The sequence below is a fragment of the Pagrus major genome, chromosome 9 (genome assembly GCF_040436345.1).
Source record: "Pagrus major chromosome 9, Pma_NU_1.0".
Classification (NCBI taxonomy): domain Eukaryota; kingdom Metazoa; phylum Chordata; class Actinopteri; order Spariformes; family Sparidae; genus Pagrus; species Pagrus major.
This window is the reverse complement of record NC_133223.1, coordinates 6,323,141-6,839,341: the sequence shown is the minus strand read 5'-3', so window position 1 is coordinate 6,839,341 and position 516,201 is coordinate 6,323,141. Positions and strand designations below refer to the sequence as shown.

Below are 516,201 nucleotides of genomic sequence, written 5' to 3'. Positions count from 1 at the left end.
CCTCGCTCACCCCTCCTTTACTGAGGACGTTGGAGAAGCTCCAGAAGCTACGGTGGCCCTCACGGACAAGAAACTAATTTTCTGGATATAGACTTGTCATTACTTTGACTGTGTTTGGCTCACTCCCAGCCCTAAATATCTTGGTTAGTTATCACTCCATGTGTTGTCTTAGTGCAACAGATAAGGAATAAATCTAAATAAATCTTGCAAATGCTACATTACCTCCAGCTCTATATATTATGGTTGATTGTAATCAGGGGTGTAGTGCTAATCGTTTCAGTACCGGAGCACACCTAGACACGCTCATGCATGCGTACAAAAGCATGACTAACCATGGGAATATTTTTTCATCAAGCATATTTTATCATAGTGATAGTTAGATGAAATGATCAATGCCACTCTTTGGTGTCTTCATACTAAGCTAAAACATCTTCCCCTGGCTGTAGCTTCAGATTCATTATACAGAAATGAGAGTGGTATTGATTATCTCATTTAACTCTACACATGAAAGCAAATATGTGTATTTTCCACAAATTACAAACACATATGTCGTCACAGTATTATTTTGTTTAAATTAGTGTGCTGATCAGCCTCACTGTTCTTACACAGACACAAGCTCATTCATCAAGTTTCTGCTTGAAGAGACACCAGTTGCCAAGATAAAATGTTGGCAGCAAACCACTCTTATGCGCACATTTGTATGTATCATAGGTTACATACCATATTAACATTTCTACAATATGAGTTCATGTTCAAATTATATGTTAATGAACTGACTTTCATATCTGGAGATGGGAGGAATGGTGTGAAGTTACAAGCCAGAAGTCTGCCAAGCCAAGTGTGAAACTACTTGATATTTGAAAGGACAACTTCTAGCCTTGTCTGTGGGAACAAAACAGGTATATTTATTTATTTTATTAACTCCAGCCAGTTTTGCTTCCTTTTCAATGGTTAAGGTTCTTCTTGAAACAGACAATGGGGCATGGTAACCCATTTCCATGGCAACCAGATTGCCATTCTAGCAAGATCAACAACATAGCATGAATATTAGCATGGATTGCAATAGCATGGATATTAGCATGGATTGCAATATCATGGTTATTAGCATGGATGGCAATAGCATGAATTTCAGCATGGATAGCAATAGCATGGATATTAGCATGGATAGCAATACCATTGCATTAGCATGAATAGCAATGGCATGAATAATAGCATGGATTGCATGACTGTGGATATTAGAATGGATAACAATTGCATAAATATTATCATGAATAGCAATACCATGGATAATAGCATGGATAGCAATATGACGGTCATTAGCATGGATAGCAATACCATGGTTATTGGAATGGTGCACCAAGCTTGGAGGATGACGCTTGACGGGCAGATTCCACTATAGGCATACGTCATTGTTCCATTTTAGCAGCAGCTTACATTTTTTAAAGTTTGAGCACAAAATTAAGTTATTTGAAAATATTCAGCGAACAATGTGGCTCATCAACGTTGTCAGGAAGGTGACATTTTCCTGACCCTCACCAAGTGGTTTTTGTGCCTAAACCAAACCAGACCGTAAGCACAACATGAAATAGAAAATTTAACCTAATGAAAAATAATGTTGCAATATAAAGAAATGTGAAGTTTCAACATAACCGTGGTTTGCCAGCCACTGCCAACACTTACTCAGGCGATCGGGTTGCAGAAGACCTCTACTTTTCACCTCAATCTGCCTCATGAAGCAATCATCCCCTCCTTAACCCAACTGTGTTGTCGCATTTTGGTTTAAATCTAGATTGAATGAAATTGTAAGTAAAATTCAGCCTAACATTGTTATTTAGACGGATGAGATTTCACCTAAAATTCCTCCCCTGTGCATCTTAAACGTGATGAAGCACGTCCTTGCGCCGTCTAATTCCCAAACTTGACTTCTTATTCTTAGTGAAAGGGCAGTAGGTCCAGCAAGATAATTCCAGCTCTCACAGGGGAAGATTAACAACCCCACAGAAGGCTTGGCTGTAGCCTGTCAATCAGGAGACTCACTGCTCCTTTTCACTGCTTTGTTCTTTGAGCTGATTCAAAGGGCACCTACTCATTTCCATCGCTTGCAACTCCCTTAGAATATCCTCGCTGAAGTGATCCAGGAGAAAGAATTGAGAATGAAAAAAAACACGATGGCAATTGTCAGACGAAACAAAGGAATAGTTGTCATTCATCTCATGATCTTATTGCTCCACAAGTATGAGAAGCAATGCTTTAATAAGAGAAAGCAAGGCAAAGATAAGGAAATGGCGTGGAAATTACATTTGCAATACGACCATTTGTACCAGTCACAAGATAACGAAGGAAATTTCTATTCACATTTGCCGTCCTCTGCAGACTTATCAAGAAGCAATTGCAAATTTATCCTGCAAGCTTATATCACGCACATTAATTAGCAGGAGATTCCAAGACATGAAGTATGTGTATCGGACCATTTGTTAGATATACGCTGTGCAACTAATGCGATCACATTTTCTCTACTTCAGCTGTTACACGCTGAAAGATTGTGTGGAAACATCGAAGAACAAAGAAAAGGAAGTCTTCGCTTGAGCAGAATATCCTTTGAAAATGCCGAGATGGCATATTGTTGTGTTATGGGAAGACACAGTGCCAAACGCGAGTCTGTTTGCAAAGGGCTGCAAATCAATCAGTGTGCTCCAATGTCTTTTTTTCCTCTTGGAAGTTTGCTGTCCTCGAGCTGAAAAGCACCTGATTCAGCTGCATATTGCCTGAGGATGCACGGAGAACCCTGTTTCATGTGTCAAAAGAAGTGTCACGAAGCAGTGACTGAAGCAGCTCAGTGACAGACAGCACAGAAGACCGGGGGACAATTACAGCTTGGAAATGGCACACAGGGTGCTGTTTTGCACAAAGAACTAGCTGCATTTAGCCCACTCTTCGAGTGTGCTGTGCATCCAGCAGAGCCACTTGGGCACCCTGTTCCTTTTATGCTGCCACGCTTCTACTGTCACACAGCAGGCAGGAAGTCAACAGCAGTGATGGATACAGAAAGAATATATCTGTGGAAATTACGTATTTGTGGTAGTAATGTGACATATTTGAAATGTCTTTGAAATAACCACAATATTTGCCTCACAATGCATTGAAAATACCCTCAACATGATTGAATAATAATAATATCCTGCTATATTCCAATTAATAGATTAGTGAACAGTTAATAAATAGCTGGTCATTTCTTGAATACATTTCAGGACACTTCCAGCTGGGTTCTACTTAACTTCTGCTGATCATGCTGTTTTCATTTCCAACCACTTTCTGTCTAACTTCTGCAGGTCAGTGGTGCATTCAAGTACATTTTTAACATTCACATTTTCACCAATTCAATAATAAACAATCAGGCTCTCTCTCTCTCTGTCACACTCACTCACTCAAACACACACACAATTATTATATGCAGGTACTCAAATGACTATAAATATCATTGTTCTTTTCTGTTATTAATTATTCGTTAATGTGTTGTGTCTCAAAATATTGTTTGCTTTTTCATTAGCCTAATTAGGCAGTTAAGGGAAATGAGTCACTTGATTTCTGATTATGAAGTTGTATTTGGCTAAATATAAAAAATTGATATGTAGGAAAATTGTTCAAAGTTGGACCGATCTGCTGTAGTGATCGTAATTGGTAAAAATGTAAATGGTTAAAAAAATATATATTTTACGAGCCCGACCTGCTCCTGACCTTCTGTCCTGAAGTTGGACAGAAACTAGTTGGAAAGTAAACTGGCACGATCAACAGAAGTTAAGCAGAAACCAGTTTCCTGGAAATATATTAAAGAAAGCTAAACCTAGCAGCTATTTATTAACTGCTTATTGGAAAACACATTTTGGGGTAATTATTGTGGTAATTTAGTAATTTACAAAGACATTTCAAATATGTTGCTTGGTAACTGCCACTTACCACGTACTTACCAGTTTGCAGGCCAGTACAATGAAATGTTCTTATTCAGGAACTGGCAGCAGGTGCCTACAGGAGAAAACATTGATTTTAAGAAAATAGGCTTCAGGAAACTGACATGGAGAGACTGAAGCCAGAATATAGAACACAGAAACTTTTCCATTGAACAGCAAATAAAGTTGCTTGAAACTAAAGGCTGCTGGTTGTGCGTCTTCGGCTCATCTTCCATAATCAATATCTGGTTATGGTTTAGGTTACAGTTTGCTCTTATTTGAAATTTTGCTGATGTTGCCTGACCTAGTGGCTGGCCCTGTTTTTAGATATCAGTAGTAAGCCCACGCAGCTCTTCAGGCTCATATATTCTGCAGAAAAATATTGGTAACACTTTTGAGAATCAGACAGAATGAAAATAACAGGTCAGATCAATGGTGCACGGCATCAATAACGTGTACAGTGGAATGCCGCTGGAAACATCCATCAGTACTGGAGGCACTTTCACTCAAATATCATATTTGAACCACAGGAACACATAAAGTACCAGAGGTGACAGATTATCAATAATCCTTTTATATGACTTGTCAGGCGATATGACAGAGAACTCTGTCAAAACAGATGGCTCATGTTTTTCTTTTCACTCCATGATGTTAGCTGCCTGTGTGAACATTCAAAATTAACTACATCGAGGTGAAGTGTGTAGGTCTCCACCAGGTGCACGCCCCGACACTACATTTATATTTGTCACAAATAGATACACATGTAAAATCGTGGGTGTTGTTCTGGTGCATTGGGGTTTTGGAAGTAAAAGTTTCAGTCTTCTGCAGAGAAAATGGTAGTAGTAGAGCTTTAGGGCTTGAATGAACATCAAACTGAGTACAAAAGATAGAGACAGAAGTCAAATGCACGGGCCTGTGGACATCAAAATTGTACAGGGAAGGCTTGCAAGTGATAATGATGTAGCTTATTTCTCAGTGCCACAGAAACAAGTGTTGTAAAAAATAAATTTAAAAAAAAAAGATTAAAAACACATCCTGAAGTCACACTGTTACACTGTGACATGTTCTTTCATAACCATGAACATGGGCAAGGTAGTTTATATTTGAGTCAATCCCACATAAACCATCCTGGTGCTCACCAGTGCAATAAATAAGTTCTTGTTCTATTATACAGCTAAAAAGGATTCCCCAACAAGTACGCTGTTCATTCCTGTTCAAGTATCATTTGCTGATTCAGGAAACTGCCTTGTCATTCTTTAATTATGTCACTTTATCTTTGAAAGCCATTTTTAAAAAGATTGATGCCCTCAGTAGGGAAGAATGGGTTGAGTAGCACAGAGTATGGGCAGCTGGAGAGCACTAATGGACGGTTGTTGGTTTTAGTCTTTTCCTGGGATTAATTGACAATAGGAAAAAAGGCAAATGTAATATGTAACATTTCTGCATTCAAAAATCTAAAAACAAGAGCAAAGTAAAGAATGGTGGTTGGTGATGGTTCTGCTGCTTCCCTTATTCAAAGGGACTGAGAGAGTCACTCCTAACCCGAGGGGTGGCAATATCATATATCAGTTACTGAATAGAAGCATATTGGGTATATAGTCTTCACTCTGCGGAGCCACATGGACTTCTATTTTTTCTCCTTTTCTTCTACAAAGAGATGATATTTTTATCATGAGTATATTTATGCACTTTGTGTCTGAGATTTCTTTTGGATTCATATGCATTCTGACTTTTGTAATGTCGTTATGTATTACCCTTTTCTAATATATATTTTTTCTACTTGTTTCTACCAGTTTGATGTTTATCATACAAAGAAAGTGGTGTACTTTGTACTCTGATTTATATCTATGATGAATTGTATGCATTATGTATCTTGTTTTCCTCTGTAGTATTGTAGATGGATCAGCCAGATTTTTTACTCAGATATATATTTTTTTGTATCCCATTATCTTATAGTTATTAAACTGTATGATGTAGTTTTGTTCAGTGAAGTTGTGGTTTCTATTTCCTGTTGTTGTTGACTTCTTTGTATTGGTAAATGTGCTGTATTCTCTGCATATCAGCACCTGATTATTTGAAGTAACACCTGTTGGCAATCAAGCACAGAGAGCGAATCTGACAAATCCGATGTTGTTTTTAATATCATTTGTTAATAAGATAGTGCCAATGGTACCTTGGTGTGCGTTGGAATATAAATGTTTTTTCGCTGCACTAGCTGGCACTAAGGAGAGAAGCACTGCTGTGCAAAAGGTATCTTTACTTTTTAGTCTAAAAACAACTTGTTCAAGGTAAAAGTGTGCTTCATTTGGTCACCTTACCTCATCCATAAACGTTTCTGCATGAATCACATAGATACCAGCTACTTACAGGGTTTGTTTTGTTATTGATTGAAAGACTCCTATTAGCAGAAATAACATTCTATTTTAAGGAGAGAAGTCATTATGACTATTACTGAGCATTTGTGTAAGAAAGAGAAAAAAAGAAAATCACCAAGTAACAGCAGAAGAAGCTAAAACGCACTCTTGGTAGAAACTAAATACAACATTTAGTGGTTTAAATCAATTCATTTTCAGACATCAGATCAGTTGTGGAGCAAGTCGTCAACTATGGTTCACACACCACTGTCTACATCAGTGGGGCTGAGGTGGAGCAGGTGAACAGTTAGTGGTTTCTGGGAATTGCCATCACAGAGAACCTATCTTGGTCATCACACATCACCACCCTGCAGAAAAACAACCTAGGAAGATTCAATTCCAGAGCAACAATCTGGTAAACATTTAGAGGAGCATAGAAAGCATCCTGACTGGAAACATCACAAACTGGCCTGGTTCTTCACGGCCCAGGACAGGCAGGCTCTACAGCGGCTGGTTAAAACCACCAGAATATCACTGGTACCATCTACAGAGTATCAGTGACATCAGTGAAGTGAGATGTCTGCACAGAGCCCAAAGATACTAAAAGACAACCGACACCCACCCAGCCAAAGTCTGTTCACCCTGCTGCCATCTGACAACAGATACAGAAGTATCTGCTGCCGTACCACCAGACTACAGAGCAGCTTCATTCTCCAGGCTGTGAGACTCCTGAACTCATCCTCAACACTCCTTTTTCCAAAATAAATGTAGCAGGACTCAAACTTTTCCTTTTTTTAAACCCTTGTGATTTAGAAAAAATAACAATAAATTTACCTTGTAACCTTTACCTTGTGTTTTGTCACTGATTCAAACAATGAAGCATATTGAATTTGCTGCTCTTGATTTCAACAATGAGTAGATGCTTCTCTATAACATAAGCTGCTAAGGTTAATGGGTATTGCAGTATTTAGAGCCATCTGTCATCCATGTTTCTATCAATTTTCTCTACCTGCTAAACTAGGCTTCCATGTTAATGAAAAACAGAAAGAAAAAGAAAACTTTAAACTGGTGATGTGTGTGGTGGGGAACAAATTTCACAACCACATCTTCTCACTTCGCAACTCTACGCGCCTATCTTCAGCCAAAGTGAGGAAAGGAGGTGTTGGCCCAAATTTCACACCCATATATCTGAAGCAGATATGCCCAGAGCTACCTCCATACTGTCAAAACAATGCCTTCTTCTCACCACTGCCCTCTGACTGCATGGATCCAGATAGCAACACTGCCATCTGCTGCCTCCACACTGAAGCCTGATGAGTAATCATTACACCAGCTTCCTTTGCAAAGCCTTTCACGTGCACCCTTAAAATGACATGAAGAAAGGATTTTAATGAGCAGTTACGTCGAGGTGCTTAATGAATGGTGATAAACCTTGTTGATTTCAGTGACTTTCCCTTCCTTTACGCTCCTGATCTGGTTTTCTGTTCCAGGCTCGGGGGCTCCCATGATACCGAGCAGCAGCCACAGCTCGCTGCAGCCGAGAAATCAACCCCAGCACCAATAATCTTCCCCCAGCTTCATCACAGAGTCATGGCAGGGCTTCCCAAGGCATTTTCTATGGTACGAAATTTCCTTTTTGGTGCAACATGTTCAATATCAGTCTGCTGGATAGCGTTAAATTAGTTTTAATCCTGGAAGCTGTGACTTACAGATGAAAGTTTAAAGTCGGCTTTTAGCGAAGTGCTCTGCGGGGATGTCAATTTACCAAATCCCTAACACATGACAAAGTTCCTGTATCATCATTTGCCTCTAAAACCCAGAGAACCATTCAGTTTCTTGGTACAAGCTCAGGCCACTGATTAATGACAGGATTTTTTTTTTAATCTCCAAAATTCTAGTCTTCGTTTATATTTAACTGCATATTGCTGAATCTCTTGCGCCAAGGCGAGGCAAGGAGGGATTAGATGAAGTAGCTCCTACTATATATTCAGTATGTGTCAGAAAATGTGGTAAATGAATGCTGACAGTTTGGTATTATTGGTTCAAAGTGAAACAGCTTACATGTACAAAGCATGTGATTTGACTGCCATTAGAGTTTTGACCTATACATTCTCCTTCTCCCCCCCATAGTCCCACCATGACTAATACATTACATTACTATAATAAAGTTTAAATTAATTAAAAACAATATACTGTAAGCCATTTAAATTAAAGCACGATTAATTGATTTGTTTAGCCACAGCGGGCAGGGAAACTTATTCATCTAATGAAGTTAGTTGTGTTGGCAAAAACTTGCTGACTAACACATCTTGCAGATACAGGGCAACGTTAACATTTACCTGTAGCTGAATGATACAAGACCAACAGTCACTGCTTGTACTCTTGGTCTCCACCAGACACAAGACTGAGTCTCAAGGGAGTCCTAAGACATTTGTTTCATGGGCAAGTTAAGTCAAGTCAAGTCAAGTCCTTAGGTAAGGGCAAGTCCCCCCCAATATTCCTCAGCTGAACCTGCAGTATCCAGTCTTTATAAACACAAAAGGGAGGGCATTCATTTAATTTGTTTTTTATTGATATTCAATGAAAAAAGTGTAATCAAACAAAAAACAAGTAACTTCCCTCCCCATCACTTTTAAACAGTGAAATACTAAAAAAACTAAACTGAAACATAAAACTAGCAGAGGTAGGTCATTCCAGTCTTCATGTCTCAAGTCACAAGTCGTAACTTCCAAGTCCAAGTTGAGTCTCAAGTCGCTTATTTTCTGCCAAGTCAGGCTGCAAGTCATTATCAGTGACTCACATCAACTGGACCTCAAGTCACATTGACTCCAGTCTCCACCTGTATGTGATTCTTTAGTTGCTAAATGCTCAACTTTGTTCACCAGCTAGTTGCTAACTTTGTTTTCTCTGTTCAGAGCGGTTAGCATACAGTGGACTGAAAAAGTTTAAGCTAAATAATTAGCCAAAAGATGCTAAAATGCTTTGTGGAGCATAGGGAAAGTAATTATATAATTCTGTGACATATTTCACGTTACACAGTCGTTTGTCCACTGTTAATAAAAATATTGATTCTGAATATTGTGCGGCTTAAAACAGAGGATTCTTTTTTACAGACATTCTTATCTTGTGAGGTTAGCAGTGTAGCTAACATGTGCACTTGGATGTCTAGCTGGCTTGTGTGGATAGTTTAAAGGGTGACGTTACCAGTTCAGAACTGGCCTTTGTCATTTTAAAATGAGTTTTAACTGTTTTAAACAGTCTCAGTTTATTTCTGATACCTCTTTATGAACTACATGAGCAAACGAGACCATCAGAAAGAAGATTTCTCCATAGTTATTATAGCTATTCCTAATGCCTGACCCTGGGTCGGATTCTGACTTATCCTGGTTGGATAAGATAAGAAATTAAAAGTATTTTTGAGGGTGAGGTGCTGAGGATGGACTGAGGAGTCTCACAGCCTGAGGAAAGAAGCTGCTCTGTAGTCTGCTGGTCTGGTCTGGTGAAGTCTTTCTTCGACAACCTCCGTAGGGGTCGCCAGAATTAACAAAAAATTAAAAACCCTTCAGCACACCACCATGAGGTGAACTTCACTCCCAATGATAATCAGTGTTCCAGTATGTAAATTTGGTATTAAAGACATGGACTGTGGCTGTATCTCACCCTATTATAGGCTGCTGGTTGCCTGTCCCACTTAAGCAACATGACATGCTTATTTTCTCTTCAGTCTTCGGGTTTCACTACCACTAAGTAGCAGTAAGTTGGTTCTGCTTCCAGACCAGTTCCACCTATGAAATGTCTATACAGTAACAACTCAATTCTTCCAAAAACAGGCACCTTTCGCCTGCCTTAGAGGACCTCTGTGTTACATTACACCAGACAGGACTCTGTGCCAACTCCTCTTCTCCAGAGTGCATGTTTTCCATCCTCCATTAGCTCAATGTGACTACACCGGGCTGCTGCACTGTCAATTATTCACACTCTTTTTGTCTGAGTAGCCCTGATGCCCTGGCACTGGCAGTTCAACGAGACAACCTCTTTTCAGCTCCTGGCAGGCATCTGGCCTCCGCTGTCTGCTGACTGTCCAGGCCAAGTAAGGCTGGATTTCTCACTTTGTTACACTTTGAGTGACCTGCAAAGGACTTTTTTTGTTTGGTTCACACTTAACTCACAACTTTTTATTGATACAGTCATCATTTTGCATTGGATGTACAGTAATGTAGATCATTGGATACATGAAGTATTGGATATTCTGTATGTTGGGAAACCTTTGGGAAACTGTATTTCTTTGTTTCTCCTGCCTATCGGTTACTTTCCCTTCACTATCATCTCTTGCCTCTTCAGTTCCTGGGGCAGTTTGAGCTTGTTATGAGGGATGTAAAAGTCTCCCAGACCTGAACTATAGCATCTGCTCAGCCAGAAATTTCCCCACTGCTCTAAGCAACTTCCCATTCAACACAAAGTATTTGGATCTGTCCAGGGACCTTCTGACAGAGCTCTCCTGGGGCTCCTTTGTGGCGTTTTTGGGTCTGTTGTAGAGTGTTGGAGAGAGAATAACATCATTTCTGTGGAAGGCAGAGCTTTCATCAACCTCCAAGGTTTACAGAGGCTGAAGCAGCTCTCTATCCGGAGGGACACTTCCTCAAACAACTTGTTCTGGCTCAAAACTACTCTGCCTCGCTGCCCTGGAAAGGAGAACTTTTGAGAACCTGGAACCTCTTGTGACGCTGCGTCATCCAGCATGTCAAGTCCAAGCATACTGTGATAATTAGGAGGCAGTCACTTATATGACAGTATAATCAAGGGGTTGTTAATTACCACTTCTTCTTTTCAAAGTCCATGACTGCTCTTTGATATTTTTAGGCCTATTATTACAAATTGCAGATCCCTTTTTCTTTTTGTTGAAGACTCATTTACGGTGCAATAATAGATATCATTTTTAATTAAATACAGGTGGCAGAGTTCTTTTTATACTGCAATCAGCAAAGCAGTCTGGTTAGGGGGTTCAGTCACTATACATCATGCAGTAATCCGGAGGAAAGGGTTAGCTTTATCGCCTTTTCTTGTCCTCCCAGGCAGCCATGTAGGAGAAAACCAAGAGCAGCTTGTGTTGCAGCATCAGGGCCGCTGACACATGGTGACGGTGGGTGAATTAGTCTAATGTGGGACACTTAAGCTCTAGTGGGTGTGGGTCCAATCCTGCTCGTATCATAAGGATGTATTAATGATATATCTGTTAATCAAATTTATATATATACTCTGTATTTGTTATTTGAATCAAATTTTCATTTGTCCCACTTCAGGAAACATGTTTGAAAAGTCGGACAGTATGATCTGTCTAATGTGGGACAGTACTATAGGGTGTGTGGAGCGGCTGATATCAATAACAATAGTTACTTCCAAGGTTTTGGTCTTCTAATTCATTATTTTAGATATTTAAGGTGAAGAGCAAATTATAGTCAATAATTGCAGTGCCTTCATCTCTGGTAAAATGGAATTAGGGTTATGTATTTTTGTGGTTGTATGTATGCATGAAGGGAGTGTGGCCCAATCCCATTTCCAAGTTTTACCCCTAACCCTCAGAACAGAGTCAACATGGCGTCTTCAGCCATTTGTCACAAGGCCATTTGCAGTTTATCTGGTGGGGGTAGAAAAGCATGGACGCTCACAATTCGTTCACAACCTTAATGCAGTCAATCAAGTCATCAAATAACAGGCCGCTATAGTTAGCGGTGCTTTATAGACTAACATCCTACCCTGCCAGCCTGCACTGACATTAGAGGAGCAGTATCAAGTGCAGCAACTTCACTGCTGAACTTCAAAGGGTGAACACTTAAATATATCAAAATGTGGGACTGTCACACACAAATGTATTGAGACTTTCTTATTATATGAACTGACGTGATTTAGGCCTTTTAACACAGACTCTTTCAGTATGCTGAGTGTGGATTCAATGTGTTGGCTTCAAATTGCAATGTATTCCAGAAGTCTGAAAAGAATGTCCCACATTAGGCTAATTCATCCTACATGAATTATCATGAATTCATACCATTCAAATAGTGGTCCATCTGTTACACTGACAAATAATGTATTACTTATCAGGCTCCAGAGTTCATTGGTTGCACTGGTGCGCCTGAAATTGAGCAGGTCTGATCAAATAAAAACAAGCCTTTAAAAATGTTTGAACATACACCAGCTGGTTGTGCAGACAGTTGCCTTTGAACAAATACACCCTACCAGTCAAAAGTTTGGACACACCTTCTCATTCAATGTTTTTTCTTTATTTTTATTATTTTCTACATTGTGGATCAATACTGAAGACATCCAAACTATGAAGGAACACATATGGAATTATGTAGTAAACAAAAAAGTGTTAAACAACCCAGAATATGATTTATATTTTATATTCTTCAAAGTAGCCACCTTTTTCTTTGATGACAGCTTTGCACACTTCTGGCATTCCTTCAATCAGCTCCATGAGGTAGACACCTGGAATGGTTTTCCATCAGTGCTGGTTGTTTAATGGTGTATACATCAACAGTCCAGCGAGTTTGACGGCGGGAACATTTATGTTTATTTGCGTTACTCGTGCAGTGTTTATCTGCCCCTCAAACAGCCAGATTACTTTACTGTACACTAGCCGTAAGCTAATGTTAGCTAATGTCGTTGTTAGCGAGCATCAGCACACACAGATAGTGTGTTTGTCTGTGTGGTTAAATAAAGAACAGCCATGTTGTGCAAATAACCAATGCACTTGGGCCCACCTGTGCGCCCCTGGGGGTGTTGGTTTTAATTTAATTTAGTCTTAAATTAAGACTAACACGGCACGTAAAATAGAGCCCAAAGGCACAGTGTGTTTCCTGCTATTTAAAGGATGCATTATTCAGAGTTGAAGATGCACCTTCACAGGAGGGTTCACAGTACATGTACACACTGTTTGAGTGATAACAGAAGCTGCTTTCAGGTATTTCACAGTAAACATTTAAGGAGCAAAAACTAAAAGCTGAAAAGGAAACCTTCGGGAAAAACAGAACTAAACTTATAGCTTCTGAAATAAATATGTTTAGTCAGAATCTCAGGATTTATCCGAAAGACGACTGCTTCACTCCAACTGTTTGATTGTATCGATCTGAACCGTGTTTGTTTTTAATGTGTAGAAGAACACTGAAGTTTATCAGCTGTTCCTCGTACACAACTGTGCATGTTAATGTAGAGATACCCATGTTGTTTCTGCTGCTGGAGGATCGCTGCAGGTAATGTCATTAATATTTTCCTCATTAAGGACGTATCTCACTCCTCTCATCACTCCTCTCATTATTGATCAGAATGATACTTTTTATCAGCAGCGTTCCTTCTCCTCCTCAGTTGAATATCAGTGTTTTCTTTCATGCAGTCTGTTTACATGCTCCATGTCGTGGCGCACCTGACTCTTAAAGGGAAAGGGATACCACACTCTAATTGGTTTAATTTATGTTACGCCCAAAACACACCCATGACTAATGAAGAGTCTAAATACAACCCCTTTGCGCCATGCCCCTCATTTTGTGCCCAGATTATCTGCGTTTAACTAGCAAAATGGACTTGGGCACGCCCTAAACACATTTTGCCATGGCCATGCGTTTTAGACCATCTCCAGAGGGTCTGGCTTTAATTCAGAGTAGCCGTCTCTAAGCAGCTGAGTAGCAGCAATTGTCCCCCACTCCACTCAATGTTTCACAAACATCTTTTGTTTTGCTATGATAGAGAGCCCCCTAGCAGCAGCTATATATTGTACATTTAAGAAATTAAATTGAAATGTATTATTATGGGCACCTAAATGATGTGCTAAATGGAAAAAGTAAAGCGCACCAATGCAAAATTCTGGGGGTCTGTAGTTCATGAACTTAACATTTTCATAACTTTGAGGTGTCTGTACACGATTAGCTGTCAATAGTAAACATAATCATATTTTATTTATCAGTGTAATGAAAAAGTGATGCTTAGTTAACATGATTACATAATTTGGAATACAACAGAATACATGTGCACTGCTGTGACTGGTCAGTATTTTAGCTGCAGACTTACCTGTGAAGAAGAGATGAACATGATTATTAAATAACTAAGATGTTGCATCATTATTGTTCTTACATCCAGTCATCATTGTACTTCCTGGTAGTTAATGAAGTACCACATGAATTAATTAAAGTGTTTTCATGCATGAAGGTAAGATAATTCACGTCTCCGTAACATAAATTGTTTCCATAACTCCTATAAAAGCTCTGGTCACATGGCCCAGCAGAGGATGTACTTCATGCCTCAGCTCAGGAAGTTCAACCTGCAGCAGGAGCTGCTGATCCTGTTCTACACTGCATCATGCTGTCTGTTTTCATTTCATCCATGAGCGTCTGGTTCGGATTAGCCACCAAATACGACATGATCGAACACAGAGGACTACAGAGAATATCATCGGTGCCAACTCCATTCAGGTCTTATATACACCCAGAGTGAGGACACAGGCAGGAAACATCACATCAGACCCATCACACCCTGGATAAATCACTTCTCTCCTCTGGTAGGCGCTCAGAACACTGTGCACCAAAACAACCAAACACAACAACAGTTTGTTTCCAGAGGGCACAACTGTGATAAAGAGTTAATCAGTCACATGATGTAACAACCCTGTAACACTAAAACATCCACTTACCTACAAATGATATATTTACTGTTTAAAATAGGCAGTACTGTGCTTCAACATGTACTTATAACTCATCACTGTCACATGTGAACCCTGCATGTTGTGTACAGTGTGTACTCTTCACAGCCACCCACTTTATTTATATTTATTAAGTAATCTATTACAATAGTCACTCAGGTTATGCACTATGCACCTCGCTCTATTGACTACCTCTTAATTTGAAAGGGTGTGCATATCACTGACATGACACCTGTCATGATCATTAGGAAGTCTTTATGAAGATTTATGACTGTTGTCAGTAGGTGTCATTATGTCATTTTTAATGGGGGTTAGGGTAAATTGACCAAATGACACTAATGACAACAGCCATTAAACACTAACATTTATGCTGATGCCAGGTTCATGTCAGTATAACCCCTGCTGTTTACAGAAATAGTGATAGTAATAGCTTCTTGGATATAGACATTGTGTGTTGTTCATTTTTGCCTTTGTATGTTTTTGTATATTTTTCTACGTCATCTACCTGCATGTACATAATAGTTCTATGCTTATGTTTATTTATTTTATTATTTTAGAGTTCAACTCCCTTTATGCTACAAAAGAGAAAACCAACAAAATGTTATAGAGTGGCATGTGGAGGATGAGTTCAGGAGTCTCACAGCCTGGAGAATGAAGCTGCTCTGTAGTCTGGTGGTACAGCAGCAGATACTTCTGTATCTGTTGTCAGATGGCAGCAGGGTGAACAGACTGTGGCTGGGTGGGTGTTGGTTGTCTTTTAGTATCTTTGGGCTCTGTGCAGACATCTCACTTCACTGATGTCACTGATGCGCCCTCCAACAATGCTCATAAAACATGTATTAAAAAAACTATTAAAGAGGTGATGGAAATGAAAATGTAAGATGAAAAAAGAGGTTAAAACCAGAGTCAAGTTACTTGCATGTGTCCACATGCATGGCCAATAAGCTCACTGTAGCTTCCCTGCTGATGGAGAGACATGCCAGACCAGTCTCTGGTCAGGATTCAGCCCATCATTCAGACTATGTGGTTTTGATCATTATCTAACCAGGCTCATGGTAACATAGTGAGCCACATTTAAAACTCATTAATAATAGCTGTATGCTAATTGCTTCCACAGCAGCACAAGAAAAACTAAACTCAAAGTCTCATTATTCTCTTTATGTGTCTCTGCATGTGCTCAGGGCCTTTTAAGCCCTGAGAACTAGCCTCCAGGTTAAACTACTCAACCACCATGTGGCCATTCAACCAGAGCCAGGCATAGCATCATAATTCAGCCCCTACTTACAGGTCACCTCCACCTGGAGAGTTAAACCTCCAGTTAGACCTCCATGCTTAACATTTCTCATATTTTGCTTCTCCTTCATCCTCAGAGGTTGTCTTGTGTCTCCAGCTCCCCAAGGCCCTTGATATGCAGGGTGTTGAACCTGTTCACCATGTATTGGTGAGATATCTATCATAGCTAGATTAGATTATACAGCCTGGGCACTCTACTCGACTGTTGTGGTGAAGAGGGAATAAAATGGAAATAAATGTGTCACTAATATCAGCTAATATCAGCCTAACAGTTTGAGTGAAAGGTTGAATTTTTCAAATCAAATCAATTTTATTTATGTAGCCCAAAATCTGTAGAGTGTGACAGTACAGTGAACGACAGTGAACGACATCCTCTGTTCTTAGACCCTCGATGAGAGTGAGGAAAAACTGGCCATATTGAGAAAAAAAAAACAACCTTTTTTTAACATGAAAAAAGATGGAAGAAACCTCAGGAAGAGCCACAGAGGAGGATCCCACTCCCAGGACGGACAGACATGCAGTAGATGTCGCGTGAAATCTTTGAAGATGTCCATGAATTTCAGAATATCTCAGTATTTGATGTGTCCCCCTTCTGCTTTAATAACAGCATGCACTTAATCTGACATGGATACGGTGTGGTCAATGGTCCCACTGATCGTGCTTTGAATACAACTGATCCAGTTTCTGTCAAGCATTTCAAAGGTCCATGCACTCATGGTCTGAAACTTTTGGACCCCACTGTATATACAGTATGTATACTTCATAACTAGTAACTAACGTGCACTAGGGCTGCAGAAATTGTGAAATTCTGGACCGACACCGATGTTTAAAGCTGCCAACAAGGTGTATTTCTGCCAATACCAATGTTCAGTCGACATGCAGTATTGGTGCATCCCTAGTTACATGTGTTTCACTCAGTTCATTTAATATTGGTCATTGTGGACCTCTACACTATTGGCTGAACCATACAGGCATTACATTTTTGTTATTTACTCACAAATGTTCAGAGGAATTGTTGCATGCTGTTCTTTTGCTATAGATTATTTTATCATTACTTTTTAAGAAATCTGGCTAACAGAGTAATCCTGCTCGGTGCAACAGTCCCAACTGGACTCCAGTTTCTGGACTGAAGGACCTTGTAAAAAGGTGATGTTCCTTGACTGAATAATGCAGTATCTTATTTTATTTTTGGGCTCATGTATGACTTGTGAACAAGTGTGTACTTTTTGTAATAAACTCAACTGAGTAACTTTTTTGCATTATATTTTGATATCATTTTGTATCACATGTACATTGTCAATTCCATACTTTTATCTCAGTAGCTTCAGTTAAAAGGTCCTATTTGTTAGAAAAGTTGATTTTTGAGTCTCAGTCCAAACTTGCTTTGGGACGGTGACTGACCCAACCTACAATCCTAAAGCATCAGTATTTGACGAGTCGGGAATGAGACTCAAAAATCAACTTTTCTTACAAACAGGACCTTTAACCAAACTAGATTTCTCCCTGTGGTAGCTTTCCACGTAGCTTCCTCAACACTGTAAGAAAATAGAAATTATATCTTCCATTATGTCAGGACAAAAGACAAAGACATTTATTGATTCAAAATTTATTCTTTTAACACATACATATTATTTAAGATGTACAACAGAGGTCAACTGGATCAATTATGGACGAGTCATTCAGGGAGCTGATCAGCCAATGACACGGGTTGATTTATAGACAGGCCTGTGGACTCATTCACTTTAGCCAGATGTATTTGTCTCCCACATCTGCGTTATAACCACGGGCGTACTTCTTCCCAGGGAGCTACAAGGACAAAAACAGAAAACAAGACTGAACATTCAAAACAACAGAATAGCACACAAACATCTTTGGCTTGCTGAGAAAAGTTTAATTAAGTCGAGAAGGAGGAAGCACCCGAAATATAATTTTGTTTAAAAGTGAACTGATTCTAATTGAAATAGCTGGAAGCATCTAATCAAGATAATTGGGTTGCCTGCAGGGTTCAATTTGATGCTTTTAACACTAAATATAAAGACATTTACATAATTTTTGTTGTTGATTAATCTGTTTGAATTAAATCATGCGAATAAAAATAACAAATCAACTATTTACTGGTTACAACCTGGAATGTTCACTGTTACACAATATGCACAATGGAAGCTGCAATACATCAATGTTGCAAATGTCCTTCCATGACTTTACTTTGACAACTCGAATGTGCTGAGGGAGATTACGCCACCACGTGTCACACTTCTCATTCTCTCCACTGAGAGCCAGGCTCAGAACTAAATGTCAGGTCACAGCCTCCTGTAGCATTACACAGCCTCATTTTTGCAGCAGGGGAAGACAAAAAAAGTCTCCAGTCAATAAACAGAAAGGTCAGACCCAAATGTTTCACTGAAAGACTGATGATACCAAAAGCCTTGCAGAATATTCCACATCTGGCATTTGCCTTCTTGTAACTACGAGGCGTTCAATATTTCAGCAGGAGAAAATTAGTTCCATCGCACTGACAGTACAGCACAGGCGTCACATGGCAAAGGGTAGAGAAATAAAATGATCCAATATAAAGACAACAGCGAGGGGTTTAGGCAGAGGCAGGGTTCCTCAGAAGGATTTTATAGGTTTCAATAAATAAAGACAATCTTACTTATCCTCTGATAATAACAAAGCATCAAACTAAAGGCCAACTCACACTCTGCCTCTTCTGCCTGACTGACTGACTGACTGAAGGATGGGTTCAAAAATGATGTCTTACGTAACAAACTGGCCTCAAAGGACTCGGCTACATTTTTTCATTTTGAAAAACATCAGTATTTAGATGCAGGTACCGGGTTTGTTACCGAGACACTGTTTGAGTCTCTGAAACATAGTGAACTACTGCTAGCAACATTAGCAGAGTTTGCTAAAGGTGGTGCGGTTCCGACCAACTCAGAACCTGCAGCAAGAGCCATGTTTTTCTGCTGTAATGGGAATTCAATTCAATTTTCCATTTTATTTTTTTTTTCGCACTGGCGACTATGCCATGGTTAGACTATCAAGTCTTGATTTTTAAAGCTCAATAAATCATTGGTTTGATGACATGGCAACTGTCATTTATATTTTAAAATGATTTTATAACAAGATACAGGCTACATGAGATCAAGTGTGATAAAACCATCATATTTCTTTATTTTAAATACAGCCCGTATGTTCAAAGTTAGCCAATTGTAATTGTAATGTCATTTAGATTGTAATAACAGTAACTGATTTAACAAGTCAATTTGGAACCAACACAGAAATAAGAAGCGTTAGGAGGCAGAGGGATTCTGTAACAGTGCATAATACTGGCCCAGGGCTAAGAGTTGACCCTTCGATTACCCTTTCCACACACAGACCTCAGGGTTAACCTCAGCCTGGGGGGAAACGATCCACACTTTTGCACTTCTACTTGCCCTGGACAAAATGTCTGGTGCAACATACAGCTAATGATAAAAAAATCCAACTGTTGACTGTCAAGCTACTACTGTTTACTTTAGCACCTCTTAGCCCCTCCTGTTAATTTTGATGGTCAGAATTGAAAGCTAATTTTGAATCAATATTCTATTTAAAATCAAAATTGTGACACCTCTGGTACTGGGAATACACCTTTGGGAACGAGTGACGCCATTAGATAGTTCAGCAAATGTAAAACTTCCATCTGTATACATCTGGATGGCATTTTTTTGATGAGTGAATTAATTAATATCACTATAAGTGGTAAACATCCAGGGGACATTTAAGGCATCCGTATAAATGATGACTACTGGTTAATTCATTAGCAGATTGACTTTAGACCTTTAGACCTTGACTTTAGTTATTTATGGAGGATTCACTGAGATCAGTGCTGTTTTTCAGGAACACCCTGTTCACACCCACAGTTGGAAGCTCCTCAGTGAATCCAAACTCTGACATGTCGGCCACTGAGAAGCTCCACGGGAGCAGTTGGGGTTAAAGGCTCTGCCCAAGGGCACTTCAGTGGTGGTGATTACAGCGCAGCAAGCACTGCCTTTCAATTTCATCCGGATTTCTCTAGGGAATTAACCCGACATCCCTCCAGTGACAGGCTCGCTTCTGTAACCTTTAGGCCACCACTGCTTCTGTTGCAACTCCCCAACTGTCTCACCACACTCACTTGAAGAACAATACTCAAAATAAACAAAAACTGAATAAATACCAGTGTTCACTTCACACCGTCTCAATTTCAGCATTTCTCAGATAACCGTGCTCTGTTGTGCTGCTGTTTTTGGAAAACTCTTTGAACTATTTTATTATGCGGAGGATGAAGAAGGACCTTCCTGCCACAACAGAGCCACATTTAACATTCCTCTCCACAGATATTATACAAAGTACTGCAGAGCACCACACTTTGAAGATACACACTGCCACTAACTACGGGACACCACACACAACCCAGAGGAAAACCATTCTAATAAAGCTACGTGCTCACCCTGTTAGACATACATACCTAAATTAGACTGGCCTCAATAATTATAATGCAAGTCAATCATTCAGGATTTACACTCTGTCCATTGCCAACCACTGCTTCATACAACAGCTACCCAGCATGCCATGTGTACAACCTGCAGTGCAAGGTATATACGGCGAGAATGACCTCGCTGTATAAATTTTACATCACAGTTCTCAGTTATTACATTATGTTGTTATACTGCCACAAATAAATGCTAGTAGTAGGGTCCAGGGGTGACATGCAGCAATATGAACCAGGCACAGTGAGAATGAACATCTTGTCTCTACGTACTGATCTATAGGCGTAGTATTTTTCATCGTAGTCGTGGGCTCCGATGGTTATCTCTGGGAGAAACCTAGGTATGTGGGTCAAGGTTGCCACCCTCTGTTTGTCCTCCACGCTGTAAAACAGAGAAAAGGACAGAAAAAGATTCAGCTTATAGCAAACTGTTGGAAACATGCATGTAGAAGCTGGAAAGGCGGAGCATACAAAAGGCAATCAGAACCAATCTGCATGTTCACTCCTCTGCACAATTCGAAACGGATCATACTAATTGAAAACTCACAACATCCTCATGTGGTGGTAGGAGACATCATCCTGCTCCAGCCACGGCCCTTTGTTGAACTTCAAATACTCGATGTCTTCTGCCACCTGAGGACAGACACAATCAATAAGCTGTCCGTCTACAAAAAATAGTCAGAGGTTTAAGCGTTGAAAATAAAATCCAAAAGATGATATCACCCAGCTGACCCAATGTCCACTATAGTCTTACCCTTTCAACATCTTGGGCTTGGGTTGCATCGTAAGCAAGCAGTTCTGTTGTTTCACTAAAAGGAAAACGCACAGACACACACAGTTTCAGCAAACACTCAAAGCCTGGTAAGAAAAACAACTACTACCTAAACTACTAGATTTAAATATCAAATTAAACAAGAATCTTGTTCAACTACTCACCTGATTTGGGGCAGGAAAGACTTCTTGTAGGAGTCCTCGATGCTCTTCAGATAACTCAGGGGCACGTTCTGAAGGTAGGCCTGACAATAAAGAGATTCCATTTTTTAGGTTCATACTTTTACTTTGGGTGTCTACTAGAAATGTTTTAATGAGAGATGCACCAATCGATCAGCCAGGGACCGGATCTGGACGGTTTTCAGCATGAACGGCCATGGCTGGTGATCAGTGAACTAACCCTGACCCAGTGTTAGATATATCCAGTTCTGAACCAGTTAAATGTACACATATGCAACGTGACTATCTGCCCGAACTGAAAGAAAGAGGCTAAATATTTTATGTGATTTACCTCATTTATGTGCACTTGTCTCATTTTCACCTCAGTGCGAGTCTTCACTGCGTTGTGCTGTCATTTATAGTCGCACACTCTGAGAGCTTTCTTGTGTGTTTCACTGCGGGAGTCCACACTGACACAGCCGAGCAGAGACAGGAACGACACTCCACTTTACCACATGATAAGTTGTTATATAGATGGGCTGCCCTGTTTTCTTGTCAGCTGCAGCACATTACAGACAGACTCCTTATGTTTTTACCTTTCACAATAAGAGTCCTGGATACAACAGTATACACTGTGTAAACACTTATAAGTTGGAGCAAATACTGTTAGACCATTTCAGTAACAGGCCACTCGATCAAATGACTTAGATTTATTGGTGCAGCAATTCATTTTCAGTTGGATGATATCTGTGCAAAAAAGCTCTGTTCAATAACAGAGCACTCTATTTTGAAATTTGTCTTGTTTTGGAGAAAATATGAGAGGTATTTAATAATAATCAATAGGTCACAGAGATGTTTGTGTATGATATTAATTGTAGTTCTTAGAAAGAAATTTTGCAATCGGCAGGTGAAACTTGGAAATCTGAATTGACGGAGAAATTGCAAATTGGTGCATCTCCAGCTTTAATATTAAAAAAAGAAAGAAGAAAAGAAAAAACACACTTTTTCTCATATTGTCCGTTGCTGCAGCACCTCTATTCACCCTCTGTCTGAACACTCTAGTTTAGCTCCCCGGCCAGCTCTCACAGGCCTGGGCAGAAACTCGCCCACCATGCTTCTGTTCCAGCTCTGCCGGTGTTTTTGCAACTATGGTAGCGCTGGGGGTGCAGCTGAGGATGGTGACTGCATAGTTGTGACATCACAACTTCACACAAGTACTGACACAGCTTGTTGGGAGGCACAGTTGCTGAATCAGCTGTGCAATTCTCTGTGGACTGAGCGTCTTCTTATTTCCCAGTATTTATATAGCACCTAGAGCTTAAACTAGACAAAATCTCACTTTCTACAATATGGGACCTTTATTAAATTATTAACAAGAAGCTTGCAGGCTGATTAAGTCAAACTTTAGACTACTCTTTTAATATTAACATTTATATTTGGAATCAACATATCCAACCCTCTCAGGGGTTTTTCTGTTCAGTTGTTCCATCTGAGAATGTGCCCTCTATTGAGAGTTAATGAATGAGACTGAAATGTTTTGACAGGATTATAGTATCCTACAGAGATCCTGTGGTTTCTGTGTGTCACATTACCTTTCCGCTCTGTTTCAGCTTCTTCTGCACCTCCTCGGCTGGCAGGTCTACGTAGATGGTGAGGTGTGGAGGCAGGAACTCGCAGATGCTAATGCCTTTCACCTCAGTGTAGTGCTGCACACCTGCAAGCCAAAAGACGTGTGTTAAAGAAATGTGTCTTGTGTGTTTGCGATACACATCATAAGCAAATTCAACATGTTTATATAATGTTATCTAAATGAAACCAAATGAGATGAAAACAGAGCTGAATAGTCAATACTTTTTATTTTTCAGATAAAGGGAATCATTTTTCATTTGCCATTATGTTTCAGTGTTTTACTGTTGAATACTCACACTCCTTCCTGATGTATCCATGTTTGAACATGGCCTCCAGGAAGACCATGTCACTGAAGGGAGAACGCTCCAGGATCACTCCTTGGCCTTAAACACAGATGATCATGATACAGATGAGTAATTATGTTAATATCCTGTCATACGTCATCCATTTCTAAATATGTTTACTAAAATCAATCAACTCCTGATATCACAAGTGCTTAAACATATGTGCAAATCCGCTGCTTGCCACACACATGACCCGTGGTATCTGAGCACAGGGAGCTACAGTGCCTCTCTGAGTGAGTGATACCTGTGGTGAGCAGGTGTTCGATGGCGTCAGAGTACTGAAGAAGCCTCATGGCATACATCCACAGCTGTAGTCTGTAGCTGTTTCCATCAGCAGCTTTGGGGTCTGTATAGAACTTCTCCAGGCTGCACATCCCGTTGAAGTCAACAGGAAGTGGCTCCTTCTCCCCGGTCATCTTGTCCAAGTAGAAAGTGTCAGCTTCAGGCATGTAGAGCATCCCTGTACATACAGAGTTAGAAATTATGGCTTTTGACACAAACACTATCCAGTATTTATTTTTCTGGTCCTCGTGAGAGGGGTACCTTCATTTACATTTGCTGTTGTTGGGTTTTTTTGCCGTCCGGATTATCTTCTCATACAACTATCCAAATAGCTCAGTTGATGGCTGTGTTTACCAATAACACCGATCAATAATCTAATTGTATAACTGCCACTAAGATAACACTCAAGAAAATTTTTCCAAAATGTCAACAGTAGGCCTTTCAGTTATTACATAATTGCCTAATCGCAATTACTTAAGCAGACAGCCATCATTCAGCACAATCATTAGAACCAGTGCCATATTTCCATCTCAATTCCCATATAATGTTCCACTGTTTTAAGTGTGACTGGCACTCTTTTAATGTCGTCATCTTATTGCGCCTCTTCACTTGCTGTGGTTTAACGGCACCTGAGTGGAAAATTAATGGTATACCACACGGTTTGCCTTGAGGCACCAAACTTCTAATATTTGCATAATTTTAGCGGATGGAAACACACTTAACTTTTAACTTTTACATTTTCTATTGCATCTGCATACGCATTATTACATGGCCTCATTTTTAGCCATCTGTATGACTATAAACCTGGAGGACTCAGTGGTAGAGTGTGTGTTGGTGCAAACACTAACAAAGACTCCCCACAGTGAGATAATTACCCAGCTTGTCAGCCAGCTTCTGGGCCAGTGCTCCTTTCCCTGAGGCCAAGTTGCCATCCACAGAGATGATTTTGCTGTACTGAGATAACCGTGGCGTCGTCCTCTCACCCAGAGCGTAGGCCCACCAGCCATACCGCAGGCTTCTCACCGAGCTTGTGTGAACACCTGCCTGTATGACAAGAAAACACCACCTTTAATTAATAACATGGGGTTAACACAGTCCAGAGCCAATTTAACCGACCAATGGGCCCAGGGGCAAAAACGAGGCCAATACTGTTTTTGTAAACAAACATTAAATTCAAACTTTATATGTCTTTTCATCATTTTATAGAGCAAAACTTCTGTGGATCTACAGGTGCTTAGGAGAAGACAAGGGTTGACAGAATCTGAACATAGACCTCCTGCACACTGTCCTCACTTGCAATCAGGAAAAGTTGAACATTGTTTCTGCTCACGGACCTTCATCAGGTTATTGTACAAGACAAAAGGAGAGCGTCTTAAAAAGGTTAGTCGACCCACTTGGACCAATCAAACCTGGACTAATGAAGTCGCACTTCTGACTGAAAACACTCATGAACTGGACAATACAAAATATATATTTGCATATATTAGGAACAATCAGTGTGACCTGATTGACCCACATTGGTCAACCAACCTATTTGAGATGGTCTCTCCTATTGTCTGTGTTACCGAGACCCTGTTATTACAGTTACCCTATTTGCAGGTGAAGAGGACAGTGTGTGGCAATTTTTCGTTGTGACAAAGCTTCTTTGTCAACACAAAATTGTTGTTAACTATGTTTAATCTTTTCAACCAAAGTATTACTGGTATTAAAACTAGATATGACACAATAAGGCCCCTCTACAAGACAAGAATGGGTAAAATGTACAAACAACCATAGGGCCCTTACCATTTCAGCTTTCAGTGCGTTCTAGTGACACACACAAATGACCTAATCAATAAAGATTAGCACAAAGTAAATGCTGCACCAACAACAGCTTTGTTCAGTTGGTAATCCATCCTCAACGATGAGAGAATATAAAAATGCACAGCTTAATTATTTCACTATTCTCCCTGTGAAGACTGACAGTGATAACAGCAAACCATACGCAACAGAACTCCCTGATAATGTGAAGAGGGATTACAACAAGCAGTGTTAACAAATGACTCTGCTGCCGACTTACTGACTATTGATCTATGATGAGAGCTGTTGCAAATATGTTGTCTGTCATGCTTCAGTGACAGTAGACTGGTCTTTAGGTGAAGCTCATTAACAGATTACTGAGTGTACATCTGTCTGTGATGATGATTTCTTCTTCACAGTTGTGACCTCAGCACTCAGGACGAGACTCGCTTGAATTGTGTAGAGAAACTGGATTTAAAAGATGGTTTCGTCCAGTGTAAACGTTTGATCACTAGGACAGACAGCTGAAGACATAATTTGAACAACACGTAGACAACTAACGGAGTGTTGAGGTAAACCACGGTGCTACCGACAGGACATTTAAAACAAGATGGGGCTAATGAGCACTTTACACAAGCTTAGCACATTATTTGGAGGAAACTCTGCATTAGGCGACACCGGCGCTTGCTAGCTTAGCCAAATTTCATATTTACAAGGTGGAGTCGTGACAAGCTTGACTCGGAAATACGATACAATTCATTTAAAATGTACTTAGATGAACTGACAGCTCGTTCTGGCTCTCGGCTGTCAACACCATCGTAAATAAACCAGCAGGTAGCATGTTGGTGACCGACTGTGATGCTAGCGGCTAGGAAGCTAGCAAAGTTAGCTTGTCCTTGATAATTCGAGCCGTTTTGCAGGACAGGTACAGACCCGTCCCTCTGTGTTGTCTGCCCTCACCTTCTGTGTTATGTTCACCGATTTGAAAGCAGTTGTTCCCGATGGGATGACCAGTCGGATCACCCTCAGGGCCATGATTAACCGTCCTCCAAAGACCCTCCGACCTGACCCGAAAATCACCGCAGCCCGGCCACGGAATAATACGTCAGAGGTAAGGGCCTACGCTTAGTGTTGTCTCAGACATTATACGTGGAGTTATGTCTAGTCGGTGCCTTTTTTTTATTAACTAAATGTTTACTTAGAAAAATCAAAATATACACTAATTATAACATATAGCAGATAAAAGAACACTAATAGATGAACTTGGATAAATTATGTTTTACAAAACAATTTTATTAGGCCACAAAAGAACATTCTGCAGCATTTTAATAAACTGATAATCAATCATTTGGTTTGTCCATAAAATGTCACAAAATAGTGAAAAGGCAATAGTTGGCTAAATTAAAATATGATCACATTATTTAATGGATAAAAGTAATGGCATTTTTTACTTAAAAAATTTTTTTTCTATCAACGTATTGATCAGCTGGCTAACTGGACATCTCAAATTAAATACTGAGCTAAAATGCATTTCCCCCCATAAGATGTAAGAATATGACCAATTGTGATCTCCACCCTAGTATTCATATATCCTTTCAAGGGGCCACTGGGAATACAGTGTAGTAGCTGACATCCATGTCTGGTGTGTGTCCCTGTCTTTTCACCAGCAGGTGGCAGTATTGATTTCTTTTTTTTTTAAAGCACCCTGCCTCACAACAGATCTCAGTAAATCCTAAAGCTGTCTATTCTTGAAAAAGGTGTGTACAACGGCAATGTGACCATCTGCACTGAAAAAGTAGATGAGAACACAAACTGACCCCTCTGACCCAACCTGAAGCAGCATGAGCTCAGTTCTGTCTCTTGTCACTGCGGCCCTGGATGCAGCATCACATCAGAGGGAAAATCCTGTCCAGCAGTTATTTTCCACATATCTCTGATTCAGCATGTAAATATGTTTACAGTGTTAGGAATCTCCAGGATATGAACTGGAATGTAAATAATGGGTAGAAACAATGCTTGACATCAAATACATCATCATGTATTTGTAGTACGGTAATGAGTCAGCAGAGGTGCAGGTGTAGATTAGGTGCTCTACAAACAATGATGCACAAACAAACTAGGGTTAACCATTCTATTCTCTTCTCACTGGTTTCACACTGATAGAATGATGATTAGTAAATGTGATAGTAACATAGTTTGGTTAAATTTGTCTTTTCCTGCAGCCGTACTTCCCCCTACAGTCACACACCTGAATTCTCAAGATTTACATAACACCTCCAGTCTGTCAGCATACAAGTGTGACTCACCGGCTGTTTCCTCTGTCGTCTAGGAAACCACCAATGTAAACAGGGCCGACAGTCGGCTACACCACTTCATATTTCATAGACTGTTCAGTATGAGCGCCAGTGTTTCAGCTTTGAGTAGCCAAGTCTGCTTATACACCCCTACTGTCAGAATTCAATTCAACTGAAATTCAATACAGAAAAATCAATTAAACTAGTGTGGACACTGCCCCCAACACCAACAACAGTCGTCTCCTTTTAGCATCTGTTTCCCATCTTCTCGTCAAAGTATTTCTCTCCCTACAATTTGTCAAACACACACCTTGGATGTTGCATCATGTAAATTTGCCAGCTTTTTTGTAATCTATGAGACGTCACATGTTGAACAAAAGCCTCAGTACTGGCCCCTAGAGGCTACAATGTTTATCACAAGTGTTGGACATAACACACAACACATTAAATATGATAGATTATAGCTACACTAGAGTGTTTTTGAAGGAAATGTCATGAAGCAAACATGTCTCAAATTATCTTTTAATCCGCATAAAAAGAAAATGTTTTTAATGATCTGCAAAGTTCTGTTCATTCAGGCTTTATCTGCAAACAATCCCTGAATATTTTATATGCTACTCCTACAATATCCCCTTGTGGTAATGAAAGCATGATTAACTCTGTGAAGTGTATGCTTAGGAAACTCAAAGTGCTTGGTTACGGTTTTGGAAAACTTCGTCTCGTTTGGAATCAAGACAGGAAGTGTTTGTTTTTTTCATATTTTCCCAAACCACATATTTCCCTAACCCTAACCAAAGTGACTCCATTGTCAAAGCTCTGCAATTTGTATCATCCACCCCAACCACCTCAATGACTTCTGTGTGGGACGGGAACATAGAAGTCTGCGGACTGGAAAAACCTTGCCACTGAACGTTATCCAGGCAGGAATTCTCCAAAACATTGTTAGATAAATAGGCTATAATGTTCAGTAGTATTTAAGAACATGGGCGTCATTATAATCAAAAAGGATTTATCCTGTGGAAAGTACAACATGCTCAGCAAATTTAACAGATTAATGGATTTTGTGGAACCGTCATTTTGGACCAACCAACAGACTAATTTCTTGATTTTCTAAACAAAGTTTGAATGTTGAATAGATTTTTTCTTTTCAATTTCACTGATGCAAAAAGAGCTGGCAAAAAAAGTTTCTTTTTAAGGAAAAGTTCATTCAAAAATGAAAATTGAGTCATTATCTCCTCCCCCATGCTGATGGAAAGTCAGGTCAAATTTCATGGTCAACTAAACATTTCTGGAGCTTCACAGCCAAACAGTGATGCAGCATTCTCCTAAACAACTGAAGTAGACATAAAATGACTCCATAAAGCTTGTCTGGCATAATCCAAGTCTCCAGGATAGTCATTATTCACGCCCTTCTTAAAGCCGAAATCTTCACTGGAGCTGTCAAGTTAAAAGCATTAGCATGCACCCAGTCTGAAGTGGGTGCACAAGCTTGACTGAGGCGTCAAGGGTGTAAATAACGTTGTTCTAAGCAATATAGGATCTCAGGGCTTACAGATATTGGGATTACCATGAACCATTTTATTTATTATTTATTATTTTAGTTTAGTTTTTCCTTAGCTATTTTTTTGACGACTACTTCAGCTACTTCAGTTTTTTAGGAGAATAATGCAACGCAGTTTTACTATGAAGCTCCAGAAATGTTTTGTGGGCTATGAAAAATTCACCTGACTTTCCATCCGCACAGAGATGAGTAGATAATGACTGCATTTTCAGTTTTGGTTGAACCTATCCCTTAATAGACGACGTAGCAGACTGTAAACAGGCACTGAAAGGAGGGGGGTTGCTGTAAAGGAAATGTTTGCAAGCAATAGATCTTTGCAGCCAATGCTGAGAGATGAATTCATTCAACACACACTCATACACACAGTTACAGTACAGAACCAACATTTTCCTGTGTACACATCCTGACACACAAACACACACACACACACACCCACAGGAACCGGAGTAATTAGTCAACAGTAAAACAACAATACTCCACATTCAGGTCTCACGGCTGAAGCCCTGTGAGGCCAGCTGAGGGGTTTGGCAAACTATCTGTGCCAAATTTCCCCTGGTTTTACAGCACGTTTTATTTCACTCCTCTGCAGTATGGACTGGCTTTAACAGCGCCAGCAGGGAGGAGGTTCACCGGCATTGTTTATCATTAAAACAACTCAATAGCATGGCAACCAAAGTAGGTAGATTTTCTGCTCTATTCACACCTGCCTAACACCAGACAAAGAAAGCTCCTGCAGCTTCACCTTGACTTTACAAAAGCCATGAAACATGATTTATTGTTAATATTTATACTTACCTTTGTGACATAAGACGTGTTCCAGTATTTCTCATTGTTTTATGCACCTGCATCTCACAAGTGAAACACAAAAATGACTGCACATAAAAATGTCAGCATGGTGTCTAAACTCCCTGGTTTTAAAGTGTGTGACTGACACTGTTGTTCCACAATGTGGTGAGTGGCTTAGAAAACTATATAACATGAGAATTATTTCAAATACATTTTCCTGAATATTTGTGTGTTCAAATCTGAAATTGGCAGCAGTGTTTTAAAGTAACTGCTTGACTGACATCTACTGGCTCACGCCTAGGACCATTTCCTGTTGTCGTCATTTCTTTTATAATAGCTGCCAAAATGGTGCTATGTCAGTGTTAGAACATGTAGTGTTACATAAAGTCTATTGTCTGGAAGTGAACAACCACAGGACACTCAATGTGAAATCATTTAACAGAGTTGTGCACTTTACCTGGTCTAACGATATGTTGCTGTTGTAGTTTTTCACATAGTGCACCAGTCTTACTGGTAACATTGGAAACATCACAAACTGGCATGGCTCATCACGGCCCAGGACAGGAAGGCTCTACAGCAGCTGATTAAAACCACCAGAACATCACTGGTACCATCTACAGAGCATCAGTGAAGTGAGATGTCTGCACAGAGCCCAAAGATACTAAAAGACAGCACTCCTGCTGCCATCTGACAACAGATACAGAAGTATCTGCTGCTGTACCACCAGACTACAGAGCAGCTTCATTCTCCAGGCTGTGAGACTCCTGAACTCATCCTCAGCACTCCATTGTCTAAAATAGATGTAGCAGGACTCAAAAAGACTCAAACTTTATTTCTTTTTTTAAAACTCTTATTTAAAAATGGCAATAAATGTACCTTGTACCTTGAATCTTTATACGGGCTGGAGCTGAATGATTAGCTGATTAATCCATTAGTCCACTGACAGAAAATAATTTACAAAAACTTAAAGTGATTTAAGTTACAATTTATCAAGCAGAAACATTCTCGAGTTACAGCTTCTCAGTTTCACAGGGTTGCTGTTTGTGATTATCTTTACGGCAAAAATCTTTTAAGGTTTGAAGTGCAATTTGATGACATCACCCTGGGCGTTATAGTTGTGATCTCATTTTATGGACTAAAAATTTATTTGAGTCCTTTAAATATTTAAGATTAATTAATAACGAAAATATGTTAGTTGCTGCTGCAGTACTGACCCCTCCACAATGTATAAAAACTATTGCATGTCTTCAGGTCTGCAACCCTGAAGCCGAGTTTCTATGATGATTAACACGGACTCTAAGGGGCAGTGTGAATCAGTGTGTGATGCTCCTTGGTGCCACTTGAAAAGAAGCTGCCAGCGACTGTGAGACTGTTTACACCTGGCATTAACATGCATCTTAGGTGAGCCAGTCACAAGTGGACGGCTCTAAGTACAGGTGTGAATGCACACAAGACGCATTGAGGTCTGATCTCTTACACCACATTCAGAGGTGGTCTGGGCCACGTATGGCCACATGCTTTTAGCAGTTTGTATAAATGTGTCCTGGGCCACAGTGAAGAACCAGATACTCAGCTGATGTCCTCTGCCTGAGTACACACAATAATGTACTGACTCCATCTGGTTCACTGAAATGCAGATGACATGTTTGGGCTGTCTTAGCTGCCAAGATAAACAGCAGATGTTTGTGAACACTGTTTCAACTAATTTAACATTCAACTAGAGACCAAGTTTGTGATGGGATCAGTAGTATGGGATCACAATATCTCCAGCCTCCCTTTAAAAATTGTCATTTTCTCATATGCTAATGTAACATGTGTATATATTACAGAATTCCCATATATGAAATATATATGCAACTCATATGTGAACCCTGTAAGTAATGGGAACAATTTCATATACTAAAATTTATGTCCAGCCCATACAAATATGTTTATGTATGTGAATGACATATTTTTGCATATATGTCACATATGATTATTTATACATAACAATTTTGGCAAACAATTTCTAAAATGCCTTGTCTTGCTAAAGTCCTGGAATCATTCTGAGTCATCACCAGTCTGGTTTCAGAGCTAAGCATAGTACTGTTACTGCTATCACCTCAGTTACTAATGATATTATATCTGCTGTTGATAAAGGGAAATACTGTGCTGCCCTCTTTGTGGCTCTAACAAAAGCTTTTGATACTGGTGACCATGCTTTGCTCATACAGAGGTTAAGTGATGTTGGTTTTGATTGTAATTCCTGTAATTATTTCAAGGACTGCCTGTCTTGTAGACAACAATGTGTAGGAAATGATCGTTCCATGTTTTTACCATTGTCTAAAGTGGTTCCGCAAGGCTCAGTACTGGGTCCTGTCTTATTCACAATCTATATTAACAATATTACATCCTCTATAACAAATTGTAACGCCCATCTTTATGCTGATGATAGAGTCCTGTACTGCTGCAGCCATTACAATTCTCCTGCAAGCTTTTGACCTGAAATTAGTCCTCAATGCAAACAAAACCAAATTCATGATATTCTCAAGAGCCAGAGATATTGCACATTGGTCTGCATGTTACCACTCTAACAGGACACAGTATTGAAAGGGTTTCTGAATACAAATATTTGGGTATCTGGTTGGATCAGAAACTCACATTTAAATTTCATATTAACACACTTGTTAGCAAGCTAAGACAAAAATGGGTTATTTATACAGAAACAGAACTACTTTCCCTGTGTTCTGTAGGAAACAGATCATTGAAGCTGTCTTTTTATCCATCCTGGATTATGGTGATGTTATCTATAGTAAGGCCTCTGTCTCCACTCTTACTCCACTAGACTCGGTTTATCAGTCCACCCTCAGATTCATTAGTGGTGACTGTTATTCCACTCATCATTGTATTCAATATGAAAAAGTTGGGTGGGCACCTTTCACAGTAAGACGTGACAGCCATTGGTTTGTGTTTCTTTTTAAAGCCTTGAAGGGCAACATGCTACCATATATCAGCTCTTTATTAAACTGGTCACAGAGTCACTATTCAACACGCTCTAGTGATATTATAATGCTGCAAGTTCCCCAGGTAAACATTACATTTGGGAAAAATGCTTTCAGTTTCAGTGCTCCACACACTTGGAACATTTTACAACGTACATTTAAACTTGATACAGTTATACCTACAGGTCAGTTTAAGACTTTGATTTCAAACTACTGAGCATTTGAATGTAACTGTTTGTAACTACGCGCTGTCCTGTATGGTTGGCTTCCATTTATCTTTTATGCACCTCTGTTTTATTTGCGTTTGTCATGTTTGTGTGCTGCAGTTTCTTATCATTTTCAAGCACTTTTTTCCGTTTTATTTGTATTCTGTCATATTGCTTCTTATCTGCTATCATTTATATGTACCCATTCTGTTTATTCGTCTGTGATTATGTTCGTTGTTTCTGTTTGTTATCACATTTTCGCACATATTCTGTTTTTTTATTTGTGCACTCGACATCATTAAAAATGAGGGCTTGCCCTCAATGATTTTTTGAGATTTAAATAAAGGTTGAATGAACGACTTGATGAATATAGCCTATGTATTTGTATAAATGTGTAATATAAAAACTATACATATATGAATAGAATAGTATGCACAATTATATGAAAAATCCATCCTATTTATTCACTTAATACAAATCTTAAGATGCAACATTTCATATGTTATAAACTTATATATTTACATATATGAATTATATATTATAACATATATATTGTTAACATACAGTATATCGGCGCAGCGTATATGGCAGCATCACATTTGGTATACGAGTATACACCAATCAGCCACAACATTAAAACCACCTAGTTAATATTGTGCAGCTTCCCCTTGTGCAGCCAGAACAGCTCCGACCCATCAAGGCACGGTCATAAGACCTCTGGGGGTGTCCTGTGGTATACTTGGTCCACAGCAGTGTTTGGATGGGTGGTGCATGTCATGTGGCTTCCACATGAATGCCAGGACCAAATGTTGTCGGTTTGTTCCAGTGTGTTGTTTACTACTATTGGCCACTGGCTAAAAACACCATCTTATTTGGTCTTTAAAAACAGAACCGATGCACATGTGTGTTTGCATAAAGAGCAGGGCAGTGACAAACACAAGTGGTCACTTGAGATGAATGTAGAGACACGTGTCAGTGCCAGGTGTGAACAGGCTCTCAGTCAGCAGAAACACGTGGTTGTCTCCATAGCTAAAAATGTTATGTTGCCCAGATTTTTTAATCACAATGAAGCATTTCTGTCAGTGTTCACTACCAATGCAAAATAATTATATTGAAGATATATGTCACTGTGAACTTTATTTCATTTGTTGTCCTTACAAGATCCACTTCTGGGTTATAGAGCACAATGATTTTATGCAGCTGGCAGTACAGCAGTTGGTTAAAATTAGGGGATGATTGATTTCCTAGTCTATAAAGGACACAGGATGAAACCCCATGACTACTGCATGTGTACTTACATACTTCCTGTAAAGAGCATTGCCCTGGTGACAGGAAAAGTGTGCACCAAAAAGTACAATTCTGCTGTCTGTTGTTCTAACAGTGGGGTCTCTCCCTCTGGCTGCTCTAGCAGAAACACAGTAGTCACTTCCATTCCTATCTAATCACATCACACTTAAAACTGTCTGACCACACAAGTGCAAATGAACAGAAACCATGACACTCACAGGGAGCTTTTAATGACCTGATGTTCATTTAAATGGAGCTGTGGTTGAGGGTATAATGGATCTCAGTTACATCTCACTGTGTTAAAAACTGCCCTCCTGTGCTTCACACGCGATGCTTCCCTTCCCAGAGGGCAGGAGTCCTGCTTCTCGTCAAGCCTCTGCCTGTTTGAAAAGGACTCTGCAGAGAGCTGTTGGCCAGCAAAATGTGATGGTCCACGCAGGGTTTTCTACTTTCACACCAGCTGCTGCAGTTGCAGCATCAAATCTTCCAGAGACTCATTCCCTAGAACAAAACACTCACACTGATAAAGCTTAAATGGCAAAAATGAACACTCTCATTTATATGTATATTGTAGTACACCAGAACTAAGACTTTAATGACAAAAGTGCCTAATTATTTTCATGCAAATGTACTACAAAGTACTTTTAACGAATCCATCTGTCCGGAAGGTAACATTAAAGTAGGAAATCATTTTCATGTTGATACCTAATTTTGTCAAATGAGAATTTGTAAGTATGGGTGGTGGTAATCGAAAACCCCACATACCTGAAAGTGTCCATGGCTCAGTGCCTCAGCTTCAAATACTCTATGTCCAAACTGTTCAAATGATGAAATCGAAACAGTAAAAAACAGTGCTGTAATGAGCTTGAGGGAAGTTATGCAGTGGGCGGAAGACAAAAAAAGGCAGTGAGGTAGCTGGCCGTCCTAAATGAAAACCACTGCTGGGCTGAATAAAACATTACTCTAAAGTTAGTGTGAAATAAAGACATTGCGTCTGGTGTTGATGGCCTGTTACACAGGAATGCACTGGGGCCAAATAAACAAGCACACAAAGTGGGATAAATGCATGGGAACTGTTGCACAGCGCTCACCAGCAACCACACACCAGATTCTGTGGTCTGTCAGCTGCCATTTTCACATCTCCCATGTCCCTCAGTGCTTCACTGCTTTGTTGTTCTGTTCAACGTGGGGGTCTCTGTCACTACACAAAGCCAGGTTAGATTCAACCAGTCTAATTTCATCTGTCGCACAAAGCCATCTAGTTCTTACATATTCAAGCTCAAAAACTACTGTAAGAAGGTTAAAATACATGCGCCACATTAATAGAGCAACAGAAAGCATCCTGACTGGAAACATCACAAACTGGCGTGGTTCATCACGGCCCAGGACAGGAAGGCTCTACAGCAGCTGATTAAAACCACCAGAACATCACTGGTACCATCTACAGAGTATCAGCGACATCAGTGAAGTGAGATGTCTGCACAGAGCCCACAGATACTAAAAGACAACACCCACCCAGCCACAGTCTGTTCACCCTGCTGCCATCTGACAACAGATACAGAAGTATCTGCTGCTGTACCACCAGACTACAGAGCAGCTTCATTCTCCAGGCTGTGAGACTCCTCAGTTCATCATCAACACTCAAATGTAATAAAATTTTGTATTTTCTCTATTAACCATTAAATATTTATCCATCAATATAATTGCTATAAACTATAAAGGGACTACAAACTACATGTTGCTGTTCAACCTTGTGTTGTAAATTGATACTAAATGAATCTTGTATGTTCTGTTTTAAATCGCTTCACATAAATTCTAACATTACTCCACAAAGTCAGAACAGTAATGACTGACCATGTCCTTGCTGCTGTACATTTAAAACAGGTTACAGTAGCCTGTTTTAAAGTCTTTCCCTCTCTTATTACTGGCTTCACAACATGGTAAACAAACAACAAATTGAAAGTCATGTTTTGTCATTTGGTGCCACTGATTGCTGCCATGGATACATGGATCTTGTTCTGGGTGTTTAGGCTCATGTCTAACTGCCTTAAGACTAATCTACTTTCTAATCAAGAGTAGCCTAACACTACAGAGCAGTCTGAGATCTCTATTTAACTGACCAGAGAAGTGTTGAAGTATACTCTTTAGTGAGAATTTACTGTACAGTAGATTCAAAAATAATGAGTGTATTTTCCATTCCCGATGTTTTGTACTACATAAACCTTAAAGTTAGCTTCCCTCTGGGCTGGCGCATGGGATTTTTCTTTTGTATCGCCACAGGTCATTTTCTTTGTTCACCAGGCAGTAAATGACTGTAATTACTGGAAATCAAACACCACTACCTCATTGCGAAAAGTCATATGATAACAGAATGACTACCACAACACTGGTGATAAATGCCCACAACAACATAAGTGTGAATGATTAGTGGCATACAAAGTGTGATAATAAAGATATGTATCAGAATAAATAATGTACGTATCATATCAATCATCAAGCTGGTAACTAAACTGCTCCAGTCTTTTTGAGATGGTTTGCACTTTAGTCAGTTGCTATGTGTTTGTTTCACAGTCGTGCTGTTAATTCAGATGTAAATGTGGAGGACAGTAGTGCATGTTTTGACAATAGTGACAGAAACAATCAAGCTGTGTCTGTAAAAATACTGAGAACTCGCTCACTAAGGGCAGCAAAACAAACAACAGCCCTCTTTTGTCAAAGCAGCGAATCAAATCATGTATTTAACCCTGAAATGTGACACACAGTAAGTAAAGTAAAAGTACATGTTGTAGAAATAATGTGCGTGCAGCATATAGTCATGATTTTCAGCCTGTCATGATAAAAAGAAAAAGTGCTTTCTTTGTTGACATCAAGGAAACATACTTTAGAGTTTGAACCGGTGACAAACCTCAAGCAGAGTGTGTGAACATGACAGACAGCTTTTATGAGGAAGTATAGTGTGTCAAAATAAAACAAAAACGCTGCTGTTTACAGAGGACCGGCGGGGAAAGCTTTGTGTGTGAGCCGTCTCCATGGGAACTGTCGGCAACATGTCTCTAGCTGTCACTGATGTGTGGTGAGGCGAGGCATCAACCAAAAGCTGCTTTTAAAGAGATCGATTCATCAAACGGTTATACAGATTCTGTCATTTAGCCTTGTCTATATATAAATGAGGTGGACAAAATAATGGAAACACCTGCAGCTTGACATGACACACATTCAACAGCTTCTCAACCTGCAGCCTCCAAACTGATCATACGGTTGAATCAGCAGCTCTCTGGAACAGTTTCAACAAAAACTGAACATTATAACATTCATGAAGACAGAATCTATTGCATGACTGCATTAGCTTTAGCTAAGTGTACCTATTAAACTGGCAACTGAGTGTGTGTCTTAACTGCAGCTGTTAGCTCCATCCAGCTCCATTTCATTTTTGCATAAGCAGTATGTAAACAGTACACATGGTGTATAACACGCTAATGTATGAGTGGTGAAAGTAATGAAAGTGCAAGTGAATTGAAACAAAGAGGGGTGAAAGTTTATGTAAAATGAAAAATGAAATAAAATGTAATGTCAAAAAAAGGGAAAGAGTGATAAATTATCACGTGATTTGAGAAATATAAAGGCTAAAAGCATGAGCGCTATACCTGTCTGAAGTGGTTGCACAAGCTCGAGGGTATAAATAATGTCTTTTCAAATCAGTTTGGGATCTCAGGGTTTCCAGACATTAATTGGTTGTTTCTTTGTGTTTTAAAACTGTCCCCATCTACTTTAGGAGAATGCTACAACGCTGTTTTGCTGTGAAGCCCCCGAAAAGTTTTGTGGATGACAAAACTTCACCTGACTTTCCACTGTCATGACGGTGACTAGATAATGACTGAATTTTCATATTTTAGGTGAACTTTTCCTTTAAAGCCAATTTGTTTAAAAACAGTTGGGATGAAAACAGAGTCATTATTGTCATTTTCCCCAATCGTACATTAATCACTCATCAATCACAACACCAAAATGCAATCTATCATTTTAGGAAAGTGGCCTCAAGGGTGGACAAAAAATAGCTTCAATCATTTTCAATCGTTTACATTACATTTATCATTATCGTTTACAGCAAGCAATTTTTATTACTTCCGTCCAAAACGTCAATCAGAAACCACACCCAAGAACTGACTGTTTCTGGCTAGCAGCAGCAAAACAAGAGCAGGTCACGCTTGCAACTTAATCGTTCAGTCAGTGGATGTGGTTTGTGATTGACGTTTTGGGCGGAAGTAATAAAAATTGCTTGCTGTAAACGATAATGATAAATGTAATGTAAATGATAAATGTCATTTGGTTGTTGAGAATGATGAATGGTAGACCACAGACAGCAACAGATGGTTATCAGAGCAGCACTGCTCAATATAACAAGTAATTCGGCACTATCAAATCAATTAGCAGTGTATCACTCTATTTGTCAATTAACATACAGTACATTCTCTCACTTTCACTTATTAATCAAGCACTTTCATCACTTCCATTTTGGCCAGTTATTTTTTGGTACTTTCACCCTTGAGGCCAATTTCTTCAAATGATATATGGCATTTAAGTGTTTTGAATGACAAAATGATAAAAAATGACTCTCATGACTTTAATTAAATTAACTTTAATTTAGTTAAATCACCTGATATTCATCACTCCACTTTTCATTTCACATCCCTCTTACCCCTCTATTTTCCAATTACTACTCTTGTGGACACCAAGAGAGGCTACGGTATAAACAGATAATAAAGTAAAGTACAGATGTATACCACTGCTCAGGAGTTTGGGGTTGACAAGGGTCTAGACAAGGTTAGAAATAGTGATTTTTACTTGAAATAATAATTCATCATAGCAATAACAGCCTTGCAGATGATTGACATTCATTCATGAGACCTTCAGTGACTTGTCATTTTTTCACATGGACAAACTTTCATTTCCCCAAAACAAGAACAGCCTGAGAGCTATTTTGAGACTATCATCAAACCTGCAAATGCTGATGTTCCAGATACTCAGTTAGCCTCAGGAAGACCAATTTTACTGTTTCTTTATCAGCACAACAGGTTTGACTTAATTGCACAAGAGTTTACTAATGATTGATTCGTCTTTTAACACAAAAAACTCGGATTAGCTAACATAATGTGTCATTGGACAACAGCAGTGATGGTTGCTGAAAATGGTCCTCTGTACATGTAGACAGGCCATTCAAATTAGCCTAAATCATAAATCATAATGCCGCAACTGTATTTCTTAAAAGAAAGAAAAAAATAGGGCTTTTCTGTGACCCCAAACTTTTGAATGGTAGTGTAACAATATAAAATATGTTTGAGTTAGGCTCCTTAGTTCTAATAGATTTAAAGGGAGGTCTTACTGCTGCAGCATACAGTGAAAGTTTAGACAATAGTGGTCTAACAATGTTGTGGAAGCAGTTTGGGGAAGGCCCTTTCCTGTGCAACATAATGATGATGCCCCTATGCACAAAGCCATGTGTGTATAGAAATAGTTTTCCAGTTTGGTGTGAAAGAGATTCAAGCCCACTGGACATCTCTGAGAGGAAACATCAGCCGGCAGCAGTGGCTGATAGCACTGACGCTCTCGAAGCTGAATGGGAGCAAATAATGCAGCCAGGGTCCAAAATCTGGTGTCTGACAGCTGCGTATTAATGCCAACTGTTGTGGAATCAGCTGCTAAATCACTCATGGAGGTTTGAGTGACAGATCTGGCCATGGAAAAAAGTATGTAGCATGAACTAGGGGCATAGTTTGTGAGTTAAAAGCCCCAACTGCTATGTAGCTTATTGACTTACAGTACCCCATACACACCCCTGCATAAAATCTGTAGCAGTGTTCATAATCAGCAGGCGATTTGAGGGGGGATGCCAGCCTCCTCTTTAGCTAATGATTGAAAATGGCTCGGATCAAAACAACCCGACCAGACTTTGACTTACTGGACAAGGTCTTGCTTGAAGCTCTGTGCCAGCTAGTGCTGATGTGTACTCATGCTGAGTAAGGCTTTTATATCTATTAAGAGTTCCTTGAATATTGTTTGAAGTTTTTTTTATTATCCCCTCTTTTATTAGTTTACATAGATCAATTGTCATGGTTGTGTAAGCATTATACATTCTCAACAGATAAAAAAAAAAAAAAGTACCTTGGCACTGTACAGTATGATGTATGATTACAAGACATACTTTAATATAGTGGAAAAATAGTTATATATAGTTATATCAGAGAGACTTTCATATCTAATTTGCTCCTGTGGTCAGACATTCTCAGCCAAACAACATATTTTCCCAACCAAGTAAAAAAAAATCCCACTGTGGATGTGACAGAAGCAGAAGTGCTCATGCTCAGTGAACCAGTCCACCTTAAAACACAGCTCTGACACACTGTACATACACATTTCCTGTAAACGCCCCGTGCGAGACACAGCAGAAAACTCCAGTGACTCTGACTGACAGCATTAAGGCTGCGGTGCGGATCCAGAGGTGGGGGGGGTTTGGACGCTGGCTGAATTCTGGGCCAAACTTGTGTGAGTTTCCCTCCTTCCTCCTCCCTCACAGAGCAACTCAGCAGTCAGTGCTCAGTCGGCCGCCGCAGTCTCACCCTCAAGGTCAGTGACAGTGACCGCCCACGGGAGTTGTCAACGCGGCACCGGACCTGCGCGGAGCTCGTTAACATGGAAGTTTGACTCAGCGAGTCAACACACGACGGAACACCGGCTGATGGAGGAAGCCTCTGTGGCGGAGGAGTGAACGAGCCACACGTACTTTAGCCTAACGTCAAGTTTGTAAGCTTTACTCGAAGTGACACCATGTTGGGACACCCTGGGTCTTACGCTAACAAGAAGAGGAAGAAGCCCGTCGTCAAACAGTAAGTCACAAACTCTTCTGTTTAAGGAGTCCGTGCTGCTGTTTTATTGTAGTTATTCTGAACGTATGTGTGATTTCAACCTGTAGACGTTACGTGTTAAAGTTGGAGATAAAGTTAGCAGCAGCTTACGTTTCTTATTGTGCCGTGAACGCACCAACAGGCTGTCCTTTTATGTGTTCATCTAAGTTACAGAGAAGTGCGCAGTAAAAAATGAATTCGTGAGTCATAACATCAGGTTAGAGAATCAAAATGTCAACTTTATTAATGTCTGAAAGCAGAAGTTTGAAGGGCCAGTACCCGGTAGTGCCCGTGCTTTGTGTTGCTGCTGGTCTCCTCCGGGTTTGTGTTTTTCGGACTACCTTAAGAAAGTGTGCTGCCTGGATCTGGCATGGATCTCTTGCCCTCTCGCATTAATCACAATCAAGTTGGAGAGTCGGCTGCTGCTCTCACGCGATGCTCCGAGGAGGGCGGGGGGGTGGGGGTGGGGGCTCCGGGTATGTTATTGTAATCTGATACGGCCTGTGGGATCACTGCTGCCTCTGTGTGTGTGTGTGTGTGTGTGTGTGTGTGTGTGTGTGTGCGCGCGCGCGCGCGCGTGCTGTAGTGCCTGTTCCTCTCCTTACCCCTCTCTTGTTTTGTCTTCTTATGTTTTTAAAAGTTTATTTCACCAATAAAAACCCTGACAGTACATTCAGTCTGAAGTACATACATGCTGCTGTGAGTAAGTAAAAGTATGAATACAACAACAGAGAAGAGTTTCTTACTTCATCATCAGAATCAGATGAAGAAGCAGTGTGTTAATGTTGCAGCCCTGCTGGAAATCTTTGGCATGAGCTTCACGATTCGATCAAGAATCGATTTTCGATTCCTTCATCGATTCTCGATTCAAAATTGATTATTGATTGAGTGAATGGAAAAGGGGGGCACTATTTAAAATTAAATGGGGACCTTAACCAGCTAAAACACTATATGAACCATAACTGGAATTAAGATAAACAATCACTCAAACAATTTTTATTTTAAAAAGCAATCATTGACTCAATAATTAATTTGAAGACATACGTGTGTGTACATGGATAACAAAAGGAACATTTTGTGGACTCCATCTCCATGAGGGACAATGAGTACATTATCATTTTTTGAGTGAACTGCTCTTTTAAGTACGAAGCTTGTCTTCAAAATGTAACAATAGTGTATAGTTAAACTAGGCACCTTTTCTTCCATATATAAACCAAAGGCCTTGCCCTCAATCACAACCCAAAACACAGCCATGCTGTTATTTTTAAATTGATTGACATCTCGTTTAATACAGGGATTAACAATAGACGATAACACAAATCCAATTGTTGTTTACTTAAGGTACTGTAAACTTGTAGCAACTGTAAGACGTTTAAAAATGAATACCCGTACCATGGTACAATGATTTTTAATCACAATGATAAACGGAGATGCACGTTGAGTCAACAGAGTGTACTACAGATTTGCATGCTTATAGTGATCTTGAAAATTGCGTTAAGGCCCTTCCCAGTGTAAATCCCAAAATAAAAAGGTGGTCTGTGTGCAAACGTCTGTGTTTCTGAAGATGTGGGACTGCACTGAGGACTGAGGTTTCCCTGGATGGCCAGCTGGGCTCAGCTGCACAAAGGCACCATTGAGCCTGACTGTAAAAAGCTGTGGTCACTACACAGGAGCATTCCATGGCAGATCTGGCCATCCAAATTCTCTGTTTTATTACCCACATGCCTTCTGTGTTATTATTGTGTTAGTAGTGTTATTATCTATTCTGCGTACAACTTTTCAAAAGACTCTCACAGCAACTTATTTTAGTCTGTGACTAGTTTAACACTAAGTTATGTACTTAACTTGCCTCGTCACGAGCTCACATTTGTACGCCAACTGTAGTTTTCCAAATTGACAACTAAACAACTGGGACTGATTGCCTTGGTTTTGTCACATCAGCTTTGTGACAACACAGAAAATGATTTTGAACCTGCATTGTCCTTCCTTAGCCCTTTTAAAGTACTGTTATTTCAACAGTAGCAGCATTCGTACAGATTGCTGTAAGGTATGGGTTAATTATAGTGTGTAGGGCTCATTAAACCATCCCCATTCCCCACTCAGAGACCACAGTGGTAGGCCAATGTGTGTGTATGTGTACTTAAGTAGCACTAAGGGCATTAGTGAGGTATACACTTTGTAGTATGACTATGCATTTATTTTAGCAAGCAATGGTATCCATAATAAGTTGAGATAAAATCTTCATACCAAGTGCTTCTTGCCCAGTAATCTAAAGGGATTGTGAGACACTCTCACAGGCAGACGTGCTGATAAGAGGTTTGGCAGAACACCAGAACACTCCCGCTGAACAACAAAGTTGCCCTTTGTTCTTTGCCCTTTGTTTCATTTCAAAGAGGAGTGCTCACACACACCAGTTACACACTTTTATCACTGTCTAACACTCTTGTAGGAAAAGCGTCATTTACCATGACATACTTCATATGAAAATTGAAATAAAACCTAAAAAATAACAAACAGTGAACAATAGAATAACTAATGCTTTAGTTTGTTGTTTGTGTTAAAGTTGTGTTAAAATATGTAGTAGCTTTAAGCAAAACTCATTTTATTATTAATATATCATCATCATTATCATTTAAAAGCCGTAATGTTTCTCAGTCTAATATATCAACATGTTATGGGGGGCACGCTGTACTTTCTTCAAACTTGTGGTCATTAATTAACTTATACACTTTACTATTTGTGTGATAATGAGTCCAATGAGGGAAAGGACAGGAGGGGAGACTTCAGCCTCTGTCTATTACATCCACGCCTCCCAAGTGTTAGAGGTCAAATTTACAGGGAGCCAATGTTGAGCTGTTTCCCTTACGGAGTACAAATGTTCCCTCACGTATCACCTTCACACGCCTGATTTTTAATGTGTGCAGGTTTTAGGCTATTTAAATGCCATTGAAGAGCATTATTTTTTATGCTTCACCAGTCTTTTGCCCCTTATTCTGTGAGGCCAACACACAAAAAAACCAAAACCAAAAAAAAGTATTAAAATACAGACTTAGACGTTGATTAGCACTGTAACAGTAGAAGCTTGGAAGTCGTGAAGCTTCACTTGTGTCAGCCCTACTGGGTACTCATCTTTTTTTACTCCTTGTAGGCTAACCGATGTAATGTTTTCAAGACACGCGTACTGTGCATTCACTGTGGATCACTATCTCTGGAAATGAAAAAAACACTTTGCATGCATGGCAGTAAGATAGAGGCATCCAGCGTGCCATGAAACATGAAGGGGCTGCTTCCCAGATCATCAGAAATCTCAGTCCAAACCACTCTCAGAGCTTTAAAAAACTTTGGCGCAATACTGACCTGAAGCCAGTGTTTGAGAGTTGGCTCTAAAGAGTTTGTGGCTCGCTCCTTCCCAGAGGATGGCACTTTCAATGGACTTCTCACTTCTCATAGAGACTTCTGCATCCAATTCTCCACTGTGTATCCAAGTTTCAAACATTGTTTCACATATAGTTTCTTCAGAGCACAATGCTTGAATGTCACGCTGTCGCCTCTATAGCTCTGAAGTTCCTCTGGACACAGCGAAGTGACCAATTTATTGGCAAAGTGAGGCCTCAGACTGTATCTGTTTTTTGGTTTGTGTTCATGTAGCCTCTTCATTTTCTTTGGTGCTGTATGATGCAACTGGAAAACAGCATTCACCCTCTTTTCTGCGGAGTGAACTGAAGTGGTTTTTCTGTCAGCATGGGCATGAAGTAACAGAAAATCTTGATTCTGGTGAAGTGTTTGGCGAAAATTGCTCTTCTCTGTAGGATATGTTAAGTTGAACTATTTATGTTGTAACCCATTCATCATATTTGTTCTCTTACAAAATATGTTATTCACTGTGAGTTCTCTGTTCTGTTTTTTCCCCTCTGTCTGGAAAGCTCTTTGTAGGGTAGTCCACTTTTGTAAACTATCCTACATCCAAATTTGCAGTCTGAGTATTTCAGCAGCCAAACATGTGTATGGAGAGCATACTTTTGAGCCACTGAGTCAGGCTTGTGGTTCAAATGATTCATCTACTTTGAGCAGACAAATGTGTGTCAGTGTCATGACAGCAGAGTTAACAAGGGCTGCCTGGACTCTGAGACGGGTGTTTGGGTTCAGATCTCTTCTCTTTTGCTCTTTAGATAAGTAATCCAACTAGAAATCGCGAGATGAGGTCAAACATCCCCCATTCCAACAATGAAAGTCCTGATGTCTGCTGCTCAACCCCGTGATCCATAGCAAATCAAGGTGGAAAAAAACGTTCTGAATGCTGACTTTTGTCTTCATGAGGCATTTCTTGAGAGTGAGATCAGTCCTGCCTCTCTGAGAGGTAAAGCTTCAGATCTGAAGCAATCAAGTTTAGGTTGCATTCCCTGCAGACTATTCAGGGGCAGAGTAGGACATTTTATGGTCTATCATTAAATAATTTAAGGAAAAGATCTGATTAGGATACTCTGATGTCTGATGTTTTTGTATGGAATCAGATGTGTCTCAATATTAACAAAGGCTCACAGAAGGATTCACAGATATAACTTGTGATTTATAGTTGGGTTGGGCCAATGAGTGATGCCTTCATTCATCGCCGATAACTGACAGCCATAGATTATTGAGTCCTGACCATCGTAACATTGTGATTTAAAGGCCTTCCCACCAGAGAGCTCGGATACTGTAGCTAGTGTCCTCTGAGTTGCTTTAAGGCAGAAGTGTGGGAGAGAAAATGAAGTGTTTTGGTGCGTTACCTCGCTGTGTCCTGTTTATTATTTTATTTTATTATTATTTATTATTTTTAATAAAACAGCTCATCACCCAACCATAATTTACAGTGGGGTCCAAAAGTCTGAGACCACATTGAAAATTTCTAATATGTCATGCAAACCTGAAGATTTTTGGAAAATTTAAGGATTCAGAGATTAAGTGTCAGAAGTCAAACTGTTATCTAAGCAAGTGTATTCTCGGCGTCAAATCTTGGCTCGACTAAAGGAGTCTAGATCATTTATATCCAAAGCACGATCAGGTAGACCCAAAGTGATCCCACCATCAGAAGATCAATCCCTGAGAGTTAGAAAAGAAACTTCATCACAGATACAGAATTGACTAAATAAACAATGCAAGACTCCAATCAGCAAAAGTGCAAGATGATTGTCCATACAAAGTTAATAAATAAATAATCATTTTGATCTAGTAAGTCATAAACTTGAGATACTACATGCTGTCATAAGTTTGATTTACTATGTCATAAATGTTAGATACCTGTCATACTCTTGAGACTTCTTATTCTCATTCTTTACCGACCTTTTACCGGGCAGGAATAAGCTTCCACATATTTTGAGCCGAGTGGTTTCTTAAAACTCCAAATAGATTGTTTATATCGAATTAATATAAAGGGTTTTTTAGGTCCTGGAAGCTTTAAGACAGTCCGTCTTTCTTAGCAGGTGTGTAGTGCAGGAATGTCAACATTGGAGTTTTGGTCCTCCCCCTTGCTCCCTTCCACTGACACTTGGTTAAACCCCCGGTGTAGCATGTGTGTCTGATTTGTGAGTAATGACATGTATTTCCAGCAAGCCTCATGAGTTATTTTACACTTGAGCATGGGTGGTCTTAAACCCTGTTGCCCCTAAAGTGAAAGTCAAGCAGAGCAAATAAAGCTGCTGTCATGGTAAAAACTGGTTTCCAATTTGACAAACTACATAAGTAGCCAATGGAATGACTTGTGGTAACGCTGTATGTTTTGCATGCTGGTGTCTGTCTGTACTATTTTTTCTTGACTGAAGATTGCTTCCTTCAGAAAAAAACAACCCACTCTGTTGTTTTCCTGTTTGAAAATAAAGAGGTGGACAAGGGCTATGAACAATTGTAATGATGGCAGAACTTTATTTTCAAACAGAAAGTTAGAAGCTAGCTACTGTAGCTACGTGGTTGTCAAATGCAAGCAATAGAGTATGCAGCAGGTGAAAATTTAAACAGCAGCTTTCCTTGTTTTATTCCTATCAACTCAATTTTACTTCCAGATCGGTAGTGCATTCAGAAGGCCCCAGGCAAAAACCAAAGCTTCAGCTACCAAAATATTTGATCCTATCAGAGTGGCTACAATTAATTGATGAGTTGTCAACTGTGAAATTAATCGCCAACTGTTTTTAAAGAACAAAAAGTCAGAATTCTTGGCAGCCTGCAGCTACATTTCCAGATTCTTATCCTTTGTGCACAAAGATGAACAACTGACTGGTTCGAAGTGAACTCTGACATGTTTCAAAGTTCACTCATAGGGCAAGAACTGAACTGACCTAAACTGATAACATTGCCAAAGATCCTTTATTGATTTGTTTTGGAAGAGGGTTCCTTCAGGACCGATTTGATAAACTGTCTGTCTTTTGTTATTTGTTGTTTAATCACTGATGGGTGGTATTTTTTGCAGAACTCTGGAATCTTTGGGGTTTTTTTGGTGAATATTTGAACTACTACTGTTTGAATCCAAACCTAACGTGCAAAAAGCCACCAGGATAAGGTCAAGCTGTTATTGTAAAATACCCCTATCTTTTCAAAGAATTTGAAAAAGTTGTCAGGATATAAAACCAATGATCTGTTGATCTTTAAAAAAAAAAAAAATCATATGCTATAGTCTTGGTCAGTGCTTAAATTTCTTATTTTAAAGAATCAAATCGATCCAAAATCTGGATTTGGGGAATCATGACACCTCTACTATCAACTCACCTGAACTAAAGTGTTTATAAGTCTCATTTATGGCTGCTTCTTTTCTCCCTGAGAGGGTTTGAAGCTGTTTGGAACATTGCTCAAAGTATAGCTTACATTTAATAGGCATGTATCATACTGCACCCAACAACAGATGGCATGCTGTGGCAGGGCCAGTTAGCCAGGCCTGAACTGAATCAGTTGTGGTGTACAGTCTGAATCACAGGCTTTCACAATCAGCACAATTAACACTTGAGTAACCAGCTATGTTTTTATTTCTTTTTACTCTACAGAAAGAAGCTCTCTGATGGTAATGAAGTTGTTAAATCAAACCCTTCAAAACGCCACCGGGATCGGCTGAATGGGGAGCTGGACCGGCTCACGGAGCTCTTGCCCTTTTCTGAGGACATCCGCTCTCGTCTGGACAAACTGTCTGTCCTTCGCCTCAGCGTGGGATACCTGAGAGTGAAGAGCCACTTCAAAGGTGAGCACCAGCCTGGGTCAAATACCAGTTTACTGTGTAATTGTGTCTCTTAAAATTTCCTTCATGTAACCATTTCAAAAAGATTCTAACACTGACTGCAAATGTGAACCTGGGACACCAGTTTTTAATGCACATCCATGGCATCCAGCCTAGCCATTGCCATGCCCTCACCTTATGTTGTGCTTCATGAACTTCACAGTAGTGACATGAAATAACTGCTAATTCGGAAGAATTATATATAATGTAAATATAATTCATAGGAAACATGGTTGCCTTTGAGTTTAGTTTTAAGGCTTGTGCATCGTTTCAGTCTTTTTAAATCCAGTCCTCTTGAGAACCTAAGAATTAGGACTATATTGATTAAGACATTCATGTATATTGAGTCAAGCTTGGGTAGACTGAGTTACAAAGAACTGAAGCTTGATAAATAGGAAAGCAAAATTTGGGAAACTGGGCCAACACTTAGAATCATTAAGTCTTAAACTGATTTGTGATGAACAATGTGAACGTGCCGCCATACACATGACAGACAAGACAGGAATGAGAAGCATGCAGGAATCTTGTTTTAGGAAAGAACACATCCTCAATACTTGTAACCGTACTCCACCCTCTCTGTAAGCAGACAGACAACAGTCACTTTGAAAAAACATTATGTTTTTTTAAGCCCTTGTAAATTGATTAAACTTGCAGGCACGCTGGCCTTGAAAATCTGATGAGTCGTGTGTGAGTCAATTATATGTGAATCACGCATATAACTTCTCCGCCACCTGCTGATGATAGTTAAAATGTCTGTTCAACTCAAAGAAAACTGAGGTGTTAGCAGATGGGCTGCTGAGTAAGTTGCCTGGTTGCCTGTGGCTTCACTGAGGTTGTTAGAATGTGTTCCTCTCTTGTTTCTGTTGCTTTTTAAAAATATTTTCTCTGCATTGTTTTGCGTATGTGACTCATAATTATACTGGATATGTTGCACTAAATCTGGGCTCTCTCCATCAATAAAAACCCTCATGAATCACCGATGGAGTAGTGACTAACTGCTATCCACTAAAATACAAATGAAATGGCTTAAAATATAGTAACTGGTGCATCAGTTAAGATTTGCACTAAAGAAGTGGTCTAGTTGCACAAAATGTATTCCAACATGAAGATATTATCAGGATCTTTATAGTCCTATGCATTTTCTGTTTTTATTACTTGATGAATACAAAGAATGAAAGAGCTTTTAAAAGGCTGCAGACTGTAATTATCTTCTTAGCCAAGTCGTTTGCAGTGTGAACATCCAGTATGAAGGAACGTGTTACATGCAGTCACAGGAGTTGTGACATTCCAGTGCAGCTTGTTCTCACACCCTTTTGCCTACTTTTTTTGCTATACAGGTGAGATAGACTGGAGTACCATAGTTACTCTGTCATTGTATAATAAACTTCCCCCCAGCTTTGGGCAAATGTAAATGCACCCACATGTGTGCCCACGGTCATGTAGGTCTGAAAATGGCCGGCACATTGTTGGCGCCTTGCTATCTTGAGGCAGCAGAAAGCGACTGCTATAGACTGACAAATACCTGGTCTAAAGTCAGTGGTGCAGTATTATCCAGCTAATTAAAGGCACATTATTCAGATGGTAAGATGTGCACACATTCTACTAAATGATAAGAGGCTGCTGTCAGTAATTTAAAATGTTTCCATGCATGCAGAATGCCATTGCAGCAAATATCATGGCACATTTGAGCAGGCCTTTTGACAGCTCTGATCAGCAGGACAGCTGCTTTACTCCAAACAAATTTACCATACGAACCAGAACCATGTGTGTGATCTTTTGATGTGTAGAAGAACGCAGAACATTTGTTAACATTGGATTCTGACCAACCGTTTTGGGAGAATTCAATAAGCTGTTGTGCCTCATATATAAATGAAAACATGGATCTCTCTTAATGGAGAAGCACTTTTCATTTCTGTTGCTGGGGAATAACTGCAGGTGATGTCATTAATATTTTCCTCATTAAAGATGTATTATTTCACTCACCCCGCTATTAATCAGAATGATTCTTTTTGTATGGCCCGACCCACCCAATCCACTAAGATGAACATATTACTTACACATATTACTTCCTCCTTAGTTAAACATCGGGAGGGTTGGGAGACAGTGGTTGCAGAGGTTCCACAGGCCCAGGACCACATACCTGTCCCTGAGTGCCGCTGTTTAAATAGCAATGCATCAGGTCCTGGCGCACCCGGCTCTGAAAGGGAATGGACGATGACCCTCTGATTGTTTTAATTCATGTTATGCCCTAAACACACATATAACTAATCAAGAGTCTAAATACAACCCCATTGCGCCTTACTTTGCAACCATTATAACGTTACACACACCCTAAATGCACTTGTGTCACACACTTAACGACCGTGTGCCATAGATTGTTTTAATAGGGCCCTATGTGTTTTATCAGGAGGAACAAAAGTTTGTCAGCTTATGTCTGTCTATGCCTTTGAAAGGTACAATACCTTCGCAGGTCCAGACTGTTATCATTCTGATAAATAGTTTTGAAATATGAAACACTAGTTTACAATGCAAGGTAGGTTTACATGGTTTGCTTTGACTGGATTATATATGGACAGACAGCACAAATTTCAGTGGCGTCATGTCATATTCCTGTCAAACACCTGGGGCCAGATGTAAAATGATACTTAAACACTTGCATAAGAACATGACAGCTCGCTAATTTTACTGATTTAAAATGCCCTTTTTTTCACTACCACTTATGGCCACGCTGAGTCAAACTGTGCCGCGTTGATTTGCTTTCCCACTAGCAGTTTTACTGCGCTGAGTAGGGCCAAGCTGCAGTTGCCCCACCTCCAAGCACGTTTCCTGTAATGTTGATTCATAATAAAAGCTTTTAAATGACTAAATAACAGGGGGGCTTTTATTGTGAAGAATTTATAGGAAATTAAACGTGTTTGTAACTGAATTAGCGGAGCCACTTTGTTAGCAGTGATTCTTCAATAGTACTGCGGGGATCGGGACAAGCTCGTCATTGGTTTAAGACACACCCTCAAGCAGGTAGCCCAGTTGTGGTGGAAATGATGTGTTGGAAAAACGGCAAAAGTCTGCTTGTGTGTCGGACTTTGGAGGTTTGAGCACAAATAAACTTTAAAACTGCAGAGTGTTCTTTGTGGAGCGCTGATCTCATTTGTAATGTTTGCAATTTTGAATTTTGAACTTCAGTCAGTTTTTGGTGTGATACCATTTTTATTTTTCCCCTTTGTGCAGCTTCATACATTGCGGATATCTTCCTCCAGGTTCTCAGTATTTATGCCTCTGCTCGTCTCACTGACACTGCCTTACTCTCTCTTACTACGCCTCTCCCTTCAGTTCCTTTGACATCAGCAGTGATCAGGCACACTGAAAAGACAGTCTGTGCCCTGTAGCAGTGGAGGGAAGGATCAAAATCACATGTCACATCACACTGCCAATGTGCAACCTATCACTTTGTGCTGCTCTGTAACTATCTGCACTCACTATAGACCAGTTTACAAGTTTATTTCATTCTTTTGTCTCAGTGGGTAATAAGAAAGTTATCTTCTACAGAAACACAGGCATGATTAAATGGTCTGCTTCTCATTGATTTGTTCATACACATAAAATTATCCAGTTATGGCTACAAGTCAGACAGCATTACTAAAATGAGTCGCTTCCAGGATTGTTCCATTTATATTTCAGTTCTGGGGAAGTACTTCTGCATATGTGAAAAAAGTAGCATGGAGCCTTTTGTGGCTCCAGTTTCCTTTTGGCGCAGAGTTGCATTGTGGGTATTGTAGGCATTAGTTTTTAGAAGAAGAATATGTGAATTAAACACCAAAATGGTATCTCTGGGTCTGCTGTATCAGTTTTGATGATTTGTTTTTTAAACTGGCCATAATGAGTCCGACAGTCTTATAGGAGTACAATGCTAAACTAGTGGACCACTTTTCAAAACCTGGTGGCTACATTACCCACAACACAACGAGACACTGAATGACATCACTGGAGGTCATTTATCAGATGACATGCATTGCAGAACTCCCCAAGACCTGTAGAGACACTGTAATGTGTAAAATTGCTGGAATTAGAAATCTTTCATCCCAGGAGTAAAACGTGGAAGGACAATGAGATGAGTGGGGCATGTGGTGTGGAAAATGATTGTCTTTTAATGTCTAATGTTACCTTTGGGGGGTACAGCTGGTACAGGTGACCAGATACAGATATGTGCCATGATATTGGTTTGGATCTGTTCCATAATAAAGTGAAAATTGCTATTAATCAGAAAGTGCACTGTAAAGATCAATGCAGTAAATAACTATATGACGAAAGTAAGGGTCTACAGAGGCAGGATCAAATGATGAGGAAAGCTCAGAGGAGAATGACTGACTGGTATCAAAAAATATATAGTTTCAAAGTCATGACAGCCGGAGTCATCGTCCAGAAAGCAAACACACACATTTACAGATGCACAGCTGAGCAGCATGATAAGCTCTTAACTTCCTCAGCCCTAGTGTCAGTCATATCAGGTTGGATGTGGTGATGAATTTGCTAAATGAGATGAGGGCCGTATACTTCAATGGATTTCCAAACATGGCCTTTGCTATATGTCTACTCTTAGTGGTTGTCTCAGTCAAAACATAAGCCTGGGATGGGTATTCAAGTGGGGACATGTCTAGAGTTAAGATAAGGATCCCGTAAATCGTTAGGTAGAAGAAAAAGCTTCAGAGAAATGAGCAAACATAAGCAATTTGAGGGGGGAAGCAAGGGAGATTTAAAGACCTGATAATGAAACAAGCTATTTATGGAAGCCTTGAAATGGCAGATCTCTCTGAGTAAGCTGCACTGTTCGCCTCATTGCGTGACTTTATGAGGCAGTGCTGGATATTTTGAAAGGCTTGTGGCTCACTGCTGCTGACATATTTGTGTGACGCTGTTAGAAATTTGAGAAAAATGTGGACTGGCTTTCCAAGCTCATTGAAAACATCCAGGGCCTGTTAGCAATCATAGTTGATGTGGTAACACCGTATCACGTGTTATAATTTGATATAATTTGGTATTTGGGATGTCTGAACCATGTATGTATAAACCCATACACATGACACAAGAGTGACGGAGGGAATGAAAAGTTTAAGAAAATCATTTAAACATTTTGTCCTGGCAAGAATTTTCAACTTGGATAAGAGGGTATCTGTATGGGGAAGCCCAGTCTTGTTTGATGCTGATCCTAGTGGGCTCGTTATGAGGGTATTTTTTGGAAGGTGTGTGTTTTACTATTACGCACCCTTATTAAAACCTCAGCATAATTCAGCTGTCAACCTAGCACCATAATATGCGAGAGGGGAACATCTAACAGGGGTGACAGAAGTTGCCTGTTGGATCTTGATTCCTGACTCGCCTTTCAGTATATCGTGAGAATGCAAGCAACCGCTGGTAGACAGATTTAATCATGTTTTCATTTTTTCCAATTTCCATTCTCTGGAAGATTTGTTCTCTCCAGCTTTAACCACAGTGCTACATCTCTCCTTCATATCCAACCTTTTTTTTTTCTGGATCCTTCGTTAGCCGGAGCCGAGCTCGCCCACCAAGGCATTCTGTGACATTTAGAGTCTTCCAAAAAATGCTGTTGTTTGTTTATGTGTCGAACCAAAATCAGCTGTCGTCCCACTGAAAGTTTGGTTGGGGGTTCAGAAACACAGCTGATGTATTATTACATTTATTCAAGGACTATGATTCAAATCTGTTAGAGTTCGGAAGGAATTTGAATATATAAACAGTGATTGTCCAGGAAAGTAAATTAGCTTTTAGTGTTCATTGTAATTTGCATGTATTTCCAGACGTCAAACATTTAAATTAATCTCCATCTACAAACAGCTTCAACGTCCAAGTACTTAATCCAATTTCCAGTTTTTACCCTTACCCTAGGGGTGAGCGATATGGCAAAAATATCATATCACGATTTTTTAAAAATAAAATCACGATTTCGACTTTATCACGATCTTAAATCAAAAAAAAGAAAAACAGACAATTTAGAAAGAACCTTTCTGAACAGATTTTAATTTAAATAGTTGCAGTTTTGCCAACATGTGCAAACAACGTAAACATACTAAAAGGTAAACAACAACACTGATAAAGTGCACTCTTGCAACATAAAAGGTAGCTTTCAATAAACATGAAAGTAAAATATCAATGAAGACATTACTGTTTGTTTTATTCAACACAGTCATTTTAACAGGATTTAAGTATATCAGAACACTAAATAGCTTATTGAAAAGGTTCAAATAAGTCTGTCAGTTGATGGGGGAGTGGGGGGGTCGCGGGAATTTGAACACTGTACAATTAGCGCATTTACCATTTGTTAGCGGCCAAGCGTGACCTATCCATGCGCCCGTGTGTGTGTGTGTGTGTGTGTGTGCGTGTGTGTGTGTGTGTGTGTGTGTGTGCGTGCGCACCCGAGAGAGGCGGCAGGTGGAGGGGCTAACTGGCAGAGATGAGAGATGGTGAAACGCTGTTTTTTTTTAAAAAGCGACCAACTACTCCGTTTGGCTTTCAGCCATGGCTCTCCATGCGCTACCGCTACACACATAAACAAGGAGGCAGGTAAGAAAGCGCGTCACTGCCCGTAATTCGCTATGATTGGTCGGTCAGGTTGACGACGTAATACGTTTGGTGCTTCGGTGCATCAGCATAGACCTGCAATTTATAGAATGCGCCCTAGATGATCCCTACGATCTCTGCACTTTGGCAGATCGTCTACACATTCTAATCCTTCGCGATCTAATATCGTCATATCGCACACCCCTACCTTACCCCTTGTTTTTGACTGCCGCTCAGAACAGAGGTACAAGGGCTAGTTGTTGAAATCTCTCCCTGTGAAATGGCAATCCTCCAAGACCCTCATACATCATCAGTTGTCTTTGATGGTGTATGTAAACAGACTCGACTGAACATGTCCAGTATGGCGTCTTCAGCTGTGGTGGTTGCTTTTTCGTTACTGTGGCAACCCTGATGTTATCACAATTCATTTGACATATATCTGATGGAGACGCAATTTGTAATGAATTCATACATTCACTCTATCAACCAAGTCATCAAATAAAGGATTACACTGCATCATTCAACACATCATCATGCCTAAACTGATTAGTGTCACTGTTTGTGCAGCCCATGCTCCTACCCTGCCAGTCTGCACTGATATTAGAGAAGCCGTCTCAACTGCAGCAACTTCACTGCTGGACTTAAAAACTTAAAATTTCGGGTGTCACAAGCCATCAAAGGGGGGGAACACGACACTGAAAGACTTGTTACGCTTTTCAGTGTTGGGTTCTTCCCCTTTGATGGCATGTGGGACTGTCATGAACAAATTAGCAGTAACAGTGTAACATTAGCCAGGTAGCTTGTTAACTACCAAGATATCAGCAAACTAGTATTGATAGTTTTGTACTTTCATGAAGAAAATTACTATAATACATTGAAGCAACAGAGAGCTCTCATATCCCTCATTTTGTAGTGTGCCACTGAAAAACGTCCGTTTGGAGGGCACTAACACTTCACCCTACCCTTCTATCCCAACAAGAATCAGGACACCCTACACCTATGAGTGAGCGCGCAAAACAGATGGGTAGGACTCAGTTGGAGAGGCAAGGGGTGTACTGGGGTTGGGCCTTTAGTATCTGATGTGCCAGCACTAACTTTAGACATCTTGTTGGAGGCAAAGTTGTTTTTTCTACCTAAAACTCGAGCCATGATTACACTGCTTTGACTGACTGAATGATAAGAATCATTTTTGCGATATGATATACAAGTCATGCCTAACACCGCAACCAGTGCCCGTCCAAAACTGTTGACGTTACTTTTCAGGCAGATAAAAAGAGTCCAGACAGCCAAAAATAGCTCAGTGTTGATTAGACAAACAGATGCCCCCAGACTCCACCACCACCACCACCACCACCACCACATTGTACCACAATGTATCTTGAATAGCATATAATCACTGTTTATTTTGATAATCAAGGTCTGCTCGTGGGTTTTGTTCTGCAGCACACAAACCTTTTCAAACCTACAGGGCTTGCTGAAGGTGTTTTGGGACCCTAAACAAGGTGCGATAACAAACACAGCAACAATGAACTACAATTGATGCCAATTCAGTCAGTTCACAATCCCCATATTTTGTAATAACACTTCCAGCCAACCATTCAGCCACTTCCTATGTAAATTTGCTATTGCGAAATAGCGCCTCTGTATGCATAATAAGCCTTGGGCTGGCTGTGCAAACCTCTGTTTTCCGTTTTCCATCCAAAGCTGCTCATTCTTTCTTTTCCTTGACATGCCTAGATGACACTTTTGTCTTATTGTGAAAAAAAATTGAGGCTGTTTCCTTCCCCTGCAGTCATGGAAGTAAACGGTGACATTAATCAAAGGCCTAATGGGATGTTGAACCTATGGACTGTGTGACCCAGCTCATTGGCTGCTATTTGTTGCAAGCACTGCCCTTTCCTGCACATCTGCGTGAGAACAGAGATCTCTGTACAGGATCTACTGGAACTAAATGTTTTCAAATCAAGATAATATTCCCCTATGCATTGCTGGCATGCTTTATACTCTCGCTGAATCTGGCAGACCTCCAGCCCGTGACAGCATTTCCTTTTCTCTCTCCTCAGTTTCAGCGTGTCTCAACTCTCCCACAAGCTAATGCTTTCAAGTAGACACTGTGTGTATAGGTTATTTTAGTTCAACTTCAGCTATTCAAAGCTTCAAGCACGACTGCCCCAACTTTTTATACTCATGTTGTTTTTCTTAACTTTAACTTGTTTCCATGAATAACCAGAATGGATTGCATGTAGAAAAACTCCAGCCCCTCCTGAGGATTTCACTTAATTACACTATGATGAAAAGACGTCAAATCCTTTAAATGCTACCTCATTCCCTGAGTGACAGGGATGTTTGCCTGGAGTGAATCTTGCATCAAAGCATGCCCTGCATTTCACCAATCCTATAATGGCCTCTTTTCTGAAACAGGAAGCTACAGTTTGATGCTGAAAAGTGGCCTCTCGTGGTGTCAGATTACATATGGGTTTGAAAAAGAATTGAAGGTATTGGAAGAAGCTTTTAGGGCAGCTGGAAAATGTTTTGTATGGGAGTGTGTCTGTACTCTTGAATATGTTACATGGGGTGTTTTAGCCAACAGTAAAGAGCCATGAATTGTAAATTACCCAGTGGTACATTCTTTGTCTTGCTCTTTGTTTTATAGTAATCAGATCCCTAAGCAATACTTAGTGCTGTCAGCGGGTTCATGGATGCTGCAGGATTAAATCCATGTTAACCACCACAGAGACCTGGGGTTTTGATTCTTGATCGCAGTACCTCTGGCTTACGCATTTAAAGAAACACAAGCAGAAAGCTGCAGTGGTGACTCCTACTGGTTTGGTCATGTCACCTTCAGTTCTACTTCAGCATAGATCATGAATCTCATTTCCTCTACAGCTGGTGTGAAGCCGGCAGACAGAAAGGAGCAGATTAGAGGTTATCAATACATGATCAAACTAATTATTAACACAGACTATGCAAACTGAACTAACTCTACTGAATCACCGGTGTTGTCACTGGCTGAATCAGTAGCTTCTGGCAGTGGAGCGCCCCTCACTGGTGACGGAGAACATTATTTTCATCTTATCTGTGAATCACAGTACATTACTTCCTATTGAAAAGCTTGTTAAAACACCACTGAAGACAAAAAAACAATAATAATGTTATTGCTGTTGATGTTTGTGCTGAAGTGAACAGGTTGAACCAGCCAGAGACAGAACATACTGTAGTACTGAAGGGAAGACAGTCTCACACAGCACAGGTGATGCATTCACTCTCTGATCTACTTCCTGAAGTACGGATGAATTAAATCTATTGACCGACAATCTTTGACCTAAATTGAGTGAAACAAAGGCAATGTCCACCTCTAGAGCAGGCAGATGCTTCTCTCTCAAGCTACCCACATGTATGTTCAGAGGTAGGCCTGTCACGATAACAAATTTTGCTGGACGATAAATTGTCCTAGAAATTATTGCGATAAACGATAATATTGTCGCTTTGAGACCATTTTTCAACTAATATAATGATAATGGCAAAATAACGCAAGTACACCCTTTCAAAGATCAATAAACCTTTATTTCTAAAGAATATTTAATATTGGAATGTGAAGAAGACATTTTAAATATCCAAAATAAATAAAGATGGAGGTTGTGGCCAAAGCAATTGAGCCATGGCCAGCCACGGTTCCTTACTGCAGCAACAATGTTAGCACCATTGTCTGTAGTGAATTGGAGGCGTGACGGTACACGTGATGATGATGACGTATGTTTTTTTCAAGGTGTTTCCCCGGTGTCCTCCTGTTAATCTAAACATGTACCAGCTGTCTGTTTATAATCATATGGATGCTGTTATAATGTGTTGTGATTGAGATCCTGACACACCAAACATCCTGGAAAGTGACAAAGTTACGTTTTTCTATAATTTACATAATTACATAATCGCCATCAGTAAACTGGACGCTGTCTGACTATTTCACTCGCGGGGTTCATGAAGTTCACTGAGTCTTGGTCGGGAGGGCTGACCGTCACCATGACAACAGTAACTGACCGTCGCGCGACAGACACTTGGTGAGTTAAAAATTTTTGCCGGGGACAGACGCTGTTTTTCGGCCAGAAATGTGACGAAGAGTCGGTCGGACCGGCAGGCTGACAGACACTTCTCCACGAATAACTGCGGTATTTTTTTCCTCATATAAGTTGCCAAAGACACGACCAGTTACTACGTTACTGTTGTTTGGTCCTGTAACGTTGCTTTGTGGGACATTTATCTTTATTTTGTTGAGTGAAGGATCTGTAGAGTTATCAGACACCAACACCATCAGATCGACACACCCTCGCTCTGCGCCGCCAGCTCAGTTCGCCAATACTGCGCCTCTGATGCCTCCGGAGGCGCAGCGAAATTTCACCCCTCGCCACATCTGAAACTTTCACACAAAGGCGGATGCGGAGAATTGGCGCAGGAACCCCGCATGCAAACGGCTGCGTGAATGGGGATGGTGACTGACACGAGGAAAACAAACAAGCATGCAAATGGAAATTATCGAGGCCGGCAAAATTATCGAGCTCATTTTAATTTATCGTACGATTAATTGATTTATTGATTATTGTGACAGGCCTATTCAGAGGTAATCATTTTTGAATGATAAATGACATAAAACGATTAATAAAATAAAATTAAAATTAAATTAATAAAATTAAAAATTAAAATTACTAATTGTTAATTAGTTGGCTTTATTGTCTTTTTCAGAAATCCTTTTTGATTTGTTTAGGAAGAGAGTTTACTCGGGACAGATTTGATAAACTGAACTTTACAACAACCTGAATTTCTATCTCTGGTTGTTTATTGTAAAATCCCCAAAGGTAGGTATTAAAGCCCAGCCAATATATCGTTTGGCCAATATTATCAGCTGCAATTGGCCTATCACAGAAAACGTATTGTTTTTAAAGAACAGTGCAGAAAACAATGCTCGGGGTGACTTGGTGGTACATTTCGAGCATAGTTTACTGATGTCATTTTAGACAATAAAGTTTATTGTTAAACTGCAAGAACATTGTGTATATCGGCCTATATATCGATATTGGAAGTTTCACTCCCTCATGTCAGTACCAGCATCGGCCCAAAAACTGAAGCGGGCTCGATCGGGCTCTAGTAGGTATTTCTTGTCAAATTCTGGACATTACGTCTCCATGTCCCGTTTATTATTTTTTTATTAAACCAGCCCAGTTGGGGGAACCCAAGACACTCTGTTAAATTTCTGGCAGCAACACTTTTCCCACAGACCAATGTTATTTTATGCATATGAGGCTGAACAAAGCTAAGTTACGGACATGTGGTGCGGAGACGAGGACGCTTATAAACCTGACACAGGGATGTATGTTGGTGTTAACGGGAGATAGTTTCCTCTGCAGGGTGAGACAGTTGGAGATTCATGTCAGAGCAACGGTGGGAAACAGCGGCGGCTACAGTGGTGAGCTAATACACAACTGCTGCCTTACAACAACACTGAGGGGACACGCCTAAAATTTATAAACAACAATGTGATCGTCCATCACAATGTTTCACTGTAGACATCAATTCGACAGACATCGCCCAACCCTAAATTGCAGAGTTGTCAAGGCTGGAAAATTTTGTTTTAAATCGAAGCATTAAATTATAAACAAAAGTCAAAACAAATTGCGGATTCGCAGGAACGTGAAACCTCTATCAAACGATATAGAACAAATTTTGTGCTGTTGTTGTTGTTTTGGTCACATGTGAGCACCCCTCTCCTGCCCAGTGGAGGCGGTGTGTATGTTTTGATGTTGGTTGGGATCTTTTTCTGCACTCACTGCCTCCCACACACTTACAGGAATGTCTTTCCAACCTCTGGTCAAGCTCTGGCCAAGTATCATCAAACATATTTCTCCTCAGCATTGACAACTGTAAGTGCTCATGAATAACTCTGCTGTGGTGTAAACTGTTATGCTGGAAGCAGCCGAGAAGGATCGGGAGGGAGAACAAGATTCCACCACTGGGGAAGAGAGCTAGCATGAAAACAAACAGACGGCCACAAAGAGGCCCTGTTACTCACGCAAACACTGAAGAGAGAAAAACAATACAACTTTAGGGATGTGGTGGATTAGCCAGATTTGGAATTGAAGCAGCATGGTCTTTGTTTAACTGTCTGTTTTGCTGAAGCATTAAAAATTCATCTTGTGTGTGAATATATGCATTTATTTCTAATATGATTTTAATTTCCGTCTGATGGTTTGTCTTTGATGACTGCTACTGATTAATTTCCTTGCATGTGTGGCTGCACATGTAACTCGTGTTTATGCTACCAGTGGCTCTTTGCGTGGATTGCATTGTTTTTCAGGCCTGCAGCTTTGTGTGGTGTAGACGTTTGATTGTCAGGCTGTGCAGGTCTGAGTGTTTGCAAAAACACTGCCTCAATTCTGGTTGAGGGGTGGGGAGTATCTGTGTCTGGGTTTAAAGGGGGAGTGTTCAGGGGCCCCCTCCCTCCTTAAAGAAGTTGCGTGACAGGACTGGACGGACGGGTTGGGAGAGGCCATATCCTGGGATTTTCCTGTAGTGGCCTTCCAGATAAGGGAAGCGCTCTTGTCAGCTATTGCTTACAAAAAGCCCCCAGGGGCAGATGCACGAGGACTGAGTGTGTTATTTCTGTGTATGTGTTCTGTGTGTGCAGATATGCAGGCTGCCAGATCAGTTCTCCAGCAATGAGAAAACCTGTCTTCTGGCGGGGGACCAACAAATGAAGCTCGACTCGTGCCAGATAGCTAACTGTGCTTTTTTCTGCACAATCCCATTCAATCCCATTTCCAATTTCTACCCCTTGTTTTTGACTACTGCTTTGCCCCTTCAGAACAGAGTTACAAGAGGTAGTGGTTGAAATCTCCCTCTATAAAATGGAACAATCCTTTATATCTCATATGTCATCAGTAGTTGTTGATGGCGTTTATGTAAACAAACGCGACTGAACATTTCCAACATAGCGTCTTCAGCTGTGGTGATTTCTCTTGTGTCACCATGGCAACCCTGCTATTATCACAATGCAATTTGGCATTTTTTCTGATGGAGATAAAAAGGTTTGGACACTCACAGTTCATTAACAACTTCTGCTCTAACATTACCTGGCAGCTAGCGCTGCTTTATAGGCTAACATTAGCAACCTGTGCTCCTACCCTGTCAGTCTGCACTGATATTAGAGGAGCAGTACCAGCTGCAACACCATCACTGCTGGACTTAACATAAATTTCAGGTGTCTTGCGTCATCAAGGGGGGGAAACAACATTGAAAATATGTATGCACAAATCAACAATAACAATATAACGTTAGCTGGCTAGCTAGTTAGCTACCGAGACATTAGCAAACTAGTAGTGATTATTTTAAATGACCATAATACATTGACAGAGAGTCCTCATAACCCTCGGTTTGAAGTGTGCCTCTGAAAAACTTGACAGAATCAGGACACCACACTTCGAGACGTGAACATGCAAAATGGGGTTGTGGGGCTAAGTGGTAGGGGTAAGGGGGTTTTCATTAAATAGTCAGGTCTTGTATATGAGTTTCATAATGTAACTAATTACATGAATTTGAATCTTGTAATTAGTTAGTTGCTGCTACAGTGATGTAAAAATGCTGTTTTCGGCTTGTTGTGTGTTTGCCACAGCTAACCTTCACTTTATTTGCAAACCGTTGCATCATTTTCAGGCTTAAACCTTGCAGCACAAGCATGTTTAACCATAAACATGCATGATTATTAGCAGTGGGGTGTTTCATACAAAGCACTTGCAGAAGATACGACGCTAAAGCCAAAACAAACAGTGGAAGTGAATAGCTGTATGTAATGTAGGCTGTTATTCGATTGGGAAATGCCAAGCACTTATGCAACTGTGATGCCAGCTGATGCAACCTCTACCTACACTGGCAGTTTAGTTATCTGTTTGCAACAAAGGACCTCACACATCTCCCTAATACAAAAACACAACAGAGGCATTGCCAAGTTTTGTTCTCTCAGCAGCTTGAATGAATGCTGTCAGTGTCCTATGGCTTCAGGTTCTTTAAGTCACAGGACCTTTTAAATGGTACAGATGAAGGCACTCACTTGACAAGTCTGAGTACAGTCACACATGTGGTTGGTGGATATAAGTGGCCTTATTACATTAACAGAATCCACTGAGTTTATATCACCTGGACTTTGGAGAGTAATCTGCTGTGTTTATCTCAGACTTCAACATGTCGAGGCATATGAAACAAGTCAAGTCCTCAGCCATCACATAGTTTTTACTTCTTAATGAATAATACAACAAGCCACATACTCTACTGTACATATTGGATGTGTAACAGAGAGGCATAATGCAAGATTTGATGCCCCTGTCAAGTGACAAGTAAACTTCTGCAAAAGACCCATTATCTGTTCCCCTCATCTTTTACACATCTGAACCCAGAGGCCACTCATTCACTACAACCAACACCTATCCTTTCATCACTTTGCTGCAGTTATTTGTGACTTAAATAATACAATTGCATGATCAATTTCAGTGTAATTGCAATACAGGCACATTTCAGACATGGCTGTATATCTTACTGGATCCCTTCTGAGTGATTATTGCTCTCTACTTTCTTGTAGTGTGATGACAGTGAGAGGTCAAAGACTAGACTAAGATTGAGAGAATGTTTTTTTACATTAACTGTTGAAATTACAGGGAGTCCCTTTGGACCATGATACCATGATATTTTAATAGAGTTGTTGAAATTAACTGTAGTAACCTGCTCACCAGCTGATTTATCATGACTGCAATAATAAACAATAGCATTTTTGATTACAGTATCAAGATAATTGTATTGCTATGATAAAGAATGCTTGACTATACTGTTGGCCTTTATCAAAATCTCTAGAAAGACAGCTGACCTTGGAAAAAAAGAAAATACTCACGCTATGATGTTAAACAGCACAGGACTCATCCAATCCATGTTCAGATATCTTCTTTTCCTCCTAGATAATTTAGGGAAGAACTGTTAAGTGTTTTTGTTGTAGCTGCGGCCATCATTCCTATTGGTTGGAAGTGTATTGTCAGTAGTCCATAATACTTATAGATAAGTAGTCTAGTAGTGCCGTGAGGTAAGAAGACAAATCAGTTTAGCTGTATTTTCTGAAACAAGATAATTCAAACCAAGTGAAAGGTAATCTTCATGTTTTACCCAAACTGTCTCTGTCAAGTGTCAATTAGATTTTACTCAGCTAATGCATGGTTCAACTTTGACCGAGCCTACTTATGACAGTGGTTTGTGCATGCAGACTTTTAGATGATGTGGATTTGTGTATGATGATGATGGAGCGTACCTCAGAGATTCCTGTATCTTGGTCAAACTGATATACAGAATAATCGCTGACACCTCCTCTGTTTTGTCCCCTCTGTGCAGCGACCATGAAGAACAGTAACAACAGTCTGTTGTTTCCTGGAGTGAACGGGCACAACGGGAACAACATGGACACCGGAGGCTTCTCTGAAGGGGACCTACTGCTCCAGGTATGAGTGCGTCTATTCAGACACTTGTAAATGTACCTTAAAGGCTCATATTTGTTATAGCTAACATTTGTAATACATTTATTATTTATTTGTATTATTAACATTTTTTATTTGTATTTTTACAGCAAGCAGCAAAAACTTTAATTTTAAGATGCAAATAAAATGGCTCAAAATAATTATCATGTATTTTTCATTGAAAATATGTAAAACTGTCAAACCTGTGGGTAAACAGCAGCACAGCTGTCACAGTACTGATGCTTTTAGTTGTTTATTTGTCATTATTGAGGTCACCTGAGTTCAACTTGAAAACTGGCCCACAAATGAGACCACACCATGTTCAGTGTTCCACCCTTATAACAATATGCAAGTGCCAACAAAAACCACATAGTGCCAATCCCATGAGTCCAACTGAACCTGCCTTTAATCCTTCATATGACTGGTTGTTGTCGAAGCATATTTACCCTAAGGCAGCAGTCATAGAAACTCCTCCCTGCAACTTTACTTCCATACACTTCCAAACTACAACATAACACACAATTGCATTTGATTAAATTGTGCTAAGTAAGGTTCATTAAGATGAAGTACTGGGGAAGTTTCTAATAAAATTAAGTTTTTCTCTTATCTCTAAAATGTTTTTTGGAAGTCATTTAGTGTGTAGCAGTTACGAGGGCTTAAAATGTGGATGTGTTCAGGCAAAAATTTTGAAATGATGTCAGGGTTTGGGTTAGTTTCAGTCACATCAGTTGACACGGAGCTCTTCATTTCTTTTGGTGAAAATGTCATGTAAAAATAAGCGGTAAGGGTATACTGTTTGTGTCGGTGCTATGTGCCCTGTAAAGTGAGGCAACACAGAGGCTATTTGTTAGCCTACACTCCAGGCAGCAAACAATCATTCAGCTTACTGTATACTAACTGCGTCGGGCTAGAGTCAAGTTGGGACAAAAAAAACGGAACGTCTGCCCAGTTAGGCTCAGGCTCGGGTACTGCCGTCTCAGATTCAGTTGGGTTCAGGCAGAAAAATGCAGCCTGACACTTTGCTACCCTCGCTAGTCAGCACCTGGTTGATTAAACTTATCATGATTATTTTATTAATGTGCATATTTAGGTTACATATTGACATCATCTACACTGAAATGTCAAGTCTTTCTAGTCAAATAATGCTTCATAAAAATGATAAAAATGATATAAAAGATACAGATATAAAAGTATCTGTAACTAATGTTTGCAGTGTCAATTAAGGGTTGCTTCTAAGATGTCATGTAGTGTAGCCACCTGCTACTTCGCATGTTGTTGTCATTTTTTGCGAAGTTCAAAATGCATGGCACAAAGTGCATTTAAAGTACCATTTGGTTATTGTTAATATAATTTTGGTTTCAAATCACTATTATAATATATGCAAAATTTTTGGACAATATTGGACCTTACAGATTAAATTGTGCTCAATTGTGAGTCACGACGTCAGGAAAACAGACATTAAGAACAGTAGTTACACACACTAAATATAATTTCAATGTAAATAGCCTTGAAAGAATCCCCTATCCTTCAAAGCTAAGCATGCATTTACCCATTCAGATAGAGCTGTGTAACTATGTGACAGGCAGCTCACACAAACATTGCAATAAGCAAAGAGCACAATCTTACAGCAGAAGCAGAAAACCAGAATACTAGTTCAAAGCCAGTAGTGTAAATACACCTTTTAACAGTTTCAGTGAGAGTTGTTGAATACAATGTCCCACGGCGTGATTGATAAGTAAACAGCCTGAGGCTAGCAGGTGCTATTAGACTTAGTTTATGTTTGTGCTAGTGGTGTTTTGTAGAGCAAATCCAGATCTACATACTCAGGAGGAAGTTTTGACAGGTGAGGCTGCTTGTTCGCCGCTTCTTGCAAAAGCTTGGCCACGCTTTGTGGTTCTTAACAAAACCTGTGCCTGTCAAATGCCCTGCACTTTGTTTATTATACATGGGTACATTCCACACTGTGTTCTGCATTATGATCACAACTAGCAGTGATTATATAATTCAAATGTAATACAAAGGGCCATTGAGAAGCAGCAGCTGTTGAAATGGTTTTTGGATCATAAATAGATAGCAGGATTAACAAGTCAGTGTTCTCTGGTGAAAGTTGAATTATAAAATAGTACTTGCAAGTCAAGCCTGTAGTTTCAGCATATTCTGAGCTGTCCTGCTCTGCTTACCTGCCCTCTGGGTGCAGCAAACACTACAACTTCTGGATACATGTTAAAATAAACTGCAAAATATGTTGACCTCACACTCTTCCATGTGACCCTAGCAGCCTCACAGACTGAAAAAAAGTTCTGTGAATATGAACAATGTACAATAACATTATTAGTAGAGTAAACTTTCAACATCTTAATCATTGCAGTCCTTTTCAAAAAGAACAACCTGTTACACCAAACTATGCTATAAAGAAGGCCATTTCAACGAAACATAGGTCAAAGCAAAAATGAGGTGCTTCCTTCCTTGCTTACATAACGAATTATTTCACAATGTGTCTGTGCCCTTTAGCATGTGTATATTGTTGTGCCATCATGTGATTGTGTCTTTTCTGTTTGTGCATGCCTCCTCGGTCTGAATGTATCAGGAACATTCCTGTCATGTATACATTTACTGTAAAGGTACTTTAGGAAACCCTGTGTGAGTGCTGACTGACTGTGTGTTCCCTGTGCAGGCGTTGAACGGGTTTGTGATCGTGGTCACCTCAGAGGGACTGGTGTTTTATGTCTCTCCTACAATCAAGGACTACCTGGGCTTCCATCAGGTGAGATTCTGGCCCTCAGGCCATCTTAAAGTTATATTAGATACAATATGTATTTAGTGTCAAAAACACATTCTTTGACCACTTAGTATTTGGTATTTTCCTCCTTTAATTTGTATCAGTTACTGTCAACAGCATGTTGTTTATCATAGATGTTCAGCTGGTTTGGAGCAATGGCTGTAGTTTATGATTCAAACCATTCTGATACTCATCAAATGATTCAGTGACCCCCTTGTGGCCAGTTTGGAAGCATGTGCTTTAAAACCTTGCTAGAATTTTGTTATACCACTCCTGCAGTATAAACCACACGCAATATTGGTGGGTAACACCATTAAATAAATAAATAAATAAATAAAGTATTATATCTGCCGGTGCGCCATCAGTGGCGAAATTCCATTGGCTGCCTTTCCGTTTTTGGAAAATTAAATAGTTTATCAGAGAAAAGGACCGAAAAGGCAATATTCAATTGCAATCTATGGATTTGAAAGCAGAGGGAACTTTTCTACAGCAGGGGTGCCCAAACTGAAATTCAGTGGTTAGGCAACGTTCCCTCCAGTGTCACTGTGCTCAGATTTTTTAAATAAATTACTAATCAGGAATCCTACATATTTAAAGATCATTTATGCCTATAAAAAATAAAACAATATGAACATTATTAATGGGTTTTTTTTTGCAAGAGACATCTGGCGGGCTGTGGGTCACACTTTGGCCAGCCCCAAGTTCTCAAGTATTCATCGTTTATCAGACTTTTGATTTGTCTGCCTGTGTCCAATTTTAGCTTTATTTGTTTCTTTAAAAAGGTCAATGGTATTTAATTGTTCTATATTATCATCACAATATTGTAATATAAGTGGGCGACTATAATACAGAGTGGTACCCACTGCATGTGACTGCATGAATGGGCCGGACCAGTACATCCAGAGAGGAGTCTTCATTAGATTATACACTATTGCCCTCCACTGGATTTGTAATGAACTGCATTAAACATGAGCTTCTGTGCTTCCAGTACCTGCTATGAAACAATCTCACCCTCTTCCATTTTTTAATGCCGAGTCATACTTCTGCAGTTATTTTGGTGAATGTAATGTAAAAGTAGTGTAATCAGTAATGTATCCCCCTACTCAGACAGTGATATTGTAAAGATACTAATCACTTTCAAATGAAAGTAAATATTAGTATGTAATAGATTACATTTTTGAAGTCACTTGCCCAACACTGCTCTTGAGTTGTCATTTCATGTGGTAGTAAGTTCTCAATACACTTAATGGTTTACCTAATAAATATAATGCAATGGCTGAATACCCTGAATTAGTTCACACCATCTTTCTGAAAGTGTTGTCTTCTCTCTTCTGCCAACAGTCAGATGTGGTTCATCAGAGCGTGTTTGAGCTCATCCATACTGATGACAGGGCATTGTTCAGACAGCAGCTTCACTTTGCTCTAAACCCACCAACTGCTGGTGCAGGTGGAGATGGTAAGAACTGTGAATGAAAAATGCTTCTGTTTTTCTTAGTCAGTCTCCACACCTCTGTTTGAATAAGATCAGTGGTTCATGGTTCAGTTAAATGGTTCTGATATGAAATATGGTATCTCTTCCTGTGTTCTTAGTCGTGCAGGGTTGTGGTAATCCAGTGATGTACCCTCCTGAGCAGCTACCCCCAGAGAACTCTTCCTTTCTGGAGAGGAGCTTTGTGTGTCGTTTCCGCTGCCTCCTGGACAACTCCTCTGGCTTTCTGGTCAGTACAATGTTTTAAATGTTGTGTCAAAAAATGGCTTACCTTCGCTTGAATTGAAAAGCTTATCTGATAAACATCTTTTAAACTGTTTTGCATTGTTGAGCTGTTTCCATGCAAAGCCCTTTAAAATCTCCCAGAGTTACTCATCTCATATGTTTATACCAAACCAGGCCCTGAAGTTCCAGGGGAGACTGAAGTTCGTCCATGGCCATAGGGTCAATGGGACCTGTAACAAACCTCAGCTGGCCCTATTCTCCATTGCTATGCCTGTCCAGCCTCCAACCATTGTGGAGATCAGAGCAAAAATGCTCCTCTTTCAGTCCAAGCACAAGCTGGACTTCACACCCATGGGCATCGATAGCAGGTGCTACAAATTCTTCAATTATTCTTTTTTATGTATTCTTTTGGCAAGAGGATTCTTTTAACAGGTGATCAAAAAATGTAATTTTGAAAAAAACTGTTCAGCAGAAAATTCCAGATGCTCCATCTCAAAACACCATGTTCCAATTCCAAGGTCTTATCACAAAACACTTAACTGTGTCTCCTTTCTTTAACTGTTGCTGGTTAACTGAAGTTTGTTTTTTCTTTTGTCTCTCCGCAGGGGAAAGGTTGTACTCGGCTATTCAGAGGTTGAATTGTGTATGAAAGGCTCCGGGTACCAATTCATCCATGCAGCTGATATGATGTACTGCGCTGACAGCCACCTGCACAGTATGTTGGCAATTTATTATTATTTTGTATTTGATGGAAATGCACATTCACATTGCTTATCCCACCTAGGGTTTTTTCTCACAACAAAGGTAGTCCAATGAAAAATATTTGTAGCTTTTTCACCTCATGTATGAGATATTATTAAGCACTCGTTAGAAGGGCCACCACCTCCATTGATTAATTAATCAATTGATGAATTATTTAGGAGCAAAATTAATCAAAACAAATGAATCACTCTTATATCTGAAAACTGTAAATTCTGATTACATTGACCTCCATCTGTGTCAGAAAGGAAAACACAAATACAAGGACATAATTCAAGATTTCTATTGAACTACTAACGGACATGGATGATGAATAAGGACTAAACCTATATACATATATACACATATACAACTAGAGTGAATGAATGATAAGGCATGAATGAATTGTAAATGTAGTTTTATTTTTATTAAACTATTGGTGACACAATGAAAGAATGTTATCAAAAGCTATTCAAAGATGGAAAAAAGTCAATGAAAGCAAGAATCAGCTCTGTATCGACTCTCAGACAGAATGCATTAACTTGGTTATTTCCTACTTTCCTAACTTCCTGTTAAACGCCGAGCATGGCGAGCAGACTCAGTGATCTTTGGTGCAGCTAGGTGATAACCACTGTACAGTAGGTTCATTGAAGCAGCTGGTCTCACTTCTTCAGGATGAAGAGTCCAGGCTCAGACAACTGATTTCATTTTGGCACTTTGCTTAGCTCACAGTAAAAAAGTGAAAAACAGAAGCCCACATGCCCATAATGCCTGTTGGCCGTGTGGCCAAACAGAGGGGCTTCACCACGGAGAGCCTAAAAAGGGTGATGAGTAAAAGCCAAGAGTCAGGACAAGAGGATGAGGCGAAAAGAGACATAGGTGTAAGAGAGAGAGCCAGGACGTATTTTATAGTTTTATAGTCTAGGGGTGTGAGAGAGAGGATCCTGGGCCCACTTTTACTGATTACTAATTAATGCCTTTGTGTAGAAAGTACTGTACTGAAATGGGAGTACTTTGATTTTTAAATAATATTTAAATCATGCACGCTTGCAAATTGGAAACTCGCTCGTTCTGTCGTCATTATGTACAACATATGATGATAACCAATGGCAGCACTAAGAGCTTGTAAGATGAATTAATCAACAAGTAGCGTGACAAATATACATGTTCTTGTCTGTACTTTAGGATTATATAACAGTGAAGCACGTCTAAAATAATAAATGATAATAGAACTCAAATCATTAGTCAATCACACAGATTAACATCAAATACACTCATGTGGTACTGACATTTCCTTATATCTTTTTGTTAAAAGTTATTACCAGAGCTGATCCCAGAGTCCAGATAGCAGAGTGGAATTTTGAAGCAGAGTTAGAGTTTCATGTTGAATGTTGCATGTTCTGAAACATGTTCAAGAGAACAAACCAAAACAAAATGTTTATGAAACAATTTAGTTTCTTCGTATATTCCAGTGAAATATGTCATCAACTACTGCCCAGTTCGACACGGAACGTAATTGTGGTAATTGGGGGCCGTCCTCAGATTAATCTTTATATTGCTCAATGTTAATCCAGGGGCCCTGACACAACAAACCAATATCAAAGCACTAGTAGTGACAAAACCACACACAGACCACACTTACTGACGGCTGACATTGGCCGACTGCAGACTGTCACCCTGGTGTGTCAGGGCTATATCCCCTTGTACTTTTCACATAGTGACATTTCTGCCTGTAATTATGAAACATCTGACAGGACAGTTGTGAAGAAATTTGCTCTTTCATGTCACTTAGGGGATGAACAAGTTTTATTTTAATTATTTTCTAACGGTATTATATCATATCAAGGTTACCTGTAAGAATAGTTACAACAGATATTTGCTGCCTGCCTCTACACTGATAACATCTTTTTGTGTGTTGCTTTCTGTCACAGTGATTAAAACAGGAGAGACCGGTCTGATTGTGTTCAGGCTCCTGAGTAAGTCAAATCGCTGGGTGTGGGTGAAGTCCAATGCCAAGCTCATCTACAAAGGAGGAAGACCTGAATTCATCATTGCATATCAGAGAGCTTTGGTGTGAGTGTTTGATCCTTTTAAACGTTATTGTCAGACAAACTGTCAACTGGGTCAGGACAAAATGATCACTACTTGTTTATTAATAAGCTTAGTTCAACTCTGATCTTGGTGTTAGTGATGTAACGTATGCTATTTGGCCTGTTTCAGCAACGCTGAGGGGGAGGAATATCTGCGACAGAGGAGGATGCAGCTTCCCTTCAGCTTCACCACAGGAGAGGCCGTCCTCTACGACAACGGTCCCACAGTGGACCTGTCACAGTTTCAGTTCAATAATTTGTTCAGTAGTGATGACGTGCACAAAGATGAGCCTCCAAGCTCTTTGCTGGACTGCTTCCTGAAACAGGATAAAACAGCCTACACCCAGACAGTGGACTCCCCTTTACCTATGGATCAGGTGTTCATGGAAAGCAGGGCCCTGGTCAGCATTGCCAGTGACGCATGGCAGGAAAACGGGCCCATAGCCACAACAGGTGACCCTGTTATAGTGAAGGAGGAGGCCAAACAGTCAGTGATGAATATGATCGACAACCTGGAGACAATAGCTCAAAATGGTGACCTGTGCTCAGTGTTGGAGAACCTTGACATGGCTGATACGGAGCTGATGGAGTGGGAGAATGCCCTGAAGAGATTAAGTCAGGATGAGGAACGGCAGAACGTCAGTTCTGAGCTGGACAGCATTGTCACTAACGACATATTTGACTACATTGATACTGTTTTGTTCAAGGAGAAGAGAGAAGATTGTATGAACAGCAGCCCTCCCAGCTGCCTCACAGGAGTCAGCAATAATCAGCAGGATCTGTTCACTCAGACTGCCCGGCTCTCAGACACTGGACTCTGTGAGCCACAATTGTTTCCGACACCGAGCCCTGATCATACATACTCTCCAACAAATGGTATCTACCCACTCCAGCAGAATACAATGAATGGAGCAGTGATTACAGGGCCAAGCTTAACAGAGTCTGCTCAGACATTGAGCAGCACTCAGAAACTCTCCCATCATGCTCCCCTGATTACTCAGGTTGCGGCAAACGTGCCCCCTCTTCAGCATCTTCAGCTGCAGGACATTTTCAGCTCATCTATCGAGCTCCCACAGCTCACTGTCCCCACTGCCTCTGCTCATGCTGCCTCAGCCCTGTTTCAGTCCTGTGGGCAGGCACACATGGGCTGCCCTCAGGGGACTTACAGAGAGACACAGTCCAGCCAAATTCCGCTGTGTCCTCAAAACAATTTGCAAGCTCCTGCAATGGCAGCCAATGGACAGCTGCTGCAGAGCTCTGTGAAACATCCAAACAATGTAGTCCCCGGCGCAATGGACATTTTGCCACCCCTGATTCCTTGCAATGACTTTGCTTCCTCCAGCACACCTAATATTCCCATTCCCTTTGCCCCAGGATGTCTGCAAGGAAGCCCCCCTTTGGAAACACACAACCACCAGGTTCAGCAGTGGCCGCAGAGCCAGCAGCACAAGCTGCCTCATGCTGGCATCATGCAAAATGGACATGAGCTGGTGCCAGCATGCCGCAGCCAAACTTCAGACAGCCAAACATTCCCACATGCTGGCCATTGGCCAAGGACTGTCACTGGACTGAACCACACTCAGCAGGGAGGGCTGGCATGTGGCCAGGCAGTTTCTCGTAGCAGCTGCATGTTCGACCAGCACTTTTCTTCCAGTCCAGCAGGAGGGGATGTCCTGGCTCTCTCAGGGTCTTCAGGCCCGAGGGGGACTGACCCATCTCTGGATCAGAGTCCTCCTCAAGGTTCCTGCTACTTCCAGTGGAGCCACAGCGAGCCTGTGGTGGGCACATCAGCCATCAACCAGGAGAACGCAAACATCAGTCCACTGACTGCTCCGCCCAGCACGTCCTCCTCAGAGCACACATTCAGCATGCAGCACTACCTGGAGACCCATAGACAGACACAAGTGAACATGTCCCACTGTGGGCTGAATAACTTCTCCCAACAGCTAAATTACAAGAGAACATGAAAAATTAGGGGGGCAAATGAATGAAAAATAATTACTTTCAGGCCATAAATAAATATATGATCATTTAAAGTAATCAATTGGTTTAATCGATACAGTGTCAGCATATAGGAACAAATGCCAGTTTCCAGGAGGCTAAAATCAAAAGTCAAATCTTTTGTCAAACCCAAAGATAAACTGTCTACTGTGATATAAAACGAAGAAATGTGGCATTTAAGAAGCTGGAATCACTAAAATAAATTTTCCATCATCAGTTCTGTAATACATTACTTGACTAATATGTTTCAGTACTAATTCAATGTAATAAAGAAAATAAAAAATGAAAAACAGAAACAGAATTTAAAGTGGAATTATAAACCAGACATTAATATCAATTATTAATATCAACTGCTTTTATCAATCTGCATTTTCTTTATAATTTTTGCGCATTTTCTTTATATCATTTAATTTCATGGCTTCAGGATTACTACTCTTCAGCAACCATCTGTTTTTAAATATTAAAAAACCAACAAAAAACTCTTAACTCGCAATTTGCTTTATATAAGCCGTGTATGTTCATGTACATGTATCCTCTCTGCTCTGTTCAGCATGATCCAAGTGTCTGAACACAACAGAATATTTGCCACTCCTGCTTGTGATGCAGCGTAGAGCCAAGCCACGTTGTTACCTCTGTTGCAACAAATCCAGGAGAAGAGCAAAGCACAGTATAGTTTGCCTGTATCAGTGCTTATCTTCAGAATATCATGTTTTATATCACTCTTTCAATACATACTCTTTTCAGTCTGTAATGTTTAACAGCTGTTGGTTGTCAGTTTTGAGTGAAGATACACTATGATAATAATAATGAAGTATAAAGCCACAAGTGCGTTTACCAGGATGGGGCTTGAGCCAGTGAGGAGGATTGGTCAAGTAAATGCAAATAGCCAAAGAAATATATTTTCATAAGGAAAAGCAGGCGCTGTCACCTCCTTGTTTGTTCAGCCAGAGACATTCATTATTCCCAAGTATAAATATGTAAAAAGAAAAAATAATGAACAGGATGTTTGTAATCATTTTAAACTTTGATGCTGACAAAGTGGAGACTTTTTCGAAAAGAAATTGTGTCAAGAATCACTGAAAGTGAAAACACAGCTGTACCTTCAATGTTATATTATTACTGACAAAATAACCAGTATATTTTAAATGTAATCCATAAATGTGGTCGATGTATGTGTTTGCTGTACTTGTACTATTTGTTTCACCAGCATATCAGCTTCGGCTCACTGATATCTCGTATGTACAGATTGCATCAGCATGTGACACGTGTTTATCTGTGTGCAGTATAAATGTGATTTAATGGAGAACCACTTGCGGATGCAGAGGCATCTCACATCTCATCCTGCAGTGGTAAATGCAGTGTGTAATCAAATGATGGACTCCTTCAACCCTTTGAAATGGTTCATCCCTGTCAACCTGCATGTTGTGTTGTTCTTGATATATAGACTTCAAAGGATGTGGTCTCTAAATCTGAACACAGCTGATGAATAAAAACAGCCTCTGTGCCTACAACTCTGCTGTAATACTGGTAACACTTTATAAAAACCATCAGTAATAAATAACTAAAGTTAAATGAACTATAAATGTACCATTTATTAACAATGGTTATTAAGTGTTAAAATTGTACACTTGCCGTCCATACACGTTCAATCACAGATGCAGGTTGACCAACAGCAGCCCTCACCCAATACATTCCTCCTATATTTTGTGATCCTACATAGGAACATAAAATACATATTGCCTCATACATTTTCTTGCCTTCATGTTGAATAGGCAGCTGGAATCTTTACATCATTTTATTTGTGCCTTCTTATATAAGCATCTTAATATAACATTTTCTTCAGTAGCTCTTGTTTTTCCAAGGCAATCATTTAAAGCTGCACTGCTGTAAGGAAAGCCATGTTGTATCCTCGCTTTAAGGTTTTATCCTTAATTGCATTTCAAGGCTTTGTGGATATGTTTGCCTTGACTCAAACGTCCTGAACAATGGAAACAAGGGAAAACACTCAAGCTGTGACCTACAGTAGGGACTCAGACCATTAGTAGAACTTCTATTGTGCATTTGTTTCAAATATAATACGTTTTTTTTCATAACAAATCACAACATCAGGTTTAACAATAAGTCTGAAAAGTTACATTTTTGAAAAATGTCAATGAATTTCAGAATCTTTGAGTATTTGGTTTGTCCCCTCCATTTGAGTTGGCATGGACTCCACAAGTTTGTGCAAAACCTGCTGACTCATGTTATTACAGCATGATTTCAGTGTACCAAAGAGGTTTAACCACCACTCAAAGCTTTGACACAACTACTCGAAGACCAAAGAAGACCAAGGAGTCCTGACTGTCATGGACTTTCCTCCAAAGTCACCTGACCTCAACCACACTGAACATTTATGGGGGCACTTGAAGACTGTGAGAAAGCCAACAATCTGTGACATCACAAGAGGTTTTGTGGAACACTGTCGCATCATGCTGGGATAACCTGAGTCAGCAGGTTTTGCACTAACTTGTGGAGTCCATGCAGCACGAGTGCATGCTGCCATTAAAGCTAAAGGAGGACAAAGATATTCTGAAATTCAAGGACATGTTTCAAAGTTTTTGTAGTGGGAAAATAGTATAACATTGGAAACAAATGCAAAATAGAGGTATTTTGACTAGTGGCCTCAGACTTTTGGGCTCCACTGTGTCTCTAAAGAGAGGGTGAGGTTTCTTTCATTAGTGAACAGAATGAAAATGTAACCAAGCAGATGATTTACAATCAACAATGTGCAGATTTGACCTGGTGTAACAATGCATTCAGATCATATTTACCTTCATGTGTCTGTTTCCCATCTGTGCTCTCTTTCTTATCTAACTGTATAATATCCACACTAAAAACACAGCATTAATGGTTTGGATTAACACGAGCAAGTACAGCATTAACATGGCAGCTCTACCATATTCCTGCTGCACTGTGGGAAATCACTCAGTATTTAACCTCTCCGTAAGAATCCACTGTGCATGTTTTTGGAAATTCAGCACCATGCTAAACAGTGTAATATGGCCATCTTAAGTGAGATCTTAAAGAAAAAAAACGTTTAAGGCTTTGTGCACAGATTAATATGGCGTCCTTTCGTGAGTCCTGGTTGCTCATTGTTCTTTGTTGTAGAAGATCTCAGTGTGAAGCAGACTGTGGAGCCTATAAATGGCCTTTGATGTTGGACTTTGATACAGACATGTACTGACTGTAGCCACCACTAAAAAAAAAAAAGATTCTGGAGCCAAATGTTGTATTCACATTGATGTTTTGGAGGTCACATGTGCCTAAACAGTTGCCATATTTCTGTGTTTTGTAAAATAAAAAAAATTAAAAAAAACAAAACATTTTAAAAAAAGGAGCTATTAAACTATTCAGTTTAATGTAATCCACTTATATTTTGCCAAGTAATTATCATATCTATATCAGCCTATATGTTAAACAAATAACCACCTTTTGTCTATTGTTTAATGCTTTTTCATAAATACATGTGTGCAACAATTAAAATTGTGTTTTGCTGATTTCTTTTTTAAAATCGCTCAGGGATCAAGGGTTGCTTTTATTACTCCAAAAACTACCTGTGGGGACTCACATCATCAGTGGCACCTATAGCATTGTCACTCTTTTATTCATTAAGTGAAAACATTAGATAACCTGCTGTATGTAAGGTTCATCATAACACCACCTGTGAGTCATTAATAATTGTCTTCAAAACGGCTCATTGAGTGAGGATGTAAATGTGATTCTGACTAGCATTTAAGCAAGACGTGCAAATGTAAGGTTAGCTAAGTGGAAAGCCCCCAGGTATGTAGGAAGTAGAAAGGTGGAGAAGGGCGAACAACACAGTCATGTGACAAAAAGGGGAAAAAGATTCCACGCTGGAAATGGTGGTTTGTCCACCAGAGGGCTCACTGTCTCTGTCCTCAGCCTCCAGTGTCCCGTGTACACAGCTCCACATAGGCTGTAGCTTACCTGGCCCTCGGCCCAGCCCTGAGAATCCTAGAATGAGTCTGTGGTCACATATCATTAATATTGCAATACAATAAAGTTATGTGAATGAATAAACAAATGCTATTGTTGCTTCAAACATTCAGTTTAAAGGTAGAGTAAGCAATTCTGCAGAAAGTTGATAATTGAGTCTCTTTCCCCAGGTTGTCAGGTACTGATGCTCTGGTTTGTGGCTCGGTCAGAGCCAGCGCTAGTACAGGAATGAGACTATCTTTCTCCAGAATGACGGGAGAAAGATAGATAATTCTGTGATCTGACTGTTGTCATGTTATTTCAGTTTAGTTAAAGTGCCTAAAGGAACAGTTCATGCGAAAAGAAAAAACAGCATAGTTTAGGCTAAAAGGGCCACAGAAAGACACATTAAAATAGTGAAGTAAGATTAGCATCAAACAAATAAGCACAACCTAAGGTTTCGCAAAATGAATCCTGTGAGAACGTCCCCTAAAAATTCTCCAAAGGATTTGTGAAACCTTAAAGAACTATTTGTGTGAAATGTGCAGTGTAGTGGTTCGGACGTAAGATGTGTAATTTGCGTGGCTTAAAAGTAATATACACTTTAAAAATATTAATATGAAATAGTTAAAGAAATAAAAAGAATATAAACATCATTATAGAGAACACAATAGTCTGTATCTTTATGAATCTGCCTCCCTCACTGCCTTAAAAACATGTTTTCTCCAATTCCTTTTATAAAGACAAAGGTAGGCGGTCTTTTGGACTCACTCCCACGTGTGATACACAGAGGACAACAAGTTGCCAGGTCTTAGGAGGGCATTGTGTTGCAGATGCATGTCTACTGATGTAATGATGTGAGCCTCAGCCTGTCCTGTCTCATAAAACCACTTTGCACCCCAAGGGATGGTCTGATAGTATAACTCCTGTAGTTTCACTTAGGAGATGTGTGTGAGTGCTACTGTTTTACATGCTCTCTTGGCTTTTAGTGTTTTAAATGAACAAAATAAACAAGGAATCACAAGAAAGGACACATTTTTCTCTCTTAATAGAATAATACCATACTACAGCATCTGAATTAAAGTTTCTCTGTTTTTTCCAAACCAAGAAGAGCTTAACTGTCTCATCAACTCATTGTAAAACACAATCGCCTCTGGTTTGGTAGAAATAAATCCTCAATTGACAGAGTAGATGTGGAAATAGTCCTGCTCTTCTCGCCGTTTTTTCGCCCCCTGCTGCTGACCAACTGTCTCTTGCTCCCTGCCACTTCACCTCTAATCTGTCTCTGCCTACCGTGTCATCTTGTCCCTGGAGTCAGTCCTGGTCACAGCCACTGTAAATCACCTCTGTCAGTCTCGGAGAATGTGGCTGTCCCAGTGTGGAGTCCAGCTAGTCCCAGGTCACGGTCCTGGCAGATCTAGTCAGTTAACAGAGCGACTGCCACAATGGCTATCTGAGCTAATTAGCAAACGCTAGGATAGCTAGCAAAGAGCAGCAGTGTTGGGTCATGGGTGGAACGTGGTGGCTGCGTTGCTGAGCAGTATCTGTAGTTCTAGTATCTATAAATATGATGACGTGATTTTCCTTTATCCCCTTGTGAAATGCTGGTATGACGTCCATATGACTGTCTACAGGTCAGTGTGAGACTCCAAATGTCCAGATGAAGCACCACTGCAGCCTCACTTGACACACACGTTACAACCAATTACAACACGTTAGTTGTAATTGGTCTTTAATGGAGCTCCTCCACCTGCTGAATATTTGTTTGTCTCCAGCTTTTTTTTCCCAACTGTGCTGCACCAGGACCGAGTCTTTGGTCACCGAAGTTGAAGAATTGAATTGCTCACACCCACCTGTCCACATGTACCTACTAGAATGTAAGGTAGGTATTGTGCTTGCGCCAGGTTTTAAAGAGTTGAATTACTAAAAGTCTAAAGCCTGTATTGGCACCATAGTGGATTTAATGTACAGTATGTTCCACTGAAACAAACAACATACTGAAGATACTGTTCCTAAGTGACACAAGTCTTTCCTCCAGAAAACATCGTGCTCAGAAACTTTCATGACAAGCTGCCCATCATATTAGAGATATGTGCATAGTTAATATTTTGTCGAGAGGATGAAATGAAAGTGTCAAAGTGTTTGTCCTCTGAGATCATGATAAAGGGCAGTCATTGACAATTAAGAGTTCTTTCTCTGGACCAGGCCAAAATACAGAAACATCACCATCCTTCATCAAAGATTTGTGAGTTTAAGCTTCAATTATACTTAAAAATATACAGTATGTCATTCTGAAAAGGAGAAAAGGTCTGCTTTACACACAAAACAGCAAATATATGGACTCAACTACAATAGAACGTTTCAGCATGTTGGCCTACTTTTCTTTCTACATGTGCTGTGGGGGTCTTCGGTGCCCTAAGGGTCTGATCGGGTCATGTGACTCAATGTATGCATTGCCTTTGCTGAACATCTAGACATCTGTCTTTGTCTGCTTTCAAAACACAATCTTGTTTAACCTCCGCAGCTCTGTTTTCACACAATCTGACAAGATACTGTTCATGATGCTCATGCTGTCCAGCTGTCAGCTGCAGCACTGTGCTCAGAACTGTCCTGCATCCAAGTCACTCCTAAGCCCTCGAGACTTTCTTTTATTTGTGTTTACTTGAAGCATTTATTATAGATTTATTCTGCGAACCCTTCAGTTACATTTTCTGTGAATATTATTTCCAACATTTAGATGTAAATGCTGTTTCAGTTCATACTTCACCCTGCCAGGAATTTTCTTAAACTGACAGTGTTGGCTACTGAACACTCAATGACGATACACTCAATATATATATATACAAAGTGAACAATCTTGAACTGTAGCCTACATGTTATGAGCAGACGGCTGTTAGTGGCATTGAAGAGTAAGGAGCACATGCCAGCATCTAACTAGGCCCCAGTGACATCAGCAGGTATGCTAACATGCTGTTTAATGTGCTGCAGCTTAGCAGCTAATTAGATATCTAGCCTGTAAACTGATGTTAGCAGTGCTCTCTTCCCCAGCGAATGTTGGGGAAGTTTGTTTGGTGGCTATTTAACCAGCTAAGGTGCAATACAAGATGTGTGTTCATGTTTGTAAGTTAGATAAGAAGGAGACTTCAGCAGGAAAGCTAATTTGGCTTTCTGTTCAGATTGTGTAGCTCTGTTGTGTAGCAGGCTGCTGTGTGTGTCTGTCTGCTCTGCCTATGACAGAACAGTGGTGTAATTTCTTTATGTAAAGACCTGATTGATTGTTCTTCATCTATATAGACGGATAGCTAACGTATTCTTGCAAATTCACGCAAAGGAGAACATAGGATGTGATATACGTACAAGATTTGTAGAGGCCCTGGGCCCTTTTCTTGATTTGTGTGAATGCTGTTTGCCTCTGTGCTCTAGCTGTGTGTGTGTGTGTGTGTGTGTGTGTGTGTGTGTGTGTGTGTGTGTGTGTGTGTGTAGCCCCGCTCCGCCCTCGGTCAAACAGACACGCGCACCTGCAGCTCATGACACAGACAAAGCAGAGGAGAGAGACAGAGACAGCAATGTCACCTGGTTGCTGCTTTTCTTAAAGAGTCCTGACACTGCGCTGTTATTGGCTGGGGATACACCTCTGTGACGTTCACATCCAGACACAGCAAAAGACTAAGACAATTAGAAAATAGGCAGAGGGAAGGGTCTCTGCGAATACAGACACCGTCACACACCTCTAGTGGGTCATGAGTGATGACTGAGAGGGATGTTTTTTCAGTCTACATGTTTCTTTTAAAATAAATAAATAAATAAAAATCCTGCATTGTATAATCTGCAACTACATATTGGACTTCCTCACAAGCAGACCCCAGAGAGTTTGGATTGGCAGTCACACCTCCTCGTTAGTGCGCAACACTGGAGCCCCCCAGAGCCGTGTGCTCGGCCCCCTCCTGTTCACACTGTACACCATGACTGCACTCCCAGAGCTCATATCTGGAGGAAATCAACAGTGTAGCAGAGTGGTGCACTGAGAACAATCTACTGCACAACGTCAGCAAAACCAAGGAGCTGATTGTTGATTTTAGAATAAAGGAGGCAAAGACACACGCCGCTGTCTGCATCAGTGGAGCTGAGGTGGAGCAGGTGAACAGTTTGATGTTCCTGGGAATTACCATCACAGAGAACCTATCTTGGTCGTCACACATCACCACCCTGGTTAAAAAGCACAGAAAAGGCTCTACTTCCTACAGGAACTTAGGAAGGCCAAATTCTGGAGCAAGATTCTGGTCAACTTTTACAGAGGAGCATAGAAAGCATCCTGACTGGAAACATCCCAAACTGACATGGTTCATCACGGCCCAGGACAGGAAGGCTCTACAGCGGCTGGTTAAAACCACCAGAACATCAGTAGCCGTTTTTATACTGGACAGCAAGCCGCCAATTTGGCTGTCCTTCTTGCGGCTAGGTCCGCGAATTTAGACAGAGCGCGGCATATTGGGGGTCTGTTTTGGTCCGCCAATATGACGCCTCGGAGGGTACACTTTTTGCCGCCTCCATTGCCATGTAAATCCAAGACGTCGATGTGCCGGCAATTGCGTGACATGGGCGGAGGTGTCGATGACGTGTGCACTGTTGTGCAACCCACAGCCGGGAGTTTTAAAAGCAGGAAAAAGCTGATCACAGCTGTCAGTTCATCACTTCATCTGCGGACGTCAAGATGAGCAACTGGAAAGCCGCTGAGATCCGGGAGATGCTAACCATCACAGCCGAGAGAATCATTAACAACCAGATCACAGGGACTATGAAAGATGGTATTTTGTACGATAAGGTCACAGAGGAGCTTAGCCGACGTGGCTTTCGCGGGAGAAAAAGCAGTTGTTTTACGTCACTGTTCACGCCTAACTTCGTGCTTCATGTCACGTCACATGTTTACGCCTACCCCAGTGGCGGCTTTTTTGCAAAGGAGGAATATTACACCTCCGTTTCACATAGACAAGGCGGCAGATTGCAGCCTTAACCTGGCTGCAAATGTGGCGCATTTTCTATCTAAAAGGGGCTAGTGGTACCATCTACAGAGCATCAGTGACATCAGTGAAGTGAGATGTCTGCACAGAACCCAAAGATACTAAAAGACAACCAACACTCACCCAGCCACAGTCTGTTCACCCTGCTGCCATCTGACAACAGATACAGAAGTATCTGCTGCTGTACCACCAGACGACAGGCTGTGAGGTGTGTATGTAGCTTGGGGAATTACACTAACAGATACTTAGTTATACAATATTCTCTTGCATGAATATTAAATGAATCTTGAAGTATTTAAAATCCTGCATTGTTTACGTCCATGTTTAATAACTCTGGACAGCAGGTTTTGGAGCTTTTTCACTAGAAACACCTGCCGGCTGCAGCTGAGAGCGCTGAACAAATAAGCTGAAACTCACCATGAAGTGCTGTAAAGCTGAGGGGAGCTGCACATTCATAATTGATAACTCTCCGATTCATTACCACGAGCGGCCCGTTTCACATGATCAAATCAAATCAATTTTATTTATAGAGCCCAAAATCACAATCACATTCCTCAGTGGGCCTTTTAACAGGGAAAAAAAACAGATGGAAGAAACCTCAGGAAGAGCCACGGAGGAGGATCCCTCTCTCAGGATGGACAGACATGCAGTAGATGTCGCATGTACAGAACAAAACAACAAGATCACAGTTTACAGATTGCATTCACACAAGTAAATTATATAAAATATACGTGAAGAGTGTGGATCAAGGAGGACAACTGAGCAGGCCGAGGCATCGCCAAGTGGTGCCTGAGCCGCACTGCCTCCACGCCGCTGTGGTGACCTGGAAGAGGGCAGGCCGCGGGAGAGAATCAGCAAAAAAAAAAATCAAAATGTATAAAGACTTCAATTTTAGTTAAGAGAGCAATGATCCACGAGGGTGTGGCGGTCCAGATCCATCAATATGTGAGGCCATTATCACCACACCACCAGAGATAAACAGCCAGCTGTCCCGTCACTGCAGGTACAGACCCACACAGCTCCCCTGAATGTACAACTGAATTCAGTTACATTATTTAAAGTCTAACCCCTGACCCACATTCAGCACGGGCCACTGCAGGCTCAACATAAACCTCCATCTCTCATCTGAGCGCTGATTGGACGCCCGGACTCGCACGGGAGCGCGCCGTCGTAGACGCGCCAGGCCCGTGTTTCCAGGAGACTCTCCCCCGTGCCCGCGCCCCACCCCATGCCCCGTGAAGCTTTCCTGAGCGCGCGGCCGTTTTTTTAAAAAAAAAATCTGTGTCAGGCGTGCCCGCCAGAGGAATGCGCGCGCCCGCTGTCCCCCCTCGCAGCTCGTGTCCGGCACTAATTGGAGTGAAGCGCTGATGTAGATTATAAAATGTAAATAGCCTCCATGAAGCTTTTCCTGCGTTTGTCTCAAGTTGTCCCGCTGTGTGAGTGAAGCGCAGCGGCGATGAGGACCTGAGCGCACACCGCCTCCCTGCCACCACCTCATCCTTCAGGATGAAAACTCAACACCGCCTTTTTACTTGGAACAAGTTGATCTTTCTCCGGAGAGGCTGATGGGACAACTGTGTGCTTATTTTTCGCAGTTCTCTTCCAGCGGGTCGGATTCTGCTGCGTCACTTGATTTTTTTGCAGATTTTTGATTTGAACTCTTGAGTGGAGCGGCCCATTGAAAAAAAAACAAAAAAAAAAACGAGGCGAAGACGTCCTGCTCGACCAAACTTGTTCCATTTTGTGTCCGCCTGGTTTTTATTCGTTTTTATATTTTTTTATAATTCTTGAGATGTGTCCGCGGTCCTGATCTGGAAGCTTAGAGCAGAATATTGCTGGTGGCGTACATGTAGCGGAGACAGAGGCTCTGTGTGTTTGTGAGGGATCCATCAGAGGCTTATATAAGAAGAGCCGTCATGTATGCAGGACGCAAGAGGAGAAAACCAGTCCAGAGGGCGTAAGTTGATTTTAATTGTATTTTTCACCATGTTATTCTCTTCCAGTGGGCTCATGTTAAAGGTCAGATGGACTTGTGGAGCCCGTGTCTGCTTCTGAAGCCCGAGCAGCTCTGTGGAGCATTTGTAGAAACCAGTTTCTCCATCGATTCAGACAAAAATAAAGATTCAGCTCCAAGATTTCGCTCGTGCGTCTTTACGCAAATGTACCCAGTGCACCTGCGAGGTGTGAGGCCTGTGTATCCATGTTGGTGTGAGGATATTTCGTGGGCTGTGTGGTGGGGTTGTAAACGGAGCGCAGGGCTGTTTAATGCCTGCGGATTACTGCAGGCCTGCAGCCGCGGCCTCGCTTTAACCTTCAGCGCTCTCTTGACTTTTATTTGCAGAGCCGTGTTTTTCCACAAATACATGAAAAGAAACACAATTCTTTTTTTTTTCATTTTCATTATTATTTAAAAAAAGATATAAATAAATCCCTGACTCACCCTCACGCAGGGTGTAGCGCCATTTTCTGTCAAAACGCCCTTCAGAGGATCAGAAGCGGGTGTTTTTTCTTTTCTTGTCAGGTTGTGTTGATTGGTTTAAGATAGCTTTTTAATGTTTATTCTTTTCTTAATAAAATCACACATTTGTTAGGCTAAAATCCTCACATGGAGAAATGTTTTGACAACCGGCCCCGACTCCTTTTTGTTAGCCGCAAACGTCTCATTCTCATCTCACGTTCATTTCAAGCACAGTGATGCCATGGTGAGAGCATCCACATTAAAGATGGAGATGTTCATGTTAGTCTGAGCAGGTACAGTGACTGCTCACAGTCAGGCGAACTGATGCCATCGTCCTGCCAGAATTAAAAAAATAACCTTTTCAACCATATTTTTTAAATAATTCATTCATTCATGTGATCATGTAAGTGAGTTTGGAAAAGCTGTGAAGTGTGCAGTGAGACATCAGTGAGACAATAAGGAGACACATCAGTGAGACACATCAGTGAGACATCAGTGAGACACCAGGCCTGCTGCTGCCTGATGAGAACAGTACTGACCTGCTGCATGCAGCTGCACTGTAAGTGTCAGTAAATGATGTCTCTGCTGCAGGTTTGACTGATGAATATGACCTGTGAGTGAAACATGAGTGAGACTGTCGGTTTTAATTTTAAGGCCCAGATTGATCTGTAGTGCTCGATAACTCCTAAACAGGTGAATCATAAAAAATCCCCATAAGCCTTTGCTGTGATGGGACAGATTCAGGATAGAATACAACTGCAGGTGAGACACTTTTGACAGAGACGCTCAAATCTGATTTTTGCTTTTCATGTTCACACACACACACACACACACACACACACACACACACACACACACACACACACACACACATTAATGTTTTGATGATTGATTTATTTTTTGTAAATGTTTTCCCAAGTGGAAGGTCTACTGCTTTTCTGAGTTTTCATTTTGAATCAGGGTTATTTATCAATAGAACATGGAAGTAACAATGATCACATCCAAATCAACAACACTGACTCCATTATCAGTGTGGTGAAAAGTGGCTCTGCGCAATATGGTAAAATAAAATAAAAAAAATAAAAAATAGATATATTTATATCTCAATTTATATAATTATATATGTGTATATATATACACATATATATACACATATATATATACATATATAATATGATCATTTGTGTCATATATATATATATCTTTATTTCAGACTCAGGGTCCATAGCAAGACAAACACAAAACACGACAACATACAACACAAACAATTTCCGAATAATAATTTCATAATTTAGATTTCACTGAAGAAAGCATTAAAACCCTGACCATATGATATTTGTTGTAACAAACATGTTTTCTTACAGACATCTCTGCACCTCTGCACTTAACTACCCCATCATAAAGCTGTCTGTTACATTTCACCTTCCTCAAAAAATGACAGCTTCTGTTTTTTGGATATTGCTCTTCACCATATTGTGATTTCAATAAGATTTATATTAATTGTGCAGCCCTGGTGAAAAAAAATGTGCTCTGCCAGTTTGGAGATCTCCAGACTGATTTTTGCTGCTTGATTATTGATTAAATAAGCAGTTTGAATACTTTTTATTAATCTACATACAATTAATGACATCTGAGACCAGACAGTTAATAGAAAAAATATATCAAACCAGTGGATTAATTATGTTAAAAAATAATTTTAATTAATAACTTATGTAAAGTATAAATCAGAGGCATCCACACTGTTTCCTCTGGAGGGCCAAGACTACCTTCTGTGTTGTTAAAATGCAAAATGGTCGTTGCCACCCTCAAGTTGTAATTAAATGACTTCATGTGCAAAGTGTTACCCATCCCACAGTGCTCAGGTTATGAACAATAATAATTAGTGATTGCACATATTTAAAGATTATTTTTACATCACAAATAATAAAACAGTGATTTATTTTAAAATGTATTTTTTCACCCAACACAACTGGTGGGAAAATTGAGCCTTATGGTGGAGCGACTCTGGGCCGCCCTGGTACAAACAGACCTACACCCAAACTCACGTCCAGTGATAACATGTACTGAACTGCTGTCAGCTCATATTGTTGATGTTCTCTGTTTGAGAATAAACATCAAGTAAATGTAGATTATTAATGTTTTCCAATTCTGTTAAAGGCTTTTATGAAATTTCTGTAAAAAAGCAAAACAGAGAAATGAGCTTACTTTTAATTCATATATGACATTTAATGTATGTGAATTTATCTCCTAACATGGTCAAATTGTGAATGATTGATTATTTTTGTTTTTAAATCAAGCCGTCCACACGAGCTGACTGTGTAGTCGTTTAAACACAATCACGTGATGATATGTCTACTGCTGTGTGTTGCCATGAAAATGACCGTTGCATAACACACTGTATGAGTGTAGCCTGTATGGACCAGAGGAGCCTTTTCCCTCACAGTGTATGAGTGTGTGAGGTCTGAGCACTTCCACCAGAGGGATTTCTTTTTCTTTCTTATTTGAATACTTCTTAAAGGTAAAACAGTTTAACAGAAAAAAATTAAACCTGAATTTGTGCTGCAGAAATCTTTTATTTCTCCTGTTTTTTCTTGTCTTGTTAATCTCTAAACGTATGCTGAGATCTCTGCACAGACTGCTCTGCTAATAGAAATCTCATTGTTGTAGATGAAGACTTGATGGTCAGTAACTTGATCAAGGGTGAAGGATCTTAGAAAACAACCCGTGTAAATATTGAAGGACACTGAATATGTAAATATACATTCAAGGTGTGTCTTAAAATTCAGGAGAATAAACAACAGTGATGATAATAGGTTTGCTAAGAAGATATAAATAAAGCTAAGTAAGAAAGAAGATGCCCCAATCTCTACAGATATACCTGTTTTTTAATTTTCATTCACTCCATTGAATGCATCAGCTCTCCAACAGTTCTCATCATATGAACATGTGAATATGTTTGGCTCTTCAGATTTCTCTCCAGGGTTATTTTAATTCATGCTGAAATACAGTCCGTGGTTCACCTGAGCTGAAACACATTTTGTTTTATGATGAAAACCACACCCACAAATATATCAGCTGTTTTGATCTACTTTTATATTTACATTATTTGTGTGTGTGGTATAAATGCAGTGTGTTCATCGTGAGTCCTTATTTGTTAAGAGATTACTTTCTTCAAAAAGTCGTCTTTTTGCTGTACCGTTGTGCCTTTAGTTTGGCCTTTTGCATTTTGAACAAATTAAACAGTTAGCGGTGTGTGTAGCTTCAGAGAAAACATACATTTGGTGATTTTGGCAATATTGACAACAAAAAGGCTGAAAGAATTTTTTCCAGAATATCAACTAGAATGGCACACAGTAGAGCACACACCTCCGCCAAGGCCCAACAGTCCCCTTGTGTACTCACTCATATCAGCCAGCTAAATATGCCTGATTTGTTCATCAAGATCCCAACAAAAAAAAAACCTCTCGCAAGGTTGAAGAAAGTGATAAAAAAAATCCTGAATCCGTCCCTTTATCAGGATCCACAACAAAAGCTAGTGGGGTCTATTCTGGGTGGAGACCCATCCTCCATTCAAGTTTGTGGAAATCAGTTTTTGTGTTTTTTGTGTAATTCCTGTTGACAAACCAATAAACATACAAACATACAAAAGGACATGGATGAAAACATGACCTCCCTGAGAGAGGCAATAAAACCTTATTTCAGCATTGATCTGGGAAGAAGATGTGATCTTTATCATTTGGAAATGATTTGTTATCTACAGTAAGATCATAGGAAATATAATGTTTCTAAGTGATTCCACCCAGCGATGTACAATGTGTAGAATTAAACATAATTTTAGATAACTATTACATGACTTAAACTAACTTCTTTGTTGTTGAAGAAATATTGTATGTCCTTATTAAACATGAGCACAATAGATCAACAATAACACTAACAAAGGAAATCAGAGGTTGTCCGCAGGAAAAATCACTATATATCAATGAAGTAAAGTAAAGCCAAGTATGGGCCAATACTAACAGTGTTGTACTTTGGGAAATATCTGCAAGCATCTCTGGGCCTCTACAGGAGGCTCAGGATAAAAAATATGGTTTTGAAGAAATTTTAATTCCCCTTTTCCACAATGTCGACGGGACAGAATCTGCTTATTCCAACACTTTGTTGGAGCCTTATTACTGTTACACATTACCTCAAACTTAAGTTCCTCACATGTGGTGTCTGTAGAGACTCTGGGCCTTTTTACATAAATGTGCTGTAATAATGTCACACAGAGATAAAGGCCAAATGACTGTAGAACACTCATTGTCACTCCCTGTTAGCTAAAGCTGATGTTGGATGGCTAAAAATAACACACACACAATAGTTAACTGTAGTACTGGGTCAAAGTACAGAGGTTGGGAAATGCTTTTTTTAAATACTTTAAGATGCCCTTCCTAACGTTATACAGCACTCAAATCCTCAACATTTGGAATAGTGGACTCAAAAATGTATGTCATATAATCCCAAAATGTAATTTTGTAATCCCAAATCTAGAATAATCTGTTACTACTGTCCCCAAATGTCCTCAGCTCAAAAATAAAAACAAATTGAACATTTTAACTTTTTAAACTGGTTCTGGTTCCCCTGGTGGTTGAGGGGCCCTGCAGTGAGTGGGCTCTGAATGACAGCTGATGATGTAGTTGTGACCTCCTGCTTCATTTATAATCCGTCAGGGTGAAGCAGCCACCGTCTGAAGGGGCCAAGTCCAACCCGTCCAAACGGCATCGAGACAGGTTGAACGGGGAGCTGGAGCGCTTGGCCAGCCTGCTGCCTTTCCCCGAGGAGGTCACCGCCACTCTGGACAAACTCTCCATCCTCCGCCTGAGTGTCAGCTACCTGAGAGCCAAGAACTTCTTCTCTGGTAAATCCACTACCATTCACTATCATTATGGCTTGGTATAACAGGAAGGGCTCTCAAAAGGTCGCACACTCTGCTTGGATGGTCCCGTTTCCTGAGTCCGGAGGTCGTTTTAAAATTTTCACCAGCTTTCTGAGTTGTTATTCCAGACTGAAGGAGGCTTTCTCGTGAATTTTCCAGATTATTCTGACACCACACGATTGCACTGTAATATCATGCATATTGTATTAATTTGATGGGTTATTAGGTCGACTCTTTTGCATAAGAACAGTTACATGGACACTTTGATCACGTCTGTCACATAAACCTGTTTACTATTAGTGGGACAGTCATGTGATATCATCGTGTTTGCTATGAAACTCAGAGAAGATCAATATCAAATTAATGAGCCACTGTTTGTGTCCAGCTCAGCGGGCAGTCTGCAACAACAGCCGAGCTTTGCACAGAGACTGAAAAAAATACATGTTCTAGTTCTTCCTCGGCCACAACGACTGCATGCAGCAGGACCGGAGTTTTAAAAAGCACTGGTCAGACTGAGAGAGCTGAAGTTAAAACAGAACCTACAGGTCCAGTCCAACAAGTAAGAAAAGGTCATTCAAAACCATACTGACATCTGTAATAATGCACTGCCTGAAAATGCAGCCTTGGTGGACTTCAACACAAAACATTTCCCACAAGCCCAAGATTACTATTAATGGTTAGGCATTGCCACTTTCGGGGCGACCCGGTAGTGTCCCATGTGCAGAGACTTTGTCCTCCAGGGGTCCAGTCCGACCTGTGGCCCTTTGCTACATGTCATTCCCCCTCTCTCTCATCCCGTGTCCTGTCATCTCTCTGAACTGTCCCGTCAATAAAGCCATAAAGACAAAGGCCAAAAAACAAAACTAAGACATTGCTACTTTCACCAGAGTTAGGACAGTCAGGTGGCCAGGTAGGACAGGAGGTGCTGGATTCCTGGACGGGTCAGAGCTGATTTGGCTGCACAATATTAAGCAGTTGGTTTTAACGTTGTGGTTAATCGATGTATTGTGTTTCTAGACACGGAAATAATGACATGGATGCTGTGGACGAAAGAGAAAAAGTTATATATGATATATGAACTGAATCAATGTGACTAACGCTAACAATAACAGTCACTTCCAGGTAGACACCTGACAGCTGATTTGCATTGTGGGAAATATGTGAACTCAGCAAATTAGTTTTTATCTGTTGTCCTTTTCAGTTGTTACTGTGACATGTAGCCTAAAGATAAACTGTATAGTGTGGTCGACCTAGCTGATGCTTCTGCTGTGCTTATTGTATGTACAGTGTTGCATCTTTGAAAAATCTACCTAACAGCAACATCTCACTGCTAGTTTTGGTAGTTTTGTTAAGCTGTAATTTTCTTTAGTCTGAGGCCTAACAGGTGAAATGCATTTTGTTTGGATGGATTAGTGGCTAGCTTACCTGAAAACATGTGAATAAGACTGATTTAAGTCAAGGTTGTTGTTCTTTTTGTGCTTTCAGTCTTTAAAGCGACAACTTACCCCAAACTCAAAAATACATATTTGTCCTCCTACCTGTAGTGTTATTTATCCACTTATTGTTTCTGTGTGATCTGCTGAGTTTTGGAGATGTTGGCTGTAGAGATGAGAGGCTTACTCAAGATAAACCATAGAGCTTGTTGTGAGCAGTTTCAACTCATTTCTTTATGCTGACCTGCACCGTATCACTGCGCAGGAGGAGGCGTGCATCTACTCATGGACGTGAGGCTCACGCTCATGAAAGCATACGATGTCAACATCGATGGCGTCCTCATCTGCTCAGCTGTAACATTAGCTAGCTCAGTACTTCAGTACTACTGTCCCTTTAAGTTAGCCTCAGCCTGGACCAGTCTCTCAACTGAACACACAGGCATGAAACTGACATTGATTGATCTTCACTGAGGTTAACTTTTCCCAAAATTGTTCTTTTCAGCAATAATGATGCTCAAAATCCGAGCAAAGGAGAAGCCTGTGATGGATTTAAACAGTTAAAAGTGGGCGGCTGCTTCTAAATGCCCTCAGTTCTTGCTTCAGCGCCATTATGACAGTGTCACAACAGTGGAGCTGCTCGCTCTGTATTTGTGCTGGATGTGTTTCCCAACATCTCAAGGCTCATCTCATCAACCAGAGACCACCACACCAAGAGGAGAGCAACCAGCCACCGCCTTATTCAGATGATTTCATCCAAGGGAAAGGTCCTCAATATTTCATTGAGACCCATGTTATGTGTGTGTGTGTGTGTGAGAGAGAGAGAGAGAGACATCACTTATTCTAGGATTAGGAGATGGAGCTTTGCTTGGTGTCCATTAAAACTGTACACCAAAGCATCGGGAAGAGTGGCATGCCAATGGGTGGATGTGTACGGCCGTCTCTACTATGCCGAGCGGACACATTGTTATTTTAGGCGCTGATCTTTCAAAGAGAATGCTGCAATGCGGCCGTCAGATGCTCTTGAAGCATGAATAATTGAGAGAAACCCTGGAGTTTAAAGAATTTATGAAATGGAGGCAGAGCAATGTTTGTTTAAGGCAGCGGCTTTTTGAGATGGCTGTTTGGGGTGAGACGGACAGGATACAGCAGCGGTGATATGACTGGTTCGGGCGGATGTAGCAAATGCATTTCACATTTTTATGACGTGTGTGTGCGCTTGTGTGTGTTGTATGGCTGCTCAGTTCATATATTTTCTAAAGGTAGAGACTTTCATGCCCTGAAGAAACAAAAGGAAGCTGATATATCCTCTGACAGTCGTCTATTATGATCATTTCAGCCATCAATAGAAGTCGTGTTTATTGTTCCCATTCACTAACATATGGAAGTATTCATCGGCTATTCAGCCTGTCACAGTGAATTATTGATATTGGATTTTAGTACCAATAGGTCAAAGTGTAGCCTATGGACAAACCCTCTTGTCTAACTGCATTAGCCTACTTCCTGGACAGTCTCTAAGTAATTAACGAGCTCAGGGCTCTTACATTAGGAAAGCAGCTCCTCAGAGAGAAGCCCTGAGGACCCTGAGGACCCTGAGGGCCCGTCGCTGCCGGCGGCCTCGGTGGTCAGCTATAAATTGTTGTTTGTAAACAGATCAAATCCTGCTCGTCAGAGTCATCTCAGGGTGTGTGGTCAGTGGAGAGACGACTCTGCTCTGTTTGGGCCTGTTTGGATGTCACCTGCATGAAATATTAAAATACATTACAACTGCACTGTGCTTGAGTTTTTCTACCTGGATTTGTTGTTTATACGCTTTATTGTTTGAATACATTGTACTCCAACACCCTGTGTGTAGCTGAATGTGTCGTAGGAGTTGAACAAAGCCCGGGCAGAGCGACGTTAATCTGCCTGACAGTATTATCCAGCCCAGCTGCCTTCATTGTTATTGTCAGGAGCTACAATGGGCTCGTCCCTCTCAGCCAGTCTGAGGAGAGGGGCGTTAACTCGACTAAAACCGATAACGCCCGGGATCACCCCACTCTGGGTGTGAGGCAGCTCTCAGCCATAAGAGCCATCTTCACAGCTGCTGTCTGCCTTTTGGATCATTATGCTCCATGTGTGACAACAGGGCTGAGGCAGTTGATGAGTCAAATATGGAAATATTGGTGTCCCCGGAGGAGCTGTAGCGCCACAATATAGTGTAAGGCGACAGTTGTGTTACCAACATATTCTCAAAGATTTACACTGGTGGCTTTGTAACTTCTGTAAGAGTTGTTCAGTGAGGGGCCACCTGCAGCGTGTCCAGCAGTGTTAGTGCTGTCACAGATAATTCAGCACGGAGAATCAGTGATACGCTTATTAGTATTAGTCTGCTCTCTCCTCTTTATCCATGTGTCGGGTGAGTTTTTCCAGTTTGCTGAGTGCATTCATGCTCTACAGGGGATGAACATTTTATGTCCTATAGCGCCACCCTTTAGACAAACTAAAGCCACATGATACGTTTTTTACCAGCATGTAAACGCATAGAGGCAGCTGTGATGCAGAAGCATTGTTTAAATACTCAACGCTCTCGAGGTGCTCACTTGTCCACTCATACACTGATGCAAAACGAACATTTCCCTCTGAGTTTGACTGACCTCTCATTCACATGTACACTGAATTTTAGGTCACTAACTGAGACTTTTTAAAATGCGCAGATTTTTCAAAACTTGTGTGGAGATGTACGTCATCACTAGACCCAAACAGATTTAGATTTTTATTTTTTTTTTCCCAGTTTTCAGAGGTGATCCAGAATGAAAATCCTCGGAATGCAGCGCTGTTTCTTTACTATTAAAGTGGTAGACAATATCCATTTAAGATATCAAAGACCGTTTTTTGAACAAAAATAAGCCGACACGATACATGAAAACAACCTACAATTATTTCAAGCAGGTTGAAATAATATTTCATATATACCCCGCCCATATACATAGATATTTAGTACTTAGTTCCTCAGCAGTAAATCCAATTTCTGACTCATTGTCACACTGCACCACAAACTTTGATCCTAAAGCTAACTGAAAACGACGCACAACTATTCCACACATGCACAACGGGGTGGAGATGTGTTAATGTTCTGAGTTTTACAAGCAGCAACTCGTTTAAAATAAGCAGAAAATCTGCTGAGTTGTCAGTCGAAATTGTGCGGCCGCAGATTCCATGCAGGCCTGGACATCACCTCAGTCCACACATGTCCGCATGTTCACATGTGAGTATTGAGTTAAAGTAGTCGCATCAATATATTATTTTGGAAAAAGTAAAAGTCACCCATATGAATAGTAGCTACTTAGGTAAAAGCTGTAAAGTATCTGATAGTAATGTACTCAAGTATCAAAAGTTAAAGTAATATCTGAATCTATATTAAAAAATTGTCTTACTTTAGCTCTGATACAGCCTCCGGTCAGCAAAGTAACTAGTAAATATGTTATCAAATAAATGTAGTGTACAATATTTTCCTCCAAAATGTGGTGGAAGGAAAGAATACAGTAGCAGAAAATAAAAATTAGTGCTGTCAAACGATTAAAATATTTAATCACGATTAATCGCACATTTGTATCTATTCTAAATGTGCCTTGATTTCTTTTTGACGCTATGACGAGGGGGCGGAGAATTCGCATCGGCTGTGTGCTTTGCCATCAAGTGGTATTTCAGACTGGACGTGCTACGATGATAGCTCAGTTCGCAACAACAAAAGACACAGGTCACTTTGGTCTTGTCAATGGAACCATTTGGCAACTGTTTAAAAGTAAACTTTCCATTCAGAATCTTATTGGCATCAATTTCGGCGTCTCGCGCTCGCCATCCACTTAAAACGTAACGTGCCTTAAAATGGGTTTGTGTTAATGCCGTTAATATCGCGCTTAACTGACAGCACTAATAAAAATACTTAAGTAAAGTTCAACTACCTCAAAATTGTACTGCAGCACAGTACCTGAGTACATGTACTTAGTTACATTCTGTCACTGTGAGCATGTGCCGTACTGTGAGTACTGGTTTGTTAATGTTTGGTTAGCGCTGCTAGGTCACATTACAAGTTTACAACATAATGAAGTAGTTTTCTACAGCTTTGGATTTTAATTAAATTAATTAAATAGATCACGACAACACTCAGAATCAAAAAATCAAGACCAAAGATGTCTTCCTTCATGACTCCTTGAATGTAGGTTACTGTGTTCAGTGCTGTCTGTCTTGTTTGTTCACTTTATAGATGTTTCCTCCTCTCCCTCTCCTGCTGAAAGCTGCTCCACCGTGACATTCCTCCTGAGTGTTTCCTGTAAGACGTTTCATCCACCTACTGTGTGACTTCTCTTTTTAGGTTAAGAGGGGAAGTTTAAAATAATTGAGCATGTATGACAGCATAGTGATTATGTTTTCTTCCAGTTCTTAGCTCCGTTAGATGAGCAGGGGTCATCCTCCGTGGTGAGGATTGGTCCTGTGGGGACATTTTTAAGTGTTTACAGTGGAGAAAACCCTGACAAGATCCTGGATGACACAACTAAGCCAATAAGGTCTCCCTTGGGTTTCTTGGAAGAGTCAGCGTTTCCAAAAGCCAATTGGCTTGATTGTCCTTTTTCCTTTTCCTTTCCCTCTCATTCACACCTGACCCCCCTCTGGTTCTTCTCTGTTTCTCTGGAAAGGTTCCCTGAATTTCAGCAGCAGGCTGCGAGAACCAAACCTGCCGTCACATGACCGCTGTTGCATAACCAGTACTCTCACAGATGCACGTCAGATGGTCACTACTGTGCTTCAGATAACACTGCAGTCCACAGTTTAAACCTGTAGTGGACAGGATTGGAAATTATGATTAATCTTGTGATTTTATCGTACAGCAGCAACAAGCCTGTTGTTAAAGTGAACTGCAGCTCTTTCAGAAACACTCTATTGTAAATATAGATGGAGATTAGGGGACATAATCCCTGTGACTGCAGAGGGATTCACTTCACTGTGGGTCGGTGCTGGCTGAGCGTCACTGGCGGTAGCGCTCCCTCTCAGACATGTTCAGTGTAATCCTTGAAAACTGTTTCAGGCTTTATGGGGTGAAATGTGGAACTTATTTCCACTAGTGTCTGATTTAGCACAGTTTTAATCAAAGCTGCACTGATCAATACTTTCAAGTGAACAATGTGTAAGAAATGTGTAAGTTGAAGTGATGAACCCACAGAAAAGCTCACGTAATGCTGCAGCTCCCCTGAACTCTTGGATTGTTTTAGTTTGATGACACACAATTCCACCTTTTGGCTCATGTCTAACTGCAAATGGCAGATAGAAAGATGAGCTGGCGAACAAAGTTGAGCATCTCACAAGCTAGAGAGTCAGATATTTCCCTCTGGAGTTGGCGAAGACTGAAACTTTGCTAAAAGATAAGAGTCTGGATTTCTGGATTTACAGTCATAAAACATGACTGAGTAATTAGCTGTCAGTCATATGATCTTAAAAAGTGATAATATACTGTGTAACTGTTGTGTTTACAGTAGGGGTGTCACGATTTAGATTTTGAATAAAAAATAAATCAAATTAAAGGTGCAATACGTAAGAATTTTCCAGCATGAATTCATACTCCATATCAACAGAGTAACTTCTACCTATGGTCAACTGTATTCTGTTTATAAATCCATCACTGTATCTACTGTTAGCACAGTTTACCAAGCAGCTACCTGGAGAGTGTTGGTGTTTACACTGCTAGTGCAGGGGCTTAGGACCGCTGGGAGAAAGAAGTTTTCAGGCCCGAGGCTAGCTAATTAGCATGTATCTCTTCAACACATTACATAGACGTCTTTGACAAACTGTTGTTTCTTCACACTCTGCTGATGATGTTGTTCTAAATTAAGTTTCTTTATAGTGCACCTTTAAATGTTGATCATTGAAATCAAAAGCAGGAGTCTTCTTTTTGTTTGTGTGTTGATCAGTTTGTGGAATAAGTCACTGTTATCACATTCTAAATCATTTATTTCATTTCACACTTGACCCCATGTAGCCTATCTTTTTAAAGAAGAATATGAAAATGTAAGTTGTCAGGCATAAAACCAGGGTTCTGTTGATCTATAAATCAAGAATGGATGGTGTAACAATGGTATAGCCATCAGGGCTGTGTTTGTTTTTTATTTTATTATTTTTTAATAGAATATTAAACTGAATTGTGACCCAAAATCAAATCATGGATTTGGAGAATCTTGACACCCCTGGTTGCAATGTGGCTAACAAGTCAGTTATTGCATCTTTGAGTAAAGGGTTCTGATACGCCTCCTATCACTGAACAAAGGAGTGTATTGTTTGAACTTGTTTGAGGTTTTAACAGCACAGAGCACTGGTACTGAGACAGAGAACTTAGTTTAGCATCTAACCAGAAAGCTGTCAGTTGTACAGTAATATAATCCAATGATTACTTAAACTCCTGAACTTTTTCACCATGTGGCCTCTCGACTTGTGTTAGGCTCCTTGAGCTTCAAATCACAAGGAACAAAAGAACAACGTGGCAGCAGAGGAGAAATTAATCTTTCACAAGTTTCCATATGATAGACCATTATATCTATTATAAAAGCTCCGGCTTGAAATGTCTTCCATTAATAGAGAGACAGCAAACATGGACCTGCACAGCACACACATTATGCAACTCCCACTGGATCAGGACATGGATATAGAAAATGAATTATGTAAAACACTATTCTGACTGTAGTACAATGTGGCTTTGTTGTACACATGAAGCTAGTGTGTACACTGATGCTAGACTAATGTAATAGAGATTACACTGTAGAGGAATCCTGCATCTCTTCTGATCTTTCTGTTTTGTAAAAACATTATTGTCAAATAATGCAGCTGTCACATCAGTTAATTCAAATGATTTCAGTGTTGCAGAACATGTTGCTACGCCTGAAAGAAAATAACTCAGTTTGAATGAAATTAATGTCCATACATGGCTGCCATGACACGGCACGCATACAACTGGCACACAGCTGGACATATGTGTCAGAGCTGCAGGCTGCTGAGAAAGTCTTGTGACATATCATGATAACCATTACGGTATAGCTCTGAATGGGGGCGATGATTTGTTATTTGAAGTACCGCCTCCCCTCCCCCTCCTTCCTGTAGGTCATCTATCTGCAAACAAATGAGCGGCAGAGCGGTGTGGGCTACACAATGAGCAGTGGGTCATCCCTTCATGACGACCCTGCCTCCCTCCCTCTGCCCGTCCTTCCCTCCGTCCTTCCCCTACAGGGCTTAACCCCATCCCCCAGCCCCGCTGATCACGACACGGCACAGCCAGGAATGCAGGCCACCAAAGGGAGAACCTGGTAATCAGCGGTGACCCCTCCCCATCATACCCCGCCCAAATCCTATCACTCCTCACCTCCTCCTCCTCCTCCTCCTCCCACCTCTGTGGATCGCCTCTCATAAGCAAATATGCAACCATGTGATCTTGAAAACCTCGGGAGACACGAAAGCAGCACAGGGTGCGTGCTTTCCCCCTGCATTAGTGGCCGCGTGTTCATGTTCAGCCTCTATATGTGTGGCTGCATGTGTGTGTTGCGTGCATCCATGTGTATGTTAGTAGATGTGGGGGCGGTATGTGTGCATCGCGTGTTCATTTACCGCAGTGTTTGGGGGGGTGAAGGAGTTGAAACGTTCTATATTTACTCGCTGCCATTCACACTCTGCTGGAATAATTAACACACAAACACACTCACACACATACTGTATGCATGCACTGTGCTGTGTGTGGCTGCATGTGTGCATGCTGACACACACTCAGTTTCCTGCACATTGAGAAAACAAAAAAATGACCACTGCTGTGCAGAAGTGAGTTGTAGCTTGGTAGATTTGCAGGGTTGAATGATGGGTATTATTCTGTGTTTGTGGTGTCACGTGACGGCATGTAGGTCTTTGACAGGCTTAAAGATCTCCTCCACTCATGTATTCAGGCATACAAAAAAAACGAACCAGGATTGGCTTCCAACCTATTTGTGATGTCACAAACTAGTCACACCGGTTCGCCTCTTAAAATCAGATTTTCAATGAGCAGCGAGAAAATTTACACTGTGAGCAGTGAATGTGGAAACAGCCTTCTAGTGTCAAACTCAAGAAGAAAAACACAGTTTGGACTGGAGGGGGGCTTTAATGCAGAGTAATGCTGTCATGTTTTTCATTAGTTTTTAGTTTGAATCGATACAAGACACCAGAACACACAAAAGAATGATTTAAATTTGACTTACTAACACTAAATCGTAACGATTGTAAATAGCACTACTGGAAAAGCTAACATAGCTGCAGTAGATCTTCTCCCATGCAAACATTGAGTCAAAACATAATTTAACCCAAAAACTAGTTGAACTGAGGCTGAACTGTGTTGGAAAAAAATACAAAGAAAATGGGTTGCAGTTCTATTTTTAGTGGTTTACAAAAACAGAACACACACACATGCACACACAATTGTCACTACTGATCTGAATCCAGAGTACTTTCTCTCCAGCTACAGTGTCAGGAGCCTGAGCTGCACTTCCTGATTAGCTGCGAACATGTTCGTGAACAGATTAACACCTGAGCTGTGCAGAAAGTTTTAAAGAGCGCTGCAGTGACTTCAGACCTCCTGAGCACAGCGTGATGCTCAAAGAAGCTTATTTAAACACTGATGCAGGTGACACTGTCAGCTTTCTTTCTCTACTGTTTTTTTTATTATCACTTTTTATCAGTTGACTCATTGCAAAAGGTTATGATGAAATGCATTTTGTTTTCACTGACGAGGGAAGAAGGCAGTGGTCGTTTTTGTTGTTTGTCACTAAACAACAGTGTTGTCAGTAAGTTAAACCACCAGAGAGGTATACTACCACAAAGCAAGTTCAACGTAGTCTGCCTCAGTGAGAGATGATGAGACCTCGACAGTGGTTTGGTGCATAATGACTCCTCTTCCATGTTATTATGGAGAACTATGACGAAGATATAAAAAAAAATATTAAGTGGAAAACAATGATTATTATACAGTATGAATATGAATATAATGTGAAATAATATATTTATTAAAACCTGTTGTGTTTATTTGATTTTCAGCACATGACAATGCTGCTTGACTGCCAGGCTTATCCTGTACTTTACTTCCCACAGTGACTCAGATACCAAGGTGTCAGATAAATCATTTTTTCTAAGCAATTTAGTGTTCTAATTAATTGTGTCAAATGCAGAAGTGACTCTTTACTTATGCTATTTACAAATTTAAAAACACGGCACAACTGCAAAGCCTTTTTCTCATCTCAAATGTATTCAGAAGCAGACATTTATGGAGACATTTCATGTTTTCCTAAGCAAAGACTAATGACGGCCAAGCAAGTGTCATTTTCATCCAGTCAGTAAAGAATTTCTTTTTTTTTTAGTAAAGAATAGTCTGTGGCAATGGTTTATGCTACATACTTGACCCCATACAAATAAACACTGAATTGATAAACATATTCATTTCCTACTGTACAGCCTAATTGAAATAACTCATATGTCAAATATGCAGGTATAAGTATCAAACCTTTCTCTGTAAAGAAAGCAACCAGGATCCAGTGGCACAGCTGATCCAGCTGTTCAGTCACTGTCGACTGCACTTTTAGCTCACATAGTTTTCGGAGATAACAACCAAACTAAGAGAAAAAATGTAGAATGATCTGCACTAATGAGGCTATGGATCACAAAAGGAATTGAACCCAGCAGACGGTGTTAACCTGCCACAGTGTTCAGGCAACCAGGAACCAAAATGGCTTCACCCTGACCTGTTTATGTTAAAGATACTCATGGTGACCAGAGCAGAACTCAGAATGTTAGAGTCATGCAAACAGAAAGATGAATCACCAGGTTACTTTGTTGAAACATGGATTACAAGCAGGATAAGACACTTAACCAGGATACAAGACTGCATGTAACTACACTCAACAATACACAAGAGAAGTGAAGTGTGACGTGTTTGGTGGCTGATGACTGATGGCCTTCTCAGCTGTGAAAGTAAAAGTAATTCTTTGTTTTGCTCTCGTCCTCGCTGCCTGCGTTCTGAATCAGTCCTGGCGTGGATCCAAAATAAACTGCGCTGCCTCCTCCCTCCTCTGTAGATCCAGTATGGGCCATGTGTGTGAGGCGTGTCCTCTGATCGTCAGCATTAACACAGTGGCTGAGGATGTCCAACACCACTGGGCTCTGTCACTGTGGCCCAGAACCCCCCCCACCCCCACCCCCTCACCCCTGGCTTAATACGCTGGGTTAATGCTGTCCAAATATAGCACTGTTTCATGATACGGACTGCTGCTTTTGTTATCCCATGTGACCTGAGCAGAGACACGTACTATGGGGTGTAAACAAACAAGTTCATTGTGATACACTGCTCAGTCACTGAAATGCAAACAGTGGGTCATTATGAATTGTTTTTTATGAATGTTTTTAAGTTGATTGGTTAGTTAATCTGTAACTACAGATATACTGACACTACTACTACTACTAACACTATATATCACTATGGCTTGTCAATGATGTCAAAGTCTGCACAGCTCTGTTCTTCTAAAAACAACTGAGTAATGATGATCAGGAGATGGTGTTGGTTTTAACTGCAGCTCTTCGGTGTTAAGTAACATTTCAAATCCCAAATCTGTCCTGTGATTGGTTGCAAAAACTTCACGTCTCCACTGGCAGCATCATGAGTGGGTTGTTTTGTGCTCAAGGGAACACGGCGGCCTGTAACAAGGCTCTGGAAACATGCCAGGATGGCATGTAGGGTTTGGGTTGGAAATTTAAGTGGTACAAGCACAGAACATCCCAGCTAATCCTGTTGTAAATAGCACGATGGGACAAATTGTCAGTGGTCAAATATTTGATAAATATTTTCAGTGTGCTAAATGTTTTTGGGCTTCAGCCTCCAGTGAATTAAAGCCCTCTGTGAGATAAACCCCAGCAAACCCAGGCCAAGTCTTGCTCTCTGTGGAGCAGTGTCAGTAAGCTTTATGCTGGAGGCTCCGTGATGAAGGCCGGGACCAGAGCCAAGATGGCCTCTGGGTCACAGTCCCAGGACTGAAGATTTGTCCTCTGAAAGTGTTGTGACAACTGGACTTCATTTGGTTGGGCGGGTCTATGTGGTGCTAAGACCTTGTTAACAGAAAACTACATTTATACTCCGAGAGGAAACTACATTGCTGCCTTTTTCTGGTTTTGTAAAACAGTCCACTGACGCTGTTGGACACATTGTGGAGAGTTTAAAAACAAATGAACAAGAATTGATACAGCAGAACCAGAGATATCACCTTTTTTATTCCTGTCATTCTTCATCCTTTTCATCTGGTGCCTACATTACCCACAATGCAACTTTGCCAATGAGTGAGAGGCAATTTATCAGATTAAATGCAGCTTCCTCTGGAGCCACAAAAGACTTTAAACTATTTTTGTCATATATGCAGTAGCACTCGAGTTAACCAAGACCACAGTTTTCCTAATTTGAGATCCAAAGGATCAGGGAGGTTTTTATCAAACTGTGGCTTCTCAGTGTTTGTCACATTGATAATGCTAGCTATATGGGCTGGACTAATGTAAGCAAGTTTAAGGTTTTGTTGCTAATTTGACATAGTGGTCAAACCGTGTAATCACAACGTCACATGATGCACACTGGCCCCAAAAACACTTTTTACTAAAAGCTGACATCATGAAAGAAGCCGTATTAAAACAGTTAATAGTGAACGTCTGTGCACGTGCTCTTTGGGCTGTACAATGCAAAAGATTCAGGAAATTTTATACCGTGAAGTTAAACTTTTTTGCCTTAATGCACGATAGAACAACATCCATGAGAACAAATGACATACTGACAAAGCTTTCTAGGTGGAACAAGAAGACTCGTAGACGCAGCAAGCAATACAACTGCAAATCATCAGTCCAGCCATTTAGTGGTAAAGGGCTGAAACGTGGTGTTTCTATGTGCCCTCTCATCATGTTAAAGCTTACCTACCATTTCCTGATCGTTTTTTAGTCACAACAACAGGTATTTAATGAGTTAAGTATTCATGTATTCACCCTCTGAAAATATTAGTCTCACAGTTTAGTTTAAATGATTTGAGATGAGACTCTTCTGCAGAGGATGGTGCATGACTGGAGGAGGCTAATCAATGAATGCCATATGACATGTGCAACGCCAGTTATAGGTGCTCTTTAATTATGTAATCAAGTTATGCACTCTTGATAATATCCTCATTGCTCTGTTGCCAACTTCTACAGGAAAACATTACATTTTTTAATTTGTCCCCAAAAAGAAAAACAATATACCATAAATAAAGTAATAAAGTACCTAAAAAAACAGAACTGAGGAGGTCATGTGACTTGAACTTGATTTAGTCAAAGTCAAAGTTTTGTTACCTAAGCCTTGGCTTGAGAGATTAATGATAGATGATGATGAATGGATTCAGCTGCATCACTACCTACTAGAGAAAACACCGTGCAATAAGAAAATGCCTCCAAAGGCAGCTGAAGTATGACAAACAGTCTGATTTTCAGGGTCACTGCTTGTTTGTCAGGTTTGATCTATCACCTCCAGTGCTGGGTTGACTGCTCATGCCTGTTAAGTCCTGCTTTCCATCACTGTACTGCAGCTCCAGATCGTAAAGCATGATTCAAATTTCCCCGAAAGTTTGCAGAAATAGATTTAGGTGATGGTAACAAGTCAAATTTCTGTTAGAACAAGAGAAATTTCAGCCAGTGGATTATTCTGTTACTTTCCCTTTTTTAGTTTGTTTCCTAGAATTGAAAAAAGACATCTACAATCTACTGTTGTCTTTGTCAATTCTAAAAAAAAACTGCAAATTCTATTTTTTTCCCAAATGAACAAATGCAGACTTGATGGCTTTGACTTGAGAAGATTCAGAGTTCTGGTGGTTTCAGAACATTTCATTGTTACAGTCAGAGCAAAACAGGGTATAAAAGTTGTTAACTGAAACTGCATTATTTACTTAACAACATCCACATCATGTTTGTTATCGATGTGTGGTGATGGTTTCTAACTTAAATGTCTTGAAAGCTGAACATACACCGTAAAAAATCGCTGTGAAATCCACAGTAATTTACTGTGTCTGGGCATAATAAATTACTGTATACTATTTCACAGCAGAATACTGTGTATTCAGTCAATAATGAAAGCCAAGAAAAACTTGAACTACTGCTGTAGAAGAATCACAGTAGTGAAATATGTCCTGTAAAAATGACAATAACGCACTGTTTTTAATTACAGGAACAAGGAATGTACTGTAGAAAATCATGGTAATCAGCAAAATACCGTATTAAATCACAGTAAGAAACAATATACTGTATTAAACTACAGTGACAAACAATATACTGTAAATTCCCATGTGAAAGTATGACCTCACCAGCTGTATTTGAAGGCAGCTTATGAAGTTTACCAATGCTAGAAAAAGACAAATGATCTTTAAAGGAATTGAATGGTATTTGAAACAGATGAGATTGTGTGTGTGTTGCTGGAAGATGCACGTTGTTTTGTATGCATATGTTTTTTTAAGTTTGATGAATAGTGGTGTCGTGTATTCCCACATGAGATGGGCCACATGACTACTTGTTAAGATTGAGATTTTACGGTTTAGTTTACGAATGTTCAGTTGTAACTGGATTTTAAAGTGGAAATAATGTATATTTTTATGATAACAAATGTATTCAATGATAATGTGTAATGTGAAAGGTGTCGCTAATAATGATGTACGTACAGAGAACATACATGGACATAATGATAAACAATTAGCAGCTGAACCTGCAGCTCCTTCAGGCTTTAACTCTTTTAACTTTACTGTTTTGTTTAGCGCTCGCTGCTCTCATGGTGTCGTTTTCAGACACAAGTCCAAACCCCCTCTGCACACTACATGCTCATCACCAAACAGCAGATAGACAGTTAGAGACTAGCTAACTGCATCATATTGACATCATATTGTTTCATAAATGCTGGATGTGTAAGTAAGCAAGTAAGTTAAGTTTAGTTATTAAAGAGTTGCAGAAAAAATATTTTTGTTCCCAAAAACCAAAAGGTGCAATTTGACCTGTACATTCAGATTTTTTAAAATCCATTTTAAAGTGTCAGCAGAAAAATAGAAGTTATTGTGCAGAATGAAGTTGATGAAAAAGAAGAATGGTCTCATCTGGACTCATTTCATATGAGGCCAATCAGTGTTTTGCTGTTTGTTGTCCAGTAGCTGTGGAGCTCCATTATGCAGAGATGTATGCATGGGAAAGTCAAGCTGTTCCATTCAGCTCACTGGAAATGCCTCTGGGTGGTTGCTGGAGCGCTATTATGCCACATATATATGATGGCAGCGAGAATGTAAATTTTTCATTATGTACACTTGTGCCCGCTGAAGCTTGATAACAAGATCTGCTCTTTGTCCTCCTCTGGCCATTCAAGAGGCTTTGTGTTGGCCCACTTTCTCTGGCTGGATTATGCCACTGACGCTGCTGCATACCTGTGGTTTCTGAGGTGTAAACTAGCAGAGTACAACAAACACAGCGCTGCCACAACACACACACACACACACACACACACACACACACACACAAAGATGGTGACAAAGGGTAGTACTTATTTTTCGGCTGAAATGTTTTCACAGAAGAAAATCCAATGTTACAACCTTTGTGTCCTCATGACCAGAAAATAATAATCACATGGATGTTCGATATGATTAACCTTTGTTTTCTAGAGATGGCAAAACACTTTGATGTAGACATGAACCAAAACTATGTTTTGGTGATCATTGGTTAGAGGTATGGATGCTTCTATGGTGGTTATCATCTCAAATCAGCTGACATGACTACAAAAGACAATAAGATCACAGTAATCTGTAGTGTAGTGACCAAACTAAGTAAAGGCACTGTAATAATATTGAAACTCATAATGTAATTATCAACACGGTCCCACTCACAACTCGTTAAATACAGCAGCTTGGTCATGACTCTATGATGCTCTATTTATACCTCTAGTGTCAGTTTTGCACATGAAGAGCTCTACAGTCAAGTTAGCAATAAGACGTAATATGCAACATCTGGTTAGACTTTCAAAATAATTAGTGCTGACGACGGGTTCAAGACCTCATTCAATCAAGAATGACTGACGACTTTTGGACTGTTAATAACGTTGTCAAAGACTTACAGTTCTGTTACTACTTGGTTAAGTTTAGGAAAAGATCATACATTGGGTTAAAATAACTGTATGTCATGTAACTGATGTAGCTCACACCACTTTCGTAAAGTATGTGACATCAGCTGCATCATTTTATGTGCGTTAACTTACTTGCATTACATTAATTAAAGATAAAACTATTCGTGGTCACAAACGCAACGACTGCAGGGGAGGTCCTGCGAATGGGCCACCAAACCACCCCTGACGGGGCATTTGAGAGATCACAGCTATGTAATCTTCAAGCTACATGCTTGTAGCCAGTCAAAAAATGATCTGACCAATCAGCGTCCTTTGAGGAAATAGAGGCAGCAGCTACGGCCTTGTTTTCGATGTGACGTCAGTGAGAAGCGACTGCTAGCTTGTGAACAATTGCGGTCACCGAAGAGGTTAGCTTGGGTGTTGCCATAGCAGCAGTTTCATCTGAACTGGACAACATTTCTTCATTAAGAGAAGAGCAAAGAACGGCGCTGAAGGCTTGTCTTGATGGAAAAGATCTTTTGGCTCTTCTCCCGACGGGCCTTTGTGAGTGTTTGATTTAGCAGCTGGCACAGCCGGTAGAGCTCTACTGTTGACCTGATTGGTTGAAGTTAGCCTGTGATAGACGGTTAAAGACGGATGGTTCATCCAATCACCTTACAAGTATATTTTGAAAGCACCTGGCCTTTTCCAAACAGTTTCTATCAGCTCCTTCTCAGATGGATTTGTGAAACAAACACGTTGTGTGTGGGATCACAAGTGAGCAAAGCACATTTAATTGAGATAAAATATTTAAAAAATTTAAATACTTGGCTTTTTTTGTGACCACTCCATATAGAGTATCAACCTGGTTGTCTTTGTTTTTATTTTTTATGTTTTGGCATTATAGATGTCCTCTGAAGTCTGTGAACCCTTTCATTCTTCATGCTGCTACCACAAAATACACAGATGGCACATGCTGACCATGCGCTTTTGGCAGTTGATATTCAAAGAAAATGAGTATATAATATTGTGCCAACATATGGATGCACAGATATATATGTTAATTCAACTGCTACTGTGGAAAAAAATATTTCAAATAGGAAAACATAAACAAACAAAGAGTAACTACAATGATTTTCCAATCAGTTGTTACTGGTAGATTATTAATGTGTCTTTTTGTTTCTTTAAGAAGGGTCTCTTACTGTGAGCATTCAGGGCTGTGAAGCTGTGAAAATGCCTGATGTTGCCCTTAGATTACTGTGTATTCTCAGTATTCTCTGACCAAGTGTGCAAAACTCTAAAATATTATATATATAACATTATAATTACACAGAGAAACAATGAATCCTTACATTTAAGAGGCTGAAACCAGCTGATAACTGGTGCTTTTTGCTTGATACATGATTTAAATGATTTTTGTAGTGGGATCATTTTCTCTTGTTTGATCAATACAATAATTGACTTGAGTGTCAGCACTAGATGGCATTTATATATTTTATATGTGATAACTGATCATGGAGACAGACAGAGAGACCAGAGGGATGACAGCATCAGTATACAAGCTGTCCTGGAGCCAGTGCACCACCAATTGTTTTTCTTCCAGCTGTGAGTCGCTCCTGCATTTCTTTATGGGGCCACTCTCCAGCATATCTAACATGTGATGCATTGCCAACTCCATTGACTCACCAGTATGTTAGATTATGTCACACATTGTTCTCAGCAGCCCTCTAGAAGTTGATCCAAAATGTCTGTATGGGAATAAGGTCAGGGGTGTCCAACCAAAGCTGTGTCTCGTGTGAAGGTACAAGCCACGTCAGACTCCCCACACAAAGCCCATATGCTATCCAGTGTCTGCTCCGACACTCCTAACACCGCCCCTCAGATGGACTCCTTGTTAACCCCGTTTGCAGACAACAAAAGATCTGACCCAGAACCCAGTCACCCAATCATGTCATACATCACCTTCAGGGCCAAAGGTCATCGCGGGTCACAGCACGGTGCTCCCGCAGGGGTCAGAGATTAATGTGCTTGACCACTGCTCTCTTTCTCATGACATCACTGCAGCTCATCGTCTCACGTAATAGAAAAAGCAAATGGTTAGGATGATATTAGCCGGGCCTAACAGTTTATCTTATTATCATTTATCAGCTGATAATCTATTGTCAGCTATCGATGTTCTCAGACAGTCAATAATGTCTCAAAGTGATGTCTTCAAGCTGCTTTTTGTATGACCAACAAAGTCATCAACTCAGAGAAAAGCTACACGCCTGTGATGCACCACATGTATTGGTCTGTATAAATAAGATTGATTCAATTTCATTTTTTTCTTTTTTTGCAATAATCAAACTCATTCAGATTGACACATGGTGGTAAACTCAGTGCACATAGTGTACAGCAGGGCTGCCCAAACTGACCATAAGGTTCAGTTTGGCCTGCAAGGTGTTTCTAGTAAAAATTCATATTTGAATATAATGATCTTAATCTCTATGCTGTTATGATATTTATCAGGAAAAATACCCATTTAATATGTAGGATACCTAATTAATAACCATTTTTCATAATAAAACATGACGTTAGACTATGTGTGTGCTTTCGGCATGTGTTCCACCATTAGAAGTGTTATTTCTAGTCTTCTGATGTGGGGTTGTATGAGGTATCTTTCTCTAGTCAGTGTATTACCTGCAGTAGATGACCGTCAGCTCTCCGTCCATGCAGCAGCATATGGCACCGGCAGGGAAGCAGAGCATTGTACTGCTAAACAGCACCGACAGCAAGACGTATTTTAGCCACCTAGAAAAAAATATATATCTGTTTAAGTGTACATTGTATTTTATCATTTTTGGTGCTTTATGTTGCCTCAGACAGCTCCTGAAAATCCAACCCAAATAGCTGATCAAACAGCTGTGCTGTGCGTAGGAATACGGACATTGTGTGGTTGAGGGAATGTAGTCCCAAAGGAAAGGGCTGTCTGAGGCACTGTAAAGCGCCAAAAATGTTCAAAATAGCATACACTTAAACAGATGTTTATTTTTTAAAATGGGTCCTCTTCAGGTGGCTAAAGTACATCTTGCTGTTGGTGCCGTTTAGCAGAATAATGCTCTGCTTCCCTCCCCACACCAAAATACCCCAACTATCACATTAAGTTACAGTTTTAGTCCTCCAAGGGAAAAAGTTTGGGCGCCCCTGATGTTTAGTAACGCTGCCATGTTAAATTCTGTGCAACGTTCATGAGTTTTGCTTTAATTCAACTTGTTCTGAACCCTGTGAAGGCACAGAGATGACATTAATATCCTTTTTTGTAAACAAGAGGATTTCCTGTAACTCCAAAAGTTAAGCATTTAAGCTCAAATCTCTTTGAACTGTGATGTCACACTTGTTTAGGATGCACGTTCTGTTTTTCAAGGTTTGATCTTCAAGTGCACATAATTGTCTTGTGATCCTTGAAATGGAATTACACTTTGAAAAACATACATAACTTTTTCTACACGAGCAGTGACCCCTCCACTTATTCAAGCCACCAGCCAGCTAACCTCTCACATGCCCTGAGCACCAGAGCTGAGTGGAAGGAGGAAAAAAAGTTGTGATGTCAGCTGGGAGAAGGGAGAGTCCCATTAGGATGAGAACAGCTGGGCCACCAGCCAATGAGGGACTGGGAGGGGAGGCAGAGGGGACCGGGGGAGGAGCTGGGGGAGTGGTGACACTGGCTGGGAGAGTGGAGGGGGGTTGGGCTGAGCTGAGCTGAGCAGGCAGTAAAGTGCAAACATGTAGTGACGACTGAAGGAAGTGTCGCCTCATCTCACTTGAATGTGGCAAAAAAAGCATCTCTGGGAAGAAGGAAAGCTTTTCTCCAGCAGCTCCATCACTGTGTTTAGTCCACGTGTGAAAGCTGAACACACAAACACACTTGAATACATGTTTGGGCTTAATTTGATTTGTTAACCCTTGTCTTGTGTTGGCTGTTGGAGGACAGCAACCGTACTGCCGTAGTTTTCCGTTAAATATAGTTTTTCTATTTTTCTTCCCATCGGTATGAAATGATTTAAACAATAACCCAGCCATATGCCACAAACAGGCCTTGCACATTTGATGAATATTGCAAGATACAGAAATAAGTTTAAAGCGTTGCTAAACACCATATAAGAAAATATTGAATGTTTTATATGTATCAACCACACATGAAAATACATGTTTGTTTCTTTGTTTGTTTGCCAAAAAGTCAGAAATGTAAGTTATTCTTAGAACAGGGAGAAGTACTCAAAACACAATTACAGATATTTCAGAGTATAATATTATTAATATTGTTAATTGTTGGTGCATTAATGTGTTCATCACTTTAATGTTGAAGGGGGTAGAGGTAGTTTAACTACTTTACCGTTCATCTGCTGGGTAGCTTGTGAGTTTCCCCTGTGGATCAACAGAGCTTTATCTTAATCTAAATTTTTACATCATAGTTTATTTGTTTATTATATTCTGTGTTATTAAACTAAATCTGAAAAGAAACGAGTCACTAAAGTTGCCAAATAAATGTAGTGGAGTAACAATTACAATAATCAAGTCTGAAATGAACTTTTTTTAAAGTAGTAATTAAAATGAAACAGTGGTGTTAAACATGTCAAAGACTAATATCACAGAGTGCTCAGTGTTGCAGCTTTAGGGCTACAGTGTTTTTCTGTTGTAGTCTGTATCACTGATGTGCTGATTTCATAGAAACATGATGTGCACAAGTTAGACAGAATTAAAGGTCTGGATTTGGTTGAATTAGACTTTCAGATTGCATGTGATGAATGTTTAATGAGCTGGGAGCGGGCTGCATGCAGCGTCTTTAGCGTGCTAAACATAAGACAATCTGACAGTCACAGCAGTGCTTTGCAAACATTATCACAGGACTAAAAATCTGTCTGCCTCTCCCCACCTCCACCACCACCCTCCCTCCCTGTCTGTCCCTTTGTACAGTCACCCTGAACAGTCGGAACGGAGCCACTCCGGCCGGCACCAATGATGGCGACAGTAAAACAGCAGGATCGGTGGAGACCAAGATTCCTGAAGGCGATCTTCTGCTGCAGGTAAGAATTAAAGCTGTATTTGTTGTTATTTTAACTCAGACTGTCATATTATTCAAGGATGGTGACTGTTGATGGGCAGCTACACTGATTTAATTTGTCTGTCTGCTCTAGTGTTTTTCTTTCTTCCTGACAAGTGCCCAAAGTCTATTTAGGCCAATGACAGAAGCTGAGATGCTCAGAGAAGCTTACTACTCAATATGTCTGTCACAGTCTGCTGTGGCCTCATCTAACATTAGTCTGCTTTTTAGTTAAGCATGTCTACTGCTCAGCTGGTGGGTAGGGTTAAAGAGTTATACGTTTGGGGGAACATTTTAAAGAATTCCTGCTGAAAAATGTATTCTTTTGAACAGAAATGTGATAGTTCAAGGTTTCAAGATTTGTGATTTAAAGAGCAAATTTCCATTTATTAGTCCCAAAATCACATCTAGATATAATTTCAATATAATATTATATCATTATTATTATATTTTAGACAGTAGTGTGTGACAAACAGGCGTTTTCCTGTGCCCATGACAGTGCCCCCATGCAGAAAACAAAAATGACACACAGACACAGGTTTTGTGATCTGACAGGATGACAACATTTATCTGTATCTGCCAAACTGTCACAAATTACTGTTGAGAAATGAATAGGATTTATGGCGCGACAATAATGTTAATGTTAATGTAATGTTTGGTTAGGTTTAGGCACAAAAAGGTTAAATCGGAAGGGAAATGTGGTTTGGGGTTAAATAGACTACATATGAATATGAACATATACATATGAACCACTTGGTTAAATGGAAAGTTCACTGAAATCAATTATATATTTTTCTTTTTAGTGCTATTCCTCCATCTAGATGTTTTTTTGCGAGTTGCAGAGTTTTGGAGAGCACTCAGGTTGTGCTGCTCGAGCGCCAAAACAGTACATTTGACTCAATAACTCAACAGCAATGTCTCTTTACAGAGATCAGGACCCGGTTACTCAAGATAGACACAAAGAAGACCTTGTTGTGAGCTTCCTGTAGGAACTTCTTCTTTCTTATCTTACCACAAGCATGCATCTAGTCATGGATGAGAGGCTAGCTAACTAAGCTAACTAAGATAGCTAATGTGACAGCTCAGACCTCATCACCTAATGTCAGTGTTGGACCCCATGCTCTTGTGTCTGAATGGGAGCAAAGCCCTGCAGCAGGTTGTGCAAAAGCTGGAACCAGAGGAGTAGAAGCTGACACATGGATGTAAGGTTCAGGTGTCTGCATACATCTGGTCATAGAATTATAAGCAATAAAGCCAAGAGGAATAAAAGACAAGATTATGTTTAAAAAATGTAACACTGAATACTGAGTGTGGTTTTCTAAACATGTTTGTAAAGAGCTGCTCCAGAGGGCTATTAGCTGTAATGTGACAGGCAACATTTGGATCAAATAAAATCCAATTAATCATCATGAATGAATCATCCCTCCGTAAAACCTGTGTCCGTCTGAAAATCTTGTATTTTTGGAATTTCAGGTCACGGTTCAGCTTTTTAAGAAAAGGCAACCATCAGACCTGTTTTCCATTCCAGTTGAACCGGGGTAAAATCTCTCCTGGTTCACGGCGGTTTCGTGCCCTCTGTACTGTATGTGTGATTGAGTGGAGCGCGAGCTCACTGGCTGCCAGATCTTTTTGGGATCTGCTGGAGTCATTGATTTTCCAGTCCAGTTCCTCCCAATGTGCATTACACTGGCATTCCAGCAGAGGAGAGGAAACAGCCTGGCCGCCATACACCGACCCTACCAGGGAGGTTTAATTATTATGATAAGCCTACATTTCCCCAGCTTGTTAGTAATGAGAAATGAAAGCTCATTTGGAGAAAAAGAGGGTGAGTGTTCCACAGGGGATCTTCCTCCTCCTCCTAATCGTCGAGATGAGAGGGGAGATGGACTGCGAGCAGTTCACAGGCTGAGGAATGTCAGGTTTATTTCTGAAGTCTGAGCTGGTTTCTTTGCTGTTCTTCACATCAGACGGTGGTGAATTATAGAGGAGCTGTGAGCCTATCAATTATTCACGCTCAGAAAATGGAGGAATCATGGCAGAATGTCTTAATTGTGCTTTGACTTTTCAGTCATTATTTCAGAAATAAACACAAGCTGAGTCGAGTCATTTTTGACCATAACTGATAACAACCTGCTCTAACCATGTAGAATGACCTCTTTGTGTTTTCTTTTTTTTCTTCTATTTTAGAGCTAAATTTGCGAGCCATTGCTCTTCTTTTGCTCACACTCATGACTGAATCGAATCATTCGCAGCCGGGAGGTTAATGAGTACACATGAGTAGACTATCTGGTATTAAAAGACATGGCCTCATTCTGACGGTTGCACATCACATCGGGGTCCAGCAGCAACACAGCATTTCACAATTTCCCTCACTTTGAACAAACTTTGTGTGAAATTAGTGGGCGCATCAAGAGTGATTAACTCAATGAAACCTTCATATCACAAGACAGAATGTATTATCTGTTACTGTGGAAAACTCAACCTCGACATTTGTGTGTTTGTGTTTACTGTGGATGAAGCGTGGCAGATAATTGTGGTGAATCACTGGTCCCCCCCTGTGGGCTGATTTGGGAAAGAGATGACTGTGCTTCTGTGTGTGGCTGTGTGGGGACAGTTGTGTGTACATGTGTGTGTAGTGTGTGTTGGTACATGTCTGTTTGTTTACGAAAACGTCTCCGTACCGGGGGAAGGGCGTGTGTGTGTTAAGTGAGGTGGAAATGTTGGACCAGCTGTTCCCCTTTGTAGAGAAACAATGATTGTGCTCTATTTCACTGAACATGCTTCCTCGTTTTTCACTCCTTTCCTTTCCTTTCCTTCCCTTTATTTTACTGTAGAGCTTTCATCTAGCTCGATCCATCACAAACCTAACTATCCACGCCGAACAACAACTGCAGCTGTAGAAAACAAATGGAGGAAGCTTTTTCTATTTTTTTATTTCATAGAAATAGAAGACGCTTAAAAATAGATCTCAATAATGTGTGTATGCCCATATGCTTCATACATATTTGTTGACTTACACCCACATTTATAATATAAATATGTAGAAAACAAATCGTTATATTAGAAATCTTTAACTAACAGTGTTACATTATTAAAGTCTGTGTTATTCTGTTGGTTGTAATTAATGATGGTGCCACCTGATTTGCACTGGACTGTTGTGACTATAAGTTGGGACTATAAGCAGCAATGTTTGAGGGGATGGCTATGGCATTTTGAGGAAAAAAAGCTCAGCACTGCGCATGCGTGGTTCTACGTGGTGGCACAACAGTCTACCACAGGAGAACGCCTGGTTTGCTGTACACAGGAGTACGTCAAACATTACTTGAAGGCAGTTATAGAAGTAGCTGTTGTAAGAGTTAAATGTTATTTAGTGATATTTGTTTTCCAAGACCACGGCAACCTGTTGGAACGTCCCTAATGTAAGCTACAACCACCCCTGCAGAATTGCATTAAACAGAGAGGTGTGTCTGTTATTTAGCCTAGCTTCAGTGAAATGAACAGGGTGAACAAAATATTAGAAACATTGTTTAAACCATCAATCTGTCATTGTTTCCAAACCAAATCCTACAAAATGATCATAAAATGTGATCATAAAACAGTATGGTTTCAATGATTACATTTTCATGACGGCAGAATTTAGAGCATGACTGTTTTTAGACTGCATTAGTTTGAGCTCGGTGTATCTAATGAACTGGAAACTGATGTATTTATATTAGTCATCATTGTTTTTCCATGCCTCGGTGCTGACAACAGCTGTGGCCAGAGGCATCATGTTTTCAGGCTTTTCATACATCCACCCATCCCATTCTCATGAAGCTGATGTCTGAGGAACGCCTTGAAGGAATTTCTTCAGATTTGGACTTCACACTCAAAGATGAACTGATACGCTGAATCGGTGACACTAATCTTGTGTGTCCACCTGTTCTTGAATTGAGGTTGAAGTGAAGACAGCATGTTTGTCACTGGAAATTATTCGCTGGGATCTCACATGTAAAGCTAGCAAATACACTTTATGTCTTTTATTAAAGTCCTTCAAAGACTTCACTGCAGATATTATGAGTCTAGACAGACATGGATGTAAACTGCAACTTGCCCGGTTGGTGGAGACAACCCCACGAGGAGGGATTTTCTAAATCTTTCATGAAAAAAAACTTGTTGCAGCCTATTTATGCTGGAAATATGAGAGCAAAGCTGGTGCAAAATGTTACCTGCTGAATGTGAGACTGTAGTAATCTGATGTTTGCTGTGTTGCAACACACATTATGTAGAAATCTGCAGTACAAATATAGGATCAACTTCATGTCACAGCCTGAAATGCCTGAAATGACACCAACATAATAAAGACAACTTTTGACAATTCAGTTCTGGTTCTCCATTCTCTTATCTGAAAGCTCTCACACAAAGAGAGATAATTGTGCGAAATCATTTGCAAGACACAATGTCTCTGCTAACTGTGTTTGTACTTGCTTTGTTTGACCCGCAGGCTCTCAATGGTTTTGTCATGGTTATCACTGCCGGTGGGATCATCTTCTACTCCTCACACACCATCCAGGACTACCTGGGCTTCCACCAGGTACTGTAGCACTACCAGTCTTTCTATACCTCTGACTTCTAATCACCTCAAATCACTGATAACATAATTGGAAATAGAAATGGAAACAGTACCCCAAGGTACGGGGACTTCTATCTTTCTAATTTGTTTGAGAAAATGTGACCGTGAAATCCCCACTGTGGTCTCTCCAGAGCTCGTACACCGCGGACACCTGCGGCTTTACCTACAGTCTGTGTTTAATAGCTCAGCCTCTAAGGAAAGGCTGAGGTGTTGCTAACTTCAGAAGACTCTGGATGATGGATGACTATGATGAGCATGCAGAGGGAGAGATGACTGACAGATACAGCAAAGAACAATGCTTACTTTTATTACTGTATAACCACACTGAGTGGAATCAGTGGTGACACAGACTTCAAAATAAAAGTCACTCAGTAACAGTGTCTCCTTTTGTTATAACTTTCCTGATGATTGATCATTTCTACTTTTGGTAATGAGCTGAGCTGCAGACAAGCTGCCATAGCAGGCTGAATTTACAGGGAGGGGTCCCTTCTCTGCTCGCTCTGCTTTCTTTCTTAGCCTCCAACATGTTGAGGCCATGGACCTGAGCTCAAGTAAACCTCTATATTGAAGGTACAGTAGGTGATTCTGGAAAAAATGTTTTTTTTTTTTTTTGATCTGGTGTCCAATCTTAACACCAACAGCCAATCCCAAAAACCAACCCAAAGTGTCAGAGGGAATGAGAATGTATTAAATTTGAAGTCATTATATTTTAAAGAGGTACAAATCTATAGATACACACATGTTATGACATTAAACATCTCGAGGCTCTGTTTTAGGAGCTGATAGATGGGTCTGGATGGATGGCTTGCGTGCAGCATCAGCTGGGAGCGGCTCAGGGGTCTTGTTTGATCCATTGGTCTCCTCCCTGCATGGTGCAGAGTCAGAGGCTCGTACAACTGCAGGAACACCCGACCTATTTATAGCTTGGCCTTTTTACAAACCAGCAGGCACAGCAGTGGGCTGCAGTGAGCAGCACACACTGAGACTCTGAACAGATGAGTGCACCTGTGCTATGACTTTTAGGAACAATACAGAAGTGAATTTTGCTTTTGAACACAGTGTTTTCAAGAAGTAAGCCTACAGGGAGAGTTTTCTCATACATACTGCTGGAGCCGACACACCGATGTGACTAGAGCTGCTAACACTGTGGCTGCTGCCACAACTACTACCTCTGATAGCACTACCTCTGTGACTGCAAACACAGTGGAGTGGCACCCCCAGGTAACTAGTTACTATTCCAAGATGTCTAGATATTCCAGAAGCATTTTTTGTTATACTTGTAGAAAATCTCTTAAAATCCTGACGGCAATCAAATGCTCTGACAAGTAAAAAATAAAAAACTACTACAATAAGGCTATAATAAGCCCATGTATGCCCCTGTAAGAAAACATTGGAAAGGCTTCCTGTCTGTCTACCTACATACCTGCCTGCCTACTACTGTGCGCTTTTGCACTTTGCATTCATTGCATATGACCGGGGTCTTCCACAGGGCTAGGTGGATATATTACTAATGCTAACAGAGAGGTAGGGGCACACACCCCCCAAGCCTAATAAAGGAGCCGCTTCATGTTAGTATGAAGCACACAGCCCCTAACAACAGAGCTGCAGCAGTGGCAACATCCTGTATGTCTCCACTTGCATGTAACTTTTCAAAACTTTCTTGTTGTTGTCTTTCCTCAGACGGATGTTATGCACCAGAGTGTGTATGAGCTGGTCCATACAGAGGACCAGCAGGAGCTCAGGAGAAACTTGCACTGGGCTTTGAATCCTCCTCCTGCTGCTGCATCTGCCATCACCCAGGACTCCCCCGAAGGTAATCACTTTCTCCTCCTACATGAGTCTACTATTAGGACCATAGCAAGACTGAGGGATCATGTCTGGACTGAATACAGGTTTATTAACTGAAACACACTCTCACAGAAAAAAATATACAACATACCAGAGATGATTGTATATTTACAAGGAAGTTGTTTTTTTCGAGCTGAAGGATCAATTTTATCTGTCAGTTAGCCCCCAGCAGTGTTTCCAAAATGTATTATTTTATGCAGAGTGTGCTGTTAAATCTGTACACTTTGTAAGGATTTATTGATTTGATCATCCTCTGCAGAATGTTTGCGGTAATTGGGCATAACTGCAAACATTTACAGGTTATGCAGGCACTGGGTGAATGCATTGACCTGGAAGTTATACATCCCAGTGGTGGCCGTACGTTAAACATTGCTGTGACCTGGTACAGTGTTCACTAAAGCACTAACTGAGCTGCCCCGCACAGTCTGTGTGAACATACATTTGGGCATCAATATCAGACGATTAAGTAGACACAGTTTAGGCATTAAGCTTTAAGACCATCCCGGGTCAGGTCACATGACCCTGTAATCTTCACTGTGGCTTATGAGGTGAAGTGGTCCCAGATCTGTATTTGGGTTTTAAGATGCTTATGTTTATGTGCTTTGGTTCTGAGCAATGCGTTTAGGGTAAGACCCACAGCCTTGACACAACTAACCCACTGCTGCACTGACCCCTGTTGACAGTCTCCTGTTTCACTGCCACAAATGCTGTCAGCTGGTGTGTTGAGGTACAGTTAGTTTAAGGCCTCATTACATAAGTACATTATACAATTGAGGGCAGCTGATGGCGTGAAACAACGTTAAAGTCCAGCTCAAGAATAAATACTTTTCAAACTCTTTTTTTATACTTACATTTTTATTAGCAGCTGTGTGTGTGGTTTGAGGCACTGCACAGCAGATTTTGCTGTACGATGATAATAAAAAGTCGAACATTCACTTCTTCCAGCTTCTTAAACGTGAAGATTTCATAATTTTCTTTGTCATATATGATATTAAATGAAGAGTCTGTAAAGTCTGTAGCTTTTGTAATGTGACATGTGTCACAAGGAATCTGATCAATCTTGTGGACACAGTGTTGCAGATACAGAGAGACTGGAAGCTGTGCAGGATTGTTATTTCACTGGGCTTTTCACACAGAACCCTCAGATTAAACTGACGTAACTTTATACTCACTACTTATAGTCATAGTCACTGACATCAACTCATATTTTTTGTAAATACAGAGATGGAACCGGACAGCAGCTCAGCTGTGGTCAGCTACAACCCTGAGCAGCTTCCCCCTGAGAACTCATCCTTCCTGGAGAGGAGCTTTGTGTGTCGCTTTCGCTGCCTTCTGGACAACTCCTCAGGATTTCTGGTAGGTTAAACACGTGAATGTACTTGTACTTACTACGAGTGTGGTTAAGGTGTGTCAACCAGCGAGAAAATGACTGTTGTTGTCCTCAAGAGGTTAGCTTCGCTGCTAAAGCGTCAGAGATATCAGGACAGGTGAATTATTTCATTGAGAGAGGAGCAAAGAACGGCACTGGAGGCTTTTCTGGATGGAAACAATGTTTTCATTCTCTCGACTGACTTTGGTAAGAGTTTGATTACCAACCAAATCCGCTGATGGTAGCGGTCTCCGGCTGTTAACCTGATTGGTTAAAGTTAGCCCGTGATAGACGGATAGCATGTGATAGCATTTTTTCAAATTGTGTGCCCTTTGTAAAATAGTTTCTAAGGGCGGCTTCCCAGATTGTTCTGTGTAAAAAAAAACATCACATTCACTTCAGATTCCACCCCCACATCATTTCCCACCTGAGATTTCCACCTGCTTCCACAGATGTACTTTCCCACTCATGTCTGATAACTTCGTCTGACAACAAGGTTCTGTAGAAATTCGTCTTCACTTATGTAAACGGTAAATGACACACATGTGGTTCCTATAGATAATAGAAAAATGTAACAGAGGGGAGAGAGAGGTTAGAAAAGGTTAAAAGTGAATTCCTGGATATTTAATGTTCATCGACAATTTGTTGTGGTTGTGAAAGTCTACACATAATACAAGTGTTTAAATGATAGAATTGGTGTGTCACAATATATACATACATTGCTGGGTGATTAATAATGATGCAGGTTAGCAACGGTGATAAAGAACATGTATTGTTTTGCATTTCGACCCCGTGCGTCATTGGACACTCATGGTGTTCATTCCTACTTTAGCAGGTTTCAGTGTAGCCTGTAGGAAAAACTCTCACGTCCTGTCAGTGGGGTTCCTCTGGGCAGACCTGCGTCACACAGGGTTCATAGATGCATTTCTATGAGGGTGGGGAGGAACATGCTTATTGCAGGTTGCTGGTGGCGCCCATGTCTCTGCACATAAAAGTGCTGGAAGTGCCCACGGTATGGAAGGTGATTCAACATTTTGCCCTGCTGCTGTGGAATTATCACATTTTGATTCGTACAGACAACAAAACAGCAGCAGGTCACATAAATTGCCAAGAGGAGTGAGCTCAGCTCAGCTTCTCTGCATAGCCAGACAGCTATTGTTCTAACTCTCCATCAGAGTGGTGTACACGCCTAGTAAATTGAACACAGCAGCCTCTCGGCACATGGAGAGCTTTTCAGTTTTCTACTCTGCTCTTTACTTGACTGTTACAGTGTGTAACCATTGTTTCTGCTTCTCAGTAGGCTTTATTTTTCCCCCAGTGTCATTACCTCAACAGGTGTTGTAGTGCTTCTGTGCCACGTGTCAGCAGTGATGGATTGTGATGTGATGCGCTGTTGCTTTGTGACACATTGACAGAGTCTGGACTGGTTATTGTTGTATGTGAAGTCAGTGTGTGTTTGTGCTTGTGAGTGCCAGACGGACCCTTTGGGTCATGGACATCCTGCTATGCCCTTATCCAAGTAGACATAGCCATAAAGGGCGAAGCCTTTACATAAACGTATGTTAGTTACATAACTCCAAATTCTAAGATAAGAATAATAATAATAATAATAACATTCAGTTTATTTGTATAGCACTTCAAAATCAGTGTGACAAAGTGCTTCACAATAAACACAAAAACACAATTATAAAATACAAAGTAATAAAAGAGAAATAGAACTAATAACAATGGATGATTAAAATCATCCAAATAAAAAGTTTAAAAAAGCAATGGGTGTATTCAGAGAGAGCTGTGCAAGACTTAAGTGCAATGTCAAGAATAAAATACAGTGTAACTGAAAAGAAAAAAAGAAACCTAAAATTTTAAACACCTTTATACTGTAGGAAGGCCTTACAATAAAAATAACGCACGCAGTATTTAAAAGTGATTTAAAAGAGGACACTGATGTAGCCAGCTGTAGTTCCTCAGGCAGGTTGTTCCACAGCCGAGGAGCCTGAACAGCAAACGCTCAGTCCCCTCACTCAGTATATCACAGACTTTGGCGTTTAAAGGGCTCCCTGCTTTGCTTTAGTCCTTCAAGGTTTAAAAGATAGTTGACAGTATGTTATGTATGAAGACTGATATGGAGACATTGTTCTCAAGCTACAATTTAGCAAATGATGTGAGCTTTATGAATATAGTACTACTATATAGTAATATAGTACGTGGCTGAACACCAGGGAACCAGATCACACTGAAGGACTTGGGTATCATATAAATTCAGTTCATTAGTGGGGTTGTATGGGGGTGTATTTTCCTAAAAGTAACATTTATTGTGATAGCATGGAAATACGTCAAACTAATGCCTTGAAATGATAACTGCCAATATTGGATTGTTAAGTAAAAGTAAATGAAGCTACTGTGTGGCTGAGTGAGGTGCTCTCAGATACTCAAACGTTTAACGGACTTACATGAAAGACAACCTTTTCAAGCTTCATTTTTTTCTTTTCTTTACAGGCTTTGAACATCCAGGGCAGACTGAAGTTTCTGCATGGACAGAACCAGCGTCAAGAAAACGGAGGGAAGGTCCTGTCACAGCTTGCACTTTTTGCCATTGCGACTCCTCTGCAGCCTCCATCCATCCTGGAGATCAGGACCAAGAACATGATCTTCAGAACTAAACACAAGCTGGACTTCACACCTCTGGCCTGTGATGCAAAGTAATCATACACATACACACTCCATACACAGCTGTATACACAGCTCCTTTGTATCCTCGATTACATTATTGATTTTTTGTGAAGATAAAGCAATAGCACCAGGACTTCATGTCACATTCATGTAGTAGAAGCTTCATACTTGATTGAATTAGCATGTAATCATTTGGAGATCATTCACTAGATATGGATGTAAGCTGTTCTGTGTACCATCAACAATGTTATTTTTTCATGTACAGGGGGAAGATAGTGCTGGGGTACACGGAGGCTGAACTGCGGGTACGAGGATCTGGCTATCAGTTCATCCACGCAGCAGACATGTTGTACTGCGCAGAGAACCATGTCAGAAGTAAGTTGCATTGATGCACCCCGAATCTCTGTTGCATCGCTCTCCCTTCTTTCCTGTCATCACTCCAATGGCTCTTTCTAATAAATTCTAATAGAATGTCAAAAGAAAAAAACTGTAAGGTCTATTTCCATGTTATCTTAAAGAAGTAAGCCTTACAAACAAGTTATTCTGAAGACCATGCTATTCTCCATTCAGTACACTTGCTCTGATCACACTACTTTTGGTCATTTCGAACCCACATACAATTTTTGGCAGCGGCCTTAAAATAAAGTTGACTTCATCCAAACACACTTTGACCTTAAAAGACGCTTGTTATGCAGTGTGAAGCTGTTTTATAATGAAGAGAGTGTGTCATATTAATTCATCCATCTTTGATGCTTATCTGACTGAAACATTTCAGATTTAGTCCTGTCATAAAAGTTGAGAAGGCCTGGTCCAACCTGGTCAGAGAGTTCAGACAGCTTTTGCAAGTAATCCTGCTGGATTACGGAGCAGATTGAGTAAAGCTGTAGAGCTGCCAGAGGAGAGGATAGGGCCCACAAATCCACCGCATGAGCAAAGCATCAGAGATGATCCATATAGCAGCACCAAACACACAAACACTTCAGAGGTCAGATATTTAACTGGCCGCTCTCTGCAAGAGTCAGTGTAGTTAAATCAAGATGTCAAAGCAAGTAGAACGTCTGCGAAAAAGAGCCGACTGATCTGCTGCGCTGAACCTCACATCGTATTATGCTAAAGAAGGTATTTTGTGGCTTATTCAATTTACTTTTCATGCTTCTCAAAAGTGTACAAAAGGAAGAGGGAACACCAGATTTATGAGCTCTGACATGTTCCTGAAGGGATTTAAGGCATTTTTCTTCAAGATCAAGAGTGTTGCTGTTGATCCAAGGAGAACTCTCACCCTCAGTAATCTGTCATACAAAGGAGTGTAAGCACAGACCTCAATATGTGTAATAACTAATCCGTAGAGGATGTCAGTTAGTTGGTCCACTGTCATCCATCAGTTTCTCAGCATCTACTGGCCAGATTTCATGAAAGTTTCTGTTGATATTCATGCAAAGAATGATTGGTTTCCTCGTGCTATAAGCACTAATAACTGATGCCATATGGAGCCACCAATATGCGTAAACGCTAATTGTATCTTTGGACTCTTTGCTAAAATAAAGTGCTTTCAGTATGTTTATATTAATTCATACAGTTCAGTTTTTAAAACTGTGTTTGTATTCCATATTTGCAGTGATGAAGACTGGAGAGAGCGGTCTGACGGTGTTCAGGCTCCTGACGAAGGAGAATCGCTGGAAATGGGTCCAGGCCAATGCCAGGCTGGTGTACAAGAACGGCAAACCAGATTACATCATCGCCACCCAGAGGCCTCTTTTGTATGTTTTTATCTGTTTATGTTGTGTTGTAAATCAACAAAATGTGACAGTTGTGCAAAATGCAAAATTATATGGGGAATTATAATAATTTCCTGTGTGTTTTAGGCCGAATCCCAATACTCTTACGCTTTGCATGACCAAAACTAGGGGGAGGGTGTCACGATTCTTGTTGGAATAGTGTAGGTGAACTGTGAGGGCTACATTGAGCCTCCAGACTGAGGTTTGTCACTTGCACACTTTTATCTGAGTGTTATGAGAACTCTCGCTACTGCACTCCTCATGTCTTGGTCACTTGTTATCTAGCTAACATTACATTGTTATTGCTGATTTGTGCATGACAGTCTCACAGTTTGACATATTTAAATGCTGCATTACCCCTCTTTGATGGCATAAGATGCCCGAAATTTGACTAAAGTCCAGAGGTGAAGTTGCTGCACTTCGCTCCTCTATTATTAGTGCAAGCAGGCAGTGTAGGAGCACAGGTTGTTAATGTTAGACTATAAAGCACTGCTAGTGGCCAGGTGATGAAGTAGTGTTGTCTTTATAGAAATCACCATAGCTGAAGACGCCATATTGGAAATGTCACGTCTGTAAATGTAAACACTGTTAACGACTATTAATGATGAGGGTATGAGGGTCCTGAACGGTTGTCCCATTTCATAGGGGGGCATTTCAACCACTACCCCTTGTAACTCTGTTCTGAGGGGCAGTCAAAAACCGGGGGTAAGGGTCAAAATTGGAAATCGGATTGAGCCTTAGTCTGATTTATTTAAAATCAGCCTAAGGCTAAAGGTTGAGTAGGCGATTCTGGATAAAGTTGTTTGTGGATTGATTATCGGTGTTCAGACCAAACAGCGACAACCAGTCGTACTCCAATTGTATTTGATGACTGAAGAATGAGACTGTACAATCAACAACTATCTTTCTTACGAACCTGCACCTTTAAAGGTCCTATATAAAACATTCAGCCTCACTTGATGACAGGAAACTATTTGCTATGTAAAGATTTACAGTAGTGGAGTAAAGACATCCTGAGCGAGAGTGAGGTGACACTCCTACTCTGTGCGTTGTTATGAACTGCGACCACTTGTTGGCTTTTGGGACCTTTAAGAGTTTATCCAAGGAGAGTAGTATGTGTAGTTCTCTGTTATGATGTGACTCAGACTCTCAGACAGTTAGTTCAGTCATGTAAAAGTGGATAAGAACAAAACCAGCAACCAAGCAACAAACTTTGATCCTTTGCACGTGAATTGCCATGATGATGTCTCCTGACATTAATCATGTTTTCTGTCTTTATAGGGATGAGGAGGGAGGAGAACATTTGCGTAAGCGCTCTATGCATCTACCCTTTACCTATGCTACAGGAGAGGCCCTGCTCTACCAGTCCAACCATCCCATAGCAGGCTTTAGAGATGGAAGCCATGAGAAAAATGGCAGTAAGTCAAAGAAGAGCCGGACTGAAAGGCTGGTGAGGGATGGTGTGGACCCTGGTTCTCTTCTCGGGGCTCTCATGAGTCAGGATGAGTCGGTGTATGTTTGCCAGCCCGCCATGGAGCCCAAGATGTCATTCAGCAGCTTCTTTGGAGACCAAATGGGCTTCTCTGATTCTGAATCCTCCAGCTTGCACAGGAGCTGGGACGAGCCGAGCAATGGTGTGCTGGGTCCTGGTATCACACAGACAGGACCCAGCTTTGACCCACTGCTGGCTACTCTGGACTCCCTCTCCCTGGACGGCCAAGGGGTTGTGGATTCAGAAGAGGTGGGTTGTTCAAACGGCGAGCTGTTTGGGGCTCTGGAAGGGCTGGGGCTGAGTGCAGAGGACCTAGAGCTGCTGCTACTGGATGAGCGGATGATTAGAGTTGAGATGGACCCTGAGCGAGTGCCCACCTTGGATGACCTGCTGACAAATGAGGAGATCCTTTCTTATATCTACGACTCCTTAGAGGGAAAGATGAATTCCTCAGAGCACGGAGGACAGGTGCCTCCCAGTACTTCCTCAGCGACAGCCACAACAGTGTCACTACCTGAAAATAATCCCACCTCTGACAATAATGTGCAAATGCAGTTTCCTCACCATAAGCCTCCCCTGGTGGAGCAGGCTCCCATTGTCCAGCTGTCGCAGCAGATGCAACAGCACCTCAACATGCAACCCGATAAAGTGGCGCATGAGTGGGGCCAGCAGAGTAACCATTTGCCGAACACAACAGTTAACGGAGACCTGCAAAATCAATCTATCCCCAATGGACAATGGACAGCCCAAGACATTCTAGTCAGTGCAGGGATACACTACAACACACAACAGACTATTTTCAATGGCAAGGCCTCAGAGCTGGATGGAAAGCTCCATGAGCAGCAAACGCATCACCGGTACCTTCAGCAGCAGCAGCAACCCAGGATGCAGAGCCAGCGCTCACAGCAGTGCCATGCCAAACAAAAGGCAGACAACCTCAACGGACTGTGTGGTATCTCCAGCACAGAGCATTCAGCAGGGAAATCCCAGTGGCAGGCCTTTGGATTCAGTGAAAATCTGGGCAGCAACGCCTGCCTTGATAACAGCCAAAAACCTCTAACAAACACCTCACTAGATTCTTGCATGGATTACAGCATGCCTGATATTGACAATGTGGATTACACTATTAGTGAAAGCTTGTTTGGAAGGGGTGGACAACAGCACGGGGCTGAGTCCACAGTTTCATCATTCCCAGGGATGAACCATAATCAGCAGCAGGAGCAGATCCCAGTTCCTTTGGCCCAGGTCATCTCCAGCCTGTCGCAGTGCCCTCCCCCCAACACCTCCCTGGAGCAGATTTTAGGAGTGGGCAAGCCGTGCCGGCAGTTGGACCATTATGGCATGGTGACCTCTGAGATCCCTCATGACCCCAGTCCCAAGGTGAGGCTGCTGAAACACTGACAGGATGCTGTGGTGATGAGATCATAACTAGCTAAAACAGTTTGATCTGGGAAAGTAATTAATAGGAACAATGTTTGTAACAAAGTAATGTAAGGTTTACTTCCTGGCTTATTAGAGCTTTCAACTGCAACTCAAACACTTGGCTGAAAAGTGTTTTCTATAGTATCATGCGGCAAAATATTCAATACTGTTGGGGGAACCGATCTTAAAACTTTTCAAAATCACACATTATTACCAGCGTCCCTTTGGAGTGTAACTAACACAGAACTGGTTTTGGCGTTTTGCTGGGTCCTTCTGTCTGTGGACAGATTTTTCACTGCACAGGCATCACAAACATGCAGGATGCAGTCACTTAACTTCACAGGGGTATCGTTGAGATCAAAATGAAGACTGAGTTTGACAATGGGTGTTGTTCAACCCATGAGCACTGAGAGCTCATGTAATAATGTAGTAATGACTACTGTGGTCGTGGGTCAGAACATGAACATGTTGAGGTTCTCAAATGTGAGAACTGTGGCTTTTAATGATCTTACATTATAGTAAAATGAATATCTGTGGGTTTTGGACTGTTGGTCGGAGAAAACAAGACATGTAACCCAAAACCATCTTGCGATGGGATCAAACCAGACGTGATGCTGATCAACATGTTCATGTTCCCACCCATGAGTACACACCCAAGTTCGAACTCGGTCTTCATTTTGATCTCAACACACCTGTAAAGTTTTGTGTTTGCAACTTACGCTATCACGCTGACAAAATCTGTCCACATCAGATGAATAAACACCTGGCAAAATACTCAAAACCACTACAGTGGTAGTTCCCAATATAATAGATGTCTCTAGGAGCACACTTTGCCATGATGACTCACCTCACACACACACACACACACACACACACACACTCATGAGGTGAAAACAATGCCATTCATGCCACGCAGAGGATGACTGTAAATGAGTTTGTTCACACTCTGATCTTCCTTTCAGTCTAAGATTTACACCTGTGCCACCTGCAGGGTAATACGTCTACATTTTATACACGATACCTCACCTTCTAATAGGCAGACAGACGGGAGATTTCAATGTTCCCCTTTGCAATACTCTCTGTATTGCATTACCAATCCACTCAAACCAACACAGGATTCAACAAGTGTTGAATCCTTGATTTACCTGGTATTGTGCTTTCAAATGACAGCATACATTATGTACAATATATTGTATTATTGTGCAGCTGTACACCTTAATTTAACATTTGTAAAACATAGACTAAAATACTTGAATTGAATAGGCATTTGACAAATTGCTAAAAATACTCTGACATTTGTAAATGTGGTCACACAGATTTGTAGATGTGTGCTACCTTTGTCTAAGAAAGTACGAGGTATTATATCATCTTTATTCAGTGTCATCATGGAGCAGATATACTCAGAGTATATTGTGACTCTATGATTCCTACTCACCAGGGCAGGTACTGGGGTAAAATTGTTTAGTGCTTGTGCACTCAAAGTACCTACGTTTGTTCTCTCAAATCAAAAACTTACATCTTTTTATGTGATAAAATATGTGCAATGTATTTCATATGTACAGTACTGCATACCACATTATATTACATAAACTTTAAATTCTTGCTAAATGGACCAAAATTGAACAGGTCTAACTTGTCCACTCTCCCAGAATATCAGAACAGCTGACAATCTGATGCAGAAACCTAAAAAGAGGCACAGCGCTGTCTTTTTTCAACATCTGTGTCGTGTTTGTTTTGTTCTTTCAGAGTGAAAGAAATGATGTGCTGATGCAATTTGTTTTCCCTCTCTCTCTGGCTCTGATGTGACCTCCAAAAAATGAAAAGACTGCAGTGTTTGTTTTTTTATTATTTGCTGCAGGGGCTCAGTGTTTGCACAATTTGAGAAGAGACGTTTAAGGTTGGGTTAATGTAGTTCAGCGCTTTCAACCTCGGGGTCAGAATCCTTGATATGCAAACAATGGTGAGAGAGATTTCCCACTATTTCAGACTGCCAAAAAAAAAAATCCAACAAAAAACAGTTTATTAAAGAGAAAGTATGAAATGTAGTAGTATTTTCTCTGTTAGAGAATACAACATAACATACTCCAATGTAGTGCTGAATCACTGGTGTTTTAGATATATCTGTCAATGGTCACAAAACAATAACAGTTCTGACACTGAATTGGTGATTTCTCAAACTTATCCAATCAAAAGTACAAAGTATTTGTTGTTTAATATAACTCACATTAGTTTTTCCAGTCATCATAATTTAAATGCAGTTCAGTGTTTGAAACCTCATCCGCAAAACCTCAACCGCAAAACATCTCGATGGCAAAATGAGCAAAATGAGCAAAATTCATCCTGCTCGCTAACCTGGATTTCAGGCAGACACAGATAATTGATATCTGAGAGCTAAAAGTCAGATGATGATCGTCAACCAAGATGCATTTAATGCACGTACGCACACATAGAGCATAGACAGAGTGGAAAGGGTCATCACATGACAATATGACATCTGTAGGCTTGTAAAGTTTCCTTCAAACAGGAACAACTCCCTCATTCTTACAGTTTTCAGTCTTCATACACAAAACATTTGGCTACATGTAATTTCAAAATAAAAGTTAAACAACTTCTTCGATGCCACTGTCTGAAGGAATTCTCACTGTGCAGCCAAACCAACATTTTTAAAATCCACCTGACATCATTTTAAATCCTAGTAGCGATAGCAAAGTTTTCAGTGAAGCCAATTCTGGGGAAATACTATGTGTGTAAAATGATGCACATTCACATTTGATGGAATGTAACAGCCCTAAAAAAATGGAGACTTTGGTTGAAATGTCATTTATGGAGCTTCAATGAACAGTTGCAAGCTATGAAACTTAATGTTGAGTGATTAAAATTGACACAACACTTCACATATTTCTATATTTGTAATATTTCTCCCACCTGTCTTTATTGATGGTGTCCTCTTGTCATGTGCAGATGGAGAATGGCTGCATCCTGAACAGTACTTACCCAGGAGGCTGTGCCCTGCCCAATAGGAACGGGGCAGCGCCCCCTACTGTCCAGATGCCCGGCCCTGAGACTTTGTCCAGCCTCCCCGACCCACCAGCCACCGGCTTCTACCTCTGACCAGCTGACCAGACACAGTCGTGCAGCAGGACACTGTTAATGGCCAGAAACACACAATGACTGGACCAGCCTTATACATCTAGATACACAACAAACAAAGCTGAATAATGTAGGCCTATATGTTCTTCTTTCGTTACTTTTGAATTTGTAAGATTTCTTTTTTTTTGTGGGGGGGGAAGGGATCATTGTGTTGTATTTCAAGTCATATTATCATACGAGTCCTTTGTTTACAATAATGCAGTGAAGAGTGCTCAGTTGAGTTTATTTTAAGTAATAAAGAGAGGTAAATATGAGTTTTTAAGGATGAATTCTACAAATCTGCGTTCAGATACAACACGACGCACTATTTAGAGTCATAGGCAACAAAAGTTATGGAGAGTTCTGTATGTTTTCGGGGGTCAATACCAATTATTTAATATTAATGTTAAAAAAACACAATACATCTGTAAGTTATAACAAAAGGAGGAGATGTCTTAAAGATTTTGGATTTACTGAGTTAATATTTGGTGTTATTGGAGGATAAATGATGAATACGTTCCCAGTGGAGGCTATCGTTTGTATTGGATTAAAGGAACAGTTCACCCAAAAATGACAAAGCAGTCATTTTCTCCTCACCCCTTTGCTGATGGAAAGTCAGGTGAAGTGTCATAGTCCACAAAACACTTCTTGAGCTTCACAGCAAAGCAGTGTTGCAGCATTTTCCTGAACAACTGAAATAGCTGGAGACTTGTTTTAAAACGTAGAATAACAGCCAGAAAAAATAAGACGAAAGAAATGACTCCATTCAGCTCATTGGGCGCAGTCCTGAGATCCCAAATTGATTTTAAACCGAAATCTTAACTGTAGCTGCTAAGCTAAAAGCGAATTATAATTTTTGGGTGAACTTTTCCTTGACCGGGATTAAATCAACAGAAAGCTGATTAATGATATTACTAATTTATCAAACAAAAGAAAACATTTGTTGGTTCCAGCTTGTTGAATGTGAGGATTTACTGCTTCTCTCGGTCGAATAAGGAGCTTAATTTAATGTCTTTGACTTTTTGACTTCTGAAGATGTCACGATCGTCTTTTGGAGATTGTGACCAGCATCTTTCATCATTTTTTTTTTTACATTTTATTCAAGAAACAATTAATTAACAAAATAACCAGCAGATTATTTAATGACGAAAATGATCATTAATCCTAAATTGTTGGATCCAAACACATGCAGACGTACTGAGCTGAAAAGAGGTCGTTGTGTGTCTCCACTTCGTGAATGTACAGAAACGGGAGCAGAAATCAGGACAGGAGCATCCGATCAAGCATCAGATGCACTTCTTTATTGTTATTTTGTTAAATATAAATTTGGTTTTGAGGTTATTTGATTCGCTTTGTATCTGAACGCACCATAAAACACACTCCAATGTGATGACAGTTTTTTTGTTACTGGCAGTCGACAGGACATCAGCATCGCTCAGTTTTCCATCATGCTACAAGAATGTAATCTTTCAGTGTTCAGTGATTTCTTTGTTGAACGGGTTCACTTGTCAACAGTGAGATTAATTCATATATGTTTGAAAAAAGTATAGAATTTATGGTTAGATATATCCTGCACTTTATTTCAACCACCCAGTTAATGCAGATCTGTAGTCAGGGACACTGGAGTTAGAAAACCAACAGACCCTGTTTTGTTTTCTCGTCCATGTTTGAAGCTACTGATGGACCAGGTTGCATTTTCTTCTTATTTTGAGGTACATTTCAGGTGACGGGTTAATGTCCTCACGAGCACAAAACACTTCTGTACAATTGTTACTGACATCATTTTTTTTGTTTTGTTATCTTTCGCCACTTGAATTATTATTTTGTCGTTGTTCTTTTTTATTTTGGTCATTGTTACAACGTTTAACTGACTTGATTAGAAGAATTTCTAATTTCCTGTATTTATTCATGTCCTACAGCAAGTAAGCATTCTTGATTGTTTTGAAGTTGATGTGTAAGACATTCTCTTGTACAAAAAAAAAGAAAATGGAATGGTTTGTCATCCTCTTGCAGAGCAGTGGTTGCACTCGCTCTACCGAGGGAATTAATATAATCATTCTACAACGAATCCAGGCACAACTTCATCATAGTACAATCAAAACCGGGTTTTTAAAGGAACAGTCTGACATCTTGGGAAATCCTTTTGTTTGCTGTCTTACTCAGAGCTGAAAGAAGTGAAGATTGATATAAACATGCTGGACACACAGAGATGAATTATATTGATCTTCTCCCCTGACTTCTCATCTGAGTTTGAAAAGGAAACATACAGTGGGGTCGAAAAGGCTGAGAAACTTTTTTGAATGTAAATCCAGTTTTTTATTACAAGTGACAACATCAGCTTAACAATTTGAGTGAAAAGTTTCCTCTCTGAAAAATGTACATGAATTTCAGAATATCTCAGTGTTTGGTTTGTCCCCATTTTACTTAAGTGACAGCATGGACTGGAGCTGCATGGACTCCAAAAGTTTGTGCACAACCTGCTGACGCATGTTATCCCAGCATGATTGTGTCCATGACAGTCAGAACTCCTTGGTGTTCTAGTAGTTGGTGCAAAGCTTTGAGGCACGGCACAGCATTCTGTGACATCACAAGAAGCTGTGTGGGACACTCAGATCACAGTGGGATAACATGAGTCAGCAGGTTTTATGCAAACTTGTGGAGTCCATGTCAGCTCGGTTGCATGTTGTCAGTAAAGGAAAAGGGGAACATCACCGATTCTGAGATATTCTGAAAAATCAGAATAAGACTCAAAGTGTTAAGCTGATTTTATCATTTGTAATAAAAAAAATAGTATTACATTCAACACAGATGCAAAATAGTATTTTGACTAGTGGACTCAGACTTTTTGACCCTACTCTACCGCACGTCCCCAAAATGTGAGACCTTTCCTTCTACATGGTAAAAGCTTGGTGATATATCAGGTCAGTAATTTCAGGCCTACGCAGCATCTTAGAGCAGTTACAGAATGGCAAACAGTGAAAAACCAAATGTGAGTATTAAAAAGAGATCTCTACTGGAAGGATACAGTTCTGAATGTTTCTTGTACATAGCAAAATGACTGGAACATGATGCAGAGTAGAATTATTTCATCATGAAGAGATGCTGAAAAGAGATTTCCATTTAATTGTTCAAATAATGTCATTACTATTGGTATTAATATTATTGTTAAATGTTTTATGTTGAAATGTGAGACACATGTGGTTACATGTCATTCGAATTTCTTTCCCTTTCTTTTTACTGCAGCAGACATATTTGCTATATTTAATATGATCGATGTGACTTATTAACAATGTGAAAAACCATGTGTATATAAAGGCAAACAAATACAGGTATGTACATAGTTTTACGTCGAGTCACTCGTTTCAAGCACTATTTTTAAAACACATGCTTATCAAACTCCTTTGTTGATTCATTTTCTGTTTGTTTTATAAATTGTAAATAGTTCTCTCATCACAGAACACTGGACTCTATGACAGCCTGGAAATGGTGCCATACTACTGAGACTTGTTTAATAGGCTCTAATGTTGGAGAGTTTCATTTTGTCTTCTGTTTAGCCACAGTAACTTTAACATGCTAACAGGACAAGGTGTAGATGTCGCAGATTTGATCCGTGTCCTTTGACTGCTTGTTTCAACTGTTTGATTTTCTTCCTTTAATAAATAAACGATTTCTTCAATCACAGAAAAAAAACACAAACATCTTGAAGCTTATAACTCTGACCACTCATACAGTACGTTTCTCTCTCTGAGCCCTCCAGTTTTGTATTCACTTGGACAGCGAACAGCAGGGGTGTCCAACCTTTGTCAGTGACTCCTTACTGTGGACCCCTGACATGTAAAGGTGCTATGTGTAGCATTTTAACATCAATAAATCATTACCACATTAACTCTGAGAAGTTTGCATACTGCTTTGCTTACTTTGTCAACAAAACCACTTAAACATATTGTAGAGCAGTGGTTCACAGCCTTTTTCCTTAAAGCAGAAATAGACGACCCCTCTTAACATGTCCCCGGGGCTAGCAGCCTGGCTACTGTCCAAAACAAAAAACAACCTTAAGAATCCCACTCTCAGCCCGGATAAGTTGAAAATACTGGTTGAAACTGGTTGCCTTAAAGGACCTATTTGTAGAAAAACTTGTCAAATAATGACCCTCTTGGTTTCCCAACTCGTCAAAAACGGATGCTTTGGGATGACGGCCGACCTGTCCTACAATCACAAAGCGTCGCTATTTGACAAGTCGGGAATGAGACTAAGAAATCAACCTGTTTTCATACAAATAGGACCTTTAAAAAGATTTAAGTAATTTGTAATGAAAACTTGAGTGATTTTAACTTAAATGCTTGATGGGGCTGGAATTCCCATTTTAAGTACAACACACTAAATACCAGGTTGATTTAACTTAAAATCCTTTGTATTATTCATTTTAATAAACAAGAAACACAAACAACTAAATGACATTTTTCTGTTTTATTTCGCTTTAGATGTTTTAACTTCAAACTACCACATGAAAGTCAAGTTTTCTGCAAGTTTTTATTTCTAATTTTTTAAACAGAGGTTTCCAACCTTTCTCTCTATGAGAGCTATCAGCATTCTGCTGTCTAGTGAATGATTGCCCAGTCCTACTCAAGAACAATGACAGTGCTGCTGCTGCTAGCTCCTGAGTTACAGGCTGCTTTAACGGATCCAACAACCTTGACTTATCAACTCCTGAGAACATGTTTCACAGAAAACATGAAAAAGTCTTGCACCATAACTTTTTCAGCTGTTTAACAAACAGCACTTCGGATGCTTAAACAAGTGTTTTAATTACACTTACACATTAATATATCACTCTACAAGTTTGTAAAAAAGTTTGAAACCATCAGCATCAAACTGTAGCAGAAACATCTTAACAACCATATCCTGAGTTAACAGCACTGACAGTATGAGGTTTACTTTTCTTAATGCCAGGACAGGGTAAATAAACAATCTTCTTTACATGAACGAGCAGAGATATTTTCTTACAATCCATAGAACAAGTTACATATCACTGACTCTTTTTAAAAAAAATATTTTTGCTAAATATTGCTTTTTGCACCTCTCACCTGCTGATGTGATCTGCTGATCCATCGGTGTGCAGAAACATGGTTGACAAAATAACATGTTTGGAACAAATGAAATAACAGTACCTGGAGCTCCCCCTCTGATGCTACCACCAACTAGAGGTGTGAATCTTCACCAGCCTCGTGATGCGATCAGATTATGATTCAGCTGTCAACTATTCCAATGCAAAACGATTCTCCTTGTCTCTCGGTGTATGACATCCTCACTGATCTACATTACTGCACATGGCTACTGTCATCATTTAAATTCTCCTTTCATTCAGAAAGTCCTGCCAATAATCAGACAGAATACATAAACATTAGAAAAACAAAACATTTATCCATCTGCAGTGCCTTACAGGTTAGTTGTAATCTACAATAACACTGTTTTCACATGGCAGCTTTAAGATGAGGCATCTATTGACTCTGCTGCACACACCTCTCTCAGAGTTGGATGGCAAAGTTGACAGAGCCTCCTCAGATCTTGGCTGATTAGCTGGGCTGGCTGCTACAGTTATTATCTATGGCTGCAGATGTTAGCTTCAGGTGAACATGGCTAACATGCAGCATGGACCGTCTGCCTTCTCTCTCCTCTGCTGGAGGCACGCTGGTCCACAGCACCCTCAACGTGAGGTGGTGTCCACCACAAGACATCAATATGTATAAATATCAGTACAACTGATATTTTGTACAATTAACCCAAACAGTGAAGCTTTGGCGACCCCTGGTGGGGATTGGAGCTCCAAGGTTGGTGACCAGTGTTCACAAACAGAGCATGTGCTTACTTACAAACATACATAAAGGTAAATGATCCTACACCTTTTTCAGTGTGCGACACTGAGAACTGCGAGGCAGACTGGAGAACTCAAGGTCTACAGTGTAACACTGACTGTCAGAAAAAGAAACGATGATGATATGATGATTCTACAGTACAGAGCAGCTTTACTGTAACAAAAGGAAAACAAGTACATGTACACAAATCACAGAAAAATAAAAATGCAGGTGTAAATAAAATGAAAAGAAAAAAAAGAAAATGTGAATATCTTTCTCTGTCTTGATCACATGCCTTTGTGTCAGTAAGTGTCAGGGAAACAGAATGAATTGGGTCATATAGAGGCAGCTGATCATTCTGATTTCTCACTTTTCACTTGGACTGTGAGTCGAGTTGACCCGCTGCAACCCAAAACTGTAGAAAGCTTACTATCTGGGTGAACTCAAGTGCTGGATGGAATCTACTGGAAAATGGATCATGTTGAAATTCAAAAATTGAATGGATCACTGGATTATTGTGGAAAACTGAGGAGCTTTAAAATGACCCTCAGTAGACCTGCTAATAGGAGTCGCCCAGGAGCTGGACAATAACCGTGCAAGTAAAACAACTTTTAATTTAATTTAATTTAATTTTTCATTTTAATTTTGACTGATTCATTGATTCATCCATTTAAAGCCATTAAAAGCTTTATCAGTACAGTGATCAGGGTAACCTTTTGAATTTAAGAGTGGACAGTTCACACCATGGTGTCAGGCCTGTTGGAAAATACAGATTTAGCTTAAACACACTTTCATTTGATGATTTTCCTGTGTTAACTGATGAAATGAGGAACAGGATGTTCTAATTATCCCAGCACAGCTGTGGAATACATCTACAGTTAGTGCAGTAATGTGAGAACGCTGTTATGTTGGTTTGAAGGCCTCACACTGTCAACATTTTGCATCCGAATTATAGGAAATAGACGACTACATTACACCTCGCTCCCCTCTCATCCAGCGGGAACAGAGACGAGCGTATCCTCCTGCTGCTCCTCGCCCTCCTGTTGCTGTCCACCCTCAGTTTCCCAAAGTTGGGAAGAGTCTGCTCTCTCGAACTCTGGTGTCAGCTCCTCCACTGTTTTGTGTCATTCTGTGTCCTGCCATTGTGTTGCTTGTTTGCACGTGTGTCTGTTCTATGTCTATGTCTGCATCTGCAAGAATCTCGTTTTTTGATTTTTCTAATGCTGTTAACACAATTCAGCCACACATTTTAGCCACAAAGCGTATTTATTTTAACATAAGCAACATCAGTGTTGCTAAGGATTTGGACTGCCTCACATCTAGACCACAATATGTGAGCCTTGGTGGTGATGTCCAATACCACTGTGACCAAAGGTGTGCCTGATTTTTCCCCATTTTATTCACTTTTTATACCTCAGACTGTAGGTTAAGTGCAGCATATTTCATCAAAAGAGTATTTTATGTTGTGGTATGAGTATTTTGAACTTTTTTTGGTATGAGTATTTTTGAATTTTTTGTAGGAGTATTGCTTGAACAGAACGCTGTTTATGGGGCAGTCCAGGAATCACTGGAGTCATCCCAGCTGAAAACTGTCATGTGTCATGTTGTGAACATTTGCATCATTCCTGCTTCTTGAAGAGCCGCTTACTTTTCTTCCAAACGGAGACAAGCAGAGACTCTTGTAACCTTGTAGCTGTTGTTGATGGAGTCAGGTCGACACTGCAGACACTGCCTACAGACCTCACTGTAATTCTTTGTGATCAGCAGGCTGCCAGAGGGGAGCAGCGGCAACATGAAGAGGCGAGAGAGGACGAGCAGTCACAATATGGTCTTCACACAGCAGCAGGCATCTTACACTCCAGTAACCCACTTTGTCACGCACAAACACTGTTCTTCATATCATTGGTGGTGCAATAGAAGATGAGCAACAGGATCAAAGCTGACACTGGCTGACTGCAGTACAGAGGTGGTGTGAAGTGTGAAGATATCACTGCTGGACGAGATTCATGTCAGACTGTTTTTGAAAAGTCACCATCATCCCTGTGAGACTCTACAGGAACTTAGCCATGTGGTCCACATTAGCTGAGTATGACCCATATTTAAGTTTCTTGTTAGACAGCAACCTCTAGTGGCTATAGTAGTTGTTACGGCAGCAAAGGAGGAAGTCAGGTGAAGTAATATAAGAAGACACAAAATCCATGTAGGGAGGACATAGGGGACAGATGGTTGGGTTAAACAAGCACAGGACTTTCATCCAGGAGACCACTATTCATGTCCAGTGTGAAAGCAAAAGTCAGCATTGACTTCTTTTAACAAAGTAACACAGTTAAGTTACATCACATACATTACATAAGTGCACATAGGTACATTTGTAACTAAAGTTATAGTAGTAACATAGTTATTTTAAGCCAAACCACAATGTACCTCTCTACCTACCCAAGTAGTTTCAGTGCCACAGATGGTAAATGGACTGTACTTATATAGTGACCACTCAAAGCACTTTACAGCATAAGTCAGCATTTACCCATTCATACACTGGTGACAGAGGCTACCAATGCAAGGTGCCACCTGCTCATCAGGAGCAATAACCATTCATGGAACACACTGATGGAAGAGCCACCAGGAGCAATGTCATTGGGCTTTAGCATCTTGCCCAAAGATGCTTTAAAATGTAGACTGCAGGGGCCTTCAGGGGATTGTTTTAGGAAATCACTGACAATCAACCTATTCAGTGGATTAGGTACGAGGATGTGTTGCAGCATAACTTTCACAAAAGAGGAAACAGTGCTGTTTTAAGGATTACAAGCAGTTTGTTGTAGTAGTTTATAAAAAAAAGACCAATGTCTCATGAAGTATTGCCCTAATTTAAAGGTGCAAACAGTGAATCTGGAGAAAGACAGTTGATTGTTGAGTCTCATTCTCAGGCTGTCGAACACATACTGTGGGTAGTTCAGCCAGCCTCTGACCCAACAATCAACCACCTTACATGTTGCACTTTTAAATAAGAAAAAGTACATTTCTGCCATCCTGTTAGTGTTTATCTCTACAATATGTATTTTGATTCAGATCTGGATGAGAGAAAAAAGAGAAAATGTTTGTTTTTTAAAAAAAGAACATAGAAAACATTCAGAAAATGAACTTCCACCGGGGCTGCACAATCCACTGAATTTGTTTTCTTAATGACCACAACCCTTTTGACATTTATAGTCGGGATTTACAGTCCTGCAGCAAAATACACAATTACAGATCATCATAGAATATATTTGTCAGATTATTTCCATGTAAGTAAATTCTGCAGATTTGGGGAAATTGTCAAAATAATCACTTATTATTTTTTCGCTTTCTCGCAATGTTTACAGATGTTTTTATGATCTCTGGAGATGCACCAGAAACTAGTCATGTGTCCCTCAGCACGCGTCCTAACTTTCCACCAAATTCAATTAAAACAAGTCATGCTAACTGACAAACAGGAGCAGAATCACAATACCCACAAATATCATATTGTAAGGAACTGGATTTCATTGAGTTTAATTCAGTCGTCTCTACCACACATGACTTTACAACATATCCAACCAAATTAGAAGATGATGGGTTTTCATATGAAACCTTTCCCAGTGAGATACATTAAGAACCCACACACAGAGGGTTTGAGGCTGAACTAAATCCAATTTGTCCATGACAAGTAAAGTTGCTTACAGAATCCCTGATTTACCCCCGTACCGCTCAGTTAACTAAAATCTCTCCCAACTGCAACAGAAAAGCTGAATGCTGCTGCTGCAATCGTCTGTCTTAAATTAGAGCATCAGATCAGACATGCTCAGTGTTTTGTTTTCCTTGAATGCAGTCCTATTTTAATCCACAGAGGAAATAACTATGGGTAATCGCAGATCAGCCTGAGGCCCACTGACATCACTGGTATTGAAAAATCAAACCACAAATTAAATGGTGATATCACTCAGTGTTGATGGCAGGAGGGGAGGACCGAGGGATGCAGAGGAAGACTCAATGTGGACGTGTAATTCTATTTTTAGCGCTCCTAGGTTTACATTTGACATACAGCCATGGGACACTTGATCTTGTGTCATTAATGTAGATAAAGCCAGTAGTAGCAGAAAGTAATGCAAAGATTTGGAGACAAATGTCACAAAGAGGGAGTGGAAATGCCACTTTAAGTCTCCTGAGGGCATAGCAGCATATTTCCAGAGTGATGTTGGGTGGTGGTGGTGGAGGGGTGGTGGGGGTGAGAGGCACTAAAGCTCTCCCTGATTCATGCAAAGACACATCTCGTCTTCTCTGAGTCTAACAAGGCAAAAGAAAGAACAATGGGGCCGAGTGTGCCTGAGGGACATTGTTACAGATAACATGTTCAGTGTGGAGACGTGAGCTTTGTCAGGCTGAGTCGGCCACACAGACGGCAGACTTATTTAGACAATAACTAGCCAATTAGAGTCCCTCTGAAGTGGAGGGAGAGGGATCGCTGCCTGGGACAAGTGAATCATCACCCCACTACATCTGCTCACCTCCTCTGAGTCTGACATGGCCACGCTGTGGTTTTCATGGACGTCAGATACAGAAAAGGAGCTGCCAGAGAGGAACATCCTGCGTGTAGAGACATATCTTCAAACACACTTTATCTAAATGAAAAACCGTCAGTGTGATGGTGATTCTACCTTTGATCTAGTGAGCAACAGGCCGTCTTTACAGCAGACGTGTGGATTAGTCGTAGTAGTAGGAGCGCTGTGTGGGTGGAAGGTAGTTTCACCAGGTGAGACGTCCCAACTAAACATTTCAGATGGTTTTATTTAAAACCTCCTTTGTCCTTATTATAAAGGTCTCTCTCTCTCTCGTTCTTTCTCGCCCATTAATCATCTCACAACCCCCCAGATATCATGTGACCCTTTGGAGAGGTCTTTGGTACACATGGGAAGTAAACCTCCATATCAGGTCAAGGACACACTGGTATAAACAATATACCACTGTAGTGGAGTGGAGTGCTTCTTCTTACTTTTTGTACTCTCTACATTATGTTACTAACTACTTCTATACTTTTACTAAACAGAGATTTTAAGTGCAGGACTCTACTTGTAATTCTGTAGAATAGAGGTTGTCCTGTCTGCTCGGGCTACACTCAGAGAGCAGGATAGTCCTGTTATGGTACCTTCACCGGGAATGGCACATAGCACAACAATGGCACAACACAGGGTTGCACAAGCATGCACAGTGTAGTCACTTTATATTACAGAAAAACTAGTTTTTATGGTAAAGTGCAGAGAATGAGTTCAGGAGTCTCACAGCCTGAGGAAAGAAGCTGCTCTGTAGTCTTTCTGGTACTGCAGCAGCAGGGTGGACAGGCTTCAGCTGGGACTGGAGTTGTATTTTAATAGAATCATTAATAAACCATGGTTTGGTGTGGGCTTTAAAATATTTGGCTATCGAAACCAGCTCAGGGAGGGGATCACAGCAGAAGCCTTATACCTTACTGTATGTTTCTTCTCTGTCAACATCTAATGGCAAAAATAAGTGGATTGACTTTTAAGTTTATGTACAATAGGTCACACACAACCTTTTGTCATGAATGACTGTATGTTTTTTTTTTTAAAATTCCTCGATGATCTACACATTGAACACATTGTCTATGGACATAATTAATCTCTGATACAGTGTTTTAATTGAATAGTTTTGCGTGTGTGCACACAAAAAAACGACATGTATTATATCACGTTACAATCATCTTGTCACTCTTGTTGATCACTAGTGTGCAACAACAGTAATAAGATGACATTGTCCTGGAAGCCTGAAAACAGTTTAATACAAGCAAATTGAAATAAACTGAATCAGTGAACTGAGTCTCCCTCTGTTGTTAACTTTGAGTACTACACCGGGGTTACTACAAGGGTTTTTTGCCTTTTGTCTTCCCTGTAAGTCTCCTGAAGTGTGATACTGTGGAGCTTCTTCCCGTCTAGAAATCCTTCAGAGACTTTAGGTAGTTCATCAGGAAACATTCTGATTATACAGTTAGATACCTCATTTTCCAGATGGGTGTAAATTTAAAGGAAAAACCAGCACAACCCTCCGGTCTCTGGAACCCTCTCCACTTTCCCATATTGTTCAAATGATTCACTTCATTTTCATTCTCATGGACCCATTCAATGACCCCTCATGTCCTGTATAAAACATCTGCATTTGTCATATTTTTCCACTAAATTATTCCAAGTTTTTCCTTCACGCTGTTACCCGTTTGTATAATCCAATGAAGAAATGGCTTTCCCCAAAATTGGCAATATTTCAAAGTTTTGCCTGCTTGCATTGTAGCCCTTGCAGGAGATGGTTTGTAAAGCACACATGAGCCCAGAACGGCAACCAAAACACTGGCCTCTCACCTTTATTCACATTTTTGTAGAGGAGGGTGAAGCGAGGGGTGTTCAGTTGGTTGTAATCTGCAACGACACTGCCAGATGCCAATAAATCTCACATACTGGACCTGTAAGTGTTAAGTGGTGTCACAGACATCTTCTAGTGTGATAAGGCCTGACTTAAGTCCAGTTGCTCATAGTGCTACAGCACGCTTTGTACATTTGTACCCATTCAGCTCCATTGGCTCACAATATGCATGAACAAAGGACTTTAAAACTGACCTGAGCAGGGCTTTGATGAGGACCTCTGGCACTGTCAAGCATAACAAAAAACCATATGACAGTAATGTTACACAACAGTAAACTGTTATGTACAGTCTTGTCCACTAGGTGGCGGTAGCACACAATAAGAGGATAGAGACAGTGGAGCAGCTTGCACAGTGCTTCCATGCTGATAAGGTGATGTGTTCAGTGAGAGGAGGAGAGGCTCACACTGGCAGGAGAACAAGAGGAGAGAGGTCACAGGCAGTGACAGGGACATGTTCAACATGGCTACCTCTGGACAGAGGCCAACACACAGGCAGGAGAAGAACAAAGATGGCTGCACGTCAAAAATGACTGTAGCTCATCCATTAACTTGAAACACAGGTTGAATTAAACAGATGGGTGAAAAGATGATGATAAACTAAGGAAACAAATGCTTTAAGAATAACTGTGTGATCACAAGGTCCGCTTTCCTAAAGCTGACATTTATGCCTGACTGTTGTAAGAATTCACCCTGTTCTCCATTTGTGGCTGTTTTGGGGCAGGTTTACATATTCTAGCCTTACACCTTTAATTGGACTAATGTGTCCAAATAAATAAAGTTCCAGCAAAGACAGCAGATTGTGTATATTCTTTGGAATTTTCTTTAAACTAAAAATGAATGAATAACTGTTGACCAATTTGTTTCGGTAAGATATTTCACATTTCCACACATTTGATTCATTGATAACAGTATATTGATCAGCTTCAGCTTCAGCTTTAAGGAACATTTGTAGTGTGCAGGGGTGAAGTGGATACTGCTCTTCATAATGGTCCTGCATTGTTCTTATTCACCTTCATTCATCTCCATTCAAAACTACAAAGAAAAAAGAGTGAATTAAGACATCTGGATAACAGCTGGTGTACTGTCATGGTGTTTTGCTTTGAATGAATTAGAAAAAAAAAAGCTTTCTCTCTATTTTCAAGCAGGTTAACTGGACCTGGATGGAGCGCACATACATTCCAGCATGTCTCAGCCAAAACATGTCCAGATCATTCTATCAGCATGGTTACAGTTCAGGAAGAACGGTGGATGACTCACCTTTAAAGCCTCTCAACTCCAGGACCAAACAACTACCATCCTCAAAGTGTCTTGTTGTTTGACTGAAGTACTTGATATTTACACAAAAGCACCTGTTTGACATAGGAAAGTAATGTTTTTGTGTAACAGATGCCAAAAACACTGGCACAACAGTTTCAGATTTGCTTGTTTTATTTTACCCTCTAGTGTCAGGTCAGCCTCATGTACTGCCAATCCTAAGATTCACATTTATACAACTGCATGTGAGTCTTCAAATGTCAAGACATGATTGCTTGTCTTTCACTAGTTTACCAAGTTATTTGAAATATTCACATGTGTTCTGCTGCTTACTCCACAGCACAGCAGCTCTGCTCAGCAGAGAAATATTTTAGTGGCTATTCATGGTCCCTGGACGATGATTCATATTTTTGTGACACTTCCTCGAGCACCACAAAGGGCTTCACAGTCTGTACAACATTCTATAACCCTCTATAATTAGAGCCTTTATAGAGTGGTGTGGCGATGACGTTTTGTAGGTTAACCCTGAAGTAAGCATCACCCTGGTTCCCTCCACAAAAGCCTGTGAGATTTTTGAATTGGATTTTGGAACATCGTCGAAAATAATCTCTGTGTCAAACACAGGTTCATGATACTTACACGATTTGATTATCAAAATAATCTTTCCAGATGAACACCACTTTGTGATTTTCAAAGCATAAATTAAATCACTAGCAGTAAAAAGCAAATGTTAGGCTATAAACAGACGACATCACAGTCACATGACTTAAACGTCACCACCACTAAGCGTCTTCCTACACAATTACTATACATGTTTTCTATCTTCTTTCTAACTGATCAAGTTGTAGAGTTAGAGTTAGAATAGTCTGTAACTAAAGTCGCCTGTAAAGACGGACTAGTGAGTAGATGAGTCTCTGTGTTCGCTGTGATGACGTTTGTCGTTGTCCCCGACAACCTCTGTAGTCTCATTTCGACACTTGTTAGCAACCGCCATTTTTAACACACGGAAGAGCTTTATAATTAAACTGTGGGACATTTAATGATGTATTTTACATTGTAGAGCAAAACATGTAAATATATTCAGCCTGTGGTAACCACACACCTTATTTCAGGCATTTAACTGGAAAACCATTAAAAAACCCTCATCCACTTTGAAATGAGGGAACCGAATGTGCAAAAATGTTAACTGATTGCTGGGTTTTAGGACTCATTACTAGACTACTCTATTCAGATAAGAAAAAACTCCACAGAAAACTTAAATGAGGGTGACTGGAGGGGCAACAGAGGAAGGATTCCTCTGCTAAGAAGGACAGATGGACTGTACGGTAAGCATCTAATGTACAGGGTAGACAGAAGAAGCAGTAATACAATTACAATATGGCTGTCAAGCATCATTCAGGTGTGAACCTGGACCAAAAAACCTCGCCTGTACCACTGAGGCTGAGAAAGATCACATATCTTATCTGCTTCTTATTCAGTACTGTGTTGTGCTGCCACAGCACTCATTGGCCAAGTGAGCCTCCAGGCTGCCACAGGCCTGATGCACATAGACAACCCTTCAGACATACTGCCATTTTACAGTCTCCTCACCTAACATGCAAGTCTTTAGACTGTGTAAGGAAACCAGTGCAGGTACAGCAGAACATGTTAACCCCTGCACAGTGTTGTACATCCATGTGAGAGACACATCTTAAGGATAGTATTCACACAGAGGTAGCTAGAAGCAGCCCAGTCACCTGAATAACACGACGGCATTGTACATTTTATGCAAACCACTGATACATTTCATACGAATCATATCAACATTTCTACAACACGTGTCACATCACGTTCACATTACATGTAAATGAGCTGAGTATCATGTCCGGACAAGGGGGGTTGGTGGTGGTGCAACAGCAAGGAGAGACGGCTGTCACTGTAGAAATATGATATTTTTAACCAGACATCAGGACATTATGATGAGGCCATCCCCATCAGAAAAACGACCATATAGGTCGACAGTGAAATTAGCTTATCGTACCATATTTAAAAGTGCTTGTTAGGCGGCGATCTCTGGTGGCAGTAGTGATAATAACAACAGTAAATGAAGTCAGGCGAGGTGGTAAAAAGAGCACTGTTCATGTCCGGTGTGAAACCAAAAGTCAGCAGTGAGTTATTGTAATGTGATGTCGTGTGTCGTGTCACATCCATTACATTACTGAAGTTACAAATTGTAGCGTTGCAGAAGAGCTAGTTAGAACGACGAGGAGGCGATGTGCTCAACTGAGTCCAGATTTGTTCCATTTGTTGAAAAACAGCGAAGCCGAGGTTGAGCTGTCATCAGTGAAATAACATAACAGGGTGGCCAGCCCACTGGATGTATAGCTTGGACTTCTCTTTCGTTAATTGTCCAGAAACATACCTACAGTCTGGATCGAACTAATGTAGAAACGTATACACTTTTTTCTACTACTGCTACTTCTCAGTACCGACTAAAGTGGAAACCTCCCTCTAATAAACTAAGACAACATAACACACACATTACAGGAACTTATACCCAGTGTTACCATCTGTAACATAGGCATGTTTGTAACTGAAGTGACAGAAGTAACGTCGTTATTTTAAGCCAAACCATGATGTTTTCCTAAACCTCACCAAGTGTTTTTTTGTGCTTAAACCTAACTAGATTGCGACCCTACAACAAACTGCGACTGTTGCTGCTGGGCGGCAACAGTAATATTGTTTTGAGAGTCACGGGCAATAACCCTATTCAACCATTTAGATGAGGATGAGATTATCCAGCCATGTTTGTGCTGACAGAAGCAGGTTAGCCAAAAGATGATCTCTTCCTAACCCTAACCAACTGGTTTTTGTACCTAAACCTAACCAGAGCATAAGCACAGTGTTGCCACAATATGTAATTGAAAACTAAAAGAAATGTATAGTTTCAACATATCTGTTGAAACAGAGGCTACAGTGCCGACATATTTGTAGGATTGTATGAACAAAGACAGCAGCCTCACGAGGACGGTTTTATATGCACAGAGGAGTTCATGCACTGAGCATGTTCATGCTCCTCAGAGGATGAACTCTCATCATTTAGACAGTCAAAAGTATTTCCCTCAGTGCATGCTAATGGAAAATCAGCTGAAGTTTCATAGTCCATAAAACATTTGTGGAGCTCCCTGTAACTCGACTTTTTAAAAATAAAATAGGTCATAAAATGAAACTTGTTCTGTGTAATCCAAGTCTCGGGAAGCCCCAAGATCCCAAATTGATTTGATGAGATGTTATTTACAGACTTTAAAAGCTTCACTGGCTAGCAGCGAAGCTAAACGCTTTAGTGCCCTGTCTGAGGTGGATGAATGAGCTCGACCGCACGTTGAGGGTGAAAATAACTTCTTTTGAAATCAATTTGCGATCTCTGGGCTCCCAGAGCCTTGGATTAAACAGCATGGAGCCATTTTATGTTTTTTTTTCATGTTGACTTTTTACATTTTAAAACAACAACATTTTATAAAGCTCACCTGACTTTACATCAGGGAGCAGATAATGACTACAGTTTCATTTTTGGATGAGCTGTTGCTTTAATCAAACAATCACAGTCTGACACTGACAGCACACACAATAATAATGATAATAGAAATAATGATAACAATACATTTTCCTGCCAGACAATCATTTCTTAACACTTACATTTCATCTTATCTCTCTAATAAAGGTCAATGAAGAGAGAGAGAGAGAGAGAGAGAGAGAGAGAGACAGAAGGAGGGGAGGTACGGGGGAGAGAGAGGGAGGGAGGTAGAGAGACCCTGGCGGACAGCAGCAGAGAGGGAGGTTGGACCGGGAACAATAGAGAGAAACGAAGCCAGCCCAGAGACACCAAACAAACCGAGAGGGCGACAGAAAGAAAGAAAGAAAGCCAGAGGGGGATGGAGGGAGAAGAGAGGCGGCCGGAGAACATGTGAGGAATAAAGAGGAGAGGATTTTCCCGAGCGGAGGCTTGATTCCTGTCTTTCTTTGTCGGTGGATTGTATTGAACCGGATTCCGGTATGAACCCTGCAGAAGCGGCCGAGGAGGCGCCCAGCGACCCCGACACTGATGCCTTCTACAAAACAGGTAGGACGCGCCGAGCCGCCGCTCAGCACACCGGCCTGACACAAAGCATCAGGGGCGAGCTGGACGTGACAGAGGCGTCTGGAGAGGCTCGTGAAGCACTGAACACCAGCACTAATGTGCTCCGTGCGCGCTCTCTCTCACACACACACACACAAACACACGCACACGAGCAGCTGAGGTTACACGATCCTCCAAATTCAACATGAAATGATGATAAACGCTCCTCTCCCTGCTCGTGTTACAGCTTTAACATGCGTTTGCTGCGTGATTGTGTATGTGCGCGCGCGCTTGTGTCTCTGTGTGTGTGTTTGCAGTTCTGTGAGCTCGCGCGCGTGTGTGTGTGTGTGTGATGCTGCTGGTCCCTACAAAAGAAAGAAGAATCACATCAGCTCATGGGAACATCAGGGAATCACTGAGATATGCGACCAAACGACGATTTATGTTCAACTGTCACAGCTGTAATAAGCTGTGTGTGTGTGTGTGTGTGTGTGTGTGTGTGTGACTGTGTGCACACTGATGCATTTAGAGAAGAAATACACTTATTGTGATTAAAATGATCTGAAATGTGTTTTAGAGTTGATATGGTGGTGTGCAGGATGTACTGATGGAGACTGTGTGTGTGTGTGTGTGTGTGTGTGTGTCTGTCTGACACTTCTACCAGAGCATAATGGCTGAACACAAGACTGCCACTGGCAGGTCTTTTCATTGGTCATCATTTGTTAGCCTCCTGGTCAATCACGTCTTCAGACTGCTCCTTCTGTCCAACCAACAGGCCAAAAATCAACCCTACAGTCATAGAACCTGAACCAATCACTGAAAGGGTTACCAGATTAATCAGGGTATTCATCGGCAACAGCTGTGATAATCCATTTAATTGCTTCAGTCATTAATCAGTCAAAACCAGCAAATATTCACTGCTCCTAACCCCCTGACATGGGAGGCTTTTGTTAGTTGTATACGATCATTGATTTCATATCTTTGGGTTCTGGACAGCTGATAAAACATGCCACCATGCACTCTGGGAACTTGTGACAGGCCTTTATCCACAGTCTTCTGCCATTTCAAAGACTGAAGGAATAATTGAGAAATCCTAGAAAAAATTGAGACATGAATGGAGATGACATTTTTAAACTAGAAGAGTTAAACTGAGTAGACTGCATACCTCCACCAGACACCAATACACCTGATTTTTTTTTTTGAAGATCCATGCTTTATTCCCTGAGAAAACAAAAATGACAAAAAACACCCTGTCCCACAGTGTTAATGAAAGTGAGAAAAGATTCCTGGATCCGTCCCTTTATCAGGATCACAACCAAAAGTTAATAAGGTCTATTCTGGCCCGAGACCCATCCTGCATCCAAGTGAGGTGGAAATCCATTCAGTAGTTTTTGTGTGATCCTGCTGACAAACCACCAAATGGGCTCAGATGAAAACATAACCTCCTTGGCGGAGGTCATAGTTTATTTAATCGTTGAAGACATTTTTTAATCAAAAACACTCATTGTTCTCTGGTTCCACCCACTGAAATGCGAGACCTTGCTGCACGCCACCTTACACTCTGGGAACTTGTTATGGACCTTTTTTCCAGAGTTTTCTGCTATTTTTTATATTAAGACCAAAGTAATAATTGATGAATCATTGAAGAAAGAGATTAAATTGTTCCTTTATAAAAAACTGAAATAGTCACTGATTTATTCAAACCATTTTCAGATGGATTCAGTGTCTGATCACATCAGCCGTGTTTACACCTACAAGATGTCTGATGAAAGAGTGTTTTTATGAGGCATTTAGTTATGTTTTACTTATTGGAAGCTTTATCATGTCTGCGTGTGTGTTGGATACTGACTCAATAATGGACATTAGTGTAAACACAGATTATCTCAGGGTGATATGAGTTCAAGTGTGTGTGCAGTAAGTGTATGTGTGTTTGTGTGTGTTTGACAAAGAGCAGGGTTTAGACAGGGTTTTTATCAGTTTAGGAAACGGGTGACATATTGATGACGGTGATGATGGTAAATGCACACACACACACACACACACACACACACACACACACACACACACACACACACACAGTATGCAGTGGTGCTGGAGGGGGACACACCCTGTCTCTCTCTCTCTCTGTCAGTGTAATTCAGTTCAATAACTTTATCATGAACAATCCTGCCAAGATACAGAAGTTTATTAAATCACACACACACACTGTGTGTATCGTATGGAGTAACAGGGCTCAATGTGTGATCTCCTCTTCATTTTTCCCATAATATTAGATGACTGTCAGTTGGAGCGTTTCCAGGAGAAGGACATAGAAACCTGCTGGTTGACTCATCAGTACAGACAATGAGACAGTGTGCAGAAAAACGTCTGATTCACTGAAATCTGGTCAAAGGTACAACAACTGTAGGAGAGAAGTCGAGTACGAGTCCCAGAGAGCACTGATGGAGGAAATGAGCAGTTATCAAGCTGGACGCTGTGGTTGTGCTGCTCAGGTCCTGCTGGTTAAGGTGTAGTGTTTTGACTTTGAGTGCATCAGTGGTCCCTGAGGCTCATGGGTACTGTAGTGTTCATATAGTGTCATGCTGCAATCAAACAGGAATTATTTGTAAGATCATGATTTTATAAGAAAGACAAATCATAAATACTACATCCAGCAGACTCTTGTGTCTTTGTGTTGACCATACGGAGGTATATTTTATGGTTGCACCTCACGATTATTATATCGATTAATGTCTGTGGATGTGGATGTGTGTTTTAGAAGCACATGTTTGGAATTTTTCTTGAAAGATGACTGAAACGATTAATTTAATAACAAAAGAGTTGCTGATTAATTTTCCAACAGCACCGGCTCATCACTAAAAGTAAACCTTAAAATGCAACCTTCCCACTCCTTCATTTTATAATATGTGTATGAAATGTTGTCCAGTGACATGATATGGTATAAACGCTGAGAATTTAAACAACAGTGGCTGACTTTTAATTCAGGGAGTCATCATCAAAGTGCTTTTATGGAAGTCTTGCGACTCGGCAGCCATATCCACTGGTCCCGGTATGTAAAAACTGTATGTATAGAATCGCTGGTCAAACCTGAGGTTAACTGCTTTAAAAGTTTGATGACTGTGCCCCCAAAAAACATCCATGACTTTCTCACAGCTTAAACGTCTGCTAAGCATGTGCATGTTTTCACTGCACCATCTTGTTTTCCGGCTCAGTTCAGAGTGCCTCGACATGACGCCGTCAGCTCATCCCTCCAGAGCACTTGAACAAATGAGGGTTTAATGTTAATCTTTGAGTAACCTCACCTTTCCTGGTCATCCCGTGCATTAGTGTGATATTCTCCTCGTATTAGAAGTCTGTCTGCACCAATTTGCTTGAAACTGTCGTGAATCTCGACTCTGTGCTTGCGTCAGTCGAACAGCGTGATTGGCTGATGCATATGACTCCCTGCTGATAAAGCACACAATTGACTCTGCTGTCTGGTGCTACATACGTTTCTATTCCAAATGTTTTATGTAAAGAAATAACAGCAGCACTTGAAGCTCAGGTTTCCACAAGCTTGCCCCTCTCTACCTCACAGTGTAAAAGAAAAGGAAACATTTCAATCAGGTCTTTTTATTCCCTGTCAAAATCATTCCGTCTGCAGACATGCAGCAGTGTCTTTAATCAGTGTTGTTTGCTTTGTAGTCTTCCTTGAGGTGGAGGACTCTCTTTTTGAGAGAGTGATCCACATACAAGAGCAAGATGGAATGATTTCTTTTCAACAACACAACACAAAAGCTGCCTGCACACATTAAAATGCACCGCTGTGTCTGAGCAGCTGTGAGAGCGAGGCAGGGAGGGATCTCTATCAGCTGAATGTCTCCGACTTTCAAATTACAGATTTCTCTATACCGCTTCTCCATCTCTAAAACCAATTCCACATTATCGAGTGTATGACAATACTCCTACCAATCTGATGGCAGGACACCATACATGGTGTTCGAGTGTTCCTGACATTGTTAAATCAACTGAACTCTCTTAAATATGCCATCATTTGACATTTCCTCCACTGCTGCCATAATGAATTCCTCCTTGTGCAGCTCAGTCTATCCAGAGTGCCGTCAGACTTAGTAATGACATAAGACACACATGTGAGCCTCATGCTGTCTTCTCTTCCTCGTGCCTCTCGCTGGTACTGAACAACTTTCTCATATTCCTTTGCATGATGCTTCTGCGAGGATTTAATCAAATTTGTGATATTGACACTGGCCAGCACTGACTCAGCCCCTCCAAGAAACAGATTACAGACTTTGCACTCTGCTGTTTTGCTCTTTACTTCCTTTGTGACACAATGCAACATAATGTCCATGGTGTAATATGACACATTTTCGTCTGACAATAACCTCCATTAGGAAACAACTGAAACTTATCTGAATGTTGACTTTCAATAATAATGTCTGTCTTGCTCTCTGTATTGGGTATGATTAACACAATATTAACCTAATCTGGGAACCTGCAAAGAGACAGCGACAGATATTTTCCATCAGTTCTATTTCAATTTTGACAGACAAACATTAAATGAGTAAACACAGAAATCTGCACAATGGATGACAGGTAATCTACGATTACTGCATTAATCTATACACGTGCAAGCCGTTTAGTATTAGAGGCATGTTGAGTCTGCAAAACAAACGTCCTTCAAAAACACTTAACCTGCTAGTTTATGCTGCAGTTTGTAGAAAGGTAATGGTGGGAAAACACTCATTTGGATGAAACGGTGAATGGAGACTCAGGAACCAAGTGTGAGCACATCCAGCAAAAATATTCAGGTGCAACACAAAACACAAGATATCTCTGCAGGACACGAAGGAGAAAGGTCTGCACCTTGCTCGGCTCCAAATAAATACTGTAATTCTAGCCCATCCTGATCAGAAAAAGGACCATAGAGGTCGATTGTGAAAGAAGCTTATTGCAACCCATATTTACCTTTATTGTTAGGCGGTGACCTCTAGTTGCAAGTCAGGCAAAGCAGTGCAAAGAGAGACAAAGCCCACATAGGTAGAAGATCTGGTGGTGATGGTTGGTTAAACAAGAGCAGGACTTCACCCAGGTGACTGCTGTTTGTGTCCCGTGTCAATCCAAAGTCAGTCACTTACTAAGTGTAACTGCAGTTGCATGCATAATGTGAGTTACATAAGTAACATTGAGATTTTAATCCAAACCAGTCTTTTCTTAAACCTAACCAAGTTTCCTTGCCTAAACTGTGACGGTACGATGAAGGTCTGGTTTGCCTGTCACTGGTACGAACAGTGATATACAGCATGTCGTTTTGGGACTCACTGGCAAACGAACTATGTAGTTGTTAATGTATGAAGGTATTTTGTTCAGTTCTCTTATAAAGGCAACATTTCGATCTACAAGATCTTCCTCAGGCAAGTGTCAGCGAGAAAGATCTGAGGAAGAGTTTGTCGATTGAAATGTTGCCTTTCTCCTTTGTGTCCTGAATGGAGAAACAGGGATAAAAAGGACTGTAAACAACAAGGACGAGGAGGAGGAGGAGGAGGAGAGAGAACTTCAGGAGAGTGAGGTCAGTTCAGCTGAGAGGGGCTCTGCACTGAAACCTGATCAACTGGATTATTACAGTAAAGCTTTCTTGCTCACAGCACGCCATTTGCTCTGTTTTACTGTTAGTTCCTTTGCTCACACATGCAGGATCAACAGTGCCAATTTCAATCTTAAAAACCAAACGTGTAGAATAATGTAACGATGGGCGGCAGCTACATCAGAGGATAAAACGTTAGAATCCTTCATAATCAAAAACCGTATGATTTTATCTATTGACTGTCAACACCAGCTGAGCTAGAGCAAAACCCTGAGTCCAACTTGGCTTTTGTCAGAGCTACAGTGTAATCGGCTCAATGATTTCAATGTGTTAAAAGACTGCTGATAGAATTTCCACGATTTAAATATAAGCTTGATGAGCTCCAATGAAATTGATTTTACTCTTACGTTAATATAGATTTGCCCAGCATGGTGGCCGAGCCACTGAGTGTATTATTGAAAACTGAAGTGTATCTGCTATGGTTTTGAATGTGTAGGAAATGGCTGTAGTGCTGAGAGACACTCAGAATCCTCACATTTTAAAAAAGCGGCAGCAGAGGATGTAAAAACAGAGCAGAGAACGAGTCAGAATAAATTGTATACATGTATGCGACATCTGCCAGAAACACACACTCACAAATACACACACACTCACAGGAAAGTGCAGGCGGCACGGCAGCTCAATGTTATGCCAATCAGCGGTTTATAAATAGGACCCTAAATTATCAGACGGAAACAGGAAGTGACACGCACGCATTCATACCTACACACACGCAATCAGAGTGTAGTGTCAGACAGCTGACGCCAGCTGTCTGTCAATAGCTGCTGCTGTTGCTATGCCACCAGAATAATCACAAATCACTATTTTCTCATGTCATTAGAGTAACAGACATAACAAGCAGAAGTTGATGATGTCATTCTGGTCTTGTCGTGTTAGAAACAGGTGAAGCACAGCAGCTCCTCACACAGGCATGCTGGCAGATTAAGACTTCCTTCACACCGAGTGGCATCATGGCTGAAAGCAGAGGACAGTGTCCAAGAGCTAAAAACAGAACCAGATTCCTGCTAAATGCTGCTTCTCTGTAGAATTCAATTAGAAAGGCCCAACCTCTCTGTTCAAATACAAAGTTAGGACTTCTTTTATACCTTACACGCTCCTCTTCTTGGCACTAATAGCGGCATCTCGTGAGACTGAATCCCAGTGTGTGTTCTTCAGATTCCAGCAGTGAGGACTGAAGCGAGCACCCACTGTGTGCATGAACAGGTAATTAGAGTTAATTTTCTCAGCTAATCGGCTGAAGCCATGAGTAATGTCTGTAGCCATGGAGATGTTTAGAAAAGACAAAAGATGGAGGATTTATCAGCTGTTTCAAGTCAAGTTTGTACTCCTGGAAATTTAGTTAGGTTTCAAGAAAATGACAAACATCAACCTATTGACTGTATGAAATACACATTCTGAATGCATTCTTTAGATTGGCCAGCAGGGTGCAAGAACACTGGTTTCAAAAAGGAGTCTGCATGTAAGTCTATGAGATAATGACCCTATTTCTCACTTGATCTGTTAGTCAGTTTTCAGTCACTCTTCAATCAGGTCTCTTCAATACATCATGATGTTATTTTAGTAAATTATGATCCCATTTAGAGTAAGATAGACAACAAGCAGGGTATGCTTCAGGGCGTGGCTACGATGTGACAAATCGCTAACACGGTGTGTCCTCAGGTTCTCAGTCAGATCCAATCAGGATATCCTCCCCAGCGCCACCATCTCATCTGAATATGGTCATCCTTTGGTTCCAAAAAACTAAGGTGGCAAACGCCGTAATGCCAAACTTGAGTCTTCAAAAGATTAGTCCACAAACCAAAGGGTGATGTCAGGATGGGTTTACACTTACATCAACCCTCATCTTGAAGTTTTAGGATGAGCAAGGATTTCTGAGGCTGCATCCAACAACTTTTGTAACGTTCTAGATTCTTTAATCAGACAATCATGCCCACTTCACGCAGTGATTAGCAAGGGTGAAGTGTTATTCAACGATTCTGTCACAGTCTGTATATGCCACCGGTAGTGTTGGGTGTAACTCGTTACAAAGTAATCCGTTAAAGGGTACTCAGATTACTTTTTTGTTTCAACGAGTAACGTAAGCATTAGTTCTGCAATTCAAGTAATCCGTTATTTAGTTACCTTTTCTTGAAAGTAATCTGTTACTGGATTTTGTTGGCAAAAAAAATCAGTTTCTCTCCTGCTGCTCAGCAGGTGGCTGATGTGTCAGTGTGCATGCATAGCTACCTAAATCAATGTAGCGAGAGGGCAGAGACGACAGCATTAACTTGATGAAATCAAGTGCTTTTTGTATTGTTTTCATGTAAACAGCTGTGCCTATTACTGTATGCCTCTGCCCAGCTCACTGTCAGATTGTTAGCAGAATAAAGAGCTGTAAATGTTATATTGCGTCTGTTATTCCTGCTATTAGGCTGCAGAGTTAGTGATTGTGGGTTGTAAAGAAGGCTACAAAATGACAGTAGAGTCAATACATTCAAAGGTACAGTTGGCTACATGCCCTCTGGACAATATAACCCACATGCGCAACGAATTGCAAAGAGGTTTTATTGTAATTTTTGGTAACTCTAAAGTACTCTGACGTATCACTGCATTATCTACTAAGAAAAGTAACATAACAAGTTACTTTTTAAAAGTAATGTTACCCAACACTGGTACACTATGAATACTTTGAAGAGAGACAGTCCAAAAGTGTATACAGTCATCCACAATTCATTGCATCAAGACGTAAGAGTTCTTGGAAACATCGGGAACCAGTGGGATGCAACATAGAGGAGGCTGTGGTGGCAGGCTGGTTTATGTTTATGACAGTTGCATACACATAAACCCTTTTGCCTTTAGTCAGGGATCAGTAGCAAGCAGCATGGAGGCCAGTGTAAATGTTACGGTAACTTTTTCTTATCTTTTACCTGAGACTCAATGCAGACTGAACAATGTTCGAGTGCTCTTTAAACAGAGATGGATCGGTGGGAATGTCAACGCACGTCATGGCATCGTACCAGAAAAATGGACGAAAATTAGCATGTCCACCCTGGTGTCAAGTTTTGCATCATTGCCAATCAGAGCTGCAGCCAATAAATGATGATAAATGTCCACCACTACTGCAGGGTCATTTGACCTGGGAATTAATGCCGACTGTACCGTTTCCCATTTGAGATAAAAGCCAGATGTTCATGGGTGTGACTGTTTTTTTTGTCCAGTGTTAGAGCAGTTTAAGAGTGACTTTGTTGGCATACGGATGGAAGTGAAGAAGTGTTAGTGTGTTCCTGTGTGCATCCGAGTGCTTTGTGAACAGAGACATTACATGGATGAATGACCAGTAATCCATTCATTCACAATGCTTCCTCCAGGCTTGGAGCTGGATTAACCTGCAATATAAGCATTGAAACTCAGAGAGACTGTGAGGTGGAGAACATTAGGATGAACTGGAATTATGATGTGGAATTTTGTTTAGTAGGGTTTAGTTTTGCAAACAGAATCCCACTCTCACCAAGATGTAGTTTGGACAGCTTCATCGGAGGTGTCTTTGAAATCAGTGAGTTTATGCAGAGGGATTAAAACTGACGATAAGGCTGTTGTTTACACACAGCTCAATGAGATCACAGTCAGTAATACTTCGGCTAATACTAATCCACTAGTATTGCCAGCACTTATGCTGATACCTCCAATCGTGTGTTGCCATGAATACATATCAACGAACGTAGCTCGTTAAAGTCAATTCACTGAACATCTGCTCTCACTGTGCATGTAGCTGCACAGAAGGAATGACGGCAGGAGCTGATTTTTAGGCTTTGTGTGGAACGATGGAAAAAAAGCATTGGAGTAAAACATAATAAATTCAATGATAGTGATTACAATAAGAAAAAGAAATTAGATACCATCGACAAGAGATTGATGCGAGTAGAAATGAATTAGTACAGAAACAGGAGAACTGGTGAAACTTTAATTAATTACATTGTTCCTAATGCCAGAAAGAAACAACATTAAACAGAAACATTAAATGGAAAGTGCAGGTTATTATCAGTGTGGGTCTTGTTTTCTTTGTGTATATTTGCCACTTTTGCTGTTACTGGATAGTTGACAGAATAGATACAGGCAGGAAATGTGGAAAGTCATGAGATGAAACAAAGGACCCTCTCTGGAATCGAACCACATAAACTCCAGTTATAATATTGGTTTGTATCGTAACCTCGTTTGTGGCCATTCTGACTATTTGCAGTAATAACTGCTGTGGCAGAGATTTATGAAATGTAACTGAATTAATGAAATAAAAGAAAAACAATATATATTAGGGCAAACAGGGTGAGCCTTGTAAAGCCTGTCTTTGAGTCCGACCACTAATTCATACAGTTATGTCTGCATGTATTCATGTATTTATTTTTACTGTAACAACGCACACTCATCAACATCACTGTAAATGTAGTTGTAGTTCGCAGTTGTGTCTGAAAGTACTCACTACTCACTATATACCGAGTTACCATTTTGTAGTGCTGTCTAAATGTATAGTGAGATTTATGATACCCTATATAGTTGACTCAAAGTATCCCACAAAGTATGCAATTTTTTGCATAGCAGCACTTTTGGCTGCACTGGGTCGAACTGTGTTGCGCCGGTTTGCTTTCCCATCACCAGTTATACTGCGCCGAGTTGAGCCGAGCTGCACCTGCGATGCTCCTGCTGAGGAGTAGGGCCAAGCCTGGCCCGACCCGCCTCTTGTCTGTGCAAGAAACCTGAGAGAAAGACTTTTTTAAAAGTCAGTGTGTTCAGCTCTCATCCTGCTTGTACCCTCAAACATCTGCTGTGTTTTACTGATTCATCGCGTTCACTTTCAGCTGTTTTAGTAGTCATGTTTAGTTACTGCTGTTGAAAACACGTTTCCTGTAATGCTGCTCCATAATAAAAGCTTTTAAATGACTAAATATGGGGGGCTTTTATTGTGAAGAAGTTATAGGAAATGAAACGTGTTTGTAATTGAATAAGCGGAGACGCTTTGTTAGATTCTTCAATAGTACTGTGGGGATCTGGACAAGCGCGTCATTGGTTTAAGACACACCTTCAAGCAGGTAGCCCAGTTGTGGTGGAAATGCAAAATCCCAGCCACGCCGAGTCAAACCGAGTAGAGCCAGGCCGGCAGTTGTATGTGGAAAAATGTCATTAGTGTACAACTGATGGTCACAACCAAGCATTATTTTGCTTGCACTTTCAATGCACTCTTTTCCAGGAACACCCTGATCACATTCACACTTGGAAGCTGCTCAGTTGAACCACAGTGTGATCTACTGGCCAGCTGAGGTTAAGGGCGTTGCTCAAGGGCACCTCAGTGGTGGTAATGAGGGAGGGGAAAGTGCTGCCTTTCACTTTCCCCACCTAGATTTGTCCTGCTGGTCCGGGGATTTGAACAAGTGACTGGTCCCAAGCTCGCTTCTCTAACCTCTAGGCTGCCACTGCACCAGGCTTGGTTCACCATCATGCAAGACATATAGTCTTCTATATAGAACTCCCTGGGTAGTGAGGGGAGAGCTGTGAAGGAGTGGGTGATTTCAGACACAGCCCATGTTTCTCTAAAATGTGGCCCTTTTCACAGACACCATTTTGAACAAAAAGCACAGGTGTTACTGATTAAATGAATGATGGCTGAACTCCATTAAGCTGCTTTAGTTTCAGGGTCGCAGTGTAATTTCCTAAGAAGGCGTTGGAATCATCTAGTCATAGCAAAGCCTTTAATGACCACCCCATGCCCCTAACTGTAACCAGAACCTTTGTTTGTTTGCTATGATTGGATGAACAACTTAATTTTTTTGTCGCCATACTTCGAAAAACAACATGCACAAGGGTCCTTGTATCGTGCATGAGGGCTAACTATCAAGAGTGGAACACTTGAACCGAACAGAGCCATGTGTTTTTACAGCCACCCTTGCTGTCTGCTGTGAGAAAAAGCTTATGGAGGTTGTTAATGCTAAGTAAAGTTAGTGTGTAACAGTGAAAGGAGTAAAATACATATTGGTTTTAACAACAGTATGTCATTTAACAGCAACATACTGTAGTTTACATACATACTTTTGTATTCAAGTTGGATTTTTTTTTCTTCTTAAAATCAGACAACATGAAATGTGCTGTTAAGTACTCCACTGGTTTTTTTTTATTCCACAAAATTGTCCTCATCAACTCAAGAGGTCATTTGGAGATTTGGGTGTGTTATGCGTGTCAGCTTATTCTAGCCTCAAGCAGAGATGAGGGGAGGGCTACAGTCTGGTAAGCTCACCTCTTTTAACCCCACGTCCTCAGATTTTTTTCATCATTCACTATAGTCTTCAGACCAACCAAGTGACCAAGTTGACTCAAGTGACATCACTTCAGGAGAGTAATCAACCATTTCCTCTGGAGGGAAAGGCTTCATACAACTTTTCTTCACATATTCTTCAGATATGCACATATCACACAGCACTCCCCAAGACCTGTTAACAGAATCAATTGAATTCCACTTTAATTGTTCAGTAAAACTGAACTGTAACAGCCTACTTGAGCTAATGCTTCAACTCCCATCTCTAAATAATGAGCAAAAATCCAGAATCTATCATAAGAAGACAGTAAAAGCTTTTTAAAATTGCGTCTTTTTAAAGACGAGCCTCTTTTCTTCGAATACATCATCTATAGTTTCAACAAGTAAAGTATACTGCTGGAGTGTGTACAGTATGTAATGTTGAAATGTTTCCAGGGAACACTTGTGCCAAAAAAAACGTTTCTTTGACTTCACTTCACTGACTGTCTGACCAGACCAGACCAGACCAGCACACGCTTTATTTCCTTTAAGGAGAAAATCATCATGTCATTTAAGGAAAATCATCATGTCATGCTTGCAGTTCACAGCAGGGACATACCAGCACCATATGGGAATATCATGTTATTAAAATGTAATTTCTTAAAGCAGCTTTGGTATGGAGCTAATCCCCCGACTCTGTCAGTTAACAGTTAATGCAGCTGTTGTATCCACAGAATCCAAATAGGCTTTGTCTAGTCTGTCGTTACAGTTTTGAGCTTGATGAAAGTATTATTAGCAGTGTCCTGTGATAATACTGATCTTGTTTGTGGAGTGTTATGTATGTTTTCACATTAAACCTGATATTTGACTTCAGGGAACCTCTCCTTCGGGTTTTGAGAAACCCAGATATGTCAGCTGGAATACTTTGATAGTCACTGTAATATTGTGGCAATACCTTATCCAGTTCTGTTAGTCAGTAAAACAATAAATAGGATAACACTACAAGGATGAGGATCTACACACTGAATTAAAGTAAAGCCTGACAATGTAGGATCAACAGAAAAACAACCATATAGATCGACTATGAAAGCAGCTTATTACAACCCGTATATACAGGACGAGATAGGCAGCGATCTCTAGTTAATTATAACAGTAGGAAAGGAGGAAGTCAGGCGAAGTGATATAAAGAGAGACAAGTCAGCATAGAGACACACATTATGTGATGTAACTTAAGTTGCTTACACAACATTGGTACTTTTTTAACTTAAGCTACAGCAGTAACAGTTATTTTAAGCCAAGCCACGATATTTCCTCAACCCAACCAAACAGCAAGCGTACAACCAAGGTCTGACATGCGTGTCACTGGTGCACTGCGAGGGTCATATTGTTTGGTAACAGTGATTTATGTCATTCTGGGAGTGACTGGTAATCAACCTGTTCAGTCAGTTTGTCATGAGGACGTGTTGTAGAGAAGTCACTTTTTCTAAAAATCAAGTTTGAACATATTTGCAGTGACACGCAGTTGAAACGAAATAACCGTCTAACATCACAGTTTTCCAATTCTTCTAGCAATCAAATGTTAATTTAAGATGGATTACCTTATTTTCACTTCTACCATGCCTCACCTTCTATGTTATCACTGTTGGCCTTTCAACAAGCTTCTGGCAGGGGCCCTGCTGAAGCTGAGTGTGCTGAATAATATGCAGTGACACGAGGTTGTACACTTGGTGCTGTTGTGCTTGTTTGTGGTGCCTTCACTGCCTCAGTTGGGTGGTAAGATAGTGGATGAGTCCGCAGATTTGGGACTTTGACATCTACAGTGTGAAACCCAAAATACTTCCACCCACTCCTTCTCAGATGTGTGGTTGTCATTACTGTCCGTCAGGACAGCTCTGCTTGTTATTGTCCTCCATTTATGTAGCAAAACAACATAACATTAAAGTTAGCTTAGTTTACTGATAGGTCAATAGGGCCATAGATCGAGCTGATAGTTAAGTTTTAGAGCCCCGTCTGCTGGATCACAAGGCAAACTACAACAAACGGCCTAATGTGCTTACAGACTGTATATTTTTAAGTTGTTAAAGCTCGAATATGAACTTTTCACCCAAGGTTCGAACGTATGTTTGGATTTCACGGCCCTAACGTGTTGTGTATGATACACTACGTCATTGCTCTGAGTCATCTGGAAAATGTTAGAATCATGTATGTTGGCAAATGAATAACAGGGTTTCTTTATTCTCCAGATAAACATATCCAGAATATGAAAGCTTGTATAGGACCCATGAACGCCATGCTAGTGTACAGACTGCTTAGTCCATTCTTAAAGCAGAGTCTCTTACTTCTTTTTTGAAGTACATTACAGTGACACTGAGAAGAGTGGAACAGATGAAAACTGTGTGCCTTTTGAAGCTGAAACATGCTAAAACCATTTGCTCTACACAGCTAGTTAAAGGATCAGACTGGTGATTTTGGTTATTTTCAACAAATCTCAAAAACCAACAGTGTGATAGTCCATCTCTCGGTACTTTTCTTCCCTACCCCATCTGTAGCACTCAGCCCCAAGCCTATTTCTGTATTCTCTATTTCTGCACTGTAGTTTTTACAGATTTACTCAAACAGAAGTAAAAAGTACATTAGCTTTGGGCTATTTACAGCCACGGATTTGGCGAGCTGTTCAATATTTATGGTATCAAGATCTGATATCACTGTGTTGGCGTTGCTTTAGGGCTATCATAATTAAATTTGCTCCAGGACCGTCATTGCAACTGACCATTAATCATGTTTTTCTAATGTCATAGCTTTGCGACTCAGACAGAAAACTGTCACTTGTAGTACACTTGGTGTAAAAATGAGTGAACAGTAAAACAAAATGTTCCAAACAGGATACAGAACTCGGTCTCCAAAAATGAAAGTCCCATACAAAACCCAATCAGCCACAATGACTTGCTCCTGATGTTGACTTTGTCATTATTTTGTAAGTTTCAATGATGGTGCTGGAACAAAATGAATTATGATGTACTAGGAACAACACCAACACGGCCATATCAGATGCACCATTTATAGTAGCAGGACAGTGTGGGAATCAATCAGAATAATCAACAGTGCCTATATTCATATTGATAAAGCAACACGACACCCAGTGTGGGGTGTGGCACAGTGATGTGTTTCAGTACTTGTTAGTGTAATCGAACAGTAATGTTAGCTAGGAAGTGGTTGAATCCTAACGTAAGCTGTTGTCTAATGGTAGCTAATGGGTTATCAAATTAGTTTTCCCTTAAAATACAGCCCGACGTCCCTCCAGAATGTCACTATCCATCATCTTTTCAGTTGCTGGTCAATCAGGAAACAGTGAAATGATAATGATTTGTCAGATTTCCTGTGCTTATACCACTCACAATGTAGATTACAGTAGTTTGACACAATCCCAGCATTTGAGCTTCCCACGCTGAGCATGACGTCAAAGGAAAATGGCCGGCGCCTGAATATGGTCTATTGAGTTTTCTCATCCAGTCACTTTATATTTGCGAACATTCAGGTTGGAGTCTCTTAAATAACAATGGAGTGATGCAGACATTGACACAGTGGTACCTACAGCAGGCGGACAGTTTCAACAGGAAGAATGAGCAGTGGAGTGTCCTGTTCCTTTAAATGAGGCCTCAGTCCTGAGTCATGGTGAGGAAACTTGGAGGGAGGAGCTACACATCTATTATTGAAGTGTGTGTGTGTGTGTGTGTGTGGAGAACAATAAAATGCTGCTGCTGAGGAGAGGCAGGGATTCCCTCCTTCCCTCCCTCCTCTCTTTGTCTCCACTCACACACCCAGTGTCAAGAACAGTGGCAGATGGGTGGGAAGAATGAAGTGTGAGTTTTTCTTGTGTGTGTGTGTGTGTGTGTGTGTGTGTGTGTGTGTGTACTGTATGTGGGATGTTGGGGGGACAGACCCAGCACACAGAGAGGGAGAAAGAGGCAGCTTAAGTGGATTAGCCCTTATTACCCACCAGGGGACAAACGATAGAGAGAGCCACAGGGACAAAGAGAGAGAGAGAGAGAGAGAGTGTTAAATAGATAAATGCAGAGAAAGGATTTCCTCTCCTCCTCCTCCTCCTTTAGTCTCCTCCCTCCTTAAAAGCTTTCTAGTCTTTTGACAGCTGCAGCCATATGGTGTGTGCGTGCGTCCATGTATGTGTGTGTGTTAGTGTAACGAGCATCCGTTTTGACTATAATCCATCACAAAGACATTTAACAGACATGTATGTGAGTGTGTGTGTTACCAGCTGATTAGCGGTGCTAGCTAATAGACCTTGATGTTATTAACTGCTGTGGGCAGGTGTTTGCTTTTGTCTTTGTGTGTGTGTGAGACAGAGACAGGAAGCTTTTATCCTGATTGACAGAGCAGCACAGAGCCGTTAAAAGCCTCAGACAGTCAGACTGTTCAGCAAAATGGAAACAAAGAATTTGATTCTACAATTCAAAATTTGTTTTCACATCATACGACATCCTCAGACCTCAGACCATCGATTCGGATGAGGAGGTTTTTATTGTTTTTTGAAATCTTTTTTAGATAAACTATTCAGACATTGAATTTGATGTCACCCTGGAAGACCACACATATTACTGAACTGCACTGCTGGCTTCAGGAAAGGTCCAGCTACATGGAAATCAATGGGAAACCTCAACTTCCTCTCTTGGAATAACTAAGTCATTTTTTTCCCCACATCAAGCTCGCTCTTTATTGAATTTCTTTAATGTGTGCTGGTGAAGATTTAAAAGAAAATATACATAAAAAAGCTTTGTTCCGTCTACTGAGGTGTTTTTGTTCACTTTGGCTCATATGACCTTTTCCAGGTTGACTTTGGGCAGAGCTAGGCAACAATGTGCTGAGTTCACTAAACTTCATGAAACCAAAAGAATCCTAACAGTGGAAGTTGTTCTGTCCTCGCAGATGCAATGAAAGGATCCTGAAAACAGGCCGAGTGGCTCCATCCTCTTTATTTATTTTTTTTTTTTATAAACTCAGAAACCTACAGCATCTTTATCTGCTGCCTATTGGCATTTTTGGACCAAACAGTTGTTGGTACTCCCTGAGAGGAACTGGCCGAGGGCTTTTTTCTGCTTACACAGAAAAATTCCTACTGGTACCACCAGTAGGAATGCTAAAGTGACAAATGCTTGACTGGTTGGGTTTTTAGAAATGGGCGTTACAACGCCTGTCAACATTAGCATCCTTTCTGTGAAGATGACCACCCTGATGAATCGCACAGTAAGGAGATCAGACTGTTTTTGTTTGAATCACTGGCTAAAGGACTTTATAGATCTAATGATGATGGATCATACAGCCTCAGTCCTGCAGGATCCTCATGTTCTAGTAGAAATTACCCTCACAGAAAAATAAAGAGTGTAAAACTGAATGTTTCACCTGGAGTGGCTCCACTCTAACAGTCCAATCACACACACACACACACACACACACACGCATACTTAAAAAGACATGCTGTACTCGGAGATCACCAGTATGCTTGACCCTGAGTAATTACTCACCACCCTTCGTTTACATTGTTTACTTTAAGTGTGTGTGTGTGTGTGTGTGTGTGTGTGTGTGTGTGTGAAGCAGAGGGAGATGGCTCCCCTGTGGCAGCTGAGCTGTCAGAGAGCAGATAAGAATCCTGGGGGAGTCAGTCAGACCTGTACACAGTGTTATTGAGCTTTGTTCATCTCCTATTGATTCCTTTGTCTCGCTCTCTTTAAAGCAGAACAGTAACACACTGACTGATTCTGTGTTCGCTGGGTTTTACTGCTGAAGCAGTTTTCAATTAATTGATTAGTTGATGGAAAGAAAATGACAAATGATAGGTTCATCCTTTCGTTTACAGGTTTCAGATTCTCCAAGGGGAGCCGACTCTGCTTTTCTCTGGTTCTGGTTTTGTAATGAGATTGTTGTAGTGTTTGTCAAACTGAATAGGCATCTGAAGACATCCTCTCAGGCTCTGTTAAAAAATGATTTTTGAGTTTAATTTGAAAGAACGGCTTGTACATTAATCGATAATAACAACAATGGACCTTTGCAAGTTGAGATGCGGACATCTCGACCAGAAAACATCACATAGACACAGTCAGAGATCCAGCTGTTTGATGGACACGTGCATCTCTGAAACAGTCTTTGTGTGCGAGTGTCTGTGAAATAACAGGAAATCAGCAAATTTTTGTCTTGGTTCTAGTGTGACATCATCTTTGCCATTGATTTTTTTCAACTCTGATAAATAGAGTGATGTTGTGTCTAGTCTGATGTTCCTGCTCACTTGAAGGTCAGTTAAGAAACGTTCATTCACATTTGATTTATGATCACAACATGGAAACTTCTCAAAAGGCATTTTGATCAATCACAGCTAATGGGTAAGCACTAATGCAGTAAAACAGTTTTTCTTCAAGTTTAAATAGAAAAAAAAAAAACAACCCGCTGACTTAATTTGACACACTGGCTTCCTGTTTGCATTACAACACTACACAAAAGAACTGTGTGATTATTGTGTGTAATCACAACCTGTGCAGTGCTGCTTTCAGTTTTGGTTCATTTTATTAGAGCTGCAACTAATTATTTTCATTATTAATTAATCTGCTAATCTAATTGTTTTCTTGTTTAAATCAATGAATTGTCTGGTCTGTGGAACGTCTGACACTTCTGAGTTGATTATTCTGACTATGTTTTGTACTATCAACAGCCCAAAACACAAAAATGATCAATTTATGTTCACATAAGACGAAGAAAAGCAGCAAATCCTCAGCTTGAATAACAAAATGTTTTTGAATGGACAATATTTTTGCCTGAAAAAGTACTTAAAAGATGAATCATCATCAATATGATACCTCTTTTCTGACTAACAGCGGACTAACAGATAAATTCAGCTCTACTTATTAATATAGTAATTTGGCCATTTTGTATAGTTTTGGTCATTTCCTGCTCTTGTCTGATTTTGGTCCACTTGTTTTGCACTATTTGTATTTGTTTACAATTGACTGATAGACACTCCATAGCTACGGGTGTGCCGGTATGAATTTTTAGTTATAGCCTTTATAGAACATTTTGTTTGAAACCTAGGCTATAATGCTCATTATTTGTTAATTTAAATACAGTTAGAGCTTATCAAAGTCCAGATTCTGGTCTACATCTGTACTGAACTGCAAGTCAGCAGGGACCCAGGCCACACCTCGTGTTGTGAAGGCTACAAGTTATGATGTGTGCGGTTTTCTACTTTGACATACATTTTCTATTCATGTAGCTGGAGATCATTTACAGCGATCCTGTCCACAGATGAATGTGTTTTAATAAGACTCAATTATTTATTTAAAGACGTCAGCTGCTGGAGAGAGTCAGATACAGTGTTGTACGTTGCTGCTGTCGAGTTCATGCACGTTAAACTGGAGAATTTGCTGTCAGCTGCTCAGTAGCAGGTAGGATACATAATGTGCCTCATTTCCTCTTGTAGGCTTCTGTGAGAATATGTCTGAGTCAGAAACAGAGTCTGCCAAGCACCAAATGTGGGTATATTTTCCGTTGGCAAGTAGATCTCCCAAGACTCTCTGCCACACTGACAAATTGTGCTGAAAGTAATTTTATTAAAAAAAATCTCTGCTGAGCGTCTCTGATGTGTTTTGGTGTCATTTATCTCTGTAGATTTATCTCTGCTTCCCTCCTCTGCTGTCTGACTGTGTCAGAGTTTGACACACTCAGAGGGACTTCATGGTGCATTCAGGTGCACATCTTAAACTCTGAAATCTACATGAATTTGTATGGCAATAGTGCACCGCATAAACTCAGAAATCTATATTCGAATTGCATCAAAGGTTGTTAAAAATAGTTTCTATCTGTGATAACTCTTGCTGAATGCTAAAATATTGACAATATTCATTTCTACACAGGCAGATTTTTAAACTTTTATTAAAATCTTGTTATTGTTATTAGCAAACTCAGCCATATTCTCGATCAACAGGTCCCCAAGTAGCCTTTCATTTTCAAGTTGTTTTACCATAATGAATTACTAAAGACATGACAAGTGAAAGATGTGATGTGGGATTAAATGTATTTTGGTATGGCCAGTTGTTCCGGACCCCTGACCTTAAATAAAAACCAGATGTGGACCTTTTAGTATTAAGTTTGAGAACCTCTGTCCTGTGCTGTTTTATTTGATAAGCCTATGTAAAGGATAATTTCACTGTGGCGTTTAAAACAATCAAAGAATGGACTGCACAATGACTAGTGCACTTTTCATACTGTGTTATGGCTATAGGCAGGCCTCTATGTAGGGTAATGTATGGTTATGATTTTATAAAGGTGCACATAAGTCCAGCCTATTCTGTGCTGTAAAGTAAATACATGTGGCACACCCAGATTTTCTGATGCACAACCAGTCTTTTTTTCTGGCTACGCTTGTGTACTGTATGATGTTGTTAACTGTTGCTTTTCATATATTTTTATACACACACTTGTGTTTGACCTTCTTCTATGTGAATAATAGTTCTATGTATTTTTTTACCTGTCTTTGTTCAGCTTTGTTGTCCTTGTCCTGTGAGTTGTTCCACATTATGCATTTCGGGTGACTATTAGAACAGGTTTATCTGTGTTAATGTTAAAAAACCACGGATGTGCTTGAGGCATCGCTGAGCTTGGTGACAGTATAGTTGTGCCATCACACCTTTTCAGAAGACCTGGCAGCTTGTTGAAAGGCTGTTTGCACTTCTATGTGTCACTTCTGAGTGGTTTGATACTTTCACAGTATTTATAAAGCACCCAGTCCTGCTTTAAAATAAAATGAAATCTTGATTTCTACAATATGGGACCTTTAAAACCAGTCAGATTCCTTGCATGTGTACATACTATACATGCTGTATACTGATTCTGATTCTGATAGACCATATCTAAGAGCATATCCAAAAGTGATGCTTCTGTGTATGTGATGTGATTTACACCAGTGCCTGCTACACCTGCATTACTTTCACATGAACCTGAATACATGCGGTAGATAAAGTGGCATTTATCATCAAGGGGTAGCAGCAAGGTCATGTTATTGTATTTGACTGTGGTGTATTTTTGTCTGATTTACTGCCCTCTTCATGCCTTCACATCAGTGCCGTTCATTAGTTCACTGCAGTCAGTAATTAGGCTCTTATACATTACTACACAGCAGTAAAACACTTTATTGGCTGCTCTTTAGTAAACAAGGAAACTACTGTGTGTTTACGTGTGTGTGTGTGTGTGTGTGTGTGTGTGTGTGTGTGTGTTGGGGGGTCTAGTAAATAAGGTCTAGTAAAAGCATGTGTTCTTGGTAAAATGTGATCACAGTGGATATAAGTATGAAGGAATTTCTTGTCTGACTAGTTCTGTGTAGTTTGCTAGTTTACTGTTGTAACTCAGCACCAGCACTGGACTTCAGCTCGGGAAGACTGGAGGAAAAAAATTGTTACTGTAATGATACATGAGAATAGCTTTTGGTGCTCTTTATGAGACACTTTACTGCAGCCATATGAGAGATGGATGGATTGTCTAGCTCAACTTCAAGCTGCTCTTAAACGATCATCATTTGGATTATGAACACAACCATGGACAGTAAACCTGCAGTTTGTGATTGCAGAAACATTATTTCAGGTGCAGGCGATGTATAGGAGCACCAACATATGAGTGGCTCATTTATTTTCTCACTTAGATGGAAAATACATTCCCTAAATGTCAGAGCAGTCGTACAATGTCGAGCACAACAACTTTATAATTTACTGTGAAATTTCCACTTGCGTGTGTTACAAATCCAGGGGATTTGGGGTGGGTCCTGGTATGTCTGTTTCCAGTTCATCAGTAATGCTAGTTTTATTAAGCATGGCATCGGGTCCTGAGCTGACAGGTTCAGGAAACCCTTCTTGTCCCCCTGAGATGAGGAGGCAGCAGAAACAATTATTAAGATCAAAAAGTTAGATTTGACTTTGCATTACCCCTGTGTTGACAACAACACAGCAGGGCCGTTGAATAGAAATTTGTGCTATTTTCAAAATTGCAAAACCTGAGCTTCTACATCAAGTGAAAAATTGTCAAACAGAAACTATAATAAGCTGCCAAACCCACTAACAGCACAGCACAGAGATGGTACTCCCCCTGAAGAGAGCAAGGGTCAAGTTATGCTTGAAAATAACTAGTTCACACCGTGTGGCATGGGCGTAGGTTTCTATATAGATGGTCGTGACATGTCACAACCAATGTTCGAGGATTGCAAAATAGTCACTACCAATATTTGTCTGCTGCTGAGCCAGTAGTAACGTTAGTGAGTGGTAGTAGTGAGCATCTTCCAAACTGTGTCCGCTACTTGAAATGGATAAGAGGAAGAAACAGCTGAGAAACAGCGATTAAAAAGTTGAAGTCTCTGGAGGTGGAGGCTGCTAAATGTGCGAAGTTGACGGAGCTTTTTGGTGCCGGGACCAGTGACACCGACCCGCCAGCAGCCACAGGTGCTGCTGCGCCGGGAGACGAGGGAGGAGGACCTGACGATGATGAGCGAGTGGAGGCAGACAGGGTCAGTAACGTCAGCCTGGGGCTGGCTCGGCTAAATGTTTGAGACATGTCCAAAACAAAGTAAAAAACCGTTTTTACATTGAATGTGATGCGACCTCACTAACTGCATACTGATGAACGCAGCTGCCGCTAATGCTAACGTAGCTGCCGCTAATGCTAACGTAGCTCCTCAGGGACTGAAGCCGTTATTTTCTAACTTTGACAATCTAACATGTGGCAGCACATCAGCCCAGAGTTAAAGGGCTGTGACTGTTGGTAGTTGTGGTTGATTTTGTTCACATACGCCGAATTGTGATATTATGGGTTATTATTGTTCAGATGATTTAGCTAAGCTAGCTAACAGATGCTAACGTCAGTGGTCTCTTGTTGCCATAGCAACAGTAAACATTCACGTGGCCTGATGAGCTGTAAACAGATACAAAACACAAGTAAACCTATAGCAAATAATAAATTTAATTTGCAATATTTACCATTGAATTTATTGTAATCTTTCAATTCATTTATTGTTTACTGAGGTGATAACTATCTAATAGGTATAATTTGTGTGTAAATGTGTTACTTTTACTGTAGTTTTCAAATGGCTGTGTATAGTGTTAGTGTATAGTCTTGAGCATTTTCAGGTCACAAAGATCTGGCTTTTTTGCATTGGGAAACACTAGTAAAGTGTCCTAATGAAAACACGACAAAGCCATTTGACTACCTTGTTCATAAATGATGGTGTCAGGACTTTTTTTTATGACACACACACTTTCATTGATAGGAATACTTGGTTTTGAGGAATGACCTCTATTTTGAGCATGTGACATGCTTTTGCAGGTTATCAACAAGGTTTTGCAGTTTGTACTAATTGTTTTGAGAAATGCACCAACTGTTGTGCAAATGTAAGTAATGATGTGAGAAAAACTCCACCCCGTCTCTGGTTTTGGGTTCTTCCCGTTAGTCTCGTCCCACCCCTGGTCATAACATAACTTCTGTTGTGATTTGACACTATAATGAACAAAGATTGATTGGTTGATTGCTATAGCTGTCAGTTTTAGTCCTTGAGTTCATAGCTACGTGCTTTATTTGTTAACTGCTATCAAGGAATATGACTCTCCTTTGTAGTATGTGTGAGAAAGGACGCCACGAGATTTGTGGACTTCTTCGTGGTGTCCGCTGATAATATAGTGGGCTGGTCTGGACAGAAAATGCCAGAGCTGAATTTTTGTCCCAGTCCACCCCTGGTAATGTCACTACCAAAGCTGAGACCAAACCTACGCCCTTGCCGTGTGGTGTCTGACCTCGTCAGGAGGTAAAAGTGTTTATAGATTTTCCAAATGACCACGCTCAAAGGTGGAGTGAAAAGCCAGTTGTCATAGAAAGGGCAAGGCGTGCAATCATTTAAATACAGGGATAAAGACACGTTTTTTCTCTCCTGGAAGGCATTCAAAATGTTGTACAAGTTAAAGTGATGGAGATATGTATATAATGACAACAGAGAGCTTTAAAAACTTAAAACTATTGCTCCTTTCTTAGACAGCTGTCCGGTATAAAGTGGTTTTAAATGTCGGATTGTTCCCAGTTCTGACGTTTGAAAGGCGAGGTGTTACAGGATCCACCGAGCTATTTGACCATCTGACAAACAGTTCTGATGAACCATACTGGCCACTGAATGGTTTAGAGCGATGTGTGTGTGTGTGTGAGCCCTATGTTGATCACCCATCCTACCTTCTACCAGGACAGGGCAACCTTTAATAGGGTTGTTTCGTTACCAGTATTGGAAATGCCTCTGATACTGCCTAAAATGCTGGAATTGGTATCAACAAGTCTCTAAACAAGTCTATGCACCTATCCAACTACATCATTTTATAAATAATGGGACCCTGTGATAGTTTAACTTTTTTTCCTGTGCAAGTAACCAATATTATTAAACTGCAAGTGACTTCTGTAACGGGCCATCCACACAGGGTTAGGAGTACAGCTTTTAATGGCCACTTGAGGCTGGCTCCAAAACTGATACAATCCCCACAAGACCCAGTGTTAAAATGTCCAACTAAAGCAGAAATAAACATGCTTACAGTCTGGTACAAAAAACGGTTTTGGCCTCTGTAGCTTATTTCCCCGTCATGACAACTGTAGGAGGGGTGAGTTATGGATTAATAAGTGACCCTGTTAGCGGTCCCAGAGTCCCAGAGCCCAGAGCAACACCCGTTGAGGAGAGCAGCAGAGTTTGTTTTTTGCTTTACTTTTGGGATGAAAAACCTGTCTGCAGCAATGAGCTGTAGAGGTTCTAAAATCCACTGTAATGTAGTGTAATTCTTTCTTATTTGACTGCTGAATTGATGGGAAATGTACTTTGTGAACATACAGAGAGGAGATGGGAAATAGACTTTATGAACATACAGAGAGGAGATGGGGAAAAGAAAACACACAGGAGGATAACTGAAAAGAAACAGAGTATCTGGTGAGTGCTAACTTTGGTCAGAGGCAGAATTGACACACACCGTTGGTGTCAGCTGTTGCTCGCTATCCTGTGGCTAATGTACTGTAAGGTATTTTGGCTGTTTGGAGAACATAAACCCACAGTCAAGCTCACATGAGTAATATGAAATGAACTCATAGATAGCTTGTTAGCCATAGCTAGCTTGGTAGCTTCCAGCTAGTTGGGCTAGTTTAACTACCTAGGTTCGCTTCAGTTCCACCCACGCTCCACATCTCTGCCCATTTTTGATTAGTTGGGACTTCGGCGTCATGGACTGCCAAGATGGCGACTGCCAGTACCACCCACTATGGGCTTCAGTCTGGTTTCTCAGGAAGCTGTGAGTGACGTCACAGTGGCTCTGTCCACTATTTTTACAGTCAATGATCGGAAAGGAAAATGCTATTACAAGACTATGTTAACCAAAATCCCAGATGGTATAACATCATAGTGGCCATATCTTAGAGCTTGAGCTGTGAGGATCAGCTCTTTGCTCTGCTTGGTTGTACTCGCTGCTTTAGATAAGCCGAAAGTTGTCTTTTAGTATTCAAACTTCACTTTTGTGTACAAATACAACATGTTCCCAATTAAAGGCATAGGTGTCATTATCACTGGTGATGCAGGTGACTTGTTCCCCCCACTTTTTGAAATGGATGACTTTGTCTCCATCACTGTTTAAAAAGAAAAGAATGTTCTGGAAAATAACTCGAAAAGTTGACTCCTCTCTCATATCAATATTCAAAGCTCATTGTTAAACTGAGTCATGATTGGTTGAACTTGGTTGAAGTCTTTGTTTCTCTAACATTAAAGAAGTTGTCATGATGTCTGTTTCTTGTGTATTCAACATTGTGCGTTTTATACTGAGTATTTTCAGTATTCTCACTGAGTCTGTAGAAGCCTCGGCTCTGCCCTTTGGATGTGCTGGTGTGCAAGTTTTTCCCGCTGTAATTATGTACTCTGACATCATACGATCCCCCATTCCATCGTCTGAAATCACATATGTTCAAGAACATTTTAAAAACGTCTTGTCATCTGAGCCCTTATGTCCTCACCACTTTTCAACACAAAGTGACGCCCTTGATTAAAGGACTGACAGGAGAATGAAGCAACAACAAGGTTTTGCACTGTGTTGTTCAGTCAGAGTTATTTTTATCTTTTGGCTGTAAATGTTTTTGTCATGTCGTGGTCTGCTGTGACTCATTTGGTTCTGACCAGTCACTTGATTGCAAGTCTCTGAACATAAAAGTCCCACCCAAAAAGAGTGATATCCACACATTGATATCAATACTGGCAATACAACCTACTCTCATTCCATCTGCTGCCATAAAATCTGAACTATACCTTTAAATTACTGACGGCTCGTCCTCAGTTTAACTTCAGTTGAGCCTAAAACTTTGAACCTCTCAGGCATATGAAGATTTAGTATGCTGTGGTTTGGCATGAGTTACTGGTGTGTGTGTGTGTGTGTGTGTGTGTCACAGACAGTTGGAGAACACTCCAGTGTAACCACAAGTAGCTCTTTGCAGGAGAGTCCCACTGCAGTTGTGTGTTTGAATCCTGAATTTCATTCATTTTCAGAGTTCTGTTCATAGTTTCCATGCAGACAATGAATGAAGCAGCTGGGAGTGATTTCCCAACACTCGTCCTTTTATTCTTTCTTTCTTTGTGTTACTTTCTCAGAGCTGTTCCTTTGTGTGGTCATTTGTTTTATTCATTTTTTACATTTCTGTCCTTAAATCCTTTTTGGTAGTGTTTCTACTTTCTCCTGGCATTCCTTTTATCTTTCTTTCTTTGAACCACGCATTAATTAAAGCTCATTCATCCTCAGAGATGCTGCACACACACACACACACACACACACACACGTAAGCACAGGAACATTTGTGTCAGACTGTAATTGAGCGAACAGAACCTGGCTTACTGAAGAGTATTAATAGCACAGAGAGAACAAGAGTGGAAACATTAATCCTAATATTCCTCAGTTAAGGGTACAATTATCATCTGATCTTTTGTGCTTTACATCCACGATCTGAGACTTTAGTCTCACTGTCTCCTGCATGATGCTCATCCAGTGTTCGCTAGAGAATTAAAGCACTTTATTACTGAGCCAGGACTTGGACAGAAAAGGGAAGCCTGTTCATCTTGACTGCTGACAGTCTGCCAAACTCGGCCTCACCATCTCTTTAACGGCTAATGCTGATGCATTGGGGTTGGGTCTGTTGTTTTTAATGTACATCACTGCCCTGAAGGCACAGCTAACATGCATGGTTAGGATCATTCAAGTTCCAACTGCCGCTGCACATCCCTAAAACTACTAAGATCAAGTGTGTTGTTGACTTTCATTAAATTCACTCACACAGGTTCGACCATGTATTGAAGAATTGAGATGTCAACGCATCCCTTTAACAGAGTCCTGAACTTCACTTACACCTGTTAGGCTGACAATATTCACTTTAAAAACACGATATAGTGTGCTGATAGCCAGCTGTAGGAGTGAAACATAGTTTAGACAGGATCACACTGCAAAATCCATGGGCTGCATGTATTTACACTAGCACAGATTCACAATAATACTGTCAAATGTTCCAACGGAAGATTGTGTAAAATATGGTCGTAGACTCAGCGAGCACGTTTACATGCACACTAATAAACCGATCATTATCTGATTTATCAGTTATTCAAGAGGTCATGTAAACAGCATAATGTGATATGCTTTATTGGATAAAAGCAGTTAACATAAACACACGTAGTTTTGTGCCCAATATTTAGTTTTATTCGGCGCATGTACACTGTTAATCCGGTTTCTTTCTTTCTTTTACATCTGCGCATATGTAAAAACATAAAAGAAACTGAATGTTGTTAAAACGTGATGCAGATGTGTTTTCTGCTCACTAATAGACTTAATCATGTAAACCTGTTTTTTCCATTATCACATTACTAAAGTGCATGTAAACAGGTCAAATCAGATCATAACCTGATTTTTCCCAGTTATTGGATTATTGTGGTCGTAACGTGCTCATTGACGTCATCCATAGTGTGGTGGCTCCGAACGTCCCTATCTTGGCTGTGCGTGACTCTGTGTAACTCCCAGCTAGCGAGCAGCTAGCTGTCAGTGAAGTGACCCATGCCCTTAATTATGCCTTATTTTAAGGAATAATAGAAGCGAGTGAGTTATACAAAAAAGTAACTCCCTATACAGTTACAGCTATAAACATGCTTATTTATGCTGTCATGTTAGGCATTTTAACATGGGGCTGTCTCATGGATGTATAATGAGAACTGTATACAGCAGCAGAGACCTGCTCATTCCTATGAAAGCTGCTCAGTGGTGCCTGAAACCAAAAAAAGTTTGACTTTCTGGGTATACACACAGGATTTTACACATAGTGCAGTGGACGCAATGGAGATTTCTGCCAGTCAAGCAACAAACTTCCAGTTTAGCACCTGACTTTCTTGAATAGGGATAAAATGATTTCATCGTGTCGCACTCCCTGACTTTCCAAATACTATTGGACCAACTGGACCAGACTATGACAGTGAAAGTCAGTTCACTGGGGTTGTGAGTCAGTTCACTGGGGTTGTGATGCTCACAAAAAATTATGCTGTTTTAAAGCCGCTTCTTTCACAATTTAAGCTTACAGGAACAAGTTTTGTTAGGCCCCAGTGCATCATCTGACGTTGTAATTACACAGTTTGGCCACTATTTAAAATTGTCTTCAAAGCCTGGTGCTCTTCCTGGGGGCTTGGGCTTGTGGAGCTTCATGTGTGGCATCATTTTTCAGTGCTGGAGGTTGCCACTTGATTCATACAAGGACATACACATTACATTACCACAGTACCCACGATCCTCAGTGGTCATAAGGAAAAAGAGATCAAGTGCAGAACACAACCATCAGGAACGAAACGCAAGTGTAGTTGCTGAATAGATTTAATCCAAAATTGGTTGAGATAGTAAAGATTCCCATGTTTAAATTGTGAATGGCGATGTCACGACTCAAAAACAGTTGTATAATTGCAGAGTTGATCGTTTAAAAATACTGTTCATTGACAAGTCTGTTAAATTTAGGTGTAATTATGTTGAACCTCTGTCCTAGTCGTAATCATGATGTGACATTTACAAGTAGAAGCTTGGTAATTACAGTAACATACATGACATGAACCCAGGATTAGTAGCTGAGAGACAGAATTTGAAGCTCTGTGTGTTTGTCAGTCTCTTACCACTGTCCTCTCTGGGACTTGTAGTTGACCACCTTTTTAAAGTTGTAGCCTACAAAGTCTTGTTTCATTTCTTTAATGTGGCAGATTTATTTCAACAAATTGTCCTACTGATGATTCAACCAGAAGAGTTTCATGTCCATCCAAGAGTTGGAAATACTACTACAGTGGCCTCATATTGTACATATGCAAAAGATTAATAGGACGTTCACTTGGAGAACCATAGCTGCCTGTATATCCATCCATTCATAACAATTAATGATTCTGTATAGTCGAAGATGCTTATAATTCATGTTGTAATACTGTTTGTGATGTAAGTCACAGATTAGAAATGTGTTTGTTGTTGCAGTGAATGCGGCGCCTCTAAGTACCTAACTGTCACCAGGCTCTTCACACACATGCACTCACACACACTCACACATTCCATGTCTGACCACTCGGTCTAACTTTTTCCTCTCTACAGACAGCTGCTGTCTGGAGACTGAAAACTGATCCAGAGACAGAGAGAGAGAGAGAGAGAGAGAGACTCAGAGAGAGAGAGAGAGAGAGAGAGAGAGAGAGAGAGACAGAGATTCAGAGAGAGAGAGAGAGAGAGAGACAGACTCAGAAAGAGAGAGAGAGACAGACTCAGAAAGAGAGAGAGAGACAGACTCAGAAAGAGAGAGAGAGACAGACTCAGAGAGAGAGACAGACTCAGAGAGAGAGAGAGAGAGAGACTCAGAGAGAGAGAGAGACAGACTCAGAGAGAGAGAGAGAGAGAGAGAGACAGACTCAGAGAGAGAGAGAGACTCAGAGAGAGAGAGAGAGAGACTCAGAGAGAGAGAGAGACAGACTCAGAGAGAGAGAGAGAGAGAGAGAGAGAGAGAGAGAGAGAGACTGATCTGATAGCTGAAACACGTGTTCCATGTTTTAACATTTGTCCCTCTCTGTCTCTTGCTCTGTCTTTCCTTGAGGAAGGCACCTTGGGCTTCCTCTCGACCTCTGACCCCTCTGGTTAATCATGTTCATGTGTGTGAAAGTGTCTCAGCAGGAAAGTGTGTGTGTGTGTGCGTGTGTGTGTGTGTGTGTGTGTGTGTGTGTGTGTGTGTGTGTGTGTGTGTGTGTGTGTGTGTGTGTGTGTGTGTGTGTGTGTGTGTGTGTGTGTGTGTGATGGATACTTCAGGATAGTATGCAATGAATGGGTGATTCTCTGTATCAGCCTGAAGACCACACAGTCCAGCAGGTTATGTCTACGAGTGAAACAAGACTTTGACTTGTTTTTTGTCTTCTCCCTCTGCATGCTTGTGTTTAATTTTACAGCTGCTGTGTATCCTGATGATTATCTGGTTTGGAACTTAAATGACTGTTACATGACTTGATATTTACTTCATGAAGTCTTGAACCACTGGCTAGACTTACAGCTAGCAGATGATACTTCCCTCAAATTAAAATGTAATAAACAAGCTAAATTTATGATGAATTGTGTGCAAATATTCCCACTTTATACCTGCAACAGAATAAAGGACCTGTTTTGGAAATAGACATGTTATTAACCCTTACCCTTACCACTCACTCCTCATGCCTAAACCTAACCAACCCAACCAACAGAGGCAAACAATCAGAGGCAGAGAAGGCCGGGTCTCTGCGTGAAGAGCAGTGTGATCCATAGTAACACCCAGTAGTGTAGACCAGATGTTCAAGCCTCTGTTCCACTGGCAGTTGTTCCGCAATGTATGTCTTTGTTTTGTGCATTTTTCTGACAGCTAAATTCAAAACTAATTGTGTATCTTCTACAGCACTTGTTTATAAAACCTTATCGACAACATTAATGTTGTTAACTTTTAGCTGCCATGACTTTAAGGCACACTGTACCTTAGACAGAGCCATAGTGATGCTCTATGTGAAGGTCATCTTTTGGATTTGTTCGGATTGGATTTACCTCACACATGCATGTAATTTAGTGCCAATAGTACATGTGGCCAGGGGAGTGGGACAGCCAGCCAGTGGAAATGCATTATGTCATGTTTGGTTTGAAATGACTCATCTCCTAGATATCACGTCATGCTCGGTGATTGTAACTGTAGTTCCACTTTATTGCCTGTTTTGAAGTACTGATTTCCACTGACAAAGTGAACAGTCTGTTAAGGTAAACGTGCTTCCAAACTGATGATTGAGACACAGTAAATGTTAAGGGTCGTCTGATATGGCTTTTTCATGGGCCGGCACTGATACTGATTATTAGAAAACAAGGCAAGTGAAAACTGATATGTGGGACAGATAGTCAATTGCAGTAAAAATTCAAATTTATGTCAAAATTTCGAACATCCAGTGATGAAATAAACCTATGTACTATTTTGAGGTACTTTACTTGAGTGTTTCCATTTTCTGCTACTTAATACTTCCTCTCCACTACATTTATTTGATACATTAATAATCGGATCAGTCTAGCTCCTGCAAATATGTCATGTCCACTCTCCGCTGTAAAACACACTGACTGCAGCTAGCTAACTAGGAGCAGCCTGCTAGCTCCACTGCAGTGTGATAATCAGATGTGTAATGATAAGACTTTCTTTTTGCTCTGTATTGTGAATGTGCTCTTATTAAGAATGACGTAATTGGTCTTCACGCTGAGTAACGGTTACAGCCCAATAGTCTCAGCCCAAAAGTGTGATTTGTCATTTATCACCCCTAGTGGTATTTAGCCATGCCAGCAGTTCAGGTTTTGTTAAAGGTGGGTTAGGTTCCTGCCTTCACCCCAATGAACTGCATGTGAGTAAAATTTCATGTGTGGTGGTCACAGCAGTTAGATAATTCAAGATCATATATTTCCAGAGACAATATCTGTTATTGTTGTCTGTTGTTATTGGTCAGGATAATCCACAGATCCCCCTGTGAAAACTGCTCACATGTCTGTGCATTATCCAGAGTAAATGTAATGCTGTTTCTGGAAATAGATGTTCTCTTTATTTTTTTATGTAATGACACATGCTATAAGCATCCGGAACGAAATGTTGTTTGTCTCATCCTGAAATCTCTGAACTCCACCAATCTACAAGGTACCATTAGACTCTAATGGTACCTTGTGGTAGAGGAAAGTAGGAAAAATATATTTTTCTGTAATTTGGGCAAAACTCACCCTTCAGAGTCAGAATCACTGTTCTACATCCCTCAGTCAGCTTTCACTGAGACCACTGCTGTTTGATCCCAGGCTACAATACTAAAAGATTCTGCTGTACTTGTGAGTGTGTGTTGTGCTGAGTCAGCACCCTCCAGATGGCATCTCTCCATGTGGTTGGAACGCAGCACGAATGATGTCATCACCCCCAAACCGAAGCTTTGATTTGATTGGCTCGTGCTGAATGAGTCAGATGGTGGCGATGGACAAGAGAAAGGCAGAGAGAGAGAGACGCACACACCCATATATATAGATACATGTTTACATGTGAGCATACACACACAGTTAGTCAGTTCCTTAGTAGGTGTGAGTATTTTGTATTCAAGGCCTTCAGCATAACTGTGTACACGTGTGTGTGTTTGTGTGTGTGTGTGCAGTAGCCTTGAGTCTATAATAGAAGGAAAAGCTCATTGTTATCGTGGTGGAAACAGCAGGGAGAGTCTCATAGTGAGTCAATTATCCAGAAATGAGGAGTAAGTAGTTAAACTGACTTTACAGAGAAAGAGAGAGAGAGAGAGAGAGAGAGAGAGAGTGTTGTCTGTCTAATAATTGCATTGTATATTTTGTTTCCAGCCATTGTCCCTTTATGAGAAGAAGCTCCCCTATAGAGTATACATCATCTGCTGTGAGTGTGACCTGAGTGTGATGCCTGGCAAGCACTTAACTATTACATGCGCTCTCTTTCCGTGTGTGTGTGTGTGCGCGCGCGTGCATGTGCGTGCGTGTGTGCGCCAGTTTGGGAGTGTGGTTGTGAGAGACAGCGAGTGAGAGAGCAGTGTGTGGTTTGTGTTGGAAGAGTGATGGATGTGGTTTTCCTCTGCAGGGGAAACTGGAGCCGAGGCCATTAAAGCGTGTGTGTGTGTGTGTGTGTGTGTCAGTGTGAGGGATCCAGATAGGAAACATATTCACCCTGCAGTGTTAAGGAATATATGCAGGTAGTATGTTAAAGTAATGAGACAGAAATGAATTATTCATGCTCAGTATGATACAGTCGGTACTTGACATTATACGACTGCTTACTGCTGATAGAAGCTGGACTGAGAGTGTCGGGTCAGTCACTCGACAGTCAGGAGATCAAGTCATTGAAAGCGGACTGTGTGATGTTGCCACTTCTCTTCTGAAGATGAGTTACATCGCTGGCCTCTAGTTTGATGCTACAGCAGTATAGGCTGGCAAAAAGACCAGAAACAGGGTGTTAACAACCAGTGAAGGGTCTGAACAGGTGAGGCTGATTAGAAGTAATGAGCTGCATCAGTGTAAGCTACTGATATCATCAGTTTAGACATTATTTTCTGTGCATGTACAGAAATCTGAGGAGTAAACCCCAACGACTTTATTACACTTGCTTACATGACCAGATCTTTGTCATAAATGTAGCAGGAGATATTATTCTCAAGTCTGCATGTGAAATGTAGGAAGTATGTGGGAGACACTACCAACAAGTACCAATCTTTAAATGAAAATTCAAAGCAGTTTGGACTGGCACAAGTGGGAGTTTTTGTACGACCGGAGTGGGCAGGTGTGTGTGCCCACATGTACCAAATCTTCCACTTGTACTGCGTGGTTTTCCACTGTTTCACTAGTTTTCCACCATTAAACTACAGTATGCCTATTTGCTGATACTGACATAATTTGATATCAATGTTTTCCTCATAAAGAAAATGTAGAATTTAGTCTATTCAGATATATATGGTAACAACAGCAGTCATGTCTAAGGTACTGGTAAAACCTGAAGAAGTTCAGTAACTTACTTACAGACATTTCACTGCACTTTGGGCTCCCTTGTGTCAGTGGGTTTTCTGACTGAGTTTTTGGTTAGATGTCTGAAGTGGTTAACATCAACTTCAGATATTTTCAGGCTTTTTTCTACGACATAAAATACATCAGTTAATGCCCCACAGAGAATTATAAAGTGATTCAACATGTCTTAAAAAGCTGTTGCTCACAAGTGTCTAAATGAGACTACAGAGGTTGTCGGGACATTAAACCTCATCACAGGGAACACGGAGACTCATCTACTCCCTAGTCCGTCTTTACAGGCCCGCTTTAGTTACAAACTATTCTAACTCTACTTTACAACTTTTGGATTGATCATTTTATTTTCAAGTGTGTTACTATAGTGTAGTAAGACATTGAAGTCATGCAATGTGTTTATAGCCTAACTTTAGCATTATGATCAAATAACCTGTTGACCCTCTTAAACGAGAAAACAACCAGTGGAAAACAGCAGGCCGACAGAGAAGCAGCGCACTATGCTGTGAGTGAGTGCCATAACTTATATTCCAGGTTTAATGGCATCACCGTGGAGTTTTTGACAGCTAGTTGAAGGATAGAGCCTGTTTTGAGACTCACACATAAGAATTAATATGATGCAATACACTGTCATGTCAGCAGTTGCAAGATATTCTGCTGATCAACACACAAACAGCAATGTGCCAGAAAAAGGGATGCTGGCTGTAAACATGGAGGCAATGCAGGTTTCAAAAATATTCAAATAATTGTCTCTGCAAATGTTTTCTATGAGGAAGGAAATGTGGTCGACATGTTGGTTAGACCTCAAGACGACAAACTCCTGTGAGAAAAAACTGTAAGTAAACATAAGTGTTTGTTTCCAGGAAGACTGCGGGGTACCTGCGGAGTGTTCATCGCCCCATTTCTTTGACTTGTCTGTGCAATTTGAAGCATAAATGAAGAAACAAACCAAATGTATTAACAATGGATATCCATTTCTGTTTCTGTGGAAAAACTGTGGGATGTGAAAGCTTGCCTAGCAACAGAACTCAATTGGTTGACCATGTGTGTCGTCTGTTGCTTCTACTTAGTTGTTCAGTATGCACTCCCCTCTGTCTGCGAGACTAAAACATCTGTGGATGACAGTGAAGGTCAGTCTGCTGGTCTGTCCCCAGCTTGAAAATGCAAAGTGTAGAGTTAAATAAAGCGTGTCTGATGTATGTGATCTGTAGATGACATATTATCTGATCACTGTTATTAGTAGATGCGGATTTCAACATGCAGATGAACCAGAGGAGGCTGACAGACTTGTCCAGGGTTAGAGTAAAGCTGGCTTTAAACTCCTGCTTCAGGGGGCATGTGTAGGTTTACGCTACAGGCTACAGTGTCGCTGAAACACACCTCCTCACAAATGTAATGTGTGCCTCGTGGAGCCTGCAGCAACTGTGACTGGCTGCTCGTGTTGTGTTGGCTGCTTCTCCCTACATGTTTGTGATGCCAGTGGAGTCCGTTGAGAGAAGGAACACATTAAGGAAGTTAAAGAATGACTCTCAGTAGTTTTCTCCTTTTCACTTACCAAACAATTACACTGCAGACCTCTGCAGACTTCTGCTGCTGCCACCAGCTCTGTATGAATGAGTGAATGATCACATTGTGATTGTACAGCAGTCTATTCTATTCAGTCATGAGATACAGGGAAATAATCTCATAAATGACATGCTATAAGTCATATCTCTACTGGTTTTTTACTGTCTTACAACCAAGTTCTCATTCTGTGTAGCATTAAAGTAGATTTTTGAGTCTTACTTCCAACCCGTCATAAACTGACACTTCGGGATGGCGGCCGACCCGTCCTACAATCCCAGAATGTCAGTTTTTGACGAGTTGGGGATGAGACTTACAAATCAACTTTTCTTACAAATAGAACCTTTAATGTAGTTCTGTCACATCTAGAAGTTATTTGGTCTGATGCTTTAATTATGAATCCAAACCTACAACATAGATATCAATGGCAGGACTCCTGTACATCAACTATAAATCCAGCTCAATGCTGCTGCTGCTGTGTGAAGTCAACTTACTGCATTGTTCCTTTGCTAAAGGGCTTGTCTGTAGCTTTTGTTTGTGATAGTGGGATCAAGTGGAGCTGACCTTTTTTTCAGAATGTGACCAAACTGTTTGGACTGAATTTGGCCAAAATCTAATTTGAGCAAAAGCTTTCTAATTGAGCTGCTAGCATATATCTATATCCAGATATAGACTGCATGTTAGTAACAGGCAAAAATGGGGCAAACCTTGTCCACAGTGAAGCATGACCCCAACATATTTAACATTTGCTCCTTTAAAGATGATTTTCATGGTAGTTTTGCAGCTCTGGCTTCCATATTTACATTGAGTGCTCTCTACAGATGTTTCTTGGTAAAGACTTTGCACATTACTAATGGCTCTTTTGAAATTCAAAGCTATACTGTTAGAGCCTAATAAGGACTCAAGCACAAATGTAGTAATAGATACAAGCAGCTGATGCAACCCAATCCTGACAGTTAACACATGCTGACGTGACTGGGCGACAAGTGTCGCTTTGATCGGACTCTTGTAGCCCACGCCAACGTCATTGATTGATGAACAGATAATAACAGCCCGGCTGAAGCTTGGTGGATTTAAGCCTCCGCAGCCATTAATCCAAGAATACTTCACAGCGTCACTTTGAATACTTCGAGCATGTAAGATACGAAACATTAGATCTGATGGACCCCCACCACTGTCTCCGTGGTAACACATGACAGCCGGTTGTCGGGGCAGCTGTTGCTAGGGTGCAGACGGCCTCACCTGTTGCCTTCTGAAGACATTCAGGCCCACACATGACCTGAGTGGGTGTGTGTGAACTAATGTGACACATGTTATGGTCCCTTACACACTCACGGCAGTTTAGTTTTGCATAAAGCTGTTAAAGTGAGCGTTATTCAAAACTACCCTCTCACATTCAGTTGGGAAAGTGAAAGTGATGACGAGTTAGTCATGTTTGGCTGAGGTTCTGCATTGTTCTCTGCGTGGGCTGGTATTAGATCCCCCCACCCCAATGATGATCATTGGGGTGGGGGGATCATTTATCAATTATGGTGATATTTGGGCAGGAGAATATCCTGATATCAAATTAAGCCCACTGTTCACTAAACATATAACTCTTAATGATACGTTGAAGTAGAAAACTTATAATGTATAAAGTTGGGTTCCCTGCTTTAAGACAAATCTGACTGTAAATAAAGTGTCAGAACCTCCAATGGCAGTGACAAACATCAGACTGTATTCTACGAGTCATTTTTAAGAAAGTAAAAGTTGGTAAATCACACAATAAGAGTCATTTATTCATTCAGCACTACAGCTGTGCATAATATTGTCTTCCTTATCAGCCTCTCCCAGCAGTCACTCATGCAGCTTTGTAAAAGCAGGTGCTCCAGGATGATTACATGCATTAACACAGCACTTCCTAAATGTGCTTTATAAGTAAGTTTTAGGGTAAAGGCTGCAGAGAGCCCTTATTGTGAAAAATTTGCAACATTGCTAATGTTAGCAAAAGTTGACTCAATTAAGTTAACATAAACACTGTTTCTGCACATTTTGGTGGCATGTCAGTTTAAAACACAGCAAGAAGAAAATGTATTTCATCACTGAGAAACACATGATGACGATGAACTTTAAGCCTCCTGGAATAAAACAGAATCACTTCACAGGAGGTCTGCAGTTAGGTATTTGGGTTTTGGTTTGTTAGAAGAAAAATGATGGGAGACACACTGGTGGTCCAATCAAGCGGTGCAAAAGACTTGAACATTTTAGGCAAAAATTCAAAATTAAAGCAGTTCACCAAAAAATGAAAATTCAGTCATTATCCATTCATCCCCACACCAAGGGTTTCTGGAGCTTCACAGCAACAAAGAGACAGAGTCGCAGCATTCTCCTAAACAACTAGAAGGAGCTGGGGACCTGTCTTAAAATATAAAAGAAGAGCTGAACAAAAACACAAAATGGCTCCATACTGGTGTAATCCAAGTCTCCAGAAGCCCCAAGATCCCAAACTGATTTGAAAAGACTTAGCTTACACCCTTGACGTGTGGTCGAGCTTGTGCACCCACTTCAGACGGGGTGTGTGCTAACGCTACTTGCTTAGCAGCTACATTGAAAATTTCAGCTTAAAATTGGTGTAATTAAAAAAAGTTAAAATAGTGTAATTAACATCTTTTCAAATCAATGTGGGGTCTTGAGACTTCTGAAGACTTGGATTATGCCTGATGAGCTGTATGGGGCCATTTCTATTCACTTGTTTTTTACATTTTAAAACAAGTCCCCAGCTACTGCAGCTGTTTAGGAGAATGCTGCATCGCTGTGAAGCTAAAGCTAAATGTTTTGTGGACGACAAAACTTCACCTGACTTTCCGTAGGCATTGGGTGGGGTGAGTAGCCAATAACTGAATTTTGTATTTATTATTTTTTTCACCCTAACTAACCAATAGTGAGTGGAAAATCTGACCCGTCCACATCATTTTCAGTTGACAGAGGAGCCTAGTTAGCAGCTGGTGGTCACAGTTAAATTAAGTTTTTCACCTGGAACAAAGAATTATGATGGTTGAAGAGTTGGCACAACCTGTATAACTGTTTCAATTTTTTTCACACCATTTTTGGGGCATTCTTGATGTTGTTGTTTTCTGTGTTCGGCACATAAAAATGACATTCCTGTCCTACCTCAGGTGTTATTCTAACTGAGAAAACAGTGTCTGATGAGCTCAAAGCCGACTTATTTGAAAATCTGACACATCTGAGATGAAGACGGTGCTTCAGAGTTCATGAACCAGAGTATAATCATCCGTCTTGACGTGTTGAGTTTGTTAGATGTATTCGACGAGAAAACGTAGCCAAAGTTGAAGTGGCAGGTGTTTACAAGTGGCTCTGTTTATACAGCGCAAATTAGCCTTCTTTCTATTGTGATCAGATTAGCATCACAGATGCCTGCTCCACTCTGATAACAACAGTATCCTGACCGACACGACTTGATTTGTTTCATTTCTTGTTCTTGTGATTGCAAGAAAGCCGAGGCTGTCACATCAAGATTAAATACAAAGTATAAGACACACACCGCCTCTGCGGGCTCCCACAGGAGAAGAGAAAGGACAAACAGAGAGAACATGTTGACTATCCTTTCATCTCTCTCTCTCGGTCTCTGCCTCCCTCTCTCTCAGACACACTTTTGATCCAGCATGTGTTTTCCCCATCAGAGATGTTCACCACATATACACATATCCAGCGTATGTTTGTACAGTAGCGACACAGCAGTGATTACAGCAGCATATGGCTGTTAAACACAGCAGTCTGAATAACTTGGGGCTGTTGAATTGACTCTACACACACATTCACACACAGACTGGATAGACTTTATAGACTTGCAACCAAAAAAGTCAAATCCTCAGACAGAGGAGAACATGAATGGTTTCACAGTCTTCATCTGTGCTGCCATGCTGACCTGGAATAAGGCAGTGCACCTTCTGTGTGTGTGTGTGTGTGTGTGTGTGTGTGTGTGTGTGTGTGTGTGTGTGTGTGTGTGTGTGTGTGTGTGTGTGTGTGTGTGTGTGTGTGTGTGTGTGTGTGTGTGTGTGTGTGTGTGCGTGTGCATGTGTGTGTGTGTGTATGTGAGGCTGACATCATCCAGAAACCGACTGGAACATCTGCTAACTATTGGTACACTGATGGAAGAAGACTTGTGTGCGTGTGTGTCTAGTGAACTCTATCATCCATTCAAGACTCCCACCAGAATGAGTCTGGTAGCTGAAATAGTAGCTTCAAACGTAGCATTAAAGCTAGATGTATGAGTGGTGACAGTGGCATCACTGGCAGCAGGAATTAAATCAGTATTAGTAGCAGGATGAGGTAAGTCAGCAGTTAAAGAGCTCTGTGACCAGACCTCACATGATCACGTGATCAGTAATTGAACAAATCTGCATTGTATTAGGACCTACTGGGAGATGTGGGTGTGGTTTCTCTCCCCCAGCCAGTCATCATTAAAAAACAACAATGGCCTCTCTTTAAGGGGTTAGCATATGCTGCTATGGCATCAGTTATATCTGAACTGGAGTGTATTTCATTGAAAGAAGAGTAAAGAACAGCAGTGAAAGCTTTCCTCAATGGAAAAGATGTTGTTACTCTTCTTCCGACTGGTTTCGGCAAAAGTTTGATCTATCAACTGGCTCCACTGGTGGTAGTGCTCTCCTCTCCTTCTGTTGATGTGATTGGTTGAAGTTAGCCCATGATAGACAGCTGTAAACGGATGGTTCATCCAATTACCTGCCAAGTGCTTTTTGAAAGTGCCTGCCCTTTTCTAAACAGTTTCCATGGATGGCTTCCCAGATGGGTCAGTGTAACAGTGTTAGTCTTTAGGATCTGCACTTAACAAACACTTCAGATGATTACATTTCAGAATTGTTGACATATGTTTTGAGACTGAAACAATAGGTTTTGTTCTAAATTCTAAACCAGTGGGATGAAGCATTTTGTCTAACGTCTTTATTTGTAGGTGGACAGTTTGTGTGTGCTCAAGACACTTTTTGAAGCTATTTTGTACAAATTTGATTTATAAAAACGGTGCATTAGTTTATAGTGGTTCAAAATCACCCAAAAGTTGTAATATAATGCAAAAATGATCTAGGCAAAGGGGTGCCCCGGTAGCTCAGTTGGCAGAGCATGCGACCCATCTACAGAGGCTTTGTCCTGTCTGCAGCAGCTGAAGGGCTCGAGTCCGACCTGCGGCCCTCTGCTGTGTGTCATCCCACCTCTCTCGTCCCATTTCATCTCTCAATCTGTCCTGTCAGTAGAGCCCTGAAAGCCCCCCAAATACTTATTATTTAGACAAAGCATACTGGAACAATATCAGCAGCAATTCAATTAATTTGTATTTTTATAGCACCAAATCAGATATCAGAAATTCTCCCAGGCACTCGGAGCAGGTCCAGACCGGACTCTTTTTAATGCTGAAAAGAAACCTGGACCCTTGATAGCTGTAATGACTGGAGGGACTACAGATAACGGTCCAGCAGGGACATTTGGAGAGCAGATTAAAGGTACCTGTGATTGGTCACAGATCCGTCAGTTGAATTGCTCTGATAGTGTGCCAGTAGCTGTTGCTAATGGCAACAGCTCATTCAACTGCACCCTGCTTGTTTGGTTTGATATGAAGGGCAGGTAAAGGCAGAGGCAGCCTGATAATCGGACTGAAGCAGTGTTTTGTTTCACCTCATTCACGTAACCTTTATTAGCCAGTGTCTCATTGGGAGGAGGGGTTTGAATAAACAAATCAGTGGTGAGAAATGTGCCCACATCATTTGCAGGTGGAGGTTGGTGTAGCAGCTGCTTGGAGCAGTTAACGGTTTTTAAATTAATCAAAGAAATGCATCTTTGAGGGAGTTGTCATTTCTGTGGGTCAACTTTCACCTGGAAGAACTGCATCATCCACACCTGTTTTCCAATTCTGTTGCCATTGTTAATGAACGCAGCTACTGATGACCCTTTGATTCCACTGGACACATCGTTGTGTCCTGCCGCGTGAGAAGCTATTTTGTTCCGTCCTCAGTGGCGGAGCGTCACGCCCATCTGATGTGGTTGACTTACTTAAATCGATTCGTCATTAGTCTGTTTTAAGTGTCTTTATTGTTAATTTTTCTGACTTCATTGTGCTGTAGGTGACGAGTCCGCACAGGGTGTTTTATATTGAATATTGACTGGATGCACTCTGTCGTCCTGCTGTCTGACTTCCTGTCTGGAACAATCTGCTCTGTGCTGACCGACACGGTCCACTTCAGTCAAAAATAGACTCGCATTCTTTGCGACGACTGTTGTGTGAGACAGGCCCGGTGCAATCTGGGGGGAAGATGGTTGTATACTAAGCTCTGATTGGTTGATTGCTCCTGACTGGGGGAAACAGCTGTCATTGGGCAAAACCCAGACTGTAGTATTTGAAGGCAAAACTGAGATGTAGGTGGTAGTTCAGGAATCTGGGACTACAGAAGGTCATTCTTCTGACAATTATCAGACAGAGTTGAGTTATGACCTCCTTTTCAGCAGCTGTCTGTATTAGAATAGACTATAGACAGTTTGGGTTACAAGATGGAACATGGCTACATTTTTCTCCTCTTGTGGGTGCAAGCACAGAAAAGCTGTGGACATGGAAAAGACCTAATAATCAGAAAGACATTTAACTAATGTATTCTCTCATTTTTAACTCAGACTCGGCAAGTGTTGCTAGGAGACCAGTGGGAAAAAGCCGGCTCGGCGTTCTGCAGCAGCTTGTTAGCATAAAAACACTCAGTGAATAAACTTCTAATAACCGTGAAGGACTGACTGTGTCTCTGGCCTCATTTACATGCTAGCAACGATGAAAGTAATGAATTCGCATTAAGCCGGGGCAGGTCACTGTCCGGAAACTCTGCTTTGTTACACTGCCACAAAGTGTTTGGAGCGAGCAACGCATGGTAATCAACATCTGCTTGAACATGGAGTCTGTTAAGAAACTAATTACAAAGTGTAAGACCCCAAAAAATGAATTAATGTCTTCAATTTACACTAGTCTGGAACAACATGAGACAATTTTATGATCAGTGTGCAGATGATCTGGACTGCTGATCATGTCTGACCTCAGTGTGAACAATTTATAGTTAACATAAAGAAGTAACAGGGGCAGTATGATCTGAAACTTACCCCATCTTGTTAACACGGACACTACCACACCCAGAGCAATACTAGGCCTACAGGTGCTGCCTTGCTAGCTGCTGTGGATGTTTACTCACAGAGAATGTATAGACCAGAACATAAGAGGGAAGGTTGCAGTCGTCAAGCTTTGGAGCTTGTGTCCTTTGAAAGTTGTTGTCTGCTTACACTAACTAAAATATTATCAAATGACTACAGATAATGGTTATTTATAGATAAAGTCTTACAATTAAATAAAGCTCTGGTTCTCTCTTCAGCTCAAATAAAGCTTACACTGTGGCTACATTGTCACATGTGACGACCGTTCGCTGAGTGCAGCCAAAGGTATTTTTTAACTGGCTACATCTGAAGCACAGCATCAGGTCAAAGAAACACAGTGAGCTTTCATTCTCGGGATTGTGTCTTCAGTTTTTGGATCCGGTGCAGAGCTGTGAAACCTTAGACTGAGTTTGTCAGTTGCAGCAGCCACTCCACAAACAATCCACATACATTACATGTTCAATGTAGCCAGCCTGTTAGAGAAATTGGCATTAATGTTACCTTGAAAAAATACAAACTTCTACATATTTTGATGACAAACAAAGCTTTTACTCTTCTATATAAGGTGATTGATGGAAACTTTTAAATGTATTGACATCAGCACCATTTCAAAGTATGGCTATAGATAGATAGATAGATAGACAACATGCTGCATCTTGTATCTTCTAGGGATCATTAAATTCCATTTAGTGTTGTCAAAAATATTGATTTTTATTGACATAGATTTCGATTAATTGAAACATTTTCAATACTCATTTTCCGCAGTATCGACCTGAAGAACCAACATGCCGACCTCTATAAAGAATGTTGAGGCTGGTGACAGCTCCAGTATCAACATTACTGAAGTATAAAACAAGTTGGCCCAGTAAACTTTGACAACATGTATGTTGTTCTGTTGTTGGCCCGACTGCCATTTGCGACTCTCAAAGCTCATCCCCCTCAGAGAAACAAAGTCTCAGTTCATAGGCAAAGTAAATGAACCTATGCTGTGGCGCTTAACACACAGTAAGCCTCGTCATATTTTTGTTTTTTAAAAATCTTAAATTTTTTTCTCTCAATGTTATGTCAAGTTTACCCCGTGGTATCAAAAATGTTTCAAGGTATTGTATTGAAGTTAGAAATTCCAGTATGTTGACAACACAATGTCAGCCTTTGTCTGGATCAGGTCAGGAGCTGATGAGCTGTAGAGCTATACAGGTCAGCTGAGTCGATACAGATATTGAGGAGGTTTTATGCTCTAAATATTACTATACAAGAGTTTATTTTATCACATCACATTCTTATTTAGCGTCAGGCTTTCTGATGCTACTTTTGATAGAGAGAAGTAATCTCTTTCTACAGCTTTCTACAGATCATGTAAAACAATTGTGAAACTAGAATGCACTAAGTAGAGTGCATACAGAAGTCCCCTTTAATTCATCAAGTCTTTTTTCATCAAGATCGAGACATTGCTCTCTGACAAATTAATGAAAATGTCAAAATATCTCGCAATGTTGAATAAAGTGAGAAAAAACATCCAGACACCAAAACTTAAAGGCGTCTGTTCTGGGCCGATACACATCCTCCATCCAAGTGTCATGGAAAGATGTTCAGTGACAAACAAATCAACCAGCAAACGGCAAAAACATAACCTCTTTGGCAGAGATAAGATATGATGAGATACACTTTAAGACACAGAGCTCCAAAAGCAACAACAAAATACCCTGAAAAATGACATCACAAAGTTAATGTAAAGAGAATTACTGTGGTAACTCTTTAAGTGATCACACAGATACACACACAGACACACAGATACACAAAGACACTGTGTATATGTATGTGATATATGTATATATCACTGATTTAGTGACTTACAGTGTTTCAAAGAAATAAAGCTACACAAAAACCACTGTGACCACACCACTATCTCTCTCTCTCTCTCTCTCTCTCTCACACACTCACACACACACACACACACACACACTGGCTGTCATTTCCAAATACATTAGGCTTCTGCGGCCTTTTTAATTTTGGCCACAGTAGTGCTGATGTGGGAAATGAGCCTCTCTCCTCAGATGAACGTTCAACACATTCACAGTGATTTATACAGCATTAATAAGAGAAACAGACATCTGTTGGCTGTCTGAGCGTCCTCAGTGTCACCTTCACTGTCTGCTGAAAAGCTTGTATCTCTCACTGGCTGAGGTGTTTTACTACGTGAACAGAACTTCAAACTTGAGGCATCTGACTGCTTATCTCACTGCGACTGCATTATGACGATAGCAGTCCTTCCTGTAAGGTTGGGTCATCATTTGTTTCCTGTGCGCTGCGTCCAGAGCTCATGTGTGTATGGGGGGTTATCAGTGTTAATGGTTCCAGCAGGACTGCACGCTGACCTCTGACATCTACATGTCTGGAAACGTTGAACACCAGCTATGTCTCCCTGCGTGTGTGCAAGTGTGTGTGCAGCCGTGCATATTGTGACCTTACCCCTGTTGTCAGACATAAGAATAGACATAGATAAAATGGATCGCATACACACACACACACACACACACACACACACACACACACACACACAGACACACTGCTAGGAGTTACACTTCCTGACGGTGACCTTGCTCAGACAAAAGACGCACACACTGCACATAGCATTCATGGCTGAACGTTTATTAGTTTCCTTTGTTAGTGTGGGAATAAATGTTTCTCTAATATTTGGTTCCTGAGAAGTGTGTGTGTGTGTGTGTGTGTGTGTGCATCAGGGTTGTTGTGATATGAAGGTTGTGTGTTCAGATCTTACGACGTCCAGGTTACCTGCTTGTGTATTGTGTATCCTGAAGTTCAGGGGTAACCATAGCAACCAGTAAGCTACATCAGTAGAATACATGGGATACACTGGCACCGCACAGACACACAGACACACACACACACACAGACACACAGACACACACATACATACACACTCTCTCCTCAGGAACAAAACAGTAGAGCAACATTTATCCTACTGACCAAAATGAAAAAAACAAGAATGCTCACAAGACAAGTGTGTGTGTGTGTGTGCGCGCACGCGCATGTGTGTGTGTGTGCGCGTGTGTGTGGATGGGGCGGTGACTGAGTGAGACTCATTAGTCCATTACTGTTGAGAGGAAACAGCTTTTGTCATTCTAACACACAGGAAGCTGTCAGTCTTGTCTCTGGACAAACACACACGCACGCATGCGCACATGCACACACACGCACACACGCACACACTCACACACACTCACAGTTCCTCGACTGTATAAATTATGCTGTTGTAGAAAAAGCTGCTGATGTTGGCAACACCCACTCTGTTCTCTCCTTTATTTCCCGGAACACAAAGTGTGCTTCGACTGTATGCAAATCATTTCAATTCTAATATAAAGCCTGACAGATACAGACTCATGTGTTGTGGGCTGACCTCAGCTCCGGTCTTCAACCATCCAGCTGTGTCTCCCAGGGAGGAACATTGGGAAATTGTCTGTTAGATGAAACCGCGAGCTAGCCGAGACAGCTTGTTGTGTTTCTTCAGATCCATTCATTAACATTGCCAGTCAAAGGGAACAGCTGAGGTTGATTTTGATTCAAGGCCTGCTATTAAAAATTCATATTGTTTGGCAGATTAGGTCATAGATAAAGTTTAGAAAGGCTGTTTTATCCAATTAATGTGTCCACATTAGTCTTCCTGGGTCATTCTTGTAGAGCTGTCTGTCCACAGTTAAAACACTATTTGTCCTCTCTCCAGCTACAACAAAACTAAATCACAGCCAACGTCAACAGCCAGCTTTAAAAAATCATTATTTGGTGGTCATGATGACATCTAACAATATGATCATAAATTCGGGTTAATGACAGCAGTTGTGCTGTGAATTTGACTACACTGACATTTAAAATGATGAGAAAGCTCTGAAACACCAAACCGACATTTGAACACTCTAGCGCAGGGGTGCTCACACTTTTTCAGCATGCGAGCTACTTATAAAATGACCAAGGCAAAATGATCTACCTACTACAAAAATGCAAATTTATTTATAAATATATTGAGGATTTTTTGTACAATGTATGTTGATGTACCTTGCATAACCGCATGAGCCAATATTGCACAACACAATTAACTATGCACATTTTTTGTCATTACCTGAGTTTACTCTGATGACTTGCACTGAATTGAATCAGCCAGGGATGCGTAGTCCGGACAGTAGCTGCTGACAGCCAGCCTCAAGCACACTTCCAAATGATCGTCAGTCATGGTGGAGCGGTACTTGGACTTAATGATCTTCATGTGAGAAAAGGCTGACTCACATAAATAAGCTCGCTTTTCGGCGGGAAGTCGGTATCATATTTTCCATGAACAGTCCGAAAATGCCGCTCCACATTTCCCTTCTTTGGTATTGCGATGGTAGACTGGCAGATGAGGCAAACGCACTTCGAAAATGTCATCGTGAAAAAAAACTCCTCCTCCCATTCCGTATGAAAGTGATACGTTTTTGTCTTCTTACTTGGTCCAGCTCCCCCACTCATATTTATACCCTTTCTTGAGTTCAAGAGAATAAAACGAGGGCTTAAAATTGGAGGTAACCAACTCGCTAGCTTGTTAGCTGTGCTGCACTTAGCACCGTTGTTTGCGCATGCATGCGTGGTGACCTATGTGTCACAAAAAATCAGGTGTCATCTGACTGGCTGCCCTGTATATCAATCAAGTGACGGGATGGATGATAGGCTGACGTCTATTTTTTAATGTCATGCGATCTACCCATACTACCTTTGCGATCGACTGGTAGATCGCGATCGACGTAATGAGCACCCCTGCTCTAGCGGCTGTTCTGGTGAGGCTCTGTCGGTGGAGAGAAAAGCACAGTTTAGTCTGATCTGAGTGCTGAAACAGAGAGAAAGAGAGGCGTCAGGTGAATTTGGGTAATCTGGGACATTGAGTAAGACACCTAAGCTCAAGTGTTATTTTCTGTTCTAACAAAATGTAGTCAACAGGACTTTTAGTATAAGTTAAGCTTGGATGGCATGTGCATGAAATCACATGACTTCATGGGGGTGATGTCACAGAAAGGGGCTGGGCACTTCAATCACGAAGCATCCCTGGGAACTGCATGACAAGATCAGTGACATAGGATTCTGATCAGATTAATGTTAAGGGTATAAATGTTTCATAAATAAGAAAATGTTTCTAATTTTTAGCAAATTATGTTTGTGATCTGCTCAAGCAGCAACATTAAACATTAAAATGTTGAAAATGTGTTTTAGTCTTTTTTATTTTTAAACATTTTTAGTTGTCCCACTTTATCAAATGTAATAGAGATTGTGGGACAGCATGGTTCAGGTACATACAGCATACATACATACATACATACATACATACAAGGACTACCTGGGGGCCCAAAGAATGAACTTCTGTAAGAAAGTTGAACTTCTTTCCTCTCAAAACATTATTAGTAGTGTAATTATTATCATCAAATTAAACAGATAACTTTTATTTTAGGACGGTTACGGTTGAATTTTAATAGATCTTTTAAAAATGTTATGACATTTTAAATAAATGTTATAAATGAATTGAAATAGATTAACTTGATGATACATTCACTTTAGAAATATTACGTATTTTTCTTGATATTTACTCTATGTAGTTCTTCAGGAAAAAACACAGTGTTTAAATGTATATGTTTATTTGAATTCATTAAGTTTCTATGAATTATACATTCTTTTATCCAGCTTTCTATCCTTGTCATTTTTTCATTTTGCTTTTAAACAAATGCTGACGTTGATCTTGGCATGCATACAGTAAGGTGATTTAGGCTTTTTTAAGACTTATACAAGTGTGCCAGATTACAAAGTGACCTTTTCAGAGATGATGGCAGAATTTTATATTTTGCACAAAGAACACTAAGAGGTGTGGCGTTTCTCCTCTGGGTATGTTATCGACATTCTTTCTTCTGGTGCGGCTTCAGAATCATGTTGAACAGGGTGAATGGTGTCTCTGTCACTTGTCTGTGCTCTATGTAACTTCAGTGAGAGGGTAGGATCACAGCGTTACATACATGTTGACTTCATCATATAGGTTTTCAACACATAACGTTGTTATGAAGTAATGAGTTTTGTTTGTAGTTAGCAGCTACATTACGTCTGACAAACCGTTACACACCTGGGATTTGTATTTACCACAGTGGTGCTGCACTGAGGAACTGTGTCACACAAAATGCTGATTTCTACATAATGTAGCTTTAAAGTTTATAGGAGTGCTTTGGTGTTTGTTTGGTACCTTACCTCATCTAGGCTGTTGGGCATGGTAACATCTGCATTAGTGGTTGTCATGTTAGAACAAAGTGTGTGACTAGATCATCCTACTCACACTACATATGTAGTAGTGTCATGATACTGGAATTTTAACTTTGATACAATACTATAATAATAGTATTCGATACAGTATTTGATACCACAGGGAAAAACTGACACAACGTTGAGTCATAAATGTATACTTTATTAAAAGAAATGGGAGCTGTCACCAACCTATCCAAATTCTCTACAGACTTCAGCATGTCGGCTCTTCAGTTGCTTTGCTAAATTTGTTGTGTTAGCACCTTTTGTGAGCACTGGTCTGTAGCATCACTTGCATATGAATGTTTTCCTTCATCCTTTGCCTTTCCTTGTTCTTTTGCCTCAAATGTGTATTTGTAGTGTTTCCAAACAGCACTCCTGTGGAGACTCGTCACTTGGGCATCTTTAAAGAGCTAACACCATAAAATAATGGAATGATTGCAATGAGTGTAGAGAAGACAGCACTCTGAGTATGATAACTGTCTCAGAAAAACATTTCCCGGTATCAGGATATACTGTATGGCATTATACCAGGGTTTACTTCAATCAAACAATCTGCACCGCAATAGATTCTGCTGAATATTAGTACTGACGCAGTTTTAAATAGTCAAAATTAATTTTCTTTTTTCTTTCAATTATTTGAGTTTTTTATTTCAAAGACTTTAGGAGAATTGTTTTCAGACAAATATTAAATACGTAAGACCAGAAAATCTGTCACAACATGAACACACAGAGCTTTAGTTATTAAGTTGGCTTTTAAATGTTGACATATTGTGCTTGGAAAACAGCACAGCTCTTAGTCTCTGTGTGCATGTAGTAAAACATGACATTTTGATGTAGTTTGAAACTTTATTGTGCCGTCACTAATGCGGCTTGAAGCACTGCAAATGGAACAGTAGAAGCCTGAACATAAAATCCATGCACAGTAGGCCCAGTGGAGAAAGATGAGGCCTGAGGAAACATTCAGAGCAGCTACACAGCAGTATTTACACTGGACCTTTTTAAACTACTACACCAGTGGTTTAAGCCTTTTCATCCTATGTTGTACAACTGACATATTCTTAACTTCACAACTGAGAACAAAAGGAATGTTTCTGATATTCCCCTAAGGCCTAGGAAAGACGGTGGCATGGTCCTTTAATACGGTGGAGTCACCTGCAGCAGGATGCGATCCACCTCCACCTCTGTAGGTTAAACAGCTCCTTCAGCTTTGCATTAAAACAATTTCTGCAAACCATTTGCACACTGTTACATGAGGCAACATGAAACTGATCAATTAGATCATCAACCTTGAAGGACATTAATGCTCGTGACTAATTGCTCAGCTGCTGGATTGTGGACACCTCTGATTGGTCACGTGTCATGAACGCCCTCTGAATGTGGCTGAGCGATCTGATTTCAGTGCATTGCTTATACACTTGTAACAGAACATGTTTTTTCTGTATTATGTTCTGTAAAAAAAACCAAAACGTTTTCATATGGGCGCATATCAGACAACATATAGGCTGATGCCAGTATATGAAATATCAGCTGATACTATCAGCTAACCAATATCGGTCGAGCTCTTCTGGAAATGGTGGATTTGAATATTACAATGGGCTCCTCGGCCTGGCTTCTTCCTCTCCATATTTCATGAATATAAAAGGGGTTTGTGTTGATGTCAGCATTTTAAAACATGGAACTGACCAGTCAGGTCTGGCGTCTCTCTCTCGCTCTCTTTCTATGTCCTGAGATAGATTTTGCCGACTTAGCGCTCTCACTGTGGAATGCTCTTGGAATGTGTGTGTGTGTGTGTGTGTGTTTGTGCATGTGTGTGTGTGTTTGTGCCTCTGTGTGTGTGTGTGTTTGTGCATGTGTATGTGTGTGTGTGCGTGTGTGTGTGTTTCACAGCCAGGACAGTGTATCACATGCACATACACACAGCAGGACGTGGACATTGGGGCTTGTTTTCTGCTGAGAGAGAGGGAGGGCTGAGCCGGTAGAGAGAGCTTTAATAAAAATGAGAGGGAGAGAGAGAGAGATTTCATAACATGACAGACGGATGACCAGATGAACTGAGAGGGAAAGAAACGGAGCAAGATGAGGGGAATGAAATCGTAGAGATGTAAAGCGGTTACAAAGGATGGAAGAATGACAATGAAGTGAACTTGTTTCACCATATATTTACATTACACATATGATTCTGAAGAGTGACTGGAAAAATTCATCTACCACTGCTGTTTCTACTGACACTTCCACTGAACTGGTGTAAACACTATACAAATGTGTAAAAAAACTTACAATTGCATTGTTTCCATATGTGAAATAGAAAAGTACCAAAGCCCTGTGATGTGTAAAAGTGTACAGTAGAAGCTGGATGTGTGCGTGTGTGGGTGTGTCCCTCCTCACAGGAATGTTGATCTGATAATGGGATTAATGCTAAAAGCTCCACTGACTGACTGTCTCTCTCTCTGTCTCTCTGCAGGGTCACTGAGGACTGAAGGCATCAAGGCGTCTGACGTTCTTCCTGTATTAAAGGAGAAAGTTGCCTTCGTATCAGGTGAGTGTCAGTCAGTGTTGGAGTTAAATCACCAAACCTTCAATCCAAGACAGTCCAAGCTCATATCTGCTACAGTTTGAGATCACATCCCCGTCAGTGAAGTCACATCTGAAGGACTGGGGTTGTGAATCACTGAAAATCTGACAGAGGAAAGGATCATTTCTTAGCTCCTACTAGCTGTGACTACAGTGATTAGTTGATCTGTGTCAGAGAAGATGGATGGATGGATGGATGGAAGGAAAACCTTTATTACATTTCTCTATTGTTTTTTGTTTTTTTCTGGAAGTGTGAGGTTGATCATGGGGACAGCAACAGGTTGCAGGAGACCTGGCATTAAGTTGTGTACCATTTATAATTATCAAGAACAATACAATACAAATATCACATTACAATATTCATTCTATCATCAACATATATTAAATCACATAATAGTCTGTTAATTATCTGCACAATATTCATCTCTTTGGGAATGACACCGTAGGCTACACCTTGTAAATTGATGAAATGACATTTCATTAATGAAGCAGGTTTTGTAAAAATATCAGTTTTTGTTTCAATATATATTCAATATTTTATTTCAGTAGTGTAAAATTTCAGCAGTAGCAGCAACATGTATTGGAGGTGTTCATGCTACCGGGTTAACACACAGAGGAAGTGATGTCTGTGTTGGTGATGTTGCAGGGTGTTCTGAATTAATGACATTCATTGAATATGTAGCAGGGAGTAGTGAGTACTGTTAATGTTCACCGTGAAACAGAACTCAGCTAGTGGCTGAGGAGCCCTCTGGTAACATCTGCATTAGTGGTTACTTACTACTGGGCTGCTTCTAAACTCTCTCAGACTTATACTATCTACTTATAGAGCCAAAGTAAAATGTCAATTAGTCTTAGATCAAAGATGTAGAAGTCTTAAAGTTAGGACTGACTCACCCCCTTTTTTTTTAAGAAATTCTCTTAACTCAGCCAGTGAGAAGCTACTTTTAGCCTTGGCATGTTTCTCTGAACCTCCAGTGACCCCTCTGTCAAACGCCTCAGGGTTCACAGCCTGATCCAAGACTGTGACAAATACATACAGACGGGAGGTTGAACAGCTGGGCCTATAGTCACAACAGCTGGCAGCTGAACACGATCAAAACTGTGGATATGACAGTGGACTTTAGGAGGAGCCCCCAGCAGTGATCCCATTCAGCATAGTCAATATCACTGTGTCAGCCATATAAACCTTCAGGACTGCAGAAAAGATCATTGGTGTGGACCAACACTTGTGCACCTCCTGAGACAGGAAGCGGGCAGGGAAAACCATCACAGGCCCTTCACACCCTGAACATGACTTATGTGAACTTCTCCCCTCTGGCAGGCGCTGCACATCGCTGTGTGCCAAAACAAGCAGAGAAAGCTGACACATGAACTGTTTCACTCTGCAGGCCGTCGCACTCACACACACCCGGCCATGTGATATATTTTGACTCTGAACAAACAAGATATAACATCACATGACCTGGTAAAATGACCAACCAAAACTGTTATGCCCCTAAAATATTGAAAATCTAGATTTTCTTCCACTACAACAGCTGCTGTGAATTTAAAAGAACACAAGCACAGATTGCGAGAAAAACTTTAAAAAAGTGTTTTTACACTTTAATTTTAAAATATGCATCACTCTACTTGTATCCACAGCTCTGCAGTTGAGGCCAAATGAGGCCAAAAGTTTGGACTAGATCTGAACAGACCCCTCAATCAACTCGGGTATTACACATATACTCAAGGCTGATTAGACTGAATGTAAAGAGGCTGTACTCAGGGTCTGGCCAGGGTCTGCTCTCGCCTGGTCACTAGGAACCTGGTACACCCATAAAGACCCATATATGGTACTAAATATGCACTGTAAGGTGTTTAACAGTAAATATGTTCATGTGTTACCCTTCATGGGCAAGCTGTTTGAGCAGGTGCTAAGACGAGGTATGCTTGTGGTGCACACAACAACTTGAGAGCCAGGGGTTGGCAGTTCGATTCCAGACAGGGGCGGCTCGATTTCGGACAAACTGCACAGTGACTGCTGTAACTACAGCAAGAGCCCGCAGCTTCTCCAGTTGAGCTGTATTGTAGGTTGTGTCAGATTTCTATATGGCTGGTTGGGGCCCTTGTGGAAATGTGAAAAAAAAAGAAAATATGTGTTTTAATCTGCTGGTTGAGTTTGACATATCAAACCATGCTCTTATTGTCTGAACATAAAGTATAGCCAATAAGGTTCTGGAAGTGTTGGCAAACACATACGTTTGTATATTATACCTCAGGCTCATACTGCAGTATTGGAATGGATTATTTTCTTATATACAAAGTATATATACAAAAGTTCTCTCTTTCCTTATTGTAATGATAATAATTCATTATTAATAATGATTCCAGTGAGTACAGTCAGTACAAGTAATTATGAATTAGAAAGAGAGAATGGGAAAGAGACCTAGAGAAAGAAAGGAAGACAAAGAGAGAGAGCATGTAAAACACGCAGTGCCAACAACAATCTGTCATCAAGATTCCTCCTTAGATTACAGCCGCGTACTCTCTCCCAAATCACACATGCACACACGTGCACGTGTGTGTGTGTGTGGGTACGTGCGAGACACACACATACACACACACCGATTTTCCATGTCTGAGTAGCAGTTTCATAAACAGTGTGGTTTGTGTTTCTTACATTAATCTAACCAAAACATCTCTACACACATAATTTATCACAGGGAGGGAGGGAGAGAGTTTGTATTTCGGAGCCTTTGGAAAGTGTGTTTACTGGATGATGTAGCTGTGATGGGAGTTATGTTACTGATACAGAGATATTAAAGCTATTAGTGTAAAGTAATGTGCAGATTAACACTGATGTGGTCTCCTTGGTGATAATGGAGTGACAGTGGTTGCAGTATAGAGTAACGTGTGCTCTGAAATTACAGTGTTTTAATGGTTATACGTCATGGATTTTGTGATCTGTATTTAGTTTTTATTTTATGTACATGTCATGTCATGTAGTTCATAACCACACTTATTATTATTACTGTTATTGTTTAGGCTGATACTTGAATTGCATCATTAACATTTAAAAACATTATAAACTGCTATTACTAACAGTAGGCAACTACTACTACAAGTACTACAAGTACTACAAGCACTGCAACTACTACTGTAGTTGTACAACTGCTGCAACAAGCTCTTCCTATGTTACCGCTACTGCTGCTATTACCACTGCTACCCCTAGCAACTACTACTACAATCAATACCAATACTACTACTACTACTTCTGCTACTACTACTTCTGCTACTACTACTTCTGCTACTACCACTACCACTACTTCTGCTACTACCACTACCACTACTACTTCTGCTACTACTACTACTACTACTACTACTACTACTACCATTGCTACAACTAGTATTTCTAGTGCTATTACTACCACTACTACTACTTCCACTACTACTTCTGCTACTACCACTACCACTACTACTACTTCTACTACCACTCCTACTTCTGCTACTACTACTTCTGCTGCTACTACCACTACCACTACTACTACTTCTACTACCACTACTACTTCTGCTACTACTACTTCTGCTGCTACTACTACTACTGCTGCTGTTCCTAGTGCTTCTACTACTGGTACTACTACTACTGGTACTACTACTAGTACTGCTGTTAAAACTACTTCTTCTACTGCTAGTACAGCTTCTACTACTGCTACAATACTACCACAGCTACCTCGGCAGCTGCTGTTTTACCAACAGTACTGCTAGGCCTGCTGAAGGCATTGTAATGAAGGATTCACCAAATATTCCTTCCTCATGCAGCTCTGTGGCTCAGAGGCAGAAGCTGCATCAGGCTTTGGCTACAGGGTCACTAATTGTTCACAGGATCAATGTCATGCTTTAGGTGTTTATATGATATTTGTTGATAAAATGGATATTTTTTTTAAACACTACATATGTGGCAACATTAAACACTTGTCTTATTATATGTATGCCCAGGTGGGCGAGATAAAAGAGGAGGACCGATCCTGACATTTCCTGCCAGGAGTAACCACGACCGAATAAAACAGGAAGACCTGAGAAGGCTGGTAACCTACCTGTCTACTGTTCCCAGGTACGTACACACACGAACACACATACAGGAAGCAGTCAGAACTGTGCCTATAGGAACACTAACGTTTAGTGAATGGGACTTAATACTGGCAAAGAGAAGTGTATGGTGAAGTGCATGTGGAGTGCTTCGATGCAGTCTGCCCTGTGGAATCAAACGCTCCTTTCTTCTCCATCACCCAGCAGACTGAGAGCAGCGTTTGATTTGCATCAGCATGAAAGCTGCAGTGTCTGCAGCAGGCAGCGGCGGGTCGGTCTCACTTAACTTCAGGTCCATTTTTTCCTACTGCCCCTCATTACATACTGAGGATGGTACAAGGGATAAGCTGGTCTGGAGAAAATTGATCAATGATCAGGAACAAACCAGTCCCTGTAACCCTTCAAATAATGTCCCAGTGAAGAATTTAGGCCATTTTGGGGTCAATTCTAAAACTATTTTGAGTGATTTAATGTGAAGTGGCCTGAAAGCAGATCCTTTACTGATGATGATGTTGATGATGTTGGTGATGATGATGATGATGATGATGATAATATTCAAGCAGCAGAAATACCGGCTGCAGCAAGAAGTCTGGTCAAACAACAGAACAATATGGTTTTACTAATAATACCGTTTCAGCTGAAATGACTCAAAACAAGCATATGATCAGTTTTTGGATGGACTCTACCTTCTTGTGTGGCATTGGTTTCTTTAAATTAGGGGGTGCTAAGATTATAGAAACCACCAGGAGTAAACTAAAATGCGGAAATGTCCAACTACAAGCAGGAACCTTTTTAAAAAACTCCTTGGTGGTGCACTGAAACATGCTTTTATGTCAAGGATTTATAGTCATCTGCTAAAAGGCATTAAGCCTGCAGTGATGAGCTGTGTTATAAGAAAATCAAAACAAATAGCTAAATAAATCTTTTCTATAATAAAAGGAGATGACTGAGTGCCCTTGAATGAAACAACGGGGAGTTTTCAATCTAGTCTGTGCTTGCGACTCCAATCTACCTGACTGACTAGGACACTAAACTAGCCCAAATCTGTTCTATCATTTGATCCCTATCAGCCCCGCTCTGATTCCTCCTGCTAATAGAGCTGCTGTTTCCATGGTGACGAGTGGAGTTTGTGCTTCCCCGAGGCAGATATAATGGATGTGCCTTTGTTGAATTTATATTAATAGAGGCTGCGTGTTAGTGGAGGTGAGGGGATTTCAGTATATTTTCACTCTTTTAAGGCCCATTAGACTCCAGCAAACACAACTGGTGTCAGAACAGCTTCTGGCCAACAGGAAATATCTGTTTTCAAGTGTTTATTACACATTTGGTGAACGTCAATGAAACTTAAACTTAAACTTCAACTTCAGCTTCAACTTTAATTAGAATTGTCCCTCCTATAGCATTTTTTGTTTGCATATTTACAGATACGCATGTAGGCTTATGCTGTATACACTATAGGTACCACATAACATGCAGCAAGCGCAGATAAATTACCATCTGGAGGGGCACTCTGGTGTCTGCGTATCGTATTTATTTACACATGTGAATGTGTCTCAAAACAGATCTGAAAATATGCACTTCAATGCTTTTTCTTGCTCTCGGGGCACAAACACATATCTGATCTGTACCCCATGTGAACAGAATTATTACTGAATAATTTGATGAGGGGATGTGAATAATGTATGAAATATGTGAACCATCTTCGTCTGTTAATTAACTGCTAGTCAAACACAGCATTACCGCGATACCACGTTTCCTTTAGTGCCTCACGGTTTGATCTCATGCAGGCTGTTTTTGAAATGTGCTGTAGGTTTTCTTTCTGACATACAAAATCTCAGGCACCACTGATGTGATTAATTACAAAATGGGGAAATTATGCATCTCACCACCACACACCTGCGCCTGGTTGGTGAGGATACAGCTGAGACTCGGGGAGGAATTGTTCTTGATTAAGTGTTGATTTTGTTTTGCATCTAATAGTCATATATGTAGAAAGACATTTTGCTCATCAAAAACAAAAGATAATTATTTTCCAGTAAGTATCAAGCTCACTCCCGCTAGGCCACTACTTTCTTGTAGATCAGTACTACTGACTGGTTCACCGCCAGTTTCTTTCAATAGTTAGTCTCATGTAACAGTCTGAGAGGGACCAGTTTTCAGCATCCTAACATTTCTTTTGAACCTCTCCATTGTCTTTTTCTGTGGTCTCTTTCTTCTCTTCTATCATCTACATCTCTGCTGTCTTGTGTCTCTCCTGTCAGTGAGGATGTCTGTAAACGTGGTTTTACTGTCATCATCGACATGCGCGGCTCTAAGTGGGAGCTGATCAAGCCCCTTCTGAAGACGCTGCAGGAGTTTTTCCCAGCTGAGATCTGCGTGGCGCTCATCATCAAACCGGACAACTTCTGGCAGAAACAGAAGACAAACTTCGGCAGTGCAAAGTTCTCATTTGAGGTCAGTCAGTGGGCTTCCTTGTTTTTTAAAAAATATTGATCTGTTTTTATACACAATAAATTGCTAGTGTCTTTCTGTCTGTAGAAAACAACCAAGGAGTTATTTTTAAAAGTGTTTGTTTTTGGTGAGCTAACCGTTCAGTTTTGTTCAGAGGGAGGCCTGAACAGTTGGAACAGTTTGAGTGCTTCATTTCAGAAGCTCAAACATGACATTTTTCAACCAACATCAAATACCAAATATCCATTCATTTTCAGGATTTTAACCCTTTAAGTACCAATTTGTTTACATGGTGCCACTGTTTTTTTATTTTTTTAAATAATAATAAATAAGTAATTTTCCATATTCTTAATATATAGTATTTTATGGTACCATTTACCATACTGGTATACAGATAGTATTTGTCTGTAATTATTTTCTTCTGTGTATGTCAGAGCTGCATGTGTCAGTGGAACATATGGCACAAATGTGGTTGATCCATCACTGCTACAAACATGATTTTTAATATTTCTCCTGTATTTCTGCTTGTGTACCAGACCAGCATGGTATCAGTCGAGGGTCTGGCCAAACTGGTGGATCCTTCCCAACTGACAGACGACTTTGAAGGCTCACTGGACTACAACCACGAGGAGTGGATGGAGCTGAGAGTCTCTCTGGAGGAGTTTATGTCCAACGCTGTTCACCTGTTGTCCAGACTGGAGGACCTGCAGGTGGGGCATGGGCGGATGGGCAGATGAAAGAATGGTGGATTGAGGGGAAGATGAATTGAGATATGGGGAGTTTAAAATGATTAAAGGAACTGCATAATGAAACAGTTCTACTGTGTGTTGCAGGAGCTTCTGTCCAAGAAGGAGTTTCCTGCAGATGTGGAAGGATCTCGTCGGTTGATAGAGGAGCACACACAGCTGAAGAAAAAGGTGGGAGCGCTGCTGTCTGGACAGTCTGATACAAACTTGAGAAACAACTAAAAAAATTATGTTAAGCCATTTAAGTAATTTCTCATGATGTCCTCCTCTCCTGTAGGTGCTGAAGGCTCCAGTGGAGGAGTTGGACAGGGAGGGCCAGAGGTTGCTGCAGTGTATCCGATCTAGTGATGGTTTTTCAGGGAGAAACTGCATCTCAGGCTCTGCTGACTTCCAGAGCTTGGTGCCCAAGGTAAGTTACACTCCAGCTGGCAATAAACATGGAAATGGTTCTTGAACTAAACTAAAATGATTTATTATTGCATTCAGATGCACATAAATGGTAAATGGACTTGCATTTCTATAGCGCTCTTCCAGTCTACTGACCGCTCAATGCGCTTTACAACACTTGTCATATTCAGCCATTCACACACACATTCACACACAACCTTCTGATTCTGATTACTCCTGAGCTACAGCCGCCCCTTACACATATACAAAAGCATGCTCATAACTGATGACACACATCAGAGTAGCTGTGCCAAAACAGGCAGAAAGGTCCGCAGCATGTTCAGCTCTCTCCCTCAAACAGCACCGAGGGGCAACAAAAAAGGGTGTGAAGTGATATGAGCTCACCAGACTCAGCCATGATGCAAACAAATTGGAAAATACTTGTTAAATAGGATACATATTAAACTTTGTTATCTGCAGATGCTATCAGGCCTGTTGTCAGATATACTGAGGGAGTTCATTTGACTCCTGGAATATTAACCACAAACACTGAGATTTACTCTCACGAGGAAATTTGGCAGTAAATAGTAAACAAATCTACAGTATACACACCAGTATGAAAAGAGAGAACACGGTATAGGGTCAATCAGTTATTTTTTTTCTTTTTACCAATTATTGTAATGAATCTTGATGATTTCACCAATTGATGGTCTTAACAAATACACAGGTACACTGTACCATAATGTTGTGAAAGAACACAATACGTTTTATGGTGCAGATTGTTTGCATAAAGCTAATATACTGTTCATTACACACATTTGCATTTATTTTGATATTTGACATGAGGCGTAGAAGAAGCATCTTAAATATTTCAATTTTTTTTTTTTAGTTTATCAGTCTCAAAGTGCTTTGCAATTGAAATAAAGATAAATAAAGAAAGATTAAAGCAATTCAGCCATAGATTTTTAAATAGTGCAAATGGGGTAGAACAAGCTAAAAAAGTATGCAAAAAAGCTTGAGCTGCCTGTTTATACACATCCCACCTGTGTGACCTGCCAATAACGGCACTGAGGGGAATATAAAATAAATAAATAATATATAGATAAAATAAATAATAAATTAAATGATAGACAAAATGTAAAACGTACCTGAGAGGTTTAAAAACAGCAACACACATATATCATTGATTTTTAAATACAATAAAAACTGTTAAGCTACATTCAACTGTCCAACCATGAAACAGACATTGACATAATCAAACTAGTAGAACACAGCTCCAAGTTGATGAGACATCAGAAGAAACATCGTCTAACATTTCTTCATTCTTGCTCTCTGCCAGGTGGCCAGTCTGCTGGACAAGCTGCACTCCACGAGGCAACACCTCCATCAGATGTGGCACGTCAGGAAGCTGAAGCTGGACCAGTGCTTCCAGCTCCGTCTCTTCGAACAGGACGCTGAGAAGGTGAGTCGTACCTGACCCTGATGTCATTATACGAGTGGAGGTTGTCTGCATGTTTCAGAGAAAAGTCAAACTTTATTGTGATGGCTGCATGAGGAGTGATACGGAGGTGATCAAGGATAATAAGGAGTCTGAACAAATGTTTCTTCCTGTAGCTGCTTCACAGTAAACGGCCCTCAGTGATGCTTTCTTGTTGTATGTCTCACTGCATTATTCAGACATCCAGTGGGCTTTTACTGTGAAGGGGATGTGATGCACTGAGAAAGAGTTAAGTCAGCCGTCACGAGCAAACATGTTGATCATTACAAACTGTATTTGGTGCTTTGTTATTTATGCCGTTCTGTTTACTGAGACATAACATTGAAAATACGTCCAGAGGCCAAAACATAGTATTTGCTAACAGTTCGTCTTTTTCACATCTTGGTCACCGTAAATTTGTCCGGAAACCCGTTTGCGGTCTAAATTAATTAGCCCGCTCTGTTTGTCTAAACAGAAGATCACATTTAGCAGCTGATCCAGTGGAAAATCAGCCAGCATTGCTTCACTTAGCGGGGCTAAGTGATTAGCTGTGGTTGTGAGTGAATGTTTGGATTCCATTCATCATTAACATACCAGCTGTGTAAGACCACTTGCAAAACTATTTTAGCTTCATTCCAAATTGCTATATATAGAAAGATCACGCTCTCTGATGTGAAGGAGTCAGTAGTTAAAGGAATACAGGTACAAACCCTGACTCCACTAAAGTTTGTAAAACACAAAACGCTGTGTAAAACTAAAGTAAAAACAGAGTGCAATCATTAGCAAACGGTCTGTGTTTATGACAACAGCTTGTCAAAGTGTGTCCCAGATAATCCAAGCAGATGTTTCTGCTTGAAACACAACTTCCCCAGTCTTTTGTTGCCCCTGTCCCGACTTGTTTGAAACATGTTCAGAATAAGCATATGTAGCCCGGTGGAAAATACGGGGTTAAATTAATAAAATGTGTTACAAAAACAAGAATAAACAAAACATAAGAAATGAAAGTGAAAATGAGTTTGCTATATAATACTTAATAAGAGCCAAAAGTGTTTAAATGAGGGATACTTAAGATATTTTAGTTGTAATACAAATAATAAAAGTGTAATGTAAAAACATATAGTGATGAAGGGGTTAATGAAAGTGACTAGTAACGTGTCCCAGAGTAGACACACAAGATTGCTGTTGTTCTGTTTTGGGTATTGGGTTGGTCAGCAGAGGTGGTCAGATCAGTCTACCTGTGATGACTGGGAGGCGGGTGGAGACGAAGAGAAGTGGAGGGAAGACAGCAGCAGAGACACATGTTGACCTTGTGTAGGTCTATTTTATGTTTGAGTAACCGGAAGAAATTGTAGTTATTGAGCTACCAGAAGCTTCCTTATTAATGTGAAGTTTAGTGGGGCAGGTGCTCGTGTTGTGTGTTTCATTCATATTAACGTGTAGATAAAATAAATGTGTGCCCAGGCGCAAAGGGGTTGTATTAGACTCTTCATTAGTCATGGGTGTGTTTTTAGTGGAACGTAAATTAAACCAATCAGGGAGTCGTCTCCCATTCCCTTTAAGAGGCAGGTGCACCAGGACCTGGAGCATATCTAACAGTGACACTTGCTGAGGGACAGGTGTGTGGTCCTCTGCTGCTGGACCCTCTGCCCCACCGTTTCACAATCATCTGTCCCATCAACAACTCTGTTTGACTGTTTGAGAAAACACACTGGACTGCTCAGTCCATGGATCAGGCAGGACGGGTCATAAAAAGTATCATCCTGATCAATAACAATAATAAGGGTTATTTACTGTTTGGTAATTTATTTGCCAATTGGTGGAGTGTGTAGCTATTTTAGGAGTGTTTAGCACTTCAAAGGACACTTGAGGCAAACATTTTGGAATAGTTTTTTCGTTTAATATTCATTTAAAGGGTCAACTATTTGTTTTGCACAACTTTCAGTCAGACAAAATGTTGTCTGGGGTCAGTTAATTATAATATAGTAAGTTAGTGCATGCAGTTTGGTCGAACAGTTTATTTCTTGTGGTTAGTAGAGTAATTTAAGTTCATCCTACACAGTTGACCTTTGGGTAGCTGAACCCTATCGCTCCATCAGTCTAGTCAAAGTAATTTTCCACACCTTAGACGGTGGGAGTGGTGGCGTGCTACACATACATTTACAAAAATCAGTGGAGTTCATGTCTCTGTGCTGTTTTGAATTGAGTGTATGTCTAAAGGGATTAGGAACTGATCACATTTTAATAATGAGCCTAAATGAACTTGAAGACCAAGGAGTCCTGACTGTCATGGACTTTCCTCCACAGTCACCTGACCTCAACCACACTGAACATTTATGTGACATCACAAAAAACGTTGTGGAACACTGTCAAATCATGCTGCAGTAACATGAGTCAGCAGGTTTTGGACAAACTTGTGGAGTCCATGCAGTTCGAGTGCATGCTGTCATTAAAGCAAAAGGGGGACAAACCAAAAACAAAGATATTCTGAAAATCATGGACTTTTCACTCCAATTATTAGGCTTGTATTAGCATTTGTAATGAAAAAAATACTATGACTTAGAAGTGTTTTATAAGTATTTTGACTAGTGGTCTCAGACTTTTTGACACAGCCTCCCAACTGTCTTGGCATTGTAGTTGTAATTGCAACCTCTGAATTGCTTTTATTTTGTAAACCACTAGATATTTAAAAGAAATTCTGCAAAAATGTAGCATTTGAAAACAGAAAATAGCTTCATACAATCTATACCGATGACAAAACTTGAACTTCTAAAAATCAGCAAATGCAAAATATCAGTTATTATGGTAATGGAACTGTTCAACTGCCAGGTTGGCTGAACGATTTCAACCTGTAGCCCTGCGTCATGCTTACAGAGTTGCGTGCGTTTGGTTGTCTCCAAGTGTTGTTGATTGGATATACACACACACAAACATAAATGGGCGTCAGTCGACTCAGTGTGTCATTCCACACAGAAATCCACATGCGGGAGCAGTAAATATTTACTGTAAAGCAAACAGAGAGACAAAATAAAACAGTTTTGTCCACATCAGTGTTTTCATGCTGAGGAACTGCGGGGGTGGGTCGACGAGTGTACACTGTGGGAAACACTCAGCACTCGCAGCAGAGCCAGGGAAACAGTCAGACCTGACGAGGTGATCGTTGTGTTGAAATCACAGCTAGAGAAATGACTGTGTAGATGATGTGGTAACCATGGTAGCCACTCAGCACTACAAGTGGCCTCCATCTGTCTGCAAAGATTGATTCAGAAGGAAAAGCAACCTTGAAGGTTGTCCTGGCGTCTTAGGCTTTACACTAATCAGCTGGGAGAGATGAAGCCAAGAAAGGAGAATGACGACATGTTTTCAAAGGAATATTCCTTTGTTTTGTTACAGCCTGGGTCCCGTTTATATAATTTTGGCCGCAGGCTCTCTCGGTTATGGCAACGTTGAACTCACCAACTTTATTGTGGACTAGACACAAAAGATAAGTCACGGCAGCTGCTTGAAAATGCTTCACACATGTTTCATTACATGTGTGAAAGTTCATCCTTGATCTTGGAAACAGTAGTTTGACAAAAAAGTCTCAACTCAAGGTCCACTTACTAGCTTTTCTAGAGCTCTCAAGAGCAATAATCTTAACTCAAGTGAATCTTGAGTTAAGATTTGTGAAAATGTCAGTGTTTTGAGTGTGCTCACAGTAGCACACAAATTAAATGTGTAGTCCCTTTCACAGAGCCTGTTCAAGGCAGAAATTATCACTCTGTATAAAAGGTATGAACATGGAGTGGGGGGGGGGACCTTGATGTCAGCTTATTTGCCATTATAAATGTTGGCATGTTGGCAACAATGTTCAAGTTTGTACGTTTCATAGTACTTGTCTAGTAGTACTAGACTAGTACTAGTACTATAGTACTGTAACTAGTATGTTACAGTACTATTATGACATTTTTACAATATGTGTCATATCACTTTCATGTTACATGTACAGTGCCTATAAAAAGTATTCACCATTCGTTTGCTAATTTCTTGACAAAAAGAACACTTTAATGTCAAAGTGAAAACAGATTTCTACAAAGTAATGTCAATTAATTAAAAATATATAATGTAAAATAAGTGACTGCATAAGTATTCACCCCCTTTAAAGTGACTGACCTAATTCCACAGAGGTCCAGCCAATTGGTGCTAGTAGTCTCACAATTAGTGAAATGGAAATCATCTGAGTACAGTGAATGTCTCAAATGATTGTAGTATAAAGACACCTGTGTCTGAAGGTCCAATCACTGGTTAATCAGTATTCCTGGCTACAATTACACCATGAAGACAAAGGTTATTGAAAAGTATAAGTCAGGGGATGGATACAAAAACATTTCCAAGTCACTGGACATCACCCAGAGTTCAGTTAAATTCATTACTAAGAAATGGAAGGAATATGGCACAAACTGAGAGACCGTGCATGAAGGAGACTAGTGAGGGAGGCCACCAAGACACCTATGACTACTCTGAACAAGTTAAAAGCTTCAGCAGCTGAGATGGGAGAGACTCTGCATACAACAACTGTTGCCCAGGTTCTTCACCAGTCAAAGCTTTATAGGAGAGTGGCAAAGAGAAAGCCACTGTTGAAGAAAGCTCATTAAATCTCAACTAAAGGTCACGCAAAGGCATGTGGGAGACTCCAAGGTCAACTGGAAGAAGGTTCTTTGGTCTGATGAGACCAAAATTGAGCTTTTTGGCCATCAGACTAAACGCTATGTTTGAACACCTAATACTGCACATCACCACAAACACACCATCCCCACCGTGAAGCCTGGTGGTGGCAGCATCATGCTGTGGGGATGCTTCTCAGCAGCAGGCCCTGGAAGGCTTGTAAAGCAAAATATAGTGAACTCCTGGAGGACAACCTGATTCAGTCTGCAAGAGAACTAAAACTCAGAAGAAGATTTATTTTCCAGCAAGACAATGATCCGAAGCATACAGCGAAAGCTACACAGAAAGGGTTTAAAGACCGTGGCCGAGTCAAAGCCCAGACCTCAATCCAACAGAGAATTTGCGGCTGGACTTGAAAATGGCTGTTCACGCTTGATCACTGTGCAGCCTGACAGAGCTTGAGCAGTTTTGCAAAGAAGAATGGAGTACTTATGCCATCACTTATTTTACATTATATATTTTTAATTAATTGACATTATAATAAAAACAGGTATTATAAGCAAAAACATGATCATTTTCCTCACCCTAACAAGTGGTTTATTGTGTCTTAACCTAACTAAAGCATAAGCACATTGTTTTCACAACATAACATTGAAAATTTAACATAAACATAAACATAAAGAAATGTAAAGTTTCAACATTTTCATGGTTTGCAGAAACGTACATTGCCAACATTAATTCTGATGGTGGGTTGTTGCAGCGGAGTTAGTAACAGAGGTGACTTGACATCATGAGTGAGACATGCAGTGGGGCAGTATTGCAGGATCCTTGCGTAAAAGGAGCTTAGTTAGCAATGTTATTAATGTTGCTGTGTGGTGTGTATGCAGATGTTTGACTGGATCAGCCACAACAAGGAGGTGTTCCTGCAGAGTCACACAGAGATCGGCCGGAGTTACCAACATGCTGTGGAGCTACAGACTCAACACAACCACTTCGCCATGAACTCCATGGTAGCTAATGTTTCAGTCTTAATTCTTATATTGGGTCACTGTAGATCAATGTGCATGACAGCAGATACACCATCATGTTAAAAAGACAGTCTTTATGACAATTAATCTGTTTATCTGCCTAGAAGTGTGAACTATACTCTGAATATAGTCATGTATTGAGGCCATGTTAGCTTAGCTTACCCTTGTTTATCAAAAGTTAATGAGATAAAATCATTCAAGTGTATCCAAAACACCACTGGAGCAGAGAAAACCCACAATCCATGGCATTAAATGAAAAATACACTTCTACATCTCTTAAAGTGGAATTCACCTCGATCTCAGCAGAGTTGAGTTTTGCACAGAACAGTAATATGTGATTTCCTTCCTAAGTCTTTTTTAAATGAGCCGCTATGAGAGTGTGGAAACTGTATTTTATGCAAAATGGAATGTAACAATAATAAGCGCAGTTGTATAAATGACAGGTTGTTGGTTACCAAAAGTGTTTTGTTAATATTTTTTCTTCCCAGAATGCCTATGTAAATATCAACAGAATCATGTCAGTGGCGAGCCGCCTGGCGGAGGCTGGTCACTACGCCTCCACACAGATAAAACAGATCTCCAGTCAGCTGGATCAGGACTGGAAAAGTTTTGCCGCTGCACTTGATGAGCGCTCCACCATCCTCGCCATGTCATCTGTCTTTCACCAGAAGGCTGAACAGGTGAGATCATAAGAAAACCTCGAAATTTTAATTCACAGAGACATCAGTGAGCAGAGCTTGGCTTCTGAACTGACAGCAGTGAGAACAAATCGGCCGTGTTTGTTGGAAAAAAGTCAATCCCCCCTCCTCCTCTGATGTAAGGACTTCTCTGTCATTAGAGGAAAAGCTGTTCCACTTACTGTTAGACTGCTGCTGCTTGGTTACCGACTATCTAATCCAGGAATCTCTCTGCAGCAGACACAGGTCCAGAATGTAAAATGTAAATGGGACATTATTTTTATTGTATTATTGATTATATTTAATAGATCAAACTGCTCTACTGCTGATTCTTGGATGGTTGACATGGCAACAGATGGGACTTGTTTGATTCCTGCTGGGCCCTTGACATTAGCTACAAGTGTACGTTTGAGAGAGCAGGAGATGAAAGACAGGAGGAGAGGGAGAGAGACTGTAGCAGGCGAGGCAGGATTGGCTGAGACTGAAAACGAGTCTAATGAAAAGCAGAAACAAAAAAAGATGAGAGATGAAACACATGATGAGGAAAAAGACACAAGCGAAGGGAAAATGGCGAGACTACAGACAGAATAAATAAAAGTGTGAAAATGAGAGAGATTAGAGAGAGGGAAGTAAAGGCTGTATTCACTCTGCAGCCACATTAACCCTGTTTGTAAATTATCAGATTTTTGATATTTTGTGGCCTAAAACTCATATTTGGTGTTCTACCAAGGTCCCAAGGTAATTTATAATGGACCATAGCACCTCATGGCAGCCATTTTACCTTCTTCCACAACCATATGAAGACACAACTTACAAGACTTTCTGTGTGTGCTGTGTTGCTTCCTCAGTTCCTGTCGGAGGTGGAGGCCTGGTGTAAAGTCTGCAGTGAGGGAGGGTTACCGTCTGAGATGCAGGAGCTGGAGCTCGCCATCCACCGCCACCAGAGCCTTTACGAGCAGGTGACCCAGGCTTACACTGAGGTAAACCAACATGGCCTTATGACTGAAATCTACTACACTGATACTAGAGCCTCTATGGTGAGGTCACAAAGGCTTAAGCCAGCATTGTACTCCAACCAAAATTCTCACTATAGTGGAGGCTGCAGCATCAGTGTTGTAGATTGTGACATTTTGTTGGTTAGATTGCCCACCCTAGTTTAATTGAAATGGTAGGATTTTGTAAAATTGCATGTTGGAAAACGTTCAAAAAATAGTCCTTGTCTACCCCTCAGGGAGGGATGTGGTCTCTCCTTTAGGTGCTGCTCGTGCTGCTCTTTGGCAGCTCAGTGAAGCTGGCTGTGAGTGGCTGTGATGACAGTGAGGTGTTGGTCAGCTGCCGCACCACCGCCGTCCAGATCTGCTGTCTGAAAACCTTCCTTGTTCCACTGCATTAAGTCTGGGAACACTCCCGCTCTTCGTTGCTCTTTGCTGCAGTCTGGCATTTTATCTTTAGACGGGCTGTTGCAGTGTTAGCTCAATTCATACTTATCTGTGAAAAGATAAGTCCATATATACACACACGTAAAGCTCTGGGCAGAGCGGCTGAGGCGTTTTGGCTTGGCAGACTATGACTGCATTGTTTCCTGTGAGAGCGCTGCAAAAAGTGACACGCTCCGAGACTGGCTAGGGTTTTTAATCTTGTGCTCTTGACTTGATGCATGCCTTTAATGAGGTGAAAGTGTGTTTCAGTGCGTGAGGTTCTTTCAGGTTTCCAATAACGAGGTGACACAGAATAAAAGCTGTAAGCAGAGGCTCCTCTTGTTTAATGTAAACGGGGAAAATGAGTTACAGCATCATGTTCTCTGTTCTGTGCAATAATGTGACTACAGACATGTTTAAAAGCAGATAGGACGACGATGTGGATGTTTGTGGCAGGTGTGTGTGTGTGTGTGTGTGTGTGTGTGTGTGTGTGTGTGTGTGTGTGTGTGTGTTTGTCAGTGTAAAGGCAAGCTGCTCAGTGCCTAGCTGCTATAAGCGAGAGAGTCACGGTATCTGTAATCTCTGCAGAGCGTTTGTTTCATCACTGATTAAAAAAAAACTTCCTCATGCAGTTTGGTTTTCTACTTCCTTATCAAGGCAGTTGGCTACTTGGTTTTTGAATCCATGTACTTTGTATCCAGTTTCCTTTTGTACATCTCATTATGTAAATCTTAACGTTTTTCATGTTAGTGCCAGTCTTGCAGTGTACTGGCTCAGGAGCCAGGAAAATTTCTGGAACGGTTTCTTTCCAAATAAAAGCAGGAGCGCTTGAACAATTTGTTAATTAGTCATCAGACACACAGCAGGGCCCAAAGGTCCCACGAGACCACAAGAGAAGATACATCTATTGAGCTTTTTTGTTTCAAACGTAGTGCTATTTTCATGATCTCAGCTTCACATTTTTAGTGAAAAGCTGAATGTTTAAAAAATGAAATGAATTTCAGAAGATCTTCGTACTTGGCATTTCCCCCATTTATTTTGGTACAGCATGCACTTGAGCTGCATGGACTCCTGGAAAACCTGCTGACTCATGTTATCTCAGCATGATCTGACAGTGTTCCACAAAGCTTCTTCTGATGTCACAGAATATTGTGGTGTGCCCCCATAAATGTTGAATGGGGTTGAAGTCAGGTGACTGGTTTGACCTGTAATGTGTTTGTCCTTGTTTCTCTCCTGAGAAGTGGTTTAGAAACTGCTCCTCATCCTCTGAGACACTACAGGACAGCCTTCTTTTGACAGGAAGACTTTTGCTGATTGGAGTCTTGTGTTGTGTATTTGGCAAACTCTGTATGTGTTGAAGTTACTTTTCTGTCTCTCAGGCAGCTAAGCTCAGTGTATTGTTCTTCTGGTGGTGTGCTCACTTTTGATCTGCCTGATCGTCTTTTGGATATAACTGATCCAGTTTCTGCAAAGTATTTTAGAGTTCCATGCACTGCCCCCTTAGAAACTTTAAATCTAGCCATGATTTGACACTCAGACTATTAGAGCCCACGATATAGCGAATAAAATACTCACAAAACAGCAGAATGTTTGAAACAGCCCACGACATAACTATCACTCCAGCAGTATGTTGAAAGATCATTACACTTTTATTTGATAAAAACACTTACCACAGGCAAGGCAAGACAAATGTATTTGTATACACCTTAGAACAACAAGGCAATTCAGAGTGCTTTACATGAGTCATCAAGGCATTAAGACGACATTAAAGAAACATAAGGCAGTATAAAAAGACAGGGACCATTTCTTGCAGAGGAAACAGTCACTGCTTGTGTGTGACGCAGAGGTTTCAGTGGTGTGTTTCCATGTATAATTTAGCAATTAGCAGTAAGAAGTGGAATGCTTTTTTAGAAAGTATATATTTGTTTTGGAGAGGAGAGAGAGACAAGGAGAGGAGAGAAGAGGGAATGCTTAAAAATTCATTTCTTTCCTTTTTCCTTTGTCTGCCTGTCTTCTTGTCTCTTTCCTTCAGTCTCTCTTCATCTGTGTAGCCTTTCTAATCTCTGCATTTACGCACCTGTCTTTTTCCAGGTGAGTCAGGATGGCAAAGCCCTACTGGACGTCCTCCAGAGGCCTCTGAGTCCCGGCAACTCTGATTCTCTGACAGCCACCGCCAATTACTCCAAAGCGGTCAGTGGGATTGCATTCCTCTATGGGATCTGGGTTTCTTCTGCAAGCAAATTACAAAAAATATTTTAAAAATGAAGCCAAAATGTCACTATCTAGTTAACATTTGAGTTATGTCACAGGTCCACTGCATCCTGGACGTGGTTCACGAGGTTCTTCACCATCAGCGGCGTCTCGAGAATATTTGGCAGCACCGAAAGGTCCGACTGCACCAGAGACTGCAGCTGTGTGTGTTCCAGCAGGATGTCCAGCAGGTACACACACACACACACGTACAAAGAATACAGAAAGCAAGTGACATGAAAACGGTAGGAGTGTCTAAGCAAGAGACAAGTCCATAATTTGGAAGAGTGAAAATGCATATTTTTGAGATTGGATGTAAACTGTTTTTTTTCTGCAAAAGGCCTCAGTTTTAGGAACTGAGAAAAACAACATTCTAAGCTTTTATTGCAGTTTTGAGTTTACTGAAACGGGTTCATAAGAGCTTTAAACACCCACAAGGTCAGAAAAGTTTGTCAAACCACAGCAGAGCATGTAATCTTGTATATAAGCATGTAATCAAGTCAACAGACAGCAGTCAAGTGTGTGTGTGACGAACTTTGCTTAGCAGAACAGATGAGGCATGTTCATTCATCTCCGCTGTCTTCTGGTCGCAGCTAAACACTGTAAATTCCTGAGATAAAATGCTCCGAGCGGATCTCTGCTCCGCTGGTACCACCGCTCATATTTCACATTCGAGCAGACTATGTGGTTTTGGAAAGGTGTCAGCATAGATTCCAGGGGGTTTGGGAGATATTCAGGGGCTCAAAATTTAATATCACAGCTATATTTTATGAAGGTTATTTTTAACCAGCAGGGTAAATGTCATCGGTGGGGGAGGAGGAAGTCTGTATTATTTTATTCTCTTTAATGTGATTGTGGGTGGACAGTAATGCACTAGGAATGATGTACGACCAAATACTGCTGGCATTACTGAAGGCCACATGTGCACAGTCTGAGGAGGTTTTTTAACCAAAATGATGAACATAAAGTACATTAACAAGGACACAGAGTGTTGTGATTTCCAAAACAGCTAAGCCCAGGAAATATCATCTAACCACAGAGATGCAGCTCCACGCTTGCAGTTCAGTCCACTCTGTAGGCAAATGAAGTGATGGATACATGAGACTAGGGCTGGAACTAACCACTATTTTCATTGTCAATTAATCCATTGATTATTTTCTCGATTTGTAGGTTGTTAGATAAAATGTCAGAAAAAGGTTGAAAATGTCAGTCACTGTTTCCCGAAGCTCAAGATGATGTCATCAGATGTCTTGTTTTATCCAAAACACAAAGATGTTCAGTTTTCTGTTATAGAGGAGTAAAAGGAAGAATTCTGATGATTTTGTCTTAAAAAATACTCAATCTAATCAAGGTAACTCTTCATTGTACAGGTTCAAATTTCACGGTAAGTATGTGATTTGACCAAGCAATTAGCAATTGCTAATTGCAATTAGCAATTACCAAGCAACATTTTTGAAACTTGTTTGAAATTACACTCAAATTACCACAATAATGACCTTAAAATGTATTGAAAATAACCCCAACATGATTTTAAAATGATATTCTGCTATTTTCCAATTATCAGTTAATGAATAGCTGATAATTTCTTGAATACATTTCCAGGAAACTACTAACTAGTTCCTGCTTAACTCCTGTTGATCAACAGCTTACTTCAGTGTCATGGCCTGCTGAGAGGAAGTAAAATGTCATGATCAGCAGAAGTTAAGCAGAAACTGGTTGGAAGTTTCCTGGAAATGAATTAAAGAAATTACCAGCTGTTTAGTTATTGCTTATTGGACAATAGCAGGATATGACCTGATATGACCTGATATGACCTGATGTGACCTGATAAACACAAAAGCATTAACGGCAAAATGAGCTTAAAGTATTTGAAAATAAAAGCACTCATAGTGGAGCAGAATGTTCAGTCTTTGTGGAAGTGGAATCTGCACAGTGTAGTGAAAAGTGCAATCAGACATTACCGAAATGCTCTCCTGAAATGTAGTGAAGTATAAGTATAAAGTAAAGCACAATTCACCTAAAACTGCCTGGAGTAAGAAAGTTGAGTTTTGAGTTTCATTCCCACTGCTGCTAGTAGTAGCAGCAGTTCAGTAGGAAAATACAGAATCTTAATCCTGCTATCACCATGGTAACCTAAATATTAATATTGTGGTTGCGTAGAGTTGTGAAGTTGGAGGGGCTCTGGAAGTGTTTTCACCCTCTCTGTGTTCCCATTTCAAGATTTCTTCAAAGTGAGTCCTCTCCTGGAGAATGGAACAGTCCTTAGACTTTAGACTTAGACTAGAGTCCCAACTATTACTGAGAGATCAAATTTTGTCTCTTATTTTGGCACAGTGGACAGCTCTAAATATTAAAATACCCATGAGCCTTTACTGCTGTCGCTATGATGAAGGAGCCAGTCAGGCCCTGTTTACACCTGACATTAATATGCATCTTAAGGTATCTGATCACAAGGGGACAGCTGTAAGTACAGGTGTAAATGCACCCGAGACACATTGAGATCCGTTCACTCAGATGACCACAGTCATCATATTAAAGCGTGAAACAACAAGAAGAAGCCATGACATCGGGCAAAACGGACTGTCGTGTATGAAGTACACATTTGATTTCCATTTGTGCTGATTGATCGCCCGCGCACCAAGGTTTATGCAGACTTCTTCTTCGTCCTGTAATCTCTAGCGGACTAGTCACAGGAAGTGTATTGCTGCCTCCCGCTGGTTAAAACAACAACACACTAGGTCTGTGCGAACAGAAATGACGTATATGTTTGTTTGCATATGCAGCAGGGAAGTGAGATCCGATCATACATAGTCATTTGAGACACGTGTGGAAGGTCCAGACACACTGAACTGACGTCAACGAACTAGCGACGGTGAAGGCTGATTGTTGCATCGCCTCCCGTTGCCTTACTCAGCCAAAAAGCTGAGCTTGAACACACCATAATGGCTACAGCCGACGGTTGTCATTTTGACACCACTTTCACTAACAGAGCCACTTCCAATCAGGAACAACAACTAGCGGAAAGGCGGAGGCCACAGAATGGAGAAGCTGTTGTAAATGCGTGAAGTCGTGGATACTACAGCGACAGGCTCAAGGGGCTTTCCCTTTCTTTTTCATTTCTCCGCAGCTGGTTCCTCTCGCTCAGTTGGCCGAAAAGCCGCCAAGAAGGGCCGACTAGTGCCCAAACTAAAGCTACAGATGCTCACTGACGACGCATGTTAATGTCTTAAAAGGGCTCAGAGGTGTGAAATGTTGCAGAAAAAAAGTATGCGCCATAGTTGTTGAATACACCCAAAATTGACCCAGATATAAAATCTGATTCACTTATGCTGTGGATTTTGAAACCAGTTTTCTCAGCAGCATAATCCTCAGCTCCCGTCTGCTGTTAGTAGCACACGTAACAGTATTTTAAGCTCGATCATTTGGTGTTTCTTGCCTAAATACATTTTCCCAACTTTCTATCAAAGACTCAGATTTTTTGTAGCGCCATTATTAATCTTTTGTACTAATGATTCATCTGGATAAGCTTATTTATTCTCATGCAAGCCTCTCTGTTTTCTCCAGTATTTTCTGGATTCTGGACCCACACAAACGGATCACACAAACAGAATTAATTTGAAACAGGTCCGCTGTAACTGAAGTCATCATGTATGTACTGTATGTATAAATAAATGGCTCTTGGGAGAGAGAAATAGGGCTTCAGGCAAACTACAAATTCAACGATGAATGCTCTGACTGCGGGCGCCATGCAAACATTTATATGTGACCCAGGAGAGAGTGTGAGAGAGTGTTTAAGAGAGGCAAGAAGACAAAGAGAGACAGAGGTGGGGGGGGGGCAGAGAGTGAAGAAGAGATTGTATCAGTAGGTTATAAATTCATTGAAAACAAAGCTTTGCCAACCGTACTCGTCATGCATCAGCTTCTATGAGACCCCGGAGAGAGACACACACAGTCACACAGAGGATGAGAGACATACATAGCAAGTGAGAAAGGAGCAAGTGAGAGAGTAAGCTCATACCAGTAGTCAATAAATCAGTGAGAACAGGGCTATTCCAACCAGAGCTGTTATGCTGCAGGATATATGTGACCCCAGAGAGGAAGAGAGAGGGATGCAGAAGTAAAGGCTGTAAGAGAACATATTAGGTGTGTAGTTTTATTTGGCAGTTTAAGCTGCAAGATAGTCCAGCTGCAGTCAGCAGGCCTCAGTCTGCGTATGTTGTGACCTCCCGCTGACCTCTCTGTGGCTCCAGCTGGACTGATTACACTACACTGATGTCATGAGTTACAACACTCTCCGTCCACACACACTTTTCCTTCAGGGCCCCAAAAACCGCCTTGAGATGATCTGTTAATGCATTAGTTTGTTGTTAATCGGATGTTGGAGCAGTAGTTATTGTCAAGAAGGACTATTTGAACTCAGTAGAGGATTGGAGGGTAATACCACATTTTATAATGCAGGTGTTTTTCGGCAGAAAAGAGAAAAGTAACAATGTTAGGTTTAGGTTATAATGAATACAGTGAATGATAACGTGACAAAGGAGTGTGACAGGGGTTGTTCATGGTGATGAATTTATAGAGAATAATCACCAGAATCTGCAGTTTCCTTTGTCTTTATGTAGCTTTATAATGAGTTTTAACTCACTGTTTAGATAGGTAACTCTACTGTTTTGGTTCTCTCTCATCGCATCAGGCCACTGTTTTCAGTGACAAAGCTCCAAAAACCTGCTCAGCATTGAACAGCAGACAGATATGGTTAACGACTAGCTGGTCAACATAGTGGAGCATTTAGCAGCTGAAGAAATACATCCTTCAGGAGTTGGTAGACATCAAAAACAGCTAAAAGAGAATAAATAATTTACTGACATTCACCAGGTTGACTGCTGGATGTGTTAACAAGCAGCTATTTGCAAACAAATTCACCATATCAACTGATTAAACAGTATGTCAGTGTCATGTTCACAACTTGTCATTGGTGCCCCTGAGCTATAACACTGCTTTTAATGTCATAACTAGTGTTGAGCAGAAATACATTTCTTATTAACACTTTATTCTTGTAATACTCCATTACTTTGGTACTTTGCAGGTCAGCACATGTTAAATTGGCAGAAGAGCTAAAGGTGTGGGGAGGCCGTTAGCTTCTGCCAAAAGATGACAAATAACTCCCAAGAACTCCTCCAAAGACGTCTTATCTATGTTGTTGCATCTTCTTGGCTGGCTTGCTAACATTAGCCAGTGGTAAGCCTGGGTTCAGAAATCAACTGGTTGGAGTATGAGTAGTAGGAGTGGATAAGTTAATAAAAAAATAGGATTATTGTTCAATGTGTTATTTGTAAAGAGTAATTGATTACATTCAAGTAACGTGCCTGATTCTGGTCACAACCTAAACCCTTCTACTGGCAGAAGCTCTGAAGTTACTGTATGTAAAACAGTTTAACATTATGATATATCAATGTATCCTTTTCTCCAAGCTAAGCTAAGCTATTAACCTGCTTTATATGTTAGCTTAGCCTATAAATAATGTTTGACACCATGCAGATTTCTAAGCCCTTTTCCACTTGGTAGAATGTCAGCTAGTATTTAGCATCTACTTATATCAAGAACTGACCGAATATTTACATTTTCCTACATAGTCAGTCTTAAGTTGGCCCACAGTGACTAAGTCAAATCCAGTTTAAACACACTGATAAACAGTTTTGTATTGTGAAAATACTCAGTACAGTGTGCATCACCTGTGTCCTTGAAAGGTTTTCAACTACAAGTCCACATTGGCAGAAAACACTATTAAAAAAAGAATTGCCATCCACAGTCACAGAACTAAGAGCTGCTAATTTGATGAAGCTAATGATTATAATGGTGGAAAAAGTACCAACAGTGTATCATATACAGTAAACAACAAAGCAATCGATGGTGCCTGGCAGTCGTCTGCCAAGAACATCAATACACATCAAGACTGCCCTCCAGTCGTCTAATGGTACAGAATATTCACCATCCTATTCTCCTCAGCTGCACTGACCTAAATTTCCCACGCAGATCATGAAGGTTTCATCTGTTCCATTCTTAATTCATGAGCTTTGAGACCATTTTGTAGTGCTGATCTGTGCGTGCACTGTCAGAACAAAGGGTGCAGCGCCAGGAACAGAAGGTTCTGCAGGTGACCTATAATCCTGAGTGAGTGTTAGGAGATGCTGTGAAGCTGATCGTTGTGTTCTCTCTCATCCAGGTGATGGACTGGATAGAAAACCATGGCGAGGCTTTCCTCAGCAAACACACCGGTGTTGGGAAATCCCTTCACAGAGCCCGAGCCCTGCAGAAAAGACACGACGACTTTGAAGATGTAGCTCAGGTGAGTCTTTCCACAGAGGTTCCATCCAAGTATTGTCACTACAAGTGTCATTGCCCCAATGACGGACTCAGTGTAATGCCACAATTATCAGTACTTTACAATAGAAATCAACACTGTCAATACTACATTACATTGTTTATGTCTTCACACTGCAAGAAAGATCCATGTCTGAATTCTGAAGGTCTACTCCCACCATGAAAATTATGAAGTTAGTAGTTTGTTTTTATCAAACGTTTATTCTCTTGCCCTGCAAACATCTGTGAGCAATCTGCCCTGATTAATACCAAATTTTCAAAACCACAATGCCTGCTGGTGGCAGGAAGCATGAAGACATGCCTCTACATAACCATATACGGTCACAAGCCTTTCCTGAAAGATCTGCAGAAGCTCTTATTCATTCCTGAATTTCAGTCCTTCAAAAACACTGGAACTGAAGTTTGGCTCGTAAAGATGAAAACAAAACAACGAAACATGTTGAACTGAAACATGTCCAGTTCAACATGTTTCATGACCTGGATGACTGAGAACCTTCATCAGCATCTTCATATTCAGTTGAAGCTCTGAAGGGCTTTGAAGTGGATGGGCTGTAACAGGAGTGTTTGATGTTCTTCTCTATTGAAGATGTCAGTTGTCTGATTTGATTAGTTTTATAGTCAAGTAAGTACATGTTGAGTGTGTTTCAGAGCATTGCTTTGGACACTAAACAAATAGAAAGAAGTTCAAACAATGTCATATGTGTTCAGATCCTTACTGTACTGCTGCTTTTAAAAAGTCTGAACACACACACACACACACACACACACACACACACACACACACACAGCCTGCCTGTCTGCATAGTGTCAAGACATATTAGCATCCACTGTATAGGCGTTCATTTTCTTCTTTTGTCCTCCTTTGGGCTTTCTTTCTTTCTTTCTTTCTTTCTTTCTTTCTTTCTTTCTTTCTGTCATTTTCTCTCCTACTTAACAAGCTCACCTGAGCCAAACAATCTATATTCCTAGAGAGGCTTTCGCAGCAATGTACCTTATTTACTTGTCATTAGGTGAATAATATTTATTATTAACTTCTTTCTAGTTCCTGACAAATATCATAATGTTGTCTTTGACAGCCACTGGCGTCTTAAATCATATAACAGTAAGACCGGTGCTAATCAGTCCATGGCCATTGATGAATTATTTACTGCTTTGGTTCGAGGAGTTTCAATAAAGAGGTAATCCTATAAAGAACCAGTGTTAATCCTATAAAGATTGTGTAGTAGTGTAATCTGCTGTTTACACTTTGGATTAGGATTAACCTTCATAACCTGCTGTGGATCAGTATTATTAGGGTCACTCTCTCTCTCTTTCTTTCTCTTCTATTTATCTGCATTTCTATGAAGTTTTTTGTGTTTTGCTGGTGAAACCCTCCACTTAACAATATAACATGAAGTAATTTAGTGCACATTCAAGATGCACACCTGAAATGATTATGTAAATGTATTCACATTACACTTTTACAGCCTCCGGCATACAAACAGTGAAGCGTAGAAAAGCTCAGCTGGGGTCAGGCTGTTAGATTGTGGTCATTGTAAGCTGATGAGATTTCCACAGAATGGAAAACAGGCGTGTTTGGAAATGTAATGTAATCAAAAGTGAAAAGTCTAGGTTGTTCTTGTGTTGTTAAAGTGTTTGTAGGGCACAGCTTGAGCTGCTGCAGGTTACTGCTTAGGCATTTACACAGTGTTATTAGGTGGTGATTGCTGCTGTTATAATATAGTGATAGTGATAGGCAGTTACTGGATTTTTCGTATTGCTTTTTGCTCGGGTGTTTAAGTCTGTTGTTATGGCATCATCAGGTGGTTGCTATGGTATTGTATGATGTTAAGGAGGATGTTTTGGTTGTTTGCCATGGTGGCGAGGGAGTACAGCAAGGTTAGTGACATGTGCTGTTTGTCTGTAGTATTCACTGAGCTAGCACAAGCTGTGCGAGTGGTAGCAAAGACCTTTTAGGCAGGTGTTGCCACTCAGCAGCCATCTTAGCAAAGTCCCCCGGCAGCTGTTTTGACCTAACAAGACCAGGCCCCAGGACATAAAAACTTCAAGTACAGAATCATCTGTTAAAAAAACATGTATTAATTTGGTGACTTAGTCCACAATTAAGGTTTAAAGTGGTTTTTCCCCCCGATTCACAACACCAACATCTTTTACGTCTCAACCCAGAGTGCCGTGACGCGATGCTGTCAGTTCATCCCACCAGAACACTTTGACAAATGCAAGTTGAATGTCTAATCTTTGAATTACCTGACCTTTCTTGGTAATCCTGCTCATTCAAGCCACCAAATTGGTTGAAACTGTCATGAATCTCAACTGTGCACTTGCACAAGCGCAATAACACGATTGGCTGATATGTTTCTTAGTTCAGCTGTCATAAAGCAGACGATTGGCTTTAGGCTGGGCGGGGCGGGATATGTGTCATAATCGTCATCTCTGGAGTTAGACGTAGCGTGCACAGCTAGTAGAGTCTGATTTGGGAGAAAGGAACATTTACAGGTTAGAACTGCTCTGGGTCTGCAGTTTATACCTTTAAATTGACTGTAGTTTAAAGGTAAAGCTGACACTGTATCTGAAGAGGTAAGTGAGAAATGCAGATCATTTGGGTTTTATTTAATTCAGTTTTGAGATATCTATTTCTTCCCTCACACTGATACTGTTTGGTAAATGGAGTTTCAACAGGATGTATTTTTTTATCATGAGCTGATCAGCTGAAGATTTTTCAGATAGTTTAATCGTATATTTTATCTATTTATTTCTCAGTTTGTGTGTGAAGTTTATTTAAGAAGTTGTCTTTTACTGATTTACTTATCATTTTTTTATTTACCATTTCATTCATTCATTCGTTCATTCATTCATTTTGCTCCTGAAACGTCAGGTTTGGGCTTCCATATTCAGGTGACAGGGATGATTCTGCTTTCCTGTCATCTCCCTTCTTTAATCCTCACCCTGAACCAAACCAGTCGTTCAGTGAAGCGTAATAATCTCATGTAAATTATAATCTTTATCTTCTGACTAATCCCTCTAACATGTGAAATATCCAGACTGTAAGCTTTCACCCTAATTCATATTCTTGAATAATTGGGATCATAATGTAATACTTACTCCTCACTGTAGTACCACACCCCCAACCTCCAACCCCAAAATATCTCAGATGTAATAAATTTCCTGAAGTAAAGTATTCCAGTCATAATCTCTCATACTTACCAGAATAGACCGACACTAATCCATTTTGTCCTCCTGATGAATGCAGAGAGCTTTAACATTCAGACAGGATTTAGTCCTTTCTTTGTGGGAGATAGAGGTGGAAACAGGAAACCTAACACTGTTGATTTACAGAAACTGGAATTAATATTTTAATATAACAAGATCCGACTGACTGTGTGAGTGTTTGTGTGTGACTGGTGTTATCCCTGTTTAGCAGTGGAGTTTAGGTGTAACTCTGATTAAACTAGGTCAGCAGCACCGTCTCAGAGGTCAAGACATCAGACATGGCCACAACTGAAAAAGTGTCATTGTTGGTGATAATGTAGAAGCTGATATGATGATGATGATGATGATGATGATGCAGAATTTAAGAAAAGTTTATAATGAATGATGGGACATTGTGGCTTTCATTAGGGTCTTCATGAAACACATTAAAAACAACATTGAAATAGGGCAGGTATGAAGATAAAAACAATTCACAAAGGTTAAGAACAGTCATATACATCCACACATATATCAGCCAGTGGAGCAGCTACAAAGGGGTCATGTGGTCATGAACTTTAATGAAGTTCTGTTCTCTACAACCTTCTTCTACTCTTCTCCAGTTTATGGACCAAATATGGTGTTAACCACCACTTAACCCTTAACCCAACCACAACTGGCCTGAAGCCACATGAACACATACCTAACCCGCCTTTGTAGGTGCTCCATCAGCTGATTTACAGTATGTGCACATTATGTTTTCGGGTTGTCCGTCCCATTCTTGTTAACACGATATATCAAGAACACCTGGAGGGAATTCCTTCGCATTTTGTACAAATGTCCACTTGGACTTAAGGATGAACTGATTTGAATTTGGTGGCCAAAGGTCAGAGGTCAATGTAGCGGTGACCTCACGAAACACATTTTTGGCCATAACTCAAGAATTCATATAATAACTGTGATGGAATTTTACACAAATCTCTAATAGGATAAATAGGATTGCTGTTTATTGGTTGGTTTCTCAGCAGGATTACACAAAAATTACTGAACAGAGTTCGATGAAACTTGAATGGAAAGTGAGTCTTATCCCTGAATAGACCCCATTTATTTTTGGTGTGGATCTGGATAAAGGGACAGTTCCAGAGCTTTTTTCTTTCTTTTTTTTAACATTGTGAGATACTGTAGGGCGTTTTTCAACATTTTCGTTGATTTCATAGAGAATAATGGATATTGATGAAAAAATTCAGGCGTTTAGGTGACAATGATTTTTGAGTGAGTACAATTTGATGCAGATCCAAATAATTATCCGGATCTAGCAGATTCAAAGATGATTTATTTGCTATTGGATTAGGGTTGATTGAAAGTAAGGGGGCTGCTGGGCCTTGGCGGAGGTATGTTTTCCACTGTGTGCCATTGTAGTTTGTAATGTGTTTTGTGACGACCCTGATGAAGTCCACAAGCTGAAACATGTTGGTCTAATAATAAAGTTGATCATTATACTACAAGTGTTGCTGGAGTTTTTACCTCTTTAGACCTTGTCCTCTCCATGCACCCTGGAAGCAGGTGAAGTTGTGCCAAAAAGCCTCTACTCTGCTAATGCATGACAAACAGCCGTGTAGCAAGAGGTAGAGTCAAGGGTCAGTGTTCAGCAATAATGATTAATAAGTAAAGAGTCTTAAAGTGCGTGGCGGGGCCGACTGGTGGCAGACCAGTCTGTGTGGAGGGTGATCTCAGGCAGGAGAGGAGATGAGGGCTGAGGGCAAACTGGAGTTTAGTGGGTGAACAGCCTCATGCAAAAAGGTTGCTTTCCACCAGTTAGTCCTAACTGCAGGGCAGTGCAGACGCCTGCCATAGGGCAGCCATTGGACCGCCTTATGTAGGACAGTGTTGAGGTGTTGCTGATCATGCAGTGGTCTCAGAGAATGAAGGGGATGGTCTGTTATTTTGCAGCAGGTGTTCACAATGCTCTGGACAAGCTTCTTGTTTTGGATTCCCTTCCATTGGTTCCTCCATTTATTATAGCTGGAGTCCACAAACATCTCCTTGGTCTTGGTGACATTAAGCTCCAAGCAGGAGCTGTAACACAAATCCACAAATTAACAGGTGTGATTTTGATGGAGATGTAAATAAATTTAATGTAATGACATGGTTTCTTTACAGTTTTTAAGAGACATAATCCTCCCAGGCAGAGGTGAAGAAGATTCTTGGCATTACCTCTATCAAGACCAGTATTTTCTATTTTAACACCCCTTGGAGTGTATTATCACACTTATACCACTTATACGCACTACTGAAAGGACCAGGCTGTGCTGAAATGTTCCTACATTTTTTAAAGTTTGTTTGTTGTCACTTTGCCATAGTTACCATCTGTTTCCCTTTTGAAAGATGGCTGGTAATGATGTGTGAAACAGAAGAAACTGTTGCCAATCACAAATATGTATTTTGAATGGCCATGATATGAGCTTAAACTAGTACAAATATTATATAAATATACTGTATATATATATTATTTATATATGTGATGTCCTCCTGATCCTTTCAGAACACATACACAAATGCAGACAAGCTGCTGGAGGCAGCTGAGCAGCTGGCTCAGACTGGAGAGTGCGACCCTGAGGAGATCTACAAGGCAGCCAGACACCTTGAGGTCCGAATCCAGGACTTTGTCCGACGAGTCGAACACAGGAAGCTGCTGCTGGACATGTCTGTCTCCTTCCACACACACACCAAAGAGGTGGGACTCACAAACACAAAGAGAACACATTCTCAGATATCCTGCTGCTGCCTGCGTTTTTACCCAAATGAATTATAGGTTTAATCATGAACCACACAGATGTTAATGTGAGAAGTGTGTAATTGCAGGTTTTGTCCCAATAGGACCACTACAGCAATTAGCAGTCTGTCATGTTGTTGTCAGTGGTATTTTCTGTATCTAGTGTTTTCAGATGGAGCAGTGCTAAGGTGGTCCAGTAAAAGGAACATTTTGTGCTCATGGATTGATCACACATCTACTAACCTGCCTGTGTGTCTGTCTGTGTGTCCAGCTGTGGTCGTGGATGGAGGAGCTGCAGAAGCAGCTGTTGGACGACGTGTGCTGTGATTCGGTGGATTCGGTTCAGACCCTGATCCAGCAGTTTCAACAGCAGCAGACGGCCACACTGGAGGCAACGCTAAATGTGATTAAAGAGGGAGAGGAATTAATTCAGCAGCTCAGGTAATAATAACATTTGTGTTATTATTCATGATGGTGTTTGAGAGGGAGAGAAATTAATACAGAGGCTCCAGTAATGATATAAATATTCATAATGTTATTAAAGAGAGAGAAGGATTCATACAGAAGCTCAGGTATTTTCATACCTGAGAGTTTTTTAGAAAGTCAAATTCACACAGCCACTCAGATAAGAAAACAAATTACCATATTGGCACCGTACAGGAAAATAATATCCTGCTTCTTGTGAGGGACCAGTATGGTGTAATGTCTGCCTCCGTCTCTCTTTCCACAGGGACGCAGCAATGTCGACCAATAAGACGCCCCATTGCAGTTCCATCGCACACATTCAGGGGGTGCTGCAGCAGCTGGACGAGGCTCAGGGCCAGATGGAGGAACTGTTCCATGAACGCAAAATCAAGCTGGACATCTTTCTCCAGCTGCGCATATTTGAGCAGTATACTATCGAGGTAAGAGAGCAAGTTTGTTCCGGGGACGTGACAGGTACTGGGTTTTGTCCTGACAGATACACTTGCTGCTTTTGGAGGGCAGCTCATTGGGAGCTGCTGTGGAGTACAGCAGAGTGCTGGTCTAGGTCCCCTGTTGCTCTCTGAGGGCCTTAACACTTAACAAGAAATACCACTGACAGGGGCAGACTGATCAGAAGTTTCATTGCCTCACATTGCTTCACATCTTCTGTTACACACAAAGTGCTGCAACACTTATGCAGGGTTCAGACGACATGATTTCAACCTGACAGACGTAGGCCATCTGGAAAAAAAATGGGCTTCAGGATTGACAATTGATTGTTTTATCCCATGTAATGTTTTATAGTGGACGACAACCAATGCTGCATCTGGGAAACTTCACAATGTCCTGATAAGAAGATGGGCCTGTTTTTTTTTTTGCCCATAAAGAGCTTTCTTCTGCACAGGACTGTAAACATGGAAAGAGGTGAAAGTGAAAGAGGACTGGTGTTGCTGCAAGAGAAAAAAACAACTTTTTTTATAGACCAAAAAAGACAAGAGAAAGACAAACAAAATGCAGCAGCCACTGACTTTTGGAGTGCTGTGTTGTCAGTATGGCTGCAACTAATAATTACTTCCATTATCAATTAACCTGTTGATGATTTTTATGATTAATTGATTAGTCATTTCATGTAGAAATGCCACACATTTTTGGAAAATGCTAATGTAATTTCCCAGAGACCAAAGTGACATCTTCAGATTGCTTCTTTTTTTTTCCAGTCAACAGTCTTAAACCCAACAACTCTTCATTTGGTGTAATAAATGACAAAGAGTACCTGTAAATCCAGACATTCAAGAAGCCGGGACAGCGAATGTTTGAAATGCTAATTGTGTTTCAGTCAACTAGTGAATTTATCAACTAATTTTTGCAGCTCTAGTTATTAACTGTGTCTCCATGTGACATCTTCTGATCCCATGTTTCTTCTGTTCCTGCAGGTCACGGCGGAGTTGGACGCCTGGAACGAGGATCTGTCTCGTCAGCTGAGCGATGCCAGCCGCTCGGGAGGCAGCAGTGGCAGCAGCAGCGGGGGAGGCGGCGCCTCCTCTGGCAGCGCAGAGGACATTGGCCTGGCAGAGCAGCGCCTGAAAAGACACGCAGAGAGGAAGGTGGCCATGAACAACATGACGTACGAAGTGATGCAGCAGGGTCAGGACCTGCACCAGTACATCATGGAGGTCCAGGCTTCAGGTAAATTCACACATCCTTCATTCTGTGAGACAGAAAATAAAAAAAACAGGTTGACAAGACGGAAAGAGATAGAGGGAGGAATACAAAAGACAGAAACAAAGGACAGAGAATTCCTGTTTTGTGCTGTATATTGAGTTTCTGTGTTGTACGCTGCAGGCTTCAATGGGCATTCACATTCTTCATTGCTTTCCAGGATGCATTAGCATTCCCCTATAGTCCCACACTTCACATGTGATGATGTGTGTCCCTGCTGCCCTCTGAATGTGGCTGAGCAGGCTCACATGTGGATTTGCAGCTGGCTGCTCTTCAGTGGAGGAAAGATGCTTAGGCAGTCATGGTACTGTGATCCCAAAGAAAAGCATGTTGTGTGGAACAGGCAGAGAATTAGGTTAAAAAATCGTCACAGCACAATCCTCTTACTGTGTGTGTGTATGTTTGTGTATATGTGGAGGTCATGGCCGCTGTCACTGTGCCCCCCGCAGTGATAAATCTCTCTCACCCACCACACACACACACACACAACCTCTTTCTCAAGCACTGGTATAGTAGGGCATTCATTGTTAACTGATGCTGCATACTTTTTTGAGTTGAATTGTAAAATTAAAGGAATAGTTCAGTATTTTGGGGATACGATTAGTTTATTTCTTTGACCAGATTTATCACTGGTATCCTACACAGCTGGAGTTGCAACATGTTCAGCCTAGCTTGGCATTAAGACTGGAGATACGGTGGAATCAGCTGTATGGCTCTGTCCACAGCTAAAAAATTCACCCACATATAAAGAGTAACGTGAAAGTGACTTAAAAGTTTGTTATTGTATGGGGCTCCAAATGAAACTGATTAAAGGGGACAACGTTTTGTCAGAGATAAAGTATGTACACAGTGCCAAGTGTATGTGTGTGTGTGTGCGTGCGTGTGTGTGTGTGTGTGTGTTTACTACTCAAGTTGTGGTAACATAAATCTGTTCACACACTCACAATGTGGGGACTCACCTTTCTTAACAGGACAAAACACCCCATAAACCCCAAAAGTCCCCATAACGTATCATTGTATTTTAGGGTGAAGGTAAAAAAAATAAGGTTATGGTTCAGAAAAGTCTCCAGGAAATAAATATAAATCTATGATGTGTCCCCAAAAGTGATGGAAACATGCCTGTGTGTGTGTATGTATGTGTGTGTGTGTGTGTGTGTGTGCAGGGATTGAGCTGACAGGGGAGAAGGACATGGACTTGGCCTCTCAGGTTCAGGAGCTGTTGGAGTTCCTCCATGAGAAGCAGCAGGAGGTGGAGCTCAATGCCCAACACACGCACACTCGGCTGGAGCAAACACTGCAGCTACGCCACCTACAGGCAGAGGTTAAACAGGTAAGCGCTGCAACACCAGGCGTTTTTAAAGCAACGTTTTTAAAACATTTTTTTAAATGTTTCTGTGTTTGCATCATGTTTTTTAAATGCTTTTTTAAAAGGTGTTTTCTTAATTTGCTTGTGTCCATTTGCACGCACTTTTATTAAGCTGCAGTGCACTGAGCACCATGCAAAATACAGGTGTGGAAATGTCACGATTATAAGATGCATCGTGATGCGGACGTGGAAGATTCTGCATCGATGCAGAGACAGAGCAAAGTAGATAGTCTGCCGCTTATGTTGATTGTTGATTGTCCGGCCTCAGCTGGACAATAAAGTTACGTCACAACATTGCTCCCATGCTTTGAATTGAAGGTGGACATTAGGCTAACGTTACTTATGCAGGAGGTATGTCGGAGGGAGGCAGAGAGTCTCAGAGTATTTTTTAACAGACATCTCGGGGCACATGTGGGATTTTATTTAGTTGCTGAGAAGCACGAACTGGACGAGACCCACGCTGAGCGTGACTTCTGCCTCACAACGACTACTAATCATGTTAGTCATTTTCACCTGAAGCTAGCATCTGCAGCCATAGATAATAACTGTAGCAGCAAGCCCAGCTAATCAGCCAAGATCTGAGGAGGCTCTGTCAACTTTGCAACTCCAAGAGAGGTGTGTGCTGCAGAGTCAATAAACACCTTATCTTAAAGTTGCCATGTAAAAACAGTATTATTGTACTGTAGATTACAACAAACATGTAAGGCACTGCAGATAGATACATGTTTTGTTTTATAATGTTTATGTATTGAAAAAATGCAGTTTTTTCTTTGTAGACATCTGTAGTCTGATTATTGGAAGGACTTTCTCAGTAAAAAAAGGGGAATTTAAATGATGAAAGTAGCCACGTGCAGTAATATAGATCAGTGAGGATGCCATACAATCGTTTTGCATTCGAATCGTTGACAGCTGAATCGTAATCGAATCTTAAGGCCAGTGAAGATGCACACCTCTATTGCAAAATGCTTCATGCAACTTCTTTCATATGCAGTAGTACTTTCCATCATCTGTAACCATACTTTGATGTGTGAAATTGTTTGAATTCCACTTTAAGCAAACTCAATTTATCTATAAAATATCAGAAGCATTGTTCTGATCCAGAGCCAGCGAAGACTAGAAGACCAAATCCTAAAAAGGAAATGATATGGTGCTTCGATGGAGTAAGGTGGACGGGCTTTTATTATTAGAAACAAAGGAAATAAACTGAAAATCTCATTTTGGAGACTGATGTTGGAGAAATGACAAGAATAACACCCCTCGCTTCCTCCTGGTCAAAGCAAAGATGTTTTATGTGAAGAAGCTCCTGCAGATGTGAATATGAACATACTGTGTGTTGAGACAGGAAGTGCGCTGCTGCTGCAGATGGATACAGCTGAATAATTTATGAGGTTTATGGCAATGTGCTAATAACACACACAAACACACACACACACATGCACACCCCCCCTACTGATTCACCCTCACCCTTGTTCTCTGGTCATGGATCTACTACGAACAAATACAGTTCAGTGAAGTGCACAACTTACGTACAATAACTGTGAAATGTATGACAAAGGTGCAAATAAAACTGTGCAGACACAGTTATGACTCGTATGTAAGTCAGGGTGAACTCACTATGAGGAGGTATAGCCACTACAATTCAGAGGTATTCGTACCTTCTTTCCACTTTCTACTCTCTACTTTGACCTCACTACATTTTGAGGCAAATATTGCTCTGTTTACTACATTTATTTGATAGTTTGAGTCACTAATTACTTTGTAAATTGCTTTCTGCATCACAGCCAAAGTGGTACATTTGTGAATTAATTTATTTTAAATAAAAACACTGATGCAGATAATTGACCAGGCCAATAATTAGTTGACCCATAGTATACAGTTTATACTGTACATACATTTAAATATGTGTAGCCTATAAATTAGTTTTACTTGTCCTTTTATTATTACTGTCCATACTTAAGTACATTAAATATCAGATACTTCAAGACTTTTACCCAAATACTTTTCAATGCTTGACTCTACCAAAATGTTTATGAATATTTTAGCATGATATCTTAACTTTTTTTTAATGCAGCTTCGACTGGTTACTGCTACGGGAGAACATTACATTACACTTAACAGATTAAAATCTAAAACCGTTCTTAACTGGTTCTGTTTTGTTATTGACCATTAAAAGTAAACCATGCCGTTTTAATAGAAGCTGTAGATAGTTTGCCGTCAGGGACTGTATTTGCCATGAAACAGTAGACGAGTGATCTGCACTGTCACTGAAGGTATCAACATTCTACACAAGTTTGTCTGCTCTTCTTCCTCTGCGTCTTTATTTCTGGCAGTCTATGCTGCCATCTACTGCACATTAATTAAACAACCATTCTAGATAAAGTTTTCTAGAGAAAGTCCAAAACCATATTGTTTTCATACTGCTTATAGCAACTGTTGTTCATGTGCATTTCATCAGCACCAGTCAGTCAGTATGGAACATTCATCCTCCTCGGCTGCACCACATTTATGGTCTTCAAAAAGGAAGCTATTTTTTGAAGACCAAGATAGAGACTGAAGACCTTGGCCACTTATGCTGTTCTCCCTAAATCTACAATTCTAATCTAAACATGTAAAACACATTTATCATCATCTACATTTGTACTACTAAAACCTGCACAATGATTAGCTCTGCAGCCATGTCATTCATGTCTTTTAAAACAGTGTATTTTTCCTCTTCTTTACACTATACTTACATATTTAATCCATGCATACATGCACATAAGTATCTTCTAACTTTCAAGGTCCCCTCCACACATGTATTGGGGCAATTCTCTAATCTGTGTCTGACAGAATAGGTATAATTAGTGAGGTATAATTATTGAAATGTTTAAAGTGGCACCTATTCCTTGGCCCTAATGAGAAAGTCCAGAATATATGAATATGCTAATTATTTTCAGATCCAAAATGTAACTGCCGGACACAAGAGGTCTCCTACCTCACAGTGGAGTCCATTCTCAGTGTATGTGCACTGGAAGCTTCAAGTTTCTACATCACACTTGTGTCTGCTGAGTATTGGACCAGGATTGGCTTCCAAACTATTTGTGATGTCACAAATCAGAAACTTTCCACTTTCAACACTGAATGTGAAAACAGCCTTCTTGTGTTAAACTCTGTACACACATCATTCTACACAGTGAAGCTCAGACATTCAACTGTGGGAACAAGAAGAAAAACACATCAGTGAATGGAGGAGGACTTTCAGATTTTGTTGAGTCTTGATTCTCTCTGTCTGTCTTTCTAGGTGTTGGGTTGGATCCGTAATGGTGAGTCCATGTTGAATGCCAGCATGGTGAACGCCAGCTCTCTGTCTGAGGCTGAGCAGCTGCAGAGGGAGCATGAACAGTTCCAGATGGCTATAGAGGTACACGCTCACTCGCACACACATCCTAATTATTGCTGCTCGAACCAGGCTCACTGTACTTGAGTAATAATTATTTCAGTATGCATTGGTTTGAATAGAAGCAGATGAGTGCGCACACTGATACACACACTCATTCATCATTCATCATCTGTTTGTGAACCAGGCTAGCCTCAATGATTATTTCAGGCTGCATTGATTTTGAAGAGTACAGACGTACACACACATTTAATTGTGTTTAAGTGCTATCTCTGCATGTGTAATTTTGAAAATATGCGTGTGTATGTGTTAGTCTGTGCAGGGCTTTAAATAGCTGACTCCAGAAGTGTATTAGCACTCACAGGGGTAAAAGCCCCTTGGTCAGCAGTACTACACACACACACAAACGCACACACACACACACACACACACACACACACACACACACACACACAAACACACAAAAACACAAAAACACATCGCTCTGGCCCAGACCCAACATGTGTGTTCTGGCCTGGTTTCTGCTCCTGTGGAACTTTGATTAGTGTGAGTGTGAGTGTGTGTGTGTGTGTGTGTGTGTGTGTGTGTGTGTGTGTGCGCGTTTTCTCATCTTGAGGTAAGTCCTATATCCTCCATCAGACCGTTTGCCAGAATCAGAATTCTTGATTGTGGCAAACAGCACACACAGAGACACTTACACTTTTACAAATAATGAAATTCCTACATTGGACGACCTTTATGTTTGAGTCTGCCTCTCAACAGAGAGCAGAATGTTGACTATATACAAACATGGATGCAGACTGTGATGTAACCTTTAAAGTATGAGTTAGCTCACTGCCATTTTTGGCTGTTCCATCCGGGCAAAGGAGAAGCCTGTTTGGAGCTGGGATGGAACGAGCAACTGCAACACATCTGACCGTGATAGTCTGAGACAGTTGTCAGCAGGGCTTGAAGCGGGCCTGTACTGATGGGTACGCAGTAACTGCACTTTGGCATATTACTCTTTGGCGTATTGTGACTTTCTCTTGTGTACTGGCACGTCTCACAAGCTGCAGGCACTCTTTTCTGCCTTCTCCATATCACGCTGGGGTCACACAGTGCAGCAGAGCGCTGCTCGCTTCCCGCTGCCTTGCGATCCCCATGTTAAATCAGTTGGGCTGCTCAGGAGGGGTCGACCGATATGGTTCTTTCAGGGCGGATACGGATTATTAGTCATAAAGGAGACTGAAAACTGATAATTGGAAGCAATATACATTTAGAGGAAAAATAAAAACCTTAGTCTCAAAGTCGAGAATAATCAGTAATGGAATGTAAGCAACTACAGTTTACTCAAGTACTGTACTTAGTTACAATTTGGAGTTACTTTGCTTCAGTATTTCTATCTTCTGCTATTTAATACTTTCACTCCACTTTTATGTCAAAATCAGATTGTTCAGTCTTGGTTGGCTATTACTCATGACATCAGATAGTGTTGTGGAGACCACAGATTCAGCCTGATAAACTATTAGAAATAGTTTTGTTGCTGTTTGTGATTGTGTTTTTATGTAGGCCTACTTATTCCTCAAATGTGTACGTTGTGTCTAAACAGACCAAGAGACACAAACAGACACTGCAGGCAGGAGTGAAACCTTTCCCCACAGATAATCACTCAAGTCTGTGGTCCTTTTAACTTCATTGTTGCAGAAGAAGCAACATCCCACATATGCAGGCACACGTACAAGTCAAGCACAATGAAAAAACAAACCTCAAAAACCTCAAGCCTTAATATAGTCATTAAGTGATAGTCTGCTCCTCCTCTGTTGTCTTAGATATGAAAATAAAACTTTACATTTTAGATATTAAGACCATAGTTTCTTTGAAAAGGTATTGCTTTTGTATTTTAAGAAAATTGAGAATAAACTGGATGTTAGCTAGTTGGTACAGACTTGACATCATTTTGAGGGATTGAGACATCGTGCAAAATGGACACACAAGGTGCCCCGTGGAGTTTCTGTTTACCAAGACACATTGTGTGCATCCTTGAGGTCTAAGAACCGTGGTGGATGCATTTCCTTCCTCTTTCCAAATTTGTTAGTTAAAACCTGCAGTGTTAATATCCATGTTTACTAGCTCTTAGTCTTCTTCATCACTGTCTTTGTTGCCACATTAGTGTGTTTCTGACATGATACTGTGAGCTGTAGATGAGTGGAATAATGTGAAACCATTGGCCAACCTGTGTGTGAGTCCTTAAGCACGAATGCAGTCAAAACAGGGAGCGACACATGAAAACGTTGCTTGGTAGTGTTAATAGTGGTCACACACTCCACAGGGAGCCTTTATAATTGAGCTGAACTAATAAGTCAGTGATTTTAATTGATAGTAACTATCTCTCCTCCTCCTCCTCCAGTCTCTCTTCCATGCTAACTCTCTCCAGAAGACTCATCAGAGTGCTCTGCAGGTCCAGCAGAAAGCAGAGGTACATCCATCCTTTTACTTCATTGTTGACTCTAGTAGATTGTAGCACACTTGTAGGACTTATTGTAAACCAGTAAAAGTCATTTATCTATATATCTTGTCTTATCCTGCATGCTGTATTTCAGTATATTGCAGGCTGTTTATCATGACCCTGTCTTACCCTCCACCTCTGTCTAATTCTGTCCATCCACCTTCTCCTCTCTTCCAGATGGTGCTGCAGGCAGGTCACTATGATCCAGAGGCAATCCGGAGCTGTGCTGAGAAAGTGGCTGTTCACTGGCAGCAGCTGATGCTGAAGATGGAGGACCGCCTGAAGCTGGTCAACGCGTCTGTGGCCTTCTACAAGACGTCTGAACAGGTACGACTCAAACACGCTTTGTGTTTTATCTAAGCTTGGAGCAGAGACCTTGTTAAGGTGTCACCAACTCTTTGTGCCTGTCCAGGTGTGCAGTGTGTTAGAGAGCCTGGAGCAGGAGTACCGTCGGGATGAAGACTGGTGTGGCAGTCACGATAAACTGGGAATGTCGGCCGAAAGCGACCACCTTCTACCTCTGATCAGTAAACACCTGGAGCAGAAAGAAGCCTTCCTCAAGGTGATTCACCTCTCAGCGTCTCACATGAGACAACACACACACAAAATCACAAGACAACGAGTGAAACATCAAATTCAAAAAGGACTTGATTTGGCTTGAAAAGAAGCAAACAGAGCAGAATGAGGCAGAATAAAGTGTAGAGGAGAATAGAAAAATAGAAAATCTATTCATGGCATCTATACAAGAATCCGTGGAAGTGCCGAAGTAAACTATTCGCCATTACTGTTTGATTTTTACTAATGTAGCTGGTCTGTAAGGATGAAAAGCAGCTCTTGACTGATTATGCTATCTAGCTAGTACATGTCCGTTGCTATATTACACAGAACTTCATCACTGGAAATGTGGCAGATGGTCAAGGTTTTTTTTCCATTTCTCCATTCTTGTAACCAATTTCTAATATGTAAAACATGAATAATGCAAACATAACCATCAATATTAAACATCTTCAGCAGTAACTAGGGTCCACTGCCTGATATTGTCAATTCACCTACCCATGCTGCTGACACTGCACAGAAGGCAGCAGCAGAATCAGAGTCACAGTGACACAACTTTGTTCCAAATACCTAACGTGATGAAGGTTTTCACACCATTTTAGATGAGATGCCACAAGATGAGATGGTGACATAATGATCAGATGAGATGAGAGATAACAATCATCAGAGCCATCATTCAGACAGCTGTGCTCTGGAGATATGACAAAATTAAGAAGTTAAATTCATTTGAAGGTGATTGGCTCTCTGTCGCTTTTTATAAAATCTTCAAATGATTGAGTGATAGATACTGTGCATATTAAATGAATTTAGACAATGTTGGATGATGTTTCACATAAGCTTATAAACAAACAAAACCAAACAGGCTAATAGTAAACAGTAAAATGTTAATTTAGCTGATTTAGTCGAGGATAGTGACGTTCTTGGGTGTTGGAAGAGTATGTCTGAATTGTGTAAGTATGTTAGTCAAAGGACCGTGTCCCTGTTCTCCAGGCGTGCACTCTGGCTCGGAGGAACGCTGAGGTGTTTCTGAAGTACATCCACAGGAACAATGTGAGCATGCCTGGAGCCGCCAGTCACGCCAGAGGGCCCGAACAACAAGTTAAAGGTCAGTGCTGCGGAGAGAACTACTCCTGATTGTACAGACATATATACAGTATATCTATGTAAATCTGATTATGATTGACCTGAAAAACATATATTTATGAAGCTCAAATATTGATGTAAATGCTCATTGTCTTAGTTTTGTCTTTATTTTAACTTAAAAGGGTTGCGTGGTCCAACAACACAACACAAACTTACACACATAGTAAAGATGTCCAATTGATTTGGCCTTATTTGCCTGAACTGTCATAGATGATGTATGTATTACATTATAATGTACTTAACGTAAGAATGCAGTGGAGTTTGAGCCTCATCAGTGAGCAGGGAGCACATTGGAGTGTCTATTTAATGTACTTATTGTGTGTTTCTGTGTGCAGCCATTCTGAATGAGCTGCTGCAGAGAGAGAACAGAGTCCTTCACTTCTGGACGTTAAAGAAACGAAGGCTGGACCAATGTCAGCAGTATGTGGTGTTTGAACGCAGTGCCAAACAGGTCGGTGTGTGTGTGTGTGTGTGTGCACTGTACGTGTGTGTGCGCACTGTACGTGTGTGTGTGCATTAGTGAAACAAAAAGAAAAAGTTTTGGCTGGAGTTTTGCTTTGGGGAAATGTGCAGCACTAAAGGGACATCTGGTTTATTTTATCACGGAGAGTGATGTACAGAGGCTGAGGATTAACTTTATCTGTGTGTGTGCGTGTGTGTGTGTGTGTGTGTGTGTGTGTGTGTGTGTGTGTGTGTCTGTGTCTGTGTCTGTGTCTGTGTCTGTGTGCGTGTGCGTGTGTGTTTGTGCAGGCCCTGGACTGGATCCAAGAGACAGGTGAAGTTTACCTGGCCACACACACATCACCTGGTGACAGCAGCGAGGAAACACAGGAGCTCCTGACCGACTACCATCATTTCAGACTTAGTGCCAAGGTACACTGTGTGTGTGTGTGTGTGTGTGTGTGTTTGTAAAGATCAGCTATTGGCAGCTTTATTGAGCCTCAAATGATCTGTTGGGAACATCAAGCCGGTAGAGTAGCAACATGTAAAAACTGTATCTCCTGGAACAAACTTGTACATATTTACACTCACTGTGAACTTTGAGTTATACTTGTGGATCTTTGCACTCTAAATGAGATGTGAGCGTTCCATCAGCACACTTGTATTAAATGAGTATCAGTCATTAGGAAACATTTTTAGATTTAAAACAGGTGATAATATTCAAAACTTGAGGAGCCAATAAAGTGTTCACAGTCATGTTGTCATGTTGAAGACAGAGCATCAGTGACTCCTCCAGCTGAACAGTATATAATCTGTGTGTGTGGCCTCCACACAGCAAACCAAGGAGAAGGTGAAGCTGCTGATCCAGTTGGCGGACAACCTGGTGGAGAAAGGCCACGCCCACGTGTCGGAGCTGAAGCGTTGGGTCAGCACGGTGGACCGCAGATACCGAGACTTCTCACTGCGCATGGCCAAATACCAGGAGAGCCTGGAGAGGAGCCTGGGGGTCAGCTCTGAGGTGAGTTCACACACATACTCAGTTTTCACATAGTAGATTTGCATCACTCTCGATATGGAAATCATGTACGAGCCTCCTCTTTGTCTTCCTAACTACACATATAATTCACTAGAGGTGAACTTTTGTGAATTTAGTTTCACATAACTGACTACACTGACATTTATGCTCCTCTATGCAGGACAATAAAGACCTGGAGCTGGACATTATCCCCGCTAGCCTGACGGACGATCCCGAGGTCAAACTGCGTGACCCCAACCACGAGGTCAACGAGGAGAAGAGGAAGTCTGCCAGGAAGAAAGAGTGAGTACAGGACGTGTCTGAACACATAGCTGCTTCCTCAACAGAAATGATAACTGTCTGACATGTGAAGCATTTAAAATGACACAGTTATAAATATGAAACATCAGAGACACTTTATGTTGGTAACTTGGTAAAGACACTGAATTGGTTTTGTCTTGTCATGAATTGTTTGTTAGGAATAAAAGTGATGGAGGAACATCAATAGGCTCATCTGGCCTGACACAAAATAGAACTAGTCATATCATTCATACCATCTGGTCCATGTTTGTGGTCTTTTTTCTCTTCTCTTCTTGTCTCAGGTTCATCATGGCAGAGCTACTGCAGACAGAGAAGACCTACGTCAGAGATCTCCAAGAGTGTCTGGAGGTAAAAACAAAATACTCTGCGTGTCCAATTTTGTTTCAACGCAACTATATTTTCCTGTTCGCCTTGCTTACGTGCCTGTCTGCCCACCTGTCAGAACTACCTGTGGGAGATGACCAACGGTGTGGAGGAGATTCCTGCAGGCATCGCCAACAAGGAGCATATCATCTTCGGCAACATGCAGGACATCTACGACTTCCACAACAAGTGAGAGACACTGATACGCCATGAACATCCTTTAACATCTGGCTTTTGTCTTTAATGTCAATGTGTGCGTTCAGTTGACTCTAGTAGCAGCAGTCGCAGGTGTTTATCAGCTGCAGCTCTGATCAGCTGTGAAGGAAACACAACACCCGGGTGGACATGCTAATTTTCACCCCATCAGATATGATGATATGATGTCTCTGTCAATACTTTTCCATCTGTCTCTGGTCAAGCAGACCTCAAACATCAATCAGTTGGTGCTGAAAAAAGAGAGACTGAAGTAAAAGAATGAAAAAGAAATCAATCATTATTAGTGGCTTCTGTGTCGTCAGCTGCACATGAGCATCTGAACAGAGCTGAGAACAAAGCAAGATGTCATCTTCAACTTATCAGCTCTGGAATAGCGATGTGTCTACTTCACAACTTTATTGATTGAGACTTTCAAAACAAGTCTTAATGTCTTCTGGATGTCTGATGAGGTGTTTGATCAGCTGCTTTCTGCTGTTCCCTGTTTTTGCGGTGGGTTCCTGATGACGAACGTTACCCACAAGGAAAAACCAAACAAACAGAAAGGCATACTCATATCCTGGTAATGCTTTTAAAAAAGCCGCTAATTTTAGTATAAAGTGGTAATAAATAGTTTTTAACAAAGCCCAGCGTCTGACTGTGCTGGGGCGGGGAACCAGACAGTCTGTGTTCAAACTGTTCTCAGATGGATTTTGATCAATTCAACATTTTTCTGAAACCAGAGATGAGAATTCTGTAGCAACCAACACACAGAATAACAACAACCACAGCCTATTACATGCTGGCTTTTAAGATCTAACAGCATGTAAGAAATAATATTAAGTTAAAGATCTTGCCACGATCATTGCAAGCATCTTTCACATTTGTCAGCACTGAGCCAGCTTTCCCGTGGAAATGCCAAGAGCTGAGGGGAACTTTCTGTTTTTTTATCTAATATTGTAGCTACAGGGGAACTACGTTTCATGAGCTGCAGAAGTTTCCCAGAGGAACTCCTTTGTTTCTGATCTCCTTGCAGTACCTCAGGAAATCTCTGTGTTTGTTCCTCAAGGAAGCATTTTCTTTTACTCACTGACGTTTTGATCTTAAGGAACTTCTAACCAGCAGGATGGTACAATAAACTTTTTAGGGGTTTCAGACATTTTGTTGTGCCCTTTTTCTGCTGAGTTTCGAGGAAAGCCTGTTTGTACTGTTATGATAAAAAGAAGAAAGATATCTGGTGCATAAAAAAAGAATATTAGACACGTTCTGATCTTTCACGTGTGTGTGTGTGTGTGTGTGTGTATTTGCAGTATTTTCCTGAAGGAGCTGGTGAACTATGAGCAACTACCAGAGGATGTTGGTCACTGCTTCGTCACATGGGTGAGAGTCATTCCTTTATTCCAGATGGTGACAGAACAAAATGGCAGCTACTTCTGATCCCTGATGTCTGTCCTCAAAAGACATCATCATAACATGACCCTATACATTTTCTCCCCCCCTTTTCTGTTCTTCAGGCTGATAAGTTCCACATTTATGTGGATTACTGTAAGAACAAACCAGACTCCAGTCAGCTCATACTGGAGCATGCCGGCACCTTCTTTGATGTAAGTTAAAAGTCCTCATAATCTGCCACAGATCCATTCACATCATGTCATCACATAAACAATGCTGAACAAAGACTGTGCATTCCAGCTGACTGCTCATTCCAAATAAACCTGCCTTATTTAACCAACTCTATCTGAGTAAACCGCCCTACTCTGGGCTACTTTAGACCACCTCGACAAAAACATGCTCTTTCAGAGTACTGTGCATTTTCAGATTATCTAACACAGTTTTCAGGGAAATAAAAAGACATAATCTTTAATAACAAAGCAGTAATATGTGGAGAGCAAAGTGTTTGCCTCAGTCCTAAACACAGTGGGGCTTGATGCAGGGCTTTTGTGGAGCATGATTAAGACAACAGGACTTCAAATGAAGCTCCACAGGAAACACTTTGTCGAGCAGATTGCTTGGATTTAGAAGCGACAATTGTTTGTGCACAGCTGCAGATATCTCATTTCCCTCCTGCAGCTGCAGATGGTGATTGATTGATGATTGATAATGTTTGTGCAGTTCACTTGTTTTATCAGCAGATGGTGCTGTTTGATCACTGGAAACGTTTAGATTCCCAGCAGCATACTGAATTGCAAAACACACTTTTTTGGGGTTATACACAGGACATTCAGCAGAGACGTGGACTGGCCAACTCCATCTCCTCCTACCTCATCAAACCAGTCCAGAGGATCACTAAGTACCAACTACTGCTTAAGGTGGGCACGCACACACAGACACACACACACACACACACACACACACACACACACACACACACACACACACACACACAAAGTGGTATATATAAAAGGTGAAACATGGAGCACATTACCACAGTCAGGGAACTTAAAAAATAAGTTAAGGTCATTACTTCACTGAATCTTGCTTTGGTGCCAGACAGTGGTGTCAGCTGTATTGAATTCAACAGCAGATGCAGAGAAACACACTAAAACCCAACATACTGTATGTCCATGTTATGACTTCTGATGAAGAAATGCCTCCAGAAAATGAAAGAACGCACTTCAGAGATAGGTTAATGACAGGTCTGATAATATTGTGATCAACCGGGGCTGGTCCGACCTAATATCGCTGATGAGACTGCAATCGCACTGCGAACTGTAGTCTAAATTTGGAGATATCATACAGCACAGAATATTTGTTAATGAAGTTATATTTTTTTACTTTCACTCTGTTATGCCGCCTCTCCACACTTAACAGCCTGTCTCCTTTTCCTGCAGGAGCTACTGTCTTGTTGTGAGGAGGGTAAGGGAGAGATTAAAGACGGTCTGGAGGTGATGCTCGGTGTTCCCAAGAGAGCTAATGATGCCATGCATCTGGCCATGTTGGAGGGTAAGATACTGTCCATAATGCTCTACCAAAATGTATAATAATGCCTTCTTAAATATATATATATGTCTGGAAAATGACCCATAAAAAAGTGTACCGTTTTTCAAAAATATCTAATTAATTGAAATATTTAATACATTAATTAGGTTACTGCTGAACATTTTAAGGCATACCATACATTTGCTTTATATCCCACCTAATGTCAGACTGTATGTTCAGACTTTGAGCTGCCTGCTTGATTTTTAGTCTCGTCCTTCCCCTCCTTCTCCTCAGGGTTTGAGGAGAACCTGGAGGTGCAGGGTGAGCTCATCCTGCAGGACAGTTTCCAGGTTTGGGATCCACGCTCACTGATCAGGAAGGGGCGGGATCGACACCTCTTCCTGTTTGAGTTCTCCCTGGTCTTCAGCAAGGAGATCAAAGACTCAGCTGGCAGAACCAAGTACCAATACAAGAACAAACTACTGGTGTGTGTGTGTGTGTGTGTGTGTGTGTGTGTGTGTGTGTGTGTGTGCTTCCATGCATGGTTTTAACCGTGCTTTTGGTCACACGAGTGCAGCAGCATGAACTCACACATTTTTAATTATTTTTCTTCCTTGCTGTCCTGTAGACGTCAGAGTTGGGCGTGACTGAGCACATTGAGGGCGATCCATGTAAATTTGCGCTGTGGGCAGGAAGAACCCCCTCCTCTGACAATAAAACTGTGCTCAAAGTAAGTGAAAAAGTTTTATATAGATGATTTTCTGTGCTCCGAATATATGTGTACATACTGGTTTAGTACCAGTTTACAATGTTATGTTAATAATAGTTTGTTTCTCCTTAAGGCGTCCAGTATGGAAGCTAAGCAGGAGTGGATTAAAAATATCAGGGAGGTGATCCAGGAGAGGATGACTCACCTGAAGGGGGCGCTCAAAGAACCTGTTCATCTGCCTAAAACACCAGCACTGACCAAACCCAGGAATAACGCCAAGAGGTAAACAAGTACACACACACACACACACACACACACACACACACACACACACACATTCACATTATTTAAAAGAAAATGTAATTTTGAAGAAAGAATAATCAGCTGAATACCAGTAGAAAGGTGTATTTGAACTAGTAGTGAGAAAATATCCACACATGGTGAAGAAATGTCTCTGAAGGTTAAATCGTCATGAACAGAAACTATTTTTCTACCAGTAGAAAGGACAGATGAGTTCTCATCACAGGTACAAAAGTATTTACTACAGGAAATACAGACTGTGGAGAGAAGCATCAGTAATGAGAAATCATGCAAGAGGAGAAAGACATTTCCTGGGAATAGAAACGCCTTTACTTTGGGCAGTAACTCTGCTGAGGGCAGATCAACAATACTGTCTGTTCATGATTCACTGAAGTGCAGACAGCAGCTGGTGGTGAAGGTGAGCTATGTTCAGTTCAGTGATCAGATCTGGATGTGATTACAAGCTCAGAAAAGACAAAATGCAGTGACGTTGATTCAGAAACCTTCAGTATGGCCGCAGTTCAACTCCCCCTGAGAAATGAAGTCATTACTCATTAAATATTATCAGAGCATCATCTATATCACCTGTGTGTGATCTGCTTATATTATTAATGCAACAGGAGTCGTTAAAAAGGAAATGTAGAAGACGTGTTGTCCCGAGGTTTGTAGAAGGCTTAGGTGCACACATTTGCGGAGGGTTTAGGAATCCTCCCCCAAAAGGATTTTACAATTTCTATAAAAAAAATGTTTTTACATCATTTCATCAGCAGATAATACATAATCAACACCCAGAAAGCATAATGATAAAACTGTGCACCAACTTTCATTCAGTTAAGTTAGTTTTGATGCCGTCCACATTGATTTACATTCATTTGGCTTAACTGGTGACCAACAGCTTGGTACTGTCTGCGTCTAAGCCTTGACATGATCAGGACAACCCATGAAGAGATGGCATGTGCAGAAAAGAATATATGATATTTCTGTGTATTCTTGTAACATTCAGTGCTGATCACAGAAATCTAAACTCACTCCTTGTCTGCTGGTTAATATGTTTCTCTTCCCAAACACAAAATACGCCGCTGTTATTCGCAGAACGTTCCACATGCTACTAAGCCTCAGTGGCTGAGTGAATCCTGTGTGAATTCAGTGAAATATACAGCCTGTATCAGGCCTGTTGTTTGAGCTAACTCCTGTTATGCAACAAGAAGAGTTGGCACGTTTTCCCACCTCCACTGTTGCCACAACTAGAAACGTCAGCATTGTAAACAGTGGCGCTGCGGGCAGAAACCTTATCACTGTGGTAAAAAGTGTCACAGCAGATCGCAACCTTTCTAACATTGAAAACAAAATGAGCAGAGGTGTTAATTTTGTCTTATCTACAAAATCAGTGCTGTATATTCTCACACTGAAACTGTTTGCTTGTGATTTAAACAAAGATATTCATTCTGATTGTGTGTGTGTGTGTGTTCAGGGAGGGAGGTGAAGATGGAGACAGTCAGGGAGACGGCAGCAGCCAACCAGATACCATCTCCATCGCCTCCAGAACATCCCAGAACACTGTAGACAGTGACAAGGTAGGAAATACACGCTATGGAAGGAAAGAGAAGGCGGTGAAGGCGGCTGATTGAGACTCGATCTGTGGCCCTTGACGAGCTGATGACCCACAGCTGCGTCAGAGCTACAGGGTCTCCCATGCAGCTACAACTGGCAGGAGCAGGGGCTGTGTGTGTGTTCCACTGGCAGAGGGACTGTGTGCGTGCCTATTTGCAGGTCCATGTGTGTTTTTATGCTTATCATTAAGTTTCTGTGTAGGTTAAGGTTGTGTGTGTCTTGAGGGTGTGTGTAGTGGATGTGTGTGTGTGTGTATGAGAAGTATCAAGCAATGTCACCATGTGAGCAGAGAAGCTGTCGACAATGAAAAACCTCTTCAGGTTGTGTGCAGGCGTCTGTGCTAATGACTCGTACCAACCAGCCTCTCACATCCAAGTAAGCCCATCTTTGAGCTCTTATTTTGAAAGTCAACCAGAATTTTTGTGCACAAACAATACAGAACTCCTATTCTCTTTATTCTGTTGAATTGGAGGCCATTTTCTTTTATTTGATCCAAATGTAAGTGCATGCACATTAGCACTTTTTGATTCTGCACCTTGATTACATAAGTGGATTTAATAGTAACTACTGTTGCTTCAGTATGTTCTGATTCAGTGCCTGTTTTAAGGCAAAAGAACAACAGGGTGTGAATAGTGTATGACTGACAGAATGTGATTGAATTGGGTGATTACACGTGTGCTGAAATATAGAGTCACTCATGGTGCTTTGTGTAAAGGTCTTCAGATAAGTTTTGTAGACCAGCTTCATTTGCAAATCAGCAACAAAACATCAATTTGGCATATTTTGAATGGAGTTTGGTGTAGATGTTGTTTTGCTTGCTCTGATTCTACAATTGTTTTAGAAGTTTGTTTTTGATTTGAACTGAATGTTATCCACTTTTACTACAGTGCCTCCCATTTCACTGCTATGCACACACACACACCACCACCCACACACTACCCCAACAGATGTCAGTCATGGCCTCCCACTGTAGTGTTACACAGAGTGGCCTTTTCACTGTGCAACCCTACGCCTACACTCTACTCTGCCTCTAAATGTCAGCACCATGCGCGCGCGAACACACACACACACACACACACACACACACACACACACACACACACACACACACACACACAGACACAGACACAGACACAGACACACACACTCTGTATCACTCTTTCACTCACAATGTTCTGTCTGTTCGTCTATATCGGTACATAATATATATGTGTGTACATTACATGCATACAAATGCAAAATGAATACCATGAACTGCATTAGCACTGCATATCTGTGTCCCCACCTCCTCCTGTCCAATGAAAACATTTTTTCCAGCCTTTTTCAGTGTGGGTGTGTTGTTGACCTGGTCCAGTTTATTGTTTCTAGGATTTACAAAACTCTAGCTGGCTATTTCTGGATCCTCCTCTTCTGTTTTCCTGAGACGTCAAAGAACAAAAACACAGTTTGTTGTTTTGATATGTCTCTTGTTTCATATGCTGACACAGCAGAGCACAGCAGAGCGCAGCTTTCACTGTGAGCTGCACTGTGTGTGAGTGTGTTGTAATTTCTTATGTTTTTTGTTATTAGTTTTTCCATTTATTACTGTTTTTAATTGGGCTGTACACTGACTTCGAGAACTCTTGGTAGCATACAGAACTGTGCTGTGAATTGTAAAAAGCAGTCAGAAACAGGGCTCTATGGAGGGATTCCATCCTCTTTTGGGAAATCATGACAAATAAAACCCCTTTTTTAAAATTCCTACTCTCCCTTTCCATCCCCTTAGTGCCGGGTGCTAATTTACTACACCGGAATCTGTTTATCTTTCGTTGAAGTACAAATTAGTTGTGGACAACTGTGCTGGCATTGGAGACGTGTCTGGCTTGAGACTGTATTTTTCTCCCAGCATGGAGCTGAAGCATGGCAGGGCTTGTTATCTTGTATGTGGAGGGCGGTGGTGCTCTCTTTTGTTGTGCTCATGCAGCTCTGCCAGCCCTCCAGGGATTTATTATCAAGAAGTATGGCCATTTCTTGTGTATTCTGGCTAAAACAAGTCAAGATATGAGGGTTATTGAGTCAGCGATCTGATCAGGCATGTTTTCTCAACACTGAGCCAGTCTTAAGTGCACTCTGGGTTGCGGTAAAGTTGAAGGAGTTGAAGCTTCTGTTATTTACCAATCCCCAGATTATTGATTTAAACAAGACACAGTAGCAAGACTGAACATGAAACTTTCCCTCTCCCTTTGAGGGAGAAGAGACACACCATTTCATACATCAGAGGCCATTTTCAACCACCATGATGATTAAATGTATCAGAAAAGATTCTGATTGTCACAATGTGACAGTGATTCTACATTTGCTACTCAGTAATCAGAGCAGCTAATGTCTGGGGAGAAAAGAGTTTTTCCATTGTGACATGTTCAGTGAGTCAGTCAGCATCAGCTGAAGCTGTGTGAGGAATAATTCACTGCACAGGTGAGAGAGGACATGTGTGTACTGGTAAAAAGCAAAACAATTAAATGGTAAAACAGGCAATATATCTTCTATAATGTGATGATTAAAAATCATTGTTGGTACTCAAGATTGTACTCTAGATCCACCTCTTAACAAGGACCTTATTGTATTAAGGTTTAGTGTATTGATCAGCTAATAAGGGCACAGATCGACTGCGTCAGCTCTTTTCTTCCAGTAGAAACAAACATGCTTTTGGGCTGTGATTAGGTTCAAGTGTTGGTTCTATAGAGACTGGCCACTGTTGGTACAGGTTCTGGTCTTCCTCACCTTTTCCTTTTCCCATACATGTCTTTATATCTTTCTCTGCCTCGCCCTGTTTTGTTGTCTCTTTCCTCCTCTGTTTATTTTTTACCTCTTGCTCCATTTTCTCTCTGTTCACCCTCTGTAATCCCACAGTGAATTACCCTCACTAGATGCACACCCACACCTGCAATTAGTTCCTCCTTTTGCAATCCATCTCTCTTTTCTCTCTCACTCTGTTTTCACTCATCTCTCTCTGTCTCACTGTTTTTTCTCTGCCTACGTATATAACTCTCTCTCCCATATACTATAATAACAACCCGGCTTTGGTCTAGTCAGATGTTCCACTGGCTGTCTGGGTCTGGAGGATGTGTTTGTGTGTGTGTAGACGGGGTGGGAAGCTACTGTTTCTGGTGGTTTTTGGAGGAGTTTTATGTGACGAATGGATCCTTTTTTTCCCCTCCTGTTTTTCTCTCTGTCTTCGCTGGGTTTTTCTGTTTGCCTCTCCTTCTCCTTTTTCTGTGCTTTCTCTAGGTCTCTCTTCACCACTCAACACACACCGCAGACATTGCATTTTGTGGCAGTTACTGGGTTAGTTTAGCAGAAATGCAAGCAGCCCATTTGGACAGTGCACATTTTTTATTAGATATTCTGTGCTCCAACACATTAGATCGGACATGACACAAGGAGTTCAATGTGCTGATGTTAACTCTGACAGTAATCAGGCTTCATCTTTACATCTATACTGTTTACATTTATTGTAGGAATTAAAACCCTTAAAGGAAAAGTTCACCTAAAAATGATAATTCAGTCGTTATCTACTCACCCACATGCTGGTGGATCTGGTGACATTTCTGGAGCTTCAAAGCAAAACAGCAAAAATGTAAAAAAAAAAAAAAAAAAAAACGACAACAAAAAACAACCAATAACAACACAAGATGGCTCCAAATATCTTGTATGGCATAATCTGAGTCACCAGAAGCCCAGAGATCCCAAATTGATTTAAAAGATGTTATTTACATCCAAAATCTTCAGTGTAGCTCCTCAGCTAAAGGCATTAATGCGCACCATGTCTGACGTGGGGTGTATGTTAAGCCTCGGAGTTAACCCGGAGGAGTTCAGACTCTTACTGAGGCACTTGTTGCTGCAGAGGACGCTCTGTTGTGTGTTACACAAGCTTCGGGGTAGCAGGTAAACACTGAGGTATGCAGAGATCGCAAGGTCTCATTCTCTTGTCTTAGCGCTCTTTCCATTGGCGTCGGGGTGTTTAGGTAATGACTGAATTTAAATTTTTAGGTAAACTGTTCATTCAGTATACACGGTCCTCCCATTTTGACACTGCAGAAGGACAATGAGGGGATTCACATTCACACAACACTCATGTAAAGACCCTCAATTTCAGTCTGCATGTCAGAACCTGTTATAGTGGTGGTTTTAACCCAGTCCATTGTCCTGGTTTACAGAGCTAAACAACAAACCTGATAAGTTCTCACTGGAAAAACAACAGCACAAACTTTCTTCACGTTTTCCTGTCAAGTGACCTCTTGCAGTCATGCGAGTAATGACTTTCTCCTGTAATTAGCAAAAGGTCATGTTGGGGTTGGACATGCATGACTTTGACATTGGAGATCATGGTTTGACCTTTTTTTGCCAAAAGTTCATGTTGTTTTAGCCATGAAGGCAACCTTTCTCTGAGATAGCAACCAAACCCTAAACCCTTCTCAAACAGTCATATGCTCATTTTAAAGGCACCCACAAACGACCTTTTTTGTCTTTTAGCTAGAAAGTAAATACTTAAGGACTGCTTGTTGCCAGTGAAATCTCCAGACTTGTCAGCTGTGTGATGTTTTGTTAACATGCTGAGGTTCAAGCCACTTCTATAACATGTTGTGCAATAAGTCAGTTCTGTGACGTTGTGCGGAATAAGTCTTTTCTGTGACGTTTTTTGGTGCGATGAGTCAACTGTGGTTCAGTCTGTGGTCTTGATGTTATTTAAAGCGTCATGCCAGTGGTTGACAGCTTGGCAGCCTTCATGGCTCAACCAAATCCCTGGTGGTCAAAGGACAAACACTTATTTTAGTCTCCGCCTTCAGTTGGAGTAAAAATTGTGTTTTTCTGTGAGCTGGGGCCAATAAAACTTAGTAGCTCTTTACTCCCGTGGGACTGAATATGCACCACTGGCTGGAAAGGGGCCATTTTTATCCCTGTGCCTTAAATGAATGAAAGCAATCTATAAAGCTAGGCTTGAGTCTATGGAGAGGGATTTCTTTTTGGTTTTACTATGAAGGCTAGTTGACACAAATGACACCCCCCACATTACTTGCCTCTTGTGATATTTAACAATGCAGACAATAAATGCTGGTCTGTTGGTGGGTCGTCACACTTAAGTGCATCCTGAAATATTTTCAGGCTTGGTGCAATTAATGTTTTAAGAGATCCCCTGACCCTTTGGTTTTACTGCCATGAAATGTGGTACACATGTTCTTGTCCCTCAAGATAAATCCTAGTAAAGCTGAATGCTTAATATCAGTATTTTAGCATTACAATCATTAGCATGTTAGCATGCTGGCATTAGCTTTTAGCCCAGAGCACAGCTAAAACTTCACAGAGCTGCTAGCATGGCTCTAGACTCTTAGTCTAATTGAATATAACTTTTTCACTATCTTTAGCACCCCAGATGAAATTGTAGTCATCTAAATTGTGGGTTTGCAGAACAGATCTAAGAGGAGATATACATAAATATCTGGATCAGGAAATAACCCAAAGATAAAACAGTTGGTGTAAAGAAAGTTTTTCTTGTAATTCGGCTGAACTGACAATTTAAAACAATTAAGTGCTGCCAGACCACCCTTTTATAATTAAAACCAATCATTTCCCTCTGATTTACAAGTCACAAGTTTTTCAGATCACATAGATCAAGAGAACTTAATTTCCATTTAACTGTAGATGTGACATATTTGGCATTGATGTCACATGAAAGTGTCTAAAAGTAGTTCTGCATTTGGATACAGGCCACATCAACATCTCCCTGTCTGATCTCTTTAGCTGGTGTTGGAAACCCTCATTATATAGGCCCTATTGACTGTATATGGCTGAAACGTTTGCATTCATTCCTAAAGGAATTTTGCATTAAAGTAGGGATACGCAATTAATCTAAATATTATTGAAATCGCGATATGGTCAAGTGAACTATACAGATCACAGCGTCTGCAGTGTTTTGATAATGAGGTACTGTAGTGCTGCAGAGAATCTGGTTCTCTGGTAACATCAATGTGATTTTAATAGTTTTTACAGTGAAAACGATGATAATGATGGACAAATGATTGTTCCCACTCATTGCAGATGATATCACAATGGCAATGTCTGTCAAAATACTTGGAAGTAATATTCAACATGTTCTGATGAGTGACAGGTAATATGCTGTATATCACAGTGCTTTTATAATGTTGCTCAGAGCTGTGTATCATGTTCAGATGAAGATGTTCTTGACTTTCTCGCTGGTGTTCCAGCACACAATTACAACTCTGCTACACTGCGAGCAATTGTTGACACGCGTGTGTTCTCATGAATCAAATGCATTCAGTGTCGGGTTCAGACTGAAGCTGTACAGCAGCCATCTGCTGGTCATATGACTTCTTATGACACACACACAAGCACACAGTTCTTGCAGTTTTAGCGCCACAGTTACTTCCATGGAGTGGGAGAAATGTGAACACACTAACCCACACACACACACACCAAGCTGAGTGGCGTTCCCATCAAACGGCTGTTTGTTCAGAGAGAGAGAGAATGAGAGAGAGAGTGTGAGGGCGTGTTGGTGTGTGTGGCAGAGACACAAACGAGGGAGTTGTCAAAGACAGAGAGCGACAGAGAGAGAGGGAGACACGAGGAGAGCTCGACATGCCAAAGTGGATGAGCTTTAAACTGTTCAAAGAGAGCAGCAGAGTGAGTACAAACTGCTGGATTACACACTGCTTACTGGCTGCTTACGCACTCTACTGACAACAAGTCAGCCTTTTTTATATTCTCTATTAATGACAAATATGCTGCTTTACTATCAGACTGTTTGTCTGGATGTAGCCCTGTCATGTTTAACTTTATAGAAGAAATCATTTCTGCAATAAGAATACAGAGAAATGAAAGAGAAATAACCCACAATGTTCTAACAGACTGAGTCAAAGTTAATCTTTGACAAACAGCTGTGATCTTGTGTTCTGCATGCTGGTAGAAATATTCCATGTGTCATGATTTCACAGTATGCAAAATCTACTTAGTCTAAATAAACAAATTGTGTGAATTAGCCAGCGGTATGTTTGTATACTACCATTGACAAATACTAAAGTACCTGTGTGTATTACTAGAACAGCTGAGCACAAACAGATTCACGTCAGTCCTTCCAAACTCTGTTTTCAATTCACTCTGCACGCTCCTCTGTTGTGGCTGGATTTTCTATGAGACGGGAGCTGCTGCGAGAAAAGACAGCTCCTGTGTTCAAGTTCTGTGTGATTGAAAAAAATAAAAATAAAAAATTATGTTCACCGATAGTTTGTAAAGCTCAGCCGTCATGTGAAGATAATGGTGCTTCAGTGAAGATCATAAAAAGAGGTCAATGTGCAGCCATGAAAAGTTTCAAGGGGTTGAATTGCCGCTTCGTTTTAATGTGAAATCTGAGAACGAGTGTTTTGTGGTGTAGTCGTTGGTTACTGCTGAGGTTTGGTCACTGATTCAGATGCTAATCCAGATCATACGTAATGTTGACTTTCACTCAGCATGTTGTAAAGCCAGACTGCGGGAGGGAAGTGTGCATATGTGTGTAATGGAGGAGGTTAATGGTTACACTGGGTGTGTATATGTGCCAGGCAGACAGACAGACAGGAAACAGACCATTAGCTGCCACAGAGAGAGACGGGATAACTGAAATGTGAGCGTCCAGACGGCTGATTGCAGTCAGTTTAATTCAGATTACTGGGTAGACAAACTGTATAAACAGTGTAAACACACTCATGGACTCACAGTGGGATTGAACTTTTTTGACTGTTTGAGTATTCTGTAAGGACAGAAATGAGTATTTTAATTTATCATTGCATTCTGTCCTGGATTTGGAACCTCAAGCTGACATGTTGCTGAGTTAATGCCCCGCACTCCATCCACACTACTGACCACTGACATTAACACAGTCCACATATAGTTTGTGTGTTAACAGTCAAAGATGAACCTTTTAAAATGTCCGATTTAGATGCTACTCTCACCAGCACACTGTCAGCCTGTTATTTGCAGCATTGGGAGTTTAAAAAAAGGACCCACTGTAGTATTTAGATAATCTATAAATATTTTAACTTGTAATTTTGTCTTTTTATGGACTTTCAAGATATTGTCTTTGTTTTTTGTTTGTTTGACCAAGTCAAATGTTTTGGAAAAAATCAGAATGGCAGTCCCACTTGGCAGGTTAACTGCCATTAGCAAAAAACAGTTGGTGTTTTGAATTTCTACCTGCAACGAAAAAGGAAATGATCCAACAATTTGAAGATGTCTGAGGATAGTTGAGGAATGTGTTGCTCAGTTTTCTTACAAATCAAATCATTAATCAATCGATACATTTTCTGCCACTGATCCAAGGCTAGATTGTGATGGTAGGCCAAGTAAGACAGTCCAGACTTTCTTCTCACCAGCAACATTTTCCAGCTGCCACTGGGGGATCCCAAGGTGTTCCCGAGCCAGTTGAGATATATAACTCCTTCAGATTGTTCTGGGTCTACCTAGGGCCTCCTCCCAGTTGGACATGCCCAGAAAACCTCCAAAGGCAGGTGCCGAGGAAGCATCCTGATCAGATGCCCAAGCCACCTCAGCTGGCATATTTTGACATGAAGAAGAAGTGGCGGCTCTACTCGGAGATAACTCCAGATGTCTGAGCTCCTCACCTGTAAGGCTGAGCCCAGCCACGTACAGAGGAAACTGATTTTGTCCGCTTTTATCCGGGATCTCGTTCTTTTGGTCACCCAGCTCACAGCTACACTGAGGGTTGGAACGTAGATCGACTGCCTTTGCCTCCTGGCTCAGATCACCACCTGTTTTACTGTTGACCATGCAGCAATCCATCTGTGGACGCACTCACTCGTAACAAGACTCTGGGGCTTTAAATGAGTTATTCCAGAGAGTGCTGTGTTAAGAGAGTTTTGGCTTCCAAAAGGCATAAAACAGTAATTAGTTACACAGCCATCACATATCACTGGCTAATAATTATTAAGATGAACATGTTGACTATTTTAACATCTGTAATGCTGTCATCTCATCGTCCCACCTCATCCTATGAGTATAAATAAGTATGTGCAGGAGTTGTTAAAGAAGGTAGTATGGATGCTTCTGATATGATTTCACAGACTCCTTCCCTTTGCCATTGGAGCACATAATAGCAAAGCAGTGCACCTCATGTTTAAAGCCTGCACTGTGTGCCTGTGATTTGGTTGTTTGCTCTTAGTGGAGTCAGTGTTGCTGTTTTGGGGTTTATGTTAGGTTTGAGTGGTTTCTCAACAGTTTCTTAGCTTTCCCTGTTGTATATATCTTCTCTTGCAGGAGGCAGTCTGATTGGTCATCCTGCCTCCTGTGCAGGATTCATCATCCGTTCCGTCTGGCTGTGTTGCAGACATTATATGTCACTGCTGAACTTTTTACTCCGGTATCTGTTATTTTTTTTGCTCCTGTATTTTCAGCCAGTCTGATGGGGGGACTGGTCTGACTGGTTCCTGTGATCCGGTTCTGCTCCAATGGGAACAAACAAGTTCTTACTGTTAAACTTAATGTAACCTGCACCACTGAAGCATCAACGTCTTTCATAAGGCCAGAATGTTTAAACTTGAAATTAGGGGAAAAAAAGTGTTGCAAACTGAAGCTGCTTTTGCATTTCTCTTAATTTAGATGACGTGTGGTCCCTCAGGTCTTCATGAATGTTGATCTTGAAAAAGGCTTGTGGTCTAAGACATCATCCAAATAAAGAGAAGCCAGAGTGTGCAACACTTTTTCCCTGCTTTCAAATGTACTTCCAGTGAACATCTCCTCACCACAACACTTGGTGTGTGTTACTTTTCTATTATTTACAGATTACTGACACAGTCTTATAATGAGAATCTTCATGTGTACAAACAGAAGGAAGGCAACACATACTGTGGTTGCTCTGCCTGGCCTGGTTAGTATTACCATGATGTGTGGTGCTGGTAGAGTTTGTGGATAGAGCTCCAGTCACAATGGCACATCACTTACTGTGGATCCAACAAATGGAAAGACATCTGAATAGGTTTTCATGAAGGGCAGGATTTGAGAGATTAACTGTGTGTTATGAGGAGGTAATACCAAAAAAGTGCAGAGTGGTTTTGCGACTATGGGCACACAGGGAGGAGTTTTCCTGAAATAGAGGTGTATTTGCAGTTACCCACTTTTCAGAATTGGGACCTGAGGGATTTTTCCATGAGTTCCACTCCAGGACGACGCTGTATTCATTTCAGTATTCACTGTGACTGTTGTTGTAACCACATGTATTTTCTGTGAAATTTATACATCTGCCGGCTATATAACATACACTCACGCATAAAACACCTTTATGAATTGCACCTTTTGTATTATATAATTGAACCAGTCTAGACTTGATTTATAGGTGTTGCAAGTTGTGTTTTTATCATTTTCACACATCTGCTGAATGTGTCATTTCTTAAAAGCTGTAAATTCAGCTTTGACAAGCAAACCATGCTTGATTTTTAGACTTCACAGAGATTGTTAAAATGAAAATGGTGCTAACAGACACTGTTCAACAGCTCAAAGGCGGCCAGATATTTGATCTTTAGCTGTGATTAAGGTTTCTACGTCTGTAGTCACAAAAAAATAACAGTTTTAGTTATAAAATAACATGATAGAAATGTTATACTGCTCTCTTAAGAGATATGTTCATATTTTTTGCACTGGCTAAATCAAGATCTGCGGTACCACCCATATTTTGTTTCTTAATTATCTACAGTTAAATATCAACAGTCAGGGTTTTAATTAGTGTCCCTGTCTATATTTGCTTCTGGTAAGAAGGGCGTAATTAATGTGTTTATGCTCATGTTGGGCAAAGTTTAAGTTTAGGGGGAAAAATCAAATCAGATTTAAGTCTGCCGAAGACAGAGACTCTATTTCCAGTGTTGAAGTCAGGCGATGTGGTGTAAGAAAGTGGCGCTCACTTCTTACACTGAACACAGTGCTGCCAGCAAATATAAATATTGCAAATGAGTTACATATGAGAGTAATGCCTCAGAGACGCGGTTGGTGGTCCCTGATGATCAAAAATATTGCGCACACATGAGCCTGCACTGTCACTCTGATTTATGTGACATCACTCCCTGGCAGCTACTGAAACTCTCAAAAGAAGCCCGTGTGTGGAGAGACCCACAGAAGTCATAAGGCAGTGAAAATGGCAGGTTTTTCAAATTAATGGTAATCTCTATAATCTACAGTGCAGGCTAGTATTTATTTGAACCTTTATTTTTTTTAGAAGTTTTTGGAAAACTGGCACATCTTCTCTCAAAGAAATTGGTGACCTCGCACTGCACTAATGAGCATGACTGAGTCCAACCAATCAAAGCCATCACACGAGCATGCCGTTCCTTTCGTCCTGTCACGTCAAAGATCTGATTTCATAAATTGATCCCTCTGTGTGTTTCGTCTGGCCTCAGCTTACTGTGTCGTTGCACGTGTCTGGCTCTGGTAAAAAGCCTCCGTTAGCTATAATAATTTCCTAACTGTCCTTAAGGTTTCAGTCCTGGCTGATTTGGTGACACCAAGAGCTGAAGATAACAGCACATGCAGTTTAATACTATAGGTCCTACAATTCAAAACAAACTATTGTTGTTTTAATCAAGAATTCAGGAAATAATTGTCCTTTTTCCATCACTCTGTGAGCATGGAGTTGGTTACCTGGCTGAGTAGTTGGAGGTGTGCACCCCGTCCCATGGAGCTCTTCATCTAACAGCTCACTGTGGCTGCAGTATTTCAAACTGATCCGCTGTTAAAAACGATATATTATATAGTGCTACAAATGCTACCAGCTAAATGTGAACACAGTAGGAAAAGTTGAATGGCATTAGCAGGAACTTAATACAGCATTTTCCCCATGAATGGTGCCGAAGTTTGTAATACTGCATATTTAAATATTACAATACTTTCATCAGTGGACCAAAGGCTCAACCACAGCTGTGTTGCCTCATTCTGCCTGTGATTTATTTGAATGAGAATCTTCAAAATGTTCAACTTGATTTGTATCATTACAGTGTTGGTATATTCAAATGAACAATGATAAACTCACACATCCCCCCACCAGCGGGCTGTGTTCATTGGTCATGTGCAGTGCAGTCTAGTGTATTCTGGTTGTTGTAGGTTTTCTACCTTCTGTGCCAAAGAGCAAACCACAGCCACTTTTTTTTTTTTTTTTGTAGCACCAATTTCAGCCATGTTTTTCTACTGCATAGACAGCCCAGATTTATGAAAAGACCATCGTTCCAGTGGTGAAATACTTTCCACAGCTGACATCAACACATTTAATTTGAGAAACAGCAGTAATTTACTCACTGAGTTGTATCATTTACTATAACAGTGCGTTTCTGGTGATAATTCAAACCAGCCTTCTTTCACTTGTGTATGAGGGATGTGTACATGAGGGAATGGCTCTGGTGAGTCACGCCATGTGGACTGTGACGTGTTCAGTGAGTGCTGTATGTCTGCAGTGTTGGCATGGTATAATACTAAAGGGAACAGATCTGCTGTTTTTCATCTTTACCCTCATCTTCTACATGAAATCGTCTGAGGTAATAATACAAACTCAGTAAAACAAGCTGCTCAGAGGAAAATAAGGTCCCAGAACACTGTTTGAAGCTAGAAAGGTGGCAGGGTCCGCCACATATAAACAAAGTAAAACAGTCTGAAATTGTGTCTGTTTATTCAGTCATGGAAAAAAAAGAGTTTGTTTATTTACTTGGTTTAGGCAAAAACAAAAAAAAATCAGCCAATGAAGATCTTTCTCTTCTCATAAACATTTCTTCACCAAAACTACAGAGTGCTCCTTTAAATTAACATCATCAAACTCAATTCTGTCTTTGTAAAGCATGCAATGTTTTCTATTCAGATGAAACTATAGCTATATTATATAGTTGCTGTTTTTTTTTTTGTCAGTTAATCACAGTTTCACTGAAATAGCTGCTGATGAATAAAATCAGCTGTGCACACAGAGTATACTGAAGCAGATTCATCCATCGCTAAGAAAAGAAAATCTTACCGATCTTATCATCCAGTGAATGGCATGAAGTTTCCTGATATCAGCAGCTTCCATTCGTTCTGCTGTTAAAAGAGGGGGACATGTATTTGTTTCGCTTCAGGCTATCTTCCTCTGGTCTAACATATGACCATCACAAGCTAGAGCGTGCATGCATGTGTGGTTTGGTTTTAGTGCTAAGAAATGGGTCATATGACAGACACACACACACACACACACACACACACACACACACACACACACACACACACACTTCTGTCTTAATTCTCACCTTTAACCAAGTTTGAGTTGTAAGATTATAATTATAGCTCAAAATATTAGTTTTAATGCCATTTACAAAGGTTATCATGCAGACTTTTGCTGATCCCTCGACCAGCGAGATGACCTCATAGTCAGTACAGTAACACAATAAAACCCCTTCCTGATGAATTAAGTGTTTTTCTATTAATACACATATTAATTCAAGGAAAATAATTAATTGTAATTTATGTAAAGGATTAGTAAAATCGCAAAGCGTTCAGTGACCCAACTGTAAAATGTACAGAAACCACAAACAACGACTTTATGGTCAAACATTTATTTACTACAAGACATGACAACAATTCAGGTTTACAGATTTGACAAGGTGGTGCTCTGTTTTTAAATTATAACAAATATCAAATATATTAATTAATACAATATCACATATTCAGCGTTACATACATTGACACACAATGAAATTACATTCACAGAGCAGCATGTAGAGGCACAGGCCACAGCACCCTGGGGTCCGAGGTCCTGAGAGGGCAGATAACACTTGTTTGTGACCTCTGGGGCGTGTCTGAAGAGGTCGAATAATTGATGGCAGTTTATCAGATAGGTCGGTGCTCTATCCTGCTATAAACCATCTTGGGAATTTTGAAGTTTGAGTCCTGTTGATGTCCTGTGGGAGATGTCCTGGTGTGTTTAGTCATTTTGTGACTTTCAGGGAGGTGTTCTGAAGACACCGTGCTAGCTGAGGCGTTTCCCAGTCACACGCACATTGAACCAGGGATGATAATCCTACAGAGTGAATGTCTTGTTTTCATGTCTTTTGCCGTCATGAAAATGTCTGAGACAAATACCTGACTAATACTTTTATAGCCACAGAGGGACATGTTGTCCTCCAACTGAGGTTTGCTCTACTTCATTTAACAGATGTGAATTGCTCATAAATTGGCAAACCTTTATCCGCTGATCTTTGAAATCAAAACCTTTTTTCATTTTGTACTGAGCTTTAAAAACATCCTACAAAGTATCAAAAGTCATATTAAGAGTATAATAAATAGAATAATATCATAGAAAATGTATATAGCATAGAAAAAAACACTAAATACTGAATTGACAAAAAAATATAAACTACTGAAGCTAACTGTGCTGTAGTTAAAGTGTTTATGGTGCGCAGTCTGTCTGGTTTTATGTTCATGCTAGTAATGAGCTTAGTAATTTTGACATACCTGACCAGCTAACCAGCTCCCACCCCACTCAGCTTAAAAACAAATCAGTGTTGTTCTGCCAACGTCTCATCTCTCCACTTTTAGCAATATGTGCGATCTATTTAATTGATTTTAACATCAGCTGAAGGATCACAACACTTAACAGTTCAAAACACATTTTCTGGCCTTAAAACCTGAAACACCAATTATTTTGATGATTGATTAATTGTTTCAGACATTTTTCAACCAAAAAAACAAACACTTGGTGGTTCCAGCTTCTTAATGAAGGTGTGGACTGTTGGGTGGACAAAAGAAGCAATTTCAATATGTCTTCTTAAATGTAAAGAGGGATGTCAAATATTGTTGTTGATGACATGCAGTGAATCTGTAGTTGCCAGTTGGATCAGCTCTTACACAGTTATTGGCAGCCACTCAGGTGTTTCCACTTGTTCTGCCTGATTAGACCTCTTCCCACGACTCAGCCTGTGTCTCACTGACAGAGATGGGGACAATAAAGGTGTAAGCAGGGGACCACGTTGGTGGGAACATGTTGTTTAAGGTACCAGTGAGATAATGAATTTGATCCAGGAAGTCAAGCTAGAGCAGTGGGTTTATTTTAATTTCAGTTCTGTTCCTGCCCTGCATGTTTGAGATGTTTCTCTGCTAACAAACCTGATTCAGATGATTGGGTTGTTATCAGGTTTCAGCAGAGCTTGATGATGAACTGATGTAACTATTTCATCTTTTCTCACGAGAATTGACAGCGAGATTGTAAAATATGCAGTATTCACATTCCAAAGTCATCTAACAGGAAGGTGCACTTTATTGTATTTGATTGGCCAGCACAACCCATTGGAAAACGGATGATTACAAACACATTTCACATGGCTTTTCATGGCACCGCCTGCCAGCACTCAAAGACTGTGTGGGAAGATTATTGACCACCACAGCATCTGGAGTACCTGCTGTTTGATATGGGCCAGGCTAAGCCCTGACGCCTCATAAGCAGCCCGCACTCAGCATCTTTTCACGGCCATGCCACCACGTAACAACAGGGATGCAGCAGCAACCAAATACATGCAGTTTAGTGATGTCATAATGCCCAGTACAGCTCCACCTTCAACCTGAGCAGAGGTCTAATCAGGCAGAAAACACCTGCGTTAGGTGTGTGTGTGTGAGTGTGTGTGTGTGTGTGTGTGTCTGGGCCATCTGTCAGGTCTAAACTCAACTGCACCATTACAGAAAAGGGGTCTTTGTTGCTAGGAGATCTTGAGCCGGGCAGTGAGCGCCTGATTACACACATTCAGTCACATTAACGCACACACTAACAGACCACACACTGCCTGACATCTTCCAAGATAATTTCTTTAAAGCAGAAAAGTCAGATAAAGAAAGAAACGTCTTCATTTACAGCCACTCTTGTACCATTATATACATGTATGTTCTGTTTTCGGTGTCCATTCACTGCTGTGATACTGTAACGACTCAGTTAATCTATTTGATGTTATTTATTTAGATGTTTAAATGAGTCCTGATAGAAATAGAAATTTCATCAATTGCTATGTCTATAATCACCTCTGCTAATACTATGGTTTGGGTCACAGTCTGTATGCCGTTGCCCTGAATTTTCACACAGCCCAGTTTAAATGTGTTGCTGGTGCCTGTAGTTGAGCAACAGGTCAGAAACGTCTCCGCTCTACAATATCAGCAGTAAAACAGTAAAAAAAACCATGGGACAGCCTACACAGCCTGCCAGCCATCAGCTGACAGTGTTTCTACAGTACACAGCAGTCCAGGTCACATCAGTGCAGGAAGCTTTAACACTGAGCATGTTTGTTTTATTTCTTCCTCTGTATCTTCTCATCTCAGTCAGCTGAAGGTAGACTGTTACCTTCCATCTGTGCCACATATAGTTGGTGTGCTGTATATACATATTGATGTATTGTGACTTTAGCCCATATGATGGCTATTTATTGGGTGTAAAGGTCTAAAGTGACGACAACTATATTACTATCAAGTGTGTGTCTGTGTGTGTGTGAGAATGTCAGTTTACTCTTTACGTAACGGGATCATTAAACCGTAATGAGGTCAGGTCATCATGCACCGTCAGCACTTCATAACTGAAACTTTGGATTACGTGCCCAGTTCATTTCCTCTTCATTTCCTGTCAATCATTATGTGTAAAACACTGATGATAATCACAGCTGCTTCTCAAGATGATTCATCTGAAATCACAGTACACCCACATTTAAGGGCTTCCTTTCATCACAGGTCTTATTTCTGACTGTTGAACATTGAGGTGTTTATTTTACTTCATATTTTACTTCTAATCTATGCAAATTAGTGAATATGTAATTAGATGACATAATTTGTCTAAACATTAAATATCAGAAAACGTGTAATCAGCCAGTAAACATGTATTTCACTAGTGTGACTTTCCATCAGCCCCTCCTGTTGTCTTTCTATGAAAAGTTGAATCATTTCCAGGTCCAAGAAATGGTTCCAGTTTACACTTCGTGGAAATGTATTTGGCTATACAGAGTCTAAACACACACATTTCCTTTGTGCTTGGCTGATTTCAGGACCTGTTGAATATGTTGTACACGCTCTCACAGCTTTTATTCATGTTCAGTCCAGCAGTCTAGTCTGTTGGGTTCATTGTTTTGTCATAAAACCAAGGAGAAGTCAGGAACACATGTCCACATGCTGCTGGTTCATCCTGTTCCTCCAGCCTGCAGAAAATTTAAATGTACAAACACCAAAGTTTACTCAGCTGACTGTTCAAATCACCTTTTAAACCTGTTCAGCACCCACTATGAAGTTCTCAGCTACATGAACATCAAGTTCAAGTTTAGTTTGTCACTTTCTGTATGGAAATATTCAGTGTTTATTGTGTAAACACTGATGTCCATCCTGACTCAGGCTGGATTAAGTTTCTCTTCTTTCACCATCAACATAACAACACATTCTCTGAGGCTGAAATGTAGATTAACTGAAACCGCGAAGTATTGATGAGCTTGTTTTGTCTATTTTACTTCAGACACACAAACCGGATGCAGTTTTAAAGCACTTTGTAAAAGAGGTTTTTTTGAGAAGTAAGAAGTCTTATCAGATGTGTCGTCTCTCTGTGTTTGCAGCTCTCTGGTGGTTGTGAGCTGACAGTCGTCCTCCAGGACTTCACAGCAGGATGCAGCACAGAGATGTCTGTCAGCACCGGTGAGAGAAACCTCTGTCCTCTTTACACATTTTATTCTGCGCTCATTCATAGTTTTTTTTTAAACTAAAAAATATCTCCTAAAACCATTAAAATGAGATTGTCTGAAGGTTCCACTCTGTAAACCAGCTGTCTGATCTTCTCTCCAGGCCAGACGGTGGAGCTGTTGGAGCGGCCGAGTGAGCGGCCCGGTTGGTGCCTGGTCCGAACCACCGACCGCAGCCCGCCACAGGAAGGACTGGTTCCCAGCTCCACACTCTGCGTGTCCCACTCACGTTCCAGCGTGGAGATGGACTGCTTCTTCAGCTCGGGGAAAGGTAGGAACAACAAACCTGAATCACTTGGTTTGGAATGATAATGATCATCAAAGAAGGCATTATACTTTACATGATTACCTTTAGTTTCCCCTTCTAATCTGGCTCAGGATCACTGTGTTCTTCATGGTGCATTGTACATGTATGGTTAAATTGGTAGCTGGGGTCTTTTGATAAGGGGTTGTATGAGGTACAATGTGTTGCACTGAAAGGAAGCAGAGCACTGTACTGCTAAACGTCACCGACAGGAAGACGTATTTTAGCCACCTAAAAGAAGGCACACCGAAAAATATATATTCGTTTAAGTATACGCTACATTCTGAGGCGATGTAAAGTGCCAAAAGTGTTCTGAATATAGTGTACATATAAACATATATACAGTATATACATTTTTAGATGTGCCGCCTTTTAGGTGGCTAAAATATATCTTGCTGTTGTGCTGTTTAGCAGTACAATGCTCTGCTTCTGTCAGTGCTACACGCTGCTTCTCCACAGGGGGAGAGCTGACGGTCATCTACTGCAGGTAACACACTGACTAGGAATGAAAACCCTGTACATCCCCACATTGAAAGACCACAAGGTATCGCTTTAAGTCAATGACAGTTACAACCATGTTGTCACTTAAGAGAGGTCCAGCCACAACATACTTTTGCCATTTTGCTCCCACGGCAGCAACCCACAAAAAGCACAGTCATGAATAAAGTGAGTGCGTGAGTGAACTACGGACTGTTTTCTGCAGCCACATACACAGTCAGAAGTGACACATACAGCTGAAAAGTGACCTGATTGGGTGGATTTCAAACATTAAATAGTTAGGGAAGCCCATCAGGACTAAGTTCAAGTCACTCAAATAATACCTTATCATTTCATTCAGATCAGATCATGCCTTTATCTTTAAGCAGACAGAAGTAGAAAACATTGATTTCCTTTAGTCTGGTCACTTCAAGTTATCAGATCTGTATTGACCTCTATTGGTGAGATGTGGACATTACAATAAAGACGAAACCTGTATTGCTTTATCATCGGAGCAGCCCTCAGATGTACTGTACTCATACCGTTAAATGATCATCATGAATCTATGCATTATTTATGCAAAGTAGATCATCTTTCAATCCTATGAGATGGATTTAATGTCGGTGTCTGAGCGTGTTGACAGTATGTTTCCTCCACTGAACCATCAGAAAGATCTGACCAGGATTCTAGACTAAGTTTGGGAAACGTTACTGGAAAATGAATTGCTGTGGCTTTGTTGTTTCTAGTGCACTAGATAACTTAGACACATCTGTCTGCTTTACTGGTGACTGAGTTAGATTTAACCCAGAACATTTTTAGCATGAATCGTCAGCTGGTCAGAACAAATCAATGAACGTTTTATTCTTCAGGGTAACTATGGTTACGGCTTATGGCTACAGAGGACTCAAACATGACAGAAGAAATGACATGACAGGACGGTTGCTGTGGTTACTGTGCCTCTCTCTCTCTCACACACACGCACACACACACACACTCACTCCTGTTCTGTCCTACAAGGGGCGATGTGTAGCTGTCACCACGCCACTTCACCTTACCTTCAGTTGTTTCAGGTGACTTTGACCTCTGACCGTTACCAGTGTGACACACAGCAGAATGTGCTGATGATGTCCACGGATCAGAACGGAAAAGGTGGTGGCTGTGGCTGATGCATCAGCATTTTGGGAATTTTACACCAAGGGGGAACTGGGTGCTGAGAGTTATTACTGACTTAGCATCCACAGTTTGTTATGTTGTAGATGGAGGAGATTTATTAAGCACATACACACACGTGTCATCACTCCCGTCTTCTTATCAGGACGGTCTGAATACCAATCTTTAAACACGCCAACCGTACACTTCCTCCCACACACACACACGCACTTTGCTTTCCTAATACAACTCTACTTCCTGCCACCAAGTTCACAGTTGTTGTCTTGCTAAGGGTTATAAACATCATGTAGGAGGTTTGAGTGTGTGGGAGATTCCTCTTTGCTGAAGTCTCTCTCATACACACACACCCGCACACACATTGTGAGATCAGCTGATTTGCCTGCTGTAGTCATGGTGTTTTTTTTTGCTCTTGGTAATGAAAAGGATGTTTTGTGTTTCTGTGGAGAGATGCAAATCCGTCAACTGCACCCGCTACATATGGAAATGAACGCACACGCGCATACACACACACACACACACACACACACACACACACACACACACACACACACACACACACACACTAAAGATATTCAGGAACTATTGAGGAAACTCTGTTGTATGACTGCAGTGTTGGTAGGTTCAGTGTCATGTTGCCTGACTTGTGTCACTTATTAACAGGGTTGATTCTACAGGCCTGTGTCACAAGGAAGAAATGATTAAACTATTATTGACGCTTCAGTGAACAGTAACTAATTACTTAGTTTAGAGTCAAAACTAGAAGTATGATTCAGTGTTTTGAGCATGGAGAGGGAGCTGCAGGGTTGCTGGTGTTAAAGCAGGAGCACAGATGATTCAAAAAGCTTTAGATGCAGAAATACAACATCACACTATCAGTGTGATATCAGGGAAATTAAACCGAGCAGATCAAGCCCCCAGGAAGAGCGCCAGGTTTTGAAGCAAACTTTGCTAGTGGCCAAACCGTGTAATTACATCACATGATATACTGCGGCCCAATTTTTTTTTCCATAAGCTTACATTGTGAAAGAAGCGGCTGTTAAATGGTGGATACGTTTTTTTGAGCCTCACAACCCCCAGTGACTCTTTTGTCTCTCATAATTTGAGCCAAATCGCTCCAGTAAAATTGTTAAAGTCTAACAGAGCCACAAGATTAAATCATTGAAACCAGGCGCTAACCGGAAGTTAGCCAAGTAGAAGAAGAGCGGGGTCATTTTATACCCAGAAAGCCAAGCTTTTTGACTTCATGTGCCACTGAGCAGCTGTATCCAGATCGTAATTGTTAGATCCATGGTGCAGACACATTATAAACACTGTTCTGTACTTCCATCCTCATAGTCATTTGTTTTACTTAAAGATCCAGCTGTCAGCTGCATCCAGTCCCCTCAACATCACATTTTGCTGCAGTCCTGAAAATACAGCCAGCTCTTGAATATGTGTGAAACCATGCTGTTTTATTATTCCAGCATTGGCTTATGTTAACCATTCACCTGCTCTTCAGTAGCAAGACATGGAGCTGTATCACATTGAGCAAATGGACAGTAACCCTTTGAACAGAAAGGCCTGACCTTCCATTGTCGGCTTTCCACTTGATTCCAGTGTGGACCTCTACAGTGACGTGTGGATGCCTCACAGAAACCATAATTGTTTGATGGTGCGAATGCAGAATTGGGCCACTTACTCAACAGTGAAGTGACTGGAGGCTGATGGGTATTTAATTAACTGTCCTCTATTTGTTAATGAATGAGTCAAACTGTTATTTAATCCTAAAGAGTCACTGCTAATTAGGTGGACTGGTTATACATTTCTGCTGAGTTCTTTCAAGCTTCAGCCTCTTCCCTGTGTGTGTGTGTGTGTGTGTGTGTGTGTGTGTGTGTGTGTGTGTGTGTCTTGTGACTGTTCTGTAAAGTAGGTCTCCTTGTCCTCTCTAAAAGACTGTGAAGACAGTAAAGCTCTGAAGTTAACTGAACTGAAAACCAGTCACGATGGAGTTTTGAAGTCACTAAAACAGATGGAGCACAGTAACTCTTCATCTTTGTATTCATTAGTCTGCAGTTGTTAATGAGCCTCATACTGTACTCTCAGTTGTGTTGGCTCTTGCCTCCTTGCTTCTCTTTTACGTTTACCAAGTTGTTTCTTTTGTCATACCATTGTAGTCATAAAAACACCCAGGAAATCTTACCTGCTGTAGTAGTGTGTGGTCATGAAGGCAGTAGCTTTATATTGTTCAGAAGATCAGTAGATATACACTGTGTTTAAAATGGGACACTGCAGGGAAACAGAGCTGCTGGAAGCACTTTATCTAGGCTAAGTGTGTGTGTGTGTTGTCTTACCTGCTGCTGCAGCGATCGACACACACGCACAAACACACAGGGTGGGGGCGTTTAAGGTCCAATGCTGCTTGAAATAATGAGATATGTTCTCAACAAGAGATAACAAAATAAACATGGAACCCAAATAAGACGGAAATGGGCTATAAGCACAACATGTCCGTAGAAAATGTTTTCTAAATTTTCTGATGAATATCATAAACATGTACAGTGAGCTCAATCCAGTCATACTAGATGCTGAAGACTCCCCTGAATTTAATGCTGTGACAATAAAGTAATGGTTAGAGCATCACAAGGTTAAAGACAGAGATTTTAATTGTTTCATCACCTCCTATGCACAGGGAAAATTAGAAACCTTTATAAACTATGAGTACTTTAAACTTGAATACTTATGTAGTATGCCAATATTAAACAAGCTGAAAGTAGAGGAGATTCATCTCAATGTCGGTCAGTTTACAAAATAGTGTTTTCTTTCATTTATCCCTCTCATGGTGCAGGGCAGAAGAATGAAAAGAGAATCATCAGACCATCATTGTAAATTTTTCATGCGGATTGCTTCAAGTATGATCCCAATAAAAAAGTTTTACATGCAGCATGTTAATTCACCCTAATGACTTATTTACAACTTTGCTAAGTGAGAACAGGACGTTCGGCTGAGGGAATGAGGGGGTCATCCATTAATGGCAGGATGTCGACTCCTCCGGTCTACATGTACAAGTGTCCTTGAGCAAGACACTACACCCAAAATCCAGGCCAGCCACGAGCATAGTAGCTCTGCAGCCATCAATAAGTGATGGACCTACTGTCTATGTTGGGCTATATGTCCTATTAGGTGCTAGGGTTTGTTAATAGCACGACAATGCTATTAATGCAACATAAACGCTGTTCAAAGGGGGGAAAATGAATGTGTGACTCAGTGTTTCGGCTCACATTAACTGCGTCAGGCCAGAGTCAGACATTATAAACAGAACGCCTGTCGAGTTCAGGTCGGGCTCAGATACACTCTTTGGGACTCGGTCAGGTTTAGACCAAAAGCTGCTCCCCGAGCTGCACTCTAGGAAAAGTGCTTTTTTTTTTCAAAGTAGATGTATCATAAGAGAAGTTAAGGGTGCTCCAGTCAGGATTTTTGTGGCCAATCACTGATTGCTGGAAGCAGTATCGGCCGATACCGATCACAGTCCATCTATCCCCTCAGTCACAAGCGGCTAGCCGGCAGGACCTCACAAATGTGTTGTTCTGGTTAAACCGAGAGGGCACTTAAAATTCTTATTGATATTTGCAGGAGGAGAGCTATCTAGCTGTTAGCAGCCAGTGAGCAACAGAGTCCTGCTCTTCCGGGTCCCTTCTGGAGGCATGTGGCCCACTCTTAATTCCATTCTGCCACTGGCCCCAGCCAGGCTATGTGAACCAATCCTGAGACACAACATGAACTTGTGGTGTGTGCTTGTACAAAATAGTCAGACAAAAATGACTTTCGGCCACCAACTCCTGAGGAAAATATCCTGGTCTTTAGCTTCTGAAGTCTCCACTATGTTCCCCAGCTAGTCGCTAATTTACCTGCCTGCTGTTTCGTTCTGAAAACATGACTTTGAAAGAAGTGAAAGTGGTTGTCATATTTGAATACAGCCATTATAACACATTTACGTAACAGGATGTCATGCTGCTACATGCCCAAAAGCCACGACAGATAGATGAAGCCGGCAAAGTAACAAAACTGACTTTTTGAAAAGGACTTAAGACACACATTCACTCCGTCACTTCTGTCTCTGAGACACACACAGAACACACAGTGTTGGAACTTGAGTCCTGCTCGCCACAATGGGAACGTAGCCCTCCACAATAATTAACAGTGACTTCTGTTCCAGGGAACTGAAGTGTGAGAGGCAGGGAGGGAGAGGGAGAGAGAGCTACTCTACAACTCTGTCTGAGAAAGAAAGACAAGTGTGTTTGTGTGTAGGCTCCTCCTCCTCCTCCTCTCTCACTCTCTCCCCCTCTCTCCCTCGCTCTCTCTCTCTCTGTATGGTGAATCTCAGCAGTGTGAACTCGAAGCTCTTGGCGAACACACACACTGTCCCAGTCAGCCTGGTTAACAAGTTGACAATTTGGTCTGCCGGTTAGTGATCGAGTCAAACAGCTCCAGAGAAGTGTGTCTGAGTGTGCTTGTCTGAGAGAGCGGGAGAGGTGTGTGAGTGTAGGATGTGTGTGTGAGTGAGGATGAAGCGAGCCCGGCGTTGCTGTGGATGGATCCTCACCCGCTGCTGCTGCTGCTGCTACAATGGCACAGGTGGGACAGTGTGTGTGTGTGTATGTGTGTGTCTCTGTGTGTGTGTGTGTGTGTCTGTGTGTGTGTGTGTGTGTCCGTGTGTGTGTGTGTGTGTGTGTGTGTGTGTGTCCGTCTCTGTGTGTGTGTGTGTGTGTGTGTGTGTGTGTGTTTGTGTTGCATGCTTTACAAGTTATGAAGTTTGTATTTTGTGTGTGTGCGTGCTGAGGAATGAAACTGAGAACAGGTTTCTCATGGCTGCCAGCCGAGGTGTGTGTGTGTGTGTGTGTGTGTGACACACAAATTCCTGTTCTTTCGTTTTTTTTCCCTTTTTTTATTATTTGTTACAGCGCCACTGGAAACTAATTTGAATTGAAAATGAATTGTGAAACAGGAAGCTATGTGTCACACAGACAGACGGCGGGAGAGAGAGAGAGGGAGAGAGAGAGATAGAAGGCGAGTGAGAGAGACACACAGAGGACAGTTTCTGTCTTTGTCTGCATGAGGAATCAGATGTTGGATTGAGCAATCTGTTTTCCTGCATTTCAGTCTGCGGCTGCACAGGGCGTGTGTGTGTGTGTGTGTGTGTGTGTGTGTGTGTTTGGGTGTGTAGCAGGTTACAGTATGACTGGTCCTTTGGCCAGCATCAAAGGACTTTTACACTGACTGCACAGTAATCATTTTCAGGATTTCCCAATCATGGTCCGTCCCCTCAATCGGACCCTGTGGTTTCTGGTCGGTTTCATTCAGAGCTGTTTGGCTGGTTCATGAGCGATTCTCTGTCTGAACCTGTTTGTCACCGGGTCACAGTCAGAAATCAGATGACGTGACTGTAGACTGTAACGGTGAGGAAAAGGCCAGACTATTAAGTTCAGTTCCTCAGAAACTGATCTGTTGTCGGTCTTGGTGTATATAATGAATGAAAAAACTTTCATTTTGCAGACTTTTTGTCTGACTCGACAAGAACAACAGAGGCTTGTTGTCGGTCTCTTGTGGTAAAGTTAAGTGCTGTGTTGTAACAAAGAAGGGTTTAAAGTTGGATATGTGCAAAACCTTGTTTAAGTTTTAGGCCATTTCCTTTGGGTCTTGTCGGACTGGGACTGGTTTGTTTTCATAGAGAGGTCGGTGTTAGACAGGCAAATAAGTAACAAGTGCTTTTCATGGCGACTGTTCTCTCCAGAAAAATGTCCATTTGTTTTTTCTTTCCTTACAAGCAAACCCCTTGGAGACAGGTGATTTTCCTCTCCAGAAAGGACATATAATTGGTCGTTTGTTGCTGGGCAGAGTCTGGCTTAAACATGATCACAAATGAATCACATTCATGCAATTCATTTTTGGAACGGTCATGTGGATTATTTCAAAAGGTGCCGACAACGTATTAGGTCGTATAGGTGGGAGAAAAATGGTACACCACATACCTGACTCAATATGAAAATCAGTATGACTTAAAGGGGAACTCCACCAATTTTACACATGAAGTGTGTGTCCAGATGTTGGGAGTTCTACTGCATATGTGGGAAAAAAAATTAGTTTAAAGCCATTTGTGTCTCCAGACAACGCTGCATGTAACCTGATGGATTGCCTTCAGTGATGTTACTCAGTGACTATTGTGGGTGTATTGTGAGTATTGTAGGTGCCAGGTTTTGAAAAGCAGTCCACTGGTCTAACATTGCACTCCTATAACACTGCTGGACTGGTTATGGTGAGTCTAAAACAAATTATCAGATCAAAACCCGGCGCCCTACATTATCCATAATGTGTAAAATTGGTGGAGTTGCCCTTTAAGTCGGTTCAACAAGTAACATGGACATGTTTTTAAAGTAATACAGTACTTACCACTGCTGGTAATGCCAATACATGTTCTCAATAATAATACAAAGTGCAGCAGATGCTTCACAGATGTGTCATTCATCCCCATCAGCCTGCTATGTCTCCATCATGGTGGGACAGGGGGAATTGTTACAACCTCAATCCTGTGGTTTATGTTTCCTCCGAAGAGTCCACACAAAACTTTAGTGTATATCTTGCCAGGATTGGTTTAATGCTATTTGCCTGATTTTTTTTTTTTTTTTTAAGGGAAAACTAAATAAGACAATCAAATTTTGGTGGAAAGTAAAATTTTATGTGAATCCATTAGGTTTTGTATCTTCTTCTGTTGTAAACCTGACAGTCTAGTTCAATTGAGAGAAGAGAGCTCACATTACTGCTCTCTCAGTTCAGGCCACCCCATCGACTGTATGTCCTGTCAACCAATCAATGCTCTGAAGTAGGCTGAATTTCTGAAGTGGTTTTATTGTGTTGACTAGCTCTCTCTCTGGCCTGACTCTGACTGCATTGACAGATGTGGTGTTTTGGGCTGCCAGTTATCTGAAAACCATGAAATGAACAAATAAACCTTGCTCAATGTCCACCGTGACACAAAAAAATAAGTGGAGACCCTGCAGTGTGCGAGCTGTTTGTTTATTTCATGGTTTGCTCACGTTTGGCTCTGCACCTTCTTTCACGGGTTTGGATGTGTGTGTATATTTCTGTTTGTATATCTGAAAACAACTTTTTGGCTTAGGACTACAGTCGTCCATGCACTGCACCTTTTAAAGGTAATGTGCGGGTTAGGATGCAGATATAGTTAGCTAAATGTTAACTAACTGTGTGCGCACAGACAGTGGACTTTAGCCCCAGAGCAGCTGAGCTTCATGTTAGAGACTGTGCACATGTGAAGGACAGTGGCAACATGTTCATATTTCTTAAACTGTATGAGGAGGAGTGTCATAGGTCAGGAAATAAATCATCTTCATCTCTGTGCTTCAGCTCGGCTGGTTAGACCGGTTTGTATGATGTGTCTGTTACAACATGCATCTGCATATGAACTGTACAACGATTCAACACTATATTTTAAGTCATGTCTCTGAAAAACTCACAGCTGCATTCAGTCTGTGTGATATGAGGACGGGGGGAGCCAAGCCATGACAGACACACACACACACACACACACGCACACGCACACGCACACGCACACGCACACACACACACAGAAGCACTTCCTCACTCACACAGTCACTGGGTGATTAACTGGGGTGTAAAGTGTTCTTGCGTCCCTTCCACTACCCATTAAACCTGAAGATGGACAGGAAACTACTCTGACCCTGAGGCACACACACACACACACACACACAAACGTACGTACACACACACACACATACATACACTCAGTCTGCCAGCAGAGATAATGGACAGAGATGGCATTAGCTAGGTCTTCACTCCTCTGCTTCATCAGCTGTGATTCAGTGTGTCCACTCTCATCTGACCTGCAGCTCAAACCAAGACTCTAATCATCTCAATAAACACGGACCTCTGGTCACTCTGGAGGTGGCAGCATCAGTAACAGTGGAGGAAGAGGACTGGTGAGTTTATCCCAACTCCCAGACTTAATTTAAGTCTCAATTTCAATACTAGTTTCAAGTAACAGGTGCAGATAGTGTTGATGACAGCAAGAAAAAAACAGCTGCCAGATAGATTGAGCCAGAAAAATCTAGCCAAGTAGTTCTCCTGATAAACAGGTGGAAGTAAGCTCAGATGCTTTCCTGCCTTTTTTAAAATTTATTCAGCTAAAAAGTTTTCATTTCTACATTTGTAAAAAATGTATTTGTGGCACAAGATTGTCAGTTATCCTATCTGTAACGTTTTTCAGTTCCAGTTAAGCCATTTCCAAGAGTATTTCCCGTAATGTCTCCTAGTTCCCATGAGGAGGAATGTTTTGGTTTTTTTTAGCCTTTTGTCACAAAGTGTCTCTTCGCAGCATGAGGACAGCTCCTAAATGGACTAAGAGCTTGTTGGCAGTCCTCTTTGCCAAGCTGAGAGCAGCGTTTACTATGAAATTGAGAGAACTCTGGAGTTAACTGACAAAATAAAGATTCTATTCTACTTAAGTGGAAGAACAGGGTTGACTTTGTTGCACTGATGAGCTCATTTTCGATGTCCTCACTGATTTGTTGGCTGATAACCAGTCCGTGTTGGTGTCTGCAGTAAACAAAACATCATTTCTAATCGTACATGTAAAAACAGAACTGTGTGGATGTTTGGTGAGGAGCCACAGCCTGCAGAGACGCACAACCGCCCAGGATAACAATTCTGTATTTCTACTGGAGATTGTGATACATTTTTTATATATTTTCCACCTTTTAGTTAGCACAACTTGTTTCTGGCACTGCAATGGCGTCTGGTCCTCTGAAGGATAGAAAGAAATACTGAAGTAACTTTCAGACATCCTGGGAAAGATTACTTTTTGATTACTCTCTTATGGAAAAGTTTTGAAGAAAAAAAATCGTCAAATCTGCAGCATCGAAATTTTTGTTGATCGTTGGGGTCGCACAGATGTCAGCGAACATCTCAAGCAGGGAAGGGAAAAACTGAATGTTTATCCCAGAGATTCACATAAGTTCACATCAGAGGGGCAAATATTCCTGCATTCAATTAAAAGTCAAATTAAAAGTATTTAGTATAATTTTTATATTTTCAGTCTCTGAACGTGACCAGAATACAGGAAACAAAGTATCTGAAACACACATTTTTCTGGAGGAAAAGGACCCCAGAGCCAGGATTTTATTTTGAATTCCTCCCTGTTTTTTAGGTGTAAAGGTTGATAGATACGATTAGTTTTGAAATGTCAAACATGTTGTATGACATAGAGATAACTCTCTGTATAATGGCCTCCACTATCATCAAAGTGTTGTGCTTTTAGAGCAAAATTGCCATCAGTAGTCACTAAGGACTGATTCTAGGTTATGATTTAGTTTTGAGAGCGCTGGAAATGATTCTGCTTTAGCTGATTTACATTTTACGAAAGGGAGGACCTCTATTGCTGCTACCAGTTCTACTTCTCTTACTGTTGATACTGCTGTTACAAGGAATACTGGCCCTGTTCAGTGGTTGAGATGGAGAGCGTTTGAGAGGAAGAAACAAAGAACGATTGAAACTAAAATAAATATACAGATTGTAAAGACAAGAAATATACTGAGGTCTTCTCAGGTCAGAGCTGAAGCATGTGTCTGTAGGACCTTATGTAACCTACTTTTATCTGCAATGCTGAATGCTTTGAAGACTCGATTAAAGCTTTATCTGTGTCTCTTCCTCTTGATAGGAGACCATAGGGACTGTGTGTGTGTGGTGTGCGTGTGTGTGTGTGTGTGTGTGTTTGTATCCACACTACAAACAAGTCTCCATTTTACAAAATATCATCTGAAGCCCAATGACTTTTCTGATCCACATGAATTCAAGCCTCACATGTAAGTCAGTCTGTCACATAAATGTGTGATGCAGTGGTGCTGGTATATTTAGAGTGGTAAGATAATAACTGGCAGTAGTATCTGTTTGTGTAGATAGTATAGTTGTGTGTGTCAGATGTTTAAGGCACAGGAGGGAGGGAGGGAGGGAGGGAGGGAGAGAGAGAGAGAGGTATGAGAGGAATGTCATCACGCCAGATTACTGTCTCTTCCTGTCATTGATAAAAAAAGCATGATGAGGCAGGCGGAGGGAGAGAGGACTACAATGTTAATACTTTTCACATAATACAAATACTCCTCTTACTCTATTTGATTTTGAGTTAAAGGGGAATTCCACTGGTTTTCACATTCCACACAGTCCGGGATAACTACTGCTGTAGCTACCTCAACTATTTTGGCAACTAAAGCTGGAATCCTGATTCGCAAGTGCATGTTAGATGTTAGATGTGGTCATAGTTTGAATTTGTCATTGTGCCTCCTGTACATGACAGCGGTGTGAGCCAAGCCTGCGTTTGTGTGTGATTTCAGCTTCTGGTGAATGGTAGATTTCAAATACAGTAGAACTTAATCTGTCCATGCTTTTCTGACCAGCAAGTTAACAAACTGTTATTATTTTCAATATTAAAAGCATGTAAAAGTCAGCTATAAGCGTCAATGATATAAACATTTTGGATGGTTGTGGCTCAGCAGGTAGAGCAGGTCCTACTTGCAGAGTGGGCAGTTTTCTTAAAGGGACAGTTCACCCTAAAATCAAAAGTAGGTATTTTTTCCTCTTAGGTGTGTAGTGTTATTTATCTATTCTAAGTGTGTTGGTGTGAGTTGCAGAGTTTTGGAGATATTGGCTGTAGAGATGTTTGCTTTCTCTTGAATATAATGGAACTAGTTGGTACAAGCCACTCAGCTTGTGGTGCTCAAAGTGCCAAACATTTTATTTTTCCAGATAATCATGACCCAGTTACTCAAGATATTCATTCATTCATTCATTCATTCATTCATTGACCTTGTCATGAGCAGTTTCATGTAGAAAAACATTTTTTTAACCACACCTGTCAACTGTATCGCTGCCCAAAGTGGAAGTGTGCATCTAATGGACGTGAGGCTAGCTAACGAGCTGATGAGGACACCATTAATCTTTATATTGTACGCTATCATGAGCATTAGCCTCTCGTCCATGAGTTGATGCACGCTTCCCTCTGCACTGTGATACTGTGTAGTTAGGTGGAAAGAAAATAGTTCCTAACCTACATGAAACTGCCCACAACAAGGTCTGTGGATTATCTTCTGTAACCAGGTCATGATTTCTGAAAGGAGACATTGCTGTTGAGTTTCTCAAATGTATTTTGAGAGTGCCATCTAGTTCCATTACAGTGGAGAGAGGGAAGACATCTCTACAGCTGATATCTCCAAAACTCAACACAACTCACTCTGTAAATGGCACTACAGGACAGAGGAACAAATAAATGTTTTTGATTTAGGTTTGAACTGTCCCTTTAAGCAAGACACCAAATCCCAGCACCTCTCACATCACTGTCGTGTGTGTGTATATGAGAGATAATGGAAGAACAACTGTAAAGCTCTTTGAATTAAAGCACTATTTAAATGCCGACCAAAGACGAGGAATTTATTTTAAAAAATTAGAAAGTCTAACCGAACCGAACCAGTGTGAACGGATAAGCTGGCAGCACGGAGTGAGGGTGTGTCGGTCTGATGGTGTTCACTGTCTGATAACTGTAGGCTACAGGTCCATCACTCAACAAAATATAGAGAAATGTCCCACAAAGCAACGTCACATGACCAAACAACAGTAACGTAGTAACTGGTCGTGTCTTTGGCAACTTATGAGGGGAAAAAATACCGCATTTATACGTGGAAAAGCCTCTGTCCTCCTGTCTGTTCGACCGACTCTTCCTCACATTTCTGCCCAAAAAACAGCATCTGTCCCCGGCAAAAAAATCACCGTGACGGTCAGCCCTCCCGACCGAGACTTCAGTGAACTTCACCCCCGGAAAACAGCATCCCTCCTCGCTAAACAGTGGTAAACAGTGTCCTCTCGCAGCAGGAAACACAACAATTATGTGTGTGAAAAAACTTTTTTTAAGTTGACAAAAAAGGGTCAAGTAGAACAAAAAGGAAACGAGCCATATTGTTTTACATTTTGGGCGTGACAGTCATGTACAGGTTGAGTGCAGAGTGTAGCTGAAGGTTTGATTCCCTGCCTGGCTCAGTGGTCAGGGCAGACACACAGCAGCTCTTTTTTAAAAAGCTTCCACCAAACAAGACAAAACACAGTCAGGTACTCAAAGAGGAGCGATAATGTGTATGTGTGTGTTGAGCTTTGTGCGCCTGAGTACTGTCTTGTCAATGCAGCCATTCATAGACAAAATGTGTGTGTGTAGTGTAATTACAGAGTGAAACTGTGTGTGTGTGTGTGTGTGTGTGTGTGTGTGTGTGTGTGTGTGTGTGTGTGTGTGTGTGTGTGTGTGTGTGTGTGTGTGTGTGTGTGTGATTAAAGATGGTGAGTGATGGGGTTTTTAACAGTAGACGGTCTGTCTTTCTGTCGGCGGCAAAACAAAAGCTTCCTTGTCTGGTCTCACCTGACTTTGGCCGTCAGTGTGTCACACAGTATTCAGTGTTACCCAAAGTACTAAAGCTGCAGCACTCTCTCTCCAACTATCACTTCTTAAATGAACACTGGACCTCACTTAGTGATGACTGATGATGACCATTAGCAAAACCCGTTCCTCATTATATCCTAAAATAGACTGACCATGTAGTAGAAAGTGGCGTGTGTAGTTTCCAAAGTTAAACATGATTTGTGTGAGAGGGATGCCGGGCTGTAATTCTGTGACAGGAAATTGTTGTGAGGTGTGGGCGTGCTGCTAGGAACAGATACAGTAGATGATAAAATGACAGTCTGGATCATGAATGACAAGTCATGCTGGATCCAAAGCATCTCAAGACTCCGTGGCTGTCACAAAGACCGGTACAGCTACATTTTTTTTTGTCACCTTTGTTCCACTAGTGTGACAAGTTTCTGCTTCCTGCTGCTGTTGGTCCCTTTTCTCTATCTGAGGTCATGAAAGAACTGGAGTGTCCTTTTTTGAGATGAAGATGCATCCCAATGAGCAAACATATCCAGAAGACATCAATTCAGCGTCTTCTCCGACACTGAAAAGACTTCCAATGGAGAGCCAGAATGAAAGTCCTTTTGACATATATTATAGTATTCTTTATTAGCTTTATTGAATATTATGTTTTGGTCATCCAACCATGGAACATTAGCCTACTTGATTAAGGTTGGATGAGCAAAACATGGTATTAAATAAAGCTGATACTGTAAATAGCTCACCTGGTAAAGTGCATTCCTTTTGCAAGCTGCTGATGTCAAGGCCCAGGGTTCAAATCCTCTGTAGCTTTTGCTGCATGGAGTGAAAACTGGCCGTCATAGAAACTTTAAGTTTGACGTCAGCAAAGATGTTATTTGACGTCTTTTGCTCTGTGGGATCATGCCACAGAGGTTTCAACAACAGCTTCATAGCAACACCTGAGCCCCTCCATCTGCTGAGGAAGCTATGAGACGTGGCTAAAAGCTCTAGAAACACCAGATGAGGGGATGCTGTGTGTAGAGTGCATTTTTGTCATGTTTCTGTGTTCAGTGTCAACGATGAACCTTTAAGCTCAGTGTGTGGAATGGTCCTTTTAACAGCTGTTCCTGGTTGTAGTGGTGACTGGTGAGCTCCCAGCTGCTGACAGCAGCACATTGTGGTTCTGCATCGTCATTTTTCCCTGATTGAGGAGCTGTGTGTGTGTGTGTGCGCGCATTCTACTCCTTGATGAGTTTCTGTGGTCAGCCAGCTGTCAAGGCCACATTATGACTAACAGTGGTGATGAAAGCGCACACACACACACACACACACACACACACACACACACACACACACACAGGTGAACAGGTGACCTATGACATGTTTCCCTCTCTTTTGAACACATGGCTGGATTTGCTCAGTAGCACTTGAGGGAGTAAGCACTGAAACACCGGGAGTGAGTGACGACAGGGAGTGAGTGAGAGGGAGGAAAGGAATGATGAATCAGGAGGAGTGTTGGTGGGCCAGAACCTGTTGTTACTGTCAGTGAACTGAGCTGTGGACTGGGCTAACTGAGCTGATGGCTCTCAGTTTCTGTCTCCTCATACAGACACACTGATTAATGTCCAATCCAAACCAAGTACAAAATGAATAAATAAGCTTCCTGGGTGAAAGGACCTACCTTGACCTTGACCTCATGTTCAGCAGTATTCCTCCAGCTGTGCTCAAATAATTGAAAGTGGTGCCATATTATTCATTAATACTGCACCAGCGTGCTTTATGCTCTGTGAAGGTTATCATTATAAGTGCAAATTATTAGATAACAATGTTGAATATTGTTGAAGAAGGTTCTCAGTCATCCAGGTCATGGTCATTTTAAGTTCTATATCGTAGGCAGCTGGACTTGTTTCAGTTTCTTGAAGACATTTCACCTCGCAGTTCAGAACTGAAGAAGCCTCTTGGATGAGAGGTGAAACGTCTTCAAGAAACTGAAACACGTCCAGTTGCCTACGATACAGCACTTAAAAAGATGTTGAATAATGTTTCCAAAATGCTCCCTGAAATAAAAGGCTGGCTTGCTGTTTAGTTTTCAATCACAATCTGTCAGATAAATGAAATCAGCCATTACAGGCATTCTTGGAAATTAACAGTGATAAAGAAGGTTGTGGAAACCATGTGACTGAGTGCAACAACTCATGTTTCCAATAGAAGTACGAGTTCATCAAAAACTGTCTCAGGGTTACAGACAGTAGGATTTTAGACTATATTTTCAAGGTGTAGTTTGTGATTTAGTCTCAAAGGTCCCATGTTATCAGGCTTGGTGTGCTTTACACATTTCCCTGGTTTGCCTTCAGGGCAGGTTGGCTACGCTACATTCCAGGCTGAATGTGAGTTAAAGGTTAAGTATTCTTTGCAAGAGCAAATTATGAGGGAGACCAACAAAGGTGTGTGTATGTGTGTGTGTGTGTGTGTGTGTGTTTTGTAGATATAGTCAGTCTACCATGTCCCCCTCCACCTCCCTGCAGTTTCATATTTTTGTTCTGTCAAGTGTGTGTATTAGTTTTTCATGGGAGAAGAAGAGAAGCAGGCACCTCAGCAGCACTGGGTGACCTTGGTTGCTGTGTTTGAACAGAAAGTTGTATTAGTGCCACAATCCTGATACTGTCAGATAACAACAGCCAACAGCTGACACTAATGCAGACTCATTAACCCACAGTGCTCAAGTAAATCTGAACTGACACAAACACAGTCTGGTGTATCTGCACGTGGTCGGTGCTGGTCTAGGAAGTGAAAGTGTTTTTATTGCTGTTCTTACAGGGAACATTGTCACAGAAATGGAAAATATCACGTTTGGTTTTTTTTGCCATCTGCAGCTAGGCAACAATCATCAGTGTACAAACAGGAAAAGTTTAGATTAAAAGAAGAGAAAGGGAGGAGGAGGGAGGGAATGACTAGGAAGAGAAATTAAGGTAAACCAAATAAAGCCCATCTATAGAAGGTACAGCAGAACACCTCAGGAGATTCTGCTGACCCTTAACTTTTCATTTCCTGCCTGAAACGCACACACACACACACTTGGACACCACACCAACACCGCAGCAACCACAGCCTGTAGCTCCCAGCTGTGTGTGAGTGCAGCTGATCTCCCACACTCCTGACACATGACACACACCCACACACACACACACACACACACACACACACACACACACACACAAACACAAACAAAAAAACAAAAACACACACACACAGTGCAAATTATGCAAAAATGGTTAGACAGTGCACTGACACCTCAGTAATTTCAGTGTAACATGTCACCCATTGGATATATACGATTTATTTCCTGTTTCCTGCTTATATTTAATCAGTTTCAAATATTTCTCCCTTTGCTTTAACACCTGAACGTTGAATTAAAACATTTCCACATTGAACTATTTAAAGAGAGAAGTATTTAATCTCCAACACGGGTACATGTGTCAGAAGTGACAGGATTATCAGAGGAGTGTGAGGCACGAGAGCAGCTGCTGAACAGACTTTGACATTCCTAGAAAATATCATCTGGATCTCACTCACCAAGAGCCAAAACATGACGCTGCTATGCCTGAACACATTTAACTGAAGCACATGTGTCAGAATGGGACAGAGCGAGAGTAACATTACAGATATCTGCAGCTCATTCATGTTTTCAAGTCAAAACCTAATTTCAAAATATCTCTGCTTACATGTAGGCTAGTTTAAAGATCTGTGTGGTTCTGACCGGTGATAATTTCATTGAAAGGTATCTATGATTTCTCATAGTGAAAGATCAAAATGAGATTATGTATACATGCAGCTGGAACTAAAGCTTTTACTGTCAACAAGTGTCATTAACCAGTGATGGTGACCACTAATTCATACAGACACACACACACACACACAAACACGTTTATCATAACCACTACTTGCCTAACACTAACCCCGATCTTAAACCAAGTCGTCATCTTAAAATGTAATGTTTTACATTATGGGTACTTGTGTTTTGTCCCCAGAAGGAAGGCGGGTCCCCACAATGTGACAGATTTATGTCCCCACAACTTTATTATACACGTCCACACATAGAGAGCCTCTTCTGATTTACTGAGATAATTGAGAACTTGATTGTTTGCAGTTATGTGATGAACGATCGACGATGTCGGAGTGGGTGAACTCTCATCAGCTGATTTAACATGACTGTAAATGTCAAACACAGAGTGCAGAGACCAACGTCTGTTTGAATCACAACAAAGAAACACGTTGAACAGGACGACATAAAGTGTTCCTCCATTTACCTGCAAAACATGAAGAACTTTGTCTTTTTTTTCAATCCTGAGCCAGGAACCATTTGGACATTATGAAACGAGAACAAGGGAAACAGAAAACAGAAACATCCTCCACAGTATTGTGTTGTATTATGAATTGATCTCTAAAACATTGGGAACACTGTGGAAGCAGAATAAGTGAGCGCTACCAAAGACTGATGGATTTCACTAAAATGAAAACTTTATCTGATTTCTTTCAGAAAATTATCCTGTTAGTGGCTCTGATGGAAAGACCGAGTCAGTGGCGAACCTTCAGCCGCAGCCTTCCCTCAGCTCCCTGCAGTCCAGCTCCCCTGGTCCCAAACGCTCTGGAAACACTCTGAGAAAATGGCTGACCAGTCCAGTCCGCCGCCTCAGCCACGGCAGCTCCGTCAAGAAACTTCCCAATAACAAACAGAAGAAGACTGGTAAGACAAAACAACAGGTTCTGGTTGTATTCAGACCACAAGTTGAGCTCAGTCAACATAAATCTGTAGCAAACAAATCGGCATCAGCAGAATAATGAGACCTTACTGAGCCAAAAGAAGCTCTGATTGGATTCTGCCACAAGCTGCCACATTTCAAAGCATACCAGAATGTATTAGATTGTTTTTTCTATCATGTAGCCGTCGGTTTGAGTTTAGTTTAGTACAATGAAAATGTATCTTGTAAAACTGTTGCAAGTGTTAAGAATTAATGATTGGCTGATTTTAAATATCTAATTTCATTTCTAATTTAGCGTTCTTTAAGGCACCAACAGGAAAAGTTTTCACTCCATCATTGTGTAACAATAACACAACTTTGACATAAGAAATGTGACTAAATGTTCACTGTGATAGATAACTTATTTCAAGTAGGACTTTGGAATTAGGCTGGAACACCCTACATGCTCCAAAACCTCTTCATATATTTACTCTGAGTGTTTGAGTAATGATCTGATTGACAGGACCAGGATCAGGAAGAGAGGAGAGCAGGAAGAGTATCGACCTGGGACAGCCTGACCTTGGCCTGCAGGATGACATCATCGATGAGGTAGGCCGTCAGATGTTTCAGCTGTCATTTGGTTTTAAATAGCTGGTATTTCACAAAACGGTTGACATTTAATTGCTTAACGCCAGTTCCCCTTTTTTGAGACTTTGTCAGTGTTTTTGCTTAGTTATTCTTAGTTCTGATTCATTCTTGCAGGAAATATTGCCATCACTTTGCTATCTAACTCAAATAAGGATAGCAGGAAATCTAGAATAGATCTGTTAAAAGTGAAAGTATTGCATTAATATTCAACGACTCTGAAGCTGTCAGGTTTTCTGACAATTTCCCCCAAATGATAGTGTTACTGAAATGTAATAGAGCTGATTGGTTGTAAATATAATTTTCTTATTATTTGTTTAATATAGTAGGTACAATGTATGTGCTCACACACTAATTTTCAAAAACAAATCAAAATGGTGAAACAGCATTATTTAGTTCAGTAATGTTGCTACGAAGTTTTCTGGTTTTGTCTGTTCCTGCCTACATGAGGTATTAATACTGTCTACTTTCAAGTAATGGACAGTAACAGCTTAATTTCCTCTTTCCATGTGTAATGGGTCTGACACACATACATCCCACACACACACACACACATATACATCCCACACACCATCACACACAGACAGACAGACACACACACACACACACACACACACACACACACACACACAGATTGATAAAACTCCAAAATGACTCACAGATTACTGACAGTGGAAGCTGACTTCCTGGTCCTCATTTGTTGTCAAAACTCAGCAACTTTTTTTTTTACAACTGAAACCCTAAAAATAAAACTAATTGATAAAGCAAGATAACATGGCAGTGTGATGAAAACAATGCTGTTTTTCTTCATTCTTGTAGTTTAATGACCATGAGGGACACGCTGTGGAACAGGAACAGAGGTTTTAAAGATTAACATGAGGACAATAAGTAATATTGGGGAGCTGATGTGAGAAGAAAAACATGTGTTCAACAGATCAATCAATCCAAAGTTGTTTTTGTTTGTTACGTAGGGAAGCAACAAAGCATTCGTTACAATAATGAAACACAAGTCAGAGTTCCTCTTCAGCTTCTTCAAACGGCATTCTGTGGCAGCTGAGTGCATGTAAACATTCTGCAGCACAGACCTCTGTTAACAGAACAAATCTGGATGTAACTCAAATGCAGCTTTGTGTTTGAGGAGTTGATCAGCCTGCCAGAGTTAACTCACACGCTCAGAGAATTTTATCCTACAAACAAAACTAACTTGTGAGGCAATATAAAAATAAAAAAAAAACATATAAACACATAAATGAATCAATATAGTTCAATATATAAACATGTTTTTTTGTTTTTTAAAATAACTTTATTCACAGGTAAATTTTTTCTTTTTTATTATTAACCTTAAATAAATGTGTTCCCCTGAAATAAATCAAAGTTAATATATTTATTGAACTTTATTGACTAATTTGTATAATTTTATATATTTGTTTATTTATATATTTATTGCCCCATTTATTTATGCCAACATTTATTGATTGTGACCAACAAAGTGATGTTTATAACAAGATAGTAAATAGTGAGTTTTGTCCTCTCTAATTGACTCTGTGTCGTGTGTCTGTCTCCTTCAGAGAGTCCTCAGTAAAGACGGTAACCTCCTGTCTAAGACGTCCTCTGGGATGCAGAGCGGCGGGGAGGAGGAGCAGGACGAGGAGGCTCACACCCCTCTGCCTCCCCCCATGGAGATCATCAAGGACCCGTCGGCTCAGGACGACAAGGTGAGAGGAGACGGGAGGGAGGAGGGGGAGGCTTTCACTGCTGGTCTGTCCTGATGTCGTCTTTTATTAGAGACTGAAACTGATCTCCAGTCAGCGTTAGATTCACATGTAGACTGAAGCCTGTTTGTGTCCACTAACATCAGCTTCGTTTATTCAATCCTAACTTTACTGTGCTGCTGCTTTCAGTTTAGATTTTTAGCTTTTATTTTAGAATGATTTTTTTCATATCAGTGTTTCTCAGTCTTTTTAATTCAATTTGTGTAAATTCTGGATTTTCTTAATTTCAATCTGTTTTCAGTCGCTTTTATACATGTCACTCATTTGTTTATTTCTATTATATACAGTAGCGTAATTTGTTAGTTTGATTAAGGTTTAGAACAGCTGTATCGGTGGTGTTGACGTCTTCAGGTTTAAACCCTGCAGTGTGCACATGTGTAGCTCCGCTCTGATCTGCTGCTGTCCTCTGCTACCTAACAGCTTTTCTCTCTTTCACTGCTGTTGTTTCTTTAATTCTTTGCCACGACCTTCTGTCTTTCTTCCTGCCTTCTCTCCTCCACTCCTAATCTTTCTAACACGCTGTTGCTTTTGACCCTCTTCTCCTCTTCCTCTCTCAGTCTTCATCCTTGCTAACGTCTCTGCAGTCGTCCTCTGAGGTGCCCAGCGCTGCCGAGCTGGTTAGCGCCATAGAAAAACTGGTTAAAACCAAGATGGTGAGTGTGTGTGATCGTGTGCATGTGTCACAAACGGCTTCTCTTTAAAATGAGCACAGACCAAAAACACATGTTGTGCAGATGAGTTGTCCTCAAAATGAGGGACTGAACACAACCTGTTCACCCGCCATCTCCGCGACACCTCTGCAACATGTCGTGCTCTTTTCACAAAATGAATATAATAGTGAAGATATGGAATAACAACAGTCCTGCATGTACATTAGTGTTCTTGTGAATTATATATCATCTCTTCATTTGTGTTCATATCTTCAGTACTTTTAGTATATTTATTCATACTAAAACACTGTAATGCTCCATTTCAGTGGGATTAACATCACAGGGGAAAGTGATGAATTACTTTTTCTCTGTGTTTCTCTGTAATTTTACTAAAATTCAGACCAGAACAATGAACCATTATGAAACACAGGATATAGTTTGTGACACTATATCCTGGACAATTGAAGGTAAGGCAGACATACTGTAAACTTACTTTCTCAGAGTCATAACTCAGTCAAATCTGAAAACATAGACCTGAAACACAGATTGATATCATTCAGTGTGACATACGCTTCCCGAGGAAGCAATGGATGTTTGTCTCTGATGTCCATGGCGACAAATAAGGAATCATAAGTAAAAGGTGCTTCTTGCCTGAGAGTCAGCACATTTTTAAGTTTTCTTCAGAATAAAAATAATCCAGTGATGTGCTGTGCATCAATGGGTACATGCCATTCTGAATACTTGAAATGGTGCCAGTTTGCCAAAATAAACCAATAAAGGCTACAGACAGGGTTCAAATGAGAACACCAGCACGACATTACAGCGACAAATTTGATGAGCTTTTATGGGTCTACTCCTCTGATGACTGTCATTTTTTTTCATTTGTTGTATTGGTTCCTAAACAGACCTTCAGTATATGCTTGTGTTAGCATGTCTCCATCTATCAAATGAATAAACTCCATTTAGATGCAAAAGTCCAATTTCACACCGAGCTGATTGTAAGTAGAGTGACAGAGACCTTGTCCTGCCTGACATCCACTTTAAAATACAAAGATATTGCTCTGAATGGGACTGAGATCACAGCAGGGCCAGCCAGCTCCCTGAAAAACAGTACATTTGTTTAGGTTGGAGGAAGAAACATTATTTTTCCAATAGCTAAATCAGTTTCTGTTGCATCTCATTTGCCAACACAATGTGTAACCTTTGTGTATGATTTACTGTACGAAATGATGTTATTAAATCTAACAGCAAAACCAGCACACACTGACAATACCACAGCCCTTCAACATGTTCCTTATGGCTACCAAAGACGAGCTTCTGCTGCCCTCTGCTGTCGTGAACTATAGTGTCATTATGCTGATGCTGGTGGGTTTTGGATAGAGGGTACAGACTGTTGTTCATATTGTAAAGCCACATCTGTGATTCTGGTAAATACGGACTCAACAAAAAGAAGACTTGTAGCTGTAGCTGCTTTTCTAAATCTATGACAAACAATTGTTGTATTTATTTCACCTCTAAACCCTGACCTCCTCCTCTCCTCTCCTCAGACTCTGGAACCAGGAGCGTACCCTGGCTTCGCCTCTCTGTCTCCACCAGAGCAAACCACACCTGTCCAGCCACGAAATCCTGAACTGGAGCAGAGAGCCAAAGCTATGAGAGGACGGATGTGAGTACAGCCTTACTCCTTCTGCTACTACTATTACTGCCACAACCACCACATTGCATTTTGACTAGTAGCTGCCTTGCTGCAGCAGAAACAAGAGGCTGACAGTGATGACATGTCCTCAGCTGATGTTACTGTTATTCTGCTTAGGTTTGTTCTGAACGAGCTGATTCAGACGGAGAAGGACTACGTTAAAGACCTGGGCATCGTGGTGGAGGTGAGACACTTACTGCTTATCTGTGCCTGATTATCCTGCAACCACCAGTCAGTATTATCTACTCTGCACAGGCCCATAAAGACTTTCCTCATCGTCATTGTCTAACTCCATCATCTTTCACTGTAATTGGTACATTAATGAAGAGCACAGAACCTCAGATCAATGTGTCTTTGATATGAAAGAGGCTGACAGAAGCACTGTGTGCTCAGCAACAGTCTCAGGGCTGTTCTGTTGTGGCTAGATGTAAAACATTTGGTTTGATGTTAATCTGACATCTCTAACTGAGGAGAAGTAAGCAGAGCAACCAGCTGACCTTGTGTGACCCTGCAGGGCTTCATGAAGAGGATTGAGGAAAAGGGCGTCCCCGACGACATGAAAGGAAAAGACAAAATCGTCTTTGGGAACATCCACCAGATCTACGACTGGCACAGAGAGTAAGTTCAGTCATGGTGTGAATGGGAGGAGGGGTCGGGTGGAGCTCGTACTGTTTGCATGTGCTGACTGATGACACCTCTCTGCTGGCTCTGTCAGGTTCTTCGTAGGAGAGCTGGAGAAATGTCTGGAAGACAATGAACACCTTCCTGAGCTCTTCATCAAACACGTGAGTGGACCACTATGGTGTGGATGATGATGAACATGTCCTGTTGACCTGGAAAAATCCCTAAGCCCCCTGTGATCTGCTCACTAAAACTGTGTGTGTGTGTGTGTGTGTGTGTTACAGGAGAGGAGACTCCACATGTATGTGATTTATTGTCAGAATAAGCCGAAGTCTGAGTTCATCGTAGCAGAATATGACACATTTTTTGACGTAAGTGATGTTTTTACGTGACGTTTTATGTTATATTATCTTATGCAGTTGATATTTAACTGACTGGATGTATAAGAGAAACTTGAATCTAAGAAATGGATTAAAAGAAGCGTTCTGATGCTTTTGGTGTTTGTCTTCCAGGCAATCCAGCAGGACATCCAGTCCAGGTTGACTATCAGTGACTTCCTCATCAAACCAATCCAGAGGATCACCAAATACCAGCTGCTCCTGAAGGTAGCATACACTCACATTCTTATTTATTTTGAATCAGATTAATTATGGGAAAAAAATCCCTGCCCCCTCATGCAAATGTAGTAATTACAGGCTTTATAAAAGATCATCTTTACTATAATGCAATATAAAGACTTTTAAAATGTTTTATGGAACCTTAATGCAACTGGTAACTCTCCATCGCTTTGTGGCATAACGACAGTATATACTGTACATCGGGGCACTTTCAGAAACTTGAGTAATAATTAGTGTTGTATAAAAAGAATCCTCTCCCTCGGGATTACCAGCACTATTAAGGAATTTTTAAAAATAGGTTCAAGTTTAGAGACAAGACTGTTTACTGATTTGAGGGCAGTAATAGATGGTTATTTGGAGGCTCCACAAGCTGTAAATGTATTGAACTGAAGTGTTTTGAGTGTTGGGAGTCCCATGGAGCAGATTTTAGTCGCAAGCCAAGAGGACAGTGTGTATTTATTAATCTGACATGATGTATTCACAGTGTGTTGAGTCTGTGGTCATTGTTCTCCTCAGGACTTCCTGAAGTTCAGTTCCAAGGCAGGCTTGGACTGCGAACAAATAGAGGTAAAAACACAACATAGGTGCTGAAATGTCACAGTTTGCATGACTCATCTTCCAGCCAAGGATTTAAATCCCTCTCTCTCTCTGGCTCTTACAGAAAGCTGTAGATTTGATGTCTCAGGTCCCTAAACTGTGTAATGACATGATGAACCTGGGTCGGCTGCAGGGATACGAGGTACGTACACTTCCTGTACATTGCAGTGCACCCTCCACCTGTTAGTACAGGTTATACAAAGTGACCGGTAAGCACTAAATTGATTGTGTTGACCTATCCCATGTGTCTGCAGGGCAAGCTGACGTGTCAGGGCAAACTGCTACAGCAGGAAACCTTCTTTGTAACAGAGCAGGACGCCGGCGTCCTGTCGCGCTCCAAAGAACGACGAGTTTTCCTCTTTGAACAGATCGTCATCTTCAGCGAGCTGCTCAGGAAAGGATCGACCACGCCCGGGTACCAGTTCAAGAAGAGCATCAAGGTACACACAGGATAGGCTCCTGTTTTGGGAGGATATCATTAGGCCTTGTAAAGAGTAACTCAACGCTAAATCCAGTTTTTCAGTTTTTGAGTCACTTTATTACACTCACTACTAACCCTGCTCCCACTTTATGTGTATTCAATTATATACAGAAGTTTTTTTCCAGAGAAAATCCAGTAATTTGTCCACTTGAAAAATCTGACATAACCCAAGACACTTCACCCAAAAAACTCAGATGTGATCATTAATGCTACGATGATGTTGAAGCTAAAGCAAGTTACGTGCTCAGTTGCTCTTAAAAAATAAGAAAAAAATGAGGAAAAAGTAAGACAAAGTACTCCTGACTCCAGTCTTCAAAAACAAGTTTTCCCCCAAATTTTTAACACATTTAACGAAAAGAAGAGTCAATCTTGACAGTATGTGTTTAGATGGCTGTTAATTTGATGGGAAAAGGCAAGTAATGAAAATGGCTGAGAGAAGCTATCCTTTGATATCGTCCTGGATTTCACCCAGAGGATACACAGTCATCTGTGTGCAAGCAGGCAACACCGGACATCTGTTGTTTAGGAAAGCACTGTTGATGTAAATACTTTTTTAATATCTTTTATGTTTTATAACCTTATTACATTAGAACATTTTATATACTAAAAAAGGGGGTCAGTTTGGCCTGATGGAGATTCTACTGTTATACAGTCACGCTGTGCATAAAACAAAGAACCTCTAAATTAAAAGCACACTATAACTTTCACCTTGCCCCCCCCCCACAGATATCCTACCTGGGTCTGGAGGACAGCATGGATAACGATCCCTGTAAGTTCGTCTTGTCGTGTCGCGGCTCGTCGGAGCGTTTCACCCTGCAGGCCGCCAACGTCGACATCAAGCAGGTCTGGGTCCGACACATCCAGGAGGTCCTGGATGCTCAGAGCAACTTTCTGTCAGGTGAGACAACACACACACACACACACAAACAGATCCACAGATCCACACACACCTGCAGAATTCTCTTCTGAAGCATGATGTACTTTCTCTTCCCCCAAAAAGAGGTAATGAACCAGCCCCAGTCAGACTACAGTGTAAAATGCTTAGAAAGAAAATTCACTTTAGTCATTTTTTACATCGGTGGCTTTTTTGATGTTTCTTGATTGCACTTGACTGTACAAAGAAATCATTTCCTCACATGAAACTGTAACTTAACCTGATCCTAATGCAACTTTAAGGTGGGGAAAAAACAAAGGCAGTGTTCACTGTGACTATTTTGAGAAAGTTATACGTCTCTGCAAGTATTTTTTCAAAGGGTGCTGAAGAGAATTAAACATCTGCTGCCGAGAAAGCAGACATTTAAATGAACAACAGCACTGCATTCTTCTCAAACAGACATCATGTAAAGTGTATGACTAATGGGCTAAAATATCCCAAACTGTTGTTGTACTATGCTTAAACTGTCGTACAATAAGCAGGATCAAAAACACAGAAGGGGAATATAAACGTTCCATCTGTGTGTGATTGTAGCGCTTCAGTCTCCCATTGAGTACCAGAAGGAGAAGGGCGGAGCAGGCTGCAGCTCGTCACTGACCAGAAACCGCTCCACCTCTGGGAACCGGCCCGCTGCGTCCTCGCACAGCCGTCCGTCCTCAGCGGTCGGCCTCGGCGACAAGGAATCAGAGAGGGGGAGGAGCCAGATGAAGATGTCTACCTCCAACGGCGGTTCATCGTGTTTTGTCTCCAGGGTGAGTTCCTGCAGCCTGGACACACGAGATGTGAGGGGAACTGGCTCATTACTGCTGCACGCTTCCACTTTTTTCATTTCTTCAGGTTTCTAAGTGTATTTGTGATTTTACATATAGCCTGGATGTGGTTTTGAGTTCAGGCTAGTTTTGAGACACAGCTCTTCTTGATTTTGCACTGTTTAGACCGTAGACTGCAGCAGACAGTTGGTGAACTAGGGCATGAAGCACACTTTCTCCCTTCATGCTGTCTGCAAGGCTGTTACCTGTCCCTAAAAGCCAAGGGTAAAATCTGGGCTACTGCAGGTGTAGCAGCACCCTATGTGGGTTTATATATATACATACACAGGCTGCTCTTGCTCTGGCCTACTTTGACTGAAAACCTTTTGCTGTCTGCAGCAGGTGGGACAGCTCGGCTCGCTTTCTACTTTACAGCCTACCAAGCTCTTCATGGAAGCACCTTGACCCTCATCAGGGGGGAAATGTTTCCAAGAACAAGGCCATGAGAGTTTTCTCGTCATGACTATAAAGACACTCACTTAAAGTGGAACACAAGACTACATTATTTAAGGCTTTATAGTATGACAGCCTTTTAAAGCTGTGTTCCTTTGCTGAGGTTTTAATGTAGAGTAAGGTCAATAAGTGTAAGATCACTAGTCAAGACGCGTCTTTGTTGCATTTGTTTTGAATGTAATACTATGTTTTCATTGGAAATGATAATATCATACGAACAATTTGATTGAGAAGTTGAATCTTTGAAAAATGTCCATGAATTTCAGAATATGTCAGTATTTGGTCTGTCCCCCTTTTGCTTTAATGGCAGCCTGCGCTGAGCTGGAGTTATCCCAGCATCATCTGACAGCTGTCATTAAAGCATGAGGGGGACAAACCAAATAAGAGATTCTGAAATGTCTGGGTATCAAAAATTCAACTTCCCGCTCAAATTGTTAAGCTGATATTATCATTTACAATGAAGAAACAATTGTAATACATTTGAAACAAATGCAGCATATTTTTGCAGGTTTTTGACGGTCAGACATTTAACCCAGCTGTATGTGCTGCCGAGATACAGAGGTGTTTTCTTAGAAATGGAAAGCTTTGGTAACAGGGTTATGTGAGTTATCCACAATAAGCAGGACACTGTTTCTAGAGAGACAAGCTGCTTACAGATTGCTTTTTTGCAATAGTAGGAAGTGTCCAACTGCACACTGAACAGACTGCTGACACTCTGTCACTGTTCCTCCTCCTCCTCCTGGGCCCTGACCTCCCTCTGCTCCTCCTCAGGTCTGGGTCAGCTATAATGGCATCACAGCCAGCAGGACTGTTGTCCAACCCACATAGACACACCGTAACCTTGTCCTCAATTGTCCTCATCCGCTCTTCTTCCGTCATTTCCATCTTTTCTTCGCTCTCTTCCTCTCTGTGTTTGCTCCTCTTGTCTTGTCCTCTTTTCTCCATCCTTTCCTCTCTCCTCCTCAGGACAGTGAAGGTGGCTGTAATGGCGTCTCCTCCACCATGTTGGTCACTCAGGACTACTCGGCGCTCAAAGAGAACGAGATCTGCGTCAGTCAGGGAGAGATCGTCCAAATCCTGGCCACCAATCAGCAGAACATGTACCTTGTTTATCGTCCAGCCAACATCCAATCACCTGCAGCGGAGGGCTGGGTGCCGGGACACATCTTGGGCCCGCTCACAAAGTCCATAAAAGACTCTTCTTCTACTTCCTCTTTCCCAACGGCAGTGGCCGATGCCAACAACATCAAGTAAGTCCCCCACCACCCACCCAGCACTTCTTTACCTGCAGACAGATGCACTTCTGGTTGGGCTCGAAACCAAGCACTCGGACGGGATGAGAGAATGGTGGAGACAAAGCTTTTGTTTGTTTTGTTTTTTTAGCTTTTTGAACCAGCTCCCATCCCCAGCTCCTAACTGCTCCCTGCCCTGACCTCCTAACTCCTCTTCCCCTCATATACTTTCCCCCTCCTCCTCCTCCTCCTCCTCCTCCTCCTCCCTTTAAGAACGAACTCCTGGACCTCATAGGAGACTTTTTTTTTTTTTTCGGTATTCGAACTCCTGACTGGCTTGTCGGAGGTAAAAGGTACAGAACTGCTCCCTTAATGTCCGTCAACCTGCTGCAGTGACAGTTTTATTTCTGAGCCATTGTCACTTTACGGCTCTGTGGCAACTACATGAAAATGGATTTTAGGCTTGCAACCAAACACACACACACACAAACACACACTGATCATTTTATATGTAATCGAGTTCTGAAGATTTATCCTGCAGAAACAGACTGGATAGAAAATCTTGTAAGTTGTAGCTGACTCTGGAAACCAGACAGAGAAAACCATTGACACTCATGTGGAGCTAAAACCGGACTCTTATTTCAGTTCCTAACACCCTGCTTTTTCTTTTGTTTTTGTATAATTGTTTTTTTTCTTTTTAACGTTTTTGGAAAGAAAAAAAAAAAACTCACCTGGGGCATTCAGGTGGACTCAGCCCCGTTCTCCGCAGTGGAGAAGATTTATTTTGTTGTCTGTGGCAATCTATAAAGAAATTTATGTTTCTCCCTCTTGTTGTTGTTGTTGTTGTTGTTGTTTTTCTGCCTTGTTAATTATTATTTTATTTTACGGACAAAGTTGGATTTTTTTCCTCCTCCATGTTGATTTTGTTTATTATGTCAGCAGTTCACTGTACAAAGTAAATTTTTCGACTGAGGCTCTGGAACATTCCTGTTTAAAAAAAAATCCCTTTTGCACTATTTAAGATGAGAAAAAATATGAATGAAGTCAAGCTGTGCAATATGTTGCGTTCAATAGCAACGGTCAGCATTGTACTGTTGGTAGTCTAATAATAATGATTTTAAATGTATTTTAAATATGTAAAATAAACCTTTTGGACTTGAGCATGAGTTAGCAAAGCGACGTGAAGGTGAAGTTGTTTTGTTCTGCGTTAGGATGAAGATGGTTAACTCTTTGTAGTTTTTAATATTTGTAAATAAACTACAACAGCAAATGTGAAACTGAGCGTTTTGCCTGCTTCTGTGTGCAACTTTACCTTTTACGTTCCATTTTTCTATAGAAGATGAGAGATTTAGGAGTCAAGTGACTAAAGCTTAGAAGGAGGAAGATGAAACAACAAAAATCAACAATTATTAAGGTTAAATTTTAAGGTTTATATTTTCTGTATGGCATGGAATTAGATTTTAAGTGAACAGATAAAGCAAGGTTTTATTTGTTAAGATTTTCTGACTATAAGGAAAGAAGACATCAACAGCACTGAGGCTTTCCTTCGAGTTACAGCTATAAAACCTTTGTCTGCACCTTTTCCCTGTATGGTTGATTTTGATTTTTGTGTAGTGACATTTCTTTGGACTTTATTTGTTTCAGTTTTTACTAACCTCATCGGTTTGACACTCCACAGAAGGTACATACTTACACATTCCATTTAGGTTTAACTGTGGTTTGCAAAAGAATCCAGGATGATTTCAAAAAAAGTGCTCTTAAAGGTGCAATACGTAAGAATTATCAATCCAACAACAACTGCTGCTAACTGTAGCTGCTAGTTAGCTAAGTTAGCACAGGAGCTCGGGAGGACCATAGGTGTTTTTAATATATTGTCAGAACTGTTAATTATTCACATTCTGTTGTTAATTTTATTTAATTTCTGAATATTTTAAATTAAAATTCTTACATACTGCACCTTTAAAGTGTCTGGAAAGTGTTAACGGCTGATAACCTTTGTTAAACCAAACTGACAGCAAGTCTGACACTAACCTGACAAAAGTGTTGTTGAAGACAAAATGGTGAAAATAAAATGACATGACACTTAGTAAGTAATACTGAGACAGTGAAACACATTTTCATGAACTGTGGAGGATTCATTTTATCCAGTACAGACATTATCTGAAAGAAAAGAGTCTTCACTACTCATGTATAACAGTAAATAATTAAAACATAAATGAACATAACACCTACGTCTACAGGAAACACAACACAAGTGTGTTGAACTGCAGGTGTGATTCTTGAAAGTGTTAAAAGCTTAGTGTTGTTTCTGGTTGTGTTAAAGGTACAGTATGTTTCTGTTTCTGTCCCTCTCTCCTCCAGTCTATCTTTATCTCTGTCTCATTAAAGTGAGTCCTTCCGTCCTTCTGTCCGTCCTCTCCTGTGTCTTAACGGATCAGAAAGGTCTGGCTGCAGCTTCAGGCAACAGTGACCCTGTCAGGAGCCTCTGCTGCAACACATGAGGATATAAACATTTAGATTGTGAAGACATGCTGACAAACATTATAGAAGTAAGCTATGGAGACCAGAGAATGATGCAGAAAAAAAACATTTTGAAAGAGGGCCATAATTTAATACAGCAGAGAGCTTTTACAGCGTATTTTGTTTTTATAAAAACCCATTTCTGCTTCTTAAAAAGAAGGTTGTGTTTTCATTTTTGGGGTATTACCTCATATTTATGAGAAAGATTCACATATTGATCTCATAGTTTACAGTCTATTAGTTCAGTGTTTTGTTTTTTTTGTTTTTTTCCAGTCACAAACCCCCAGAAAAATCAGTTTTTGACCCCGATGAAGGTCCCGACCTCCAGGTTGTCTCACTATTAAAAGGAGCTTTCCAATGAATGAGGTAGTATCAAATTTAGGACAAAAAACTAAAACGCAGGATCTGTGAGCTTGTTTTGGATAATTATCAAGCAGTTAAACATGTAGGTGGCAGAAATGGACAAAGGCTAGCACAGCTGCCAGGAGCTCTGATTGACTTAACCAAACAGTACCTTCTCTGGTATCTTCTTTTAGCCTGGCTTTGTTACATTGCTTACATGGCAGGCTACCATTTATGTGAGATAATGTCAGTTTGCTAAATTTGTAGCATGCTAAAGTTTAAGTTTACCATGTTAAACATTCCCCACAGTTGTAAGCTAATGTTAGCATGCTAATACTTTTGTAGATAGAAATATAATATAAAAAAAACTGAGTGAGCTCTAAAAGATTTGAAGATGTGGCTACAAATGACATTTTATGAAGACGATATATTCCAGTTGTTAGAGGGCTCTTTTGTGGCTCTGATATTGTGCCTGCTGGCTCACCAGTATGACTCACTGGGACATCTCAATGGAACCAAACCCTCATAGATGTGTTTGTCCTGCTATAAACTTGTCAAAATGTCAGCTGTGAAGGTGGTCTGTATTGCCTATGCATGTACAAATGCAGCAAAATCCAAAGTCCTGACCTGACAGACATGTTGCCTCTGCAGCCAGACTAAGCTGGACCCCGCTGAGCTTCTCTCTGATTGGCTGGTTGATGTTTCTCGTTCCTGTACCGTACAGGAAGTCTCTGTCATGGAATACATTGCGTGCCAGGAAGCGCGCAGAAGCTAAGGACGCCTCCTTGGTCAGAGGTCAGGAGAATGGCCTCCTTCGTAAGCCCAAAGAAACCACGCCCCCTCTCCCGCTCGCCTCCCCCGCCACCAGGGCGAAGGGCAAAGTGAGTAAAAGCAGGCCGATGGCGCACGCTGGTGATGTCATGTGTGTGCCGAAAAACCCCTCACCTGCCCGTTGCCCCAGTTGATTTTTATTTTTCTTCTTAACCCGTGTGTGTGCGCGCATGTGTGTGTGCAGACCTACAAACACACACAGTAGTTGCTGTGTCTCTGTTTGACTCCAGCAGTGGTTCTCAACTTGCATCAGACATGAATTTAGACTTAATTGACAGTGCTGGGTTCAGTACATTCTGAATTTAGCGATTGGATAATGGGTGAAAGCATTTTGATTGGCCAAACAAACCATGACAGAAGGTTTAGGAATAAAAGGTTTGGGCAGCAACTGTCTCAAAGCTCAAAGTCTACAAGAAACTGAACATCCTGTAAGCAAATCCACCAATCACAACAGTGTAACTGGGATATATAGATTCCAGTGCAAAATGTCATGTATGAAATGTTGGTGTGAACAGAGTCCACAGAAAGAGAAAACATACGTGAAAGTATAAAAATGTTCGACAGTTGAGAACCACTGAAGCACAGCACTGCAAGTTTGATTTACCCCAAACACTCAAATGCACTGAATGTAAAATAAAGTCTGATTTCTTTTTGTGTTTTTGCGTTGTGGTTTATTTCTCCCTCCCTGTGCATGGATAGAGGTAGAGTTCAGTGATTTATTGATTTCAGTTTGAATTTGTTTTGGCTCTGCTGTGTTAACCAGTGTTTCTGTAGTATTCTAACATCATAGAGCTCTGTTTCGTGCTCATAACATCCAATAACACAGACTGGCTAGATGTGAATCCTCATGGTGTTCACAGACACATGATGTAGGTTCAGATTATATATTCGAACACTGCAGACCTCCCTTTGAGCTCTAAATCTGCACTTTTTACATGACAGATATGGATTTAATTCTGAAGTTCACCATGTGAAGAAAAACTGATTTTCCACCATGAAGTAACACTACATGCAGCTAAATGCACAGCCTTTGTTTATCTGTACAACATTTGTATTTCTCCTTAGCAGCTATCCAGTCTTAAAGGGGTTGCTTTTGATTAAAGTGTTTGAAACTATGAATGTAAAAGACGGGGACAAGCTCAGATGATGCTCAACAGTCAAAGTTTACAGCACTGTTATGCTTTTATATGAGTCTTAAAGGATCTCTGGGTTAAACCTCTTTCCCTTTATTTGAATCAACAAAGACAAATTGTAATAAACTGAGGACAAAGATCCTGAAAGGACTGCCTGCTGCTGAATGAGAGAAACCTTCAGACAGAAATCCTCCACTTAAAGAACCATACAGTTCGTGTAGAGTCTGACATCAGTATTGACGTTTAAAAGCCAAGAAATGTACCTCTCACTTTCACCTTTTGTCATTTAGTAGATCCAAAAAAAGCAAAGAGCAAGCATTTAGTGGCCATTAGATGAATTGCAGTTTAAAGCACTTCAGTAAGTAAGCAGTGGTTGGTTGCTTAGTGTGAGGTAGGACATTTGAGAGGGTAAGGAAACGGTGATGTAAAACATCAGATGTCTCAAGAAAAGTCGAACATCTCTCAGGTGAGTATCAGCCAAACTTCTTCAGATCCTGGAAAACCTCCACAGCAGCAAGATGAAAGTGTTTCTCCTCAGTTTTAAACACTCTCGATATTCTCTTTATCCTCCTCACTTTCCTTTTCTTCCTGTGTTATTCTTTCTTTTCCTCCATCCTTCCTTACACTTGCTCCTATCCTCTTGTTCTTCCCCTGCTCTTTTTTTTTACTTATGTTCCTCCCTCCCTTGGAACTTTATTGCATTTTTCCCATTATTCCTGTTCTTTTCTTCCTTTCTTAACAATTTCTTCTCTCTTCTTTGCTTCCCTTTGCTCCTCCCTTACCCTACACCTCTTTAAATCCTGCATTTCCCTCTGTGCTCTCACATTCCTCTACTTTCCTCTGTGCTTCCTTCACTCTCCACCAGGAGGTTCACACTTCAGATGAGTCAGACTGTGATGACGACCTTGTCCCAAAGACAGGCATGGAGGTACACACACACTATGTATTCGTAGAAAAGACTTGTGACTTTACTGTGGAGACATGTTGCATTGAGTTTGTGTCTACAGCACATTACAAAACTAGATTATTTTTTACTTCAGCAGCTGGGAAATGACAGCGATATAAAGAATAGTCTTGGTGTGGACAGAAAACATGAACCACAGTATTTGTCACAAATAGTGCAGTTACACTGCTTTTTTAAAAGCGTATTACATGTTGAAAACTCCTCCTCATTTAAATGTTGACCTCATCTGTTTTTCAGCTTCTCAACCCAAACTTCATCCAGGAAGGTAAGGGACACATGAAATCATCTGAGTCAGCTTATCTAATACATTAGTGTCAGCTTCAGCTAGTGCAGCTTTGTTTGTTCCTTGGAGTTACATATATATGATCAGGAAGTGTTAAAATAAAAAAAAGAATGAAATGAATCAAAAGGCTGAGTTTAGAAGTCAAGCTCCTGCACACATCTCACCACCTGCACTACATAATGTTGTTTAAAGGAAAAGTTCCCCAAAAATGAAAACTCAGTATCTATTAAAGAGGTCATATTAGGCAAATAGTTCACACTCTTATTTGGGGGTCCTAATAAAATAGGTTTACATACTTTAATTTTCAAAAAACACATGATTTTTCTCATATGGTGCATTGCTGCAGCATCCCAGCATCCCATGCCAAGCAAGGTAGTGTGATCTAAAATAATGCTGCTATAGCAGTAGCAACTGTATGTCTGCTGACTGACTGGAGTGTATATATTTTAGAATAAATATATAAAAATATATATTTATATAAAGGCCGTTACATAGTGACGCACATAAGTAACTCGAAGGCTCGACTCCAAACCAGGTGTTTCAGGCAGTGAGGAGCAGTGTTTTCTGTGAGAGAGAGTAACTCCCTTTGGTGTGGACTTTTTCACTATGCAGAGCTTTTACATGCACAAAAATGCTTCATAACGCAATAAAGGAAGGCAAAAACCTAAAAAGCATAACATGATCTCTTTAACCCCCATGCTGATGGAAAGTCAGGTGAAGTTTCATAGTCCACAAAACATTTCTGGAGCTTCACAGCAAAACAGTGATGCAGCATTCTGCTAAACAACTGAAGTAGCTGGGGACTTGTTTCAAAATGTGAAAAACAACTGAAAAAAATTCAAGTCTCCTGAAGCCCTGAGAAATCAAATCAAACGATTAAACTTTCGACTTTTCATCAGCATGGGTGATAAGAGATTATGTCTGAATTGTCATTTTTGGGTGAACTGTTCCTTTAACTTTCTATCTATTTTTGGTAACATACAGCACACCATAGTTGCTAATAACATGCCTTACATTGGGTTTGCAGCGCCCCTGCTTTATAAATATTGCCAGACCATGATAAATTACATTACACATTACACTAGTCTGATCCCCAAGGCTGGGCTGCCAACTGGGCCGTAGTCCACATCCCCTGGCAGCCATGTAAGCCAAAGCAGGATGTCATTTAATGCATCCGGTGCCAGGACACAGCCGGGGTGTCCACACTGTGCCAGAATTAGGCCTGACTTGGCTATTATGAGTAAAGAGCTCTACAAAGTTGAGGTTAGCGCTAAACTGTAGACAAATTAAAACAGGTGGTGTGAAATCATGTTCACAGACCAGAGGCCACGCTGTGTCTGCCAACCCCTCCCCTGAAGTCACATAGCTCAATGAACAGCACTGGCTTCCATCTGAAGTACAAATCCATATTTAAAGTGTATAATATACAGTATGTTCTATAAATAAAGCTACATTAAGGACATTTTAATGTAAAGTATTTAATTCTAACTAGAAATTGGAGAAAGAGCTGAGGAGTCAGTACTCAGTGATATGTTTCCTGTGTGCAGTGGCTCCGGAGTTCCTCGTCCCTCTGTCAGACGTGGTGTGTGCGTTCGGGGAGACTGTAGTCCTCTGCTGTAAAGTGTGTGGACGACCCAAACCCGCCGTCACCCTGAAGGGCCCCGACCAGAACCCTGTGACCAGCAACAGCCGCTTCACTATAGACATCAGGTAACACTGGGAGCATGTGTGTAGTTTGATTTAATTCCTACACAGTTAGATTGATTAAATGAATGTTCCTCTTCCTATTCTTTTGTTCTCCTGTACTTGTCTTCTCTCTCTTTTCCTTCTCTCTAATCCTGTTCCTCCCTCCCTCCTCCTCTCCAGGGATACAGGTGACATCTTGTTGAAGATCTGTAATCTGATGCCTCAGGACACAGGGATCTACACCTGCGTTGCTGTTAACGATCACGGCTCTGCCTCCTCCTCCGCCTCCATTAAAGTGCAAGGTAACAGGCATGGATTTAAAGGAGCGTTTCACCTTTATAAAGCAGCGGAATTAGACTGTTAATTTCTAACAATGTTTCTGTAACATTGAGATGTTCCTTTGGAAAAGCAGCTGCAGTGGGTTTGCTGACTGTGCGTCTGATTTGTCTCCTGCAGGTATCCCAGCAGCCCCGGGGAGACCGGTGGCCCAGGAGGCCAGCAGCACGGCGGTGATGATACATTGGCCGCCTCCGGCTTCATCCGCTCACAGTGCTGTCAGCAGCTACACTGTGGAGTACAGACAGGAAGGTGTGTGTGTGGGGGGGAGCAGTTGTGGTATTAGACGGTGTTGTCTGCCTTTAAAACATGTGAAGAGACTAAATCTTTCCTTCCCTCTCGCCCTCAGACTCGTTGCTATGGCAGCAGGTGGCCAGCAGCAGAGAGGAGTGTGTTCAGATCGACACTCTGATCCCCGGAGGTCACTACCAGTTCAGAGTGCGAGCCTCCAACCGCTGGGGGGTTGGCCCGCCATCCGAGCCCTCAAATATGGTCACACTTCCCAGCAGCAGTAGGTCTACACACACACACACACACACACACACACACACACACACACACACACAGCTTCTTCAAAAGAATACTTCAGCATTTTTGTTTTTACTTTCTTTGCAAGAGTGACAAATGATAAATGCAGTATTGATGATGTAAAGATGGTGGCACAAGAGAAAAGGTCATGCAGTGATGAAAATGGAAATGTGTTAATCCTCCTCCTTTCTGTCCAGACTCAGGCTACGATGGAACAGGGATCCAGTGGAAAGAAAACTTTGAGTCGACCTTCTCTGAGATCAGTGAGATTGGAAGGTGAACTGTCCCAAAGCACTGACTTTCCCAAACTCGACCTTCAGGCCTGATGGTGATAGATTGTGTGAGATGTGTGACCTTTGTTCTCTTTAACCTCTCCTGTCTCTGTTTGTCCCTCTCTTCACCAGGGGACGGTTTTCAGTGGTGAGAAAATGTCTCAACAAGTCAACAAAGAAAGAGGTAGGACTTGCCTCACACTCTGACTTGTCGACATGTTGATGTAAAATGTGTTTCTGTGTTCTTCAGTGCACTGAAGTTAAAGATGGCAGTGAAGTTTTTCAGTTTCAAACAAGTCATTTTATTACTATGTTATAGTCAAATGTGTCAGTGTATTATTGTTCATTTTAAGTTTGTTTTCTTATATTTGGTAAATGTGTTTATTTTTTATGCATTTCATGTTTCAGTGAAGTTTGTGTTTGTGTGTTAAGTTAAAGTGATGGCTGTGTTTCTCCTAAACATCAGTAGATCTGTATATTTGACTGTGAAATAATTTTTGCTTGTTTCAGGTTGCAGTGACTTGTATTGTCTTGTCTCAGAGGACATGTCCCTTTTTCTTCTGTTCAGGTTGCAGTTAAGTTTGTGAGTAAGAAGATGCAGAAGAAGGAGCAGGTGGCTCATGAGGCCGACGTCCTCCTACATGTACAGAACCCCCAGCTGGTGGCGCTGTTGGACACATATGAGTCTCCCACCTCTCTGATGCTGATCATGGAGCTGTAAGTCTGATCGACTTTCATGAACTCCTGCTGCCATTGAAACTGAGTTACTGTTACACATTCAACTGTCTTGTCCGTCGCTCTGGTGTCTACTCCAAAACACAGTAGAGGTGTTTCATCTAAATGTTACATATAATCTACGTGGTGTGTGTGTGTGTGTGTCAGGCTGGAAGATGGTCGCTTGCTCGATTACCTTGTCGCCCACGATGAGCTGATGGAGGAGAAGGTGGCGTTCTTCATCAGAGAAACACTGGAGGCCCTGCAGCACCTTCACACCTGCAGAGTGGCACACCTGGACCTGAAGGTGAGATGTGTGTGATACATAAAGACTGAGTTCTATTTTTATCCTTAACTATTTGCATTGGTGCCTTTAAATGTGCAGGATAGCTCTTTATGATGCATGTCTTCTCTGCAAACTTTTCTATAAATTGAGGAATTTATTATAAATAATACATTTTAGATGTGTAATTTTTAATTTTTTTTTAAAAAAAGTCATATTTGTTGGGAACATAAAAATCCTGATCCCCAGTTTGTTTGTGATTTCTCTGTCCTGCAGCCTGAGAACATCATGGTCGACCTCCACTCTCCCACCCCATGCATTAAGCTCATCGACTTCGGCGACGCCGTCCAGCTGTCCTCCCACCGACGCTATGTCCACCTCTTGCTTGGAAACCCAGAGTTTGCTGCGCCTGAGCTCATTCGCGGGACGCCGGTGTCTGTTGCGACAGACTTGTGGAGCATCGGCGTGCTGGCTTACGTGATGCTCAGTGGCGTCTCCCCGTTTCTGGATGAATCACCGGAGGAAACCTGCGTCAACATCTGCCGCCTGGACTTCTGCTTTCCGGACGAATACTTCCGTGATGTGAGCCAGGCGGCTAGGGATTTTGTGACCTCGGTGCTGCAGCAGGATCCCAGGAAGAGGCCTAGCGCTACTTTCTGTCTGCAGCACCCGTGGGTGGGTCGCGGGGGTGCACATGGTGGGGAGTACTCCAAGACGCCCCTGGACACAACACGGTTGGCCACATTCATCGATCGCAGAAGACAGCTGCACGACGTCCGGCCCATCACCAATATCAAGGGGCTGGTGAGCAGCAGCATGGGCAACACACTGTGATGGAGAGGAGCTCTGAGTGTCCCAACACTCAACAACAAACCATCTGTTACGGACCACCAGGGCACTCACAATACTTCTATGATATATTTGAAGCATTTAATTATCTGTAGTATTTATTAATTTGTGAGTGGGATTTGGTGCCTGGGTCCTTCTTGTGGTGCAAGGTTTTAATCTAGGACAGAAAAATCAGTGAAATTTCCGTCTGTACAATATTTAATTGCTGACTAACACTTCACCTGATCTTTGTTCACCTGGTATCAACTATTACATATGAAGCAGGTCCCATAAACTGCATAGACACCCTGTAAGAACCCAAAGAAATGAGCTCAGAGTTGATAAAAAAAAATGAGCATTTACAAAACACACTGTGAGCAGGCATGATGGCAACATATTAGTTTATATTTGTACTGTTTATTTTTTCAGGGACAGATGATATATCGCAGGCAAACGGTCGTTCTGTTGATCCCAGTGTTGAGCTAATGTCTCTGTTGCTTTGGATCTGAAGAAGAACAGTGAGGCAGTGCTGAGTCCTTCAGGGATTGGCCTTATCAGCCAACTGATCAGCAGAACCACTCACTGAGGAGCATCATACCAACATGTTTTGGCTGATATAACTGAACATATTGAAAAGGTTTTGTGAGTATTTTACCACTTGAGGGAAATCAGACAGTGATATTTTGCCTGGTTGGTTGGACAGCAGAAAAGTGGTAATATACTGCTAACTGTGTATTTGTCATCTTGTCTGATTTGAATCAGTACAATGAGAAACTCACGGAGGATTAAATGAAAATGCATTCATTATCTCCTCCCCCATGCTGATGGAAAGTCAGGTGAAGTTTTGTAGTCCACAAAACATTTCTGGAGCTTCACAGTAAAACAGTGCTGCAGCATTCTGCTAAACAACTGAAGTAGATTGGGACTTAAAACAAAAAAAATTTCTTCATACAGCTCGTCTAGCATAATCCAAGTCTGTAGAAGTACCCATTTCATTCTTTTATTTCAGTTTAGTTTTTTCATTAGAAAACAAGTCCCCATCTACTTCAGTTGTTTAGGAGAGTGCTGCAATGCTGTTTTGCTGTGAAGCTCCAGAAATGTTTCGTGAACTACGAAACTTTACCTAACTTTCCATCAGCATGTGGGTTAATAGATACTGACTGAATGAACAGTGTAAAAGGTTTCAAAGGGATTCTGACTGACCCCAACCAAAAGACATATGAGAGGAGTTAGAAACATACCTGTGTGCCGCACACAGTAGCTTCAGTGACAAGAAAAACAAAACTGTTGATTCGGAAATGGTAACATAAAGAACAGAGTGATGGAAAGAAATGAGCTCCAATCCCCACTTACTGAAAACATAATCAATTGTTCTTGCTCGTCCAAACTTCCTGCCGTCAGTTTGATCACTGATGGGAAACCACATAGGAAACGATCCATTTAAAAACAATGTCTCTTGAACAGCAGCAAGCAAGAATACAGACCGCTGGTGTCACCACAGAGGATTCCTGCATCATACCTTTAATTTATTGAATGTTTGTGTAATTCAGGACTGAGGTTGAGAGTGAAATCAGATTTGCAGCGGTGACCTGGAGCAGTCTGGTCTGCACTAAGATGACAAACTAAAACTGAGCTGAACTGAAGTCAGTGAACAGCTGCTGGACTGTGCAGCAGCAGCAGAGTTGAAGTTCTCAGTAGTGTTGCAGTGAACTGCTTACAGAGTTTACATCTAATCACTGTTGGATCTGAGTTGAACAGTGCTGGACTGAAAATTGTTATGAACTACAGTAAAGTGGCTTAAAATTGGAAGTTGCAGGAAGAGGCATCAGTACATGGACGGTGAGACAAATCACTGAATAACCTCAAACAGAGGACGACTGGACCTCACACAGGATTCCTGTCAACACAAAAGGCACCATGGAGACTGGAATCCTTTCTGTGGGACATCTATGATTTGTTCGTATCACTGTTTACAAATACTTTGTCCAAAAACATGCTTAGATAGTTTACAAAGAGTAGAATAATCAGGGAGAACCTGCATGTAAATTCACCAGGGATGGTGTAGAAATCAGGTTAGTCTGTTTAGAACAAAAGCCTGTGACATTTGGTGTTACGGTGGAGAAATGAACTCCACCCTTCAACCTTTTTGTTCGTACATTTGTCCAACAGCCACTGTGGCGAGTAACCAACTATAGTGTTTGGGTCCCATTCATCTGGCTTGTAAAATAGTTGATGTGGCTGCTGAATCGGTCTTTGATTTAGACAGAAGAGTCCGTTTATGGTCCTGTTTGTACTGATGAATGTAATTTCTTGTAGAATGTGTTCTGCCATCACAAGTGCTGTCCTCTGCTTTCACCAAATGCTTTCGCTTTCACAACGCTCCCTTCTGACCATTTAGCATCCCCAAACCCCTGCAAGCATTTAGCGTACTTCAATAGTAAGCATTTATTTTCATGCAGCCGGGGATGCAGAATGGTGCACATGTAAGAAACCCACAGTTCTGTAGAAGCAGCTTTCACCTCTGATGTTGAGTACAACAACATGCAAATGTGCAAGTGTAACAGTTTGTGTTTATCAGTGCAGCTGTAATGAGATCTATTCAGGTACCAGTGCAACAGCAGACTCCTGCTGTTTCATCTCAGTTTCATCGTCTCAGCATGGACTTTGGATCAGACATCAACGTTGGAGACTGCAGCTTCCCATGGAGAAAAATGCAACATGGCTAGGTTGCAGTTCTAGGTAGCAAACTCAAGGTTTCTCTATCCCGAAGGTGCTGAGATTTGTCTCATCAGCATGGCAACAGACTGTAACTTTACACAGAGTTACTGGTAACAGGTTTTAATCATCTCCTAACACATACAACAGCTTTGTGTTAAGTGGTTCAAAATAAACATGAAATGTACTTACAGATAACTGTTAATATGTATCAGCTAATCAGCTGATGTTGTGAAATGCTGTTGACGCCATTAGCACTTAAACAATCAGTCCATTCATTCAGTAAAAGAAAAATATCAATAGCTTGTTAATATTAAACATTTTCAGGAGTTGCCCAAAATGTTCATGATTAGATAAACAGATCAGTCAATAAGTCAAACATTTAAACGCATCAGTACATTTAGATTGATTATGTAATTAAACATGAAATGTAACAACACATCCTCACGCCTAAATGACTGAATAAGTCGATCTCCAGTGACTCCCAAACATTATTGTTCCCAAAACAACAGGACCATTGCATTGTACCAGCAACAGGCATACCTTGGGTGTTTGGGTGAAGTTGTCTAGGTTTAGGAAAGTGTAGTTTTAGTGACTAGGTCTATGCACTAAGGTTAAGTTTCAGAGAACAGTGTGGTTTGGGTTAAAATAACGATATTATTCATGTAAAATCTGTTACTAATAATGTCACACACGTAACATAACTTACGTTACATACGTGACGAAACTTAACTATCTTAGCAGGTTAAAGTACCTCATATGGACAAGTTCCTGATGAGGATGGGCTGGAAATACAACAGTAACTGGAGAGTGTGAGAGAAAACCAACTCTGACTGACATGGCTTGTGATGAGCTCTGATATTGTGAAAAGAATCAGGATGAAAAAGCATTTCATAATATTGAGTTCCAAAACTTTATTGTATTATTTCATAAATTCATGTTCATATTTTGTATGAGTTAATTGTTAAATGTCTCATTAATCTAGTTATTATTGAACATTCTGGGCCTCCGTACTTTGCAACCTCGGCTTCCTGCTGGCAAAACAGCTTAGGTGACATAAAAAAAGACTCTAGCTTGTACTTTCACCGTTTTTCCATCAACTGTAGCTAACTACTGAAGGTAATCCTGAACGCCTAAAGAAAGCAGATATTTGTTGTTGAATGGAGACAGAAAGCAGATTGTTGGTCTAAAACAACTGTGGTCCCTAAACAGGTTCCAGGTCTGTTTCCGCTGGTTTCACATCATTTCAATAAGCAGTCTCCACATGGCATGAGTATCCTAACAGCCTGAGCTCTTCATTCATCTACTGAAAAAGTCCGATCTGTGCTCTACATTATAGTATTTTAGCCTAGCACTCAGGGTCTTCATGAGGTATAATAATAACCCAGCCTTCAAAATACATAGAATTTCAGCAATTCACTAGAATATTAAAGCTTTACTGAGGTCTGTATCTGTCTTGTTAAAACTGTCATAGTTTCCTGTAATGACGACCATTTATCTGCAACCTTTAGAGTGAGGTCTTTTTTTAAATACCATTTTCCTTGGATCTTATGGTCAAAGACTCTCCAACTGTTTCCCAGTCTAATCATCAGGATTTCAAATGGCAAAGGAAATATTAAAATATGACAATGCAGTCGTATGTGTGTACAGTATGTAAAGTAGTATTTCTCTCTAAAACTGGTACAAGCTTCACCCTCTGGTTTGCTTCAGTTGTTTTCTTAACCCTGGTTTTAACCTGCAAAGCGGCAGAGGCTTGGTTTGAACTCTCTGAGGAGCAGAGCCCATCTGTTGGTTGTCCAACCCAGTTCACAGAATACATGTTGGAAATGTACATTTCTGCAAACCACAGATATGTTGAAACTTTGCATTTCTTCATGTTGCAATCTTTATGTTTCTTTAGGTACAATGATCAATTTTACATTTTAACAAGGTTGTACTTATGGTTTGGTTAGGCTTGGGCACAAAAACCACTTGGTTAGGGTTAGGAAATGATCATGTTCTGGCCTACTAGGTTCTGTTGCCACTAACACATGAGCTGAGAAATGTCCTGACATCTTGTTAAACATATCCAGTGGTTTCATGCTTACAATGGTTGAAAAGCCATCTTGAACTTTGGCATCTCAAATGAAAGCTGTCTCGCCCAGCTGTTACAACACCACCATCTCCTCCACTTCCTGGGATGAAAGTCAGCTTATATATATAAATATTGATATGACACATATCACATGTACAAATCTGAACATATCCATGGTTTGCTGAATGTAAAATGCCACGATGTTATTCTGCTGACTGGTCTGTGGCTGTCTCATCCATATCAAACCTCATGATGAGGGATGCTCAGTCAGTCTGGTAGTGAATCACATCACCAGTAAGTGATGTAAGAACATGGCTCCAATGATATTATCATTGACCAGTGCAATCAGCCACTGGTGCTGCTGGTCCTAGAGTTAAAGTTTGAAGTAATCTGTTTTATTGACTTACTTTATTTACTTTATGAGCACAGGTTATTTTATTGTGGAGAAATCATTAGAAGGCCTCTGTCAGGTTCTAGACCTTTTCTAAGGCTGTGTTTCTAGGATGTGTATTTTATTGAAATATCTGCTACCCAGATAGTCTTTGAGCACTCAAGCAATACCACAGGGATCATTTAGGTCTCATCTTTACCTGTCATATTGCATCATCATTTATTCGTTAATTCTTGCATTATTACTCTGAATCTTTGAAGTATTCACTACAGTTTTCAAATAAATGTGGAGTAAAATGTACAATATTACATCTGAATTGCAGTGCAGTATAAATATAAAGTAGCAGAAAATAAAAATACACATATAAAGTACAAAGACCTAAAAACTGTACTTTAATTAGAACTACTCAGTTTCTTTCCACCACTGGTAAATGCAGGCATCTCTCCAAGCCACAAGACCTGGTGGTCGTCACACGTTGACAGTGACAGTCAGGTGTCACTCCTGGATCGTTAAACCTTCCAATCAGACGACAACCTCAGATCTTCTTCTCCAGAGAGTTCAACTTCAGGCCGACCATCCCGGTGTCGCTTCAGTCCCAATCCCACAATGCATCTGTCATAGCTTGGTGAGCCACGTAGCACCGTGGTGGCTCCCCCCTGTTGAATGCTAGTCTGTGCTGTGTCCTGCTAGTGTCCCTGCTGAGCTTTGTTCATAGAGAAACATTATGCTGATGGCTTCATGTCGCTGTGTGAAGCAGCACACTTGTGTATAGGCTGCCTCTTCTTACTCCATACAACCTGCTGGTTTGTTACTCTTTACTAATAAAGAACCTGCTTGTTTGTATTTCTTCCCTCTCTCTGTCTCTTGCAGTACTGTGTGAATGTTACTTTTTGTATGGGTTGAAACATGTTAGACTGGTTAAAGGACCAATTTGTAAGATATGTCCAGAATTTATAACATAAAATAATAAAATAATATAAAATAACAAATAATATATCAACAGTGTTGAACAGTGCTGACGTGCTGTCAAAGACGTCTATGTACTGTGTTGCAGAGATGTCTACTGAAGTTAGCGTGCTAACCAGCTAGCCCTGACTCATCTTGCTTCATCCACTACCTCAAGAGTCCACACAGATATTTATATGCTAACTGTTAGCATTATTACAGAACAATTTAAAGTCAGAAAATGTCAAGAAATGAAATACTCTTAGTTACATTTTCCATACAAAACAGAAAAATACAACCGTCCCCTTTTAATTCAAGTTTCTTTCTTTTACCAAACCAAGAAGAGTTCAATTGCCTCGCTATCTCATTACAAAACACACTTCATTTAAACTCACCAGAACTGAGTAAGAGTAAGTAAGTAAGTAAGAAAATATTTTGGCTCTACACACCGTTTTCACACAGTGCTGCGTCATGTCTCTCCTGTCCCTGCCTTACTGGGGCCAGAACAGTGACAGTGGCATTGAAAATAAAACTTGTCACTGAAAACAAAACCTGAACCGGCAAAAGAAACATTGGCACTGAAACGTTTGTATTTGAAAAAGTTGTATTGGCACTGAAAAAAATTACATTGAAAAATAAAACACAGACATGAAAAATTATTTCATTTTATTTTGATATTTTTGGGGATTTTGATGTGTTTTCAATGATGCTGTTCAGATATTTCCTTCATGTCTCTTTTTTCATTTTTCAGCGTCAACTTTCTGTCACTGTTTTGATGTGGAGAGGAGGGTCTGAGGGGAGGGGCAAGGAGAGTGGGATTGGCATATCTGCATACTAATGAGGAAACTCCTTCAGCTGAGTTTCGCAGTTACAGAGCCGACACTACAGAAGCCCTAAAGGGCCATGCATTCATACATTTTATTTCCTCCGTTTTCCCATGATAACGAGTTAATTTCATTTGTTTTCTCGAGATCTCGAGTTATTATCTCGAAATAACAGCTGCCGTTTTTCCAAGATAACGATATAATTAATTTGAGATCTTGAGAAAACAAAACGATAGTGTAGTATGTTAAATCATTGCAGGAAACATCATTCAGTGTAGCAATGTCAGAGGAGCAGGAGCATATCGATCACCGCGTCACATATCTTTTCAATCAAGGCCTGACACAGGCTGAAATAGCATTATGCCTTGCTATTACAGATAATATACACATTAGTGAGCGTAATCTAAAAAGACGGTTAGCAAGGCTTCAGCTATATCGGCGGCACAATCTGATGTCGTCGTTAACTACATAGCTGACCAGCTACGAGGTCCCGGGCGTCTCCATAATCTCAGGCCTATCATATCACAGTCATTATCTCGAGATCTCAAGAAAATTATCCCGTTATCTCGGGAAAACGGCAGTTGTTATTTCGAGATAATAACTCGAGATCTCGAGAAAACAAATGAAATTAACTCGTTATTACGGGAAAACGGCAGTTGTTATTTCGAGATAATAACTCGAGATCTCAAGAAAACAAATGAAATTAACTCGCTATCACGGGAAAATGAAGGAAATAAAATGTATGAATGCATGGCCCTTTAGGGCTCCTGTACGACACAGTTCTGACATGAGAATCTCAGGCCTATCATATCACAGTCATTATCTCGAGATCTCAAGAAAATTATCCCATTATCTCGGGAAAACGGCAGTTGTTATTTCGAGATAATAACTCAAGATCTCGATAAAACAAATGAAATTAACTCGTTATTACGGGAAAACGGCAGTTGTTATTTCGAGATAATAACTCGAGATCTCGAGAAAACAAATGAAATTAACTCGTTATTACGGGAAAACGGCAGTTGTTATTTCGAGATAATAACTCGAGATCTCGATAAAACAAATGAAATTAACTCGTTATTACGGGAAAACTGCAGTTGTTATTTCGAGATAATAACTCGAGATCTCGAGAAAACAAATGAAATTAACTCGTTATTACGGGAAAACTGCAGTTGTTATTTTGAGATAATAACTCGAGATCTTGAGAAAACAAATTAAATTAACTTGTTATTACGGGAAAAGGGCAGTTGTTATTTCGAGATAATAACTCGAGATCTCAAGAAAACAAATGAAATTAACTCGTTATTATGGGAAAATGGCAGTTGTTATTTCGAGATAATAACTCGAGATCTCAAGAAAACAAATGAAATTAACTCGCTATCACGGGAAAACGAAGGAAATAAAATGTATGAATGCATGGCCCTTTAGGGCTCCTGTATGACACAGTTCTGACATGAGCACACATGGTTTGAATGTCTGCGTTTTATTTTTCAACGGAATTTGTTTCAGTGCCAATACAACTTTTTCAAATACAAACATTTCAATGCCAATGTTTCCTTTGTTAGTTCAGGTTTTGTTTTCAATGATATATTTTAAGTTCTGGCCCCATATGCCTTCTTAACTCCAAAGTGATGGTCCTGTTTGGAGCCTTTGTAAATTGCCTTCATACTGCTTAGTGCTACTACTGAGTTGCGCTTGCTCCTGTCGCCCGTGGTGACTCTTGGCTGGGATCCGAGGTCTCGGTCCAGACAAACTTGAGGGCCACTGGCTTCACGGCTAACTGAGCAGTGGGCTAATAAGCTAACAGTAGTTAGCTCCAGCCAAAAATAGCTTGCAAAGGGCAGAATTTGTCGGCTACTCTGGGTAATGTGCTGCCCCCTATGTTTTTGGAGCTACCTTTGAATTCTGGCCATATTTCAGAATAACACCTCTAAATCTCAGAGGATTTAACAATACAAAGCATAATTATTTTTTACCGGTTTAAATCAGTAACTACTTTATTGATTCATTCATGTATTCATTAATATTTACCTTGTGAATTCTACCATGCACAGAGTTCTGAGGTTAATCTGTATGTAACTTTTAGCCATTTTACTGAGTTCAGAAGGATTATAGAAAAGCTAAATACAATCACATGTCCTCAACATTTTTGAGCTGTAATTAAGCCTCTGGGTTAAAGTTGGTTGAAGTGGCTTGAGTCAACAGTGTAGTAGATTATAACAAACTCAGAAAAGTTTTTAAAAAAAAAAGATTAAAGCTATACAGGCGAGACATAAGGGCAGCGCTGACAGGTCTGTGGAGGAGAGACAAAGCTAAAAAGACCAGCAGACAGCAGTCATGTGACACACACACACACACACACACACACACACACATGCCCTGCTCACAAGTCAATGCAAAATGCTGACCACAGGTACTTTAAACTGAAAGCTAAAAACACAACAGAAGTGTGTGTGTGTGTGTGTGTGTGTGTGTGTGTGTGTGTGTGTGTGTGTGTGTGTGTGTGTGTGTGTGTGTGTGTGTGTGACTGCTTTCAAAACCCATCACAGCAGGTTAAACTCTCAGGCACTAATACAGCTCCAGTTAATGAAATATTTTCCAGTAATCCTGTAACTGGGATGTGTGGGTGTGTCTTGTGGTTGTCGTGCTGCTGAAGACTGAGTTTCACACCACAGTAACCTGAAGGTGAATCAGATGGCAGAGGTCACTATAAAGAGTGGAAGAGAAGGAAAAAGAGAGGCTGTCAATGTGGAGGTGAGTTCATTCATGGGATTTCTTCTAATTCTTCTTCTGTAAGTTTACTTTACATTTCAGACACACAACAGACTCTTAGGTTCACTTTTGTGTATTTTTACACAAAAAAACAAACTTCTCGGTGACACGGAAGCCTTTAATGTTCTCCAATATTAGTCTCTTCTGAAAAAATCAGAAGGCACACTGTCAGTTTGGACAGACAACTCCATATGTGCAGAAAAATATATAGTTGCATAACACCTTTTGTGGCACCAGATGGAGCTGTGTGATAAACTGTTGTCAGTCTGACGATCTTATAGGAGTGCAATGCTAACTTAGTAGTGTATATTTTTAAGATTCAATATGAGGCGCTGACAAAGACATCCCATCAGAAGAAGCCACTATGTGATTGAGTTGAGAGGACATGGACATCTAATTCAGAGAAGTTGTTGACTTCGACTGCAGGTCTCTTCATCTATCAGTGCAATGGTTGTTTTCTGCTCGCTGGCCACAGGGAACAGTATTGTAATGGCTTGGATACATTAGGATTAATTGGTATTGGTATATTTTGAAGGCTAAATATAATTCCTGGTTTAGTCTGAACACATTTCTTGGCCCATAACATCATCCAAGTCCCATACATATTTACATAAAGAAAAAACAAAAGACATTTGTACAAATACACAGATAACAATATGAGTGTTAATCAAATCTGGCAATGTTACCACACTTTTTTAAAAGATATAATATGTAACATTTCTACATTAAAATGTCTAAAAACAGACCTTTGATATATATGTCGTTGAGTTGTGTACTTACATTATCCCAAATGTTTCCAACAACGTTCAAACCAGAGAAATCCACAAGTTTACTCAAAGTAAAGGTGCGTTTCTTTTGTTCACCTGTCGCAACAATTTCCAAGGAAACAGACGATGTGTCAAAGAGTGAGGAGGAGGACGAATGTGACTAAATACTGTGAGGTGAAAACTTTGAAACATTACCTTGTCTGTGAACATTTCTGCCAGAGTCACTTCAATAGATTTTCATCAGCAATGGTTGGTTAACAACAACTCCCATGATCCCACGCTACTTATATCTTTTGTTTTATTTTTGACGGAGAGGGCTCCGGTGGCAGAGATTACATACTGTCTGTTTAAAATCAGATCTGTGGGGTGAAGGATTCTGTGTGTGATGTCTGACATCATCATCACTACACTGATTGTCCGACCTCCTCTCTCTCCCCCTCCAGGTCCAACATCCCTCCCCTCCCTCCTCCCCCTCCTGGCCGTCTGTCTGGCAAGGCTTTGGTAGGAAGGCGAGGCTGTTGCTGCCGTATGTCTGGCCCAAAGGCACTCCAGCGCTGCAGGTACTCGTGCTGCTCTGCGTTGGTCTGCTGGCAACAGAGCGACTGGTCAATGTCCTGGTGCCTGTTTACTCCAAGAACATTGGTAAGCACCTGAAAACAGAGAAACTGCTGAGAAGAAAAAAGGGGTCCTGATCTTTCATACTTCACTAAATGTGTTCAAACTAATAACTAATAAACTTGAATGCACGCCAGGTATAGGAAGAAATGTGAGCCAGACATAAACAAAAGAATGAATAAACCTACTGCATGTTAATATTAATGCTAATGTCAATTCTACTATATAGGTAGGTATATTTTTCTAATCAAAATATGATTTCTCAGTGGTCTTTAAACCATAAATGCATTTCCTTATTGAGACCTGACTGTGTATTGCCCTCGTTGTTTTCTGTGTAAAGTAGAAATCCTAATAGATTAAGAAAACAGACCTCAAACTGAAACAGCTGACAGGCCCACTGGCTGCATTTGACTGTCCAAACTGTAGATGGCGGTGTGCTCAAGTGTTTGGAAGTCTAGTCGAACTCATTTCCTCATGTCCACAAATTATTGTGTCTTGTTTCCTACAAGTATGAAGTGTCTTCCTAGTGTGTTTGTCCCCTCAGGGTTGTCAAGTTGTCACATGGTAATAATCTTTGTGAAAATCTTTGAAAAATGTCCACGAATTCCAAAATATCTTTGTATTTCACGCTTTTGCTTTAATGGCAGCATGCACTCCAGCTAGCATGGACTCCACAAGTTCATAACCTGATGACGCATGTTATCCCAGTATGATTTAACAGTGCTCCACAAAGCTTCTTCTGATGTCACAAGAGCCCTGCAAGAACTACTTGATGACCGAAGAAGACCAACGAGTTCTGACTCTACCACTGAACATTAATGGAGGCACAGCACAGCTTTCTGTGACATCACACTGTCAGAGCATGCTGGGATAACATGAGTCAGCAGGTTTTACACAAACTTGTGGAGTCCATGCAGCTCAGTGCATGCTCTCATTAAAGCAAAACGGGGACAAACCAAATACTAAGATATTCTTAAATTCACTTTTCACTCAAATTGATATCATCATTTGTAATGAAAAATTATAATGCATTTTAAATAAATGCAAAATGCGTCTCAAAGTTTTGGATCCTGCTGTACATAAGTCCATTAGAGTAAAAGTAAAGCCCAACAGAAAGGTAGCAGTTACCTAGATTGTTGTATAAGCAGACAGCTTGTATAATGACTCACTTGGTCAGTACAAAACTTCATAGACAAACTAATTCAGTATCTCATATTAGAAACAACAGACACAGAAGCTATCCAAAAATGAAGCATCTACAGATGATACTGGTCCAATAAAGACATTAGAAAAGAGAGTAGTGGATGATGTAAAATGAGGTGTGTTCTGATCGACTAGTAGTATCTGAAGTGGACTGCACAGGGTATTCAGCAGGCAGCAGACGTGCAGGTCTTCAAACAGATATATGTTGTCCTACATTGTACAAGTTGAAAATTAGCCCAACTTTGATACATGACACATGCTACTGGACTTTAATCAACAGGCTGGTCTGATAGGGTGACCAGATGTCCCTGTTTTTGGTGTTCTGTCCCTGGCTGGAGCTGTCCATGGAAATATCCTCGTTTTTAACTCTGCAATAAAAACAGACCGCAAAGTGAAATAATACTTTACGTGGCAAAATAGACCGGGTAGCAGAGCCTGTGGTTAACGTCTCAGTCATGTTGTGCTTGTTTTGGCAGGGGGGGCTGCTCGCTACAGCAGTGTTAACCATCACTCTCATCCATTCTTCTGCTAACTACTTCTTGCACTATTTCATGAAAAAACTATTTTATTTGAAAAACTCACCAGAAATGTATCCACGTCACCACAAATACTTTCTCAAGTCAGACAGAGTGGAGAGGAAGAAGTAATATTAATCCATAAACATATTATTGATAGTATAGGAAAACACTGACAAGGACCAATTTACTGCAACATCAATACATTTCCTTTTCATACTTAAAGTAAACCTGCACCATAGTTCACAAGACATGAAACCAGAATTCATTTCATAGATAACAACATTGAATATTTTAATGATATACTGAACTGGAAATGTCCACAGTTTTTATTTCAGAAATCTGCTCACCTTATGTTTGAAGAGGTTCCTCCAGCAACTAACCGTCCTTATAACCTTCCTGCAGCCTTATTTACCACACTTACCATGCACCCTGCTGGCCTGAATAGAAGACTTTGACTAACGACAGTGCTCCTCTAATGGTCCTGACACACCAGGCCCAAAGTCAGACATCAACGGCGGCCGTCGGTGAGCGTCTTGCCCTAGTTGTTGCGGTGTGTCCCGCACCTTTGTACTAGTCGGCCCTTGTCAGCAGCTCTTCAGCCTACTGAGCGTGTTGAATCGACAGCGCAGCTTTATCATAACAATGTTTTTTTTATGTCCGCAGTCCTGAGTCTTCTAGTTTCCCTTTTTGAATGACAAATCTAGACTACTGTTACAGATTTCCCTTTAGATTCATGACCGCCCCCTGGTGCTAGGGAGAATTATTTCACACACAAATTATGTAGGATGCAATTATAGGCTACTTTTGTTTGTCCTGATATTTACACTGAATTGTGAATTTATTTAGTTCATTCATTCACGATTCACAGGTCTGGAACCAACTTTTGATTTGCCAACTTTATTAAGATTCCAAGGAAATGTTGATTTTACCACCAAACTGACTTTAGTTTAAAAAAAGTGTGAAATCGTGAACATTTTAGTAAAATCTAAACACAAGACATTAAAACTGAGTGGATAACTATGACCTTTCATTTAATGCCAATTAAACGTTAATGTTAAAACGTTAACCAAACACATAACAATTCACTCAAAGTAAATAAGCCTCGTTTTGACCAATCGCTTCATAAAGATGCTAAATGGATCGGGTAATCACGGTGACCAACATGAACTGTTGAACATGAAACAGTTGGGCTGGTTTAGTCATTTCTTATAAAACAGCTCAGCTACGGTGGAATGAGATCTTGGGACTGGTTTGAAGGAGGAAACAACCGTCATTTTTCAGGGGGTGTCATCATTTGCCAAGGTCTTTTGTACCCTGTTTTGTACACAGGACTGCATCCACCACAAGGCAACAGCCCAGAAGTCTCCACTTCAGAGGAAGTCAGGATTCAGTTTGTCTTCAGCGACTTCACCCTTTAGAAAACTGGCCATTTGGCTTTTGGAGCAACATGAAAGTATAAGCCAGTGCTGCGAGAATGAAGCCGAGCGCTGCTTTGTGTGATGAGGAAGGCGTGGAAGGGGCATCAGAGGGGGGGTTGTTGTTGGTGTGTATGTGTGTGTGTGCGGAGGGTTTTCTGGGAGGTCACCCCTCCTGCCAGTCATGCTTAGCCGGCATTAGCGGCCTTTTTCGTGGAGTTAACACACCGGTACAACGGACGTTTTGTCTCTGGGTCCGACCCAGCCTCCCACCCTCCAACTTCAGGACCCGATGCCAAAGAGTTGAAAATACCCCCCACTGAAAACACACACTAGAAAGTTAAAGAAGGCACACATTTCTTTATTCATTTATTTCTCTCCATCCTTTTATCTCGTTTTCTCCCTTCTTTTCTCACCATGTCTATCTCTCCGTCTGGATCCTCAGTTTTTCTTCTTCCTCTCCTCCTCCTCCCCTCATCTGTCTGTTTTTTCATTTCATCCTGATTCCCAGCACTTGTACAAAAAGGGTAATGAATGTGAATGAGAATGAGAATGAGAATGAGAATGTGTGTGTGTGTGTGTGTGTGTGTGTGTGTGTGTGTGTGTGTGTGTGTGTGTGTGTGTGTGTGTGTGTATGTGTGTGTGTGTGGCAGAAAGGGAAGTGTGTGAATGTGTTCATGATTGTGTTTATGTGTCAGTGGTGGGAGAACTACTCAGATCTTTTACTTAAGGGAGGGTGGCAGTAACACATGTAAGCACAGAAAAACGATGTTACAATAAAATGATAATAATAATTGTACTTCAGAAAAATAATCAAAAATACCAACATCAAAATTAGCTTCAAGTGAGAGTACTCATCATGCACAGTGGCAGAATAATGTAGACCTTCTTAATGATTTATAATTATTGATGCATTCATGTTCATCACTTTAATGTTGCAGCTGATAAATGTGGAGCTCATTCTATTAATTTTATAATTTTCTTGTGTGTGCATGCATGTGCGTGTTTGTGTGTGTGTGTGCATGCGTGTGCGTGTGTGTGTGTGTGTGTGTAAAGTGAATGAGCTCTCTGCAGGAGGTGGCTGGACTTCCCTGATCGCCACTGTCTGCATCTACACACTGCTCAAGTTCCTACAAGGAGGGGGTGCAGGTGCGCAAGTGTGTGTTCACATAAATGAGTACAAAGTAAAAGTCATGTCAGAGAATATGAGCTACACCTCTCTTTGTTTCTTGTAGGTACCTCTGGTTTCATCAGCAACCTCCGTCAGTTCATGTGGATCAAAGTTCAGCAGTTCACCAGCAGAGGTGTTCAGGTACAACTCAGACTTCACCTGCTTTTACTTCTTCTTCTGCATGTTTCCTGAATCTTTGTATTTTGCTGACTTGTTGTATTTCCTACTGTTCTGGTTTGCCTTTGTATGGGACACTCTACAGTATGGCATCACAACAATGTGTAATTTTTGTAATAGTTTGCTGATCTCACATGGCGACCACACATACATGTTACAGAAAACAACACCAACACACAGTGCAGACTGGTTGAGTAACTTTTGAGTAATGACATCAAAACCAAAATGTGTTACAAGTGCCCCTGATCTCCTCTAGTCATGGGTCAGAGCGTTAACAGATATCTCAGCTGGGGTTATTCCATCACAAGATGGTCTCTAGTTAAGAATAATTCCGGTTTATAGCAACTTGGATTTCGTTTTTGAGTTTTCTATCTGTAAAATAACACTGTATTCACCAAAGTAATTTCTTAAATCTGAGAATGATGGAAACTTCATGAACAGAGCAAGAAACTTGATTCTGTATATGACCAGACAGATTGTAAACAAGCCAAGCGAGATTTTCTTAATGGTACTTTATCACATCCAGCTACATCGAGTTACTGCAATATTTGCAGAAACAAATCCACAATATTGGTAACAGCTAGTCAGCTATAATGCCTTTAGCCTGTTGATAATGAAAACAGACATGTAATATTATATATCCATCAATATACTTACATTGAGCAGAAGAAAAACTTGGAGTGAGGTCAGGGCCCTATAGTAGCTCGTAGATCAAATACACACTCAACTAGCCCGACTACTAAAACAAAGAAGAGAGAAACCTGGATTACAACACACACACACGCACACACACACACACACACGCGCGCGCGCACGCACGCACGCACACACACACACACACAGAGAGAGAGTGACTTTGAATTTGACCCGTATGATCATCTGCTCATGTTTATTGCCCCATTGAACTTTTTAGCAATGCTGTGATGTTCTGAGATCAAAGCAATATTACCATAACCCAAAACAACCACCAAATGTACAAAAATAAAATCCAAGTTAGAAGGAATCTTCTTTTTTTCAGTCTCCTCTGACATCTTCCTGCTTGATCTTGATCGTCCACATACCTGAACCAGTGGCTAGGGGCAGTTCCTGTGTGGACAACACCTGGGTCAAAATCAGAGCAAGGGAAGTGGAAGCCTTCACAGAACATATAAATGCTGTGGACAATAACATCAAGTTCACACAGGAAGATGTCAGAGGAGACAGTCTGCCCTTCTTGGACTGTGCAGAACACACTGAAGAAGACAGAAGCCTCAACATTGAGGTGTACAGAAAACCTACACACACCGATCAGTACTTACTGTTTGACTCTCATCGTGCACTGGAGCACCAGCTGGGGTCATCAGAACCCTAAACCATCGGGCTGAGACTAGGCCCACAAAGACAGAGGGGAAGGAGAAGGAACAGAAGCACATCAGAGGAGCACTTTAAAACTGTGGCTACCCAAACTGGACCTTTGTCAAGACCTCTAAAAGATCCAGAGCAGACAGAGAGGAGGAGACGAGAGAATGTAACAACATCGTCATTCCCTATGTCGCAGGAAACTCAGGAGGATCTTTAATAAACATCATGTCCCAGTTCACTTTAAACCTACCAACACACTGAGGCAGAAACTTGTCCAACCTAAGGACAAACACCCAGACATAAACAGAGTAATGTAGTTTATGCTGTTCAATGCAGCCAGGAATGCACAGATTTGTTCATTGGGGAGACAAAACAACCTCTCCATAAACAAATGGCACAACACAGGAGGGCCAACTCCTCAGGTCAAGACTCTGCTGTCCACCTACATCTGAAGGAGCGAAATTATTCCAGAGAAGACAGATGGTTTGAAAGAGGAGTAAAAGAATCCATCTATGTCAAACTGGAACAACCGTCTTTGGACAGAGGAGGTGGCCTAAGACATTACTTATCACCCACCTACAATGCTGTACTGAGTTTCCTCCCCAGACAGCTTAACAACCATTCACACCTGGGCTCAGCTAGCCCTAGCATATCTTGTGATATCCTTTTGATTCCATGATTTGCTTGAGGCTCGTAAAAGTAACAGTAATTTCTTTAAATTGAGTTATCATTATATTATTGCGCAGTCATCTGGCACAGAAAAACTAAATAAAAATGTAGCTGGCAATGGACATGGTCTCTGTGTTTAATGGCTGCAGGCTGTATGTATCGTCACATAGTTGAGGGTCTCTCTCTGTCCCTCTCCCTCCACCCCTCAGGTGTGTTTGTTTTCCCACCTGCATGGTTTGTCTCTGCGCTGGCACCTGGACAGACGCACCGGAGACGTGCTGAGGAGCATCGACAGAGGCACTTCCTCCATCAACAACCTGCTGAGGTAGGAGGCAGACGGGTGGCGACTTTCAACCTCACATGACCTCGGTTCACTTACCAAAACATTACAAGTCTTCTTTGGTTTAGTGAAGTCATGATAGACACCATGAGCAATAACTTGAGACTGTTTTTGTCTTCAGCTACATCCTGTTCAGTATCCTTCCCACCATCTGTGACATCATCATTGCCATCATCTACTTTGTGTCCTACTTCAGTGTCTGGTTTGGACTCATTGTTTTCACCTGCATGGTCCTCTACCTCAGTGAGTCAAATTTAATTTTAAATTGAGATCATTATTACCAGATTAATCGTTTGATTTCAATGGTATAAGTTCAATTGTGTTCTGGAGATGACAGAAGATAAACAGCTGTATTTATGTAATGCTTTTATCCAATACATTTTTGAATATTTAAAAATTATTAATTAAATCTCACATTCCTAAACCCTGACCCAACAATACTGTGTGACGTGACAGAGGCAGGTGCATGCCAGTGTATGTATTTATTATTGTAGTCTGATCTGCTGTTTGACTAGCAATTTGCAAATGGCACTCCTTCTCTGCGTCTCGAACACAAACTGAGACCAAGACCAGACCAGTACAAGTCCCACAATACATGACACACTTATGCTAAAATGTGGAACATCCAAACCTTCTTCTAATTCATCTGATATCCACATTCCCTAGTGTCACAGAGATTCCTTTACCTCATTGAGATATTTCAATATCTCAATGAAGTCATCAAAAGGCATTGTAGAGTTTAGTTCTATGTGTGGGAAATGTACTTTGTGTGTTTTATGAGCAAACAAATACCAATGAACACTTAAGAAATACTTAAGTAAAGTACACTCCTGAGTAAATTGTACTTACTACAGTTCATCCCTGGTAAATCTAAATTTTAAGAATTTCATTTTAACTTCTCATTTTAATATATTTAATTACTTTGATTACTAATAATTGGTATCAGGGTATTGTCCCTGCACAAACAATATCGGTCAACCCTTAATGTTGATGTGTCTCTGTGTCTTGTTTCTGCACTATGTACTTCAGTGAGAGGGTAGGATCGCAGCGTTACATACACATTGACTTCAACATATACATTTTCAACACATAACATTGTTATGATGCAATGAGTTTTGTTTGTAGTTGGCACCTACATTACGTCTGACAAACTGTTACACACCTGGTGTGGTGTTGCACTGAGGAACTGTGGGGGGCACCAAATCACACAATATTTTTATTATACACAATGTTGCTTTAAGTACAGAATGTACAAAAAAAAGATATTCAATACAGTGACATGCCAGCAGTCACTGGTCTTGACCAGTGTCGAAATGAAATTCAGAATCCAAACGCAGCTCCAAACTGATATTAACCAGACTGTACCTTATATCTGCAGCCTGTACCATCCTGATCACAGAGTGGAGGACTAAATACAGGAGAGAGATGAACAATCAAGACAACAAGGCCAAGTCCAGAGCCGTGGACTCACTGCTCAACTTTGAGACGGTAGATAACACCACACATCTCCTGTATGTTTTACGGCTGTTTTACATTACATCCAGCGGTGTCCATGTGTGGTCTCCTGTACTAGGGAATGCCACATTTGCACATTTGTTTCCGAAAATTTCAGATTGTTTGAAGATAGTGGGAAATGTTTATCGATATTTCAGTAGCAGGTCATGATGGAATGTTTAGAAGCTTTTTCAAGATGGTTCAGTATTCTCTCTCTGGACTTGATGTGTTTTCACAGGTCAAATATTACAGTGCTGAGGATTATGAAGTCCGCTGCTTTGAGGAAGCTATTCTGAAATATCAAGTAAGATTGTGTTGGTGTTGAGCTGCTGCTTGTCACATGGCAGACATAAAGTACCCTGCTCAACCAAACATGCTGCACCTGAAAAATATAAATCAATCTTCAAATCTTAGGTCAATTGGATATATTTTGGTTTTTGTGTGTGTGTGTGTGTGTGTGTGTGTAGCACTGTGAGTGGAAGAGCTCAGCATCCCTGGCTCTGCTCAATCAGACCCAGAACATCATCATCGGATCAGGACTGCTGGCTGGATCTCTGCTCTGTGCCTACCTGGTCTCTGAGGGACAATTCCAGGTATCAGTGTAAAGACATGTCAAAAAGTCTCCTCCATATAGGAAAAATAGTGTGATCATGTGTGTTTCCCCAAAGTATAAGAATCTTTATCAGTATTAGGATCTTAATCTCATTGAATAAATCAAGATCATATGTCAGATTACATGCAGGCAGGCGACAAAACCAGGGTGATGGTAACACCTTGTAAAGTGAACTGACCTAGATTTCATTGGGACGTGACCTTAGTGACTCAGACGGGACCACAATGACTCAGACATGACCTCGGTCACTCTGACTTGACTGTGATGACTGTGATTGGCTTAGGCACAACCTCGGCCACTTCAACAAGACCTCTGTGACTCTGTCGTTTGCTCCACCACAATGACTTGGACTTGAGAGTGATCTGGATGTGCAACTTGAACATAATCTCTGGCAATAAAGCAAGAACGTCGTATCAATGACGAGACATGGCCTCAGTAACTCAGACCCTCAGATCAGGCTTAAGTGACTCAGACATGGTTTCATGTAAATGTAAATATCTGATTCTGAATAATAACCTCTTTCTTTTTGAGTTGTTCCAGATGAACTCGTTATAACAAACTTTCAAGGCTATTTAATGACTTATATCTTATATTGTGGATAATGGATAATGTGTCCATTTTGTGTTTTCAGCTTGTTGTTACTGTAGGATCAGTATGTTGTCTGGATGTTGCGTCAGTAGTATCTATGTGTTTCTTTTTCCCTCAGGTTGGAGACTACGTTCTGTTTGGAACCTACATCATCCAGCTGTACACTCCTCTCAACTGGTTTGGTACCTACTACAGGTGAGACTGGTGTACAGTGCAGCAGGCCACTGATCCCTGTTATCAGATGAAAACAAAAATCCATGACCACTCGGTGTCTGTCTGTCTGTCTATCACAATATTTGATGACACATGACGCTTTTAAAAACTGATTCTAGTAATTCTTTTTTTTTTCTTTCTTTTTTTTTTTTCATCTACTTGTTTACAACAATACTACACCTTACCTACCTATCAACACAGGAAGAAAGACCTTGGAACAGTTTGTCTCTGTATTGATGTGACTGTTATTACTAACTACTGCTCCTATTACCACTTCCTCGATAGTCGAGCCAGTTCCACTACTTCTTCTTCTAGTTCTACTAACGCTGCCACTGTTACTGCATCTACTAATACTGACTGTGTAACATGTCTCTGCAGGCTGATTCAGGGTGCATTTGTTGATATGGAGAACATGCTGGCACTGTTGACAGAGCAGAAAGAGGTGAGTCACAATTACCAAGAGTTGTTTTTTTTCATAGTTAAATTCATACTAGACCATGTATATTCAAAACACATTTTCGCTGTAACTTAAGAAGTCATACACTAATTATGACAAAACCTCACATAAGTGTCTTAACAAGATAAAGTGATGACGTGTTGACATTTGATATCAGGAAGGTTGAAGGTCATCTTCACTGTGACATCATAATGTTCTGCAGAAACATGTGAACACATACAAGGAATTTTACTGTTTTTTGTTTCTCTCAATGAACTTAGACACTAACAGACATACATTATTAATCCACCACAGGCTCACTGGTTTTGCTGATATTGATCAGTTGATTGTCGCTGCACCATGTGATGAAGCTCCTGATCAGTCCTCTGCACTCCTCTGTAGAAATAGTCTCTGAGTAAAGACACACTTACATGAGTCTGAAAAGACATACGTAGATGTAAACTGCAGCTTGACTGTTGCAGGGAGCATACAACTGGAAGGCAGTAATAATTTAGTTTTTCCCGATAGAAACATTTTCTTTTTAGTTGCCCTGCTCACATCAGGACAGAAGTCAGGACCTGGGCTCATTTTGAATCCAGCTCTTCTGGATGAAAATACGCATACTGATAAATACTGACTGATATTGTAACATCTTCCCAGCATCTCTTTTTATTCAGGGTGGTAGAAAATGATCCCTCTTTGACTGAATTCATATTCTTAATTATATATATTTTTTATTTTTCCACTGCTCTATGTGTTTTACTATAGATTATTGTTGTTAATGTTCATCTGTGCTCTCCTGTGAGATATGTGTTTAATGTCCAAAAGCCAAAATGTCTTTTTGACAATAATGTGTTAAAAATGAGTTAGTTCTAGAATGTTAAACATTATTGTCATGTTTTTTAAAATCAGCATAAAACGTAATCAGAAACAATACAACCAAAAGCACACTCTAAGCAGAAAGTAAGGCATAAAAATAGAATTAATAAGAGAGTAGCATCAACAGACATGAAATATATAGAGAGGTGTGTGTATAATAAAATAAATAAATTGTTATAATAATAAAAGTGAAATATATTGATTCCAGATAAGCAGATAATTGAAACTAACGTTAATTTCTGATCAGCGTCACTCCTGCTTGGAGACAGAGAGGCTCACACAGTCAGAGGTCAGCGGATTAGGAGGTCAACAAGTGTTTGTGTGTGACTTTGTGTGCTTGTGTGTATTTGTGCGCATGCACATACTAAAACACAGAGTCTGCGTGTACGTCTGTGTGTGTACGTCTGTCTTTTTGTGTGTGTTTCGGTGGGAAAAGGCGTCCTCCGGCTGCCTCACTAAAGACTCCTACATTCACAGGCCCTTGATATGGTAAACAGCCACATGAATGTAGACAAAAGCATTAGAGCACCTTAAAAACACAGCGGCCCTTTTCTTTGGCTTGGGAAGCTGCAGGCGAGGGGAGTCAGGGGGAGGAGGAGGGTGAGGAGGAGGTCAGAAAGTGAGAAGGGACTGTAATGGTGCTGATGGTGATATGTCATCAAATTAAGATCAAACTTTCATGGAAGTATTTTGTAAATGTTAATGATTAAATGACGATATCAGTTAGAGCATCGAGGGATGAGAATTTAAGGAAGGGAGGAGAGGTGAGAAGGAAGGATGGAGGGGGGAAATAATGACAGAATGATGGGATTCTTCTCTTTTTAACCTCTCTTCTCTTCTTCCTTTCTCTCCTCTTTTAGTTTTCTCCCCCTTTTTAATTGAATAAAACAGTGATTCATGAGTCATTCTTGACCTTGGAAACAACATGGCCCTCCCACTTGCCTGTTCCAGACCTTTTGACCACGTCACCAGAACTTCAACCACAGATGGAGTCATACAAATGCAGAAGTTGAAAGTTGACATTATTCCTTTATAACCTTTCGTCCACGCTGATGTTATTGTCAGCTCAATGATTCTATGTCGGCCTTGGATTCAGTTAAACTCCATCTGCTGGTGAAGAACATGTGATACGTCTGAAAGCACCGAAGTAAATGAGTAGGTGGATCTTGAGTTGAGACTGATTTGATATTTTTCTGGTATCTCTATATTGTGGACAAGAAATTAAAAACTAATTCTCATCTAATGGCAAACCTTGATGATGTCCATCAGTGGCTGCAACACAATCATCTTGTACTGAACTTGAAAAAAAACAAAGTTTTAAAAAATCCAGGGAAGAAATGAAGAAATACAGAAGTTTTAAAGTGATTCATTTTAAGTGTTTAGGAATAATCTTCGATTCACGACTTAAAATTGATAAACACGTTAAGAAGATCTCAGAAAAAGTGAAAAAAACCTTAATTGTTTTAAATGAATCAGACACTACATACCTACTCAGGCAGCTCAGTTGTTTAGGCACTCTATGATTTTTTTTTCTCATCTTTCCTATTGCATGATAGTATGGGCTCAAGCATCACCATCCACAATCTGACACATTATATCTTTATATAATCAGGCCCTGAAAATAATGGATAAAAAGCCTGTCCGGTGGCAACATTGTCAGATACTAAAAAAAAACAAATCTTATTAGCTTTGAGAGCTTTACACATTTCTGTTCTCTCAGATTAATTCTCAAATGAATCAATAGTCCAGTCCCAGAGCCTCTTCACAAAGACAAGACAGTAACAGAGTAACCAGGAGCATGGTGAATGGTGAGTGTAAAATATCACATTGTAGATCTAAATTTGGACAATCAGCTCTCTCCATAAAAGGCTGTCAACTCTGGAACATATTACCAACTGAAATCAAACTAATTTCAGATATCAAATATTTTACAACAAAGGTAAGTGCTGGCTCAAAGGTACCCATGTTTAGCTTACTGTACCTTGATGTAGGTTATATGTTTGTTGATGTATTGTGATGTGTGTTGATGTAGTGTGGTATTATACTTGATTGTATTGTGATTTTATGAAACTGACCATTGAAAACTGTTTTATGTCTTACATGTAAAAGCCCAACTGTCCCGTTCAAATAAACCCAATTCAAAATTCAAATTCAATCTCTCCTTCTGTGTTCCCTGCCTCTCTTCTCCTGGTTTCCTCCTCCTCCTCCTCCCCCTCCTCCTCCTCCTCACAGGTGCAGGATGCTGAGGATGCACATAACTTGCAGCTCACAGCAGGTCAGGTGGAGTTTGACAGAGTCTGTTTCAGCTACGTGCCTGGGTGTGTAGCCAACAACAAATCTGTTACTGGTTTAAATCCACCTTTCTTTAATTTTGTTCTGACTTGACTCAGCTTTACATACAAACTGTCCAAAAACAGAGACTGCTGTCCCCAGGAAACACTCACAATGAGTTTGTTTCTGTTTTTCTGAAAAGGGCTCTATTGTGCTTTTCACTGGATGACACAGCAGTATGTCTCCATATGTTTGTTTTATTAACGACCACGGTGTTTTCTAACTCTGATCTAAAAGTTTTACCTGAGTAAATCGAGGCAACATTAAAACACAAAGGTGGTAAATCAGTGAATGAATAATTTTATGAAGATCAGATGCCTTGTGAAGGACAGTGGATAATCAGTGTTGTTGTGCCAAATGCTGAGTCATTTTGTAAGGCAATGACAAATGACATGCTGAGGGCTTTAGGTTGGAGGACAGGCTGTTGTAAATTAATATGAGAGTATGTAAAACTTACCAAGAAGCCAATACTCAAAATATGTATGAACAATATGAATAGAAGTGTGATCCCAGCATGTTCAGTCACACGGATGTGTGCAATGTATATTGATTTGAAATTTGAATTAGTACTGAGGCTTTTATTTTGAAAGACAAGCTTCATCTGTATTCTGAAGGTGCACAGCTGGTTACCATATTGACTTTTAAAGACTGAACGTCTTGGTTGGCCTCCTGTGTGCATTGGCATTTATGTTATATTGACAGCATTGTGAGAATAAACACATTAATTAGCCAGTGAGCCTCAGTGAAGTGAACTACATTGTCCAACCGCTGATGGACTCAAACAGGCAAACGTTCAGGGTACCTGCCAGAATTAAAGAAGCCCTGACATGAACAGGGATTAAGTTAATTACTAAATTATTAAATTAATTGTGATCCTTATTGTTACCGTGTGTGTGTGTGTGTGTGTGTGTGTGTGTGTGTGTGTGTGTGTGTGTGTGTGTGTGCGCGCAGCACTGAGGTCCTCAGGGATGTGACCTTTACAGTGGAGGCGGGACAGACAGTGGCTTTGGTACGTAACCTGCTGTTTACTACATTTATCCCTCTACTGTCTCATTTAATAGGTCACCAATGACACGTACTGTCACTTGGTGGTTGTAGAAGTGTCATTCTGAACCTGCAGTGTAACTGTAACTTAAAGGTGTTATTGATCAGCCACTAAATGTGACATTCCGTCTCCCCATTGCTAATGTTAGCTAGCAAATTTTAGCTAATATTGCTCTAGCTAACGTTAGGGCAAGAGTACTCAGCCATTCGATTTTTTTCCTCAGACCGGCAACTATAAGACTGTTGCTCACTGACCAAATACCACGTGATACCTATGTTGTCGTAGAAGCTTGAAACAACTGTCACAATTCTTAGACAGACATAAACAATCATTCTGGACCCAACAAACATTGTAAAATTGTAAATCCACAATCATAATAATGTTTTAAGGAAAAGAGATACTTCGTTTTTTGTTTTTTTTTTTAATTTAAATAATTTCTCTACAAAAAAATGTTATCAATCTGATCTTTAAGGTAGTACATTAATCCAGTGGAGTAAAAAGTATAATATTTCCCTCTGAACTATAGTGGAGTAGAAGTATAAAGTAGCAGAAAATGCTGTATATTCAAGTAGGTGCAAATACCTCAAAATAGGGTTTAAGTACAGCTGCTGAGGAGATGAGCTTAGTTACTATCCACCACTGGTGTCCATCCAGCTAGAGTTAGTTTGGTTTCATTTGCTCAAAGGCAATAATGTTGTTTTTTGTTATTTGTATGACACAACCATTTTAATAGCACTATGACAGACTGCCATGTGTCATAAACACTAAAGGAATTTTTTAAAATGTGTGCATGTGTGTGTGCGTGTGTGTGTGTAGGTCGGTCCGTCTGGGTCAGGGAAAAGCTCCATCCTGCGTCTGCTGTTCAGATTCTACGACCCTCAGAGGGGCAGCATCCGCATCGACGGTCAGGACATTTCCAAGGTAACACACACACATATACACATGAAATCACACACAAACACACACATTTAGTTTTGTTTATCCCAGGACCATAATGTTTCTTGTTTTTGCTGATCAACTCTTTAATTACTGCCAAAGTTTTCAATTTATAGTATAGTTATAGTTACAACTTGCAAATGCAGTACTTACAGTGATGGTGGCTGATGATAGGAAGAGCTGAAAATAGTTCTCAGCTACTTCATTACATAATGTGACAAGAAGGACAATGTACTGTGTTGTGAATTATCAACGGATTCATTGTTAGCCACATTCCTCATCATGTTGACTGTGGCAACAGGACAAGTAAAACAGTTCAAAAGTCTACTTCTAGTGACACGTGCCATCGGCAAATAAATTACATTTCTATACAAATGCAAACAGTCGTTTGCTGGGGACCCGAGAAAGTGCATTGTTCAGGTGTGAAGTTTGGATAAGAAATATTAACAAGATCACAAAGAGAGAATCTCCAATACGGCGGCCGTGTGGACACTAGGCTTACCGCGGTTGTTGGTGTTCCCAGTGTAACACAGTGGTCGGGCATACACCAAATACATTCCTTGTCAGCCTGCACCGGTATCTAGCTTAGTTTGCCTGATGTACAAAGTAAATCGGCTCACTATATAATATTCGTCATACTTATTATTATAGATTCTTCCGTAGTTTTTTGCCGTGGAACTAGTCCTGCAGCATTTTGCCAACATACGCAAAACATTTATCAAAATGTGCATAGAAATGAACGGGAGATCACTGTGAAATGAGCTCAAACCCACCCTGCTTTGGGGCCTTGTTGCCTCACCATACCTCAACATAGAAAAGTGACTCAAAGTTTCGTTGGGTCACAAGACTTGGGACTGCTTTACTGCTGTAAAGGCACATTTTGATAGCTTGAATCATTTTTGAGCCATCACAGTTAACGCTTGGGGAAATTTTTGGTCCGTTTCAGATTCTATAATGGGTGTTTATTGCATGAGCTAGAGTAGGTGACATCATCGCTGGAGTGGAGAGGAGCAGGAAAGATTCCTGAACCTTCCTCTGAGTGCTGTCTAAAATCCCACAATTTTACACTCCACACATAATTTAAACATCAAAGATGTAGGAAATCTTGTGCTCTACATCATGTGTCATCTGATGCTGTTACCTCGACATTTTATATTGTCTGTTTCCTTTATAGCAGAGTATGAGTAAGACACAGACTGTGAATCTTTTCAATCATTTCCTTGTCCCGCACTAACGCAAACATACAATTTCCAGTAATTATCTTATATATGCATATTACTCCAGTTGTGAAACAAATCCATGTCATAACCAAGTGAAGTTTTAGGTCAAGTACTAAAATACAGATTCTCCAGTTCATGGGAAGAGTTTCTATGACATGTGTATGTGTGACAGCAACCCTTTTGAATTTGAGGTCCAGTATTTTTCTTATCAGGCATTAGAGGAGAGTATGGCCTAGACCTGCTCCAACTGAAAAGTAATGATTCTGAGCTCCAAGTCTGGACAGAATCAGAGAGCTAATAGCACCACTAGATGCATGGCTAACTGTACAAACTGTACAAACATGAGACTGACATCGATCTTCTCATCTGACTCTGTCCAGAAAGCAATAAGCATATTCGCCAAAAAGTCGAACTGCTGCAGTGTCACAATCCTTTTTATCATTGGTTGTGATGAGTTCTGTGTGATCTCACTCATCTTTCTTTATTTCTCTTTTTTTCTATATTGCACTCTTCATTACTGTTTCCTCCCTTTGCCTCATGCACCTTGACTTCCACTCTCCCTCTCTCTCCACTTTCTCTCTCTCTCTCTCACACACACACACACACACACACACACACACACACACACACACAGACACACACACACAAACACACAGCTGGGCTGAGTGAGTGAGCTCCAGTCACACTGTGAATAAATCATAGTAAAAGGTTCCTGAATAATGCAGCAACGAGTCCAGACGCCAGATGTGTGTGTGTGTGTGTGTGTGTGTGTGCGCGAAGATGAAGCCCTATTTATTGCAGTTGTAGTCACAGTAACTCTGTTTATGATTCGCCAAATCAAACAGCACAGGCTCTTTACGACACACTCTTACACCTGTTTTAATACGATGACATGTTTGTTCAGATGAACAGGCTGGTGTTGATTATGAGGACGCTCATTTATAATTACACAGCAGGAGGATCGTTTAATCAACACACGTACACGCACATGGTCGTCTCTTTAATCAGAGTCAGACTGTTCATCAATCTGGGTTTTTTTAGCCTCTGGAGGAAGAGGAGCAGGACGTAGTAAAACTCCTCAGCTTCCTTTGCCGAAGGATCCATTTATTGTTGTGTTAAACAGCATCGGGCTGACCCTTTTCTGGAAAATTAACCCTTTCATGCATGAATTATAAAACCACAAAGTAATTTTCTCAATGTTTGTTTTTACTCTTAAAGTTCGAGTTAGTAAGTTATTCCAGAAAACATTTTTTGTTATATTTGTAGCAAATCTCTTGACATCCTGACAGCAATCGATAAATCAAGCCTGTTGTTCAGTAGCTAACTGATTAGCACAATGCACACACCCCCTGAGCCAAAGACCAGAGCTGGGGTGGCAGAAACAGCCTCCTTAAGCGGCTATTGTTAGCAGACAGCACACACCTACAGCAGTAAGGAGTAACTGTTGCACCAGGTAGCCTTTTTGGACTGAGGTCATTCATGTTGGCTGTTTTGCTTAAGATTTTGCATTTAATACCGTTGTTTATGTTTTTATTAAACAAAAAAGCTAAGAGAGCTTGTTAAACGAGGCAAACTAGCCACTAACACATCTTCCAGCTGGCTAGCGAGAGCTAGGTGACAGTCATTGCAGTCAGTTCATATGTATTGGAGGAGTGACTCTGAAGGGAGGAAGCAGGATTTTTTTGGGTTGGATACTTTTCCTCTTGCTGGTTTCTTCACCAATCCCAGCTCTAGCCAAGTGAAAAACTATGCCAATAACAATAAAAAAAATATCAGTTATTTTTTAACTCTACAATAGAAATGATCCACCAGTGCCTGAATGGTATTTTTTCCTATTGCGATGTCATTTCTTGGGGTATCTTCAAATACGTCATATCGGTGAACAACAGTAAATGACAAGTGTATTCAAATTAAGCTAAGCTAAAATCTGAAGACTATTTAATATTGCTGTTCAATTACAATCAAACAGGAATTAAACGTGTAAACAAGTGTAAATGATATCATGATTTTAATGAAAACATGCTAAAAAGTCGGAATCTAAATAGGCAGAATATACCTTTTGGTTCATAACATCTACTGGAGTGGATAGATACATTTTCAAGAAAAAAAAAGTTATTTAAATCTGACTGAAGTATTTCTAGCAACTAGCTATTTACCAGGATTGTAAGTATATTGCTCAGCAGGAGTTTAATGGTATATTTTAAAACATGGCAATTACTTTTTGTCACCCACAAACATACTGATCTACTGAAATAATCCTTATATTGTTTTGGAGAACAACAACGAGGAACTGACATATTGAAATAAAATTTTAACTGGGTGCTAATAAATTTGGATCAGATGGTGCTCATAAAGTCACACCTTTGTTGAGTGAGAGTGAGGTGATCAATGAGAATTTCTTGCTTTGGATTTGATGCCAGCAGATTTGACATGTTTCACATGTTGCCTGTTGTCACTCCATTAAAATCCAGCTTTTCATGTACTCTATAAATACCTTTTTTAATGTGCATCTATCCGACACTCCATACCAGCGTTATTATGGGTCCAACCACAGTTCTCACAAGACTCGCCCTACTCCGCCTGTGATTTGTTGGCTTCAGTGGTTGTGTTCTTTGTGTTTGCCTCAAGCTTACACAATGACGGCTGGTTTGGTTAGGTTCAGGCAAAACTACTTGGTAATTACGTTGAGGAAAAGATTGTGGTTTGTGTTAAAGGTGTTATTTGTAAGAAACGGACAGAATTTGAAGGTAGATCCAAAACTACAGTGGGCAGTGTAACCGCTAACTGCTGCTCACTATACTCTTTGGCTGTACTGACTAGCTGCCGTTAGAAAGTTGCACAGTTAGCCGAGGAGCTAAGTGGCCCTATTAGCTGACTGGAGTCTACCTGGACCAAAATGAATACTTTCACATCTTTGAGGATTTATTTCAACCAAACAAGAGGTGACTGTGAAAAGACTAACTTAAGACTTTTTTAGGGAGTTAATTTTGTGTGAGATTGTATGAAGTGTGTTTAATGATTAGCTCATCTTTTTTAGGTGTAAAAATATTTCCTCCTCTTGTTTTGTGAGTTTGTTTTGTAGACTTATTAGACTACGTTTCTTACTCAACGCTGGCAAACATCTTCCAGCTGGTTACCATGCTGACTTAAGTAGACATTTCTGCAACACTACACATAGACGTCCTTCACAAATAATCACAAAAAAAAAATGTTTTTGAACGTTTTAAGATGACCAGAATTCTGGCCACATCTTAGATATTTTTCCCTCATACTAATAACTTATGTGATATAAGTTACATCCCTTCATCACCTCATCTTACATGCATACATCATGCAAGTTCAGCAATTCCCGTCAGTTAACCTATGTATAGACTAAAATACATCTACAATGATGGTTGTTCTGTACTTCGCAACACTTTCTTGCTTGGGTTTGTTTTTGGCCCTCCGTCTCTCTGTTTGTCCCTGCATATGGCAGCCACATGTTGTGAAGCTCTGATGAGTCAGAGTCAGCTGGTCCTAACAGGCTGACGGCTGGTTACCAAGTGCTGGTATGAGTCATCTGTGTTTTTTATGGTATCAGTCAGGTTTCCTTCTTTTAGATTTCAAGGGATACACACAGCAGTTTGGTTCCTGTCCAGTCATGTTAGTAATCACTGCTCATAATTACCTAGTTTTTCTTGTTATTCTATGACACACCTTCCTGTTTGTAGCCTGATGGCGAGCCTTTATTAAAGCAAACAGAGAAACTTTAGAGACTATTACCATAAGCTGAATCATTGTTGGGTTAGAAGACAGACAAGTTTACTCAATAGCTAAATTGTTTATGTAATAATTTGGCATTCTGCTGTTATTCCAATCATCTGCCCCCTCAAGTGGTTGCCAGTTTGTTGTAGCTAACCTCGTTAATGATATCAAGTTACGTTAGTAATGCTACGTCGCCAACGTTGAAAACGAAAGCTACTGCAAACGTTGATAATGCTAACAGTGCTAATGCTAGCTAACATTAACACCGCTAAGGCTAGCTAACTAACATTAGAGCAGTACAGTGGGCATCGGTGCACATTTTAGACCGACAAACATAAAATTATTAACTGGCTGGCAGCAGGGCGCTCCTTTCTTTGAGTGACAAGCGGTTTGAGGCTTTTCTTGTCTTTTGTTGTTTTGTATCTGTGTTTTTTCATGTTTTTTTGCACATAATCAAAGTTTTAAGGGCAGTGTGTCAATATGTGTTCAGACATGCGACATGGAATTTGTTATGTGTTTTGCTACCTGGGCGTGCTGGAGTACCATCGGATTGGTTGTGTGCTTGGTGGGCTCACCTAAATCTGGGCTGATTTTTTGGAGCTACAACAAACTTCCGGCAAAATACCACCATTGCCATTCCTGGATCTAATCCCCGAGTGTTTGCTAAGGAAACGTCTTCGGAGGAAAAGGGGATCAAGAGGAGGAATAAGAAACAGGCTGCGGAGACGAGGAAGTAAGCTCCCATTACTAGCTTTTACTCTGTCAAACTGCACTGATCAAATTCGACTCTGACTACTGTAACACAAGTATGTTTTGTTTCACTGAAACGTCGCTGTCTGAACACATTACAGTGAGCTTACCTGGATTTACACTCAGACGCTTTGATCAATCAATGGTCTTGAATGACAGATGGGCAACCAACTACACGGTTTGTGAGACCGTCTACTCAAGGCATTATGAAATTATGACTGTGTCGTTCTGTCCTCATTATCTACCTCGCGAGTTAATGCAGCTGACTGTGATTCTTGCCTATGTCCCTGGCCCTGACAATGCACTGGCAGCTGAATGCATTACTGACAGCTACAACAATGCTGTCTCCAGAGCAGCTGATCAGGGATTTCAACAGCTGTGACATAACCACGCTGCTCCCACAGCTGGAGCAGTATGTCACAACCCCAACGTGACTGGACAGAACGCTGGACCTATGCTTTGGAAATATACCTGGCGCATATGTATCCAAACACCGCCCTCCCCTTAGGTTCTCAGATCATAAAGTAATACTACTGCTGCCAAAATACAGACAAAAGTTAAAAACAAATAAGTTCAATTCAAAAACCATCCAGGTCTGGAATAAACAATGTCATACCAACAAAGCAGGTCAGACTCTATCCTAACAAGAAGCCCTGGGTCACCAGAAAGCTGAAACACTGTCTCAGCATTAAAAAAATGGCATTTATACAGGGCGACAAAAAAAGAGTGAAGGAGTTGAAACATAAGACCAAGCTGGCCAAGTCCCGCTAAAAAATAAGATGGAGGAGAGGTTCACCAGGGGAAATGCGAGGGAGGCATGGCGGAGTCTCAACACCATGATGGGCAGAGCACAGAGACCAGCTGAGATATAGTGCCCAGACCCTGCCTCCTTCACAGAGCAACTCAACACCTTCTATGCCAGGTTCAACAGCACTGACACTACAGAGGATTGGACCCCAACCAACACCAGCTACGCCGCTGCTCCAATCAGTGTGGAGGGGCAGAAGGTCGTCTCCATCCTCTCTAAGCTACATCCAAGGAAAGCCTTTGGACCGGATGGGCTCAAGGGCCTTGTGCTGAGGGAGTGTGCGGCCCAGCTGGGCCATGTGGTAGCTCAGCTTTTCCAGCAGTTCCTGGCATCCAGCTTTGTCCCCAGGGCATGGAAGGAGGCAACCATCATCCCTGTTCCCAAAAAGCCTCATGCCAAAGCCATGACCGATTTTAGACCTGTGGCACTCACCTCCATCCTCTGCAAGTTTATGGAGCGGGTGGTCGCTGAGAAGCTTAGCACCGTGCTGGGCAAGAGTTTGGAACGCGGTACAGTTCCCCCACAAGGAGAAACGGGGAGTTGAGGACGCCAGCCTAATCCTCCTGGACACAGTGGCAAGGCACCTTGACTTTTGAATTTGAATTTCAAGATGCTAGCTGTTCGCACGACTACAAAAAGTAAGTGCATTTCAATCGGTGGTGTGAAATTGTGGAATGATATAATTTATATTATATTATAGGATATGTATGTATATTTGTTTGTAAGTATGAGTGTATGTATGTACGTAGGTGTGTATGTGTGTATGTATGTATATGTATGTGTGTTCAGCATTTATGTATATATGCATATATGGGTGTGTTATTTATTAATTGTACATATAGTATATCAAATTGTATATAGTTAGATGAGAGCGTACAAAGGTATACAGGTTCAGGAATGGAAGTAAATTGTTCATGATTAGTTGTGGAGGAGGTTTTTATTTTTTTTTTATTAAATAAGTGTATACTTCTTCCTACTCCTTTTCGGGCATTTCAATGCTTGTTAATGGAATATAGTTTGTAACATGCTTTTCATTTTATTATGCTTATTTGTCGAATTAATTTAAAGTTTTGTTTTGTTTTCACATGTCTAAAATAAATTTGCATTCATTCATTCATTAATCAAACATCTCTGAAACCAAGGAGCTGTGCTACGGGGCAGGTGGTGGAACAGGTCGATATCTTTAGGTACGTGGGCACTGGGATCGACCACCACCTGTGCTTCACACAACATGCAGACGGGGTCTACAAAAAGGCCCAACAGCGCATGTTTCTCCTGAGGAGGCTGAAAAGTTGAATCAGTCCTCATCAAACATGCAGCTAAGATCACCAGCACCATTCAAATCCAACTTTCAGAACTTTACAGTCGTGCAGTAGAAAGAAAAGCAGTTTGCAACACTGAGGACCCTTCACACCCCCATCACCACTCGTTCCAGCTACTCCCTTCATGCAGCCGTTTCAGGGTACTTCTGGCCCAAAAGACAACTTACAAGAACTCTTTCATTCCCACTGCAATATGCATTTTAAACAATGCAAAACAGACACTACTCTTTTAATGTAGCTTTGCACACATGCTTTTAGCTGTTGTGTGATTTTATGAGTCTCATGGGTGTGAATGTTTTTTCATGCTGTTTGAGCCCTAACCAAAGGTTATTTCTGTCATTATGAGATAGACAATACATTTTCTTGAATCTTGAATTCACAATCATAATGTTTTTAAGGACAAGAGATACTTTTATTCTGCACCTGTCTACAAGCTCTGTAGATGTATTATTTTTAAATGATTTATCTCCATAAAAATATTATCAATATGACCTTCAAGCTTCAGCCAGCAGCCGCTTAGCTTAGGACAAAGACTGGAATAAGGTATCCTTGCTCTGTCCAAAGAAAACAAAATCAACCTACTAGCACTCAGTACAAGGTGTTGTCCCACCACATCAGAAGGCAGAAGTGGCAGAAACCAAACATCCACACACCAAACCCAGGTGAAAAGACTGCCATAATAGATATGAGTACGAGTATAATTGTAACTTAAAACTTGCTAATTAACATGTTGTATCTTGTTTGTGTAACCTGGAAGAAAAATCGTCAGTTTCTTGGACCGGTGCAGTGAGTCCTGCTGTCTAACTTGAGGTTGCTAACCCCTAAATTCCACCGGGACTGCCGCGTTACGGCCGCAATGTGGTTGCCGGAGCTGATCGCGACCATTCTAGTCAATGCTGATGTTTCCACCAGCTGCGCCATGGCGTGTCCCAGAAGAAGCTCTCTGGTCTGCTCCGTGGAGAATATACACGACGATTCTATTTTTTACGGAGACGGACGCAGTCGCGTCAAACTGAACAGAGCAGATTGTGCCGGGCAGGAAATCACACACAGGAACAGCATAGTGCATCCGAATTCTCAAAAAATATCACCCTGTACCGTTTCAGGATCATGTTTCACTTCACTACATCGAATATTTAGGTACATTTACGTTTAAGTACGTAGCCTACTCACCCATGGTAGAAGCACTAAAATCAAGGAGAATGTGATGAAATAAGCGAAACCTCAGGAGGTCTACTGTATCAGCCATTTGCACGCTCTGCTCCTTTAACACTGTTGGTGGGATATGCAGTCGCGTGGAGAACGGAGCAAAGTAGCATTGCACACGTAACGTCATAGACACACGTCTGATGGAAACTAGGGGTCAGAGAATTTCTGTGCCCAGCCAAATGAGATATAAAGTGTTGACAGTGAGCTTTATAGGTGACCTTCAGACAGAGCCAGGCTCGCTGTTTCACCTGTTTCTAGTATGTTCAGCTAAGATATTGGGCTGCTTGCTGTGACTTCAGATTAAATGTACGTTAGATTGGTATCAATCTTTTCATCTAACTTGACCTGGACTAATTTATAGAGCAAATCTTCTTAAGTGCTTTTCAGCAGCTACTTAAAAGACTTCTTCATTTTCCTTTTAATGGTTATGTTTTGGGAACACAAAGCATACGGTTAAGGTTGTGAATGGATTGTCGTTTGATTATTAAAAAAGTCGTCAGTGACTTAAAGCACGCGCATCTATGAGCAGTTCTGTTAGGTGCTGAACATATTTGCCAAATACTGCATCATTTTACAGGCTTACTATCATGTTAGTTGTATTTCTTGTGTGTGAGGACAGCTGTCTTACACTAATATTTCCTCTGTTGTTCCTCGGTTGAAGTTTTAATGAAAACATTAAAAGCCTCTTTCTTTTGTTTTTATCCCCCTTTTTTCTCTTCCCTCTCCATCTGTCTCCTTCTTTTGAACATTTGGTGTTGGAGCTCTGTTAGCTCTCCTCTATCAGAAACAGATGTTGTGTTGTTCTTCAGTGGAATAAATACCAAAAGTAAACTGCAAAGATGAAATTAAGGGAAAGTGAGTGATTACCAGCCAAACCGAGCTGGTGCAGGAAATGGAATGTGTATTGTTGTGGCTGCGGAGGAAAACTTTCCACAGGAAAGACGCAAAGTATACTGCACTGACCAAAGAGTCACTGAAAACCGGAAATTATTTTTGGAGATCAAGAGACAGATTCATAAAAAGATTCTTAAATGTGGGAAAACTTTACGACTTTTTCGCTGATACCAATATGGTTTGGATCTGAACTGATCAGACAAAGCTCGACTGAGTCCCTTCTAGTCTGTGCTGTCTACTCTCGATAGTTGAGGAAAACAGGGTTGTGTGTCATAAGTGGTTGCAGTTTATTTTAGAACTCCTTTTTCCCAGGTTTCCCTACAACAGTTCTCCCCATCTGTACTTACCTCTCAGCTCGCTTTAGACATGAATATATTTGATATAAATGTTGGTTTGGACCTTGAAGTTGCATTGCTTCAGTTTGCAGTATGGACAAAGTAGTGTCAATTAAAACTGATGTAGAGAGGCAAAAAGAAGGTAACTGGGTTAAGTCAGATATGTTAAGACCTGATGAAGAGATGGACAGATAGGGACAGAAAGGTTCAGGACACGTGCTGTCTGTGACCTGGGGCAGCATGCATTATATAGTATAGGATAAATTAAGCCATGCAACATTTATGTAGATGTATGCTGTGTGTGTGTGTGTGTGTGTGTGTGTGTGTGTGTGTGTGTGTGTGTGTTGCAAGGGAAAAAAAATAAGCAGAGAGAGAATTCTACCCAGTTCAGCATCCACAGCAGTAATAACAGCTTTACAGTCTGTTTTGCATTCTATAGGTCAATTTTGTAGTCAAGACCACCTAAACCAAGACCAAGACTTGACCGAGACTTCAGGGGTTGAGATCAAGTCAAGATCAAGACCAAGGCAGGGCAGGAACGAGTCAAGACCAAGACCAGTGCAAGTCCCACACTACATGACACATAATACAATGTGGAACCTGTAGACCATAGGCACTCTATAACTGATCTGAAAGATCCACATTCCCATGAAAACACCCACAGAAGACAAATGAACCCGATCAGGCATAACATTATGACCACCTGCCTAATATTGTGAAGGTTCCCCTTGTGCAGCCAAAACAGCTCTGACCTGTCAAGGCATAAACCTAAGACCTCTGAGGGTGTCCTGTGGTGTCTGCCACCAGGGCATTTTATAGTGGATCCTCTGGGTCCTGTATGTTGGGGGGTGGGGCCTCCATGGATCAGACCTGCTCCAGCACGTCTTACAGATGCTCGATCAGATTGGGATCTGGGGAATTTGGAGGCCCGGTCAACACCTTGGGCCCTTTATTGTGTTCCTCGAGCTGTTCCTGAGCAGTGTTTGTGGTGTGTCAGGGCACATTGTCCTGCTGGGGGGCCACTGCCATCGGGTAGTGTTGTTGTGATGAGGGGGTGTACTTGGTCCACAACAGTGTTTGGATGGGTGGTGTATGTCAAGTGGCATTCACATGAATGCCAGCACCAAAGGTTTCCCAGCAGAACATCGCATTGTGATGAGATGATCAATGTTGGCTGATCGGTGTATATTAGAGCCTGACTGATAGATTGGTTGGTCAGTATTATCAGCTGATATTGGCCTATCACAAATACATTGGTATCAGTGTATATGTTGTGCAATATTGGCCGATATGATACCTTTTGGTTTTACAGCACATGATGCAGAAAAAGATGCTTAGGGTGATTTATAATTATGAAATTTCCAATTAAGTTTACTGTTTCAGTGCACTGACGTCATTTTGGACAAGAAAAATTTTATTGTTAAGCTGTAACATATCCTGCCTCTGTTACTTTGTCAAGTGTTTCATAACTGTATTTGAGGGATCATGACAAAAAAAAAGTGTCTGTATCGGCTGCTATTTGACATCAAGATTCTTTATAATATTGGCATTGGCATTGGCCTCAAAAATCACATATCGATGGGGTTCTAATATATACACCAATCAACCATAACATTATAACCACCTGCCTGATATAGAGTGGTGTAGTCTGTAGTCCTAAAACCTGGAAATCAGTTACCGTTTGAGCACTTCTGGTTTCCTCGACTCAAACTCTGTGAGTTTGTTGACTTGGTTTTCAGTTAAATGCCTGAAATAAGGTCTGTGTGTTAAAAATGGCGGTTGCTAACAAGTGTCTAAATGAGACTACAGAGGTTGTCGGGGACATTAAACGTCATCACAGGGAACACGGAGACTCATCTACTCACTAGTCCGTCTTTACAGGCCGACTTTAGTTACAAACTATTCTAACTCTGACTTTACAACTTGTACATTGATCAGTTTATTGAAAACCTGTATAGTAAGTTTGGAGTAAGACGCTTAGTGGTGGTGACGATTAAGCCATGTGACTGTGATCTAGTCCGTTTATAACCTTAGCATTATAACCAACATTAGCTTTTTACTTTTTACGTATTTAATTTACGCCTCCAAAATCACAAAAGTGGTGTTCACCTCTGAAGATTAACCTGCTGAACAAAAGGTGTAAGTATCATAAACTCGTGTTTGGCACTGAGATATTTTCTGGCGATAGTCCAAAATCCAATTCAAAGGGAACCAGGGCGATGCTTCAGGGTTAGCCTACAAAAACATGTCATCACGACACTACTCTATTGTGTAGGTTCCCTTTTTTCTGAGAATTCACTTTTGGCCCATCGTGACATGGACTTAACAAGACCTCTGAAGGTATGGCACCAAGACGTTACCAACAGATCTTTTAAGTCCTGTAAATTGTGAGATGGGGCCTCCATGGATGGGACTTGGGCACATCACACAGCTGCTTGATTGGACTGAGATCTGGGAGGATTTGGAGGCCAGGTCAACACCTAGAACTCATTGTTGTGTTCCTCAAACCATTCCTGAACCATTTTTGCAGTGTGGCAGCAGAGGCCACTGCTATTAGGGAATACTGTTTCCATAAAGGGGTTTAGTTGATGTGTAAAACGTGATTCATCAGACCAGCTACCATCTTCCATTGCTCTGTGGTCCAGTTCTGATGCTCCGGTGCCCATTCTAGCCGCTTTCAGCAGTGGACAGGGGTCAGCATGGGCACTCTGACCAGTCTGCAGCCATGCAGTCCGATACACAGCAAGCTGCAATGCACTGTGTGTTCTGACACCTTTCTATCAGAACCAGCATTAACTTTTTCAGCAATTTGTGCTCTAGTAGCTCGTCTGTGGGATCAGACAACTCGGCTAGCCTTCACTCTCCACTCGCATCAATGAGCCTTGGGCGCCCATGACCCAGTCGTCTAGCCATCACAGTTTGGCTCATGTCAAAGTTGCTCAGATCGTTACGCTTCCAACACATCAACTTCGAGGACAAAATGTTCACTTGCTGCCTATACCCCACCCACTGACAGGTGCCAGTGTAACGAGATAATCAATGTTATTCTCTTCACCTGTCAGTGGTTATAATGTTATGGCTGATGGGTGTAGATGTTTACATGTAGCAGTAGGTTTTCTTGGTGACTCTTGCCTTGTCTCATAAGCCCTTTTCACATATGAACTCCAGAGAATCAGAACATTTGCTTGGTCACATATGCAGCAGACCACAGGAGATTGTCCATGTCAGATGTGTTCACACATGTTGGAAATACTTCTTAGTTTAGGTGATGGACAGCACCTGGGTAGGAGGCTACAGACTGCTTCGAAATGACTGATTTTGTGTTGCCATCAATACTACACGGATTTGAACGTGTCCGCAATATCAGCGAAAGAGTGGAAAGTAATATACAGGCAAGAAGAAGAGTATGAAGCAGCTGCAAACAATGCACAAAGATCTCACAGCAGAAAGAAAGCTGCAGATTTGTGTGGATCTGTGTCCAGCAGCAGCGGGAAATATTCTGAGCAGATGTTTTGCAGAACTTTGACGATGAGCCATTTAAACGCCATTTTTACGTCCCTGTGTACTAACACGGAAGATTGTCTTCTTGTTAACTCACCTCAGACGAAGCTTCCTTGTGTTGGGCTTGACTATTGAGTGTTTGTCCTGTAATATTGTCTTCCTGAGTTTCCTGCTTTTGCTTGTTTGTCATAGCACCTTGGGAACTCTGTTTTTAAAGGTGCTAGATGAATACATTTTATTATTATAAGACTAAATGTCATCAACAATCACCATCATAGATGTCACTCGCTCGCAGTGAATTCACCCTGGAAATTGTCGGCTCGTTCACACCTGGCTCCCCCTGTGTGAAAGGGGCTATAGAGACCATCATTAAGTACAGAAGGTATAAAATAATTACATAATACAGTGATATCACTGCAGTCATCGTCTTGACTGGTCTTCAAATAAAATCCAGAGTCCTCTTTGTCCAACGCCCAGTCAAGACTGAGTAAAATGTGGTTGAGTCTGAGACAAGACCTTCAAAAAGTGGTCTTGAGACTGCTATTGAGACCAAGATTGATCTTGAGTACGACAACACTACATACAGCACGGTCTATAAATATGACATGAAATAAAGAATGTGTGTCTCCAGGGTCAGTTTCCAATACTAGCTTCAGTTTGAATCCTGGTAAGCAAAATACTGCAGACCACCAACAATTGTGTCCCTTTCAATTCTTTTTTAATTCAAGTGGCTTTATTGGATTCATATGGTCCAAGCATCAACATCAACTATACCATTATAGTCAACATAGATAAACAAAACTCGAAACTTGATTTCAGATTATTTGGCACTTAATAAAGATTAATTATTAGTCATGCGCAGTGTTGGGGGTAACTTGTTACAAATTAATCAGTGAGAGTACTCTTTTACTTTTTTGTTTTAACAAGCAACAAAATGCACTAGTTCTGCAATTCAAGTAATCCATTATTTAGTTAGTTTTTCCTGGAATTAGTCTGTTTCTGGAAAAAATTGCTGTCTCTTCCTTTCCTTTTGTCACCACAAAAATAAAATAAAATCCCTGAAGCATTAGCACTTTCTGTTTCTCTCCTGCTGCTCAGTAGGTGGCTGCGTGCCAGCGGAAGGTAAACCTACAGTTGTGTCAGTGCTATTTGTGCTTTTATCATTTCTATGTCAGCACTCATAGTTTCCAGCTTCATTAGTTGCATTTTTAAACATCATATACTGGCTATAAGAGCCCATGTTGTATTGTTTTCATGTAAACAGCTGTGCCTAATACTGTATGCCTCTGCCCAGTTCACTGTCAGATTGTTAGCAGAATAAAGAGCTGTTGCGTCATTCCTATTACTAGGCTGTGGAGTTACCGATTATGGGCCATAAAGGAGGCTACAAAATGACGGTAGAGCCAATACATTCAAAGGTACATGTACAGTTGGCTACACACCATCTGGACAATATAACCCACATGTGCAACAAGTCGTTAAGGGGTGTCATTTTTTGTAACTCTTAAGTACTCTAACCCATTACTTTTCTCAGTAGATAATGCAGTAACGTAACAAGTTACTTTTTAATGGCAGTAATCTTGCAACGTAATGAGTTACTTTTGAAAGTAATGTTACCCAACACTGGTCATATGGGACTGGGGGCTCATGGAGTTGCAGAGCTCATGGCAAGCTGCTTCATATGTTGCTGCCAGTCTACAGCAGTCCTACCTCTCTCCCAGTAGGACTGGAAGTCACTCTGAGTCACATAGACAGAGGAACCGTGGTTTATTTTAGTAAAATATCGATCTTCAATACTTGGATATTTGTTGCAGCTCTGCCTCCACTCTTCCTTCAGTGAGAACACAACCTCTCCTCTGGACAGCAGGTCTGTCTGTGTTGGCCTACCTCCACTGCCAAGTTGTTTTCTGTTTTGCTTCAAGTAGACTGCCACAGTGTACTCTTTGTTTAGTGCTACATATGTTTCCATTTTGTTCTGGGATTTTATTAGTTCTGTCCAATAATTCTTGTATTCTCTTTTTCCTTGATCAGTATTTGGTTGGGTCGAATGTTCTCATTGCTTGTCCTGAAGCTGAGGTGGCCATGGTGTAATGATCTGAATGGTTGATGCAGAGGGACCCTCTTTGTGGGTTTGACTCCTGTTCGCAAAGAGCTTCATGAGAAAGGGGACAGTTGGTCACTTGTTTTAATATGACAATATTAACAGATGAGGATATTGGCCTAATTCAGCTCTGTGGGCAGACTTGGGAGCTTTTCTCTTCACCTGGAGGATACTTTTACTGAACTTTCCAAGTTTGTTCCATTTGGTTCAGTCTTGTTGAGGTTGTATACCTCACACCTCAATGCCATATACTGCAGTTATGCCAAAACCTATAATGCAAATACCCTTCTCTGTCCAAGGTGCACCAGTCCTCTCTGAGGTCCTACATTGGCGTGGTTCCCCAGGATACAGTACTTTTCAACGACACCATCGGCAACAACATCCGCTACAGTCGAGTTACTGCTGGCAACCAGGAGGTGGAGAGAGCTGCCATGGCTGCAGACATACACACCAGGATACTGGAGCTACCTCAGGGTCAGGCAGGGGTGTGTGTACATGATCATGATGAAAATGCTATGGCTACGTGACTTGGACTTGTTGGCTGAAGCAAACCTGTAACAGCAGCCAATTTGAATCCTGATGTTATAAAATGTGAACAGCACCTGAACAAGGATGATGATAATGAAGAGACTGGCATTGTGTCCCACCAGGGTACGACACAGAGGTGGGGGAGAGGGGTCTGAAGCTCAGCGGTGGGGAGAAGCAGAGAGTGGCAATTGCTCGAACCATCCTGAAAGAGCCTCAGATCATTCTGCTGGATGAGGTGAGGGTTGGTGTTGGATTGGTTTTGCACCTTGCTACAAACTCTGTAGATGTTGTATTTTGAAAAAAAAAAAAAAAAAGATTTGTGTACATCAAAATGTTATCAATATGACCTTAACATATTTGCATATTTGGTGCTACAGGAACAAAAACGTGAGCTGTTGCGGCTGCTGTGTCTATTCTGCCTCTGATTGGCTTCCCCAAATATTTACCCTAACCCATCATCAGTCCTCATGTCTAAATCGAACCAACCCAACGAAAGGCAACGAGTACCGACCAATCAGAGGCAGAGTAGGGTGGGTCATGCTGTCACCATGTCAAGAGAAGAAAACAAATTTAGGCGCAAAGGGCTGCAAACATTCAAAAAATATAGTGAGCTGAATAATGCTGTTAGGTGAAACGATAGGTAACCATCTCATTTTGATATGAATTATGTTATTTTTCCAGATTAATAAAATACATTCTTAAATAGTCACTCTGAGCGGGAGTACAGCGGTGACCTAGCAAAGGACAGGTTGCTGAATGCGGTGGGTTTAACAACAATCAGCCGTGATTAAAAGGGTTAGTCATTTTTCATTTTAGTGTCAGATTTGATTTAAAAACAGAAATCACTCATTTGCTTGTGAGCGAATTGATACTATGAGCTAAGGTGATTTACAGGATAGTAGCTAGTTTTTGAGACTGTGTGGGTCATTTTCATAACACACTAGACTTTTTTTTTATCCGTTTCAAAGATGTCAAGGAAGAAGCAGAAAGACCTGCTTTCATTCTGGGCAGCAAAGGGTCAGTCACCAGAGGAGTCAGAGGAAACAGTGGAGGAGACTGTGAATTTGATAGGGAATGACACAGCGGAGGAGAATGAGACTCCAGAGGACAAAGAGGATGAGAGAGCAGAAGAAACAGATGATGAGACAGCAGAGGAAACAGTGGAGAAAACAGTAGAAATGGGGAAAAGTGGAGGGATATTATACCACTTTTCCACCAAAATTGGCGAGTCTACACAGGTTTTTTAAACCATTCCCGGGGTACCCAGAACATCACTGGTACCATCTACAGAGCATCAGTGACATCAGTGAAGTGAGATGTCTGCACAGAGCCCAAAGATACTATGAACCTTTAACCTTTATACAGCACTGTGTTTGCTCCACCAGGCCACTTCTTCACTGGACACCCAGGCTGAGAGGAACATCCAGGCTTCACTGGCCAAGGTCTGCACCAACAGGACAACTATAGTGGTCGCACACAGGTGATAAACTACCAAGCTGTGTGTCATATAATTAAGGAAGCGTCCTAATAAGTATGGAACGTTAAAAGCACTGCATCAGCAATCAGAACTTAACATCGTAGCCTGTCAGCTTCATCCACAGCAATGGAATAATAGGTAATGGGATGATTTTTTTCACTGAAATTATTTTATTTTACTGATCACCACACTCCCCAAGTATCACTGAACACTTTAGAATGAACAGAAACATCCACCAGTCACACTCAGATGAAGCATGGATATGTTTGTTAATGCCGATGATACACAGCCCTTTTTTACTACTGTTTGGCAGTTCTTGTGGGCCAAAGGTGTTACCTGACATGGGGGTATAAAACACTGTAGAAATGACAGTGTTCTGTTACAAAGTGATTACAGTTGCAGTTGTGATACAGGACCAGGCTGAAAAGAAAAAAACAAATGTGAGTTAGAGAGATGAAAGGAAAAGAGGGATGTGGTGAAAGGAAAACAGGATTAGAGCGGACACAAAGAGAGGGATGGAGAGATTAAATGGAAAGCTGATTGGAGGACATGAGATGACGCGTGATGACAGGTCAACAAAAGTAAAAGAAACAGATGTCTGGTTATTCATCAGTCTGAGTGATATTGAACAAGACATGAAAGGCTGTGACACTCGCACACATTAAGATACATCAAGAGTGATGTAGCCTGTGGTGCTGAACCCAGTTTTGATCATTTCCTCTGTGTTGTACATCGTTTGTACAACGGATTGTATTTTCCTTGTTCCAAGGCTTACATTATTAAAACATGGTTTCTATTGTACAAAAGATTGACTCAATTGGTCAGAAGCGAAAAGTTATTTTGCTTGAGATATTTCCAAATCCCAATCCCAATGGTTTCATTCCATGGGATGTGTATACAATGCTGTCTGTTGTCTAACAACTTGTATTCTCTGCATCTGTGGGTTGTATCAGAGAACTGGAAAGGCACTTGAGGGGCACCTCAGGTCAGCATGATTGCTGGTTCTCATCTAGCATAAAATCAAATATTTTTCTTTAATATCTGGTGAAGTTAACTGCAGACAACTCACATTGTTATTTAATTCAGTTCAATTAATTGCATTGTATGTGTGTACTTACATTTCCATATAACCACACCATAGTTTATTGTTACATAGTGGTGTCCGCGACAACCTCTGTAGTCCCATTCAGACACACCATTTTTAAGACACGTAAGCACTTTATTGTTGGACATTTACTGGCCTATTTTATGTCAAAGAACGAAATGTGTAAATATCTTCAGCCTGTGGTACGCACAGACCTTATTTCAGGCATTTAATTGAAACCCATAGACTTTGAGAGGAGGGAACCAGAAGTGCAATAATGCTAAGTAATTTCTGGGGGTTTAGGACTGCGGTTCTCTATACTAATCATATCGTATTATGTACCCACACACATGACTGACAGATGTGTGTGCCTACAGCCAAAGAAAAACACATCTGATAGGAGAATGTTGGCACCTGTATGGAAACTCTGACCCATGCATACAGACATTGTTTACAGATGTTGACTGTGACTAGTCATCTGTGAGTAGAACTGACACTAAAGCTCTGAAGCAATAGTCAGACTCTGTTTACAGCATGCTGATAAACAGACTGATCCCCTATCATACTCTGGTAAAAAAAAAAAAAAAAAATCATGAATTGTGACTTTTGAAGTTAAAGCAACACTAGGTAGTTTTTGACCTTAAAATAATGTTTCTAAACTCAGTTAAGTGGTAGAAAAACGGTTAATAGGATGAATGGTGACGTCTCTGCAGCCTGAGGGGGGGCGCGCTGGCAGCAACCGCACTGTGTAACTTCCCAGATCGGGTAGGAACCTATCTGACGTAAAGGCGTCTAGTGCGACCTGCTTTACGGCATATTCATCGGTGGAGCCAGCAACTACTTGGATTTTTCGTAAACCAACGCCATGACCGAGCCAGCTAAAAAAGCCAAGAAGGTATTGTCTGAGGAGGTGAAGAAAAGAAAAAGAGAAAGTGATAGAACACGAGCCTGGACACAATAAATATTGGACTAGCTTACACTCGGTGGAGCTGAAAGAAGAAATGGGTTTCAAGACCGATGGTGACCTAGCCTTGATGCTACTGGATTTGTAAGTCATACATTACATATATACATATTTATTATCTTACCGACCATTACTTTGAGTTGATTTGTTGTTATGTGGTGTTCACTGGGGTACTATTTGTCCACAGTTTATAACCGTAATAAAGCCGGGAGATAATCTAATGCTGTCCGTTTCGATAGCTTGTACGTTTTCATGTAGTGACTGTAAACGATGACTAACTTACTAAAACACTATGAACGTCTTGTCTTGAAAAGTTGCAGATTCCTTAGTTCATGCAGATAATCAACGTAATTGTTGAACAGTGTGGTCGGGAGGTAACGTTAGGCTATTGTTGTTATCGGTAACGTTAGCATGCTACTGACTGTTGTCGTACTGAGTTGGTTGTAGTTATTACACCAAACACAACGTCAACTTGCGATTGTATTTAGTAACTCCCAAAAACACAGTTATATTTTCAGACGTTACTAAACACATTCACGCCCAAGCGTCGTGTTTTGGAAGTAACTTAGTCGGTGCAATCACTATAACCAACTCGGTATGAGAATAATTCTATCATGCTAATGTGCTGTGCAGCCTATATGCTAACAAACTACCAACTGCTATCTCTGAATCTAGCTTGTTGTTGGCACTCGAGTGAGGTTTTTTCAGACGATTTCGTGATTTGCTGGCTCCGTCAATAAATTCACATGTATTCATTTCCCCAGGGATGCTCGTATAGCGACAGTATTTACGACACTGGTAACAGATAATTGCGCTTCTCAACCAGCTGGGGGTAGTAATGAGTCCAAACTACCTAGTGTTGCTTTAAATTCAACAATTTCAAATATTATGTCAAATTGGTGTTTCAGTTAATTCTTTGTCTATTGTTCCCAAACACGAATGATCAGATAAGTCATCTGGTGAGTTTTTTTTTTATTTACAACCCTTGTAGTAATGAATTGTATGCTGTTCATGTTGCACTGTCTCTTTCTCTGACCTTGTATTGACCAGTAGCCTTTGAACAAGTTTATCCACCAGCTTCGTAATCTTTCAATAGCAGCAACAGATGGAGTCTGGTCATAGGATCAGGACTGTTTATAGACTTAATCAGTTGGGCCTTAAATAAAATTAAAACACACACACAATCACAACAGACACACCACGATTTCAGTTTGATGGGTGAGCTGATAATCCCTTCAGTCAACTTCAGTTATTGGATGGAAGGTATTTTCCCTTCTTCTGAACATGGCAGCAATCTACTGATAAAACCAAGCTGTGGACACCTCACCTCATTTACAGGGTGCTGACATATAGATGGTAGTGATGTACAATCATTTTGGCTTGTCAGAGCAGGAAAAGCACAGGTGACACTAATACTATTGAGCCATCATGGACAATAAAACGACCCGACACAAATTAAAATGTCTTCTGTGAAAAATGCCTATTTGAACCACCTGAAAAGGTCCAGTGTGTAGAATTTAGTCGCATCTAGCAGTCAGAGTGCAGATTACAACTAACTGAATACTCCTCGCCTCATCCTACAGTGGCTGCTAAAAAGACAAAAGGCGCTTTGTAGAGCCAGGGTGTGGTTTGTCCATTCTGAGCTGCTGTAGAAACATGGTGGTACTACATGGTGGACTTTGTGGAACAGTACTCACCCCCTTTGTAACAAAATCACTTTTCTGTGATGATACACTAATGACAGTGTAATCATGAAGTATTTTATTATGTTTATGCCAACAGAGCTTACTAAGTCCTAGACACTGATCCATAATGTGTTACTGGACAGCTGCACAGTTTTTGACCATGGTTTGAGTGAATGCTCAATTCTGATTGGCTGCAGGCTGACAATTAACTCCTGATAAACGGACACCTATGGAACTACTCAAGTAGATCCATTGAAACTGGTCACTGTTCCACACTGATGCACTACAGCCCGTATCTAATCCGATCAATTTATTTACAACAGAGTGTAGTCCTTCAGTACTTCATCTTCTGAACAACCATACATTATTGACTTTGACTCTTGCTAGCGTAATGTTAGCTTTCTGGCCAATAGCTGAGCCAAAGGGCTCTATGAGCTGAGTGAACTAGTTTATCTCCCGTTATCAAGTCGTATCTAAGTTTCATCCTGTTTACTGAACCTTATGGGATGGTAATGATTGTTAGTCAAATCCTCAAGGAGACAGTTATTGCTTGTGAAAATCTTAATATTTTCATAGCAAAATGCATGAAAATATTGAAAGGCAGTTAAAAATGGCTAAGTTTGTGCCCTCTCCCTCTCCTTCCGAAATGTGTTGATTGTTGCTCAGTGTAGCATGTTGATTGGTCAGTGAACATGAGACTGTGTAGATGTAGAGAGGAGTCAGCTGAATTTGCAGAGATCCATGCTCCCTTACAGAGGCTCAAAAGTGTGTAGAGGCTCATGAACATAATTTCAAAGCTACTGTGGGGCGAGAATCTGAAATAAAGAACACAGCAAGACTCATTTCTTGGGCTGATGATGGGGACATCTGTGGGGACTTCACTACTACCTCTCATGGGGTGCAGACATTTCCAGTCTACATATGCAGAGCACCAACAAACTAGAGTGACAACACCACTTCCCCTGCTGCTAGAGAGGAAGCAAAACCATCATCAGGTGCAACCCAGCTGAATGCGCTCCCAGTCTCCAAGCCAAAACCGGGGAGCAGTAGGTCCATGCTTTAAACGTTGGAAACCAGGACACCTCAGGAGGGACTGCACAAGATCGCATAGCTCAACAGCTGCAAGTAACCATCGTGACAAAGATCCAGACCAACGGTTGCGGTCAGAAGGTACACTAAATCCAGATCACCAACCGCAGGGGCTACATATTAGCTGTACCAAAAATAAGTCTACAGATTCCTATGACTGTAAATGGCATTTCAACACAGGCTGTGGTGGACATCGGGGCTCAGACAACAGTAATCTCTAAGGAGCCGTATCAGACTTTCTGTGGAGGTGATCCAACAAACCTACATAAGACCTACCTTCTAAATGCAGGAGTTGGAGATGGCATGAAGGCAAAAGATGGACTCAATGTCATCTTTAAATTGGATCCAAAACAATCGACTGGGATGTACACATAGCCCCCATATATGTCTCTGTCATCCTGGGATTGGATCTGATGAAGGCTCATGATGTTGTCATCCACACTTGTGGCTAAGTTTTCATTAGTTACGAACTTGTGCCCTCGGAAATAGTAAGGAGGAATGGATCAGACTATTGTGTTGCCAGAGTTACCCAAGAAGAGAACACCACCATACCACTGACATCTGAATGTGTGGTGTGGGGCAATGTGGAAGGCCAAAGGCCGGATGTCCCAGCGATACTAGAACTTTTGAACATCACAGGAGCTATAGCCTCCGGAAGTGTTGCTACCAACATGGAGAAGCAGGTGCCAGTCAGGTTATACAACTTCTCAACCAGCAACTTGGCTCTGCGTAAAGAAGCATGCCTTGGTTTAGTTGAAGCTTATCCTGAAGAGCATGTTCATTTAGGTCATTTTGCAGACGCTTTTGTCCAAAACAACTTACAGTGATTCATACATACACTGATGGCAGTGGCTGTCATGCAAGGTGCTGAAGGATACTTCGACATGCAGACCAGGGGAATCGAAACAGTGACCTTCCGAATAACAAGACGCTGGCTCTACCCCTGAGCCACAGCCGTTCACCTGAGCAAAATACAGTGCCAAGTGTGGAGAAGGAGTCAGAGAGTGCACCATCGCTGGTGATCGACCTGAGCATCTCCAAGACCTGGTTGGTGCTACTAGTGAGACACTGGACGAGGAGCAACAACAACGTTTTATACAGCTGCTGTTAACTTACCAGTCCCTCTTTGCCTAAAGTGATTCTGACCTGGGTTACCTGTCTGCTGTCAAGCACACAATGGACACCGGACTGGCTAAGCCTGTGCGCCAGCCAATGAGAAGGACACCTCTTGGATTCCAAAGTGAAGAGGAAACACATCTTTAAGCCATGCTTAAAGCAGGTGTCATTACACCATCATCATCGGCCTCTCCTGTCATCTTAGTATGCAAGAAGGATGGAGTGGGTGCGGTGGTGCATAGATTACCGCTGCTTGAACAATCTGACAGTAAAGGATGCATATCCCTTGCCCAAGATTGAAGAGTGTCTTGATGTTCTTGGAGGAGCTACTATGTTCTCAACACTTGACCTTCAGTATGGCTATTGGCAGAGCACAGTGGATGACAAGGACCGCGAGAAGATGGCATTTATCACCAAACGGGGTGTCTATGAGTACACTCTCATGACATTCAGGCTCTGCAATGCCCCAAGTACGTTTCAGAGAGCGATGGAGCTTGTCCTCAGGAGACTTAAGTGGGAAATATTGCTGATCTACCTTGAAGATTTCATTATCCTTGGTAGAGGATTGGATGAAAGCCTGGACCGGCTTGCACAGGTCTTCAAGTGTCTCCACAGCTATGGATTGAAGCTGAAGCCATCTAAATGTCACTTGCTTCAAGAGGGAGTCCTCTTCCTGGGCCATGTAGTGAGTGGTGACAGGATCCGCCCAAACCCAGCTCTGGGAACCCCCCAAAAACCTGAAGGAGCTGCAAGCTTTTCTTCGGCTGTGTAACTACTACTGTTTGTTCCAGCTGGCAACTGGCAATCCCTCTCCACAGCCTTCTAAAGAAGGGGGCTACATTCCTGTGGACAGACGAGCACCAGGATGCTTTTACACAGCTCAAGGAGAAACTAACAACTACACCAGTGCTGGGATACCCCACTGTTGGAGGCAAGTGCATCAACACTGATGCTTTGAGCCACAGTATTGGAGTCGTTCTGTCACAACTCCAGTCGGGAGAAGAGCAGGTTCTAACAAACGCCAGCAGCCACTTTAAACCAGCTCAACAGAGGTACTGTGTCACCAGACGTGAGTTACTTGCTGTCGTCTGCTATACCCGTCAATTCTGCCACTACCTACTGGGGTAGTACCTGCTGCAAACAGATCATGGCAGTCTCACCTGGCTTTTTCGGTTCAAATACCCTGAAGGTCAGTTGGCTCGCTGGCTGGAGGAGTTGAGCCAATATGAATTCCACATTGAGCACCGAGCAGGCCGCCAACATTCCAACGCTGACGCCATGTCACGGTGAACCAAAGCACATTCAATCGAATGTGACTGTTAGCATGCTGGGAAGAACTTGTCCGACCTGCCATGTCAAGGATGTAAGTACTGCCAAAGGCTTCAAGAGCAGTGGGCAACATTTGAAGATGATGTTGCAGAGGCTTTGCCCTCGCTGCAGGGCCCAGGGTTCAAGTCTGGCCTGGGCCCTTTGCTGCATATCAACCCCCCCTCTCTCACCCTGTTTCCTGTCATCTCTCTGGAGCTTTCCTATCAATAAAGCCATACAAAGGCCAAAAAAAAATTAAATAAATGAATTAATAATTGACCAGTTTATCTGATGGGTCGAAGCCTTTTCTGTTCCTGACCAAGGGGCTGAGATGACAGCAAGGAAGCTTGTGTACAACTTTGTTGCTCAATATGGAGCCCCCCTCGAGTTGCATCCTGACCAGGGTTGCAATTTTGAGAGTTCCATGTTTCAGAGTGTATGCAAGCTCCTGCAGATCAAAAAGACAAGTATTACCCCCTACCATCCTGCCTCTAACGGACAAATGGAGTGGTGGTTCAAGAGAACCTTACTCCAGATGATCTGGTGCTATGTGAATCAGAACCAAAAGAACTGGGACAAGCATCTGCCGCTACTTACCTCAGCCTACCGCAGTTCACGGCATGCAGTTACAGGGTTCACAGCAAACAGACTCGTACTCGACAGAAAAGTTAATCCCCCACAGGATATCCAGTCTGGTGCTGCAGCACTCAAATCTGACTGAATGGAGGTAGCAGATTTCCTTTACAACCTGGGAGAAGGACTACAGGAAGCACAAAACGCAGCGAGAAAGCATCTCCGCACTGCACAAGAATGTCAAAAGAGGACTACTACTTCTGGGATAGGGAAGCTGGCAAATGAGACTAAATTTAACACGAATAAGACTTTAAACATGACCTCATCTGTGAACATTTGTGCCAGATAGATTTTCATCAGCAGTGGTGGTTGTGTAATGGTGTATGCATAAACAGTGAAGCAGGTTTGACGGCAGCACAAACCTCTGAGAATTCAGTACATTACTCAGCAGAGACTCTAGTTGTCTCTCTTTATTTTTCCCTCTCCTCTCCATAAACGGGAGTGAAGATAAATCCACTTTTTAATCCCAAAAGTTAGAGAGTAATCTCTGAGCTCTCCTCCCGGTGCTAAACGGTTCTGTGTTGGGGCAGAATATGAAGTGACTCCAGGTGTTTATTCTCCACAGGTTCTGGCTCTAATCCAGACTCACCTCTGCTCAGCCCTTCACACAACACTTGGCAAACATCTTTTGTTTTTGATAGAGAGCCCCCTAGCAGCAGTTACATATTGTACGTTTAATGGTTTTAATATTGTTTTCTTCGGCAAGTGACCATGGTATAAGCAGGATAATTCCCTTCGAGGTGTCTCCGCAGGGGCAACTGACCTCAGCTGTGCGTTGGAGGGTATTAGTTCCAACCTCATCCATTTATTCCTATATTGCACCTCATCGGGCATTATCACTGACAAGAGGACCCCATGTTTAAATAAGCTGAACCTAAACTGTACAGTCATTGGACTTCTTAAACCTTTCTCATAGCATGCTTGTTATGGCAGGAAGGAAAAGCACAAGGCACAAGTGTAACTAATAATACAAACCATAGCTGCGTTGCAGTAATCAGTGTCAGTGAGCCAGGCCTGGATCTACATCTAAATGTAGATCCAGTAAACTGCCTGCTTGTAAACACACTGGATTTTTCTTGCTGTGAAGCCTGAATGAGTGGAGAAAAAACCCACTGACGTCTGCAGTCTATGAGGAGAGATATTTCTACCTTTGACCGAGGTTTTCTATCAAATATTGAAGGTGGACGTCCAAAGATAGCCTCGATGACATTAAAGCGGAGTGGTGGCTCTGCTGAAGCTTAAAGTGACATTCAGCAGTTTGGAGAGGTATGAGCTCTATGGTTTGCAGAACCCGTTTCTCTGTCCTGCGTACAACATTGTGTGCAAGGGAATGATTTCCACTGGGGATGAGGGTGACATGTCCCCCTCACTCAAAAGCCTATTTTAAGATTGAACTGTTTATCCCTAAAAATATTCATTTCTTAAGGAAAAACACTGAAAATTACACGTCCATGGACAACTCACATCTGTGCATCTTCCAACACCTTGGAAATATTTTTTCTCCATCGGGTCAAATCTTCAAGTTGAGTCCGGAGCTGAGAGCCATTTAGATCACAGAGTGTGGCTTCAATCAGACTCTCATCAGAGACTGTTCGTAAACATTAACTTTAATAATTTACAGACAAGTTCATACAGAGTTCTCCAACCCAGAACGACATACTCAGCTGTGAGTGTGTGTACGTGTGTGTGTGTCAGTTTGTTGCACGTGTATGACAGAAATGACAGAACTGAAGTGAATGACTGTGTGTATGTATTTCTGTTAGTGATTACTTAGGAATGAGTATTTTACTTTTATAAGACAGCTGAACATACTTAACATCTACCCGCACATTACTCCTCCCGCCCTCTCATTCGACACTATATGTCTCCCTCTTTCCCTTTACCTCATCTTATCCCCCTTTTCCTGACCTCTGGCACCACTGGAGATCTATCTGTCTTCCTCTCCTTCTTCTTTACTCTGTCGTTCCAGTCCTGTGAAGCGGTGATTGGTCTTTGATCTGCTTCCTGCTGTACACTCTGTGACACATTTAAGTGTTTAAAGAACATTTCTGACGTATTCCAACTGAGATCCTGTCTTCATAGCCCTGGCAATTATTTCTATTGTGAAAGGAGACATGTTCATTTTCAGATTTATATTTTTAATTTCATGTTTCTGCTAGTATAGATGTACATGCTTTAATGTTCATATTTTCTCATACTGTCCATAGTTGCAGCACCATATTCACCCTCTGTCTGAAACGTTTTTATTTAGCCCAGTTCTCCTTAAGGTCCCCCCTCCTGAAAAGCCCAGTCTGCTCTGATTGGTCAGCTACGCAAGCCTGAGCCAACACCACTCACTGTGTCTCCAGTCAGCTCTGCTGGTGTTTTTAGCTTCCAGTTAGCTTCACCTCACCTCAGGTCAATCAAACAGCAGCAACACAAACATGAAGCTGAGCAACTCAGAGCAAAATGGGCTTCGTACAAACAACAAAGCTAATGCAAATTGAGCTAGCACTGCAGTATCGACACAAAGCAGCATTTTAAGGCATCAGACCTTCTACTCGTTATTTAGTTGGCTTAAAATGAGGCCACACAATATCTCTTGACTGTTTCTCAATATTACAGCATTAGTCCAACATCGCCCCAGACAGGAAGTAGCCACATTAGCCAAGCAAAATGCTAACGCCTAATTCAACAGGCTGACCTACAAAAATAAGACAGTAAAACAACCTAAAACATGGCAAAACAGTATCAATCCATTCTTGAGCTTGTACAGTTACTGGCACTCATTGATAATGAAGTATAATAAAATTCAGACATCTTTGAGCTTGTGAAGTTACAAGAACTTGCCAGTAAAATACACACACAGATTTCAATGGGGACTTTACTGTCTCATTCCAATTAAAGTTAATCCACTGGGTCTTGACATCCTCAAATGGGAGTAGACTTGTTTGGATTCTTCCAAACAACAACAGCCCAGATAGCACGCACACATCTTGCAGACATCAGCGCAACAAGTAGAAGTTATGTTGAAAAGACGAAGTATGGGAAGCTTTTGCTGATTGGGAAGATGTTGCTGACATGTTGATGCCTGGGTAATGTGTTGCACTGACAGTTTTAGTTGACACAGTTTAATGCACAACAGTACTTGCATTCACATCTGAACTGTATGTGTGGTGTGTTCCAGGTTTGAAGTGATTTTGAACTTTAAATATGTTTCAGATCCTCCCCCTCATTGATAACTTAGTAGTTTTGGGTGTGACATCACTAAATCAAATTGTCAGACTCAACCATTAGAGTTTTTCTCCACAACCACCTGGCAAACCCTGAAAATTAATTGGAGATGCAGTCTGAAGGGGCTCAAACGTGCTACCTGGAAATAAAGCCTATATTTAGATTATGTTCGATGACAACTGAAAGAATTTTACTGGTATTCTATGTCTTAATAGCCTATTATCATTATGATGTTTTTATTAAATGCCTGATAAATAACTATACAAATCACTATACAAAGAGGAGTAATGTTTGTATGATGTTGCAGGCTGTCCACCATCGTCGAAGCAGACCAGATCCTGGTGCTTCACAATGGACAGATAGCAGAGAGAGGGAGGTAAGCCTGTTTATTCAGCAATACACACAAGTAAAGGATTATTTGAGTGGCAAGTATACTATCAGGATATTTTGATGTCATCCTCTGTGTGTGTGTTTGTGTGTGTGTGTGTGTGTGTGTGTGTGTGTGTGTGTGTGTGTGTGTGTGCGTGTGTGTGTGTGTGTGTGTGAGTACGGCATGCGTGCTTGTGTGACACCTGAGTGATTGTGTGTCTTAAGTGCTTTCAAATTTGTTATCTTTGGATCAAAACCTCAGAGTGTGTTTTTGTGTGTGACCCTTAAACCTTCTGGTATCAGCCCCAGAGGCACGCACACACACACACACACACACACACACACCGCCGAGCTGCCACTTGCTTGCCGATGCGTACAGTCCTTTGATATAGGATCTGTTATGAAGACTTCCTTTGTCACACACTGAGGTCACATTTGGACACACACAGGCAGTGACAAAGAAGAGACACAGGAAGTGATATATGTCACTTTCTAAAGTAAAATTCTGCTAAACGTAGATCCGCAACTGAATTTCAAATGCACATCAACAAGAACACAAGGGCCTAGAGGGTAAACACATGCATGGACTTCAGTTGTCCCTGCAGGCATGTGTGAGAGCCACCAACCAAAAACCATTTGTCTTTTGATCTACACTGTGATGTAAACACCAGTCAGCCCATTTAACCTCCGGTGTCAGAATACACACTGTTTCTGCCACAAAGAGTGTGAGTGTATCATGATGCAGGGACAGGAAGAGGCCTCATCCCGTCCTCAGGCTGTCCTCCTGCTTAACATTCTTTACGAGGACTATGTCCGGCTAATTCTGATCACTGTTTACATGAAAATACAACACCAACAAACTAACTAACTAACTAACTCATCCATACTGAAAATCCCTTCTTCTTTGTTGTCCTGTTGTCTCTGTCTGCCAGCATGTGTTAAGCAGTGGGACAGACACAGTCCAGTTGCTCTGCTGAGTCTCAGATGGGTAAACTTGGCTTCTGTCTCCTCCCACACTGTTGTCAACATGTTTTATTATCATTTACATGTTAATGTGTATGGTAATAAAATCCCCAGTGCGTGGTGTCTTGAAAGAGAAAGTTGGGTTATTAGAGTTTTCCTCCTTGCATAGCCTGCCTTCATGTACCAGGATGCATTGCATGCAACGTCCTGACGCTCCACCCCCTAATACAGACCCTGCTTCTAAGCTAGCAGCACAAGGCTACATTAGCTGCTACAAGCATAACACACTCATATCTCCAACAGAACTGCTGACTGTCAGGTTGAATTGTTCGTGATGTTGTCACCAAGTTTGGAAAAGAAGAATTTGCGGAATAAAAAAGACAATATCTCTGCTGCATCAGTTTTGAATCATGTGTCCATCGTGATTCTTAGGTTGTATATTGCAACCAAATGAACACCCCTCGTCTCAGCCTCCACTATGTTGGCTGCTAAAAAACATGAAAAACATTAAAAGGCTGCCTCCAGAGCCAGAGTTTTTTTCTGTTCTTGGCTACTGTAGAAACATAGAACAAGAACACAGTGATTCTTAGTATCAGGTGATTAAACACTGATGAAAACATGATTATGAATATTAAAATTCATTTCTGTCAGTAGATGACTCTAAATCCTGCTGTACTGGACCTGTAAGATGAATTAGACAAGCCTGTAATTTTTCTATTTCCTTCATCTTCTTTCCTCAGATTCATCTTTTGACCTTCTCTTTCACTCTCTCTGCCCATGTCTCTCTTTATTCCCCCTCCCCTTCTGTTGTCTCACTGTGCTTGTTTCCTCTGCTTTAACCTGTTCCCTCTCTTTCTCTCAGTATCTTGCTCATTTTCTCTGTATCCTCTATTTCTGACCCTCGCTGTTTCTGTCTCTCTCCCTCTCTGTCTGGCAGTCCAGACAGTAACAGACATGTGGTTTTATTAATTCATAGTAAAGTTGGTTAAAGTCTGCAGGAGGACAGCTAAACTTTGTTTTTAAAGCAGCTCTGGTGTCACAAGACATTATGAGTGGCCCACCTTCTCCCCTGCCTGCTCTTCTTTCACTTGAATTTCCATCCTTTTCTCAAAACACAAGTGTCCTTTTACTTAATCTTTTCATCCCTCACAACAGTGGATTAAACAGAAGAAATATGAGGTGACAATGAACGTTTTACAGATTCGTTCAAAACAAAAAAAAATGTGTGTGCCAGTTTGCAGGCCTGTACAATACAAAGATTTCCTTGTTATGTCAATAACAAATACGTAGCCCTGACGCCATTACATTTCCTACGAATTGTATTTGCTAATGGTTGCTAAATTTGTTTTACATGAAGTTTATATTTAGACGACCGGGTTGTCCTCTTACATTTTCTTATCTTATGTTTGTTCTTTTGTTTGTTTTGTAGTCGCGTTCAAGAGCTGGGAAGAAGCATCATGACATTTTGGAAATCCAAATTGGGTTCTCTGCTGTCCCATGCTATTTGTTTTAAAAATGAAAAAATTATAAACAAAAAACTTTAAGGAGCTGCAATGTAAACACAGCCTGGCTTTGTTTCCGTCACTTTTCTGGGAAGAATCTCTGAAGCAGTAGCAGAAGGAAACAGGACATTCTGTGTATATGTATATACAGAGGGGGTGAAATTTACATGAATGTGTCAGCAGGGAATCAGAATCATGCAGGCAGAGAAGGATTACAGACCCTTTTTGATCATGTGGTTTTGGTAATTTTTGTAATTTTCTTCTTGTCTCACCCAATTCTCCCCTTTCTGTTCCTATCAGACACGAGGAGCTGCTGGTCCAGGGAGGTGTGTATGCAGCCATGTGGATGAAACAGCAGAAAAGTCTCGACACACAGACAGAAACACAGATGAACAATCAGACTCAAGACACCTGACAGTGAACTCATTATCAACATACTTTCTTGTCACACTCATGTACATTAATCTCATGTATCTGCACCTGTTGCTAAAGTCTGGAGAAACATCATTGACTTCGACTTGATGTCATAACTCAAATAGGAGCAGTAGAAACAGTTTACGACAATGACATCACTTTTCTTCATTGTTGTTAATGAAGCATTACTTTCATTTCTCCCAAGAATTACAGTATATTTTGTATTCAGTTTTCACTCAGCATTGGGAAGAATTGACTAAATGTCGAAGCGTGAGCTCCTCTGCTGCAGAACAACATCCAGTGGTCAGATGTGCGAGTCGTTAGAAGCTGAGGCGATTATGTTACTGGGAATGTTTTGGTAAAAACATCCTGGATGGGCTGAAAATGCAGATGTCAAAGGTTGCTGTTTGGAGTAAAACTATATGAGCAGCCTGAGGGCCTCTTGGAGGAAGACAGATGGAGAGTGTGTTTTATCTGGAACTCTCTCGTTAGCAATAAAAGCCTCTGAAACAACAACTGTGTCATGGCTTTGCTTTGTAAAATGACATTCCACTTTTAAGGCCACTGTATCAGGAACTATTGTATCATAAGCCACTGTTCAGACACGCAGCTCATCTAGGCCACAGCATCTCAACCAGTGTTCAAACAGTCCATTGTTTGATTCTTTACTAACATGCTGGCTATTGTTGTCATGTGTCATATTTCATGTAAAAGACAGAAGTTGCAGTCCTTAATTGATAATATACAGGACAATAAATACAAAGATATATCTGCAAGATCTTAATTGAAAACCACAAAGTGTCTCATTACAGGGAGCACTAGAATTGGTAGCTTCCCTGTTATCTGACATCGCCGGGGTTTGAATCCGATCTGTGGCCATTTGCTGCACGACAACCAAAATATCTTTCCCCAATCTTCCCCTCTACAGCCTGTCAGAGTGGCATATTTATAGCATACATGTTGTCAGATATGTTAATGCTATCCTGGCCTGTCTTGATTATCCTTTGTGGTAGGCAGAATTTAATATTTCTCACTCGGTGCCTGACAGGGCTGAACCCAGCAGTTCTGGTTATTATTTGAGAGCCACAGCCACACTCTCTCTTGGTAAAAATAAAAATGTAAGCCCATCTGTTTTTTAAGAGGTCTTGATGTCAGTTGATAGGATATGTTATACTGGGCGCTACAGCTACAATTCAAAAGTTATTGTGCACTTGTTAGAGCCAACAGAAAGCCAAAAAAGGATTGTTCCTCTGTTAAACTGTGAACCTGATGAATCTTCAAGCTCATGTTTCATTTGCTCTGACAGATGCATCTGGCCACCCTCCAACTCAGAGAGATTCTTCCTTCGTCCTGGTTATGACTGGCCAATCACATCGATTTATCTATGATGGGGCGGGTTTGATATGATGACTGACAGGAGCATTGCTGGTCCAGATTTGAAAATTCACACGTCACACGTTTCCACTGTTGTAACTGATTGTAGGTCTATCCAAATGCATCCAGTCCGCCTCAGATGTTTTCAGAAACAGATTTGTGTTTAGCTGTAATACGAAGGGGTTTTAAGACCAAGCCAACTTGCGAATGTCACTCAGCGCTACGTCACGTGGTTCTAAGCCAATCCAATTGTGTCCAGAGGCATTTTGGTCTGTACCCGTGGATAACACCACTTGCTTTAGAGTAGAAAGAAAAAAATCTCATGTACTTCACTGATTTCTAAAAGTACTTTATTGACTAGAATTTGTGATTTCCTGCATGCAACTAGAAACATTTCTGCTAAATTACATCTCACACTCTGTACAGATGACTACACAAACTGTGAATATGCACATGCCAACTGGTTGGACACAGTTCAGGTCCAAAACGTCCAACACATTTGGAAAGTTGGTCTTCCATTCAACTTCCATCTCTCTTATACCTCTAATATAAAACAAATCAGTACACCAACAGACATGAGTACAAAACAGCTGGGAGAGGATGAGATGTACACTGGGATGTGGTTTATATGGTTACTGACATGAAGAAAGGACAGGTGGTAATGTATAGACAAACATCACAGAGTACCACCGACAGTAGAGGACAGCATGTACATTGTTATTGTGGGAATGGGTTAATCTTAGAACGTGTGCATGTTTCATGTGATGCTTCTGTCTATGTGATTGAGCGCGCGCGCACACACACACACACACACACACTAGCAAGTAGTGCCCTTATAAAAATGCCATAGCCAGTCTGTGTAGCTGTGAGGGCAGTCTCAGTGCTTCATATCTTAATCATGATCAGTTTCTGTCTCTCGGTTCCTGGCTGTCTCAGTGCCTCTCACTTTCCCTCTTCCTCGGGTTAAGAAGCCTAAAACATCCTCCATCTCGAAAATCTTAAAAATAAATTGTTGGACTTCAGACACCACTCTGCTTCAATGTAAAATTCATTTTTTTAACAACCTGTCGGCCATGAATGCAACTCTAAAAAGAGAGACCACAGGGCAACTATGAGTCATTTCCTGTGTTCACAACCAAAGAAGGGGTTTAGAGAACCGAGTTAAACCTGTCTGGTGTCTCATCAGGTTGTTTGCCCAATTGCAAAATAAAATCTTGTTCAGAAGCTTCAGTTGCTTTTGGTTATTTGTTCATTCCGCTTACAATGGGACGAGAAGACCAGGTTTCATGTCCTATCTCCTACTGGGTTCTTTAAATGGGCAACATGTTAAATATGGTAGCTCCAATGTTTATAGGTGGCAACATTTCAGCAGAGTAACCAACGACTGCTGCTCTTTGCTAACTATCCTAGACTGTAGCAAGCTACCATTAGCTTATTAGCTCAGCTAGACGTGGAGCTAGTGGCAGAGCTCAACCAGGCTCAGCAGCATGCATGAACAGAGCAGCAAGAGAGTCATGAGCAGAGGAGACAGAGAGAGTCCGGCATTAGCTCTGGGCATACATTTTATTACATCTTAATCTATGAATTAGCCAAACAAGAGGTGACTTTGGAAAGACAAACCAAGGCTGTTTTAGTGATTTTTATTTTCATTTTCGGCAAAAGAGAGAAATCTGAATTCAGAAGGTGTCCCATTCTATTTTTAAGTTTAGTTAAAGAAAATGGGTGTAAAAATATCTCCTTTCATGACATTTATATTTATTTTACATTATTTCATTAATTTATTAGATTAGATTAGAGAAGTAGTGAACTGGCCACTTTTACATCTCCCAGCTGAAACTGCGCGGTGCTATCGCCTCTTGAGGTACAAAGGACGGACTGGGGCTTATTGTGTCGAAACTGTTGTTTCTTCAGACTGTGTGAATATTAATAGTTCATCATTTGGATGTTATAAAATATTTTTAATTAGGTTTTCATGTGCACAAATTTTAAATGCACATAACCTCCTGTTTTAGGGGTTTTTCAGGTCTGATGTCTTGTGACTTTTTCAAGAAAAACTAATATGGTGGATGAGGAAATGAAGAGTCGAATGCCAGCAAAAAAAGGAACACATCAAGAAATTTAAGATGGAGTAAAGCAGAGACATGGGGAAGGAGAAGAAAGTGCAAAATCCAAGTTTGGAAGGAAAAAAAAACAGATGGAAGAAGGAAATAAAGTCAAAATGAGGAGATCAAGAAAGGACAAGCGGGAGGAAAGTAGCTGAAAAAAGGTGAAGCAAAGGACAGAATGAAAAGAACAGAAGACAGAAAGAACAGAAGAAAGAAAAAATATCTGTTGTAAAGATAAAAATAGAGATAGATGATTGGCTCTGAAATGTTTCAGTGCCCAGGAGATGCCTTGTACACACACACACACACACACACACACACACTGGCCCAAGCATAAGCTAGCAATGGTCTCCAAGAGTGGTTGTCCTCTTGCTGAACTCACAAACATAAGCACACACAATGTTCACATGGCATTCAGGACACTCCCATTGGGATGAGCTGTCATCGCCATGGTTACTATCTGAGTTAGGACAGAAAACACACGCACACACAACAGTGTCCACCAAGCACACTGACACTAAAGTCCTAGGTTAACACACCCGCAAATATGCATGTGTGTGATATAAATGCTTGTGTGTGTGTGTCCACAATTAATTTGTTTTCCCACTCAGTCATTCTCTCTCTCTCTCTCTCTCTCTCTCTCTCTCTCTCTCTCTCTCTCTCTCTCTTTCTCTCTCCCCCCCAGTCAGTCTCATTGTCTCTCTCTCAGTTGGTCCTCCTGGGTTTCTGGTGCCAGAGCGCGGTTGGTAGGTTCTGGCAGCCCTGGTACTCTCGCCGCATCTCGCCATCCGTCAGAGGTGGAGTGGCATTGCAGGGCGCACCTGCCAACGTCACATTCAACAGGCCGGCCCATGGCTCCAGGAGGCGAGACATCCCAGTACCCTTATAACATAATTGGTGGTAGAGAAGATTAAAAGCTTATCTAATAAATCAAAAAGAAAAAAAAAACATTATTACGGTAAATTACCTTTCCCAAGTGGTCCAGCAGGCAGGTCACAGAGCTGATGTAGGACCAGCTGCTGTCCTCCCAGCCCAGGCTCAGCCTCTGGTGGTTGTAGGTCTGCCGTGTCTGGCTCTGGATCAGAACCACATTCAGGTGTTTCTGGGACCCTCGCAGCCTCTTAGACAGAACGCCACTGTAGCTCTGATCCACAAACAGCAAAACACGAGTTGCCTTGCAGCCGGCCAGGTCGGCCAGAAGCTCATTGACTGAGTATCGCTCTTTAAGATCAGCCTGGAGAGAGAGATGAAGGAGAAGGAGACAAAGTGTTAACCAGGCAAGCAATAATCTTGAATTTCTTGAAGGAGGCATGTTTTTCAATAAATGCTCAGTAAGCTAAGACGAGTTTCAGAAGGATGGTGAGGGTATGCAGAGGGGGGTGAGGGCTTTGTCTTTGATGTCTGTTGCACACACTGGATATGCTGAAGAGACAAAGTAGTCAAGGTTCTGCAGGTGGGATTAGCAAAAACAGTCAATGCGATAAATTTCCTCTTTATTGTGATTATGTCATCACTTCAAGGTTCAGGGTTCATTTATTTGTCATTCTACAGCCTGAGGAATGAAGCTGCTCTGTAGTCTGGTGTTATTGCAGCAGATACTTCTGTATCTTTTGCCAGATGGCAGCAGGGTGAGTGACTGTGGCTGGGTGGGTGTTGTCTTTTAGTATCTTTTGGGCTCTGTACAGACATCTCACTTCACTGATGTCACTGATGCTCTGTAGATGGTGCCAGTAATGTTCTGGGTGGTTTTAATCACCCACTGTAGAGCCTTCCTGTCTCAGGCCGTGATGAACCATGCCAGTTTGTGATGTTTCGAGTCATGATGCTTTCTATGCTCCTCTGTAACTGTTGACTCCTTGTTTTTGTTGGAATTGAGCAGATTGTTCTCTGTGCAACACTCTGCAAGATTGTTGATTTCCTCCCGGTATGAACTCTCTTCATTGTTTGTTATACAGCTGATGATGCCGGTATCGTCCTCATACTTCACAATCGAGTTATCCTGATGAGTTCAGTCATGGGTATACATTGTGAAGAGGAGGAGGCTGAGCACACAGCCGTGGGGGGCTCCGGTGTTGAGCACTAATGTAGAGGAGGGGTGACTGCCATTCTGAACTCTCTGGGGTCTGCTTGTGAAGAAGTCAAATATCCATTTGCAGAGAGTGGTATTCAAGCCCAGAGTGTTTAGTTTTCAAGCTGAAATCAGCAAACAGCATCCTGATGTAGCTGTTTTTATTCTCCAGGTGTGTGAAGACTGAGTGGAGGGCGGTAGATATGGCATCCTCTGGATCTGTTGGCTCTCAAGCATACTGTACAGGGTCCAGGCTGGCAAGGATGTTGTCTTTGATGTGCTGGAGAACCAGTTTCTCAAAGCACTTAATCAGGATGGGGGTGAGAGCCACAGAGTTGTTAAGACTAGACGCTGCAGACTAATGAGGTACAGGTACGTTAGTGGCTGTCTTGAAGCAGGAGGGAACAGTCTCCTGTGAGAGTGAGATGTTCAAAATGTCAGTTATAACATCAGCTAGCTGATTGGCACATGTTTTCAGTACATGGCCAGGGATGTTATCAGGCCCAGCAGCTTTACACATATTTACTCTCAACATGATTTTTCTTACATCCACTGCGGTTACTGACAGTGGCCTGTCCTCCGGAGGCAGAGTAGACTTCACAGCTGACTCTTTGTTGAGAAGACCAACGTGAGCATAACGTGTTTGGCTCACACATGATGGGGGTGCTCCTGCTTTTGTAAACTTTCATATTTTTGAATCGCCTGCCACACATCTTTAGTGCTGTTGGTGTTGAGGTCCTTCTACAATCTCTCCTGATGTTTACTCTTGCTCTGGAGGTGTTGTATGCTTCCTATCCGTCCCTGTTGATAGCTTGATCTGGAATGTTGAGATGTAGCCAGGTCTCTGTGAAGATGAATGCACAACAGTCTCTGATTTCCCATTGCTGAGTGAGCCTGAGTGAGTCCTATTTCATCCATTTTGTTTTCTGTGCCCGGATAGTAGCTAGAAGGGTGGGTAGAGGAATAGCCTTAGATCCAAGTTGGGTCGGCTTAACTCTGATCCCCACTCTTTTTTCTCCCTTCCTGGGGCAGTCGAATCACTTGCGGTGGCACTGGGACCTGTAGGTCTGGCTTGCTGGTCGGGAGATGCCATTGGCAGAGATTGTCTCGTGGTCTGCTGTACTTAATCTGAACCCCACACTTCCTTTTCTAAAGTTGATGGGTGTATTTCTGTCCCAGGTAATGTGGCTTCAGAAAAAATAGGCGAAAATAGCTAATTCAAGCAAAAATGAAGCAAAGTTTCATGTAGCTACTGGCTGCCACATTTGCGTGTGCTGTGGTCATCATGGCATGTCACTTATTCCTGTATTTTTATTTGTCGTAATTGCTCAGGTAACCAGCATGTCCAGCTATTACTCCCAGATGTAATTTTGAGTTGAATTAAATTTCTTTCACTGTCTCCCATTTAGCAAACTACAGAAATATCTGTCAGCCAGTGGCAAAACGGCTGTAAAGGCTACCATTACTGTCACTTCTAAATAAAATCCAATATTAACACTAATACAGTCAATTCAGCTAACTTAAAAGGAGTTACACGCTGTAACTTGTTTAACTTGTGAACAAACTGCAAAAACTATTTAAATGGTGTCACTACAAGGTTATCGTTGGCAGTAACCATTAAGGAATAATCTGTTAATACTTCCAAGATGGACTAATGAGAGGTTTACCTCTTGTCACTGTACATGATAGCCTGAGCACAATAGGCATATGTTGGTGGTAGCATACACATTCACCATGCACACTCTAAACTAATTGTTTTAGACCAGTTTGATGTTCATTCTGCATCTGCACGGAGTTTCACTGAAAGGTTTCTTGTATCACCATATGTTGCGTGCGCTCTGATATAAAATATTAACAGGAAAAAAAAATACAATTCTGAATCCTGTTCACCAGGATGTGTGAACAGCCTTTTTGACAACATCTGTCCAACTGATTGGTTTTAACATTTCTCTGTAATAATTGCCTATGACCATACCAACCATATGAGCTCATATCCTCATTTTCAAAACCTAAATGTGACAACAGACAGACATACTGTTGTCTGGGTGGTCCTTGTGTGTGTACAGTATGTGTGTGGTCAGAGGAATCATCTTATCATCTTACCTAATGGCTCCCATGTGTGTCTGATAAATCCCTTTCCTTTCTGTGTTGGTGATCTGCTTTAAAGAAGACTGTTGTTTCACTTAAAAGTGAATAGGGGAATACATTGGTGTGCCACTTATTGTGTAGTTGAACTGTAACAAGTGTGGCAGTAACAATACACTACTAAAAAATATACATCTACAAACTCTATTTGTAATTACCTGTGTTTCCAATCATCAGGGTTTTTTTGCATTTTCAATTTGCACAAATGCAGGAAAATCAGAATTTAAGTCAAAGTATTGCACAAGAGGTTACATTCTTGGCTAAAGCGGAAATGGTCATAAATGTGAAATGTAAAATCACTCAAGCTTCTCAAGACTAACATTTCTCAAATAATACATCATACAAACATAAACTCATCCTGTTTTCTGCATTGTTTTTGTTTGAGGTTTCTTCTGCAATGCTGTAATAGCACCAACTAGAGAATTAGTATCATCTTTTTTTTTCTTGATGAACCAACTGCTAATATTCTCATAACTATGTCAGATTGGAAAGGCACAGTAATTTACATTTTCTTTAGCTGATTTGCTGTAAAACTACATTTGGAGGGAAACACACTAATTTCTTCTTACACACACGTGGTCTCTCCACCAAATTTCTATAATTATATATTATTCACTTACTCATACAATTTTACTCAAAGCCATTCGTTCTAAGTGCTGGATCATATGTGTGTTTGTGTTTGTGTGTGTGTGTGTGTGTGTGTGTGTGTGTGTGTGTGTGTCTTACAACGCCATTGAGGTTGGCATCCCACAGCAGCATGGTGCCGTCGTTGCGTGTTGGTGAGTTCAGGTAAAGAACCAGTGTGTCTGCGCAGTGCTGCTTCCTGCAGACGTATGACACGTGGTTACGAATCACGGCTTTCTCTGTTGCGGAGTACACCCCCTCTATATCCTCTGTGGGGGAGGAAACGGGGGAGAGGAGTTAGACATCTAATAGACATGTTCAGTTCGATCTGTGGTGCAGTTTTGATGTTTTACTCTGCACCCAGGAAAACCTGCTCACAACTAGCTTCTCTTTGTCTTTTGCAAAATTCCTGAGATGTATGTAGTATTACATGTATTTACTTGATGCAGCATCTTCATGCTGAGTTTAGACAGGATTAAGTCCACATCACAGCCACAGGGTGAAAATCATTAGTCAGGTCACTTCATTGGCCAAGACATGACCTGTGGTCTATTGATCAGGGTTACACTGTCAGATATTTAGAAGTTTTTTTTAAAAATAAAGCAACTTTCATGGTCAGGTTTCAAAAGTGAAGGGCGTGTTAACTGTGAGAGTTTTAATTTTACAAAACAAAGTGCAAACGTAACAGTGTAGTAACCAACAGAGTAAAGCAGAGCTCAGACGATTTTTGGAACAAAATGTATTTTGTCATGTTTGGCTGAGAAAGTGCAATTGTAGGACTTAAACTTGGAGTTTTCAAAAAGCAAACACCTTCTTACCAGGCAACTGTCCACTGCTGGCAAAGAAGGTCTTGATGTGATCTTTATGGAAGCCATTGTTCTGCAACATTCTGTAGAACTTCTGAAGATTTTGGACGTGGCGCTGGAACGTCATCTGCTGCTGCCAGCCACCTGCAGTGTACATGCAGACATTTGCAGAGGACACCATAAACATTCTACAGAGACACAGCAGTGACAGCTGATAGAAAGCATCCTGACTGGAAACATCACAAACTGACATGGTTCATCACGGCCCAGGACGGGAAGGCTCTACAGCAGCTGGTTAAAACCACCAGAACATCACTGGTACCATCTACAGAGCATCAGTGACATCAGTGAAGTGAGATGTCTGCACAGAGCTCAAAGATACTAAAACTTTATAAAATACTTTGTTTTGCTGTGGTTTTGGTTTTTCTATGATATAACATAAAGGGACTCAAACTCAGCTTTGTTTTGCAACCCTGGTGTTATAAAATGAAAAATGAATAGATAGATAAATAAATGAACCTTATTAAAGGTCATTAAATGGACGTATGTGTTGGGAGCATGTTTGCCTGGATCGTTAGGTGTGTCAGGCTGTAAAACTGCTTGTCACCTGTCGTCAGTGAGCAATTAATCCAAACTCTAGACATCAAAACATCCTGGGTGATGTCACAGACCCCGAGGATGTGTTTACCTTCAGTCATAGTCTAGACTGTTTTTCTTCATTTTGTGATATTTGGTGAGAGCAAAGCAAATATGAATAATCACAAACAAACTGTCCTACCTGAGATGAGCACAGCGTGGTCACAGGTCTGGTAGAGTCGGCAGGAGAGGTGAGTGGCCAAAGGCTGCTGGTGGCAGCGTCTGGTGTTTTTATTTAGTTCACAGCTTGAGACAGGCAAACTGGGAGAGCCCATTGGCAGTGGCTGAGGGCATCTTGCAAACTCTGCATGCTCTGTTGGAGGAGGGGGCATGTAGGAAATTAAAAAAGTATTCACATAAAAGAAAATGAGCAGGTGCTCCCTTTGAAAACAGCTTGTAATAAAGCAGTGCCTCGGTGCCAAACACATTTCCTGACATCAAGTATAATCAAACTTGGTATGCCAGTATACTCAGCAGCCAGCAGGTTTATATGGGTCACAATCAACAATAAAGGAATATTTCATCCACACTAATTTGTGGTTTTATCCCAAGGATTGTCTATGTTGCCATTACGGCATGATAACACTGCCCCACACTTTTTTCATTATGCCCATGTTTCTGGCAGAGGCTTCAAGTGAGGGTGGTCAAAACATGTAAATAATTCTGCATTAAACTCAGACAGCATCAGGAAAAATGCAACAGCGTGCCACTCAACCCATAAAAACCAGGTGGAGTTTAACAATCTTCATTTTACCAAGACTATTTGACATATTGGTTTTCAATAAAAATATATAAAATAATAATTTTGGGTGACATGCTTAAAATAGATATTCTGTGACCAATTTTTTTTCTTGCACCGCCATGATGTTGAGAGTTTTGCTTCTGAAAGTAATATTTCATAATATTTCATGAATTTTCATGACATTGGTACAGATATTTAAGTTCCGCAGAGGCTAAATCCTAATGACTCATGACTCAAATATTTGATTTGTTCAATATTTTGATTTATGACCAATTAAATAACATTCCCATCAGCCTCAGCTGTACTTTGTGTCAGTGCTCATTAGCAAATGTTAGCATGCTAATCTGCTACATTACGATGGTTAACTTAGCTAACATGCTAAACATTAGCATTTCAGCATTGTCGTTTTGAGTATGTCAGCATGGTGACATTAGCATCTAGAAGCATTGTTATGCCGAGGTAAAACCTCACAGAGCAGCTAGCGCGGCTGTAGAGTTTTGCTCTTTTTAAAACTTTATTTTTGTGTGTTCAAGGATGTTCTACCTTTCAGAAAGCAATAGGTAATCAAAGTTTGATGGTTTACTTTTAGTTAGATGAAATGACACTGATATCAGTGTGTACAGTCGAGACACAGATTGTGTTTAGCCTAGCTTAGCATTTAAACTGGAAACAGGGGAAAACCAGCTTTCAAAGAGAAATAGAATATATACCTTCCTCAGTGTTTGTTGGTTAAAGATTTTGACTGGGTTTTGTTTAGACCAGCTGAACCCAATTTAAGACCTACCAACACATCTGAGTCTCTGCGTTCGGTTACTGTCTCCGACTCCAACCACCAGTGGCAGGAAGTGGACTTCACAGAGCCCTCCAGCAGCCCGCTCCACCAGACGGCTACCACTGCTGGTGGTAATGGTCCCACTGCGCAGCCGACCATTACCCATAAGCCTCTCTGGCCCGGTTTGCCGACGCTTCAGCTGGTTCTGACAACGACCCTTCAAGGCCAGAGTCAAACACTCGTCACCTGAAGACAAAGACAGTGAAACGCATCTTGAGTTACACAGTTTGCTGCAGTGGGAAAAAAGGTCAGTGTTCCATTACTGTCAGCCTGGCCTTCCCCTCTGGGCTGAAAAGGTAATGGTACAGGTGAGTGTATGTCTTTGTGTTTAAGGCTTCTATACTGTCCTAATCACCTGTTTCATAAGGAGTCTGACCTTCTTCATTTGGGCCATGTTGGATTGGTCCAGCGCCCTAACAGATATAACCACTTCCTGCTACTCACTGTAGCCTACTGTTTGTGTGTAGCTATCTTTGGCTGTAGCGACTAGCTGCCATTAGCTCAGTTAGCCGTGGAGAAAGTGGCCCTAAAAGCTGACGGGAGTCTGCCCACACCACGGGGGGTGTAAGCATTCAGTAGACATCTCTGCAACATAATACCTAGACGTCTTTCACACGACATCAACACTGTTGTTTCTTCACTCTGTTGATAAATAGATTGTGGCCATATCTTCAACATTGCCCCTTTAATTGATTCTTAATCTAAGTGATCACCATTTTCTCTCCACTTCCTTTTTCCTCTCTCTATTTATCACCTTCACGCCCATGAGCTTCTTGTTAATGGCTTCTATACTTTCCCCATATTCTTTGTGCCAAATGTCTCTTTTCTTCCTCCCTCTTTTTTTCTATTGCTCCCTCTCCTCTTGAGGTTAAATGAGGTCACAAGAAAGTTTCGCTCTAAAAGACTTTGGCCCAAAACCATCTACAGGACCCAGCAGGGGGCACAGTGCTGTGTGTGTGTATGAATAATTGACAGGTGTGTGTTCGTGTAACTCAGAGCCAATTTCACCTCAACATCTGGTCCTGACCTCTCTCACAGCGGGAGGTCAACAACTTCCTGTCCCCTTGGACCATTTCTACATTAATAAAGCACTTTGGAAACACTTCTTTTACCCCCTTTGGCCTTTTATCCATAGTAAACATGTTGTTTGCCAAAAGTGGAGCTTTTTAGAAATGCTGATGTTTGACCTTTGCCAAACCTTTTACAAATACGATCAAAAAGTCTCACTTTAGCTTTAATGGCACCAAAAAGCCATCTGTCTACTGAACTTCTCTGTGAGCACGCACTTTTTTGTTGTTTATAACAGGTAATTTCTCAATACAGCTGCTTTGACATATTTCTGCTGTCAGATGACTTAACAAGTACAGAATTTTGATTCCTTTTCTGGCCATGGTTTACCACAATTTATGATTGGATGCATTGAGACAAAAGAATAAACGATGACAAACTTTAAAAAAATTAATAATTATGAGTGGATTGAATAAATACAACGCAAATGTCTGAGTCTAAGTCTAAAGCTCAAGTTGGTTATTACAAAGATAGAAGTGCGAGAGCACTTACGCACAAACACAGAGCCATATCAGCTGCTGCAGTGGGCAAAAAGTGCTGAGGATGTAGCTTGGGCGAACCCCTCTGAGCAGAAGTGTCCTGCATCAGACAATGAGCTGTAAAATGGAGCTTTCAGAGGGTGAGACCACACACAATTAACCTATACTTTCTCTTCTGCTTGAGTCAGAGGCAGAACTTCACACAAACACAGTAGACCAGGGCTCTCAAACTCAAATTAGCTTGGTGCCACTGCTGGTATTATCTCGTAGGAGGGCCGCTACAGCAAGAAAGCACAACATTTCTGAAGTTTCCATTTTTAATTCCATTATTAATATAATAATACAAAAATGCAAACAGCAGTTTGTATACATTTTTATATGATTAGTTTTTAATAGTTTGTGCAGATCTTTTTCCCCTACTCTTAAATAACTTGAAGTGGAAGTGGCCCAGGGGCTGGCAGTTTGAGACCTGTGCATAGAGCTACCAAACCATCCCATGATTATATTATGAGATGGCTCTTTCTTCTTTCTTGTAAGGAAGTCAATACAACCTTGTGATACAGAGAGCAGTGGTGAGTATTACATTTGTCATTAGTGGTGAAGTTCAACGCACTCTGAAGAACTGTCGATATAATGATGTGCAGTGTGACAGAATATCTCCACAACTAAGGCTGGGTTACACCAGCAATGATTAATTTAATCTTAGATAAGCTCTAATTAGAGTTTAGTGAAACTAGGTTTAAATGAGTAAATCCAGATTTAAAATTAAGCAGAGCTCTGTAGCACCGTCAAAAATTAATCGCTGCGCAGTAAAGCAAAGTTTATTTATGTAAACCAAGGTTAAACAGAGTTTCATCAATGCGGAGATGCTCCCCAAATTAAAAAAGATATATTAAGAAAACCAATTTGTGTGCTGTCAGAGCCATGGATCAGCTGCTGCTTTTAAATGTCTTCTACTCAAAACAATAAGTACTCTTTAGTTACAGACACAACTTGAAGCAGGTGGCCCTGTTGTCAAGGAGATATAAATCTGATGTGCCGAGACAAACTGAGTCAAGCCGAGCTAGCACATGTGGAAATGTCCTCTTAGTGAACCAGCTGCATCTGTGTCACTGTGCTGTCTGATAGTCGGTCCAGTCTGCTGTTCAGCTCAGTGACTGACTGAACTGGTATCTTGATAAAGAAATTCCGCTGCATCATAAAACTCATCTGGTTTGAGTCTGTCCCTTCATCTTATTCCAGTAACTTGATCATTTTGCTCAGTTCATTAAAAAAGGTTTTGGAGCAACATAATTAAATTTGATCTTGGTTGGAGAAAAAAAAAATATAAAACTGAGCTTTCAAGAGAGGTTTAATCTTTCTTAATTTTAAGATAGTTTTGGTGCAACAGAATTTAAACTTGAACCATAATTTAATCAGGTTTAAAAGTTCATCCTTGTTGGTGCAATCCAGCCAAAGTGGCTGGTTTTAATTCTATATAGGAAGTCTACTTTGATTTTCAATACATTTTTGATTTAAATATTCTTGATTGACAGTCTGCTGTCAAGTATTTTCAAAGGCAGACTGAATTTATAAAACTGTATCATCTGCATAAAAGTTTACGTTTTACGTTTTACGTTTATTAGTGATTATCATTACTACTACTATACATTTGCTACTCTCCTCTATGTGCTATTACTACCACTATTATAACAATACAAATAGTACTGCTGCTAATAACATTACTACTACAAGGTTATTACAACCACTACAATTACTAATGCTCATCCTCGAGTTTAAAGCTGTATCACTCCCAAATTGCATATATTTGTGATGTTTGTTAATTTATCCAAAAAAATAGGATTAGTTAACAAACTTTTCCATTTAACAGCCAAATTCACCTGTGGGTATTGAGTATTTCAAACAAAGTTCCCAATGAATTAACAACATGTGCAGAAAGACTGTCAGTGTCTGCTGACTCACCCAGGTAAATGCCATCCAGATGTGTGCACCTCTTCTTCGTCACATTCACATCCACATAGAAGAGGACCACTGGGTGCCCAAAGTTCTCCCCAGGGCTCGGATCCAGCACCAGCACGGCATCATGGGCCGTGGAGCCCGGGAAAGACTGCTGGTGTCTGAGTGGACCTTCTCCTCTGTTCAGCACCTGGCTGACGCTGAAACCTCCCCGTGGTTTGGAGCTCACCATCCCACCTGAGGAGTCTGGCAGGATGGCCAGAACTTTGTCTGAGTTACCTGGAGGATTTTGGCAAAACACAAGAATGAATTCAATTCAGTTCAATTGGCTTGTTGGCTATGTCGGCTACATAACAAGGTACATATAGACTCTGGTCATGGCACGACCTGTTGGCGCAGGAAGATTACAGGTGGAATTTATGACATTAACAATGGCTGCATTCCATTTAGGTTAGCTTGTTCCAAGTCTATGATAATGTACATGCTCACTCACTGACATGACTTACTGGGACACTGAGCCATCGCTAACATTATTGGTCACACCTGTGCTTTTCCTGCTTTGACAAGTCAAAATGTCTGCTGAGAAACGACTCTATTTCCTCGGCTAGAATACAGACATGTTAAAGCAAGATAGTAATGAGGAAAAATACAATAGTAAATAGACATATAAAAGTAAATGGATATACTATAGCCAAGGAACATATTACAAGACAAAACAAATAGTATGAAGTATATGAAATATAACAGCAACAGTGTGTGTCAGGTAACTGTCACTACTGTAACTGTACTGTATGTATTTGAAATGATTTTATATGTTCATATTACCTAATAATTCTATATATATATATATACAGAGTAGTAAAAGTTTTTTTCTCAGGCATTTCACCAGACATTTTGACATTAGTATTTACAGTAGGAAAAGTGTAGGTGTTATTAATAACATTAATGAGGGCTCTGTTCTATTCAAGTGCCCCAGTTAGCCACAAAAGTGTAACAGTGAGCCAGCATGCACAGCACCCAAATTCTTAATACCTACTACATGAACAAGTCTTTTTTAATTAATACATTTTTTTTTTTTTTTCATTTTGACATGTTTGGCTAACAATGACTGTTGTAATGAATCATTAAGTTATTAAATATAATGAGTATAACAATAATACCAAGTAAAACAATAAATATTACATTTAAAAAGCACAAGATTTTGAGTATATTGTGAAGTGGTCTGGCAAACCTAAATATTAATGGATTCTTTCTCTGGATTATTCCCATATCAGGGAAATAATTTACATAATTCAAGTTGCAAACAGCAAATTTAGACTCTTTAAGTTGTTCTTTAAAAAATCTATTATTGGATTATTTTTGACTGATATTTAAAGGCACTACGTTTGAATTTTTTGCCTTTATTGCATTTAATCAAATTGACCCCTTCAACATTTACACACATCTTGAAATGGTGTGACTGTTTGTACACTGTTTCTCAGTTGATGCTACATTATAAACCATCAACCTCAATAAGTAGAACTTTAATGTGCAACAAGAAGAGAAAGCCTGGTGATGTAACCTTTGCCCTCCATACCTGCAGCTGTGCGTGGCTCCGATACGTAAACAGCCACAGCGGACAGTGGCAGGTGGGCGAGCCGCCTGCACTCAGCCTCAGAGAGCGAGGACATGCGGAGGCACCGGTCCAGCTGGTCCCACTGCAGTGACTGGAGGCCAGAGCGGACCCAGCGCTCCAACCGGCCCGGGGCCATGCTGCCTGTCGGGGGGGCCGCCACTGCAATGTGGAGGACGAGGATGGAGAGAGGAACTGCAAGAAGCACCAGGAGCCTCATTGTCACACCTGGATCCTCCGGCTTCTTTACTCTTGAGTTATCCTTTTAAACTTAGTTCCTCCTTTTCTGGATTCTTTTTCCGTATTTCTCCTTTTTTGTTCCTACTTTTGTTCTTAATCCTCCTTATATTCTTTTGATTACTCCTTGTTTTGCTTGGTTCATCCTTTTCCCCTTGATTATTCCTTTTTTTCTGTATCTGCTTTTGATCTCCAGTACTTCTTTCCACCCCTTTTTTTCTCTTTTCCTTTTTCTCTTTATTCCTCTGTATTTTATTTATTCTGTCACTTTTGACTCTTTACTTCTGTGTATCTTTAGCTTCTGTTGACTTTTTTGGTTGGTCCTTGAACTTTTCCTGCTCCTCTGTCTTCAGCACACTGCAAAATCTCTAAAGTTGTTTTCTTCCTTCTTTTCAGAATAATTTACTAAACTCTTAAAAAAAAACTAAAAAGTGAAAATAAATTCTCTTTTCCTTGATTTTTTAGCTGGCGAGCTGATATTCCTCACACAAATGTTGGTCTACAACATCTTCGATCATTCGTGGGGTGGCAGAAACATGTCCTCCTCCTCTGTCTCTTTGTTTTGTTTTCTGCTTTATTCCTCCTTTTCTCTGGATTTGGAATAAAATTACAAAACCAGACACTTGTGGTTGTGGTTTTTTCTCTTGTTACTAAATCTTTATTTTCATCTTTGTATCTCCTTTTATGTCTTCTGACTGGATGCAACCGACACCAAGATCCTCTGTAGTTGTGAAACCCTTTTCCTTCTTTTCTTGCGTCACTTTTTCTTCTTAATTCCTTTTTTCCTCTAGTTTTCAAAATATATCCAGTAGTCCCCAAAGGCACCAATTTAGCCTTGATTGGTTGTTCTTGTCTTTTGTTGATGGACTGACTTTCCTCCCCCTCCTCTTCTTCTTCTGTAGTCCTCTTTTGTGGAAATGATTTATTTGACCTAGCTGGAGCAGCTCCAGGCTCTGTGTTGGTTTGGAAGGTGAAAGATCATCCTGGAGTAAGAAAATGTTGTCCTGATGAACGAGACCAGAGGACGGATCCTATTTCTTGTTCTACTTCACCTAGTTTGTCTTGAAGACTCTTTGCTCTCAGTGACACTTGAGACTGGATCCTCCACAGCTCCGAGGACAGACACACTCCTGCTGCTCAACCCACCCACTGCTCAGCGTCTGCTTGCTCTCCCCTCGTCTCTTTATCTCTCTCTCTCTCTCTCTCTCTCTCTCTCTCTCTCTCTCTCTCTCTCGCTCACACACACACACACACACACACACACTCTTTTCTCTCTCTCTCTTCCTCTGTCTGCAAGATGTAAGAGATGTAGAGAGAAGAGCCCACACAGGAGAAAAGGATGAGTAGAAGAATGAATTAGGAAATAAAAGTAAGTTGGAGAGGAAGGTGCAAAGGATGAAGGAGAAGAAAGGACGACAGAAGAGGGTAAGTCAAAAAATAGGGAGAAAAAAAGGAAGTCGTGAGCAGGAAGAGATGGACAGGCAGGAAAAGGAATGGAACCAGAGAGGAAATGATAGAAGATTGCAAAGAAGTGAGAATAGAATGAAAGTGAGGAAAACAGAAGAACAGGGCAAAGAAAGAGGAAAGGAGGGAAGCAGGAGAGTGAAAGGGAGGGCAGGAAAAAAGAGGGAAGGAGAGAGGAAAAGGAAACAGAGACAAAGCGAGAAGAGGGAAAAGGTTGAGAGTGGAAAAGAGACTAAGAGGCAGGAAAAAGGAAAGTAGGAGAGGAGGAAAGGAAGACAAAGGGACGGAGATAAGGAAGGATGAGAAAGTGTGAGGAAAAGAAGGAAGAGAGGAAGGAGGGAGGAGAAACAGGGAAGGAAAAATGGATGGAAGTGAGAAGTGGAAGAAGAGGGAAAGAGGCATAGAGACATAGAATTGAAAGAGTAGAGAAAGCAAGGAGAAAGAAAAGTGAGACGGTGAGCAGGGAGGAAAGGCAAAATTGAGAGAAGATGATATATAAATGTGACTAAAAGAAGAGCAGAAAAAGAGGAAACCAGAGGAGCAAGAGGAGTGGAGAGGAAGGACAGGAGCTTCAGAGGTCAGAGGTTCGTTTTTACAGTTCTCGCCTCCAGTGAGCCCTCTAGTGATGAAATCTGTGATGTACAAGCCCATCTGGTCCTCTGTGAGGAAATGAAGGCAGGAGAACACATGAAGCTGAAACCCAACCTCCAAATCAGTTCCTGCAGCACTGGAATTGGAAATGACAAGAATGCTACCCAAAAATTTCAAATTGTTAAGGTAATATTTCTTCATCTCTTTGATTTGAATAGATTTGAAGCTATATATATGTATATATATACATATATATATATATACATATATATATAGCTTTGTTTCTTTTGACCACAACCTTCAATGTTTAATTAAAACATTTCGATATACATTTTCATGTGAGGCCAGGGCTCCTTGCCTCAGTCCCTCTACAACACCTGTCTACTGCAAACTTGTATTGTTATGGATATATATGTGTGGACTATAAAATGCAAGAAAGTCAATCACACCAAAGTGGAACCAAGTTTCACTTTCTGCAGAAACTGTCTTTTAATTAAGTATTCTGGTGATTCATCTCTGAATTGAAAGAAAGTCAAATTGTTATTCTAAGCAGAGAGAGGTTTTCTCAGCATCAAATCATGGCTGGACTAAAGGTTTCTAGGGCGACAGTGTGTGGACAGTGCACATTCACCTTCACCTACACCCTCAGTCGCAATCAGACAAAGGAGATGGTGATAGACTTTCAGAGGAAAGTGCCCCAAATTACATTGAACATCCAGGGATTTGATATTGACAGGGTGGGACCACACAAACACCTGGGCGGTCGGACAATACAAATGTCCTGCACATAAAGGACCAAAGCTGTCTTCACATGCTGAGGAGACTGAGGTCCTTTGGTGTGTGCAGGACACTGCTCAGAACATCCTGTGACACTGTAGTGTAGTTTGCTCTGCAGGAAGCTGGAAGCACTGAGAGGGACAGAAAAAGAGTCAATAAGCTGGTCAGGAGGGCCAGCTCTGTCCTGGACTGTCCTCTGGACTCCATAGAGCAGGTGGGTGAGAGGAGGATGCCATGGACAGTGGCTCTCATCCCCTGCATGACACTGTGGGGGCCTTTAGCAGCAGACTGTTACCTCCTCACTGCAGGAAGGAGCGATACCACAGATCTTTTATTCCGAAACCTATTACCTCAACATCACAGCTATATTGCTACACCTGTGCAATTTACACTTGTGTTCTGTACAATCAAATCTTTTCATCTCTTGATTATCATGTTGTCCTCCTTGGTCATATTTGTAAGAGAGAGGCAAATACTATATGTAGTGTATAGTCCTATTATTGTTATTATTATTATTATTATTATTATTATTACCTTTTTATTTATTTTATGCTATTTATGTTTTGTTGTGTTGTCACTGTCAGAAGGCTGTCCTGCAGAGTCTCAGGGGATGTGGAGCCGTTTCTAAACCACTTCTCAGTATAGAAACAAGGACAAACACTTGAGGTGGGCAAAGAAATACCAGAATTTCACAGTGGATGACTTTAAAAAAAGTCTTTTTACTGATGAATCAGAGTTGTATATTTATGGCAGTAACAGAAGGGTGTATGTGCTCCACCCTCTGGTTTGACCTTTGAGGAGAAGGATTCATACACCTCAAAACTTTGACACACCTACTTGAAGACCTTGAAGACTGAGAAAGCCAACCATTCTGTGAGATCACAATAGGCTTTGTGGAACACCGTCACATCATACTGGGATAACATGAGTCAGCAGGTTTTGCACTAACTTGTGGAGTCCATGCAGATGAGTGCATGCTGTCATTAAATTAAAAAGGGACAAACCAAATACTCAGATATTCTGAAATATATTGACTTTATTCAACAATTCAATGTGTCACTCTAACTGTTAAACTGATATTATCATTTGTAATGATTAATTTCTAGGATTACTTATTAAAGGAAAACTTGTTTCGGATGATGACAATTTTAAAACATAAGATCACAAAAGATGAACACTTAATTAAAGGAGCACTCTGTATTTTTATGGAATACATTTTAATCAGAAGAGAAATATCTTCATGATGAGTTTTTTGAATCCTAAATAAACTCAATAAACACTCTCTTTGTTTTCATAACTGAATAAACAAACTGACCTTAAAGGACAACACGGTTTCATATTGTTTTACTTTGTTTATATGTGGCGGCCCCTGCCACCTTTCTAGCTTCAAACAGTGTTGTGGGACCTTATTTTACTCTGACAACAGCTTGTTTATTCACTAATGGGGAAAAAAAATCAGAATTTGTATTATTAACTCATTAATATTGTAAATATTAAAAATCTGAGTTTGATTTCCTTCTCCAGAACTACACAGTGCTCCTTTAATGCCGGTGCTGTGAACCAGTAGGGGGCGCTCTGATCGGAAGCTAACCTGAAGCGAGGCGATTCATCTGAGTGGCTCCTGTGCCATAGACGATCTTTGGCCATGATGCTCCACTCGATTTTTTCACCTAGCTACAGCAAAGTGAGAAACTGATGAGTAGCCGCTCGCCAAATCAATGGAACATGTTAAGGGCACAACAGGGGACGATGCAGGTATGAATATATGTGTGTAAACTCTTGGCAGGGCCGGGTTTTTATCGCTGATACTGTGGCGTCTGTCAGACAGCGTTGTGTTGGCTGTTGCTAAGCTAACGGTAACGCCGAGCAGGGTAAACAGACGGTTATAAGCTTCCTTCGTGTAATATTACTGGGGAGTAGTTAGCTGTCAGCTCGGTTCTGTAGGGATGAATGTTGCTTCTCTTTTCAGTAATAATAATGTCAAAGTCAGTGTGGTACAACAGAGCTTTAGTTAACATTAACGAGCTAACTTGAAGCTAAGCGTGAAACGTGCTCTGTAAGCGCACACACGTGAAACTACACTCTGACAGCAGTGTCGGCAGGTTTCAGCCCCCGGTACCATGTCTGCTAACACAAAGTTCAACAGACATGATTAAAGAATGATGACAAACTACTAGACACACCTGTAACGACAATATGATCCCTGTATGGTACGTTGCTTTAGTGACTCAGGCTAACGTTAGCTTACTCACTTTGCTAACTCTCTCAGCGAAGTGGCGATTTCATTGACACAGTATCTTACAATACTACACACACTGTAGGACTTACATCTGTTCCCTGTTGGGCTGGATGGATGTGTATCACAAAACTAAACACACTGAAGCATCACAACATCAACCTTTCTAGTGTAGTTCGAGTGAGTAGCTATTGTTGAAAGGGGGCTTCAAACTAGTTAATAAACAGCCAAAGTGTGATTTTAGCATTATCGTCCATGTTTCCCCTGTGGTAGCACAGTAGTGACGGTTGTTTAATTAGACTACATCCTTGATCTGCCTCTCAAATGATGACATGACTGTTTCCAAACAGCTGGTGGTCACTGTACTGTCAGAAATCAGTTTTCTCTGAGACTGACTCTGCTCCTCCTCTTCTGTAGTTTCAGAGGTGAAGTCTGTTGGTTTATCGCCTCCCGTGAGTCAACTGAGGAAGGAATGAGAACTCCACGGACACCACTTCCTCCTCCAAGACCTGATACCTTGGCGTGATTTCATCCCGTGTTGTTGAGAAGAAGGAAGAGAACCAGTCTCCATCAGCCTCAAGACACCTCGACTTGGCCTCCGTGTCATATCAAACTCCAGGCGTGACTGTTAGCGTGTGGACCACTTTTCCTCAGGAAGAAAGCCTCATGTGCCTGCTTGTCTGAGCCTCGCGTGAGGGCTTATAAGTCTGTATAGCTACCCGCTAACACTGTCCACTCTGACAGATGCTAGGTTCAATTGTCTCACTGCTGTCACTGCAGCTTTGACGGCAGTTATGTTTACTGTTGTTCAGGATTCATCAAGAACTTGTAGTCAACCTACTTTGACCAACATAACATTTTCAACTCTGTTCAACTGGAGCTGACATCTCAGAAATCATTCCTAGACAAAACTACTTGTCGAGAGGGGATCTACAAAGACAAACAGGGGAACCCTCCTCCACCTCAGGCTTTGGTTTGTCTCAGCTGTTAACTACTACCCTGCCTGTCGATCTCCACCCAAGACCTCTGTCCTTTGGAAGTAACCACTTCTTCGTTGGGTGGTGCCATGCCCACCAACCAGTCCTCCCCCTGGGGTGGGGGGAAGCTTCGGACTGGCTCCAACGCAGATAGTCCCACCACTACAACCTCTGTCAGTACACATGCCAAGAGCGTTGCGGCCACTAAAGTGCCTTTTAGTCAGACTTCTCTAGAGCTATCCAGGAGAAAGGACCAAGCCAAACCTCCCTCCTCTAATGTTGCCTCATCCTTATCCCCCTTAAGGCAGACAACAGTGGCCCCATCTGCGGAAAATGGGGACGGAAATAAAACCAACACCCAAAGCCAATTCACTGCTGTGCCAGATGGGTCTCCAAACCTGCCACAAACAGTTAATGGGACTCAAATCCCGAACCAGGTACTGGCAGCAGGGCTGAAGCAGGCTGGTAGCATCCTCACAGAGACCAGTGCCCCTTCCTCCATTGCCAAGAATGAATGCCAGACTGGATTTAATGGCCTGCTGACTGGCACTGTGCAGAAAGGTTTGTTGCTCCAAACCTCTGAACATGGAAACGGTTTACTAATGAGCAGACATCAGGCTGCCACTGGTGAGGCACCATTGGGATTGAAGGCTCTCTTGTCAGTTTGTCATCAAGACCTGTTCCTCAAAGGACGGCCCTCCCTGCAGCAAACTAACAAATCGATGGTGAGTATTGATGTCTCGCAATGTGGAAGCCTCAGCAGAGCATTTTCCCAAGAAAAAAAAAAGACATTCATGCAACACAGTTGGATTTTAAACTGTTAATATTAGATACTCACAGTGTTTGTCTTAGTACAGATTGACTATAATGATGAAAAGAAAAAGAAAGAAATGACAGACATTTGGCTGTTTGAGGGTGATTTGTGGAGCTCCTGCTGTTCATGAGGGTCACAATTTCGATTAAAAATAATAATTTTAAAAAAAAGACAGAGATGAGCTTTCAATCTTCACCACGCCATCATTTGTTGTTTATCGTTCAGTCACTGAAGGCTGGTATTTTTTTGTTTAACTCTGGAATCTTTACTTTTGATGAAGATTATTTGGACTTGTCTGACCCTAACCTGCAAAAAGCCACCAGGTTGTAAAATACCCCAGTCATTTGAATTAGGAATTTGAAAAAGTAAATAGTTGTCAGCAGTAAAATCAATGATCTGTTGATCTTTACAAATCCATCCAGATGTGTCAAACAGTGGCATAGCCATCAGTGCTGAAAAAAAGAAAATGTTTCAATTGAATCAAATGGTTACCTTAAAATCGAAAAGTCAAAGCGATTTGGAGACAATACAGTGAAAAATGATGGTCTCATACAGAGCTAGACTGATGAATCAGTGGGCGAGGCTGAGAAAATAGACACCCGGTTAGCAAGAAATTGCAGTATAGAAATGCTAAACTAGGTTTCATGTGTCACCATTACATTACATCTACCTTCAACTTGTATGCATCCTGGTCACAGCTCCCATAAAAAAAAAACAAAGAGCTAGTTGGAGGAATCCGTTCCGAGGAAGATTGTTTTTTGTGTTTGTTGTTATTTTACAGTATATATATATTAATTAAAAGACAAATATTTGCCTCAGTGGGGCTTAGATTCATACATAAGAATGTAGAAAAGAAAAAGAAATGACAGACATTTGGCTGCTTGAGGGCGATTTGTGGAGCTCCTGCTGTTCATGTAGAACCAGGAGTGTCACAATTTCGATTAAAAATAATAAAAAAATAAAGACAGAGATGAGCTTTCAATCTTCACCACGCAGGTAACGATTTTACCTCGATTTTAAGGTAACGATTCTGTTCAATTTAAACTTTTTTTTTTTTCAGCACTGACGGCTATGCCATTGTTAGACACATCTGGATGGATTTGTAAAGATCAACAGACCATTGATTTTACTGAATGCTGTGGAGTTGTTGCACACACATACCCATGCTGAAAAACTTAGCTTTCTCATTTATATCAGTACCATCGAGCTGAAGCTGTCTAAATAGTGCATTACCAGGCCTTATAATTACTGATGATGTTGGTGTTCCAGAGTCTTTTAAATGTTGTCCACTTACTGCCTCCTCCATATCTGACCTTTGCTCGTTTTGTCTTCTCAGCTTGAAATTGCAGACTGTTCCTCTCTGCCATCAGTGCCTCCTCAATGCCTTACTCTTTGTGAACATCAGGGGGCAGCAGGGGGAAAGGATGCCTCCAGCTGTGACAGCACAAAAGTAGAGATAAGAAGCACAACAAGAGAAACAACAACAACTACAAGGAGGAGCCATTCAGCTAAACTGGCAACAAAATGCAGTCAGACACACAACAGCTGCACAACAACTACTGCTTTAAACAATCAGCTGCTGGTCAGAGGTGGTCCCCCAGCAGTGGTGGTAGCAACTACGAACCGCAGGCCCCATACGACAGCATCCCCAGACCTAAATAAGCCAATTCAGTGTCCACTAGAAAAAAACACCTTGTCCACATGCAGAAGAAGCGGTCCTCCAGTAGCCAGTCCCTCGCCAAACGGCCCCACGCCAAGTGTGTTCAGTGCCAGTGTCAGTGCCACCCAGGAGAAGCAGCCCACACTGCTGGATGACATCACAGGTAATCTGAATGATCAGTTACATACCATGGATGGCAAAAATGTAATACTGAGCTGAAGATCAGACGCCAAAGCAATGACACCTCAAAGGAGCAGCAGTTCTAATCCAATAAACTATTTTTGTCATATTCAGCAAATATCTCCTCTTGGTCTCCTATTGGTCTGTTCTGCGTGTACAAAAAAAGAAGAAAAAGGCATCGTTACACATCGTTTACAGCTTAAAAAAAAAGTAGCTCTGCAAAAGTGGTTGTGCTGCAGAGAAGGAAACTGCATAAATTACAACTTTCTCCTGAGCACACACGAAAGTGAGATGTGGTGTCCTTATCTGCTAGATAACATGCTGCTGTCTACACATGTCTGTCTGTCTGCTGATGAACACAAGCTGGCTATAACAGGGAAACAAAGAGGCTCAGGACAGCGATAGCTCTCATTCAAACATAAGTTTATCTTCTGTATTGTTTGTATTGAGCTGCAGAGTTTATTCATGGTCAGACCTGTAACACCATATAAGCCGAGATTGGAGAATGATCAGCAGCAGCTTAATTTTTTACATTGTGGCTCATCAACATTGTCAGGAAATGACTTGGAAAATATAAAAATACTAAAATACAGTGGGGCTTTAAGAAATTTGGGTTATGTTTTCATCAGCAGACAGACAGACATGTGTAGACAGCAGCAGTTATCTAGCAGATAAGGACACCACATCTCACTTTAGTGTGTGCTCAGGAGAAAGGAAGTAATTTCCTTCTCTGCAACACCTTTAAACAATGTGTAACGATGCCTTTTTCTTCTTTTTTTGTCAGTTTCCTACCATGACAAATGGGATCATACATGAGTACTTCCTACTAAAGGTTGAACAGTTTGGGTTATTTCACCTGAGAGAGTTCAGTTTTTTATCTTTTTTCTTTGTGCGCTTCCTGCTGGTTTGAAGTGGGCGGGACTCTGTCGGCAGGTGATGTCTTCTCTTCACCAGTTAGGATTTAGCTCAATTTGAAGCTGATTCTGTGCTACTTGGTTGTTTGGTCACTGTCATTCAAATCAGTCGGTCAGTGAGTGAAATCAGAGTGTTAAAATCTAAATAAGTTTCGTAGTAGCTAGGATGAAACCATTACAAACTCTCGATAAATGACGGTTCTTTCCCTCGTAGATGTGGCCTCCTGTCCTTCAGGAGCCTTGGTGGGCTCCGTGACCACTCAGATCTCCACAATCCACCTTACCAGGCAGGGATCTTCATCTCCATTCCCTTCCTCACCCTCCCCTATAGAAGAATGTGTGGCTGGAGAGAATCAGCTGTCTGGGTGAGCGATGGTTAATTGCTCTTCTGCTTCTCTGCAGTTCGTCTTTTCTCTTTCTTTCTCTTTGGTCTTCTTTTTGCTCTTTTAAATCTCACCCTGAATATTTGGCTTCATGGTTTCAGCCAGGAGTGTGTTATGCAGGTGGATGGAGTTGAGGAGGAGCTACCTGATGAGCTGGAAAATGCCTGTAGTGACGACAGTAAGATGTTAAAATACACACACACACACCGACTGTACCAAAAATGTACCGTCATCATTCTCAGCTGCCTTTAGTCAGCCGGTCATTTTGTTCTTTAATGATGTAGACTGATTTTGGTTGTCCTCTGTTGTCTTTAGATGATTCAGACTGTTCGTCCTCATCCACAGCATCCATCGCTCTGCTTTCTGGGTAAGACTCTGTAACCACACAAAAGTTAATTCTTCTGTTCAGGGGCTTTGAAGGTTTTCATAAAAATTCTCTGATGTTTGTCTGACATGGTTTTTGGAGAGAACCACTGGGAGCGGTTCAGATGCAGAGCGTTATGCCTGCCTGAAATCGTTGACTTGCTCAGACTGTGTTTATTTTTTTCCTTGATGTCTGTACTGCTGCTGTGGTTGAATGGGCTTCATAGTTAAATCGTTTTGTTTTTGTCTATTTTAATTGTGTTTTTTGTTAATATTCCGCCGTTGTTGTGCTGTAGGTCACGAGTCTGCTCGGGGTGTTTTGTTTTGAAAATCCACCTGAAGCTCTGTGCAGCTTGACGTGGCTTCTGTCCGTATATGTCAAAAATAGACTCGGTGTGGGCAGAGAACCGCGTCTGGGACACTTCTGCGTGCCGTGGCGCAGCTGGTGGGACCACAAGCACTGTCCAGAATGGTTGCGACGCAGACGTGCCCGCTGAAATGTGGGAGTCACTCTTGAGTAAATAATAATCAGTTAAAATTTTTGTCAATTTAAAAGACATACTTTTGATGTTAAGGCCATTTATGAGCCTGAAAAGACAACATGAACCTGCGTCCTAGACAACTTCTTAATTTGAGCATCTTACAGTCCAGTTCAAAATGCCACCATGCTTTCCTTGGACCGCCCAACATACTATCCTTGTTTCTGATTGGTCTCCTGAAATGGCTTAAAACATATATATCCATGAGATCCTGTGGACTCTTTGTCTCTCTTTCATTCTCTCTCACTGCATTGTTGAAAGAGGCTGAAAGCAGCAGAGCATGGTGGAAAGGTCCGCTGCATTGTGCTTCATATTGTTCTCCACTGTGATGGCCTCAACAGTAGAACTCCCTACCAAAGACTGGCAGCTGATTCTTTGCTAAAACAGCCTGGATAGGGAGCGCTATTGTCACCTTTTTTTCCCACAACCAGCTGATTTGTTTATGTGTTCATTTACACCCCCACCCCAGCCCACCCCCACCTTTCCTGAATGCTATAGCTCCTGTATGTATCGTATAGTGTTAAGTTAGCCTAGTCTAATGCCATTGTATACCTGTCTGTGGTGGAGGGATTTTATCAAGGAAGAAATATTTGAAAGAGGATAGCACCATCACCTGTTCCTTCATCCATCGGTTTATCCGTCTCTCCTTCCTTTCTATATGACTGTCATGTGAGTGGGTTTTATTTTGAGTGTGAATTCTCATTATTTTCTTCTTTTTTTCTCTGATGTGATCAATGGTGTTCATTTCGAAAAAGCTCAGGAATCTGTAAATGTTTAAATTACTGGACAGTGTCAAACTGTGCTTGTACTCTCTGTGTGAGGTCAAATTCACAGAAGCATCGTGTTACGAGTGCTTGGTGCAAATGATCCCCCATCCAGCCCAGGATCGACTTTTGTTACAAACCACAGTGGTGACTCGATGCCAACTTCCGTTAGTTGGAAGTGGGTGACCATAACTCTAGCTGCATTACTTTTTCATTTTGTTGTGAGACTGCATTTTGCTCGTTTAATAGTAACAGCTAAGAAGAGCCGTGTCTGCCAAAGACAGACGGTCTTTAGCAGAAACAAACACTGAACAGTCATTCTAGGCAGAATTCACTGGTTTGCAACACATAAAAAGTAAATATGTGTTGTTTAATGTCGCTCTGTACAGTACTGTTGGTACGTTGATGTGGCGGCATGTGTTTGGATGTCCACTAATCACTGATGTGTCTTCACTTCCTCTCAGTGTTGAGGAGCCGATGTCATTGGGGGCTGAAGATGATCGAGAGGAGAGACCAGCTTTGGTTCCCAGTTTGTTCCCCCTCATCCCTCCAACACTCTACTTCAGCACCGCCAGTGAGAAAGGTCAGGACACGCTTGTCTCATGTGTTCTGTTGTGTGAAACAGATAGTAGCTCTAACAGTTGTTAACCCAGTTTTAGAGAGCTGACCTGCCAGTTTTAAGCAATCAGAGCTCAAAATAAGCACCGGCCATGAGCTACATGCTGGTAAAATTTGAACATCCACTAGGCATTTGGCCAGTGGAAAGAAAAGTTAATTTTACATCCTGATTGTAACCATCACCACGTCGTCACGTTAGAAGAACGAAGAAGATCAAATCAGATCAAATCAAATCAATTTTATTCATATAGCCCAAAATCACAATCAAGTTGCCTCAGTGGGTTTTATAATCTATACAGTGAACGACATCCTCTGTCCTTAAACCCTCGATTCAAGTGAGGAAAAACTGGCCATATTAAAAAAAAACTATTTACAGAGAAAATAAAATGGAAGAAACGCCAGGAAGAGCCACAAGGGAGGATCCCTCTCCCAGCACTGACTGACATGCAGTAGATGTCGCATGTACAGAACAAAACAACAAAATCACAGTTTACTAGTTTCATTGACAGCATATATAGAAAAGATGGCAAGCCCAAGCAGACAAAAATATTTAAGAGTATAAGAGTGTTACAGGAGAGTGTGAGTGTGAGACTGATGAACAGAATGAAGGGATGTCTGTTATCAAAGCTGTTAGTCAGCTTCAAAAATCACCACACAGCTCAACACAGTGACAGTTGACTTTAAGCTAGCTTTACCTCTTTTAAAGGAACAGTTTACCCTAAAATCAAAAATACATATTTTCCCTCGTAGCTGTTGTTTTGGTGTGAATTGCAAAGTTTTGGAGATGTCAGCCATTGAGATATCTCTTGGTAATAGATAATCTCCATTAATGTCATTAATGACAACTACGCACACCAGGTCCAGTGCGAATTATCCGCGGTGCCCTGTTCCATGTTCGTTCCTGCTCCCCTTTGTGTAGATGTTAATAACTACACTTCACAACCAGATTTGTTTTATGAACGAGGTCCAGTAAGTTACCCCTGGACCCCAAAAGCCCCTTTCTGTGACTAACATATAACATAATCATGTGAATATCAGCTATATTACCATCCTCATTGTATCCTAGCTGTGTGTGGACATCAGCTGAAACAAGGGTTTCCATTGGTTAAACTTATATTGCCACAGGCGGAAATCTGTCCCAGTATTTTATTCCCCGACTAGAATGTTCTGCAGCGGTGTGCATACGTTAATAACGACCCATAAAATCTTCTATTTTTTTATTTTTTTATTTCTGTGCAAATTTTTCTGATGAAAACATGTGCTTGATGTGAGAAGGCTTTTAACTCAAGATAATCCACAGATCTTGTTGTGAGCAATTTCATGTAGGAACTATTTTCCTTCTACTTAACCAGCCCCGCCAACTGAAACACTGAGTAGAAGGAAGAGAGCTTTCACTCACGAACAAGAGGCCCATGCTTGAGACAGATGTAAACATTAATGGCGTCCTCCTCTGCTGAGTTGTACTGTTAGCTAGCTCAATAGTGATGCACTCTCTTCTGTGCAGTGATTCGTTCAGGTGGAGTTCAGTAGAAAGAACATTTGTGATTGTTTTATTAAACTAATTATTTGATTGCACAGTTTACATTTCATACCAACATGTAAATTATCTTCAGTAGGTGCTGTAAACTATTCAATATTTGCATTTTGCCTTCTGTCTGTGTGGGTATACTGGGTATTATTGAAAAGTATAGCTGTAAAGTACATACGGCTTTTGTGTTGTGTGCTCTGCAGTGGAACTGCTGCCTGCAGAACAAAGACGACTGTTAAAGTGGAAGATGAGCACCGTCACGCCAAATGTTGTCAAACACACCATCGCCAGGTCACACTTCAAAGTCACCAAGAGTAAGTGTATGTGTGTGTGTGTGTGTGTATGTGTGTCGGTGAGAGCTGCTGCCAAGATAACATAAGCATAATTCAGAAACTGTTAAATCATAGACAGAGATGACCATGATGTACAAATGATATCTGTTAAACATCAAACTGGTAAACAGTCTTTACGACTGACTGATGTTATGAATAATGTCGCTGTAAATGGATGTGATAGTTTGCACAAGCTGAAATGTAAATGCATTGTGAAATTTGTTCACGATGATCAAAACCTGTTTGTCGTTCTGTCGTTCATGTAGAAAGCCACGACTGGTTGGGCTGCTGGGGACACCACATGAAGTCTCCTGGCTTCAAGGCCATCGGAGAGCACCAGAAGGTGAAAAACTGTAGATACACTACTTATTCCTGCTCATGCTTTCAGAAGAATTCACTTTATCAAATTACGTTTTCTCCAGATTTCTATTGAAGGCAGACATAGACACATTTTCGACTTTCCCTCCTCCCAGTGTTTTCCCTGTGGTATAACTGTTGGTGCAGCTGTTGCAAAGTAAGCATTAGCATAATGCTAATGTCCAAAGCAAAAAACAACCATAAGTATCCCAATTTGATCTAGACACCCTGATCTCAGTGCGATGAAAAGTATTGTATTAATGAGTAGGTTTTGTTACTCACTGGTCTAGTAGAAAGAATGCTGGTTTTGAACTGGCTTGAGTCCCGGTGGTAGGGGAACAGACTTGACTCAACACCAGGGTGCTCTCCGTCGAGTGAATGCTCGTCCATCACTCTTGTTTTACCTCAGTTTCTATCACTCTCCCTCTTTACCTTCTTTGCTTCCTCCATCAGTGGAGTTCTTTTTCTTTTGCGGTGTAGAGTTTCCACATTTATTCCAGTTGTTCCACTGTTAGCTGGGGATAGTGACCGGGGAAAACAATGCCTTTTCCTGTTTTAGTTGCGCAGTGACAGACACGTTTCCTTTGTGTAGTAATTTGACCTTAATTTTGCGGGAAAATCCAGCCCAGTGACGGGCTGAATAGCATAGGGAACCAATCTACACGCAGATTTTTTACAGCCATTACACTGTGCATTCAGTATTTACTTCAGAATGATAAGTTAAAGCAAAGAACTTGTCTGCTGCAAGTTAAACCTGGCTGCATTTGTGTTTCTTTTGTCCTAGTTGAACCACTTCCCAGGAACCTTTCAGATTGGCAGAAAGGACCGGTTGTGGAGGAATCTGTCCAAAATGCAGTCTCGCTTTGGCAAACAAGAGTTCAGCTTTTTCCCTCGGACCTTCGTCCTGCCTCAGGACATCAAGCTGCTGCGCAAGGCCTGGGAGGACAGTGGCTCCAGGCAGAAATGGATCATCAAACCTGTATGTTAGACAATCATTTTGTTAGTTTACTTGTGAAAGTGCCAAAAACAAGTCAGTCTCAACACATGAGGGAAAAAAATAGACTCAACTCAAAGTTGTGTTTTTGATTTTTTGGCTGCAAGCAAACAGCAGTAAGAGTGAAATTATGAGGTGACAGTTTCAATTGCTAGATAATTTGTTGTGTTGTCTAATAATGATGATGATGATGATGATGATTGGCTTTAATTGCTCCAAAAGCTGAAACAAGGTTGTTTGGTGAATAATTAATGTTCCAAATGAGCCGTTCAGATTGTGAGGATTGAAGAATATGTTGAAGTTTAAATAAATGTATGTTTTGTATAAATCATTTTTTTTTCCTCTTATCTGTAATAGCCTGCGTCAGCCAGAGGAATAGGAATCCAGGTCATCCACAAGTGGAGCCAGATGCCGCGCAAGAGACCCCTACTGGTCCAGAAGTAAGTAGCCTAGAATAGATTGGGAATGGTTAGTATCGTAAAGTTAGTAGGCCAGAGAGCATTTACTGTACCTTTTTTTTTTTTTCTGGTTGTATTTTGCAGGTACCTGCACAAGCCCTACCTCATCAGTGGTAACAAGTTTGACCTGCGGATCTATGTCTACGTGACATCCTACGACCCGCTCCGAATTTACATCTTCTCTGACGGACTGGTTCGATTTGCCAGCTGCAAGTAAGTTTTCTGCACACAGTGACAAACCCAAATACTGTAGATTAGTTCAGGTAAAATAGAACCATAGTATAAAGTCTGTCATTTAAGCAGGAAAAAGTCATAGGATCTAGGGAGATATGTTTACAAATGTGATATATAAAAATGTATGATCTAAAAAATCAATATGTTTCATTGTTGACATTTTGAATAAGAATTCAGAGCTGATGAATGAGGTCATATTTGACTTAATCTCGTGTGTTTCTCCTCTGAAGGTATTCGTCTTCCATGAAGACTCTGAGTAACAAGTTTATGCACCTGACCAACTACAGCGTCAACAAGAAAAACTCTGAGTACCAGACCAACAGCGACGATAAGGCCTGCCAGGGACACAAATGGTAACAGAAAGGAAAGATTTGTGTTTGAATCACAAAAGCATGAAGGTGGATGGTGGATATTTAAAGAGAAGCAAGCATGGAATGGGGGAGGAAGACTATAGAAGAGTCAGTGGGTAAAATAGGAAGTGAAAGGAAGTGTGTGTGTGTGTGTGTGTGTGTGTGCGTGTGCGTGTGCGTGTGTGTGTCAGGTTGGAAAGTAGGGTTGTGGGCCAACACTTTGTACAAGTTCACATCAAAATTTAGAGTAAGAAAAGAAAGAGAATGAATAATTATTCAATTGTGTTCATGTTGCTCCTTTCATCTTTGCTATTATTAATTTGTATGTCATTCTGAGCACTTGTTTCCAAACTACAACAAAATGTGTGTTTGTGTTTGGTTTTCAGGGCTTTGAAGGCCTTGTGGCAGTATCTTGGTGTTAGGGGGGTCAACACCACTCTGATCTGGGAGAAGATTAAAGACATTGTGATCAAAACCATCATTGCGTAAGTTTGCCCATTCAGTCATTCATTGGCTGCAAAACTGCATATGTAATGTTCTGTTTGCATTGTTTCTTCTTGTTGATTGATTTAGTGAAGTGGGATTTTTGCTGATTTAGCATCATGACCAGATGTTCCTCGGTCTTAACAAGAAGTGTGTGTTTGAAGCAGAGCAATCAACCCCTCTTAAATGAAAGTGTGCTGATTGACAATCTGTCTGTATAAACGTGCTGTCCGTGTGGTCACTGGTGGTAAAAAATGGCAACATTTCAGTTTAAGACATTGCCAGTTTTCTCAGGACTTTCTGCGTGTGTGTGTTTTTGACATGATCTTCATTAACAAGTTTTTTTTCATGTAGAGAGTGTAGAGAAGAAGGTAGAGGTCGGAAAGTCTAAGAAATGCAGAGCTGTAGTGGAGGATGACTAGAGATCTATTTTGAAATGGTTAAATAATAACCATTATGAAATGAGCTCTAATCTCCCTCCTGTGTGTTGGTCATCAGCTCCGAACCGTACGTTAACAGTCTGCTGAAGATGAACGTTAAGACGCCTTACAGCTGCCACGAGCTGTTCGGCTTTGACATCATGCTGGATGAGAACCTCAAACCCTGGATCCTGGAGGTCAACATATCACCAAGGTAAAACACACAGACTTACAAAGTGGAGCACCCATGCTGTTGTTGCCATTTGGTAACCATGGTTGGTAACAGAAACCATTTGGTAAACTGTTTATAACAGGCTATACTGTGGTTGTATGCAGAAGTAAGGATGTTTCAGTATTTATTAATGTATATTTTTTGTCAACAATTACATGGAAGTATATAGACACACATAATAATTGGATCTAGCTGTTTTCAGATTTGTAACTGTTGTTTCTCTGGTCCAGCCTCCATTCCAACACAGCACTGGATGTTTCCATCAAAGGTCAGATGATCAGAGACCTCCTGAACCTTGCTGGCTTCCGTATTCCCCAAAGAGAAGATGTGATCGCCCCCTGCAGTAGTGCCTCCAGCTCCACCAGCAGGTAGGTTGGAGTTAGTCCACCTTACAGGCTGCCATTAGGATCACACCGTCCACGCGAGGGGCCACGTTAACGATGGTCACAATTTAGGAACAACTTTGAATATGATTCAATCCAACTAAAACTACAGCCTCAGAAAAGACCGTATAGATTATTCAACACCTCTGTTTGTTGATGTGTGTGTGTCTATATATATACAGTCTGTGTGGGGGGAACAGGGAGAGGACTAAGCCAGATCTGTCTGCTGATGAGAAGGTGAAACGGGCCTTTTACCTCACACAACGCTACGCCGACAAGGTATATGAACACAAACACACTAAAAATACTACATCAGAAATAAATAATTTTTAAAATTAAATGCATTTAATCTTTTTTAAAACAGTTTGAATGTTTGTTCAGCCAAGTGTCAGTAGTAAGCTGAAATGGTTGCAAGGAGCAGTTCCACATTAAAGTTCCCTCATCTGACGTAAAACATTACTTAGATTTATTGCAAAGTTGGACAATATGAACATTCTCAGAAAAAGCCACAGCAAGTGTTGTTATTCTCTTGTCTGTTGTGCCACTCCTGCACCAATGATAGTGTAGATTCTGGTGGTGACGATGAGTACTAGTGACCTATCAGTTACAACTTTCCCTCTTCTCTCTGTCTCTGTCAGGACTTCCTCTCCACAGTGTTGGACATCTTGACTCCAGAGGACGTTCGCATGCTTGCAGAGAGTGAAGACGAGCTGACTCGTCTTGGACAGTTTGAGCGAATTTTCCCATCACCTTCATCGTCTCGCTACCTTCGCTTCTTCGAGTGTTCGAGATACCTCAACATCCTGCTGGACCAGTGGGAGCAGAAGCACTGGAACAACAGGACGAAAGGTATTTGTGTTCCTCAATGTACCGCACTGTCACAACAGTGATATTGCTCTCAGTGGTTTTGATTTGAGTAAATATTTGCAGGGCTCTCTATATAATGCATATTTACTTCGGGCTGCAAACTGAAATTCAAAGTATCAGAGAGGAAGCACATCTAAAATTGGTTGTGTGGGTTAATGTAATACGTAATGTAAGGTGACGACTAGATGCAACATAGTCAGACAAATGAACTTAGACAGCAGTGTGTGTGATTTAACATATTTGAAAATATGTTAACTTCCTTTCTGCGCTATATATTGCGAAATAAATAATAAATACTGGAATCATGTATTTATAGTATTATAAAATAGCTCTGTCAAGCCATGAAAACAATGAAATATGTGCCCCAAAAAACAGCCGCACTGCAACAACAAATAGCTTAATTTAATATTGGTGTGAGTGTGAGTGTGTGCGTGTACGTGTAAAAGACTCGTCCCAGAGGGATGTTTCATCCACTTGGTAAACGGTCCGTTTTGTTTTCCCCACAACCCCAAAACAGTTCAGTTCCAATCCAGTTTACAACCACAAAATGAAAGACCATTTGAAATTCCACTCCTGCAGATCCTCAGAAATAGCTCTGCTAAAATAATGAGGAGACTCGTACAGGCTTTTACATTTCATCATTTGGTGTTCTGTCACCTTTGTCCCACACTTTTCGCAATCTGCCGACCTCTTTTCTTGCCCTCTCCATATTAGGATCTCTCATAGAGTTAATACTAACTTGAACACTACGTGACCTGACAAAGAACAGAATAAGTTCAATCTTCCATAGACCTTCATCTGAGGAAGACCCTGAGATGTAGTTGAAAGATCTGATGAGATGGAGATTTTTTTTAAAAGACTTTCAGCTTCACTCAGAAACAATCTGGAAAATGACAATATCGGAGTCAAGCTGCTAATCATCTGAACAGAGAATGAGGCTGATAACCATGTCAGGAGCTCCTCATCTCACTTAGGGCAGAGGACACTGACACTGCTGGTGTTAAATGTCCGTCTCATGTGCAGGTATCAGTCTGCTGACGTCTCTCTGTCAGAAAGGAGTCCATCTGGGAACCAGTGACCCTGCTCACATGGTAAGGAACTGTGGAGAAAGAACAAACATTTGTCTGAATAAGTTACGTTTGTTTTGAAGTGTTGAAGCATGATGTGTTTATCACTGATTGTGTCTTTGTGTCTCTGCAGTGGTCCAAGTGTAACTACATCTCTAAATTTGAAGCCCACAGAAAAGACCTAGTCAGCCCATCCAGATCAAGGTACACACACACACACACACTGTAACAGTAATTACTGTTTAACTCTTATTTTAATAAAAGTATAACATTGACAGCAGCTTTAAGTAAACAAATCCTCCATCATGTTTATTCTACACATACCTGTTAAGGTTATGTATATGTTTAAACAGGCTTAAACATGATACCAGTGTTAATTTGAGTGAGTTAGGATTATTCTACACTGCACAGTAAATAAACAAACCAGATTAATCCTTTCCCGGCTGCCCTCTCCCATCTTATCCTCCAGAGTGGTGGTCAGCCTTCAGCACCGCTCCCATCATGACAATGACGACGGCTCAGACAGGGAGGTGGCCTCGGTCTCCAGCCTGCCTGTTTCACCAAGTCCTGGATCCAGTGTCACCAGCAGTGCCTGTACAAGCCCTCAGCCCAGCCTCTCTCAGAGCCTGCTGCCCCAACAGTTTGCCTCACTCTGACACCAGTTTGCTAACATGATGTTCAGTACCCACAAGAGACACAAAGCTCAGGGTCCTCAACTCTCCCCAAACACGCCTGTATTGATCTTTCATGTCTAGATGAATGAGTACTGTACTGACAACTGAAAGCTTGGAGCGCAGTCTTATCACACACTGTAGAGGGGAGTGGATTTTGGATTTTAACAGAATTGTAGTAGCCTATTAGAAGGAAGTAGTACATTGACTACTATATACTGATGGGACTTTTGCAAAAATGGAGGATCTCTTTGAATGATGAATTTCAGTGCTGAGGAGAAAAACACACACACACACACCAGTGAAAATCTAACACTCAAACAACCATACGAGTACTTACCTTGTTTTAATATACACCATCTTTAGTTAGAAGGAACTCTTCACTTCTGAGCAGCCAGTGATTTTTATTCCAATCTTTGCAGTATGGAAATCGTCCTGCAGACTTCATGTGTACTTCATTTGTCAAATTCACCTTGTTATATGGCATTACAGTGCAGACTTTACTCATGAGTCAGCAGCTTAACCAGACAAAGATAATGCAACATTAGAAGCTGACATGACAGGTGTGACATTTGTTTCAGCATGTATGAGTAAGAGAGTATTATCTTAATCTCATCAACATTATTCGCATGTGAACGTGCTCATTGAGGCAGTATTTAAAACTGATGATGGTACTGCATGAAAAAGCTCTGACAACAGTAGAAGCATATTCATTTTAATTAGACAATAAAATTACACAGTCGGCTGGCAAAAAGGTTTAAAAGGTGATTGATTGGCCAGAGCTCGCTCCAGGCCTGCTGGACTCTCATCAACAAGACCTGTGTTATTCTGCTGTTGACCTCGTGATTGTCCTGACAGAGAATGAAATGATCGTCCATGTGTTCATAGTGTTATAATCCACTGTGTAGTGTTTGCCTTCAGATAAGTCTTAAAACCCATGGATGTATAACTCAAACTGAATGTTACATCTTCTTCTCACTGGCACCTGTAGTCACCAACCCGCACCAAACACACAACTCTGTGCTCTTTCAATGCTGTGCTGTGAATGAGACCCTCAGATCCCATCTGTCTCCACTGTTGGTCCTCACAGGCCTTTGGTACTTAAACTGTGAAGAAGAGGATTGGCTTCGTCACAACCTGCAGCACAAAGCATCACTATCATGTATTTTATGAGCACAAATCGGCAAAAATACAAATGCAAAGGCAACACTTCTTACAGAATAAGAGGCCCAAAGTTGGTGATAAACAATGACACAATACTGTGATTTGTCTATTGTCTTGAATCTAAGACTGTCGTTGGTTTGGTGTTAAGAGGTTGAGCAACTGATTGCACAACAAGTGTTACATTCCTCACCTTATGGAGTCAAACTTGGTGTACATGTTTGTGTGTAAATTGAGAGGTGAAGAACAAAGGGCTCTGACTAGACAAAAGAAGGGAGTGATGGTGAGGAAGAGGAGCTGCAGAAATATAACTCTGACTTCACCAGACTTTGTGTGATGTGTTGAGATCGCTGCAGCTTATTTCAAACATGTTAAAAGTGTACAATGTACAATAATACAACATTCTGATTAACGATGTTGACTCGCAGTATGTTAGAGATACTTGAAGGTGAAACTGTGATCACCCAGTTTAACATGCATGTTTGTAGACAAAAAAAATAATGTTACAACAATATAAGAAGGGCTTTAGTTTTTGAGTGACAATAGATATATGATAGTATATAGAATTTCTTGAAAGCTGCCAAATCTAAGTCAGACACCAGAATTTAACCCTGCAGAGCCCAACAGTGTATGTTCATTAACACAGACATGTCCTTTTAAAGTTCCACTTAAACTCCTTAACACTGAGCTGAGTGGTTATAAACTGAGTGCTGTCCAGTGTTTGCTGTTTGAGGGGAACCAGTCTGAAATTTCTTCTGTATCCTCAGGAAAATAAAAAGTATTTTATTTCAAAAATCTTCATCTACTGTGAGGACATTTTCAGAAAAGAAAACATAAAACTACTTGAAGTTGATAATGTTAAATTCAATCTGACAGGCAGAGCTGGTTGTAGATGAGAGAGCTGCAGCTGTCTGTTATAATATTTGAGTGGACGTTATTTGAAAAGTCATTTTTTTCTTTCTTTCCTGCTGTGAGAAGTTAAAAGCTGAAGTGCAGAAGCTAACTTGTTTACAAGAGTGTTTATTATGCAATTTACTAACCGATGCCAAACTGCTGTGCAGTGTCAGTATGTATCAGACATTTCTATCTTCGTGCAAGCTGCTATCATCACTTATCATACATGAAATAGGAGGAGAAATACAATATTAATATAGGTTATTGCATTTAAACAAAACAAGATGAGCGGAAGCACATAGTGGTGTCTGAAGACTTTTCACTGGTGTACAGAGGTCTGTCTGATCAGAGGAACTAGATGCTCTCCATGGGGCTACTCAGAGCACACATTAAAGGAAAAGTTCACCCAAAAATGAAGTTGGTTATCATCTACTCACCCCAGTGCAGATGGAAAATCGGGTGAAGTTTGTCGTCGACAAAACATTTCTGGAGCTTCACAGAAGGTCCTAATCAACTGAAGTAGAGGGGAACTTGTTTAAAAACATAAAAAAACAACAAACAAACTGGCTCCATACGGCTTGTCTGGTGTAATCCAAGTCTTCGGAAGCCCTGAGATCCTAAATTGATTTAAAAAGACATTACTTACCGACTTCAGGTGGAATGTGCTCTAACACTTAGATAAGATTCTGGCAATAAAAGGGGTCTAAATGGATGGACTTGAACTGTGCTGGATGAACTGTATGGAGCCATTTTATGTTTATTTTCAGCGGTTTGTTTCCATTTTAAAACGAGTCCCCATCTACTTCAGTTGTTTGGGAGAATAATGCAACACTGTTTTGCTGTGAAGCTCCAGAAAAGTGTTGTGGACTACAAAACTTCAGCCCACTTTCCATCGGCATGGGATTGAGTGGATAATGACTGAATGTACATTTTTGGGTGAACTTTCCCTTTAAGGGCCCATTCACACAGAAAGACATCACTGAGGAGAAATGTATTAAAAATGTCCTGTATTTGAAATAAGACGGCTACATACGATAATTTAATTTGTAATGATCTGTTTCTTACTTTGTTTGATAATTCAACAATTGTCTGTAAAATTTCAGGAACTAGATCAAAGAGGCCGTCACAAGATCCCACAGCCCAGTGAGGCATCCTCAAAGTGCCTGCTTTGTCCCAGCAACAAAAAACACAGTGGTGTTAAACCAGAGAAAATCCTCAAATACAAGAGGCTGCTACCAGTGAATGCTTAACATGCTTTGCTTCATAAATGATTTAAACAATTAGCTGATAATCAAACTTAATGTTGATTAATTGATTAGTCAATTTGCTTTGAACTTTGAAAAGGTGAAATATCTTGAAATAACAAGCTGGAGAGTGAATCACCTGCATGCCATGAAGGGCAACCAGTGGGATGTGATAAACATGGCTGCGTTCACACTTTCTTTTTAAATCATGTCACCAGTCTGTTATCCCTGTCTCTGGCTCCGCTGACACACCGACAGCAGCAGCTTCACTTCAGCTAACATTTCTCTGTCTGTACTGGACCTACACAGTGTTTGCTGAGCATCTCACATCCACTATAAGGAACAAAAAGTCGGCATCAACACACCGCGGTTTTGTGTGTTTTTGCTTTTGAATTTTATATATAAAACTTGAAACCAACACTTACCTAACATACAGGCTACATAAGCTCAAACACAAAACCTCCAATGGACTGATGCAGCACAGCTCATTGTTAATAATGACTCTGATGGGAAAGTATTTGACTTTTAAATGACCATGTAAATTTAAATTCTACAGGTGAAAAATCATACTTGAGTCTTTAATATTTTCATGACAGAAGTTACAACCTGCTCCAACGCATGTATAAAATCCTCTATACACTACAGCTACACTGCAGTCATGTTTACTGGCTGCATTTCAGAGGTGATATCTATTATAACATTAATAATAATAACACTGTTTTTGAAGTTGTTTTTAACATAACAGAATTATAAGTGGAGATGACATTTTTTTACTAACTTGTAAAATGTTAAAGGGCTGTATGAACTGCTCAGGATGATGATTTCAAAATAAAAGTTATTTGCGGTACAAGTCTCCTGATTGTGTCTTTATCTGGGTGTTTTGTGGGTTTATTTTTACAATTTTTCTTTTTACTAATATCAAATGGATTCAAATCAATAGATTTTTTTAAATGTTTACCAACTGATATCTGTGTTGTTTTTAATTGTGTTTTGCCTTGCATTTACATAGAGATACCAAGCCTGCAACATCACAAGACTGATACTCTTATTTGCTTTTATAACTTGATTTTAATGTTTTTTCAGTCAAAACAGATCTACTAAATGCCTTACCGTGACATGTTAGTAAACTAGTTTATAAAATTATATGTAAGTTTAAAGCAGCTTCAAAGATCTTATGTTGCACTTGGCCAACAATGTCCCCAGATTCCAGTCTGTGGTATTCTGAATGTGTGTCAGGACTCTTTAAGCAGTTGTAAACTATAAATATCTGAGCTCCTCTCTAACCGGCAGCAGCAGGCCCATCTAGATAATTGTATTTATTATGAGAAGGACACTATAGAATAGCTGTATGTCAGAAATATAATTCAATCAGGATTCAGACTACTTTCTTAATTCTGGCGGAGTTGTATCGATCAAAAGTCATTAATGCAGAGTTTAACCAGCAGGTTTCATCACCAACAAGTACAAGGGAACTGCAGCAATTGTGTGCTCAATAATATTTAAATCATTTGCACAGTTAACTTTTTATTTCTACACATTTTTGACTTGATAGAGGATGTTCTGCTGGATTTAAAAGGGCAACTGGTAATTACAGTGAATTTTAAGGCTACATGTAAATTAACAAATCTGTTAAAAAAAAAAAAAGGAGGGGATGGTCTACTCAAGTTGTTCGGTGTGTCTATAAATAGTGACATGACAAGGCCCAGTGAAACTTAAACGTCTACAGTAGTTAGTAGGACTGGCAAAGCCTCAAAGCTGCACTGGTCTACATTTGTTTCCTTTTTGTTGGATCAAATGACCATAATGTAGATGTACCAGTTGTTACTTATTGTGACAAACCCACAGAATCATCACCTGACTTTTGGTTTTGCAGTCCACCACTTGACCAATTCTCAAAGCTCTCAGCAACCTCGATTTCTGCAGAAAACCTCTGTACGTTACCTCCCAACACCAAATGACAAACTAAGTTAACAACTAGCAGGAGAACATAAGGGAGCATTAAGGTCGAGGTAAACTTGGCATTTAGCTATAAAAGAGTCAAATGTTTCAAATAGAGTAAGCTGACACCAAAGCAGAGCTTAAAGATAAAGAAATATTGTGTTTGGATCCACAAACACACCAAATGAATGCTTATGTTGCTGCATGTCTGCTGGACATGTAAATTGGCAACTGTTTGCTAACATGATAGCCTTAACAACTCTATTCGATGATGTCAGTGTTGTGTCGACAGCTTGTTATGCTGCCCCATAGAGGGCATAAAAGAACCTGCTATAGCTTTAAAGAGAAGGGGAAGTGGGGGCGCTCTGAGAGGTCACCTGGTGGAGGGTGTCAGTGAGGCTGGTCCTTGTTAGTGGCCCAGGTTGATTCCAGTCTGTGGTGTTTTTTTACCCAGGGTGGTGATGTGTGATGACCAAGATAGGTTCTCTGTGATGGTAATTCCCAGGAACATCAAACTGTTCACCTGCTCCACTTCAGCTCCACTGATGCAGACAGCGGGTTGTGTCTTTGCCTCCTTTATTCTAAAATCAACCATCAGCTCCTTGGTTTTGCTGACGTTGTGCAGTAGATTGTTCTCTGTGCACCACCCTGCTACACTGTTGATTTCCTCCAGATATGAGCTCTGGGAGTGCAGTCATGGTGTACAGTGTGAACAGGAGGGGGCCGAGCATACAGCTCTGGGGGGCTCCAGTGTTGAGCACTAATGTAGAGATTGTGACTGCCAATCCAAACTCTCTGGGGTCTACTTGTAAGGAAATCCAGTATCCAGTTGCAGAGTGTTGTACTGATGCCCAGAATGTTTAGTTTTTCAATCAGCTTCATGGGTGAGATTGTGTTGAATGCTGAGCTGAAGTCAACAAACAGCATCCTGATGTAGCTGTTTTTATTCTTCAGGTGTGTGAAGACTGAGTGATGGGCAGTGGATATGGCATCCTATGTGGATCTGTTGGTTCTGAAAGTATACTGTAGAGGGTCCAGGCTGGCAGGGATGAGGTCTTTCATGTGCTGGAGAACCAGTTTCTCAAAGCACTTTATCAGGATGGGAGTGAGAGCCACAGGGCAGTAGTTGCCAAGACGAGACACTGCAGCCTTTTCAGCTACAGGAACGATGATGAGTGTGGTGAGCAGTGTGTGTTCAGATGCTGCTTTCTTCAGGCTAGTGGCAGGGAATGTTGTGTATTTAATCTTTAGGAAATGTCTGTAACGTTATTAACATAAACCAGTTAGTGAAGTTATTAATTTCATAATAGGTGTATTAGTCACCTTCGTTGACGTAACCACCGCTGTTACTAAATAGAGTGGATTTAATTTGCAGAGGTATTTTGATGGTAATGTTAGCAGTGTTATAAGATAGTGTGGCAAACTTGGTGCTGTTCTTGTTGACTGTCCAACTGTAATACTGGTACGAGTGTTCAGCACAGATTAGCTGCTAATGTGACAGGTTTACAGATCCAGTTACGTTTTTAAATTTAGTGGATGGCCGCCGGAAATGCACTGGTTGGAAGACAAAGAAGACAAAGCAGAGCGAGTGGCTGCTGTTTCCTGCTAAACAATTTGTATTGTGAGACATTTGAAACCAAGTTTGAAACCACAATCTGTTAAAGGATTGATGATCATACTTATTTTGTACAAGAAAATCACAGGAGTGTGAAGAAACAAAAACTCCAAGAGTCTTAACAAAATCGGGACAAGCGACAGCATAAAACAGGAATAAACACTGGAGTTGCCTTTCCAAGATGGAAATCTCTGATAATGTTTGTAAGAGAAATGTTTGCAGACTGACGCCAAAGTGTCCTGCTTTCTGCTGGACAGGTAAGAGTACATTAAAGATTACAAACATAGGTGTAGTGCTGCTGGAGCGCCGCTCCGACACTTTTTTTTCTCCAAGTGAGGAAATAAAATGTTCACAATTTGTATAATCTGGATGAATGTTAAAATATTAAAGTGATGGATTGTGAAAACTACTTAGTTTTAAGGCATGTTTTGAACACAGGTTGGCATCTTCTCATCAGCAAAGCTGAATAGCTCTGCATGCGCAGCTCATTACATTAAGTGACATATTCTGTATGTAACGAGCTGGGCTCGTACAGTGTCATCCTGTTGTTCAGTCTGCGTGTGAGGGCCGAGGGGCTGCATTTCACTGACCTACACACTCAAAACAAGTGCAGGAAGAGAAGCACCAACTGCATTTAGGACCTGAGTCACCAAATTATTAACATATAAATTTAAAACGTAACATGTTATAACAAAAGTTACAGTGCACAGCAGCAGCTTTGAATAAACTATCAGCCTACCTTGTTGCAGTCAGGCTGTCTGTTGTAACCTACTCCTAAAGTGTCCCGTGCCATAATGTACAATGTGTATTAGCAGTACATTAGTTTCACTGAAAATAATTGTGTTAAATATGGAGCATTTACATGTTAAATACACACCGTAAGGTCAGTCTGTGCCTCTCAGAGAGCTGGTGGTAACAAAGCATTAGCAATATTAATTCAGATATATTCCTTATCTGTTGCACTGTTGCAAGACAACACACTTTGACTACACATCATGCATATGCACGATTGGAGATTGCACATACTTTACATTATGGACCTTTTTCAAAATAAAACGTTGAAATATGTTAATTTCATTCAGTCCTGTCAGCCGGGGCTCAGCTCATCCATTTGAACTTTATTGGTGATGTGGTGTCATTTCCACCATCAGAAGAGGCTTTGCTTTGAGTGCTTCCTGGACCGGTGGTGTTGCCACTTGATAAAGAAGTACTTATATTGTCCATCACCACAACAACATATAAAGTATGTGTCTGTCTGCAGCTGCCCTCAACTCTCCCTGTACATGTTTCCCCTCCCACTCTCCCTCTCCCTCTCCCTCTCTCTCTCTCTGTAAATGCCACAGGCCTCTCACCCCTCAGTCCAGATTTAGACCTCAGTCTTTCCCAGACATTCAGACCCAGCTGTCCGAAGCTGGCTGGAGGTGCACAGACTCCCTCGTCTCCTTTGTCTTTTCTGGCAAGTACCTTCGTCTTTCCTTCCCCTCTTCTCTGTCCTACCTCACCATGCCTGGACTCTTTCATCACTTCTTTATCTGACATGGTAGCAGAGTCTGCCAGATGTCTGCGCTGGACAGGAGGACGAGGATTGTAGTCCAGGATTTCGCCTGTCGGTCTGGTTCCACAGAGGCAGACCTGCTGCTCCTCTTCTAGAGCCATGGAGCCTCTTGCAGAGGTAAGACACTCTGCTGACTCACCCCACCCCCCTTCGATCAGTCCACTTCTGCTGAGTGTCTGTTTGTGATGGTAACACAGACGTGTGTGTTGGTGTGTGTTTGGACATGACTTTGTAACTGAGAAGCTGCCAAGAAAAAACACGCAGGCTACTTTTACATAGCAGGTCTTGACGCCCAGTTCTTTCACCTTTGGCAATCTTTTTATTGCATCATCTGTTTATATTTACCTTTACAAATGAGACGTAGTCAGCACCTGTATGCATGTGTACTTGAACAAAGTCCAGGTGGAAATTACTATCTGCACAGGTTTCAGACAGGACAGAGACACTTAAACTAATGCTGGAGTGGTGAGGAGGGCTTGAAAACTTTGGTAGGGAGGTGAAATGTTGGGCTGGTCGGGACAGTGGAGGACCTAATAGCACTTTGCCTTGAAAGAAGAAAAATGCAGGCACAAAGACTCAAACATTTAAATCACAGCATTTATTAAGAGACATCTATCAAAACCCTGTTTAACAAATGAGGTCACAAGTAAAGCTAAATAATTCATAGTACCAGATTCTACCAAATCAGCATGCTGATTTCAGAGCATACTCAGAGCTGAGAGACTCATGATACAAAACATGATCCTCAATGACAAACCCAGTTTAATGTAATTAAGATAAAAGGCCATTTATTCATCATTATACAACACAGGGTTGCATAACAAAAGTTCATAGTTTGAATCTGCGTCAGGATGTATGTAAGCAGCAGCAAGGAGATGACAATGTGGTTGACATTTTCATATCAAAAGGTCCGACATCTGGGAAACTGTCCATCAACTGTGACTTTGTGTGAGCATGAAGCATCGATGTTATAAACACAAAGTCCATCGCATGTCGTCCAGCTGTAGGCCTGCACTCTGGAAGCAGAGAGAACACAGTCCGCCTGTCGAGTGCAGCAGCTTGATCTAAGATGCTGTGGTGGAGGTATCTGTAAAGATGTGGTGGAGACAGGTCTCTGTTATGGTGTGGTGGAGACAGTTCTCTGTGGGCACAACAGTCTCTGATTTCACATTATTTGCAGCCTCAGTCCCATTTTGCCCATTTCCTTTTTCTGCAACCAGACAATTAAGCCAATTTGGAAAATAAAAGTGATGTAAAAGTTAAATTCCATCTTGAGATGTCATGTATACTGTGTCATTCATAGCATATTCTAATGCTTCAGGAGAAGACTGACAACATGAGTGAATGGATAAAAATTAATTAAAATAAATGCTAAAATGCACATTAACAACTAACAGTACAAGTTCATGTCTGATGTATGATTAGTGTAACAGGCACAGTTAAAGGGGCAACTGGTACGATATGACCAGCATTTTTGTTAAATTCCAAAAATGGATGAGCATTATCAACAGAATGTGAAGAAACACCAGTGTTGAGGTAATGTAAAAAAAACATCTGTGTACTGTGTTGTAGAGATCTCTACGAGCTAGCTAGTTTGTCTCACAATACCACTACATATATACTGTAAGAGGAGGTGGTCTGGTGGAACACATATCAGCTGAGAGATGTATGCAAGCAGCAAGTTCTCTTCACTTTTAGTGAAATAAATGAAACAAAAGTGTCAAGAACTGAAACACTGTTACTTTTATTTTCTCATACAACTGTAAACCATCTGAATTCAAGTTGTCTCTGTTTCCAAACTAAGACACTTAATTCAAACTTCACATAAATGAAATAAAATTTACCTAAACAGTCTTGGTTTGTGGTACCACAATCACCTCTGGTGTGGTCGAAATAAATCCTCAATTCACAGAGCGAGATATAAAAATATTCCAGCTCTACAGGCCGTCTTTGCCCGCTGCTGACGTCCCGCTATATCTCTCTGTCATGTCTCTCCTGTCCCCGCCGGCCGTGTCTTACTTGGAGTCATATTCCTGTAAATCACCTTTGTACTGTCTCCTCTGTCTTCAATCTGGCTTCTTCGGTCTTGGAGGCTGTGTTCAGTCCCAGTCTGGTGTCCAGCTGTGTTCTCACCCAGGCTGCCAAATCTAGTTGAGCTAAGCCCTGTTGCCTGTGGTTACTCCGGCCTTAATCCAAGGTCCCGGGAAACTTTGGTGTTACTGGCTCCACGGCTAACTGAGCCATGAGCTAATTAGCTTACGGTAGCTAGCTACAGCCAAGGATCGCTACCTAAGAGCAGCAGTTGTCGGTTACTCTGGTGATGTAGGGGCAGAGACATACAAAGAGGACAGTGTTTATCTCCTGTCTCTGGTCAACAACATGCAAATAATACTGCTACAATGCTCTTGATACCTTTATGATGCACCCTCAGCCAAAGATGGAACAACTTGATTTAACACCTGACTTATCGATGTGATTCAGAATTTAACTGATCATAACTCACTGTAGTGAACATAATATTGTGGTTAAACTAAACTGATATGAAGTGACACGCAACCATTTTCTGGTCTGCTGCTTGGATGTCTGTGTGCATGCACTGACACTATATTTGTCACTGTTAAGCTGTGAGATGTCAGCAGAGCCACTGAAACCTTGATTTTATTATTCCGCTCATTCATTCATCCTTGTTTTGTATTCAATCTCATTTTCTCATTTTACATATGTTTACCATGTGCCTCAAGCATTGTATTATGTTTATCTTGACAGTGCTTACTGCCAAATACTAAGTTTAAAACACATCTTTGAGTTTGCATTTGAAACCATGGCAGACACATGCAAAAACCAGCACCGCTTGGCTTTACAATCACCACCTAAGTTGATTTCATATCAGCACATATTGGGCAACATATAGGCCAATACTGATATATCTGTGATGGACCAATATCAACCGATAATATCGGCCAACTGACATATTGGCCGGGCTCTAGATTTTATGTTCTTGTGAGTCGTACTAACTATACCTTCAAAAGGGAAGTTCAGTCCTGACCTGAGTCTAACTCCAGAGTCCACACATCAACTAAAACAACAGTGGTACACTTTATCGTTGGGATCACTTTCAAAGCTGTTTGATGAATAATAGAAACACTGACAGCCAATTAAAATCCATCCAAATTTACAGGGCATCATGCTCAAAAATACAAATATAATGTAATATTAGAGTCCAAGTTGATAAAGTTTCTCAGTCATCCAGGTCATAGTTATTCTAAGTTCTGTATCATAGGCAAATGGACGTGTTCCAGTTTCTTGAAGACGTTTCACCTCTCATCCAAGAGGCTTCTTCAGTTCTAACTAACTGGAGGTGAGTTGCAGGCTTTTAAACTCTGTGTGGGAGTGTCCTTACAGAGTCGTTAAGGACATGTGTGAGCTCTCAGTTTCAGAGTCGTTAAGGCCACTTGTGGGTTGTTGACTCAACCGGCCTTCATGTGGGTTGCTAAGGCTAGGTGAGTCCAGGTGTGAATGGTTGTTAAGCTGTCTGGGGAGGGAACTCAGTACAGCGCTGTAGGTGGGTGTTCAAAGACGGTCATTCCAGTTTGACATAGAGTAAAAGAATCCATCTATAGTACAATCTGACATAATTTAGTGGTTCTCTGTACAAAATAACAAATCAGACTTGCTCTCAGTTTGAATTACTTCAACTGGTTTCTCTTAGTATGAGGGAAGCAGCACCATTGCTGTAGACCCAATTCTTTACCTGCTTCTAATGTCTCGTTTATTGACTCTGCTCTCCATGAAACATAGAAAGGATGACTCAGTCCCACAATACAGAATGTAGCATCTAATAACTGAGCAAGCATCAGCGGTGTTTGAACACTGATTAACTTTCTGGCACATTAACATCTGTCAATAACTTGGCTGAGGCCTCCTAAATATTCCAAAGCACCTGCTGTGTTAGGAAGTCCTCTCAGTACTCATTTGAGGCCTTTATTTTTTTTCCAGTCCTGCTGAGAACAGCATCATGAGTCACCTGTTTCCCAAATTTGAGGCTGCTTCGAATCAGTGTTGTATAAATTAATGGTTGTCCATACCTGTCTTTATTGACTCTGGAGTCAGCCAGGCTGTGAACACTTCCTTCTTTAAATCCTGACGTCCAACAGCAGGTTCTTGGCTTGCTGTTATGACATGTACCAGCCAACCTTTGGACACTCCTAGCAGCTGCTTCTACAACAAGTGTAATTATCACAGTCTGTTCCAACTATGTGTTTCAAACAAACAGATGAGACTTTCTGAGCTGCAAGTGAAACAGTTCTCAGCAGTGCATCGGGGTCTCTGGGCATTTCTAGTCTGTCCAGTGCAAGTGCTCCAATAGTTTTCTTCTGCAATGAAATGTCACCTCAAGGTGATCTTATCATTGACCGAGATAAACTCTAAAGGCTCCATTGCTAAAATAGTCTGTGATCAAATTCTGAACAAAGGCAAACTCCAGCATTTCTCACATGTACTAACAGTTTGAGGATTAACTTATGTGAAAAATATCTATATCAATTCCATCTTCTTTTGCACAAGGGCACCTTTTTCAGGGTTCAGCCTAGCTTTGCACAAAGACCCTAAGGTAGAGCAAGACAACCTCCATCAAAGACGCATTTCAACCACTCAAAGCTGACAGTTTTCATGTTGTTGAGTATTCAACACTTGTAGAAACAGAAAACACAAGCGGTGGTAAGAGGAGAACTTAGTTGACCAACAACAGCTGAACCAGTGACTGCATGCAGCCTTCTCACAGTTCTCCAAACTCTTGGATATGATGAGCTTGTAACAAGATATGATGTGACATTATCTTACCACAACATTAGCCAGATAGATCAGTCAGGAAATGAGTTACCACTCAGAAACTTGACTGCTGAATTCTCAGATGGCTGTATAATGTTGCTGTGGAGCAGAGGACCTTCATGGCTGCCAAACATGGACGGGGTCATGGAGTCAGTTCAGTCTGCAAAATGGAAACTCAGGACTTTTAGTAAACTGTGGATATACTTCCTGCCCCAGGTCCCATTATTTGAGCTGGACCAGGAAGAGGATGAGGAAGATGTTCTCTCGATGAAGAGCATAGGTAAGGAAGAGAAGATTGTGTGTGTGTTGTTTGACGACAGTTCATTTTCCATGTGCTCATCACTTACTGACACTATTCTGGCAGCAGTGACAACATTTTAACAAACTCCAACCTGATTGATTTGACTATGAAACCACATGATGAGTAGTCCCATACAAACACAAACACCAACATTTGTCATGATTATTGTGAACAGTATCATTGATATTTGGTCTGAACATATATGTTCTGGTAACAGTACATCATGTCTTTTCCACTGTGTGTTCATAGGAGGCTGTACATTTGCGACACATGCTCTCACGCCCCATGCAGGCACAGACCCTGACACCTTCATATACACGAACTTCATGAAGAGTCACTGCTGCTACGATGCAATTCCCACCAGCTCCAAACTGGTCATTTTTGACACAACACTACAGGTATGAAACTTTGTATCTAAAATAAATAAAGACCCACAACTGTAATAACTACATGACAGTTAAGGGTTGTATTTACTGAAGAACTTGTGTGTTTTTGTCAGGTGAAGAAGGCTTTCTTTGCTCTGGTGGCTAATGGTGTGAGGGCAGCACCGCTGTGGGACAACAAACTTAAGTGTTTTGTGGGTGAGCCATTATACATGTCTAACTATAAAGTATCTGTGTCTCTAATGCAGACACTCATTAGAGGTGTTTGGTATATAAATGATATGACTGACTGAATTTTCAGTGTCACCCATGTTTGAGGTCTCCTCACTGGACAGTGCTGACGCTCAGCTCCGCTGGGATGTGAAGAATATGACTGAAAAACATGGAAAGCCACATGATCAGATTACTTTGTTGTTTATGGTACTTTGTTAATTTGTTCAGATTACTTGTTTGAGGATTTTTTTTCTTTTTCTAAGTTAAAACATTTTCAGCATCTTGAGCAAAAATGACAACATTTTACAGCAGACATTTTTGTCTTTACAAGTCCAACCAACAAAGTGATCTAAACAACTAACCTGGAAAATGTAATGAAGTAACGATAACTGATTATAATCCATCATTCATGCAGAGCTACTATCTGTTTTAACTGCATGTTTATAAGAAAGATGGCTCACTGTAATCATGCAAGTGTTATTTAACTACATTCTGTCATGTTGGAAACCATGAAAACCTATATGTTTGAATTCAATCTGAGTCTAATTTTAATAAGCATCTCAAACATGCTAGCATTTACAGTAATAGGTGTCTGACCTACATTGGGTTCCTACCCACAGTTTTGGAGCCCCGGTCTGTGGCTTCAGGTTTCCTTACTCAGTGGTTTCAAATGCTCCAGGCCCATTTTATGTGCTAACATTTAGAGGTAAGCAGGTCAACTACGAGACATTTGTATTACATAACACAGACCGTAAGCTCACAGAACACACTGAGCTGATCATCATGACACTTCAAAGCCTGATCCATGGTGTTCATTTTCTGCTTGTAATTGAAATTTAAACATGCATGTCAAGTAAATCAGCCTGGCTTAATGAACTGGAGTCTCTGGTGGCCCTGCGGTTTCAGAACACAACAACATTTCATGAAACACATTTCTCAAAATGTTGTAGCCTATTTGTGAAATGTCACTTTGTTTTCTAAATGTTGTGTTTTGTGTTTTGATCCTCAGGACCACCGTAGGATTCCAAAGATTTAAACCAGACTTTCAGTTTAAAACAAGTTAAAAATCTTCTTACACACAGAAAATAAGATTGTTGGATGAATAAAAAAATGCAGATATTCATTGTTAATTTAAATATCCTAATCCGTACCACAAGTAGGCAACAATAAAAAGTTTGCCATGACGGTAATGACATTCAGTTTGTAGGGCTTCACGGTAGCATTAGCATGTTCGCATGGCAATTGTGTTACAGTTAGCATGTTAAGATGCTAATTAAGATACATGTACATCTGAGCAAGCTAATGTTAGTGTTAGCTCTGGGGCTGCCTCAGAAATGTCAATGATTGAAATCGTCATTGGACAAGTCGACTTACCCATGGTACACAGACAGATACAAGAATGGCTGTCAACAGTTTCAGCAGTCTTAAAATGATCTAACTACAAAATTGCTGTGATACAAATAGAACAGTAACTAATTATGACTAGTACAACAACAGTCTGAAACACACACATGTATACTGTGTTGTGTACCACTGTCCAAAAAACTGTAACTGAGGTTAAATTTTTAGAAGCAAATTAAAGGTGCAAAATTATCACCTGCTTTTCTTCAGTTTGTGTAAATAAGTCCAACAATGTGAGAGCAGCTTTGTTCTTCAGTAGGTGTACAACATTTCAAGCTTAAAAGCTTTTATTCTTGTGATAAAGAAGAAACTTTGTGGGATATAATTTATTGTTGTTGCTAATCAATATTGATATGTATGTGCGTGTGTTTTTGTGTGTGTGTGTGTTCGTGTGTGTGTGTGTGTGTGTGTGTGTGTGTGTGTGTGCAGGTATGCTGACCATCACTGACTTCATCAACATTCTCCATCGTTATTACAAGTCTCCTCTGGTGAGCTGTGTGCCTGAATGGTGTTTTTGCAGATAAACTTACACTCTACAAGTCTGTTCAGCTGTGGCCATTTGGTGTTTTGTGCACATGCCATGCACCACAGCGGTGTCACATGTCAAATTGTCCGGTTATGTATAACACAGGAAATCAAAAATAAAAAAAACACATATTCAAACTGTCATCAGGTTTAGACAGGGAAGCCTGCTGAGGCTGAGGACCATCACTGTGTGTGCTGAGATGTTTGTTTTGTCTGCAGGTTCAGATCTATGAGCTGGAAGAACACAAGATAGAGACATGGAGAGGTCTGTACAACACAACAACGTCTCGAAAATAGTCCAGAAAGTGTTGGTGAAGAATACTGGGATTTATTTACAGAAACACCTTTGCAGTGTTGGGGAAGCTACTTTGCAAGCGTAGCTTGTAAAACTACATGTAGTTCAGCCTGGCAGTAGTTTGAACAAACTACATTTCTACCCCTGGAGAAATGTAGTTTGTAAAACTACTGCTAAAAAAAGTAGCTTTAGCAACTACTTATACTCATTATACTCATTTAACTCAGCGTTAAATAAATCAACATATGGTGTATATGAAACAAAATATAATAGCCTACAAAAAAATCACATGCCAGCAGAAATATGCCTCTCAACTCAAGTTTTATTTTTTAAAGAACAAAAGCTGACATTTTTGGTCAACATCACAGGAGCTTCAGAGGCACTAACACTTAGGCACTAGAACTAGATGCCAGGGCAGAATCGCTTGTTGACACGGCACATTAGCAGTCTCTCAAAGTTTTTATTAGACAGCGAAGTCGAAATTTTTGTTGTTTTCAGCCAAGTGGCCATGGTTGGGCTGGTGCGTTCGGGGGCGCATCGGGGGTAGCGGGAGGGTTGTCCATGACGTGCTTGTGCCATATGAGCACTGCCTTCCTTGGCGCAAAGACCCACCCACTCTGTGAAGCATCTGAGTGCTGCCAGGGCAAGCCAATCAGAGGCAGCGTTGGCTTAGCATGTCATAACATGTTTCATGCCTTTTTTCTAAATAATAATAATTCTAAAAAATAAAATAAAATTTATATTATATATATATTTTTTTTTATAAAAAAATATTTCATGTTTTTGGCCAAAATTGTAGTTTGTAAATTGAGTAGTTAAACTACAAAAAATGACCCAAAAAGTAGTTGAAATACTTGACGAAGCACAAAATATGAATGTAGTTTAACTACCAGCAAGTTACAGCAAATTGTAGTTAAGCTATGTAGTTCAACTACATGTAGTTTAAGTCTCCCCAACACTGCACCTTTGGCACATTTTTTGTTGTTGTTGTTCATGTTAATAACCTGTGTTTCTCTGTTGGCAGAGATCTATCTGCAGTACTCTATCAACAGACTGATTAGCATCACTCCTGACTGCAGGTGAGCCTTTGAAATAATTAATGTAAGGCTTCATCATTTTGAATGCTATATTTAAATACCACAGAAGTTGTGATTTCAATCAAGGATATACCATCTCTCTGGTCTCTGAGAGGTATGTGATATTTTAATCTTTTTTCATCTTCCTTTATTCCCCACCATTTTTGATTAGGTCTGTTCTTGCTCATTTAAATATCATATTGATATTCATGACTAACATTTCTTGTAGGATATCTATACTGTATATAATCTTAAAGAGCATTAGTCAACTTTTCTGTGTTTTAAAACGTTTTTGAATCACTTTTTAATCCCAATGAGTGAACAGGCTGTTAGATAAGGTAAAAAAAAGAGACATTCCCCATCTTATTCTGTTGCCTCTATCAGCCTGTGGCCAGCTCATCTTGTGAGGCACCTTAGGTAGCACTTTCCCGGAAAAATGACTTTGGCATGACGCGTATGACGTGCATGCTCGCTCCCAAGTGCCTTTCTCGACTAGCTCCTAGCTAGCAACAGAGCATCGCAAAAGCTCAGAGTCCACTAACAAGCGACCGGCATCCTCCACAACACACACCTGAACAGGTTGTAAAGCCACCTGAGACAAATTGATTTGTGAATTCAGGCTATATGAATAACATTTGATTGACTGACTGTTATAACTGACATCAGTTTAGGATTGCCTTTGTCTCATAAATCTTCCAGACCAATTCAGTACAGTTAGTTGAAAATTAGTCTATTGTATTACGCTAAAACCCTAGTGGATCTATTCAGCTAAATGAGAGTTGTAATTGAAACTCGCATCAATAAAGACGTGGGGCAACTCTATAATTATGCTGTAATATGCCTTCTAACTAGTTCAGTAAACGTTAGTGTTAGCATGCAGCAAATGCAGCTGTGCTGACACTGCTGAGGCTCACGCTGAAAGCTAGATAATACAGCCATGATAAAGCTGACTAAGTTACTAAGTTAGCAAGCCAACACCGATGTCTCACATGAATGTACAGTAACTGTTAGGGGGATGGTAGTATGAGGACCCAATTGCGGACAGACAGAGAGGTACAGGTGGAGTTTCACAAGTTTATTTTTTGTTTAAATGGGAAAGCAAGCTAAGGGTCCGGGGCGTCTGTGGAGGGGGCAGGCTAAGGAGAGAGCATGCCAGGCTCAGAGGGGGGGTGAGGGTGAAGGTCCAGGTCCAGGGCGTCCGGAGAGGGGGGGCAGGCTGAGAAAGGAGCAGGCTGGGGTGTTACCAGGCAGAGACTGGTGGAGCAGAGCGGGGCCGGAGAGCAGAGCAGGCAGGCGGATGCTGAAACAGAGGAACAAAGTCAAAATGTATTTCTTATCTCAAGTCTTGGTTTATAAGCTAGAGTCGAGCTGTGTACTGACTGAACAGTGGCTACGATCTGGCAGCGAGAGTATGGCAGGACTGAGTAGAAGTAGGTTGAGGTGATTGCAGGATGAGATGCAGCTGATGGGGCTCTGCTCCGTCTCGGCACACCTGAAACCACTCTCAGCAGATGTAACAATACCCCCCCTCCTATGGGCGCCTCCTGGCGCCCGACCGGGCCTGTCAGGGTGGCGGGCGTGGAAGTCCCAATGAGGGAGGGGTCCAAGATGAGCCGTCGAGGAATCCAGGCACGCTCCTCGGGCCCATAGCCCTCCCAATCCACGAGGTATTGCCAACCTCGTCCCCTGCGTCGAACATCCAACAGCCTCTGAACTGTGTATGCAGGGTGGCCATCGATCAGCAGAGGAGGAGGAGGTGCTACTGTGGGGGGAGACAGAGGACTTGAACGGACAGGCTTGATCTGGGACACATGAAAGGCAGGATGAACGTGAAGAGATGCAGGGAGCTTCAACCGGACTGCAGAAGGGTTGATAACATGATCAACAACAAATGGCCCAATGAAACGTGGGGACAGTTTTTGTGACTCCACCCTCGAAGGGATGTTCCAAGATGACAGCCATACCTTCTGACCCGGGGTGTAAACTGGAGCCACAGCACGGCGACGGTCTGCATAGGTCCGGGCCCTATTAGATGCATGGAGAAGTGCCGCCCGATCTGTCCTCCATGTGTGGCGGCAGCGGCGCATATGGTTCTGGACTGAGGGCACGGCCACCTCCTCCTCCTGACTTGGAAACAAGGGGGGTTGGTATCCAAGACAACATTCAAATGGTGTCATACCTGGAGAGGCATTGGTGAGGGAGTTATGGGCGTACTCCACCCATGGCAGCTCAGAACTCCACCGGGAGGGGTTAGTTGAGACCACACAGCGAAGGGTGGCTTCCAGCTCCTGGTTAACTCGCTCGGTCTGGCCATTGGTCCTTGGATGAAACCCAGAGGAGAGACTAACAGAACACCCGAGAGCAGAGCAGAAAGCTTTCCATACCTGCGAAATGAACTGGGGACCTCTGTCTGACACAACATCAACGGGGATACCATGTAAACGAAACATATGAGAGACCAGAAGGTCTGCAGTCTCTCTGGAGGATGGGAGTTTTGGCAGAGGAATGAAATGGGCTGATTTGGAAAATCTGTCAACAATAGTTAAGATGACCATGTTACCATTCGATGGGGGAAGACCGGTCACAAAATCCAAGGCGATGTGTGACCAGGGACGACTGGGTACATGCAGGGGGCGGAGTAGACCAGAGGGGGGTTGAGTCGAAGTCTTGTTCGCGGCACAGACCGAGCAAGCAGTAACGAAGCCCCTGGTGTCCTTGTCCATGGTCGGCCACCAAAAGCGTCGTCGAAGGAAGGCCAAAGTACGACCCCCGGAGACAACCCATCAGGTACGCCACCTAGGCTCAGTCGGAAGCATAGGAACTGGGCTGTTGGTCAAAAACAATTCCACATTGCATCAGGAAATCCCTACAAGTGCCTAGGTTACCGTCATAGGGTTCGGGAGGTGGCACATGGGTCTCCCGAGTTTGAGGCTGGTTGCTGCCGGCTGCCACAGGAGCTGGGGGAGGGTCTTGGGCTGCGAGTTGGAGATTTGCCAGGGTCTGTGACATCTCGGTTACCCGAGCCGTGAGTGCTTGCAATACCTCACTGTGTTGTCCAAGGACCGTGCCCTGTCCAGTGAGTGCTTGGCGGATGGCGAAACATGGTCCGCTGGATCCATACTGGCCAGATCGTACTGTTAGGGGGATGGTAGTATGAGGACCCAATTGTGGACAGACAGAGAGGTACAGGTGGAGTTTCACAAGTTTATTTTTTGTTTAAATGGGAAAGCAAGCTGAGGGTCCAGGGCGTCTGTGGAGGGGGCAGGCTAAGGAGAGAGCAGGTCAGGCTCAGGGGGAGGTGAGGGTGAAGGTCCAGGTCCAGGGCATCCGGGGAGGGGGGGCAGGCTGAGAAAGGAGCAGGCTGGGGTGTTACCAGGCAGAGACTGGTGGAGCAGAGCGGGGCCGGAGAGCAGAGCAGGCAGGCGGATGGTGAAACAGAGGAACAAAGTCAAAATGTATTTCTTTACCTCAAGACCAGTATTCAGGGGGGTCTGTTGCATGACCTCCTTCAGCTGTTTGAATACATTGGATAACAGAGCACCAAATCCATAATGTGTCTTCACGTTACATCCTCACATGTGCTTATTATAACCTTGCATCATGATTGTATTGTGTCCTCAGTTTGTTTGATGCCATCTACTCCTTGTTGAAGAATAAGATACACCGGCTGCCCATCATCGACCCGGCATCAGGAAATGTCCTCCACATTCTCACTCACAAACGCATCCTAAAGTTCCTCCACATCTTTGTAAGACTTTTTTTTTTTTTTTTACCTTTATAATACTTCTATTTTTGCACATTTCTCCACATTCAATATTGATTAAAATCCTTACTGGATATATATATATATATATATATATATATATATATATATATATATATATATATACATATATATATATATATGTGTATGTATATATATATATATATATATATATATATATATATAAAATGATCTCCACTTCACAATAAAAACTGTGATTCCCTTTATTCAGACTGGATAGAAAGAAATAGACATGAATAACTTCAATTGTTGGTCTGTAATATTTTTATTTTTAATGGAATTGTATTCAATGCATAATAGCTCCCTTTCCTCACTTCCCCTCCAGGGATCTATGTTTCCTAAACCCAGGTTTCTTCAAAAGCGGATCAATGAAGTGGCAATCGGTACCTTCAAACAGATTGCGACAGTCCAGGAATCAGCCTCTGTCTATGATGCTCTGACCATTTTTGTAGAGAGGAGAGTATCTGCTCTGCCTGTAGTCAATGAGCAAGGTAGTCTTACATCACACTTACATTGGGTGGTTTAATCCACCTGCAAAAGTGTAAATTGTATTGTTTAATGTATTTCCTAGATGTAGGGATCTATTTCATTCTTCTTGACGGCCAGAGACGGTATGCCATACCTGGATATGCATTGTCACATTGTAACAATTTCTGGCTGACCGAAAATATATTAAACCACCGAAATAAACAACAAATCTCTCCCTTATACCTATGACAATCTTGGCATAAATTATATAGTAATGAAAAGACACAGATGGTTGAGTTTATCACCATATATTAAATAGAAAACAAATTAAATTACGTCCGACCTGGCACACGCCAAACAAAGGAAGGGAGGCACACTCCAATACAAACAACAAACATTTGGCAAAAAACTTCACAATACCCCCGAAAATCCCCTCAGTTCAAATGTTCAAACCCCCAATGTAAATTGTCCCTGAAAGAATAAGTCCCAAAAGAAAAGTACCAAAATAAAACTACCTTTGACTGGTGGAAACATGGCAAGTCGCCGTAAGTCTTAATGGAAAAAAAGAAAACCCACGCAAAGCTCACCCCAGCCCATTTGGCAACAGGATCGTGGGCAAGCAGTAATCCAGTGTCTTTTAATCTCTTTGATTCCCATTGGATTCCTTCTTTGGAGATCACCGAACATCTAGCTGGCCACGTCCTCCAAACTCCGACTTCCCACCTGCCGCGTGCGTCATCTCCTCTCACGACCTTTCCCCTTTCCCCCATTTATCACATTTGGTTAAAATAATTAGAATAAAAAACAATAATAACAGTCCATTTTAATAACCCGTGTACTTATAGGCTCCTGATAAGATTGATTATTTGTTATGGATGGCACAGGAGAAGTTGTGCCTTGTCTAAATAGCCATACCATAACACAGGCTTACTGCCTCAGGGGCCTCCAGGTACCCCCTGTGAAAAGTAAATCAGCCAGAACTGTCTCCACTTCTTGGGCTGCTTTGACAACAGTACTGCAGCTACTTGGGCTTCTTCCTGTGCCTTTGCGCAGTTTTTACAGGGTTAACGTGGCAACAGCGGTCTTGTATGCTCCTTCAGTTTGCAACTGAGACTCCTGACCTTATTGGTATGGGTCATTCAGGTATTACATATTAGCTGTGATGGTCAGGAAGAATAAAGCAGAATGAGAGTTATTAATGTAACTAAGGTTCTGCCAAAGTTCATTGTCACTCGTAACCTTGATGAAAAAGATTCTGAAGGACATTACTGATGGTGGTGCCAATCCCCTTTATCCTCCTGTGCATGCATCCAATGCATATCCAGGTAAAAACAAACTGACTCTGGTGTTTATTGTTATTGTAATTAAATTTCTTCTATGCAGAATACTTAACGGAACACAAGCAGGCATCTGTCTACATATACTGTACTGTACTGTACTATATATTATGACTGTCTGTACAATCTACTGTCCGTACATCTCTGTCTCCTCTGTAGGTAAAGTGATGGCGCTGTACTCCAGATTTGATGTCATAGTAAGTTAACTTCACACATTCTGCATCACTGCAACTTTGTTAGTGGAGACAATAATATATATACTGTATAAATCTAGAGATACCTCAACACACTTGTCCTCCTCAAATAGTTTTATGGATGGTTTTCTTTTTGTGGTTTTTGGTCGAACAATATTGTTTTGTCTTTTCTTTTCACATCATTCAGAACCTCGCAGCCCAGAAAAACTACAACAACCTGAACATGACGATGCGGGAGGCCATTGCCTCCAGAGCCTGCTGTGTGGAGGGTGTCCTCAAATGTTACCCTCACGAAACACTGGAGACCATCATCGATCGCATTGCAAAGGCTGAGGTAACATGCATGCACTACAGTCTGACTGACTGAGTGTAGGATAAGAAATGTTCACATGACTGATATAGGCAAAACTATTTAATTTAAAACAATTCAACTCACTCAACACACACATCAAAACCACTAAAACCCAAAACATGTGAATAAAAACTTAGCTTCAAAGAATGTCCCACCCTGCCATTAGCTTTAGGTTAGGATGCCTTCACATTACCATTAAAATACACATGAAAGGGACAGTGAAGCAACAGTCACAGTGTCTTTCGCAATATACTGAAGTGCTTCCAAGTGAAACAGAATTAGTGGGCGGGGGATATTAACAATAAGTAGGTGTGGTTCCGTAGAGACAAACCAAGCTGTAAAGGACTGATGGCACCTCCTCACTGGTGTGCTTTTATATGATATTTATATTATATGATTTATATGATTAAACACATTTGATTGGATACAATTGTCTAACCGCCTCTGAGTTCAAGATAAGTCATCAAAACTGTTTTGACATATGATAAAACTTGCATGTTGCATGACACAACTCTCTCTGTCAGACTGCTGTGATTCAGTGATGAAGTTGGTTTGAAAGCATTTCCATCTGCTGGTCACAACTGTAACCTGTCCAGTTTCTCTTCCCTTTATTTATCTTCTCTCACCTCCATTACCTTACAGAATGTGTGTATGTAACATGTTGTCAGTAGTAATCAGATCCTTTGGGTTTTTCTCTCAGGTGCATCGTTTGGTGTTGGTTGACAGTAACGATGTGGTGAGAGGGATTGTCTCTCTATCTGACCTGCTACAAGCCCTGGTTCTCAGTCCTGCAGGTATTGATGCACTGTACTCCTAACTCCACCCCTTCAATTCATCCCTTGCTCTTTTCTCATCCCTCGATTACCCATCCATCTACCTATCTGCCTTCAAATCCTCAAAACCTCCCTGCTGCTTCTGGCGAACTGTGCTCCTTCCTCTCCTGTGAAGGCTCGTGTTCCTTCCGAACAACCTCTTCTTCATCCTCCTGAAGACAATGAGGATCTTTCTCTTCTTCCTGTAAAATCACATTTTCAACCCTGTCTGAAATCTCCTGAGCATTTTGGCTATCCATCTTGTACTTCCAAGATCAGCCTCCGAATTATTTCATTTAACTTAAAATCTTCCTCTGGAACATAATGCTCCTCCAACATCCTTACATTTCCCCCGAAACTCTCATTTTAAGCATCGCACAAAATGTTACCAGCACCTGCTCACACCTGCTCCACCCTACTCCTGGAAAATAAACCGAAGCTCTCTCAAAACCCTCCGCCCAGCCAAACTTAGCCGCTATTGAATAATTAATCATCCAATCAAAGTTCAAAACCAGTTTACTAAAATCTTGTGATCCTACCCACCATCCAACATCCTTATCATCTACGTTCTGACACCAGCCGCCCACACCTACTCCCAAACATGCCTCTTTCATCAGTCAGCCACTGTCTTCATGCTGCGGTTCCTCCTATGAAACCACAATGCCAGCAGCACCTCTTAGCCAACACATCCCAGGTAGGAAGCCCAGCATTAGCTGCCGGTGGCCGCCTGTCTGAGCTTGCATCTTCACTTTTATATTACAAGGTCTCATCGCTGCCTGTTGTGGTTCTTCTGTAGATTCTGCACAAGGATAATATGAGGGGGGATTGCTACACACTTGTCGACAAACCTGTGTGCCTTGTTCACAACTTCACAGTTTTCCTTTCCATTCAACAAATACTAATCTAATTCTTGCTATATTAATGCCCTGATAAGGCAGTGAATCTCAAATCATACACCATCAAGGTGCCCACATGCTGTGATTTTTATTCCAGTGTTGTGCCACTCTGGTTTAAGAATCTGTTGACATGTTATCTGCTAGCAGAGGATCACATTAATGATATGAGTAGAGACAAATTGTCTTTACTCATATAATTGATGTGATCGTAAAACTAAATGTTTAGTAGTGAGCATGTGAGAGAAAATTCATGTTAAACTGAATCTTAAACTCTACATTCAAGTGGTTTGTGTTTGGGGAAGTTCAGTGACGTCACAGAGGGTGGACTGATTTTAGTTCTATGTGTATCCTCCTGTTTGGATGGATGTTACTCAGGTATGCCTCTTCCACCCTGTCATGTATCTCCAAGCATTGTCTTTTTTCCTTTCCTGCATATTAACTGAACAGAACTGAATATTGCTAAAGTTGCGCTTTAGCAATATTCATTCTGACTTTGGAAAACAGAAGTTGAGGAATTAAACTCGGCACATTTAGTCGCTCTCATTCTGAATAGTGTTCAATCAAATCCTATGATCTTCATCAGCACACAGGAGGACTGAAACTAACTTGTTCAAATGTTCAAATTCACTTTTTGGAAACTTTTAGAACTTCTCATCCATGTTGAGACATATTATGTACCTGTACCATGAAATCACCACAGGAACCGCTTCTGAACCAAAAACTTCACCACTACACATGTTAGAGAGGGACTGTGGTCCATATTAGCCTCAGCCTCACTGCCCATACCTCTAACGTCTTTGTTGTGTTCGCAAGCTAACTGCTGGTTGCTAATCAAAGTTACACAAGTTGTCAAGTAAATGAATTCCTGCAGTTTGACCATTTCTTTTTCACACACCAATATCATTATCATCAGGGAATGTCTGTCAACTAAATCTACACTCAGAGCAACAGCAACACAGATGAACAGTCGGTGAGAATCTCGCAGCAAAACAGGCTTTTTATAAATAGATAGATACTTTATTGATCCCGAGGGAAATTCAATGTATATAACAACAAAGCTAATGTAGCTGAGCTAGCACATCTAACATACTACTGGATATTTAGTTGGCTTCAAATGAGGCTTAATGTTCACAGAATTTCACTGTGTTGTTCAGTGCTCCAGAGACCCACATGTATGCACTGAAAAATAATATGTCCCCTATAAAACTTGGTAACTAGGCCAACTCCATCTACTGATGAAGATCATGTGATATGATCGAAAGCTCAAGAACAACTTCTAAATAAACCTTGTGGTGAGATGTTTTCTCCAGAACAAAAGTTAACATGTTAAGCTGAAGATCTCACAATCCAAGCCTGTCTTATCCTTTTTCACCTCTGTCAGCATGTCTTTACAGTACGCTGCATTTACATCATACCAGACTTACCCTAAATAAAGCAGCCCTCTAGAGAACCTGTTTATACAAGTGGGATGTTGTACTTGGTTACACTCCAGTAGTGCTTAAATCTGCACCCTGAAATGGTCAATTAATTAATTAAAGAATATGTCATGACCAAAAAGATGATGCCATAAATGGAGTGACGCCTGCCAGCTAGTTCAGACAGACAACTCAAGCTGCACTGCTATACACATGACATGCCCCACTCTCCACACTCATCTACCAAACGCACCATGTCAATTTGGCGGTCTATTTAAGCTGCAAAATTCTCCCAACTCTCCCTCTGCCTGCCAATGCCACCACTGCCCTGTATTGCTGCATGTTCTTTCAGCCCCAACACCACCCAAGCATCCACCTGTAGGCTCCAACTGGGGGGTTCAAGATGGTTTACTCATCACTCCCCAATATCTCTATGTAAACATATCTGCGGGGAGTGATGAGGTTGGAGCCTAGACACCAAACACTTGTTTTGCTGCTCTAATAAACATTTCAAATGTGAGTTGTCTGACTGAACTTGTTTTCACAGCAGTACAACAATATAAACACCTTTTCCACCCAGGCTGTTTATATACAACCCAATATTCTGGTTCCTCTGATATGATGTGAAAATGGCTTTGTGTTGATGAAACAGTCTACAGCATAAGACCTTGTGCTTAAGTGCTTGTCTTTCATATTGAATAGATTAGAGATTTTGTGTTGAGGATGTGCATAAAATTGTAAAAGAATGGGTTGCTCAGTTATATTGCAGTACCACAAGTTTTCACCTCTGTCACAAAAGGTTTGCTGACATTTATTTTTGGCCCAACACCTCTGGCATCTTGACTAAACATTGGCACACTGTAGTCACAAAAGTTAAGCTTGGCATCAGATTTAATGAATGAAAACATATTACTCTGTTTTCTTAATTTTCTCATTTTATTTTTTCCAGATATTTACCAGAGATCATGCTTTCAAGACTGGAGAAAACAAGATGGAGACTGATCATGTTTAACATGACTTTGAGGAGGTGGTCAGAGCAGGGTTGTGGCCCCAGAAGACAAATATGCAAAGAGAAAGTGATAATGTTAACACCTTTACCCTTCACTATGAGTACCGATAATGTGCTCAGTGATCCCCAATAGACAACTGTGACTGTGATGGAAAGCTACCAGTGTGGAACTATATCATGGGTGTGGCTGGAGAACAATGTCAAACTGATGATGTACATCCAGAGACTTTAACACTGACCTTGACCTTTCAAGCATCAAATTTACAGTTTTGTTTCAAGTTGTGTTACTTGTGAATTAAGTTGTTTGTACAACAATATGACAAAAAGTGATGTTATGTTTAATGGTTTGTCCTTAAAGGTCCAGTATGTAGGCCTTAGTGGCATCTCGTGATGGAGTTGTAGATTGCAAACAACTCCCAACATCCCTCATCTCACCCTGCCTTCAGTGGCTGCTAAAGATTTCAAAAGGCACTCTCTAGAATCAGTGTTTGGTTTGTCCGTTCTGGTCTACTGTAGAAACATGGCAGTGCAACATGGCTGACTCAGTGGAAAAGGACCTGCTCCCTCGGGAAGCTATATGAGGGGTGATAGGTTAATTGCCTAAGGTCGGAGATAAGTCATATGGTCTTGTTTCAGGTACATGCATTTAAAAAGTGATTATGCAGAAAGTTTTCATTTCACTTTCTGGAGGTCCTAGATGCTAACTTCTACAAAGAAGGGATCTGTATGCTCTACGACAGCTGGACTGAAGTCTAAATGTAGGTAGTGACAATGTTGAACAATAAATGTCACTCCTTCTACCTTGAGGCCATTAAGCTATCAATCACCCCTCATAAAAGGATCATTCTAAGGAAACTAAAACACAACAATTTTTAGTTTTGGGTAGTAGTACACCATAATTATCAATATTGTATTCTGCCAATCGATCCTCCTAAATCCTATACACTGAACATTTAACTTTCTGGTCTTAGAATGATTACAAATTGGTCATTCACATATTGAAAATATTGGATTGTGATCACAGTTTTGTAAATGCACTTGTGCACAATGTGTTACCTTGAAATAAACCAGTAACTACAACACTTGCTTATAGAGATACTATAGTTGTATTTCGCAATAAGGCATTCAGAAGAGGATACCGTGCAGTAGTAATCCAGGAGAGATGCTGTATAAATACAATCACTTTACATTGAAGCTCAATAATAAGTAATACGGAGGTTTGAATATATATATATATGTATATATATATATGTATATATATATATATATATATATATATATATATATATATATATATGTATATATATATATATATATATATATATATATATATATATATATATGTATATATATATATATATATATATATGTATATATATATATATAGCATACAGTAATTTAGATACAATTATACATAAACACATATACACCAAGGAAATAATTCTGTAGCAGCAACAATATGGTGATGATAGCATGGTCAGCATCTTCACAGTAAAAGTTTGACATGTTCTAAATACTGTCGATAAACTTTGACTGCGTCTGAGCACCACACATCAATGATGAGAGAATCATTTTTTGCATCAAAAACAGAGACTCTATCTCCAGAGTTCTGAGCTGTGTCTGCTCAGAACTTTTTCTGCCCATCCAGTAATATTATAATATATAACATTATGCAAACAGTGTAAGGAACAGTGTAATACCAGGACAATACCATGGTAATTACAAAATGTAATTACAAATATAATAGCTTGGTAAAAGTTGGTAATACTTGGTGATAAAAATGTATTTAAATTAAATGTTGTAATTGGTAATAAAAACAAAACATCATAAGGTGACATGAGGTGGGATTCTACTAAACTAAAAAAGAGGAAAATGGGTAATAATGAGGGATAATAACCTATCAATGTCAAAATAATAGATACATTTTTTTACTGTTATCATAGAGGTATACATCAGTTCAAGACCCTCACAGTGACATGAAAATTACTGTTAAATTTCTACTTTAAATTGGTTGGGTTTTTTTCATTTTGAAAAAGATGGTAAATAAATTAGGTACTCTTCATAATGTTTTGATAAAAATATATCTATTTTTATACTAAACACCAAAGCAAGAGGTCATTTCCTGGAAACACAAATGGTGGTTTCATTGTAATAAACATGAATCATGGCTGAGCAATATAAAAACACTTGTTTTGTTATGAAGTTATCTTAGTGACAACTTAAAAACAAATATTACAAGTCAGAATGTGATCAAAATATTTTAGCATTTTGTTCGGAAATGAAGTTCAGATATATGTTATATGAATGTGGTCAGTTGACATATAAAAGTCCATTGTGCTTGGTGCTTAAACAGCTGATGTGATAAGAAGGTGAGTGTGTCTGTGAGCCTGCTGTCTGCTGATCCTCTCTGACTGACAGGGTGTGACTGCTCTGTTTACCAGAGGTGGTTTTGTTTATTCTGCCTGTTTCACACATCCTGGTTACATGATTACCAGTGTACAGTACATGCACGCATACAAACACACAAACTTAAGTCACCTTTTGGGAAATTGCTTAGACTTACATTCCTTTCCTGGAGCCTTACCCTAACCCTAACCTAACCTTTACCTTACCCTCACCGACTTCTTCACCCTAAAATTTAAAGATATGTGTTATGTGGTCCAGCATTTTGGTCCCCACGAAGCTATTGGATCCCACATTGTGAGTGGGCTCCCGGTTAGGGACCCCACAAATGTAGACAAACAAGTCAACTCTCTCTCTATCTCTCTCTCTCTTACACACACAAACACACACACACACACACACACACACACCATTTTCAACCTTTGCGAGGGACATTACATAGACTTGCATTTATTCCCTGGCCTCTCACCCTAAGCATGTTTTTAGTGTCACAGAATCTCTGGATAATTTAACAGCTGATTAAAAGAAATTACAATGGTTCTAATAATAATACAATCAATACTACTGCTAGTACCCACTGCATTCAGATTACTGATAATATATAATGGCAACTACTACTAGTAATAGTATTATATAATATAGAAGAAGTTTAAAATGAGTCAAAACAATTAAAAGAATTCAGAGTGTGTTATTTTTGGAGGCTCTTGACCTTTCCAGCAGGTGAACCAGGTAAAATCAATAAGGAGCCGACCATGCATCATCCACATGCTCCCTCTGCTTTACAACTCCATCCTCTGAACAAACACTTCAAGCACCAATCACCCGTTGAGGCTGTTATTCAATATCTAATTCCAACTGTCTGAGCCAACACAAGCAGACAGGATGCAGCGATGCGTGTCAAGCTGAAGGAACTGATGAGTGACACTGACTTCTGACTGCAGCAATGGATCCCAAACTGAGGTAGGAGACCAGCTCTCTCTTTTGATCACAGCAGTGGTGTTTGTTGTTGAGTTCACGGGCTAATTTAGTCTTTTACTGCGGTTGAATTTTTAAACTCTTCTTACCTGAACTGAACGTATGTAAAGTCACACGTAGTATAGTAATTCTTGATCCAAAGCAAAGAAGAAGGGTATCATTCAGAGATCGTTTTATTTTATTTATTATTCTTTTTTGGTTCTTTGTCTTTTTGGTTCACACTGCCTTACATAAAGTCACATATAGTTTTTGGTTGTCTTATGTATCAGCAGCACACAGACCTGTGAGGCTGTGATCAGACAGATAACAGCAAAGTGTTTAAAAAAACGCAGCCTCTTTATTATTTTATTAGACCAAGCTCTGTGTAAAATAATAATTCAGCTTTTGCTACGACCAAATGCAGAGTGGTCCGGCAATGCTCTACAATGACACAACAAATACGTGCAAGAACATTTTCCTGGTAGATTACTTTGTAAAGTAAACAAGGGCGGTTAATGTATATTAACTGTTTACCTTATGATCATTCCGACAGAAGATTCAATGATTGTCATCATGGAAACTTTCCAGAGTTGTAAAATCATCAGTGAACAGCAGTGCAGTGTCTCAGCATCTGATAAACCTCAGAACATATGACATATGACATATTTACTTGGACTGGACTTTATGGATTGTACTCAGAGACACCTGAGGCAACACTCCTGTACTGACCCCGCACCAAACATCATCTCATATTTTTGTTTTCTATCACTTGGATGTCTGAGTTTCACTGAAAAACAACATCTGTGCAGAGTTTGTCACTAGATGGCTGTTTTCACTTTCACCTGCTGGAGGAAGAGAGCTTCGCTGTGCTACTTTGAATCTCAGTTTAAGTTTAAGTTCATACAAACAGAGTTTTGTGATGTCACAACTAGTCATAGTTCGATATGAAACTTCAATAAGGTCACAAACAGTACTCCAAGAATGGATTTTTTAGTGTACTTAAATACAATTTAAGGTACTCTACTTGAGTATGTCCATCTTCTGCTACTTTATACTTCCACTCCACAACATTTTGGAGGCAAATGTACTTTTTTTCTCCACTACATTTGTGTGATAACTTTTTAGTTTCTAGTTACTTTGAAGATTACATGCTGCACCAGAGCCAAAGTAGTGCACTTTTAAATTGATTTATTTTATTGTCAATGTAATCTTAAAAAAGACAAAACAAAAAACAACACTGATTCCGATTATTGGAATTATGCTGAATATCGGATCTGATAATCTGCCATACAGTTTATATACATGCATGTAAATATACTGTATGTATAATTTACATACAGTTTAAGTACATTTATTACTATAAATTACATTTGATACTTAACTACATTTAATATCAGACACTTTAGGACTTTTACGCATGGGTGACTCTTCACTTTATCCAAATTAATAACAGCATGATATCTATACTTTAACTCAAGTATGACTTTTGTGTATTTTACTACACTGGAAATAGTAGCTGTCATGTGTTGTGCAGTCAAACTGATATTAGCAAATTCATAGTAGGGAGTAGATTTCTTACATTTTTAGAATGCTTGTGGTAATTTTTGTGGGAAACCATATCAGAAAAAAATATTATTTAACATCAGAGTATTTCACATGTCTGGAGGGGATCTTTAATGTGAATTCTGTTTGTGTTTTTCTGATAAGCAACATTCAGTCTTGTTTTGTATGGATGGGTCAACATAGCGTCCTACCCTACAGTGTAAAGGCTTGTCTACACATTAAATGTTTCTGTTAAGCTCTTCAGTCATCCGCCTCGCAGACATCCGACAGAACAGATTTTCATCAATTTTTCATCACTCATGTTTTGTTATTTTATTACTTAGTGTATTTTTATGCTTCAAGTGTTTTTCTTTCATTTTTCGCAGTAAATACAGACTGTGACACTGATGGGGAGCTAGGTTGCTGCTAGCTAGAAATGTTCAAATGGGTCATAATTGACAAATGGCCTGTTGTGTCATTTAGGTTAGAGGACTTGTTCTGTTTGGTGATCACAAATAGCTCAAAAAGATCCAGGAGAAACACTTGAACATGAATGTTGTTTGAGGCTCCACTCACCACTGAAAACTATAATGTAAAGAGGAGATGAAGATTTGCTTTTACCTTATATAAGAAAGTCTGCTGATCTTGCCAGCAGATGTTTCCATCATGAGGATGCATTCCTCGTTGGGTTAGGAAACAAGCTTACTTTTCCTAGTCTCGTGAGTCTGCTGATATTCTTTATTTTTCTCTCCATAAAAAATCCAACGATAAATTAATCCCATGAGTTAGTATTGTCTGTCTAGCCAAAGCCTGATATAGATATATCCTCTGTGCCATTGTTGTCCAAAAACTATGTTCCCTGATTGCAGTGATCACAGTAGTTTATTTTGTGTCACTACCACAGACTGCAGGAAATACTCATTAGTGCATCAAACTATGTTAATCCATGACTGAAAATAGTCCCCAACAAACGCACTTTTGCTGCAGTTTGTGCTGTTTGAGTGATGTTTGTTAAAAACTACAGCGCCCAGCTGTTTTACAAAATCACTGAGCCTTTTAAGAAATTGAGACTTCACATTTTATCCTGTTTTTAAAGATTGATATCTTCACAGAGAACATACACAGATCAGCCACAACATTAAAACGACTGACAGGTGACGTGAATAACATTGATCATCTCATCACAATGCGATGTTCTGCTGGGAAACCTTGGGTGCTGGCATTCATGTGAATGCCAGTAGACACGCACCACCCATCCAAACACTGCTGTGGACCAAGTACACCCCCCCATCACAACAACACTACCCGATGGCAGTGGCCCCCCAGCAGGACAATGTGCCCTGACACACCGCAAACACTGCTCAGGAACAGCTCGAGGAACACAATAAAGGGCCCAGGGTGTTAAGACGTGCTGGAGCAGGTCTGATCCCCCAACATACAGGACCCAGAGGATCCACTATAAAACGCCCTGGTGCCAGACACCACAGGACACCCTCAGAGGTCTTTAGTCCATGTCTTGACAGGTCAGAGCTGTTTTGGCTGCACAAGGGGAACCTTCACAATATTAGGCAGGTGGTCATAATGTTATGCCTGATCGGTGTATGTGCTCAGGGCTGAGTGCTACAGAGGAAGTCAGAAATGTTTTGAGAGACAGACAGATGACAAGGGTTGTCATGGTATTTTATAACTGTGACTAACATGTAGAATAATGCCTGGCTTATCCTTTGACTAGTGTATTGATAGTCGCACAAATAACCAATAAATTAGAGAAAAAAATTATTAATTAAGCATCGGTCCACCCTGTTTAGTTCTGTTAACCCTGCCATACATATTCAACTTCACCATATTCTTCTACCTGTAACACTTTATGCTCCATGTTAAGTTTTCTTGTTAAAGGAACAAGATATTTTCACATGTCTGTTCCTTGTTATTTGGTGACTATCATCGCTCTCACCTGTAAAAACTGAACTAAAGGAGGAAACACTGCAACAGTTAAAATCCTCATATGAGAACATTCAGGCTGTGAAGGCAGCATTAGAAAATAATGATGTAAACTATTACTAAGACCTGTGAATAGCTGTTAAATGGAGCGAGGAGGGCAGGTCCCTTTACCTGAACCACAAACTTACAGTGTTCCACTAACACTGAAACTACACAAGTTCAACACTGAGAGAGAGAGAGATACTTAAGACTAAGACTGGATCAAGTTTATTTATTTAGGCATGAAGACAGGTGTGGAGCATGAGCAGGCTGAAGGATGTTTGATAAGTCTTTATTTACAGGAGGCATGTCAGATGGTATGACCAGAGTGAGTGCTGAGCAGAGAGCTGACAGGATAATTCTGCTCTGGAAATCAGCCAGGGCCACTAATCCTAGAAACAAGCAGATGATAGCATGCTGCGTTATTCAGCTTGTCCCAAGATGAGAAGGTAACAAATCCTCTGACATCCCCAAACACTCAGAGGGCAGAGAGGTAACCAGATGTGAGCTGCACCGGAAGAAAGTTTTTAGCTGAAAGTAAAGGAGCTGAACCCTCCTGGTGCCCATTGGAGACAAAGAAAACTTGTCTAGACTTCAGCAGAATGGATTATTCAGACAGTCCTGCAACCCAGCGGCGGTGAGCAGTTTAAAGTATTTTTGTTTTTGACCATTTTAACTGTTCTTGATTTTACTTTTGGTAATCCCTACAGGGTCTCCTTTCATTTAAATAGATTATTTCTATTATAGAGTTTTACACCTAAAAGATTTCCTGTTTTAGAAAACGATAGTGGAGGAAGATTAACACTCAGATTTATAAATGGAACCAATTTTTTGAATTTCCATGCATGTTTCTGTTTTCCTTAACTGACTTTAAAGAGCTCCATGTGTTGCAACCTAAGTATCTTTAAACTAATGAATTGTAGTTGTACTTCAAGTCATTTTTATGCAAAAATGTTGAATGCATTTTGAGGAAAAATCTGAACTCAAGATGATTACTGCAACCTGAAAAAGTTTTCAGCTAAACAATCAGGATTTCTCCTTTTCACTATAGTACTTTAATAACTTTAAATATACTTTTTTTTTCATTTTGATGTTTGTATTACAAGTTGGACAAAACAAGCATTGTGACGACTCAGGCTCTGGATAATTTTGATGACGTTTCTCACTATTTTCAGAATTTTTATAAACCAATGAGTTGATTAGTGGAGAAAATCTGCAGATTAATTCATAATGAAAATCAGTAGTTGCAGTTCTGTACAAAATAGTTCAAAATGAGTTCCACCTTAACAAACTACAACGTCGACTTCTTCTTTTATATGAATGCATGAATACTAATATAACAATAAAATATAAAAAATACTATTTGCACTTAACTTTTAATGTATAAATACTTCCATACCTCCACCACTGACTATTCTTCCATCTCTGTACATGTAATGATAAAGAAAAGTTAGTTGTTTTCTCCTGCTACAAGTTGACAGTATTTATTTCCACTTCCAGGAAGAGATTTTATTAGAATTTTCAATTGTTGCTTTTTCTGTTCAGCTTTTAACTGTGCTAAATGGACTGTACAGCACATCTCTACTGTCATCATGTACAACAATCTTTGAAGAAAACTCGTCTTCTCTTCTTTTTGTGTGTGTGTTTCTGCTAATTACAGAGATTTACACATTTCAGGCTTGAGGAAATTCAAGAAAATCCATAGAGCAGATATTATACAGCACTAATTTCTGTAAATTTAGAAGAAGAACTTCAGCACTAGTGGGCTAAATTATCTCTGATAGTCATTATATGGCATAATTCAATGACTGTCTGACATTAGATGCAGCTTGTTATCCTTCCTGGTTAAGAACCACCAACCCCCTTCTGCAGCCATCTTCACCTGTTGTTGTTGGGGCTTTCTCTCTATCAGTGTGGCCTTCAGCCTGTAATAATCCTGCTGTAATAAGCTACATGTAAAAGTAATTTGTAACAAATTAGGTTGACACAAAGATCTGAGCTGTTCAAAGTCTCTCTCTTCTGTGAGCAGAAAGGCCAAGATCATGTTTGGCCTGAAAGTGAAGAAGAAGAAGAAGAAAGTCAACACTGACCTGGTCCTGGCAAACAAGGGAGCTGTGGGTGAGGCCTGAAAACACACACACACACTAACACACACACACATACCATCTTGGTTGTATTTACAGTGCACAATAGAGTATTTTTTTTCTGCCAAGACAGGGGCTTGTCTCACCAGCTGTGGTTGGTGAGACAAGCCCTTGTCAAACAGTCACCTGTTGAATACTGGTGTACACAGTGTCAGTAATTATGGGTAATTTAGGTTTTAAAGGACAACACAGAGTACCATCACAGGATGTTCTTGTCCCTGTTTATGGGGGGGTCCTTTGAAACTTTTTTAAATTCATATTAAGATGGTCCTGTAAACTGTGTGTGTGTGTGTGTGTGTGTGTGTGTGTGTGTGTGTGTGTGTGTGTGTGTGTGTGTGTGTGTGTGTGTGTGTGTGTGTGTGTGTATGTGTGTGTGTGTGTGTGCAGACAGTGAGGCGGAGGGGCCCTCTGATGTGTCTGTCCTGCTGGAGGGAGAAAACCCTGACGATCAACCTGGAAGCTCTGCAGTCAGAACCAGAATAATACCAAACAATAAGAGGTCTGACTTACACACACTACCTGTCAGCTGTGTCTTAGAACGTCAAAGTGTAGCAGCCAGGACCCTCATGCAGATACAGAGAATGACTCAGTTTAACAGCTTAATTAGGTACCAGGGATGTAAGCAGGCAGAGATAGCTGGCAGACAAACAGGCAGATGAGGGGATCCTGAAGCACGTGAAAGAATACATTAAACACAGGTACAACAAAACACAGTGAGTCTCACTAACTACACAGACTAGCCAGCAAGGCAGCTAGGAGTGTGGAAGTAAAGCTGAGGATGATGTAGTGGAAGACACGATGAGCTGATGGGAGGCAGGAGTGTAGACTGGGGCAGTTAATGATCTGCAGGTGAGCAGAGGTGGAGTGGGGAAGGGAGACCACAGCCACAGCACGGATACAAGCAGGAGCCCGGGAGAAACTAAGGAACTAATAAGAAAGAAGGGTCATTACACCACTGATTCTTTTTATTGACACATTGTTTGTTCCTTGAATTTGTGTAGGAAAGGCTCCTGTTCACAGTGCGATTGCAGTTTCATCAGCGATATTTGGTCGGACCGACCCGTTTGATTGCAATATTATTAGCCCTGTCAGTCATTTGGCGGGATAAAATCAGGTGTTAACATTCTCTCTGAGGTGTGTTCTTTCATTTTCTGGAGGCATTTCTTTATCAGGAGTCACACGGTGTAGATATGTTGGTCTTAGTGTGTTTCTCCATCATCTCCCATTGACTCCAATACAGCTGACACCACAGTCTGGCACCAAAGCAAGATTTACATAATGACCCTTCCTTCATTTTTAGATCCTTGGGAGAAACAGGGAAGTGGAGGGAAAACAAGGGAAAACACTGGGCCTTAACATATAAAGCACTAAATGATGACCACTCTGACTGACACTTTACCGTTTACAGATCATGAGTAACTCTTACATGTTTCTGTGACTCTGTGAATAATCAGACTGAGACACTGACCTGTACATTGACATTTTCACAGGGCCAAGCTGAAAACTCGCATCCAGGACAGTGAAGGGAAACCACAGAGCTTCCAGGTAATTACACATAGAGCACACAGTTATTCACTGTATGAGATATATATTAGTTCAAATGTAAGATTAAACTTAAGCAATTCTCAAGGGAACATGGAGTTAGAGTAATAATCTGAGGAGAAAAATACATAAATAATAGGAGAAAACAGGAACAAATAGAAGAGCACTCAGAAGAGTATCCAATAAAACATGTTTAAATCCACTAGATCAGGGGTCTCAAACTCAAATTAGCTTGAGGCCACTGCTGGAATCGTCATCTCGTAGGAGAGCCACTACAGCGTTCAAGTACTACAAGAAAGCGCAATATTGCTGAAATTCTCATTTGTATTTCCATTATTAACATAATAATAAAAAAATGCAAACAGTAGTTTGAACAAATCAGTTCATGATCAGTTTTTAACAGTTAGGGCAGATCTTTTTTCCCTACTCTTAAATAACTTAAATAACTTAAATCCTCGCACTGAACTAACAAATGAAATACATTTGTACTTTATTTCTTGCCGGACACCTGGCAGCACTTGAAATGCAAACAGAAGGAAACATCTGTATGTACATGAGGTTTTAACAGTGCAAATATTTTATATATATAATATAAAAAATTTTAATAACTTGTAGCGGGCCAACATGAAAGTCACAGCACAGAGTAACGGGAGTCACATGCCACTTTTAGCGTGGAGAGTTAGGAAAACTGACTGACAAGACGATGGTGGAGGATTTGTTGTCAAATCCAAAAGCAAAAGCACCTATTGGGCAATATGTCGGATTTAAACTCAGTGATAACAGGTAACCTGACAAAGTTAATGAGGGAAAAGGATTACCTGACTGAGAGGTTGGAGGTGTGCAGCCTGTCGCCTGCAGCTCTTCATCCAACAGCACCATCTTGTCCATTACTCCCACAGATTAAATAAAACTACTCTGATATATTTAAAATTGATCTGCTGACTACAAATGCAAAAATGACTGCTGTTTTTCCCTGGATGGAGGGAGAGGGGGACCGGCAGTTTGAGACCGCTGCACTAGATCCTAATTTTTATTTGGCTCACCTAATTGTACTCACTTGTAGATACCAGCCACCTTAATACACCTGGGGTCGTAGTCATAAACATTCTGAGAATCCTTTCAGAGAGCTCCTTACTTAGCCTAAAAACGTCTAGCAAGGAGCCCTAGCTTAGGAGTGATTTAGGAAACTTGTTAGAGCAACTCTGAGCCGGAAGAGACAGAAACTTTTATCTTACTGAGGATGCGGGGTCGACCCTGTTGCTAGATGTGACACATTCCTTTAAAAGCTAGAAATAAAAATACACTTTTAGTGATAATCGTCAGGAAATGGACAGTGAAATTGACAGGCCTAATCATAGAATATCTCCATTAAGACTTTAATTAAAACTGTTACTAAATGAGTGCAGAGTGTTATATAAGACAACGGGGTCAGTTTGTAACTGTCTTAAAGAAAACATATATCATGAACTGCTACTGTATGTCTGACAGTTTTTAATTTTAACATTAAAGTCGCCTACAGTTGCCTAATATCTCAGTGTTGTTATAGCGTTATTGTGTTAGAGACGTGACCACATCTCTACTGAGATCAGAACATTCTCCCTGCACAACCTAACTGTAGTGTTTCATTAACTCACAGTCATTCAGTGTTTGGAAAATATTTCTTCTTCCTCTTTGTCTTTCCACCATTTTCTCCTCTTTCTCAAAAAACACCTCAGGTTCTTTAAAGTCCTCCCCCCTACTCCGAACAGATTTTCCCCTGAGGAGCTTTCTGAAGGGCTAAGATGCTTTGTGAATAACTTTTTTCTTTACAAGGATCTAGTCTAAATTTTAAGGAAAATTCTTAGAAAACTTCATAATTCTAAGAATAGTCTTAGAATTTTGTCACTAGGTGCAACTCCTAGTACTAGGAAGCTTTATGAATATGGCCCCCTTATATTAATCATCAAGATAAAAATCAGGTGTTCCCTGAAAAATTAACAATATGTTGAAAAACATCCTATATCGCAGTGTTAAAGAAAGAGAGATAAAATTCCTGTAACCGCACCAAAAGCTAATTGGGTCTACAGTATTCTGAGCCGAGACCCATCCTACATCCATGTTGCCTGGAAATCTGTTCAGTAGTTTTTGTGTAATCCTGCTGACAAACCAACCAACAGGAGAAAACATAACCTCCTCGGTGGAGGTAATTAAACATAATGCAACTGATTATGTTAATGCATAAGCACAAAAAAAGCACACAGTTATGTCAGACAGAGCTGATGAAAGAAATGAACAATTTTTTGATAGATATGCACTACATTATAATACTAAGAAAGATGTTCTTTGCAATATGAGACCCATGTATGTATATATGCAGTCTTTACTGGGAATAAATCCTGACAACATCCTTGTCATGTGTGCAGTGATATGGTTTGTCCAATAATGTTTCGTCTGTCTCACAGATTGCCATTAACATCACAGAGGCCAGGCAGCTGGTGGGAGAAAACATCGACCCCAGTGTGGTTATTGAGATCGGAGATGAGAAGAAACAGACGTCAGTCAAAGAAGGAACCAATGCTCCTTTTTACAATGAGGTCAGAATAAATTCATTTGAATCATCTGCGTCTCAGTATCACTGTCAGTTTGAAGAACCCACGCGTCATTATTCTCTCCCTCTTTTCTTTCCGTCAGTATTTTGTGTTTGACTTCTTTGCCCACAAAGAGGTCTTCTTCGACAAAGTCATCAAGCTGACGGTGAGCAGTTCTCTTTACATATAGTTAAAAATGTAATTTTGCAATAATTGTTTATTGTTTGCTTCCATGGTCTTGTAGCTTTAGGTTGCCTGAGTCAAGCTTGGCCTTTGTCTCCTTGTGAATATTCAGGTGATGCACTCTAAAATGCTGAGGAGTTTCTGTGTCGGGTCCTTTAAGCTGGATGTGTGGACAGTCTACAAACAGCCAGGTAGCTTATCTCTTTCTGACATGTTTCTTCATTTACCTAGAGAAGGTAGCTGCACAGTGCTTTCAGTCTGTGAAATCAGATTCCTGCTTTAAAGTGATCAGAAGTTTAAACCAAGTTCCATCACTGTATATAGAAAAAATAATCATAAGCACAAGCTACATAAACTATAAGTGTGGTGCAGAAGCTACTAGGACAGTCCAATCTACTACTAATCTACTAGAGCAGGTTGGCCAAGTGCCAAACATAAGGGCATATTCGGCATATACACTCTATATACACCCTTCTGTCTCTTTCTCACTCCCTTAGGTCACCAGTTCATCAATAAGTGGGCAATGCTGACCAATCCCGGTGACATTAGCACTGGGGTCAAAGGTTATGTCAAATGTGACATCAGCGTCTCAGCGAAGGGTGATGCCATGCAGCCAGGACCAAAAGCCAGTGATGCTGAGGAGCAGATAGACAAGTATGATACCTGTCTGTCTTCTTCTAAATGCTCTTTCAAAGGTTCATTTCAAAGTTTTTTAAAACACCAAGGTTGTAGAACAAAATGTGAGTTTAAGTCCCCGTATGCTACACACAGACAAAACCAAACTATTTTATAAAGTGGAGCATGGAAGATGAGTTCAGGAGTCTCACAGCCTGAGGAAACAAGCTGCTCTGTAGTCTTGTGGTATGGCAGCAGATACTTCTGTATCTTTTGTCAGGTGGCAGCAGGGTGAAGAGACTGTGGCTGGATGGGTGTTGTCTTTTAGTATCTTTGGGCTCTGTGCAGACATCTCACTTCACTGATGTCACTCATGCTCTGTAGATGGTACCAGTGATGTTTTGCAGTATTTCTGCATTATTTGACCAGTTACAGAAACAGGAACGATATCGGAGAGGTGTAATGTGATCGTATAAGGTATGATCTGACATACATCATCAGCACCTTAGAAACTGTGTGCTTTAATTGTAAAACCTATAAAATTGTAGAAAGAAAAAAAAAATCACTTGTGAAGTATTTTTTGAAAGGTCCTGCCCTTTGGAAGGTCTGGCGGTTCCTTTCTAGATGGTTCAAAACATTTTGTGTGTTGGGTTAAAATATATGCAATTAAAAGTTAAAGAGATGTACGTTATATAATAAGATGTAATAAACATTTAATATAAGTCAGTATTAAATATTGTCCACTGAGAGATCTCATTTGACCTCTCTTTTCCTCTTAACCGTCACTGCATTTCTTTATATGCAGATGAAGCTCTATTTAACATTTGACCAATCAACCCCAGAAGCACATAAAACATCTTTGTGAAAACATATTGTCCCCAGAGGATGGGTCCTAGATATATTGATGACCCTATCATAATAAGTCTGCACATGAAATATCTGATAATTGTAAGTTGAACTGAATGAACACTGCAGTCTCTTGGAGGAATCAGCAGAGATTTAGACTCCCGCTGTAATATGTCTCTTGGGTAAATGATGATAGACCTGGTTGTTTAAGATTTTATGAAGCAGTCTTGGGCTGAAATATACTGTGATGTCCCTCTCCTCAGGAGCCTGTTGATACCAGAAGGTTTTCCCTCTGAGCGGCCCTGGGCTCGTTTCTGTGTGAAGGTGTATCAAGCTGAAGGCCTTCCACGGAACAACTCCAGCATCATGGCCAATGTCACCAAGGCCTTCATAGGAGACAACACAGCACTCATAGACCCATATGTAGTGGTCAGCTTCTTCAAACAAGTGGTGGGTTGAATCTCTACTACTAGCAGCTGACATTTTAATACATGCTCATTTAAAAACTAACAGCAGCTATTGTACAGGTTTATGACCAGTTGTCCAATTCTTATGAGGAAAGCAGCAGCTGTGTTTTTGGTATAATTATTATTATTAAGGAACAGGTTTAAAACATTACGAACACGACAAATTTCAAATTCTAAGTTTCACTAATTTCAGACACATTTGTTGAAATCTTGCATTCAACTTAACATGGTTGCTGATGTATCAGTCATTAAAATTTGTGGAAGGGTTATGAAGGTGCTATCACTGTTGACTGACAGTTACAGGTTTTGTAACATGTTGTGAAAATGATAATGTCATAAATGTTATTTTTAAAACGTTACCTGGTATACATTACATGCATTAGCTAACAAAATAATTAAAATCTCTGAATTATTTTAGATTGGCAGGTAATGGTTTGGCAGGTTTTCGAATTTAGATTTTTTTGGTTGGGTCAGATTTATACAAAAGAACTAGATCCCAGATGGAAAGATGGCACCCATTCAAACCAATGAGAAGTACTCGCCTAGCGCATATGCCAAAAACGTTTTCTAGCTTCAGGGTTTACTTCCTGGTTATGCAACCCATTGAATATGCACAGTAGAGTTTCCCCTGCTGGCCCCGCCCACCAGTTCCCTCTCGGCCCATAGACTTTACATTGTGATGATGTCACAGATTTTTAAATCACTCTTCTCAGCTTCAGGGAAGTTTTACAAATATTAAACCTCCATGGATCAACAATTCCTAATAGAGTCATAATCGACCTTGTTTGCAGTTCTTGGTGTCCTGTCAACAGTTTTACAGATGTCTCTTCTATAATGGCGGTTTATGGGGAAAATGCTTTTTGGGCCGCAGGGGAATTTTTTTTACTGCAATACTGCGAGTGGCCACCATGGCAGTTTGGAAGCAAAGCTGAGTGGTGCCCTCCAGGGCCTGGTTGGGGGTGACATGGCCTCTGGTTCCACATGATAGACTAGAATCACTGTGACGTTAGCAACAACACCCACTTCCAGGTACAAAACTGGTGCTTGATTTGCATTGTGGAGATCTGTTTAATTAGTTTTTTTCTGTTGACATTTTCAGCCATAGCTGTAATGTGTGAAGATATATAGTAAAACATGCTGATCCAACCTGTCTGACATTTCTGTGCTTATCTTCATTTAACGACCTAACCTTGTTTCTCAGGGTCGCACGTCCACTCAGAAATCCACAGCAGACCCAGTGTGGAACGAGCAGATTGTTTTCACAGAGATGTTTCCTCCTCTGTGTCAGAGACTGAAGATCCAGGTATGAACGTGGGAGGAGGAAGTGACTTTCTCCAAATTTCACCATGATTTACACAATTCAAATACACAATTACATGATAAATAATGTCACAGGATTCTGCCCTCTCTCTCGTCATAGGTCTGGGATGAGGGAAGCATGAATGATGTTGCCATTGGAACCCATTACTTTGACTTGAGACGCATCTCCAATGAACAGGATGGTGACAGAGGTAAGGACACACAGGAGTCATAATCCAGGTGGGAAGAGTGAATTTCTGATTGTCTCATGGTGACTAATGTTTACGTATTCTCTCTCCATCTCATTCTCTTCTTCTGTTTTCAGGGTTTCTACCAACCTTCGGTCCTGCCTGGATTAACCTGTACGGCTCTGCCCGAAACTTTTCATTAGGTGATGACACAGGGGAGCTTAATGAGGGCATCGGAGAGGGAGTGTCCTACAGGTCAGTGTTCAAAGATGATGATTATTCAAATATTTTTACAATGAGAAAAATCACTAGATTAATAATGAAGCAACAATTACAATTACCAACAATAAGCTGTCAATTTCTTGCTGGTGTCAGGGGTCGGGTGTACATGGAGCTGGCGGTGGAGATCTTATCAGGAGGGACGGGGGGAGAGTCCAAACTCATCAGGATAGTGAAGCCTGTGAAGGACGCTAAAGCAGGAAAAGCCGGAGGGAAGGACGGCAAGACTCCTGCAGGAGGAGCGGGAGGAGCTGCAGGTGGAGCTGCTGATGATGACAAAGGAAAGGCTGTGGCACCAGAGGTCCTGCCAGTGGAATCTCCTCCTGGGGTAGGAAGACAGCACTTTCTTTGAATAATAACAATGTTCGCCAACATATAAACATTTAATAATATTATAATTTTACTTCAACTGGTTCTAAATATTTGAAATGTGTGTCTGACAAACACCCATTTTTTGGTGAGATTGGTCTGGCAAATGACAATAAACACTACAATACCTGTTAGCCTTTGCTGCGGAGAACGAGACATCTGCAACAAACAAGTTGAGGGTTTTTTCATTCATGACTGCAACAACAAAACAAATTGTTGTGAATATGCCAAATATGCTGACAATAACATTGCCAAGTCTCTCTCATGCTGGGTTCCCCTGAGCTATAATACACCAAGTTAGAATAAATGGTTTCAGCTTTCTGAAATGGAGGATTGCATACACCAGGTGTGGTGTGCAGTGGAGGGCCATATATAATGACATGGAAAGTTTTGTCAAACAGATGAATGAATTCATGTCCATGTTTCTGTGTCCAGCTGGATGCAGACAACAAGGAGAGCTTCCTGCTGTTTGGGGCGTTGTTTGATGCCACCATGATCGACAGGAAGATCGGAGACAAGCCAATCAGCTTTGAGTTCTCCCTGGGTGAGCTGCTTAACCCACTTTTTTCTCCCCTTGTCTTTACAATGTTTGTTTTTAATAGAAAAGCTTCACACATTTATTACAATAGACATATAATAAACACTGTGTTTTGATGAGCTCATAATGTTCAGTTCAAAATGTTTCGATGTAGCTCTCAAGTTATTTTTGAGTAGTTTGTGTTGTCATTGTCATCAAAGTGTTGTAGTGCTGAATGTATTTATTACTGAAACCAAACACAAAATCACGGTATAGTTGAATCCCTAAAACAATGACAATTGATGGCACTGTTTTTTTTTCCAGTGTAGTTCCACCCGTCCTCCAGTCCTGTCCTTGTCTTGTACTGTTCAGTCTTTATGTGGCTGGTGACACATACAGAAACCTCTTCTACTTCTTTCCTCCCTCAGGTAACTTCGGTAATGTCTTGGAGTCTGTAGGTATCCCTGCCCCCAGTCCTGCTGTCAGTCGGAGGAGAAGAGCTCTGGACATCCCAGACAACAGTGACATTTTGGGCTCCTCCCCTACCTCCCCGTCATCCCCCCTCCTGCCCAGAGACCCTCAGGACACCACCTTGACCGCCACCAAGTCCACCACGGCTCCAGAGAAACCGATCCTTGTTGAAGGAAACAGGTTGAGTCATGTTGTTGTTCCACGATTCGATTTGATTTTCAATTTAAAAATTGTTCGTCAGCACTGACCATCATATCATTATCAGATCACATCTGGATGTGCAGAGATCAACAGATCATTGGTTTTATGTCCTGACAATTGTCATTTACATTTTCAAATTCTTCTTTAAAAAGATGGAGTTATTTTACAACAACAGTTTGAGTTTATCCTGGTGGCTTTTTGCAGGTTAGGGTTAGACAAGTTCAATTAATATTCAACAAAAATTCCAGTTCAGTTTCTCAAATCTGTCTCGAGGAAACTCTTTACAAACAAATCAATAAAGGGTGATCGAAGTTGAATGCTCATTTGGATCGATTTCTGATATGGAATCAAAATGGTGACGCCTCGAGTGGCTACAAGTTAAATTGCAGACACACTGAATGACACTTTATTTTGGAGAATTTTTTGGGAGTCAGTTGCTTGAGTATGTTATTGATGAGCTGAGAAATGTGTGTCTTTGACACAAGTCAGCAAAATGAATCAGTAGTGTCAGTTTCATACAATAATATAAGTTTACCAACATGAGAATGGAAATTGGACACTATAATACCACACCAAGTAATGCAAACCCCTGAATGTACTGATTTGAGAAAAGGTGCATAACATTCAACTTAAAATCATCCAGGCTACGTAATATCATTGAATCTTGAGCCTTTTGCATTTAATTGTTCCCAGAAACAAACAAAAACAAAGTGAAGTGGTGTTGTTCCTTTTCAGTGATAAAATCAGCGTCCTCAGTTCCTGTGTAGAGAGTTTCTTGTTTACAGTACATTGCTCTTCATTGTTTTCGACAGTCTCCCAGTTCATTGTGTAGATAACTGTGTGTTAATGTGTGCACATTCAGGTACTACATGTATCTGCCCCTGGAGAAGCAGAAGCCATGTGTTAATGTGCTGAGTCACTGGGAGGACAGAACGTACCGACTGTTCAACTCTAACATGCTGGAGAATATAGCTGTTCTTTTTGTATGTACACACACACACACACACACACACAGATGCCATGATCACATTTTGTTTGAATGTAGTTATTCTATAGTAATTTATAACATTACAGTGACTCACCTGATTCTAAGTCATTTCTGTCTTTCAAAAACCTGTTAACTCTATGAACAGTTTCCACCGACATCCTCGCAAGGAATTTAAATACACTGTATATTTCTTGTCTATTAGGAGGAGGGTGTAGCCAGTGCGGCTGAGCTACACAGGAAGTCAGATCCAGGGGCGGAGCATGCGCTCAAAACAGTCCTCAGAGAATTCTGTATGGATGCCAGGTATTCAGACAATCAAATCTAATTAGCTACAAAGACGAGAAAGCTTTATGCTGTTTGTATGTAAACATGATCTTTTATAGAGAAGTGTTTCCTTGCAGTATGGCTTATTAAAGATGCATGTTGTACATACATGATTATTGTTCACAGCAAGCTTCTCATTGCTCCGATGTAAAGAAGTATTTAGTTATTTTGTCACAACTGAGAAAACATCTCAGCTTCATTAAAGCTGCTGTCAGTGTTATATTCTTATTAAAATAAGCGTTAAATAGCTCTGTATTCCAACAGTAACCACTGGTATAGAGTGTTTTTCCAGTCCCATGACAGACAGGAAGTTAGCTAAAACAACGATTACAGCAGGTTTAAAAAAGGAATTGGTCCAAGAAAAAAGTTTTATTTATGAAAATGTTCAACAGCACTTGACTGTGTGGAATCTCAGGGCAGTGTCTGATTAAGTCCTGTTAGAATTATATACATATGTTAAGGTATGAACCTTTTTAAAACCTGGAGCCTACATTACCCACAATGCAACGCAGCCACTGAGTGACTCCATGGAGGCAGTTTATCAGATTGCTTGCAGCTTCCTCTGTGAACACAAAAGGCTTCATGCTACTTTTGTCACATATGCAGTCGCTCTCCCTGAGACCTGTAACCTGAAAGAAGCCTCAGTAATCCACACATCAAACTTCTTTACTGTAAGCCATTTAACCTGCTAGGATCATCACTCTCTATCATAAAGTGACGGTAAGATCACTGCAGCATTAATAATTGGACAGCCTCTCATATTCATTAGAAAGACAGGGCAAACCTTCATATGGTGGCTCTATATCATATAGTGAATTAGAGTGTCAACACAGTCACTGTGGAGTGTTTAATTACACCATGATACAGCCTGATAATGGAAGATGACCCTATTTACTGTTCCAGTGGTGCTGATGGGTGAAATCTGCTGAATTATAATTTAACAGTCGTGCTGTACGTTATGATGCGCAATTCCAGCATAACACTGCTGTTTTTCAGGGTAGAGTGTAGACAGGCATGCTGACACCAGCTGCTTCTTTTCACCATGAGCTTGTTGTGTTTTTCTGCAGGAGTTTCATAGCAGCAGCAGAGGCCAAGCTGAAAGCAGAGCTAAAGTCGAGCTACCTGACACAGCTGGACAAGAAACGCCTCACCATGTGTAAACAGGAACTGGTGGGAAAACACACACACACACAACATTTACTGTGCACAGGATCTTTAAGGCCTTAAGACTGAGAGTGAAACATTTTGATGCTACAAGAGATTCTCCAGTGCGGTTGTTTTGTCGACACACCTCAACAGCAGTGAAGGTTATGTTAACTGGAAAGAATCAACACTGGTCTGTTTCCATAAAATGTTCAGTCCACATCGTTTGTGGGGAAGTCAAGAAGTCAGGGACTGAATCAGAGTCATGTTTCTCTGGTGGAAAAAGGCTCTCACTAATTGGTTTAATTTTTACATTAAAACAGGCTCAATTTCATACTGTTCTACTTTGTTTATATGTGGTGGACCCTGCCACCTTTCTAGCTTCAAACAGTGTTTACTGATGATCCATTGCCCTATTCCAAACCCCAATCAAAAAAATGTCCCAGTAAAACAAAAGCCCATTTGTCCAACAGCTCGTTATCCTGACAACAAATCCCCACTCCTCCAAAAAATACACTGTCTCCCTGCAGTGTTAGTTCAGTGACTGCCTGCTAACCCTAACCGTAACTCAGCACAGATATTAAGGCTAATTAACTCTGTATTACAGAAACAGCAGGCCTGTAGAGCAGCCAGCTTTGTATTTGAGATAACACACTGTCAGAGAAATGTGCTTTCAGTCCAATGGGACATTTTTTGGAGAAAGATGAATTATGTGCGTGAATCATGCATCAGCACAACTAGTGTGTGTGTGTGTGTGTGTGTGTGTGTGTGTGTGCGTGTGTGTTGCAGGAGAGTATGATAGGAGAGGCCCAGTCCTTGGGAGAGAGGAAGAGAAAAGCTGGTGGTGTGAAAGAAATGCTGCAGGATGCAACAAAACTCACACACAAACTACACTTTCTTGTGGAGGAGGTAGGGAACTCAACCTGTGTGTGCGCGTGCATGTGCCCGTGCACACGTGTCTTTTTTATGTACATCTTGTCGTTTGAGTGTTCCTTGTACATCATAACTTTTCTTATTCACTTGGCACGCCTTCACACACTGCAGCCCCAGCACACTGTGCCTGACCTCTTTGTGTGGTTGCTGAGCAACAACAAGCGTGTTGCATACGCTCGTGTCCGAACCAGAGACCTGCTGTACTCTAGCACCCGAGAGGCCCGAGGAATCCACTGTGGCAAGATAATAACTCTGTTTCTAAAGGTAAACACACATACACAACTATGACTGAAGTATTATTATTGTTGTTATTATTATCGTAGGAAGGCTGGCAGAGACAAACTAATGCTGGTGTGTGTTTGTATGCGTGCAGCCTCCAGGGAAGCGTGTTGCAGGCTTGTCAGTCCAAGCGAATCTGGATGTGTATCTGTGGTATGGAACCTGCTCAGACTCCAGCCACATGCTGGATGACATACCTGCAGGATTCAGTCCGGCCACAGGGGGCGCCGACGCCAGCAGCCCTCCAAAGTACCTGCTCAGCGCAGGTGAGAGAGACATTTTTATATTTTCCCATTTCTGTGGTTATTTTTGTCCTTGAAACCCACACAGTGCATTTACTTTGTGTTTTTGGCTTCTTTTTGACCACAATCAAACACTGTCAAACAAGTTCTACAGCTAAGACTCAAAACTGTTTTGAGCATTTACTCCTGTCATGTAGATGTCTGCATGATACAGTTTATAGGAAAGGAACTGGTTTACATTCAAATCCATGACATCACTGTTATATTAGGTTTCAAATAAGTCATGTTACACTGGATACCACTAATGATAAGTGAAAATAATGTTTTAAAGTAAACTACATGTTAGTGTGTGTGTGTGTGTGTGTGTGTGTGTGTGTTTGTGTGTGTTTGTGTCTCCAGAGCAGCATCAGTTCCAGCTGAGGTGCCACATGTATCAGGCTCGTGGTCTGATTGCTGCAGACAACTCAGGCCTGTCTGACCCGTTTGCTCGAGTCACCTATCTGTCACACAGCCAGACCACCAATGTGAGTATGTGTGTTTGCATGGGTTTGACTTCTGCTTCGTTCGGCGATACACTAGATTGAAGACCAGTTAATTGACACAATGAACACTTTTCACCTGGTCTCACGCCACATTTTCTTCCAGTGAAAACAGATTTCTAACAGATAATGGCACAAAAAGAGGACACTGACAGCACACACACTGACAGCACAAACAGAGACAGCAGTGTCTCTCCCTCTCCTCTGCACCACAGTGCAGGCAGACAGGAGTGACAGTGCCACAACTTTATGTCTACTCATAAAATGTACCGACTTCACAGATACCGAATCACACTTGAGTTGGCAGCCCTGATTTTAAAATCAATTGTAACATAAAGAACAATATGATCCAATGCACATGTGCACATTACAACACAAGTCTCACAGCACCACTCTGGTTACCATGGCCTCAGGTGAAAAAACACTTTAACTAATTATTTTGTCTTTAAAGCAGAAAACATCAAAATGTCACAATACAGTACAAATTATTTATTTTCTTCTGTCTTTGAATATCTGGTATTAAAATGATCTGAGAGTAATTGTTTTACATATAAGTAAGTAAGGATTTTACCACTAACTGAAATGTTTTCAGATGTGGAGCAGGTTTTAACTGAGTCTGAGTCTAGACTCACAGAGCTGCTCCTCGTCCTGCAATGAATCAGAGCTTTGTAAGCCCCCCCCCCCTTCTTCTTCCTGCTCTCACACACAGCAGCTCCTCTCTGTCAGTGTATTTCCATGTCCCCTCCCCTTCAGATCTACAGTTAGAGGATGAGTGTAACTGAGCTGACAGGCTTCATTCACTACACAAACACATGTTTTTTGGATCAGAGCTCAAACTAGTTTCAGTTATGAGGAAGTGAAACTCAGACAGTCAATGAGAGGTGAAATGGCGCAGAGAGGACTTCAGCTGGACCGGGACACTTTTGTTTGTCCGATCTGTTTGGATCTACTGAAGGATCCGGTGACTATTCCCTGTGGACACAGCTACTGCAAGAACTGTATTAAAGATCACTGGGACACAGAGGATGAGAAGGGGATCCACAGCTGCCCTCAGTGCAGGAAGAGCTTCACACCAAGGCCTGAGCTGCTGAAAAGCACCATGTTAGCAGTTTTAGTGGAGGAGCTGAAGAAGACTGGACTCCAAGCTGCTCCTGCAGATTTCTGCTATGCTGGACCTGAAGATGTGGCCTGTGATGTCTGCACTGGGAGAAAACTGAAAGCATTAAAGTCCTGTCTGGTCTGTCTGGCCTCATACTGTGAGAAACACCTCCAGCCTCATTATGAATCAGCTCCATTAAAGAAACACAAGCTGGTGGAGCCCTCCGAGAAGCTCCAAGAGAACATCTGCTCTCGTCATGATGAGGTGATGAAGATGTTCTGCCGTACTGATCAGCAGTGTATCTGTTATCTCTGCTCTGTGGAGGTACATAAAGGCCACGACACAGTGTCAGCTGAAGCAGAGAGGACTGAGAGGCAGAGAGAGCTAGAGGTGAGGATCCAGCAGAGCATCCAGGACAGATGTGAGAAAGATGTGAAGGTGCTTCATCAGGAGGTGGAGGCCATCAATCGCTCTGCTGATAAAACAGTGGAGAACAGTGAGAAGATCTTCACCGAGCTGATCCGTCTCATGGAGAAAAGACGCTCTGATGTGAAGCAGCAGGTCAGATCCCAGCAGGAAACTGAAGTGAGTCGAGTCAGAGAGCTTCAGGAGAAGCTGGAGCAGGAGATCACTGAGCTGAAGAGGAAAGACGCTGAGCTGAAGAAGCTCTCACACACACAGGATCACAACCAGTTTCTACACAACTACCCCTCACTGTCAGCACTCAGTGAGTCTACACACTCATCCAGCATCAACATCCGTCCTCTGAGCTACTTTGAGGATGTGACAGCAGCTGTGTCAGAGGTCAGAGACAAACTACAGGACGTCCTGAGACAGAAACAGACAAACGTCTCAATGACAGTGACTGAAGTGGAGGTTTCACTGTCACAACCGGAGCCCAAGACCAGAGATGACCTCTTAAAATATTCACGTGAAATCACACTGGATCCAAACACAGCAAACACAAAGCTGTTGTTATCTAAGGGGAACAGAAGAGCATCATTTAGGATTCAACAACAGTGTTATCCTAGTCACCCTGACAGGTTCACTGACAGGCCTCAGGTCCTGAGTAGAGAGAGTCTGACTGGACGTTGTTACTGGGAGGTGGAGCGGAGAGGGCTAGGAGTTGGTGTAGTAGTCACATACAAGAATATCAGGCGAGCAGGGGAGTCAGGTGAATGTAGATTTGGATACAATGACAAATCTTGGATGTTATTTTGTTACACAGACAGTTTTCACTTTCATTACAACAGTGTCCTCAAACTTTTCTCTGGTCCTCAGTCCTCCAGAATTGGAGTGTACCTGGATCACAGTGCAGGTATTCTGTCCTTCTACAGCGTCTCTGAAACCATCACTCTCCTCCAAAGAGTCCACACCACATTCACTCAGCCTCTCCATGCTGGACTTTGTTTTTTCTGCACTGAAGACTCTGCTGAGTTCTGTAAACTCAAATAGACAGAAGTCATTTAAGGGACAGTGGGTTAAATTCTGTCATGTTGTTTTGTTTCCATCATTGTTGCTGACAGCTGATTCTTGTGACATTTCTTCACTGCAGAGATCACCTGTCAATCAAACATGATGGGCGGTACTTTGACCTGTTTTTGTTCTGTAAATGGTCGAGTGTCTTCAGGCGGCAAAGGTTGAAGGTTTAAATCATGAATAAACAAACATGAAGGTCTTTTCTTCTCAACTTCATTCATGGTGTTGTACACAGCTGTGCAACTAATAAGAGAGTAATGAAGGCAGTTTTCCTCCTAAAACATCACAGAGTTCAGAGTATATGTTCAGAGCAGAGGAGCATTTGTCAGTAAGTCTCTGTCCTAAAACAGCTTCGTCCCAGAGAGATGAGCAGAGTTGGAACATGTTGTTTGAGCACTTAGTCAACAAAGAGGATTTACTTCATGGACTAAAAATGCAACTGGAGTTCCTTCCGCTGAAAAAAATCTTTTTAAAGTAATAATGTTATTTTCTGCAAGTTGATATATATTCAAAGACTTCAGGGGATTATTTTAAACTTCACTATATCACTTTCTGTAGTTCAGTAACCTCCCAGTTCACTGCTGGTTAAACAACTGGAGTGTGTGTATGAGCCGACTATCTTGCAAAACAAACTCCTTCGCAGTGAGCATTTTTACTTGAAAAGACATTTTGAAAAAGTTCATGGTCACCTGTGAAAAGATGTTCAAAACTTGTCAGACTATTTGAATTTGTTGATTAAACGTGCACATTCAGACCATATTCACCAGAATCTGCAATACTGGCTTTCAACTGAGGAATTTGGTTGGCCACTATTTACACATTTTAGAGGATAAACCGTGTCTCTACAACATTGTACCATAGTAGTCAAAGCTGTAACACTCTGAGTGCATGTGCTTTACAGCAGTAAGCTCAATGTCTGATTTTACATTAAGGTAAATAACTGCTGCCCATTATGATTTCATGAAAACTTCATGAGACCTAGTTTCACCTCACAGTGACTTTGGAGAAATACATTCATGTTCAATTATGTTATCGTTCGCCTCGTTTGCACTGGATGAGGCTAAAAGCAGGTTAAATGTAGCCTGTCCAGTTCAGAGCAAAATCATGGCTACAGGCAGACCATGCCAAAGAAATGATACAAAGCTTGTATTTATAACTGACAATCCGAATGTGATGGGATATTCTCCATCTCAAGCTGTGTGGACAAAAACTACACTAAAATAGTTTGGGACTAAATTGTGGTTAAACAGAGACCATGTCAAGGAAAAAAACACCTCACTGTCACCTTTGCCAACATGATGGAATATCATACATCCTGCAAGCTGCGGTGGCAAAAACAAAATCTCAACAATTTCAAGATCCTTTTGGCTTGAAGTGGGTTCCACATCATTGAGTGAACAGGCATTCTATCCAGCCGAAACGTCTAAATCATCTCTATCGCCTGCTGGGTTAAAAACATCAATATTAATGTAGACTGACTCCCGAGCTGAGCTTTCCAGGTCTGATTTGTTTGTGTTTGTGTTTCTGTGTGTGTGTGTGTGTGTGTGTGTGTGTGTGTGTGTGTGTGTGTGTGTGTGTGGCTGTCAGGTGATCAGTCAGACTCTCAGTCCAACATGGAATCAGTCTTTGCTGATGAGCCGTCTGCTGCTGGGTGGAGATCTGCAACACATCCAGCAGGAACCGCCACGCATTGTTATCGAGGTGTACGACGACGACGCACTGGTAATACGATGTAGATAATCAGACAGATGGATTCATTGAGTAGTAGGTTAATCACTGTTTTAGATAGTTTGCTGCTAGCTTCTGACCTCCTCCCTCTGATGCCACCCTGTCCCCTGCTGTGTGCAGAGTAAGGCAGAGTATCTGGGAACCACAGTGGCGGTGCCGGAGGTTCGCCTGTCCTCTGACTCCTACACGCCTCCAGTTCTGCAGTACAGCCCTCTGCACTGTGGCAGCCAGTCAGGAGGAGACCTGCTGGCTGCATTTGAACTGCTGCAGGTCAGTCACAGTGACTTTATGTACCATTCAGTTTCCACCATGATGATACAGGGTGTAAAATAAAGCACTTATAATGAGGAAGTGTTGTTGTGATGATTGTGTGTAGATCCCAGAGTCTGGAGAGCAGAGTCTGCCACCATTAGAGGAACAAGAAGGAGGCACCTACACAGTTCCTGCCAACATCAGACCTGTCCTCAGCACCTACAGACTGGAGGTATGGCCGCCTGTGTGTGTGTGTGTGTGTGTGTGTGTGTGTGTGTGTGTGTGTGTGTGTGTGTGTGTGTGTGTGTGTGACATAAGGCTTTTTGTATTTTGTAAGACCTTTTCTAGGATAAATTGTGAATTGTTTAATGTTGTAACTACGGCAACATCAATGAAAAAACACTGGAAGCGAGCAGGACACTAAAGTCATTTTCTTTTTAATGTTTCTACTGACATTTCAGGAGAAAAAGTTTTTTTCTTTTGAGAAGCTGAAAGGTCAGAGGTACAACGTTTTCACCCAGCAGCACCGTCATAAAATTGGAATGCAGTTTAATTCAGTGTAACCAACGAACACTTCTGGCCTAGTCATACACTCCAAACACTGCGCTATAACAAACCTCTGTGTGTGTGTGTCTTCATCAGGTGTTATTCTGGGGTCTGAGGGAGCTGAAGAAGGTTCAGTTACTGTCTGTCGATCGCCCACAGGTACACAAACACACACACACACACACACACACACACACACACACACAAGTGACTTGAAGAAGCTGTGTCTGCTTCCTTATGAGTCTGTATTGTAAAATGTGGTTACTGAATAAACATTTCATCTGGCCTTCACTGCAGATGAAGAAATTATGTGTAGAATTTACAAAACATGTTGTTATTTCTATTTTGTTGGAAACAAACATGGTGATTGGGTCCAGAGACCTGTGGATCCACCAGAGGGTACAGAGAATGTGAATCATCTGCATGTTTGAGTCCACCCCACCTTCATGTGTTTATGGTTTTTTCCCTGATGACTGAAAATATGTGCCCGTTAATGAAAGCTTTACCTTCCCCAGTAGATGAAGTGGTTTTGAGCCAACCCATCATATTTTCCTTAACCTAACCATGTAGTTTTAGTCCCTTTATTTCAAAAGTGTAACCGGACGCTGCATATTTATGATGCCTACCAAAACAGAATGAGAACAGGTTGTTTTTACAGGTAGGCAAGATTAAATGTGACCTGCAGGTCTATTACACGAAGAAGAAAAAAAACGTAAATGTAGAAAAACTGGAAAGAACCTGTGAAAGAGCAACAGAGAATCTTAATTAGGAAACAGGATCCTAATGTCCAGTTAATTTACACATCAGGAGAGAGAGAGAGGCCCTGGAGAGTGTGGAAAACATAAATATTAATGTAGACCCTCATGGAATTAATAATAAGTCCCTTCTCTCTGTCTCTAGGTGTTTATAGAGTGTGCAGGTAAAACACTGCGATCCTCCGTCATACAGAAGTACAAGTCCAACCCAAACTTCAGCACACTGGTGGATGCCATAGAGCTGGTAAGACCGATACAGCATTTATAGTGAATCATAACATAAGTGCAAAACAGCAGATTTTACTAGGGAGGCCAGCTGGTCTGCTTCACTTCGTGGCCAAATGTATCTGGACAGTCCTGTCCACATGTTATGACATTTGTGGCAGCAGTTAAGGGGAGGCCTTTTTCTGCACGGAGCCATCTCCATAAATAACAATTGTTTTCCAGTTTTGTGTGGATGAACCTCACCTCACAAAAACTCCATCCAACACCACTGGGATGAACTGGAAAACCAACTGTGAGCTTGTGTTGGACCTCAGTAGGGCTCTGGTGGCTGGATGGGAACAAATCCCTGCAGTTAGGCTCCAAAATCTGGTGGACATCTGATACAGATCAAAATTTTAGCTCATGGTTTGGAATGAGATGTTCAGCAATCACATACGGGTGTGGTGTTCACGTGTCCATACTTTTGGCCATGTAGTATACTCTGGAACGAGGACACTTGTTGGATGATTCCTGGGATTTATTCATATAACATACAAGCTGTACTCTGCTGACCTTCAGGAGTTACCAGAGAACGAACACCTCCATCCTCCTCTCAGTATCACTGTTGTTGATTGGCGGGCCTTCGGTCGCAGCACGTTGGTTGGAAACCACATCATCAACAACCTCAAGGCCTTCAAATACACTCCACCTCCAGCCCTGCCTGCTCCCGCACAGATACACAAACCTCCCAAGGTGGAATACACCCCTGAACCAGCACTGACACCAGAGCCACAGAGCACTGAGGGTAATGTGTTTATTTAATTAACATGATGATGCTGATGCAGGTCTGTAGGCTTGGGCTTGTTCTTGTCCCAGAGCAAGATTTTTCTTTGTCTCTCGTCTATTAGGACCGTCCCAGCATGCTGGAGAGACCAGTGCGACTGTATCACTAACAAATCAGGACTTCCTCATCACTGTGGAGGATGAAGCCCCACCTCCAGCCCCGCCCACACCAAAGCAGGAAGGACCCAGGAAGAAAAAGGTGAACATTACTGCATATATAACTGCATAAATACCTATGGATATTCTTATGGATCACATGCATGTGTGTGTATTTTAAATCCAGGACAGCAGAACAAAGACAGCACGTGGTCGTTCTACCAAGCGGAGAAGGAGGACCATCGCCGATGAATCAGCAGAGAGTGTCATCGACTGGTGGTCCAAATACTACGCATCTGTAGAGAAAGAGGTAGCGGTGATTGTTGAGATTTATTGCCAAAGATGATAAACTTTTTTTATAAATAGAAACATGAACATGTGTTTGTGTTCCAGGCCAAGCAGAAGGATGGCTCTCCATTCCCCCAGGTCTTTGAAAAAGGTAAGAACTCTTCTCTTGTTACATCGTGCCCCTGTGACCCGTCAGTCTGGTTGAAGGTGCCGTTGTTTGTTTAATTCGATGTCAAAGGTCCATATCAGTGAACTGGTCGCCTCTCTATCTATGGGGTGTGAATGAACCCTGAAATGAAAAATCAGTCATTATCTCCTCCCTCCATGCTGATGGAAAGTCAGGTGAAGTTTCTTAGTTCACAAAACATTTCTGGAGCTTCACAGCAAAACAGTGAAGCAACATTCACATAAACAGCTGAGGTAGCTGTGGACAACAGAAAAAACATGAAATAGCTCCATACAGCTCGTCTGGTGTAATCCAAGTCACCAGAAGCCCCGAGATCCTAAACTGATGTAAAAGGACATTTATGACACCCTCGCCATGCGTTTGAGCTTGTGCACCCACAGCAGACGTTTTTGCTCAGCAGCTACAGAGAAGTTTCAGATTGAAATAAAAGTATAAAGAACGTGGGGATCTCAGGTCTTTTGTAGACTATACATCTGAGGGGCTGTATGGGGTCCCCATCTTCAAGCGCCAAGCTTCAATCACATACATGAGAATTTTCATTCGTATCCAGTTCCCTTATTATTCCGCTACTTGATACTTAATGAACGAACACTACTCTATGTCACAGATAACAGTAATGAAAAGAAATGGGGAGGAGGGATCGCTACTGGCTGCTGTGTTGTTTTGTAATTTTTCATAGTCCAATGGCTACTTTTTACACATGCGTGGGTCATGGCCGGCTACTTTTATTTTACTATAGAAGAACAGCAGAAGGACCTCAAGTAAAAAGTAAAAAATGTAAACAAATAATAAATCCTGTACACATCACATTTATTATTAAAGGGCATTGTTAAGGTCAACTTTTTCTTTTTCTTTTAATACTGTGATAAATATCATAGCGTGAGTTTTTCACCAGTCAATGCTGTGCTCCCATCTTGTTTCTGCTGCCACCAAGTGGCTGATAAAGTTGTTGCAGATTTAAACACCCACAAAAAGTATGACAGGGTCCGCTCCACTCTAGATGTTGATTGTGGTGTGTAGCTTCACAAAAAAGAGTTGACTGTGATCAGTGAAATCTTTGCAACACATTTGTAAAGCGCATGTTACTTTCACCACTGATAGTTTAAATTTAGATCTCTTATAGATATGGTGAGTGAACTGGTCAGGTTATCAGGTTATTCCATAATTTCCCCCTGACCCACACACATGTGGTTGTGTATTGCAGCTTTGCCGTACCAGAGCTTGCTCAGCGCTGGAATAGACTCCTTGGGTAAGGACTGAAGGAGTTGTGTCATTCAGGGGCAGCATGTTCCAGTTATGTGTGACCCCTGTTCATTCTGACTTCCTGGGGGAAATGTTCTGCTTGCTAACTTGTTTACTGACTGAGGCTCTGGGAACTGACTGTATCTCCCTGGTTTCTGTGGTACAACCCTGTGTATTGGCAGCTGTGTTGTTCAGCTCGTTCAGGGTGTTACACTGTTGATGTACTGGATGTCAGTCCTGTCACTGCATGATCTGCCCTGCAGCTACCGCTGTTAACCTCCAGCTCCTGCTTTTTTGCATACTATGTGTTGGCCTGAGTTTATCGTAGAAGGATTAGTGTGCAGTTCTTCATGGCGGACAGTGTCTGAAGTGTTCATGCTGGTGGAGATGAGGGACATGTTATCACTGTGAGGATTCTGAGTGACACTTTGGAGCATGGTGTTCCTGAAGTCACTGAAAAACTGATCGACTCTAGTTTGTTTCCTGATGTTAACTGCTGTGTCATCACAATGCTACGCTGCTTTGTGTCGTATAGCACTGAATACATGTCTGGTTTGTTTCATCAGTCAGCAGCTCGGATGGAGATAAGAAGAAAAAACAGAAAGGAAAAGGAACCCTGGAGCCAAACGTTGGTCAACCTACTAAATTAGCCACACTCAAGGTACTCGGTTCACACACACTGCACACAAGTTTGATGACACAGTTACATTCAAACTAGATGTTCAGAATGAAAGAGCGACCAGTTGTGATGAACTACAGAAAATACAACAGAGATGAAGTTCCTTAATGCTCTAGAAGGTGTTGTTGGTAACAGTGTATAGTCTGTGGTTGATTGACAGCTTGCTCACTCTCCTATTAGTTTTATCTGTTTGGGTGAGACAATGTGCATGTACAGTATATCAATATAGCTCAGATCAGTGTTTATAAAGGATGGACTGTTTTTTCTTCTACCAACATGTATAATTTCACATAAATACTGACATGATTCTGTTATCCGTGGAATTTTTTAAATTATTTTTGGTGGATTTGTTAAAAAACCTGTATGACCTATCAGTTAAAAGTTTTAAACAAACCCAGTATATTCCAATATACTCCATCTAATGATTGTATAACTGGTAGAACAACTAGGATCTGAGTTGAGTATGTGAATTCTTTAATTATGCCATGTGATTTAGAAGTTACACCTCATGTCAGTGTTTCTTGCGGCTCATTCACATGGGAAAGCAAAGTCTGTATTTTACTCGTATTTATTGATATTATCTCCTGGATATGAAGTCAAGGCTCCGCATAACATCAACCTACAGAAGTGAAACGTGTCTTCTTCAGCAGTCACATTATTATTATAGTTCAGAGTTGATTGCTTTACACACATTTGCAGCTCATTTAAATCAAGTAAAAGATGCTTTACATACATGGGATTAAGATCGCAGACGTCCTCCACAATTATAACAAAATTACAATTGCAGTTACAGCTTTAGAGGAAATGTCACTAATCTGTGGTATTATTAAAATCCAACAATATATCTTCGCATTGATAAATGTTAGGAAGAGAAATGTAATGACGCTCACGATCTCTCTACAGCTGTACAACAGGGAGCTGGAGGCAGAGTTTGGGCCTTTTGATGACTGGGTGAACACATACGAGCTGTTCAGAGGGAAAGCCAGTGAGGAGGAGGGAGCGACTGAGGAGAGATTTGTTGGCAAATTCAAGGTGAGACGATTAGCTTTACCCTACAAGCATATTGACGACATATCTTCACACTGATCTAATCCACTATGTGCATATGCAGGGACGATTCTGCCTGTATAAACTGACTGAGGAAGATGAAGAGGACTGGGATGAAGCCCCTGACACTGGGCACTTCAGAGTCAACAGAGGAATCCCTCCCAACGGCCCGGTCCAAGTCCTCATACGGGTTTACATCGTCTCTGTGCGTTCTCATTTCTAAAGATAAAACTGATCCTGAGGTGTTGACAGTGATAATAGTCTTTAATAGGAGCATCTCAGCATACAGAAACTGTCCACAGTATTGAAAAAAGCCCATATTTATATTTATCTTGCTGGGTTTATGTTTAAGAAAATTAACTTCATGTACTTTGAGCAGAGTGACTGGCGAAGTTGCCCTAAGAACATGATTCAGCAACTGTTCTCCATTAAAAAATTCAAAAGTCAACTTTATTTCTACAGCTCAGAATAACACATCTGCGTTAGAGGGCTTTACAATCTGTACAACATACATTACTGACAGCTATTCAGGATACACACCAGAAATACAGCCCTAATAAAGGCCACTGACAGTGTCGAGCAAGAACAAGCTCAATTTTGAAAGTATCCACCTCCGAGCCTGTGTACCATGAGCGCTGCACGTCGTTGTCATCGTTAACCATATCCAACTACTTTTTGTGTCACTCACATGTAAGGAAACACCTCACATTATCATAATTAATGCAAACAACAAACATGGCTATAGCACTTTCTCAGCCATTCTTGTGCAATTAGCTTGCTAATAGCTAGCTCAAATCATATTCAGCTACCCCTGTGGAAGACTTTGTCATAATGAGTTCACGGCACAGTGCAAAGAACTAGAATATGAAAGAACACACTTCAGAGAGGAGGTTAACTACTGTTGTTTTCTCCAAATGATTGTCAGGGCTGATAATGTTGTGATCCGACTGATTTCCTGACTGCAGTCACACTGGGAACAGAAGCCTTTCCTGCACAAAGTCGAGGAACACACAACGTGTCAATGTTCTTTCATTTTCTGGAGGCATTTCTTAATCAGAAGTCTCATCTCCCATTGACTTCCATACAGCTGTCACAACAGTCTAGCACCAAAGCAAGATTCACTTCCTTCATTTTTAGCTTCCTTGGCATAGTGCAGGAAGGCATTACCTATTACTATTGGCCTGCACCTTACACAGATACTGGATTGTTTTTATTGATTGATTGCTGTTAGGATAGATGTGAATTTGTTTTTTTTAACAAATATAATGAAACATGCCTCTGGAATAACTTACCAACCCAACTCTAATATTAGGGAAGCCATGAAAATTCATGCAAAAACAGGGAGACTACGTAAACTCAGACTAAAGCATCGTGTTATATAATGTAATGTCCCCTCCTCTCTCCCCAGGCGTCGAACCTGCACCCAGCTGACCCGGATGGGAAGGCGGACCCTTACATTGTTGTTCGGCTCGGCAAAAACGAAATCAAAGACAGAGACAACTACATCCCTAAACAGCTGAATCCTGTGTTCGGAAGGTTACTGACTGACTGACTCCAGCTTACCTCTGTGTTTTAAAGTTGAACGTGTTTCATTTGTGAAGCCAGAACTTCTCAAGCTGTTTCGCTTCCATTTCTTCTTCAAGGTCTTTCGAGATGCACGCAAAGTTTCCTCAGGAGTCTCTGCTGTCGGTCCTGATCTATGATCATGACTTGGTGGGAGGGGACGACCTGATAGGAGAGACTCGCATTGACCTGGAGAACCGGTTCTACAGTCGACACAGAGCCACCAGTGGACTCCCGACTGAGTACAGCATGTAAGTCTGGGTGCCAGCCTTCATTCAACAGGAGAAACTGAGTTTGAGTCTATTCATTCTGCTGGTTGGAGTAACTCTTACTTCATCTCTGAGCTCTTATTTGGTGAAGAATTGTAGAAAAAAGAACTTTCATCTGATGAAACAAATCTATTAAAGGAAGAAAGACTGACGTGTTTGGAGAAACCTTCCGAAGCTTTTATTATTAACTTATATTTTGTTTAATAATCATATGAAAACAAGCAAGTGTGCCTCCTCTGCCCCTCTCTGTCCCTCTCTTAGTGATGGTTATAATGCCTGGAGAGACTGTCTGAAGCCATCTGAGCTGTTGTCCAAGCTGTGCAGAGAGAACGGTCTTGAAGATCCTCAGTTCAGACCAGGACGCATCACTGTGGCTGAAAAGGTTTTCACTGGCAAGACACTCTTCGTGCATGAAGGTAAAGATGTGATCTTGGTCTCCTCCTTGAATCTTTAGTTTACCCCCAACCTTCAGCATTTTTAATAAGCACTAAGTACACATTTAATTAATCTTTCACAGCACACTATAATGTAGTTGCGACCGGCTACCAGGACATGTTAACAGTATTTGTCAATAGTTACATACAGTAAATATCATTACAACTGCTGTACTATGTCGACAAGCCTCCCTTTGTTCACATAGCTACAATTCTCTTACTAAATTAACCATTTTAAAGGTATAAGATGTCATTTTTAATGCAGAAATATATAAAAATCCACAAGTTTACTCAAGATAACGTTGTGTTTCATTTGGTCGCCTGTCACTGAGAATATGTCTTAACATACTGCGAATAAAACTAAAACATGAGATCGTTCATGAACATTTGTGCCTCAGTCAGATTAGATTGATTTCATCAGCAGTGGTGGTTGTTTTATGGTATGTTTTGAATTAAGTTCTTGGACATTAGCTGTAAGCTAGCAAGCAACAACACACACTGAGGGTGTGTGTGTGTTTCTGAATTCAGGTCAACCTATCACTAAGCTCAGCGCTTGTTTTCCCTGCTCCTCTCTGTAACGTTACGTTCATGAGTAAAGTACGTTACAATAACATTATGGTACATCCAACAGTGGAGGTCATCTCTGCTGCAGTCAGGGTGATCAACAGGAGTGAAGATAAATCCACTTTCTAATCACAAAAATGAAAAAGTCATCTGTGAGCTGTCCTCCCGTCGGTAAATGTGATGTGACTGCGGGTGTTTATTCCTCCAGAAGGTCTGGATCTGCACCGACTCTCTCCTCCAGATCTGCGCTGAGCAGCAGCTTTGCCTCCCCACACCACCCGGCACTCCCCTCACAACACTCGGCAAACATCTTTTGTGTTGATAAAGAGAACCTAGTGGCACAAATGAAATATTGTGCATTTTTATGTTCATTTCTTTTTTTAGATAATCTGAATCTTGTTGGATCCTGAGCCTTAATAATGCAGACAGCAGCAGCGTCACTTTGAACCTTCATGTTAGTGTGTGTGTGTGTGTGTGTGTGTGTGTGTGTGTGTGTGTGTGTGTGTGTGTGTGTGTGTGTGACATTAATGAATATGATGTGTGCACATCTCTCAGATGAGCCAGTGGAGTCCTATGAGCACCTGTCTCTGAAGATCCTGCATCGCTGGGCGGAGATCCCAGCTGTGGGATGCAAGCTGGTGCCAGAACACATAGAGACCAGAACGCTGTTTAACAAGGCTCGGCCTGGCATGGACCAGGTACTTTGAATATTATCTAACAAGTGCATTTTCTGAATGTAACTTATCTTGACACAATGGAAATTAACTGTTTTTACCAGGCTCATGAATCCTGCTTCCAAATAGGAGCAGACATTTCTGTCTTACAGCAACCTCAACCTTGAGCATCATTAACAATATGATCTAATAAAAATCTTTACATGAATCAAATTTCTGAATACTTCTGTCTGGTACTGGTACTTTATACTCACATCAGTTAATAATCTACAGTGTTGTCAAAACAACAGGAGAATTTACAACGTGTAGTAGACTTGTTAGTTATAAACTCTCAATTATAACAGGCTCTGATTGTATCCTTAAAGTCACAGGGAAACACTGGAAGGCTATTAGTAGCTGGTGGAGCAAATGGAGATCATAATCTGCGCTAATGTCACTGTTATTTCTTTGGGTTGCAGCTTTATTTTGTTTCTATACAGAAGCTCAGTGACTGGCCTCACACATGGGTCTGTGTCATTTCATCAAGTGTTTTCCTTTCTGCATCACAGCTGTCCCCATTCACAGTAGCTATGGCAGAGTGCTGTCATGTGAGAAAGACATGTGTCTTTGAGGAATCTTTTCAACACTAATACGTGTGTGTGTGTGTGTGTGTGTAGGGCCAGGTCCAGATGTGGATAGACATGTTTCCCATGGACTTGCCTCATCCAGGACCTTCAGTGGACATTTCACCTCGAAAACCAAAAGGGTGAGAGCTGTCTCCTTCAGTCTGTAAAGGTCACATATTTTGCTCATTCTGAGGGTCATGTTTTTCCATCAGGTGTCTACTAGAAATGGTTTACATACTTTGGTTTACATACCATTTTCTTATACCGCCCGTTACTGCAGCACCTCTATTCACCCTCTATCTTAATGTTCTGTTTTAGTTTTTTTCTCTTTAAGGCCCCACATTAAAAGCCCAGTTTGCTCTGATTGGTCAGCTCTCACAGGCCTGAGCGGGTGCTCTGGGGCGTGGCTGTGGGTGGTGCTTGTATAGTTGTGACATCACAACCTTGCAGAAGTCCTAATGGCTCATTAAAGACACAGTTACTGAATGTTTCAGTGTGCATCTCTCAGTGGATTGAGTGTTTTCATACTTTCCCATTATTTATACAGCACCCAGACCAGCTTTATTATCAAACAGATATGGAAGTCTCACTTCATATAATATGGGACCTTTAAAGTCTTGAATTAAACAGTAATTATTCTACTTATTTTGAAAAGGGGAACTAACAGCCGTGTGTGTGTTCAGGTACGAGCTGCGTATCATCATCTGGAACACAGAAGATGTGATTCTGGAGGACAGCAACTTCCTGACCGGCCAACAGTCCAGTGATATCTACATCAAAGGGTAACTCCAAGCTCTGTTCAATATTCAGATGTTTATCACACTCATAATTTTCTTTTACTTTGCTCACACCTAATTGAAAACAGTATGTACTGTATGTTCCTGTACTGAAACAAGTTGTCTAAAGAAATGTCCATCTTTGTCTGTAGCTGGTTGAAAGGTTTAGAGGACGACCGACAGGAGACAGACGTCCACTACAACTCTCTGACTGGAGAAGGAAACTTCAACTGGCGCTTTGTGTTCCCCTTCAACTACTTGCCTGCTGAGAAGGTGCTGACGTAAACACAGGCAGACAGACAGCAGTGTCACACCTGCTGAAACAAGCATGACCTTGAATCCCCAGCAGCTCCAGCTGTTATGCTGATGTAGAAAAATGACCAATATCACATTATCAACACATGTATGTTTCCCTCTCTCTCTCTCAGGTAGTAGTGGTGAGGAAGAGGGAGAGTATTTTCTCTCTGGATAAAACCGAGCAGAAGCTTCCTGCCATCCTCATTCTGCAGGTCTGGGACTTCGAGACGCTGTCCTCTGACGACTTCCTAGGTGTGTGTGAAGGCTTCTCCAGGTGTATATGTCTCTCTCCATTTGTACTGTATATTTGACTGTGCGTGTGCATCGTGTGTGTGTAGGCACAGTAGAGTTAGACCTCCATGGTTTCCCTCGGGGGGCAAAGACAGCAAAGTCATGTAAGGCGGACATGTTGACAGAAGGGCTGGAGAGAATCTCCATCTTCCAGCAGAAGAGAGCAAGAGGCTGGTGGCCCTTCAGCAAGTCTGGAGAGCTGACGGTGCGTTCACAGACACACACATGCTGCACAAAACCAAGTCATGCAGATTGACAAACACTTTTACTGTCAAGTGTAACGTGTGTTCTGAATCCATCAGGGGAAAGTGGAGGCAGAGTTCCATCTTGTGACAGCTGAGGAGGCAGAGAAAAATCCTGTTGGCCGAGCCCGCAAAGAGCCTGAGCCGCTGCCAAAACCAAAGTAAGAGTCAGGCAGTATTCTCTGTAAAGTAACTCTGATCTGCTGTGTGTTCTTAATGTGGCGGTGTATGTTTTGACACAGTGGAGGACAATGTGACTTAAAAAATGTTCAAAACAAGAAGTAAATGCCTGTTGTAGGTGAATTGGATACTAGTGTACTCAGCGCGATGAGACGCCAGTTTTGTCAGAATTACTCAAAGCACTGCTCTACTTTAATTAAGCTGGTAGAAAATACCAATGCTGCTCAATGTACTTATGAATAAAACTACTGTATCCTCTGTTCCCCTCCTCCCCAGTCGTCCAGACACCTCCTTCTCCTGGTTTGTCAATCCTTTCAAGTGTTTCTTCCACTTGGTGTGGCGAAGCTACAAGAAGTACATCATCATCGCCCTGATCCTGCTCATCACGGTGCTGTTCCTCGCCCTGCTCTTCTACACACTGCCGGGAGCCATTTCACAAAAGATAATCAATGGATGACACACACACAAGAAATACTGAAAAACACAGATGAACTCCCCCTCAGTTCAAAGGATGTGTGTCCTTTTCAGCTTTTTACTCCAGTTTGAATAACATTTGCTAAAATTAAACTGCCCAGTGTTTAAAACAATGGAAGTACATGTTCATGACCTATTTTAAAGATCTATACCTCTGTCAATAGAAACAAATGGGTCCTGAGAGCCATAGGAATGTTTTTAAGTACTGAGACACCCACTAGTGCATCAGTTTATGGTCTTGTTGACAATATCAAATACCTAGAATATGCCGAATCTTCGGTCAATACTTTATAATACTTATATGCTGCATGGAAATCATTGTCCTCTCCAGACCCGTGATGAATATATCCTGTAGTTGCACTGTTAAACAGACAGAAACCTGGAGCAAAACTCACTGACCTTCTGTACAAACTGTCAGCCTGTTCAGCCAAAGCTATTATGAGACTCAGGCAGTCTGATTTGATTCAGATTCAGACAACTTCATTAGTGACACCACTTTAACAAACTGAGTGGGTATTTTCCAAATGTAGGTCTCTTTATTATGAAATTTGCTCTGTGGCTGTATCTGTCTGCTGAGCTGCTGAGGAGGGATACATAGCCGGGTACAAAGAGGTGGCAATAAACTTGCACCTGCAACCAGCATGAAGATACTGACTTCATTTGGCTCACACCAGCTGCTTCAGCTGAACTATGATCTGTATTTTATACAGAACGAGGACTGTGGATTTTAATACAGTGTAGTCATGGTACGAAGGAGCTGCTTTACAGCCACCATGAAGAGCTGATTACAGCAACCAATAATAATACATATAAGAAATGATATGTGATAAATGAGACCTTCCCGTCTCTCTGTGTTGTCTATACAAGCATGTGGACGAGTTATTGAAGTAGTTTCTTGCTGCTGGACTGTGGATTTCTTTGTGAAGGACTCTGGTCAGATTTTTCACGACCATTCAAAGGATGTGACTTTATGCCTGTTCTCAGTGCCTCTCTCCTCTCTGCTAACAGAGCGCAACAGTAGCTAACGTTAGTTTAGAAATGGAGTCCACTAACATAAACTAACCACCAACTACCAGCACATCACAGAAGCTCCGCAGAGCCCCTTCCTTTATTCTTAAAAAATCTGTACCAATGTCTTAAGCTTGTTGTAATATACATATTATCTATTCAGGAAGAAAATAAAAGTTCAACACAGTGTTTATTTTAACTGCATTTATTAGAACTGAACAAGGCATCAGGCCTCTCATTATTATCTGGAGACTGACTTTGTACTTTGGCCGACTGACAAATAAAATATAAAAAGAGGACTGACAGTATTTGTGCCTCTGGTTACTTCTTTGTGTCCTCATCATGCCAAGTAGAAGTGTGTCTTTTTTTATGCAATTCAGCTCCACAACAAAGTGCACAAATTACACCCACGCACTGTAAAACAGTGTCTGTCCAATATTTAAAAGACAGTCACATGCACACTTAAAAAACAATGAGACAACAATATTGTTCCTGTGGTACAATATTTCAATCAAATCAAACAACTATTTTGTATGTAAACATGTACAGGACAGAGAGAGAACTTTATCACAATGAGTTAACAGTGCCTGATCTTGATCTACTGGATGTTATGTGTAACTGATGTAAAACGAGGGTAAAAGAGTTCTGATGAGCAGAGTTCTGAATAGCAATGATAAGGTGATCCATATCAGGGGCTCTGATTATTTTGTCTGTACATATGGTTCAGTCCAGATGGACTGAAACACTGTCATCTACGCTCAGTAAAGAAGTGAATTCACTTTTAGCACCAGTCTCTCCTTGTAATGTGTTGTGAATGGAAATTCAATGTTGCGTGAGCAAATTATTGACAAAATGATAAAGTGTCTGATTAGGTAAGCTCCACAGGCTGACAACACAAAGATGGCTGCATCACCACTCCAGGACTGAGCACATTCTGCAAGCGACTTCTCCTGAACACCAACCAACATCTCACTGCAAGATATCTGCATCTGTCAGGGAGATACTCTGCTGCGGTAGGTTGACCTGGGGGTAGGATGACGATGACGATGATGTCACAGTGTGCCGATGTGTGGCCATGTTGGGGCCTCTGAGGAGCAGAGAAGAGGAGGAGGAGGTCGTAGGTATGAAGGGAAGACTAGCAGAGATGCTGTTTGCTGCCGACATGTTGAGGAAGCTGTTGGAGTGAGGCGGCGCTGAGCTCTGTCTCTGCTGAGTACTGGAGGGGGCGGCTGAAACACAACATGGCAAAACAGTCGCCCTCACTTTCCTGAGACAGCATTTATATCATTTCATCTTAAACAGGACTATTTAATCATGCTCAATTAGTGCATAGTTTTTAATTTGTGAATTTAAGAAGAGGATGTTTTTGAGGAGAGAGACGATCTGCTGTGGCTCTCTCTGCACTCGTGTGTCATTATGAAAATGAAGGCTCTGTATGTTGCTTAAGTGAAGAAAACTGTGACAGAGGAACGACACAAGCCAGTGATAACTGGGACAGTCGACAACAGCTTCAAAAAGAGAGTCATCTTACCATGATGCATTCTGGGCTGCTGATGCTGGCTGCTGATGGGAAAGCCAGTTTGAGAAAGACCTGCAGCGCCACCTAGAGCCTGAGAGTGGCAAAAGAAAAAAGGGGAAGGCATTTCATTCTGTGTCAAGTCCCAGTGACTCCTAGTCAGTAAGTAACAGTGAGGTTTGTAGGTTGCAGCTTACGTGTTAATTATTCAAAACCATGTAGCAGATCCTGTGCAACTGGGCAAAGTACTGACCATGACATCTAAAGTAGGATCCGCTGCTGTAATGTGAGTCAAGGTATCACTTACTAACTAGAGTGCAGTCACTTACAGCACGCAAATAAAGTTGTGACATTAACAGCTCTAAACAACTAAAGAAATCACTGAACACTTGATACAAAATCAGCCAAAACAAAGACCTGAAAAAAGAAAATTCTAGTGTAATTCAACCTAAATGTTTCAGCCTGAAAATCTCCTACAGAGGGACAACTGATTAATATGACACTTCTTGTGTCAGGGACATAGCCATCATCTTAATAATCATGTACTCCTTTGTGTGATGGAAAAGCTAAAGTCACTACAGACCTGAGCCTGGTTAATACAGGCCTGGAGCTTCCTTTTTGCCCTCCATCTCGCCACCCTCAGTCTGGTCTTCTCTCGACGCTCTCGCACCTTTAACACGTCATCAGTTTTTACATTAAACAGGAAACTGCTAAAGGAGATGACCCTTTAAAATCTACAACTTTACAACATGTGTATTACAATTTAGCACATAGATAATTTGAATATGTTCAAATATTCAGAACACTAAGGCTGACTCACCATATCTGCCAGCAGAGGCTGAGGCAGCGTTTTTTCCAGCTCTCTGCGTCTGTTGAGGCTTCGCCGGCGGAGCTCGTTCCTGCGCAGTTTATATTCTTCATAAAGGCTGAGGTCTTTAGTCCAGGGCCGCACCCCCTGGCGAGGTGGGATACCAGGTGGCAAGGACACCATCGACAGCAGGGAGGCTGCTGGCTGAGGCATTGCATCTGAGAGCACACACAGGGACTTTTTTAATAATTAAATTAAGTACAGGCTGGAGGTGGATTGCTATGGCTGATTATTGATTTACATAATTAAAGATCCCCTCCATGGATTTATTAAGGCATATAAAAAATTCTCTAAAATGTGATTTTTGCAGAGAAAAAAGTATAATTACTTTAACGTTACATTAAAATCCTTACAATTCCACCTAATCCTTCTCCATCATTCAAGATTCCAGAATCTATGAATATTAGGGTTGTAATGGTACACGTAGGGTCCCAAACCGACTCGGTTAGTGGCGCTAATGTGCCTATAAGCTGTTTTCCAACCAGAGAGGAGCTTTTAGAGAAGACATTACCAAAGTAATTAGAATGTACATCGCGTTTACATTTGTTTTTATCAGCCATACATTAAAATATGACCTGGTGAGAGTTTATGTTCACCGTTTACTGCTTAATGCACTAACAAGCAAAAGTGAAGCAGCTTTTACTTTCTCTGCTCTCCTCCTGTGGAAAAAGCTTCCTGAACACCTGAGGTCTGCTAAAACTGTCATTAAATCTTAAAACATCACAGTTTACTGTGGCTTTACAACAAATTACATACACGAACCTCTTTAGAATCTGTAATTATTTATTTGCTTGCTTTTGTTATTGTCTTTAAAAGGCAATTTCTTTTATCTTAAACTATTTATTTAACTTTTTAGAACTTTTCCTTTGTTTTATTGTCTATTTAAATGCTATTTTAATTTCTAATGTCTTAACCAGGTGGAACAAACTGTAACAACACTGCTGTTAGTTAAAAATAAATGAAAAGAAACTGTGACCCCTGTACCGAGGTGCATACAGAACTGTGACTTCTATGTACCATTACAGCCCTAATGAATATACAAATAACTTCTACTTCACAAGTTTTAACTGTTGGACACAAGATGTCAGTGTGTGTGTGTACTAGAGGCTTTAAGTTTCTCTCACAATATTGTGTGCTGAATGTTGGACCAGCTTCCAAACTATTTGTGATGTCACAAATCATGCTCGTAGGTGGGCCTACAAGCATGATTTTCAATGAACAAAAATAAAATTTACACTTTGAGCAGTGAATGTGGAAACAGCCTTCTAGTGTCAAACTCTGCACACACATCATTCTACACAGTGAAGCTCAAACATTCAACTGTGGGACTAAGAAGGAAACAGTGGTCAATACTGCTTTGTAATGGAAATCATATGCTTACAATCAACACTGCCATCTTAGATTTTGTGCTCAGATTTTAAAATCAGCCAAGCAGTATAAACTCAGTAACATGCTTGACATCTGCCAACACTCACATGCACAGATTTACTCACAGGTGCTCGGTCCGGCTGAGCTGAAGGCAGTGGTGTGATTTCTCTGGCCGGACCACTCTGTCACTGAGTGAGTCTGAGCCTGGAGGAACAGACAGAAACATTAGACAGACTTCTGAAAGGCAGTGCATTCCAGGAATTATCTTGTGACGTGTTACTTTATGATCTGTTTGTATTTATTTTGTAATTGTAATTCAGTTACTTTAGTTTTCCAGAATCTTTTTTTTTTTTTTTTCTCATTCTGTTCTGTGGCAGCAAAGCACTCAATCAATTCCCTGTCCAGTGGGTAGAGAAATTCCACTGTGGTTTCGTCATCACTGGCAGATGTGTCTGTTTGTTCACTGAATGCTGGTGCTAATAGTTGCTGCAGGATCAAACTGTTCCTCTGTGAGGGATGGACTCCAGAGTGCCGTTGACCACTGATAATATGCAGAACTAACAGCACAAAGTCTTTCAGGAACTTTGCAGGGACTAACTTCTTAGAAATGTTTTTCTCTTGGAGAGAAGACGCTCACAATGACTGCTGAGCATTCTCAGATTTGATCTTCACCTCAGACTCTGGAAGATGATCCTGCTCCACCTGATAGTCCAGCAGCAGGGAGGCCTCCTCCTGCTCGTCCTCTGGCTCCTCCTTGATACAGATCACCTCCTCCACCTCCTGCTTCACCTGCATTACAACAGGAGACAAGCAGGATTTTAGGACTGGGACGAGTTTAATACCTCCACAAGTTTACTTAAGACGTGACAGCCAGATGCAAACATTCCTCTCTTAGTTCAGAATACTGTCTGGTAATGGATTTGTATCTTAATTCAGTTTAATACTTTTCTGTCTAGGTTAGCTGTGACTGTGACAGAAACATTCATTTCTGTGTATAATTTCTGCTGAACTCTGGTGACAAATTAAAGGTCACATGTCACGTTATTTTTCAGCTTCACAGACGTTCCAAGACGACATTATTTTTCTCATTCTGCCCATTACTGCAGCACCTCTATTCACCCTCTGTCTGAACACTCTTCCTGTCTGAACACTTTTCTTGTTTGTTGCCTTTTTAATTGGTGAATCTTAATTTTTGCCTAAGCAATTACATTTTGTGTTTCATTGTCTGAAGCACACATGTAATGATGAGCACTACAAGAATGTATTATTATTAGAACTATATCAACTATTGCATTAATTCTCGATTATTAAGTATTGTATTAAGTATCAATCACAGCGATATTTTTGCCTTCTACTATCTGATACTAGATGCACACTGATGAGCAGGAAAATCAAATGAAATGTAACAAAATTATTGGTATGTTTGTGCTAAAATAAATATGAATCTAATGTACTTTCTCTGATCTAAAGCATTTGTTTCTTCTTCTGTGTTCTCAAACTACAAATATATTAATATAGTGAGCCAGCCTTTTACTCTTTGTCCTTATTTTAAAAGAGGTCATAGGTCAAAGCGGGAAGCAGGGCCACCTCAGTGTGTGTGTGTGTGTGTGTGTGTGTGTGTGTGTGTGTGTGTGTGTGTGTGTGTGTGTGTGTGTGTGCGTGCACTGTATGTGCTGTTACCTGTGGAACAGAGGAGGGCAGAGTGGAGCTATCAGCCTGGGGGGAACCTTCCGGGAACAATGAGCCAGCACCTGGCTGCTGTCCTGGATCCAGAGTCAGGGCCTGGACCGGAGGAGGGGCTTCGACAGTGTCCACACCTTCTATTTGTGGCTGCAGAGTGATGGTCCACTCACAGTCGTCATCCTCCTGATCGTCATCCTTGCTCTGAGCTGTGTCTCGCTCAGTGGGACAGAACAAAACTGCACAAACGTAGACATGTTCAGTCTGCTGTCTCCATACAGGGATACAACATGACAACAATCATATTTGTCAATATGTGAGCAGCGGACTCTCTAGGGTTTCCTATTTTTTTTTACTTTAGGCTACTACCAAACCTTCCAAATCACATGTATAAAGCAGCAGAGGACAAACGAATATAGCACACACACACACACTCACTCAGTTCCATACCTGTACTGCTGTCCACAGATTGTGTTGGTGTGTTCACAGAGAGCGTTACAGGCAGCAGTAAGTCAGACGTGTCGGAGCTGGCAACTCCCACATCTGAATGACAGTTCACTCTGACTGCATGCCTGCTCATGCCCTGTGGAGAGGTGCATTCTGGGAGTACAAACACAGGAAACAGTGAGAGTCATTGAAGTGGACAGTCATGTAGATGTCAGTCCCTTTCGTGATCAGTACCTTGATTGCTTCTCGTCAGTGATCCCTCAGAGGTCCCGGTCTGAGTCGAGCATGGTGAAGAGGTCTCAGTGGAGGAAACTCCTGCACCACCTCTCTGAGCTTGGTGAAAGGTTGACGGGTGGATACGGACCACAGTGGAGGTGGATGCCCTCTGTTGCAGCTCCTCCTCCACTCCCTGCCGGTAGTACTTCAGCTTCAGCTCGGTGTAGCGCAGCTTGGCTCGAATGTTGTCGTTCTCCTTCTCTTTCAGGGCCTTTTCCCTCTGCAGCGCTGTGAGGTCCCTCTTCATCAGCGCCACCTGGGCTTTCAGCTCCTCAAACTTGATTCCCACCACTTTGAGCATCTCTGCCAGCACCGTCTCCACCGCTCCGTTCACTGCTCGCTCGACCACGGCACCCATCTGGCCTCGGATAAGCGACACAGCGATGCTGACATCCATTTTAGAAAAGACAACCGAACCCAAAAAAGCTGGAGAAGGTTCTTCAGAGTTTTACCTGCATGCACAATTATATCACAGTTCAGGAGAGCTGTTTAACCATACAGCTCTTTGTTTACAACTATGTCACTTGTTACAACTGTCTCAACAGTGACAGAACTTTAAAATGTTATAATTCAGAGAAATACTGTCAGTCACACTGAACATTTAGACCTCTGTTTTTATTAGTTACATCACCGTCATGCAATAATGTCTAGAAAACAAACAACCAACACAGCAGGGACAGGTAGAGGACAACCTTATAGGAAACCTATGATGGTTAAAACTGTATTAAGTATGACAATCACTAATGAACACATATTGTTCTCATTTCGTGGTATACTACTGACAACAGCATGAATAACAGGAGCAGTCCCCTGCATTAGTTCATACACTTTGTTCAGTATCTAGTATTTGGATCAGCTCTACAAAGTGTTTTTAGTGTCGAGCACACTGAAAGTGTTGTGAATGTTCCTCTCACTCCTGTAACAGGAGCTCAGTCAGGCTATTGTTTTAAGCAGACTGCACAGCTGTTCATCTGTACTATGTGACCGACACGTCAGAGACAGGATCATGAGCCACACTGTCAAATAAGACTAAGACAAAATGTGTGCATTTTGCAGAATTCCGTGCAGGTGTTTACGATGAAACTCACTAGCAAAGAAAAAATACTTCAATTAGCGTTAGCATTCTTTAGGTAGCTAATCTCCCTGTTAAGAAAATGCAGCCAACACGTTTCAGACTGTCTGGAGCAGACACAACCAGGTGTGTTCATGCTAACACTGACTTAAAACCAGTGGTGCAGACAGTTCGTGAGGCGTCTGCCCGGTCTCTATGTGGGTCAGACTCTGCAGTTAAAGTGGAGACTGGGAGGACAGAGGAGACATGTTACTCACCTGGTTTGTGATCAACCGTTCAGCCAGTTAACGTTAGCTGACTGCTAACTTTGCTAACGAGCAGCTTCTAACATTCTCTCTGTAGGCACATCATTAAACACTGGCCAACACTATTCATTAATGTATCATACATCACTAAACAAGCGGCAGAAAATGATCTTTTCACAGAGATGTAGGAATAAACAGTGTCGTAGCTGTGTGTTGCCATTACAGCACAACGCAGTGACGTGTTTCCGGGTCCAGCCAGTACGTAGAGCAAAGCGTAGAGCAAAGGTCGTCTATTGGACAGATGATCACTCTGTAATGAAATTGCAGCTTCTTCTTCACAGACACAGGTTGTATGTCTGAGCAACACAATTGTGCATTTGTTTAGAGTAAAGTAGTGTTCAAACTTTTTTTCCTTGAAGGGTCAAAACTGAAACTTAATGGTGAGCCACGCACCTAAAGCTATTGTGTCTCTTGTGTCGTTAAGATGGAGCCTACTTGGATCCCAAGTTCTCTTAGTTGACTGACTTTCTGTGCAAAGTGTCACCCTGCCGCTTATATCTACATTATGAAAGATAAATCCTGATGAGGCATCCTACATATTTAAAGGATAAGTTCACCCAAATATTAAACTTCAGTTATTCACTCACCCTGCCACCGATTAAGAGTCAAAAGTTTCGTAGTCCACAAAACATATCTTGAGCTTCACAGCAAAATAGAGTTGCTGCTTTCTGCTAAACAACTGAAGTAGCTGGGGACTTGTTTTGGAACGTAAACAAACCCCTGACAAGAGAAATAACCATGGCTTCATACAGCTCAATCCTGCATCTTCCAAGTCTCCAGAAGCCCAGAGATCCCAACTTGATTTGAAAAGACGTTATTTGAAGCCCTCAACGCACAGATGGGCTTGTGTACCGACTTCAGATACTGAAGCTCGTGGAGACTTGGGTTACACCAGACGAGCTGTATTGAGCCATTTGATGTGTTGTGTTTGGTTGTTTTTTACATTAATGTTGAAATGTTTTGTGGACTACAAAACTGAACTTTTCCTTTGAAGAGCATTGTAACCTTCAAAAAAATTAAACGGCATAAACTTATTCCAGTTTTTTATAATTAATGTTGTTGTTTTTTCACTAAAAACAGGTGGTGGGCAAATAAAACCTTATGGCGGGTCAACTTTGGCCCATTGGCCCCACATTGGGCAGCACTGGTTTAGAGGGTTTAAAAGTTGTTTGGGAAAAATCATGTCAACTTCATGTAAGTTGTCTTGTGCCAGCTTTAGTTAGAGGTTCAATTTGTGGGCTCAAAATGCATTTCTGTTTAAGTGTAATACTGAAAGACTACAACTACAGAGATAGGGATCTGACAGGATTTGTTGACATTCAGAAAAACATAGAATAATGCCAGCTATATCAATCCAATCAGGCTGATTGGCAAGAAGCAACTTGAAGCAGCTGTTGAAAACGGGATTGACGAAGAACTGAAGAAGAAACATTCAGAATTTATTAAACAAATGTCAGAGCTAGCACCACAAACGAGAGGAGCCCTCTCCTGACATGAGGGATAACAGGGCATTTCAGCAAGTTGTTTGTGTGTTTGGGTCTCCACTGAGGTGAAGTTTGTTTACTTGCTCTTGCTGGATAATGAAGATAATCACACGTTGACCCAAGGAACCTCTCAAGAACACATCCATGCCCTCAGAGGTGGTCACTACGTGTGCTACTAAAATGAAAGCCATCAGAACAGGCAAGAAAAAGACTCTGAGACTGAATAATAATATTACATATTGAATCGTTTTGATCATTTTACTGAGGTGTGAGGTATTTGCTTGGAGGAGCATCTCATGAGGACAACACACAGTAGCCACTCGTCATAATTAGCCCGGCTGTAGCTACTCTGCTCCCTGAGGCCTGTTCACCACTGTGGAGCTGGAACACTGGAGAGGTCACAGCAGAGGACCTCATGACTCTCATTACAGTAAGCAGAGATCACCTCTGGGCTTGTTTGTGTCGCCCAGTGCTACTGAAATTACTGTGTCCAAATAAGTCCAAAGGTGGCTCGCATACTTGTATTTCATCATAGAGAAGGAGACACACGCAGATGCTAACACAAATCAAAACAATTCTTCACATCACTTTTAGGATGCTCTTGTAACTGTGTCATATATACATTAACCTATGAAATTATAATGAATGACTGACTAGAAAGGCCTCCAGACCTAGTATGTGTACACTGGGTATGTCCATCCTCCTCCTGCTATAAATTCCTTTTGCCCTTTCACTTTCCCGTGTCTGTCGCAGAAACTTCATGCATGTGAACTTGTCAGAATGCACCACTGTCATAAAGCTCAGCACCAGCTTTGCAGAAATTAAGCAATTTTCTCGTATTCCCTTCCCAGCACGGTCATCCTGGCAACTCTACCTGCACTACTTCTGTCTGAATGTCAGGTGTATGCTAATGGATGTCAATTGATTTTTACAATGTAGCTGTGGACTACCGAATCATAAAACATAAAATTACTCCATACAGCTTGTTCGGCATAATCCAAGTCTCCAGAGGCCCAGAGAATCCAAATTGATCTGAACATTTTTAAGTTTTACTGTGAGTTCCAAAAATGTTTAGTGGACTTCAAACCATGGGTGTGAGTAGATAATGACTGAATTTTCATTTTTGGGTGAACAAACATATCCGGAGGAGTTAGACAGATTTGATTTTTTTATATTATTGGGTTTGAATATTGATAGAAATGGAGCAAATGGCAATGCCTCAGAATGTAATGTACAGCATTAATGGTTTATGCACAATCCACATGTGAACATGACACATTTTGTAGGCTAACCCTGAAGTTAGCATCACCCTGGTTCCCTCCACAAAAATGTGTCCCTCTTAACAATACTCCTTCATTCTGGCAAAATGTTGACCAGTAAGGGCACAGTATGAAGAACAGTGATGGATGCTGAAAATCGGCTAGCAAGCTATGTACCTAATGCAAAATATATGATAGAAGCATAATATGCAGTACTCATTACTGAGAAGGATATTATGAATATGCAACTCACGAGGGGAGGGCACTTGCAAAGTGGGGTGGCCAGCAATTGTATGAGGATGGCCGTGGAGGTCACCTGTCTTCAGAGGATCCTACTACTGACTGCCCGTCATTGTACCCTCAACTCAATCCTGACAATGATTGGCAGTGATGACTATGACAGTATGACCCATGGAGTTCAATAATCCAGAATCAATGTTTTGCTCAAGGCAACTTCAACAGTTAGTGAGGTGGGTGGGTAATACTGTGTGTGTTCGTCTCAGTGGGGAGGAGAGGACACATTTATCTGAGCCTCTCAAGAGTTTGTACTGTTCACGCTGCTAAATACAGGCTTTATAATATGTTTTAGTATAGCACTGCCTCTACCAAAAATGTGATGTTTATGAGTGGAACACTTTACTGCATCAGTGTACTGTGAATTCATGTTTATGCTTTTGAAACATGGGTTGAAATATTGCATTTCTTCATAAATTTGCAGTCACATACCCTCAAAAGACTTAAAACAACTACATAGACTTTTTGTCTTCTTACTGAGACCATGGAACACTCAACACAGATTGTGTCATTTGTGTTATGTATGGTGACATAGGGAGGTTTATGTACCTGTATTTCATCCTGGCAATGCTTTGTTACATATCAGTTATTTTTGCCAACACAGCTCTTATTCTAATCATTTATGTGGACAGAAATCTGCACGAGCCCATGTATCTGTTCCTGTGCAGTTTGTGTCTGAATGAAAGCAGCAGCAAATCTTGTCAGAGACTCATGAAATTTCAACCTCTTCTGCTTCATTCAAATATTCATATGTGGCAATTGAATTAGGAACCCTAACAGTAATGGCATATGACAGATATATATGTATTTGTAAGCCTTTACATTATAATCTCATGATCACTACAAGAAAAGTACAAATACTCATTCTTGTTATTTGGACAGTTTCTCTTGTAGAAGTTTTACTGTCATTCACAATTCGTTCAAAGCGCTGTGGCTTCATTATCAACAACCTTCACTGTGAGAACCATCTTGCGGTTGAACTGTCTTGTTCACCAAACAGAACGATGTCATATCTTCATGATGTTGTTTTTTGGCCTCTTATTAACTGTAGCTGCTCCTCTCAGTTTCATTGTATTCACGTATGTAAAGATATTGTCAGTGCGTTTAAAAGCTTCCAGAGAGGCTAAAAAGAAGGCTTTAACACGTGCACTCCACACGCTGTTTCACTCCTCAGCTTTGTCTTTGCCTGTTTCAACAGCCTGGCCAGTCACAGATCTGACATGTTGTTTGTTCCATTTGAGCTGTGTGTTATTTTATCAATGTATGGACTGATCGTTCAGCCTCGTCTGAATCCAATCATATATGGTCTTGTGTTGTCAAAAATTGGACGTGCTTTTAAAACGTTGGTGACAATAAAAAGATTGCAACTCTATCACAAGTGAAGGTATTTCATTTCGATAGTATATTATTTATATTTAGTATATACGTATATATATTTGTGAACACAACAAGCAGCAGGAGAAGACACTGGAGCACATGTTTATTGAGAATGGGATGTGTACATGATAGTCAACTGCCTTCACAAATTGCTGTGTTTGTATTGCAATGATATTCTGATCTTGTCAAATCTTGCCCCTGACAAATACCCTTATATTAATACTAATACTGAAATTTATAAAACTAAACATATCCACATTTAGAATTGAAAACTGGAGATGGTTGTCTCCCATCATCATCATCATCATCATCATCATCATCATCATCACTGAGTGTGTTCCATTTGAGTTAATAATGATTTAATTTGATCAAACACTTCTTTTCATTCTCAGTTCAGGGGGTTGTGGTCCCAGCTGTAGGTGAACTCAGACCCAGTAGCTCTAACAAAGAGAAATAAGAGTAGATCCACGGTCTGGAGATACCCTGGGTTTTTTCCAGACCTCCGGCCTCCAACATGAGACCCCTTTTAAAGGCTAACTGCTGCTGCAAGAGCGCCATCTGTCTGCAGGGAGAACAGATTGAGAGAGCGACAGATAGAGAGAGCTGTATAACAAACAGTATATTTGTAATGTGTTTTAACATGTAGATCAGAGGGGATGCAAAAACTACTGCAAGTATTTATGTTGCCTCACTAAGAGAGAACACAAGGTATAAAGGGCTGACATCAAGAATGATCACTGCCACATAAAAGAGGTCAGCTACAGTTAAAAAACAATATTATAAGCACTCTGGATTCTGATTGGCTACCAGGGTTTCTTCTGTTCATTAAATCCCTCTGAAAGTGATCCCAAAGACATCCTCCTCCTGGTGTGGACCAGTACAATTAAAAACAAATATTTGTAGTTGTGCACAGCCTTTTCTGGCTTTGAGACATCTGAATGTACGTGATTTACAAAAGCCCCAGTTTACGCGGGCCGACACACTTACTGTACGTACCTGGCGAGCAGCTCGGCCCGCAGCCTGTCCTCCTCTGCACCCTGAAAAGCGACCTCTTCTTCTGTCCTTCTACGCTCCTCTTCTTTGTTCCTTCTGTCCTCCTCCTCCTGCTCCTTCCTGCGGAGGTACTCTGTCCTCGCACTCTCATCCATCTCCTGGAGCATCTTGCTCTCCTCCTCCTGCCTCCTCTGCTCTTCAAGGCGCAGACACTCTAGTTCAGCTGGAAGGGATAAAAAGGATTTCATTTTACCGTTGGGTTCAAAACCACCCAACAGACTGGGTTTTCATTTTGTCCAAGACCAAATATACACCAATCAGCCACATCATTAAAACCACTGACTGGTGAAGTGAATAACATTGATCATCTTATTACAATCAGATTTTCTGCCGAGAAAACTTGGGTCTTGGTATTCATGTGGACCCCCCCGATGGCAGTGGTGTCCCCAGCAGAACGATGTGTCCTGACACAGCACAAAAGTGTCCTCAGGAATGGCCCGTGGAACGTGACAGAGAGCTCAAGGCTCGACCTGGCCTCCAAATACGGCCAGTGGGGAGCACTGTTGCAATGAGGGGGTGTACTTGGTGTGCAACGGCATTCAGGTGGGATGTGTGTGTGTACCTGCCATTATTTTGGAAAATCAAAAGGATTGTCATTTTGTTATTAAGATACTGATGCCTCAGTACCTGCTACTGCAGGTACCATCTCTGTTTTAGCTCAACAGATTCAGCGTTAAGAGAAGTCTACTGGATTTTTACTTTGCAAATGACTGAATGAGGAGATTCCATGGCATGTCTTGCTGTAAGGAGCTTTCTCTCCTCTCTCTCTCACCCCCCCCTTGCTTTTCTTTGTAACTCCTCTCTCCTTTTGTCCTCTCCTTACTCTTACCTTTCCTCTTCTGTTCCTCCTCCTCTCTCATCCTCTGGAATCGCTCCATCTGCCGCCTCCTCTCCTCCTGCCTCCTCCTCTCTCTTTCTCTTTGCGCCTGTTCACGTCTCACTCGCTCCTGCTCTTCTTCCTCACGTTTCCTCCTGTCCTCCTCCTCCGCCAGCCTCTTCAGTCTGCAGATGGAGACTGGATGTTAATGAAGCAGCAGTTGTTGTGCCCTCTGTTTGAGTTCATTTCAAACTGTCCAAGTTAATTCTGTGTGCAGCAGTGCCCCCTCCTGATCATTTAGCAGCAGCAGTCTTAAAGCAGGGAGTTAATGAGGTCTGGTAGAGAGCACAGTGTACAACGAACACAATGTATCTATCTATTTATTATACATAGGTGCCTAAAGGTTAGAGAAGCAAGCTCGTGAGCAGGGGATCCCCAGTTCAAACCCCTTCCCCAGCAGGATAAATCTGGGTGGGGAAAGTCATTACCACCGCTGAGATGCCCCTGAGTAACAGGCTGGACACACTGGATGCGTATGCAGCACTGCTGCGTATCATTACCTCTCTCCATTTCAGCATCCATGTCCTTGGATGCATGAGACGCACTCCTAACGTGCATGTCAAGCATGGCCGGATCTAGAGATTTGGACTCTCAACTATTTTTACAGCGACACGGGAACTGCGATGTGAACACAAAAACACGAGTGAGCAACAGCAGCTCAGCAATGCAAATGCCATGCAGTACACAGGCATCCAGTGTGTGCCTGTGAGGCCCTTAACTCCAACTGCTCCAGTGGAGCTGCGCAGTGGCCAACAGATCAGACCAAGGTTATACTGGGCCGCTTCCAGGTGTGAATGTGATCAGGGCATTCCTGAAAAAGAGCAAACCCCACCAGACTAAATAAAAAAGTGTTCCCTTGGACACTATTTGTCCATGTGTTTTTTTGTTTTTTTCAATTTTCAGATCCCATAAGCAGAAAACAGTTGCAATATTTTGATTTGTCACAAATTAGGTTTAAAATTGAATTAATTGATAGTTAAAGTTAAGCCTTGTGTTTCCGGAGGACTTAACACTGTTAGCTAACTGTCTAGCTTTTAATGAGGGCTACACATTGGCACAGAGTTGCAGTTAAGAAGTTGGAAGCCACACATCAAAACATCATCACCTGCAGATGTGACCTTCCAGCAAACATGCCCCAAAATACCAAACATTATTTAAAACCTCAAAGCGGCTACAATATAATGATTAATCCCCACTGTAGACATAAACACTTTTTCCCATAAGCTTACATTGTGAAAGAAGCTGCTGTAAAACGGTGGCTAATTTCTTTTAAACGTCGCAACACCTGCAAAATGACTCATTTGACAATCCTAAGTTTAGCATTTCAGTCCAATAAAATTGGTAAAGTCTAGAAGAGCTGCACGATTAAATTATTTTATTTCTGTTCCAGTTAGCCAGCTCGGCCAGTAGAAGTCTCTAGTGCACACTCTCAATGGGTCGCACAACATGGAAGATCGAGGTAATTTCATAACTGGGAAGTTTTTTGGCCTCAAAACACCACTAAGCAGCTTTCATAGGAAGGAAAGGGGCTCTGCCTCCAATGCTGTGTCCAGGTTTTAATGTAATGTCTTTGAGTGCAACATTCAGCAGCTGTAAAGCCAGATGTATTTCCCTCAGGAGTTGGAGAAAAAAAAAAATGAGCAAATTGAGAGTCAATACTGGATGGACCAGACGGACTGAAATACAACTCTGAATGAATGATAATGTTGCTCCGTAAATGCTGGATGTAAATGAGCTATATCGACTTTATAGAGTGGTGTAGTCTGTAGGCCTAAAACCCAGAAATCAATTAGCATTTTAACATTTTTTGGTTCCCTCGACTCAAAGTCAATGAGTTTTTTAAATTGTTTTTTGGTTAAATGCCTGAAATAAGGTGTGTGGTTACCACAGGCTGAAGATATTTACACATTTTGTTCTCCGACATAAAATACATCATTAAATGTCCCACAGTTTAATTATAAAGCTCTTCCGTGTGTTAAAAACGGTTAGCGGTTGCTAACAAGTGTCGAAATGAGACTAAAGAGGTTGTCGGGGACATTAAACGTCATCACAGCGAACACAGAGACTCATCTACTCACTAGTCCGTCTTTACAGGCGACTTTAGTTACAAACTATTCTAACTCTGACTTTACAACTTGTACATTGATCAATTTATAGAAAACCTGTATAGTAATTGTGTAGGAAGACGCTTAGTGGTGGTGACGTTTAAGTCATGTGACTGTGATGTCGTCTGTTTATAGGCTAACATTTGCTTTTTACTGCTGCTGATGTAAGTTGAGCTTCAAAAATCACAAAGTGGTGTTCATCTGTGAATATGATATTGCTAAACAAAACATGTAAGTATCATAAACTTGTGTTTGACACAGAGATTCAAAATTCAATTCAAAACTCTCACAGGATTTTTATGGAGGGAACCAGGATGATGCTAACTTCAGGGTTAGGTACAAAAATACATCATCCCTACACCACTCTACAGGTGATATCAATTATGTGTTTCTACTGACCCCAAGTGGCCAAAAAAGTTATTGCAGGTTTAACACCTCTGTTGAAGCTGTGGTCACATTTTTTGACATGTGCAAAGTTGTCCCACTTTGAAAAGTAACAGAAAGCACCACAACTTTTGTTTTAATACAGACTTAAACTTGTCCTTCAAAGAGTTAATCTTTATAATGTTGTATCCTTAAATACAAAAGTAGGACCTGAGCTCCTCAGCTTTTTTCCTCCTCTCCTCCTCCAGCTCACTCTTCATCCTCTCCTCTGTCTGCTCCCTCTCCTGCTGCTTCCTCTCCTCTTCCTCCTGCTCCCTCCTCTTCCTCTCCACCTCTAGCCTCCGTCTCTCTGCTCGCTGGGCCAGACGCAGAGCTGCAGCCTCCTCCTCCTCCTCTTCCTCACTCTTTCTGGGCCTGGATGACTAAAACACAGACACACGCATGCATGCATGCACGCACACATACACACACACACACACCAAATATGAGCAATGATATTTATAGTAAAGGAAGCAGGATGAATTAACTATGAATACCTTTATATCATTAGCATTCTTGCACTGATTAGATAATTAAAGTTGAACTACATTATTCAGACAGCACGAGAAAGGCTTCAAACATGCAAATCAGACACATTAAAATGTACTTTATATAGTCTGTCTGTGTGCCCACTACCCACCTCTGGCTTTACTGGGTTCAGCATCAGCTGTTCCTCCGTTACCATGACAGTTGAACATGACGACAGGCGTCCACGTGATAAAGAGAGTCCCGTGGAGCTGGTGGGCACTGCCCCCTCACAGGAAGACGCAGCAGACCTCCTCCGGCTCCTGTGGTTGAACTGAGATGCAGCAGCAGTGGACCTGAGTGAGCTCACTGACTGGACACTGCTGTGTCTGTCAGCACTGCTGGAAAGACGGTCCCTGTCCGTGTCCTCCTCTGGATTAGTTTCTGTTTTGTTGTTGTGTCTCTGGGTTGCAGAGGACCTTTTGGTATATTTCAGGCGAGACTCCTCCTCCATTTCCTTGTTAATCTCCAGCTCCTCTTTCTCTTGATTATCTATGAGAAAAGGAAAACCACAGTAGAGACAAAGAACAGTCATGCCACTCATGTAAATACTTTTCTACCAGATGTCTACAATACTATTTAGCTCTTCAGCTACAAATCTCCAAATCCGGTTACTCCTAAGAGATCCCTCCTCGATCCCCAATCCTCGCTTATCAGAGCACAAAGAAGAATTTCCCCACAGCCTGCAAGATGGCAATCGTGTGGATCAAGGAGTGAGGAAATTACCAACAAGGGAATTGGGATGTGCCCTCTAACACTCCAGACCTGCCATCCTCCAGCTGTCCACCAGATCCTTGGACCTTCCCCTCCTTTCCTCATCATGTGACTGCCACACTGATCTGCAGTACCTGCACCTCTTCACTTCCTGTGTTCCCTGCCAGATGGTTAAGTTTAGTGTCTGTGTCTTTTCTTTGTAGTGTTATGCCTGTTATCTCAATTCAGTTTATCCCGAAAAAGAAATATACATAAAACAACCTGAAACCAGCCTGTTTTTGACTTTCTTCCCTGATTATTGTTTTTTTGGAATCTGCCCTTCCCTCAGCTTTTTGTGCTTTTATTCTGATGACAGCCTGAGAGTTGACAGGAAGGTGGGGACATAGAGGGGGGATGACAAGCAGCAAAGGGCCGGATTCGAACCCCGGGCTGCAGCGGCAAGGACAGCCTACGCTCTACCAGCTGAGTTACTGAGATGCCCCTGCCCTTTTCTTCTTGGAATTGTTTGCCTCCTATATATCTATATATATATATATATATATATATATATATATATATATATATATATATATATATATATATATATATGTATATATATATATATATATATATATATATATATATATATATGTGTGTGTGTGTGTGTATATATATACACAGTATGTATATATACATATATATACATATACACACACACATATATATATATACATAGATATACACTGAACAAAAATATAAACGCAACACTTTTGTTTTTGCTCCCATTTTTCATGAGCTGAACTCAAAGATCTAAAACTTTTTCTATATACACAAAAGAACCATTTCTCTCAAATATTGTTCACAAATCTGTCTAAATCTGTGTTAGTGAGCACTTCTCCTTTGCCGAGATAATCCATCCCACCTCACAGGTGTGGCATATCAAGATGCTGATTAGACAGCATGAATATTGCACAGGTGTGCCTTAGGCTGGCCACAATAAAAGGCCACTCTGAAATGTGCAGTTTTGCTTTATTGGGGGGGTCTGGGGGGGGTCAGAAAACCAGTCAGTATCTGGTGTGACCACCATTTGCCTCACATCTCCTTCGCATAGAGTTGATCAGGTTGTTGATTGTGGCCTGTGGGATGTTGGTCCACTCCTCTTCAATGGCTGTGCGAAGTTGCTGGATATTGGCAGGAACTGGAACACGCTGTCGTATACGTATCGTATACGTGTCGTATCCAGAGACAATAAAAGGCCACTCTAAAATGTTCAGTTTTATCACACAGCACAATGCCACAGATGTCGCAAGTTTTGAGGGAGCGTGCGATTGGCATGCTGACTGCAGGAATGTCCACCAGAGCTGTTTGAATTGAATTGAATGATCATTTCTCTACCATAAGCCATCTCCAATAAAGCAAAACTGCACATTTCAGAGTGGCCTTTTATTGTGGCCAGCCTAAGGCACACCTGTGCAATATTAATGCTGTCTAATCAGCATCTTGATATGCCACACCTGTTAGGTGGGATGGATTATTTCGGCAAAGGAGAACTGCTCACTAACACAGATTCAGACAGATTTGTGAACAATATTTGAGAGAAATGGATCTTTTGTGTATATAGAAAATGTTTTAGATCTTTGAGTTCAGCTCATGAAAAATGGGAGCAAAAACAAAAGTGTTGCGTTTATATTTTTGTTCAGTGTATATACATATACATATATATATATACATATATATACATCAAGATATACACAAGAGTCATTTAGTGTTTCTGCTGAAATGTCTACAGTCTTACCAGTAACTAACTCTTTGTGTTTCAGCCTTCCTCTCCTCCTCCTCCTCCCAGCAGAGTCTTCCTTCTGCCTTGTCACCTCTCCTTGCTCTTCTTTCTTCTCATTTACCTTCACTTCCATCTCTTCCTGCCTGTGTGTCGTCTTCTTTCTCTGGAAGACACAACAGTAATTGTAAACCTGAATAGCATCTCATTTTATGAATTACTTTGGATAGATACATTGTTTTCCCTATTTTTGGGTAATTCAGTGTGTATTGAAGACATCTACATTCAACTATATTCAATGTTACTTTATAAATAGTGTGTTTTAATGTGTGTAATGTGTAGTAGGCTTATGTATTAATAATCCCATCATGCTCAGCCTGATATGTTTGCCTCAGTCTGATTGGAAGCAGCAGCCACAGTCACCTCTCTGCATTAACAGTACAGATCACTCACCTCAGGAGGGAAAGCAGACTGCTTCTTAGTCTCTGCAGCTTCTCTGTTGGTCTTCTCCTCCTGTTTCTGGCTCCTGGTTGATTGAGCATCACTTTCTGTCTTACGTCTCTGCCGTCTTCCTTCCTTCCTCATCCTTGATGTCTTCTGTCCCTCTGTGTCTGCACTTGTCACTGTTTTCAGATCCCTTTTACAAAATAAATCAAGTGAGAAGTGTGCAGCTTATCAGAAGGCTTTCACCCTGTAGTTACTGTAGCTTACTGAGTGTCTTTCCCCTTAGTGTTCTTCCTCTTTTGGTCCACAGCGTCCTCTGTTGTTGCTTCCTTTGAGTTGATGTTCTTCTCGCTGCATGATACATCATCTTTTATCTGCAGCTTCTCTCTGGACAAACTGACAGACTCCAAATGTTTCATATCAGCTTAGAAACAGCTCAAACATAAAGGATAACTCTCAATATTAATATTTAATAGTAAAAATATTTTAGAAATAATGGTGCAGGACAGACATCTTTTTAAACTGATGACACTTTTTAAGATGATGACATTTACAGTGTAAATACTAGCAAGAATTCACCACATTCAATGCTCAGAAATCCTCTGCAATTTATCCTGCAGAGACAACATGGGAAAGATGTAATGCTGGTTGTGTCCAGCCTCTTGTTTGTCGGCTGGATTGGACACTCAGTGGTCAAATAAGATTCACATACATCCTTAAATACTCATTCCCAGAAAAATCTGTAACTGAAACTGCTGCTTTTAACATTTAAATCACAACACCTGCATCTTTGTTTATAGAAGTGAGGAAAGAAAGTCTAACAAACTCTGAGCTTAAATCTAAACTCTGAGTTGACTGAGCCGGAGATGGGAAACTCAGAGTTTTTGGTTCCAGAGGAGCTGATCAGAAGGAATTCAATCAAGTCTGAGTATGTTACGAAGTTATGTTATGAACTATGCACATGCATTGGGAATGAAAAAAAAAGGCCATCATCATTGGAGCTCCCATACTATGATAGCAGAGCTACAAATATAAATGCATGTAAATAGAAAATGTGCTATTTATCTTATTAATACAGGAGTGAAGAAAGGAGTCAGTAAGTTAACACTTAACATTTTATCCATTTTTATCCATTTATTTACCAGACCTGAGTCTAATGAATGGATGAGAAGTGCTGGAATCCGTTTCCGTTTGTAACCTCACAGGCACAAAATGCAGGTGGGAGTTAACTGAAGATGAAAATATCCAATAAACAGATTTTTTGAATGTACATTTTGAAACACATTAAGACTGCGTGCATGCAGCCATTAATAAAAAAACTAATTTTTAAACTTTTATATACTTGTAATGACTGTTTAAATCCGACATATTGCCAAACAGGCTCTTGCTTCTCACTTTGACAACAAATCCTCCACTATTGTCTTGTCAGTCAGCTGTCCTAACTCTCTCCACGCTGAAAGTGAAATGTGACTCCCTCATCTCAGGCTTAACAAACTCAGAGTTAAAACATCTAGGATCTTGAGTTTGGCAATTTTGGGCAACTGAACTCTGACACAGACTAAATGAAATGATCCTTTGTCGGAGCAAAATAAGAGGCACAGATTCAACGTTAACCTTCATTGTCGGTCTGTGATGCCAAAAGTGATATCAGAAAAATCTGTTAGTTAATTTTTGAGTCATCTGTCAATGAGGAATATCTTGAAAGATCCTTGTTGGTTTTCTGGGAAATCTGGCAGATTCATACATTAACACATGCCTGCAGCGGTTAACATAAAGCTATCATGTTAAATGTGAAGTACACAAACCTTGGCTGATGTGATCCAGACAAATGGCTGGACTGTTCTGTACCTCCCTGCTCCTCCTGTTTGTCCTCCTCCTCTGCCTCAGCGTGGCCTCCTCTTGGCTCCCTCAGTGGAGGCAGCCTAACATTGTTTTTAGCATCCTTTTTTGGTGCCTTCCTTGTTTCTGTCACTGCCTCTGCACTCTTTATTGTTTCCTCGGTTACAGCCACTGGAGTGGTAAACAAAACGTTTTTGACAAAATTCGTTCAAATTCAAATTGTCATCAAATAGGCAGCAAAGGTTTACCTGGATCTGTGTGTCTGCTGGCTGTGCAAGCAGTCGTGTCACTGTGAAGATCGACGAGCTGGCAGGAAATCATAAAGGAAAAGTTTAACCAATAGTTAGAGAGCGTCGAGACATATAGGATGCTCAATATCTAAATACTATAATCACATTTTGAATCTTGTGTTTGTGCAGAATCATAAACACACAATCACAGCACAGATATCAGTTTCTTGTACTGAAACTAAATAGTACATTAGCCTCAGTTTGCCTCAGTGAAAACGTATTAGTCTGGTCCCAGACCAAAATGCCTCTGGAAGCAATTGGATAGACCTACAACCAATCAGAGCAAGGAAACATGACCTACAACCAATCAGAGAAAGGAAACGAGTGCCAAATGCAAGTTTAAGTGGTTCTTGGTCTGTTCTCAAGCAGTAAAGAAATGGCGGCTTGGTCCTAAAAATTCTGAAATTACAACTGAACAGCACACCAAAATGTGCTTCTGAAAACATTTGAGGCAGAAACAGGCTGGGCAGTACCAGAATCTTGACTCATATTTGATCAGCACTGCCTAGTTTAAAAGTTTGATCTGATTTGAGATTAGTGAGATTGTACAGACCTATAAACAATCAAAGGACATAACTTTTGATTTCCGACTGGTGACGCTCCTCAGTCAGACATCATATCAAATCTGCCTCCTATTAGATAAATAGTTGTGTTTGGCCTGACACAAACTGAGTCACAGGTAAATCCATCTGAATGGAAGGGGGGCCAGATGCATCTATCAGAGCAAATAAAGCCGGAGCTCTGTAGATTCATCTGGGATCATTATATGCTGAAGATAATTATGTAACTGTAATGTGGCATCCTCTGTTGAAACAGTTCATTAGTAACTGAGTTTCACTGTTGCTTTGTTGAAGCCACACACCCTGCTGCAAACTGACTGACGTGACCTTCTGTTCTCTGGAGCACAATAATCAACACAAGGTCGTAAAACATTTATGTTCATGAAAAAGGTGCAATAAAGGAACGAATACTAACTAGAATACTAGAAATTGATCACCCCCTCCAGACTTTGTGCTAAGCTAGGTAAACATATGCTCTGCTCGACTGCTAAACTCGTTACTGTAAACTGTTAAAAAAGTAAATCAGAAAATATCAATTCACCTTGGACTGGTGGTGCTGGATGTCCCCCTCAGGAACATCTGTGTTTAGCTCCGCCCCTTTCTCTGCACATGCTGCAAACACAGTGTTTTGTTCAGAGCAGGTGAAGTGCTGAGTGTTTAAGGCCCTGTACACACGCACATGGGTATTTCTTAAAACAAAGCTTTTTCTATACATTCTGGCCTCCCGTTCACACGTAAATAGCATTTCAGGTCACTCCTAATGGAGCTTTTGGAAAACTCCTGTTTCAGAAATGTCATGTTCAGTGTTTATGTGTAGACAGGAAAACCCAGGTTTTTTGACTTGTCTCCTTTGTTTGACCTACCTCACATGGTGTTGCTCACCTATCCAACTCAACACACAAGAGTGTGTGTATATGTGTGTGTTTGTGTGTGTGTGGTGTGTGTGTACACCTGCATGTGTATGTTCAGGCTGCAGGACAATGACCCAGGGTAACCTCTCTCCCTCTGCAGACAAAACCTGGAGAGCTGAGAGACAGAAAGAGTCAGTTATTGATAATTGCAGCTAATCTCTACCTCGCTCTAATGTTGTATTCATACATAAGTCACAATCTGTAAATCTCTCCTCAAGATAAGTTTTGGAGATTTTGGATTTCTCGACAATGGAAGTTCTCACATTAAGGCTCGTTGAGCGTACCTTGCTCCTGTGTGTCGCAGGCACCCTGAGGTGGGTTGTGGCTGCTGTCGTACAGCGACAGTTGAATGATCTCCCCATCAGGACCCAGGATCAGGCTGCCAACAGATTTGCCATTCTGCAAATCTGACAAAATGCAACAACTTTGAGGAACAGAGACAATGACCCTGTGACTGGTGAATGGAAGTGAACAACAGCATCTGTCACCCGCTGACTGATGTCATATTTATGACATAAAGGAGCAGAAGTGCTTGTTGAGTAAACACATAGTAACATTTAAATGATCTAACAGTATATGGAAGGACGAGGTTGAAAACTACTGTATTAACAAGGTGCCTTTCATGTTTTTGTTAAAGTTGAAACAGCTAATGGAATGCTATAGAGTGCTGTAGTAATGAGTCCTAAAATCCAGAAATTAGTTCACGTTTTTGCATCCGGTTCCCTCGTCTCAAAGTATCAGTTTTTTTTAATTGGATTTCAGTCAAATGAAATGAGGTCTGTGGTTACCACAGGCTGAAGATATATACATGTTTTGCTCTACATTGAATGCCCCACTATTGAATTTAAAGTGCTAATGTGTCAAAGGGAATACAGTATGAGATGTTTTTTTTCCATGTTCGGCTCCTGGCAACCTGGGGCTGAGTCAGCAGGGTGGGCAGCTTACTGAGCTAATGGCAGCTAACTACATTTAGCAGCAGTTAGCAGTTCCATTAGCATCAAAGCTACCGGTATTTGTCTAGCAGGAAAATCCATAAATCACCTCAGTATTGTAACTGGCCTCTGTCGTCGTTCTCAGAGGCCCCACTCTGGAGGTGTTCATGGAGTAGCTGCTGGTTATCAGTGTTTGGTGGCAGTTACTTTAGCTACAAGTAAAGCTCTGTCCAGAGCTGCTCAAGGACGAAGAATTTATATATGCCCAGAGTGCAGGATGAGTCATCAACCTTTTTTAATGATTTTCCAGGAAGTTACAAAATCTAAAATACCAAATCAAAACAGCCACTGTAGGGCCTGATACTGGTGTACAGGTGAGATATGGAGCAAGACATGAAAAAAACAGCGATTTTGACTTTGAGGTTATTCTGAAGTCTGTGAAGAAGAACTGAACTGAAGCTGGGTTTAGTGGATGTTGTATGTAGCGTAAACTCTCCTGCTGTTCCTGCTAAAACTCAGGCAGGTATGATACAAATGCTGGAGAGACCAGGCAGTGAGGGAATGGCAGAAGTTTCTGCAGGTGTCTGCAGGTAAAAGGTAACGTCGAGGCTAATAGAAGAGACTACGGTAGAGTATTAGGGCCAGGGGTGAGAAAAAAAATCAGAGGAGGAAGTTGTTTTTCATTATGCACGTAAAGAAAAAAGTTGAAATGTTGAGAATAAACTCGACATTTCAAGATTAAAGTCGACCTTTAGAGACTACATCAAACAGCGCATATGGCTGCCTAAACAAAATGCCTTGTGTAGCTGAATTGGTGAAACTGTCCCTTAACAAAAAAATTATTTCTCTTTAAGCTCATGAACACAGTGTAGTTGTCAGTATTAGGACTTTGACGAGATTGTGCTGAAAACTGCTTCTGTACAGGAGGAAAATCCACAGAAGCTTGGAAGAGGTGGCCGCACAAAATTGCATTTCGACTTTTTTCTTGAACTGCATGAGGAAAAAAAAACTTCATATGGACATAAGAATATTTTGTAATACTACTATTTTTGTTTTGGCTCGCTCGTTCGTACAAGTTTGAGTCACCAAACCTTCTTAACTGTACAAACCTGTTGTTAATTGCTTGTTTCAACTTAATGAATGTTACCCGTTCATGAGATGCATTTTCATGAGATGTGATCATTAGCATAATAACACCCATAAATTGCAAGAGGGCCATTCCTTCTTCATGAGTGGCTACTGTCCATATTACTGCAAACTGTGAGTTAACAGTTTCATGTTGTATGACACTGGTTGAGCTCCACATACCTCTCAGCTCCAGAGGAAGAATGCCCCTGACCACACCTCTGTTAGCCTCACATGGATCCTGGAGGTCAGGCAGTGGGTTCTGTAAGAAGGCCAAAGTGCTCTGCTTGACCCGGCCTCTCCATCCTGCAACACAGCCCAACACTCCTACTGAAGGAGGGGGCTCTGAATGATAAAGCATAGGAGAAGGTAGTGTGATGAACACAAAGAACTAGTTGAACCTCTGCAAGAAACAGTCTTTAACTGGAGTGTATTGTCTGGGATGAAGCTCAGCTGAGGAGTTTGTGCTTTACATGCAATACATCTTGTGTTTAATTCCAGCATCTCCACTTCTTTAAAAGTAACAGAGGTCATCCTGACAGTGAGTGAAATGGAAAAAAATTGCTTTAGCAGAGAGTCCTGAGTATCGGTCAAAACACAGGGATGTCTCACAAGCGTGAACTTTGCATGTATGAAGTCCTGGATTTAATCCACGGCAGCTGAGAGTACTTCATTAATCTGACATTACAGCAGCCATGTCACACGCAAGGACACAGAATCAGGTAGAGTAGATAATATAAGAACATAAACAACTAAAATCTGAATTAAAAACCAAACTAAATTCTTTAAATGTGTATGCATTGGAATGTTCTGTTGGCTGACATGGTTACTGCAAGTCTAGTGTAATCTATTTAGTCTTGGTATAGATGAGTATCTGGACGAACCACACAGTGATAGTGTAGATAGAGACAGACCTACATATGATTTCAACTAAAGAGCGGGGAAAAAAACATACTATCAATAGAGAGCATGTTGCTATGGAGCTGATGTAGATGCAGGAGTTTTATGGTCAGAATGACACATTTGCACACATCATACATCATCCAATCAGAGTCTGATCTCTTACAGCTCCATCTATCAGACCGAATTCAAAATCAAACCAAAATCATTTTACATCCATAAAGTGTGTGTGCTGTACCTTCTCCTGGCTCCAGCAGTATCACAGAGCCTTTCTCAGAGGGTAGCCTTCCTCCTCCTCCTGCTCCTCCTCCTCCTTGCATTGCTGCTTCTTTTTTAAGGTTCTGTCTCTCTATTTTTTCTCCTCCTCCTCTTTGCTTTCCATTCATTTCTTCTGAAAAACAAAGGCAGACAGTCTCTACACTGACAAGTAGCTCAAGTTATCATTTTCAGTATAGAATGTGTCAGAATATTCATCTGTGAATATTTGTGATCATCAGTTTAGTAATCTAGTGTAAAATGTAATCATTCGGTAATATGTAGTGTAAACATTCACACCAATAAAGCTGACTTGAGCTGATTTAATAAGGCTTTTGTTTTCCCTTCAAAACTAGTAACCAGTTTACACATTACTTAAGTCTTAACTGGCTAGGACATTTCTTAAAGGGGTTCTGTGGAGCTTCTGTGTTGTGCTGGAATTCGGTCTTTAGTTTATGTTAGCAGACTCTGTTTCTAAACTAACGTTAGCTACTGTTGCTCTCTGTTAGCGGAGTGGAGAGAGGCACTGAGAACAGGCATAAAGTCACATCCTTCTGACTGTTGCAGAAAATCTGACCTGAGTCCTTCACAAAGAAATCCACAGTCCAGCAGCAAGAAACTACTTCAACAAATCGTCCACAGGCTAGTATAGACAACCGAGAGAGACGGGAAGGTCTCATTTATCACGTTACAATCCACTCACATACGGCTGATAATAAAGTGATTAATACATGTAAATTGCTACAAAATGTTACATAGAGCCCCTTTATGCTGGTGCTATTTGTAAGAAAAGTTGATTTTTGAGTCTCAGTCATCAAATGATGACGTTTTGGAATTGTAGGTCGAGGTGGCCATCATCCCAAAGCGTCAGTATGTGACGAGTTGGGTGTGAGAGTCAAAAAACAACTTTTCTTAAAAATAGGACTCTTAACGGTGCAACCTGATTTAGTAAATATCGAGTAGTTACAAGGAACTCAGGAAGGACTTTACATACAAACTCATTCACTACTCCCAATTTAATACCCCCAGTAAAAATGTCAACATTTCTCCTGATGTTAGAGCTCCATAGCTTCTTCTTCATAAAAAATTTTTTGATGGTTTTCAAAAATGTATTAATAAGATAAAATATATAGAATGTTTTCAGCTTCATCCTTTAACCAACATGCCATTGTGACATGACAAACACTTAGAAATCTATCTTTCAACTAGGTCAGTGTGTTTGTAATCTTCCTCTGTGAGTGTGTTTTTTCACCCTCCTTCCCAGGAAACAGCAGAGGAGGAAACAGAAGCTGCTGATGGAGTCGATTCGGGTTTTCTTGGGATTGACACCCAAATGTTTCTGCATTTGGTCGGGCATCCTTCTGGGTCTGAGCCCGGACCCCCCAGCTGGGGTCAACAGCACAACTCTCTGCTATAGGCGGGAGGGGCTGTGCATGGTGTTCATCACTGTTGGGGCCCTTCAATCGTGGCTGAAACATTCAACAGACACATGTCTGCTATGAGAACACACAAAAGATGCATATGCACCTTTGCATATACATTTCCATTTGTGCAGCTGTCAAAAAAGTTTTACTGCGTTATTCAAATGGCTTTATTGGCATGACATAACAGTGGACATGTTGCCACTCTGTTATTTAAAGAGGTAATAGACAACTTTTCAACCTCCCCGTGCTGCCAGTGTTTCTCTATGGTATTACTGTTGGCATGCTGTCACAGAGTGTTAACACTCTAACTCTTCTTGCAGCTGCTGTCTTACCCTGTCTGTCCTCTCCCAGCAGGGTCCATGAAAAACTGAATGTCTCTCAGTCAGAGGAGGAAGGAGGCCTGAGTGTGTGGAGGACAATCAGAGCATCAGATTTATCAACACACAGTTTACTGAGCTGTTCACGGTAACATTTGCTTTTATTATGACCACTGTTTCTATAGTACTAGTTCTTCTCCAATGGACTGTATCATAAGTAGAATTTGTTTCAGGCTCTGCTGTTCTACTCTACATAGTCCGACTAGAGAGCTGTGAGAAGATAGCCTGTATTGACAGACCATACACATACATGTTAACACACACACACACACGCACGCACACGCACACACACACACGCACACACACACACACACCTATCCTACCATGTCTGCTGGCATTCACTGATCTTTCATAGTTTCCAGTATCACTGGTCCTCTCACTGTCTCGATTGGAACAGCTCTGATCATCTGCCATGTCAGGGACACAGATGATGTTTGGATGATGCAGCTCTCCGCTCATACTGTGCTGGTGTACTTCAGTTTGATGTGAACCTTCAGTATGCTGCTGACTCATGTCTAAGTTAGTCTACAGTTGGTAGAAAAGACATTTCACACATCAGAAACAGCATCACTGCAACAATTAATGATAAAGGAGCGTAACAAATGTCTTTAGATGTAATCTCAAACATTAGCATGTCACCTGAGGTTCTTCTTTAGAGATCATTGAATCAGAGTGTACACAGGGCGGACGCTCCATCTGTGGGGATGGAGCCCTGGATGTACAGGGTATCTGGAGGAAAACATCCAGCCTGACTCTCTGCCTCTTACTCTGCTCCTCCTCTTCATCTGCAGAGAAGCTTAATGTTAGGATTGAACCATACTGGGTTGCTTTTTGGGAGAGTTGACCTGGGTTGTATTCTGCCACGTTTTCTTACAGCAAAGCAGGACACTAAACAAAAACCACATGACCCCCAAGTTTCATGGATTTACACATAATTAATGATGGAATTCTGTGTTATTCAGGCTGCACATTGGATTGTTTTTACATCAGATTTGTTCCATTTCCCTTGCTCACCACAGCATACTATAAAAGAGTGGTGCAGTCAGGGTTTCCACTTTCACAGCATAACTACAGAGGCCCATGATTTTTTTACTCCAGGTTCCACCAGAGCTCCTGCTTTCAACTTTGAATCCTCCTAATATCATTTTATAGCAACACATTTTCTGTCCAGGCTGATCAGAAAAACGACCATATAAGTTAACGTTGCAGCTTTTTACGACCAATGATGACTTTTCTTGTTAGGCGGTGACCTCTGGTGACTGTAGTAATTATTATGGCAGCAAAGGCAGAAGTGTGGCAAAGTAAAGCAAGGAGCAACACGTCTGCAAAGGTACGAGGTCAGGGATGGATGGTTGGTAAGACAAGAGCAGGACCTTCACTGAGGAGACACTGAGTGTGAAACGAAAAGACAAAGATGTGTTTTTATTGACATTGTAAAATGACGTCATGTACATAAAGTAACTGAATTTATGAACGTAATGTAGATACATTCGTGATCTACTACCTCGCTTCTCTTTAAAAACTTAAATCCACTTGTCAGCACACTCGCTCCCAGGAATTTCTGTCCTTTGAAGAAGATAAATACTGAACCTGGTAAAGTAGCTTTTAGTTTCTTTGCACCAAACAAATGGAACAAATTAGAAGAGGTAATAAAACTAGCCAGGTATGCGTCATTGGATCATTTTAAGTGTATACTGGATGAAGTAGTTGTTTTACAGTGTAACTGCTTTGGGTAATTCATAAACATGTCTGTTATTTATTGTTTTTAATTTTAATATTTTATTGTTCTTATGGCTGTGGTTTTACTCATTTTGTTCAGTCATTTTGTTTTATTGTTGTTAAAAGTGTAATTATTGGTCTATTTGCTCTTATTTAGTTTTGATAATAATTTCCCTATTGTTATTACCATGGTTCTGACCTTATTTGTGTCATCTAGCCTGTACGTATGTGAAATCAGGGCATTGCTGCAAAAGAGCATAATGCTCAGTCAATCTTTCCCTGAAATATCAATGAAATTTTTTTTAAAAATGAAGCTACATAAGTAACGTAGTGATTTTAGTCCAAATCACAATGTTTTCCCAAACCTAACCAAACTGTGACAGTATGATGGAAATCTGATTCACCTGCTGCTGACATTGTCACTGGCAATTGACTTATTCACTGTTTTGAATAGTTTGGTATGGGTTTGAGGATGTGATGTGCTGTCTGTCCTTTTCTACCTTCAGGTTGATTCTCATCTTGCTCAGTGTTTGGCTCTGCAGGAAGCCACTCGGGGTTCAACTGTACAAGCAGCTCTTGAGGGGACTGCTCCCGTGTGGTGTGAATGGGCGAAGGACTGGGACGATGAAGGTCTGGTACAGGAGGGAGATGAAGAGGAGGAAAAAAGGGTGGACCGAGTCTGGAGGAGGTGAACTGGAGGGGGAAAAAAAACATTAGATAATGTACTGCTAGCAAAAAATGGAGAAGACTGGAAGCTGACAAGTGAAACATAATGAAATGTTATCCAGCTGTGACTGGACCATATAGGAGGAAAAAGTCGAGCTTGTTTGCTAAAAACTGCCCGCAGCCTCTGGGACCAGGGTTAATGTGTGAGCTCAGGCCGAACCAAAGAATTAATGTGCCATGAAACCAAAACAATGAGCTAACACAGGCTAAAAAGCTCTGGAGTGTTGAAAAATTGGGTAATAATTCTCAGTAGGTTTTTCACTGTGAGAAACCTTTTCCACATTATATTGCATTAAGTACTTTAATTCAATACTAAAATAAATATTGTTTAATGGAGCGTTACCTTCCCAGACAGCTCAGTTTACTTAAATAAATGAATTAACATTACTAGCAGCAATTGTATGAATACATACCAGAACTGTTCTTTTGCTGATGAACACAGTCTGGGTCAACATTATACAGTTAATACGCAACATACATACAAACATATACACCTGTTATTATTACCTGAGTGTTGCTGTAGCTCAAAATGGCTGCCGTTAGTTCCTTGACGGTGCCGAGATCCTGTTCCACTCGGCGAGTGTACCGCCGAACAACTCGCTGCTTCCTGTCTCTGGTCCCTGAGTGACAACTGGTTTCTATAGTAACCAAGTCCTGGAGACAAGATCAACATCAAGTTTAACAGTTTTTTTTTTAATTTTTTAATTTTTTAAACTGAACTGTGCCTAGCTTAACTTCTCTTGTAACATTATGGCTATAACTGCAGTTACGTGCGTACACAAACACACACACACACACACACACACACACACACTTACCTGGGAGTACAGTAAAAGTGGCCCACTGCGAGTGCTGTAAGTCTTTGGAAGGGTTGACTCTGCCTCCACATGCAGATGGCCTCTGTTGGACACTTGCAAGAAAGAGACCTGCGACTTCCAGATGTAGTAATCCTATTGGTCAATAGAGTAATTATATTGATTATATGATGACTGTAATGATAGTTTAATGAAAGTCTGGACTGATTGATTGATTAATGTTGGAAGGTTGAAACATTAGAAATGGTGCTATTGCTGCCTTTGTGAGTGTGAGAACCTGAGGTGTGAAGCAAACATCCAGTCGTCCATCATATCTCCCTGACGAGACAAATCGACCACAACCCCGACTCAGCAATGACAGAGACAAATCCTTCATGATGCCATTTGATCCTGAGGAATGGCCAAGTCAAGGAGGACACGTCTGAATTAGCTCATTCCCTCAGCCCAGTCACCTGCAAACAACAGATACGTCCACATTTGTATGTGGCATAGGCTACATACTGTACATTTATTCAAAATGTGCCATATCATTATCACATCACTGAATGTCACATTGGGAGGGGGATGTTGTGGAGTTATAGGTGACGAAAGCTGCCAAACGGTCGCCCGCAGTTCAAGTCTGCGTGCTGGAATTTGTAAGCGTGATATTACAAATTGGATATACTTGTATTCAGATGATACATTGGATATTTTTAGGAGGTCTGGGGACATTTCCAGCTGTGTTTGTGTGACCAAACCAGGTATTTGAAGCCAAAACATGTGAGTGTGAACACATTATGTGTGTGTTAGTACTGTGAGAGACTGGCAGGCTTGGATGGCCTCCAGGCCGCTGCAACTGCAAGGGTATAGAAAGCAGATTGCTCAATATTTGGTCGAAGAATAAAGAAGATACTGTACGTTAATCATTGCTAAGAATACAATATTTCATTAGTCGTAAGGCATGTGACAAATTCTCTAGTTCTCCAACTGTGAAAGGCTCTGCACAGACTGTGACACTTGTATCTCGCTGACTACAGTCAAAGCCAAAGATGATTTTACTGTCAGCACTAACAGTGTTTCTTCTAATTACTGTAATAAATTCCTGTCTGGTTCTTTGATGATGCTGTTTGCCTCTCATTTGATTTCTTATGTTGTCATTTAAGCGGTGATTTAATTAATTAATTAATTAATTACATTTTTAACTGGTTATTAAACAATCTCAATCTTAATTTAACACTGATGCCTTTACATGACAGAAGAGACCATCAGTGAGAAGATTGTCTGTTTCTGAACAGTTATTGTTGTTATTCTACACGCCTGTCACCTTCACCTTCAAGTCATAACATGAAACGTTCTTTATGGCAGGGTGCTGAGGCTGGATTTAAGAGTCTCACAGCCTGAGGGAAGAAGCTGCTCTGTAGTCTGGTGGTACGACACTAAAACTTTGTTTTTTTTCCATGTTTTGTAGTTTTTACACACTGTAACCTGTCTGTAAGCAACTGCTATCTGAATAGAGTTCATTCTTGCTGTTACTCCTGATGTAATATTAACAATAATAATAATAACAATAATAATAATGATAACAATAATACACTTTGTTTCTCTAGTTACAAGGTGTATATAGGTGCAAAGCTAGGGAATCATAGAAATAAGAATACAAATGCAACAAAACATTAAAACATCAAAACAGACTTCATCCAAATGCTTGTTTGTGTTTTTCTTAAAACTTTTGAGATTAAGGAACTGGCTCATCTAATCTGACAATCAGAGGCAATTTGCTCAAAAGTGTTGGGGCTAAAGCCATAAAAGCGTGAACCTGTTTGTTTTTAGGACCGTGGTACTGTTAACAAGATTTGGTTCTCTGATAGCAGAATCAGAGGTTAGCAGTGCATTCAGTGATGTGTTCCCAAGGTCAAGTGTTTGTGAGACATCTTGCTGCTGTATTCTGTACCAACTGAGGTGGCCAGCTGCTGTATTGCCTCGGCACATGAATGAGGAGTTACAGTAGTCCAGGCGGGAGGAAATGAGGGGGTGGATAAGTTGTTCAAATATGTTGATTTCACTGGTTTGCCAATAAAAGGCTGTATATAACCAACAACAATTATCCTGAAACTACAACCAAAAGAACTCTCAATCTTGAGTCACCAAATCAGACATTTCAGATTCTGATACAGCTATGTGGTTGTAATGTGACTATGATGAGAAATCACCAAAAACTGGCACTCATCACAAATAATCAAACAGTACATAAGGGATCTAGGTCTTGGCGATAGTTGGAGGCTACAAAACCCGTCAGCCAGAGAATACAACTACTTCTCTCCGGTCCACCAATCTTTCTCACAAATTGATTATTTTCTAACAAGCAATTCCATGATGACAGATATCTCTGACCCCATAATCCATCCAATTATCATATCCGGCCATGCACCGATCAGCTTCATAATGCACAAAAAAACAGAAATGAAAATCAACTCAAGACGGCGATTCAACACATCCTTACTCCAAGATAAAGACATTAACTCATATTTTAAGAAAGAATGGACATTATTCATAGAAACAAATGACACAGCAAATACTTCACCAACAATCATCTGGGAAACAGCCAAAGCAGTACTAAGAGGAAAAATCATCTCATACTCAACATATAAAAAAAGAAAGAACAAGGAAAACTGGAGGAAAAAATCAAACAACTACACAATTCCTATGCAATCAACCCCACAGAACAAACACTCAAAGAAATCAGAGAAGTCAAATTCCAACTCAACAATATTTTCAATAAAAGGACACAATTCATGTTACAAAGACTAAGATATAACTATTTTGAACACAATGACAAATCCGGCAAATACTTAGCAAATCAACTCAAACGCAATAAGGAGAAATCACTCATCACAACAATCAAAGACTCAACAGGGAATATCACCGGTGACCCACAAACCATAAACAATATCTTTAGACAATACTACTGTGATTTATACAATGACAACAAGGAAACAAACCTAGCAGCAGTAGAAACATTCCTAGATAGCATTACATTACCCTCACTAACAAAAGACCAAGCAGACATTTTAGACACCCCATTAACATCTGCAGAATATGAAAAAGCACTAAAAACAATGTCAAATAATAAAGCTCCCGGACTGGATGGATTCCCCACTGAATTTTACAAACACTTCTGGCAAACACTATCACCACTATTCACCAGAATGACAGATAAAATTAAGAAGAATAAATCCATTCCCTATCACATGAACACAACACGCATTTCAGTATTACTCAAAACTAATAAGGAGCTCACTGCTCAAGTTACAGACCCATTTCTTTAATAAACACAGATATCAAAGATATTAGCAAAGCACTTGCAATGCGGATTGAATCAGTCATCTCATCACTAATTCACCCCAATAAGACAGGATTCATTAAAGGCAGACACTCATCAAATAACACACGTCGTCTTTTAAACCTGATAAATTTATCCTATAAAAATAACTCAAAAACTATAATCTTCTCACTAGATGCTGAAAAAGCATTTGACAAGGTAAACTGGACATTTCTCATAAAAACTCTGGAAAAATTTGGTTTTGGACAGTCATATATGCAATGGATTAAAACATTCTACATCAAACCAAGAGCATCAATCATTAACAATCTAATTTCATCAAACTTCACACTGTACAGAGGCACAAGACAAGGATGTCCCCTCTCACCTTCACTATTTGCACTTTTCATCAAACCATTAGCAGCAGCAATATGTCAAAACAACAATATCACAGGCATTCGCACTAATAACATAACACATAAAATCAACCTATATGGAGATGATGTACTTCTATTCATACAGAACCCAAACAAATCTATCAAAGAATTTATCACAACCATCAATACATACTCCAATATCTCTGACTACACAATATGTGATGTTGCCCCTACTGGCAACATCACGTATTTAGGCATCAAATTCTCCACCAAGCTGTCAGAGTTGTTCCACCTGAATTTCACTCCTCTCCTAAAACAATACAAGACGATTTAAACCGATGGATGACATTACCACTTTCAATTATAGGATGCATAGCCACAATAAAAATGATGATTTTACCAAGAATCAATTACCTATTCAGCAAAATGGTTTAACTCACTGGACACATCAACAACAACATTCTATTGGAAAAAAAAAACCCAGAATAAAACTTACCACATTACAACAATCCAAACGTCAAGGAGGCCTAGAAGCACTAATTAAGCATTAATCCCCGGGGGGAAATTGTTTTTGTTCCAGATGCTCTGTGCAAAGTAGAAATAGAAATATAGCATGAATGGAAACAAGAGATAAGGATATAAATAAAGTAATAAAATAGACAATCTCAAGTGTTCAATGACCACTCCAAGTATTTACAAATATACAGTGCAATATATATATGGTATGGGAAATATATATATACACATAGATACACATATATATACACATCTATAAATATATAGAGCCATTTGAGTCCGATCATCAGAGGGAGGAGTTGTAAAGTTTAATGGCCACAGGTAGGAATGACTTCCTGTGGTGCTCAGTGATGCATTTGGGAGCAATTAGTCTCTCGCTGAAGGTGCTCCTCTGTTTGACCAGAGCGTTGTGAAGAGGGTGAGAGCCATACTGCAGTATCGGCCGCAACTTTGACAGCATCCTCCAGTATGACACTGCTGTCAGTGTGTCCAGTGTGTCCAGCTCCACCCCCACAACGTCACTGGCCTTCCTGATCAGCTTGTTGAGTCTGTTGGCATCTGCTACTCTCAGTCTGCTACCCCAGCACACAACAGCAAACAGAATAGCACTGGCCACCACAGACTTAAAAAACATCCTCAGCATAGTCCGGCAGATGTTAAAGGAGCGGAGCCTCCTCAGAAAATAGAGGCGGCTCTGTCTCTTCTTGTAAAGGACTTCAGTGTTCTTAGTCCAGTCCAGTTTATTGTCGATGAACACCCCCAGATATTTGTAGTGTTCAACGATGTCTACGTTATGCCCAAGGATGGAAACTGGGGTCACTGGTGTCCTGGCTCTCCTCAGATCCACCACCAGCTCTTTGGTCTTTGTTGTGTTGAGCTGCAGGTGGTTCAGCTCACACTATGTGACGAAGTTGTCAACCACAGCCCTGTATTCAGCCTCCTCACCCTTGCTGATTCATCCAACGACAGCAGAGTCATTAGAAAACTTCTGAAGATGGCAAGACTGTCTGGTAGCTGAAGTCCGTGGTGTAAAGGGTGAGGAGGAAAGGAGAGAGGACAGTCCCTTGTGGGGCCCCGGTGTTGCTGACCACTGCATCTGACACACAGTGCCGCAAGCGCACGTACTGTGGTCGGCCAGTGAGGTAATCCACAATCCAGGACACAAGGGGGGGATCCACCAGCATCGCCGCAAATCAGTTACGATATCTTATCAAATGGACCCACGCAACTCATCACCACCACCCATGGATTGACATCGAACAAACTGAATGCCAAGACATAGCCATTACAGCCATCTACCTTTCATCAGCGACACAATCAAACACCACAACTGCTTCAAAAATATTGCAATCGCCACAACTCTGACAGCTTGGTGGAAAGTCAATAAAATAAAACACACTACAATCTCACCTATCACTCAAACACCCATATGGAACAACCCAGACTTCACAGCAAATAAATCACCTCTGATAGGCACTAAATGGAAAGAAAAAGGAATCACACACCTACACCACATTTTTGACTGTAACACCCTGCTATCATTCCAACAACTCACTGGTATATATGGCATCAAAAAACAACAATTTTTACAATACATCCAATTAAAAAATACAATCAAGACAAAAATAGACATATCAAACACACATCTAGAACAACCACCACTATTGGACAGCATCAATAAAATCGCAAAATCAAACAAACCACTCTCAAAACTGTATAAACTTATATGCCCCACTGACAATACACACCATATCCAATAAACAAATGGGAAAAAGACCTCAACATCAACACTGATAACCAATTTTGGAATAACATTTGCAATAACACCTTCAGTATGTCCAGGAACACCAACATAAGACTAATACAATACAAGATCATCCACAGAACACACATTACACAAAACAAAATGCACTTAATGGGATTAACCGGTTCAGACATATGCACTCATTGTACACTCAATACAACAGATGACTACCTCCATGCACTCTGGCTCTGTCCACCAATACACCATTTCTGGAAAGAAGTAACCACCACACTATCTCAGTTCACTGGCTGTAAAATCCCACTTTCTCCTTCCATATGCATACTCGGCAATCTAGATACACTCAACACACATTCAAAACAAATCATAATACCCCTGTTTGTAGCCCTAACTATCGCCAAGAAAACAATACTACAGAACTGGAAAAATAGGAAAAAGGTCAACATCACACAATGGCTGGATCTATTAATACAACAGATATCATTTGAAAAACAGTCAGCTTTACAAACAAACTGTTGGAAGCTTACTGGAATGACGATAAGCTTTAGGTTTGACCATAACTCAAGTTTATTAACTGTAGCACCAAGGATGCAAGCAGACACACATCGTAATAGCGAATACATTACACACCCGACCACGCCTCCTAGAGTATACGCATGTGCAGCTTTTACTGACTGCAAATACAGTGGCTGTACTAGCTCAAACTGAACCAATCTTAACATAGCGATCTACATCCCCTTTCCTTAGCTCATGCTCCATAAGCTTAATAAACTAACTCACTAAACAGCAGATGTAACAGGGGTTATGTCTTTACCAACATTTAGCAGATAAGATCCAATGACAGCCATATGAAGGTGAAAATCATGACATTATGAAACTCATAAACACCCTGCTGAGATGTAAACAACATAAATGTCAATCACAAAAAAACAGCATGAAATTGAGACCATAACAAAGTAAATGTACTTTAAACATAAACTCAAACATCTGAGTGTTAGCTCATCACACATCCTGAATTAATCTGAACGATGTGCTATACATGTTTAACTGACAAATGAACTCAGTCTCTGTACTTAGGATTTGGTTTGCTAACACGACCTGAGCGTGTCTTGTACAGATTTTCAGTTGTATTCGGAGGCAGCTTAGCTACAGGTATTTCATCCTGGAGCTGTTCAGTGTCCATTGTTTCAAGTCTTTGTCCAGTATTGTTGTCTTTTGATCCAAGTCCACTATCCAGGTGGTCAGTGTCACTGAGGTTAAGCTGTGCTGGGGCAGGCTCGGATACAGGCAAGATGTGTCGACGATTCCTCCTGTACAGCTTTCCTTCTGTGTGAATGAGGTAGGACCTGGGCTCCTTGCAAATCTCCTTCACCACGCCTGTTCGGATGTACCCTTGTGGGGTTTGCAGCCTGACAGTCTGTCCTTCCATCAAAGGTTGAAGTGGTCGGCTTGATCTGTCATAGCATAACTTTTGCGACAGTCTCTTGTAAGTAAGCTGTGCTTTTACTTCCTGTGGCTTAAACACATGTGGTTCAAGCAGCTTCCTTGAGACTGGAAGAGTGCTACGTGTCTGCCTGGACATTAGTCTTTGTGCAGGAGAACCTAGCTTGGCATCACGTGGCACATTTCTGAGATTTAGGAGATTGAGAAAAACATCAGTTCCGTCTCCGTGGGATTTCTCCATGAGATGTTTGGCACTGCGAACAGCTCTCTAAGCTAACCCATTAGATTGGGGATACTCTGGGCTGCTGGTAACATGAGTGAAGTCCCATTGTGTGGCAAAATCTTTAAAGCGCTGGCTTGTGAACTGTCTACCATTATCTGATAAGAGCGTGTGTGGTGCTCCATGAACTGAAAAATGTCTCTTAAGTTTTGTGATAACTGTTGCAGAGGTTGCATCACGAAGCAGGTCGATCTCATACCAGCCTGAATATGAGTCCACTAGCACTAAGTACTGCTGACTGTGCCATTCAAAGATGTCTGTTGCCACAATAGACCAAGGCAAGTCTGGAACTGGATGTAGCTGGAGTGGTTCTTTCTGTTGATGTGATTTTGTACTGTTGCACACAGAACATGACTCAGTCTCTTTGTTTATGTCGTCTGACATAGTAGGCCAAAAAACTATGCCTCTCGCTCTCCGTCTAGTAGCTTCAGCACCAGGATGTCCTCTGTGCATGATGCTGATGTACTCCTTTTGTAGTGACACAGGAATGACTGCCTTGTGGCCTTTCATGATAACTCCATCTTTGATAGTAAGCTCATCTCTGAAAGGAAAATAAGGACGAATGGCATGTGGAAGATTGCGTTGTTTCCTCGGCCATTCATGTCTGAAGATCGTGCCGAGTGTCTGGAGAGTTGTGTCATCTGCTGTGTGTCTCTTTAACTCCTCAAGGCGAGAAGAGGATATGTAGCTGACTGTCATCACATCAAAGTTGTCCTCCTCATCAGGTTGTTGAACTGTGGACCTTCTAGGAGCTCGAGACAGAGTGTCAGCCAGGTGCATTTCTTTTCCGCACTTGTATACAAGAGTGATGCTGTACTTTTGAAGTCTTAACATCATCCGTTGCAGTCTTGCTGGTGCTGCATGGATAGGCTTTTTCAGTATGGTGACCAGAGGCTGGTGGTCTGTTTTAATGGTCACCGGCTTTCCGTAGATGTAATCATTGAATTTTGAACATGCAAAAACCACCGCCAACAGTTCTTTTTCGATTTGTGCATACCTGGTTTCTGTGTCGGTTAGTGTGCGTGAAGCATAGGCTACAGGCTTGTCTCCCTGCAAACATGCTGCACCAAGTCCATACTGAGAAGCATCACAGGTAAGTGTCACAGGCTTGCTGACATCATAGTAGGACAAGACTGGCAGGCAGGACATATGCTTCTTTAGTTCTTCAAAAGCATTTTGCTGCTGTTCATGCCAAGTCCATTCAGTGTGTTTGTGTGTGAGTTGTCGTAGTGGAGCTGTCAGCTGACTGAAGTTTGGAATGAATTTTCCAAGGTAGTTAACCATCCCCAGAAACCTTTGCAAAGCTGTGACATCTGCGGGTACTGGCATTTCACTGATTGCTTTTGTTTTGGTTGGGTCTGCTTTGAGGCCTCCACTTGTGAAAACATGGCCCACATAGCTGACCTGGTTCAGCCGGAATCTGCATTTGAGAGGATTTAGCCTCAGGTTTACCTCTCTGGTACGGTTCAGCACTTTTCTCAAGTTGGCGTCATGTTCTTCCACATTTTTACCTCCAACGATTATGTCGTCGACTATGATGGCACAGGGATAACCATCAAAGATCTGTTCCATGGTGCGCTGGAACACTTCGCTTGCCGAGTTAAGTCCAAATGGCATTCTCAGAAACCTGTAACGACCAAAAGAAGTGCTAAAAGTGGTCAGCATTGAAGATTTGTGGTCGAGTGAAATCTGCCAGAAAGAGTTCTTTGCATCTAAAACTGAAAATACAGTTGCATTCGACATGCATGTGGCCACCTCTTCCACGGTACGCATAGGGTGATGTGGCCTCTTTAAAGCAGTGTTCAGGTCTCTGGGATTGATGCATATCCTGATTTCTTGTTTGTCTTTTTTGTTGGTGGCAACCATAGCTGACACCCAGTCAGTTGGCTCTGAGACAGGAGTGATGACACCAAGTTCCTGCATCCTGTCCAACTCAGCCTTAACTCTGTCCTTCATAGCCACAGGAATACGATGTGCAGGACGAACAACAGGTCTCACATCCGGGTCAAGTGTCATGGAATAGGTTACAGGTAGCTTTCCAAGCTCATCTGTGAAGAGATCACTGTATTCTGTCTGAATCTGATGAGAAAAATCATCATCCGTAGGGCTTAGTTGGTGTACATGTTACAGGCCTCACAATGAGTCACCTGGTCTCAGAAGATAATTTGCCCTGTTTTCACAGGAAAAGAAGAGACAGAAATCATTCCGTGCGTTCTCCATGGCAGGCTGGTAGCTGTCTTTTATTCAACAGCATATTACTATTTTTTCCTTTACATTCTCAGTTCTTCACTGACTTATTTCATTAACTAAACATATTCCACAAATCAATAAACTCAATCACATTCCCAACACGGGATGAAACAAAAGATATTTGTGTACTCAGTTACTTTTCCACTGTTTTTAACCAAAAGAATCATGTTTTACTTGTGTTTTTAACACTTGGAATGTCCCTTTTTATAGACTCTACTACACTACTGCCCGTATGAACACATCTACACACTTAAACACCATAATAGCAACGTGTAGGTATACTCTTTTAACCTGACTCTGTAATTAGCATGAACATTCACTCAAAAACACATAAATTCATCTTCACAGAACTCATATTACACTTCAACCTTAATTCAGTTCCTATAGCAATTCAAATATACAGTCACTCACAAAAGAAAATGAAAATAAATGCCCAGGAGCCATAGCAAAGCTAGCGAAAACTTCGTCGGACCGCCATTTTGTGTTGTTGTTTTCTATGAGGAAGCGAAACTACTTTTCTTTTACGCTTCTCACTGCTTACATCACGATTTCTACGTCTAAAACTTCACTTATACATTCAACAGGTGTTTAACAGTCCTTATACCTGAGTTGTGGTCGTGTAACACAATTTACTGACCTGTTTTCACAGGAAAAGAAGAGACAGAAATCATTCCGTGCGTTCTCCATGGCAGGCTGGTAGCTGTCTGAGGAAGTCAGTCTGACGCAGCGTACCACAAGCGCTCACACACGGGATACTCCCTCTTGTGGTGGAATTAGCAACCTACACTCTGACACTCTTCTCAGAAAACTCATAAAGTTTGCTCATCTCTTTCATACAAACAACACATAAAATATAATAATTTCAAAATTTGTGACCATACACATTTGTAGGCGTCACATACTCCCCAACAAAAAATAAAATGGCTCCTGACATTTTACCTCTTTTACCATTTAACTCATTTACAAAATATCACTTCTTATAATCAAAACTTAAAGTGTTGCTCTTTAACAACCTCTCAATAAGTGTAGATAGGCATGTTATAAAATCCTGAATAAGCATTATATGGCGGTGACAGGTAAGGTACCGGAATACAATGTGCCATCTGAACAGTGTAAGGTGTTGGGGGATATGGCTGCATGCCCCAAAATGTCATGTGTGGTGTCTCATGAACTTCTGCACTACTGACTGATGGTTGTGCCTGAAGTGAGGGCTGACCTAGGCTGTTATAGGTAAAGAGTGCGGCTGGTCGTCTATCTCTAGTGGACCTTCTGAGCATCTGCTCATCTGATTGAGGGGCCAGGCCGGGTCCAGCAGCGAT

At 40.9% G+C, this 516,201-nt stretch overlaps 13 protein-coding genes and 1 pseudogene across 16 annotated transcripts; 10 read left to right on the top strand and 4 right to left on the bottom strand.

Moving 5' to 3' along the window:
- Positions 1-17,870: 17,870 nt before the first annotated feature.
- Positions 17,871-26,852, bottom strand: ndufa10 (NADH:ubiquinone oxidoreductase subunit A10). The gene is made up of 10 exons (XM_073474001.1): positions 26,715-26,852; positions 24,851-25,019; positions 23,938-24,153; positions 23,646-23,732; positions 23,313-23,434; positions 21,727-21,806; positions 21,545-21,599; positions 21,338-21,423; positions 21,064-21,172; positions 17,871-18,086 (listed from the first exon to the last, which is right to left on the bottom strand). The coding sequence occupies exons 1-10, from the start codon at positions 26,787-26,789 to the stop codon at positions 18,018-18,020; spliced, it is 1,068 nt and encodes a 355-aa protein (XP_073330102.1). The 5' UTR covers positions 26,790-26,852; the 3' UTR covers positions 17,871-18,017.
- A 14,422-nt stretch (positions 26,853-41,274) lies between these two features.
- On the top strand, positions 41,275-76,006 carry LOC141002805 (aryl hydrocarbon receptor-like). Its single transcript, XM_073474205.1, has 10 exons — positions 41,275-41,750; positions 48,776-48,966; positions 64,987-65,093; positions 67,783-67,872; positions 69,229-69,343; positions 69,478-69,605; positions 69,776-69,969; positions 70,207-70,316; positions 72,271-72,412; positions 72,560-76,006. Exons 1-10 carry the CDS (start codon positions 41,692-41,694, stop codon positions 74,394-74,396), a joined length of 2,973 nt encoding a protein of 990 aa, XP_073330306.1. The 5' UTR covers positions 41,275-41,691; the 3' UTR covers positions 74,397-76,006.
- A 9,333-nt stretch (positions 76,007-85,339) lies between these two features.
- LOC141002375 (aryl hydrocarbon receptor-like) lies at positions 85,340-130,768 on the top strand. Its single transcript, XM_073473689.1, has 11 exons — positions 85,340-85,380; positions 90,591-90,778; positions 112,343-112,452; positions 116,953-117,042; positions 118,762-118,894; positions 120,152-120,285; positions 122,795-122,997; positions 123,234-123,343; positions 124,584-124,725; positions 126,025-127,615; positions 130,619-130,768. Exons 1-11 carry the CDS (start codon positions 85,340-85,342, stop codon positions 130,766-130,768), a joined length of 2,892 nt encoding a protein of 963 aa, XP_073329790.1.
- Positions 130,769-148,256: 17,488 nt separating this feature from the next.
- kalrna (kalirin RhoGEF kinase a) lies at positions 148,257-302,302 on the top strand. 4 transcript variants are annotated; one of them, XM_073473303.1, is made up of 57 exons: positions 148,257-148,432; positions 199,999-200,073; positions 204,084-204,198; positions 206,435-206,627; positions 207,161-207,334; positions 207,458-207,541; positions 207,648-207,779; positions 209,097-209,219; positions 214,763-214,885; positions 215,392-215,583; positions 216,429-216,560; positions 219,090-219,188; positions 219,308-219,439; positions 225,469-225,591; positions 231,355-231,546; positions 231,857-232,026; positions 232,316-232,490; positions 233,484-233,736; positions 234,933-235,099; positions 238,416-238,535; positions 240,898-240,966; positions 241,174-241,323; positions 241,409-241,558; positions 242,542-242,656; positions 243,030-243,145; positions 243,445-243,567; positions 243,971-244,153; positions 244,332-244,453; positions 244,753-244,819; positions 244,914-245,023; positions 246,337-246,406; positions 246,541-246,630; positions 247,243-247,335; positions 247,858-247,969; positions 248,240-248,430; positions 248,574-248,675; positions 248,788-248,936; positions 250,426-250,528; positions 268,181-268,259; positions 268,407-268,574; positions 287,243-287,449; positions 287,968-288,053; positions 289,658-289,804; positions 290,419-290,514; positions 292,059-292,177; positions 292,325-292,391; positions 292,722-292,825; positions 292,923-292,992; positions 293,113-293,199; positions 293,341-293,433; positions 293,962-294,012; positions 294,107-294,184; positions 294,297-294,482; positions 295,250-295,421; positions 295,992-296,209; positions 297,686-297,969; positions 301,538-302,302. In XM_073473303.1, the coding sequence occupies exons 1-57, from the start codon at positions 148,366-148,368 to the stop codon at positions 301,776-301,778; spliced, it is 7,509 nt and encodes a 2,502-aa protein (XP_073329404.1). In that variant the 5' UTR covers positions 148,257-148,365; the 3' UTR covers positions 301,779-302,302. The 4 variants fall into 4 exon arrangements, with proteins under 4 accessions (XP_073329404.1, XP_073329401.1, XP_073329402.1 ...); XM_073473300.1 differs by lacking the exon at positions 301,538-302,302 and having other exon boundaries at positions 297,686-299,228; XM_073473301.1 differs by lacking the exons at positions 290,419-290,514; positions 301,538-302,302 and having other exon boundaries at positions 297,686-299,228.
- Positions 302,303-303,213: 911 nt separating this feature from the next.
- On the top strand, positions 303,214-308,677 carry LOC141002594 (kalirin-like). The gene is made up of 12 exons (XM_073473951.1): positions 303,214-303,243; positions 303,643-303,705; positions 303,979-304,006; positions 305,572-305,734; positions 305,891-306,012; positions 306,167-306,298; positions 306,396-306,557; positions 306,772-306,850; positions 306,979-307,030; positions 307,415-307,563; positions 307,729-307,867; positions 308,120-308,677. The coding sequence occupies exons 1-12, from the start codon at positions 303,214-303,216 to the stop codon at positions 308,675-308,677; spliced, it is 1,677 nt and encodes a 558-aa protein (XP_073330052.1).
- A 9,634-nt stretch (positions 308,678-318,311) lies between these two features.
- abcb6b (ATP binding cassette subfamily B member 6 (LAN blood group) b) lies at positions 318,312-367,370 on the top strand. The gene is made up of 19 exons (XM_073473950.1): positions 318,312-318,371; positions 319,600-319,798; positions 323,964-324,056; positions 324,143-324,219; positions 326,475-326,590; positions 326,727-326,848; positions 327,984-328,093; positions 328,338-328,403; positions 328,567-328,692; positions 329,419-329,495; positions 329,892-329,955; positions 333,061-333,146; positions 334,111-334,168; positions 335,021-335,125; positions 351,324-351,498; positions 351,675-351,787; positions 352,938-353,032; positions 364,429-364,497; positions 367,256-367,370. The coding sequence occupies exons 1-19, from the start codon at positions 318,312-318,314 to the stop codon at positions 367,368-367,370; spliced, it is 1,926 nt and encodes a 641-aa protein (XP_073330051.1).
- Positions 367,371-369,076: 1,706 nt separating this feature from the next.
- On the bottom strand, positions 369,077-385,084 carry LOC141001889 (uncharacterized). Its single transcript, XM_073473041.1, has 8 exons — positions 383,781-385,084; positions 382,211-382,483; positions 378,654-378,887; positions 377,270-377,440; positions 376,504-376,635; positions 375,788-375,954; positions 371,816-372,082; positions 369,077-371,730 (listed from the first exon to the last, which is right to left on the bottom strand). The coding sequence occupies exons 1-8, from the start codon at positions 384,034-384,036 to the stop codon at positions 371,554-371,556; spliced, it is 1,677 nt and encodes a 558-aa protein (XP_073329142.1). The 5' UTR covers positions 384,037-385,084; the 3' UTR covers positions 369,077-371,553.
- Positions 385,085-388,524: 3,440 nt separating this feature from the next.
- ttll4 (tubulin tyrosine ligase-like family, member 4) lies at positions 388,525-406,664 on the top strand. The gene is made up of 21 exons (XM_073473912.1): positions 388,525-388,640; positions 389,539-390,823; positions 392,249-392,735; positions 393,881-394,031; positions 394,151-394,227; positions 394,365-394,416; positions 396,180-396,298; positions 398,065-398,175; positions 398,460-398,536; positions 399,335-399,529; positions 399,902-399,984; positions 400,087-400,215; positions 400,467-400,589; positions 400,973-401,071; positions 401,568-401,702; positions 401,951-402,088; positions 402,286-402,382; positions 402,742-402,952; positions 403,994-404,061; positions 404,171-404,241; positions 404,507-406,664. Exons 2-21 carry the CDS (start codon positions 390,188-390,190, stop codon positions 404,691-404,693), a joined length of 3,246 nt encoding a protein of 1,081 aa, XP_073330013.1. The 5' UTR covers positions 388,525-388,640; positions 389,539-390,187; the 3' UTR covers positions 404,694-406,664.
- A 6,443-nt stretch (positions 406,665-413,107) lies between these two features.
- On the top strand, positions 413,108-433,479 carry prkag3b (protein kinase, AMP-activated, gamma 3b non-catalytic subunit). Its single transcript, XM_073473358.1, has 13 exons — positions 413,108-413,232; positions 418,159-418,222; positions 418,493-418,641; positions 418,743-418,824; positions 420,670-420,728; positions 420,985-421,030; positions 422,085-422,139; positions 425,758-425,884; positions 426,246-426,411; positions 427,885-427,922; positions 428,107-428,253; positions 428,972-429,065; positions 432,344-433,479. Exons 1-13 carry the CDS (start codon positions 413,215-413,217, stop codon positions 432,394-432,396), a joined length of 1,098 nt encoding a protein of 365 aa, XP_073329459.1. The 5' UTR covers positions 413,108-413,214; the 3' UTR covers positions 432,397-433,479.
- A 2,270-nt stretch (positions 433,480-435,749) lies between these two features.
- Positions 435,750-473,545, top strand: fer1l6 (fer-1 like family member 6). Its single transcript, XM_073473355.1, has 46 exons — positions 435,750-435,766; positions 441,309-441,400; positions 441,814-441,925; positions 442,917-442,971; positions 445,410-445,541; positions 445,639-445,701; positions 445,831-445,909; positions 446,216-446,372; positions 447,443-447,629; positions 448,848-448,949; positions 449,067-449,157; positions 449,271-449,388; positions 449,509-449,740; positions 450,217-450,325; positions 450,727-450,949; positions 451,833-451,953; positions 452,161-452,261; positions 453,350-453,452; positions 454,215-454,334; positions 454,470-454,622; positions 454,732-454,903; positions 455,279-455,403; positions 459,584-459,718; positions 459,845-459,994; positions 460,101-460,208; positions 460,619-460,681; positions 461,423-461,521; positions 462,061-462,286; positions 462,390-462,523; positions 462,608-462,730; positions 462,814-462,859; positions 464,100-464,144; positions 464,704-464,798; positions 465,720-465,848; positions 465,928-466,068; positions 467,272-467,399; positions 467,507-467,677; positions 467,957-468,111; positions 469,249-469,391; positions 470,024-470,112; positions 470,656-470,754; positions 470,901-471,021; positions 471,177-471,297; positions 471,384-471,541; positions 471,639-471,739; positions 472,035-473,545. Exons 1-46 carry the CDS (start codon positions 435,750-435,752, stop codon positions 472,213-472,215), a joined length of 5,625 nt encoding a protein of 1,874 aa, XP_073329456.1. The 3' UTR covers positions 472,216-473,545.
- LOC141002157 (tripartite motif-containing protein 16-like) lies at positions 456,305-458,192 on the top strand. Its single transcript, XM_073473356.1, has one exon. The coding sequence runs from the start codon at positions 456,305-456,307 to the stop codon at positions 457,970-457,972; it is 1,668 nt and encodes a 555-aa protein (XP_073329457.1). The 3' UTR covers positions 457,973-458,192.
- On the bottom strand, positions 473,430-480,948 carry LOC141002158 (uncharacterized). The gene is made up of 10 exons (XM_073473357.1): positions 480,725-480,948; positions 479,354-479,847; positions 479,123-479,272; positions 478,673-478,911; positions 477,665-477,781; positions 477,118-477,196; positions 475,577-475,782; positions 475,340-475,426; positions 474,772-474,850; positions 473,430-474,469 (listed from the first exon to the last, which is right to left on the bottom strand). The coding sequence occupies exons 2-10, from the start codon at positions 479,790-479,792 to the stop codon at positions 474,210-474,212; spliced, it is 1,656 nt and encodes a 551-aa protein (XP_073329458.1). The 5' UTR covers positions 479,793-479,847; positions 480,725-480,948; the 3' UTR covers positions 473,430-474,209.
- A 2,866-nt stretch (positions 480,949-483,814) lies between these two features.
- Positions 483,815-485,191, top strand: LOC141002592 (olfactory receptor 5AR1-like; annotated as a pseudogene).
- Positions 485,192-485,272: 81 nt separating this feature from the next.
- LOC141002553 (uncharacterized) lies at positions 485,273-496,770 on the bottom strand. The gene is made up of 12 exons (XM_073473906.1): positions 496,724-496,770; positions 496,314-496,384; positions 495,171-495,228; positions 494,889-495,093; positions 493,351-493,479; positions 493,093-493,276; positions 492,658-492,805; positions 490,285-490,661; positions 489,816-490,027; positions 487,069-487,241; positions 486,183-486,402; positions 485,273-485,748 (listed from the first exon to the last, which is right to left on the bottom strand). Exons 6-12 carry the CDS (start codon positions 493,222-493,224, stop codon positions 485,580-485,582), a joined length of 1,431 nt encoding a protein of 476 aa, XP_073330007.1. The 5' UTR covers positions 493,225-493,276; positions 493,351-493,479; positions 494,889-495,093; positions 495,171-495,228; positions 496,314-496,384; positions 496,724-496,770; the 3' UTR covers positions 485,273-485,579.
- Positions 496,771-516,201: the final 19,431 nt, after the last annotated feature.

Bases quoted from the DNA above. Each gene is read 5' to 3' on its own strand.
- ndufa10 (XM_073474001.1), bottom strand. From the start codon at position 26,789: ATGGCCCTGAGGGTGATCCGACTGGTCATCCCATCGGGAACAACTGCT. The intron at 23,435-23,645 runs GTGAGTATTCAA...TTTGGCTTGCAG, and splicing joins TGGATACATCAGGAAGGAGT to GTGTGCAGCACTACACTGAG. The intron at 18,087-21,063 runs GTACGTAGAGAC...TTGTCCTTGTAG, and splicing joins AATACTACGCCTATAGATCA to CTCCCTGGGAAGAAGTACGC.
- LOC141002805 (XM_073474205.1), top strand. From the start codon at position 41,692: ATGTTGGGACACCCTGGGTCTTACGCTAACAAGAAGAGGAAGAAGCCC. The intron at 48,967-64,986 runs GTGAGCACCAGC...CCCTCTGTGCAG, and splicing joins AGTGAAGAGCCACTTCAAAG to CGACCATGAAGAACAGTAAC. The intron at 69,970-70,206 runs GTGCTACAAATT...GTCTCTCCGCAG, and splicing joins CCCATGGGCATCGATAGCAG to GGGAAAGGTTGTACTCGGCT.
- LOC141002375 (XM_073473689.1), top strand. From the start codon at position 85,340: ATGTATGCAGGACGCAAGAGGAGAAAACCAGTCCAGAGGGC. The intron at 90,779-112,342 runs GTAAATCCACTA...CCCTTTGTACAG, and splicing joins AGCCAAGAACTTCTTCTCTG to TCACCCTGAACAGTCGGAAC. The intron at 112,453-116,952 runs GTAAGAATTAAA...TTTGACCCGCAG, and splicing joins AAGGCGATCTTCTGCTGCAG to GCTCTCAATGGTTTTGTCAT.
- kalrna (XM_073473303.1), top strand. From the start codon at position 148,366: ATGAACCCTGCAGAAGCGGCCGAGGAGGCGCCCAGCGACCCCGACACT. The intron at 250,529-268,180 runs GTAGGAAATACA...CTGTGTTTGCAG, and splicing joins ACACTGTAGACAGTGACAAG to CTCTCTGGTGGTTGTGAGCT. The intron at 268,575-287,242 runs GTAGGAACAACA...GATTTCTTTCAG, and splicing joins CTTCTTCAGCTCGGGGAAAG to AAAATTATCCTGTTAGTGGC.
- LOC141002594 (XM_073473951.1), top strand. From the start codon at position 303,214: ATGTCTCAAGAAAAGTCGAACATCTCTCAG. The intron at 303,706-303,978 runs GTACACACACAC...TCTGTTTTTCAG, and splicing joins TCCCAAAGACAGGCATGGAG to CTTCTCAACCCAAACTTCAT. The intron at 306,299-306,395 runs GTGTGTGTGTGG...TCTCGCCCTCAG, and splicing joins TGTGGAGTACAGACAGGAAG to ACTCGTTGCTATGGCAGCAG.
- abcb6b (XM_073473950.1), top strand. From the start codon at position 318,312: ATGGCAGAGGTCACTATAAAGAGTGGAAGAGAAGGAAAAAGAGAGGCT. The intron at 319,799-323,963 runs GTAAGCACCTGA...GTGTGTGTAAAG, and splicing joins TGTTTACTCCAAGAACATTG to TGAATGAGCTCTCTGCAGGA. The intron at 329,496-329,891 runs GTGAGACTGGTG...ATGTCTCTGCAG, and splicing joins TGGTTTGGTACCTACTACAG to GCTGATTCAGGGTGCATTTG.
- LOC141001889 (XM_073473041.1), bottom strand. From the start codon at position 384,036: ATGAGGCTCCTGGTGCTTCTTGCAGTTCCTCTCTCCATCCTCGTCCTC. The intron at 382,484-383,780 runs GTATGGAGGGCA...AAAATCCTCCAG, and splicing joins GGAGCCACGCACAGCTGCAG to GTAACTCAGACAAAGTTCTG. The intron at 378,888-382,210 runs GTGAGTCAGCAG...CTTTGTCTTCAG, and splicing joins TCTGGATGGCATTTACCTGG to GTGACGAGTGTTTGACTCTG.
- ttll4 (XM_073473912.1), top strand. From the start codon at position 390,188: ATGCCCACCAACCAGTCCTCCCCCTGGGGTGGGGGGAAGCTTCGGACT. The intron at 394,228-394,364 runs GTAAGATGTTAA...TGTTGTCTTTAG, and splicing joins AAATGCCTGTAGTGACGACA to ATGATTCAGACTGTTCGTCC. The intron at 401,703-401,950 runs GTAAAACACACA...TCTCTGGTCCAG, and splicing joins GAGGTCAACATATCACCAAG to CCTCCATTCCAACACAGCAC.
- prkag3b (XM_073473358.1), top strand. The intron at 418,223-418,492 runs GTAAGGAAGAGA...GTGTGTTCATAG, and splicing joins TCTCTCGATGAAGAGCATAG to GAGGCTGTACATTTGCGACA. The intron at 426,412-427,884 runs GTAGTCTTACAT...TCTCCTCTGTAG, and splicing joins GCCTGTAGTCAATGAGCAAG to GTAAAGTGATGGCGCTGTAC.
- fer1l6 (XM_073473355.1), top strand. The intron at 446,373-447,442 runs GTATGATACCTG...CCCTCTCCTCAG, and splicing joins GCTGAGGAGCAGATAGACAA to GAGCCTGTTGATACCAGAAG. The intron at 449,741-450,216 runs GTAGGAAGACAG...TTCTGTGTCCAG, and splicing joins CAGTGGAATCTCCTCCTGGG to CTGGATGCAGACAACAAGGA.
- LOC141002157 (XM_073473356.1), top strand. From the start codon at position 456,305: ATGGCGCAGAGAGGACTTCAGCTGGACCGGGACACTTTTGTTTGTCCG.
- LOC141002158 (XM_073473357.1), bottom strand. From the start codon at position 479,792: ATGGATGTCAGCATCGCTGTGTCGCTTATCCGAGGCCAGATGGGTGCC. The intron at 479,273-479,353 runs GTACTGATCACG...TTGTACTCCCAG, and splicing joins ACTGACGAGAAGCAATCAAG to AATGCACCTCTCCACAGGGC. The intron at 475,427-475,576 runs GTGAGTCAGCCT...GACGTGTTAAAG, and splicing joins AGCCTCTGCTGGCAGATATG to GTGCGAGAGCGTCGAGAGAA.
- LOC141002553 (XM_073473906.1), bottom strand. From the start codon at position 493,224: ATGAGGAAGGAAGGAAGACGGCAGAGACGTAAGACAGAAAGTGATGCT. The intron at 487,242-489,815 runs GTCCTACTTTTG...CTCCATCTGCAG, and splicing joins AAAAAAGCTGAGGAGCTCAG to ACTGAAGAGGCTGGCGGAGG. The intron at 486,403-487,068 runs GTAAGAGTAAGG...TATCCCTTCCAG, and splicing joins GGAGGAACAGAAGAGGAAAG to CTGAACTAGAGTGTCTGCGC.